Source organism: Pieris napi, chromosome Z (genome assembly GCF_905475465.1).
Source record: "Pieris napi chromosome Z, ilPieNapi1.2, whole genome shotgun sequence".
NCBI classification, from domain to species: domain Eukaryota; kingdom Metazoa; phylum Arthropoda; class Insecta; order Lepidoptera; family Pieridae; genus Pieris; species Pieris napi.
This window is the reverse complement of record NC_062259.1, coordinates 5836543-6357737: the sequence shown is the minus strand read 5'-3', so window position 1 is coordinate 6357737 and position 521195 is coordinate 5836543. Positions and strand designations below refer to the sequence as shown.

The 521195-nt window shown below is 32.9% G+C and overlaps 28 protein-coding genes and 5 long non-coding RNA genes across 71 annotated transcripts; 13 read left to right on the top strand and 20 right to left on the bottom strand.

Moving 5' to 3' along the window:
* The first annotated feature begins 2926 nt into the window (after positions 1-2926).
* On the top strand, positions 2927-14092 carry LOC125062813 (USP6 N-terminal-like protein). 4 transcript variants are annotated; one of them, XM_047668980.1, is made up of 7 exons: positions 2927-3443; positions 4793-5621; positions 5791-6026; positions 6533-6594; positions 9604-9793; positions 11758-11862; positions 13302-13413. In XM_047668980.1, exons 1-6 carry the CDS (start codon positions 3301-3303, stop codon positions 11831-11833), a joined length of 1536 nt encoding a protein of 511 aa, XP_047524936.1. In that variant the 5' UTR covers positions 2927-3300; the 3' UTR covers positions 11834-11862; positions 13302-13413. The 4 variants fall into 4 exon arrangements, with proteins under 4 accessions (XP_047524936.1, XP_047524935.1, XP_047524933.1 ...); XM_047668979.1 differs by lacking the exon at positions 11758-11862 and having other exon boundaries at positions 9604-9784; positions 13302-14092; XM_047668977.1 differs by lacking the exon at positions 11758-11862 and having other exon boundaries at positions 13302-14092.
* Positions 14093-20314: 6222 nt separating this feature from the next.
* On the bottom strand, positions 20315-42015 carry LOC125062812 (proton-coupled amino acid transporter-like protein pathetic). The gene is made up of 9 exons (XM_047668976.1): positions 41821-42015; positions 28100-28130; positions 27650-27732; positions 26737-26811; positions 24780-24930; positions 24085-24206; positions 23246-23330; positions 22572-23053; positions 20315-22073 (listed from the first exon to the last, which is right to left on the bottom strand). The coding sequence occupies exons 2-9, from the start codon at positions 28100-28102 to the stop codon at positions 21665-21667; spliced, it is 1410 nt and encodes a 469-aa protein (XP_047524932.1). The 5' UTR covers positions 28103-28130; positions 41821-42015; the 3' UTR covers positions 20315-21664.
* Positions 42016-51405: 9390 nt separating this feature from the next.
* Positions 51406-54710, bottom strand: LOC125062648. The gene is made up of 4 exons (XM_047668698.1): positions 54554-54710; positions 53907-54071; positions 52211-52438; positions 51406-51627 (listed from the first exon to the last, which is right to left on the bottom strand). The coding sequence occupies exons 1-4, from the start codon at positions 54623-54625 to the stop codon at positions 51460-51462; spliced, it is 633 nt and encodes a 210-aa protein (XP_047524654.1). The 5' UTR covers positions 54626-54710; the 3' UTR covers positions 51406-51459.
* A 3168-nt stretch (positions 54711-57878) lies between these two features.
* LOC125062848 lies at positions 57879-61982 on the bottom strand. Of its 3 annotated transcripts, none has more exons than XM_047669042.1 (3): positions 61153-61982; positions 60932-61063; positions 57879-59556 (listed from the first exon to the last, which is right to left on the bottom strand). In XM_047669042.1, the coding sequence occupies exons 1-3, from the start codon at positions 61871-61873 to the stop codon at positions 57944-57946; spliced, it is 2466 nt and encodes an 821-aa protein (XP_047524998.1). In that variant the 5' UTR covers positions 61874-61982; the 3' UTR covers positions 57879-57943. The 3 variants fall into 3 exon arrangements, with proteins under 3 accessions (XP_047524998.1, XP_047525000.1, XP_047524999.1); XM_047669044.1 differs by lacking the exon at positions 57879-59556 and adding an exon at positions 59645-60070 and having other exon boundaries at positions 61153-61974; XM_047669043.1 differs by lacking the exon at positions 57879-59556 and adding an exon at positions 59942-60738 and having other exon boundaries at positions 61153-61978.
* A 2277-nt stretch (positions 61983-64259) lies between these two features.
* Positions 64260-67758, bottom strand: LOC125062766. Its single transcript, XM_047668901.1, has 6 exons — positions 67507-67758; positions 67291-67428; positions 66652-66800; positions 66423-66526; positions 65781-65938; positions 64260-64450 (listed from the first exon to the last, which is right to left on the bottom strand). The coding sequence occupies exons 1-6, from the start codon at positions 67575-67577 to the stop codon at positions 64354-64356; spliced, it is 717 nt and encodes a 238-aa protein (XP_047524857.1). The 5' UTR covers positions 67578-67758; the 3' UTR covers positions 64260-64353.
* A 2-nt stretch (positions 67759-67760) lies between these two features.
* Positions 67761-86825, top strand: LOC125062765. Of its 10 annotated transcripts, none has more exons than XM_047668891.1 (12): positions 67761-67931; positions 68113-68241; positions 69492-69696; positions 72397-72444; positions 72888-72997; positions 76194-76389; positions 76976-77176; positions 77332-77435; positions 78161-78301; positions 79734-79835; positions 80947-81048; positions 81393-86825. In XM_047668891.1, exons 1-12 carry the CDS (start codon positions 67863-67865, stop codon positions 81537-81539), a joined length of 1554 nt encoding a protein of 517 aa, XP_047524847.1. In that variant the 5' UTR covers positions 67761-67862; the 3' UTR covers positions 81540-86825. The 10 variants fall into 10 exon arrangements, with proteins under 10 accessions (XP_047524847.1, XP_047524856.1, XP_047524849.1 ...); XM_047668893.1 differs by having other exon boundaries at positions 67762-67931; positions 78161-78289; XM_047668892.1 differs by having other exon boundaries at positions 67762-67931; positions 78161-78289; positions 79725-79835.
* A 1148-nt stretch (positions 86826-87973) lies between these two features.
* Positions 87974-97876, bottom strand: LOC125062764 (histone acetyltransferase KAT7-like). 2 transcript variants are annotated; one of them, XM_047668888.1, is made up of 11 exons: positions 97578-97872; positions 96435-97247; positions 95047-95216; positions 94764-94891; positions 94020-94213; positions 93109-93305; positions 91858-92035; positions 90659-90853; positions 90132-90225; positions 89560-89813; positions 87974-88692 (listed from the first exon to the last, which is right to left on the bottom strand). In XM_047668888.1, the coding sequence occupies exons 1-11, from the start codon at positions 97590-97592 to the stop codon at positions 88600-88602; spliced, it is 2331 nt and encodes a 776-aa protein (XP_047524844.1). In that variant the 5' UTR covers positions 97593-97872; the 3' UTR covers positions 87974-88599. The 2 variants fall into 2 exon arrangements, with proteins under 2 accessions (XP_047524844.1, XP_047524845.1); XM_047668889.1 differs by lacking the exons at positions 87974-88692; positions 89560-89813; positions 90132-90225 and adding an exon at positions 90232-90490 and having other exon boundaries at positions 97578-97876.
* A 5793-nt stretch (positions 97877-103669) lies between these two features.
* LOC125062506 (frequenin-1) lies at positions 103670-207106 on the top strand. Of its 2 annotated transcripts, XM_047668488.1 has the most exons (9): positions 103670-103825; positions 145299-145380; positions 148031-148188; positions 199391-199415; positions 200047-200095; positions 200368-200457; positions 205484-205562; positions 206033-206121; positions 206583-207106. In XM_047668488.1, exons 3-9 carry the CDS (start codon positions 148125-148127, stop codon positions 206748-206750), a joined length of 564 nt encoding a protein of 187 aa, XP_047524444.1. In that variant the 5' UTR covers positions 103670-103825; positions 145299-145380; positions 148031-148124; the 3' UTR covers positions 206751-207106. The 2 variants fall into 2 exon arrangements, with proteins under 2 accessions (XP_047524444.1, XP_047524443.1); XM_047668487.1 differs by lacking the exon at positions 145299-145380.
* LOC125062503 (keratin, type I cytoskeletal 9-like) lies at positions 159504-161527 on the bottom strand. Its single transcript, XM_047668483.1, has 2 exons — positions 161395-161527; positions 159504-160719 (listed from the first exon to the last, which is right to left on the bottom strand). Exons 1-2 carry the CDS (start codon positions 161407-161409, stop codon positions 159781-159783), a joined length of 954 nt encoding a protein of 317 aa, XP_047524439.1. The 5' UTR covers positions 161410-161527; the 3' UTR covers positions 159504-159780.
* LOC125062504 lies at positions 196099-197277 on the bottom strand. The gene is made up of 2 exons (XM_047668485.1): positions 197233-197277; positions 196099-197168 (listed from the first exon to the last, which is right to left on the bottom strand). The coding sequence occupies exons 1-2, from the start codon at positions 197269-197271 to the stop codon at positions 196395-196397; spliced, it is 813 nt and encodes a 270-aa protein (XP_047524441.1). The 5' UTR covers positions 197272-197277; the 3' UTR covers positions 196099-196394.
* LOC125062505 lies at positions 202777-205044 on the bottom strand. The gene is made up of 2 exons (XM_047668486.1): positions 204430-205044; positions 202777-203420 (listed from the first exon to the last, which is right to left on the bottom strand). The coding sequence occupies exons 1-2, from the start codon at positions 204763-204765 to the stop codon at positions 202962-202964; spliced, it is 795 nt and encodes a 264-aa protein (XP_047524442.1). The 5' UTR covers positions 204766-205044; the 3' UTR covers positions 202777-202961.
* Positions 207107-213806: 6700 nt separating the features above from the next.
* LOC125062526 (pyruvate dehydrogenase [acetyl-transferring]-phosphatase 1, mitochondrial) lies at positions 213807-217010 on the bottom strand. Its single transcript, XM_047668520.1, has 4 exons — positions 216445-217010; positions 216177-216315; positions 215408-215574; positions 213807-215109 (listed from the first exon to the last, which is right to left on the bottom strand). The coding sequence occupies exons 1-4, from the start codon at positions 216640-216642 to the stop codon at positions 214120-214122; spliced, it is 1494 nt and encodes a 497-aa protein (XP_047524476.1). The 5' UTR covers positions 216643-217010; the 3' UTR covers positions 213807-214119.
* A 471-nt stretch (positions 217011-217481) lies between these two features.
* Positions 217482-224605, top strand: LOC125062527 (vesicle-associated membrane protein-associated protein B-like). 6 transcript variants are annotated; one of them, XM_047668524.1, is made up of 8 exons: positions 217482-217649; positions 218614-218766; positions 218861-218964; positions 219043-219123; positions 219189-219287; positions 219757-219834; positions 220530-220640; positions 221208-224605. In XM_047668524.1, exons 1-8 carry the CDS (start codon positions 217598-217600, stop codon positions 221367-221369), a joined length of 840 nt encoding a protein of 279 aa, XP_047524480.1. In that variant the 5' UTR covers positions 217482-217597; the 3' UTR covers positions 221370-224605. The 6 variants fall into 6 exon arrangements, with proteins under 6 accessions (XP_047524480.1, XP_047524481.1, XP_047524479.1 ...); XM_047668525.1 differs by having other exon boundaries at positions 217483-217649; positions 219192-219287; XM_047668523.1 differs by having other exon boundaries at positions 217483-217649; positions 218602-218766; positions 219192-219287.
* Positions 224606-226606: 2001 nt separating this feature from the next.
* LOC125062524 lies at positions 226607-237574 on the bottom strand. 4 transcript variants are annotated; one of them, XM_047668517.1, is made up of 8 exons: positions 237432-237574; positions 233666-235276; positions 232882-233047; positions 232489-232560; positions 231768-231945; positions 230789-231026; positions 229054-230082; positions 226607-228434 (listed from the first exon to the last, which is right to left on the bottom strand). In XM_047668517.1, exons 2-8 carry the CDS (start codon positions 235131-235133, stop codon positions 228061-228063), a joined length of 3525 nt encoding a protein of 1174 aa, XP_047524473.1. In that variant the 5' UTR covers positions 235134-235276; positions 237432-237574; the 3' UTR covers positions 226607-228060. The 4 variants fall into 4 exon arrangements, with proteins under 4 accessions (XP_047524473.1, XP_047524474.1, XP_047524472.1 ...); XM_047668518.1 differs by lacking the exon at positions 237432-237574 and adding an exon at positions 237113-237177; XM_047668516.1 differs by lacking the exon at positions 237432-237574 and adding an exon at positions 236929-237042.
* Positions 237575-239119: 1545 nt separating this feature from the next.
* LOC125062704 (MAGUK p55 subfamily member 7) lies at positions 239120-252918 on the top strand. 2 transcript variants are annotated; one of them, XM_047668782.1, is made up of 11 exons: positions 239120-239563; positions 239708-239979; positions 240481-240612; positions 241128-241157; positions 242375-242542; positions 242828-243024; positions 243103-243218; positions 243460-243777; positions 250402-250572; positions 250727-250899; positions 251251-252918. In XM_047668782.1, exons 1-11 carry the CDS (start codon positions 239524-239526, stop codon positions 251425-251427), a joined length of 1794 nt encoding a protein of 597 aa, XP_047524738.1. In that variant the 5' UTR covers positions 239120-239523; the 3' UTR covers positions 251428-252918. The 2 variants fall into 2 exon arrangements, with proteins under 2 accessions (XP_047524738.1, XP_047524739.1); XM_047668783.1 differs by lacking the exon at positions 241128-241157 and having other exon boundaries at positions 239122-239563.
* Positions 252919-257248: 4330 nt separating this feature from the next.
* LOC125062707 lies at positions 257249-258739 on the top strand. The gene is made up of 2 exons (XM_047668786.1): positions 257249-257618; positions 258499-258739. The coding sequence occupies exons 1-2, from the start codon at positions 257393-257395 to the stop codon at positions 258717-258719; spliced, it is 447 nt and encodes a 148-aa protein (XP_047524742.1). The 5' UTR covers positions 257249-257392; the 3' UTR covers positions 258720-258739.
* A 1972-nt stretch (positions 258740-260711) lies between these two features.
* Positions 260712-263324, top strand: LOC125062795. The gene is made up of 5 exons (XM_047668957.1): positions 260712-260804; positions 261764-261900; positions 262532-262642; positions 262903-262986; positions 263163-263324. Exons 1-5 carry the CDS (start codon positions 260744-260746, stop codon positions 263259-263261), a joined length of 492 nt encoding a protein of 163 aa, XP_047524913.1. The 5' UTR covers positions 260712-260743; the 3' UTR covers positions 263262-263324.
* Positions 263325-265945: 2621 nt separating this feature from the next.
* Positions 265946-306736, top strand: LOC125062602 (anion exchange protein 2). 6 transcript variants are annotated; one of them, XM_047668631.1, is made up of 19 exons: positions 265946-266088; positions 286204-286354; positions 286868-286938; positions 289386-289519; positions 294110-294317; positions 294691-294795; positions 294969-295201; positions 296206-296359; positions 296715-296834; positions 297515-298238; positions 298599-298780; positions 299315-299544; positions 300314-300474; positions 301118-301275; positions 301471-301718; positions 301982-302196; positions 302846-303054; positions 303291-303461; positions 303877-306736. In XM_047668631.1, exons 1-19 carry the CDS (start codon positions 266035-266037, stop codon positions 303946-303948), a joined length of 3600 nt encoding a protein of 1199 aa, XP_047524587.1. In that variant the 5' UTR covers positions 265946-266034; the 3' UTR covers positions 303949-306736. The 6 variants fall into 6 exon arrangements, with proteins under 6 accessions (XP_047524587.1, XP_047524589.1, XP_047524591.1 ...); XM_047668633.1 differs by having other exon boundaries at positions 265947-266088; positions 296715-296819; XM_047668634.1 differs by lacking the exon at positions 265946-266088 and adding an exon at positions 268992-269146 and having other exon boundaries at positions 296715-296819.
* An 884-nt stretch (positions 306737-307620) lies between these two features.
* Positions 307621-308449, bottom strand: LOC125062802. Its single transcript, XR_007119332.1, has 2 exons — positions 308356-308449; positions 307621-308028 (listed from the first exon to the last, which is right to left on the bottom strand). It is a non-coding gene; the product is annotated as an uncharacterized LOC125062802 (long non-coding RNA).
* A 3913-nt stretch (positions 308450-312362) lies between these two features.
* On the top strand, positions 312363-351716 carry LOC125062292 (tyrosine-protein kinase Abl). Of its 4 annotated transcripts, none has more exons than XM_047668099.1 (16): positions 312363-312780; positions 324175-324271; positions 325429-325550; positions 326792-326991; positions 332011-332109; positions 335614-335862; positions 337464-337747; positions 338037-338313; positions 341477-341627; positions 342564-342726; positions 343446-343531; positions 348112-348302; positions 348806-350203; positions 350607-350719; positions 350871-351020; positions 351291-351716. In XM_047668099.1, the coding sequence occupies exons 1-16, from the start codon at positions 312654-312656 to the stop codon at positions 351292-351294; spliced, it is 3711 nt and encodes a 1236-aa protein (XP_047524055.1). In that variant the 5' UTR covers positions 312363-312653; the 3' UTR covers positions 351295-351716. The 4 variants fall into 4 exon arrangements, with proteins under 4 accessions (XP_047524055.1, XP_047524054.1, XP_047524053.1 ...); XM_047668098.1 differs by having other exon boundaries at positions 324172-324271; positions 348809-350203; XM_047668097.1 differs by having other exon boundaries at positions 324172-324271.
* Positions 338874-340350, bottom strand: LOC125062294. The gene is made up of 4 exons (XM_047668101.1): positions 340219-340350; positions 339955-340085; positions 339522-339597; positions 338874-339459 (listed from the first exon to the last, which is right to left on the bottom strand). The coding sequence occupies exons 1-4, from the start codon at positions 340274-340276 to the stop codon at positions 339254-339256; spliced, it is 471 nt and encodes a 156-aa protein (XP_047524057.1). The 5' UTR covers positions 340277-340350; the 3' UTR covers positions 338874-339253.
* A 4930-nt stretch (positions 351717-356646) lies between the features above and the next one.
* On the bottom strand, positions 356647-366134 carry LOC125062422 (alpha-tubulin N-acetyltransferase-like). Of its 4 annotated transcripts, none has more exons than XM_047668343.1 (8): positions 365925-366134; positions 363452-363601; positions 362797-362968; positions 362235-362386; positions 361791-361844; positions 360755-360851; positions 359805-359830; positions 356647-358284 (listed from the first exon to the last, which is right to left on the bottom strand). In XM_047668343.1, the coding sequence occupies exons 1-8, from the start codon at positions 366026-366028 to the stop codon at positions 358002-358004; spliced, it is 1038 nt and encodes a 345-aa protein (XP_047524299.1). In that variant the 5' UTR covers positions 366029-366134; the 3' UTR covers positions 356647-358001. The 4 variants fall into 4 exon arrangements, with proteins under 4 accessions (XP_047524299.1, XP_047524300.1, XP_047524302.1 ...); XM_047668345.1 differs by lacking the exon at positions 356647-358284 and adding an exon at positions 359671-359710; XM_047668344.1 differs by lacking the exon at positions 361791-361844 and having other exon boundaries at positions 365925-366133.
* Positions 366135-366869: 735 nt separating this feature from the next.
* On the top strand, positions 366870-367398 carry LOC125062757. Its single transcript, XR_007119323.1, has 2 exons — positions 366870-367053; positions 367237-367398. It is a non-coding gene; the product is annotated as an uncharacterized LOC125062757 (long non-coding RNA).
* Positions 367399-368487: 1089 nt separating this feature from the next.
* LOC125062495 (probable ATP-dependent RNA helicase DDX43) lies at positions 368488-370989 on the bottom strand. Its single transcript, XM_047668478.1, has one exon. The coding sequence runs from the start codon at positions 370807-370809 to the stop codon at positions 368899-368901; it is 1911 nt and encodes a 636-aa protein (XP_047524434.1). The 5' UTR covers positions 370810-370989; the 3' UTR covers positions 368488-368898.
* Positions 370990-372710: 1721 nt separating this feature from the next.
* On the top strand, positions 372711-374744 carry LOC125062522. Its single transcript, XR_007119285.1, has 2 exons — positions 372711-372995; positions 373204-374744. It is a non-coding gene; the product is annotated as an uncharacterized LOC125062522 (long non-coding RNA).
* Positions 373915-385223, bottom strand: LOC125062521. The gene is made up of 10 exons (XM_047668514.1): positions 385117-385223; positions 378722-378899; positions 378226-378458; positions 377833-377959; positions 376938-377127; positions 376058-376187; positions 375404-375485; positions 374859-374989; positions 374258-374345; positions 373915-374051 (listed from the first exon to the last, which is right to left on the bottom strand). Exons 1-10 carry the CDS (start codon positions 385162-385164, stop codon positions 373975-373977), a joined length of 1284 nt encoding a protein of 427 aa, XP_047524470.1. The 5' UTR covers positions 385165-385223; the 3' UTR covers positions 373915-373974.
* A 1476-nt stretch (positions 385224-386699) lies between these two features.
* Positions 386700-393747, bottom strand: LOC125062584 (Y+L amino acid transporter 2). Of its 3 annotated transcripts, none has more exons than XM_047668593.1 (11): positions 393333-393747; positions 392685-392959; positions 392302-392404; positions 391966-392081; positions 391604-391729; positions 391434-391533; positions 390898-391066; positions 390252-390452; positions 390035-390184; positions 389275-389446; positions 386700-388145 (listed from the first exon to the last, which is right to left on the bottom strand). In XM_047668593.1, the coding sequence occupies exons 2-11, from the start codon at positions 392887-392889 to the stop codon at positions 388084-388086; spliced, it is 1404 nt and encodes a 467-aa protein (XP_047524549.1). In that variant the 5' UTR covers positions 392890-392959; positions 393333-393747; the 3' UTR covers positions 386700-388083. The 3 variants fall into 3 exon arrangements, with proteins under 3 accessions (XP_047524549.1, XP_047524550.1, XP_047524548.1); XM_047668594.1 differs by having other exon boundaries at positions 393585-393747; XM_047668592.1 differs by having other exon boundaries at positions 393408-393746.
* A 1008-nt stretch (positions 393748-394755) lies between these two features.
* LOC125062629 (intraflagellar transport protein 122 homolog) lies at positions 394756-419123 on the top strand. Its single transcript, XM_047668670.1, has 23 exons — positions 394756-395046; positions 395236-395466; positions 396027-396237; positions 396551-396698; positions 398057-398211; positions 399302-399499; positions 401278-401415; positions 401932-402060; positions 402557-402721; positions 403606-403746; positions 404692-404789; positions 407450-407603; positions 407788-407946; positions 409271-409431; positions 409959-410087; positions 410506-410651; positions 411469-411613; positions 412360-412548; positions 413916-414024; positions 415172-415337; positions 416129-416301; positions 416669-416824; positions 417163-419123. Exons 1-23 carry the CDS (start codon positions 394985-394987, stop codon positions 417334-417336), a joined length of 3537 nt encoding a protein of 1178 aa, XP_047524626.1. The 5' UTR covers positions 394756-394984; the 3' UTR covers positions 417337-419123.
* Positions 419124-432769: 13646 nt separating this feature from the next.
* Positions 432770-446656, top strand: LOC125062496 (protein scabrous). The gene is made up of 6 exons (XM_047668479.1): positions 432770-433028; positions 439071-439233; positions 439810-439977; positions 444008-444448; positions 444587-444787; positions 445059-446656. The coding sequence occupies exons 1-6, from the start codon at positions 432862-432864 to the stop codon at positions 445770-445772; spliced, it is 1854 nt and encodes a 617-aa protein (XP_047524435.1). The 5' UTR covers positions 432770-432861; the 3' UTR covers positions 445773-446656.
* Positions 446657-447630: 974 nt separating this feature from the next.
* Positions 447631-450097, bottom strand: LOC125062498. The gene is made up of 3 exons (XR_007119277.1): positions 449793-450097; positions 448926-449122; positions 447631-448097 (listed from the first exon to the last, which is right to left on the bottom strand). It is a non-coding gene; the product is annotated as an uncharacterized LOC125062498 (long non-coding RNA).
* A 4873-nt stretch (positions 450098-454970) lies between these two features.
* On the bottom strand, positions 454971-476794 carry LOC125062497 (solute carrier family 15 member 1-like). Its single transcript, XM_047668480.1, has 11 exons — positions 476600-476794; positions 475108-475190; positions 464926-465105; positions 462800-463036; positions 462337-462582; positions 461213-461316; positions 460041-460187; positions 458031-458274; positions 456514-456621; positions 456030-456173; positions 454971-455663 (listed from the first exon to the last, which is right to left on the bottom strand). Exons 1-11 carry the CDS (start codon positions 476709-476711, stop codon positions 455484-455486), a joined length of 1785 nt encoding a protein of 594 aa, XP_047524436.1. The 5' UTR covers positions 476712-476794; the 3' UTR covers positions 454971-455483.
* Positions 476795-477170: 376 nt separating this feature from the next.
* Positions 477171-479851, bottom strand: LOC125062499. Its single transcript, XR_007119278.1, has 3 exons — positions 479416-479851; positions 477994-478080; positions 477171-477351 (listed from the first exon to the last, which is right to left on the bottom strand). It is a non-coding gene; the product is annotated as an uncharacterized LOC125062499 (long non-coding RNA).
* A 6253-nt stretch (positions 479852-486104) lies between these two features.
* Positions 486105-490055, bottom strand: LOC125062846 (flocculation protein FLO11-like). Its single transcript, XM_047669040.1, has 2 exons — positions 488487-490055; positions 486105-487392 (listed from the first exon to the last, which is right to left on the bottom strand). Exons 1-2 carry the CDS (start codon positions 488632-488634, stop codon positions 486617-486619), a joined length of 924 nt encoding a protein of 307 aa, XP_047524996.1. The 5' UTR covers positions 488635-490055; the 3' UTR covers positions 486105-486616.
* Positions 490056-521195: the final 31140 nt, after the last annotated feature.

Below are 521195 nucleotides of genomic sequence, written 5' to 3'. Positions count from 1 at the left end.
GACTCCACTCAGTTTAATTTTAATAAACTTCGAGATTTTCAGCGTACCTACTCAATTATAGGTACGTTGTATATGTCCCACTAATGGCCATATGCCTCCTCTCTTAGGCGAGAGGGAATGTTCTGTAGTCCCCACGCTAGCCCAATGCGTATTGGAGACTTCACATTCATGCATAGAACTTAATATCTCTTGGGCAAGGGCCCTCTTGGGCCGGGGGCTCGTGGCATTTTGTCAGCCCTGCCACCCTATTGTTACGCCACTGCACACAACGTCGACTGTTGGGTCTAATGGTTCGTTTAAGGCTATATTACACCGGGGCAACACTGTGCGAAATAGCGGCATGCCGCATGCTACAAAAAAAAAAATGTCGCACATTGTGGCAAAACCGTGCGGCATGGCAACACCTTGCGTCATGTGGCAGACTGTCGCAGCTTGTATCCAGGCACAATGGATTCCATGCGACATTTTTCGTGCGTCGCAACAGAATGTAGGTTGTTTTGGAAACTGAGAATAATCGGTCATGAAGTGGTGAAAAATATTTAGACTTAAAAAAATTAAAAAAAAGAATTAAATATATTAAAAAATCCTCAAAGTCCTCAGTTGACATTCTGGTAAAGTTTTTAAATAACACACACACACTGGTCTGTCAAATTTTTAAATAAGGCCATAATTTTTGTGAGTAAACTAGTCCGTGGGCCATTCTGAAGTAATCTTCTTTTCCACCAACGTTTCTTTTTCCGTTGTTTAGCTGCATTGGCTTAGTAGTACCAAATAAGATGCTACTAAAGTTAATAGGTAGACCAGTAACATTCCATAAACAGCACAATGCTTTGGAAATAATCCAGGCACGATGTTGCCTCGGCGTAAAATAGGCTGCCGTATGCCACATATGCCACAAATGATTTCTATTTGTAGCAAGCCACAAGGTGCCACATGCCACAATGTGTAGCATGCGGCACTGTCGCACGTTGTTGCCTCGTAATCCAGCCTTAAGCCTAGTAATATAGGATTTAACACCGGGGCAACACTGTGCGGCATACCACAAGGCCGCATGCTACAAAGTTAAAAATGTCGCACATTTTGGCAAGAACTGATTTGACGCATGGAATCCATTGTGCCCAGATACATGCTGTGACAGTCTGCCACATGACGCAAGGTTTGCCATGCCGCACTGTTCTTGCCACTAAATACACAGTGTTGCCCCAGTGTACCTAATATACCCTTAAGGTTTCCTAACAATGTTCTCCTTCACCGTACGAGCGAGTGTTAAATGCACAAAACGTCGATTGGTGCACAGGCGAAGTTCGAACCTATGACCTCAGAGATAGTCCCACACTATAGCCACTAGGCCAGTGCTAAAAGCAAGCAAAGATGTAGTTTACTGTGCCTGATCCGCAACTTTGTAAAACGAATTAAATCACCTAATAATAAGTTAATAATTACTTGATTGATTTATAAACGAGTATATCTATTATATACTGAAAATCTTTAATTCCAACACACAAATATACACTGTTTACATTATTCTTAACCTACATAGTAGTAAATATGTAATATAAGTTAATGTAATTTAATATATATAAGTTAATGTAGGTAATTTCTTTGTAGGAGCCACTATAAGTACAACTGGCTCTAGTATCTGGTCTGGTTAGGTTGAAGTTATTCCAGTTTGTGTGTTGAGCATTACGAATCGTATCTTCTCCTTTTAGGAAAACAGACCAAACTTGGCTCTTTTTTGGAGAAGGATTACATCTAAAGTATTTCAAGATAATCTATAAATGCCTGCCCAAATGTCGACACTGAATTTGGTTTCCTTTTGGCTTTGGTTTCCAAGATTCTCTTTATTTTAATGACATAATTACACTTGCGTCAATAGGCGACCTCATCTGGTGGCAGGATCCTCTTTATAAAAGTTTTCAGGAATAGAAGGTAGTGCTGCCCATTTTACTTTATGTACCATATGATGGGCAAATGCTTTTGCCCGATTCTGAGCAGCAGTAAAATTTACTTCCGGATTTTTATGCCTTTTTTCCTTATATCATCTAAATATTTATTTTTATTTAGTAGCAGTTAATTTAATTGAAAAAGAATTTATTGAAGCTTTTAATTATATACTACTTTAACGTAACAATTTCTAACTTTGTCATAATACATCTAAGGTAATATATATGAGCAATAAAACATTATTGATTTACCTACCCTGGTTCAATGCTTTGTCTCTGTACAGTGTAGTCTCTGAGTGGTTCAGGGTTCTAATTTTCATTGAAATAGGCTAGAGAGTAGATTTAGCAAATTGATAACTTATTTAAAATTTAAAAAAATGTCTATGGAAAAAAATTATTACCAAGCCAATAAAATAAAAATAAAAAAATTATTCTGTAAGAAGAACAAACTAGAAATAATTGATTTTTTGCAGCAATCATGATGACACACACATTAGTACATTTTAATTTTCAATATATTATAAGCCGTGGATGAGATTGAGATCAGCAATATTTTATTGCAGTTATTCCATTAAGTTTTATAAGGCTTGCACGAAAAAGCTTTATTAAATTATGTAATTAAAATCACTAAATAATAATATTAAATTATTGAAGTGGAAAAATATACAAAATATATAGTTATATTAACCAATGTTTCGTGTGTAAAAAGTAGTCACTACCGTGCCCATTTTTTGAGTCTGTGATATGTCAAAATCTATTCTTGCAAACAAACATTTGTCATCTGTTTCCCTTTTCTAATTCTGTGAGAAATAGCTATGGAGCCCTTGTCAACATATACAAATTTTATATTGATCATTTATGGTACGAAGTGTGCAATATAACTTTGTCTCTTTCTGAATATAGTACTGTTGTATTCGACGATAGAGATAAACACATTTCAGAATTAATGGCTGAAATAACTCCAAGTACCAGTCTCGGCCATTAGTAGCTATTGCTATACTCTTTGGTTATCCGTGATGGCCGCTGCTATACATCCGGATACATCGGAAACTTGAAAAATAAGTTTTACATTTTGATTTGGTTTCAACTACCTAGTGGGAGTATTAAAGTATTATGAATTTTTTAAATTGTTAATAACTGTAAAACCAATTTTAGTTGCGTATTTCTGATCCTTTATCTCGTATCCTGTTGACCAACATGATTAGATGAAGGGCGTGAAAACACCTTAAATAACATTATTTTATAATCGAATATGCCATGTAGTGATGTATGTTAATTGCGAATTTCTAAGAAGAACTAAGTGATAGTGTATTAGGTTTAGTCGGTATGCGGCACGACTGCAAAGTCAGCCTGTGTTATGAATGAGGAGGCTCTGTTGGCACGGGCTTCCGAGGAGCGGGAGCGTATCTTTCAGAGATACGAACGCGGCAGAGAGAATCTCGTCGGTCAAATCGACCCGTGGGAAGATCCAGAGTTCGAGGACTATCACAAAACTGATAGGTAAGTGATTACTTCTTGTGACTGACCTTTTTCATTATTAATTATATTCATATTTGTTAAGTATATAAATAGTTAATGTAATTTGTGAAGACTGAACCCATATTAAGAATCCATATAAGACTGGAAATATTAAAGTACTTCTACTGTCAAATCTCATCAAAACCTGGAAAATTTTCAAATGTATTCATGTATTCATTGTTAACCTTTTTCAATAACATCCAGGTAAAGTATGCATTCATACAATATTGTATTTGATATTTGTCCCACTAACTTTCCAAAATTTGGAAACTTAGTGGGATTCAAATAGATTGCATATTTTACGAGCTCAGCGAAGTTTATTTTTGTGCTTTATAGTAAAACAACAATGAGGAAAAATTTCTTAAGTATTTTCCTTTAAATTTCTGTTACTGTAGAATTAAATTCCTTAAGTGAACTTAATTGAAATTGATTATTGTAGTTACTTTTCAGTATTACAATTGTAACATTATTATGATTATACTTTAGTGTACAAATTGGAAAATTAAATATTTTTGATATGATCAGTAAACTATTAACATAAGTTATCACCCTTTTGTCTTATATAACATGTACATAATATGTTCCATGCGAAGCAGAAAAACTTGTTTTGAGGTATGCAAAGAGAAAGTGTCATACTTTCTTTAACCATATGTCTCACAATTTGACATTCTATATTTTTTAATTCTACATTTGCTTTATTTATATTTGACTAATATGTTTCAGGTGCTATATTCAATTCCCACTGGGGAACTAAATTTCAATTTCATAAATTCTTTATTTTGTTTCACAAAAATTTATAGTGCATATACAGTGTACATTATTTCCTGGAATGTGAACCTAATTGTTTTGGCTTGAAAGTCTCAGGTTTCTCTCTTGTATTCATTAGATAAAACAGTGAAAACAAAATTTTTTTTTATGTTTACTTGCAATTTGTTAGAATGAACATATTATTTTAATTTATCTTGAAATAAGTAAAGGCAAAAAACAATATTTACTATAATGTGCATCCTTGAATTACAAACAGTATAAGCTTTTGCGATTTTGCTTAAAATATTATTACTTATAGCGAATTTTATAATAATTTGGACTCACAACTGTAGATTTTTATAATTGTACCAAAGAACATAAGGTAACTTTTTAAGTAAAATAAGATAGACCCGAAGTGTTATTTCTGAGTTATCTAAGTAAGTGATGCCAGACTTCCAACACTATTTTAAGACAAAGGTATAAGAAGGAATATGGTAATGATGGATATTACTACCAAAACAAATATTAATAAATCAAGGAATTTGTGATTCATTCCCCATAAAATAGTTATGTTTTCCTTTCAGATATGGTTTCATCCACGATGAGCGTTTACCTCGAAAAACGGCGCCTCAAAAGATTAATGTTGAAGTCGAAAGGGAGAAGAAATGGGTTAAGATGCTGGCATCCTGGGATTCTCCTGCTACAAAGGAAAAATTACATAGAAGAATATATAAAGGCATTCCAAATTCTCTAAGAATTAAAATATGGTGTAAACTTTTAGATGTTAATCGAATAAAATCAGATAACCCAGGAAAATATCAAGAAATGTTGAAATTAGCTAAAATTTGGTCAACTGATGTCAGACAAATAGATTCAGATGTAAACAGGCAGTTTCGTGAGCATCAATTCTATCGAGAACGATACTCTGAAAAACAATGTTCTCTTTTTAATGTTCTATGTGCTTATAGCATGTACAATACTGAAGTTGGTTACTGTCAAGGCATGTCTGGATTGGCTGGTGTATTACTTATGTATATGGATGAAGAGGATGCATTCTGGGCATTAGCCATTTTACTGTCAGAAAAAAAATATAACATGCATGGGCTGTATATTGAAGGTTTCCCTAAATTAACTAGGTTCTTAGAGCACCATGATAAGATACTCACAAAGTTTATGCCTAAGTTAAAATTCCATTTTGATAAGTATGGATTGGATGCCATTTTATACTCTTTAAAGTGGTATTTTGTTTGTTTTGTTGAACGTGTACCGTTCAGTTTATGTTTGAGAGTTTGGGATATATTTTTACATGATGGCGAACGTGTTATAACTGCGATGGCGTATACAATTCTTAAGCTTCACAAAAAGGCTATTATGAAGTTAAATGATATGGATCTTATTGTGAATTACATTCAAGTAAGTTTTTTGAATCATTTCAACAACTTAAAAATGTAGGAAATGGTTATTAAAAATCATTAAGATAACTATTGTCTCACACAAAAGTTGTGAGAAAAATAATTTCATTATTTTTTATGGTCAACATAGAAACAATGAAAAGCATAATCTGATTCTCATGTGTTTTTAGGTGAAACTGCATAAAGACTTTGGTTATGAAGATGACATAGTTATCTACAATTTAGAGCGATCCATGGAAGAATTGAAGCGGGCGAAATTGGACTACCCTGGTCTACCACCACCGAATGAGTTACCTAAAAGGCAACTTGGAGTTTTCATTGAGCCGGATAAAAAATCCAAAATTGGTCAGCGAGCCGAAAATTTCTCTGATACGGAGAAACACGCTAGGGCTACTGTGATTTTAAGGTAATAAACAGATTCTGTAGGTTACTTGTTAACGCTTCAACATATTTCAAGGTTAGATAGGAATAATTGTTTCGGTATAAGTCATATATTCGGCTATTCGGTCAGGGGCCTCGCCGAATATTTGGTATTCGATATAATGTCGAATATACTATTCGTTGCCAGTCTATTTTTTAGTTCTTATTAGCATTACATTTCCTAATGGATTAAGGTACACATAAAAAAATTGCGTTATATTCAGATCCTTTTACACTTAAACACATTTATATTTATTATCTCTGTGTGCCCTTTCTGTCTGCACTGTACCACTCTCCGCCATGTACCTCCTTCTAAATTGTCTTCCTCTTTTGCGTTTATTATACCTTGGCCACCAGTATAGTACTGTCTTGCTCCACTTCTGTTCCTATTTCCATGTGCTTGTTTTAATCAATACATGTTGAAAAATATAAAAACGAGCATGGAAGTTAAAAGAAAGATTTTCAACACCTTTATACTATGATTTTTTACAGACGTGAAAAAGCAGCTGTAGAGCTGCAGGAGCTCAGGGTGTCTCAAAGCGACACGGTCTCAGGTAATTTAGACGCGTCTATACCTTCATCGAAAGCATCTTCAATAGTATCATTAAACTCAGATAAATTCACACATCTTTAATTTAATTTTGGTGACACACGAAAACAGAAACTTTGGCTTTTGAATGAAAAGCAATATATGTCCGTTATCTAGGGTAAGATTCGAGACTTACTAACTATGAATAGCGTACGTGAAAATCGAAAACTTTAATTAGTTCTGTATTTCATTAATTTTTTTAAGTGTATATTCTTATCGGAATCTCACTAATTTGTTAATAGTGTGTCATCATAGTTAATTTTGCTTTTTATATTACTTTTGTAGATAGGAATATAGACAGTACGAGATACTCAGTTGCATGATATAAATTAGTTGATATTATTGTTAAGTGATCATGAATGGCAGTTTATTAGTATTTAGTTACATGGTTGCAAATAAATAATGTTTGTACTTATTAAATTCATAATTTAATGTGTCAACTTATTGTGATCATTCTTAGAGTACAAATGAAAATCACATTGCAAATTTTGGATAGAAAGACAATTAATACACTTGCCTAGTTCTCATTTTAAGCTTATCTTGTCTTATATTCTATGTCAAAATAAAGGGCCCTTGACATGATTTAACATTTCACTATCTAGGTCGAGAGTCACTTAAAGTAATCTATAAAGTAAGAGAAAATGACACGCCAAGGGGTGAAGTAGGCTCTTAAAAGTTTTCAACGTTATGTAGCAGAATATTAAAAAATGTAATAATATGAGGCTCAACCAGAATGTATGAACATGCTGCAGTGTTTGGTGCCAATTGATTATTTAATTTTCGAATATACACGGTTAAACTCTATAAAATCGATAGTATTATGCTTTGTTACTAATAAGAAAAATCAGGGTCTCCTTAACCATCTAGATTATAAGTACGAATCGAAGCCATTACACGATATTTTTTTTGTATTGTTTAAGTACTCAAATGCATGTAAATATGTTTTTATTTATGCCATCTTAAAACTTAATTAGCAATACCTGTTCATGTTAATTATTGTATAGTATCGAATTAAGTTTCACATAAAAATGTCTATTGTTCGCTTGCCAAGTCTTGTTTCATTCCATTTATCACTGTGGGTTAAACATGTTACCTCCGCAATTAAATAACGGGAACGTCAGGCATGTCATGATACGGCGCAAAAGACACTGGAAATACTGTTATCACAATTTAAATATGGATATTTAATAATTCTCTTCATTTTTAATAATAAAACTATACAAAAGTTTGGGTTTGATACAAAAAGATATATTTCTAATTTAAAAGTATTAATTAAAAGGATTTTCTCCTATAACCTTTGCTTGAAGTAGACGAGCCGAACATAAAAATTTAAATAGTGTATAAACGACGCCGATAATAAATCCCTAGTTCTAAATGCGGGGGTGATACATGATATGCACTGGCACGGTGTGGGTTATATGGAGGTGGGTTTATGTCATTAATTGTTTACTAACGTCTAGAATATGCGGACCGCATACTAACAAATAAACTAAGACTTCATGTTATTCATTCGCGCTTTTTGGAAATCTCTGCTCAATATACGAATAAACCCACCCCCAAGACTCACAATTAGTTTTTAAGAACTTATATAATATTTAATGTACCTATAGGTACAGTGTTGAAGTTCTTATAATAAATTTTTTACTTAACGCATGAGATTTCATTTTTCACACAAATTAATGACAAATCCTGTTTGGAAATAATGTTAATTAGAAGTTAGGCGTAACGAGTGCTCGCTAAAGATGTTTATTTACAGATGAGAGATGTGAGCTCCCTCTCCATACTTCTCAAGCGTCAATGAATATTCTCGCCCCTAGTCCGCTTTTCGAACCTCCGAGTTATTTAATAAAAAAAGACAAAATAAAAATGAGTTTGTTATAAATAAAAATAATGGTATAGAGCAGAGATTTTCTTTTTGATGAGCATGATGCACAGTTTGTTGCTTAAAATTGTACGTGTTTAAGCTTTGGTAAGTTTTTATTTTTTTGCCTGCATGCTGATTATGTTTTAGATACGTTGAAAAATCTTTTGGGTTTCCAAAAAAACAGTTGCATATACGAGTCGTAGATTTTTCTGTGGCCGTGTTTAGAAATATCAACCATTCGTAGTAGAGTTGACTGGGTTTTAAGATATAAACGTTAATTGCGATGTAAGGTTGTGGAAACTTAGGATTTATTTATTTAATTAAAATGTAAAATATTAAAACTTTTCGTAGTTTAATAATGATAATAGTGTCGTTGCTTGGTAGATAGACCTGAATTTTCATAAAGTAATTGTCGTTTTGTATCTGAATTGAAAACTCCAAGTATTGGAGAACATAATGAATTCCATGTATTAGTCAGTAGTCCAGTAACAGTAAGTTATTTAGTTGATAAAATAGACGAGCAAAATGGTCTGTATAAGCAAAGATTTATGCCTAGATTTTCCTAATTTAATTTCTATAGGAAAGCTACGATTGAACATGCCTAAGTTATAACTAAACATGAATTAACCAAATATTGTTTGTTAATAAGAAAATTAAATTTTTAAAGCAAATACTTCATAATTTTACATCATAATAATCGTGGTTAACAATTACCGCCTTAATAAGGCCGGGTTTTGTGTAGGTGAACAGTCTTGCGCCATGTTAACAGAAATAACTGTTTTGTCCATTGAATTTCTGAAACAATTTATTTATTTATTATTAATTACATGAGAAAGCTATATAAAGATTCAATATAATTTTATATATTTATATTTAATATTGTAACGACTTTACATTACGTACTATACGCTTCAACTACATAAAATGCCACCATTTATTCTTTTAACAGAACTCGAGATAAATGAAACATAAAAATACTGTTTGAGGCTTATAGCACGAATAATGGTTAGTGTTATTTCATGGTTTATAATCGGTTTGTGTATATACTATCTCTCTATCTTCACACTTGGTTTATATCATAGTTTATAGGAAGGTAAATGGTAATTTCAGAGCACAGCACAGTAGCCGGCGTCCGTTGCGAGGACTCATTATCTGTGCTTGGATCAAGACGCTCTCTAGCGGACACAAGTGTGACCAGCACCGCGGATTTGAGTGTTTTCTCAAGTGGACGGTCCCACGCGCCAGAGAATTCATTAGATACACATAGCAACATTAGCGATGACGCTACCGGGTCAGATGGGTGAGATTTTATGTAGAGCTAGATTAGAGAGCTGTACGCCAAAGCGGACCTTTTCACGCTAATCTTGTCTATCAATGAGTAACTTATACATTAAAAACGAAAACTCTTGCTAGGAAATAAGTTCTTAGCTAGACAGGGATCCGGAATAACGGTCCTTGAAGTAGTAGGTATTATACTACTAGCGACACGTCCGGGCTCGGCAACCGTGACCCGTAAACCTTTAAGATTTTATGAGGAAGGCCTCATGAATCATTATAGATATTAATAGAAATTGTTAAATTTCGTGCTGTAGTGTTTCTGTTTATCGACAGACACATATACTTGGGCGGAGGACTTCTTTTTGTATAATATAATAGACATGCTGTCGCTGACTTTTATAGGCACTATCAATCTCTACAGACTGTCAATATCATCTTTACATTCTAGAACTCAATCATATGTCTCATCGTTGGGGCAGCCATTCTATAAAACGTTCTCGTTCGACCGTTTTTCTCTGACTATGCCAACTCGAGTACTATGAAATTTCATTTTACGGGTTAATATATCAAACAAACAACTCTTTCAATAACGTGACTTTCTATTGGTAGAATAATTTTCAAAATCAGTATTGTAGATCCAGAGATTACTCCCAACCCCACAAACTACCTCTTTATATTATTAGTATAAATGAAAAAATTGATAACTTATTAGTTTGAGAGATATGCCCTTTATAATAATAATTTTAATTTAGATTAATTTACATTTAAGCACGTTTCTATTTCAATCTTCTATTGGGTGATGTGTTCTTTTTTGGCAAAGGCCTCCTCCATGCCCTTCTCCAACTATGCCCTTACTATTAGGCAAATTATTTACATTGAAACTAATTTAGTTCCTTATAAATGTAATATAGTTATTCTTCAATTAGGGGATCCGCTTTCAATTCGTTGAACGTGCTTCACAGAAGTCACCTAAGACTATTGTGTTTGTAAATTGTATATATCTTGCGGGCTTTATTATTTATATGCAATAAATGTGTTTATTTTGCGAAAGTACTATTACTTGCTTTACGCTTCAAAATTATTTATTAATATCCGAGTTCTTTTTGACCGTTATGTAACTTTTAAGAGCTTTAGATGTTTCAAGCCTATTGTTCTAATATTTTTTTAATTTTATTCGCTTTGGTGTACAGTACTTTGCACAAACTACGACACTTTATGAATAATGTTCAATGCAATTTAGAAAGTACCTACAGGCTAAATAGTATCGTAGAACTAGAAGTTATCGAAATAACTCGAGTAATGAGATTGTGGTGGCTATTTAGTAAGGGCCTGCACACTGCACAGTGTTGGTAACAAGGCAAAAGATATCGAGTAATTTCGACGGTTTAAAAGAATTTGTCATTATATCGACTGATGTTACATAGAGTTTATACTGTATGTTGTAAAACGAAAACACATGATAACAATTTTTTGTATCTAATTAATTTGAATTATCAATCGTTATCGTAACGTATAACATAAAGTGTCGGAGTAAATATTTCATCTAATGACAAAATATAAATAGTTTTTAGACGTTTGGCTAAACTTAAAGTAATAGTTATAAAAAGTTCTGTGATTGATCTGTTTTGCACTTTAATATTGTGTTGCACGTATAGATAGCAAAATCTTGTTCTAGCTGTTAAAACTTTTTCTATCTTATCAGCCGTATACACAGTCGTCGATACGATTGTATATTTATTGAATGTATTTATTTATACACGCCTAACTCCCTCATTCAATACCGTATTTTAAGTGTAAAATAGTAAAACGGTTACGCAAGGAATTGGTTTACTACACATTTGTTTTCATTCAATTCACTCGACTCTAATTCAATATATGCTTGGATCAGTTTTATTTATTTGTCATCTAGTTGCAAACAAACATTCATAGTCTTTGAGGCCTGTAGCACGTATATCCGTAAGCCTATATCGTATGAATACGCTTAAGGTGGGGTCAGAAGGAACGTTACAAAGCGGCACGATGGCAGAGTTGGAGGTCGAACTCAAAGAAGACCGTGTCTTAACGAAGTGGAAATGCCCACGTACAGGGGAGGTTGGTCACGTCACCCTGCCCACTGAAACAGTTCTCTCAAACGCCTGATTCAATGACCAATAAATCAATTTACTAGTGAACTGGGTCACTAGGAAATTGATTCGTATGGACATACACGGAATAAATCTAAGATAAGCCTATAGTTCTAGAACCATAGACGCCCTAGAGCCGCTTACATTTCATTTCATGTATGATTGTTTAGTCACATGCTTTAGACACATGCCACTGCCTCAATACAGATATCTTTATTTATTCCGTGTTTTTATATGACCCTGAATTTTATAGCAAAATTAAAAGATACCTCCTAGAATTTATAGGCTAAATAAATTTTATCAACCCAAATGGATTTATAGAAAAGAACGACTGTCAAAGGTTGAATAGCGGATGAAGATAAGTTTCTATAAAATAATCTACGTTTAGTAGAAACTACGACTGGTTTTTATTTAGGAACAAGTGTAATTGCAATTTTTACCCTCATATTGCACAAATACTAAAGTTTGTTTGGGTGAATGCGGGTACGTGGTTTGTCCAGACGCTAACATATAATGCTATCAAGGAATTAACAATAACTGATTTAAATACTGAGCAATACCGATCAATCTACTATGAGAAAAACATATTTTTAAAGTAAATTATTTATATCCCAATTATTTAATCGAAACTTTAGCGTTTGATTCATTATATCATTGAATACTACGTATTATTAAACTAATTTTGGGATATTTTATAGTGGTGGGGGATTTTAACAGCTCATACATAGCTTAAGCTCGCAATATTTCAACTACCGAATGATATTAACGCGTTACGAGAAATTACGGTGCCTTATTGAAAGCGATTAGTGTCTTATTTCGATAACATATAACGTAACAATAATATGCTTTAAAACATGAAATTGGGCGTTTGTTATAGAGATACTGCTTATTTATCGTGCCTTCACTCATTTTAGAATACAACTATACAACCAATGACTTAGACTGCAAACATCTCACTATTTGTTCTCCTACTGGTCCGTCTATTGTATCGAACAGGACCTTTGTACAAATTTATGTGATTTTTAAAATGAGAATTGCAATATTGTTTTCGATTTCATTGTTGAGTATTTGTATTACGGGATCCCTAGGCTGCGAAATCAGCGCTATGGACGTTGTGAGGTTTACAAACAAAAACGTCGGGATCGTTATCGCTATAGGAAGTTACATTGCCGGTGCTGGTCACTGGGCTGTTTACCAGATATATAATAACATCCTTATGCAATTTAACTGAGACTTATGGTTTTATGTCACGCAACTACATCGGATTTGTTTCCATCGGCTAAAGCTTGCTATACTGAGCTTATACCATTAACCATAAGCTTTTGCTGGGGTTTATTGTCATTGGGAACTTCAAGCTTAGCTAAACCCTAGATCCGACTGTCGCCTGATTACCATGCTTCTCCACAGGTCCGGTATATGCGGCTTAAGCATTCAAAGAGCTATGTCAACGCCAAGGCAGACCGTCCATTCAACCCCGCGTGGAAGCCCACATCCATCTTCAGTTTCACCAACTTCGGAGGACGTTGTTCGTATTCACGTCACTTATAGCCCACTAGCCGCCAGCCCATCGCACTTACGGCCCGTAAGTCCTTCGAAATACAAGTCATATGATGTACAGAAGCCCACCTCTCTAGGTTTTTATGCTACGAACGGGTCAACTAATACTGAAAATACTATAAGAATTCAAGTGCCATCCGAAGAATTATTAACTCCAATAGTCGATTCCGGGCGTATCATCACGCAAAGATATATTGAATCTCATTCGGGAATCTATGATATTAAATAAGGCTTTTATTATATACATATTGCGTTTATTTAGTGGCATAAAAATAATATAAAAGGATCAATATTATTTAAGAATGCAAATTTCGTTCATTCCATATACTGTGACGCGGTAATGCCAGTATTGTTTTAAATAAGTATTACGTCCAAGTTCTTTAAAATAGTGTATTACTATATTGGAAATCTATATCCCTATAAAAAATTAATCAGTTTAAGCTACGTTTTAAATGAAGTAATTATCTGTGTTTCATTACAGTGTAACAAGCGGATTTAGGTTAGGAATAATTTAACGTAAATCAAAACGTTGAAAGGAATATTTAACGAATTTGTTGCATACGGTTGCATCGAATAAGATACATCATACCGAATATACATGAGCATTAGGTACCCTTTTCATACTAATACATATTAAATTAAAAGCCGCCTTACGGTCACTTAACGTTCACAAAATGCTGAATGCTGTAGTATACGCGAGCCACTAGCTTTCCGTTAGACTCGATTCTCATCGCCGCTCAAGGATATTAAAAATTACGCAACAAAATTGTACCGTAACTTTAAAAAGCCTGATCTCTCTTAGCTACACTTAACCCTATGTTCATAAACAACCTGTCCAAAAACATTTTACCAATAGTTTTCGTCTCTTTCCAACACAATGTTAGTTTAATCCGCGCGGAAAGATGTTTAGAAATAAGGGGATTAGGTGCTTTACACAAGTGGAAAGTCGCAACATATACATAAAATCGAATAATTATTACAATCTATTGTAATATGTAATAGGGCATGCGAACTAATATTATTTTTACTTGCTACCCGTCATTTATTTTCAAATTATATACTTTAGTGTTTTCAAATTAAGCATATAAATAAAGACCAGAAATTGTTGTCAATATAACAATGGTAAAGAACTAAAACTTAAATGCCACGACGGTTGTCTTTCCGTACAGACTAACCATGATTATGTTATGTGTATTCATTTTCATGTATATAAGATTTCATAAATCTTATATACATGAAATATAAGCATGTGGACAAGTATCACATTTAACTCGTAGTACTAACTTCAACTTTTGTGATTGATCTCTGCATAACTAAAGGTTTCATGCCAAAATTATTGCAAAGCGATTTCTCAAACAGGATCAGTGGTAATCGGTCGCTCCTTAAATCCCATTGTCATAAAAACTAAAGTCCGCACTGTTTTTACTAATTGTGTATGTTTAAAAGAAGCGCAGTAGCAGCGAAAGTTTGTGTAAAGCATCGGTTTTGGTTCGCTTTAAACCACTACTTTAGTTTGTCAATTTGAAATAAAATCGCTCTTCTGTCTCCATTGACAATTAAAATATAATACATGCATTTTAGTGAAAACGGTGCTATAAGTTTTTATGACTGAGAAAACGTCAAAAATTTATTTACGTACGCGCGTTTAATTTGCGCTATGGGTAAGATAAAGTCGAAGTTTTGAACGTAGGGTGTGATTCAGAAACGAGACTTACAGAGAAGTATGTTTCCCATATGTCAAAATGCAATACAGTTTGACGTACGGAAGTCAGACTTAGCGCTGTCTCGTTTCTAAATTTCGGGTTAAAGCGTAAAGTTAGACTTTGCGCTACTTGTCGACTCTGAACCCTGAGAGGGTTACTTCGATAAATCTTCTATAGACTTGGGCTATAGACTTAACTTAATAATCCAATTTGAACCCAGTGAGGTCAATGTGTCTCGGGACGTGATTTATTAAGCATAGTTCCGAAACACGTTAGGCCTTACGCCATGAAGTGTTTACTTGATTACGTTTGGTACGTTTGTTATATGCATCTATTTCAGCCTTCTTGGCCTAGAGTCCTTCTGAGAGAATTCTGTAGATTTATAATAGTTGTTGAAATGTTATCGTTCAATATTAGAAATCTATCTGACCATTCAGTGAGAAACGCAATAATATCAGTATAACTGTTAAATTAAGTGTATATTACGTATAAATTTCTCTTTTAGAAATTGTAAATAGTCAACGTTTGTGCGAATTGCACACATAGATATTTAAATTTTGTATGCATAACCAACTTTCTGTAGGTATAGAATACTGAATGCATACTAAAGCTTCTTTGCGGTCCATTGTATTTTTATTCGTACTGTATTAACTTGTATCTTTCTCAATTAATTTATTTTACTTAATAAATCATCCCAATTACCGCAGTATTCGTAATAACTAAGCTAAATTTGTCTCTTTCTGTCACATTGCGCTTATGCTGTGGCGAAAGAAGACAAATCAGTAAAAACTTAGTTTTTATAACGGTGAAAAGGTGTTGAAAACTGCGTATAGCGGTGTTAAAACAGTCAGCCGAAAAATTTAATTTATTTTGCGATTTTCGTAATAATATAATTATATTGACCCAATCACAATCTCTTCAATACTCTTTTAATATATGTAGTTATAAAAAGCAATAGAAACGCCTTACTCTGAAAACTAAACTATGTGTTAAGGGCACACATTTACTACAGCTTTATCGATATTTTCTATTGCTAGGTTCGGGTATTTTTCCAATAACGCCATATGCTATAGCGAAGCGAATAGTATTGTACCACTTGCTAGCAACACTTTCGTAAGATTTTGCAGGCGTCAAAAATAAACGAGTAATTGTATGCCCTTAACTGGTTTAATCGTTTGAAGGAGCACGAATATACTGCTTGTCCTAAATGCTATTGAATTGTGTGTGCAAATAAAATGAAGTGAAAAATTCTCGTAATTACTCGACGCGTAGACCGTGGTAGGTCATACCTGTAGCAAAGTGTCTTTGTCTTCAAGAACGAATTATCACGCAAATACAAATCAATAGCTTTCATATTAGATGGCTAGAACAGATACTAAAAATAGATTATTATATACAAAGATAATATTAATTCGATATTACAGTTACAGATATAAATGCGATATTGTTACAGTTTAGTCCAGACTTTGGTAGATTAGTTATTTATACACTACCCATATTTTTAAGAAAAACTATATATTATAGAAAAGTTTCTCGAGCTCTCTTTGGAAGAGTTTTAATAATTATTTCTATATATATATATTGTATTTTATAGTTACAGTTAAAATTATAATTTATATAAGTATTAAAATATGTATTTGATTTACTTTTACTTTACAGCACTGATGATTTCGCAATATGCATAGATTAATTATTTGACGTTTACAAATCGTTTATTCAAAGGTTAATCATATCCGATATGCAAAAATAAGTTAAGATAGCTCTAAAAAAATTGAAAACATAGTAAACGATGTGAGGAATCTCGTCAGTGCTTAGCTTTTAACTTTACTCCAATATACCCTCTACGCTGGCCTACTGTCGTTGTCGTGAGCCCCTATTCGAGAATCAAAGATAAATTACGTTTCAACTAGCTAGCGATTTTTAAAGTTATACTTCTTTTGCCGCCTTAGGGAAAAATGATGAGAGTAAATGTCTACGATGCGCGCTCTACCGTCGCAAAAAACCGACACCCGCACACTGTCACAAAAAACCGACACTGATTATCTGTTCAAACGTAGGTAAAAGAGTCTGGGGCCGCTTGGTGGTGCTTGCTGTTTTGTCGACAAGTTGCATTGTCTGTTATGGGCCATGGCGTAATGTTTTTCAGAGTCGTGTTTATTTAAACCAAAGTAATGATTTCTATACGAGAAAACCCGTTTCAATGTCATAAAAAACATAGTGTTTATTGTAAAATATCATGATTATTATTTTATATCGAAGTGATCATTAAAATGGACAAGAAATGCAATTGGAAGAGGGAACCTATTCATTCATACACGGCTTTATATTGATAAAGTTGTGTATGAATGAATAGTTTTTAAATGAGAGGGATAGCCTAGGATGTGCTTCGCTAGCCTTAAACAAATCTACAATATTTAATACAAAGATAACCGTCGTATTCATATCATATAAGCCTCAATATGTTAATGGTTTGTCATTTTTATCTGACAGTGATAGAGACATGCCAATTTGTGGCTTATTCCGTAAGAATTTGGACGAATAAACAATGTTGTGCGGTTAGACGTAGTTCAGTGAAATTGTTAATAGCAAATAGATTTAAGTATTTCTCCTTCAATTATAGTGAACGAAAGAAATTTACGTGTTCATATGAATTAAGGTTTTAGCTGGACCGCTATTTGGCTGGTTACTCTTCTCGTGACCTCTCTGTTGGCACCGTCAGCCATAATATTTACGCGAGTGAGATGTGAATTACATGTAAATGTATTTTTTTTAATTTTTACTCAATATTATTATTTTTACTTAATATTTGACGTTTGCAAACTTATAAAACGAAAGTAAAATTACGAAATCATAATAAACTATATGTTTTGAGAGAAGGTAATTATCTTAGTTATGTTTTCATTAACAAACCTTAAAAACAATGAAATATTGTCAGTTGTTTTGGTTGAGGGTATTAGATTATACTTTTTTAATTTTGTAATCTGGTTATACGTAATGCCACTAATTAGCTGTAGGATGATTCGACAAAGTTTTGGTAAGTATACTTATAAGTTAAATTATTTAATAGTGTATATATACCTCTGTAATTCTAAATTTTTATTTTTTTAGTTTTTAAGAAAATTTTGAATCTCATGCTGAGGTTTCACCAATACTCAGCATATACAATTGTCAGACAAATTAAACATTTGTTTGAACATACTTTTTAATTCCTTTTAAGTGGATAAAGGCCAATTATCTATTTTCCATCTACATACATACACAGTATAAATTGGAAGGGTTTTATTCCCAGCGAAGCAAATTTCGTTCATCATACATTCACAGGTCTACAAACAGGCGAAGCTTACATATTGTATTAATGTAGGAATGGTCAATAAATCAGTGCATATACGAAAAACCATGTAGTAAATACTTAAATTATCGTATATTAATCTACCATTAGAATATTTAATGGTCTCTAAGTAAGTTTTTTTTTTAATTACTGCGGTTCCAAAAATATATTACTTAAGCTAACCTGAATGTAATTGAGAATTCCTTTGAATTCTTATTTCAATTCTATGCAACAGTACCTTTATTTTTTTTACCCAAATTTCAGTGTATAGTGTAATTGGGTAAAATGAAAGACTTATCTATATTTAACCTTTTTATATGTATTTCCATATTTGAAGTTTGGTTGGTAGGTTATGTTTGAATTTGAATAAAAAGTTTAAACTCCAAAGCCGCAAAACACTACATATAAAAATTTTAAGGTTCCGATTATCTAAAATTGGAGATTTAATAAATGAACTCTATTTCTAGTATATTTTCTCTCATACAACGAAATTTAATTTGTTTCTGAACGATTCTAGATTTTTGCCTTTTGTCTGGGTTCTTTATCCAAAAACCGGTCGTAACTGCTACTAATTATTGTAGTTATTAACAGTTTCAAAAAGTGCCCGGATTTAGGTTAGAGAACCCTACGCTAGAAACTTTTTTTAAGAAAATAGATTATCTCGCTCTATACATTAATACGATTTTGATTACTGTAGTTTATTTAATATCAAAGTTATATTGTATTTTGTGTGTGTACAAAGTGTACACTATCAGGGAGCTTTGTTGGAAGTGTAGCCAGTGGGCAAAGTTTAAAATAAAATATAATTTCGCAATATTCGTTTTATTAACCCCCCTAATCTTATGTCAATAGGGTGATAACTTACCCAAATACAGCGACATTGATTTCGTCCTGAAACCAACTTGGATGGTTTCCAACAGATTCTTTACACGTTACTTTATTATTCGGAAGCATAATAGTTTAGTAGTGTAACAACCCTTTGTGGTTCTTGGCCACAGATCGCATAAACATATACTCATTTCATATATTACGTGGGGATCAGCGTTGTATCTGACACATGTTGATTGTTAGTTCTAAGAATTGTCTTGTGTTTGTATACCTCCGGGTTGAGGATCGCTTAAGGCGGTAGGACAACATTGCCACCAGATGCTTACGCAGTAGATTTCCCAATCACTGTGACCTGTCCTGTCTCCCTCCGTTGCTTAATTAACGCACTTAGCGTTTCAACACTTGTTAGGGTATAATATGCCAATGCTATTCACTTAAATGATTTAAAAAATAATGTAGAAAACTGGAGCTGGCGCGATTTTTAACCCAGACTTCGTACCTTTGAAGCCGGGAGGAACATTTTAGAGGAAGGAAACTTAAGAAGCCAAGGCAACAGTCGACGAAAACAGCCGGCTGATGTGCTAACACCTAAATCGATTAAATAAACTGAGAAATTTAGGTTAGAAAATTTTATATACATATATACAAATAACTATTTCCGAAACTTTTCTTAGAAAGTCTGGTTAGTCAATGCTATCAGAAAGATATAAGCGTAATGTATTTTTCGGAATAAAAAAAAAACTAGGTTTGTAATAAATGTGTCTGTTCCCTAGGCACTATACCGACTTTGCCATTAAAACCGTAATTTTGTGAACTCTAACTACATTAAGGACAACAAACGATGAAAGGTTTCAGTAAACCTCTGACCACTGAGCGGATATAAGGACACATTAACTATCAGCGTTTGTTAATCTGTACTCCTAAAACGGAAGTGTTTAGTAGTTGTACTTTTCTAAAGAAAACTTTACCATTCATAGAATCCGGGCGTTACATTAAAACAATCGTTTTCATGAAAGCTTTCTATTGGCAAAATACAATCTGCCGCATAAAATTGATTAAAAATTAAACATTCAAAATTAATTGATGGAATCTTAAAATAAACCTGATGAAACCTTAATGCTCGTACAAGTTTTAGGAACTTTAAATATTGAGGATAAATACCTAACCTTAGATTCTAGTACTACATAAAATACCCCAAAATTCAAGGCACAAATTATCGGTCCCAATAATCATGATGTCATGGTAGAGTTTAAATCTATTACGAATTCGCATAATTAGCCAAAAAAACCTTAGTGCCATAACATATCCAACTGACGATACAGTAAAGGACCTCACCAGATCAGATAAGCTTGAAGCACTAAGTTAAAAACCTAATCCGTGTTAAGATTCCACCAATTATCACAATAATATAAATACTATTTATTAATCACTCATGCTCAGTTCTATATAGAAAGTTTTCAGGTTTAACTTACAAAATAATAAAAAGAAAGTTACCTCATGAGCTGAGCATAATTAATTTGTACATGTACCAAATAAATGCATTGAAATTAAATATTATAAAATCCAACATTTTCATTTAAACAACATATTTTGATCATAATAAAAATATTTTTTAACAAATTTGTACTGCAATATTATCTATATTGCTATCAGTTTTATTAGGAAATTTAATACAAATTGAATATTTATACGTGCGTAATACTTGTCAAGTGATGACCAAAATATGCTGATAAAGAAATTATATTCCAGTATAACATTAAAACAAAAATATCTTGCCTTTGAATTCATCTACTCAATAGATCATACAATTAGTAAAAAGTTAAATATAATAATTATTCTGTATGCCTGATTTAATTCAAAACAATTTCTTGCAACAATACGACAACGAAATTATAAAAACAATTGCACATAATAAAATATAATATTGACTTGCGCGCAACATAATGCAAATTTGATGGTAATTAACTATATTTTCTTATAATTTGTCTGTATAAATCACTTGAGCTAATCGGGTAACGACAGACATTCCTCTGGATATCAAATCCGTTAACAAATAAATATGCTTTCTTTCAAGCACAGCAAAATCTCACTGTTTTATATTCCGGAATGCTTTTAATTTTTACATGCTTTAACACCTCATACCTCATGCACAATATCCTAACTTAAATTATACCATAGTGCCTAGTAAAAACTTTAGGCATCTTCAAGCTTAATATCGTTGCTAGAAAAGTCCTTTTAGTTTCTATTATAGCACCACTGATGGTAGCGTCGCTAACCTCGATACTATGTTAGTTAAAATATTACTCACTATCACACAATACAATTATTCTAATAAAGTGCACAATTTAAACTATTCATGCACTATCGTTGATAATTCCTATGATCGCAAGTTTGGTACCGAATATTAAAGCAAATAGTCCAAATATGAGTACAAACACGTTTTTCCAAATGAGATACTTGTACGGGCCGTATCCGATATCCCAGTATGTGACGACTTCAATAAAGGCCGGTGCTATTAAGCCGAGAAGTGAGAAACAAAGAGCTCCAATTACACTCATAAGTGGGCCAATAGATGGTACAGCAACCGCAAGGCTCACACAGAGGGTGACCATGATGGTTCTCATAACGTAGTCTGCGAAATCAGGCCGCTTGGTGAACTTATCCTTGATGGCGTTCCACATGATTTCAATGCACACGAAGAATTGAAGGCCGAAAGTACAGTAGACAGCAATTGCAATGCTCACTTTGACCACTTGGGCAAGGCTGAAAAAAGATATCAATATATTAAGAACGATATACTTATAAACAAATTTTAAGTTAGGTGAAGGTCACCATTAGATATCACAATTAAAAATAATAACTAACAAGAATCATTATTATCTGATAAAATTAATTTAAGGTCAGTTGCATATAGATAAGGGACAATTAAAAGGCTATTAGTATGCCGTCATATGAGTAAAATAACTTGTAAATAATCTATATTAATTATAAATATTGATTTTTAATTATAAATATTTTTTTCTAAATAATATATCTTCGACGGTTTAATCCTTATACCACCTAGGGACTGGTGCGACTAGGGAATATTTACCAGTTAATACTTATCAGGATTAGAAATATTAATTTGTGTACGTTTTAAAGTCACTTATAAATAAAGTGAAATGGGTTTGAATTCTTGTCAAATAGCCCTTTCATTATAGAAACGGTAAAATGACTGACTAACATCATTTAATAATTTATAGTTTTTAAAAATACACTCACATTATATACACTTGGGGATCACCAGGCTGTCCCAGGTTAGATGAGATAGTGTCCATTACATCTTCTCCATATCGCAAGTATCCCAGAAATCCAAGAAGGATGTACACAACGGTGACTCCAGACATTCCTTTGTTCAAGACGCCGCAGTAGCCTAATAAGGCTTTTGGAGTCTTCATTGAGTTCTCTAACGGCATCACCACACCAATAGCTTCCATAGCAAAAATCGTCAGTGAGAAGAATTCAGGCCACTTTACGGGTGACTTTATAAGGGCCACCTTGCCTATATTCAATTCACCAGTGCCTACTAAGAAGTAAACAGTGATTCCGAGTCCAAGGCCCATAAACAAATTAGCGATCATCGATACTGGAGCCAGGTACTTTAAGTTTTTAATCCAAACCATGAATATTAGAGGGATCAGCAGTAATACTATGATTATTCGTATTGACAAGTCCTCCGTACCTTTTATGTAAAGCTGCACAACCTGGAATAAAATGATTTTCTATATGTTTTTGGCAATGATACTTCTAAAAACGGGTTTACACTAAAAAAATTTAAACACGAATGACGAACTTTTTTTTGTATCTATACAGATAGGCAATATTTATAAAAAATATATTATTTATAAAGAAACTAAGAATGTGTTGATCTTGTAAATATTTTTCTATATACGTACCTGAAGTATATTTTTCGCTATGATAACGCTATACACGGAGCAGGTCCCAAAATATGTCAGGAAAAGACTGGTTAAAATAAATATTCTGAAAGAGAAAAATTTTATTTATAAAATGAATGTAATAGTGAAGTTTAATTCGATACTATATAAATTTAATTTTACTCGTACAAGTCAAATTCGAATTGGGGCCAAAAAAAAATTACCATAAAAAGTTATACAGTGATCCCGACCTCAACAATGAGTTTTTTGTATTGCTGTATCTCAATGCTCAAACATCAGCGCAACAGATATTTATTTGGAAAACCTTACAGCTTACTTAACTATAAAACCAAAAAGAATGATTCATAAAACGAACTGGCATAAAAACCTCGGGATAGGTTTCACTGTCGCAATTCGTAGTTACAGATTACGGGACATTCGAAGGGAATTGGAGCTGTCTGCGTGATATGCCTTGTAAGCCATGGAGGAAGTAGATTTACATGTAATAGCTATAAACGCGTAGCTTTTTTACGAAAGGATTGTTCTATAATTTATTATTTATTCTATTGTAACTGGAGTGAACTTATTCTTGTGCTTTATATATTTAAGATATTCGATAGTTCCTTTGACTTATTTTCAGGAATTGAAATAGATAATATCTTAATGCATAAACCTGTCTGTGATACTTTAAATTGATAATTTCGAAAATAGGTTTCTTTTCAATATAACCAGACGTTAATTGACCTAAGGCACCAGTTTAAGCCTGAATTTCACGAAGTAATTATACTAAAAGTATCTATTCATACTTTCTCAGTAAATTAAGGTAAATTGTTTCTTTATATGTGAAAGAGAAAAAATACCTGAATGAATACGCCCATCTCTTTCCCCATTCCGGTCCGTTCAGTAGAGACGCCTCCGCTACTTCTGGGAAACTCATTGCTGGCTTTTTCGTCTTTTTGTAGAGAACGTGAGCGCATTTAATCTGTAAATTTATGTCTGCTTTAAAAACACAGAGATCGCTATTATTCGAAAAATCATTCGCTGCGCTTTAAAAAAATTATGGATTTAATAATTGTATATATATACGTATCATACTATCGTGAGTGATCTGATATACATATTTATAAAAAAGAAAATTGCAATAGCAGAATAAAACACAAATCGCAATGCCATTAAATTCGCCAGAAATTGTTTATATAATAAATCGCCGTTTAAATATCGCATTATAATATCACAAGCTATTTTCAATCATATTTAGCCCTGGTATGGATGATTGATTTGCAGGGCTCTGATAGAATTGCAAGAACTGCGCTGCATACATGATTTAGCCTTTTCGTAATCAAATAATAAAAGCTTTATCGATATAAATTATTGATAAAGATTGTATTCCTAATAAAGTATCATTTACATAATAATTCTAAATACATATAATTATGAGAGCTAGTAACTAAGACTTATACTAAAAAACTTAATTAGAAATACCTTGTGGGTTCTACGCATATGAGTAAGGTAATTAAAGTTACATGTTCGTGAATAAGATCGTCTAGATACTTACAAGTACGTACGCGCAGTGAGTGCACACAACCGCAACTAAAATCGTGAAGAATATTCCTGCTATTAACCCAGAAGCCGAAAACGCTTTGGGCATAGCCAAGATACCGGTGCCAAGTGAAGCTTTGAGCAGATGGGCGAGTGTATCCGTGGGACTAAAAAGATTTAAAAAATTTAAAGCTTGTGAGTGGAGGTTGTGACTCCTAGAGAAAGATATATATATGATTAGATGATTTCATTTACAATCTTTTCACATGTAAAATCCATTGGTGCATAACTAGGTTTCGACTCACGGTTGAGAATTCAGTTAAAGGTGGCACTCAATCAAAAAATATGTTAATGCTTATAATACCAGTTGTAATTGGTACGACTCGTAGTAGATTTGAACCCATTTAATTCCCTTACCAACAGGCTGGTTGGCAGTTTGAGTCAAAACCGGAATATTTTTTGTTTGTTTCGGATTCGATTCTTTAGGAGTTCACATTGCGGTGTGATTTTTATAACTATTTACTTACGGAAAGGGCTTGTAATTACAATTTGCTCTTAAGTTGTTTACTTATAAATTATATATTCAAATTCACAATTTTTATTATATAAGAGGGTTTATGCAAACTATATATTTACTTAACGCTGCTTTTATAAGTGGTTAATTATAAACAACATACACATATACGAGTATGTATTAACTAAATCGAATTAACTGCTATGCGCGAGTCATTACACTTTGGCTTACACGTTTTTTCGTCACTGAATTCCTTCAGCTCAAGGCAAGTCAGGTTGTTCTTTAATAACTGATTTTAAAAAACCTGAAGGGGAGGTTTACAACGGGACGATGCCCTTCTTGGCTCATTTCGGAGAAGATACGACTTGAAAATGTACCTTATTAAATACTTTTTGCATTTTTAAACTAAAGTATGTTCTGTATTAACGGGTGTTAGGTTAGGATTCATTATATGGTTATTAGTTGCGGGCCTAAGACTAAGACGAGTGTAGACAGAGTGTTGTGTTTTGTTAACAAGCTGCGTTAATTGGGACTGCTTGCTGCGCAAATTGTAATGCACGCAAGGCACTTTCGAAGATTAATGACCAGTTAAAATTATATGCCTCACTGAGCAAAATTAAAATTACGATTCTAAGGATTACAATACAGAGACTGTATTTTGTGTTAGGTAGAAAACAAATGAACAGAAAAAAGGAAAGTGTAAGAGTTAAATACCGTTTTATCATTACAACTTTTTGCTATTACACTTAACGTGGACTTAACTTCAGTTTAGTTATATCAGCATATTTAAGGATAAACACTAATACGTAAATTGTAAGGAAAACTTTGTTGTATTAACAAATGCTGACTATAAATACCAATGACAACAGAATATTACAGCTTACGTTTAACAAGGAAATTATCGTAGTTTTTTATGATAGGAATCAATTTTCTTTCAAGAAACCAGTTTGCGCAGACTATAGTACAGTTTTTATAATTTAAATGATCCAATGTATGTTGTTCCCGTAATTGAAATCGGTCGTTGCTTATTTTATCTATATACAAAAATCTTATGAATGGTGATTTATAATTGAACATTACATTAAAATATCTTTCTAAAGGTTTTGAAAGACTTTTGGTTAACGCTGTTTATTGCACAAGCATCGTGCTATTTTCATCCCTGTCGCATTCAAATCCGACAGCATCAATGGATTTTCTAAGTGCACATTAAACACTTGCTCCGAGCAAACACATCATGAATATACTTTAAGAATGGCTCGCACGTTGACTCCAACGTTCTTAAGATACGGGAGTCACAGTCTGAATCTAAGGGTTAAACACATACCGACGACTTTAGGTGCAAGAGACTAACTGTACAAAAAATTATCAAGGAAATGAACGAAGAAATCTACCATACATAGTTTTACATAATATAAATTTGTATATCGCTAGCTTAAATTACCTTTACTAAAATACTTACGAAGTAGGATTTTCTAATTGCCTGTCTTCGAATGGATCATATTCGCCTGATTCTGCATCTTTTGTCAGGGTATATCTATAAATAATTATAATTTCAGTCATTATACATAATTTATCTATTAATACTTTTTTAACGACAAGTCACTCAAAAACCTGCATTAAACTGGAGTTGGGGAGTTTCAAGTAAAAACAAAAAATCAATACAATAAAAAAAACATACATATATCAAGTGTTACATACGGAATAGATTTATAATATAAGAAAGGCCTTTGGTGGAAATTCTGGTCTGAACCAGGGTTGCTTTGCAAAATTTGTAAACTCTATAAAGTATGATTTAATGATATTATTTATATTTGCGGTTATGGGGTCCATATAACTTTTTATTCCCTTATTATTTTTCAATAGGAAGAAGTACCTACTAAAAAAGCACTATTCATGATTCATGTGAAATCGATTTGTATTGTTAGCCATGATAATTTTAATCAACTAGAGGGCTGGAGAGGCCATACTAAACACTTTATCATCCCGAAGCCTATCAATTACACTGCTTATAATACGTAACTATGTTAATATGTTAACATTACATTCTGTGTATAAATATAATAAGATCATATATCACAATATAATGCTTTTATGTCATCTGATACAGCTGGATCACCTGACACGCATTAATAGTATCCCAACATTATTTCTCGAGCCTCGCAGGTTGTTATAGAGTGTCGCTTTGTCTCTCACTATTTTAATTCACACATGTAAAAACCAATATGATTGTTTTTAAAGTTCCATACAAGCTTTCAAGCCAAAACTATGAGTTTACCAACAATAGGTAAATTAAAATAACTAGGATCTGTTATGATTATCCAAACATTTGTTATTGTATAACAGCTTTTTCGATTAATAGAAGTGAAACTTACTTTTTTTCTTCGACCTCTTTGCCTTTTTCGTTTTGAGGCAAAAACGTCTCCATTTCCTGAGCGGGCGGCACACCGTTGGAATCCTAGAAAAATACAATGACACAATTAATGAATTTTCCATTGCCCAGGGCGTGCTAGGTCATTTGAAGTGTCTTCACATTTTTTCACTACGTTCGTAAAGAAAATCATTAGAGAGAAATAGAAAGTCTGGTTGCAGATAGAAGTAATGTGTTCGGACTTCGGAACTCTAAGGTTTGTAGCAGGTAAAGGTATATCTATATATTCGTGCAAAGTGTCATTATTAATAAAGCTATTTATATTTATAAGTTCATAGATACATTGTTTTCTACACTAAATTTGACAACAGTCACGCATCCATGTGTAAATCGTTTTTCTCGACTTATTTAATTGTTTCTGGAATATCTTTTTTAATAAAGCTATTTAACTTACCATTTTTAATATTAAAGTTGATCCAGTTAATCTGAAACAAAAGTAATAATTTGAACTGTTGAAATTCAGAACGAAATTTAGAAAAGTCACCGTTTTGTTTAAGATCATTAGTCTCGGCTTAAACAAGTATCATTTATTGATGAATGTTTATAACGATTCAATGAAATAATACAATGATTCTTTCCAAATCGTTATCACTAGGTTAAGACAATGATAACTAATCTTGAGAGTATAAGTGTCCTTTTGTGCATATCTGTTTATACAATTTGGTTATACAACCCTCTGAATGAGGTATTTATAAAAAAAATACGTTTAGTGACTTAGATACAATCCTATAGGCACTACTAAGTAAAAAATTAATAAAATAGCAAAGTTTTTAAACTCTCATTACCGGAATACTTTAAATTAATTTGATCAACGCGATAATAATATAGCTTTTGCTTGTCCTAAATAGTTTTATGGGATGACCATGGATGAGTGACGCGAATTATATGAAAGCAAATGAATTCATTACAAAATGTTAAGGCCGATTTACATTATCTTAGTGTTTAGGAGAGTGCTTTAGTACAACTTGAAAGGCAAGTTCTTTAGCGTAGCGTTTACTAAAGCAAGTAGCGTTTACATGTTTCAACTAAAGTACTATCCTAAAGCACTCTCCTAAACACTAAGATAATGTAAATCGGCCTTTAGGTTAGTAACGTTAAAACATGGGACATTAGTAGTGCGTATCTCATAAGCTATACAATTGAATGAATTAGTGAAGTGGAAATGGAGGTTATACATGGGTGAGATTAATGTTTCTCTAATTCAAAATTAGGTACACAAAATTTTATATCTCCTAGAAACCTTGGCGACATATCCCATATAGCGACGTTAACCATGAACCTTACCATTAAATTGTTTAAATATATTTACTGAAATAGATACTATTTTCTCAATATATATAATTTTAAAAATATCTGAGAAATTGAGGAAAATTGGACCGCATTACAAAATGTGCCTTAATGCAAATCAATAACGATGTCAATCCGATTCACCAGAGTAGTAAAGGGAACATATTTAGAAAGTAAAAATTATACTAAAACTTGTATACAATTTTTACAAGAAAATTTAAAAAATATATTTTTATAAATAAAAACCATGTTAAATACCGCAGGTCATTGTATCATCATGCTAAAACAAGAATTCACAATTAGTGCAAATTTTCATAACTTCGTTCATATTGTTATCGCAAATGATATCATGTAATAATTTTGATAAAACGTTTTATCTAATTAGATTTTAGTACGAAGTCACATAAATTTGTTTTCTTTTTTTGGTTCTCTTTTTACAATTGCTTTACCTATTACCACATCATAGGAAATAAGATTGAGTCTGTTTAAGTTTTGTTAAATAGAAATTCAAATTAAATGACGTGGAATAAGTGATACATGTATCTTATGTTCCATAATAAACATATTTTTTTTTAATCATAGAAAGCCTTTATAACCTCCTCTATCAGTTTCGAAGCCAGTTAAAAATAAGTGAATACATATATTATAATAAAACACGTGAGGGTACAATTTGCCAAATTTCTGAATATCTTAGAGTCTGTAAATTACGGGAAAAACTAAGATGTTACATACAAGTATTAGAGGCCTAATTTATTTCAAATTCATAAAATTTAAAAGATATAGAGGGAATAACCCTTTAAAACTACAAGAATAAATTTTGCCATAGACTCACAAAGTGGAATAACATTAGCCTTAATTTATATCCGGTACAGTTGTACCATAGAAATACTAATTACCATTGCTGTTATATTGTCCTTAGAGAAAAGCTACCTGCGTCCGTTTTATGTTACTGAAATATAATCTGTATTGCCTAAGATTAAGGTGCATTTTACGTCGCATAAATATGTAGTATTGTATCAGCCATATGTGAATGCAGACAATTTAAAAAAAGGATTTTCGTACCGAAAGCTTTATTTTCCCGAATACAAATCTAACTCCTAGAACTTTACATTAAAACTTTACATACAAGCTCGTAACGAGTTATGTAAATAAATTATGTTGAAGTTTTATTTTAAACACGCGTAAACCCAAGACAATTTTAATCCAACTATGCGCTAATAAATAACGTCGCGGCAAATTAAACAAGTATTTGCCCCACTTCGAAATCTCTCCCAAATTCAGAATTAATATAAAATATTTCTTTCATTGCCATTCAGTGTTAGTCTAAAAATAATGAACATGATGCAACTTTGACGGTAGATCGGTAAGAGAACCACCCACCAGCGGCTGACGCAACGTATATGCTTACTTTCATCCGTTTTTGCAAGAACGTTCACGCCATTCAACATCGAGCTCCCGTCCTTCGACCCAATAGTACACGGGGAAGACATGCATCTATTCTGTTAATTATTGTTCATGATAGGCTAGCAGATGATCATGACTAACGTGCTTGATCTAAAACATGCAGGTTTCCTCATTATGTATCCTTTCACTTTTTGTCCAATTTGCATATAATTTTTTTTTTGCAAAGCCTCTAGTTTAAGAAATGTATACACCTTATAAAATGATATAAGCCATAACCGACAATATAAAATTAAAGTATTCATATATGTAAAAAATACATTTACTAACTTATACACATAAGTCTAGAATCTAGATCGCACGTGTCAAAATAGTGCAAAGTTGCGATATTTTCACCGCACTTGACAGGAATGTTTTGTCATTCGAAACACGAGACATTGATAGCTGATACGAGCAATCTTTGATACTGTTATGTGTCGCTAATAGCAAAGGTATAGTTCCCGACAAATAACTTTAAAAAGTACATGCCGAGACGTATTTGTCTGTTGTTTAATAGAATTAATAAAATGAATGATGCCTCGTGCGAATCTATTGAAAACTATTTGTATACTGATTATCTCAAATCTTTTTAACGATCGTGAACTTTTGAACTATGACTATATTACGCGACAGAATTGTTATTTAAAATAGGACTTTAACTTATAAATTTATTAAATAATCCAAACAAGATTTTACAGTTGAAACGTTACAAAATTTAAGTAGGAAATTTGGCAGTTACGAAACGTAATTTAAATTTGTTTCGTAATTATAAAGCTCAGTTTTTTTATAAGCAATGTTTGCGTAAATACAAAAAAAGGCAGTGCGTGACACCGTATATGTGACTATTAAATTCTTTTTGACTAAATAGTTTTAAATATTGTTCCACTATGATATTTAACCCTAGCGATATCTCTTCCATAACAAACTTAACACTTTTCAGACAAATTTACAATTTTTTTTTGCAAGTTTGGTGTACGAGTACACCAAACCGTATTACGCAACACGTAACATACGCGTATGCGAGTTTACAGTGAGTAAGTGTGTAACTATATGTAACGTCTCAGCAGTTTCTACAAATCAGCGTAAGATGTGTTCTGCAGAGTTTTATAGCAGTTTTTTCAATCGTGGACGGTGAGCGGACAGATGTTTAGGAGCCTATTTAATTTATTGTAAATAGAGTCTGCTTGCATATTCAGTCTAACAAGCTCCATCAGTTTTATTACGACATTTATACAAAACACTGATCTTTTATAATTGAGTAAATCAATATGATAGATAAAACCATTATTGTTATTAGATTCAACTTCTGCTCATTCATTAGTGCGTGAAAAAATGAATATACTTACATTTTTATTTATATTTTCTATTAAGTTAGACACTAATATCACCAATAAGCAAATCGAGTAGGCCTGCATACTGCTCAGAAAACATGACATAAGAAATCAGCGTCGAATCGGTACACGTTCACGACCGACAGGAAAGGAATCGGTATAGATCTATTGATTGTTGAATTACGGGTATATTATTTTTCAAGTGCCTATCGTTGCACATATGAGTAGAAGCAGCCACTTATTTATGTAAAACGACTTCTTTGCTATCTATCCGCGATTATCTCTAGAACGGATTTCGCAAATATGTAGATTGGAGCAACAAAACTTTACAAAAAATATTTCACTTAAAATTCGAAGTCGGCAAAAATTTTATCAATATTGTAAGATATAAATACTATGTTTTGTTACATATTATTTTTACAGTACCTACTCCGACCACGACAGCCTTTTTGATGCGGTCATATTGAAACTACCCGAAGTGATTTAGTGGGTTTCCCTCACCTGGTTCTCTGAATAGCGTATGGTGTAACTCAAGTCTTAAATGTCTTACTTGAGGTGCAGAGGAATTCCAACTTGGTTTGCAAATAACAAACCAAACAAGACAACGAAAATGGCATATTTGCAATTATGGGTTGTGAAATATTATAGGTGTAAGAACGGAATAGTAAAGAAATTGCCTACATTGAAAAAACTTTATTTGTCAATGCGGAATAGAGCGGAAAATAGCAAAAAAGTGTTGCCTTATGATCAAAATGGCTAATACTGCATTAAAAGTTTTTATATTACTTGTACTTCAATGTAATTTTCCACGAATGAATTACAATTACGGTACAACTTTTTAAACTGTCACCCAAATATTATCTCGATCGAAGAATACGAAAATAACTTTAAAGATACTTTTATATTATTATTGGTATGATTTGACTTATCAAGAATAGACAAAAAAGGGACTGAAAAAGTCTGTCTTCGACCAACAAGTTACCTTTCAGTATTTGTTTGTCCTAGATTTCATATTTACAGTTCGTGCAATCTTCAATGGTCTTATCAATGACAATTTCTTGTTTATGCGGAATTTAATCGCATCCTCTTCGCCTTCGATAACCCTTTTAATAAACTCCTATTTATTGAGGCGTGAATAACGTATTCATTCATTTTGACTTATGCTAATAATTTCACTAAATACAGTAAATAATAAAAACAGTGTTAGCATAGAGGCTCTCAACGTTGCGCCAGTATGTATCTGTGTACTTCCAATAATTATCGCTATACCAGTACCGACGTTTTAGCTTGCATTTTCCATCGTTCTCTTAAAATACGTAGCGCGGATGTCGCAACCTTGGAATGCGACACAAAAGCTTAACATCAAGGCTAGACCGCAATCGCTATCGGTATACCAATGGATTTGATATGTGCGCCAAGTACAGTTAAAGGAAAACCACTAGTTTAAAATATAAATGTCTAATAATAAATAAACTTATATTATATATAATAAAAGAAAATTGAGGATTAAAAAAACACATTAAAATATCAAGCATAGGAAATTGTAGTAAAATAATACTTTTGCTCAAATACAATTTACAAAGTTACGAAGGACTATGAACAAATCGCTAAAGCTGGGTACTGACCAACGTTAGGAGGTGTAATGTAAACACAGCGAGCAACGAGCCGCTTGTTTCAAGTTTTAAGTGCTCCACCCGGCTGTCGGGTTCTTTGGCGAATCCTTTGAGTGTTACGCGGTTCAGCCAGTACGCGTCGCACGTCGCTGGTTTCCCCGTAACACGACGTACTGACTGCACGAATGCTCGCTGTGTAACGTGTTACATTACATCTCGTAACTTTGGTCAGTTCCCACCTTTAGACATCTCAGATCTACGATTATTTCTGTAATAGCGATTATTGTTTACGCAAATCGTCTGGCTCACCTAGTATAGTTCATATGAAGTATAGCTCAGTCAGAAGCGCACAGTAGCAGTTTCAAGCAAAAACATTATTTATATGTGAAATCTAATACGATTTAGACATTCGAGTCATACTGGCTAAGCGATAAAAATGAACTATATGTATATTATAAATTGCTACTATAAGGTTCTTAAATATATTTTTATTTATCCTGAGAAAAATAGATTTTGCTTTTAAGACTTTGTTCCCCAGGGCAAGCGTCCTTGTCCTTGAAACATCGTAGACGTTATGCTTACTATCAGTTTATTTAGTTTGCTCAGATAATGTAATGAAGTATGCACGACACTATAAATATAATTAACACTTATCAATAACTATTTAAGTGCAAACAGAGGACGCTCATAAAATCGTAAGAATGTGTTACAAATAATGAAAGTGTATTGTGAATACATCTACTATCCATAATTATAGTTTTAATTTATTATTTGTATATTATTTTAATGACTATCTCTCTGTTTTAACTATTCTCATTCGCCTTTAGGCATATTCTGTACTCTGCAATTTCCGTTGTCACAGACAATTTGACTATAAGCTCTTCAAACACACTAGTATATAGAGAACAAAGATGATAATTACGCTTGGGCTATTTCCGGTCCTATTGCAGGCATACGGCCTCTCCCTTAAGGCCGATTTACATTATATTAGTGTTTAGGAGAGTGCTTTAGGATAGTACTTTAGTTGAAACATGTAAACGCTACGCTAAAGAACTTGCCTTTCAAGTTGTACTAAAATACTCTCCTAAACACTAAGATAATGTAAATCGTCCTTTAGGCCTTTCGAGTGAATTTTCCCTATAGTAATTGGACCTATTTTTGACTATATTATTGCATATTGAAATTTAAGACACAATTTACCGAAAGCCATGTAGATATAAAGACGTTATATAATCAGACTAATTATAAACAAATAATACGCGACAGCTTTCAGGCAGATCCATCTGGCGCTAAACTCCTGGAACTTACCCAAAATCTAGCCCAGTAAGTATAAGATATAGTGTAGGTCTAGAGACTCACATACTGTAAAACAACACTCCGTTTTCGGACACTGTTAAAAGATATACTTGCCAATACGTTTATAAATACTGAACCCCGTGGATATCAGAGTTAATTTGAGAACTTGCACGTCAGACTTGGTACTTCACGATTGTTATGTAATGGAGGTTTCGAGGAAGGCTGTGTTATGAACAGAAATATTTTTCACAAACTAATGCTTCATCTAGAGTACAAGTATCGGCTAATTTCCTAATTGTATGAACCTTATTATCATAATTCTAGAATTAATGTACATATCAAGGTTGTATGGGTACGGGCTAGTTCAAGTAATAGCCTATATTTTAAATTTAAAACTCTACGTTATACGAAGACTTTAAACTGCATGGGACACATACATTACTGGGTTTCCTTAGTATTTGAAGCAAGTTCTATCTACCCTCTCCTTATCCTAACGGTAAGGTGATGAACGAACGTAATAATACAGTTGCTAAAATGATATAGACCATATTTCTTGCAGCTTGCAATATGCATATATTGACATAGATAATTAGTACGCTTTAATTACTTTCACAATATTTGACATAATTGCTATCTTACGATAAACGCCATGATTGCTATCTTAAGATAAGGATTATAAGACTCAATAAAAAATCAAATCACAGTACTTCAATTACTAATTATTATCAAATAAAAATATACCTTTTATACGAATTTAATGATTTTTTAACTATTACTAAATATATATAGTAATAGTTAACCGTATGGTAATTATTAATACAAATGCGAAAGACGTTTATTATTCTTGATTTGATTTAGATTATAATTAGATGAATATACCTAGTTGTTGGCCTTGTTAGATTGTAGATTTTATAAATTTTTTTTCAGATAAAAACGTTATTTAATTTTATTTATTAATAGATTTTATAATTTTCCACAAATTCTAGACTAGACACCTAAATTCATAAGAGGGATAAAATCCTTGGGTGCGCCAATGCTTATAAAATAAATATTCAATATTATTAATTCAATATGCAATATTCAACTATAATAATTGTATGAGGTTCAGAGTAGTAAATATTTTTGTATCATTGCATATTTAAACATGATTTTTAGTCACATTACCTACTGAAATATTTCAATATGATAAGCTTTGCAAATATTTCATACGTTTTGTCTAACACATAAATCAAACCTACAGTTAATCAGTATGTCTGTTTTATCACTATGTTTTTAGTCGATCCAATACTATTAAATGGCACTAAATAGCACCTTTAATTGTCTAAAAAAAGTTATTAAATTAGATCCACTTAATCACATCCTCATTAATTTTTCTTTCGTTCATAATGCAATCATTATTCTTTTAACTCGGTAATCAACTTCAATACTCCAATAATTTTTCACTTTAATTTATAAATTAAGTACATACCAAATAAATCAAGTGGAATGTTTAAGATGTACATGTGTTATACATTTTAGTAAGAAACGTAGTCGAGACTTCGTATGTATGAAGAGCGTCCGTCAATACTGTTTTTTTTTTGGATCAAAAATTTATATAAAATATTACCTAAATACTTTAGTGTCGCTGAAACAATCTAGCATTTTGTGGCTTGTTTTAACGATATGAGAGCATATATTGATAACAATTAATTCTGAATTTTTTAATACATCAGCAAATGTCACCTGTATAAAATATACGATTGACTCTAAACTCATTATATATTACGGAATTAAATAGGTTACAGGAAAAAATATATCAGATATTGCTGCATATATAATTGATGATAATAACCCAGCAATTGCATGGCTGTGTGTGTAAAATAGCTAATGTGTTTTCTACTTGGAGTTAGGTAACAAGGAAATATTCCCACGACAATATTCTTAACAAATTAAACTGGTTAAATATTCTTAAATACGTATTATCATCAATGTTAATCAAATCAATACGTTTCAATGGTAATACGATAAATTCACGCTGTTTTAATTCGTTCCGCTTCTAAGTAATAAATGTAATCTACGACGTCAAAGCAACAAAAGGTACTTGAAAAGGTATTATTGGTTAGTGTTAATTGTTTCAATTCGATGCAGATTTTTTGAAATTCTACAAAATTCATATTAGTTTCAAGGTGTCATCGTTTTGTTTGCATTCTCAGTCCCGTGGCCTTTTTTCGCTCTTTTCGCATAAGCCAAGATTTTGCGATGATAATTACACTAATCAAGATCATTTAAAGCAAATAGGGTTGCAGACTTCTTGTAAATCTATTCTTAATTTGAAAGGTTATACTGGTAACCCTCATTGTAACCTTGTAAAAGGCGCTAATCAATAATTTCTACAACTAATTACATAAGGCAAATATTTAACCACTAATGATATCAACGACCCACTAAAAAGATCAAACAACTATTGTTTACTATCGTATTTTGATTATATGCGCATAATTTATTTAATATATTCCGCATTATATTTTGATTTTTAGGAAATGTTTGTTAAATTTATTCGCTAATAATGTAGATAATAAGTTTGGCTTTTTATATTTTATAACCCGGGGTCACAAAACATAAAACAATATGATATTCTAAGAATTTAATGGCCGTAATTTTTAAAGCCCACTTTAACTTGCATTTATGAGTTGAGTGAGTTATGTAAAAGTTTGCCTGAGCTCTTGCTTAGCATGCAATCTGAGAATTCTTAACTCACAAGAACATAGCTATTATTATATAAACAAATATACATAATATAAAAAAATAAATAAAAATAACATTAGTTTCGTTTAACAAATATTTTTCCATATTGATTATCGTGAGTTGAATTTGGTAAGAGTTCTCATCTTTTCAGACGCGCTCTTCATTTCTGAAGGCCGTGTTACTAACGCCGCACCACTTCCTCCACTCTCCCCTTGCTTACGGTTAAAGTTTACTAATATAATACTACTACACATTAAAAAAAATTCTTTCTCGCGAATTTACTACATTACTTTTTAGCAATCGCGGTTAGCGGGACACATCACATGAAGTAGACAGATAACTATTTATTATTATAATCATATTTAAATTGAAACAATGACGCGATCAATTACCGCGAACACAACGAAAATTGTGCGAACCTAGTCTACCTAATGGGTAGGTAACACGCGGTAAATAAAAACCAAGCTAAAGTGGGTCAAGCGTTCAAGGCTGCGATACAGACTCGTGGCGTTTCGAATTAAGTTCATCAACCCTAAGATAAATCTGAGTTTTATAAGTTCACGGCTGATTGTATTGTTGAATTGTATTCCTAATAACTATGTTGCCCGGAAAACCGTGTTATACGGATTATATAAAATACTAGTGGACCCCACAGACGTTGTCCTGCATGATATTTCAAGCGATTAGGATATTAAACAAAGTATGAAAGTACCGACTGCAGCGCCATCTGCCGGGCTGATTTGTGAATCTAAACCATTCCCAGATCCCCTTGAACACACACAAAAAATTTCTTCAAAATCGGTCCAGTCGTTTGAGAGAAGGTCAGTGACATACACACTCACAGAAGAATTATATATATAAAGATGTGTTTCAGTGAACTGTATGTAATTGAAATCCAAAGTCATTCTAACCCCTCCATTCATCCCAACGATCCTTTAAAAACAGTATTAAAAGTAACGAGTCCTACATAGAACATCGCGCCGAGGCGACATCATGGCAGTAACCGCGGCTTCGTCCGTTGAACGCCTCGCCTCCCTCGTAAAAAATTGTATATCGTTTAACTTAATATTATCTTCAATACACTCAATAAAAAACTATAAATAGTATGTCTAACGCAAAAACTCATAATTTCCAATCACTGGATATTATAAAAAAATACAGAATGTAGATATTTTCGAATTTTAATAAGAATTAGTAAAAAAATGAATTTTCTTATAAAATCGCAAAATAAATTATAACTGCAGCAACAAATTTGTATTACCTACTTTTTACTAAAGCCATTGAGACGTGGAACAGTGGACCGTTATATCGTCTATCTTCATTAATTTCGAAGAGGAGATTTTTGGTTTCGTCGCCTTTTTATGTTACTATGAGAGATAATAATTCATACAATATGTTAACACTATACAAAATAGGGAAGAACAAAACTAGAACAGCGTGTTTTGTTACCAAGTTAACAAAGAAATAGGAAAACATAATGTCTACAAAATACGATTGGTCCACGAGTTATGATAAAATAGGAAAATTAATAGTACTAACACGATGTTATGATTTAATAAAACATAGATATTATTGTTATTATTTCTTTCTTTCTTTAGATATATTATATGAGAAGCCCCAGCAACGCGACGCGTATGTTTCTTTTAATCAGATAAATTTTTAGTTCTTTTAATATATTATATTGCCTAAAGAACGGTCTTGTATTGTATTCTTATTGTCCTGAAATTCTATAGCCAACATCACATAACCTCTAGTATCGATTACAGTATTAACCCAAATGAACCCTATACAAAAAATACACGGGCCTTCGGTTTTTGGAAGTCGAGTATAAGTATTACTGAACTCTATAAATATATTTTTGTCTCTATTAGACATACAGATTTTAATTATTTGTAATGAAAAAACTCATCATTAGAATGCTACGTTATACGTTTATGAATATTTTTAACATATGAAAAGGACAGACTATATCAAATACATATACCAGTTAATTCAGAGAGTGAATCTGGAGACGAAGATACTAAAATATTAATTTACTATGAGAGTCAAAAAAATAAAAGAAAATTAAAAATAGCGAAAATATTAATTTATTGCCATAACCTATTAGTAACAAAAACGTATACCGTATATATTAATATAAGCACATTATATGGTTATGTAGTTTTTGTCTCTCGCATTTTTTTATTTTGATTGATTATTTTTATTTTGATTGGTAAATAACCAGTGTTTATCCTACTTATATTATAAACGCGAAAGTTTGTATGTATGGCTGTTTCAGCACTTTGTTTTGTTTGTTTCTGATTGTGTTCTTTCACGTAAAAACTACCAAATGGATTTTAAAGAAACTTTACAATATTATAGCTTATACTTCAGAATAACACACAGGCTACAACTTATACGGATATTATGTAAATTATCCATAATATCAAGTAAGTAGGAAAAATGTACTATCTGCCTGTGCTTATTAGGCGCGCGCTGTTAGTAACACAAATGTAAAAAGCCCGCCACAGTATATATCTATATCTTATGTGTAAGCCATTACGTACAGCCAAAAAAATATATATTTATGAATCAACGAGAATAAACGAGGTTTAATCTGTACTTTTATTTAATAATTTTGATTTTAAAGCAAAAAACCATGACAACTCAGAATTAGTTCACTTTTGAATTAGCATTAGGGGTAATATTATCAAAAATAATTACCCGTATAATACGTGTACCAATAACCCCTATATTTTTTAATTAAATATAAACAATTCATATAGAATAACCGTATCGAATACAGTAGTGACTGTATCGGTAAACGACATTAAATATATACTGATATATTATAAATCTATAGTGTTTGTTTGGTTCGAGTTACGGGTTCATAGTGTTACCGATTCCGACATATTTCCTCTATATTTTTATATAGTGCCGTCCTCTGTAACTCTTAATGGCGGAAGCTTTGCCATCAACATCAATGTTAAAATAGCTGATATGTTAAAAATGCATACGAAATCGAAGGATTAATTATGGCTATCGTAAGTTGAAATTCGTCACATCTTTAATTTTAACGAGGCGAGTATGCGTTACCACGGCTCGCTGCGTGTAACACAATACCTACTGACTGGGTCTGTTGAACCTGGATAAGAGAAACTTAGGGCCTAGATCTCTCTTTGAAAATAATTAATAGTTATAGAGTTTAAAAAAATGAGGTTATCAGTTAAAACTGTATGTGACTAACGTTTCAGTATGTGTTCTATATAGCCATCCAAGCACGTCTGATTTTCGTAAGTGTATGTTTGTTCACAAATTTCTCGGAAACTAAGCGTCAGATATATTATTTCAACATAGGAAAGTCCACTTTTCATTTAAATCGGTTAATTGGTTTTTGAGATACCCAAATCCACGCATTTACTGGCACCCAGGTAAATTATATAGACAGCTAGTTTTAAATAGGTATATAAATTTGAAATTACTTTTATTTAGCAAGAGTTTATCGTATTATGTTATTGTCGTATATTGTACAAAATACAGATGAAGCCAGAGAGGTTTTAAATAGAAAGGCTTCAGTATTTGAAGAATGTATGTGTGTATAAAGGTCAAAAGAAGGAATTCTATCATAATGTACGGTTAATTAAAAATTGTATAAATACCCTCTCCGTTTTTACTTGGAAGTTTTAACCACAAAAATGCGTTAAAAACCCTTTAAAAAAAATTAAAACATACAAATCTTATGTCAACAACACTTGTTGCCCAAAACCCTTAGAGAGTGTCTATTCAAAAATGTAATTACGATATTTCCGCATCACAATAAGAAACAGTTAACATTTAATAATATACGATTCAAATTTGATTTCCTGTGCGCACATAATGAATACGTGAAAATTAAAAACATCAGTCTAATCCATGGCAGACACCGCTAATTGTTATTCAAATATAATCTTCATATTAAATAGGACAGTGTAACTTATGTAGATTAAATATTTAGCATTTGATTACATAATAGGCAGATATAAATGTGACACGAAGCATGAAAAAATCAATGATATTAGTGTCATGATATATTATTAGTTAATTAGTCGAATTTTTTTTTATTATCTTTTTGCTTTACAGGTATTTGCTCAACTTTACTTACAACCTAACATCGATAAAAATATATATATAGTATTTTCCTGAAAGTAGGTCATAAATATAATTGAATCAATAAAAAACGGTAATGACACTGACGGTAGATATGGGTATCGTTATCTGAAAAACCGTGGTAAAAATTATCAAACAGTAGACGAATTTCACTGGTCTAACAAAATCAAGATTTAATCGACGTTCATTTCCACACACGCGATATGAGCCATATGTAGGGAGAATAGGCAAAAACCCGCGTGAAACTATAACACCGGGAACAGTAATTAATACTTTAATCAAGTATAAAAAAAACTTACCTCTTTCTTCTGAATCAATTCTAGATTCTACGTAAGTCACTACGAATTTTAGGTTATAATAAGAACAATTCACTGAGACACGTGTTTATATTTATAGCGAGATACACGCGACCTACACGCTCCTTGGTTAAATGCGGAATGAGCATTGAACGATGGTTGTACACTGTACAGTATGAGTTGGACGCGTATGCACGCGATACGCAAGGGAAACACTCGAGTAACACCAACAGTCTTTGAGTAAGACGGACCAATTCTTGCGTCATAAAATGTGTAGGTCGAATGGCAGAGATTCTGGACACGGCCGAGGCCGGGAGCAACGCGGGTCTTTGGCACGTGAAAAGTTGCCAGGCGCGATATCCCGTTAAACATCCCTAGGTATTGCAAAACGCCACGTGGAACTTTTGGGGATATAGTGCGCAGGCGCTAAATACAAAAACACGGCGTCATACTGGCGCAGCATTTCTAATAAAATAACATTGCACGTAATTATATAGTATTTACTAACAAAATTTAAAACAAATGTTTGTACAGAAAATTATCTTGAAAAAGCTACGCTACAGAATGTTTTATCTAAATTACTTTTTATTTAAAAACAAAGTTTATTTTTTACTACTGTTACTAGTTTTAGGTATTGTACATTTAAGACCACATCATACTTTTCCCATCCACTGCCTCCGTGGTCATAACTGGCGCCCTTGAATAGGCATTTGTTTAAAATTTTAAGCATTTATAATCAGACGAATTTATTTTTTATAAAGGATTTTTAAGCTGTACTTACTATATATATTTGAATTGTTGTACATAAAAGTTTTATTCTTTTCCGTTCTAAAATCTATAGAATGTTCTAAAAATAAATCTTATTGATTTCTAGCGACTTGACATCTTAAAGCGAGGCTGTAATCCAGATATCTCGGTGACTAAGTATACATTTATCTTATCTGTATCATTGGTGTAGAAAGAATCTTTGATATAACCGATTTTGAGCATTCTTTTGCTAGTAATAAAACATTATTCTCGAGTATTATATGCCTCTCCTCTCCATGCGAACAAAGCATAACATAGACCAGTATACAAAAATAAATCACACTACAGCTCAAGTTCGAAGCTTTAACTAAAGAAATTATGAATATATTGAACTTGGTTGGATTTGAGAAATTATCAATATTTATAGTGACTCGCAGACAGTGATGCGTCATAATTTTACATTATATAAATATAAATTACACATTCAAAAATATAATAAAAATAATATATATTTTACTTTTGTCTCAGTTGGCACAGTATTTACTAGGGCATATAAAAATAGATAGTCTCTTTACTTTCTGATTTACCTAGTCTCAGTGACGAATCATTTTAGAATATATATTTTGTTATTATTATTTAGAAATATAATCCTGCAACTGGTGGATAGTACCGGTGACCCCAGACCTGGTGCTTTCCACGCTAAACGAATAAGTATCGCAATATAGCGACGAAATGTTTAAATTTGGTTAAATTTCCTATTTATAAATTTATTATTATTATTATTATTTAAAGAAAAAACTTTTTGACCGGATTGAAGTTATGTATTATTATAAATTTACAACTGTTTAACATAATTTTAAATTTATCCGACGTTTCGCGTGCTTTACAGCGTGCGTGGTCACGGTGACTATTCACGGTGATTATTATTACTATGTAGGTTGAGAATATTGTAAATACTGCAACTGGAGCCAACTATAGTATTTTTATTTTTATAAAACAGGGTGCAAACGGGCAGGAGGCTCACCTGATGGTAAGTGATACCACCGCCCATGGACACACTCAATGCCGAAGGGATTGCGAGTGCGTTGCCGGCCTTTTAAGAATTGGTACGCTCTTTTCTTGAAGGACCCTAAGTCGAATTGGTTCGGAAATACTTCAGTGGGCAGCTGGTTCCACAAAGTGGTGGTGCGCGGCAAAAACTGCCTTGAAAAACGCTCAGTTGTGGAACGGCGGACGTCGAGGTGATAGGGATATTATTTGTATTAACATAACGATTAGGAATCCTTTCATATTATAGTGTCATTTGATAAGAAATCATTTATTTTGTTAGACTTGTATTGGAATTTATAAGATTCCTTGTTTTTAATTAATATATGACGTAAATACGATAGTAAAAAACCCGTGTTGTTTATTTTACTTTAATCGTAATATTATTGAAGTGTAAACTGTAACGTCACGATTGTCAAAATCGCTAATTGTCGATTTATCTTGGCTTGTCCATACAATTGATGTTTCTTTCCACTACTTTATATACCGAGAAAAACTGAGTAGTCCCTTCACCGACGCTGTATAGTTTACTTATAAGTACTGCAGGCCAAATATCTTTTCGAATGTTGTATCATATAGTCATAAGTGTATACAATCTAACTAACCTTCATAAAAACTCAGTGTTTTAATATTCGTGTCAAATAGTACATTATTAAAGTTTTAATTAACCTGTAGTTAATCCACCGACTATTAATTTCCCATATCAAGCGCTCTCATCGTGGATAATTTAGCGGTCTCTTGTCTTTATTAACTGTCCTAGAAACCTATTTCCGTCAATCGGTTTTCGAATACGCATAGATTTTAAATTAGGTAGGACCTGAAAAATCTATACCTGACAGTAATTTTTTTTGTCTTGAACGTGCTAGTTTTTCTCCACGTTGAGTTGTTCTTTAAAAACGTTTAATTACTAAAATAATTGTTGCATATACATTTTCAAACGATAAATGCTTATTTAAGCTGAAAAACAGAGATTCAGAAAATAAAACAGGGAAATAATATTATGTTTTATTTAGTACTTCTTAAGTTATAGTTATATATCGCCTGGAATAGATCGCTTAGTAGTTCCATTCTGCCATATATTTAAGTTCGTATTCGTAGAATAACAAATTAATATAAACCATGGTAATATTGCAATTATACTAAGAAATAATAATAATTAAATAGAAATCTACAATTAACTTACCGGTGTCATGGACAGGTTTTGGTATTAAATATAATATGGTTTATGTTCGCGCATAAATGGCGAATTTCAATGATAATGCCAGGCACAATGTTGCGTCGGTCTTTTCTTCACTAATTCCGGCAAATCATTGTGATTTGCGATAAACTGGCCGAAAATTTACTCCCCAATGCAATTTCACTAAGAAAATTTCTATTGATAAACCAATTTTAGTGGAACTATTTCATTAAATATTTGAATTATTTGTCTTTATTTTACGAGGGATGCGGTTGGTGTCCAGCGCTTGTAAAATAACTAGACACGTATATTGGCTGAGCGGTCTCCCATTCATAGCTTTAATGGTTTAAAATATTATGTTCATATCGTCCTCTAGGAAAAAGCTGGTCCTCGCCTGCGTACTCTAGTCGTTTCAGACATCTGACCCATTCTATGAGACCTATCGAATAGAGAGTGCGCTTGAGTTTCAACATCAGCACTAGCTTACCTTCTGTAATGTCGCAATAGAGAAGAGAAGGCGAAGCCGCCTTGAGAGCGTTACATAAGCACGCCTCGTGGGTATCAAATTCCCAACAATATAGCACCATTAGTTTTTATAATGTAACTGGTTGACACGACAAACGTTTCTTTGGTAATTTGGTAAATTCGGTGGAAGAAGGGTGAAAATTACTCTTCTTAATAGGGGTGTAAAAATACTTAAGAACTACTGAATTTATACACTCAAAAATTATTCGGGAATTTTGTATATTTAGAATAATAATATGTATTAAAATTGATGTACTCAGCATGGCTGTCAAATAGAATCAATGCTTGAAAACCAGTAACGACCTAAAGGGTATGAGGCAGCCATATTTCTGTGTCTGTTTCATTCAAAATTTGGTAAAGCGAGTAGGCCTCATTCTGTGCCCAACTAGAAGTCATTATTTCCCTGGGAATCGAACCAGAATGCCGGAATGAATAGAATCACTACTTTATTTGTGATGCTCACAAGAAATTAAATAGTTGTATCCAGTTATGAAAACGGTGGCTATTGATTTTTTAAGATTTCATAATATTATGAATTGTGCGACGCAATCGCATTGAGACAAACCACTTTTTTTTCATTTAAATTTCGAATGACATCGTCATTCGTATATATTTTTTTAAATTATAGCGAGACAGTTTAGGTTTGTCGATGCAAACGCAGACACATCTTAAATATCGTTTTCAAAGAAAATATATGGCATTTTATTCAAAAAAATCGTGGCGAGTATTGGCAACTCACCTCTCCAATATGAACAGTACAACAATACCGAAGGAACGAATCGGTTACTACAGTAAACTTAAATAATCTTTTCATTACATACATAAGAAATATTAGTTACCCACAAATAATCACATAAAACACAATGGTAGAAACCTCTTTAAAAAAAGGATGTAACGAGTGGAAGGACTGTATGAGCAAAAATTCTTGATAATTAAATATCTTGATTAAAGTTCTCGGTAACAATAAAAAAATGAAGCGTCTTGAAGAATTTCTTCCAGCTATAATAAAACCTGTTGCCAAATTTTATGCAAGTCATTGCTTACTATCGACATGACGTTAACATTGGCTTTTAGCTGTAATATTACTGTATCATCCTAAATTGGCTAAAACCCTACTTATTGCGCTTAGGTAGGTACTATAATCAACCGAAGGATTTAAATGTATTTATTACTGCTTATCACAACTATACGATAAGTATTTCATTATATTTTTAGCTAAGATTTTGACTGCGAATTGCGAGGCGGAGTTTCACGGTTATACGCGGGGAGAGGTAACCGCGCCCGCCTAATCGATAAAACCATTTTATTTATAACTTATTAATAAAGTTTTATTGCTTAATACGAGGGCGGCACTGAAAGTTTCGGGAATCAAGGAAGTGTCACAACATTACTGTTTAAAAATGTATTTATTGCGAAATTTGACACGTTTTTCATACGATGGAACCAATCATTGAAGCAACCATTCCATTCGGAAGTTGGGGTCTCCAAAATGGCCGTTTTGTAGGCGTCCACACTCCACAGCTTCTTCAGGTGATGAAAATCTCTGACCACGCAATTTATTCTTTATTTTAGGGAAAGTATAGAAATCATTAGGGCTTAGGTCGGGGCTGTACGGCGAATGGTCTAATAATTCTATGTTTTCTTGCTCTAAAAACTCATTTGTTCTGTGCGCGGTGTGAGAACTCGCATTGTCGTGATGGAGGATGATGGGGCGGTTGCAGTTCTCTTTACGGAGTTCAGAAACGACCTGTGGCAAACAAATGCTAGCATACCATTCTTCATTAACCGTTCTTTGTCCCTCAAGAGGAATAGTCGCAATATGGCCGGTTTTGGAGACAAACGTGGACACCATTTTTTTTGCAACACTCCGTGAACGAACAATTTTCGTTGGCTTTAACTCATTTACGAACACCCAAACTCGTGACTGGTTTTTTGTTTCGGGTTCGTACGCGTATATCCAGGATTCGTCACCTGATCATAAATTGACCTCTCGGTTAAACGTAAAACGTTAAGGTAATTTTTTGTACCAATCGAATCCTTTAAAACAAAAAAAAATAATGACTAATTTTAAAGTAAATATTTAACTTTGTTACTTACTTATTTTTTCTTATCTACTTAGAAAATGTTATTTTAACTATTGAGAAACCTAAACGAGTATGATTTAAATTATAATACCTATAGATGTTTCAAATTACACACTACACTCTGTTGGTAAATTCATGTACTTTTAAGTTTAAATATATCTCATACCTCGGAAGGTTGAAAGACATAATTGCTGTGAGCGCCACCTTGTGGTATTTCGAAGGATATGTTAAAGTCTGACTTCTCAATAAGGCAATTTTAAAGAGCCCACTTTGATACAAAATTCATAGATGGCACTTTACAAACTCATGAAATAGGTTTTCTACACAAATATTATAGATTATTATTTTTCCGACCCAAATATCGGCCAATAGAATTGCACCATTCGACGTCACGTGGTACAACCTACATGGTATTATACTGATAATTTTTTGTGAAAATTTTCTCTGGTCGTTGCTTCAAGAAAAGTATTAAGTAATTGTTTTATTCATTATGAAATTCTTATTTGTTAACTGTACATTTCGTCTCATGGTGCAATTCTATTGGCCGACATTTGGGTCGGAAAAATAATCCCCCGAATACCACACGAGCTTCAAAATTATCGGGCATTTCCTCTTGTGGTTTTATAACTGAGAAAAGATTTGTTCGTTTGTACTGAATAGGCACCAAAAATACTGCACCGATTTGAAAAAGAATACCATTAGATTCCTACATTATTCCTGATGAACATAGGCTTTAGAAAGTAAGTTGTGAAAAAATATCTAAGGTTTATAGAAGACATCAATATCTACAAACACGTCTGCGATACTATGTCTATTATAAATAAATATCCAGTCGTCCAAAGCCGGGTCTGAACGCTAGTACACTTAAGTTCTTTAATTATCGTCCAGGATATATCGACAAGAGGTGATCTATACTGGTAAATATGTTCAAATTGGTGTGTCAGTGTATATTTTATTATTAGTCGGTAATTTAAAAATATTCGGAAAAATGTGGATTAAGGCTCGCCTAGGGCCACAAACAGTGGCGTAACAATAGGGTGGCAGGGCTGGCAAAATCCCACGGGCCCCCGACCCAAGAGAGTCCCTGCCCAAGAATTATTATGTTCTATGAATGAATGTGAAGTCTCCAATAAGCATTGGGCTAGCGTGGAGATTATAGACCATTCCCTCTCGCCTAAGAGAGGAGTCCTATGGTCATTAGTGGGACATATACAACGTGTAATTGAGTACGCTGAAAATCTCGTAGTTTAGGTATTAAAATTAATCTAAGTACAACGTGACGATTTTTACTAATAGGGCCCCATCAAAAGAATTCGCCACGGGCCCCAGATGATATAGTTACGCCACTGGCCACAAACTTGCGTTCCCAAGACTTCTAGGAATAATTCTGAGAATCTAATGTATTCTGATTTAAAAAAAAATTGACATCAAGCATACTTAATTTTTCACAGCTGCTTGGCTTGTCCCTGAAGGCTGCCTGTTGCATCCTAAATATTTTTTTATTAGCCCTGCTGAATATTAACTTAATGTATGAATGTGTTTTTTCCCGAAGGGGTAAGCAGAGACCACATATTTCTTCTTGCTACGTACTCACGTATATATCTCGCTTCTCTTTCATGACATATACCTTACATGCTCGTTGGTTATGGGTTCTTTTAACGTGACACTTCTTTTGTACCTCCTGGATTTGGTCCAGGTATGAATGACAAGGCCTACGTAACCCCATTTCACCATCCACGCTATATATATCTCTATATATCTGTTCTATAAATTCATCTAAGCATTCCGTTTCGTATCTTTCTCATTTCGTTCTCTTTAACCCTGCAGAAACATGTACAGAAATATTAAACTTAGCTAGCTAAATTGTTAGATTCGTTGAAGAGGAGCGTGATTTCAAACACTTGCGAATCCAAAATGTAACGGCTATACGACAACTTGTCGCACTCTATACATAAGTATTTTATTCCACTAAATTAATTATTCCTATATGTAACCAGTGAACCGTATGTCAGTAACGTTAATTCTTACAAACACGTCAACAACATGTAATTATTCCGCTATAAATTTAAACGAACCTTCAAACTAATACGTGTAAATATTTAATTCAGTAATTTGATTTAATACCTAAGTATGTTATTTAATAAACATTTATTAAGCAGCACATTTATGCTTAGTTACATAATTAGGACGGCTTGTTCCTAAAAAGCGAAAAAAATGGATGTAATTTTTTTTATAACCAAGGAGTAAATGCAAGTTGCGTAGAGTCTGGCTAATGAAAGAAGATAATTGAATTATTTGAAAACTTTCGGATGGCAACACAGAATGTCATTGAATTTCTTAGGTTAGTGTGATTTATTGTCTTGATACTTCATGCAATTACTCATTTTTATTTCTATTTTATATTTTTCCGAATAGTTAACTACAAACTTCCGAATGTATAATAGCCTAAACATTTAGAAAGTTTCATAATCAATGTGAGAGACAGTGATAACAGGAATGACTCTGATGAATCTACGCATATTGATTTTTTGGATTCCGGTTTTGTTTTATAATAAATATAGCTTTAGTTTTCCATGCAATGCTAGTCATTTTAAGTATCAACAATAAAAGAAAAAATACGTTACTAACAATGTAAAAAAATAATAAAATAAAATCAAGTATCAAGTAAGTTTAATCCACAAAATATATAAAACTTTTAGGGATACTATACTATTTTTTTTTTAATTTGCCGCGCTTTTTCGTTATCTTCTTTCATTAGCCAGACTCTATTCAACTAAACTTAGAATACAGGTATCCTCTCTGCCATTCAAAGCCGGGTAAGCAGTACCTTTCAGACCGTTATGAACCCTGCTATACCGTATAAGAAGATTCACTCATCGTTTTCACATTCTACCGGCTCCAATATACAATATGCATGCAAAAACGTTTAGTTAGTATGCAAGGCTCAAATGGCGAATCGCCTAAAACTATTCATTGGATAAGGCAGGTGTCCGTAACAGCTATTATATCTAAATAATTGTCGAAATAAAGCGATTTCAGTAAAGGTCAAGGTCAAGGTCTACAGCATTATATTTGTTACTATATTAAGAGTTACACCTGCAATAATTATTGATTCCTTTGGAATAGAACTGACGCCGAATATAATTGAAAATGGAATTGCACTATATAATTCAATAATAATATTTTTTATTTCTATTGATTTGTCTTGTATTATCAAGGGAATTAAATGTATTTAACCCTTGCATATATTCAATATAGATTTTGGGCAAAATTTTGGAACGAATGATACGAGTACAAAGTATACTTCGACATATAGGAGTTAAGCGGGCCATAGACGGACCGCATGTTGCAGTCAAGACCGACTGCAACATGCGGTCGCCGCACGGCGATCTGCAGTTTCCATACTAAATTGATATTCGCAATACACGGACCGCTCGAGCAGTTCCTAAGCAAACCTCATGTTGCAGTCGGTCTTGAGTGCAACATGCGGTCCGTCTATGGCCCGCTTTATAGTTTAATATATCATTTGGGTAGAAACAGATTGACTTTAGAAGTTTTAACTTTTTCGTGAGATATTCCTCCATTTCGCTAGACTATAAATAGTACACAAAAAATAGGATATCGAATTTATAACCTTGGGATTTTTTGAGTCGGTTAAACATTATTCGAATCGATTCAAGATAACCAACCAAAACGTGGGTGAATCCAATGGGTCTTCCTTAAGAAATACGATTCAAATAAATCGCGAAAATGTGCCACGTAATTTTAAGCTGATTCGGGCCTATTTAAGAATTAACTTTATAAGTAAAACCAGACTGGCTGGTCCATCTAAAACCAGTGAATAGCTTCCATTAACTCTGAATGAACGACTTTAGTCATTTATGACGTTAAGGACTTATTTATATCACAATACCAAAAGTACCGCTTACAGCTAAAATCGAAACATACATACTGTCACAAATATCTTCTTCTAGTGCGGAATTGATGGCAAAATAACAAATATGGCAACTAATCTGGACTCATAATTTTAATAACGTAAAAATGTCGTGAATTTCTTTGTAATTACAAGCAACATTTAGGGCGCCTGCCCTTCCGTTTCTTGGGCACCACACCTTTGCAGGTCCTGCATGGACCACAGCAGGGTATATCTTGGTCCTCACATTGAATCTCTTTGCAAGAATGTGCGGCCGGCTTCGCTTTGGCGGGAGCGCGTGGTGTAACCAATTCGACCTATTGATAAACCACTATTAAAACAATACGAGCTTGTTTGTTCAAATGTCGAAAGTGTTTAATGCCTGGAGGTGTTGGTTGGAAGGATTTTGAAAGCTAGCTAATCGCCTACTTTATCAATGAATAACAAAAACAAGTTTGTAATTTTTATCACATTTAACAGTCGAATGAAAACGTTTCTTAAGGCCGATTTACATTATCTTAGTGTTTAGGAGAGTGCTTTAGGATAGTACTTTAGTTGAAACATGTAAACGCTACTTGCTTTAGTAAACGCTACGCTAAAGAACTTGCCTTTCAAGTTGTACTAAAGCACTCTCCTAAACACTAAGATAATGTAAATCGGCCTTTATATACACTGCCTCAACGATGATAGATATATGATTCTAGAGAAAAGTTTGATAATGATGAGCTTTTATATTTAAATCACAAAAAGTATCCCAACGAAGTGTGAGCTACTTCTATAAAAATTAAAATTCAAAGATTAATATTGATGTCAAATTAAAAATTGGTCAACGTTTATGTATACTGAATATACATGGAGTTTTATGTTATTAAGGTAAAAATTGAGTAAAAGCGGTTTTACCTCAATGTTTCCTGTGCGGTTCGGTTCATCAGTCTGCTTGCCAATTTTCAAAATAAACACATCCTTGTCTGGGTAGAGAACTTTTTGTGCCTGGACGCCTTTTGGAGCATCTTGAGGCGTGACATTACATACGTTACAAAGATTGTCATGCGCCTCAGCCTTACTGTACACAACTTCAGAGTTTAAGGCAGTACGTTTGGTCATTGCTTCACATATATCATCAGGTATCTGTAACAACGAAATACATTAGAATCTAGTTCGCGCGAGTTCAAATGAAAGAAAGATCTCGTCTTCTTCCATATTCATAATACAGCTGATATAAAGTTACCGGCAGCAGCATGTTTTCTACTGTACATGTATATATCGGAACTAGCTGTTCCTCGCGGTTTTACTTGCGATAATTAAAACTCGTACTGTCCATAAATTCGCGCGACGGCGTTTGCCCATTGTTCTGTGGCAAAGTTATTTTCCGACCACTTTTCTCTTATGATTTTTATTGAAAACTTTGGTTTTCAAAAATTCTGTTAGATCGAAATTTATTTTATATCCACGCACAGCTCCTACTCCCGTTCACAATAGAAGATTCGATTCGACGAACTTCTCTTAAGCAAACGGATGTTTAATGAAAATGTAAAAAGCCAAAAAATTGCCTCTTGGGATATTAATAAACTATTTTGTTCTTTATATATTAAAAGCTTTTATCAATATTACCAAGTAAAATGAGAAGAATAAATATTTAGTATTTCTATATTGAAATTTATAATTTTTTTTATTAATATTTTACTTATGTATGTATAATCAGCATTATTTAAATATAATACCTAAAGCTCATATTTTATTTTTACTGCTATAATACAGTGGTACTTATTTATATTGATCATATTACATGATGCAATGGTAAACCATCGTATATCATGTATCCGAGTTTTCCACGAACTAAACAACTGACATTGCAAAAAGATTACATCGTAAATTGGAATTCTTTTACATAAATATATGTTGTGTAAGCTTAGTGATTAAGCGTCAACTCTGTGCTCGTGCGTTTGAGCTCTAGCGTGCACCAACTTTCTTTTCATCAACATGAGACGTGATATGAGTATGAGAATGTCTTAAGCCGAAACATCCATGACTTAGGCAAAGAAGCTTATCATATTGTCATATAATGAAATCTATTTATCGAATGCTAGATTCGAAAACGGTTGTAGTGCTTTTGATAATTATTATTAGACAAACAGATTTATCGTTAGATAGGCATTTTTATAGATAAGGGCTAATTAGTGCAATTTTCATCAGTGTATTCAATTGTAATCGAATTCAATAATTTTCTGTAGCAAAAGCAAGATATATAACATAGGTACAAGGAACCAGAGCGATACACAGGCGAGCTGAGTTACTGCCCTGCGATTCTGTTACTCATTTCACGAACTCACACAGCGGTTTTTGCATCGGCGGTCGCTCTCAAATCAGTCGTGAAGCAGTCATTTTATGATTTGGCATTCTGATAAACAATAAAGTACAAGCTCCCACCTTTTCAGAATGCCAAATCATAAAATGACTGCTTCACGACTGATTTGAGAGCGACCGCCGATGCGAAAACCGCTGTGTGAGTTCGTGAAGTGAGTTACAGAATCGCAGGGCTGGTTTAAAATTACAGACACTTTAATAAATTACTTAGAGTACCAGTGTTAAAAACTACCTGAAAATTTAGCCTGTTTCCTCCAGCGCCTCCTTCACCTGGAAGACCACAGGTTTCAGAACAGACAGACTCGTTATCTTCACAGGTGCATTGGTTTTGCAACTTCAACTGGGACGCAGTCAGTTTCGGAGGTTTTGAAGTACTTTTCGGAACACGAATTTTAACCTTTTAAAATAATAATCAGTAAATTTTTAATTTATAATAATTAATAATAATATCATAATAAACGGTAATTTGGTAGTAGGTTGGTCTCTTCTATAGAACGTACGATATGTACCAATTACGATTTGTAATTTTGAAAAAAAAAATTGCATCTGGACGTCTGTGGGGAACTTTTAGATAATAATATGAGCGAAGGCCTTCCTATAGATAGATAGCCTGTAGTATGTTTTCCTATAGTAATTTTTATTATAGTATTATTTCCTAAGTAACCAGTGTATTTTCCTTTACAGATAGAGCATTGTGGCAGACACGTTTCTTTGATTCATTTGAACTTTTGTTGTTTGAAGTGTCTTTCTTAAAAAGTCGTCAATAATATGGGCATGGAGCGTACACAGTCGTGTATCTGTTATACAAGTAGCTACCTACTCGTATAACAGATGCCTACGCCCTACTCGATTAAAAGATTACGCGAGTTTATACATTACCTCATTTCCGTTAAAGATAGCGCCGATCTCTTCATACGGTTTACGTGTCGTAGGCCCACCAGATTTGCCCATGATTAGAATTTAAGTGGTTTAATTATTAATTAACTTTTAATTTCGATGCAATGACGCCATGATACTTCTTTGACAAGTCTTTTTTGTATAGACAAACATGTGAGGAATGTAAAAAGAGGATGGAAATGTTATGAACCATAGACAGAGTTATTGCCAGACTTTTCACTCACTTTAGGCTCACAAGGAACACAATATGTCTTCCCTCTTATGTATATACCTACACAAGCTGAGAGCGCATCGCGCATCTTATTAGTCCATGTTAGACAATAACTGCTTTTTCTAATAAATAATTAAAGGACATACATACCTACATCGAACTTGCAAACAAAAATATCCGGATCAGTATTAGAAGGTACAGAGTAAGGGCTGGTAAGGGTCATTGTGATGAACTACGTGACTTAGGCCTGCAGTAATGGACTACCACAACTCCGTTTTATATGTATTCAAGAAATCGGTGAACATACACATTTTCGTTATGTTCCAAATACATCCGAGAGCTGCTCATGTTTTTCATAAAAATATGTATATATTGTTACTACTTCATAGATATTCATTTACATTTATAAGGCGGAACAAAAACTGTAAGTGTTTGCCGGTACGCTGAATAATTAGTATTTTAAGTATGATTATATTTCGCGTAATATTTCTAGCTAAGAGAAGTAAGGGCTGAAGGCCCTCGACAGATAAAAAATAAAAATAGATTTAGCATTCCAATTAATAAAAGCAACCATTATAGCAGAATAGCATTAGAGTGGATCTACCCACTGGAGTCGTTACAAAAAAGCTATATAAATGATGAGATCAAATTAAAAAAAACATTTCTGTACAAGTGGGACGTAATGAAGCGACTCGAGGGTGGGTGTTATTGGAAATACAAAATAATTTTAGTAAATAAATGAAACAATTATAATCCGAACTGAAAGCAATTTAATTTACTGTATTTGATAAATTTTGTACTATTTTTTCTTTTTCTTGGTCTTTGAACAACAGCACGGGGAAGGTTCAGGATCACATTGGGTCTCTCTGGTATCGATTCGCCCTGGTGCCTTCTTTTCGGGCCCCTTTGGGGTCACCAACTCCAGTTCCATTTTGCAACGACGATCTCCATTCGGCCCAATTTTTGCTACCTGTATTCATATTTTTTTAATATGTATCAGAATATATAACTTCTATCTACATATGTAAAACTGTCCTCTCTTATTTAACAGCCGTTATAATGAATCAATATTGTCAATTAATATTTGAACGATTTTTGGAAATTCACGCTTATGGTTTTACTACTTTTTAAATAGTAAAATAAAGCTTAAAGATTGTGAAGATTAAAGATAAATTATTTCTATAGTTATTTAAAATTTGATGCTTTTTAATGTTGCAGGAAGCAATCGGGCGGGAGGCTCATCTTATGTTAAGTGATACCGCCGCCCATGGACACTCGCACTGCCAGAAGGCTCGCAAGCGCGCTACCGGCCTTTAAAGAATTGGTACGCTCTTTTCTTATAGGACCATAAGTCGAATTGGTTCGAAAATACTTCAGTGGGCAGCTGGTTCCACAGAGTGGTGGTGTGCGGCAGAAATTGGCTTAAGAAACGCTCATTTGTGGAATGACGGACGTCAAGGTGATACGAATGGTATTCTGTATTCTGCCTTGACGTTCGTGCTTAACCAACTTCAAATAGGTTCTTAGTCTGACGATGTATGTGATATTCTTGCATACACGTCCTTCATTTGTTCAATATATGTATGTGTGTAAGAGTTTCTCACAAAATTCATGTGTTTTCCTTATTCGGCAAAGGAAGATGAGGTAAGCTCTAAACCCAAAAAGACAGTTGTGTATTTGGCACAGCAGGCTACTTGCCCATTAGAAGAAAAAAGCAAATAATTATAAATGCCAGGCCGAGACCTACAGATCTTGTATCGACTTTTTTTAATATAATTAAATCTATTGTACTCACTTTAAGAACAAACACGTCTTTCTTCGGATGAAGTACTGCCTGTGCTGCTCCAGGTCCCGGTACATTAGTTGGGATCATATTACACAACAGAGGACACGGTCCCTTTCTTTTCCCCGAATTTTCCATTGATTTAACTTTACCTTGTACTTGAGTTCCCTTTGAATCTAATTTGGCTGCCATTGTATAAATTTTTAGGGCCGAAATTAATAATTATAACTTTTAATGCATGTCAAAATGTGCTATTCCCAATTTTCTTTCAGCAGTGACATTTTGAAAAGAAACTACACAGCACCAAACAGCAGACTTCAGTGTATGTATTAATAAATAGTTATTATCTATGTTCTCATAGATTATAGATGTCTATAGAGTAATCTTAGTACGTCCCGTCCACTAAGAACATCGTGGCTCTATTCAGAGCGTGTGTTATTGATATTTTTCATAGGTAGTCTTAGGCGAATGATAACATTTTATTGTATGAGAAAAATACACTATAATAAAGATGTTTTATACGAATAAATAATGTAAACGATTTAAAACAGGAATGACCTCGTGATACTGCGTAGGTCGTGTTATTGTTAAAATATAAATACAATTTTCTCAGTAAGGTTGAAATAGACTCCTAATTGAAAGTCCTATTTTTATATCCAACTAGCTGCCCCCGCGTTTCTCCTTCATGTGATTTTACTTAGTCTACCTTTATAGTACCTACCAAGATGGAACATTTTGCTATTTTTTACGATTTTCCGGAATGAATTTTCTCTATATAAACCTCAGTTTCCAGTTATAAGTTCTTAGCTAACAAATAAAAAATAGGGGTTGATCGTAGAAGGTAGATAAAAATTAAGGGTTGTATGTATTTTTGTATGCTGTATCATAAAAAATAAAAACAAACAAAATTGTTTAAAAAATAAAAATTATAGTCCACCTCAAAAACATTTACATTTTTTTATTTTTATCACTTAGGGGTTTGAAAGATAGTAGCCGATTCTCAGACTTACTGAATATGCATAAATAAATCATAAGAATCGGTCGAGCCCCTTCGGAGGAGTATGGAAACGAACATTGTGACACGAGAATTTTATTATATGAAATTATTCTAATTACGCCTTTACTTTGAAATGTTTCATGCATTAGTAAAAGTGCCTTATTAATTAAGCTTTAATTTTGTATCAATCTTATTTATTCTTAATTCAGCGACGTATTATTTCACTTAGAAATAAATAAAAGTGCATTTTAAATAATAAATACTTTGTCATGTCGAGCTGCTATGCTACTTAGTTTCCATAAATAAAAATACAAAACAGTTTATAGCAATGTATTAACTATTATATCTAATGCTAATACTGAATTATATCTATTTTCTGACTTAGCAACCGCAGCAGGATGAACAATTACTTCTGCAGCACTTGGGCGGCTTACATGGGGCTACTGAGCAGCATTTTCTCGGTGGGCAGGGTAATGGAATGGCACAGCATCCAGGCATGCTGCGGCACTTTACTACGGGGCATGCCTTAACTCTATTATTGCACGGGGACTGATGTTTCTTGTGCGCTTTGATTTTTGGTTGACTTTTAGTCTTACGTGGGCGCTTACGACCAATTGGACATGGCTTCAAGCAAGGTGAACTCTTGCACGGTAATCTACAGCATGGAGGGCTACAGGGCTTCTTACATGGTGGCGGTGGAAAAGGAACGCAAGAGCTACAAGGTTTTCCACAACAGCTTGTCTTGCAACATTTTTTACATGGCGGTCGGCACGGCTGACCACATGGTTTTTTTTTGCAGCATTTAGGCCTACATGGTGATGGTTTGCAAACTATTAACTTACATTTTGATGGTTTACATGGCCCTGGAAAGGTACATGGTATAGGACATGGTGATCCACAAGGTGGTGGACGGGAAGGTGGGGGTGTCCATTCAAGAAGAAGTTCATTTTTGGCTAGTGGTGCACCTGTTATTCTTCTAATAACTAGTTCAAAAACGCCTCTTCGTGCATTCGTAACTGTAGTAACCTTTACAGGGGCTGAACTTTCAGCGGAAGATGCTACAATGCACTTTGGCCCCTGACACGGATCCTTACCATGCACGGGGCAAGGTTCCTTTGGTCCTATTTTAATATGTGATACAGTCGCCATCATCTCACCCTTTGATGCAGTCAAAGCAGGGCAAGGCTTTTCAGCCTTGTCGTCTTTTATTGTAACAGATTTATAAGTACCTGTTGATGTGTTTGCACCCAATTTCCGTTTTGTTTGAGATGAGCAAGTACTTTGGTCTTTAGATCGTGTCGTTTTGGTACATGTACTTTTACTAGCTGCACATGGAGGTTTTCCAGTTTTACATAGTTTTGTTTTAGATTCTTTTCCTCCCATCCCCTTTTCTGGCTCTTTTTTTCTCCCGAAAAAGTAAACTTCTGAATAATTCATTGCACCTGTAACGTATCGAACACTGTCTTGTGGCGGTATAGTTGACATCGTGTAGCTGGAATACTGGTCAGAATTCATATCGTAGGAGTTTCTGTCGCTGCGAACTTGAAAACATTTGTTTATAAGTGCCGTAGCCTGAGTACCTGAACTCTTACTAGGACAGTATTCATCAAAAAGGGTCATGTATACAGCCGTTTCCTTTGCACCAAATACACTTTCCGTTTCACAATAATTCCTTATATCAAAACTGTTGTATGAACTTCTTGGATAGAAAGCTTCTGTGTTTCTTTTATAACAGGTGCTTGTCAAGGAGCTATAGGACAAATTCAAATTTGTATAAGTTCGTGAAGTTTCTTCAGATAATAACTTCATTGGAGCCGTCGTCTTAGGGGTTGTTAGTAAACTATTTTCGCAGGACGGTAAAAGTAATACGTTGTTATACACTTTCATAAGCTTATTACATTTATCTAAAGGAAGTTCCACGCTGCTTTTTGTGAGTAATTTATTTATTTGTTCATCGTTCAGTTCTTGGTAGAATAGAGAGCTCGACAGGACACCTACGGTAATGTGTGCATTTTATTTCTTTGTAAGAATATATAAAAATAATCAAATCTTTATACTACTTTAAAATGAGAACATAAAAAATTCCAATAACAACGTTTTATTCAAAATTTTACAGTAAAATAAGACACAAAGTGTTTTTTTTATATTAACAATGCCTCCTGCAACAGTCGGGACATGTTGGTATACATTGGGCTGTACGCGTGTCTTTGACTGGAATAACTTTTTCTCCCGTCTCAACAGGAGTGATAAACTGGTATTCTAATGTTGACTTTCGGTTAGGCATCTCTATGACTTTGCCGACACGAATTTTTATTATTTGTTTTGGAAAGTCATAAACTGCTCCTGGGTAATTTTCCGCGGTAGGAGATATTAAATGTCCCGGTTCGTCTCGCGCTAAGTCGCCAACACCGTCAGATGTAAAATTAAAATATGCACGTTGTTTATGTCCATTTCCACAAGAATCCGTTGGTACTTGGAATATGACTTTGTTCCCAGTCGGGCAGCAATCTGCGTAATGCGTAATGTATAAACGTATGAATTATGTAGACGTTTTAAAATTAAAATAAAATTTGTTAGGTAATTAAAATTTTGAAAGTTAAGATTACATATTTAGTAAAATATTAAACATTTGATAGATCAACGCTTCTTTTTAGTCTTCTGCTTCTTTATGCGTCTCACACCACATTCACAATCAAGGTCAGATTGAATTCGTGTATTTTGTTTAGTTATTGGTGGATCCTTATCTGCCGCCTTTGGAGTCGCCAGTTCTATTTCGAGTTTACATTTCCTATCTCCTTGAAGTGCTGTTTTAGCTACTTTAAGTACATATACATCTTTGTTAGGTAGATCCTGCTGATTGTCACCACGAGCCATGGTGGCCTGTGTACCGTGCTTGGTAGACTGAAGACACCCTTCTGTTGTACAGGTGAATTGTGTGTCAGCCGGTCGAGCTCCCTGGCAACAGATTGCTTCACTCGGCAGTGCCAGACTTATTTGATTTTTCCCACATGGGGGCTCACAAGGTCCACCGTCAGCAGACTTCGTGCTAAAAGGGCATTGCATAGCGCAATGCGTTTGACTTATTTTCTTGATGATTGATGCACTGGCGGGAACTTTTATCTTAAGCTCATTTTCACCGAGTGTTGTCCCTATCTCTTCAAATTGCTTAGTGCGACCTGGTCATTAATAAATGTTCTGTTTACCAGTTTAACAGTTTAGTTGAAATTGTATTGGGCATATTTTGGCCCTAATGAACCTAAAGTTTTTTTTATACATTACGAGTAACAAAAAGCTGTTGAATTTTAGTGCTTACTATGATTATATTTTTGATAAAAAGTACATAGTATTTAAATACTGTTGACTGCTCACCTTTAGGAACATGTAAACAATATTGGGCAGTGTTTCGGCAGGCCATTTTTTGTTTTTCAGCAGGTTTGGGTCCAGAACAATAACATGGATCATCAGGATCTACGCACGGCATAGTATTGTAAGGATCTCGGGCTAAAATGTAGATAATGGTTTAAAAAAAAAAATTTACAATGACACTTTCTTAATAAATAAATTTATTAATAAATATTGAATCAGTATACCAGGAGGACAAACGGCGCCACTTCCGGTGCAAGTGTGTCCACCTGAACCACCTGCCCCGCCATGGCCTCTCGCCGCACCACACACGCAAGGATCATCTGTTGACTGAAAGTCCTTTTTAGGAGTACACGACCTATCTACAAGCCCTGAACTTCCTCTAGCTGTTCCACCCAAGCTAGGCGCACCACCGCTTGCCCCTTGAAATGAAGTTATGATCAACTTTCCGAAGCAGGATATTCGTAAAAACATTACGATCTCCCCGGTCTCTTCACCGTCAGGTCCAACGAATCGAAATGAATCCTTCAATGCTTGATAGCTGACGCTAGTTGGATCTTCTAGGAAATTGTTCCTTGTTTCAACAAATTCTTTTGTCATATCTATTGTGCATTCACCCATAACTATTTTTGTTGGTAGACAACCACATGGAAGCGATTTATACACCGTTACTTTTACAGGAAATTTGCTCATGGCAGCACTAATGTCACTTTCCTTGAGCGAAAAGAGACATGATTTTCCTGTGTTGAATTGTTTAACGAATGGCCCACCACTTCTTGCAATCCCCACATTTGGATCATCATCACATACTTCTAAGGGCTCAACTCCATTGCACTCGATGTTAACACATGTTCTAAAATCTTTGTCTGAAAAACAAGGACTTTTAACAAATACAATTTTATCTATCAATACTTCCAAAAGGAAGAGACTGTCATCGTTTTTCGACATTGTTAATAATAAAGGGATGGGAGTTTATTTTTTAAAATTTTTAATTTTACAACATATTTCTGTAAATTTTGAAGTTAACAAAAGAATGATTCTGTCATATTTTATAATACTTGTTTCTGATTTTTCTTCTTTTAAATCACTGTAAAATTAAAGGTTCCTTATTGTGTCATAGATTAATTAATACGAGAGGTTTTCTGTGGTATCTATTCAGTGGTGTTTATATTCCCCCACTTAAATAGTTTAGTTAAACAACAAGATTTATTTAGTGTTTGTGTTCCTTATTAAGCCTTGGCTTAATATTAATAGAAATATATTTTGTACGTGGGATGAAATGTCAAAGGGCAATAAGTAACCTTGTTTATTTCCGGAGATAAGGCGCAGATGCAATTTTATCTGCAATGCGTCATTTTCAGCGCATGTCAAATATTTATCGATAACCAGGAGTTACAGGGGTGTGAGGGCCGCCATCCCATCAATATACCAATATACGAACATTAAGGCTGGAAGTATCTGGTCTAACATAGTAAAAATTAAAGTTGAAACACACACGAAATACACTAAATTACCTAAGATTCCAGGTGTAATGTATAGATTTAGAAAGCTTTTTAAGCTCACCCAGTCTTAAAAATGAAAACATTGGTTTCATTGGTTTTGTTCATTAAAAAGCTTACATTTCATCATTTGTAACAAAAAAAATTTCTAGATAATTCTCCGACCATGTAGTCGTCGGAGGTATTAAATAGGTTACGTAAATGGTATTGGTAACCCGAATGATTAAACACTAATACCTTTTTCTTTTCACAACTTTTTGTATGACCCTTATAGCAAATCCTAAAAAGATGCCTCTTAACCTAATATTGAACATTATTTCCTTTAAATTCGTTTCTGTTACTTCTATGCCCATAGCTTGCTCAGTGTTATACCTGTCGTATTTCATCATATTTAATAGCTGTTATTTTGTAGTTGATTTTGCGTCGGTAACGCCAGATGTATAAAAATCCTACGAGTGCTATGATATGTAGATATATAAATATGTAAATGGGAAGCCGGGAGCCGGGAGCCGGGAGCTGGGTGGCACCGGGGGCCATCCACCTCCAACCCACCTCCCAGATGTACCCTGAAAGGGATGTAGGTGCATACAACTGCGTCATTGCATGGAGCGCATGTCCTGAATGCATTGATTTATTACTGTAGGGTATGGGTACGGGTGGCTGGCTTATAGATTTGTCCACCCCTGTTGCTATCGGAAGACTGTATAAGCTAGTTATAGCTTCGTCATATCAACTTAAATAACTTAATCAATCCATCTTTCAAAGGGTTTTATTTAGCTTTACTTATTTGAGATTATAAATTGAGAGTAATGATAATTATACATGCACACGATGAAAATTACATTTACATATCATGCACGTTTCATAATCATTTGAAATCAGAGTTGGCTGTGCGACATGATAGCATATTATTATTTTTTCACTTACCCAGAAGGTATCAAATAAAACAGCTTTCTACGCAGAATATAGAGTATCATAAAAACGTGTTTTCCATGTTTTTATATATTTTTTTTATAGATTATGGAATGTTATATGTATACATCAATTATACTGCTTACATGCTGACCCGACAGACGTTATCCTGTAAACAGGTCTTAAATAAAAAAAACTAATTGTAAATCAAAAGATTCTCGAACCAACACAAAAAAGTTCATCAAATTTCACCTGAAAGGTTTAGGACTTAATTATAAACTACAGGTATTCTCATACAGTAACAGTCAATAAAAGCCTCAACCTTTTAACAAGCCTTTGTTTTTTATTATTATTATATATTATACGACTTACACCGCTTAAAACTTCCCATACTTCTACAACTGTTTCAAAATTAAAATTTGCCAAATCGGTTCAGCCATTCGCAAGTTTTAGCAAGACAAAAAAAAAAGAAATTCATTTTTATACAGATAGATGTGTGTCACTTATTTTAAAGCAGTCCCAGTTTTTTGTTAGTTCAGCGTGGCAACCCCACTACCCCAATTTTTTTGTTAATTATAAGTTCTTGTTCTCGCTCAACCATTAAGGACAGTTGATACTTTGCTTTGAAACATCCCTCCAACAACCGCCACCATAAATTTCCTGTTCTTGTTCATATTATTAACTCGTAATATTCACGATTTTGTAATTGCCTTGGTCATTGTACCACAATTATGAGAGCGGTGTAAATGAAGCAATTTTTTAAACAATACCTCTATAATATCTTTCACTAACAAAATGTTTAATTTAAAAAAAAAATAAGTAGTAACGTTACGGTGTACATGTAGCGACATAATAATTCTCGAGTTTTCGTAGAACAATCAATAAAACACGTGTGTACGTTTATTGTATTTAATTGCATATCAATTCTAAAATTAATAATCTGACTCTAATAACAAATGTAATAAGAAATAAAACGCGATGATTTTATATTGAATACTATAATGTGTAATGTTTCGGTTATTTCGAGAATTTTCTCATAATACAAGGATATTTTACTGGTTTATAATGCTCATAATACCAGTTACATGCTTCGTTCTGGAACGGGCGACCAACCCTGGAAGAGAAGTATCAGATAGTACAAGAGAATTTAATATTTACTAAGAGAGATTTAGGCTGTAGAGTTGACACACATAGAGATAGATAGACCCTAAGACGCATAGTCCAAACTGAGCGCTACGTATGACTCCCGTACCTCAATATTCATTATTTTTCATAGAACTCTGAATCTTACACTGAAAGACACGCTTAATTGCAAACTTGCTCTTACATCTAAATCATAATCATAGAATAGAAGAGTTAATTAGCACTTGTGACTTGTCTCTGGATTGTAAGGTTTCTTTATAATTATTTACTGCCTACGAGATTTTCTATGTGGAATTATAATGCTTATAATAATGCAATAAACGTAATTTGCAAGCAACTCATAATTACATAGAATACATAAAAGATACTATAACTGAATAAAACTGTTTTCGCTTATAATAACAAACACGTATTGGACATACGAGATAGTGTGTGTAAACTTGAAAAAAAGTGCATACTCTGAATGTTACCAACTGAATGTAAATAATCAATAGCTATTCTGTTTCCCGATTTTAATAACAAGATTAAGCGTTTCCTTACAGTTTAAATACAGAAAGAGTACTGTAGTTTAAAAATTGCAATAAGATTTATTATCGATATAAAATAATTTATTAATAATAACCTCCTATTAATAAATTAATCTGTATATCTCCATACAAAAGAAACATTATCTTAATTATTTTTATTATTATTTAGTTACCTAATACAAAACAAAAAATAATAATAATATTATTAAGTTACAAAAGCAAATGTATAATAGTTAACAAAGAACTGCTATGAACGGCATACCCTAGTAAATGTAATACTTGTAAATATATGTAACACAGTAATTTTCCAGGGCTTATCTTTTGTTCAAAAATAAACATATTGCTTTTATTAGCATTCGGGATGCGCCGGCGTCACCGCTCAATACCTATATTTCATTACAGCATCGTTAACTTAACGTATGATAAATTTAATATTGATGATTTTAAACAGTACATTAAAGGAGACTGGGAAACTACAGATTCAGGAGAATTAGGGAAGTTGTTGTAATTATCAAATCTTTACCTCTCATTTCTTAGAAGTTTTAACCAGTTCCGCCGATAGAGGTAGAAAACACATGATATTTTGAAAAGAGATTAAATTAGGAATAAAATATTATTTAATATAAATGAGGATGAATATATTTTGACAAATAATATATGTATAAATTATGTTAATGTCACGAAGTTCCACATATGCCCTCGGTACGCAGAAGCTTTCGATATTCACTAAACAGTATAGTTAAGAGGACCGACGTGTATAGGTAGGGTACTTACTCCTGCATCATAACACTTATTTCTTGAGGAGATAGAGTAGCAGATACATCTGGATAGTATCGCCATCGTTTTTGAGTCGATGTTTGTTCCAGAGGTGATACTGGATATATGACATCCGATAAGTTCACCTTCGTGCAATCACGACATAGTGCATCATTCTGTTGAAACCAAATCAAAGTTAAGAAAACATCTGAATGGTTTTATAGAAGTAAATTATAGAATATATGTACTAGGATATTTTAAGCACTGGTCCATATACAAAAACTAAATTTTATTTTGAGGGCTTTTAAATCGTTTTTTTAGAAGTTTTTATACACTAGATACAATAATTAACAATTAGGAATTATATTCTGTACACAGAAATCAACCGCGTGATGCTTACATACCAAAGCCATTTTAACAAATTCAGATATAAAGTACAAAAAGACAAAGGCCCTTAAATCTGAATTCTACGCAGGGAAAGTTGGGCTTCGTACTAAACACGCGGTCTGTTGACAAAGACATGCACCATATTGCATATATATCGCCCATATTTTACCGTATATATCGTTTAATATTCTTATATCCTTTACCCAACGCAAGGATCGCAACAATGAAAAACAATATTTGTGATTTAAATCTACATTGAAAGGGTACAACAACCAGAAGTTTTCCAGTCTGCTTGAAATCATCACATGCATGTAGACGCCGATCTTGAACACAGTCCAAGTCATACTGATATGACCTGGGGAACACGTCTTGGTGCGCTGAACAAATGAGAAATTGTAAGTTTCCTTTAAGATTTTATACATAGATGCTCTTGCCTTTGTATTCTATATTTTCTAAAGGTCAACTGTCGAGTGCATAATATATTCGAAGAGATCTGACTTACGCGGTAAGACTTTTTCAGTAGTCATGCCATAGTTATAATACGCGTCGTGTAAGGTGTAGGCGTTCGAGCCAGGCTTATCAACCCAGAAAGCTTTGTCCTTCTTGACCATTTTATCTATTACAGCATCTGGTAATTCGTCTATTGTTGGCCTAATAAGAAAAATATATGAGGCATTGGTGCCAGCTGAAGAATTGCCTATTTTATGTTGTACAGATTAGGGCGTGAATTAAAGGTATGTATTGCGTTTTTGGGATGTTTTAAATTTTCAATAAAGATTGAGTAATAATAATCCAGTCCAAAAAATTTCGTGATCGTGTACTTTTGGGCATGCAAGAATTAACTTTTGAAACACTAACTGTATCAATATATATCCTGGGATCAAAGAGGGTGTTTTAAGCGATCAGAATCACTAAAATATTTTATATATATATGTAATATTTTGCTGCTTTCAAAATCGTTATTCAATGCGGAATTTTGCTCATAATATATCGGATAAATAAATGTTTCTACTCAAAAGGCTGAAGTTGAAAAGAATTGATGAGGAGATTGCCTCATATCCGTTGCCCAGTAAATATACCATATTAACGAAATCGCTATGGTTTATGGTAAGTAGTACTTTCTTTATTTTTTAAAACTAACCTCGGTGGTACTTCTACTAAAGCCCTTGTCAATGGTTGAAGGAATTTTCCAACTGTTTGTTGCGTCAACACCGGAGGCCTTCCTGGTGTCAAACTTTCATTGGTCTTCACTGTTAGTGATACATCGTCAATAGCATATCTGCAACATAATAAGCACTGTGTCTGTAATTTTAAAGAGCAATTGAATGTTTTAAATATTATCTTCTTATGTCTTTACTTATCAGGATCGTAACCAGTGAATTTAGAAACATTGCTTTGAGGATTAGAAGGATGTCGTGTAGAATCCATTGTAATAAAACTCAAAAGGATAAAAACGATAATAATTGGAATGGAAATTAGTTATCAATCATTTAAAATCAACGCTCAAAATTTCATTACTTATTTTTGGCTGTCTGTTTCTACAGAATTGATATTCTATTTGAAGAGCAAAATGTCAGGACTTGTAAATTGTCAATAATGTCATCTAGTAAAAGTTCAGCCAGTATCTGCCTGCTAGTTGAATCTATCTATTGTATTCATTATAAAAATTTGTTGTGACTCACTTTATTTCATTGAAAAATATTCAAAAATATAATGTCTAGAAATATAGTTTTTGAGGGTTGGTTAACAAAATCACCACCATCAAGACGAATTTTTAAAATAGTAAGTAAACAAACAAAATGACTAAGAATACTTTGCGGGGCTAGAAGTGCCAAAGATTCTTTACGAATAAGCCCTAGCGACTGCCTCCTCTCATGATTTATATTAAATCCCTATTTAGATTTTATTATTATTTTCATATTTTTACCTGATATGTGCTAAATTCGAATGGTGTGGTATTCAGAAATGGCGGAGAAGATGGTTTGCATTACGACAATCTGGTGAACTACCAGGGCAGTACTTCCTAGACTATTACTCTGATAGAAACAGACGGCGTTTAAAGGGCTCTATAAATCTTGATCTTTGTGAGCAAGTGAGTTTCTGATTTTAAATATTTCTTTGCAGCAATAGGTTGTAATACTAATAACCTCAGAACCTAATCATAATGAGTGTCATGTCACCAGTTTTGAGTGACTAGATAATGTAGTGAATATTGTAATCAAATACATACATTTAAACTATATAGTTGTGTCTCACAATCGCTACACATAAGAGTAAGAATTTCATAAATAGTTGTAACCACTATCTGTTGGTATGTTTGCATCGAGTTCTTATGTTCTGCAGGAAGAATGTCATTTTTTATACTTACATTCCATTTTTTATTTTGTTGATAAAAACTAAATTCTTTTATTGTAAATATAATCAAAAATCTAGTTATTTTAGATAAAACCATTTTATTCACTTTATTTATTTGTCAATAATATTGTACTTATATGAAAAGAATACATATCTACCCTTAACAGACCTATTGGCAACCAACTCTTTCAAATAAGAACTGGTTAGGAATTACTGAGCATCTCATAAATTATTTTTAGCTTAATTCATTTTACCTTTTTAATATTTCATTTTTTAATCAATCATTTATGCATTTATTAGTTACACATAATGCAAAAAGCTTAATTTATTTTAATAAAATAGAGAACATTGTTACCTGATACTACATATAGTAAAAAGAATTGCTTGTTTGGCAATTATCAAATAACCCTGCATCAGACATTGTCAGTACTAGTTACATTCCCAGTAAAGTTAATGTAAACTATATAATATGATATGTAGGTTTTACTTTATGATATTCAATTCCTCTTTCTATCTTTTACACTTAAACTTGCAAGTTGTGTTCATCTTTTTCATTTGAATTAGATTTTTATATTTTAAATTTATTAAAAGTTTTTGTAACTTATAGTGCAGATTAGCCAAATGTAAGTTTAAAATGTTATAATAATAAATACCACACTAATATTTTCTGACTAAATGATTTAATTAAATTGATAATTATTTATTAATTATTATTTTTTTATTTATTTATAGTACATATTTTATAGTATTTTTTCACAATTTTAAATGTTTCTGTGAGGGTTTGTAAAATATGCATATATAATGTGGAGGTCCTAGGTCCTAGGTCTAGTCCTATTCTATTCTGTCTTGAAAATAATATTCAAAAAGTCATAGAATAGTCATGGCACTGCTGTATGCGTATATATAACCCTGTATGATTATGTATAATCCTAATATTAATGATTAACTAAATTGGTTTTCAATCTAATATTTAACATAATATGGTAGGTTGATGCTGGTTTGCACATGACTCGTAACAGTACTGGAATACTGGATCCTCGAATACGTGGCTCAGTTTTCTCAATTCAAACTCAATCAAGAACATATCATTTGGAAGCAGATTGTGAGGCAGATATGGAAAAGTGGGTTGATGCAATATGTCGTGTTTGTGGCTTAAGGGCTACAAGCACACCTCCGGAACCAGTTGTTACAAGTAAGTCTTTTATTTATTTATTTAGTATGTGGTTTTGCTTACTAAATTGTATATATAGTTATTGAAAAACTTCAGAAATAAGTAAGAACACATAGACCACTGGTGATTTTGTTTAATAACAGGAAATCAGTATGTTCTTTATAATTCTAAAATTTATCTGCAAAAACTTTTTTTTAATTTATTGTAACCATAGGTCACTTGAAAGCCTTGGGTGCTAGATACTATTGAGACCTCTGCTACCAGTATATTTTTTTTGCATTGATTTACTAAAAAAGGACTGTTATTCCATACTGTTCAAAATTACATATTAAATGGATGTTACTATTGTTATTATACTCTTAGTCTATGATAGTTATTGTTCTTTCTGTTACTATGAGTTCTGCAGTATGTGTTATGTGTTACTAAATTTCTCTCTCATCAATTGGTTCAACTGTTTTTGTTACTGTCACATTGATAAAGCTTTTGATTAGCGGTACTTGATCCTAGTCATTTGTTTTGTATAAATCTTGATAATGCTCTGGAGTTTGTTTAATAACATGTTGTCTCCTTTTATACTTCTATATTTATAGAGGTTCTTTAGGATAATTTATTGTCTTTATACGTTTTGGTTTGTCCTTGTTTTTGTGTTCATTGGTTGGTTATCTTCTTATAAGTTATATATAGTTCAGAGAGCAGTGTTGGCCTAGTGGCTTCAGCGTGAGACTGACATCCCTGAGGTCGTAGGGTCAATATACGGCTATGCACCAATAGACTTTTATTTCTATGTGCGCACTTAACATTCGCTCGAACGGTAAAGGAATTTATCGTGAGTAACCGATCTTGGCCCTAAATCCAAACAGTCGACGGCGTGCGTCAGGCACAGGAGGCTGATCACCTACTTGCCTATTCGTTTGACAAATCATCATGAACAATATTCAGAAATCTGAGGCCCAGACCTAAAATGGTTGTAGCGCCACTGATTTATTTATTTTGTAGTTCATCATAAATACCATTAGTAAAAATAATCTAAAATTAACTTATTTCTCTTTCTTTCTTCAAATTATATACTGTCTAATCTAATTTTACAGTTGTATTTCAATATTGTTCGAAACAAGTTTTATTGTAATTCTTTTTTTTATAATTGTTTATCTAAATACACACGGTATAAAGTACAAGCAACATGCATCATGTTACTGCACCTTTTGCAAAATTATTTTATTCGTATTATATTTTCTTACTATGGTAGGTATGTAACATGATATGTTTTAGATCATCTGTTTTCTTGTTTGCAATTTTTTTTTTTGATTATATTTCGTTTTTGCATTTAAATCTAAGCAAAATTTAATTGTGAGGTATTGTCTATCTGTAGGGATAGTTTAGGTGTATAAAAGCGTTACGTGCTGTTTAAGCATCGTGGGGCTGGGCTAGGGTTATCGTAGATACTACTAAGCAGCACCAAGTTTCACTCGCCAAGAGAATACTCAATTTATAAGTTTTTTACCATATAAAGTCTGTTGCGTAACACATAATACGCAGTAACAGTAGAATTTAATTCTATTTTCTGATGAATCACGATTCGAGATTTTGTTCAATTCTAAAAGGGTTATAAAAATTCTGAAATCCTGCATAAGCAGTTATGCTACTTTTACATTATATACACACCCATATATGTTCATACAGATATCATCCACACATATACATGTGTGGCATAATGAATGAATTATGTGGTACTTGCGGGTAAAGGACGTTTTGGCGTTTGAGAAAAATATATTTTATGTTTAGTATCTCGATTTTTTTTGAGATGTTTGGCATTTTTGAAAATCAAAAAATATTACATTTTTTTCAATCTGTTTTCTGCGCAGCTATCTATTGATTATGCCACAACCCGTATATATGAGCAGACTCCTCGAATAGAATAATCAATGCCGACAAGATGAATCCAAATTAATTAAATTTTACAATACAAATTACATTTACAAATTTTAATAAATTTCCTGAATTGAAATGTTTTTTAAGTAGCACCTAGATATACAGTTTATATGTGCATATCATCACGTCATCACGTGATGATATATATATAAATATCACAAGTACAACAGGTAGAGTTGATAAGTGCCTTATAGTCTTGTTATATTTTCATTTAGGTATGAAAATCTCTCGCAAAATATTACTTAAATATCTTTAGTACCTACCTCAGATTTTAAAAAAATGTTATTATTTTGTTGGCCTTTCTAAAATCTCATAACATGTCAAGTCACTTATTTTTAATGTATTCTGAAGAGATATAAAAGCTTTTTCATGAAGACGCCACGTCAAAGGAAGCTGACATAATACAATCTCGAGGAAAGTGGATATGCTTTTAAAACTTATGTTGAAAGCAAATCAACCTACGTAGTTCTATTTCAAAAATAATTTTCTGGAAAATTTATCTCCCGTAAATGGAATGTTCGAGACCCACCCTACCGCCCACATGCCCTCATCCCTTTATGTCTAGAGCCCAGCCACCCGGCATGCGCATCTAGTCCGGTGCCTAGATGAAACATTCGCTCTCGAACAGTCACATAAGCAAGACGTGTCGAGTGTTAAACAAGTTTAATTAAAAAATATTATTATCTTAATTTACTTAGATACTCCTGCCCTTTGTGTGTTTTCTATCAAACCATTTTTTTAGATTTTTTTAAATTTCCAATGTTTTTAATTTCGTTTAACCTTTTGTTGAAGTTATAACTGCAAGTGAAGAATTGCGCGAAATCGTCGTTCCCGGCACTGGTAAGTTTAAATGTAAAAGTTTCTTACACCTTTCTTTGTTCTTTGTGTGTAACATTACCTTTTTGATGTTTATAACTTACATTTATGTTTTGATGTATTTCCTTATCTGTTTTATATCTGTTTTATATCTGTTTTGTCGTGATTTTCTGTAATATTTGTCCTTGTACGAAGTATTTGGTGTGGGAATGTTGGTAGAGCTGCAGTGGTGTGAGGAACCGCTATCGCGACGGGAAGGGGCTCTTCCGGGTGGTATGAGAACGCCCCCTAGTGGGTAGGTTATCGGTGGCGTACCTTGCCTGCCACCCCCCGCCCCTCGCTCCTCGCTCAATGCGATTTAATTTCGGTATAAAGCGAATGCGAAGTTCACCTGCAAATTTTGTTTGTTTGCGTATGGGGCTAAGGCGACATCCTAAGAGTAAAGAGGAATACGATTTATTTTATAGGTACATACCAAAACAGCACAATGACGGTTATGAATGATCAGTATGAATTTTCGGAGGGTACAGGACCTTATATACCGATATCTGAATGCATAACAGGAGTCCGTGCCGCGGTACTATTTTTATTTTACGTTTTTTTTTTTCTTGAGCTTCCATCTGCAAATTGGGCAGAGAAGATTATGCGACCCTGGTCATTCTTAATATCAAATTATCTAACTAATTGGGTACTCTGACCAATTTGTAGATGATTTTTATGGTGCTAAGTAGTCGTAGTCGCTATTTGTGATGTTTGTATTGCGATGTTTGCATTTTAACGTTATTCTATAAGGCGGCTTGCGATTTCTTTGAAATAAAAATAGTTTTTTTTTTGCTTAGGTAAAAATAACATTACCAAATAGGTAATAAGCGGTGGTTTTCATTTATATTGAAAAACATTAACTGAACATTAAATAGTTCACAGTTTTGTTCCGAATTAGTATTGTATCATTTGAAATAAAGGAATATAATAGACTTGCAACGAATATTATATTCGGCAGTATACCGAATACCGAATATTCGGCGAGGCCTCTGACCGAATAGCCGAATATTAGGCAAAAGTATTCGGCTGGATTTTAGCGCCAAAAACTTGTACTTGTAAAAATTCAGAAAAGTTAGTCTTTCTGCACCATAACCTTCCCCTTCTAAATTTAGATTATGAAGATAATTCAAATGCATAGAAAAATTCTTAACTTGTTTAATACAGAAAATGATTAAATTATGTACCTGTTTTATATACCAATGACTACTTAATGAATGATTATAAAAGAAATGAGAACCTTACCCTTCTAAATTTTGATTACCACAGTAATTCAAATACATAGAATCCTCAATTTTTCCAATTCAGAAGATGATTATCTATCTAGTGTGTTATGTACCTATGACTACTTAAATGATTATAACAGAAATGAAAATATGAATATATAGGTAATCGATTTAAATATTTCATTTTACCAATTATTTCTCTATGACAAAATATATTATTTAAGTATTCGGTATTCGGCCGAATAATATGTCGATATTCGGTATTCGGCCGAATATAATAATAGCAGCCGAATAGGCCGAATACCGAATAGTAACCGAATATTCGTTGCAAGTCTAAATATTATTGTTTTGATAACTGTTTAAAACATTTTTCTAACGCAGCCGCCTTAGTAGGTTAGTCTAGTCGACAAGTTGAAAATGGTACAAAATAGAAATACTGCTCTTAAAATCATGTGCGATAGCTCATTGGATCCGGAATGACGCCTAGAAAAATGTGCCAAAAGCGTGTATTAGCACATAAAAAATTGCAAAAGTTATAAACAATTAAAGATGAAAAAAAATGGCATTTCGTTTTTTGCGAATATTTAATAAACTATTAATATTTAAGAAATTTCAAAAAAAGATTCTAAAAGAAGGGGAAATTTCCAATAAAAAACTCTCAGCTCTCGGAACTCTATCTCCATTATTTATAACTTTAATTTAACGCTGAAAATAGGTCTGCGCGTGACATTTTTAGGATTCGCGCGTGGCGTCAAAAGCAACTACGGCACATTAATTAATTTATTTAAGGTATTGAATATTTTTTTTAAATTTGAAAAAATTATGGTGTGTTCTGAACACTATAATTAATTTATTCCCGTTGGAAATTTTACTTAAAGTTAATTTTTCAACAAGTTAAACAATTGTTAACTAACGAAATTTTCTCGAACGACCGTCTTAATTGTAAGTGAAAAAAAATGTTTAAATAATGGTCGTAAAAATATTTCGCTTCGTAGAGTCTTTCTTACATACATACTTAACAAGATCGTGACATAAAAGTTAAAGAAATATTTATACTTTGTTTATAACAATTTTTTTACTTAAACAAAAACTTAAAAATCCAAGTAATGTTGTTAAAAATTTTTTTTTCAAAAACATCATATTATCGTTTTTTTATTAATACAAGATATTTTTTGATTTGCAAAAAAAAAATTTTCCGCAATTTGTTGAAAAAAATTTTTTTAAACAAATTGATTAAATCAATTTTTTTTTTTAAATTTCACAACTTTATTACATTACAAATATTATGATTTAAAAAAAAAAAAATTCCTCAAATACAATTTTTGATTGTTTATAATAGTTTTTTTTTAATATTTCTATTGTTTAAATAATTAGTTAAGAAGTTTTTTTTTCTAAAAATCATAAGTGACAGTCCTCTTTAAAGTAACAAAAAAAATTTTTTTTATCGACAATTCTATTGTTTATTAACTTACCAATTTGTTGTAAACAAATTTTCGACTTGTTTTTATTTTTTTCCATATATATAACAAAGTATAAAAAAAAATTAATTTTAAATAAAAGTAATATTCATGATAATCAAAAAAATTTAAATTTAAAAAAAATAGAAATATAAAAAAAACGATTATAAACAATTAAAAATTGTTATTAAGGAAAAAATTTAAAAAAAAATCATAATATTTGTAATGTAATAAAGTTGTGAAAATTTAAAAAAAAAAATTGATTTAATTAATTAAGTATTGATAAGTAAAAAAATTGTTATAAACAAAGTATAAATATTTCTTTAACTTTTATGTCACGATCTTGTTAGGTATGTATGTAAGAAAGTCTCTACGAAGCGAAATATTTTTACGACCATTATTTAAACATTTTTTTTCACTTACAATTAAGACGGTCGTTCGAGAAAATTTCGTTAGTTAACAATTGTTTAACTTGTTGAAAAATTAACTGTAAGTAAAATTTCCAACGGGAATAAATAATTTATAGTGTTCAGAACACACCATAATTTTTTCAAATTTAAAAAAAAAATTCAATACCTTTAATAAATTAATTAATGTGCCGTAGTCGCTTTTGACGCCACGCGCGAATCCTAAAAATGTCACGCGCAGACCTATTTTCAGCGTTAAATTAAAATTATAAATAATGGAGATAGAGTTCCGAGAGCTGAGAGATTTTATTGGAAATTTCATTTCAAAAATAGAATATTTTTTTGAAATTTCTTAAATATTAATAGTTTATTAAATATTCGCAAAAAACGAAATGCCATTTTTTTTCATCTTTAATTGTTTATAACTTTTGCAATTTTTTATGTGCTAATACACGCTTTTGCCACATTTTTCTAGGCGTCATTCCGGATCCAATGAGCTATCGCACATAATTTTAAGAGCAGTATCTCTATTTTGTACCATTTTCAACTTGTCGACTAGACTATATGTATGCTTGATAGAAATCCGCTATAGAGAATTTAGAGCTTGCATCTGTTTTTATTCTGTACTTTTTATTTGCTTTTAGGATTCCCAAAGTTCCTTCACCTTCGATCCTAATAATATAGTCATTGGTGCTAAGTCAACCTTCGAGGGGCCTGAAAAAGGTCTACAGTATTTAAGTCATCCACACATTCGTATAAATAATGTTGACTTATCTGAAAATGAATCTAATATAAGCGACGAGGAATGTAAATCGCTCAATGCTAGTCATTCTAATATAGGTATGTATTAGTGTAGGTGGCAAATTTTTTGTAGGCGTTTTTTAATTTAAATTATTTCAAGCGAGCTAGATTATACTTTGATACAAAAATCACTTCTGCTTAATTGAACTCAATCCTATTCATATAAGAAAACTTATAATAGTTTACAGTGGTTTGAAAGAAAATTATATTTCCTGTGGTATATTCAAGCTAAGTACGTAGTACAACAGGTGAAACGAAATACAAAATTGATGGTGGGTTTCGTTTAATTGTGATTGGTCGTGCGAAAAAGTAGTTGTTGTTGCTTGTATATTAGAGTGTCGCGTAGGATTCATAGGATTTAAAGTGATTAAGTAATTACGTAACCAATAATAAGGGATTAGTATGTCATTCTTGAAACTTATTAATTGGAAATTTTAATGTATGGTAGTCAATTGCAAAACTCGAATCAAATGTCTGTTTAAAAAACACAGTAAGAACCCCCCAGAGCCACGAAATAATCACGAATTTGTAATGCTTATGACTTAGGACAAAAATAGCTATTTGAGAGTTTAGCTCTCACCGTCACAAACGATTATATCGGATATGAAGAAATTATTATTTACAGCGAGATACGGCAATATACCGGATACCTGGCTACTTGCTAGATCTTACGTAAGACCGGGGCTCGATGGTGAGAATAGGCCTAACTTGAGAGCATCCGGGAGTGGCATCAGGGACAGACTTCAAGTGAGGTTTTCGAGTTTCAACAAAGGAGAAAAAGCGAAGCCCCATAGCAGCCCTAGAGGAATAGGCGAGTCTGAAGAAGGTAAAAATTACAATTTATATGTAGGGTATAAATTGTAACAAATGTGTGTTAATTTTTTTAATGAAAAGAAAATTTTCATAAATAATATTTTTACGTAAACTTGTTAGTATTTTTGATTTTTTGTTTTGTCCTAATTTGTATTTCAACAATTTTAGGCCCGCCGGTGCCGCCGCGGCCGCCGAAGAGTTTCGGCTTCATTAGGGAGAATAGAGAATCGTTCCAGGGACCTAAGATACAGGAGCCTGAAGGCGATAGATCTGTAAGGGTTTATAAGTAAAAAAATATTGACAAAATTTATAACTGCGCTGTAAAAATAATCGCTAGACACGTTTGATGAACAATATCTTAACCGATAGATGTCGCCTTACTATATTTTTAATTATACAACTTTAAGTTTCTTAATTATTCGATTATTAAATTAAGAGCAACCTCAATTTAAGTATTAGTCTCGGCACGTATCTTGGCCAGACTTGGGAGTTTTCGAACATTCTTAGTAGGTAATCTTCTATATATATATAATGAAAATGGTCTTCGTTTGAGGCTCAATCACGCCTAAACCACTGATCGTATCGACATGAAACTACTACCAAATCCTAGATGGTTTATGGCTATTTATTTATTAAATTCCAACGTTCCTTCATTTTTTTATTGCTGTTTTACTTTTATGAAAATTTATCCATACGGACTTCACCGCGGAAACATTCGGGGAAGCTTCCTAGAACCTCTAAACGTCAACATCTGTTAAAAACTCGATTTTCGAAATATTTAAATTTTCTTAGCGGGAAGTTAAAAAGAAGAATAATAAAAATATGAAAAAAAATAAAATAATGAAACATAAAATTTGTTTTAATTCGTCCAGCAAAGCGGGCGCGAAACGGCTAGTAAAACTTATAAAACAAAGTCTACTTAGCTGACTGGCCAATATATTTGCCTGGATATGTACTTAAGTATTCATTTACATTATTTATTTTGATGCACGTACAGAAACAAGAGTCGTTTGCAATACCATTTCAGCCTCCATTCCCCTGGCTTCGTTCGTCCCGAAGAATGTCTCAAGAGCAGCAGGTCGTTAATCGGCCAAGGGTCGATGATAACGCGTGTTGCCTCACCCATGTAAGACACAATGTAAATACCGTTCACTAACATTTCTAACACGTTTTGCTTGCGCGACGCTATTAATATTACTAACAAAATATTTTCATTAAAGACCGACCTCAAACAAACCGAACATTTGATATATTCTATACATTTCTGTAAAAAGTGTTTCAACCAATAATAACTGAGTGAACGCTTGTTTGAAGTCGGTTAAAACAGTCACGTTGATGCAAAATGATCAGAATTGACGCATTCATTTTATAAGAGTGAAAATATAGGCTTAAGATTCAGTAACGAAACTTAAAGCTGAAAGTATGACCCGTATGTCAAATCTTATACGTTTTGGACACACGGGAGTCACGCTTGGCTCTTAGTCTCGTTTTTGAATATTATCCTTACTGGTTTTGTTTACACGCAGGTTGGCTTGTAATTATGAAATATGCTTGCTTTTGCTCAAACATTTGTCGATAATAACAAGTATTTTCCGTCAGTGCAATAAATGCTTTCGCTTTTAAAATGGGGTAAATGGGGTATAGGAATTCCATTGGATTTACAATTTGTGTGCTGTAAATATTTAAGCTGCGGAATAAGATTTATTATCGAATCATTAATATTGAAATTCGAAGATATCGATAAAATATTGTCAAATCAAAATAAATTTAAAGCAGTTTAAGTGAATAAAAAGTCGTCAACTAACCACGGATAGATATTCAACAATTTGCGTTAGGGTAAAGCGCCATCTAGATTCTAGATAAATGTAGGTGGCGTTTCTCGGTTTGTTTTAGCGCCATCTCTGAGTAGCTCTCTAAACTACCTGGATTGTGAAACAGGATTTACATTATGTTGTTCATGAAGCCATAATAAGTGCGGGCCATATTACTTTATTGTAACTGTTAACTAGTCTTTTTAAATAATAGGAATAATAATACCGGTTTGTCAAGTCCTGCAAGTTTTCCACTTAACTTTAATATAATTTGCCATCTTGATTTTAATACTACGTCGTAGCACACAATTCAAAGGTTTTTAATAAACGCTACGCAGACTGAAAAAGTCGAAACCATCCATAACAAAATATATTATGTCTTCTTTAAGTCTATTGAAATAGCTATTGAAGTTGCGTGATAAGCTCGCTGAGCTTGAGGAGTACAATTGTAGATGCATATACTACTCTTAACTACTTTACACCTACAGTCTAAACTGGAAAAACAGACAATATTATGATTAATAACAATCTAAAGGGAGAAGCTTTGAAGGATCCAGTGGCTGTTGTCGAAACGTTTCTATACTCAGCAGTTGGAAACACTAGATAGCGTGATTCAGGAATTCGTCAATGTACTGATTGTCGCAGATAAGTGTAAAATAATAAATTAAATTCCAAAGCGTTACGCAACCAAAACATATTTAGATTAAGTTTAACCTGTTGAACGTATATTAAATGTTATTAAAATTTCAGTCTTTACAGCAATACTGCAATTTGTCGTCTCTGCCGCCGATAGTTGACAGGGCATTGAAGCCACGAATTGGTAGTACGGGCATCTGTCACATGAATCATGTTGCCGCTCAGGTAATAAACAATTGATATTTGATATACTACTAAAAACTATACTCAGAGTCGTCAGTATTTTAATTTTGCTAATAGCTGATGGGTATGTAAATGTTTTCTGGTTAGATAGTAAAATTTATTTTTTTATATAAACCGTTAGATTTTAATGAACGACTCTGGGTATGGCTAGCATTTATTTCCATATTCAATATTAGATAGCGGTAGGTAGAATGGCAAATTGAGAGCGATTTTATTTTATATAGAACGATACTAAGGCTTGTATTTGAATTCGTATCTTAAGTTACAATCTCATTATGAGTACTGTCAACTATGTTGATCTGTATAGCTCTTATAAATAATAAACCAGTTCATATTCATCTTATTAATAAAAGTCATCATTTGTGTCTTTCAAAACAGCCTTAACACAATTTGACAAAAAGTAACGAAAGAGCAGTTTTGTTGAAAGACAGAGTGAGTGACATTCTCTAATTCTATAGCGATTCCAATTATGAAATGTATAGTGAACTTAGTTGGCAGATATCATTGTGTAGGATTTACAATAATTAAAAATAGATGGCGCTGATGGATCAAATTAAATAATCTAAGCATAGATGGCGCAATTTCTATAAAATAAGTATAAAGTTACGTCATTAAATAATCGATAACGTTTTTAAACCTTCTTATTACATACTAACTCTTAGTTTTGTTTTAGAATTACTTTTAAACATTATTAGTAAAGAGCGCCATCTATGTATAGATTATCTAATTTGATCCATGAGCGCCATCTGTTACCCAACTTTACGCATAACAGCGCCATCTATTTTTAATTATTGTAAATCCTTTTTTACAATAATTAAAAACCCATTTCTCATTTTTACACATATCAGCGTCGTCTGTTTTCAATTATTTAAATTTGGCTATTAGAAGTTAATAAACTTCATTATTGAGAGTCACAGAGAAAAAAATATGATAAATTTTTAGAATATCTACAACTGAGAGTAAAATTCATACATTAAAGTATGTAGTATGTATTTGGATTTGAACTTAATAATAATTTGTTTATCGTAGCAAAAGTCTCGAAATTGCAAGAATTCTCTTATCGTTTTTTTTAAATTTAACTTTTTATTTTCAGACACTACTGACGATGCCTCCCGAAACTTCGACTAGGCGTGCCAAAGCGTCGGATACGTTGCAGTACCTTGACTTGGATCTTACACCCAAAAGTAATTCCAAGGTATTAATTAATTCCAAAAAAATCCACTTACACCCTTATTTACGTTTGCTAAAGCGCTTTTCGTTCCTATCTTCAGAACATAAATATAATATAACAGAAAGAGACCTGTGTGCACCCGCCGGTCGGAATGGTCAGTATATATCGTGCTCCTTGAGATCTCGTCAATATTTATGTTGTGTAAACGCGGCGGAAATAAATTTTAAGCACATTTAATTCTAGATTTTTTAACGATTTTAAATTTGGACTAATAATTTTTTACTAATGACTTCGATGGTACGTGTTTCAGTCACTGATTTTTTTATATCCTAATAGACTTTTAGATTTTATCAAGCAAATGTTTTCAGGAACAGGATGAAAACGCACGCGCCAAGAATGCAAAATCGTTTTCTGCGGAATCGCGTACCGATTATAAAACGGTTGATTTCGTGAAAACTGAAGCCTTTAATATTACACGACGCGATGCTGAGGCTTCTCGGAGTGTGCAACAATGACTAAACCCCGTATACGGTAAAGTATACAAGAAATGTATAAACAAAAATGATTTATTTATACATTAAACTGTACACTATATCGTATATGAGGGAGAGCGTCACGACGCGTGGACTGTTGTGAGTGTAATATACTTTTGATAATCGCCTATTAAGTTATAGTGTATTATAAACATTCGAAACCAAAACATTTTTCGCTAAACGTCTAAGAACAATTTATTAATATAAATATTTTAATAAGAGTAAAGAAAATTTGTTTTAGTAAATATAGTTCAAATATTTCAGCAAATCTGTAACACTTTTGTCAAACAGGATTAACACTTGTAAAATACCTGTGACTATTAACTGAGCTATAATTATAATTTAATTAATTTCCATTTTTCGATTATAACGAATTTATAATAACAATAAACCCATTTTCAAATTTGATGAAGCTTTAAGTGTTAGATGTGTTTCTCATATTCCCATTTTAATCACAATTTAATTTTGACATCTTCATTTGTTACGTAACTTCCCGAATCTTAAAAAATCTTTATAAAATATTGTGGATCGACCAATATTGATTTTCACGGTATATGAAAAATCGATTAAAAATTATAATCATTATATACATATTTGTTCCAAAACTACAAATTGGGCTGAATTAAGTTAGGACATTTTATGTTTTAAATGCCCTTATAAATTTTCGTAATTCACGCGCATAAATATTAATTAAATGTAATGAGTAAATTTTTTTATATATATTGACCAATTTTTCTATTTCGTATAAAAATTAGTGAGATTTACAAAGGTCTACTTGTTGTGTTCCGTCATAATCATGTCATCATTTAAATGAATGACTAGGTTTTTTAAAGGAAACAATTTATTATTTAGCAATTTGTATACTCCGTTAGCTAAATTAATAAAACAGTGAGAATATAGTGAGAAAATGGGCCTTTGAAATATGGTTCCGGGTATACAGGGATACGTTTATGTTAATAAAATAGGAGCCAAACCTACGTTATTAGATAATAAATTACTGAAAATATGTATTCTTATTTAAATCTAATTCAAAATTAATTAGTATTTTTTTATTGCGTAAAAAATAGCATAGCTATTTTTTGTGTTTACACTACATGATCTAAACGTCGAAATTACTCGACCTTAAAGTTTTATTAACGATGACAATGAGATGTCAAATCCTGAAAGTTAGCCTTAAGCTTTTTTCTGATATCAAATGACAGAAAATATTTTATAATCAGAATAATATTTTGTATGGTGTATGTTAGGAGTGAGTGAAGTCTGTTTGTGCCTTGAAATAGTGAGATTTAAAAGAAGTAGAAATTATTAGTTTGGCTCCTATTTTATTAAGAAACGTTAAGCATGACTATTGTTATTTATTAAATAACTTCATGCATTTGCTAAAATCAATACCTCCGCGAAATAGTAGCAGAGTACAACGATGTAAGATTTAGAAGCATTGCAAATTCTATTTTCGGTGCTTTAAATGTTGGCTAATGTTTACAACTGCTGCATATTGAAAAAAAAATAACTAGACTTTAATTTGTGGCACAAATTGCATTTCCTATAAGCGTTGTAGAGCATTTGTTAAAAACGATTGCTGTTTCCTTTTCATAGATTTTATTTCAATTATCTACACAACACATTTTTAATTATGATTATTACTTCTTTCTCATCATTCTTGACCTAATATGTCTTAGGTATATGATTTAATTGCAGTCTTCCAATTCTGTTTATTAATACAAATGTAAATATAGATAGTGAGAGGGTATAAACTTCTATATAGTATGTATATAGATTGTAGATTTTTATAAAAAAATTAAAAAAAAAACAAAACAAAAAATTTAAAATATTGTTAGAAATGATACGCACAATTAGAATAAGATATATTTTGTGTTGTGTCGATATATATTTTATTTAATTTTTTAAAAACCTTTTGTCTTATTTTTTACTTACTTGCGTAATTTAATTATGGTATTTCTTTAGGTACAAAATATTGTTTTAGCTTTACGTTGCCAAATATATTTAATTATCGCATTTTGGCATTATTGCATTATAATTTTTAATTTTAATTTTTGTAGACATTTAGTATGTAAACCTTGTATACGAAAGGCTTACCAGTACTTTAATTTTTGTTATTAAATAAATTTGATTATGATATTTTATTTTTGGTTTCATTTTTTTTATTTCCTAAGTTTTTTTTTATAATTGATAGTAGATAAAGGTTGTTTATGTTGTGATTTTTATTGTATTTGTGCCAAATTTGTTATCGAACGTTCGCTATTATGTTAATAATAGATCTTCAGAGAGGTTTTAATAGGAAATGTTATACGTAGGTTTGAAAAACATAATTTATTTAATAAATTAGAAATAATACGCGCTGTATAAATTATTGTTAATCTTAGGAAGTAAAACGCGATTTAAATTAAACATTTGTGTAAATAATCCTGTATATAGATAGATATCGCTCTTATATAGTAAAAGGCAAGAATCACGCTCGAAGACGTGGAAATCGATACCTTACGTTAAAGAATCCGTAAGTAAAGAGTGACATGTATTGGCATAGTTAGGTTGCAATGGTTGTCCATTTTGCACCAATGAGAAGTTTAAAGAGCAAGGTAACATCTTTAGAATTTGTAATGAATGCTAATTATTATTTAGGTTTAGTAAAAAGTAGTAATAAGACTCCAACGCACAACTAGCAAGTAAATGCCAAATTACAGTTCATATTCACTTATTTTTTTTTGTTTACGCATAATATCGTTTAGTGCGAGGGTAGGTGTAAAGCTACTTATTTAACTCTAAAGTCAGTCAGCTGCCAATAGTCTTCTTGTTTTAATCATGTTTATCGCTTTTGAAGAAAAATAATGTTTGTTTTAAAAAATAACAATACGTACTCGTCATTATCCTTTTTATTAAATCGTTGGTTTGACATTCCTTTGCATCGCCCGTATTCCAAATCGAACCTTAGTGACCCGAGTATGAGCCAACTCAAGTCTAATCTTAAGATTGCAACCCGTTTTTTACCATGGCGATTCTCAAGATTAGATTGTCACTTAACACGTTTTTGAATACGGGCCTTTAAATTAATCTACGTAATCTGTAGCTCTACGGTGAGCTTAAGTAAAATGATAGGATTAAATATTTAAAAAAGCTCGAAACTTGTGAATATAAATTATGGGCAAGTATGCAACGGCGGGTTTTTTATTTTATTATTTTAATAGTTGAGGGCCTAATAGTGTTACTTAAAATAGGAAATTAGTAGAAAATATATAGGCGCTCAATTTTTAAATGCGTTAGTTATGATTTAATTACATACATATGTACTTAAAAATAGCCTAAATTACATTATATATTATATTTTAGATCCAATTACAGCTGAGCTCTGAGAAAACTTATATTTGTTTAACAAATAATTATTATCTAAGTTAATTGCAATTATTATCATAATATAAACCATTGAATTATACTTGTACTTATCGTATGTTAATAAAACTATGTAAATAATATTAAAGACGAAAGAATAACTCTTATTCGTAAAAACTAAATCAATGTATCAACAAACAAATTTAATTACACCGTAACAAAATCGTAAATTCAATTTGACAGAGACAATAGAGCATTGAATAAGATTTTATGAGTAAGGGCGATAAATATTAAAGTACCTTGGCCCGAGTAGAACCTCGGATGTTGATACAATATTGTATTACTGAAGTACATTTTTTGTATCGGTAGTAAGTAGCTTTTAGTACCTAAAAGTTACTTTAACACAACCACCAAACTTCAGTTAGCGGCATTTAACGAGATTGCTATTTAAAAAATGTCTTCTGAGTAATAACTAGTTTAAACAGAATTTTCTACTATGATGCAAATGTTTGACTGTAAATATTGAATGCTCAGAAAGAGCTCGATTAAATCTGTGATAATCACAGACCGTACGCGTTCATTTAACCAACTAACAGTATATAAAGTTACCAAAGTATTAGTAGTATAAGAGCATTGTTTGCTCACACCTTATTAATTATTTCTTACATACAGAGCTCTAATGTAAGAAGTAATTATTTAGGCCCTGACCGTGTCGAGGCGGTCTAAGAATACAAACCTCGACCCCATGTCGGGACACAAGGGTGTCGTAAGAGGCGACTAAACCCGACGGTGGAAGGGCAATTTCCGCCCGCCTGGTTAAAGTACCACCCTCCCAATGAAGCCAGCCTATTTGGCCCAAACGGGAGCACCAGCTTTCCCCTTTCGCCTATCCCTTTTTCTTCTCTACTCTTCTTTTCCTTTCCCTATCCTACGCCTTTAACTTCCTTCCTTTCAGTACTTTGATATGTTTAATCAGTATTTTGAAGTTTACTAAATGTGTAGATTTGATGTGTAGTTCGATATAATCAATTATAACTAAATGTTAGATTTAAGCAATGTCCGATTTGTGCGTGATAATGGGTTAGCTGGGTGCGACGGTTTGGTGGAGAGAGATGGAAACCTATTTGATCTCAGATGTTGGACATTGTTATTCATTAGTCAGCATTATTTATGAAGTGTAATCCAGTGTCATACATGTTTAACGTCATGCATTGCGCTCGTGTTGCCCGTGTATTTATGGCAATATTCGCCAATGTGTCTGTCGTACTAGAGCAGTATTATTCTTAGTAGCTTAAATCATATTTTAGAACGTTATCACGTTAAACAATTAAGGTTTCTCTGATGGAACCTCAGATAAGATGCATTTATTAGATTTTAAGGACTATTAACAACAGCGATGCATAAGATATTGAAAGCCACTTTATTCAACCCATATAAGATGCATTTACTTATTAGATTTTAAGGACTAAGAAACAGCGATATATAAGATATTGAAAGCCACTTTATTCAAGTATTAAATTAGTAATTATATTTAATCTCTCGGTGTTATGTGTCTGTAACCGTAGAGGCTGAATTTGACATTTTGGTTGTGTTGATACAAATGGGATTTAGGGATCGCAAATAGATGTAAGTTGAAAATCTGTGGAGCAAAGGAATTCAGCCTTAGCCTATAATTAACTATAATTAAAATGCTCATATTATCTAGATGTCTATTATAAGTGTCTATTTATCGGTGTTTATCAAATACGACGCCCGCACTTTGTCACTTCCAAGGTTTTACCGTACTTTTTAAAAATATTTTCTTGTTTAGTTATTATTATTAGTTGAGATGTATTCATTCTTTCGAGTCTACTGAAATCACTACTGTATTTTCATATGCGGGTTTAATACGTGTTTTATGTGTAATAAAAAATAATAAAATGTCTTGCTGTTTTAATACATACTGGTTATTCTCACAACTAGATTATTCTCAACGCAAATCATACCTTAAAGTTTTTGAAGCTGTGTTGATTTTTTTGAACAACAACAGTCAGTACTATAGTACCAGAACAAACACACGATCAAGGATTCAGAAAAACTTACCATTCTGTTTTGGTGTTTTCGCATATACATATTTTTTATTATATTTGTAGTAAATCATCATTAAAAGGGTTCCCAAACCTTACATATTGTAATGCATATGTACTTAAAATGAATAAACACATTTTTTTAATCATAGTATAGTTTTAGGTAATTTCACTAGACCATATACGAAGGCGCCATAGTTTCGTCTTTAGTTTTGCTATACCCAGATTTATGTAATTACTAGATGTATTGCATAAAATTGCACATTTAACCGCCAAAACACAATGTAAACTGTTTAGTGGAGACATGAAATTTGAGCTTAAATCTTTATAAATATCTCATAGCAGTAGGTCTCTAGTCAAGGGTATAATGACTATCCATCATACAGGTCAAGAGCAGGTTGGTGGCTGAAACATTGATTATTTTCTAAGACACGCCGAGTCATTTTGTATAGAATACATGGGATTAAGAATCTACCAGGCTTTCAAGGGACAAGACTTGGTAGAAATCGACTGATTTGCGACTCCTATATTGTTATTATTATCGAATCAAAGCTTCATAATTATTGCTACGTCACCGAAATTCCTAATGTTCAAATCGTGATGCATGTTGATTTTAGTTAGACTCACGAATATGGATTTATCACAAAGTAGTCCTTTAACCAAGCCTTTTACTAGTTCTAATGAAAGAAAAACCTGTGGTATTTTTAGATCTGGGCCTCACAGATTTCTATTATTTCATGTGCACCGAATTGCCTAGATTCTTGTGTCGACTTTTTGGGTCTAAGGTTTCCTCATATTTTCCTTCACTGTTCAAACGAATGTTAAACGCGCACATATTCAAAAGGTTCATTGGTGAGCTGGGGATCGAATCGACGACCTCAGGGATGAGAGTTGCACGCTATAGCCACTACACCAACACTGTTCTAGGTCTAAAGAGGTGTTCGATAAACGAGCAGTACACAGACGACTTCTTCGTATTTCCGGGACTTTATAATAAAACAATTATTTCAGAATTACTCTTTATTAAGACATCAAAAATGTAGTACAGGATTTTTTTAAATTTAACATCAATATTAACGGTAATACATTAAAGGATTATATAAACCTGATTATACAGATTTTATAAACTTTAGTTGACAACACCAATTTAATTGTAAAGAGCGCGTACGCTTAGAAATTACAAGAACGTCTATTCAGGAGTACAGTCGCAACATCACGTGAGTTTTCTATTAATTTTAATAGTATAATCTGAGTTGTTTAAAAGATCATTGACGAAAAGGCTTAATACGAAGTTCAATGAAGTCCTAATACATTGTTTTGATTTAAATGCACGAAACTGTACCTACAATATCCCTCATAACATTGAGATTCGATTACCATACATAGTTTAACATCAAGAAATAGTTATTCTAATAATTCAACAGATGGTCCATCCGCATCTTTCTCATTGGCACTAGGTGAAATTGGCAGTGGTAACCTTTGGAGTATTGATATAATTCGCAATTTTGGTTACTTTAAACTACTGCCTCGTGCCGATGTACACTGAGTTATCCTTTTCCAGGCTGTGAGCGATCCTGGCCCGGATCTCGCGATTCCCGCTCTCGGCGTGTGCGCGTACGCCGAGCGCGGGGTCAGCGCGGCGCCGGTCGGCCCCACCACCGGAGGCAGGAAGGGTCCACGGAACGAGCGCCGGCCGCACGCAGATAGGCTTCTTTGAGTACCTCCTGGTGTATAAAACACAATTTGTTGAAATAATATACTTCAATGGGGCCAATTGTTAGGGGCCATCCATAAAGTACGTCACACGTTAATGGGGAGGGAGGGTATCACCGAAGTGTGACAAGGGGCATGGGGGGGTCAATACTTTTGTGACGTCACATGTTAAAATTTTAAATACTAAAACGCAAAGTTTGGATGTGAATTAAAAATTTTAAAAATTTACGAACTTGATCTATATTTATTAATAATTTAGCATTCTCGCTATGCCATAATCTCTCATGCAACGTCATTTAACTTCTAGAGCGACGTTGTAATGCAAGTGAGACACTCAAATTCACGAGAATTTTGAATGGTAAGGATTTCAAGATAAATTTAAAAAATGTGTGACGTCACATCAGGACGGGGGGGTTATAAAAATGTGACAACCTGTGACAAGGACGGGGGGAGGGGTTCAAAATTCGTGTGACGTACTTTATGGATGGCCCCTTAGTAGTCTGTGCGGAAAGAGAACTGTTATGGTATGATGTCGGAACATTGGTAAATTACTTTTTTATCATGTTCTATCTATCATGTACTACAATTAGAATTATAAATTAAATTCAGTATATTATACGCATCCTACATATAAATGATGAAAAATAAAATGTTTTTATCTAGCCCTTCATCCCAACCTCCGTTTTGTCAAAGTAGCCTTTTTTTTCTTAACCAAATTAGTTCATTCAAATGTCGCGTCATGTGTTCGCGCGTTCATCATGCGATTTTTATTTCAAAAAAATTTTACGGTGTGACCATCCGAAGCAATACCTTACGACCTTCTTTACAATAATGTTATATATATATTTTTTAATATTAATAATACATGTAACCCTTACCTCCTTGGACAAGACAATATGTTTCCCTTTCCAATACTTCATAAGTCCTCTTTCTTGCAAAGTGGACACAATATCCGAAGACGCTATGCCCAAATTCTTGCTCAAGTCCCGTATGCTAAGAGCAGGTCCCTCGGCAATACATAGCTGGTTGAGGATCACCTCCCTCCAGTAGGACCGGTAAGAGATGAGACCCAGGTCCGATAGAGGGGTTTCCGGTGAACCAACTTTGCCTTCTTCTTTCGTTAGAAGGTAGCCTAGGAGAGAATTTCTTGTTTTATGAGGGTAGAGCAGTGGTGGCCGTTGGTGGGTGTGGCTTAAGCAACCCTAAGAAACTGGTTGTGCAACACCTGTCACCTGGTCAAACAAACTTCTGGTTGACCAGGTGACTCTTACGGTGAACGCAAACATCTTAAGGAAACCCGCCAAAAAGACAAAAAAAATTGATAACACGTGTCAAAGAAGAATGATCATAGAAATGGATGCAATCTGAGGCCATATAAGCTCGCTTTGGTTTATTATTTTTATCATGGGTAGTCCGAAATATTTCCAAACAAAACAGTTACTATACTTACTAAAATCAATGAGCAGTCGCCCATAACCTTGCCTTTGATACGGAGGCAATGTTAGTATACACGAGACGTTGTAGTTCAGGAAAGAATTCTTTTCCTAAAAAAAATAGATTTTTCTCACAGAATATGTTAATAGGGTCTACGTCAAGGGATTTCTAACTCTAGTTATAATTATTTACATGCTCAGATTATGGACATTATCAGCTAGTAGATGACATTTGTCGGTTTGAACATACGCACGTATGCGTATACAATTAGCAAACCATGTCCAAGACCCAAAAAACACAAGCATAAAAGGCAGATCCTAGTTCCTACAAATTACAAAATATATATATAATATATAAACACACACACACCGCTAGCTGTAACAAAAAAAATATATATAAAAATCTTAGGCTCTAGTCATTCATTAGCGTAATACGATCTAAACTTTCTTGGTAGAGTTACAACGGTTTTCTTTACTATGGATTTTGATACTTTTTACATTGCGGTCAAGTGTATTTTATGTTACTCAACAATGTTGTGCATACCTTACTGAAGTACCCGATGATATGGCAACCCTCGCCATCAGCCGTAGTCATCACATAGAAGAGGAATGGTTCAACGTCATAGTACAGCGTTTTATGGTCGAGAAAGAATTTTGCGAGCAGGCAGAGTTGCTGGCAATACTGTTTTTGCTTGCGACCATCCACTTCCCATACGCTAAGCGAATCTTTTCTGTAAATCTGTCCCAATCACACTTCATATCGTTGAACAGAAATAAATACGTAAGAAGCGTTCGTTTAACGTAATTATATTTAATAGTTGAAAAATGAATGAATAATCCAGGTAAAAAAATAGAAGCAAGCCAACTTTACGGTTAAAAATATTTATTTCTCACTAAACAAATTAAAATTAAATTAAGTTACAAACGGAATCATACTGGTAAATTAGATGTGCTATTCACAATAAATTTACACTACATAAAAATGAATTAGCATTGTATTTATGTAAGAAACTAAAGGTGTAAGGAAAATCAACATGGCGGGATATTGACACACAATTTATGGGAAATGAAAAGGTGCACAAGATTTACAAAATACGAAGAGACCAGATCAGAAGTATGATCACAGATGCGCTAATCCATGCCTTACAAATTAAACGAAAATGGGCAGGCCATATTGCACGTTTTACAGCTGAACCCGCCAAGCTGTTGAAGGGGACCTCCAGGAAACGTGGGAAGACCACAAAAGCAATGGGCTGACGATATCATAAAGGTTTCTGGGATGAAATGGCTGGAGGAAACAAAGAACAGATCCAAATGGTAAGTTCAGGAGAAGGCATTTACCCATGAACTCCATATTTCAGAATACGAAATATTGAACATTACAAAACTAACATAGACTTAGTGTAGAATAATAATACCAACAGCCATCTGGTGTGTATATATTACAGTATGGAATTAAGGTGGCTTTATTTAATATTTATTTAAGGTGCAATGCATCCATTTATGTATTTAATTTGAAGCTATTTTTTGCTAGCACTAACTTATGTTCAAAATAATCCATAACCCTACTACGGGCTTATTAGATGTTTTTTTTTAAATAATTTGCACCTTGCTCGGTTTTCTTCAAATTTCTAATCCCATTTCTGAGCGGTCTCTTTTCAGCATAGGGTAAACACAATTTGACAACAAGAGACGACGATAACAGTATATATAGATTTAGGCTTACTGTAAGGAAAATCTCACCTCATCCCCCGGAGGGTGTCGCCAGACGCACTTAGCTCTGTGTCGATTTGCGCCGGTCTCGCAAGCTTGGTGCTTCAAACAAAACTCGCAGACGAAAAGTCGCGGCACCCTCGCCGCGGCCCCTGGATATGGAGACTGGTATAGAACCTCCATCATATATTTGCCCATCACCACATATCTAAAAAATTAAAGTGGTTAAGCGATTTTCAACTTCGTTAGACATTTTCTATGCGCAATTAAAACTGGCTAGGTCACATCGCTCGAAAAGGAATTGTTACGATAGTCATTTAAGGATTTTTACGATTTTTTAATTCTCCCTGTTCAATAATTATTGAAAGGGGCAAACGAGGAGAAAGTTCGCCTGATGTTAACTAATACCGTGGCCCATGGACGCATTGAATGCCAGAGAGCTCGCAAGAGCGTTGCCGGCTTCTTAAGAACGCAATTTTTTCTTAATGAACTCTAAGTCGAATTGGTTCGGAATATCATTTAATCCGGAGTCTGGGGAGACCGTGTCACTCGGGGAACCGGTGTGGCGTTTTGCCGTAAAGCAGCGCCTACACGTACGCGTAGCATATTTTCGTAAAAGTACAAGGAATATATACATAACTAAAATCATACATAGCAGCATATGATTTTGTGATTTTTACGCAAAATATAGTAACATTCCTAGAAGTAAAGTTCGTACTTTTGTACTCGTGTACAAAGCGCGACCAGGCATGTCAATTTGAAATCGATTAATCGAAAAATCTATTATTTAGAGTAATATAATCGATTTTTCAGATCGATTTTGAACCCTACATCGATTCAATGAATCGATTCATAAACCTCCCGAATCGGACCGATCCATTCTAAGAACTAGCGATAATATTCCTCAATTGGCTGCGGTGTTTAATTTTTTAATTTTTTGCTGTTGTCGGACGCAAAAGCAACTGGTAGTACTTGGTCAATAATTTGAACGCATCATAGAGTAAATATTTATTAACGCTTCCGAAGGTGGCGTTACTTGCGTTACAAACGCGGCGCGACTAACTTTGAACTAGAGCTGTCGGCGACATAAAAGAATTTAGTGCATTTAAAAGGGTGTTAGTCATAAAGCGAGAAAAGGCTCTCTTCTCTAGTACTACATATTTACATAAAATTTAAATATTTTTTTATACATACAAAATTATTGCATTATACATTGAGATAAAAAAGCCAGAAAAGTGACTTAAATTCGTTATTTTATTGAACTACGTGTGTACTACAAACCTAGTCCCTTTATCCGTTGGTATATCGTCCAATCCTTCCTCCTTTTTCACAGCAGCCAGCGCTTGCGCATCCCGGAATAGTCTTAGATCATAATCCGGCGCAAATCCATCGAGGACCGGCTCCCTTTCTTCATTGTAGTCTTCATTATTCGACTTTGCTCTCTTGTCTTTTTTGCCTTTCCATTTGCTTCGCAAATCCTGAAAAAAAAACATATTCTGCAAATCTCAAACACATGTCGCAAATGGAATTTATATTATATAGCTATAGATTTTGTTTATTTTTTAAAGCTAAACTATAACCGTTATATATTAAGATAAGCACACTGACATATGTCAGACACAAAAGGCTGGTCACCAACTAGTTTGTAAATAATATAGGACCTTATTTATTTATTTAGTTACTAAGCTTACGACGTCACACACAGTCTTAAATTTACTAATTATTTTACAAAATCTTACAACTATAATGTGTGACAATTAATGTAAGCATAAGTTTCTCAAAAAAAAAAAATTAAATAGAAATAAAAAAAAATACAATTAAAACATATACGATAATACAAGCTCACATTAAAATAAAATAAAATTACAGAAATTTGTTGGCACTAAGCAGAAAAAAATGAAAAATCATCAGCAAAACAGCGAAATTAGGTTCGAGTAAGGCACCCCACAATGCTTTCTCTAAAACCGATCAGCCCACTACCGGAACTGAATATATTCATATTCAGTTCCGGATAAGCTGTGTTCAATTTGTTAAAATCGCGAAGAAGACACCCTTCACAGGCAATGTGTGTGTGGACGAATTGTATTAAAATTACTGTTAAATATTTTTTATAAATACATATATTTTATATTTATCTCTTTCCGTACCCACGATCTAATTGTAACTGTACTTAAATAAAACACCAAGTTCACCTTTATTTTTAGCTGATAGGCACGCTGATCGATTGTGGGCATAGCTCGTGATCGGTTAGTCATAGAAGCCTTAGCTTTTTTCGCAATGGCGGCTGCAGCATTACGTTCTTCTGCAGCAGCTACGCACCAGGGGCCTGTTACGTTATGGTAGACGGGGCAAGCGTCGTAGGTAAAGTGTCTATCCGCCACTCCACCTAAAAATGTTGTTTTTAGTATAGGAAAGTAAATTAAATAATCTTACCACGACATTACAATTTATAATCTAAATCTACAGTTAAATAAATAGTTAAAATAATATATAAAGAAATCGGAAAGTAAAGCGGACAGACCTATCCTGATCAATCGTGACTTGTATAAAACTTATGTTTCCTTTTACATCACTAATTGCTGCTCATGTATTTGTATGATTAGCTTTTAAGTTTTTAGTCTGTTATTAATATTTTTTTTTTGTATTACTTTAGATTAAGGTACTATATATATATTTTTTGTATATAACATTTGGTTCTGCACTTCTCGCACGCTTCATGTTTCTTTTTTTTTTTAGTTTTTCTCTTTAACTAGGGTTGCCTGGAAGAGATCGCTTATTAGCGATAAGGCCGCCCGTTGCATCCCTTATAATTTTTTTGTATTGTGTTTCAATCTTTTTTTTGCAACGAAGTGTAAATAAAATAAATAAAAAGCATCGCAACAAACATTATCTTTAGTCCACGTGTGCCATAAGGCCGAATGAATGAATAATGTTACCTAAATGTCCAGTAGAGTCACATCCCCTAACTGGACACCTTTTCTCAGAGGGAGCTGTTGGTTGAGATGGGATGACAGGAGACTTAACCAGGGCCACTCGGGGTTTGGTTGGCTTTTTATCTTCTTTACTGGAAATACATTTACTTTCACTAGGCCTTGACCTATTAAATATGCAGACCTTGACATTTCAGTAACTCTATTGATTATTTAATATGTAATATAAATAAGTACTCGCAGCAGACGAAGTACCTATCACAAATTCATAAAGGATAATATGAGTTACCTTTTTCCGGTGCTTTTTCCTTCAGCATCAGATTCTGTATCAGAATCTGATGGATTGACTTTTGGCTTTCGTGAGGCCCGAGCGGTTTTCGAACGCGTGAACTTCCTCGGCGCAGTACCACCAACTGTTTCACATGCTTCGCGGCTTGTGCTAGGCTTTTGGTCGTCTTGCTGATATAAAATAAAAACAGTTTGAAAATATTGATGTTTTCTCATGAATGTAAAATCAGTCTTCGACACAAAGGTAAACACAATGTCTGTTGTTAAAGCAGTGCAATACTGAATAAGTTTATATGAAAATAAAGGTGCGACTACAAGGACACGCCCTAATTTCGTAAATAAAACAATTTGTTTCCTATTTGTTTCTTGACAACTCTATCTTTCTTACAGCTAGTCTCAATAATCTATCTATCAATTGCTAACAAGCAAGTAAATGATCTGAGTTCTGAGCCTGTCACACACCGTCGACTAAATGGTCTAAGCCCTAAGGCATGCCGGTTTTATTTACGGATTTCCTTTGCCGTACAGGTGACTCTTAATATGGGCACAATGTAAGAAAATTTCATTAGACTACCATGATTAGAACTCAAGAATTCTAGGTTGAGAGTCGCGCCCCTTAGCATTAGATAGTACATTACCCTAAAATTAAAAAGTCTTTCATGTGAAGTAAATTATTAAGAAACATTTTACTAATTTGACTTTAAAACTAAATAGTAAGGTTGGTGGACTCATTTCCCGCACTTAGACTCATAATTGGTCCGTTGTCCATAAACCTAAAAAGGATTTAAAATAATGTATTTTATATAAATTTGGTCAACTCTTCAAATCAATTACTTCAAAGTGCCGGAGCTAAGTGCATTTAAATTGTATGCTTACAACATATTATGTTTGGCATTTGGATATCAGGTTCAGCAAACAGTTAATAAAAATAAAATATCCAGGTTTAAATAGAGGATCAAACTAATATACTTCCTAAAAAACTATATAGCCATCTTCGATATTATGTGAATTATTCATATATGAGATTCTGGGGATTGTGTATTTAAAAATGTTTAAAAATTAAATTAATTAAATAACACATTTTGTAAGTTTGTTGAATAATAATTCATGATGCAATTATATTTGTAAAGAAAATGTAACATAAGTAAGTTGTTTATTTAATGGAATGTTACTATTAAATAAATGTCCTCACTTAACCCAGAAAGAACATACCAAACATTCAACAGCTTTTTATATATTAAAATCGCTAAAATAGCTTAAAGATATTTGAGTATTTTTATACTTATGAGGCTTAGAAGTAATATATGTGATTAAGATAAAATTTGTATGTGATTTAAACAACAAACTAGTTATAAATTATATTCAAAATGTAAGAAAACAAATATTTACCTTGGGAGGCTTGGCTATAGCTGAATCTTTTTTCTTTTCTATCTCTTTCTCACTTTCTGATGATCCAGAATCTCCATATGATGGACATGACGTACACAATGGTGGTTTTTTGTTCTCAGGCACTTTCTTGGCAAGCTTTTGAGGTGCGTTTGATTTATTTGTTTTTTTCTTAACAGTAACTTCGTTGTCTTTAGAGCTTGAAGTTGGTTTTCCAATGGGTTTTGAAGGTGAAACAATATTTTCTTCAGTTTGTTTTTTTTGTGCCTTCTTGGCCTTTGGAGGTGCCTTAGATCCAGTTTTAGGTTTATTTTTGTTCTCTGGTTCTGAATCCGAGCTATTTTCAGGTGAAAATATACTCTTCTGCTTGGACAAGCTTTCACTTTTGATTGTTCGGTTTGTAGCTTTTGCAGTTCCCGATTTAGCCCCTGCAGATTTTGCTGTTCCCGATTTAGCCCCTGCAGATTTTGCTGTAGGTTTTTTCTTAACTAAAACGCTAGCAGCATTTTTCTTTTTTGGACCAACTCTTTGTTTTTGCGGCATTGGTTTAGGACTGGGTGCTTTTGACCTGTCTACTTCACTTGAGGATTTGTTTTTAGATTTAGCTGCTTTTGTTGGTTTACATTCTTTTTCTTTTTTTGGGTCACTGGAAGGACCTTGTTTTGGTGATTTTGGTTCCGTTTTTGGTTGAATATCTGATGTTGATGTTTCAGAATCTGAGCTGCTGGAACCTGATCCTGAACTGGTTGAGCTAGATCCGCTACTACTGGAACCAGAGCTGGACCCAGAACTGCTTTCCGTGCTACTCTTGCTTACCTAGTTAAAATGAGAGTGGCTCAATATTTATGAAATATTTTTAAATACTATATTCTTACTTGAACAATGAACATTTCTTAATTCTTAACATTGTTACATTTAATATGATACAATTTCTTAAATAATTTTTCTTTAACATATATTTTCTTGTAGGTATATACTTTTATTAAGCAATTAACGATTTATGTTTAAGAAGCTAGTATGTTTTTATAATAATATTCGTGGTTACTTTGTTAATTACACCAGAAAAAAGGCCGGATACAGTTAAAGAGCGTAAATCGTTGAAATAAAGTTTGAAACTATATTATAATCAATAAGTTATATACTTACTTCAGGTTTCTTCATTATATTCTTGAATTAACAATAAAAAGAACGCACAAACATGAATATCAAATAGAAGTTTTTTTTTCACTGTAGGTATATGTATATCTATTATGTTTAATGTAGGTAGATTGTAGGGTAGAAGGTATTGACTATTGAGTGTTTTGATACAGAAAAAGAGAAGGAGATAAAGTTTATGTCTCTTTCTAATGACATTTATGTTTCTGACAGTTCAAATTCATTATACATGCACTCACGTCAGTGAATTAAAGTTTGTTAATATACCTAAAATTAAGTGTGTATGTTTTTAAGAGTTTTTAAAATATTTTGATTTGTTTTTCAGCACTTTTACTTCATACATAGTTTTTACTTCTTAGTTTAGTGTTAGAGCTGATCTTTGACGTTTGTCAGACTGACGTATGATACCAGATCGAGTGTTGCAGTAAGATTGTCATTTGTCACAGTCACAGTAAATCTCATTCACCTTTAAAGTTCAAACTATAATATGAAATGAGTAAAATCTATATATTTAATTAATATCCTACGTTTTATATATTCGTTACATTAAAAAGTTTCGAAATTGTATAAATACTATTGTCATCATAGAAAGAAACGTCCATTTAAAATAAAAAATAGTGGATGATGTAGGAACGATATCCAAATTGTTATCTTATACTGATGTTAGATAATTCATTTAGCTATAGCTATAGGTAATATCGTTTTGTCTATGTTATTGGCGCCAGTATTTGAATTTCGAACAAGTAAAAACGGTTCAATGATACTCATTACTACAATAATAATTGTAATTATACTTATGTATCATTCTATTATTACATGTATTACAATAACATAGATTGCAATAGATTGTATTACCTACCTAGCTCCACTACGTAACTTAGTCCGAAGGTTCTAGCGACATTTCAGTAGTTACACGTGCACAAACTAGATGGCATTCATGTAGCGCCTTTCATATTATCAAAAATTTCCTTACAGACTTAACACGTGACGTCAAAACCTGTCTCGATTCAATGTCAATGTTGAGTTTTATGTTTAGGTAATTCCAAAATTGCGGTATCAGCAGGTCTAGTGATTTTGATCCCTACTCCTCCATTCGTACATGAAAATTGCAATATTATCATTAATTTCTTGTCTCCCTTAGGAATCCGTAGTAACTTAAGTAGTGACTCATTTTCTATTAAAAATCCGTATGCTTTACAGAGTAGGCCTGTAGTGCTACGAATATTAAAAATTGGGTGGTCCAGTTGTGGCAGATTAAGGTCTGCATTCTAGAATAGTTTTTTTTCTGTACTTTCAATTCGGGGCTGTCTTGTCAGTATATATTTTTTTAATCACTTTCGAATTCAAGTGTTGATCAGGTCTAAAGGAATTTTTAAAATAAATAGGTAGCTTTTAACCAGTGTAGAGTAGTGAGTAATTGATGCTCTATAAAAAGATTACTATTGATTTTTCAATTATACGTTTTACGATATAACATAATTTATAAAGAGGATTACGTGATAAGTATTAAATTGTAAAATTAAAAATGCAACAAAGGGTTAGGTTGCAACACAATTTAAATTTAGATCATAGGTATGCGAATGCGACACGGCACACATTGGTTATAGTCGAGATTTTTTTAAGTATTCAAACGACAATCCTGAATATTTAAAAAAGAACATAATATGTTTTGAGTTTGTTATGATTCAAACACAAGTTTTACCTTAATATGTTTAAATGGGAAAACGAGGTTTTTAGTTTAGACTGTATGGCATTACAAAGCAAAATATAACGCCATAACGTTTTTTCTACATTGCATATACATTTCTATCTGTAGCTAAAAATCCTGTCATAATAATTTAATATTTAGAATTTACCTGCACAAATCGTACGACGAATATACACTATACCACCTACGTATTGTTTACGCCATCCAAAAAGGTGATTCGCTTTAAATTCCTTTGAATCACGCGATTTCAGCTGTGTTTGGACTTTGGATTCAAATCGCCCAGAACACAAGGTTAGCGATAGGGTCGTCGTCTTTGAAAGCTTAGGGTGGTGACAGTTAAAATAGTTCACTCACGATCAAGGTAGAATTTTATTACTGATTTCCTTATTTCTTGAACACCAAAAAAACACTAACATCCACATCAGTTACCCGATAGTAATTAAATGCAATATTAGGCGCGGCCAGGTCGCTGATTATTTTATGAAGTAGGTATAACTCAGCTATAACGTCATAACTACAACGTTTGTCCGAGGTAGGACCTTAACAATAACTGAAATAACGATCGGGGCGCTAATAATGACCTAAAAATACTTAGTGTCAATACAAATGTCTGTGACAAAGTAAAATTGTTTTTCATAATGAGATTTTATTTCGAACTTCTGTTAGTAACAACACACATTGGTAGATTGCACCTGTCATTTATAAACGTATTTAGGCTGATCATCAAAAAAAGGGATGGGATGGGATTTTTTTGTAATTTAAAAAAAATTGTTATCTTGTAAAGTCATATCAATTTTTAATTTAAACGGTTTTCAAAAAGTTAATATTATTCATGTTTTTGTAAGCCCCAGCAATCTTTAAACCTTAATTTATGAAAATCTGTTCATATTTTGTGTGACGACTGTTATTTAGAAATATCAAAATTTTAAAGAAACCAAACATTATAATCCATTAGGAACAAATACTAATATTTATAAAATTTCTTTCCACCCTTATTTTACTTACAAGGATTTAATTGGAATTTAAATGATAATTGTAAAATTTATTTTAATGTTGTTAACACAAACATATTACTAATAACTAACTAGCCAATAATTTCATCAGTATATATGCGTAGCTCATTCAGGTTCTATTGATCATGTTCCTCTTCTCTCATGATATTTCCTGTTGAGAATAGCTATGTGTGCTGTAGTGGTTTTTACCCCATAGACAAAGTGCATTAGTCAGATAGTTCTGCCTTCCGCTGTATGTAGAGGTCTAGGAATTATGTTTACGCAACTTTATTTCTCATACAAAAAAATAAAATATTTTTATTTACATTAGAAACTTAATATACGAACGAAATACACGTCGCCATCAGCCGTCCTAATTTTAGTCTACTAGGCTTATTATGAAATGTATCTTTAATGCCCCTTTGAATTGGCTAAACGCGCTAATATTACGAATTTTAGACGGTAATTGACTAAATAATTGCACACCCTTATACTTAATAGACTTCTACAAATAATTTATACGCGTCTTAGTCCAGTATTGCGTGTAGTGGTGTGTTTGATTTTTTAAACGATAAGCTACTACGGAGAGAGTTATTTTTTTTTAAAATTAAGATACAGTTGCTATAAACATGTAGTGGTTTAATCGTCATAATTTTGGTTTCTTGGTAGATTTTATTAGTCTGTTTTAAAAAAAAATATCTAATTGAATACAATTGAATATTGAATACAATTTTAAGGGCTAACGCCATCGCTGCTTTTGCTGTTGTTTTCATGCAACCGCTGGCGGCGGATAAGGTGAGCCTATGGAAGCGTCCTAGATTCGTGATTGCCGTTTGGAGTTCCGATCTCAGCCACCAAACCAAGGCTCCATAAGTTAGTTTTAGCCTAACTACGACAGGATATAGCCATAATGTTATTTTAAGCGATAGACCCTATTTGACGCCTAGCATCTTTTTGCATTGATAGAAAGCGATCGTTTGTATTCAAGGTGTTTGTTCCAGAGCAGTTTCAAAAATCACACGTAAGTACTTGATTTCCTTCTTGAATTTTAGTTCTGTGTTGAGGAGTTTGAGAAGTCTGTAAGGTCCAAAAACTATTCGGTTTGTAAATAGGATTAGTTCTGTTTTTGATGGGTTGACAAACAGCTCGTGCTGAGTACATCTCTCAATTACCCTGAAGGCCCTCCTCATCAGGTATCACATTAAAAGTTCCCCGATACTGAGATAGCTGTGCCATCAGCATACCCCACCGTGTAGAGATTACTAGCATTGAGTTATGTAACTAGATTCCACTGTAGCGGTGACGGCACACCATGTGGGCAACCTCGGCTGACGATACTTCGTGTAGTGGTATTTACAGTGAATCTCTATAATAGTCTAAAACACGTTTGTTATCGATGCTTCTCTTCAATCGTAAATTAAACCAATACCAACCATGTATAAAGTAATATACACATTCAATTATTTATTGTGTATGTTATATATTTGTTTCTTTTTTCTAATACAATTTTATTTTATCAGAAATAGTAGACAGTTCCGAATGGCTTATGTATATAATAGGAGGTTTTATTCAATTGTCTTATATTTTTCTTCGTTTCAACGTGAGTACCTGGTGAGGAACCAGGTTTCTAGTTGCATAAAGTAAATAAAACTCTTGCGGGACGTCGTCGTAGATATATTTGACTTAGTTCAACGTCGCAAAGGTTTAATTGTTTGTTTATCTAATGGTAAAGCCATTACGTATACAGTTCATAAATAATATCACGCGAAAATTACAACTATAGAGCGTAAATAGCGTTTAACACTATTTAGTCTAGAAGGAGCTTACAGGGCGCTAATTAGTGTCATTATACCTAGATTAGAAAGGGCGCATAAATTGACCTTAATGATGTAATCTTTTGTATTCTCACTCTTTGTTTCATGGATTACTGTGCCATCCAGCTCTTTTGTTCGTAGGTAAATAAGAATGCCTTTAAAATTACTATATACGAACTATATTTAGCTACAGATAAGAATACTATAAGAAAAACTGAGTGAGTTGTTACTATGTTTTGGGTTTCTTTCATAAACCTATCTTAATTAAACGTAACTTAAAATTTTTATTAAAAAATAAATAAGTTCTATTGTTTTATCCATGATATCCTATTTTATCCTCATCTACGGCATAAGTAGAAGCTTCATCGAATAAACAAATGCTTTCGCGTTTATAGTAAAGACATTCAATGGAAATCAAATATTGGTTGATTGAATTAAGTTTAAATTTTAAAACGATTCTGTGTATCATATATTATATTATGATTTTAATCCAATACAATATATATATATGGCCAAGGTAAATTAAACAAGGAACAATATTATGTCCGGTGTCATCAATTGCATTATTGCAATTTTGAAATACATGTGCATTATTTATGTAATCGTACTATACATAAAAGGCTTACATTAATTATTCCTTAATCTATATAAGCACTGACGTTATAGCGATATACGTAGATTTTTATATTTCAATTAAATAAATATAATATATGTATATATTGCAGTGTATATTTTTTAACAACTCTTATACGAGTACGTTGTATTATGAGCTATAACATGAAATGTTATGGGACTCCAAGAAAGGTCTTGATATCTTAAATGCAATACAAGTGACGACGAAAGCATTTCTCCACCTTACGAAATGAAATAATAAAACAATACACTCCCTATCGCTGTATCATCCTAAAGCTCAAAGTCGGAGAGAAGCAATAAATAATCTTGTTTTTAAACCATCGGAACAATAAGGACTAACAAAAAGACTTACTCTCAAATAAAATGGGTTATATACTAATATTAAGGAATCATCGCGTTTACTCTTAAGATGCATCTTATCTCGACCTAGCGTGGGTTGGCATCGCGCATGTGCCATAGGATTTTATGTAACCACCAAAATTGGAGTGCGTTTCATGGAATAACGTCCGTTAGGAAACTTTCCTCATTCATCTTTTCCCTAAAAGCGAGGAGAGGGGTGCCGCTGCGCTGTATCTGTTATATAACCCTGGAGCACCAATGCCAACTCAGCGCCTTTGCCGCCGGATTTAGAGGAATTTCGATGCCGTCAGAGCTTCAAAAAAATTTTTGCGCCTAATCTAAGCGTGCTTTTTATTTATAACTTTATTTTGGTCTTGACGAGTTGTGCTGGGTAATCAATAATTCATTACAATCATAACAATCCTGTTTTTAAAAGATCTATTGGAATAAACATTATAAACAGCATTTTGATACACAAAAAGAGTTGTTTAAAACAGAACGACGGTCAAATATAGCGCTTTTTCGATTCTTCAGCGGACTTTCCTAATCAAGAGCTGGCAACACTGCCCTGGAGGGCGCCGCCAATTCTCAGTCGGGCGGCCCAGGCAACGGACCTGTGCTACCCTCGCGCTCCTGACTAGCTCTCAGTTCCGCAACCGCGTCGCGCGTACGGAACCTTCATAAATACCTTATATATTTTTCCCGTTGCAATAAGCTTCGCGCTATAAACTTCACACCGAACCAGCGGAGCCGGTAAGTTGAACTTTTTACGCGTTTTCATGATTGTTATATAACGTGTTCTGTTTTATAAGTATGCTGTGCGATAAATCTAATATAAAACTGTTAAGCTGAATTAAATTTCATGACTATGGAATATTAAATGAAAAATGTATTAATAACGTTGTTTTTCTTACTCGAATAATTTTATGAAAATTTATTAAAATTACCGCATTTACCATACAAAAAATGGGAGAGGACGGGATAAAATTACTGTGAGACAGAGACAAACGTGAGGCAATTTGGAGAGATCGCAGGTGCTTTAGAATGAGAATATTGTAGAGAGAGTGAAGTAAAGAAGTCTGTGGGCGGTAATAGCTGGGTCTTAACCGCACTTTAGTGAAGTTAAACATTAATGCAAAATTATTACGCAGACACTCTACATTTATGACTTCTAGTTAGGAACGCTATGTTGTATATAAAAAAGTTGGGTACTTCGAAAGCAAAAGCGTGCGTTGTAATGGGGCGGAGTAAGGGTGGAATGAAACCAATTAACATTACCCAATTTACTTATTATAACCAAGGATCGCGAAGAGTACCTTTTTTCTTTGGATTAATTTAATTGGCTGCGATAAAAAATAGCTTACTTAAACGTAACCTGATAGTTAATAATAAATACACTCTAAAAATCTATTAATCGATTAATCTATTAATCCTAATCTATTAGGGATCCCTTATACTTTAAATACATTAAATACTTTCCTCAAAGATCGGGGCAGAGTTCAAAGGGTCAGTAGGAAACATAGAAAATATAAATAATTTAGCTAAATATGCCAAATAATCAATATCGGTTAGTAGCTATTTATAGTATGTCTATTAAGATTAAGCAGGTTTGACAGCAGCCTAAGTATATTAGGGCACACCAAACAATAAAAGAGACAAAAGAATAAACTATGTAATGGTTCTTTTGTTTGTTTTATACACATATTTGTTGACAGTGACATGGAAATTGTGTAAGACTTTCTATACCATATTGTTTTTTGTGCTTCTAATAGGAAAAAAATATTTTTATTCCGACAAATCCCAATTCCCCTATCATACGAGTGTCGCAAACGACAAAAAACAGTTCCAAAAGCAATTTAAACCTACGTCAAACAAATACTCTGGTTTTCGTATTTTTCAGTGAAATACGCGTTAATGTTTGAAGATTTGTACAGTCAAGAATTGTTCATTTTAAAAATGCAACTGCAGAATGTGTAGTTATGAGCTTTACAACGTAAAATGTACATTACTCCGGGGATTGTAAACATAAATTTCATATAAAAATGTTGCGAAATTTATGATCAATGATGTTTTTTAAGGTTTGTCATATTCGTGCTGAAGCTTGTAATGTTTGAACTTCTAAGATGAAATATTTGCAAAGCAGACTTGTCTTTGTTTTATAGTTTGCCTATAATTTTTCGCCGTCTATATGAAATCAGTGGATACATAGTAGATACGTTAGATCATCGGTTCTGTAGCTGTGCAAGCCAGATAAAGGTGTTTTTTATATTGAATCTTTATCGGTTACACTAATAAAATGCTTTTTTTGAATTTATGCTGTTCTTTATCTTCTAGATATAAAAGAATCTTAATAAAGCATGGCTGTTTCATTACACATTTAATCGAATGGATTAACTGATTTCAGTTTTCAAATAAAATGAGAACGAAAATATAGTAAGGCATTAAGGAAAACTTGGCCGGTACCAAATTTTTCTCCATTTCCGATTAGGTACATAGAAGATTAATGTTTTAGGGCAATGGAAAAAGTCCATTTATTTTGAAAGGGACAATATACATTTGGCTTATCGAATATAAAACCAAATTCAAGTATTACATAGACTGCGTGTTTACCAATAAACTTTGAACCTTCACTAATGTCCCGTAACTTTGGGCATGGGACGGGTACATTTTGTGTAACTTTGATAATTTTTTTATGAAATTGCCAGTTTGTTTCTTCTATCCCAAAATAATATACCAGTGATATTTAAATTTCTTTATTCCAAAAACAAATATCGCTTACACAGTGTCGATAGATTTTTAAACCTTGTGTATATTTATATTAGCTACTCGCTAATTATGATTCCATTTTATACAGTTACGAAAGATACTCTAATTTTATTTGTGATTACGGGTATAAGTGATGCTGTATATTATTGCCTTTTGAAGCTCCATTTCGAACGTTAAAAGGCTTTCCTTTGTAAAGTGGATGACGTGAAAAGTTCAACACTCCATTGGAAATACGTTCTTCGATTTTAATTCTGAGCACAGTTCTCTCGCCAGTCACGACTCGCAAGTAAAATTCATGTTTACTTTACATCGAAGATCCATTAAAATAACTTTTTCGTTTGTACGTGTAAACTAATTGCTATTCAATCTATGGCGATTACATTTTCGATAGAATTTTCTATGCTCACTCTCTAGTGAAGCACCGACAACACAGTAAGACAGTACTAATTTCATATTAGCATAGGTCTGAATACCTACTTGCCTTTAAAGAATTTGTTCAGTGGAATAGATACAAAAATATTTGTCCAAATAATTATTAGGATTATAATATTATGATCTCTGCTCTTACGCTCATTAGAGATTTATACCACATATTATATTTGCTCACGTAATATGAAAACAAAATTATCAATGATAGAGTTCCATTACTTATAGAAAGTAATCATTTTATACCCTAATAAAACAGATATACGTAAGCGATACCTTGCCGTGCTACGAGGATGCTACGAGATCGTAGCGTGCTGTAGTATCACCGTAGCTATGAAAACTTTCGTGTTGCTTTGAAGGAAAATAAAATAATGGTATAATCCCAAAATATTATGTCGCGCTAATACTATATATTTCTAAAATTCAAATCTGTATTCCCTATTTTAACTAAAGCGCTGATCCGTCTTTTACAAGAGCTGAATGGGAACTTTAAATTGAAATTATTCTATAGTAATCCAGTGACGGTAGAACCGTGTAAGGTTCCATCCGTTTCTTTGATCATTTACATTTCATAGTAAAAGGTGATCAGCCTTGTCTCTATCACATGTCTCTATATGAGGCATACAGGTTTCCTTTACTTCAACGTAGGCGAGAGTGTTATTAGAGGGCACAAAGACAGGACGTTAATTGGTGCACGACCGCGGCTCGAACCTACGACCTAACTGCTGATTATTACGAAACATACAACTTATATTATTATTATTTAGCCATTAGTAATGATATAAGTTGTATATTTTTTCTTCTTTGAAAGATTATATAAACAAGTGAATACAGTATATTGATTTTTCATTTTCAAAGGCAGGTTTTATCGAAACGTTAACATAGATTGATCACATCAATTTCGGCCGTTCATTTTAGGGGTCAACTTCTTTTTATCCTTAAGAATTTAAGGCTGACTCCACGTTTATTTGAAATGGGTCGTAAACGGATATCTTAGATAAGGTATAAAGACGTATTGTAACAGCTTGTTCATTTATAGAACAAATTGTTTTATAACCAGAAACTCCCGTGGGCGCGGGTTAGCCTCCTTACATATCTTATTAGATAAAGGAAGGCGATATAAATTGAATCGAATAACAGTAATCAAATTGAGATTTCAAGCAGACACAATATAATGTTATAAGTTAATAAAACATCTAAATGACCTAGTAGTAAACAAACGAATACGACAGGCTCATAAAAATATCACTTAAATGATATGAGCTTATATTGTAAAGGCTTATCAAAACTTTTATGTTTATCGCTGCTCATTTTTTTATAATTATATATAACATTAAACCGAAAAAGCCAAAAGAATCTCAAATTATATGAGGGAAAACACTGGACCCTTTACGTTTAAATATGCATGAGATTTAACGATAATCATGGTAAACTGCCACCGCCGAAAATATAATACGCTTTGTTTGCGCATTAATACTATGGGTGCGAAACCAGCATAGAAAACGTTTAAGTAGATAAGGTGATCGACCTTTATGATACCCGACAACTTTATTCACATAACATTACGAAGTGTAATTGAAATATATCATTGTACTGCCAAGTTAGAACGCACGGCCTCAGGGATGTGAATCTCTATCATTAGGCTAGTGTTGATAAATATTACTTACATTAACTTAGCCTTATAAAATAATAGTTAAAATTTGTAGTCACCGCCTAAACTAACAATACATCAAGTAGAGGGTAACCGCTCACCGCGCGGGGGCGATTCTTTCACTCGAATACACATTAAGTGCCTAAGCCCCTTTCACAATATTCAAATGCAAGTCATTTATCATTTGTAAAACAAGTCACGTATATTTTTATGTAATGGATCGATGGTAAATAAAAAAAATATTGTGCGTTGCGTGTTTAATACACGATACACGAATTTGAATTCATATGACGACAATACTATTAATATTGCTAGGCGTAAGGAGGGATCTTGTTATTACTAGGTAACTTTTTGAAATCCTTACGGTGACAAGATGTGTTAGAGAAGTTGGGGCTGTGAGTAAAGATTAAACTAGACATCGCAAATGATAACTTTTGCTGGCAGTGCACCGGGCGGGCACTAACTTGCTCAGAGTTGCACCACTTACAGGTGCATTGCGCAGACTTAATCGCTACAAAAGAAAATATTCAGTTTAACACTGATTTGTTATGTAATATTAGTTATGAAAAGGTTTATAATTTTTTTTCATTATTGAATTGGTATAATGGTTGAAAAAAGTTTGAAATATTATTTTAGTATGGTATGGTACCTTTGGTATGGTGACTTATATCTGATATATGAACATAGCCACAAGTGCAATTTCATATAGACGATATTAACACGAGGTTATATAATTATCAGAACCGGAAGATGTACATTCTTCGTTTACTTATATAAATATTCACTATCAATTCACTTGCGAACATACTAAACACAGCGTCACGCGTACACACGTCTTCGATCCATGGTTTCGTTTGAAGCAAGATGCGTTAGATTTAGTAACAGAATCGTCTAACTATTACGACTTCCATTTAAGTTTTTCGTACAAAATGTAATGAAGATTAATTGTTTGCTTTCCCTTATTTCTGGGTTATGGTTACATATATCTCAAATAAGAGTCGTAGACTTTATAAAATGTATTTTACATGATTAAATATTAATAATTATAATAGTCTTAGCAATTACGTCTCAACGCAAACGTGAATGGTTCGATTCGCGGTGAAATGACAAAGTGTATTGGCTTGGTAGGCAGTGGGCTGGTCTCACATTACAAAAAATACTAATGAAACAGACGCATAATTAAGTCTTATGCGAGGTTACGGTAATTTGGTTGAGATAAAGAGGATTTTTAATGCTTTTACTATTGTGTATTTTCATTGTTTTGTTTCAGGATTTCGATTATAACTTGTAACGCATATAGTCAAAAGTAAAGCTATATTTAATTTTGAAAAAAAAAAAGCTGGACCTTGAATTCGTTTAGTAAATGAAATCCCCATTTGATTTCGTATGTTTGAGACGTGGAATTTTATATTTTATTGTATAAAATATATATATTGGAATCACATTCACCGTAGCAAGAATTAAAGACCATGGCGCAGTTCAAACGCACCTCAGGATTGAGAGTCGCACGCAGTCAACAGTATAATATTGAAATAATATATTATATAAGACCTCTCTACATACCGAGGTCACCATCATACCCAATAACATTGACAAAATAAATAACGTAATATATTTAAGAGACAGCAGTGCCGACAGACTACAAGATATGAGCCAACCACACACGCAAAACTAAAGTTATTAGATGCACCACAACATCACTATTCTCCAATAACAGGCAAATATTTCTCCTCAACCAAAATGAATAAAGTTCTCAGCATTTCTAAGTCAATCCGCTACACTACATCACACCAATACATCGAATACACGACAGTAACAAAAATTTTACGACAAAGGGGACATGGTAGCTTTTCTCTAGAGGCTTCAACATTATTGACACAGGGCTCAGGACTCATGATTTACCGGCTGTATGCGACAGAAATACTAGCATACTATTACTTTCTTAATAAAAAATATGAATGGATATTAATAAGTATTTGTGTTTGTCAGATATCTCAGTCAGTTTATTGGGTAAATTTCTAGTAAATAACACTGATGCGAATGATACTTCCTCATAGAACGTCAGATCATTGTTATCAACAACCAGATTAAACTACAATTTTTTTATACATATGTTTGTTACCTATGTTTTATCTTTTAAGCTCTTATAAGATTGAAATATTAATAAATAATTCATACTGTGTTTTACATATTATATTTGTTTACGTGAATTTATTTACGTCTGTTCACACAATGTCGTAGCAGTGTTGGTTAGTAAGCGTGCAATTGCTTGTTTTGACGTGGAGCTTTCATTTCATTTTGGATATAGTACACGGCGGGCAAAACACAGCGTAGCGTTACCCATATCTACTTAGCCCCAAGAGAGACATAGTTCTACCTCTATATTGTCATTATGGTGGAAGTTTGGCGTTGTTTCACTAAATAATACGACTCTGGAGGCCTACTCTCTATGTTACTAATTAATATAAACATTAAAGCTATTATCATCTCAGTTTCACATGTTGAGTCTTAAGAAATTATCTCCAATTGCAGTTTAGAGTATTGTCAAAAAATTATAACTACTTAGATTTTTTAAAGGACGTGATTTAAAATATAATACGACAATTATTGAATTCGTGAGAAAGTATGTTGTCGAGCACAGATGTTAGTTTATTGAGAGGCTTCGATATGATTTTATTGACAATATTATTAAATATTCTTTAACGGCTAAGCACGGTTCAATTGGAAGGTGTAAAATTAGGGAATTTTGTCTATAATTAGTTAGTTTACTTTTCTTTGGTATGGTCCTGGATCGTTATAGAGAACGGTCACGAGTTTGGGGGTCTTGTATTCAATGCAAGTAGCTCGTATTGACTATGCGTTGTGGGTAATTTGTCAACTTTTTTACTAGGCTCATTTTAAAGTATAGAATTAATCAGGATTAAAGATATAAACATTTCATTTCACCTATGCTAGCATTATTAAGCACGATTATTTATAAAATAGAGATGCGCCTAAATTATGGTTTCCTACATCCTATTTATTTATTTTATGGGGAAAACGTTGTTACAGTACAGTTTCATGTTATGGTGGTTAAGATTTTGAGGGTAGAAATGTCTTTACTCAATAAAAATGTTATTATTGATCAGTTAATCAAACTACTATTATTAGTAGGTACTATTCGGTTGCTGCAAGCCTGCCCTCATTTTGTTGCGATGTGCTGGAGTTTGAAAATGTTATCATTTGTGCCTTTAAAGTCGGAACTCAGAAACTAATACATTTTTAAGATTTATTAAGACACTTAAATGATGTTGGACAACTTACTGCGCATTAAATAAAGGTGGTTTTGTTAATAATGACAAGGGATTAGGGTCAAGATTTTTCCTTCTATGAAATTTAAGGAATAAAAATAAATCCAAATCAGATGCCTCCGATTTTAGGAGGTGATATCCCTGTCTCATCTGAACCTATATATTCACTTCGCAAACTCCGATAAAACATTATCTTTATTACACGGAAAGCGTTCAAGTAATAAAAATACTATATTTAATATTCTAGTAGGAATAAAAGTATATTTAAGATATATAAAAAGTATCGTAAAGATTACCGAGAAGGAGAATTTTATGTCATAATGCTTTTAGACGTAAAAAGTTTGCATTAGTAGTATTGCCCTTTTCTTTAAATTTTAAAATCCTCATTTTAGAATTACCTTATCTTGAGTTTTTATTATAATATAATAAAAACTATAAGTAGAATGTAGATGTAGTACGAACGAACTAAAACTGAAAAAAACATTAGTTGGTTCAATTCACATAAGTCTATAGAAAATCTCCGTCGAAATGATGTCGCATATTTATGATTTAGTTTAGAGCCTTTTTGTATTATCTTTATAGCTTTTCATACTTGTCATTGGATTGTTTATTTCTTCCAAGCTGATACAAGGAAAACTAGAAAAGGTTAAAAGAAAAATAAAAATTGCTGTAGATGCCGAAAATGTATGAAATTGTCTTAGCGTAGTGTAATAAGTGCGGAAGCTTTGTCAATTTACTTATTATATTTTCCTCTGACGTCTACATGTATACCTACTTCTTAAGTATTAGCCGACTATTTTTATTTTTGGTAAACCAGTGCCAGGTTCCACGTTACGAGGCCATCTCCAATTTCATTACTTGATCGTGGTCTTACTGCCAGTAATTTACAACCTGCTTCAAAAGAAGGACGGTTTGATCAGCATTTTTGGAATTGGACAATATTTGAGTATAGCTAGGCGTGTGCGCTAAATTTAAAAAAAAAATTGTTTGTCGTTTTAAATTTAAATCAAGTTAACTTCAACTTATGAACAGTCCAAGTTCAAATCTATTCAGAAGAAATAATAATTAGATCGTAATATTTTCTTATGACGAAGGTTGACAGGTCAGAAAACTCTTTAATTTCAACAAAGAATACAAGTAAAATTGGATAAAGAAGTAATTTAGAGTCAACATTTAGAAACACGAAGGGTAAGATACAGATACGAGACTTGACTTATTACTGCCGAATGTCATAAATCCAATACATTTATGATGTAGATTCTTACTCTAAATAAGGCAAACTAGCAACTATATCGAAATACATTCCTTCCTGCAATGACATAATTTGGCTAGCCATTTATTGACTTATTACTGTTTATCACTAATTCCTATATTGCTATGATAGCAAGGAGAAGTCGCGATGGAGGAACAAAAACACGAAAAAAAACAAATCAAAACAGTCAACAAGATTACTACAGAAATACAGTAGCTAGGTGTATGTGAGTGTGTGTGAGTGAGTATTTGGGAGGATGTGTGTGGGTGTGTGTGAGTTATCAGGCACACATCTATTAATAGACAATTTGCTTTACAAATGTTATAAAGACTGTTATTATTCAGTTATCTGACCTACCTATTTAGGAAATATTTACATGAAATGGTCTAAAGAATCGTTATATTTAAACTGATTTGGCGTTTTCAAAAAAACCTCACATCTTACGATGACATATACAAGGATATAAAACAAAGCAACCCTGAGGTCGTGTTCGCGACCGTGCATTTTTCTTACTATGTGCGCAATTAACACTCACTCGTACGGTAAAACATCTCGTCGAAACAGGCATAGCCTCGACCTAAAAATCGACGTAGGGTGTCGGGCATAGAGGGCTCCTTCACGTCAATTAAGAAAAAAATGATTACGTAAAAAATTAAGTCCAAAACCTAGAGGTTGTAGCGCCACTTGTTTTTTAATATTGATCTGGTTAACCAGAGTACTACAAATTAGACATAGACATATCATTTATTACAAACAAAAGCACACACACATAAACACACAAAATAACAATATACAAAGAGAAATTTTTTAGTAAAAATATATTATGAGAGATATATATTTTTTTTTCCTTTTCCCATTCGGTTCGTTTCAATTAATTAACTTTCTTTACCAAAAAATGGTGCTCTTTTCTTTTTCCAAAACTAACATAAAACAAAATATTCCTGAATTAATAATATAAGTGTCCTTCTTTAGCTTTTTTCTTTATGTGAGCCATTGTATTACAATACAGATCAATAACTTGATAATTTATAGAAAGTGAAAGCTACTCTTATTGCTTGATTTAACTAGTATCAATGATTATGCAAAACACACTTGTCGATTATTCAGAGCGTTGGACAGTTTTCTTAACAGTCATTTTTTCTCGTCCGATTTATCTTTGAGAACTAGTTCCTAGTTAGAAACCTTTGAAACATTTTTTTATAAGTGTCATCTAATGCACAAATGATATTATTATTTGGTAATCACGAGTGATATAGATTCAGTCGAGTTTCGTCAATTTTAGATTTTTTTATTGCATTCAATCGATTATTGCTAACAATGATTTTAGAACCAATTCATGATTAAAAGTCATGATACTACTAATATATTAAAAGCACTTTGATAACGTGCTTTTTAGTAAATCCATGTTCATAATTAAATTGTATTTTTAAAATAAGTATTATGATAATATCTTGATTTGGCCATATATTTTAACAAGATTAATAATAGTATTACAAAAATCTGCAGAATGAGCTATATCAAACGAAAATATGACAATATTATTATTTATGATACCACTACGTCATGAAGTATACAATGTTGGACACTGTATAAGTTAAAAAAAAGTTTTCCTTTGCCATATAATTTCATTTTTCCGGCATTCTATCCTGGGGACGCAAAGTTATGGACGTAAGTAGAGCTAAGGGTTCAATATAAAGTTGATAAGGTTTGTGGAGGACACACTCCGGTGGCGCGCTCAACGGCTCGGAACTGAGTCGACCTATTTCTGTGTCCGATCTGTTTGTATCATATCGGTGTGCGAGGTTATTTTAAGTTCATCTGTACTGTAATCTAGTGAAAAAGCTAATACAGTTAAAATATTTGTACACTTGTTCGAGATTTTTTTTTTCGGTTTTATATTCAATGCCAGTTCTCAAATCAAGTGCGTACAACGGACAAGAACTTACAAGTGCTATGCAATTCAGCTACTTACATTAATTCCCGAATAGTTTCTTACGAATGAAGCGAATGGTACTGAATACTTTTAATCTTCTTTTATTGTTATTTCAATCTTTTTCGCGGATATCTGATAAAGTCACTCGACTTTGTCATCAATATTGTACAGAGTCCGGTGGATTACATACTTGCGTTCTCCTGTTGGCGCAGTGAGGACCTCCAAAACTAGAGAACCATTGCCAACCAATAGGCAACATGGACGTAGGTCCACAGCGTCTTTTCGATATCTGGTGGCCTATCGTTATTATGACACTCCTATCTTCTCCCATTATCTGATGCGATAGGAAACAAATTTCAGTTAAATAGCGATCAGTCCATTGCTTATCAGCGCAAATCTTAACTCCATTTTCGGTTTAAGCGCTGAAATTAGCAGTTTTATACCCCTAATCTTAAGCGCTTGACAGATAAGGCTCATAAAAATGTGTTTATGAACGGCGTACCCAAGCTAATTATTATTTAACTAAGATTCGTATTTTTATTAAGAATAGTAAATGAACTTAACATCCAAATTAACTTTAGAAGTAACTGCCACATTGGTTCAGTGTTCTTTCTTAAGTTCAAATCCCGGATGAACGGAAATGCCCTAAGGTTTTTGTGTCTGTCATTATTTTTTATTTTTTTATTTTTATTAATTATTAATATGATTCAATCCGGATTATGCGTTCAACCGTTATTAGACCATAGAAGCAGTAACGCGCATTATTTATATCGCCGTTGTAAAAACAATTTGTCATAAAAGACGTAGATAACATAGTTCAAAATAACACAATACTAATCCACCAAACAATGTATCCTAATGGCTAAGCGCGCGACTCTATACCCCGAGTTCATGAGGCTGTGAGCCTAATTCTTGCTCATAAAGTGAAAGAAAACATCGTGTGGAGTAATTGAGGTATAAAATCACACATTAAAAAATCATTTTTTTTTATACAAACAAAAAATTCTACAAGTTTAGAATTCCTTCTAACCTTGATATCGTATCGAAGGAAAAACATCTCATTAAAACTGTTATTAATAATACTCTATACAAGGTAATAATTAATGGCTTTGACCTTGACTGAATAAAGCTGAATTTAATCTGTTCTTAAGCTCAACAACTGGTAACTTTATCTTTAATTTAGTTCAATATCAGGTGAACACAATATTAACCAAATTAAACCTATAAATTAATAATAGCTACAATCCATTTTGGGGTTTGGCCTTTATATCTCAATGCTCATGTTTTTTACTTGTTCTATTTACATATTCACACGGCTCTAAAAGATCTCTGTTAGCCTACCGGACCGGCATATAAGTCGAGGGTTTTTTTATAGAACAGGGTCCCCTTTTTTTAAAGAACGGGCAGGAGGATCACATGACCGCCCATGGACATTCTCAATGCCAGAGACCTCGCGGCTTTTTAATAATTGGTACGCTCTCTTCTTGGAGAACCCTAAGTCGAAGTGGTTCAGAAATACTTCAGTAGGCAGCGGGTTTCATATAGTGGTGGAGCGCGGCATAAACTGCCTTTAAAAAAAAAAAAACGCTCAGTTGAGGAACGACGGACGTCGAGGTGATACTGTAGAAATTTAGTGACGGATCTGACAAATAGTAAACTGTACAGGGCAGCCATTTGAAATAATCGTATCGTGTAAAAAGTAGTATCCAAATATGATAAAAAGTGGATTTTGGTTTTGTTTCAAATCCGACGTTGTTCTACGACCACGAAGTACTACTTGTAAATTGATTCCAGTTGAGGTATGTCTTGCTAGTTTTTGATTATTGTGCTCTTAAAAATCGTCATGTTAAAACGAGAACATCGCGTAAAACAAAAACCGTGTACGAATGCCACGCCTGACGCCACTGGTAACATAACAATATATTCTACTCAAGCAGTAATGGAATTATAGACATTTTGAATTTCAAATAGTGCACCAACATAAATTCCAACAATTCCTAACTTGAAACGGGGATCGTATATTGTTTAGAAATGTACGTTAGTTACATTTTATACGCATAATATCTATACTATTACAATAAATAGGAATGTTTATAATCAAGAATATTTTTAACGATTTATGTTTGGACTAGTCCGGAGATCCCTACAAACTACTACTACTTGACCTTATGATTTTACATTTACTTTTTGATACTAATCCGGCTGGATTACTCGGATAAATTATTAATGAAAATAAACACCGTTTAGCATAATTTAATATCCCTGACTCTCTGAATGCACAGAACACACAACACGGTGCAATAGTGGCAGTTCTCAGCTATTATCTCATAGAAGATTTGAAATAACGCTATTTTATATAAAACGGTTGGAACCACAACAAAGGGAAACATCAGCACGATATAGATGCGTGTCAGGCACGGAAGGATGAACACCTAATTGCCTATCATGATTGACAGGTGCAAAAATATGATAACTTAGGAAAGAGGTTCGTTTACTTTAAGAATCTTATTTAAATATTTCTATGCAAAACACCTTGGTTTATATATTTTTTAGTATTCATCTTTACCAAAATCCACAACGTTCAGCTATTAAGCCGGGCAAACTGACAGTTTCTTATTATTCTGGCCACAGTTAAATACAATAATTACGATCCTCTCCTACGAACCTTGTTGTGTATGGACAAATTCTTATGATTAATATTCTAGTCTTGCAGCTGCGCTTCAGCAAAGTTAATTTTATACAGTAGAACTTTGCCAATATACATATTACTTTAAGTTCACATGGGTATTTTACCAACTTTCTTTGCAAGTTTTAATAAACAGGAATACTTTATACATGTTACCTGCGTATTGAAACTTATATTATTTATTTTCAATAAGAAAGAAGCATGCATGTAACTTAAACGTTTTCAAAATTGCATTCTCTCATTAGATAGAATCACTAAGAGGGCTTTAATAAGTAATCGGAACTTAAGCCGAAAAACCGTTTTCTCTCAAAGTATTGTGTTTTTGGGCTCAATGGTTTCATTTTATCGGCTTCAATGCCGAGGCAGTTCATTCGAATAAGGGTTATGCACCGGCGAAGGGAAACGTTGTAAGAAAACCGGCATAACTTAGACACTTAAAATTACTATAAAGAAAAAAATATCACGAAACTGATACCGAATTCTGGATCCAAGACCAAGGGTTATAATGACTCTGTTATTAACAATCATTACAGGAAGTATACATATTTAATCGAGAAACACAAAGTACCTCTCAACGAGTTGTTAAACAGTAATCAGAACGTCGGCCAAAACACATAAAAACTCGATATCGAGATATCGACTCAGCGTTGCTTAAAACGTAGTCACACTGGAGCCTTTATAGAGGGGTGAGACCCCACTGCGGCTAATGTAGCTATTTGTATGCAACTCTGTTTTCGTAGGATTTCATAATACACTTGAGCTTTAAATACTCACCATACCTATTTGTTTTAATTATCAAAATGCACGCCTTAAGGATGAAATTCTGTTCAGTTAAATCTTAATACATTTTTGTATACAGCTACGGCTTGTAGCAAGGGCGAATAAGCCCATCGAATATTCATTGAAATATATCCTTACATCATCCGCCGATACATAGACCGCGTTTGTGTGTGTGAATGCCAAAGATTGAAAAGTACTTACAGAGTTTTCACCAATAGATAGTGTACTGCTTATTAATGTAAATCGGCTGAAAATTAATGGTAATTGTTGAAAATGACGCATTTATAACGGATTTGTGAAGCTTAAGTGATATTTATCGTAATAATTAACACTATATCACAAAGAAAATCAGAAAACAGGTTTAAATAAAAGATGAAAAATGTTGTTCGTGTAGTTAAAGGTAGTTCCAGACATTACATTAGCGATTATATAGTACAATATTTGACTTAAAGCAGTTACTATGCATAAAATTTGTGTTTATAACGTGCTTTCTGTCTTATTTTTTAATTAAAAATATAAAAAAGCTGTTCTAAACTACTAACTAGCACTCATACAACAATGTACATGGGAAAAATAAAATAAATTTTGCATGGTATTGCAAAATGTTTCTATTGTTCAGAAATACGATAAAATTTTAAATTACCTTAATCAGGTATAAAACTGCCTCACTGCTAAGGATTACCTAAAAACAGAACCATTGGCGGTAGATATTGGCTGTATTGAAAATTACATTACTGTACATATTCCCCCACTTAAACTATCTTAAAGCTATTTAAACAGTCATGAAAAATTCTAGAAATCACATTTCGTTACGCCCAGTAGAACCCAAAGACTTACACTAAGTAAAAATTATGCAAAACTCTTCAGTCAGCGATCCGATTATCTTGTCCGATTTGGTGAAAAGGTGGGAGCTTGTAGTTTATTGTTTATCAGAATGTCAAATCATAAAATGACTGCTTCACGACTGATTTGAGAGCGACCGCCGATGCGAAAACCGCTGTGTGAGTTCGAAAAGTGAGTTACAGAATCGCAGGGCAGTTCCGTTGCGGTTAGCATCACGTCAATAGTTTTACCCTAATCCCTTTGATATTCGACTAAAATTTCGATTAAAACTTTATTTAGCAACTCGAAATGAATGTAACCGCTACATTATCATATTCATAGAAATGATTCTTATTTGAAAATAATCTTATTGAAATATTATCCTGGGTTTACGTGAGTACTACACATTTAAAACTTCTATAAACAGATTGGATTCATGTTTCTGTTGTACATTTTTAAGTCTTTAAATCGTAACTAAATATCTATATATATAAAAGAAAGTCGTGTTTGTTACAACACTTATAACTCGAGAACGGCTGGACCGATTGCCATGGTTTTTGATTTGTTGGATTTGTTTCCGTCCCGAATAGCAGAATAAGCAATAAAATATCGGATAAGTTATCGAATAACAATAAATAAATAAATTAATTTTACGAATGCAAAAACCATATGGTGCCATCTGTTGACAAAACTACGCATCATTTTACGTCGAATTCGTGTCAGTTCAAGAAATTCCGATCTTGAGGTGAATGAGGAGATGCATAACCATGCTTTGATCCTAATCAAAAGACGTTGGATATCAGAAAGTGCTTAACATGCAGTATCGCCATATTGACGCTAGAGTGAAGATGCCTAATGTGTAAAACTGCCATTCTTCTTTCGCAATGGCAAGCAATAAAACATTTCTGTATTTTCAAAAAAGTTGTATTAATGTAATACTTAACATTAATGAAATCCTAAAATAAGTTAAATTAAAGTAACAACGATATTATAAGGTTGTAGGGCGGAACGAAGTTAGCCAGGTCAGCTAGTTAGATATAGTTAAACTTTATTTACAGTCATACTCGGAAAAGATAATTAAAATCACTATACAAGGTCATTAATTGTCCAATAATTCGTTAAATTAGTTGCTAAATTCATAGATTCTAGCATAATTCCTTAGCTAAATTATCATTACTTAATCTACTATACATTTAATGGAATGTATTTAATGGACTCAAAACAGAACAGTAATATATCGATTAGTTTATAACGCGTATTGAAGGCGTATCTTGTTCGTCTCTATACATAGGTAGTCATTAGTAGCCCCAATAATTACCACATAATGTATAGCCTACTCATATAATAGTATCATAAATATACACTTTTCCCCTAATACCTGTAGGTATTGACATCTAATCGTATTTATTCGTGTCTTTTAGAACCCCGACGCAAAATATGGGTGTTTTAATTTTAATGTGTCAGTGCTATGTTTCGTCGCATCGTTACCTTAAAAGAATGGACCAACTAGTTGCCTTTTTTTGGTAGCTCACGTGATTGACAGGGCTCTTCGCAATTTATGCGGCCGTACTCTGTAGCTTCCAATGGCGACAGCGAAACCGATTCCGACGTTTTTGTTTGCAAGTTCGTTGTAGTTCTCTATCCGTAGCGCTGATGTCGCAAACTTGGGATCACGCGGAACAATACCTCATTATTGGGATCGGAATGGCCTCGCTATTAGAAGTTAAGTAAGAGCCAAGTTTAGGTTTCTATGTATAAATGTATATAGTATAAGATATTCCCCCTCAGAATCAGTTGCCCAAGGTACAATAAACAATAGAGGAAGAGAATTTAGAAGGTGGATAGACCAGAGAGTGGCACAGAGCAAACAGAAATGGCGGGATTAGAACAAAGCTTAGCCAAAACCTTAACTTAACCTTAAACCTTAGCCAAAACAGGCTTTTATTATATATATTATTATTTCTCCTCGTAATCTTGATATAATGGAGAGACTCCAACGGGTTCTTTGAGGCGGAAGCCACAAGTATTAGATAAAACGCGCGAGGCGAGGCGATCTTAGCGAGGCGCCGCTCACGCTAGATAGACCCGCGATACATGTAATTCTAGGACCTATTTGTCTGTACTCTGGCTGGGTTCACAAGAGTTATTTGTTTCATTATTCGTTATAAGATGTAGGTATATATTTTTTATTTCATGTATTTTTTATTGTAGATTTATCCAGGTAGATTTATTTATTTATTTATTTATTTACTTACAGATAAACATACATTATCCTTACAGACTATGCCAATACGATAATTTCGAGCAAAACTAAAATATAATAAAGTATATAATATTAAACAAATAACATACACAATATCGCTACTGTGAATTTACTCTACGAACAAATAAATATGTTGCTAGTGTCGGAGACAGCATTTAGTAGGCGCAACGTCTTTGATAACGGGAATCTGTGCAACCAGTCTGTTGCATGTTCTGGCCCATGGTATTGCAAACAACCTTAGCCTTCGCTGTCGCAGATATCCCATTGATACAAATAAACCGAATTCTTGGAGCACACTATTCCCCGCAAGACATTAAGTACATAGTGGGACAACTGTAAGTTCCGTCTGGTTCAATTTATTGTACCCCACCATCCCTAAGACAAATAATGATGGGTACTTAAAAGGATAGTAGGGATAGACGCCATACAGTCTGTTATAAAGGTATCGTGTTAATTTATTCTGTTTGCGCTCCTAAATAAGGCAGTATTTAGCTTCATGCGGAACCCAAACAGACGAGTTACACTCTAACATACATCTTACCAATGCGTTTTACAAGCTTGAGACGGCTAATATTAGTGAACGTTGTTGCCCTTCGAAGCAATCCCATTCATGCGTATGATTTTTTGCAAATGTCCATTACATGATCTCGAAAAGTCAATTGATTATCCACTCGCACTCCTAGGTCTCTTACTGACGTTTCCTTCTTCAGTATCACCCCTGACACGTTGTCCTAATGATAATTCTAGAATTATTGTGTATTCTATGGCGTTAGTAATAACTATAGTAATATAATAATTATGTGGGAACATTTAAAATAAATTATTGTAAGAGATCGAGTCGATCAGTCTTTACTCATTAGATTGTACATGGTGTATTGAAAGAAACATGACATCTTTATTAAAATACAATACAATTTTTACAATACAATTACAATTCATCTTAACTTTTGTTTATTACGTTGCCCGAACTCATTTTTATAGGCTCCTGTGTGTTCACTACAGTCAAAAACCTGGCGAAATCTAATGTGATGACGTAAATAAAAGTAAGGTATTAATTAATTATATGATAATGCTGTACGTAATTCAAAGTTTTGCCAAATTATATAATACGCACGCCATTGTGTGGCAGAATATGCGAAGAAAACAATATTATACGTTCTACGTACGTACCTATATATTCTTGTAAATTAAGAATTATTATTACTATAGAAAAAGTGGGCTCTGCGGTTGTCAGTATGGGACTATATTGACTAAATTTTTTGTCAACGCAGCAAATAAAAAACAGGGGATAGGTATTTGCAAAAAAAAAAAAACTTATACCAAACACCGTCTTTATGACGAACAACACAAATATTTCTTCGTAGTTTTCGTTACCGATACGATGCCAAAATCGCATTGAATAACGGAAAGTTAAAATTCATATTGACATTACTTTAATGTATTAAAACCGCTAGCAAATTTCTGAAACCATTAAATTTTAGCACAAAATATTCAATAGGTATTTGAAGAGAATCTCTTCAATGTTGTTCACAGAACGTTACATTGCTTTTAAATGTAATTCAAGCCAAAAAGCAAGGATTGATACAAAAATATCAAAACTATAATGAAGTATAGGAATTCATTATAGGTAATTAATTATATTTTGTATATAAATAGCAGCAGTGTTGGCCTAGTGCTTTGAACGTGCGACTCTCATTCCTAGGGTCGTAGGTTCGATCCCCGGCTGTGCACCAATGAACTTTCTGTCTATATGCACATATAATACTCGCTCGTACGGCGAAGGAAAACATAGCAAGGAAACCGAGCACGCCTTAGACCCAAAAAGTCGACGCCATGTTTCAGGGACGGAAGGTTCATCACCTACTTGCCCATTAGAAATGATAACGGAACAGATAGCGAAATCTGAGGCTCAGACCTATAAGGTTGTAGCGCCATTGGTAAATAAATAGTGCGTATACGTATACGTCACTTAATACCTCCGGCGACAAAATAATCAATTAGCCAATGGTGAATTTAAAAATGTATGAATATAAATATAAAATCGTCTACTTCTCTTACTTTGCTTCATTTACCGTGACACAAAGAACATATCTCATGAGGGTTAACTTTGAAAAATTTCGTTAACGGATTTTATTTGTACGCAACTCAGTAAAGACGAAAAATGTCTGTTTCCCGTATTTATAAAGTTATTATCTGCCACTGTGTATTATTCGAAATTGAATTTTTGAGGCGAATTTAAATATTTAGATAGTTCGTCGATCGTTTAATAGGGACAAACTTCGCGTTGAAATAAAGTGAACGAGCATTATGTCCTCAAAGTTAAGTTCACAATTCGACTTGTTCCTAACTTAATTTTATTAGAATCCATTTTAATTTTTCAGAGTTCTTTGTTAGTTTTATAAAAGAATTGTTTAAAAGAGTTACGGACTTTTATATTATTTTTGTTTGATGCTTTTACTACGTTATGTCTGAGTAAAACTTAGTTTCACATCAAAAGTATTTTAAATCATAGCTAAATGTGCTCTTAACTCTGCGGTCGGCTGACCCTAGGCTTTCTGAAATATTGTTTTCAAGAGCAATTAACACTCGGGGGGAAATTGCATGGTCGGCATAAAGTTGTCGAAATATAAACAAAACATAAAGATCAACAACAAGTATTAGACTCAGAAGGCTGATCACTTAGTTGTCTATAAAATTGAAACGGATGAAAAAAATAACAAATATCAGACTAAAATCACACACGCAAATAGATAATTTTGTATCACTTGATATAATACGATAGTTCCAGATCCTCCCAACATTTTCGATTTATATGTGTGACTAATAATCGTCTTTATTGGCCGATTGCACATAAATTAATTATTGTTCAACTGGTAAAAAATACCAAATACGTGCAGCTCGGTTACGAATGCGGTATATATGATGAAGATTCGATATTATACTTCTTCTTAAAGAGTATCATACTTTACTAAAATACACAAGAAATTAAAACACCATATTTTGCAAAGGCTTCCTATAAAAGCGTTGCCATTTCCACGTTCTTTTGATACTTATGTGCTTGACACCTTTGATGTTGATATTCATGCAATATCGAGGAAACTGTACATTTTTCAACGTCAGTTGAAACGTTGGTGTAACATTCTGAACAAAAGCCAGCTGTGGAAAGAGCACAGAAGCGTTACATTGAGGTTTGGCAGGCCTTTATTTGTGTTTGCATCTCGAAAATTTATTTAAGTTTCGACTAAACCATCTTAAAGTATCTAATTAGTAATAGCACAAGAGAATTGTAGACACCGCAAGTATACCTTTCTTATTTATGATTAAAGATATATTTTTTATGGGTGACAATATCGAGAAGCAAAGCTGGTTCTTAGTTATATTCAATAAAAGGACGTTTACTAATCTACTCCGTGAAAACAATGCATATCCTTTAGTCTATGCCCGACTTCACAAAGCGAATGTACATTGTACATCTACTTAGACAGTGTTTTTACGCTGTAGAAAATTCTTTGTGTGTCAGACAAATAAGGATCACCAGCTTGCCAATTAAAAACAAAGAGATACCAGACTTGTGGTGCCACTGGTTTTCCCTCTTTATACTTTCCAAGGCGTGGATAAATTATATGCTATGAAGCTTACTGAAACGTGAAACATATTCGACTGCACATTCTGCGAACATTTAATGTTCAACTTCGTGTGGGCGTTACATAATAGGCAAATATGAATATTAATGTATTTATGACGTCGTTCTGAGAGGTGTGAATGTGACTTTGACATTGAGGCTTAGCCTCGAAGCTTTGAAGTATAAAAATTCATTTAGTATAAGATATTAAACGCCAAAAAACCACTCACGGATTTAACCTGGAGAGCCACTCTCATATTTCACGACGTAAGACTTTAATAATGTGCGACTCTCATACCTGAGGTCGAACGTTCAATTCCCGGCTGTACACGAATGGACTTTATTTCTATGTGCGCATTTAACATTTGCTCAAACGGAGAAGGAAAACATCTTGAGGAAACCGACATGTCTTAGACCCAAAATCGACGGCGTGTGTCAGGAACTGGAGGCTGATCACCTACTTTGCCTATTAGATTTAAAAATGATCAAGGAACAGATTCAGAAATTTGAGGCCAAGACCTAAAGAGGTTGTAGCGCCACTGATTTTTTTAAAGACTTTAATAATAAAAACCTCATAAACCTAACTTGACAAGAAACGAGAAAACCTATCAACTAACCATACTTTATATAGTCTATAATTATTAAGTCCTCTTTTTGAAGTGAATGTAGCCTTGCAACTCGGTTGCCGGACGTAATGTGGGACTGTGACAACCCTCACACCCTATCCTATTGCATTAACCCTCCACACGCCATTAAAATAACCCCTCGTGGGCATCGGGGGACTCACCACTAATAATTTGAAATAACACTTTAATTATACGAAAGAACATGCATGCATGTGAAAGAACAACTGGCCATTGATTTATAAATGAGTGGAACACGTTTAATTTCGAACTATAATAATTTATCTTTCTTAGAAACAAATGACATTCGATGTTCCAATAATTATGTAATTTGCTTTAACACGTTCACTGCGTAACAGGCCGATATCAGCCTGCCGCGGTATTTCCGCTGGTGCGGACGAAGAAATCTATGTCCCTCTCGCTGGTGCGTAACGATTATCTCAGGTGTTTGTAAAAATTCGACAGGGACAAATATATATTTCATCTTGCTGTCAAAATTGTAGGTTTTCCCCATCAAAACATAACGGCAGGCTTTTATCGACCTACCACGCACTGACGCTGCTTTGCATCAGCTGAGTGCGGCAGTGGGCCTATTTCAGCCCGCCCACCCAACAGGCAGCTGGCGACCCGATACCGCACAGAGCGCGCGCCCGACCAGTTAGTGTTGTGCTATCTAACTGATCTAACATAGCGTTCGATATTATCAACGATGGCAAGCAATACAAGAAAAATACAAATTTAGGAAAATAGAGTAATTCGCCTTGCAGTTATTGACAGTGATAGTGACAGCAGTGAAGAAATATTTTCCACTAAGAAAAATAAAAAGTATTTCTGTTTCCAAGACAGGCATACATAAGTAAATAAATAAATTTTTCAGTTCCTTTAGTAGTAAATGTAAATGTACGATTAATTTAACTTGACGATTCAAAAGTGTACTTGGTTACCCACTTGAATAAAGATATTTTGAGTTTGAGTTTGAGTTGAGTTTACGATAATTCTGTTTTATTTTCGATATTTCTCTGTCCCATCACTACTAAAAATATATTCTAGTGCGGTTCAGGTCGATATCGGCCTGCCGCTTTTCCTGCTTTATTTCTCATTTCCTGTTTGCCAGATCCCGGGGCGAATCAAACCTAAGGAAGTTGGGTTCAAGGTCATTCTAACAATATAAAAAAAAAATGTATACATTATGTTTCCACAAAGTTATAGCAATTTAATCTATCCTAGTGCTGTTGGGTCTAGAAAGACCTGCCACGCACCGGCGGAAATATCATTGGGGGCGCATTTTGGCCCGCCGCCGCACCTGATGAAACATTATTATTTTACTTGCCGCAGTGAACGTGTTAATATCGAACCAGAACAAAGCATTCTGACTCATGACCGTAAATTTATATATATACGTTTGATCGTAATATGATGGATTTTTATAGAACAGGGGGCAAACGGGCAGGAGGCTCACCTGATGTTAAGTGATACCGTCGCCCATGGACACTTTCAATGCCAGAGGGCTCGCCGGCCTTTTAAGAATTGGTACAGATACCGGCAAACTTCTTGAGCATTAAACAAGGGAGTGGGGGATATTTGCCGGTATCTGTACACACGTTTTTGGGTTTTTTAAAGGAAAAATACATTGTTTCTTAGCCGGGATTTAAACGCGCTATCATTAAGTCTCCAATACAATATTTAAACGGACAAAAACATAGTAAATCATTATTTCTTGTTTAAATTATACCTGCTACAGCTCTGGAATTATTAATCTTTCTGTATATTAATAATGTGGTTTTGATAAGAATGGGCACCAGAAAGGCTACGAGCGAACTAAGAGTGTTATTTATTGGTAGCATATTGTAACTATTCACATACTAGTATAGAAGAAATAAGGATCCTTTAATATTTCAGTATTAAATATCAGGTCTATCTTCGATCACAGCCACTCTGTATACCGTGAAACTTTTTGGCATGAGATCTAGATCGTCGTTCAATTGTCACCGTTTATGCATTTCACTTGATTTTACTTTTTCATATAATTAGGAAACGAATCTTTACGCCATAATCTTCTGCATATATAAAACATATTACATTTTGATATATGGGAATAATTCGCGCTAAATCCCGTTTCTGAATTTTACCTTCAGATTTTTTCATTACGAGTTACCGGTTACTCTTTTACTGTACTATGATTTTTTTAATAAAAATCTCCTAAGTTCTTGGCCATTCTATATGCATCATATAAGTCCTGTCGGTAAAACTTTTCATCTCTTAAAAAAGAAAATAATATTTAATTACAATGATTAAAAAGTATTTTAATGGATTAAACATGTTTAAGTTACAGTTATTCTTCTAAATACATCTCTATACTGTTAATACTATTAACCCGGAACCACTGGCATCAGACATATATAACATTCTATAATATAATCCCAACCGCCAAACAATGGTTATTCAAATTTGTTAAATATGTCATATATGTTAATATATTATATAAATTACGCGTCACGTTGAGTGTCCGCTATGGACTTTTAAACTACTTAATCGATTTCAATCAAATGTGCGGGCCGTGTGCAGTTTGATCTAACTAAAAAGATAGGATAGCTTACATATACATAATTCTACTGTACGTGTGTATGTCACTGAACTCCTCTTAAACGGCTGGACCGATTTGAATGTTTTTTTTGTATACGTTTGGGTGGAGACCTGGATGGTTTAGATTCACAAATCTACCCGGCAGATGGCGCTGCAGTGGGTACTTTCATACTTTGTTTAATATCCTAATTGCTTGAAATATCATGCAGGACATCGTCTGTCGTATCCGCTAGTAGTTTGGTTTATTGGTCGATTATATGGTTTGATATAAATTTGTCTTAATACACCGGAAATTATTTCGGCATATAGCTACATTACATATATGTATCCAATAGCCTCAATCAATTGATAAACATAAAAACCACTGTAATCCCCTTTTAGGCACTCAATAGCTATCTCCAAATGTAAATAATGAAATAGTGTGCAACCTTGAAAATAGAACTAATGGGCTTGTAGTCCATTTATTTTGTAACTAATTAATCGAAAGGATAAAACTCGATATTAATCGATGTTAGTCATTAAGGCTAATAATAAGGTGGATATTGTAATGTAAGCCATGGAAACTTTGGCTATGGAAAACAAAACTATGGACCTAATAGCAATTATGTATAATATAATAAAAGTGTATGTTTTAATGTACCACAGATTATGCTTTATTGGAATTTACGCTCTTCTAAAAGTAATTTTATTGTAAGATTGCCTATATAACGCCTCTTTAAATGAAGTCCAACCATAACATTCTAAATATTTATTTTATTCAAATTATAAACAAATTATATTCATTTTATTCAAATTATATTATAGGTCAATGCTTACACACACATGTGTCCACGTCCAACGCTTCGCCTACTGATCCTTGGCCTCCATTCCAGGGCTTTTTTGGCCCATGGGCCATCGTTTTTTGGGGCAATGTACCATGCTCATTGCCATTTAAGCTTTTACTATACTTTATTATATACCTACACTTATCGACGACTTGACTTTGGGAGCGTTCAAGTATTATGTAACGAATTTTGGAAGGGGGGGGGTCCTTTTGTAAAACGTAACAATGCGGGGCGGGGATTGAATTACGCGTTATTGTTAATGTTATTTTAGACTTTCCAGTACTTTACACCACATAATGGTAACTTTTAGGTATAAAGAGTCACTGAGTGGTCAAGAAACGTTTTACCTATTGGGTACAGAAAAACGTTACGGCGCGTTACATGGGGGAGGGGGGATCAATAATCTCCAAAAATTGCGTGACGTAATACTTGAACGCGCTGCGTTAAGGCCGATTTACATTATCATTAGTGTTCAGGAGAGTGCTTTAGGATAGTACTTTAGTTGAAACATGTAAACGCTACTTGCTTTAGTAAACGCTACGCTAAAGAACTTGCCTTTCAAGTTGTACTAAAGCACTCTCCTAAACACTAAGATAATGTAAATCGGCCTTTAAGCATTCAGGGAGCGAAATTATAAACTGTAGTGCATTTACAATGTACAATACTCTAAGTAACCTCCGAGATATATCAACAGATGATAAATTCAGTCAACAAAATGGACGCCATATGTTTAAATTGTATTTTCTAAATGTTGATTTTTTTACTTCATACAATCCTAGTAAGAACCTATTTCAAGCGGGTCTGCCCTGCGATTCTGTAACTCACTTCACGAACTCACACAGCGGTTTTCGCATCGGCGGTCGCTCTCAAATCAGTCGTGAAGCAATCATTTTATGATTTGGCATTCTGAAAAGGTGGGAGCTTGTACTTTATTGTTTAACGAAAACCGCTGTGTGAGTTCGTGAAGTGAGTTACAGAATCACAGGGCTGATTGCATCATCAAGTATATTCGTATTTGAATAACAACTCACCTTCACATATTATGAACCTTAGATTTTTTATTCCAAAAACTTTTCTTTTTAAATTTATAGTACAACGAAAACACCTTATTATCACATTGATAGAAAACCAACCTTGGTTCGCTATGGTTCTTTAATGACATAAGTTTTCTAAAAATAAAACCATTAAGAGCTTTAAGAAAAAATCATTGGACTGGATAAGAAATACGACTTTTTTCGAATTTCGGGTAAGGTAGGAAAAGTGCTTCTCTAATAGATTTTATCTATTTAATTCATTTTAGTTTTACTTTCACTACTAAAGTCAAATTTCATGTTACCATATTTTCCTTTTAAAACCAGTTATGGTATTCCAACTAAGTTCAAACGGGAGCGGTTGTAAAAAAGCCCCTATTTTTGTCGATGTCAGTAAATTTTCATAAAACCACAAAACTCTGTAGACGATCTATTGTTAAAAACTCTACAAAAATACATTCAGGTTTGAGTTTATCGCGTTTATACAGATTTCATTCTATAATGACAAATAATAAAAGTAAATTCCAATTGCGTCTTACGCAGTTTCATTTATACTTTGATTTATTTTTTCGATCAGGTTACAAAATTAAAATTGCACCCCATACAAAGCCCTGTTATCAAACAATTGTAAATTATATTATTGATTTAGTTAACATCCCCCCGAAATAAAGTTTAGACATTCCCCTGGACAACTTAATTGTTTACAACTTTAAATAACGAACCTGTATTCACTTTCCAAATATCTAAACTTTGTAAAAGCGAGATTTTGTTAACAGTCGTTATCTCACGCTTGCAGCATCTGCAATGCGACAAGTACATAGTTGGTGTACTAATCATTAATTTGTACTGCGTCAAGTAGTATCGTATTGAATTCAAACCTTACACAATCTGCATCGGAGTAGGAAAAATACACTGACTGTGATACATATTATTACGTATTACAGTGTCTAGTCACTAGTGGCTTCAGCGTGCGAATCTCGGTCGTTGTTTTCCGGCTGAGCACCAATGGACTTTCTAAGTGCACATTTAACACTCACTCCTACGGTGAACAAAAATGTGTTGTATGCCTTCGACGACGGCGTCTAGGCAGTGAAAGCCACTTGTCTGTTAGATTAACAAATGATCGTGAAACAGATGCAACTGAGGCCAAGAATAAAAAAGAATATGTAATCGTAAAAACACATTGTCTTTAGTTAAATATTTAGTGTCTATCTAAATCTTATATTTTAGGGTTAATAAATCTTATTTAACGGATATAAACCAAAGCAATATTTTTACTGTAATCTACGCCTATTGCCTAAAACAATCATCCAAATATGCTACGTGCGTTAACCACTAAACCACTGAACCTGTACTATTACTATTCAATGATGTTGCTTTGATGATTACAGAGAGAACGCTTAGTCAACAAGTTAATTGATCTGCGTTCAATCAACAAATTATGTTTGGATATTACAGTAATTGACATATGGGATTTCAGCCTAGAGGATTATGTAATTGATGAATCTTTGATGTCATTTTCACATATCTATCTTTTTTTGTAATTCATAATTGTTTGGTTGTCTCCGTTTTAATAAGTGCGATGTTTGAGAGCACAAATTAGAAAAGGCGTGTAAAATGTCATGTATATGTATGAGACATTTATTTCTGCTAGGTGATTAGGTTGTTTTTGAAGTTATACTTCTTTAGGCGCGTTATGAAAAATTGATGAGAGTGAAATTTTACGATGCGCGCGCACCGTGACACAAAATTAACAGAATGAAGTTGCCCACGGAAGATGCTACGGCATTGGACAGAATTTAAAAACAACATTCGCCATAATAGAATTTATGTTACACTTAATGTAAGAGAATAATAATAAATATTTATTTATTTAATTTTTTAAATGTAAACTGAACTTTATTGACTAAAATGACTCCTTTTCCAGTCTTTGATTATAGGTCTAGATATTTTGAGTTTGAGTTTGAGTTAATTGTAATTAATTATTTGCATGCAATCAAAAACTATTTTTAATAATGCCAAAGAAGTATAACTTCTTACGCTTTTTTTTTTGTAAATTAAAAATAAATAATTGCAAATGAAAAAGAGGATCAGTTAGTACGAAATCCCTATTCATACTATATTTTTATAGTAAAAGCTTGTTACGCTCCTTGCTACGTCCGGCTTCTATGTCCCGCAACGCACATGGGGCAGACACACTCTGCGTGGGTTTTATTAATAATTAAATCTGTCCCAGCTTCGAACGGCTAGACGTTCATTTTACTATGGGAAATGTTATGAAGAGGAAAAATACAAATCTTTCCTCTTCATAACATTTGTACCGATTATAAAGACCTTTAGTGCAATCATTACTAATTGAATTGAATTTCTAGGCAGTAATAACTAGGTTGTAGAATATTCTATTAAAAATCGGTTCTTTCCAAGGACTAGTTGTAAATTGACATTTCGAGCATTTAATATTTTATGGATTAGTTCGTCAAAGTATTAAATGCCGGAATTTAATGCCCTACATTTTTCCATCATACATATGTATGTACCATAAACTACCTCACAGTAGAAAAAAATATTATAGTCTACCATTTCCTTACCATACCTGGAATGTTTTGATACAGAATGAAGCTGTTATTTTTGTAAAAAAAATATATAGCGTCAATCAAAATATTCGGCTAGTAGCGGCTTTGTACTCAAGGATACCTCTTCAATTATATATTTATTATATTTTTATTGCCGCTACATTCAGTACTTAGAGTACGAACAATATAACAAACGAAGCTTAGTCAAAAGTCAAAAATCATAAATCATGTAGGTAACACAATGTACACTTATGAACGTCAAAAAAAGAAATATACATTAAATGCTTCTAATTTTACATTTACTGCCAGTTCTCAAATCAAGAGCGTAGAACGGAAGAGAAGAACTAGCAATAAACTCTCCGCCACTCTTTTTAATCGCCAAGTTTTTTGTTTTACACAACGTTTGTAAGGAGCTGCTACCATTACACCATGCTCCACATGACATCTTAAGTAATAAATAATAATAAAATAAATTAAAAACAAAGATTTGTCCTCTGCAGGAGGCATGGTGAAATAGGAGCACGCACTTACATTCTCGCGGACAAACGAGCCTACGGGGCAACCAAAAAGGGCAGTCATCGCAGCCCATTGATACCCATTTTTAAAGGGTGCGTTGTTGGCCTTTGTGTAATATAATTTAACGATTGGAGGTCGTATTCGTATCGTAGCCCACCGAGAGTCGTTTCCACAGTTTGCTAGTTCGCAGAAGAAACTGTCTTGTGAAGCGGACGGTGGAATACTAATGTAGTCTATCATATAATGGTTTGTTGCCTACGCCGCCGTAGCTGCATACTAACCGGTGTACGGTTTGTATGTTTTACCAATAAGCTTATATATAATATAATAATAATTGCCTTTATTCAGATACATTTAAAATTACATTTACATTTAAATTTAATTTACATTTAAACAAATTTCCATTTTAATCCTCTTCTAGTGTATCTGTGTGCCCTTTTTTGGCAAAGGCCTCCTCCAAATCCCGCCATTCCTATCTGCACTGTGCCACTCTCTGCCATGTACCACCTGCGGTTACTTTAATGTGTTCTATCCACCTTCTGAGTTGTCTCCCTCTTTTTCGTTTGCTGTACCTTGGGCACCAGTTTAATAGTTTTTTGCTCCACTTTTCTGTTCTTCTTGCCATGTGCCCCGCCCATTTCCACTTTAGTTTATTTATTGTCATTGTAACATCTGTTACCTTAGTTATTTTTTTAATATACAGCATTGATAAATATAAAGTTCTTGAACCCGAATTTCGATTCTATGTTCAAGAATGTTTCTAGGTACATTAGTTTTATTCTAAATGCAAGCGATAAGTATTTAGAGATAAAAGTTAGTTCGCTAGAATTTCTGTGATACCATTAAGTACCAGTCTGATCATGAAACAGATACAGAAATCTGAGGCCCAGACCCAAGAAGGTTGTTGTGCCATTGATTATTTAATTAATTAAGTACTAGGCACTAATTAGTCTATATTCACTTCATTATCGGACGTCAAGGCAGAATACAAAATACCATCCGTATCATCTCGAGGTCCGTCGTTCCACAACTGAGCATTTCTTGAGGCAGTTTTTGCCGCGCACCACCACTATGTGCAGCTGCCTACTGAAGATGTATTTCCGAACCAATTCGACTTAGGGTCCTTCAAGAAAAGAGCGTGCCAATTCTCAAAACGTCGGCAACGCACTTGCGCTATCACTTAACATCAGGTTAGCTCTATAAGAATAAAAAACCGTATACGCTGCACCAATTCTTATTTAGGTCCACTTGTTATTGGTAGTATGGTTTTGTTATCAGGACAGGAGATAAAATCTCCACAAAGCTCTGGGCAATCACGGCCATTCGTGCGATAAGTGTGAAGCAATACTGACAATACTAATACAATATCTAATATTTAGGGCTCTTTTGTTCTTAATTCCGAACAAGGTCAGTGTTCTTAACCTTTATGGCGTGACCATATAATGAAAAAAGAAATTGTAATATAACCACTAGCAGTCAAAAATATTAATTCATTTACCGAGGAAGGAATACTTCGAATTAATGCAATTAAAATCCCAAAGACCTATTACTACGAAATACATTTTCGAACTGTGAACTATCATGCTCTGAAACTTTATCGATCAACCCTACCCTTATTCTATTAAGGTGAAGTAATTAAGATGGTTATTACCCGATCCTCGTAATACGTGAAGTAATTGAATGGTCCATCTTGTACCTATTTGTTTATAGTGGGTTGTATTACTAAGTCAAGGGTTCTGGAACGTCTTATTGCCACCCCAATATACCTAAGTTCGATATGCTAGATAAAAGCCTTCTCCGTATAAAGGATACGCGCATTATAAGCACATTGACATCGGCCTCTTTTTATTTTTCTGCTATGTTACTTTTCCATAAAGAGAGAGAGAACAGATCAATCTGTCTTGTTTATTGTTATTTGCTATATGTATTATATACATTTTTTATGAAGCATTGTTTTGGACTACTAAGATCTCATTTACTAACTATTCTTGTCATTAAGAGACTTCAATACACTAACAAATGATAGGAAAAATCTTAAATTTTATATAAAATATTGACTTTTTATTATACAACTCAGTTTTGAATTGTTGCTTTACTGACCTCCAATCACCCAAAGACACAAATATTTACGTCGTTTTTCAACGTTTTGTTACGGACCTTAGGAATAGTTAAAAAACGGCCTTTCCAAGATGTCGGTGAAGCTTAAATAAATGATGCTTTGACACAAAGGTAAAAGGCGAATGCTTAGAAATATAAATGTCAGCATGTTCAGCGTATGTATATGGAACTAGGACAAGTTATTATAAATTGTAGGTATTGTTATTTGCATCACGTTTTGTATCAAATCTATTATAAACAATTGTTAATACCACGGACAAATCTTTTTCAACTATTTCAATAATTACATTTGTATACTTAATGAGTATAGTAAGACACACTCGAAGTACTTTATGATTTTTTCATGATAAATCTATCAATCTAGGTCTAGAGCTTTAGATATGTATATCAGAATTAGAATCATTTTAGATATATCTATCAATGAAATATTTTAATTAAGTACGTTTCGTTGGATCACGTAATTAGTATAAGAAATTATTGTGATCTATCCCCGCATACCCATTGATATCTCAAATATTTACATTACCGATTACTACTTAGACAATGTATAGATTTCCTAGGAAATGTGTCTAATATAATTTGTTTCACACATTTCTGTGCGATTTTGGTAATTACATACAATCCCGAGGAAATGTATATAATGACGGATTACATACATTTCCGGTAACACATAAACCAAAACATAAATCAAAGCTTCAATAGTTATCACTAATCGTTACTAAAAATCATCAGTGTAACTTTAATACGTACAAATTGACCCTAGCAAGCCATAATAACATAAATAAAGTGGTCGGTAATAAATTGCTAGCACGCAACACTTTTTCATAAAACATGATTCGAATAAAATAGCTCCTTTCATACTAATGGTCGTATTTTGTGAACAAAACCTTTGTCCTTTTGTGTTTATTCACACAATTGTCGGTTACATATAATCAACGCACAAATTCGAAATTTTATCACAACCCCGTGTTATCTAAGAAGATTCGTGACACGGCTTCCACAGAATTATTGATACAGTTTTCGTGCACTCGTGCATATAAAATTAGCAATAGGTATAACATAGATTCATGTAAATTTAATGTACTTAAGTAATCAATATATAAGCTTTATAGGTGTAGAGAGTGGCAATCACGCGATCTAGAGCGAGTTATTCGTTATTACGCCACATATTGCGCTTTATAGAGAGTCGTATCACATAGCATGAATCTCGATACTAAAACTTATCAATCCTGGCTAAATACCTAAGTTGAGACGAGACAATCAAACTCAGTGTGGTATTTATAAAATTTTACAGTTATTCATTTTGTTTTACGAGTGTATAACTTGACTATATTCGTACCCCGAATTGATATGATTATCAACGAATAATTATCGTTATCGACTTTCCAACTCCAATCCCATAAATAATAACCAATTTAAATTTTATTGGTTTATCTGTCCCTTGTCGGGTTTGCCACATCCGTGTTTTGTCATGAAAGTGAGATAAAATACTGTCGCACTGAGCGGCAAAACAATATTTTTTGGGATGGAAAGTATTATAAGAACGTACGATCAAAACGAATGTCATCATACCCCCAAGTAGGTAATAGGCCTGTGCCAGCACACGCAGACAGAGAGAAATCAAGACAATGCAATCATTTATTCAGCATATAGTTAGAAAAAACAAAGAGTACACAATACACATGATGTATTTCAATGTTGTGCAAACAATGCTCATCCTATTATGACCCACCAAATTTTATGGTCCTTCGAGCCGGAAGTTAACCTAAACTATAAAAACATAACACAAGTGTTAGGATTATTATTTTTGTCATATTAGTTTTGAGAGTAACAAACCAAAAAGGCTCTAGAGAATTGAGTTGTATCTACGAAGCATGAATGATGAAACATAAATAGAATACTACCTTAATAGTAACCACGTTTTGCTTCCTATCTCAATAACGCTATTGACCTCTGTCTCTATGACGCTCGTTTCACGACACACATTTCATTCATATCGTTTCGTGTATAGCTTTACTGTGAACTACGCTTTCATCATTTTAGGATTTGGGTTTTAAACTCATGTTTGCATAATATACAGTTTTAATCCCAAGTCATACGAGGAAGTAATACGAAATGATTTTTTTACTGATGAATTTTCTCGCATAGACGATATTTTTTACTAAGGATAAGTGATATCAAATGTGAAGCTATAATATCTTTAACTTTTCTATATATATCCTGCAAGGGACATATTCATTAATTTATAGTCGCGCCAACAAGGCCACTCGTTACTAAAAAACAGAAAAAAGGAAAGACACAAGTAATACAAATTACTTACACCAATATATGACCGATAATAATAGGCGCGGGCGCCGAATATATACCTAGTCAAATGCTGCTTTTGACTACTTTCTAGTTCTCAAAAAGTGTTTATTAAAAGTCAATAGGAAAAAAAACTCCCAATATATCCTATACTCCCGAGTTTAACGTCAAAGGGATGTAGCAAAGATAAATACCTATCAAAGTGCCTACTTCAATCCAAATTCTTCAATCTTATTTGGAATTTACATATTATAAAAATGTAATATGCTGACAAAATGAAGGTTTTTGTTATTAAAAATGTGAATCGGTGATGGGCGGAATCATTATTTGTGTAGACTCCATAGTACATAGATTCCAAGTAAGTTCGAGTCACAACTATACAACATTCATACTAGATGTAAATAAATCCGTAGAATCTAAGTTTACGAGTACTAGCGAGGTTACAGCTTTATCGTTTACATTTTTCGTACGGGTTGTTGTTGTGAAACGCCGTGACAGTCGATATCGATGGAGTTATTACCCGAAAGTTTAATAAAGTTTTTAATAGCATAACGTCATATTAATATTTTATCATATGTGAGAAATACAGTTTTTCCTGATACAACTAAATTTTTATAAATTATTTGAAAACTATTAAATTTACAGTTAGCCTTTTAAATAATTATATAAATAACATTTAAAACTTGTTTTAAGGTTTCAAATAATATCAAAAAATACTTAAACTTCCAGCTAGCGGGAACGTCACTGAAGAGAATTGAATTCAATAGCTTGAAACAGCAACTGAATGGATGAATTACCTTGACGTTTTACATTTAGTGAAAATGTGGAAAATGCAACTATAGACGGTTCGAGCTTTCATAAGCAATCCATTTTTAGCTTTGCTCGTTAAGTTGACACTTTCATCTTTTCAAGACCCAATTAAAATGTATAACCCAAAAAATGTTTTTGAACAAAAAATCACAATTACTACGAGTATGGTTGGTAAAATAGAAGCCGACTTTGTTTCTCGGCATTCTTAACATCAATTATAACTACTGACTGCATTGTTAGTGATTGTGTACTTTGTAAAACTTAAAGACTTTAAATGCTTTGATTAGAACTGTGGAAGGGTTGGAAGAGGCCTATGCCCTATCATGGGGTTCCATACTCAAAAACTAGAGTTAAGAATTTGTATTATAATTAATTAATTGTATACATTTTTATTTTTTATTGTTATTAATGTAATGTAATATCAAAGTATAAACTACATTTCATTATATTCTAATAGGTATATTATACATTATTCACTCTTTCTTCGAAGGCAATTTTATTGTTCCATTAAAATAATTGTCAGGTGTCTCGTAGCATTCTTTAATCCAGTTTATAGGAATAAATTAAAGACCAGAGTATTCGTAATTCTTTATAAAATAAGTGAAAAACTTAAACAAAAATGTCTGTCACTGAATAGCGAAATATTTTTTCAAATTGTGGTAGATATTTGTATATTTTAAGCTAACGATGTTTTTATTAGTAATAGATTTTACTTACAATTTCGAAGAAATAAAAAACGACGTAAAAAAGAACTATCTTTTTCTTCTTATAGGCCGTAAATTGTAGGCTCCTAAGCTGACCTATAACTCGAAGTTTCGATTGCTTTACAGCGATCGTAGTCAGTCGCGTTAAACAGATTTCACTGTGTAATAGGCACACACACACTTTCCAAACATTCCACTTTATCGCATGCAATAAAGGTTATTTTATATGTAATAGGAGACAAACGGGCAGGAGGCTCACCTGATGTTAAGTGTTACTGCCATGGACCCCAACATTGGCAGAAGGCTCGCATCTGTGTTGCCGGCCTTTTAACAATTGGTATATCCTATGTCGAATTGGTTTGAAAATACTTCAGTCAGCAGCTGGTTCCACATAGTTGTAATTGTTGACTGGTATAATGTTACTGTTATAAATTATTTTTGTAGTAAGTTTCTACATATTTTTCTCTTTCTGACAAGCTTTTGAAGTTTAGAGGCAGAGAATAATTTAAATTTAATGATCAGTCATTTGATCTGAAAACAGTAATACTCGTAATTGCGATTTAATTTATCGATGTTGGAGATTGATTTAAAATTCACGATGAATCGAATCGAAATCTAAACCTAAACAAACTCGGGATTTTCTCTATTATGTATATAATCGAAGAGTGTAAATTATTGTAACAAAATGAAAAGAAATTACACATGAATTGTAACGTCAAGAAACAAAGTCAAGAAACAGGTTCAGTTCGAATTCTATATTTTTAAGTAGCTCAACAAATTTGTAACAAAAAAGTATTTAAATCATTGTAGGTGACGTTTTGTTGGGGGCACGTGGGGTGGTTTCACACCCGACTCTGTCGTTTATATGTTAATCCAAAGGTTTTATTGTTTCTGTGACGTCAACGTATAAAGAGACTACGACAGATTGTGCGTGGAATTTGGGAGAAATAACTTTCCCGCATTCGTGAACCTAAAAACAAGATGTACCATGAAAGCGTATTAATACGATACGTAAAACTTCTTTAATGGATTTAAGCGCCAATTTATTACGTTATTTACTATTTACACGTATACAATGTGATGCAGACTTTTAATTAATATTTGCGTGAATGAAATAAATATTTGGTTTATATATTAAAACTTTGTCTAATATGACTTTAAATATGGTTAAGAACTATCATTGAAATCCACCAAGTAATCAAGTCCTTCGACGTACCTTGACTATTAAATTAAGATCTACCACATTTGAAATAATCCACTAAATAATCCAATCCTTCGACGCACCGACTAAGTGTTCCATCCAAATGTGTGTGTGTGAATAATATTATTAAATTGTAACTAACTAAATCAGCTGAAGGGTGAAAAAATTTGGGAATATATTATTTTATTTACACATTATATTTGAGTCTTTTTACATATACTTTTTACTTGATACATAACCGTCTTCAGTGGAGTTTATCAAGCAGGTACTTGGTTGAGTCAAATCTGCAAATATGTTTTCGAATTAAAAAAAATACACAGATTTTTGTTTACCCCATTCCTTTAGGTTTTATTAATTGTATAGTATATAATTTAACTTTGCATTTTTATTGTCTAAGTAAACTAATATTGTCATAATTTTTAAATTCCTATTGAATATATCTTTTCGGTAGGAATTATGTTTTAGTTAAATGTCTATATTAGTAATAAGTTTTCTATAGCGAAAGTATTAATTTACAAGAATAAGAAAACAAGGAAGGGGAAAATAGGAAAATTAATATAATTAATTTTAGAGGAACTTCTGTTTTATCTATTGTTTAGTAAGATTACGAGAACTTCCTTTCCGAGTTGGTGTCACTTAACTAAGAGCTGGTAATAAAGTGAGTACTCACTTTATTAGACTCCAAATAACACTGTAAAACTTAATTAAAAATTAACGATAATTAGTACGCAATTGGTTAATGAAGCTTCATTCTATGTAGCTACATAATATTACCTTACTACGATTATTTAATTAAAACTAGTTCGTGACTAGATTAGACCGCAGTGCTAATAATGTAATTTTAGTATATGATAGAACTATTGTTTAACATGATTAATATGTACGTGTACTGCCAAATATGATAGATCGCTTTGTCTTAGAACCAACCGTAATGTAAATATAAACTATAGAATATTCAATTAGTGTCCAGTACAATGCTTAGGTTATTAGATTCTATCAACAGCAAATACATACAGCTAAGTTTACATTGCACTAACTAAGTTTACTTTGTATTCCTAGCTGTTATCGCAATCAGAAAGGCCTGGGAATAGATAAGCTCACCAACTCACAAGTCACCCACACTCTGCCAACATCCACTTCCAAATACAGAACAATCCAAACCGAACAGCAGAACCAACATCACCTGGGTCAAGGGCAGTTATCGTTGACGATGATAAAACCACTACAGCCTCGAGATCTCACCCAGCATCCGTACTACCATAACAACAAATGACGTACGCATACCTTACAATCGTTGAAAGCAATGGATAAAAGTTAATTAACGCATGCCATCTTCTTTACTGACCTAATTCGCAATCGTTTACCTATTGTTTGATTCACAAAGAGAAATAACAATACGTATACGGCTTCATAACTAGAATGTCTTGATGCCTTCCTGTGCCTATTCTATTTAGCAACTAAATAGGACTGGATTTAAATGTTTTTCACTATTTTATCGCCTATTTTACTAAAGCTTTAGGTATACCCATTTTTTATGCGTACTCTTTGAATTATTTAATTATTAATGATGTTTATTACAAGTATATTGATAGTAGCAGAGCATAAATATATAGCAAGCTCTCTGAGTGGTCACGAAATGTTTAGGTGTTCACTTAGAAGTCACAGATGGCATCTCATAATTGGGCTTCGGGGTGTAAGTCCTGCAGAGCTTGTTTTTGCGAATTAACCCATTTTATTCAGTATACCAACAAGAATAGAGTCTAAAATTCTCTGTAATTTAATTGGATAGTTTATTTACGCATCGACTCTTTTCACGGCAACAGATATTTCTCACAACGGAGAAAATAACTTTTAGATTTAGGGTAAGTGAATTTTGTTATTATAGGGACTCAACATAGATCAGAATGGATTTATATTCCAATTTTCGAGTACAGACATATAATGTCTACTTAATTCAATGCCCGCGACTGTATTTATACAATTTAGTTGTAATATAAAATTTGTTTTTGCCATAGACTGTGCTTGAACTTGAATATCTCTCTACAGAGCGATTGTAGGCTTCAGATAAAATCCTGATACCCTGGATCATGGCTGGCATTGGTTGGGTAATATATATTTATTTTATGTTAATTGATCACACTTTTTAACCGCATTCAAAATCAGGAACTCCGTTATCTACAATTGGACTTGTAAGTATCTTTCCACATATTACTTTTTCGTGTGGGAGTCGATCTGGATATTTGTGCATTCGGCTGATTTTATCCCAATGATCACATTTTATCATTTTTTTTATATAATAGGGGAAAAAGGGCAGTTTTCGCAGCCCATAGACACCCATTTTTAGTGGATGCGTTGCCGGCCTTTGAGGAAGGAGTACACTCGATTTTTAATCATTTGGAGGTCATACCTCTGAGGGAAGACCCCCACCGGGAGTCGATTCCGTAGTTCGCAAAAGAAAATGTTATCACAATAAATGTTAGAAATAATTTTTACGATTTGTCAGCTGCCGGCATGGTGCAGTACATAGTGTTTCCCATAATCATATCCAAAGCCTCATACATTATCTGTACAATTGAAATATTTTTAAGATTTCAACAAAATCCAGCAAAATTTACCGAGATAAACGAAATCGTCTACAATTGTAAATTATCACAAATACTCGGCCTAGAATAATAATAGTACAGATTTATGGCTTGGATTGCGTATTGCGTAATGTAAATGATAATTAGTTCAGAATTCGTGATAAAGAATATCTCCCTCTCTAACAAATGCGTCGTAAACTCTTGAAGATTTCTTACTTTTGTAGATAAAAGCTTGCTTTTATACATATGTTGAGTACATACAAACATACGCGTTGTGTTTATACATATATTTAATCTAAATTATAAGTTTTATGAGTTAGAACTAAACATTTTTTTTGTATCATTTTTATTTGTATCGCAAAAAACGTAAAATGAATAAATCAGTGAAAAACCACGAATTGGTCAGATTTTTGGATCATTTCTTTAAATGGGAAAGTAGAGCATCAGGCTTCTGTGACGGCATTGCTGTGATGTGATACTGTGCTGGCTTGGATCTATGTCGCATGCCGGTGCCGCGAAGTATTTCATAAGGAGTCTGTCTATACCTATGAGGGTAGATTCCGATTACAAAATTGAGTTATTACTACGTAAAATTTTTGGAATCAAAATTAATTTAAGAGATATTTATTGAGAAAATCATTGAGTCAATCGGTGGGTTTAACAGAGTAACCGGGCCCAGAATTATATCTTATCACACAATGGGAGATATTTGTATTCAGAAAGTTTACCTCGTTAAAGTTAAGCGTCTTTATGGATTACAAATAAATCAGTCCAATTGGAGCGTTTAAACTAAATCTCTTTCTCTTTTCATTACACAATAAACACAGTTTGTCTGAAAGAGACTAAAGAATACTTAAGTTAAAAGTGTGATTAGTTCGGAATAAACAGTAAAAACACATAGTTTTGTTTATTTGCAAAAAAATCCTATATTAGGTGAAATGAAATATAAAAACTACTCCATTAGTGTTTTATCGGAATCATATAAAACTTTATAGGCTAAAAATATTGGGAACTCCTATTGAATAACTTCCTACGTTGATGTTGAATGAGGACACATTTTTCAATTTATCTCTATTCAAATAAAGTTTTGTAAAAAGAGTTTTCATTTTATTTAAACGTCGACGTGTTATTTTCGAACATTGCTACTGAAAGCCAACTCAAAACTTCGAGCTAACTACCTACTAACTACGAGTTAGCTTTTAACTTAATTTCGTATATTAATAAATAGTAACAACTTAGAATAATTAAAAAAATATAATAACTGAATAACAAAGTAGCTGTGCAGTTTTCCCAGATAGGTGTATAATAATTGCTTGTAACTAAAATACATGAAGTGTTTGAATTTTCATATATTTATCGATATTGAAAAACAAACCCTTTAAAGAATATTCTGAGTTTTCTGTCCTAATAATATACGTTGAAGTTAATTAAAGTGACTCAGGTAAAGTTAGCTGCTTGCTATTTTACTTTAAACTTGGGTTTTAAATGTGTGGTTAAAGTTATATAACGATTAACCATTTTAGTATTTATGATTATATATTTTTTCATGAGTAACTAGGTTATTTCAGGTAGGTAGTTTCGTCTTTTATGCCTGACACACGCCGTCGGTGTGTTTGGGTCTATGGCCGGTTTCTTTATATGAAATGCATTATAAAGGAAGTCCATTGGTGCACAGTCGAGGATCGAACCTTCTACCTCAGTGATGACGGTCAAACCCTGAAGCCCCTAAGCCAACACTGCTCGAATACATACAAAAATATATATCATCCAAATTGTATGGATGCTATTTATTATTAAATTTTAAAAAGCATTTTTGCCATAATCATTCGATCGTCAATTTTGGGGCAATGTCGTTTCAATGTGAGCTGCTTACTAGCAGATATTTTTACTTGTGATTAACATTTGTTTGGCGGTAACTGGAATTATAAACCCAAAAAATTAAGTCGTGTGTACTGAAATCTGATGCTGTGCAAATAATAATTATAAATAAAATATGCAGAAATCTGAGGCCAAGACAAAGTCCATAATACTTATTGTATTGCGATACTTATTCTTTGAGCGAGGAAAGCACCAGCTTTGATGTCACCGACACTATCTACCCAACTGCCAATTTCAATCGTTAATTAGCGCCTGTGCACTTGAACCCCACGGCCTAAGAGTCTCTACTACAAAGGGAACAAAATCAAAGATAGAGGAAAGACTCTTATATTTTTTCCGTTTTTGATATTCCACTGGGTCTCCGACCGCACCGGCGTTTTTGTTTGTGGCAAACAAAGTTATGAGTCTGTTTTCTGTTATTTTAAGCTTTACAGCCTACCAGTATGAAACTGATATTTTTCCTTTCCCCATTCGTCCCGTAACCGTAACGGTCAACCGATATTGTGGCTATATCTCACAAACAAACAGTATAATAGTTGTCAAATTTATACAAGCAAGTGTATTTTGAAGGTAGGGGCTAAAAATTATATTATTATAATACCAGTAGCGCTATGTACGTGTCAGCTAATGAACTTTCATGATAAGGAGATATCGTAAACTTGTGGCTCCGTGGGTGTATTCGTAGAGAAAAGGCTGTCCTTCGAATAATAATGTACACGTCTAATCAAGACTCCTAAAATAACTTTTATGAAACATTTATAAGTCTCGGCTTGATCGTAGAAGTTATCATGATTGCTAAGTATATCTGAACTTCACACTAGAGCATTTTTACATATTGCCTGCCTGCGGTGCGGTGCCTCAAAAATCTTAAATCAGAAAGGGCTTCAAAACTATAAGGTGGGATCTTGTAGCTCGTAAGTATTCATTGCATTGCGAAGGTTCTATAACTGCATTTTGTGGTGGTAACGATTGGATTTCGTCATTTCAGATTTAAAAGAAAAATCCTTTGAAAAGTTGTGTCTGTTTGTGATGGAGTATGTACGTGATCCTTATCCTGGAAGATAGAAAAGGTAAACTCACTTTATACACTAGTTCGTATAATTGGATGACAATAAATTTTGTTTACGTGAGTTATACGATAAAGAAATAAGCTGCTTAATACAGTAGGGGATAAGAATAAAATACTTCAGTGACTGGAAAAGTTGCTAAGAATTATTGATTTATCGGTACTTAGTTCGCAAGTATTAATGTACATTGTATACGATACAACGCTTGGAGGAATTGCTTGCTAACAATAAAGTTATAAAAAATATTGACGCCCGTCTCCCAACAATTATATGCCTCTGTAGACATCACCATTCTCCTAAAACAAACAGCCATTCAAACCTAAAGTCATACAATGTTCTTGGAAATAATATTTTTCAATAACAAAAATATCAAATCGTCTGCCATCATAAATTTCTAATACGTAAGTGGTTAACGAAATTCGTTATACGACTATTACGTCACTTGTCGAGACGCTATCAAGCGTTTCTTTTTTAAGAGTCCGTTCTTACCCTCTTTGTACGAGCCAAGGTTGTATATTTATAAACGTGGCAATTACCTAAATCGTCGGAATTATGCACTGAGAGTCCAAACGCAGGCACTGTCGCAAGTATCTTAATCAGCGTAGCATTTAATTTCATATCATTGTATGTATGTATGTAGGATGGACTCAGTTTCTGGAATAGACTTTCATATCATTAATTAGCATTAAATGTTTTCTTATACAGGAATGGTAATAAATAGTGAATTATATTATTTAAAGCATCCCTCTGACCTATTTGACATTCAAACGAAACGTAAAACTAAAGAGTTCGTCTTTACTTTTAGAATATTCCCATCTGAAAAGGAAAACGAAACCACGTTTTAAAGCACATGCAACGTTATGTTAAACTAAATCTGGTTTAATTTTCATTACACCATGAGTATTCAAATAAAAACATTTTTTTCAGGAAATACATACTCGACCCTATGAAAACATTACAATTATATATTAGGGCAGGTACATAGTAAAAATTTACGGTGTCCCCAAATTTAAGTATCAAATTTTGGTGCGTTCGTAGCATGGCGTATGTCTTTAATTGGATTAAGGGTACTATTGACCAAGCATAATCAAAGGAAACAGATTCGCACGTTCCGCAATACAAACGGCATATCAAAATCAGAATAATTAACAAAACGTGTACTATTTAAAATAACTTAAAACGGAAAGATTTAGAATTAACTGTATTATTTTAATATGAAAAAGGCCTGGTATTGTAGCCTTGGGTAGGGGATATATATTTCGCCCCTAGACAATGTAGTATAAACCTTCAATTATATCAGAATCATAAGTTTTGATTTATAAGCGTTTCCCAAAATTGCTTGTTTTTGTCGGCATTGCGAACGATGTATCAGCAGATATTTTCGTGCAAGGAGAAATATAATTATTTCGACACGACACTCTGCCAGTTAGTTTAAGTAGACATGGAATAAAAGCTTCTTTTGTTTACGTAATTTTAGTTTTATTTTTTCTACGAAGCTGTTGGATCTCATCATACGCGACAAATGTAAAATAGTATTAAGAATTTAAACTAGTTCAAATATGATATACATTTGAATTACTAGATATTTTACAGCCAGTGGAAATGGCACGAACCTTATATTATCCACGAGTATAAATCTTAGTTGTTATGAACGCGGGTGCACAATAAACAAGGCACATTTAGAGCTAAAGGTAGGTAGGTATTTGAGGCATATTATTATTTTTTCTTTATAGTGATTGTGGCTATGAGACATACAAGTTATCGTGGTATCTAATGTCCATGTTCAAAGGCTATTGCACCGCTATACAGATAATTGAATTTACCATTACAAATAAAAAACGACGACTGCGTGCAAGTCAAGTCGCACAACCGGATAATTCTATAAATTCAATAATAAAATCTACTGAATATTTATTACTTTAATAATTGTATTAAGCCCTTAAATGAGAGTCACGTCTCACCATCCGGTTAACTATACACAAACATGTCTTCGTAATTTATTGCCCAGCACAGTAGCCAACGATCATATTCGAGAAAGGAAAAACAGCTATAACGTAGACGAGATAGGGGAATGTGGACCCTGTGCCATATACTAACATCGTATGAATAAGTTAGTATAAGGAAAAAGCTATAACTTTTTATGTCACAACATATATTTATACTCGGTCTTTCCACTTAAGTATTTAGGAAACGTTGGGCGGTTTTCGAAAGGCGTATTTTATTGCCACGGACCATCCAACCTCCCCATGATGAATTGAAATACTAATAAATTATTAAAATTAACTGCTTAGTTAGGCTGGAATAATTTGAGAGAACTTTATACTTAATGTACACGAGCGATTAGAAGTCATTTTTGTCACGTCACGTCGTTTTCTGTTCCGTGTTAAATTAATTAAATGTATACGATTTTTTCTAAACAAAATGGATTATTACCATTTCAACAAATTATTGAAGTCATATGGACTTGTATAAGAATCAGTACGACAAGCGAAAAGATAATACGGGCGTATACCAATATATCTGAATATTTATATCCAAAACAATTAAAAATGTCAATAAGATATATGTAAATAACAAACGCATCTATTGCATCTAAAATTAAATCTCTACTCAAAAAATTTCTTTAAAAAATTAATGTAATACATTTTTACAGGTGAACAGAACAAGGGTGGTGTAATATGTAACACGTTACATCTCTGTGACGTATTACTGCATCTAACCAAGCGAAAAATCAACAAAACCGAAAAATGGGCAAGAAAAATTCAAAATTGAAGCAAGATACCATCGACAGACTCACTAACGCCACATACTGTAAGTACTTATAACCATTAATTATTGTAATCATTAGTATTAATTTTATAAATGCGTATAAGTAAGTCTACGCTAATTATCACATTGATTGGGATTACGGACTGGCATACTAAACCTCACTTAGCTTAATTAAATGGACAACGACATTCGTGAATATAATATCTGTTATTCCTGCGCTACATAAAGATTCAAGTTGGCGCCAGGTCGACAGTGCCGGTGATTCTGGAGCTGCTGACTTTTTCGTTCAACGAATAAGTTTTGCAATACAGCGAGGAAATAATGCCTGCTGGTACACTGCTAAGGAAGCAAAGTATTAAAATTTATTTTAGTATTTATTTATTTTGAAATAATATTGTTTCTGTAATTAGGTGTAATGAAGAAACAGAATCGCCAAGCATAAAGTTAAAAGTTAGATTTTAACTGACCTAAAAAAACCAGGGAGGAGATTATCAATTCGTCGTGTTTTTACTAAATTGGTTTGACAAAGCTGGGGCAATTAACCGACAAAGATAAAACACAATTTATTTAAGTGTACTAATCAACAAAGTTCTATTATATATCTCAAACTACTCAACTAATTTTAATGAAAATTTCATTGTATCGTAAGTTGCCGATTCCTTATTTTACAATATGACTTAGTTTCCGAGAAAATTGTGGAAAACACTCACACATCCTACGAAATTTAACACACGTGCTTGAAAGCCTCAAAGGTGATTTTCAAATTTCAAACTTAAACAATATACATACAGGTGAAACTAATGCTTTTATGATTCTTCAAAAAACTAAGTATGGTGTATAGTTATTTACCAGTTCAACTTACATGAATTTAGGTACCTGTAGTAATAAAATAACTTATCTCTGGGCGCTTGCCTTACCCACAAATGACTACAATAACTATTAAATCCTTGGTTCTTATTACTTATAGTTCTTTTAAAAAAGAAATAAATTGCTAAGATTATAATTAACACTTATATTATAAATAAGATTGATTGATTGAAGGGCCATTCTCATACGATTAACAAAACAATACGCTTAGTTGTTATAATTGCAACTTTTTATAAATGAATTATTAATATTACTATTTTAATATATTGTTACAATTAATAGCTTGACTTTATATGAAATATCTATTTAAAAGTTTTATTCAGTTCACATATGTAGGTATAATTTTAAATTATTTATAAATTATAACGCATTCAAAAACAAATAAAAATAAATAAGCAATGTTAAATGCTTTTGCTACACAAGCAAATCTTTTAAAACAAAATTACATCTCGCCATCTGCCTTAGATCTTTTATACAATACGTTGGTACTTCCACCCGACCCAAGTATCATCAAGTTTCCAAATCATAATATCAATTAAGACATTCTTTTATAAATTGTAAAACCAAATGAGAGTTGGTGTACCGCGCCAATAATTTAATGAAACCCTGACCTATTTAGTGTTAATTTGAGATAAGGATAATATAGTGTTTGTGGAAGTAATATCGTGATAGCTAGATTCATGAATAGCTTGCGTGTTTTAGTACAATACCAACGGCACACCTTCAATAAGCTGGCTTTGATACTCGTAAATATTATCGTGTCAATTACCTGTCGTCAATATTCGTTTTTGGAGGGAAAATTATCTGATTAAGCAGCTACTTTGCACTCGTAGCAAGTAATCCGAAAGTCAAAGTCAACAACAACAAATTTGTATTGGGCATCATTATCATAATTAGAATACATAGTTCTAATATTATTCGAGCAGTAACTATCCCAGTTGCCACAATGGTAGCTAGTGCGTTCGATTGCACATCATGACGTCTTAGGATTGATACGGGGCCAAAAATTAAAAACTTGTTATTTCATTTTCAATGGTAGCCTAAAGTTTGGAAGTTGGTAGGTGCCTGAATAGCGGTCTTTCTCCTTTCATACTGCAGTCGTATCTGGCTTCTGTTCCATCATTGTTTAGGAGATAAGTAATAGAGAGTCCCTACGTATACATTCGTGCATTATAATAACTCCTGAATACATGTAGATGTCGTTTAAAGCTAAGCTGCCGCTTGGAGAACATTATTATACCAAATACTCCGAACTTTGCATTTATGCTGTCACGAACTGCCCTTTTCCTATATATACGAATACTTGTTAAAAGTATTGAGAAGTTTGTGTTAAGTAATTTTTCAAAATTGGAACATAAACCTGCTTTTGTAAACGGAAAAATTAAATATATTTCTTAAATACGTTAAGGTATATTTAGTTTGTCAAAAGGTTTTAAGGGGTTTTAAACGAACAGAAATGTATCAAAGCTCAAAAGGATTTGTGAGACTGGTATTTTTTTCAATATCTGTAATTCATCTATTCAATTATTATTACTGTAATTTTATGTTCAGTCCACCATGTAATGTTTACCAACATGCTTCCTTAATACTTACCGATGCTTTCTTTACAGTTTTAAATGGGTTAAATATTATTGTAATCATAGATAATCGTAAATAATAAATCCTCCGCTGCAAGCAATTAACCTTCATATGGTCTTTAATTTCACAAACGTTGCTGTCCTTTGGGTCATATTTGACAAATGGTAGAAATAAACTGAAAAAGTGGATAAAAAATTAAAGATAAAACTTTTAATTGATTTATGTTATCTAAATACATTATAATTTTATACAGCTTCTTAAACAACATTATTTATCTTGCAGGAAAGGTATCAAACCCCATAAAGTCTGATGACAATGGTTATTAGCTTGGCTAATGACAATTTATTGCGCAGTAAACGCTTTAAATATGAGTTAATTTCGTATTCCCGACTCCCGAGGCTGAATAAACTTTAGCTGAATTAGACAAGAAACTTTTTTCTATGGCGCCTCGTGGACTACGCTCGTTGCGAATTAGGAAGATGTTTATTGTCTTTGTCTTCATTTCTGAAGGTCGTGCCTGTCATGAAAAGCCCTAACCGATACGTCAACTTTCTGCCTCCACAGTGCTCTCTCCTTCGCTTATCTCAGGGCATTAGGGATTTTGAGACCAATAATTGTCTTAACTTGGTCAGTCACAGGTCAGGGTAGGCGATCGACTCCAACTTTTCCTGCCATCCTCCCGGCAATTACCGATTGGTCGACACCATCTCTTGGCAAAATAGCCAAAGTAGCTAAGCACCCGATTTAAATTATAATATATTTGTGATCTTTACTGGGTTTAGAATGGTCTTGTTGGTTCTCTTTGCAGTCCATTCGCAACATTCCCCGGTCTCCCCCAATACCACATGTCGAATGTTTTCGATCCGCTATATAAATTTACCACGACTCTGCTCCAAAAAAAGTGAAATCTTTAAGTTTTAACGAGCCTGCCTTACGATTACAGAATCGATGCCTGGCTGATTAGAGCGCGACTATCCCAGTAGAAAGACATTTTTTTTAACTGCGATATAAGCGTGGAAGCATGTTACACAAAGTTTTACTACATAATATGGAGGATTAAAAAGCATGTAAGCCTGTGAGTTTGACAAGAGATTTTACTTTAAAATATTTTAATAAGAATACAGCTATGCGTTCTTGTATTTTAAAAAATCAGTAATGTATTTCTTACGGTTGGTAGGTCAAGGTTAGGTGAAGTTACAAGTGAGTTTGTTACAATTAAAATTATTATAAATACATTACAAAATTCTATTGTATATAATAACATTTGTAAGCAAATAATATTTTACTTTTATCTGTTTCGCTCATTGACGCCATTAACTGATACAAAAAGCGAAATACGCAATTTATATCCACTCCGTGATTAATTTCAAACAACTGTAATCTGCGCTGTGCGTTTTCGATGTATAAGCAACGGAAGGTTTAACACGAACAATAGGGTAAATCGAATAGTTATCGTCATTCAAGTACCTACATTTTTAAATAGGATAGTCGACTTTATCATATTGTATAATAGTTTAAGAAAATCGTAGGCCATCCGCTGTGCATACGTCTTTAGGACTTTGTGGTGGACCCACTCTCATTTGCATCTCCATACCTGCACTGCGATTCTGTAACTCACTTTTCGAACTCACACAGCGGTTTTCGCATCGGCGGTCGCTCTCAAATCAGTCGTGAAGCAGTAATTTTATGATTTGGCATTCTGAAAAGGTGGGAGCTTGTAGTTTATTGTTTATTAGATTAATTATATAAAAAAATAAATCGTTGAACTATTAAATTATTTAATTGATAAAGTTTTTATGAACTCTTATGTGTTTTAGGCAAACTGGTTGACTTCAATGTTATTAACGAAAGCAATTTCATGTTGGTAAAGCTCATAAATAAAAGTTACTTTGCGTTAAGGTCACGGTAGATGATAAATGATGTGGCTACTACGTCTTTTATTTTCATCGTCAATTCAAAGTGCATTGCATAACTCATCGCGAGAAGGTTTTTAAGCGGGCTATTCGTAGAAGACTGTTTAAAACCAAGGCTCTATATATTCGTAGGTTTTCATTTTAGACATTGACATACGATTTTAATATTTTGTGTATATATATATAACTATTGGGTTTTTTTTCAAGAGGTTATGGAATAATATTTGTGACAAGGTATTCCAACAATTGATTTCTTAAAATTGTTACTTCTGAAATAACCAAGAGGAAGAAGAAGAGGGCGAGCTCTAAAAAAAGGGGGATTGAAGATATAGAAGCGTTAGCAGAAAGTATGAGGCTGTTCCCGGTGAAGGGGTTCCAATGAATAATGGTACTGAAGGAAGTTAGGATATTGAGCAACAAGAATATAACAAATAAACTGTATATTTAACATTTGTAACGTTAGTAAATAAACAGGCTTCATTATTATTATTTCAAGTTGACACCGTTTTACAGATTTTCGACGAAAAAAATTGTCTCATCTTTATTTAGACACGGACAAATGGTGCAGTGTCAGATGGCTTGTGGATCGCCCGACTTCTATACTCTGTCGTAACGTGAAACAATTTAGGTTATAGAAAGAGTACAAAAGAGGTAAAGTAGGGAAAGCCAATAAATTGCTTAAAACATACGAGTATATTCTATGGAGCTGCCATTTTGAGCTAATGATTTTCTCATTTGCATCTGTTTCATTAATCATTTATAGTCGGCTAGTTTTGCCTTTCAGTGGTTACCCCAGTCGAAGTGTTAATTGCGCATAGAAAGCAAATTCGTTGCTGCTCGGTTCGATCGCACGACTTGCAAATCACACTTAACTCGACTACTACATAAATAACATTTGAAAATATTGCTTCAAATTTTTAAATTTGGAACTTATATTAGCTATAACCAGGCATCTATCAAAACCCTCACACGCGAACGTAGAATTCAGTCTCATAAATTACGACCTTGTTTGTGAAAGCAATAACAGTAAAAAATAAGTTTTTATATCATATAATTTGACATTGTACATAATACAATTCTGTAAAGGATTTAAATATGCTACGTTTATTTTCAATACTAAAGCTTATATAAAGCCTGCAGAAATAAATCGATAAACGCTCATGTCGATCAATGTTCTAAATTCATAGAATAAGTGTATAATGTACATGTTAACATTACTAAGTTAACCTTTTGTGTGTTATCTATCTTTAATAATTTGTAATTGAAAAGGGAAAGCGCACGGAAGCCTTGAAAAACTATTTGAATAAATTGGTTGTAAAATCTGGTCTTAATCTAATAAATACAATTAAGCTTCTTGTACTTTACCCTCAATAGGTATTTCTTTTTTATTTTCCATACTAGGGTTTCCTAGGCCTGTATATAACTAATGTAACCTGTTTTTCTTCTATGTATATTTAAGGTAACGGTAAGGTAGCATGCCAATCTAGCTAAATTCAATAAACATTATACAATATTTCATTGTAGATTAATTTCTTCTTTGATTTTCTCATTTTTCTCATTTTTAGGTGTTCGTGAAATTCGTGATTGTTGATTTTATAAACTAAAGAATTAAAAAAATGTTAAATCATGATCCAACAAGCGTGTCAAGTGCGCCATGGGCTGACGCATATCTAAAATTTTCGTTAACATGTAATACCTAGGTAACACTGAAAATGTTTAGAAAATTAGTAGTTAAGAAATCTCCGTTTCTCTGTATTCTCTCTCTATGGCAGTGGGCCTATTCTTCCTTAGGGGTCTCTTTCTATGGAATTTTCGTTCGCTTTCACCGCATCTTCAGGACTTTCTCGCCAACTCAGCACTAGACAGTATGTGAGTCGACTAAAACATCACCATATTCTTGAGCTAGAATACCGGCAGTAGCTATAGGCAGAAGATGAGTAGATGCTTCCAATGGGAAGTCACTCCACATGACAGCACCACGGAACAAATTCGCTCTTAGTCTTAGGGCTGATTGCAAATACCCGCAGAGAAAAAAAAAAGTTTGTAAAATCTTCTCGAATTATTAAAGAAAATAATACTTAAACTTATTACCTACATGAATAATGACACACTAATTTTCTCTTAGGAAGCAGGAAGACTGTAAATTTTCATTAAGACCTACGTGACATAGAACTGGCTGTAACTTAATGTATGAATTTAATACTTAATTTTATTGGAAGTTTGCCAATCGTAGAACAAGATGGTGGAATAAGGATACCGGATATCCACTTTCTTCTTGGCAAAAACAACTCAAGTATATTTTTAATAATATATTTTGGCATCTTAAAAGGAAAAGGCTTTTAAAATTAATATAACAGGATATATTTCACCAGATGACCGTTATAATAATAATTTACCAATGGTAGATATTATGTACAAGTACTTAGAGGCATGGGTAGATTAAAGATGGGATTCCAATCAAGAAAGTAAATCTCGAATCGAAATGCCCCAGGCTACTTCATCAACTGAAAAATGTACTATGTACTTTTACACTGTTACATCTGGCCAGCATTATATGACTGTGAGGCATGGACTATTAGAGAAGATACAAGAAGACGCCTCGAAGCTTTCGAGATGTGGTTTTACTGTGGCATGCTTCGCTTCAGCTGGATCCAGAGAGTGACGGAAAGAGTCCTTCAATGAATCGAGACGACACGAAAGTTTATGCAAACTGTAAAAATAGGGAAAGTCGCATATCGCGGATATGTTTTGCATCATCACCGATACGACTTGTTGTAGCTTATGTGATGTGCTTAAAGATGGGCAAAATTAAATTCAAGAGCTTTTTTATTTTTTTTATTCGTGCCATTAGTTCCTAAAAATAGTGCGTAAATAAGCTTTTCTTTGCTATATAGATGCAATGGACACGATTATTGTTATAATTCAAAGGATTGTTTTTTCAATTGAAACGACAACGTACCGGTTACAAATGTGTTTGAATCAGACAAGGAAAATCCGTAGACAAACCGAATCACTTTCGATTTCTTGACGCCATTCCCTCTCCTGTCACGTATATCATCGAAGTGATTGTCACGCCGACAGCCATGCAGGCGGAAATGTTAACCTGCGTATGTACATATGTATAATATAATTGAAACAATTCTAAAGAAGATAAAGATTCGTTATGATTCATCATTGTTTTTACTGTATATGTTGTACTTATAAAAGTGGGTATAATTTGTCTGAAAAACAACTTTTTCCCAAGTAACCAAAACCATAGTTTTATTATGTCCGATTTATCTTAATTCATGTCACACTACTAATAAAATCAATTACGAATATCAGAAGTCTAATCAAAACAAAAAGAACACTGGCGAAGTAGCAAACAGTACTTGCTATCTTTTATGCTGAGTTGGCATAAAAGGCACTCGTAAACTTTTGGATGGAGCAAACAGGTATAGTTAACTGATTCTTAGCTTGTAGACTACCGACTACGATATACCAACATGTTTTTGTTTACACAAATGTTAAACGAATTAGTTCTCGCATAACAAAATTATTTTAACTATATTATTGTTTTGCTTAATTAATTTTATTATTTCTTATACGCTATGTTTGCCTATAAGTGCTTGACACTTTAAAAATTGTATTTTATTTTTCTTTTATCAATGTATCAGTGTGCCGAGTTGGCAAGCTTTTATAAATAAATAAATAAAAACTAATGGCTGATAAAAAAATAACGACACTGATGTTTGGAAAACTTAAGATCTTCGTGGGCGTTTTTGGAAACAGATGGAAATATGCATAATTTGGATAGAATATGCCCATTAAACTACTTGTGATACATACTGATAAACCGACAAAGGTCAAAAATTAAAAAAAAAACCTAATAATAAATATTGAATTAAACTGACTTTTAATTCCTTAATATGCTTGTTTTTAAATTACATATTTGCATAGGAGGACGTTAAGATTTCTAGACTTGTTTTGAGTAAGAACACAATTATTTGTAATATTAGGGGTTTATATATGTAGATTTCATTACTGGGTTTTGTAAAATTTCCATCCTAATAGGGTAGGGCGTTTAAGCTCGGTATTACCGAAAGACATTCTGAATTTAAAGTTTTAATGATATTTCTCTAACAATTACGTGATAGTCATAGAAGGAAGATGCAAACAGGAACCCATCGTTATTTTTCGTTCTTGTTCGTGTTTTTATAATAACTTTTATACGACTTGCCTTCTTAAGTAAAATTATTATCTCGAAGAGATTTTAATCTCCTATTAAATCCAATTATTCAAACATATTTTATGCATATGCAAACTAGCGTCGTTGACACCTCTTAAGCACACAAAAAATATTTAATTAAAAACCTAAAATATTCTCAAATCCACTATTTAAGGAGAAAGTCTAGACTTATTTATATAAATATGCATGCCTACAAATTTATATGAAGTTTAGTTGCACATTTGTAGACGTTTAGATAATTTGCTATTAATTCATCGAAGACTTTCTAATTGAGCATACAAGACACATTAGTTAGTTCAGTCTGGGTTCGAACTCACGTCCTCAGGATTTAGAACTGTACTAGTCTTACTAGGTCTACGAATCAATAACAGTTAATAAAACATATGATATCTCCCAACTTAATTTAAAAGCTTACACGATCCCGCAAAACCTTACGACAAAATAAGGCCGAAGTCGTCAGAAAGCTTAAAATGGCTGCTAATGTTCATTATCGTACTATGGTTACATTTCACCCAAGCCAAATACAGAACAATATATAATAAACAAATATATAATATTATTATGATTGCCAATATTTAATTGTTTCATGTATTAACAAATTAGGAAATTAGACAGAACAGTAGTAAACAATATTTCTAGTCAAATACGCGTTGTTACGCGTCATGAGACGTATCACGTCCGCGAGTCAAAATCGAACGCAATAAATTGCATTTAATTTAGTAATGTGTTAAGAAGTGTAGTCTTAAAATTATGACTTTTCCTAAACTCGGTGCTATTAAATACTACACTTGTTTACTAAAAAAAATAACTCAAAACAAAAAAGGATTTTATATAAGGGAAATGATTAACGAAACTGTCGGTGTTGCCTCATATTTTGGTCTATTGCGATCATGCCATGATCACGGTTTGACTTATTTATATGACAGTTGCGTATATATTTTTATGTATATATCTATAAATTCACACAAACATTATATGTCCTCTAGGTGATTTTATCCTGCTTTTACCATAAGACGGACAAAAGAGCAAGAAATTACTGAGAATAAAAGGTTTTATCACCGTTTTTTGTCTTAGACATAGGGATTATTTTTTTCTGCGTTCGGGTTCATTTCGGAACAAGTATGTGTTTAATAAAAATTGATAATGTGGAGGTAAGACGGTGATGTTCTTTCATGGATCTTCCTTGGAAGGATCTTCGACCAGTATAATTCTTTAATCGGAATAATGTGGCTATTTTGTTTTTGTTAAATTTATTTATTAGGTCACTGTCTACTGGACAACGTCAAACCATTATTCGATTTTATGACCCTCGTAATATGCTGTTTACGCTTAGCCATTAATTTAAAAAAGTAATTTAGTACAAAATATAGAACAGTTTTTCAACAGACTCCACTTAATGATATTTTTAATCACAATTTCAGTCACAATTTTAATTAACTCCTCGTTTTAATTTATTATTTCTAAAAACACAGACCTTATAACTTAATATAATATTGCAGAAAACTTTAATATCAATTTCTTTGCAATTTTTATACGCGAAACTCAAACATTTAATTTATCCTACTTGCAAACATTTCATTCATAAAAAGAGAACATTCAAACTCCGAGCTAACAAGACAAAAGTTATGAACCATCAAAACTTTACCATTTTTACGAACGTATCTCTTATTTAAGAGTGCAAAACAGCAAATAATTTCTCTTATTCTGTTGCAACGGCAAATTATATTGTCCTTGAATTGGAGATACTTTTGGTTGTAGTACATTGAAGCGAATTTCCCAATCTAGGTTGAGTATTCGGCAACCTGCCAATTCAAGAATGTAGTTTCGATTTTAACTTTTTTAGTATGTCCTCTTTTTATGTCCTTAAATGGATACAATATATGATGGTATATGTTATACTCACCGTTAATTTAAACTGCTTTAAAGGCTGGACTTGTCGTTTTAGGTATTTTGTTGACATCTATATAAGATTTATGTAGCACATAAACTCAAAAATCGACTAAATTTATTTCCAAAAATATTAAAAATAATACGAGTAAATGCTCAGTCGTGTTGTGTGATTTGTGGTAAAACATTACGTGTTTTTGGGTTTAGTACATTTCAAGGATAAATAGAATGGTATATTTATTCCACTATCAATATCTCACGTAATGACTAACATACAAACGTGCACTGTTAGACATTACAACGTATACTATCTCCTGATGTGTGACGAAGTGAGATGCTATTTAAAGGTAACAGAGTGTAAAAATTATGTAATAGCTAAACTGGTTGCATGGTTAAAGAATGTTTAAATAGGTTGTTCTCGTTATTTTTTAAGTCAATGCCAAAAAGAATTAGAACCCTTTTTAAATCCGCATTATTTTACCTCTATTGTCCATAATCGGAGACAATAATATAGCTATCAAGTTCTTGAATAACTGTATGATAATTATATTTTAACGTTTAAACTAACAGCTATTATGCAAACGCTAAGCCAAAGTGATTGTATATAATTATTCGTTTAGCTATTACCAAATTATAGTTTGATTACGCATATGATCCATTAAAGTGGTCATTAGCAAGCAGTCATGAAGATTGAGGCTCGCCCGATATCTCACGTTATATAACGATATGCTTCCACAAAGATTTACAAGATCAAAACTATTCGTACGAGAAAGGAGTTTTTCGAGCTTGCTCACTCTCCGGGGATACCTTTCACGACAGAAATACTACTTTCAGAAGTGATGTAATGTTCCGGACCACACATTCCCAATTATACAAACACAAAATGCATTACATTATAATTTTATTACAAAAATAAAAAAGCTATACATAAACATAACAGTCGCAATACTTCATTTGAATAACAACACTGTGCACTAATAACAAGTTAATGGCGGACGTAAGGGGTACGTCTTAGAAGCCCGAGGTTGGTGGTGATGACTATTTACAGAGGTCCAATCGCGAGCTTCCAGTGGCAGGTCAATCTGTATTCATTAATCTAGGTCTTGATTTCGCTAAGCAGCTTAATTTTATCGTACCACCTTTGTTAGAGCCAATTTCGATTTAATGTAGTGGACCAGCCACATGGCCGGGGGGTCCATACTGGGAGCTGGTGGCACCGTGACCAGCTGATGCACTCTCGTCAGAACCACTTGCTCCGAAGTCTCCAGAGATTTCGCTTCCATGACCGGATGCACCACCTTCGAGAACAGCGCCTCCGCTGATAGAATTGAAGTCACCACCACTGATAGAGCCACCGCTGATAGAACCACCTCCAATAGAACCACCTCCAATAAGACCGCCTCCGATGGAACCACCACCGATAGCACCACCACCGATAGCACCACCAATAGCAGCATCGGATTCCTTCTGAGTCTGGTATTTGATGAAGTAAACTTCTGGTTTGGAGGGTTGAGTGGGAGCTGGGGCGGGGATGACGATATCTTGCTGTTCTTCGGGTTTTTTAACCAGAACGTATACGAGGGTCTTCTCTTCGTTCTGAGACTGAACAGGAATGATGGGGGCAACGGGAGTAGGAGGGGTTGGGGCCTTGATGAAGATGATCTTGTAGTGCTTTTGTGGGGGAGCAACTGGGGTGATGCGGGGCAGTCTTTGTTCCTGGGGTTCTGGAGGTGGAACGTGAACGTAGATGTGCTTCTGTACTAAAGGTGCACCAGAGTATCCTCCAGCGTAACCACCACCAAAACCGGCATCAGATGCAAATCCTCCTGAAACGCTCCCACTGCTGAAGCCTCCTGCTGAGAGTCCACTTGAGAATCCACCTGAATGGGCTCCAGAGACACCTCCGAACGAAAGGCCAGATTGGCCTCCAGAGACACCTCCGAATGAAAGGCCAGAGTGGCCTCCAGAAGGAACTCTTATCGCTCCAAGAGATGGGGCTCCATAGCTGCCTGATGGAGCTGAGTGCCTTGAAGGGGCTGGGTAGTTGTACCCGAGTGGGGCTTCAGGCCGCCCATAGGCAAGTGCCACACAGGCAAGGATCTGTAATAGAAAGTCAAAGTCTTAATGAACCCTAATAGCAGTTTAATAAATATGTATTAAATGGTCAGCGAATTTCTAAATCAGCGAAGATGATAATAAGATACAAATTAATTGGCGAGCTTATCTCTGAATTGATTAGTATAATTTAGCTGAGCAATGTCCGATTACGATGTTCAGTGGTCTCACAAGAGATGATATCGATGCAGCGAGAAGATCGCGATAGGATGACGTAATCGAGTTGGCTACAACGCGGTAAACAATTTGAAATGGATCGATTGCGTAACATAAGTATTTAGTATTTGGGTCAGAATCGCAATGTTACATGTAAAACGATATATGGAATACAAATGAACTCTTTAATTCCATCAAGTTTTATGTACATGACAATCATATGGTAATTGTATACATTTAAAAACTGATGCAATTATTTATGAGACGCGATTTAACTTAATTTTCATTTCACCAATACTTCAATTTAACGAACCTTTTTAATGTTTTAACAGCATACAAATTTACATGTTATTTATTGAATTTTTATTCCCGTATCATATACTATTTGGCGGACTACAGGCACTAAATACTGAACACTTTACTGTTATGTTAGAATTTTAAAATATAATATTTTTAAAACGGAGTGCGCCAAATTGGCTCTGACGGAACTTCCGGTCAACTTACCACAAATGCGCGCATCTTGTGCGTGGGGTAAACAGAAACTCTGTTAAAGAGCTAGATGCAAAGTGCCACTGAATCCACAGTAGATGTACCTGGCTGTGTGAGCTCTTGGTAACTGATGACATTCGCTACACCGACTCGCTCTTAAATACCAATGTGCTCATCTCGACCGAATACTCCATCCCTACGGACATTTCACTATAACTTGCAACTATCGTCATTATTCACTATCCTTTCTTTTCAACAAGGTGGTCTGAGCGCATTCGATGTGCTGCCTTAGCACCGTTCGCATTCTCCACACACTGGCCGTGCCTTGTGGGGTGGCCCGTAAATTAAAATTATTGTATTAAAAAAAATCTTAATTTAAAAGTTTATAGTCTAAAATAAAGTATGACCTCTATTAATACGCTTACCACTTTTATTTTATTTGTTGTTTATTGTTTTTTGCTATAGCAATATATTTTTTTAAAGAGTTTACAAGTTTGAAGCGATTTAATATAGAAAACCTACATACTACTATGTTCAATAAATCAATATTCAATTATTAGCGACAAAAACTATTATTTTGACAGTAGACTAACCTATCTTTTTATTAATTAAGTTTGATTGACTTTCACGATTTTATGAAATCATTAAAATCATATCGAATTGTGAATGTCCTTTACCTTCAACCGAGAAATAAAACAATTTAGTCCAGTTTTCGCAATGCTCATTAGCATTGTGTCAATTTCTTAATACATATTCAATGACAATTTCAATAAATTTTTCACAGTGAACGTGGGTATAACTAGTTTTCGGACAATTATAACAAAACATAATTTCGACCTTAATTAATAATTAAATTAATTATTTTTAATCTTTCTAACGTGGAAAATAACAAATAAAATATCTAATTATAACACTAAAATAATTTGCAAAAAGTTTGTTCCCTGTGTCAGAGTATCCTTAATGCTGGCAGTATTGCGTTGCTTATATGCTAAACGAGAAAAGCACCAACATGTAACTGGAACTGAACCATTCGTGAACATAATTTTTTTAATATGCGCCTCTGGACTTGTGGGTCACGAGAGTCTCTACTCCAAAGAAAACAAAAACAAAGTTGGAGGAAATACTCATGTATTTTTGCCGTTGACGCTTAGTAATGAACCACTAACTTAATATTTTATTATTATGTATTTTTTATATTGATAATTATATGATAAAGTAATATAAGGTCCATCTGCTGTAATTTTTAAAAATCAGGCGTTAATTAATCGGGCATTATAATATTCGTAGTTGCAATCCAACAGATAGAATAATGATAAACTACTACTCAATATAATTTAATAGACTCCTCTGAATATGACTGTGAATCACTCCTTACCATATACGCAATGATAAGTCAGATAATGGGCCTTTAATTACCAAAAGAATGCAGTGCATAACCAGCAATTATTTCTAGAACTATATTACTATGCTATCATAGTACTTAAAAGTAAATCATTATAGAATTAGAATAAAGGTATACATTTATTTATTCATCTCACCTAGCAAATGTATTTTGGTAAAAAAATATATAAACGGAAACAATAATGAAACTAGACTTAGCACGTTTAATTAATTGGTTTCATGGTCCTACCAATGGAAATGCTTAAAGCTTCATCGAGACCTAATCAAATACATAAACTCTCTTATTTAGACACAAATGTAGAGTATCTACAATATTCTTCACCGAAACAGTTATTAAAAATGGATAAATAGAAAACAAACAAATTTAATTTATAAAGTTATTAAACACACATTTGGCAAAACTGTAATAATATGCCTTATACTATTATGTGGGAACAGTAATTTGATACAATGTTACTTAATACGACATCTCATAATTATTGTGTTAATTACTAGTAACCAGCATTCCCTTATTAACAACAGAATAATTTTAAAAGAACACAAAAAAAAACTCTAAGGAGGTTTTATTACACGTATAGGGGATTTTTGTGTACGTTGACTGTGGGCCAATCGGGTTTTTTTTAAAAGACTTTATTGTATCATCTGGTCTATCATGAGCAGTGTTAACCAAGTGGTTCAATAATCCTTGGGTCGTGTGTTTTAGCCCGGCCGTGCACCTTCCCCAACTAGAGTTATCTTTTTGTACGTGACTACGGTAATGGAAAAATTCGGCGAGTGCTTAAGTTTTCAATATAAAAATATATCGTTCCATTACGAAATATTTTTTATTATATTTATAGATTGTGCCTCAGCATATCTGTCTAGGCTGGACGGCTTATCAGATGCTTGCCTATGATAAAAATAATAAACTGGTATCTAGTAATAGTAGCTAATGCCCATTGACGTCACACAGTCAAAGTTTCATAAAATCTTTGTTTAGCAAACTACCATTTATATATTTTTTTCTGTCTCAGGTGCAAAAAGAAGAATAAAGCATTAAAAGGTCGCCATAATACATATTTTTCTTACTTTAATTATTATAACAAATAAGAATAAACGTCATTTTAGCCATTTCCCTAAGTGGCAAATGCACGGACACGATAAAACTATTAGCGAGCTTAGTTGTTTAAAACCACGCTGAACTAAAATTAACATTATACAGATATTTTCACTTAGGGGTTGTTTAATTATAGCATTACTAGAGACTATAAAAACAAAATGCCACTGGTGGTAATAATAATAAATAATATAATACATTTAACAAAAATGGATATAAATAAAATTATATAAACAACTTTATCCACCCTATTTTATTTTTTGTCATCGTCATCCCATTTTTATCAGCTACCTTTTCGATCCCGTCGTTCCACTATTGGTCGGCCTTTGTTCCTTTTTCCTTTTGGAAAAGTCCATTACATTTGTTTTAGACCATCCGTCATCTGTATAACGGGCTACGTGCCGTGTCCATCTAAAAAAAACGACAATGTTTTACACATAGTGCAGTACTTGTTCATACTTTGATTCGTAGGAAATTCTTAATTTGAAATGTCACAATAACTATCGATTATATTTGTTTTCCATAGAACAGGCGGTAAACGGGCAGATCGCTCACCTGATGTTATGTGATACCGCCGCTTATTAAAAATTTCCATTTACATTTAAGTTGCACAAACTTGTTATTATAAAAATGCTTATTAAAAGTGCGTCGTAAAATGTTTAGAGCCAATACTTAACTCATACGGTTGCTATGCTTACTTAGGAAATATAACATAATTTTTTTCATTGTAATTTTTTTTGTGAGAGGCGAAGTGATGTACATTTAGGCCTACAAAGCTGTACAATTTATAAGTGTTTTACTGTAACCAAGACCGAGACTGTATTGATACAGCATTTCATTTGCATTTTGTTGTCTACATTGAATGCGATCAAAGTGACATTATTTAAGCCATCTTAAAAGAGATTTTGTATATTGTTTTCATATGTCATACGAGTGAAGTAGTATTTGGGTTTAATGATTATATTTAAAGGACATATTGACAATTGAAGTTTGTTTTAAACAAATATTATGCGAAATGATTGGAGGCTTAATAAAACGTACAGTTTTTCCTGTAAGGAAAACTTAAACTAAGTGTCGAATAAATTAGTTTTTTTTAATCGAATGTCATGGTCATCTACTTATATGTAACACCAGCAGATGGTGTATGTCATGGCGAGTAGCATCGTGCATGGGCGTTGATAATAACTCCGGTGCAAATAATGTTTATATGTGTTCATTATTAATAAGGAACTACAGTCTCTCGTTAGTTCCTGCGTAGTTTATTTTATACATATGGCACGAGAACTCACATAACATCAGATGAGCGTTCTTCTCCTTTGCCGCCTGTTCTATGGAAAACAAATATAATCGAGAGTTATTGTGACATTTCAAATTAAGAATTTCCTACGAATCAAAGTATAGACGAGTACTGCACTATGTGTAAAACATTGTAGTTTTTTTTGTATTTGACGTGGCAGCTTCCTGACGGGATTTACCTCGTTGTTTATTGTGTTTATACCAAAAACGGCCGCCCGTGTTAGAATTCAGGACCTCTGGTTTCAGTTGCACGCATCACCGCACGCTAACATTCGATTTTACTAAAACGTATTCTTAACAATACGCGCTGACCAAAAAAGCAATTAAATACAATGTTATGCTTGCATAAATATTCTTAACACATGGACTCTACATTTTTTTAGTTTTGAAAGACCATTCACAAAGACATTTCACAAAAGAATAAATATTAAACTGTACATTATTGTCCATAATGTGAAAATATAGTGTAATAGCGACTACGAGAAATATATACGGCCGTGAAAATATCAACGCTAGGCAAATATCTTCTTTATTCCCATAACCGCAGGCTCGTTTGGGCAAGCGGGGTCAAAGGCACTCACAACGTAGCTCATTAATCATATGTATAACCTTGGTTGACTATTTAATACATATGTATTTCCCGTTCAGTTAGTGTATTCAAGGCTTACTACACATTTCAATTTATTTTCCATACGATTGTGTGTCATGTGGAAAGACTCTGATTGAATTTCTCTGGGATTAAATTAAATTATTATTCATTTTGATTTAATATTATTTTCCAACGAAATTGACAGATTATATGAATAAGATCGGTAGGGTTAAGAGTTTCTATATTATATCTCTCTATATATATATATTCTATAAATTCTATATATATATCTATATGAGCAGTGTTGGCTAGTGGCTTCCTCGTGCGACTCTCATACCTGAGGTCGTAGGTTCGCTCGAACGATGAAAGAAAACATTGTGAGGAAATCGACATGTCTACGACCCAAAAAGTCAACGGCGTGTGTCAGGCACTAAAGGCTGATCACCTACTTGCCTATTAGATTGAAAAATGATCATGATTCACATTCAGAAATTTGAAGCTAAGACCTAAAGAGGTTGTAGCGCCACTGATTTATTTATTTATCTTTATTTTTGATTACAGCTCATCTAAACACATTTCTAACCTTATTGAGATTTCAGCCCTTTTTATAGACATAGATTAGTACAGAAACGAAAATACATCTTTGGCATTCAAACCCAGTACTTCCTATGTTACAAAAGTAACGGTGATGGTTTGACCTTGATATTTGATTACAGCTCATCTTAAATCATTGATATGAACTCTGAATATCTCGCTAAATTGCGTAAATATTTCAAGGTGAATATTTTAATGAAGGCATATTTTTTAATGAAATATCGTACTTGGCACGTTTCGTAATTAATTATATGTGAACTATATGTGAAGTACTCTCTAATTCTAATCTACATAATAATATTACTTTGGAATGGAACGCGTTTTTCTTTGGCAATTACAAGTACGCAATAGTATTAAGAGGTAATTACGAGAATCAAAGTTTTATTAGTAATTAAACCTCGGAAGACAAAAGCTTAAAAATCAATTAATTTTACTTCCCATCCCGTTTTAACTCTACCTGTATACGGCTGAGGTATTATGAGATTAACATCGCATTCAATACTATTATTTCTTAACTGAAAACTGGCTCTTACGGTGAAGGATAGCATCGTGAGGAAACCTGCCTTAGATTCAAAAAGTAGACAATGTATGTCAGGCATATACAAACATATGAATGTTGGAGGTGGATCATTCCTTACATTATTCTATTATGTGTCCGATTGGTTGGACTTGGTTTCAAAAATAACATCACTACTATGGGGCCGTTCAAGTATTACGTAAGCAGATTTACTGTAATTTATGCCCCCTGTTCCTCTACAAATCCTCTGTGTGGGTTATATGTGTAAAAAAGAGAATAATTACTGTTGACGTAATCACCAAATAAGAAAATCAATGCCCCCTCCTCCCCCTTTAGTGCTCACGTAATACGTGAACGGCCCCTATTAAGAAAAAATATTATTGAGCTGCTATTTCTTCGTGGATTTTAATCGTTAAAGTTCAGGCCTTTGTCACATACAATTTACATTACCTACTACTGGAACTTTCAACCTCGCTTCACATAGGTAGATAGAAAATATGTTTATGATTTTAACTTTGTTACGCTCAAATTGCAAATAGCTTTATAAGTTGTTAATATTTAATATTATATAAAATTTATTATTTCAATATCGGTTAAATAATATTTCATCGGACCACGGCAAATATTATTTACATTTATTGGTTTGTATTAAATGCTTGTTGATAGTAAAACGAACAAATATGTGTCGTATATTTTAAAGGTATCACGATAATGGAAGTAATATAACTTATAAACAACGATTAAATCTGAATAATAGCATTTAATCGTTGCTTAGCTTTCTTCAAGTTTCTTAGCAACTTGTTATTACTACTTATGTTCGCTTGAGAATTAAGTGGTCTTAGATAGAAGAGCTTTCAGGGAAGCTTAATGAATTTTCATGAAACTTATTTTACATAGGCAACAATCGTGGTATTATAATTATATTTTTATTATCTATCGATAATCTATCTATTATAAAACTATATTACAACAATGATACTTCAAACAACACACTCCATTTTAATCAAAACTAGGCTACTCTCAAAATGTAAGCGAACACAGTTTCGTCTCTTTCATTCAAATTGTGTTTAATGTGTGACAAATCAGTGCTTTATTAAAACAGAATTAAACATTTAATCCTATAAACTAGATCTGGATAATGAAACCTCCCGCTGTATAGGTGGATATAAAAGGAGGACGGGTGAAACGTGCCCTCTAGATTCCGGGAGCACTTCGAGATAAGCCGGGGTACTGATTCGAAACTCTAGACTAGATCTAAGAGAATCTTTATGCGGGTTCAGGTTCTATAATTATTACAGGTCTACTATTTATAGGGCCCAAAAAACGGCCTAAAACGTTAAGGATAAAGGGGTAGATTATTCTATGGTAAACTAATTTAAAAATAAAGCGATAACAGTCTTTTTTACTCGGTAATAATAACAAGTAATGAAAATCCCATTAAAACTTCGCGCTAAGTGACACAGTAGTTATAGAAGTTACAGCATAAATTTTTAATAATTACATCGTAAAGAACTTTTCCACTCGTTTATTTACGAATATTTAAATTTTATCTACTTTATAGTTGTTTCTGTAGTTATATTATTGATGGCATACTTATATCCTGGTGTTCAAATATGAAATTTGAACTCTTTTAATTGTACTCTTTCCGTCAAGTTGTAAGGAGTCATGAAACGGATAAATTAGATTTATTTATAGCTATTTGTATAGACTAATTTCTGCAGGTATGAGTAGCGCACTCAAAAATGGTTTTTGTATACCATGTATAGTAGTAACCAATTTCAAAGGAAAGGTGCTGCGTTGGGACTGCTAACAATCATTAAATTTTTAATTTTTATAATTTTATTTGAGTCCTGATATAATCGTCAAAGTATTTCTGCTAAGGATCCAGTTCTTGTTTTATCTATATTGTGTGTTATGATAATCATTCTACCGGGTATGTGTACCTAATTATTGTTTATTCTCTGGTACATGCAACGCCTTACTTACAGTCTAAACTATTGACGTAACTTCTCAGGTAATTTTCCAAAATAGGAAAGATGATAAGACTTCTATGGATATTTTATACCACACAAGCTGTGTAGCTGTACATTGAGCAAACTGTGTGTAAGTACATTATTTGATGATAAAATTAATATCGAATTTCCTAACTAGATATAGGCACTAAAGATATTAGTGACTATAATTGATTTTGCAATTTTGCATAACGCTACGGGAAAGAAATTTCAAGTAGACAATTTTAGATTATTTATATTTTTACACTAGCTAGTGTAGAGACACATCTTTGTCCCACTCCTTTACCGTGTAAAGGTACCTACTGATAATTTTAAATAATTGCACGTCATAAATCTTAGATATTTATTATTATCAAGTAATTACATGTGCTGAGTAGTTTATTTGTTTTGATAGGAATTTATATCGTGTTAAAAAACAATTTTCTAAAAATAAAAAAATATTCTACTCGTAGACCAAATTTGATTACCCAATAAAAGCTTACAATGATCCGACCTTAAAAATATGACGTATCTTTCTTTGAAAAATGAATAATTTCGTTATACATGATTTACTAACCAATTACGCAGCAACGAACGGATCTAATTAAGGATTTATTGTTCCAAATCTGATTTTTATAAACGTTTCCGTAGAATATAATATTATACATTACAGACCACTACTACTATACCATAAAACACTAGTAGCCTACGGTGAAGAAAAAAATTTAACACAAATGAATTATTCAATTGTAATTAGAGTATTTCACAAAACAAACTTTTCAATTTTGGAATATTAGTAAAAACAGATTTCACATATTTTCCTTATAATGGGACCATGAAAGAGTAGGTTTAGCTTATTATAACCCCAGATACAACACATTCATTATATAAGAATAAATAAATACAGAGCCTTTTATAAATCCTTAAAGCCATTAGCGTAAAATTAAATATCCCTTTCATAGAATAATGTTAACCCAAAGCACGTATTAATTAGCAATTATATTGGAAAAGTTTAAAAAAGTAATTAATCTCTTAAAGGCTAAAGGTTGTCAAGGTTCAAAGAATTTGTAAAGTACAATAATAAACAGTTAAGCAGTAATCGCTTTGAAAGCAAACAATTAAGGCGGCTAAGCGATTTCATATAATTTAGAAAATTTAAATGCCAATGTTTTACTAATTAAATTATATATTAGTAAATCATTAGGAATATATATATTTACCGAGACTTAGTTCTAAAAGTGAACCCCGTGTGTCAAACTTATTGACATACATATGGCATATTCTATGCCCAAGGAATATGGGCATTGGGCATATAAATTTCACTACACTGCTAGAGGCGAAGAATGATACAAATTTAATCAGATTGGGACCAACCGGGATATCTATAAAACCCTTCCTAAAAAAGTCAGATCGCAAACGAAATTATTAATTAATGTTACGTCAACATATAAAAGACCAACAGAATACTTAAACAGCACACCCCAGGGATAAGGGCGTTTTGATATATAAATAAAAGCTCTTCTGAACGTTATTTATGCTAGGTTAGCATATTTCGTTGAAAGGACGTGTGGGTCTTGAAGGTAAACCAAAGGCATTACGAGCCAACGTACTCAATCACTAAAGCTAAATACTTATGTTTTCAACACTGTACAGGATATATGAAAGTTATTTGACAATGTGCAATAATTAATGTTAATCTAAACGCAAGAATCACGAAAAATTAAATATAAATACGATGTCTGACAGTTTACAGAAATCGCGTTATTAATCGAATATACGTGAGTATAGTCTGTATGAATAAGTGATTGTTATGAGCTGTTTTTTCACATATAACTAAAGAACATTATTATACTTTATTTCTATATGTCCATTGTCCAGCTTTTCGAAGTCAGGACAGGCCGCTAGTTATTTATATTTGCAAGAAGACTTCGGGGTTTATTAATATATTTAGCTCCCATTACACACACTCTTTGTAAGCCACAAGTCGAAATCCTATAAATATTTTCTTGTTTAATCTGTTGGTATCGAGACCAAACTTGACCGTAAATATCCCTCTGTGACCAATAGGTACATAAGGTCCACATTAATGTGGGCATTCTGTATTCGGTTTGCGAATAAATGTCCGTGACTTCATCTAACGCGAGTACGGCTTACATAAGCAACTTTGTCTAAGAAAATCCAATCATGAAATTAGACCTATTCAGGATTCTTTGATGTGAGACAAAAATACTTTAGATAAGTCAAATGCTCAATTCACGTGAATTGTATTGACGTATTTGTTTAATATAAAACAAAAATAAAATTATGTTTTATAGGTCAAGGTTAGAAAAGGAAACCATTTCACTAAATAAAAATATTCCGATTAACAAATATATTTTTATATGCACTATAAAATAGCCTCGGCAGGCTTCTAATAATTTCTGGAAGGTACCTTTATTTGTTAGTCTATAAAGTAAAAAGTTTACTTGTTTGTATTTTTCAAGATGATGTACCGTCTTGACTATAATCTTTTGCTAGAAATCAATCTAGGAGATGCGTCTTAAATGTCGTGTGCTGTAACCACGCACAGAGATTCTACTAGTAGGTATAGCTATCTACATTTAATATCTCTACATTAGCTCACTTGTCTATTCCCCAGTCCTAATTATTCTGTAAATTATTAACTATATACTTGTTACAACATTTTTAAAATTAAAAATATTCTGATATTTTTTTGCACATTTCAGTATACTGATTTAAATAAAACCGGATATAACCGTATATCATTAAATTTTCACGCTTGCATAAACTAAAGAAAATCTTATGAAACACTTACACAATAAAATCGAAGCAAACCTTAAAATCATACGGTCTTCATTAATGCCAAATCAGTCGAACTACATTGTTAACTATTCTAATGGGATGAAGCAACGTAGTCCAGAAACCGACCACTCTGAAAACAGTGCAAATAAAAAAAACAGTGAAATAACAATTACTGGGTGAATATGTTATGCAATACAATGTAAAAAGGCTAAATATATCTTTGCATTAAATCTCTCGCAATAGGTATTAAATTGGTTTTGGGTAAAGCGTTATGTCGCAAATCGATTGAGGTGTAAGGTGTTTTACAAAACGCCCAGCACTTAGTGAGAGCCGTGAGACGCATTGTAATTGATGAATATAATATATAGCTTAGGTAATCTTAGGACCTTTACCAAACCGTATATAATTCTCTTGGAGGAGATCTTCTACTATGATTTTATCTAATGTTGACATTTAAACTAAAATTTAAGTTTCTGTCTTAAAATCTGAAGGTTTAGATATAAATACATTTATAAATCTACCATTCTAAGGACGACTCTGCGTACCTGATTCAACTAGATTAGATTTTCTATTTACTTCATAAATTCTAACATAAATATATAAAAATTTAATGAAATTACACTAGAACAGTTAAGATTTTTAGAATATTGACTTTCCTGACTTAGCCTATTAAAATCCATGAGTAATGTTATACCCAGTGCTAACGGAGATACATACAAGAAATAATACTATTTATATGATGATCAAATTATTTTTGGTTTTATATTTATATAGAAAAGATATATTTACGAAAACAAACAATCATATATGGAGGATAATTCGAATAGAGGAATGATTAATTATATAGTGCTAGATCAGGTAAAGATTTGTCTAAATATTTTTAAGATATACTATAATTACGGGGTCAAGTATAGTTAAACAGTCGTATGTTAGATGAGTATAAAGTTACTATATTTACAATCGTTACGGTTCAAGTAAATTTACTTTCACTCTTTACATAATCTTAGTTCACAGTTTTGTGGACTAAAGTAAATTATATTAAGTATGACAAGTATAATTAATATAGCAGAAAACTCTTGATAATTCGTAAGTGTGTTAAACCATTATATTACATAATAATAATAAATAATTTTGTGGTGCTACAGCCCTTTTATTACTTGAAGTGGGGTATTTTTGCTGTGCAGTAGGAGAGTTGTAGAATGGGGGAATTCAGGAGGAAAAATAAGACTATAAATAAATAATTTAAAACACAATATTTCGTACAAGAGTTTTCGCAAGAGTAACAGCATCAAAAAGTAAATAACAACCGTTACTAAGGTCATATTTTATACGAAAGAGGTTACAACGTATGTTTACTTTAACGCCTTTTCTCTTTATAAATCTATTTTTAATAATAAATATTGTACTTTCTTCTTTTAATTATTTAAGTCTGTAGTAGAGTTTCAACATTATATATTTTTAGCTATAATGGAATAATGAAAATGGCAACACCATCTTTAAAACATTTTTGATGGCACATTTACGTATCTGTATTACGTGATCAGTATTTATTAATTAAAATAAATGCAGAGAAATTATCGTTTGACGGAATTTGCAATTTATTGTAGTGGCGAAGGGTTACAGAATAGTCTTTCTGATAATATAAGCCGTATCGTATAAACAATCGTGTCAAATAAATACCAGTCCTTAACCACTTGTCACTTACGAAGTTTCTCGGACAATAGGTAGCAATCGTATTGACATGATTAATAAAAGCCGATTTGGTCATTGTTATCACGAGATGTATCGACTTAATATATATATATATAGATATAAAATTATAAATAATAATTGTTAAAATAATAATATAGGAAAATTGACTGGGAAATATAATTTATTCATAGAAGCTGCTAGCTGAAGCTGTAGCACGTAGATTACGTAAAATCTACGGCATATTTTTGTATGGTTAACTAGGAAGCTCTACGTGAGCGATAGAACGAAAAGAAAATGCATCGTTCAGTAATAATACGTATAGCAAACTATATCGCAATTGTAACTTGCGAGCCGATAAATGGTCATATTAACGTATATGAATACTTGACAAAAGTAAAGTAAAGTTTAAATTCAAAGCGAAATAATAATTGAAAGTCAGAACTATAAGCAAGAAGATTTTTATTTTTTGTTGAAAACGAATGATTGTATAATTGAGACATTAAAACTTTAATTCGGCAATATAACTGAGAAGAATAATAAACCGACATTTCAAAGACCCAAAAATCGATATGTCCCAGCCAACTAGATTCCTTACATATATATATGCACTTTAGTGTAGTTGATCATAGAGGCTGTAATCAACGAACGTACTGTTGATTGCCTACTGAACCAACTCTCATTCTCCAGTTCCTATTCCCATTCGCCAGGAACGTTGTCTAAAACATTATCTTATTACACACTGAATTTTTCACAGTATTTACCTAGAAAAGGCAGGTTCAATAATATCTCTATGTGAAGCCAAAACGAATGTACTAGCATACGAAATGCAGTCAAATTGGATTAGTGTGTGGTCGGTAAAGAGTGAAAGTGGTCAATCCACTGCGGTGAATTTTTGGCCTAGATCACTGTAACGCCATTCACCCAGTATAGATAAGACCTTGTTCAACTTTTTTATTATGTAAGGGGCAACTCAACGTTATAAAACATTATTCTCTGCTTAAATTGCTTTAATCTTTGAAAGCGCGGCCGTCGTTAGCTTCATAAAATCCTCGGTTGGAGCAAAGATATAACTTGCTAAATTGAGGTTATCACAGATCCACAATATTAAAAAACTACTATAATTATAATTATATTCAGGTATAATAAGTAAATATATTATTATTATAAACTTATTAATAAACCACGTGTCCCAGGCTTCTGATGTGACGTGTAGTTCAGAAGCTAATGACTTTCCAGTAAAGGTCGATTTACATCAAACGAGCGAATGCTCATTATATCCCCACTACATCAAATTCTTCTAGTGTAAACAGGCGTAGAGCATTCTTTCGTTGTTCTTAGTGCGTTCGCAAAGATTCTATAGAATATTCTAAGAATGCTCGTTCGCTTGATGTAAACGGCGCAAGAGCGCGCGAACAGTTGCTTAGAGCGTTCTAGCGTGTTCGGACGTGCTCGCGCCACTGAGCGGTCTTTTCAAAGCGTTCTTGTGTTCTAGCGATTGTTTACGTATCTTATCGATTAAAGTATGGATTGGTCTCAAGAAATTTTTTTATTAATGATAGAAGCCTGTTGACTGCTAGTTTGTCATATGCAGGAATCGAGTCTCTAAAATTCGTACTTGATTTTCGAATTTTTTCGATGGTCAGAGATAGTAAATGATCAAAATCCTCCGGCGCCATTCTACAAAAGTTTTGGAATTGTCCACTTTCTTCTTGTTTTCGCATATCCGTCATTGTTTCACCTACATTATCCAGTGTCCTTCGATGCATTAAATTTGTAACCCACCAACGTCTCTTCCTTCTTTTATTTTTGAGTTTTCGCGACAAAATAATAAATGCAGCACTTGCAATAATGATATCGCTGTCAGAGTCAGACATAACGAAGCACTACCAATACTAACCACAGAATTGACACGAATGAGCAAAGAACATTCGATCTAGCTTTTGTTTACACTAAAAGATTACGAAAGAATGCTCTTGTTCTAGCTCTAGCTCTATGTTCGTTTGATGTAAATCGATACCTCTAGCTTTCGTTTACACTAAAAGATTACGAAAGAATGCTCTTGTTCTAGCTCTAGCTCTATGTTCGTTTGATGTAAATCGACCTTAACACAACTGTGTAGTATTATAAAAAAATAAGTATAAAGAAAAAACACAAAATAAATACTTTTTATAGTACTATCATATTGGTTTATTCATGAATAAATAGATTATTACAAATAGGAATAAATTTAAAAAATAAAGTAAGTACTTTAATTAATTTTAGATAATGTAATTTAATCATATTTTACATAATTTTTTATAGGTTTTTGCATCGTCTCGAGATATTATGCTTAAGTTGCAAAGCGTACACACGTATGTGCTATTAAAATTTGTGTACATACCAAAGTGGTTTTAAAACTTGTTAAAATATCTATCTAATATTATATCAAGTACCCATCAATGAACCGGTAAAACCGGAGCAGGTTTACAATTCGACGTTTGTTGGACTATTTTACGTTTGGTAATTTCAATTAAGAAAAATTTAATACAAAAACTATAGAAAATAAAAATTCGTAAAGCCCAATCTAGCGAAAGTTAATACATATTTTGGGGTATTAATTACCATATAAAGATAATAGTATCGCTAAAGATTATACATAAAACATTTCATAAAAATCAGGAAATAAGTTTGTTTTAAAATTAATATCATTAATATTATCTAATTAAATGAGATGGATTAAAAGCGCATGAATTTGGAACATCGTTTGTGACATTTTTCTATATTAACAATTTTTTGACGAATTACAAATAATCTTTAAATATCCATTGTGTTTTCTCTGATTTAAATGAAATAAAGTCCAAACCTTGCATCATTCTATCTTTATGTAACCATAAAAAAAAATATTTTTAGTTTGAGTTTTTGTATTAATTTACAGATACGTAGTTTTAATGCTATAGGTATATAAAATATGTGAATCTACTGTTTTAATTATAATGAAAACATGATATCTATTTAATACTACGTACAAAACAGAATTGTAAAACATAGAAACTTATACAAAATTGAATTTCAATTTATTCGTTTATCGAATTTATAATTATTTGAGTATCTGCCAACTCAAAGAATTGCGATTTAGACCCTATCTGATGAAACACCAATTGGTATTTTATATTGACCTCATTCGATTTCCTCTTTGTATTTGAAAATCAATCATTACTATTCTTTCCAAGGCATTGATTTACATCAATGTATTGCAAATTTCCTGCGTGATTTATATTCTTTTGAATACGTAACATTTGATAACTTTTCGATGTCTCATGTCATATTATGAGATTTACGAGCAATTATTGAACTAAGTATAAAATATCAATGTTATTCTAAACAGCTGTACTCTTTATTTAGTCTTTGCTCTTTATATATCTCAATGTCTAATTATATCTAAATAACGATTGAACTACGAAATCTAATTTAGATTATTTGGAAACATTGGGCCAAATAGAAATTACATTTAAAAGCTAATTTTGATTTCCATTAATACAATTTATAGACTCTTTTGTATTATTATTATAAAATGCTGGACCAGTTAGAACGTTATTTAACGTGAACAGAACTTTAAAAGCTCCCACAACCGGAAGCTGTGCATAGACAATGACACGAGGGTAGACAAAGCAAGAGAGGAAATGCAGTCTACGCCTTTGAGAAGCAGACATACGTTATTCAAATAAAAATGTAAATAAATAATAATTTCTTACATCACTACCAGCCCTGACACACGCATCGCAATTATTGTAATACGGTAATTAGAAGCCATTCATAAAATTCATCGTATTCATGATTGGAATGTAATTAAAATAATTACAAATAGGAATGCTTCATCTTAGAAAATTTTCGCAATCTTTGTACAAGTCAATTTATTGACCGTGGCTTAATTTCTTATATATTTTGATGTTATTACTTACAATAACTTAACTATAAGGTTATTATAACCTTCACCCAAATATTTTCTTAAGAAACATCAGTATTTGAGTCAACGGAAGCTTTAATAATATCTACGAGGAAACATTTATAATTTTAATGATTATGATATGAATTTTACACCGGAAACTTGTCTGACGTAATGTTTATATTTCAAAAGCCTCCCACTTACACTTTTGTCGAATTTAACCACAACTTAATAACATTTACAGTAATACTTAAATCTATACTAATATTATAATGAAAGATTTGTATCTTATTTAAAATACTCATATAGTGATCCGATTTCACAATTTTTTTCACCATTAAAATGTTACATACATAGCATTTATTTTTTTAACGTTTCTTTCCGAATCATAAAAAGAAATATCCAATTGACCCGTTTATGCAAGACTACTTTTAACCAAGTAAAATATTTTTATTTTAAACAGCGCTCGCCTATAAATCAACGCATCATATCGTCATTATTAATCCCGATTAAATTCAGAAGTATTGCTCGTAATGTGTAAAAATATGAAGAAACTGAGAGATCCACATAATCGACGATGTGAGACAATGTTACTTGGGTAAATGAAACGATTTTTCAAAAAGCAATAGTTTCTTATTAACTACGAAATATTAAAATTGTTATTTTAATCGAATTGTATTGATCAACGATCAAATTTTTGGGCACTCTAAGGGAAAGAAAACCTTTTATTTAAATGTCTTTTCAATCAGGCTATCGAGCTATCTTTTGTGGATTACACATTGATCCCAGTTAATATCATTTCCTGAATTTATATACTAAACTTCTAAGCTAGTTTGCATTTTATCATTTTTATATACCTATCGTGAATTCGTTTCTGCTTGATCTCTATCCGCAAATAAGGATAGGTCAGTAACAGTAAATGACACCTGGTTCTGCATCAGGTAATATACCGTCGCATCAAATTACCAAGTACGTCCCTTTAAATTTCAATTCATTTAAGCCTTGTTTTCTTAGGGCGTGTTCAAATCTTTTCATTGAATAAAAATTGTGATGAATATTTTTTAGTTAGACAATACGTTTTTACCTACGCATTTTGAGTGCTATATGCACGTAATTGAACGTAGTTGACGCCGAAGGGAAGCTAATTCCAGATAGTTCCTTTTCTACAGATTAAAACGTGACCTATATATACTAAAATATTATTGTAAAAGATATCAATCACATCTGCTTACTTAAAAAACGAAGAAGTGTCGGGCACAGCTAACAACCTATAAAAATCCGATATAAAAATATGTATGTAATATAAATATAAACAACTATAAATCTAATATAATCATTGCTAAGCAGCCCATCATAGCAATAAAGATGAAGCTGAATTACACAATGTTTAATGACTTTGCCATGCCATGGAAATATGCTAACTGAGCGATCTATAATTTAGAATTTATCTTATAATAATATTTCGGTAAATACGAACGTAAAAATATCGCAACTACAGCTGTGGCAACACTGAAGGCTGTCTACATCATAGTTTCTTAATAAAAAGATCTCTCACTAGCTAAGAGGATTGGTTTACATAATTATGTGTATTGCTCTTATATTACTAGTAACATTTGCTGTAATTGCCTAAATGGTGTAAAAATAATTTTAACTTTCTGCAGCTTTGGATCTCCCTCGAGTATTGTGATTGGATTGTGTTTAGTCTAAAGCAGCTGCTGTAGGGTGTCAGTAAAAGGTGATCGATTCAACTCAACACAAAAACTACGTCCGGGTTTTCTTCTAAGACTGGAAACTAATCTCATCACGTCATATGTTGGAATCACGCACTCAAAAATTAATATTTGTTTAAATCAAGATTTAAAAAAAAAATCAGTGGCGCTACAACCTCTTTTAGGTCTTGGCGTCAGATTTCTGAATCTGTTCATGATCATTTTTTAAATCTAATAGGTGATCAGCCTCCAGTGCCTGGCACACGCCGTCGGCTTTTTCGGTCTAAGACATGTCAGTTTCCTCACGATGTTTTCCTTCACCGTTCGAGCAAATGTTAAATGCGCACATAGAAAGAAAGTCCATTGGTGCACAGCCGGGGATCGAACCTTCGACTTCAGGTATGAGAGTCGCACGCTGAAGCCCTGCTCCAAATCAAGATCTAGTCTCCAGAAAAATCATCAGAGGAATAGACGTGAGAAGCCTATAATTAAGAGTATTTTATTCAACACTAGCTGACCGGGCAAACGTCGTTTTGCCATGTATTTCATTTATAATAAAAAATAGGGGTTGACCGTAGGGGTGAAAGTTAGGTGTTGCATGTATTTTTAATGCTGTATCATAAAAAAATAAAAACAGAAAAAAATATCTAAAAATAAAATAAAATATTTAGGGGTGGACTACCCTTAACATTTAGGGGGATGAAAAATAGATGTTGTCCGATTCTCAGACATACCCAATATGCACACAAAATTTCATGAGAATCGGTCGAGCCGTTTCGGAGGAGTTTAACCACAAACACCGCGACACGAGAATTTTATATATTAGATAACGTATTAAACACCTTGACGGTCACACATTTTGTATATATGTCTTTTTGTTTTTTCAATTAAACACATGAGATGGAAATATTCAAAACATACTTCCATAAAAAGGTACCTAAGAGGCGTTAAGAGAACCCAAATTCAGCACAATATTGCTCAACTTAGGATTTTTCCGAATACATATTATACAATTATTTCTCATGCGTCATACGTATAGAATGATGTAATGATTTTTATTGCCACAATTTATAGGGCTTTCGAAGCAAAGAACGAGCACTTTCACACGGTTCACGAGACTGTGCCATAGTATCCTATAATAAATTGTAATTACAGTGTATTTAAAGAATGTTCGTTTCTATGTTCATTCACATCGACTTAACACTTGAGCCAAAGGATTGATGCTACAAACGATTTTCCACCGATGACACTATCTATCTCTGTCAGCTAATGCAAGTAGTTCCGTAAATGGGAGGACACACCTTATTTGCCTAGCAATAGGAAAGAAGTATCGTTTTAATACAGATAATTGTTTTATTGTTATAATACGGTAATTAAAACCAGTACTTAAGAAATACCGTTGCCTACCACTAAACCTGGAGGCGAAATTGAACTTAAAAAATATGATTTTTTTTGTACTTTTAAATCACGATCGGTAGGTAACCAATAATAATTATGACCCATCAAAGTCACATTAAGGAGATAAAATTAAATTTCCAAGTCTGATATTTCAATATTTTTACAGCTTTGTTAAATAATTCTAATAATTTATTTTCAATTCTCATTCTTTTATACGAGTAAGCTCTGTATTATCGCTATTCAAGGCGCCACACAATGGATTTTTATACAATAGTGGTCATACGATTTCACGTATTCATTTATATGAAGTAAAAGGTTTTGATGTGTTTTCTGTTTTTATATAAAGTAGTCTAGATAATAATAATATGTATTGGTAATAGTTATTTTACAAATAAAGTTAAACTAGGTTATAATAAGAAATATGTATATAAAAAATCCGCTATTTCAGCCTAGTGGATTGTCCTTACTCAAAACATCGCGAGTAAACCTAAGAAAGCTAGTCTGAAAAATCGGACATTTGCCTATACTATTTCCAAAATCACCAATCACAAAGAAATCTATGGCCACCTTAAGTTGTTTTTTGAATTTATACTTCTTTTGGCGCGTTAGGTAAGAATTATGAGGGTAATTTTTTACAATGCGCGCGCTTAGTGTCACAAAAAACCGACACACGCACACCGTCACAAAAAACCGACACCCTGAAGTTAGCTATAGTCAACATTTTAGTTTTTTTGAAGTACTTACTTCTTTTGGCGCGTTAGGGAAAAAATATTAGAGTAAGTTATTTCTATTGTTAGTGTATTTTTTCTACAAACGTATAATAAGGAAATATAAAATTTTTGAAAATATTTTTATCTTGTTACGCCAAAGATTAATAACTTCGAACGCGTGTACATAAGTACACACACGTTTTTTTTTTTATTGAACGTATAACAAACTTTAAGCTGTATGTAACTTTTGTCCAAAATATTCCTTGTTTTCCTCATCGTGACTATTAATCTAAAGGACATTGAATTTGTCACGGATCCGCTTTAAGATGAAGGTCTTTAGCGTCTAAAGCTAACCGCAGTCGTTACGTTGCATAAGAACTTAATAATATCTATTAAATCGTTCAATGGATAAGCGCTAGCCTTTTTACTTTTTATCCACTTTAGTATTGCACAGAGCTGAGGAAATAATGATATTGTTCAATGAGAAATAGGAGCATATAAATGAGGCGTTTCGTTTTGTATTGGCTTCGAATACTTTTCTTTTAGTAAAAAAACAAATTAGTTAAGTTCGCTTTAAATTACAGTCACGATACTGTGGCCTTACTATCACTAAGAAACATACTTAATAAATATTTACAAAAATGAAATATGGTTGATTGAACATGGATCTCATCAATTGATACCTATTCTGTTCTCCGTTTTTTGGATTAAAACTCTATACAAGTCTTGAATGTTCTTAGTCGAGTTATTTAATTCAAAACAATCATTTAACTCACGAATGAATGTCAAACTATAGTTGTTAATGATAATTAAATGTAAATTGAATAGATGCAATATTAAATAGTTCAAATGTTAACAGAAAGGCAATCACAACCTCAATTCGCTTAATCTGAAATTTCGATATTCGGATAGTTGGACTTTGGCATGCAGACTTGCTTTAGTACATAGGTCACTACATTATCTTTGAAAGACCAGTCAAATATCGTAGCTTACCAAACATTAAGTCTAATAATGATTAAAAGTTTTAAAAAATTAAGATCTTTTTTGACAGATTTATCGATGGTTCAGTGCCTGTAAATCTTGTCTTTGTCACTGTGATATTTGATATATCGTCAATATCTCTATCACCATTGCAAAAACAAGGGTGCATGTGCTTATGTACGCGCGTAAGAAGTTATACTTCTTTGGCATTATTAAAAATAGTTTTTGATTGCATGCAAATAATTAATTACAATTAATAAAGACTGGAAAAGGAGTCAATAAAGTTCAGTTTACATTTGAAAAATTTAATAAATAAATATTTATTGTTATTCGCTTACATTAAGTGTAACATTAATTCCAATGCCGTAGCATCTACCGCGGGCAACTTCATTCTGATAATTTTGTGTCACGGTGCGCGCGCATCATAAAATTTCACTCTCATCAAATTTTCATAACGCGCCTAAAGAAGTATAAATTCAAAAGATTGTTTTCAGTTAAATAAAAGTCATAATGTCTAACTAAGTAATAGAGTATGAAGTATCCGCTTATACAAGTTTTAAAATTTTCCTTGTAAAACCTCGTTTTTGTCATACACATTGATTTATATACGTGTCGCGTTATTTTGCAATTCGAAATTTTGTCGCTACTTAACATTCATTGCGAGTAATATTGTTGCTACCTGGATGTGAAGTCAATGAAAATGAGTTATTATATGACAACGATTGATAGCAAAAGTTATCTTACAAAGATATAATGAAATATGATGACAATAACTAATCACAGTAGCAGAAACATTAATCAGAAAATCTTGAATGTATCTTTTGGTATGTAGTGGTGCATTCATGTGTCAAAGTAAGTATGACCTTCGTATCCAATTTTGACATATTAATTAAACGTAATTTTAATCTGAAAGCTAGGATTAGACCCAGAAAGGCCTTGGCCCAGGCTGATGAAAAAAAGTGATTAATGAATCAGTTGTAGAAATCTCTGGGAGATTACTGGACATCACACATCATAAAATGTTTCAGTGTGTTGTCAGTAATTTTTTACAATAATGTTTTATTAAAATCCATTCCGATATTTCGCATCGAATCGCGTTATTGGTAAGCAATTTATTTTTCGAAACACAATTTACTTCAGAAACGAGTCATGAAGACAATTGGTTCGTTTTCCAGTGAATATATTTACAACAATATACGTTGATTTTGGAATTTTGTTCTATACATTGTAACCGCACGTTATTCATAGGCGTGTCGCAACAACAAGTGAAACTGGGGCCGAGATAAATAAGTTTGTCTTGTGTTAACAAGTAAAGTTATTTATCAAGATTACTCTCCACGCCCCTTGTGAATGAGAAAATAGCGTTACTTGATCCTGAGTCATTTGGATTTGTGCGAAGTATGTCATAGCAGGCGACAATGTGATATTATTTAATTTATTTTGCGGGTTAACGGCTCAGTGCTTAGCGCTCACGGAGGTCCTAATTCGCTTTCCTTTAAGAATTGTTGTAGAATAGTAGGCATGTAAACAGATGTAGTTGTTATCTAGATTTTTTTATTGAAATATCAAAATAATTAAAAATACAATTTTCTGCATATAAATGAGAATTTATTATATGTAACCTATCTCGCGATTTAAGCGCATTTTTAAAGTAGTAAAGTTCATAGTAAAGTCGCTCGAAGACACAAAGACTCGCAGAATAACATTACCCCGACCCTAATACCAATTATCACGCTTCAAGAATAACAATTAATCCAATCAATTTTGCTTCATATAATAATCGTTAATCTAATAGAATTTTAAATAAGTGAACCAAAAATTAATTAAGAATGACTGAGGCAGGTACGAAAACAATTTTATGCTCGAAAACAAAAAGATTCTGATTCTATATTTATCCTGTATTAAATAACTGCTCGACTATTTTCATTGTGAAGGTTTTAGTATTGTCGTAATATTTTCCATTTAATCTTTAGAGCTAACACAAATTCTCACCTGAGAAATGGAAATAAATCTTCGAGTTCCCGAGTTGGAAAAGTGGTTAGGATCATAACAATTTTTCAAAGTAATTGAATAAGAGATTGACTATCAATAACCTACGCGAATACTTTTTTATAGGATGAATCACACCGTTCATTTTTCAATATTATAATTTAAAAAGTAAAAAGTTGTTAACCTTATAATTTGTATGTTTACATGTTTTTTTTTACAAAGCAAACGTGCAGATGTGACACACCCGGCCACATAGTTACTCACAATGCCGGCCTTTTCGGCATCGGTGCGTTCTTTTCTTGAAATACCCTAAGTCGTATTACTTTGGAAATACCTATATGGGCAGCTGGCTCCACATAGTGGTGCGCAGAAAGTGCATTAGGAGGTTAATGCAATGTCCGTCGAGCTAAATAAAAATATAATTTAATATTTCTGTTAGAAGAGATTTAGACAACTTTTACGGACCGTTTTATTTTACTGACTGCCTAAATCGTGATAAGGAAATAATATTTAAACAAAAGAAATCATCTAGAACCGTTTGTAAATTTTAGAGAGATAATTATAGAACAACACAATATTTCCGACGATACCACTGTAACTGTAAAACTGCCACATTGATCTAGTGATTAATATGAGTGCAGTCCACAAAAATTCAGAGTTGGACTGAAAATTAAACATACGTCATTTAAATTATTTTTTGTCTGATGTGCCTACAAGAGCTAATGGTTCTGTACCATCATAGTTTGAGAGAGGATATCCATATCGCCAGGCATAATTTATAGCGAATTTTAAGGCACTATCTTCCGCGCACCACTTCTTTGTGGAACCTGAATTTCCGAACCGATAAGACGTATGGCCCTTAAGTGCGGAGCATTCCCTTAAAAGCCGGCAACTCATAAGCTTCTTCGCTTCTTCGGCGGTAAGCACTTTCAATGTGACCCCAATCCCATAAAAAAATAAATAGAGAGTGCAGTTGTGTCTCATGACATTCATCACATTTTTGCACTATATATCCTACATGGCCAGTCTCAATAGAGACAAACCACCGAGATCCAGTGTGTCTGGTGACGCTCTTACAAATAAATAAGACTTTCGAATAAACACTGTATTAATGTTTGTTCCCACATAAGCGTTTAACAACGATCCCTTTAAGATATCTGATTGTTCTCCTTTCATAGAACAAGAAACATACATTATATATATATATTGCTCAATGTTTGTTTACTCAATGAAAATGCTTTTAGCTTAATAAAAATAAACATATAAAAAATAAATCAGTGGCGCTACAACCTTTTTTTTTAGGACTGGGCCTCAGATTTCTGAATCTGTTTTATGATCATTTGTCAATCTAATAGGCAAGTAGGTGTTCAGCCTCCTGTGCCTGACACACGCCGTCGACTTTTTGGACCTAAGGCAAGGTTTCCTCACGATGTTTTCCTTCACCGTTCGAGCAAATGTTAAGTGCGCACGTAGAAAGAAAGTCCATAGGTGCACAGCCGGGGATCAAACCTACGACCTCAGGTATGAGAGTCGCACGCTGAAGCTCCAACACTGCTCTTAATAAAAATATACGCCTTTGAGAATTTTCTACACTATGACAAGGAGAACTTACACCGTCTGTTTTTCTTTATTTTAAACTGTATTGAACAGATTAGTACTCTCTAACTTTATAGCGCTAGCAATTGTGTACCCTACTTCAATGTTGAGTTTACTACAGTTGGCTACAGCTATTGGAAGTTACAAAGTACTTACCTGTTCATGTAGTGTAATCTCTTTTAATCACTTAACATCCTTTACTGCGCTGCTAACAATGTATACGACAGAGTAAGTACTGCTAATTGGGCACAAGCAACTTTTGAAACTTGCAATCTTGAATTTTCGCTGCACCTTCTTGAGCATGTCAGCGCATACTCTATTGGATCCCATCCAGTACCACGAGGCGTAAGAACGACAGCACTTACGACCTAAGGGAGAGTCTACGCGCCAATAAAATTATTCAAATTAAAATCTAAATGGTGATTTGCTTTCGGCCCCACCAGGACCAATCGAACCAAGGACTTCTTAAACAGCATAATAAGACAATAAAGTTTCTCTTATACGTTCGGGAGGCATATCATGTTGACTTTTGTTCTACGATGTTCTCTTGAAATCTGTTTTAAGTAATTTCTTTTGTTTAAATACTATTTCCATTGAGTCCTTCAAGTTTTTGGCGTGTTTTAATAAAAAGTTTTAAAACCTCTTCTTTACAAAAAACAATGTAATATCTTCCGAGGATGTTCAAACACCGCCAGTTTTCAAAGTTTGGCCTTGCCATTTTACTTCGTTCACGTCTGTAACTTCTCGTTATTATCGAGTTTAAGCTAAATTTTGAAGAGATTTTCAATGTGAATACGCACGGCTAGAGAACGTCAAAATTGGAAATCTATAGAGTAGGCCTTTGTCGAAGGACAAGCTGTAGGTGAACAATAACCGTTTGTTGGCAAATACTTATAGACAAATTTTTTATTATATTGGAGAATTCAAAGTGACTGTGAGTGTCTTACGCCCATGATTTTAGAATTTAATTTAAGATATATGTATATCAATATTGACCTTCCTAAGTGTACATAGTTGCCTACCTAATTTTGGTGTCATTTGATTGATTATTTGATTTATTTGCAGGTAAGAGCGTTGTTTTATTTTATGAAAAGCGATTCCATTATTGTTTCTTGTATGTTTAGTAAATTAGTTACTTATCAGAATTGACTTAATTGTCTAACTTAGATTGAATAAAGTTTCCCCTCCAATATTGAATCACGAGCCATTTCAATATTTTAGAAGCGCATTGCTAATATTGAAACGGTAGAGTGATTATACTGAATGATAAACCTGTCGGATGTATGATGAATGTACATATATTTTTAAATATATATAAACGTGTATTTATATTCGTTAACGTTATATGTTGCGGCATTAAATGTTGATTATAATAATAATGGTAATATTGAATAGACTCGAAACATAATATTAAATAGTTATCTGTCAACCTGTTGTGGTGAAATATCTAATTGTGTATGTAATGTAATATATTTGGGTTTATATTCGTTAAAGATATATAAATGACAACTATACAACATCTAGTTCAACTTTCAACTTCAACAAATTCATGCATGCTCAAATGTGTTTTTTACCTAACGAACGAATATTGTTATAATTGATAGCAATATTTACGCGTCTATCCATTCCATGTTTTTATGAATGTACCACGTAAGTTGAACAGCTTTGCATCATTTTTTTTCTAACAGATTTTGCAGTTAATTCAATCACATTTATCATAACATTATCATTGGCATAACTGTCAGCTGCCATTGTTGTTATATCTAACAACTAAATATAAGTAACAATATTCTTGCCATATCTGCAATATAATAATAAAATAAATATTTTATTTTATTTACAATCACGTATACAGTATTAATAATTTTCTTAACCAAAAAGTAACAATAAAAATTATTAAAAAGAAAATCAAAACAAATATAAAAAGTTTGGTCCCTGTGGCAGTGTACCTTTAACGCTGGCAGCATTTCCTCGCTGTATTGCTATACTTATTCGTTGAGCCAGAAGAGTGCCAGCTCTGGTGTCACCGGTACTATCTACTAGGCGCCAACTTAAATCTTTAATAAGCGCCTGTGCACTTGCACCCCACGGCCCAAGAGTCTCTACTCCAAAGGGAGCAAAATCGAAGTTGGAGGACAGACTCTTATATTTGTGCTGTTTATTATTTTCTGCCTGCACTGCGGCCGCCCCAGCTATTAAAATAAAATATATATAACGTTTTTCATAACATTCTGAGGCATGTACATTTGGCTTTTAATTCAAAGATGTAACTTTATAAAATCTTTAATAGTTCATCGATTGAAGACCCGATCAAGTCTTAGACACTTCCTGTATTTTTAGATTATGAAAATTATCTACAGAATTTATATGATCTAACGGATAAATACTACAAAGCAATGAACAAATATTGTTTTAAAGCTTTTAAACTCATAAAATAATTCGATCATGTTTAAGTGAAACACTTAAAACTGCGTCGAACATGCCCGTAATCCTTATAACTTCAGCTTTAACTTGCTTGAAAAGTAGATTATGCAAAACGTTTAACACTAGTGTAGTAAGTGCATGTTAATCCTTTTGGTATTTTACTAGCTTAGCCCGCTTTGGACTGCTGGCCCATATAAAAATATTTTGGAAACAAATATAGCCTACGGTACTCAGGGATAACGTAGCATTGTAATCGAGAAAGGAAATTTGAAATCGTTCAAGTTATTTTTGAATTTTTTCTCTTTATAATAATTGGTTAATATATATTGTACAGGTAACTTATAATCGTGATATTTTAACATGGGAGTCGATGTACCTTTATAAAATTAGGAGATATAATCGCAAAATAAAATAAAATTATTTAGGCGTTTGAAAAATACATTCTTCACTTTAAAAGCTTTGTTTTGTACCATTCTCTGTTAAGCAATTTATTTAGAATTCATGGCCGTCGTTTGTCAAACTCGATTGGTCTATTTACAGCTTTAACCTAGTTTTTTTATTCATACCCTTTCCTAAAGTTGGTTGACTATTCTTTGTCGTATTAGTAAATGCATAAAATAAAATCCATAAATAATTGCGATGAGAAATATCTAAAAAGTCGAAGATTGGAATGGTGAGAATGAAAACAAAAAGTATTATCCTATGGTATAATAAAATAAAATTTTAATATACAACTGCAGAGTTTGACTATAGGTCGGTTATCGAAAGCTGGCACTGGTTCACAGTACTCACACTAATGCAATTTCACATACAGTATGTTTCAAAATATGATTTTTTTGCCATGCTATACATTTTAGTCCACTCTGGTTTTAGTAAGGTAAGCAACCCACCCAGGGTTGTAAATAAATAAAAATGTGTCAAATACATATAAATATTAGGTGCATACGAGGGTGGATCCAAAAGTTCTAAGCCAGACCAAGAACGTGAAAGAGTAGTTCGTGTAAATAATTTTTAATTTTTCGTCATAAGCTCCATCTAGCTCAACACACTTCACTTTTACTTCACTAACTATTCTTTCAATACTTTAGAAACCCCAGTCGCATCTGATGTCAAATTAAATATAATTTTTTTTCATTAAACTGTTTTTATTAAGATGCTTAAAATAATTAAAAACATTGTGCACCATTTCACGAGATTGCCCTGGTAATGTTTGAAAAAAGATCAACATGTATAAAATAATAATAATATAAAACAGTAAAGATCAACATTAACAGTAGCAAAAGAAAAACAATAACTGTCTCTTTTATACTCATAAGCTTGACCGAGCGCGAAAGAGATGGACAGTCTTTTCATGATGTATTTGTGATTGTATTTCAGTTTGACATCACGTCTCGCGCTTATTCACAGACACTACACAAGCACAAAGTGTAAATGTGTTGAAGCCGCCAGCTTTAGATAACATACCTATACCCGCACTGTTCTCCGCCGGAACTTATTTTCGGAAATCAAAGGATTAAATTAGAATGAAGAGGAATGATATAGAGTTAACATCAGGTATAACATCACGGTCCGACCGAATTAACGAAGTACCGTAGCTAATCGTCGTGGAATGGCGACTTGCATTAAATGTGTCTCCCTTCTAAAGGACAACTGACAGTGACCGGTAAAGACATAATAATTATCTTGTGTCTGTTTGTGACAGACGCTTAGTTATCAAATCTGACTTCCGTACATCGGAAATGTATTGGATTTTGACAAACGGGAATCATAGCTAAGTCACATTTCTAAATTTTTAAGATAAGCTTCATTTTTATAAGTATAAACTTACACTGGATGTTAAGTTTTTATAAGCACAGTTGGCCAAACACACAACATAAATTGCCTTCTGTTATGCTCACGATACTTAATTTTAATTGTATAAAGGATTCCTGAACTTTGTGCTAAGAGGGAGCGCTGTAAGCTGGCACCCCATAATCGATTTATAGTGATGAGTGATGACTGAGTAGTATCTAAGGACATCTCCCTCTTTAATGGACAGCTAAATTTTCCTATAATTTACCTTATATTTATATCCCTGTGAAATGGTTTGTTTGTTTTTTGTATCACTTCACAAAACATTGTTTATTCAGCCAATCGATTTAACAGCAACGTTGGAAAGTGCTCTTAACTAAATTTAAGTCCACTCCCACCCCAATATCGGTCACCACCCTCTACGAAATTATGCAACGAAATATGTCATAAGTCCGTTTAAATATCTATAAAATAATAATGTAATTATAGAAATGCTTATCGAGATACTTCACTTTATATCCCGAAAACTAATTATCAAATTATACGTATATTATAAAGATCAGTCAACGGGCGAAGGTGTGCACAGACATACACAATAAAATATACGTCAAATTAAAAACCTTCTTCGGGATTTTAAAGACAATGGCTTTACACAAAAATACTTTGCGAGTGACATAAGCATCGCACGCTTCTAACATCTACTTCAATTGCTAGAAAGTATCTTACGCTTGTTACTATAGACTATCGGTACCAATCATCTAAAATGATTTTATGTTTTAAATAAATCGATATTGCAACTTTGAACTCGCCTTATAAAAGTCACTCAAATATCGTTTCATATTCCGAGTGGTTTGCCCGAAATTGTTATTTTAAGTTCAAGGGCGAATCATCTCGACCTCTAACCGTATATTCTAATAGCTGAAGGGAATTTATTAAATACGCCAAATATAGGAAAACTCTCTTTTATTTTCTTAAGTACTGTTCTGGTTCTTGTTAGAAATATTAGAAGTATAGGTTGAGTACAACATTATAAGATTCAATAAAATTTACAATATTTCAATAAAGAAACGTATCGTTCGGCGGCCTCGTTTACTTGTGTTGCCCATTGTACGCTATAAAGCTTGTTCAACGAAACCTACAAGTGCAAGTTAAAAACTTATGAATGCCTATAGTCCATAAATTAAAACATATTATTCCTTATTTGTAAACAAATTTGGTTTACTAAATATGTATATAATATTATTCTTGTTGTTGAATACGAGAAAATATATATTTAAAAGGGTTTTCTTTTATAATTTTTTTTCAAATATATTTGGAGAATTCGACAATCATTTATTTACACTTCTATAATGATTGATCAATTTATTTCTGAATTTAACAAATTTAGAAATTTCATTGCTCTTCAGGTTTGTCACCTTTCTTTTATGGTCGACTAATATAATTGGATCAAGCTTCTTTTTATGTATATCAATGTGTCCCTTTGCTTCATGTACGAAATATATTTTTGGCATTATTACATTATCTGTGAATGCGTCATTTGGAAACACGATATATACAACCAATGGTCTGTCATCGAATGCATTAATCTTCACATCAGGTGGCGCTGCTGCTATTAAAATTTTATACTCTTCAACTTGCTGTTGAATAATTGGGATATGAATGTAATTGGACTCAGTTAATGTTGAGTTAATACTGGCGTTTTGAGCAAAAGGAGTTTGATAGAGGATTTTAGCTACTTGGTTTGTACACCCAGCACCAAGGACATCTACTTTAGAGAGTAGTTTTCTTTGGAGAGCTTCTTGAGCAGCTCGCGGCTCTTGGGGTATTTTTGCGAAGAGGGCACCAAACGTTTTAGGTCTTATTTCTTCCTTATTCAATAGAGGACTGAATTTCACGCTAAAGCCGTTGTAAATTGGTAAACTTTGAGCTGTCGTTAGCGCAAACAGCACGAGTATATTCTGAAAAGTACAGACGTGTTCATTAAAAGTTATAGTAATAAAAATTCAAAGGTGAAACGTTGGAATTTTTTAAAAACTTCCTACATTTAGACACGTTTATTTTACAGCACAATTAAAACATAACATTACTATAAAATCAATCGAATACAAGAATGTGTAGGTTTTTTCTAAACTTAACATAATCTATGTCTCAATAGGGATTTGAAATAGGTATAATAACGGTTTCCACAATGACAATTTTAGTCTTGTTGTATATATGAGCTAGTAACAGCACTATTTCTTTAAACATTAATTTTTTTCCACAGCGCAAAAGTATATTTCATGAAATATGGCAATTATCTTAAACGGCACACTAGGCATCCGCTAAAAAAAATAAACGATTGAAAAGTATTTTATCTACATATTTAGTAACTCGCTGTCTCAAAAGAGGTCGGCTAACTTTCAATAAACAACCAACAATCGTTTTTTATTTTAATGATTTTTTATTAAAAGGCGTTCTAATCACCCTGAGCATAATTCGAATGTTTAGTAGCTTTTTTAACTCCAATAAAAATTGAAAATTGAATTTGTCGACTAAAATACTATAATTGAAATCTAATAGTTATAAAAATAACTTAAAAACTCTGACTGAAGCGACCATTTTCAGGCAACTGGATTTTACTATATTTTAAATACTACTAAAACAAGGTGGTATAAAAGGAATAATTTAGACGACTTACAGTTCTTTCACGGTATCCACACATTGCAAAGTCCACAATACAAACTTGAGTGAGGTTACAGGAAATTTACAAATGTTTACTAAACACCCAACAAGCACGGATGTTTGGTTTAAAGACAATGTTTGGGTTCTTTTTAATATTTCGTTGAACAGAAATTGAATACATGACTTAATATTTACGTTACTTAATTTAATTGTAGAGCAATGAGAGGTTTATTTTGACAGAAGAATATAAAAGATCTATTTGCGTATGTACTATGTAATTTCATATCTTTAACTTTCATTTCAAAAAAATTGATTAAATTAGGTAGATATATACAAAACCTTACAAAAAAAGGATTCACTTAATTAGATCGCAAGTTTTTGAACAAATTCTTTGATGTTTCTCTAGATACGAAGGTGGTTCTAATCTGATTGTCTTTTACAAATGAATCTTATTTTTAATTAAATAATGTTCTTTTTCACGGTATTTACGAAGTTACACGAGGATAAGGATAAAACTAGCGATTTAACTGGCGTCTATGAATAAAAAAACATTATGGCGCTTCGGTTTTGATTAGTCAACATCGTCTAGGTCAATCACAATCGAACGGCCCGATCAGTCGTTTCGTTTTTTTGGGGGAACACAACCGAGCTTATTTCGATCATGCTAACAAAATACAACAAACATTTCGTAGAGTTTCCGAGTTTTTATCTCTGGCTTAATTAAATTTGAATTTGATGATAGTTGGTACAGCAGTCTTAGCTAGTGAGTCTCTCAAGCAACAGAGCACTCAAACAATTATAGTATTTTTAAATTAACTCTTAAGCATTATCAATACAATAATAACTTAGCTAATATTTAAAATGATGTCAGTTGCACAATATATTAATTTAATTATACCTCTCATTCAGCTCAGATTAACAAACAGTATGAATTTTTTTATTCATTAGCATTTCGTTGTTGGGATGACCGATTTTTGCACTGCAAGGGATTGTACTCTAGCATTGTTCTCGTATAATTAAAAATTACTGACTGAGAAAATAAAAAAGCTTTGTGGTGTTGAGAGATCGTTAGTAGAAACCGTGCGGCGGTAAGAGCAATGTATTTAATTTAATTAAGGCGTAAACTTCGCTACTCTTCTTTCCAATTGTTTGGCCTCAACTGTTCAATCCATAGTTACAATTATTTTTATGTTTTAAAAAGAATTTTCATTATTTCATTGAATTGTTTTGAAGCGAGAAGCGTCTTGTGTATTTTGGGTTTGCACGATTCGATTTAAAAACTAGAATCGTCATGGCTTGCACCACTCAGTTGATGGAGGATATTTTTATGACGAAGGATGGATTTATATGTTTTTATATCTGTATTGAAATGACAAGCTGAAAGGAGGGTTAAACTAGTGATTGCGGTTCTCATGCCAGAGGTCGTGCGCTTGAACTGGAACACCGATGTTTTTTACTAGCGCACCTAACAGTTGCCCCTAGTGTGGATTTAATCAAACTAAAGATTTATAGAATCAACTTATTATTAATATTTTACTATTTTAGGTTGTTAATCGAAACCAAATTGAAAACTAAATTGGATTTGGTAGCGTTGACGTTCATTTTAATGGATTTGTATGATTGATAAGTTTTATTAAATTTCGTAGTACTAAAAAATAAATAAATATTTATATCCAGGGCCGAAAAATTTATATATCACTGTATTTTTTATAATTTCCGATAGATCTGCGAAATTTAAAGCTCCTGATCAATTCTTTTAGCAAATATTCACAATCACCTCGCCACAGAACTCTTCTATATTCATTAACATTTTTGTATGGTTTTAATAAAAACTATCCAATGTTCCAAATTCATTAAGTATGCCACTTGTATTAGTGTGCATTAGCGACCTTTGATTAACCACGAGACAGCAACATGGTCGATTTATGTATACGGTAAAATATATAATACAGAGCAAACTTTTAATAAACATACACCAAATGCGAAAGAAACAGGCGCCTCGATAAAATATTAACAATTTCTTATACTACTAGTAAAATGTACCATGTTAATGCAGTACCATGTTTAATTCCTATTGTGGACCACGTGTTCTATTATCAATTTTATACATTGAAACTTTTAACTAATTTTACATTAATTATTAATATTTCAATTGTTATTTGGATAGTTAAACCAGACGAAAAAAATACTCTTTTATTATAAGAACTGCGCACCAATAGATTGTTAAATCTTCAATTAACACTGCAAGCCATAAAGAGTGTCCTTCGATGATTTGTTGATCATAAGTATGACACGTTTTATAACGTAAATTCCAAATTTTTTAAGTTACATTTGTTCTTAACTACAGCTTAATTTAAAAAGTATTCAGTGGTACAGGTTAGCCTTCAGCGCACCGGAAGTAGGCTTTATCCGTTCACATCGCCCCTGTCGGCCACTGATATCAATCACAGTGCCGATATAAGGGCTACATTTATTTTACTATCAAATAATAAATCCCTGTCTCTAGCCTTGTCTGATCTGTATAAGTCTACATTGCTCTTTAAAAATACACATTTGTTCGACATGAACCCGAGTGATATTTTTTAATCTAATCGACTATTTCTATAACGTCTAAACAGGACTACAGACTGTCGTCAATAGACAAGAAATATATATCTTTTGTGTTCGTACTTATCTTTCTCTTATATAGATAAAAATAACTGTTTTGGTACGGAAGGATTAAAAAAGCAGTTAGTGTGTAAGTAAATTAAATAACTAAATTGGATAATTTGGTTTGCAAATCAACTTTCAATTTAAGTTTGAGTAAATTCGGTGACGTCATTAAAATCGACTTCAAACAGAAAGTTAAAATTATCCTAATGTATCTCAAGCGTATGCTGCTATTGTAGCGTAATCATATTGTCGATCTGTCCTTTGTTATGATAGATCGATGCTATGAATACACTAAGTTCAGGTTTATGCGAAATATATCTACCAAAAGGTAACTAATTTAGCTGATATTGAATTAATTCTCGTATCATTATGGAATATATGAATAACAAATACTATTTAAAATAATTTTATTAATGTTTCAATAAAAACACAAACGTAGGGCAAACTTAGTTTTCGCTAAGTCTCTACTCTGAATGATATCACACTTAAGACAACCTAAGATTCAGAAACGACTTAGTGCTTAGTCGGACGTCTGTATATCAAAATCATATATTTATTTTAATTATTTTGTTATTTAAAATAACAAAGCGTATATAAATAATAATTTTGTAATAGCGTACATAAAATTATATAACATATATGGGTTACATAATACGAAATTCCGCGTGAGTTATCACGACGTCACTCGTAATATGTTATGAACCCAATATTATGTCTACCGTTGATATATAGCACCCGGAAAGTCGAGAAACATTACTTTTCTTAATAAATAAAAGATGCGCAGATTTATTATTCAGTTTCTTTTTCCAAATACTAAAGTTCATCCCTATATGCGATTTATAAGCTTTACGAGTCTGCCCTTTAAAATAAATAACATAAAATTGTAAAGAACATTTAATGACGTACTTTTGAAATTTTTAATTATAAGTACTACAAATTTTTATTCGACCTTTTCTTGTTAGATAAATATCTGACTACCTACAATTTAACAAACATATTTGCTCTATTCAGCATTACCTCTTATCGTAGATCTCATACAATGATGTAAAATACAATACATTGCATATCCGTAACTGAGTTACACGCGCTTTGCATTTAGACATAAAAGAAATTGAATTTACAATGAGTCAAAACCATTTACGGTAGAGCACTTAATTTTAAATACAATATACAAATCAGCATTGATCTCTCAAGGATGATTTGATTATATCTCATCTTGAAAGTTAGATAGAATCCTGCGTGGTGTTTCAATGGTCTCAGTTCTTGTAGCCATATTTTCTTTATATTTGACAAAGACAACTTCATGCTCTGACAATTTGTGGGATTTGGGAACAATAATTTGTTTCTCTTCCGGTTTCTTTATTAGGACGTATATAAGCGTCTTTTCTTCGATAGTACTTGGCTTGATTATTGATTGAGTTCGTGAATTGAATAAGGTTTGAGCGGGGAGTTTTATGAATACAATCCTGTATGTCTTTTTTGCCTGTGGCTTGATCGGACGAACGTTTTCTTCTACGTCCGGTTGCGGAACGTGAAAGTATATATGTTTTATAATTGACGGTGATTGAGTAGTTTGACTGGTCACACCTAAAATATCTGACTGGATCTTACTTAATTGATTAGCCGGAGAGTAACCGTTGTTGACGTTGTTTAGGAAAGAGTTAGTGTCTTGTGATGAGTAGGTATTTTGTATGGCGTTTCCGTTCAATGTATCAACGCTGTATGGATTATTATTTTGCAACGTTCCTTCACTATAATATCCATTGGTAGCAGGACGATTGGGATTTATAAAAACGCCATCGGCATAAACATTAAACGGCTGATGCGCTTCATGTGAAACTTTAAACGAGACAGTTTTTTGCAATACCTGTCCGGTATGTCTGGTCAGTTTATTACTTTCAATTCTTGGTAACTCAAAGGCCATATCGGGTCTTGAATAAAAGTATCCTTGAGGTATACAATGAACGAACGGTACGACCTATAACAAAAAATATAAATGAAAAAATGTAAAAAAAATAATCCTTATCCATTAGTTTACTAACCAATATAACAGATATTAAAATTATTCTAAAGCTGTCCATAGTGGTGTTGTCACAACATTGAAACGTTCTTATGTTACGATTAGTTTTTATATAAAACTTTTCCCCATGATATTATAAAAAGGTTGGATAGATTACCATAAATCTCATATTAAGTATACTTCCGCTCTTTATGATTTGCATAATATAGAAAAGATCTTTAAATCATCTTGGGTCTATCTTAAGCTTATAGGTAACTCATACGTGTTTATTCGCTTTGGTGTGGTAGCTTAGAAGCAATATATCGAAAATTCTGTTGATTTTGGCGTCATATTACTCTCTCTGTATAAAACGTCAATTTTGTCAAAGACGAGTCGATGATAAGCCTTGTGCGTCTGACACACGTTGCCAATTGTTTGGTATAGACATGCCGGTTACATGATGTTACCTACCTTCGTAATACAAACAAGGGTTTAATATACATATAGCAAATCCACAAGTGCACAGTTTGGGTTCGATTTTAAACTCACAGCAGTGCTGGGCTGCACAAGATAAAATGTAACTTTTTAACGTTTTCTTAATTCAATAATGTTTTAAGTTGAATAACACCCGATTGGTTAGCGAACAAACACCTACCTATATATGAGTTATCATCGATACAAGTAGGTGATCTACCTGTGTCCATCAAGCCATCAATTATTATTTATTTGGACATAAAACCCAGGATATCGGGGATTTATTTTTGTTATGCAACGGAAGATTAAGTAACGTTGGTTTAACGTTATCAGATTAACGAACAAATAAATATTAGCGATCCGACTAGTAATTTAGAACTACCTGATTTTGTTCTTAAACGAAAATATATTAAATGTGAAATTGTTAAGAAATAAGTAAATCTGAGAATAACGAACAGTAAAATATATATGATATCAAACATATTAATTTACGTTGTAATTACCTTGTTTCTAACAAGGAAATTATTCGAATATATTTATATACTATCACAATCTTTGTTGTTGTTATTTAGTATATGAAATTTGCACCGAATTCTGTGCTACTTACTCGTATTTGAAGTTCAATTCCCCAATTTCGGGCTTTGACGAATTGAGACCAAGAGATTTGGCTTGATAATCGTAACAATGAAATCTCAAAGAAACTTTTCAGTGGATTACTTAGCTCCTGAGTGTCATAACATAAAATACCATACGTAATTGCTACGAGACGATGATTTTTTTTATACATTCATAGCGAAACAGTGACCTCGGTCCCATTCATGAGATTTTGGTCCGTGCGATCCCAAAGTTTCGATATCAGAGCTACAGATATTGAATTAACTTGAACTACATTGCAAACAAAAACGGCGGAATATTTATCGCTATTCCTATTCGAAGTTACAGAGTGAGGGCGCAGTTTGCAGTCCTTCCTACAGTATTTTAAATATTTTTATAATAATTGTACTTACCACCAGCGTGGTATATCTATTGTTATATATATTTCAATTGAAAAGATTTTTAACTTTTATTGTTAAGCAATAAAGCTTTTTATAAATTTGACGAATATTTAAATGATCCCAATCCCTGGGATTGATTTGCTCCAGTTCAAACAATTTGTATGACTTAAAGATTAAAAAGAGTGGCTGAACGTTTCTTGCCAGTGCCTGCTCTACGCCTTGCAAAGTGGTAGTAAATGTAAATTTACAACTAATTTAACTTCTGCTTTGACGTTCATATGTGTACTTGTTTACCTATATGAATAAAGTTATTTGTAGTTTGAGTTTGATTACCATATTCACATATCGAATCATAGTTGAACTTATTTTGTAATGAAAAAGATGAACGCTTTTGACAATCTATATAAGAAGTATTGTCCTAGTGGGACATAAGAATCACAACCCTGAGTTTGTATGCTCCGTCTTATTATGTGTGCAATAATTACTTGCTAGCGCGGCGAACAAAACATGAAAACTTGTGGCAAAGGTCAAGTCTTACAAAAAACTTAAGCAAGGCTTGTAGCCCCTGGTTGTTTTGCTGGTTTTTAAAAGTATTTTGTACACTCATAACAATTTAATTTATCACACTGAAAAACAGGAAAATCTTTAAGTGATAGAGATGTTGGTAGAAATATTTTGTTGTAAAAAATTATCTTTGATAACAATTTTTAATAAAGATATTACTTGTTTCAGTTACGGAAAAAGAGATACGGCTTTGGTAAGTTATTTAATGTTTAATTTAATTCTTTATGAGGCATTTAATTTATTATGTGCTATAAACAGTGATTAATTAACTATTTTTAATGAAAAGCAAGCTCATAAACAGTTTTATTATATTCATTTATAATTAATGTTTTGTACTAAAAGAATTAATAGCTAGTAAATTCTTTATACTCAGTCCTGGGGAAACGAAAATCGAAACTTATTTGAAATTTTAAAAATATACACTAAAGTAACGCGAAACTTTGTGCTCACAGCACACCGCTTGTAAACTGAAGACATTATAAAAGAGATTAATCGGTTATCAATAAGTGATATACAAATCACGTATATATAGGCTGTCCTACATCAGGATATAGTTTCTAATTAAAAAATGTAGGCTGGAATGGATAATAAGTGTTAAATACATGCGATGGCAATAATCTAAGTTGCCATAAATAGAGTTACTCTATTTTTATTATAATGATTGACTTTGCTTTGATAAACATGTTTTTTTTTTTAATTTTTTTACATAATTCCTCTCGATGAGTACAGCAACCGAGGAAGTCAATGTAACCAATTCGCGATTATAGAAGAGAAGCCTTTTAAAGAAGTTTTTCATATTACGTTACGATTTTTTACTTTTACAGGCACAAAGGATTTCTAAAGGACTGTCCTAATGGCTTACTAACAGAACAGGTGCGTTTCACATCTTTTTTTATATCAATCCATTCTACGGTAATGTCAATATTTATATAACATTGAAAACAATATTTTGTTGTAAGCTATTCATAAATTTGTAGTCAAGCTAACGTTTACTAAAACTCAACACATTTATTTTATTTGATATAATGATGTGTGCATCAAATCAAATATTCAAAAGAAACAAAATTATTAAGATCAATTTCTGTCACTTGCTCTTTCACTTTTCATACATAAAATCCTAGCCTAAATCATACCAATTGTTTCAGGGCTTCATAAAAATCTACAAGCAGTTCTTCCCTCAAGGTGACCCGAGCAAATTCGCCTCTCTTGTATTTCGAGTCTTCGACGAAAACAACGTAAGTTTGCAAATAAACCTAATCGAGAATGAGTCTACTTTCACTAATATATCATGATGATATACCAATTCGCGTTTAAGATTTATTACTACATATATGTCACTTTGTACAATGCGCACATAAAGCATATAAAATTAAAAAGGTAAATTATGATTACAATAAAATAAAATCAGTACTAATTACAAATCTCTACCTATAGATAATCCAAAAATACCTTAGGGAGATAGGAAGAATAGTATATGCAGTATTAGTTCACTAGAGTATTGAGATTTTATAGTATAAAACATAAGCCCAAAGCTAGTAAAATATAGATTACAAATTATACCGATTGCCATTAATTGCCTCGAACTTGGTAACACTGCAGTGGTGAATATTCATAAGGCCTCGTTAGTGGACGAATTGGATACAAGTGATAGCCGAAATACTTTTTAAATTTAAAACTGTCTATGTAAATTTGTACTAATTATACTATCTCCAAAAACCCAGGCCGACACGGTTAAATCAATCTTATATAACCAATAGGGCGATCTCTTTATTTAATAATACACCGATCGATTTGCAGGTGTGGAGCTTAAGTTATCGTGCTTGTTGGTATTCCATTTTTACTAATATTACTCAGCTAGGGGTCAGGGGGTTTCTATTTGAAATCGTACAGTATGCAGATATGTTAGAGAGGTATGGGCTGCAAGTACCGATTAACCACACTAGGAAACGGCAACTATTGCAGGCTATGCCGCACTTAAGTGCGCGGCTGCGGCATGGTTGAAGAGTCCTCAGAGATGTACAACTACGCGAGCATTTCGCGCACTTAATTATGTTGCCAAAGACCAATGTTTGCTATGATCTGAACTCGTAACTCTTAAATCTGACGTTGATCAGAAATGTGCCTTTAGTTGCGCTGTACTTAGATAATCTATATACGTTAAGGGCTCATATATGTGGTAAAGAAAAAAAAACTGTTTAAAACACATTATATAACAGAGTTGTTATGTTTTACTGCGACATTTAGAGAAAGCCTTTTTCTATGGGCTAGCTAGAAAGAAAAATTCTATCATCTAAAGCGCAAAAACATTTCAAAAGTTAATTTCGTGAATAATCGGTTATTACCATCATTACGCCTTCGTCTTTTAACACAACGGAGAATTTGTCAAAGTTAATAACAATGTTAAGTCAACCGTATTAGGAACGTTGAGCCTCTGCAATATAACGTTATTGAGTTCTTAAAATTGTTGTAACAAGAAATTTAAGGGATGAAATTACCCAAAGGTGGTTTGTTCTAAGGTCTTCGAACTTACATTTCATTCCTAAGGACGGTAGCTTTTATACCAATTGAACTCAGACTATTCTCGACTCAAACTCACTTCCTTACTCGAACACAGAACACACACACATACAATAGCACTTATCGAGCTTGCAATTTTATTTTATATTCAAGACTTCCTTACTACAGAACCAAATCTTTCAAGACAATTGGGGAATTGGGGAAAATTACCTACAAAATATAAGCGGGTGGTAATCGCAGGAATTGATTTGGGTTATATACCGTTAAACACTCTCTAGCGCTAAAGCTTGTTCAAACTTGCTCTAAAATATGCCGCATCTCACTTAACATCAAGTTGAATTGCGGGCAAACTTTGGTCTTTTTTTATTTTAAAAGGTCATAGTATACTTCGTATAGACACAGGCCAGAGGCTCTCTTGATAATTTTTTTTTATTAGCTTAATGGCGCGTCTAAACGGGCCATGTTTTGCTGCAATTGATGGCTGCACTGTTGGCCACTAATTGTCCGGCCATTAGAAAAATATTTTAATGCAGCTGATGGCCGAACAATCTATGGCTGGGCAATGTGTTGCAATATGTCTGCAATAGTATGGCCCATGATGCAGACTCCTAAACGGGCCACACAAACCGGCAACAATGGCTGACGAAATCACACTGATCGCAGCAGCTTTTATTGTTTTAAAAAATAAACAGAAAAAGAAGAGATTGTGGATTCGACCTTACCTAAATAGGCGTGAAACCTTAGACAATTTGAGTCTTGAAATAAGCCTGGATAATAAATTATTCAAGAAATTTACAAGAATGTCAAAAGGCGACTTTGACTTTCTTTTAAACAAAATTGGACCAAAAATAAAAAGAAATGATACAAACATGAGAACAGCAATATCTGTTACCACGAGATTGGCGATAACTCTACGGTTTTTGGCAACTGGAGATTCATTTAAAAGTTTGATGTACCTGTTCCGAGTGTCAGATGCTTCGATTTCTACTATTATTCCAGAGGTGTGTGCAGCTATTATAGAAGGATTAAAAGAATACATCAAGGTAAGTTGACATAGGTTTATTAAGTTTGCTATTATAAATATTATTAATAAGGAGTAATTAGTAATAAAGTAATTATTATGTACTTTTTAAATTTAATAATAAAAGGTTTCTAGTAATAACAATTAGTGGCTAATCATAGTAAGAAATTTGGTAGTCCTTAAAAATTCTAATTTTCAGTTTCATGCATCATTTTGGATAGTAAACGACACAAGTTCTTCATAATTTAATTTTGACTGTGTTTTATCTGAAACGGCGTTATCTTCAGATTGAGGATTTTGAGGAGGTGGTGTGGATAAATCTGAATATAGACTTTCTGAAGTACCAGCTCGAGTTCTGTACATTGTCATGTCACATTCAAATAGTATTTTCATGATTTTCAATTCAGCCTGCGAACGCGTGTAGTCGTCATATTTACTCATTTTGTTGGCAACATGCTCTCCGAAAGCAGCATATTCGTTTTTTTTTTCGCCAGCATCGCGTATAATATTTTGAGCCTTTTCTAATAGTGGATCTGTAGTCTTGGACCTTTTAGTTCGTGGTTTTGGAGTAGTATCGACGGCATCCAAAGAGCCAGTCGTTTCTAATTCTACGAATTCACGTGGGTCAGCATTGATGTCAGTGTGTGTAGTTTCAGTCGCCTGTGAATACATGAAATTGTTAGTATATCTTTAAACTTTTTCAGAAGCCGTCAGGAGTCACAGAGTGGAAACAAGTTGCAAAAGATTTCAAGGATCGTTGGAATTTCCCTCACTGTTTGGGTGCACTAGATGGCAAACACGTCGCAATTACCTGTCCACCGAACAGTGGCAGTCAATATTACAATTATAAGCAGTTTTATAGCATAGTGCTATTTGCTGTAACAGATACACGTTACAATTTTCTTTATGTACATGCTGGAGTTCAAGGAAGTATATCTGATGGGGGAGTTTTTAGACATACAGCTTTTGGGAAAGCACTTCTGCGTCAAACTCTCAACATACCACACCCTGAAACCCTTCCCGGCCGAGAAATGTTAACACCGTATATTTTCCTGGCAGACGATGCATTTCCCTTAACAGAGAATATTTGCAAGCCCTATACGTTAGATTTGAACATAGGATCTCCAAAACGTGTATGTAACTATAGAATATCTCGAGCACGCCGTATTGTAGAAAACTCTTTTGGTATCTTGTGTTCAGTTTTCCGTATATTACACACAACTATTGATGTTGAGTTAAAACATGTGCAAGATATAGTTGTGGCTTGTGCACATTTACATAATTTTTTGCGACGAAATACAAGAGCAAGATCTCTGTATTCACCTCCTGGAACCTTTGATAGTGAAGATATTGACGTTGGTAGAATAATGCCAGGCTCATGGAGAGATGACGAACAAAGTTTAACAGATTTAAGAATATTGGGAAGGAATGCAACCACAAGAGCAAAAGCAATAAGAGACGAATTTATGCATTATTTTATGACAGAGCAGGGGCGAGTAGCATGGCAAGATAAATATTTAGAAGGAACAAGTTCAAGATAACATAACATTCAGTAACATAACATAGCATTCAGAGGGAAGATTTTTAAGTTATCAATCGATATGATGCATACTTAATACACAGATATGTACATTTTTAATTTCTAAAATACTTTATTAAAGATACTTACGTTAGAAGTTGCATTTTCACTATCTAATCCTATATTAGCGGAATTTTGTTTTAAGAGAAACGATAGCGCATCGTAAGCAAACCACTTTACTGTTTTACCGCCAGCACTACCACTTTTCTTCTTTTTCTCCTCATTATTTGCGTAAGTTCTTAGGCTTCTGAATTTTTTGTAAGCCTCGTTGCTTGTTATGCCAAACTTTTCAGCGATTTCATTCCATGCATCTTTTTTAGCATTCCTATCTTTGTATATGCCGGTTTTTATATCCCACAACTCAGGGTATAAATGTACTTCATTAATGAAATCAGTAATTTTCTCGTTAGACCACGTAGCAGTCATTTTTACGTAGTAGCCTAAATTTTAATAAATATTTAATTTAACGACAAATACAGCTGATCGCAAAACACAGAATAAAGCAACAGGCACACTTCACTCAAAGCAAACGTCATGTCGCGTAGAAAAGGATACACTATGCCATAGCAAAGAGAGTGACTGAAACAACAAGAGAACTGGCTGTGCAATATTGCAGTTGAATTCGATAGCCTAGCGATCGTCCGGCCACCCATCGGGGCAACATCGGCCATATGTGGCTATACAAAACATGTTTGGCTATATGGCCGGGACATTACTGCAATATTGCAAAGTGTGGCTGCTATTGTTTGCAATGTTGCCGGCCACAGTGTTGCAGCCATCAATTGCAGCAAAACATGGCCCGTTTAGACGCGCCATAAGGGTCTTTCAAGAACTGATTCTTTTCAGAAGATCGTTCTTACCTTACCTTAGAAGCGTACCTACTCTTTCGATACACTTCTACTGAGTATTGTTATACAGACGTAATATCATTAAACGCTTTCTAAGTAGCACGAAAATGATAAGGACAATTCAATAGTAATTTGAGACTATTTAATAAATGTCGTAATATTGTAATCTTGAAGTTGGTATTCCTGATTTTATAAATAATTATAAAGTGTATATACCTAACGCAATAAATATAATTAAATTATAAACCAAAGCTTGACTGTATGGAATAGAAAATAAATCTTTCATACTTTTGCAGGATGGGTCAATAGAGTTTGAAGAATTCATACGAGCCCTATCTGTCACATCGAGGGGAAATTTGGACGAAAAGTTGCATTGTAAGTATTTCAAGAACTTTTTATAAAATGTAAATACAGTAGCGTAAATTACTGCCATGGGTGTAATAAATACATTACCTATTAAAAAAATAAAATTAATTGGTTAAATTTATGCAACATACAAAAAACACATCATTTTAAATAATCCAAAGCTGCTGTCACCATCAATGTTGCTGCATTTATAGAAGCAGAAGAAACAATATTAAAACTACCTCTCGATTGCAGGTTTCGCGTATTGTTCTTATAACTTTGACAACCGGTCATTCTTCAATTTCAAAGAGTGGTTGCTTTTTATTTAATACAACATTTTAAAGTATTCAGGACAATAAGATTTACGCTTCCTACTCGTGTATAATAAATAAATATATGAAATTGTTTCATACAAAATTTTATGACTCTTGCAGTGCAAGGCAAAAAAGCCAAAAAAATATTCTTAAGTTAGGTACTTAAGTACATCTTTAATATTTTAGGGGCTTTTCGACTCTATGACGTGGACAATGACGGATATATAACACGTGACGAGATGTATAACATAGTGGATGCTATATATCAGATGGTTGTAAGTATAATTTTTCTAGATAAAATTGCACATGCACATCTTTTTGTAAGGTTAGTTAGCCGAAGTACTTATTCAAACACGTACACGAAACATCACAACGTTTCCGCGGGTTTTAGGGGTGCTAAATGCATTTATCCAAGGATATAGTTAATTTTCAATTTTTTGACTATTCAATAGTGCTTTTAAATGCAATAAATGACAAATGATACAAGTGATAAAACATTTCTGTCCCTATCTAATAATGTTCAAGAACGCATATGAGAAAAAGAAAGAAGAACTCTCTCAACCGAGATACATTTTCTGCAAGCATCTTTTGAGTGAGAACTGGCGTAACACATATCCGAACACCGTATAAGTAAAAAAAAAGTTCATATATTAGGCGGCATTTATCCATTAAAACTATCCTCTTATAATGTTCGGCAAATAAACAATAAATTCATAAAGATTTATTAATTTTTCAGGGTCAAACACCCCAACCGGAGGACGAAAACACCCCACAAAAGCGCGTCGACAAGATCTTCGACCAAATGGACAAGAATCACGACGATAGGCTAACACTGGAGGAGTTTCGTGAGGGCAGTAAGGCCGACCCTCGCATTGTACAAGCTCTCTCCCTTGGGGGAGATTAATCGACAGTCATTCTCTCGCCGGATTTCTCCTTTAATTAAATACTAACGCCACGTGTTGCATTCTACTTTGGATTTCAAAATGAGAATGTCCATTACTATGGGCTGCTTCGTATATTAAACAAAATATTTCAAATAAAAAACAGTAGGTTTTGATAATATTTAATATTGCATAAACAGTTGATAAAATCTTGTTTCAATACTTAAGTTTTGGATTTACTTTCTTTTGATTTGTTATCAGTGTACTTATGGATTTAGAAATTTACAAATAGAGTACCATGATTGTTCTGTAGTCTTGTATATTAAACTACCCTACTTCAAAGGAAAAATTTTACGAAATGGTCGAGTAAAATTACTCAAATAAGGTAAAACATCTGACACAAATATGTTTCAGTTTTAATAAAACCCCGAATGATTCATAATAATTTTTAAACACGCAGTGTAACATAATTGTATATTTAGGAATATATTTGGTCATTAAAAAATCTAATGATTTTGGTTCCGTTGAATTTGTAGTATTTAAAACTGACCCAGGCTCAAGGTTTAAATTCAGGATTAGCGTGTCAGATCCATGACGAATTAGGGTCACTTTGGAAAGTCAAAATTTATCTCTAACTTAGACGTTGCTCCGAAAAGTCTCCTATATTCTGATGGTTAGAGTAATATGAAATAAAGTTCATAATAATTAATATGTGGATTAAGACAGCAATTAATCACTGATAACGGTCATCAAAGCCTCTTGAAAGATTATTATAAATGAACAAAAGAACCTCTCTGTGGATCAGTTTATCAGAACAATAGAGTTAATCGAAAATCAATGACTCGTGGAGAAAAGAAAGCATAGAAACGTTTCCGTTTATTTTGACTATTTTATTTGTAGGAAATATATGCTTTTTTATCATTTAAATATAACTATTGCTTAAATACGACAAAATCTACGGTTATTAGAACCTAAAATAAGAGTACCTAATGCGCCAGCAATATTTTGTCATCGTTTTACGTCATGAATATTAAAAAAAGTCTTATCTTCTCTGGACATTCATAAGCAGAGCAAGTCTGACAGCATCCCCTCAAACTATTCTATTGTGTAGAGGCAATTGAGTCAAGGAGGAGGAGCTTGCGTTTTGTTTGGATATAGCGAAAACCTTCGATCGGGTGTAGCATAAAGCGATTCTCTCGTAGCTTCCAGCCTCTGGCCTCCCCAAGAAATGATGCAACTCCTGCTTTCTGGCAGATCGGAGAATCAATGTCGTCATTGACGGAGCATGTTCCGACTTTAAAGCCGTGAACGCAGAGGTCCCCAAGGCTGTGTCCTATCCCCGACCCTTTTTCTTCTGCATATCAATGACATGTTGCAACTTAGCAATATTCATTACTATGCGGATGATAGCACTGAGGATACTCTTTACACTGGCCATGAAGGTATTTCTCGGGCAGTTGATTGCGAATTTTCAAAAACACCCTTTGTCGCTATATCTCTCTTCGAAAACACTCTCTTTAAAGCCACAACCAGCATCGGAATACTGGGTGTTGACATTCGAACGGCGTTTAGTTTTTCCGTCGATTGGTAGGAAAGGTTAAATAAGTCTCCAAGAAGCTTGATGTGATCGGCAAGGTGAGACGGTACTTCACTCCGTTTTTGCCGCGCATCACCACTATGTGGAACCAGCTACCACTCAATTATTTCCAAACCAATTCGACTTAGAGTCCTTCAAGATAAGAGCGTACCAATTCTAAAATCCCGGCACCACACTCGCGAGCCTACAGGCATTGTGAGTGTCTATCGGCAGTGGTATCATTAATATCAGGTAGGCTTCCTGCCCATATGGGTTATTACAGAATTAGATAGATAGTATCAGTGGGAGTCAGTGGTAATATTAAATTATATTCTTTTGTACTTAAATACCTGGTGCCATTTATGTCAACTACAAAGTAATATTTCAAATTTTGTGGCAAAGCAAATCCGAGCGAGAGATAACAGATAACAATAATTCTTAAATCTTATATAACCATATTCACTGTTTTGTGACAAATCTTTTAAGTACAAAACATTCCATATAGTCTGTAAGCATTCATTGCACTTTTAATAATCATATGCCCAACTGCGTAAAAGGAAAAATCCAACCGCTTTGCACAATGCAATTTTTTGTAACTATTTATTGATTCATAAATAGAAACGTTGAGAATAAATTCACTCATACAAATCATAATTATAGAACTATATAGATTTATGTCAAACACACATTTAGCTGTTTACTGGAAAATATTTCAAAATAAAATCTATGGTGTATAGTCCTTATACATATAAACATTTGTAAATGAAATGGAACTGTTGCTCAGTTGTTGTCCTAGGTGTCGTCAAATAAAAAACTCCTTGGAAGCATGGATTGGTTTGCTGCTGGATGAAACCTCTGCTTACATCATTGGGGCTTATGGTAGAAATAAGAAGGCAGAAATCGATTGTATAGTTCATGTGTGTACAAAGAATATTTTATTAAAAACTTGGCTTCATATATAAATGTTTCACTCTTTAAAATCTTTTAATGAAATCATTAATCATTATGTAAACAACTTAACGTTCTCTTTTCCAGTTTGACACTTCAGAGTCATCAGATAGCATTTAATTCAAATATTGCTGTTGTTAAAAGTTGTTAGGTTTTTAAGTGTTATGCTCCAGACAGACAATTGTTGTATTTCGTATTTGTGACAATACAAACTGTTTTGGCATTTTGCGTACGCTGGGTTTTTACAACCCGATATACTTTAGAAACATTATACCCAACTTCAAAAATTCTAAAAAAATCAAAGATAAATTTTACATAAAACAGTTAATGTAAGGCGTATTGTCGTTAAATTTTTGGATAAAATTAAAATGGATAAGAAAAATTTAAAATGTGTAATGGCGAGTACGGTTGTGGATGGTAGCATTAAGGAAGATTTGAATTAAATGAATTTTAATAGTAAAATAAAGATAAGTATTGACGTACATAACTGCATTTATATTTATTTAATACGTGCAAACATTCTACCGCCTGTGGTGATTAGTGCACTTTGTAAATTTAGTTTTGAGAGTCGCGCAAGTTTTTTTCGCAAATAAATCTATACCACGACTATGTAATAGTGATCCCGACTTCAATGTTAAGTTTTTGTACAGAGCGATCCCAAGGTTTCCATGTCGGATTTAAAGAATATCAAAATTTTATACATTAACGTCGGGACCGTTGCTACTAAATTAAGAAAATTAACTGAAATTTAATAATTATCTAACAAAGAGTGAAGAAACAAATGCTAGTCAATTTGTAGGTAAATTTAAGGCTTCGAGCATTATAAGTCATAACAAAGTAGACTTTTTAGAGTAGGGTAACCGTTGCGGGCTGTGCTTTGTATTAAGTGAACTTTTGCATTTGAATTGTATTTGGCACGTCTTGAACAGACGACACAGAATCAACGCTTCAAATTCCGCTTATTTTTAATACCTTTTGACAAGAAATACACCACAAATGTTTATACTTATAATTTATTAGAAATTTTAATACAACTTTCAAGTGTCGTGCGTCTATGTAGTAAATATAGTTGTTAGGTGTCTGTTGTAAAATGTGAATAGGCACATACAGCCATTAAAATTCAACATTAACCATACTTTGATCACTACTTGCTGAATACTCTAGGTAAAAGATAAAATACAAAATTTCTAATTCGTATTTGTATAAGCTACCTTTTAGAAGTGGTCAGAGACACTACGTTGCTATAATTGTTAAACATCTTCATAATTTATCGATTATCAGCAGCGAACTGAAATTTTTTTTTTGATAAAACGTTATTTTGAAAATCCATCATTGCAAATATTCTATTAAATTCCCAGTACTTTAATTTTAATAATATACCTAATAAAAGGTATTTTCAAGTATTTATGTACTTACCCGTGATTAAATGTATTTTTGGCAGCTGATTTAAACTCATATTTGTATAAAGTAATTAAAAAAAAGGGATTAATTAGTAGCATGAGCCAGACGTAATATTACTAACATTTGCGACAAATATAATTTGTATGAATCATCTAACGCTACTCGCTAAGTGTAAGCGACTCTAAATGTCTATAGTGCTTAAAATTTTTCATACAAGTATTTTACGCAGACTAACCCTCAGATTCGATTAGATTTATTAGATTAGACACACAGTCAAAATTAGGGTTAACTCTCGACACTGAATATATATAGTGTAGATGTTGTTTGATACTCTGTGTTGTTGTATTTCGTTTTTTTTTTAAATCGGAATCTGTCATAATCACATAACACATTTGTATTTTGTAAGAATCAATATTAACTTCAGTTCGCTGCATTCTAATTTTTGAAATTAGTAATTCTGTGTAAATAGTAATTGCCTACTTTACTTACTACTAATATTCACTTTTATTATAAATTATTAATAAAGATGTTGATATGGTAACGTTGTTTTATTTCAACAAATTTGTAGTTTTATTTCATGTCATCTCATTGAAAAACAGTTAGAGCATTTCAGTTTTATTCTACCGCTTTGAAGAAGTTGTAATTGAAAATAAGTTGGAAAATTTGTACGCTTACATTTGCCGATAGACATACTAGAATTGTAACAAATTTTTTTTATAAGAAGCTTGAGTAGCGCTCGGTGGGCGGAATTTTTCATTTAAGGCCGATTTACATTATCTTAGTGTTTAGGAGAGTGCTTTAGTACAACTTGAAAGGCAAGTTCTTTAGCGTAGCGTTTACTAAAGCAAGTAGCGTTTACATGTTTCAACTAAAGTACTATCCTAAAGCACTCTCCTAAACACTAAGATAATGTAAATCGGCCTTTAGACTTGTGAGTTGTGACTTTAATCGACTTAAACCCAAAGGAGGAGGTTATCAATTTGATGTATAATTTTATCTGTGTATGTTGAAGCACAGCTAGCAAGCAGAGCACTGTCCACGGATCTCGATAATTGAGGACTGGGGAGTCAAATAATTAGGATTAAGAAAAAAATAGCCTAAGATGTACTTACCAAATATAAATAAACAATTAAATTACTGTTTTATACATTTAATTATCTTGGTAATATAAGACAAATCACTAAAAACAAGCATTTTGGAGACAGTTCTTTCTTTTATGGAATTCATTATTATAAATATTATATTTTTAGGACCTGCACTTTTTTTCAAACTGACAATTTCTTCATGTATGTATTTAAAATAAATGGGCTATTATACAATTGTTAGCAGTACCAACACTACTCTATACATATATTTGGTAAAAGTAGCATACATGAATTCTATTTGTTAATAAAAGTATGAGCTTATTTTTAATTACAATTATGGCAAGAACTAAGAAGCATAAGTCAAGTTACCACACAAATATATTAATTTGTTTTGTGTGATGGTAAGTTATAATTACATTCATATAGCTTTGAGAAAAAAACTAAAATTGAGGTAGATATTCAATTTAATAAACATCTTATAAATGATTTACATTTTTGTTGTTTTGATTGTTCTAAGTAATAATCATGCAAAGAAACAAACACAAGCAAATTTAACAAAAATTAAGTCCCTCAACCTTTCTGAATAAACATAAGTGTGTTTTGAGCTCAGCATGGAAAAAGTGTGTCTCTTTCATGAAAAGGACTGTCCATTCAACAATATGTTAGCACAACATGCAAGAGTTTGAAATAGAAATAGTGGTTATTAAATAATCACATAATTTATTAATTGCTGTAACTTCCAAAACATATAAAACTAAAATGTATGAAACATTTAAAGCGAAATATTTTATAACTATGGCCAATTAAGATACACTAGATTTAAATATTACGTTTAGTTTTCGGAAAGGAATCAACTGAGGAGAAATGGTAATTCTCGGTGACGTAATATGTGCACAAAATTACCATAATTTACGATTAATATCATGTAAGTAAAAACTATTATATCATGACCTTACCATCATCTAGACATTTGACATATATTTACTTGTAAGAATTAACATACTAGCGACATCATTTTGTACATACATTATATATGTATTCATATTCCCTTTAATTATTGTATGAGCACCTACCAGCAAAGTAAATAGGTTAATAATTTGGGGAAATTTTAAAGTTTAGGCTGTAAAGAAAAATTTTTTATTTTTAAGCAACAAAACGAAAGAAACGTTTTAAATATAAAACAAACTTTGATCATATTTAAAACAGTTTTTTAAAGATTCACACAATTATATCGACGTAGGAAAGCACATTTGCTGTAAGTAGACATATTGCAATTGTTCACCAGAGCCAAAAAACTTTATTAATTTCGGAAAAAAATTAATATTGTCTGACCTATCCATGATATTGCTACCATTTTTGAAACATATATTTATTTAACTGCCAGTCACCATTTGCAATGTAAACTTTTTATCCAAAGTTACTATAAGTACGTGTTTGGCTACTTACAGCAAACAGTTTTTTAAATCACAAACCTTTAAAACGCTGTAACTAAGGAAGAAAAATGTACGCGCGGAAATATTATCAATTTACAGGCGGTAAATATGCTGTATGCAGTACATTTATGTATTTGGGTACTTTCAATTGCAATTCAAGATGTAAGATTAGTTAATAATTATGATTAGATCTAGAAATGCAGTGGGTCATTTGGTAATGTAATGTTTGGTTGAAATAAAATGTCGTAAATGGTAAAAAAAAACTAAATCTGTAGGTTCCCTAAACTTGCTGTAAGTAAACGAATGTAAAAATCACACGTCGCTGAAATGCTGTCAGTAGCGTTAAGTTTTTAAATGGGAAGAAGTAAGTATTTGTAAAGAAAAAAATGCAGTTTTTCTTTTGCTGTAAGTACAAAATGTCTGAAATGACTAGATTTTGGTCTACATACAGCATTTAATCTTGCTAAAATAAATATAAGTACGGGCGTTTTCAACGGCGTATGTAATTTTTTTTCATCGTAGAGACACAGGACCCGGGTCATTCGATGCGGCTTTTTTTTCTGATTCTAATGGCAGGAAAAAGTCACTTTAGGTATTTTGTCTACTTACAGCAAATATGCTTTCCTACGTCGATATAGGCATTTTTAGAATGTAAATATTCTAGCATAGGCGTAGGTTATACAGCTAAAATATGTTAAAGAAGTCTGTGAAGTTAGGCCAAACATTAGTTTAGGTGTCTATAATATAGTAAAGAAACTTGTAGGTGAGTACTCATTAAAAAAAGGTGTTACATTATAAAAGACAAAACATTTTACATTTACAACTCACACAATAAACAATGTATAAGTTCTGATATACAATGAGCAAACATTTGAAACATGAAATATTGAATTCTATAAAGGATAACACTTGCAGCACAATAAATTAAAATAGGCACAAAAATCATCACTTAAGCCGGGCACTGTCGAAGATACTCTGAGTCAAAGTAAATAACTGTAACAGTCATATCATCTCGGAACATTCTACTGACATCTGGTGACAAGCTGAGTAAATGAGCCAGTCTTGAGTGATCAACACCGTATTCAGTACCACCGATTGCATGCCTTATTAAATGGGTTGCTGCGTTCCTATCTTTTGGTTTACTTTTTAAACTTTCTTTTCTATGCAATAATAACTCATTTATATCACCCAACTGAATGTTCTTTTTTGGCAATTTAAGAGGATTGAAAAACACTTTTCCTTTCATGTGTTCACCAACTAATTTCACAGATTGGAGCGGTGTCATCATATCCCAGATTCCATCTGATGCAATAATTAAGAACTTGTCCTTTGGAGTCAGTCTGTGATAGAAGACATCAGGCTTTGCAGTTAAATATGGAGGTGTGTGATAGTTTGCGGGGATTGCTCTTTGACCTATTAAAGGAACAGCAAGCTTTTCTAACATGTCAGCTGACCATTTATATCTAAAGTCACCCAAACTCCTTAATGGTGCTAATTCACCTAAGAGTCTATCACGTCTGATAATTGTATTTCTCTCATTTTCTGGATGTTCATTCCATATCCTTTTTAGTTCATCTATATTTTCTGAATTGTGCTCTTTGGTTATCTTCTTTGAGATCCATTCATTTTCTTCAGTCATAGTCCCTAAGACAGCATTGCAGTCACCAATATTAGCTACATATAAATGAGGTCCATCAATATAGGCAATGCAGGCAACGGCACCTGACAAGGCAACAGATAATGTTTTATGATTGATAAATCCATCTGTTGAGTATGGGTCTAAGACTTCCTTTGATAAGTCATCATCTAGATGAAGTACACTCTTTTCTAAACGAGTTTGAACATCAACATCACCTTCTTCGTGTAGTTTTGTCAGATCATCTAAATATTTCCGAAAACTCTTTTCATATATCATTTTTAGGTCTTGAACTATATCTGCCTGTAAAATACAACAAAATGTTTTGAATTTTTTAAAATAATTACTCAACTTAAGATTAAAAAAACAACATTTTAGTGAAATTCCAATGTCCTTCAGAACAAGATAAATACAAATTAGTAGCTATTTGACCAATCATTCTTTAAATAGACTAATGAATTATTTAAAATTGATCTTTCAAACCACAAAATATTTTTACATTTTTCGTATTTCATTTATAGGATCATCTATTTAAAGCATTGTATAGTGTATAAATAGAACAGCTATACAGAAGATGGTTAAGAAGCATAAATCTACTCACCTTATCATTGAATGTTTCTATCAAATTATCCATGACCTCCTGTTTTTTAACTTTCTCTAAATCATGTGCAGATAATAGACTTGCAGCAATATAATTTAGCATCCGTTTAGATAAAACCTGAGCACAAGCCGGGCCTCCGTGTCCATCAAAGACTCCCATTAAAAACCCTAACAAAATAAATACATTCACTACATACTTTGGTAAAAGCCAGACATATATGCTTACACTTTTCTTTTTTTGTGAAGTAAGAAGTATGAAATTAAAAAGACTTCTTTGTTTGTTTCAACTAACTATTTTTACACCCAAGAGGTGGTATTTAAACAAACTTTATATACAAATATATAAGTATATACCTATACATAAATACATTTGGAAAAAGTTTAGTCAACTCAGTAAAAACTTCAGCTTTAACCAACTGATAATTTAATATCAAAACCCTTTATTATTATATTATTTACAGCATGACATGATTTTTTCAGCATTGTAGATAAAATACAAAATACAGAATATATTTAAAATTTTGAAGATGTAGATTTTTAGATAGGTATAGATAGTACAAGCATTCTATGAAGGTTTCCTAATAATGGAAATTTGTAGTAATCATTATCATTCTTACTTAACAAAGTATAATATTAATAGAGAGTGTCCTGCAGCTATTCATTGTGATATCAAAGCAAGTAATTGTCAAATGAAAGCTTTTATTGACACCAATTGAATGTCATATGAAGTTTTATTGGAAAATGGTAATTTTTTATTAGTATGTATGTACCTGGAGTGAAAATACATTGAGCCTCACTTCTAGTGTCTTCAATAGGATGATTAGAAGCCAATTGATTCGAGTCATAGGATTTTATAGTACCATATATGAATTCTTTGTTATATTCATTTTTTCGCAGTGTTGCTGTAACCTGGAATATACCAAAATATATGTATATAATGAAAAGCGGATTAGTGGATCTAGATTCGATAAATAAAATAATCATGTTAACCTTAGGTTTAGGTTAAATTTCTAGAAGTACTAAAATAATTTCAAATACCTCCTGCGGAGATGGAAGCACCGTAACACCATCCTCATGAGCTTGTCTAAGACATTGGTAACTACGAAGGCAACGTACAGAACTCCTAAATATACCTTGTTTGTAACACTGACCGTTTTTAAAGAAAACTGTTTGCCATAAGCCGCGGTCTAGTTTCATGCAACCGTTCAGTATAATACAAATATTCGAATAATTCATAATAATGATTGACTGGTTTACCGGGCCATATTATGCAACACAAAAAAATTATAATATAACAATACAAGTTTTTAAAAATAAATGTATAGAATGATGGTAATTAATAAGTTTTCTGGCTAGGCTAAACTGAAACAGGCGACTTTGCTTTTTTATTTGGACCAAAATATAAGATATTCGATAACTGACTAAATTTGTGAAGGTATTCTTTCTACTCAATGTTTATTTTATTTTTGTAGAAATTTTGACATTGGAAGTTTTTAATTTTTTCAGTGTGTTTTTTTACTAAGTGACCTATGGGCTATGGGCTATGCGCAGGCGAAAAGCTGAAACCACAGATATAGTAGGGGACTGTCCATTTAATTTACTGTCATCGAAGTGTCAAATCTTTGTAGCAAACCCATAAACTAGGAAAATATGTACGGAAATTCTATTATTTTTAATATTATATAATATGTAGTGATAATATAATTTCTTTTGGAAGTTTCCTTTTAAAGTGTTTTAAATATTGAATTTTTATACTGACCTATGAATAAGAACTAGCTGTTTTTATATGTGACAACTGAAATTCATTTATCTGCCAACTCATATTCAAGACGTGATCTGATGAAAGTTGCGTTCAATATATTAACTTTCAATAACATTATGATCATCGAATACTTTTATTTACAGATATGATAAAAATACAATATTATTAAATAATTAAACTAAAATCATAATATATAATTATAGTTCAAGTGCATTAAGCAAATGCTTGTTACACTTAGAAATTATACAGGCTTCTTGTCTATGAACGTTTTCAGAAAATAGAATAATTGAGAACGCATGCGTATTGCGCATGTCGTACTCGCCATTTGGATTTCGGTCGTTTCTCGTTTTCCGTTCGCTGTGACTGACAACGCAGAAATAAATTTTTTGCTGTTTCTAATTTTTATCAGTGCTATAACGATTTAATAAAATGCCTAACCAGGTACTAATAATAGAGCCTCAAAATGAGCTGAAGTTTAAAGGTAAGTAGATACACTAACTTTTCCAATCACTGCGTTTTCGGCAGCCGCATTGGGACTTGGGCAACATAGGTCATGTTAACTAGTGACAAATGGAGTTTCTATTTCAAGATTTCAGTATTTTTTCAGGGTGCGGTTTTGACAAACTTTTTTGTTTTTAAGAATAATTCCAATATAATTTTTCATTTTGTATCGGTACATAGGCACTCTAATAAATCGCGTAAACGTTGCAATGAGTCGGGTGGTAATTGATTGATTAGCCAACTCCATTTTCGTTGTCGAGTCATAATAAACTATTTTAATACAACAAAACCCTGTTGTTTTTCTAAATTTGAAATATATAATACTAAAAGGAGTTAACCAGTGGTCAGTGGTATTATCTCTCACACATATTTTGATGAGGGTATCACATGTTACTCAAGTCATATATTTACAAGTGCTAAAATATTGAATATTATTTGTAAGCAGTGTTAAGCTGATAGGAAATCATTCAAATTAATTTATGATTACCTGTTATTCGTAATTTTTATTCATATAAAATAGAACACTGTTTAAGTCTTAATAAAGCTCATATTTGTTCTACTTTAAATGGCTTATAACTAATTGCTTTATTAAATCTTCAGATTACTATGTAAACCTTAAAACCTATTTTAAAAATGTAAAGTGCTATTTATAAACATAAAATTATTTATAGAATGCATTCTTATTTATTTACTATTCAATTGACCCACAGTTACTAGGATAGAACAATCATTAGCTTTATGTAATTTATTATGTTTATGAGTTAAGATGTTACTACTTTTTAGATATGTCAAAACTCATTTTCTATAAATACCAGTAAATGCAATTTCTGTATTCATTGTATGCTTGAAAATAAACTGTATGATGCCCAAGTTCCAATTTTACTAATGATTTATACTATTAAATATATAGTTTACCTAATTCAGTATTGTAGTTAATCTTTCAGGGCTTTTTGACCAAGGCCATACAACTCACATGAAGCTCACTAATCCAACAAGTAATATTGTTTTGTTCAAAATTAAAACAACTGCACCAAAAAAGTATTATGTCCGACCAAACTCTGGCGTTCTCGAGCCCAACGCAAAAGTGGATATTGCAAGTAAATATTATTTAAATATATAACTTTAAAATTGTTATTATCCTCCTTTTTTGTTAATTATGTTGTATTCTTACCAAACAATTTTTTATTACAGTCACTCCACAACATTTCTATGTAGATCCTAATGAGACCCATAAACATAAATTCATGGTGCAGAGTGTAATTGCACCCGATAATAAAACCAACATTGATCAAGTAGTAAGTGTTCAGACGACATTGTGACATCAATTTAGTAAAGTCACAGTTATATAGTAATTTTAATATCTTCTTTTTCAGTGGAAGGAGACACTTCCCAGCCAGCTCATGGATTACAAATTACGTTGTGTGTTTGTGTCCCCACGGGAAGGCAATACAAATGTAAGTCATAACTATTTTGTAGATGTCATATTTATAAAGAATTTTTTCTCAATGTTCTTTGATAGCAGGATGCGGGTGATACTGCAGCCCAGAATGAAGTTACTAAAAAGCTGGTGGCTGTAGCTGAAGAGGGCAAACCCCCAGCACCGCAAACTGTGTCTAAGGTAGTATTCACTATGTTAAGGGTTTAGAGTTTCATACTATTGTAATCAAATGTTGTTTAAATATGATTTATGAATGTAGAATGTGTTTAAATGTTTAAAAATATCATTATTTCTAATATCTTAGATTTATGATACATGTGTGTTTACTTATAGAACCATTCAAACAACTGCATATTATTTGTTTAAAAAACTTTCCTAAATTATATCTACTAAAGTAAATGACTCATTCTTTAGCCTTCATAAAGAACAATTGCCAAACAAACATTTATTGCATAGGAAATAGCAACATTAATATAAGTATGAGTATGAAACTCTATTCGACGTGATTTGCTTTTTGCTTTATTTTGCCTTTCATTTATTATTTATCCAGATAATCATTATTTAATTAGGGCCTTAAGTAGATACTTAACTTTTCTAGTAAAAGCGAATACATTTCTGTTTTGGATATTTTTACATATTTCTATTACAGGAAGAGTTAGTCAGTGTTTCAAAATCTATGAAAGCAAATGTCATGGAGGAGGTAGCAGATGATTCTAATAGCATTACGGTACTTCGGTTTTGTAAATTATTTATGAGCGCATACATATGGATCATTTTTTATAATTATTATATTTCAGTAGTTTTAATGATATTTAATTACACAAGGTCTAATCTCAGTATGGATTTAAGTGTGCAATTATTTACATGTTACAGCTGAAGTTTGAATGCGCTCTTTTACTTATCTAACTAAAACCAATAACTTAAAATAAAATTGTTAAGTCTGATCAACTCACTGACTAGTGATTGTGACTGCTGCTAGTCTGCTGCCTAGTGACTGGTGTAATAGACATGATATTATCCTGTGTTGATTGGTTAATATTGTGAACCTCAAATTACTTGTCTTATATTTATTTTCAAATCTATACTTTAAATTTATTATCACAATACAATTTACATTGACGTTATGGATGAATGGAATATTGAATAGATTTGTGTATTTACAATTAACTAAATAAAAAAAAGCATTAAAAAAAATTAGCCACCTATATAGCTTTGGACATCTATGCCAGTAATTTAAGTGGTATTTTTAGGATATAGTGGAATTCATATTGCACTTTCGATTTCCTTCATTCATACTACAGACAGGAACGTACGCTTTACAATTGCATTTTAAATTTTATTTGCTTGTATTTTAGTTTTTAGTTCTCAAATTTCCGTTGGTTTTATATAATTAAATATTTTATTATTGTCGTTTTTTTCAAGGCTTTCTCGAAGTCCGAAAACGTTGAGAATGATATGCAAAAAGTAACAAGCGAAGTAATTCATCTTAGAGAGGAAGAGAGTAAACTACGCCACGAAAACTTGCGACTAAAAGTAAGGACACTTATTTTTTTAATTATTTTGTATGATGTTTTGTGTTTTCAACTTTTGTAAGCTAAAAATTGCTGTCTGCCAACCTATCATTTGTGACTGTTTTTATAATTGCTGAAGCGAATCCTAATTAATATAGCTAAGCTTTGCTAATTGGTCTAATTGAGTCAGCGATTACGTCTGCAGAAAGTTCAATGGATAATTTTTTTACCCTACTCTACATCAAAATTTAGCAACATGAACCATGAACAATGTTTAATATAAATTAGATAATTTTCTTGGAACTAGTGGTGCCATGTCATAATTTCGTTACAAATATGTAGTATTATGCAAAGGCTATGAAGTATGACAAGCATGCATTACCCTTCCATAAAGTATAAATTTATTGTGTTATAAAAAACTTATTTTTTAAATGAATATGTGTAACTGTACTCTTATTGATTAAACAATTTGTTGCATAGCGATTTTTAACTGCTGATTTTTACGGGCTATATTTTGCGATTAAAAACACATGTTATTATTTAAAATGACATGCCCGATCAAGACTGATTTTCAATACAAAATTTACAGGAGGAGCTTCTGCGTTTGCATCAACAAGTAGGAGGCGAGCACACGGCTCAACGTGGCCACTCATACAGCCCTGATAGGAAGGAACAGCTCTCTGTGCCATGGTTAGGTATCACCCTGGCTATGGCTCTTTTGGGAATCATCATTGGCAAGTTTTTCATGTGAATAATAGCCCCCCCATTTCGCGGATTAACCCCCACAGACACGCCCACATTACAAGGCAGCTTCGATCTTGCAAACTTCCGCTTCAGTGCCGCATTTGTTGAACTCATTGCGCGTTACACGTATTGGATGTTGTGTTTCTATTTGTGTGTGATTTTGATCATCATCGTCTGAATTAGAACGAGTTAGATGGAACGGTGGGCTTGTCGAGAGGTTAAAATGCGACTTAATGTTTCGATTTATAATATATTATTTGCAGCCATGACCGCGTCTTCACTTAATCAGTGTCTTGTTTAAATAATGTGAGAAGTTTCCGGTAATATGTTTTGTTTTTAATGTTAATTAAATTATAATTATGTTTTTATTTTAGGGCATATTTAATAATGTTGATACTATTGTCCAATGTAACTTGTATTCATGATTATGAAAATCAAATTGTGCACATTATTACTTGACTATTCAAACCTGTTAGGTAATGTATGTGTAAGTCAAAATGTAAGCTGTGGAGGAAAGTTATGTATATTAAAAAACCATAGGTATTTCTTGAAAGGAATAAAAATATCTGACTTTATTATTTTTAAATAACTACATCTTATTAATAATCTTTAATAAACAATGCACAACAACACTAAAGTGTTTTATTTCAATTAATCATCAAATATCAAAAAAATATGTATCCATTGCTTTTCTCCATGGTTAACTATGTATGAGTCTTCTGAAATAAGAAGCATCCTGCTTACTTTATAAATTCATACTTTCAACAGTGCTGTCTTTATCTTTCTTTCTAGACTTTTCACATTTGTCCATGCAATAAATATAAACATTTAGTGGCAAGCTAGTATATTCCTAATGGCATTATTCTAAATTATACTTTGAAAGTAAGAATTGAGAACCTTAAAATTTTTATTGAAAGGTTTTGTAGTCTATAAAACATGGTGATTTTCTGTTTTGAGTTGGGAAACCAGGGAAGCTCATTAATATTTATACTACTTCTATATAGACTCAAATTGACCAGTCATATGCGTGTGCATAATAAATAGGCTTTCTATCTAAACCAGACATGTCTTCCATTTATTTACAAACTGTCCATCTTCAATATATAAAATTGATTCCCTGCTAAATAACCTTTGACTAAATTTGGACGCAAACTCAGCATTAAAACGTACCATTGTCAGTCACAGTAAATTTAATGTACAAAATTTTAATGTTGTGTTAACTCACCGAACGACAAGCTCACCTAAGTATAATATTAGTCCTTTACTGAGAAAGATGTCGCTGTCGTTTGATTATTATTGTAATAAATTAATTATAGATACAAGTGCCTTCGTATGAGTTGAGGAAAAATGGTTAGCTGCTGTCTGCAAAATTTTCACTAACAATAAACAAACGACTCGCAAAATAAAAAGAACGAGAACATAATTTGTTTTGAAACTTGTGTGTACTCACGTAAACTTATTAATATTTTATCTCTCCCATGGTATTTTATTACAAATCTTATACCCACTCTTCTATACATTGTCTAAATCGAGTTTAGTTTAAGAAGAGTTTGCAAGTGGAGGTTTGGTTTGATTCATTTCTGTTTCCGTGTTATAATATTTTTTGTGATATTTACTAGTAGTGTTATAAATTGTCTTTTCTCACTCAAATTTTACTTAATATTAGCGAACCTTTTGCATCTTATCGGGATAGATAGATCAATCGATAGCGACACCAAATATACGATTTAATTCTGACAAACATTTTAGTAACAACAGATACAACATCAATTTTTTTTGTTGTCAAATGTTAATTACAAATATTTAATTTAAATAATGTTTTGTTTAACTACCCGAAAGCCAAAGTTATGCCGTTTAGGCAATAATGTGGTTGTTCCAATCAATTAACGGTTTTTTAAAATGATGGCAATTTAAAAAGAAATATATAAATCAGAAATTTTTAAATCAATGTTATATTTTTTTATTTCACATCTTACATTTGATTCATGTTTCAAATTTCTGAATCAATTGTAACTTCAATAACTCTTTAATGTTTCTATTTTAATTGGCCTGAATAGATGTTAAAGTTTTACTGTTAAATATACTAAAATGCAACATGTTGCAAATGCCACACAGGTGGCTTAGTAATTGTTAACAAAATATTTTCTATGATGAGGAAGTGGATCTTTCTAATTTACTTATTACAAAGAACCACTTCCTTCCAATTGTTTTGCTAACGTGTTCTGAAGTTTTAAGAAAGAAGCCGCGGTTAAAGGCTTTCAAGTTAAATAATGTATAGTGTCGAGGGTTTCCGAAGATTTGATGTGGCTAGTCACTTGGTAAAATGTCAGAAAATTAAAATACAACCTATGTTATTATGGGTTTCCCAAATTTAAGAAATGCCAAAATATTGGCTAGTCTAAGCAAGCATTATTCATTTCCCAGAAGATAAATTGGTGATGGAAAGGGAACTTGTATTGGTCACGAGCAAAAGCGTTACTAATACTAAATATGCTATCACTTTAAAATATATTGCATTTGTCTTTCGTTTTGTAACTAACGTCTAATAGTCATACGAACAAGTACAATAGTTATTAATAATGCCACTGCCTGTACAAACAGTTCCGTAACAGCTATCTCGTTAATGATATTGCTATAGAGAAAATTAGTAAGCACGTAGTTTAATATATGCTGTAAAAACACACGACATTTATTTGCATGAATTTTGAATGTTTTACACGTCGTTTCTGTTTCTAATATATTATTACCCAATTTATATTGGTTATATCGAGAAACGATGTTCAATATATATATATATTATACATATATTTAAAACGATTCTTATTATGTAGTTATAGTTTGTGTCTGAATGTGTGATAAATACATTATGGCTTTGGATGTAATGTCGGTCGAGTAACTATTCATACCATGTAGAAGTTCTGCGGTGTAGCACTTTAAAAATAAATCGTAAGATCAGTTATATTTATCTAGTTTTGAGTGATTATAAGCAATCATATTAAGAAGTATCGGTTCTTTGGCAAATATTGTTATTACTGTATTCTCAAAAAATTATATTACCGCTTGTGAATATGTCGTGGATATTATGTTGGGTTAGGTTATTTGGATTGATAATGATTAAGTAATAAATTCTTAGGTTTATCTTTAAGTAAATACAGTAATATTTAAATTGAATAAAATTTCCGTGTGGTATTGTTATATTATGCTATATTGTATCGTTTTCTCAATAAAAGACTTAATTTATGACTACTTATTTATTTGCCTACCATTAATGCATACATGAATTTCTCATCATTCTAGCATATGTTTAGTAATCTCTTTGTTTAAGTAACATACATAACTGTCAGTAAATGGTGGTCTAAATTAATACCTAGATTAAATGAATCCTTATAGTGTTTTTATACTTACCATTTACTTGAGTTAACTTGACGACTTGGACGTTATCTATAGAAAACGTTATGCTTAGTCGACACTCGACACAAAGGAATATAACCGCATATTTTAAATATATTAAAGTAAGTTATTTCAGACGTGAATAAAGGTATGATACTCTATTAATCTTAATACGGCTGTAATCTTTAACGATGTTTAAATTATCAATAGTGATTATATTATAATAGAGTGATATTCACTAGGATGAAATATGGCAAATGTACAACTACACGCATTGTCAAATAAAGGGTTTAAACCCACAGGATTTTCTATTACATAAATAATACCATGAATCAATTACCCTTTTTAATAAAATAAAATTTTAGATTTATTTAAAAGGCATATTCGCATTGCTGTTGCTTATAATACTATCTATATTGAAATTTTATTAAGTATAAATTCAAAAATTAAGCTTGAAAACTATATGGCTTGAGTATATTAAGCAAGCAATTATGTGAGGCAAAGCCTACATTCTATTCCGAATTCCTATACATTTTAATGGATTTTGTAAGAACAGTAATTTAAAAAGTACTTAATAATTAATATAAATTGATTTATAGATAAACAGTTTGCTTAGGAAGCAAAGCATCAGTAAAGCAAATTTTGTATTAACAAATATAAGGTTGAGAAATATTCTCATAGATGACGATGCCTATTTTCCAAGATGATGTCTGAAGAAAATTATTTACTAAAGACATCATCTTATTAATATCTATTAACAGAATAAATAGTTTACAAAAAGATAATGAGAGAGTATGCTAAATGTTAAGCGCAAGTCGAAACAAATATTAGAAAAATAACTAATGTGATCAAATTGGCTTGTAGCCTAAGTAGGCCAGACTCGTCGCAAGAGCTAAAGACAATAGGTGGAGTGGAGGAGCTTTAAGACGGCCGTGGCGTTGTTAGGCCGATGACCTAGTTAGTGCAGCTGGGCCACGGCGGGACCCGGCAAGCCTAACAATGAGGAGATGTATAATAATCGTAAATGTAAAAAAAATCTACTAATCAAATGCTATTTGATTTTGTAAACAATTCAAAACTTGAGAAACAGGCTTCATTTATCAAAAATCTCCCCACTTACAGTAAAATGCTGAGTCATTGAACACATCCCACTATGTGCGGATCACTATTAATAAGTATGTATAATTCTACAGCAAATTTTATATGAGCAGACTTGTAATCATAACTAAGAAAATATATTGTTACAAACCTATAGGTAAAAATAAACAAAAATATAGGTACTGACGTCTTCTTGATTACCGTTTTGTTTGTTTAGCCTATTATAATATAAAGGATCATCAGTAGTCTGGAAACGAGTTCCCTGCTAGTTCAAAAGAAACTTAAATAATAAAAATGAAATTAATATAAACGTTCCATTGTCAATCTCCTCAACGACTAGCCCTTATAGCGTATTATTCAGGTTCAGTTTCATTATTGCAATATTCAAAATGTGAATAATTATTATAATAAATAACTTGTTTCTTTAATATTGCATTTCATTTAATGTAGCTACGTATAGTCATGAGATTAAAGTAGTGTATGCAACTGCGTAAAATTAGGTATTAAAACACTCGTGTAATCTAATTTTGAAAATCGCCTGCGGCTCGTTTCAAAAAACTACATTCATGTTTTAATACCCTCTATTAATGACAGTTGCATAAACTACTATTTTTTGTTAGGAGAATAGTGCTTTAATTTAATTTTAAATTATTTTTTCAAATGATATAAAAGATAATAATATATAAGTAATAAGTGTGTTTAGTATGCGATATGCGAAAGAAATTTATTTATTAAACTTATACGAATAATACCAAATTGTGACTGAAAATTTATTTATATTGTTTACAAATTACAATAACATGTTTACATCTTTTATTCGAGACTAAAAACCAAGCAAAACATCTAACTATTGTACATTTAACACTAAACAATCAATACTAAAAGTACATAAAATTTTGAATATGAACCATAATAGTAAATACAATTGCAGAAATGCGACACAGAATACTTTAAGGTTAAATTGATAACCTCTTTCAGGTAATTTAAAGTCTGTCGATTGCTTAGTCTTCGAATAATAATCACAATTACTAGAGCTTAGCTTAGCGTACTTTATTAATATAGAAAAATAATAGTCTCTAAAAATGGCTGATGCTTGACCAAACAATTAAATACTGTGCATCCTTGAGATCATTTCAAAAGTAAATCTAAAAAACTAATCTTACAATAAAAACTAAAAAACAACAATGATACTTTTAGTTAATCTTTTCTATTATTTTGAATATATTGTTTTAAGTACTTGATTAACGTTCTTTTGATTTCTTACATAGGTGTAATCATCCTTTGTAGCAAATCAGCATTAATTCAGGGCCAGCCTTTATTTTTACAAATTACCTATGGCTATACATGTCTTGAATATCAAAGTACCAGTTTACTGTTAGTTCAGTGTTACCGTAGAGTTAAATAAAAATTATGCCTTGATGTGTATAAAGACTTAACTATAATTTAAAGTAAAGTATAGTAAACTAAACTAAACAATACCACCGTAAAAAACAGAAAGTGTCAAAAAAAGTCTATAAATTTATCACTTATTATTAAGATAACCATCTTAAAATACAATGTCAATAAACACCTTAACGTATTGTTAACATTTAAACGTACGTAAGATTATAGAATCTCATATAAAATATATACTATGAAACAAAAATAAAGAAAAAAAATAGCCTATACGATAAATTAAATACAATAAAGTACAGTATATGAAATAATAAAATATTTTTTATCAAATTAGATTTAACGTCGAACTAGTCTGGAATGTCAATAAAAAGACTTATAATGGTAATGTGGTAAATATATTTAAACCTATGACTAATTAACGAAGTATCGAGGCTAGTCATTCTTGATGCATTATCTATAATGTCATTAAGAAATAATTAGGGGATGAGACTAAGTTTTTATATAGCTGCCCTTGCTCCGATCTTATAAACGAAAACCTATTAGATTTATTTAAGCCTGAAGCGTTTATCAACACATAAGCTAGTCAGGAACAGTTTATTTTCTATTTGACATACTAAGCCATAAAACCTTTATAGGTGTGAAGAAAATACGTAGTCGTTACAAGATCGCTTATGAAATAACAATTTCTTTATATACAGAAAACAAAGGTAATTTAATTTTTTACAGCAAATTAGACTGATATTTTACGGAAAAAATATTTTATAGTGCACACGGTAAAAATCATTTTAAAAATAAATTTCAAGTAACAAATAAAATTATTTACTCATTAACCTTGATTCTTCACTGAAGGTCGGTTCATCTTTTAAGAACGTGCCTGATCTTCCTATTGGCCTTGATTCCACATCCTTTACTTTTTTAGGCACCTTCTTCGTTTTGACGGGTTCCTTCACAACTTTCGTCACTATTTTAGCTGAACTGGCTTTAGTAGCCATCATGAGGGAACCAGGAAATGAAATCTTCGGTTTAGGTATATTTGTTGACATCCTACAGGATTGTGTTTTATTTGTTTTTGGTTCATTTTGAGCAATCTGACGACGACATTGGCTCTCAGTTTTGGATCCAGCATATGAATATAAAGGTATTTTTGTTGTGTTTCTATTGGAGCTTATACTATGTTGCGTCGTTACTGCTGTAACAAAGTATTTTATTGCAAAATGAATATAATGCTTAAGTATTGGAGATTCATCAGACCCTTAATATCAATCGCAAGACGAAATGAAAGATTAGAAAATGGGATGTTCGAATCCACATGTTTTTCCGCTTTATCTTCGCAATTCACTCTTCCTCAAAGAAAAAAAATAGAAAGCTTAGTTGGCTAAAAAATTATATGATTAAAGAAACTGATTAATGACCATGCCAATACCGATAATGATTATAGCCACTAGACTATTACTTATTATACTTATATTATTAAAGTCAACAGTGTTGTCTAGAACCGTGCGTTCGAATCACGTCTATGCATCAATGGGCTGATGGCCTGGCAAGACTTAGCCCTAAAAATCGATGGAGTGTGTCAGGCACACAAGGCCGATCATCTACTTGCCGTTTATAAGGAAATTAAGTTGGTCACAAAACAGATGCAGAAATCTGAAGACCAATGGGTTGTAGCGCCACAACGCGCGTGTCTTTTTTGGTATAGTTATTAAAACAATAATTATATTATACTGTATTTGCACATCGATGCGAATGAAGTCTAAATCAATTTTAATGTATTTTTAATACACATTTAAAACTCACACACTACTTACATTCGACAGATCCTTTTAGTGCGTGTTTTGTTTTGGTGTAGGTGCCGTACTTGTTACTTTGCGACTCGCTAAGTGAATCCGTCGATGGTTCGGCAGTTCTCGGCCTCGATGTCGTTGCAAGGCTATCTTCGGACATTGCTTTACCTTGTTTTTTCTCATTCCTTTTAAGCACGGGACTCGAGTTACGGGAGCTCTCGGTAGATGACATAACTTTATTAATAAAATTCTTTTGCGGCATCTTTGTATCCTTACACGAATTCGGGTCAAGGTAACGTGGTGTTTTCGCTGATGGATTTTGTGAATTCGATTTCGCAGGTCCCGTCTTCGACATATTGTATATAGCGCGTTTTTCTTGGGCCCGCGTTGTCCGTACTAAAATCGGTTTTTTCTTTTCTCGCTCACACTTAACTTTCTCTGTGGTTACTGTGTAGGGCTTTGGTTTGTAGGGAACGAAAGACTTTCGTACGTGTTCCATATCAAGGCTTTTTATTATATCTTCGCAAGGTTTAGTTTGAGACATGGTTTTGGTATATCTTCCTGGTATGGGTGAGAATGTAGGGTTCGCTTGATGCCCATACACAATACACCCAAGTTCTCTCAGCCTCTTCCTTAACTCCGTTGGTAAATCTTTGAATGCTTGAGTGCTAACGACGCGCGGTGCGGCTCTGACCAATGTATTCTCACACTGCAAACGCCAATTATTCGCGTTTGTGTACAATAGGTTATCAGGATCTGCGACTTTCCCGTTAACATTTAAAATCAGATCTGCCTTAGACCGAATTATTTTAACTAGGTTTGATAAAAAGGCGTATGCTTTGCAGGTTTCGCCGGGTGGAGCCCATTCTATAGCTGCTGTTAAACAGTCCTTTAAAGCCTGCTTTGCTAACGGAGCTGAGTCGTTTGGGACGGTGGCGATTAATTCGAGGATTTGAACTAGTTTCGGTGCAGCAAAATGCGCGGCTGCGTTAACCAACCGTCGGCACATTTGAGCCACTTTTTCAGCCCATTTTGTATTTTCCAGTATACCAACTAAAAGATAAAAAAAACGATTACGACTTAAGCCTCAACACACCGAGACGATGATCAAGAGTCAAACATTTAAATGTATATTACGTAGTCGACGAAGAAATATCCAGACCAAAGGAATACGATACAATGCTACTATATGACATCATTTTAGATAAAATTAGTTGCAGTTCGCAATTAGAAATCGTGCTTTGTTTCACGTTCCTTAAATTAACATCGACTATGCTGTATCGCGTAGCCACTATTTTAACCTCGACTTGTTAAGCATAACACTAAATCACCTGCATCATGAGCATACCCCACATACACACACTCACGTACATACCCTCACTTTTACACCATCACACAACACAACCGAATTAAGTATTACTTAGTTAAATGTGTTTAATAATGTTTTCCTTCTAAATAATTTGGCTATATGTTTACTAATTGTTTTTTGCTATATATAAATGAAGTAGCTGTAGGAACACAAATAAATTTAAATCATTTGGCCTGGATATTAATAAGCGTGTAATGACCAGTTTAAGCTATACATAATCATTAAGTGATATATCATTGAACCAGACAAATAGTCTAGATGTTTTAGGAAAATGGTAGTAACCTAAAAAGTAGCTGAAAAGATGAAGAATCCAGGAGTCAAAAGCTGACCTCATATTTTTAGGTGAATATTTGTTAACATTTTGGAAAGATTGAATCCCGATATGCTTACCTATGCTTCCGCATCCATACACCGTGTCGAGAAAATTATCAATTGATAAATTAACAACATGCTCTTGGTAACATTTTTCTAAAAGCTCCTTTGGTAATGTAGCGAATGGTTTCGTCGGCCAAATGGTTGCAAAATATTTTGTCATCCATCTTAAGATTTTGCGGTACAGATCGTCCAACCCATACACAGCCGATAGCGGTAAGCACTCAACGACACCCACAATACAAATGGAGCACGGCTGAAATACAAACAAGTGTTTGTATTAAAAGATGGGCTAAATATAAACAATGAATAACAAAAGACGTTGGTATGTATGGGCCATTTGACTATGAAGACGACGACGATAGTACGACGAATCGTTTTGCGCATCTGTGATTTGACTCACACATTCAACGAGACATTCAAGCTAAGCTAATAGGCCGGGAGATAGTGACACAAAATAGTGGGTCATTTGTACCAATATGGCGGTTCTTCAGGACATTGCGTCGTTCATGTGGGACAAATAAGTTCGCCACTGTCATTAGAAGAAATTTTAACAGTACTGTCTACTTAAAGTAGCAGCTTTCCACCACCACATAAAATTTGACCAGGTAGCCGAGACTAGGCAATAAAACAAATAATGGGCTATTTGACAAATTTAAAAAACTACTTTAAACTTCAACTATTATTATATCAGTGAAAATAGAACCTTAACAAATTGATATTTTTAATTCTATGACGTAAAAATTATTTAAAAATTCAAATTTAGCATTAATATGACATATGACATTGCACCAGCCTTACTATATAAACTAATATCAAGTTTAAATTGTTTTTCTTCACTAGGCGAGTGCTGCGTACATGGACAGTCACAATGCATAGGTTTCGAACCTTCGACCCCAGGGTTGAGTTGCATGCTAATGCCATTAGGACAAAACTGCTTGAAATTTTAACTTAAGCTGTACATACATAAGTACTTCTTTAGAAATATTACACTAACCGTATGGAAATTATGACAATAAGTGACTTTAAGCTTGACCATGATTGCTTCCTTGAGTCCCTCTAGTCCCAACATATCCGCCATGGCTGCTAACTCAACAATGCGTATACTGTCAGGAAGATCGGACGTTCCCGAATATATATGGCACAGCACAAAATGAACGGCCTCAAAGGAAAATCTGAAAACAGAAATGTATTACAATAGTGCCTCTAATATCTCAAGCAATTGAATCAATGTCTGAGGAATCGAATTATATAGAATTTGCTTTGAAAATGCTCGCAATGAGCACATCACTCAGTGCCAACAGCAGTTGGGACTGAGATCTTCTCGAAGACAAAATAAAGTTGTCAAAGTTTACCGAAAAACAAAAGAATAACCATTTATGAATAAAAAATCTACATCACCATCCCATATACAAATAAAACTTTATACACAGAAACAAAATACTCACGCATTTAAAATTTACAAGAATATTGCATGTACATCATCATAAAAAAACTTTTATTAAAAAATTAAATACAAAAAAAATGTGAGACAAGAAGCATTCAAGTTTCATTACGAATTAGCAAGATAAAGAAATAATTGAATAATACAAAGTAAGATAATAATCAAAAGGAGAACGAACTATCCCCTAAAATCATCAAAAAATGCAAGTGAAAATGCATCTCACTTTAATTAAACAATTATTCATAAGCCTAAAATTAAATTGCTAGTTACTTACAACGATAAAGTAATGACATTTCCAGCACTTTCGACCCAGCCTCCACTTAGCATTCGAGCGAAATATTGGCATCTGCAATATAATAGATATACAAATGACAGGATATTTTTGAAAACATTGAAATATACATTATTAAATTTATTGCATTGAAAATAATATTTGATATATTTCGGTTGGTAGAAAATTTCAAAAGTCGAAACACAAATAGTAAAATTACTCGTGACGCTTAATTAAAAACAACTGCTAGCACATGGCAATAAATTTAACCACTCAGAGAAATAAAAAAAAAACAGAATAAAATAATTTAGAAAAAGTGTATACAAACTGACTAGTTCTGCACCTACCTTCATTATACTGAAATACTATTTTTAAGTACTCAATAATTGAACTTACCGGGAAGATAAAATACATTTATGCGCTTTAATACGTTTTCCAGCCACTTCTACTATAACGTCCGGCGCTATTTCCTCTATGAACATTCGAAGCAAATCTTGCCCTAAACGGGACTGACAATTAACAATCAAATTTGCTACGTGACTTGACTCTTCCGTAGTACTTTCTGGAAAATAAAATTATTTTTATATTAAAACAGATTGAAGTATCTTATATAAAATTCTCGTGTCACAAAGTCCGTTCTCATACTCCTCCGAAACGGCTCGACCGATTCGTATGAAATTTTTATGCATAATCAGTAAGTGAGATTCGGCGACTTTCAAACCCCAAGTGATAAGGGGTGTCCACCCCAAAAAAAAAATTATATTATGTGGCATTAAAAATACATACAACCCTTCATTTCCACCTCTCTACGCTTAACTCCTATTTATTATTATAGTAGATAGTTATTTTTATTGAACTAAAAAATGTTTCCTAGAAAATATATACATGGCAAAACAACGCTAGCTCAGCTAGTATAATTATAAAAAACTAATGGCGCTAGAAACTTTTAGGTCTGGTCTCTCAGATTTCTTTTACTATTTCGTGGTCATTAATTTTTCGTAATAATCCAGCCTACTGTGCCTGAACAGCACCGTCGATTTATCGGGTCTAAGGCAGTGCGGTTCCCTCATAATCTTTTCCATCCCCGTACGAGTTAGTTAGATGCGCACTTAGAAAGAAGAACATTGGTCCATGCACCGTAATTAGAACACGCAAAACAATTAAAAATATATAAACTTACCAACAATAGAGCGGCATGTACTGCTTTGGACACTGCTAATTTCAGAAACATCCGACGTCATATTCGGCTCATCGGTCTCTCCGGGACTTGGAACTATACCAGGCTTTAATAGCGATGTCCTTGCTGACAATGACCCGGGCATACTTCTACTGATATCATTCTTTAAATTTGGAAAGAGTCTATTTAAGCTCAATGCGTTCTCAGAGTGAAAAGAACTTAGCAAACCTATCGATACACAGGTAGACTGATATTGTTTTCTCCAGTTGTTGTCTGGAATAGATCTAGTCATTCGGACGTCATTTGCTGTCTCAAGATGTTCAGATAAATCTGTTTGTGACACTGGATTATCCAAGTCGGACAATTTTACGTAAGAATCGGCCTTTTGAAAAACTTCTTTACATATTGCAGATTTGCTTTGCTCACTGTGGTTTCGAAATGGTTCTTGAGACAAACTTGTTTTCTCATTTTTATTCTTTTTTGTTTTTGGTGTATGAATTATTTCAGTAAGACTTATATTTGGGTCGTTACATAAAGCTTCTATTGCTTCAAACTCAGATAGTGTAGAGTTGTTACACAATGTGGTTTTTTCGGTCAATGCAGACTGGCGTTTTTCAGCATTCATTATTTTTGAATTTTTATTAGGTTTTTCTTGAGCTGGTTGACTTTTATCGATTTGTCTTTTTACGTTCAGTGCGGATGATAGTCTAGTAGGCATCTCCTTTACTGGTGCCTTATCACCTAAATCGACAAATATGTTGAAAATCTTACTTTTTTCATGCGCATTATCTAACTCACTTGTTTTTTTAGGAGGCAACGAATCAGGTAAACTTGACAAATCGATAAAATATTTATGGCTCGACCTTTCATTTCCTGAATCGAAGGACACTTGGCTTTTACAATCATCATCGCTATTCTCAATTTTTAGCTCCGCAAATCTTCTTTCAGAAGTCGTATTTACCACACAATTAGTAGTATTACTTGTAACGTTTTTAGTTATCAAGGAATAGTCATCCATTTTGTCCAAAGATTTAACTTCTTCGCTGGTGTTTAAACGAGAAGAATCATGTTGAGTATTTATTACATTGGCAGAAGCCTCTTGTGATGTAGTCAATACTTCATCCCTATGTAGGTCATGTACATTATTTGTGTTCACTGATAAAATAGAATTATTCGGTGTTGAGGCATAAAATACTGGTTCTATGACTGCAACAAAGTCAGTATTTATTTCTGAAGTTTCACTTGGTTTTTTATTCATTATTGTTGGACTAACGTATTTTTCATTTATATTCAACACAGAATCATGCGCAGATGTTATGTTTAATACTGAAGTTGGTTGTGCTGTTTGATTAAAAGAATCTTCAGAATCATAAAACTCAAAATCATTGTGTACGTCTAGTTCATTTGTGGTATTAAAAATAATTTCCTGTGAATCTTTTCCTAAATCAGATGACATGCAAATATTATCCATATTAGAGTGCTAGGTGCTTGGTACTTTACTGCTGAAGACATATGAAACGAGTACGACTTCACTTTTAAAACAAATATATGGGTAAGAAAATTAAGTATTCTGCACACCACTTCAATGTCTGAATAAATAGATTCATCGAAAATCTGTAAATAAAATGTAATCAATGTTATTACTAATTTAAATAAAGGTTCATAGAAAATATACTAAGAAGAGGAATAAAGTTTACGCCAGAGAAGTAAATAAAACTAGTTATAATAACTATACAACAACATATATATATATATATATCAATTCTACAATTAATATTCAACTGCAAATTTTCTCAAGATTTTTTTAAGTCAGGATCAAGTTAACAGTTTCATAGAATAATTAATCATATCTCAGGAACAATATTTCATTTTTAGTCAAACTCCATTTATTTAAAAACGCTATTTAACATCATGCTATTAGTAACGAAAAAGAAATCCTTTTTAATGCCTGGGTTGCATGTGCTCAAGTCATGTGTCAGCATACATCTATCTTTTAAGATTGGGTTGTTAGAAGATGTTATGTAAATTTGTTTTAAAATTGTACATAATGTGCAAAACTATTGTTATGACATTAATCTTAATCCAAAAAAAAATCTTATACATCATAATTTAGTAACATAATTGGCCTTGACATTAATAGAATTTAATAACTATCTTGGAAGATTTAAAATACCACCTCAAAAAAATAATGGTCACAAACACATCTTGAAGTGCTAGGAAAATCAATGTGGAACTGCTATGCATAGATAGTGTCCAGCAAATGAAAACAGGTTAGGTAATAATTAACCTAATACACAACACCATTATATTGCAATCCAATGTAAAAAAACTTATAGTCTATGATCCTAAGACTATCTTATTGACCTGCAATGTATTTTATTTTACACTTTAGGTAAAAATACACTTTTACCTATTAACTATTAAATTGTATTTTTTAATTAATAAATTAACACTACAATATACAATACTTATATTTTTTTCATATATAATGTTGCTTTACAAACTGTACCTTTAACTTTTATTTCAAATATATTTTTATATAAAATACAAAGTGAAACAAGTATAATGTAGTGATAATATGTTGGCTTAGTTGGTTTAATATGATTATAAAAGATTTTGTTTTATACCATGCAAAACAATAACAAAATAAATTATATTAAATTTTCAAATCAATAAATTAATGAAGAAAAATATGAAGGTAAAAAATTGATTAATACCTAATTATAAGTGGTAGGCATATAGCTCACACATAGTAATCATCAATATTACTTGTATTCAATTCATTTGCATTTAGATGTTACTTCATACTAAAATATGACATCATCAAACATCAAATAACTCAAACAAAAAATAAGATACCTGGCAACATAATGGAAGCAAAAAATCAAACAAGAACTTTCTGGGATTGGTTAGTTTTCTATATAATAGGGACAAATATATCCTATTAGAATTTCTTGGTAGTATGGAATTGGTACATAAGCAATTTATGTAGCCAAAACTTAGAGAAAGAAAAATGTATATTTTAGATAATATTATGAAGAAGTTCTACACAATCAAACATTTTATAATTTTAACAAATAATTAATTGTTAAAGCATTTCAATTAATACTATTTTAATTAATCTAATGACACCTTATATAGGTACGAGTAAATAAGTTTAAGTAGGAGTCAGTATAACGGACACATTATGTTATTAGAACCAATAATTTTATAACATATAAGTTATAATTAAGCCTCGTCTAAAACTAAAAGATATTGTACTTTACCACTAGATTCGTGCTTCGTCGTTTAGGAAGTATAATACAGTGCGCGAACTCAATATTACTAGTCACTACTGTTCAGAGGTCACTACATAATACGAATACCGGACAAAAATCAAATTAAAAACTGGTGGTAGAAAAAAATAGGAAAATTAGTATTAACATTCAAGTAATTATTAATTATTCTTACAAATTTAAAATAGAATTCGCAGTATTTGGCGGATTGTCACCTCGTCTGTCACACTATCTATACATATTATACTAAATAGTAAATACATAGGTCCTAATACACAGATAACAAATTAGCGATAATTATTTTTTGACTAACTTTATCTATATATAACGTCCTACGATACATAGATAAAGTATATTATATTATTTATATTTGCGGATCGATCCACAGCGCCATGTTTTTGGGAGCCGATAACCGATTTGGAAAGATGTCAAATAGCTACATAGAAAATGCCGGTATTATGTTTATACTACTAAATAAGGACAGATTGTCATACCTTTATTTTGGAAACAGTGATTTGAGTCGCTGAGATAGATTAATCAATAATTCCTTCAATACATTTCTTCTTAAAACAGATTGTTCAATTATCACAAAATAATATCGCCATCAGTACATATATCTACCTCATTCAAAGCATTGCGCGTTCTTTAAATTTTAAGTTACTGCGCATGTTATAATTTCCTGTAGGTTGAAACCATAGATGACTAATATATAACAGGTTGAAACTACGACACAAGATGCACTATGCAACCACCAATCTTAGTGAGTGGAATCCATCAGATTTATTTAGTTGATCTACTTTATATGCCTGCCAATATTATAATGTCTTGCGTTTATATCACAAATATGAATAAAAAATATAATGTCATGCCGGTATAATTTAAATAAAATTTAATTTAAGCTTTTTGTTTCTTAGGTGTCCTCTAAAAGTCTCACTTAATAACTTCTTTTAGTTTTTAACTTCTATATAGATATATTTAAGTCTCTGCTTACCCAATCCCACTTTTGGTTTACAAATGTTTGGATCTATTTGATAAAACTCTATAAAAGCGATACACAACTCGTAACTCCACTCCGTCATGATAAGTAAATGTGCGCTTCCTTACAGTGCTGAGTTAAGAACAATGTCAGCGAGCACGAGAGCGTTGTTGATGCTCATTCCTCGCGCCTCTTGCAGCGATGCAAGTGCACCTTCCAAACTATCGCGCTGGCGTCCCCTGTCGTACCATTGCATCGAAACGTGCAGAAGGCAAGCCAATAATCTACTTAGATGAAACTTATGTCCACAAAACCTATAAGCCTAAAAATTGCAAGCATCTACTAGTAAAATAAAAATGAATGTCAAAGTATCAAAGTGAGTTGTTCCAACTTTCCTTTTTACTTTAGGGCTGCCATGCTGATATTTTTTAAATTTGCCGCACTTTTTCAGTATCAACTTTCATTAGCCAGACTCTAGCAGATAATGTGCGTTTTCCAATTACAGAGCATAATGCGACTCAGTGCCGCACAATGCCGCATAATGCTGAAGCTTAATTGGAACGTGAATTAGTTTTCAAATGCATAAGCAGAGTGCGCTAAGTCAGTGTTGAAAAAAAAATGTTCTGAATAAAGTTAGCAACCTCATTAATGTATAAATAATGTGGTTAACAATAATAATTGGTTGAAAACTTTTTACGCTTATTTTAATAATCAAATTATTTCATTAACATTTTTTTACTGAAATAAAAACGAAAACCTTTAAAGAATATAAGGTTTTAACAAGCTAAATTAACAGTAAAATATATAGTTTCACGTAAGAAGTTTACATCATTTACGTTTTGAGTAATTACTTTTTAATGATCTCTAAAAAAAATATATACTTTTTCAAAACCATTGCAATGTTTACAAAAGTATAATCCTGTAAAGTAAATTTGTTTACAGATCCGATTTTAAAATAAAATTGTATTCATATTTTAAATGTGGAATATAAAAAAAGTAATTATTTATACCTTCATCCTTACTTAATATTTTTTTTTTAGCAGTTTGAAATAACTTTAATTATTTTCAAAATCTACGACGAAACGAAAGCCTTACAAATTTTTCAACAATAAATAATATTTACTAACGAAAATTTCGATAAATGCCAACTTAAAGAAAAACACTGGTCAATTTTCTGTCACTGTGTTGGTATTTATTGCGAGAAGCACGCGAGAGCATTCGTTTTGAGAGTGCTCATAATGCGCTCTAGTGCTGTAATTGGAAAACGCACAATGAAACATACAGTATAGTCAACTGTCAAGTAATCTCTATACTTTATACATAATCTTTACCAGTTGATACTCTTTGCCTGTAGCTGTTATAATGCAAATTGTAGCTAGTGAATTTAATAAAAATCTTTTAGTAGCTTGAATCTTTGTAGAAAATCACTACGTATTTTTACTTGTCAGTGATTTCATTAGTCTACATCATAGTAATGAATTCTGATCCTATTCAATTCAAAATGGCTTATGTTAATAGTACGTAGTATAGATATGATTTTCTGAATTCAGCCATTCATGGCAATTTAATTGATTACTCTTGTTATGTTATCGAGAATTTAAATCCCAACGATGATGATGCCTAACGCGACTGATAACAATTGGGACCCTTGTAAGTATTGCTTCGTAATTTTAATTATTTTTATACATCATGAATATAAAAGCTCAGTAAATTAATATTGTACTTTATACTATATTAATCTGAACAAATTAATTTCTGGATCCTTTATGATTAACTTAAAATTACAAATTTTAGCCTTGAGTAGACTGTTGACATCATTAAAGGAAGTACAGTCAGATGGTGAAGATGTAGCATTCCTTAGTGAATTGTTGCAATCAAAACAACTGCATGCTCTTGTCCAAGTCCATAACAAAATAGTAGCCAAAGGAAAGGATGACAAATTTTATCCATTGTTATCAAATGCAATGCAAGTTACTTTAGAAGTTTTAGAAATGTTTGGTGAATTGAAAACTGTCTCCAAAGAATTTCAAGAGCTCCTGAGTTTACTTCAAAAACCACATTTTCAGGTATCTTTGTAACACAATTTTGTCTAGATAGAACTAAATTTTTGATCGAAGGTAAGTTAAGGATTACAGCTGCTATTGATAGCTAAGATTTTTTTTCCTGTTTTGCCTTAGCTGGCAAGTGAATGTGTCTGCTTTTATACTGACATAGACTCCAAACTTAAATAAATATTCAATAATATTGTGATTAAATTCAGTGTGTTATAGAATGGAATGTAGTAAGATGCTCTTGCATGTTTGTCTGTTGAACTAGTTTATGTATTTCTCTAAACCTTGACTAGACTTGAAAGGCTAAAGTGTCTTGTTGGCTTCAGTGAGTTATGTACTAGCTAATATTTCAGTACATTTTTTAATATTTTTGAAATAAACATTTAGGTTGATATCAGCCTGATTTATCTTTCAAAGTATTTTTTCCAAATAGAAGAGATATAGAAAATAGAGAAAGTACAATATAATAGTATTCCAATACAGAAATTTTAAAATTTTTCTATCCTTTAATTACAGGCCATTTTGTGCACACATGATGCAGTAGCTCAAAAAGATTATTACCCACATTTACCAGACATTCCTCCGGATGGAGATGAGGATGAAGAAACTGTCAAAATTGTACAATTAGTTAAAAGTGATGAACCCTTGGTAAGTTATATTTTATTTAAATTTAGCTTTAGATGTTTGTTTTATTAATATAATGTTTATATTCAATTAAAACACCTTTATTGCTTATATTGTGGACGGGATCTTAGAATGTTTATAAAGCATAAAGGCAAAACTTAAGTTATTTGGACTAAATAATAAATAATAGAAATAAAACACAAGATTAATCAGTTAAAACAGAACATCATTTTTAATTAATCATCATAATGTTTCTGTATAAAATTAATATTATTAAACAGAGAGTTATTTTCTCAATATCTATAAAAGTAATATGTGTAATGTGTTACCATTTAGAAATAGCAGCTATGTGTAACTAAAGCTATATATCTCTTTTTATTCAAATTTATTCTTATTTCAAGAGTAATCTCAATTTATAACTTCTTAAATAAATTATTTCTATGTACTTTCAAGAACAAAGTTTTTGACGGTGAAATAAGTATTCATTACCATTGTAGCTTTCTTAAATTAAATATTCAATTTGGATCTTTTATCAAAAGGGTGGAGCACTGAGTGCAGAACCAATTGTGGTAAGTTTTATCATTACTTCTTGCTTTTTCATCATTTATTCCCTTCATATTTTTTGTCGACTCATCCGCCTTAAACATTTTTTCTATTTTTTATAGCTGCTATATCTAGATGTTGGCACAATTTGTATTGTGGTTTGCAAACCCCCTATAGTGCCAAATTTTGTTAATCATCACTTTATGTTAAACATGAACCAGATTGCTTATTATGAAGTTTTTTTAGTACCCAACCCTTAAAATTATTTTTTTAAGCATATTATAGCATAGATTTTAGTAATTTAGATACGCTGGTATATGAAGAGTTAAGATATACATTCATCACATCTGACATTATTCTCCTAAACTGGACCATTCTTTAAAACTTATTTTAGTACTTTAAGCAATAATGTTAGCTAACCTAAATTGTGCCATATTATTAAATTAAAAATTGTTTTCTTTAGTTACGACTTTAGTAGGCATAAATCTCATTTAACATTATACTTTTAAATTGATATTATAAAGGATAATATCAATTGAATCAGTAATGTTGCTGTTTATTGTCCAGATCAATCAACCGTTTTTAATCTTGTTAACATTTTTGTTATGTTTATGTTTTAAAAAATTGAATGTATAATGAAGTATTTAAATATTTTTTCATTTCAAATTGTTTTAAATTCTTGAAATAAAATCTCGGATTTACCTAAATAATTTTTAATATACAAAGTACAATGTAGTTTTGTAGAAACAATAGTAAAATAAGTACCTCCGTATAAGGATATGTAATATACCTTTGATATATTATATTTTATATATAAAAGAGAATTTACGATAACACGTTTTTAGGCGGCTTCTTTTTGTTGGGTATGAAAAGTCTGATTAGGTGATGTCAGATTGATGATTCTGAAAATATTATGCAATAAGTCTATTCCGTCCAAGTAATGGCACATTTTTCGTGGGCTTAGTAGATAAGATATATAAGATGTATATAACCTGGAACGTTAGGTTCCATCCCTGAAAGAACAATATTTTTCGGGTTAATGGGCATAAGCTGTTCTACTTGTCGTAAAAACGATCATCGGGTCGTAAAAATGTATATGCCCTAGACCCTAGTTTTATCTATTAGCGACAGCTAAATAGAATTTTGTTTAAAACAGACAGCGGGTTCTATTACTATTCCAGGGTAAATTAGAATTATGAGTGATGGTCTCGACCGATGTTTAGTATTAGCTCAAACGTTTCAGGGTGCCACTATTAAAACGGACGAGGAGACTGGTAAAATTGTAATAGCTCGCGTCATGCACGGCGGGGCGGCTGATCGATCCGGCCTCATTCATGCTGGCGATGAGGTCATTGAAGTGAACGGTATAAGTGTAGAAAATAAAACCCCCGCTGATGTACTCGATATTTTAGTAAGTAGCTTTAACACAGACATTTCGTATGTTAATTGACATTTATAAAGCACGTAACAGTTACTATATATCTTGATCTTATATGTAAACAAATGCACTCACTTCGATATTCAGAAAAAGCCAAGAACAAAAAAACATACAGTCTCGCATACAAAATTTTGTATTTGATTTAATTTTTATATTTTTTTATGGAATGTATTTTTTTTTAAATCAACCTAGGTTTAAAAACAAATGCACTATACAAAATTAAAGTGTTCAGTATTTGTAGTCATATTCTCTTTTCAGCAAAATTCTGAGGGAACAATAACATTCAAACTAGTGCCTTCTTTTGGCAAAGGTGGGTCTCGGGAGTCAAAAGTGAGAGTGCGAGCTCTTTTTAATTATAACTCGGATGAAGATCCATACATTCCTTGTAAGGAGGCAGGTCTTAATTTCAAAAAGGGCGATATCTTGCATATTGTTTCTCAGGATGATGCATACTGGTATGAAGACACAGTAATAATAACGAACAATATTTTTTTTAGGTTTAAGATTGTCATGGTTTTTAAACATTGTTTTAGGTGGCAGGCTCGGCGAGAAAACGATAAAGTTATGAGAGCCGGTTTGATACCGTCTCGAGCCTTGCAGGAAGGTCGGATTATACATGAGCGGCAAAGTGATCCACAATCTACGGACGGTACGTATAAGCTGAGGAAACCGGCATGTTTTAGACGTAGAAATTGTCAGGCACAAAAGGCTGATCTACTTGCCTATTAAGATAAAAAAATAGTCTCGAAAGACAGAAACCTTGGGCATGTAGCGCTTTTGTTTTTTTTTAATTATATATGCTGTACAGGTTTTATTGCTGCATTAATGTATTAAATAAAAAATATTTAATACTCATTTATTTAGGATTTATAATAATTTTATTGTTTCAGGCAAACCAGCTCTATGTTCACCAACAAATGGCAACACGGACTGTAGCCCAAAAACACCTTGTTCACCGACTCCAAACGCGACTGCGCTTCTTCCTTGCAAATCTACGCCTAAAGTGAAGAAAGTCATCTACGATATAAAAGAGAATGATGATTTTGACCGGGAGATGATACCAACATATGAAGAAGTGGCAAGATTATATCCAAGACCGGGTTTTATTCGACCGATTGTGTTGGTTGGGGCACCGGGCGTTGGTAGAAATGAAATGAGGCGAAGACTCATCGCTACCGATCCGGAAAAGTATGTCACACCGATTCCATGTGAGTACTCTTAAATATCGAGTGAATTAAGTGTCGCTACCGGAAATATTAAGAAAGGAGAATATCCAATACATTTTTGACGTACGTTCGGCCAACTTAGCGCTAAATCTCGTTTTTGAAACTTTTATGTTTCGTAACATTTTTTTTTAGGCAAGTTGGTAATCAGCTTCTGTGTCTAAGATGTGGATTTTTGTTTAATGCATTTCGGTTTCCTAGCGACGTTTTCGAATGAGAGATTGTTAAATGTACACATAAAATAAATAGGCCATTGGTGCACAGCCGTCATTCGAACGCACGACCTCAGGGTTTGAGAGGCGCTCGCTTAAGTCACCAGGCCAAAAAGAAAAAAAACAATTATTTCATTAATTTAATGTGTAAATTTTTATATTTATTATTGAAATACATTTGTATGTATGCATAATTTTTAGGCAAAATTTTCTTAATATATAAGTCAATTTATAATTATTATCGTTTTATAGTGCGCTTTAATTTGAGATGCTACATCTGACTGGCCATTTTGGCTTATATTAAAAAAATAACGGGTATTGTTTTATGCCTTTATTAACAGATTATTAATTTAGTATTTAAATATGTTTTCGTCACTATTTGAAATGTAAATAAAAAATAAATGCAAAAGTAAATATCATATGTTTAATGGTTTCTTTCATATGACGTACCCGATCGCTTGTTGTTTAAATTTACGACGTAAATTACTTTCAGATTATTGTATCTTTTATTTTATTCCAAAATATTCATGCTTCGACTTATACCAGTTCAGTGCATTACTAACAATTTTCTTGTGACAAATTTATTTTGATTTATTAAATTTTACCGATTTCTTTTGTGTCTTGTGAAATGCTTGTGAGTGAGTGTGCTTAGCCCAGAATTAAGAATTGTAAATAACCACCAGTGTATTGAATCATTCTGGGGTGGGGTCGTGCATACTCGGCCCCCTTTGGACCCCCTCGGACCTTATGCGTATATACGCATAAGGTCAATTGCCTGGGTCCTGGACCCAAATAAGAACATAATGGTTTCTGGTTGTAAACGGATATAACGCACTCGCGAGCCCTCTGGCTTTGAGAGTGTCCATGGGCGGCGGTATCACTTAACATCAGGTGAGCCTCCTGCCCGTTTGCCCCCCGTTCTATAAAAAAAGGCTTTTGTTCTTAGTTGTTCTAATATGTTAGTTGATTGTGGCGTGCGTTTTAATGTAAGCTATTGCGAATATAATTTCTAGCTTCGTGTACGACTGGCTGGCGCAGAAGCAAATAGTATTATGCTATCATGTTATTACAATATCGTATCTATTTATCTATCCAACATTTTTTTAATAGTTCTAGAGATTAAACTATAAAATATAATTTAATCTACATTTAAAAAAAGTTTTATTATACCGTTATACAGAATCAAACATTTGATTGTATAGGTTTTTATTTATATTTTATGATTGTAGATGACAAACTTTGCTGCGCGTGCGACTCTCACCCCTGAAGTCGTAGGTTCGAACCGCGGCTGTACACCAATAGTCGTATTTTCCGAATTTAACATTCGGTGAAGGAAAACATCGTGAGGAAACCGGTTTTCAACTACCCAAAAAGTCGACATTGTGTGTCGGGCACAGAAGGCTGATCACCTACTTACCTATTCCAATAAAAACAAATGATTGTTATTTGAAAAAAAATATAACAAACTTCGCTGTGTAGCGCGATATGCGAATTTTAAAGCAATAAATAATTTATGCAATGTAAATATAAACAAATATTACATATTTGTGACTAAAAAAACAAAAGACTGATTTATGTTTTATAATAAAAAAAATACTTTTTTTTTATATTGAATGCTTTGCGTCCTACTATACTATGTGTGAATTTAACAGTTGAACTAAAGATAGTTACTTTTGCATTATTTTTTGCGATAATATATTATACAATATGTACATTGTACAATCTGGGAAGAAACTTAGTTCGTTTATTACACTACGATTTTAAATTATTATATACAATCTGTGTCGTAGATAATACCATTGCCACGATAACGCACAAGAGCTCAACGATCTTAAACGAATTTCAAAATTTGAATTAAATCTGTTTAGCCGTTTGGTAACAGTAATGTTTTTTAGTTTTTACAACAAACAACATTATTTTTTGTAGTAAAATAAAATAGATCCCATTGACAATTTTTGCAAGAGACGTTGCCGTTTTTTGTTAAGCTGTTGTGCGAAAAGAAAGGATCTATCTAGTAGTAGGCAAAAGACCCTGCGCGACGTACGATGCCCTGCCCTACTTACCTTTTGACCTTTTGACCTTTGAGTCGATTTGTCGCTGTGACCGAATTTTAATTGGATACCTTATGCGCGCGTATTAATCTTAAGTCCTACGTAAACTTGTGATTAGTAAAAACCCAATATGAAATAATAAATGATGTGATAATAGTGGTTGTATAAATATTCAATATTCATATCCTAGTAATCTAAATTTGTTATGATTTGAACTCAAGTGAACTTTAACATTTATGTGCCGGTCGTAGGTATTCTTTTAATCGTTCCGAACTAACACGCCAATGTGCGGCGTTGCCGATTTGACCGTCGTCTAGTTACTAGTTTCAATGAATTAACAATGGTGTTCAATTTATTGACTCATTTTACCTCAGTTTGTAGGCATGGAATAATGGATTTCTTAATAATTTATATTTTCTTTGTACTTGTACGTTAATATGATATTGGCACCGATATCCTTTAAATAGAAAAAAAAAACCATAACTTATAAAACACGTTGTATACATAAACAGCAAAAATATAATTATAAATCTATAATCAGAAAAAATGCCAACGGTCTTACCCTATTCAAATATAATATAAATGTAGATGTGTCTATGCTACATTTGTATGTGTATGAGAGTAACTATATTATTAAATATTTCATTTCATACATCATTGCCGTTACCGTTTCAGAGGTTTTTTTTATTAAAAATGTCTATATGGGAAAATGAATTAGTCATAAATTATATTTATATCCAATAAATTTTACGAGAATGTAACGAGAATGTTTTTTTGTAGTTGATCGAGAAAACAATACTATGTCTGGTTGTACGTCTAGGGACATAATATTTAACTAATAATCAGTCACCAAAATTTTTATTCGCGTTTAGTACAGACAACAAATAACTCGCACAGCTAGTTAACAATAATAAATTGTTTATATGCAAAGAAAGTAGAACATTCAAAGTAGGCATATGATGTATCATAAATGCATAGGAGCCCTGAGATGACCCTTTATTATTGCACGATCGATTGAGGTGCCTTGTCGGGGACAAAGGATTATAGCATCCGGGCTCGCGCATGCATTTTAGGCATTTGACTGAAGTCTAGATTCCTCCTTTTCGATCGAAGCAGACCTGGTAGACACACGTATTTTTAGTAAGTAATTATTGTTTAAGCGTTTTTGTGTCATTTCGATTTTGATGTCAATTTCTTTAACGTGTTTCGTTCCAATTCGGTAATATATTTTGATAATTATTCAATGCATTCTCGATGCTTGTAGTGTGGACTCAGTTTCCGCGCTTAGACCCCTATTTGGTCCATTGTACATTATTGTCTATGCTTTTGTCAGTTATTGTGCTAAAGTACACAATTTTTAGGGGTAATTAATTAGCTTATACTATGAGCCCATCTGAGTAGGACAAATTCAATATTGTTTTACCTATCTATTTATAATAGATTTTTTTATAAACAACTACTCATCTAGAAGTTCTACTGCTAGTTTCAGCGGTTAGGTGTACATTTATATTTTTGAAACGTGTTGCCTTGCTTTCGTGTTTTCAAATGAATTATCGATCGGTTATGGTGCGTTGCCAGTTGCATCCAAGCTGGGTAACGCATGCGCTGTAGGCATGTAATTGTCGTCTAGATTTGTTCTATTTGCTCGTATCATTCTTTGTGAGAATTTGTTTACAGTGAGTAAGTATATAGTGTAGACTCAGTATCCGCACTTTGACGCCCATTTGGTTAGTTGTGCGTCAAGTCCTGGCTAATTAAGCCAGCCAAGCTTCTTTCCAGTGGCTGAAAAGTTTCCTAGACACTTAATCACTTTATATATAACAGCAAACTTGGGCTTTGCTGGTATTTAAGGCATCCAATTGAATTCTAGGTTTCTCTCAAACAGTTCTTTAGTTCTTCGGAATCATATCGGACTTTGTGATCAGTGGTGTTTATGTGAATAGTTTATATCTTCGAAATGTGTGAGATCTTTTCAAATTAATGCCGCGATATCTAAAAAAGATAACCTAACATTATAAATGTTATTAAAAATCGACTAAGGGGCGTTCTCAGGGTCATCGAGCCAGTTGCATCCGTGGGGTCTTTAACTATTCTTTAATTAAAATTTTTATTTATTATTTTGTTTTGAATTACTCCGTATCAGTACATATTTGTAATGTTCGGAACTGTTTATAATTTATGTGTCTGCCACCATAGCAACGTGCGTATGGGTTTATGGTAGGGGAGCCCACGATGCTAAATGGGGATTTACTCGAGCGTCGTAGAGACCTATTGGGATGCAAAGCTTAGATAATAAGAAGAAAAAAATGTTGTATGATATATACCTTTTCATCGGTGGGGGAAGCGGCTATAGATTGTTAGATATGTAAAAAAAAACTGTTGCATGGACATCCTCGAGCGCGTCAGATATTGATAGCATCAATGCCCTACGTATTTTTAATAATGTACGTATGTTAATCTGATCGCTTGCATGATGCGGGTGGTTGTATTTAAGGGTTGAAAATGAAAAAAAAAAAAAAATTATCGAGCGCGTCAGATTTTCTAAGGGAGTGTTAAGTGCACCAAAAAAAAGCTCTCATTCACTAATCTGACGATTTCGATGGGACGCAAACCCACGACCATTTTCATAATTTGCAAAAAAAAATCGCAATTTTGAAATACTCAAGCGCGTCAGAATAAGATATATTTGGTTCATGTTTATGGTCTAAACGTACTGTCTCATAATCTGACGATTATCTAGAGGGATTCGCCTGATCTGACAATTTTTTTTTAGAAAAACGGTTCATCTAAAGGGCCATCCCTGCAACTTCCCGCTACTTCCATTCCTGGGCGCTTAAAATTGATATTTTGAGCTCGCTAAGTTCAAAGAAATAACATTTCTATGCATTGAGCTCTCCCAGCTCGAAAGTCTGATAGAAGTTTCATAGAACACTATTTTTGTAATTTTCAAACCGCAATAACTTTTGAATGGATCAAGCAATTTTCACGCGGTTGGCGGCATTCGACGCAGTTTTATCATCCTCATAAGTAATTTTAATTGATCGAACCACAAATTTCGGGAGTAATCCCGAAAAAACACTTTTTCGGGTTCCTTTCGTTCACGATATCTCTCGAACGAATCAACCGCTTTTGACCAGCTTGGTGGCGATCGACGTGGTTTTTCAAGCTCAAAGGCGGATTAGTTTTTGAAGTTGATCGATAAAGAAACCACTTTAAAAAAAAAATATTTCTTATTTTTTTAAGATTTTTCAAAATTTCTCAAACTCTATCGGTCCGAATCGGTTCAAATTCACAGGAAATGTAATTTTGAGGGAAATATTTAGAACGCGTTTAGTAGATTCCGATCGGTTTAAGGAAATGTAGGCATCACGCAGCTGCACGCATTTAACTTTATCGACGAATTTTTGTTATTTCGGCTTGCGGAAATCGTCAGATTATATATTTTTCATTATTCTTGAATTATTTCCTTCAAAATAAAAGAAAAATTAGCTACGCTCGAGAATGTCGAGATGACGTTTTTTTTTTACAACTTTGTTGCCCTCCCCTTTTTTCCGTCACTCTCAAATTGTCAGATTAGTGGAATATACACTTTTTAGGATGTAATTAACTCACCCTACCTTAATTTGACGCGCTCGGGAATTTCTGATGGTCAATTTTTTTTTACTAATCTGATCCTGTCTCCTTCACGGGCGGCCTTATATATGGGCCTCATATTTTGTGGAGGTACTTAACCGGGTAGAAGGTATCCCCCTATATATTAATCTGCCGCGCTTTAGTAAATCCTGAAATCCCCTCTTGGGCTCCCCTACCATTAAAATAGCAGGGGTTCGATAAATAAATCGTCCATCTTATGTTGACGCATGCGTCATAACCATCGCGATTAAATGTCAATCCGGGGCCCTCATAGCCTAGCGGTCTTATTAAGTGGCAGCTAGGTGAGGGGTACCGGGTTCGGTTCCCGGTTCGAGGGCAAACTTTAATATAATTTAAATTTGTTCTCGGCCTTTGGGAGGGTTGTGTGGTACCGGGCGAGTGCCTAAACCGTACATGGAGGACACGGTCGAATTTCTAAAGACAAGCACTAATTATAAAAAATCCTATACTTGACGCTGGCTAATGCACAATTCGTGCCAGAGCCATTAAAAAAAAATGTCAATCTATAACTTGTTGCGTCCCTGTTTTGGTGTATTGTTGAGGTATGCGACACCCTAATTGAATAAAATTTGTAGCTCCGCAATTTCAATGACAATTCTGTTGAAAATCGGTATTGATTAGCGTTTATTGTCCTACTGTTTTTGGTTTGGACCTCGCCTATTATAACTTATAGATTCAATAATTCATTTCAGATACATCGAGACCATTGAAGCCCAGCGAGCAAAATGGGAAGGAATACGTTTTCGTTACCCGCGAGAAGATGGAACAAGATATTACCGATGGAAAATTCATCGAACACGGCGAGTACAAAGGGAATTTGTATGGGACGTCGGCGGAAAGCGTGGAGACAATCGTTAATTCTGGTAAGGAAATTAAGGTATCGTTTAGTTTTTAAATGATATTGAGTTACTAAGAAATTAAATTGTTTTTATTTTTTAAATTTTGAGTATCGCATTCATTATATTAATCCATGAATTATTTTAGTTATTTTTTTTAATTTTTTCACATATTTTACAGGTCGTGTATGCGTCTTAAGTCCGCATTGGCAAGCGCTGAAGATGCTTCGCACGACTCGCTTACGTCCCTACATTGTGTTCGTAAAGCCGCCGTCATTTGAACGCCTGGTTGAAACCAGAACGAATGCCAACGCACGCTCTACCTTTGATAAAGAAAGTTCACGGGCTTTTACAGTTAGTATATTTTTTTATGAGTCACAAATACTTAATTTTTTAGCCTTTACTGCTTAAAATTTTATCCGGCGCTAACTGAGAGCCGCCGGTTGCCACATTTGACCCTTATTTGAAAGGAGAGACTATCTTATCTTTGATGAAAACGCAAAACTATAACGTTACATAACTAGAATTCTATTCAGCAATCGCGGCCAGTGAGAGAGAGCGCCATATTAAGTATTTAATATTAAATTAGAGTGTATTTAAAAGGTTGCCAGTAACAAGCTTTTTAGAGAATCTTGAGCGAGAATTTTCTTAAAACTTTTTTTTTAATTGTGAAGATTTACTAGCGTTCTATTTTAAAATTTTCAGGAAGAAGAGTTTCACGACATCATTCGTTCGTCGACGCGTATCAACTTCCTCTACGGCTACATGTTTGATGAGGAGATTGTGAATGAAGATCTGGCAATTGCATTATCGCAGCTCCTAAAAACCTCATGGAGGGTCCAATCTGAGCCTCTTTGGGTTCCTGCTTCTTGGGTACAGTAAATAAAATAATATCCTATCCGAATACCTAAACATGCTAAATTCACTTTCGTCTTGGGAACTGTTTAATGTATATAAATGTACTTGTCACATTTTGGAACTGGTATTTTCACATGCTATGTAAGGTGCCATTTCTGATACGAAATTTAAATTATGATTGTATATCTCTCATATGTTAATTTTGGATTTAAAGTTATTATTAACAGTGCCCTGTTTAGAAATAAATATTGAGGAAAAAAGAAACACCCGGTTTTGGTAGGCATATCGCTTTAAGTCGCTTGATTGTTAAATTGGCAGCGTGACAGGTCAAATATGGCCGGTTATTACGGACTTTCGGCTGCTATTCTATTATTCCTAATGTATACCAGAAATGCCACTTTAAAATTTATTCATTGATATATTGGCTAAATTCACAGTACTCCTGAAAAAGGTAAAGGAGACTTTATTGAAAGACCAGTAGTAAAATTTTTAACATTATTTCGCTTTTAAGAAATTTCACAATTTGTTGCATTGAGAGGGCAAAAAGGTTTCAATAAACACTTAGATTTAATTCCACAAAATAAGTTATAATAGACAATATCACAATCTAAAATAATTACTCCATTAGTTGATAAGTTTATTTATATTAACGTAGCTGCACTAGTCGCAACTTCCTATTATAATTGCTCAAATATAACCAAGCGTTGAAATTTTGCAGTCGTGCGTTGGGTTCATTAGAACCGGTAATTTATGGCCATACAATTGATATTCTAAAGAAATTAATCTCAGTCTAGTCAATGAAATTAAGTTTATCTTAGTAGATTTAAGTTTTACATGTGCCTGTTATTTAACGCTTAAAAGGTCATTATTGTTGTGTATTTTTGAGTTGTGCAAAAGTTAGTGATGTTGTCGTTAGATAACATAGGATTAATGTTAGTTTAAGTAATGTGAAACAAATAACCAAAAAAGCGCGCTGTCAAGCAAAGTTGCAATACTAAATATAACAAACGTAGGTAGATCTTATGATTTATATAAAAAAGTATTAGTCGTTAAAGTGTTCTAGTCCAAACTTATATCGATCATTTTGACGTTAGTGGTCCCTATTGACAGTAGATGTTAATAATAATAAAGAAATACCTTTATATATATAATTCTTTCATCGAGTAGTATATGCAAACATAGCAGTCTCATTTAAAATAAAAAGATGAATGTATCTGGCATTAAAGTACTCTCTGGCATAAATGTGAATTATATTAAATAACAAAAAATTGCCAGGCTAAGCGATCTATGAAAAAATATAAAATAAATACTAATCCGACTTAATGTATCATGACTACGCTCTAGCGTGCTTAAATATCGTGTATTCAATCCCATTTCTATAGAAACGCTTATTTTTGTTGCGTACATTATGTAACAATGACATATTTTTTTTATGGCTCTGGCACGGTTTGTGCATTAGCCAGCGTCAAGTATAAGATTTTTTTATAATTCGTGTTTGCCTTAGACCGTGTTCTCCATGTACGGTTTAGGCACTCACCCGGTACCGCACAACCCTCCCAAAGGCCGAGAACAAATTTAAATTAAATTAAAACTTGCCCTCGAACCGGGAATCGAACCCGGTACCCCTCACCTAGCTGCCACTTAATAAGACCGCTAGGCTATGAGGCCCCTATGTCTGCATTTGTTTTATATCTTTTTAAAATATCCAGTGTTCCTTAGATGTCGTGATGAATTTGCTGGAATTCAGATATATATAAAAATCCGTTTTTATTGACACGTTTTTAATACGTCTATAATATTTACTATATACGTGTAGGTTAATATAGAAGACAATATGAATAGGCAGTTATTAAATTCCACGTTTATTTGTAACCCAGAGTTGCCTTTAGATTTATTAGTATTAAGAAATTTTATTATATTGGCAATAAATTACACCATGGTTTTGTGACATGAGGAAAGTCGCGGTTAGTATATTTATACTAAATAAAATAAGACTTGTATCTCAGAGAGAAATTTGAATGCAATAATATTGAATTTTTGTCTTCAATTACCAGTTTTCTAAACGATAAATTTATCAATCAATAATATTGATTGATTTCCTAGTTGTTGGACGTAATCGAAGTTATATGTGAAGATCCTATATAATTTGAATCTACTAAATATACAAGCGATATTCTATGGTAAAGATTTTTGCCATTTTCACTCCTAAAATTTAAAATCTATATGTTAGCTCTTTAAAATGTGGATGGGGGTCAGTGAATAATCAAAATATGTAAATCCTATTTAAAATTTACAAGTATTAAGGCGTACAATGACGATAGAATTAGGTTAAAAGTTGAAATAGAATATGTAGGATTGCTGTTTTAGTATAAAAATTGCGACGGCTACAAAATAATAAGAAATTAAATTCATAACTCGTTAATTATATGATATAAGCATCACTGCTATCACCTAATCACGCTAAAGAACAAATTATTCTACATTCTGCGTTTGAATTTAAGAAAGGGTCACATGTTCTATCTACTTTATATACGTATGTACCAGTTCAGTCATTATATTTATTGAACAAAAACGTTGGTTTAACGTTCAAAGATAATTCACTTGAGGTGTTGAATACGTTATTTTATAAATAACATAAAGCAAGTGGGAGAACTGGTCCAGGTTCGAACGGGGCAGTACCACCTCCACATCTGCACTGTACACAGTGAAAGGTAAAAGACAAAACCGCTTTGCATCTGACGTGACGCTTTCATTCGGCCAAATGAATTGGGCTTAGTGGGTGATCACTCATACACAAAGTGACTTTATCTGTTACCGCAGGTGTGGGAGCCGCAAAACATATGGACAATTGAGGTGACCATCTTAGCCCTCAAATCATCTATAACCAACAAAGACCTTAAAAATCTTGTCAAAAGAGACGCGTGCAAGCGACCCATTGACCAGTTAAGTGGAACTTAAGCATGCTACATTATGCAAATTAGTTCGAGTAAAACCTGTATTGGGACCCATATTATAATATAATCCTAATGATTACAGGATTAATATCCAAACGTGCATATAAATGTCGAATCTAGAACTTTGACGTCGATAAAAACTCTTGTTACCTGAAAGTGGTCTTTGGCTGAAAGGGAGAATAAACTATAATCTGGATAGTCTTTGTTGGTTATCGATAGCACTACACAATTATGTAATCATCTTCTCAGTATATTTACAGAGAATTTCAGATTCAAAGTAAATATTACAAAAAAATAACAACATCCCATTTTCAAGAATCTGTGGTTCAATCAACCAAAAATGGTTGATATAAAGATAGAAGAACGCTGTGTTAATTTTATATAATAATTATCTATAATGTTTTGGCTTAGATCTGACTTATAAAATCTTCTTTTTATAATATGAAGTACTTAATATTTCGTTATCGCCCTATGATCTCAGTATATATAACTCCAAGCCCAACCACATCTATATTGGCAGTGATATTATAGCAAAAATTTTTCTACTTCCGATGTGTTCATTATACTCTTAAATTTTGCTTGTCATTATTTGCCGTTTACTTGGCTGTATGGATTTGAAAAAGAGCTTTAGAGAATATAACGTGTGACGTTAAATTCTCAAAGTGGAGTTGACAACTGTCACGAGTTTTTGTAAATACCGTACTGCAGCTGAGTACGGCGCAGGTTGTTAAAAGCTCTTAATAACGACCGGCTCGTTCGTACGACGTTCCAGCCTTGTACATACGAACTCGGATGTCCATCCTGGGTCTAAACATTTTGAGCTTGGTACGACGGACGCATAACTTAGATTAGACTTGTTGCAGTTCCGATGTTACCATGTAAATATAGCGTCGGTACTCCAGTTTAATGTCTAAATTTTAAATTTAATTTACTACATTGCGGACACACCGTGCCTTTGCTACAAAGACGTTGAATCTCATTTCGATTGAGAAATTGTTACGTATATTGTGTAAGCAACAAATAAACTCGCAATTTGAGTGTTAAAATTATAAGGTTTCAGGTTATCTTCATAGTAGGTGACCATAAATTGTAATTACGTTATACTATATGTATATATAACTTGTATAACATATTTTGTAGTCGTCGTTAAGTGTTTCCTAGCATAAATAAGGGACGATGTCATAAATAGTGTAGCATAAATAGTGTCCCTGGCTCTGTCTCTTCACTAAAGATACCGTTAGTACGAGGATTTTAATTACCGGAAATACGAAATACTGATACAACACAACTTATGAGTTCTATGATGGCAATGTGTATGTACTCATGATAATAGACAATTTTTTTTCCCCGTAGATCGTTAGGCAACAAGGTAACCTTTAATTTTTGTTGTGCTATAACTATGGATAATTCATTTGACTATAAACATGTTTTCTAGGTCTTCTGGCATACATCAATAGGGCCTTATTAATCTCTCGAACTAGTTTGTTTTCTTCTTCTAATAATGTCTCAGTTCTGTTAGTCTCACAATCATTCTTTCGTCCCCTGCGTCGGGCAATTTATTAAATAGAGATACTAACATGCCGAACAACAGCTTAGTCGTCGAACTTAAAACAATTTTTCTGTTTGTTAGTTAAAATATTTTGTTTCTCTCGTTGTAACTAATTTTGTAATATAGCTTGTTGTTGACTTAATAATGCTCGGATTATTAAAGTTTGTAACGTTTGGTTTTAATTATTATACTTGTTTTTTTTTTACACCTATATTTAGGTAAATTAAACTTCTTTTCTAATATTGAAATATTGCACTCACGTTTTTGACGATTTTTAAACGCTGTAGTGTTATTCACTGTTGGGCCTAAAAAATACTTTTAATTGCCATTTTTGCTTTGATTCAGTATTGTGTTAATTGATTGCGCATCTTATATTTATATTGTTCTTGAAGAATATTAGCCTGTAGTAAATTGGGAAGCGCTCAAGCAATTGGAATTATTATTTATTGCTATTTATCTAGTCTTATTGTGATAACGTTAAATTCTATTTTATATAAGTGTAGGTACCGGATATAAAATTTCTTCCTTTTGGTATTTGTGACACCTTATTCTTAATGTCTGATGTAGACTTTGTTGGAGCTCTGAACTTACGCGAACTAAATACTTAATAAAAACTTAAACCTAAACGTCATAAGCTCAGTGGCTCGAACAAAATGCTGTGTTAATGTGTACTCGACTTCAAATAAAGTGAATAATAATTGGTGTTTTATTTTAACTGCTTAAAACCTGTCTAGATGTAGGTACCCAAACAATGGATTTATCGATCTATGTATTTAATGTTACATTGAGACACAATCACTATACAATAAGAATAAAAGTTTATAGGAATGTTTTTAATTTTTTATTATGGTTGACCTAAGGAAATCTTTTGAGGTCAGATATTAACACTTTGAATAGAGAATAGACTTTAAACCGCAATCATAAAGAATTTTAAGTGAAAATATTATTCTTTTTATAGTGTTTTTAATAAATTAATATTTAAAAAAAATATGAATTATTATTCATTAAAGCTAATTCTTTTGTGTTTAGCGATGCTGCCCATCTGGTTTCTGTAATGTGTGTCTATATTCACTTTCTTCGTTTTTATATTCAATAATTAATTCAACTATTACTTAAAAATTAATAGTAGAATTAAATTTAAAGTAGTATATCTGTGCTTTAAACTTGTATAATATATTAATTCGAATTAAAAATGGGAGTCTACACATATTGGGATCGGGGAGCAAACAATTAATAATTTCCTCGCGATGGAACGGTTGATCACGCTAGAGACGCAGAATTTACTGGTTGCCAACCAGTACTTATTATTTTTAATTTTTTTACCAGTACTTATTCACGGTTTCACACTAAGCATACGTCTATGTAGGTACTATATCAAGTTCTTTGAAACATCAAAGTTCAGTCATTATTCGTAGTGACATTTATTTCTGTCTATTATATTTCTTGGCAAGTTTATAATTTAGAACCTACTTTAATTATATTTTTAATGAATTTACAAACATACGCAACTTTATCATTGGTTATAATACGGCGATATATATTATGTGATCAATATAGCTTTAATGATAGATTTAATATTAAATTAGATGAGCTGGTAGATCTGATTGCAAAGGAAAATCATAATAGTAAGTTAAGCAAGTCCACTTGCTGGAAATGGAAGAAAATATTTACATCTATTTCAACGCCGTCGGAATCATATAATATTAATACTGGTAAGTAATTAACAATATTCACTACGTAGTTATAAATAGTCATTAAAAATGGATAAATAGAAAACTAAAACTAATTGAAAACGTTTGGTGCCTGTGGTACCTTTAATGTTAGCAGCATTTATTCGCTGTATTGCGATACTATTCTTTGAGCGAGGATAGCATCAGCTGTGAGTCACCGATACTATCTCTCAGGCGCCAATATTAATCTTTAAGTAGCGCCTGTGCACTTGAACCGCATGGACCAAGACTGTCTACTCCAAAGAGAACAAAATCAAACTTGGGGAAAAGACTCATAAAATATTTTCCCGTTAATAATATTCCCTCTACGTTTTGTAGCTTTTACCTTTAAGTCAAAAGAGTATACAAATCAAAAATAATTGTTATCTTTTAGATTACACGATCCTTTGTGATGATGTATAAATTCTCCCACGTTGGCAATGTATTACATGCATGCATGCATCTATTCCTACCTTTTCCTCAGATTATCAGCCTTCTGGGCCTGACTGTTAGGGGACTACGGGAATCGAAACTCGGCGGGAGCTATAATATATAGCTAGTTCGCGCTGTCTTGTTTTTGAGTTTTAGACTTGTTTACTAGTTTTCTCACTGACGTTCACAATTCCTTCAAACAAGTTTTACTTCGCATATGCACGAAAAAAATAATTGGTGGTAGATAGCCGGGTCGAGAATTCAGGTGACTGCAGAACATACCATGGCAACTTAACATTTATTGTTATATGTTCTTAATGAAGCCATTATATTCATAATTGGGTTCATACATAATTGTAGAACCGAACCTACAATGACCGTTGCCTCGCCGGTTCCTTTTAAAAATTAATACGATCTTAATAAAATGTCCTTAACTAACCTAACTTTGCAGATTTGTCAGAAGACCTAACAAAACGTCATAAAGTGTGGAGTCGTTGGGGCAAATGGGGTGATTGTTCAGTTACATGTGGGGACGGAATTATAACCAGAAGGCGTCTGTGCGTCGCCGGCCGATGTGCCCCAGGTGAAATAGAGGAACAGCATAGACCATGTACTCGAACGCCATGTGATGGCACTAGAAAAGATGATTTTGAACCGGATTTGAGTCCGTGAAAAGAAAAAAAATAAATTAAGTAGCTATTGAATATTTTATTTTCTTGTCACCTTTGTGACGACATCTTTGCGGCATTTTTCTTATGGTTCTCTACAGAAGATTTCCATTTCTATCCGTTACACATAAAATCAAGCATAAATATTATACAACACTTGAATATTAGTTTTTTTGGTCACGCATATTAGCTTATTCAACGCGGCTAGGACAAGAATCTAGGAGTAATATTATAAAACTGATTCAATTTGACACTCCTTTACCAAAGTAAAGGGCTCTGAATATTGCCCTTAGTTCTTTGGTAAGAAAACGTTAACGAAGACTAATATCAATTCATCCGTCGTGCGTCCATTACAAACAGATAAGAAAATTGCGTCAAATCCTGGTAATAATTGACAGTATGATTTTCACTTCATTTTTCATTTATCACACAGATATTTATACATATCAAAGAACCCACATTAGTATTAGATACCTACATAAAGAAACATTTTATTAATGAACGTAAACCTTTATTATGGTAATTATTTGTTAAGACTTTAAACAAAACGTTACTTACATATTCAACGTTAACAATTGAATAAATATTGTGGAAAAATACTTGACTAAATAATTATATTTTTAGTTTTAAAATAAGAATGAGGTCTTTATATAACTACTATATAACTACTTGGGAAGTAGTAAATTTTGATTTAAAATTATTTTATTAGCAGCAGCGTAGTTCAGCGTTCGTAATGCATGGTCTTTATCTCCTGCGTAAGATAAATAAAAAATATTTTTTTTAAATAAAAATCGTCTCGCCCAGAAATCCAAGGGGATATTTACACGTGACCCATAAACAACAAAAATATTAACAAAAGACGTGGCGGATGACTTACGAAAGCCAACTTGATTCCTAGGTTTGGTGTGTTTTTGTTATTTGAATAGTCTTTATGTAACGGGTCTTATGCAAAACCACCGCCCTTTTTCTAAGTTCGGTATAGTTCTCTCAATATCAATTGTGTTGATATTTCAAGTTTGGAATCACGCGGAGCAAAACCTCATTATTGAGATCGGGCCCGCAGTTTTGTCAGAAAATTAGCACGTAAGTAATAGCACGGACTTTGAGATGTACAGTTTAGGACAGACTGGACATATAGCAGAAAGTTGCGGATCAAATGTACGAACAATCTTTCACACGTTGCTTGGTTAAGGACCAACAGAAATGTTTATGTATTGTCAAAATTGACGCAACGCTTATTCAAGGTATAGTTGGAGCACCAATATAGTAAAGGATTATATATTATTATAATTTATTTGATTGTAGTGAATTTAATAGATTAATTAAAATATGTCTGACAAAACAGCAAGTGAATAGAATTCTAGAGTAAAAAAAATGTTTCGTTTTAGTATAAGACAGTTACCTACTCGTAAATAAGAAAAAGGATTTCGCATTTCAATTGAAAGCTATTTTAAATAAATATCATAAATGTGTGCTGTGCTTTGTTAATATATATATATATATATATCAGAAGTCTTAGAAAGTCGATAAAATAGTATTTCTTTCTTATTTGGGGATAGTCCATAAACATTTTTAACAATCTACCTACTTTACACCTGTTTAAAATACTTCAACTATCCTAATAATAATATAATTAACTAAATAAATAAAAGGTTCACATCTTTACAGAATTGAAATTATTTGCTGTAAGACAAATTATAATAGCATTAATAATTTACTTTAGACCATACATATTATACTGTTAAATGGGTCAATAATATTTAAATCTTAGGTGCTTACTGCTTTGCGTGCAAAATTAGCTATATTTTTTATCAGTTTATATTAAGTGTTTACGAGGTGCGAAGCCACATTCAAAGCGGATATATAGTCTTCATCAATGCTTATTATTTATTACTTACTTTATGATTTCGCGAATCGCACTGTCTTACCTGGAACTTTGAAACAAAACATACAAAGGCATCATATCATCCAACAACTGTCGTTTTCAAACATTCGAGCAAACGGTTGTGGGCTAGAAGCTGTTTAAAAATGAAATATAATATTTTACCTGCTCTTTTTGTATTCAGTGTCAAATGTGCAACGTTGGAGAGTATGTATTTACCAATATAATTATATTTAAAGCAGCGAAGGGCATCCGCGAATTTTGACGTTCTGCCCTGCGATTCTGTAACTCACTTTTCGAACTCACACAGCGGTTTTCGCATCGGCGATCGCTCTCAAATCAGTCGTGAAGCAGTCATTTTATGATTTGGCATGCTGAAAAGGTGGGAGCTTGTAGTTTATTGTTTATCAGAATGCCAAATCATAAAATGACTGCTTCACGACTGATTTGAGAGCGACCGCCGATGCGAAAACCGCTGTGTGAGTTCGAAAAGTGAGTTACAGAATCGCAGGGCTGTGCTCGATACTGAGCTGCGTGACTTTGATAAGTACGCAAATTATACTTGCTCATCCTTTCCAGTCCATATTATAATGACATTGTGCTATTAATTCCAAATATCATTTATTTACTATATTTATTCAATAACTTACTTTGTCAAGGTCAAATCAATTATTTTAATTCGGCCTATTTAAAAGGCACTTTTGAAAGTCAAAATTACAATTTAGAAAAAACTATTTGCCCTTCCAAAAGGAAGAATAATGGGCAAGAAACTCCATACTTACCGTTTCAAAATGATAACAATATTTTGTATACCATGATTTGATAATTATATGTGAAGACCATGTTCTTAGAATAAAAAAGACGCATAAAATAGGCGCATGTTGTTATAAAAAACAATGCAGCAGATAACTAAATTATTATGTAGATACATGGTGCTCACAATTATACTAAAACCATCATCACTAAATGACTATTCTTGGCTTCATATTTCTGCATTAGTTTCCTTGTTTCGCCGTTGCAAGACAGTTGTTAGGCCTATAGCATGTTGGTTTATTACAACGGTACGAACAAATGCCTGCTGGTTGTAACAAACAATGATACGAATATTTCTGCCCAGCTACTTTATTTAATAGGGAATCTATAAACATTTGAATATTTATCTCTAGCTACAAAGGAGCCTTCCAACGACGTAAACCAGACAACATCTTATAAGATATCTTTAAGTGAATACCAAGCGACCCCAGTTTCGTTGGATAAGAAACGAGACATGAAATCGTTATGGGTGTATCATCCACCATCGTTGGTAAGCGTTTTATTTATAGTCAACTAGCAGACCGGCCAAGCGTTGCTGTGGCTAAGGTTTTAGTTATATTACGTGGTAGTAACCTATTCAAGGGACACGGTAGGAGAACACCAGTCATGGGGACCACCATGCTTTTTTGGTGGTTATGCCATTAAATTGTAACTTATGTGAAACGGTACTTTCAACACAGCTCCATCTGTTAGAATTGTGACTATCAAATAATATTTTGCAATAAAATAATATTGCGGGTATAAATTGAGATGTAAGCTATCCTATCTTTTAAGTTGGTTCAAACTGCACACGGTGTGCAAATTTGATTGAAATCGGTTCAGTAGCTTAGGAGTCCATAGCGGACAAACAACGTGACACTATATTTATATATATTAAGATTTGTATACGCGTTAAATGTCTTAAAAACTTTCAGGAGATTTGATCTATTTACATATTATATTTACCATGTTATGCACCGGTCGTATCTACATAATCCCGTCATGGAAGTTTTAGATTTATAGAATAGAGAGTGTTCTTGTAATATACTCTGTAAAGACTGGTCAAAGTCTATTGAGCCAGCACCAGGCACGCACCGAAATGTCGTGGAAAACGTTATTATAATTATTCATAAAATTTATAGCAGTCTCAAGGGGAAGACCAAGAGGTCCAAAACGCGATGTTCAAGGCTCCACATTTGCTCACGAGACTCGCAAAGCCGTTCAACTTTGGCATAGATCCATACTTCAGTAAGGTAACTCCAAATTAACCATTTTATGTACAGTGCACCTTACCGATTTTTTATAAATATTTCGCGTTAATTCAAATGTTTAATTGAAAATTTCGGATAATTCTGGTTTAATAAAACTGATTAGTCTATGTTTCATCAGTCTTCTGTGCTTTCCAAAGCGAAATATTATGTTTCTCTGGGAAAAATACAAAGGATTCACTTGACAAGCCTGAAATTTTTTAAATTAACGTATCTATTTATAATACGTAAATTTATTTTTACAGGACTATTTCGCACCATTTGAAAGAAGAAATAGACCTATAACTCTAGTGGCTTTTAGAAGAAATGCTTTGATGCCTCGCAGAAGTGTAAGCTATTTAATTAACAGTGTAATATTACTTATATGAGAGGAGTTCTGATAATTACTAAATAATATTGTCAAATAATGGTAAAAAGTTATATGACTTAATACAGGTCACTTATTTTGGTGTTTTCCAATAAGAAGGTTTGATATAAATTTTCCCGAATTGTTTTTATTTATCAGGTTCGTCAAAGCGAGTCAGCAGAAGTTGCGGAGTTACAGTCACCATTTAATGAAGTCGGCGCTTTGTGGCGGGAAGACCCGGATATATTTAATTTATAAGTTACTAGCAGATCGGCCAAGCGTTGCTGTGGCTAAGGTTTTAGTTATATTACATAGTAGTAACACCAGTTATGGGGACCAACATGCTTTTTTGGTGGTTATGCCATTAAATTGTAGCTTATTTGAAACGTTGGTACTTACAACACAGCGCCATTTGTTAGAATTGTGACTGTCAAAAAATAAACAATTATTTTGCAATAAAATATTATTGCGGGTATAAATTGAGATGTAAGCTATCCTATCTTTTAAGTTAGATCAAACTGCACATGGTGTGCAAATTTGATTGAAATCGGTTTGGTAGTTTGGCAGTCCATAGCGGTCAAACAACGTGACACGTAATTTATATATATTAAGATAGTTGGTATTAAGATAGATAAGCCTAACAGCCCCAAATAAGCAGTAAAATATTGAGTCCATATTTAATTCTTATTCTATGATGATTCCAATTTCAGATAATCTGTAGGACATCGGATTTAAAATGATCTTAAATAAAAGCAAAGGTTTTTTATCTTTAATTACTTTCAAATTTACATCTGACACTGTCTAAAGTTTGTCAAGAATTACTCAAGTTTCATACTATTTTACACAAAGAGTATACTAATATAGGTAGATTTTCAGTTAATGAAGTAATGAATATTAAACCTAACTAGAACAGAATATTTTATTAAAATTAAAGATGCTAATGGAACTGTAATAATGTAAGTAAATCAGCATAAAGTATTTTTGTCATATTTCAATAAATTGTAATTGTCATAAACATACAAAATTTCAGGAAGATTTGAAGAAGATATGCGATATAAGTAGTATAGTTGTCGTTTACTGTTTTAGCGCCTATATCTAACTTATAGCAACGTAGGTTTTTCAACCTTTATTAATACATACCTACTAAATACATACTGCATACATTTAGTGAATTATTTATACGATATAAATTTCCTATTTTGTGACTTTACAACTCGTCTTGGCAAGTCAATATATTTTTTCTTGATAATCATCATCAGTCGTCTTGACCATCGTATTTTAGGTCTAAGAAATGCCTGTTTTTCTCGATGTTTTCCTTCATCATACGACCAAGGAAAAAGAAAAATGCAAACATATAACGAATAATACTCGGAATAACGATCTCAGGGTTGATGTTTGCGCGGCCTCAGACTCTCTCTCTTCAGTCGGTAGCTCTTGTCTGAGAGTCGTGGTGAGCATCTGACGCGGACTATCTGTTTCCACCAGTTCCTGTACAGCGCCTCTCTTATTACAGTGTATAGTTTTGAAGACAATGAGTCTTTCACTTCGGTCCATCTGGTTGGTTGACGGCCACTTAATCTTTTGCCTTCTGTGTTACCAATCACGATCAGTTTCTCCAAGTTCTCAACACCTTTGAGCATTATACAGCCGAAATTTGAGATAATTCAAACTCAAACTCAAAATAGCTTTATTCATATAGGTAAACAAGTACACTTATGAACGTCAAAAAAAAAGTTAAATTAATTGTAAATTTAGTTCAGTTCGCAAGTCAAGGGCGTAGAGCGGGCAAGAAGAACTGGCAGGAAACTTTACGCCACTCTTTTTAATCGCTAAGTTTTGAGCAAATCATTCTCAAGGATTAGGATCATTTAAGTATTCGTCAAATTTATAAAAAGCTTTATTGATTAATTTACGTTTAACGAGGGCTTTGAATTTATTTAGTGTTAATTCTCTAATTTCGCTTGGGAGTTTGTTGTAAAAACGAATTCTTTGTCGGCATATCGTAGATTTACTAATTATTGTTATATATACCTAAAGCACGGTGCAGCTTGAAGAGTCTTGTTAGTGTCTTGGAACCACGGGATGGTAAAATTATTTTATTGGATATATATTGGATTGGACGTATGGCTTTTAGACCTTACTCCGACATTACACTTGCGAAATCATTGCATTTACCCGTAGAACGCAATTTTAACATTAAAATTAAGTACATAAGACGGCATCCTGCATACATCCTATTAAAGTACTGTTGTTATTCAGATTCCTTTCGCACTGAATAACCCCGATGGAGTTTGAAATATAATTCATTTGTGTCAAGAAACAATTACATCAATCTCATGTTACTTGATGAGCTAAATTGCTGATAGGAACCAAACCGCAACCACAGGTACCCTTATAAAGATATGCTATGTATGAATGACCTTTATCTGTCGCAGTATGAGGAGCGGGTGGTGAGGTGACGAGTGAGCCACCTGCGTACACACGTGGTCCACCAAAACACATGTTAAGGCGTCCGAAAACACGACAGTTTTAGAAAAACTTTTAGTCGTAGTGCCGACATCAGCTGACTGCTGTTTGTTTTAAAATTAAAAAGTCCTTACGCTTTGTTGCCTTTTCACCAGATTTCTAAACTGTACTGAATGTTTGCCTGTAAAAGTCGTTACATAAAGTCCCTCTCCGACTCTTAACGGTAATCTAATGTTACAATGTTATGGTAATTAAGCGATAACAATATCATTAACTGACCTTGTGTTTAGCTGTTCATATCGATTGAATGGAAATAGCTAGATTTCATGACTTACGACCATTTCATAAAATTGTTGTGAAGTGATAAATTTTACTATCCAGCTACGACATATAATGTTATTTTGTCTGCGGTCACTCTCATCAAGCAGATTAATGATATATTATATTATTTAGCACATTTTCTGTACGGCAGTTTCAACAAATTCGGTCGCGAAACTCCCTGCGTTGGGTAAATGTACGTTATTTGTGGGTGGATTGTATAGAGAAAGATGTAGGCGTAGAAAAAATGTTGTTGGTAGAAATGAGTTTCACGATGCTTGATCGGAGGGAATTCATACAGGTATGAAAATTACGAAATTGATATACTAATGCTAATAAATGCAATTGTTACTTATACTAATCTGACACCAAAAAGAGTTGAGCCATGAATTTACCTTCCGATTCAATTTACATTCATTTGAAGGTGACAAAGTGTTTAGAATAAAGTGCGCGTTGTTGTTGCGGAACTTAGGCTCACCCAAACTGCTACCAATAGCAATGCCGCTTTATCATTTTATATCACAGAAATGTTTTCAACACACAAATCTTCAACACAAGCTTATATTATATTTATGAAAGGACTAACAGTTAAACTGCATAGTTAACAGTTAATTACAATTTTTAATTTAAATAATGTAATTAGTTTTTATATTGTTCGTCCTTCAATTCTTTTATCGTGGTGGTTTTTAAGGTAGGAGTAACAAAATAGTATTATATCTACTAGTTTATTCATTTATGTGGTTTAAAGTAACGAAAGACTAACCAAAAGTAGTTTAGATGTAAATTTGTTACTAATTAATGAACTTTTCTATTCTAACCTATTCAAGTAAGTCACATTTATTTTATTTATTACAGCTAACAAACATATAATAACAAATGATTACACGTAAAAGATAGCCACAGATGCATAATATTTACCTACAAAAAGGTTCAAACCGAACAACCATATTCGAAAATACATAAACATAGACATATCGTTGATTACAAACCAAAACACACACACATAAACACACAAAATAACAATAATCAAAGAGAAAAAATTAAATAAAAAAGATATTATGAGAGATATATAATTTTTTTCCTTTTCCCATTCGGTTCGTCTCAAGAATGTAATGCGTGTGTGCTGTGGCTATAATTGGCCCTGGCTCAGAATTATGCTGAGGAGCAGAATGTTCCACAGCGCTGGTCATTCTGCCAGAGACCACATAAGCTAGTTACTTCTTACATATGTATAATATAGCACTTTCATACAGTTGACATCATGAAAATGTTCACTGACTCGTCTTACAAAACCAAGCTGCTTTGTCTGATGAATAGGCGTTGTCACGTATTGTGTCAATATTGTTCATATTGTCTTTATATTTTCTCCTCCGATGCCTGTTAACATACTATAATAAGAAATTATTCTTCTTCTTTTTTATTGACAGTAAAGTAGTTTTTTGCCCACTTACAAAAATATAGTATAAGTAATACTACAGAAATATACACTACATATCCATATACATATCTTATATGCTACGTGTTTAAGTTTGCGGGTACTTTAAACAGTAAAATCCGTGCCGTCCGCGTAAGTACCCGCAGTCCATAAGCAAGGGATATGTACAACTATTTTATATTTTCAGAAACAGTATTTGTAGCAAAGACCGTGAAAACGTACCCATTACTACCAATACACATTCTAAATAAAACAGAAAATAATAATAACTTGATCGTATTTATAATTATACATATAACACATATACAAGTATAACTAATAATATTAAGAATAGTCTTAATTTTTATATTATTTGATATAAGCAAGTTACTATTTCCTAGTTGATCTTGTCAAATGGCGATTTAGATAAAAACATCCAACATATTAATTTGCTATCGAATTGAAATATGAACTGTCAATGTTGTTTGTATCATTGAAGTAAGATCGCCGTGATAAATGTAATGTTAACTACATACTCGAGCCTTTTGACTTTTTTTAGTAGGTACTCGCGTACCATGTACCACGTACACACTTATTGATGCCAATGTTCACTTAGAAATATTAATTAGCGACTAGCACTTTTAATAGGACCCTTCATTAGGATTTGACTGACGCCACAAAAGGGAATTGGTAATAAATTGACGTCAATAAAAAAATTATACGACACCGAGGCCATATGCAGAAGAGTACACACACAGTAGTTAATCCAATGTACATATTATAGAAATAATAGGTAAGATGTGTAGAACATACTATATATTTATATGTTCTATATATCTTAAAGACATCACCGGAAGGCTAAAGGAACAATGATTTTTGAAGATAACACAGTATTCTTTAGTTATGTAAATCAGATACATATCACAATGTGCTTGATAAATATCTGTTTCCCAGACGTTTATATTTTAAAATAAGATTTAAGAAAATTTCAATTGTGTTCTTCACAATGTAAACTTTGACTTGGAAAATCGCTGTTTCCAAAAATATTTGGAACTTAAAAATATAATAATCATTGCGCAGTTTCCTTCAAAAAACAAAAATCTCAGTACGGGTAGAATTTAATTGATCAAATTTAAATAAGAAAAAATTTAAATAAATAAAAAAATACGATTTAGTTCTAATAAATGTCTTTGTGAAAAAATTTGGTTTATGTATTAGTGGAACAAACATTCATTTGAAATTTCTGCATTAGTTACAATAGTAGATTTTGAAAGCCGAAACTAATTATTACCGAAAATATTGTTTTCCGGGAATCAAACCCAGAAGGTACGGAGTTACCCACGTGAGTTAACTGTTATACTAGTATATCACTGAGATACACATGGGTAGTATATCAGTGACTCAAAAACACATCACTTATACACGTTTAAAATATGAATTTTAAAAAAGTAAGATTTGTAAAACCTGTTGGACCGACCTCAAAAATGTTCACCATTAGAATGATTCATTAAATACCTAGGCCAATTCCAACACGTGAAAAAACGTACAGCAATGCGAAGCCGAGACTGGCCGTTAGTATCATAAAGTTAAATATAGATAATTTAAGAAATATTAATCTAATGTAAAAGAAATTATTTTATTACACATTAAAAGAAGAAATTAATTTCGTTTCGTATACCATTTTTTTTTAACAACATGACTGTTGACATGTGTAAAACGTCATATTTTAATTATCGCTAATCAAGGCATTGTTTACTGTTGACAGGTAAGTGCAGGGCTGATGAAGGTTGCGTCGGCGTCGTTTACGACGGATCGCCTCGGCCACGCCGGTAAAATAAACGTTCAGTCAGACCGCCGTCGCCATTAAATGAAATCGTATCTGTAACAGTTCGCCGACATGAGTAGTGGTCGCCGAAAACTGTCTTTCCTTGGCTTCGCGCCGCAGGTGAGTTCATATATTTTGATTTTACGAAGTGCTTCAAAAAACAAAGACGTATTTTAATACCCTCATTAAAATTGTAATATAACTCGTATCAACTATAAAAAAATGTATATTACAAACGTTTCATTTTAATTTATTATTTGGTATATAATTTAAAAACACTCGTGTGTATATTCCGATTCTTCAGATATTTCTATAAAGTAAAATTAAATTAACGCATTAAAAAGTTATTATTTAATTTTTTAAATAATTTTAAAGAAACTACTTGTTATGATTAATTTATTTTAACAAATATTTAAATATTTTTTAAACATTCGTGATAAAGCTAATTTGTTTAAATTAATTATAAAATTTTCAGAAATAAATCGTTGTAATATAATAAAACTATATTTAACATGTCCTTATTCGACAGGAAGCCTCTAGGCTGTTATTCTGAATTAAAAATCAAGACAAGTGACAAACATTTTCCTTTAGCGATTAGTAATTTGCAAGTATTAGTGCGGTTTTTGTTTATCCTCGATAACGTGTTGACATGCATAATGTAATAAAAAACCTATGTTAAGGTGAGCATATTTTAGCCAATGAGCCTCTGCTTTGTCCCTGAAACTGACTTGATTTGTATTCCGAATTTCAATGTGTAAAGGAAGTATCATTTGCAATAATACATATTTATGGAATTAATTATTATACAATTTGTTACTAAACTAATGTAATTGTGGTACAATTTTTTATTAATATCACTCGATTTTAATATACGGTAATAAGGACAAATTGAAATGTGACAAATATATTTAGAAGTTTACCCTTAAAATAATCAAATTGAAGCACAGTTTCCGATTTATGATGCCGGTACTGGGTAATAAATTTATGTTTAGTTTCTCGTGTTATAAGTGAATTACACAATCCCGGCATAGATATTTGTGCATTTTTTGGTCTATTTTCACGATTTTTAAGCAACTTAATTAAATATTTTTCCCCGGGCATCGAGGTCCAGTCGAATCAAACGATTTGGTAACTGTGCCATCCTGTCTAATTTCTCCTTCCAGTTGAAATTATGTATATATATCCTAATTGTGTTACCTTAATTTTTATAAAATACGATATTTCTAAAAACCATTGTTTACCAGAGGATCAAAAACCAAACGCGTAAAACCTGAACCAGTGAACTAAAGAGGGCAATGGTCCGTGGCCATTAATGAGACTGAATATAATATTAAGAATTCAAATAGTACATTCAAATCGTCCATAATCGTATCTACATCTCTTACATTTCCCAGCCTGTGCTTAGAAAGAGAGAGAGGCTTACCTAGAAACTTCTAGTTCCAATCCCATTCATAAAAGCCTAGACTATTTAAATAATGTTTTGTCACATGATCTCAAAACGTTACGACAGTGACAAGCACAATACGGTTAGGTTAGGTTTCATTTAATTCATTCCATTCACTTTTACATTATCGAGTCCAGCTCAGAAGCATCACAGAGCGCTGACTTCTCGGACAGACTTTTCGACGATTTGTGGTGTGACATGGTGTCTACTCCCTCCCCCTCCCCCCTCCCAACGTTACCCGTCACGGCATGGCAGATAACGTTTCTTTCACTGTATGATAATATTTATCAAAATATGTGTATTTCAAAAATTTAACTCTAATCGTTTGAGCTTTATCCTCCGACAAATTTGCTGGCGATTTGAAAATAAATAACATCGTTCTTCACTTGTTTTCTTATTTAATTCCTCATAAATTTCCCTTTTAGTAGGATTTTGAATTTCGAGGAGCTCATTAATGGGCATTACGCTATTTATAGAATAAGCCAAAATCGTTGTGATAAACAACACGGAGAAATCATTAAATTTATTTTCATCTAGATGAAGGAAAAATATGTTTGCTTTGCAATTTAATAATTAAAATCATATTACGGCCTTAATAATGTTTTGATAAGCAATACTTTTTATTGATTTTTACACTAATATTATAAAGAGGAAAGATTTGATTGTTTGTTGGTTTGCATGGCTCCAAACTACTGAACCGATTAAAAAATGTTCTCACCGTAACAGTCCTACGTGGTACTTGATGAGCAAAGGCTAATGAATATTTTCGAAAAGTTATGTATCAATATAAAAACTTTGATACTGAAACCCAAGGTATGAAAAATATCTAATAAACACCCTGTAAAGCGGTAGCTTAGGAAGCAAAACAACAGAGCAAAGTGAATACTACAATTTTATAGAAGACTCAATTTTAAAAAAACTTTAGGAACTACTACCACGCATCTGTCATAGGATTTTTACAAACGGGAATGTGACGGTAGGAACCCGGGATCTTCATAGCATTGAACACTAGACTGAACAGTGTTACGGAGGTAGTTGTGTAAGTACCTAATCAAAGGCAATTGTTTATAAATAGCTCTTATTGAAACAATAGCCGATGTATTGATACTATTTATAGAAACTATAGTGAATCTATTGCTTCTTTGGACAAATTCTCGGTATATTCAATAGCTCAAACTTGATTCCAAAAAAAACATGATCAATTTGGGAAATACAATAGATAAATAAATTTTTAAAGCTTTTGTTTACCACCTATTCAATTAATTGTCATTACAAAATAATGCCTTTAAATTCGGTAAGCATAAATATAAAATAAATTCTTTCTTGTTATTGGCTGGACTATTGTATGTTATGACCACTTTATAACGAACTTTATGATAGTAGTTTTTGTCTAATATTTTCGTAATTAATCTTATTTTCTACAACCACCTAAAAACAACTTTAATTGTAAAGCTCCGTCTTCGAGTTCAGTTAAAAATATATTAGCATTATAATATTTCAACGGTAAAAATACTTAATATTTTTTAATTAAAATTTTTGTAAACTATGTAATGAAAAAGTAATTGCTTTTCCTTTAAAATCAATGTATATAATATGTCTCTCAGGTCGTGACTTATATCTAAGGTCGTCAAGTATAGCTACTTCGCAGTGCCCGTGGCCGTGACTGTTTTGTGTTCACTTTTGAATACTGGTTACGGCCTGATTTTCGTTTTACATATTTTGTTATATATAAAAATAGATTTTGTTTTAATGATCGCCATTTTTCGCATGTATCGATATTTTTCCTAATTAAGGCTTCTAATAGGAGTTTTGAGTGCTTCTCTATGCTTTGGGTAGACAAGTTTGTTTTTTTTTTCGGAATTTGGTTCTTAGATACGGTTTTCTCACGAAGGTTTCAGTAACAGTACGAACAAGTGTTGAAAGCGCATATAGAATAAGTCCATCCGTGCATATCCACAATTCGAACACACGACTTTAGAGTTTATAATTGTATGTTAGAGCATTAATAATGCTAAACCATATAACATATGAATACTAATTTTACATTGTTTAAGATGTGTATGTGTTAAGGTGGTAAAGTATGTTTACTAGTTTAAGACTTTTTCTAGTATTAGGTGGGAATTAGAATTATCGACACACAGTCAATATTTCAATTTTTACTAAGACTATGTAATATTTTTATTACTATAAAAATTAGCGATTTGGATCGTTTGTATACAGAATTTATACAAAAGATATTTTATAACAATTCAATTTAAAAAAAAGTGATATACCCTGTCCCGGCACCCAAGGGCGGGGGTCATGACCCCCATGACCGTGACACGCCAATGTGTGTTAATCTAATATATAAAATTCTCGTGTCACAATGTTCGTTCCCATCCGAAACGGCTCAACCGATTCTTATGAAATTCTGTATGGTTATTCAGTAAGTCTGAGAATCGGACAACATCTATTTTTCATCCCGCTAAATTTTAAGGGTGGTCCGGTCCCACCCCAAAATTTTTATTTTTTACATAAAACTTTTTGTTTTTATTTTTTATGATACAGCATACAAAAATACATATAACCCCTATTTTTACTATAGTAGATAGTTATTTTTATTAAACTAAAAAATGTTTCCTAGAAATAATTTTCATGGCAAAACAACGTTTACCGGATCAGCTAGTACGTTTATATTTACGTATGCGCCCTTTGAGATAACTCTGTCCCTTTGGTTAGGCAAGGTATGTTTTATGTATAGCCGCTAGTTTCCTTTAAGATTTTACTCATGACCTTACTGCGTTCATGACTAGTTATGTAAACCATCAACGAATGATGTAAAAAATTCTATTTATTTTAAGCTTAGGATTGATTTACAATTTGGCAACTATTGGAGACGTCAACATATTTTTTAGTGGAAAACCTGTTTGTGTGTTGAGCACAGTACATATATAATATCTGCGGTGGTTTTAAATGAGAAATTTTATAGGTTTAGAATTTTGAACCAGATTGATAATGAGACCCAAAAGGTCTATAATATCTATTATAGTATATTATAGACCGTTTGGGTCTCATTATATGTATATTGACGGCCTTCCCTGAAGTGGCAAGCAAACGCCATCATCTCCACTTGCTAATGTCCTGATATACCCCTGTCTCTTCTACTTTCATGACATTCAACATGCATTCTTGTTTGTTATGGGTACTTAAGATCAGTCCCTTTTCTAGTATATTTATATATAATAATATTCTATATGACAACGATTATAATGTAGTTTTTTTATTGAATTAGAGTTTTTAAAGAAAATTTGAGAATTGAGTGAGTAGTGTAGTCTTGCTTCTAGGTTGTGGTCAAATAGTAAATGTAATTTAGATCTTCCATTTTTTTTAATATTGACGTTCATAAGTTTAGATATGATAAAATAAATTTTAATTCTGATTGATTTATACTTCAATTGTCAAAATGACCGTGCAGAATTAAATTAATATTAATTAATTAATATAATAATATTTTAGCGATAAAGGGTAGATGTTTCGTATTCGAAAAGAGGGCTTTAAGATTATACAATTCGAAGTAGCTTATATAATAAGATATCAGATTATATATCTACTTTTAAAGCTTTAAAACATTTCGTTTGTCTTTAACAATTTATTTATTAAGATAAATTTGATTAAAGTGAAACCTGTTGAAAGTTTCGGAAGTGTTGTAAATAATTGTCAACAAAATAAGTTTATAATTTGGGGCTTAGTTAATTAGGGCTTGCAGATTATAATTGGATTTAGGGATTCCTACAAAATCATTTTTATAATATACGAAAATAAATTAGATGTACTTTCTTATAAACGTCATTAGTTCATATTGTGTTCTTTAGACATCATCGTCATCATATATAAATAGTTTATAGGTACGTCAAATTTAACGTTGCAACGTTTAGTTAAATTAAATTAATTGCAAGAACCTTTAGACACGAATAGCCCTTACTTGCTGAAGCAGGAAAACAGATTTTTTTGCGTGCGTAGTACTATAATGCATGAAAATAAAGAAATGAAAATCGAATCGCCAATAGAGAAATTTGATAAGTATAAATAAGTAAATATTCCACTCGCTTATTAATAAAACACCGACTTGAATTTGTAAAATAATTTATGCTTTTTATCATTGAAGGCAAAAGTACTAAACCCACTTACCTGCAGTAATAAAAGTAATCCGTACGGTACTTTTTGCGTGTGTTTGACACACTTGACACACTGGTCAAACAACATTTGTTCGAATTCTTATCATAATCCTCAACTGTTTAATTTAATGACAGATTTGTTCTTATGTGATGCGCTTATCTTATTTGACGTCTGATATTTTAGTAAGAGAATTTGTCTAGATTTTTTTTTATATTTTCTCCGTTAGGACTTGATAATGAAAACCAAAATCAAATTGTATAAATTGTTGAAATAAATTTTTTTGCTAAACAATAATTTACGCTTAAACCGGATTCTATATACATAATAGCAAGCATCAAGGGGACGATAGGTTTATTAAAGTTCTTCTGACTGTAGTTCTACATCCCTGCATTTATTATATAATTTGGATAAAGAGCTCAAAATAGTATATCGTAAAGATAACTATCTCTAGGCCTCTTGAATACAACGTGTGTATTCGTCGAAATACAATAAATTTTTGATTTAAAAAACGTGATTCAGTTAGATTTCAGTTTCTGTCGTGAGTGCGTACTTTGCACATTTTTGTCATTCTTATTGAATGTTTTGAGTTACGTGCTTGTACGTAAGTGTGAATCATCGTAAATATTTAACAGAATATAAGCCTTAAATTACTATTAGATGTTTTGTCACCCACTTGTCATGTTTAAATTAAGCGTAAGGAGCCTTAAATAGTTAAAATAATGTTGCTTTACCTAATGAACGCTTCGCCTGCTCTGCTGTTGTTGACTATTTCGCCTGCAAACAATTACGGCTTTTGTATTGACTGTCAAAATTTTAATGCGAAACGTTCTTAAAAACCCTTGCAATCCTGGCTCTTTCTCCCACTTTCTTCTTATGTCCGGTAAATGACAAAAATACACGTATGAGACCTCATGTATGTGAGACAATAAGTATTATATATTTAATTTTACGTTACGTTAAAATGTATTGAACTAAAAACATTTCTTTGGAGCCGATTATCTACTGCGTCTGGCGTGATAATAGTTCAATTTCATGCTCATATAAATAACAAGGTCTTTTTGTAAATGTTTGAAGAAATTGTTATTTGCATATTACTGGTTGCAAACTGTAACTTTTAAATATTATAAGTTCATAGAGGAGAAGCTATTGGGAGACACTTGGAGATTTAATTGGCTGGTTATGGTGCTATATAACGCTTGGAAGTCAGAATGAATAACGTGATTATTGCCGACTCATTTATGTTAGAAAATGTTTTGCAATTCTCTGCCTTATCAATGGATTAGTTGCAGGCACTTGTAGACTGCGAAAGCCACTTGTTGTTAGCTTGTTGCTTGTGCAGGCTTTACTATTTACTTAGAATATTATTTTCATAATACTCAAGCGGAGATATATTTATTTTTGAATGTCACTTTCCAAATTATAGCTTCCATGCGAAGCGTTTTGTGTTTGCTAGCCATAAAGTTAGTACAATATATGAATACATGAAAAAAAAATATTTTATTCCATTATGAAAGAAAGTATTATTATTGGTTATAAACATAGTGTTTATAATTTTACAAACATGTACACGAAAAATTACAATAATACATCGTTTAAATATAAGACTTATAATATGAATATTAATAATTAACCATAGTAATAACTACTTCATGGTAATCAATAATGTCACACATACATCTTCATTTGTGTTAAAACTTCTTAACAAAATCTATAAAATTTGTTACAATGAAAGACAACCGTTTTAATTGACACGTTTTTATGAGTTTGACATTCAAATGTACAACTACGTTTTTATGTAGAGTAAATATCAGTTATGGAAATACAATATTTGCTGTAGGCAAATTCACTCTGTGCAGTTTACCCCAGGCTAAATGCTGCATTTTAAATTTTTGCCGAATTGCATAAAATCTCGCTTACAATGTTTTACCGAAAACGCAGATATGTATTTAACAATTTCAACTGGTTCTATTTACGTTCAGCTAATTTGTAAAATACATATTAAATATTGTTACAGTTTATATCGGCAAATAGTGGCCTGGCTCCGAAAACAGCACGGTCCATTCTGAATAATATTATATTTGTTCAATAAAAAGTCTTTAAAGCGGTGTATTGATATGAAATTGTATCATTTTATTATTTATTATATTATTAAGTTACGAAACCCGTAATGGAGTTGGGAAAGTACATTTCTGAGTCCCATCCATTGATATCTTAAAGATAGGGAAGGGAATCATTGTGATCCTGTGTACCAATCAGCTCATGTTTTGGCCAGAAATCGAACCTACGACTATATAGGTGCGTTATCTTTATTTGACCTGTCTATATTGCCTGCCATAAAATTAAATTGTAAGCCTAGATGAGAATGTAAAACAAAATACAATACATTAGTACGTTTCGATTGATTGTGACTTGGTAAAAGGAACGATGGATCGTGTACGCGTCATCAGTTTTTCGTTTCCATAATAACATAAAAGCTAGCTATGTTTGAATTAGGACGTTATATTTTTTAGAGCGGATATGATGTGACTTTAGCCAATCGTACAATTCAATTCTTCAGACCAATAATAAAAGTATCTGTATTGGTACGAGATTTGTTGATAATAAAGACATTACTAGATCTTCTGATTAGAGAGTGTAAAGGCTCACGTAGAATGGATTGGCGATTTACGAACAAGATAGTTTTAGAAAGAAATGCTATTGAAAGGTTTAATTTGTATTATTTTTATTTGTTACTTGCCTTTCTCGATGTCTTGCCTCAGGCTTGAGGCCAAACATTAAGATCAAAATAATAATGTTGCTACAAAAATCCATTCAAGTGTATTTTATGGATTAAGAAAGAAGATTTATATCACTAACCAAAAGTTGTAAAGAAAGTCTAAATCTAATTCTTAAAAGCTTTAACTTTTTATGTCCTTTCAAGAATATAACCGATTTTTAAATTCACTAAAGCGTATTAAATACAACACTCTTTATTTGTATTGAATGAACTAGTATTATGGCCGACTGTAATTATTATTAATTAGTTTATTTATATATAAGGGGTTGAAGTTCGTATGTGGTTAGCCTCATTCGAAACTTCAGAGTTTGGAAGTCAGATATCTTATTTCTATGGCCAGAGGTTTCTATACCAGTTCTCTAAAGGATTCAAAAATGGTTTTAGAGTATAAAAGTTCTTAATACATATAACATATTTTTCACTAACAAGAGTTTAATCATTATATCATTAAATCGTTAACCTCTTCGATTTATTAAAAGTCACGCTTTCGATGAACTCTTATAAACTAAAGCTCTTTTGATGAGACTTATTTCTTCAAACGTCCCTTTGATTTCCACTCAATCAGATCTAAGTCTACGATTTCAATGCTCTCATGTAAGCTGCACTTATAAGAACTCCTGTACAGGCTTTCTACGAACATAAGTTATAACGAATTTTAATATCGAGTTTATTAGCAAAAATGTATATAATTTTTTCATCAAATTCTTTTAATTAATCTGTGGACTTATCAAAGCACAGTACGCGCGTTGACGCAAATCGAACTATATAATTCATGCCTTGAATAAATCAAAGAGCACTATTAACAAGTATGTTGCTTTATTAATTTCAATTGTCTTGTATTGTCAGTACATAATTGCGATCATGCCAATTTTCGAATTGCGTTCAGCGGTATAATAATATCTAATTCCAAAAGGCCTTTTGATGGCTAAGTCGAAGCATGTGCGAGAATAAAAGAGATGTCTAAGAAAGCTTAAGGAAAAAATTATGTGACTCGTAGAGGTTTTTTTTTTACTATTGTATAAACCATTTTCTATTCGTGATACGATGGTAATGGTTAAGAAATCCAACGCTGGGTCAGCATGTACGAGTATATAACAATCGGAACGTAATTAGGTCTGTCGGAAGCAATAAAGTGGTTCAGTTGGTTTTCAATGAGCGACACTGAAGGATAACGAGCTTTTAATATAATTATCATAGTATATAGTTCATCGTAATATATTAATGGAATTATTATGTATGTAATACATAAGACAAAATTCGATCGCTTGTTTGTAGCCTGCGCCCGGAGCGAGATATAAAACAAAAGACGAAATGTGGCTCGGTTGTGATTTGACAGGTGGACGTAACACCACCGTGTGACTGCACAATCGTTTCATCTTTTATTTATCATCGGATAAACATGCAAACAACTAAATTGGGTTCTCTTTTTAATTATGGTAACTAAGCATTAGAGCATTTCAAGTCTTATCCGTTACTTGCGTAATTCTAGCTGTCAGCAGGGATATTTGCGAACCGATACGACTTAGAAGCCTGAACTTAAGGGTAATCACACTTTACACCACACTAGTTGTAAATTTAATAGGTACATTTTTTTACATAAAACCAGTAAACACAGACGCAAACAGATTGTTAACATTATCCAGAGTCATATATAGTCAGAAATAAAAATGACCCGAGTATAGATCCCTTGGGTACGCCCATTGATACTTCTGATACCGTAGAAGTGACTCTGTTGTCAAACAATTTTTGGAACCTTCCCTTTAAGTGTGACGGGCTCACACTCAGGAAGCTTTGTCTTCAACAGCTTTCCGACTTTCATGATAGGTATAAAATAAAGTCTTATAGCTCTAGGTTTATTTCAACACCATCATGTGAATCAGCTTTAAACTAAATAATTACTATTATGCTTATAGTATTTTTTTTTAAATGCCATAGGAGGCAAACGGGCTGAAGGTTATTATTGCAAAAACGATAGATCTATAAAAAATATATGTAAGCTTATAAGATCAATATCTAATCTAAAATTAACAAAAATATATAACCCCAGAGATCTTTAGAATACTAAAGATATTTAAGACGCATTATCACATGGAAATTTTTCTCTAATAATGAGAGCACAGCAGTGGGTGAGGAGTTAAAAGCCTTGGTTGTTGTCAGGAGAACATTAGTGAAAAACTCTTAAAATCAGCTACTGCAAGGGCTGATTTAATTACTTTTAATTAATAGTCAGTGTCTATGTTTTTGTCCGTTCCCTCTTTTATTATTTTCTAAATAGGTTTTTTATTATGCCTTAGCAATACGCTATATTTCAATAAAACCAGAGCTGCAACAACGAAAAATTACTAAAACAACCACATAAATTGAATAATTTTATAAAATTAACAATAATTAATATTGGTACAGTGATATAACACAAAATTCAGTTTTTTTTATTTTTATACCTAAGGTTCTTGTAAATGTTGATGGACTTTCTAAAGTAATGTAATATTTTAATATATACAAATAGTAAGTTACAATTATAATCATCAACGTATAGCCACGAGTGCATTACACATATGTATGTTTCTAATACTAATTTGCATTTAACTTAGCACTGGATACGTCAACTTATATAAATAATGTAATAAAATTGCATTTATATCCGTTAAAGCCTGAAGTGACGCCCTTTCTGAAAAAATCTTACGGGGAACTGATTGCAGAAATACTTAGTTAATATGAACTTATTGATGACGAATTGCCCACGACACTGGGAATACTAGTGTGGGCTAATGCACTTTCTTTCTACCTTAATATTTACGAGAACGCTTATTTAATGTAATTTATACTAATGTATTTTACTAAATGTATTTAAAGTTCATTCTCTAGTGTCATTGTCTTCAAAGAGTTGTCTTATAAACCTATAAATATTGTACACTACACTTATAGTATATACTATATATGTATGCTAAAAAGATTGGTCCTTTTGAGTCGTCGCACTAGACCCATTGTGTCGAGGAGCTGGGCGGCCTCAACATTCACATGGTATAAAGCCTCCGTTGGTAATAAAAAAGACTGTTTATGATAGAAATATAATATAATGTGTAACTTAAGAATGATAAGTACCTCCTTATAAAACTTGATCTTTGCCTACGTGTTTACAGTCGTGGTACGTCATAGGGCCTGGTGCGACGCCATCTTGTCTAGGGAAGCAAGGCGGGTTTTACACATTTTGGCGGGTACTTCAAATTATCAATGTTTAAATATTTTTAAGCCAATACTAAAAAAATACAATTTGTATAGGTTCCATAGTCGTTTATAAATATCCGGAAGTAGTTTTTAAAATCTTGTCCAATAGCCTCTTGTCACAAACAACAAGATATGAAAGATCAAAATAATGTTCTTCAGGCCTACTCGGCAGTTCCTTACAAAAACACAAAAATCATTTCTCAACATTAAGGATATATTAATAAATTTTATTCTTTCTACGTAAAACCACTCACTTCATTTATTTATTAAAAAATATAAATTATTGCCCTTGTACAATGCAGGTGCAGGTATATGTACCTTAATTCACTTTAAGTGCGTTTAATAGAACTATTCAATAACCTTTGAAAGTAGAGCAAATGCATTAGATATAAACTCATATGTCTAGACCACCTTCAACGAGATTCTAAGAGTCTTTTAGGTATAAATAGGATTGGTAAGCTTTTAGAAATTACTTATTACTACTATTTCATACTGGTATAACAGACGACCACAACTGAGCGTTTCTTAAGGCAGTTTTTGCCACGCACCACTACTTTGTGTAACCAGCTGCCCACTGAATTATTTCCGAACCAATGCGACTTAGTGTCCTTCAAGATAAGAGCGAAGCCTGGCAACGCACTTGCAAGCCTTCTGGCAATGTGGATGTCTATGGGCGGCGGTATCACTTAACATCAGGTCACCGCCCATGCAAAGAGAATCACAATTTTAATTAAATTTTTCATACATAAGTAAAAATATTAACAATTATTATTTACAATGAATGTAGTACAGCCTCCATTAAAATAATCATAAATATGGTCTCTTTTACGGAATCTTCGTCTAGGTTATTTCTTAAGTTTGCGCTATTTTGCCCCTATAATAAGAAAAACTCTTTTTTTACGTAGATTTTAAATTACTTGATATTCTATTCACAGAGTTCTGGGTACAATAATTTTACAAAATTGTTTGATAAATGGATGCCGAACTGTTTACCTATATCTTTTTATGTATGTGAATTTGCTATGTAAGAGTACCTTATTATGTTTTCGGTTTTAAGCATATATTTCCCGGTTCGGCCCACGTATGTTATTACTACAAAGGTTTTATATTTTAGCTGAAATTTCTTTTTCAGTTATGCGGAATCTTTATTGATTTTCCTTATATTTCACTTATATCACTGTATCAAAAACCAAATTACCCTTGTGCTGGCCATTTGTGTATTCCATTTCCTCAACAATATCATTTCTAATACTTACTAGTATCTAAGTTATTTCCCTATTTTTTATATAGGTACTTTTCGCCATTGCCTTGCAAATCGAAGTCATCTACATAATGACAAATATTATTAATAAATATAATTAAATACGAGCTATGAAAACATATTATGACGTCCAATGCCGTTGACAATGTCACAATTAATTTAGTTATTAGCGACTTAAGTAGAAACCTAACGTTGGTGCAAACCGATGTACAAAAAAATACCTAAATTAAGTTACATATCAAATCAGGATATTCTAATTAGTGCAATTGGCGGGAAATGTTTTGTCCTTATCCTTCGAGACTTTAGAACAAAGAAAAATCATATTTTATAATATAACAATATAATTGAATCATTATATATCATAGCTGAATTTGTGTTATATTATTTTTACTAACATTCAATTATATATAAATTAATGGTCATGGTAATTTTATTTATAATATTTACTTCATTACACGAGCCGTTAAATTGTTCGAAAGAAAAATCAATTGTTGCACAGCCGTGCTCAGAAAGCACGACCTTAGGGTTGAGAGTCACGTGCCAAGCCACTAGGCCAACACCGCTCTATCAATCAGTTTAATTGGTACAAACAAAATCGAATTTTAAAATTTATTTTAGCGCAACCCGTAACCCGAAAAACCCCAACAGTTGTCTGTTTTGTTTAGTTTTTAGGTACGTTGAAATCTTCTGAGGCTAATTTTGTTTCAACTGAAGTTGAACCAGTTAGCTACTACGCAATAGCGCTAATTATCGGTTATATTAAGCAAGGGAAAAAGATGTTGAAGGGTAATTTACACCCAAACAGTTAAGTATATAAACAAATTTAGAAGGCAAATGGTCCACAATGACTTTATATCGGGATAAAAACGTTTTTGAATTTATCGTTTCATAATGTAATATCATTTCGACGATACATGTTGCGGCAGCGTACCTAGAAATACGTTAGTTCCCCGTGGTAGTTGGAATAGACAAGCCCTCTACTTAACTGCCCCGTGTAGCGTTCGTGTTTAAAATGGAGCAACAGGTACAAAAATAATTATTCTCTTCAGCTCATTTTAATTTAAAAAGGATTATGTTAAATTGTTAGGGTAAAATTCTAAATACATATTTTAAGTAACTTTATACTTAAATGTTTTAACGTGGATTTTTGGTACATTATTTCATTAACATTAAATAGATTTCTTTAAGATTAAATCAGTGTTACACAAAGCTTCTATTGCGTTAATAATAAAATAAGTAAGCTTTTATTCGGATATTTTCAACATTCGTCAATTAAAATATGTAAATGTTTTATTTAAATTGACAACAATTAAAAACATATTTTTGTCTACAAATATACCATTGATTTTAACAATTAAATTATTAGACTTTCACTCGTCTCCTTTAGTATTTTCTTATAACGTGATGATATTGATGTTATCCACAGAAGTTTTTCCTTTATTATTTCTATGCTCTCTTCGGTATCATTCTAAATGTTCTATTCCACTTCTCTTTACTCTTTATAGAGGACTCGCCTTTAGTTTAAGCTTAAAACCCTTTTTCTAATTACAACAATTCTTTAGTTACATCCTTTGAATTTTTAAAGGTTTCTTTAAGAACTCTTTTATGCTAAATACTCTATTTGTTTTGTATTAATTTTTCACTTTTCATAAAAACTACAGTTTTTGCACTTCTTTTGCTCGCCTTTTGTTATTTAAGTTTTCCTTAAAATGTTGCTTGAGAAGAGATCGAAATGATTTTTGGGACGAAGTGTTTAATAAATAAATAACTAAATTTAATTATTTGTGATTTTTTCTATCTGTCAGTTCTAATGGATTGTAGTGGTTAGACAAAACTATAGATATTTTTGGATTCATTTTTAGGCCAACTTCATGACTCTTCTCGGTTGGCTGTAGAAGATAGCCGTTATCTGTAAGATAACCTGATATAGCAAAATCGAGACAAAAAAAGAAAATCAAAAATTTAAGTTTTGTCCTATCTGCATTATAAAAGTCTTTTTGATTCAAAATGTTAATGCCCCGTTTCATCTGCTTGGTTTTTCGGGTAAGATATAATTTGAACATTAATGCGAATTATTATACAAATCAACAATATATATATAACAGCTAATTCGATATCAAAATTAAGTGCCGTTGGTAACAACTAATCGTAGGCTACGGAAATAAATCAATTATTTTATAGCTATTAAGTTATAAATAAGCTACTAAGAATTAAATAAAAAATTATTTTGTTAACCAAGAGGATCAAACATTTATTGGAGTACAATTTTTTTTGTAAGTTTAAATTATATTAACTTTTGAAAACGAATATAGGCGAATAGAATAAATAATATCTAGATTCATGTGAAGCTGGATGGCGACTTGTGTTAAAATAAATTGAACATTGTAACTGGAAATTATATTGTAATAAAATTATCTGTCAATTGCAGTTTTGTGCTCCATAAAAAGTTATTATTAAATTACAATATTGTAAATGGCTACTGTTTCGAACTATTCGGAAGCGGTAAGCTGTTACGTTATAACACTACATATATAAGTATGACAAGTAAATTAATTTTTCATAAGGCATTTAGAACTAAAATTAAAAAAATAAAGAAATAGAAATAATACAGTAAAATTAAAAGAATGACGCATCTTCTGAGGGTGATATGGATGAAATGGGTGTGAGAAAGTATGAATGATTTAGATTTTTTTTATTTAACAGGTGGCAAACGGGCTAGAGGCCCACCTGATTTAAGTGATAGGTACTTTCTGAAATAATTTATACTTGATGAATATGAATTATAATTATTTTCGTCATTGCTATAAACTACTACAATATGATACCATTATTGACTTTTAATTACATTAGCTACATATTTTCAATTAGATTATCAATGCAATGGAGCTAGTTGATTGCATTTTATTAAAACGTAGCTTGGAAAGTTCAAGGGTGAACTGTAATATTTAGCTTGAAACTTTCCTTTCAAAGCTGAAGCGAGACTGAACGGATATGAGTGAAAAGTGATTTTCATCGCCGTGAATCGGCCCAGATAGACATGTATTAATTAACGTTGTAGGTTTCGAGTCCTATAGTTACTACCACAAATAAATTCCGGATCAATTTGGACATGTTAAAAAAATGAATACTGTAGACAGTTTATTACCCAACCCACAGGGAACTTCATGTTTACTTATTTCAAACCGTCGAACGCTATTAAAACCCTGCGGGCTCGTTTTCTGTAATGACTTTAGCGAGCTGCTAAAATCACGTTAATTCATCCAACCGAGAAACGGTTATAAAAAGTTTGAAATCACATCGTTCAATATATGAGGACGCATACATAAATACATTGCGATTTACATAGAGAATAGGATTTTGTGTGTCAAAATAAGTACTCTCTAATGACGTTCTAAACACGTTACTGATTAGTTATTCAGTAGTCACACCAAAACAAAAAGTTTTGCCTGCTATTTCCTAAGTCTGAAAATAAAAGGATTTGTATTGTTAATTCATTGAACGCCATTCTGGTCATATGGGGATTTTTTTAAAGTCATGGAAGGTAGGAGTTCTCTGTTTTAATTGATCTTTAGGATGATAACATCAAAAAGTTGTTACAAAAATCGTACTTAGAGTCGTTCATTGGGAGTTACCGGTAATTTAAGCGACCATATTATATTTCATTAAAAGTTGAAAAGCTATACAACCCTATGCTGGAAACGTTCTTCATATATGTAATTTAAAATATATGAATATAAAATGAATAGAGGACTTAATAGGCTCTTTTTATAATTTTCCGAGTATTTTATTTAGGTTCTGGTTCTTAGTATTGCTGGTTTAACGATATTTTACTTTACGGTAGGAGCATTATAATTCCAAAGAACATAATGAAAATTAAAAGCTTAGAATACTTTTTTACCACTTTTAAATTTATATTGAGGTTGTTAGTAAGGCAAAGGTCAAATATTTGCGTATAAATTAGCTTTTCGTCATACAGGCATTACAGCTTGGGATTTGATTGTATTTTTATTTGATATAATCGAGCGGTGTGACTTAAATGTGATTTTAGATGAACTGTCATATGGATTATGTTTTTTTCATAGAATCGGATAATTTCCATTGATTTAACTCGCACTGTTATTTTTAAGTAAACAATTTAGATGAGGATTCTAATCACCTCACCGCGGTACATTACATTATATTCTCATGCAAATCTACATAAAAACAACACACAAATCGGTCAAGACGTATCGGAGGAATTCGAAAATACCCGTCTGCTCCCTCAAAACCTTGAATATCAGTATTGTTTTTAACAAAGAATTTATTTTTTTCATCAGGAAGCAGCTGAAGATGAGATCCACTTGGATGAAGAGATGGATCGCGTGCTCTGGGGAGGAGGGACCTCCATTAGGAATCTTCAGAAGACCGAACCTATCAGGGATGCCGCTGCCCCGTTGCCGTACTCATCATATCCAAACGTTTCCATAGGTAAGTCTCATAATTTCCTGGCTATTTAAAATTTTAGGTTTTAGTTTGAAGTGAAAAGGATTTTTAAATGAAAGCAAAAGTTTAACAACCTTTCTCATTTAGATGAACATTGAAATCTAAATCAGATAATGTTTTAAATGTTTCTCCCTTATACCTACAGTAGTCTCACTACAGCTCAGATGTCTGCATCTGTTGCCTTGAAAATTGATAGATAGATAGAGAAGTTACTAGCGTATCGTCGATTTACCAACTATTCATATTTTACGCTAGCTGATGAGAAATTAATTAAAATTTCAATTATAAATACAAATAAACTCAATTTTATTTAGTTTGAGTCCATGTTAGTTAAATGTGTCGTACGAAAAGCAAAGAGTATTACTCGTAAGTATAAATATATAAAATTTATACCTAATATGGGAGACAGTTAGAGTACATTTTTAAATCCCTACTTTCATAAGAAGACTTTTATATATTGAATGTTTTATAAAAATATTAACATTCTGATGTTTTCAGAGTATCAACATAGTTCTGAGCTCTCCCCTGGTAGTCCACGCCATTGCAGTACCACCGTCTCTGAGGCTCTAGTAAGTACAACAAGGCATTATAGGATTTCCTCCTACGTGCTTATATTAGAAATTTAATTGCTCAGATGAATTTGAGTCCAATAAGATCGTGGTTATTAGATGGTTGCTTCCTGAGTTTACACCTACACTATTTTTAATCATGTATATGGATTATGGGTATATAACGCTAAAAACTAAATTATTAAAAGTTTAATCTTTAAAAGTTCACATATTGTGGTTTATGTATTTATTACTAGTATTTATTAGACAGTAGAAAGCTCGTATAATATAATTTAAAAAAATCTCTGTGTAATTTAAAATGAGATATTTATTTTATTTAAATAATGGGTGTCCTGTACTTAAGGAATATTCAATAAAAATCTGGCCGAAAAGTGATTTATTGGCGTACGCTACGTAAATTAGATCCGCGTAATAATTAGCGGACCTGACAGACGTTTTTTCACCAAACTCCAGCCGCTTAGGAGAGTTTAATTTCAAAAACACGCACAGAAGATTTTTACATATATAAAAAAAAAGTTTATTTAACTCATCGAGTTTTGAGTAAATAATGTAATAAATAAATATGGCAATTGTTTTATAAATTCGTGTTTAAACATCGTTGTAAACATTTGTCATTATAATAATACATCGACTTAAATCTTACTTTGGCCTACGATGATGTAATGATAATTTGTTTAAAAAGTCAATTATTAATAAAAGTATTGAAAGCTGCAATATGATCTATAGTTAAAATACGTATAAAAATAACATTTTCCCGTTCATTATACTATATTATTTTAATCGACAAAATGCAGCGTCTTCCAAGAATCAGTAATTAGTGATCGAAAGGTATAATTAATTTTCCTTTAGTTCCTTAATCTCTATTATTCTCTCTCTAGAGATTTTGAAAATCAATAAAATTCTTATGACATTATTCTAGCTTTTCTTATCAGTTATACTAAGAGTATTCTTATTTGGTGTATAGTTTTTTAGGTTAATTGACATGTAGTGTAAGTGTATCATGTTACAAATACTATATAAAACTTTATAATATCTTCTGTCTAATGATTGAATTACTTTTTCTAGAGTTACTAATAACTGATTCACCTTGGAGGCGCAGTAACACAAATTACTAAAAGCAATGTTAGAGTGATGTACTTTTAATTATAATTTACTTTATTAGACTATATTTGATATTATGAGCTTAAAAAAACATCTGACATATCTGTTTCATCGATCCTATTTATCCTAGGAAAATATGGTATATCTTCATTATATTAAGGTTTCCGCCGTAAGACAATTTTGAAAACCAGTACGGAAAAAGGCCACACACAACATTTTTATATTTGCTGTTTAAAATTACTTTTAACCTTTGATTAAGTGTTTACTTTCTTCCGATTGTTGTATTTTAGTAGCAGCAAGTTGTATTTACGAAATAGACCTCGTGCGTACGTAATTAACTAGCGCAGCGAAATGTTAATTACGCGTCCTCACACAAACGCAAAGCTGGGTGAAGTAAGTTCGAGTACAAATTCGTTCGGTTTCAGCGCTTCGAAACAATTATGGTTAGGCTGGAAATCAAATTTAGGTCCTCCATGTTATAGCTGTGTTACCAAGCCGCAAAGGCAATTTAGATAGTTATAGAGACGTACAAATTATCGATCGGTTATCCAAGGACATAAAGCCTTTATGTATTTTACCTTTTCAGTACCTGTCTCCAAAGAGAACGCCTTTTTACTCAGCTCACAACTCTCACTGAAATTACTTGTTATCAACCCTAAAACGTGTTTGTGGTGGTTTCTCAGAAGCAGCAACATAAATTCACAGCGTAAACACAGTTTGATAGATATAAGTTATTATTTATCAACTTTTACAACACAATTAAAACAGTGAAATTCGACCGAATCACTTACAAGAACATGGGAGTAAATCTCGTTCTGCATTTGTTTGAAAAAAAAACTATAGACGGTGTTTTTCAGAAACAATAGTTTACATAATATGTTTATTTCGGCTGCTAATAGTTCGCCGGTGTAATAAGTGTATGTATTTTTGTAAACGTCTCGCTGTTCTTTAAATGTAAACCAGTAAAACTACGTGAAATTTAGGAATCCTATTCTATTTTTAAAATTGTACACTTTATTTAAACATCAAAATCACCGCATCTTTACTGAAATTTTTTGTTGTAACTTTTTAAAGTATTCATACTAATAAGGTGTTCTCGTTTATAAGAAACGATTTATACGACTTATTATCTTTATATTACAAACTCCATATAATTTAAGATAAAAAATTATTTATCTCCTTACTCGCACTGTTATGTATATTTTAAATAGATACTTATAATTATTTTATTATTATTATTATATTATTTAATTTAGGATTAATTTTAACCAAGTAGGCCTTAGTCCTTTTAAAGGTCCTTGGCCATGGCATAAACGAAAATATATTAAAAAAACATATATTTTCAGATGTCAGGTGTTCCATCGGATTCCGGCTCAATATACGCAAAGGAATTCGACCGCCACGTTCAGTTTGATAGTGAGGATCTAGAAAGCTCTCTGACAGAAGATTACAAAGAAGAACGACGAATTCAACGACACTAGTAAGTTTTTATGTCACGTAAAAACCCTCTTACTTAAAGACGCCTATGAAAAGGAGACAGCTGCAAGAGACCCTTGACCATTAATGTTGTCGGGCGTTAAGCCCGACCTCCTTCAGCGTGGTACAATGGGTTTTAAGACCTTAAATAGACCGTGATCCCATTCATATTGCGTAGGATCTTCCATCACCCAATTACACGCAGATATATCAGATCTCAGCGTCTAGAACCTTCCGGGCTTACTAATACTTTGCCTCCTGGACTAGAAAAACATTGTCAAAATTATTCATATTTATAAAACAACAATGATACATTGTACAGTAAAATTTATCTCTTAGCCAAAGGAAATGAATGCCTTTAGCCGTCTGTCGTATCCTGTCGGTAACTATGTACGCGCGGAACACAAATGTATCGCGAAAACTGTTCTGTCTAGCGTCCTATATACCGTGCTAGACGTTCAATGTTGTCATAATTACATAACACACATGTATATGGAGGATTTTAAAACCACCGCCATCTATCGACCTAAGTTGTCTAATACGCGTCGCATGTTAGTACGTCTACATTGAATACCATTAATTACGTGTTAAAGTTGGCTAGCATCTTTAAAATTCATCAATACGGAAGCCACTATAGGACAAAAATAGTACTAAGAGCGACTCGTGATATTGGCATTGTCCCGAGTTTGCTCAAATAGTTTCAACTCTAGTTTTTTGTCGTCTAAAAACGCTTAGGAGATGCGGTCGTTTTGCGCCCTTGAAACGAACGCTGATATTTTTAGTGAAATTTTGAAAGATGCCCGTGATGTACACTCGCGCCTCTGAGGTGCAGCATCAACGGTGAGTTACATGACATGATATTCATTTATGTTTTATTATATAGCACTATTTCCATGACTGCGGTGACTAATTTATTGGATGAATCTTGTTCAACACATTAAAGTTCGATTCACCGTTTTCAAACTTTTAAAATCACACTTGTGAAATTTTACATATAGTTATTAATAATAATTTTTGAGTTGATAACTCTAATATGGTGTAATGTTATTCGCTAAATTGCACTATGTTAACTGACCGATGACATCATGAACGAGACCACGCTACGAAACTCAATAAGAAATTGTAGGCTTAAATAAAAGTGCTAATAAGTAATCAATAAATACCTAAGCACCGAATAACTACAATTATAATCCTAAGGTAAATGAATCTATGTCTATACATGAGAAGTTCATAAATGTGGGATTTTCTATATCTTACGACGTTAATTGAACCGATTTCTGTTTGATAGATTACAAATTATATTTGAATAAAATTTCGTATATTTCCATCTTCCATATTGATTAATTTTACAAGAGGATTAAGAAATCATTTTAACTGCAAGATACAATAATCTTTGGAAACCCTTTGTGTAAAGTGGTTATATCTCTCAAACAAATAATTATATCACGATTGATAATAGTAGATTGCGCGCTTCACTGATAATCGAATTGTTACCACGTTCCGGCCACCTACCAGTCGCGGTTGCTGCGTCTGTCCTTGCTCTATGGCAGGTCAAGTTATTACAATGTCTTTGAGTCAATGCTATTAAGCCCTTAATTTCGTAACCTGAGGTAATATAACCTCGATGTTATCAGAATCGATCATTATATATTGAAACAATGAAATTGTATTGACATGAATAAGCCGCCAAAAAGTTGTACAGTTACCTCTCTTGTGTATGATTACTTCATTTAAACTGATGGAATAAAGAGTATGGTGGATATATCACTATTATAATGGTATAGTTTTATTTCATGGTTGAATTGGGTTTATAAAAAAATATTAACAAAGACTGAAAAGTCCCATACCATAGTTGGAGACACATTTTTGATCACAGCTTTTTGATAACTAGTTTAGCGGAGGTTAGTCTTGGAGATTGTCAAAATAAAGATCTTATATAAGGGCTTTTTATTTAAGTAATTGGTTATGTCTCGTTACCTCTAAATATAAAGCTAGAGACATTCTTCATTCTTCGTTTTTAGTTTAGCCCTTTTCCTTCTTAAGCCGAAACTATATTATTACGTAGTACGTACGTAACGTAAATCTAACTGTATTCCTTAACCACTACGAGTGAAGTTGACAGAAGGTGATTATTAATACCAATTGAATATTTTGATCCATTACAGCTTGAGGATTTCGATATCAGCCTTGCGATTCTGTAAGTCACTTGTAGGACTGATTTGAGCGCGACCACCGCTGCGAAAACCGCCGTGAGAGTTCGAAAAGTGAGTTACAGAATCGCTAGGCAGCACTCTTTTAACTAAATTAATATTTTTATAATAATTTATTTATTTTATAATTAATATTTACTTACCCTATCATAAAAAGAGATTGTTTATGAATAAGGGGATTAGTTTTATAATAAGTAATATATATACATTAGATACGAATATCTAATCTTACTTCTTACGTGAAAAAACTATTGTGATATTATATTATTATACGTGTTGCCAAATCAATTCCTAGTCTGAATTTTATATAAGAGTGCAACACACACATTTAAATAAAACTTTTTAATAAGACGCTTCTTCGCCATAAGAAGTTATATTTAAATTCAATAAGAAGTGTTTATGGCACACTTCAAATCGTGCCCCATATGCGTTGAACCCATGCATGACCATATCGTCGGTTAGGCGAGTAGAATATAATATATTTTAGTAAATAATTAGAAGCGTAAACCAAAATCATCACACACTTGAAGCCAAAATAAAGCATTTAGTTTTTCCCACACTCATAAAATGTGATATAACATTCTTGTTTCCGATAATGTCCAAAAAGGTCGACTATACTTATATTGAACTGTCACTTGGATTTAAGAAACCTTAAAGAAACCGAGTTAGTTTTTTACTAATTCAGCGACGCTACCCCAGTATCCCTAATTTTATGTTAGTTATAAGCTCATGTCAGTTGACACCCAGCTTCAAACAAAGTGTAACATATATGTATTTGAACATATCTCCAACAACCGCCACCGCATTTATCTTGCCCAAATAAAATGCGATGAATTTTTATTATCTTAATTCTTAGTTCTATTAATGGATAAATTAGGATTTCATCAAATGGTTTTGTTATTACTTTATTTCCATGAATTGAATAGTCTCTTTGCGTTTTTATTGCATTGTATTAAGGCGACGATTTGCTAATACGTTTATAAATTTATGTACATTTACATAAATGTATAAACGTATTAGCAAGTCGTCGCTTAGAACGTCTATAGTTAGTTTTATTATTGTAAAACATAGTCGACAAGTTATAACCATCTATTGTAAAATATGAAATCAACACGTTTTCTATATAATATACGTTTGCTATATAATAGTATACTCGTAGTACGACGACATGGTCACTGCATCGGTCATCCGCGTTAGTAATCTATCGAGATTCGAGATCACATAGATCTTGTAAAATTATTTACGAAGACGTCACGCAGGCTTTGACACTTTCTAACGTGTCTAACATAAAAACATTTTAATTATAAACATCTTGAAAAACACTGAAAAAATAAATCTTAATAATATTAATAATAGTGAAGTATGTATAGTCAAATTAAAAGGAATTAAAATAGCTGTTTCTAAATTTCTAAAAAACCTTGATTACGATGCAACTGAAAATTTGTTATCTGTTGCCAGTTGAGGTAGACTTTAAATTAAATACGTACCAGCCTCTCACAAAGATTGTCAATACTTGCAGCATGTAAACCTGTAAAATGCAATATTGTGAAGAGGCTATAAACTTTATTATTATTGTTACTCTCAATATTGCATTTGTTTTGCAAAAATTTAGGCCCTATTTGACTAAGAGGAAAGGCCAATTTTTGTATTTTTTATAGAACGAATTTTATGTTGCCGCTAACATAGTAAAGTTAGGGAGTTACAAGTTGTTTAATAAAATAATCTATAATAGAGTGAATTGTCAGAATAATGAACCAACTTAGTTTCACGTGATCGTTACCACGCTTTTATAAGCATTCAATACGCTATTGTCGAAATTGTTTCATTTCTCCATGTTTACAAATAAAATTGTCCATAGAATTGATGTAACTCAGTCCCGTTTGTCGTTCATTGCAGTGATAAAGTAGTATAAATAGTTGTAACAATTGTAAATTCAAACGTAGGCGATCTCCATTTGTTGTCTGACCGTCGTTATGATTAAAAGAATATTTATATGTATGAGAATCATGAAAATGTATGTATCAAGCGTATATTTAGTGAAAGAATAATGATGTTCTTGTTCCCCATGTCTGTTTAGTGAAAAATAATTAAACCGTAGCGGGGAAATGTGGAAAACGTGAGTTTAGGAACGTTTTAATTTTTTTTACTTTTACGTCGTTTCATGTAATTTAAATATTCAATAGAAATAAATAATCATCAAAGCAATATTTATTTTTAATAATAGTATACGATTTATTCTAATATTACCAGCCAGCCTTATTATTAAAGGACAGACGAAAAAATCGTGAACATCATAATAATTTTAACCCGGCTACCGCAGCATAAATCAGTTAGAGGGTTTCTCATTATTTTATAACGAAATTTCATAAGGCATCTGTTTATAGTCGCCACTTACATCCGCATAAGTTCCGCAAGTACTCCTTGCAAGAAGGAGGCAGAGTTGGTGTGTTATTACCGAATCTACCTATCGGAGAAAGGAATGCCCTAGCATCGGCAACAGAAGAAACGTTACCTGAGGCTGATCAAGACGACCTTCGCAGCCACCGCAGTGTTGACCCTAGAGCGTTGCGTCGTCATAAAATTCAACCAAGGGTACTTTTTCTTTATATTTTTTATACGTATTGAAATTTAGAACACACAGTTTTTGCTATTCGTTATATGGAACGAAAAATACCTTATATAGAACGTTAATTGAGCTCGCGCGAATTAACTTCAAAAGATAGGAAACTTATTGAATGCCAGCACATCGCAAAACATAGCGTATTTATGTAAAATTGTAACCTGATATCTCAGGATATAAGATGACTTTTCCAAAAATTCTATTAGTTATTCATAGTGAATTGATTCTTTCGATATACCATAGAAAATAAATTATAAATTAAAGTAATTTTTAACCCTTATCGTTACAAAAATGTTGACTTTATAGTTGTTTAAAATGTAAATTCAGTTAAATTCATTGTTTTAGGGTTCAACAGTCCACGTCAGCAGAAAAGATGGCGGAGACAAGACCATGCAAAGTTTATTTACAGACACCATCAACAAGAAATTATTGGACCACAGTCCTCATTCGGTAAGGCATCCGTAGAGTTTACTAGTAATAATCTAAATTTATGTGCGATATAAAAAAAATTGATATCAACTGGTAGCGATATTGATAAAAAATCCAAATCACGAGATAGAGGTTTTATAAATGTTTCCTAAGGAAGTAATTTGGCAGTAACACTCGATATGTCTGTCACGAAGGTCTTCGTTCAACTCGATGAGTTGTTGGCTAATGAAGATGGTGACTCGGAGTGGAAAGAAACTGCCCGTTGGATCAAGTATGAAGAGGATTTGGAAGAGGGGTCAGCTCGTTGGGGTAAACCTCACGTTGCCTCTCTTTCTTTCCATTCTTTATTGAACCTGAGGCGTTGTTTGGAGACCGGAGTTGTGCTTCTTGACCTTGAAGAAAAGGATCTACCTGGTGTTGCTTACAGGTATCAATAGACTATAATTATAATTACATAATTTATCGCAGACAGCTGTTCGAAAACATCGGACTTAAGTTTTATTACTGGGATTATTAAGATTTAATAGGAAAGAAAAGAGCGATAATCCCAGAAGAACAGTTAAGACGCTGGCGATACATTTGCTATTGTTGGTGAACATAAAAAATACTAAATAAAAATAAAATATAATAATCCAATAAAATATTTTTTGCATTAAAATAATTATAGGTAGAAGTATTCCATATCTTTGTAGATCTTTATCAGGTCTTACAACATTAAATACTTTAGTAATAATCAAATAAATATTTCACCTAAATACGCCATACCGAATGGTTCCACTGCTTCCCTCAAAGGCCGGCAACGCATCCACTAAAATAGGTATCAATGGGCTGCGATGACTGTAGGCTCGTTAGCCTCTATCTTATAAAAACAATATTATATACGCGCGAATCACTACGTCGAAATCTGATCAGTGTTTGACATGACATTTAAGATATTCTTCATATTGGTAACATGAAAACCATCTCAAAAAATTTTAAACAAATATAATTACAGAGAGACCACCTGCAACTAAGCGGCCAGTAAAATCCCTTTAAAAAATTTAATAAATCCGTCTTACCACAGTCAATCACTTATTACATTTTCATTTACAATTCAATTAGAAGTGAATTATTCGAAATACATGTTATCGTGACTAGAAGGTAAGGGCTTCTAACATGCAATTTCTATCACGCTCCTTTTGATATGTAATTCGAAAAATAAGTTGTTTCAGTTGTAGAAGCTTTTTACTATATCTAATATATAGTCAAAAGTAATTTGGAAGATTTTCAATATGAGGTCCATAGAGCTTTACTCAGGCTAGATTCACTAACTCGCATTATAATTAGGTTTCGTTTAATGCATGCTTTTGTGTAATAATTACAATCAATACACTTAATACATTGTTAATCAGGTAGGGACACATTTAAATCTGTTCTTTTGAAATATTACAGGGTGGTCGAGCGCATGTTCTCGGATGGATTGATAGCAGAGGATGATAAGGCCGTGGTGCTGCGGTCGCTTCTTTTACGTCACAAACATGTCCATGACGAGAAGTTCCGATTTTCTATAAGTGGCCGAAAACAGTCCTCCTACACAAGTTTACAGGTACTTAAGAAATTCAATACGCAATACACAAAACGTAAAATACGTCATCAATTTTCTATAAAAAATTAAATATTTTATCGTAATTTTGCACAAGATAAGATCATCGTAACAGCAATTGTTTAAGCTAAGAGGAATGTATGTGTAAAAAAATATTGTTTTGAATTATCAACTTGTCATGGCTAGTTATCTAAGATTAAGGTGACACGATATGCATGAATTATGGAACGAACATATCAAGGATTGTATGACTGGGCGTTTTTTAAATCTGGTTTTCGTCTTTCTGCTTAGACTTTAGGATTCCAAGTTTTAATGAACTTGACGGGATGGTTTAATATGATAATTTGCGCATACGCAGTCGCTGTGGTTAGAAGATCAGGGTCCACCTGGGCCGGGTGGACGAATTCGCTGTTCAATTTGCTCCACCACCGGGTCCTGCCGAAGACACAGCACTCATCTTATCGTACGGAATACTCCTGTGCGCGTGACCCTTACCTATTTCACACCCATATCTTCGAGTAGCAGTGTCTTAGTTTCATTGTCATATTCAACATATTGGTATCCCCTTTGATTTCAAACATGGCAGTCGTTCTTTGACTAATTCAAACCATTTGAGGAACACAACCGGAAATATGATTATAATACTTTACTCTGGAAATAATTGGCGTTATTACAATAAGTCTAGGTTGTTTAGTCAAGGCACGACGACCTGAGTGCTAACATACCTATATGTTGATTTATTGCTTCCATTACATTATAGTTCTCACGGTTAACAATTATCATGTACACCATGAGATATATCTAGCAAATGGCAATCCCAGTGTGAAACATGATGTATAATATTAATGATCTTTCATCTATCACGTAGCCGCTTCTGAACAGCTTTTCAAAGTCTTGTTACTATTTTGTTAGTTTGCACGACGTATATATAGTTATTTATATTATATATGTATAGATTGCTAGAAATAAATGTGAAGATGTCCCAACTTTTTTAAGAAGAAATCATAAAGGCTAAAATTAATCAAGTAAAAATACGCAGTTACACTTCGTGTTTTCTTTAATTTAGTAAGATAATGAGTAAAAAATGTGAAAATTCATACAAGCAGTAATATCTTATTACTACAATTAATAAAAACAATTCATTAATTATATTTACAGAACTTGTCAGACTTCAAACGTCGGCAGAGTACGCATATGATTATAGGAGATCGATTGGACACACGTAAAAAATCGTCAGCAGCTGGTTTAGATACACGTGAAGTTGAATATCTAGCAGCTGCCGCAGTAGATTCTCAGGATAAATTAAGACGACCCCATAATGATTCTATTATGAAAAGAATCCCCGACGATGCTGAAGCTACTACGGTTCTGGTTGGAGCGGTCGGGTTCCTTGAGCAACCTACCATTGCCTTTATACGACTGGCTCATGGCATCCTAATGCCTTCCATTACGGAAGTTCCTATTCCAGTGCGATTCATGTTCATTCTTCTTGGACCAACAACTGCGCAACTTGATTACCATGAAGTTGGTCGATCGATTTCAACACTTATGTCTAATCCAACTTTTCATTCGATTGCATATAAAGCTGAAGACCGACACGAGCTTCTATCGGCTATAAATGAGTTCTTGGATGATTCAATTGTTTTACCACCGGGTGATTGGGAGCGACAAGCTCTGTTGCCTTTCGAAGAACTTCGAGCTAAAAGTGAAATGATTCGTCGCCGTAAACGCGATGCAATAGAAAAGAAACGTGCTGCAACTACGACAACGGACGAAGCTTCTCCTATTGAGGAGAAGAAAGCATTATTAATTGCTGAAAGTGGTGGGCCGCCAGATAAAGAACCTGATGATCCACTATCTAAAACGGGACGTTTGTTTGGAGGTAAGTTTATTTACAAAGTACTTATTCAAAAAGGTTTTACTGAAAGTTATAACAATTACCATTCTATACAAGAGCAGCACTGGTCAAATATTTTTGTTTATTTATTTATAGTTAAAACTTGCTTGTTGTTACAAAGCATTAAAGTTAAAAATCGGAAAGATCAAAAAGCCTGCTTAAAGTAAATCATGATTAATAGAACAGGCGCAGGTCTCTGCCCAGTGTAACGCGACTTTATTATCATTGAAGTATCTTACATTAAGTGCATATCATTATAATACATCTTGACTATAAACAAAAAACAATCTAACTATAGTGTAGTCATTGATGCATTTATAATTGATTCAACTTTTTCATCATCAGGAGTTATACGAGATATGAAGCGACGTTATCCGCATTATGTTTCGGATTTCCGAGATGCCCTAAATGGCCAGTGTGCAGCAGGGGCTATATTTATGTATTTTGCTGCACTCTCATCGGCCATCACCTTTGGAGGACTACTAGCAGAAAAGACGTATAACACTATAGGAATCTCGGAAACTTTGGTACGTGACCTTGGTTTTATCAATGGTCTAGTATAAAACCACAATTATATAATATTGTATATTAAATGATTATTGTAAAGATAAGGCTATATATCTATAAATTATATCTTTGGATAAGAAATTGCGGACTTAGCTATTTATTTATCAGTAACGATTTATCACATTGCTCATGTATCAATGAGATTTTTTTTTCATTACATATAATGTGAAACGCAAATATAGATATTGTAATGTATTTACACAATTAGAACATGTTCTTTTACCTATTTTAATTTCTCATAGCGAAACGACGATTCACATCGCACAGTGTAAAGCTATAGTAGTTTTTTGGGTATGAATAAAACAAATGGATATCAAATTATAATGTACATTTATTTTGCCATGTGTCCCGATTATCAGATTTCTACCTCCAGACTATAATATAATATACATAGAACATTTTATACTTGCCTGTATAAATACAAAAAATTATTTCAAAATTTGCTGACTAGTTCAGTGCATACAAGAACATATTAAATGATGTATATGTTATAGGTTTTTACATCGGTTGGAGGCGTATTCTTTGCATTGGTTGCTGGCCAACCAATGATGATCACAGGTGCCACAGGTCCACTCTTACTCCTGGATGAATCCCTTTCGAACTTCTGTCACTCGTACGGTTTTGACTTTCTTGCAGCGCGGATGTACTGTGGTTTATGGATGATCGTAATAGCTCTGCTCGTGGCATCTCTAGAGGGAAGTGTAACTGTCAAGAAAATTACTAGGCGAGTTTTAACTTTTTACAGTACATATATTATCTTATCTCATATCGTTTGAAGTAAAAAATATAATTGATGACATGATACGTAAATATGCTATTTCTCAAAAACATCAATGCGATAAATCGATAAAATAAAGGTCAAAGGTCAATTTTACGCTCACCAAGGAGTTTCCGTGGTATCCTCGCAGACTCGTGTATATAGCGCGATAATTATTTAGTCTATTTCAGACTATACAATATACCATAGATAGCATGCGTTTTACTATTATTTTTACATTGATTACGTTTAATTCCAATTTATAAGATTTAGCCTATGAAGGTGTTTATAACTAGGTAGCAATAACAATCTCCTGTTTTAATGACTGCCATTGTGCAGCAATATAAAATACTAGGTATTATATTCGATTGTTTTTATTTATTTATGTTCAACGTAACATGAATAAATTTAAAAACCGATTGCAAAAATTCACAATGGTAAATGTTATAGTCTATATAAGGAAAAATATATGTCTAGTAGTGCGAAGCGGGGTTAGCCCACAAGTATTTCATAATAAAACAATCGCGCTTATAATGGTCTAAAGAAAGATTTCTTTACATTTCTGATATTCCCAACTGCACATTATATAAATAAGATTCCAATAAAATGATAAATAAGCTTCCAATAAAACATTATAGCTGTTGATTGTACTTGAGTGTATTGCGCTCTTTCAATGAATAATTATCAATAAGTGCCACTTATGGCTCGTGCTACAATGATAAAAAATTATTTACAGGTTCACGGAAGATATTTTTGCGTTCCTCATTTCTATGATATTTATATCAGAACCGATTACAAATATTATTAACTTGTATCGAATGCATCCACTTGGATACGATTATTGCCAGAAAGAAAATATAACGATTACTCCACCAATTATTAATTCTACATTATCAGGTACGTCATAACTAGATTTGATTAGTTTTAAAGGGGATTTCCGATACATATATTAATTGTTTTATTAGATGATTCATTTTGAGTACAGCCCTGCGATTCTGTAACTCACTTTTCGAACTCACACAGCGGTTTTCGCATCGGCGGTCTCTCTCAAATCAGTCGTGAAGCAGTCATTTTATGATTTGGCATTCTGATAAACAATAAAGTACAAGCTCCCACCTTTTCAGAATGCCAAATCATAAAATGACTGCTTCACGACTGATTTGAGAGCGACCGCCGATGCGAAAACCGCTGTGTGAGTTGTGAAGTGAGTTACAGAATCGCAGGGCTGTAACTTTATTTCTTTATTGTAAAACTCATGACAAAGTAAAATTGTATTAAAGTTTTTTACGATTTAGTATTCTCTTTAATGTCAAATATTTCAATCGAGTTAAAATTACAGAAAAGTTAGGTAAAAATAAATTACATGAAATCGCTTTGAATTTAAGTTACACAAAGATAAAACTTACATATTGGATATAAAATTCCTTGAATCACCTCCATTTCCAATTGTAAAAAGATATCACAAGACAAGCTAATCAAAAAGTGTTTATTTTAGTAATTACTAAATGTTCTGTATATGTATACATGTGTTTTATTATAGATGGTTCAACAAATTTCACGATGCCATTACCTCCACCAAAGCACATTATATCACCGCAACCAAACACAGCGCTCTTCTGCACTATTTTGACTCTTTCGACATTTATAATCGCTTACTACCTTCGCATATTCCGGAACGGTAAATTTTTGGGTCGTAGTGTAAGTATCTTCTACTCGCATAGAATTAATCTGATATTAAATACAAGTATTCCACCTGGAACGACGTTAAATCTAATGATACGAGTATGGCAGTAGAATCGTCTTGAATGTTTTACTATAATTTTTCTCTTTAAGATTCAGATTTTTGAGCCCTTTTGTTAAAGACTGACTCAGTAATGTCTAATAATTTTTCAGGCACGTCGTGCGCTTGGAGATTTCGGGGTCCCAATCGCTATTATTATTATGGTGGGTGTGTCTGCAATTGTACCTGTCTGGACAGAAAACTTGAAGGTCCCCGACGGATTGAGTCCTACAGCTGATCGTTCTTGGCTTGTACCACTTAACCCAGGTCTAGAAACCATTCCCTTTTGGGCAATAGGAGCCATGGTTTTACCAGCACTTATGGTTTACATCATCGTATTCATGGAAACGCATATTGCGGAGTAAGACAAAATTTATATTATTCTTATTAAATATGAGTACTCATAATTTAAGTTTTTGTGTGTCAAGCATTATTATCATATTTGCGATTGTTGCACTAACTTTTTGCCATACAAATGCAACTAAATCATCTCTAAACGTAATCTTGCTAGACACACTGCTGTGCATTAGTTTAATTTCTCTGCGAATTTACATTGATGCGAATGCTTTTGTATTTATTACAAAATGTATGTACTTTTTTCATACAATAATGAATTTGTAATAGGTTGATTATTGATAAACCTGAGCGCCGTTTGAAGAAAGGCAGCGGTTTCCACATGGACATAGTTGTTATGTCGTTGGTCAATGCAGTTTGTGGAATGTTCGGAGCACCGTGGCAGTGCGTAGCTACAGTGCGATCTGTCAGCCACGTTTCAGCCTTAACAGTGATGTCCACAACCCATGCACCCGGTGATAAGCCACATATTGTTGAAGTTAAAGGTAACTTTTCACATTTTCTTACTCTCTATTCTTACAGTTACCTTATTAAGGCAATAGCAAACTTACCAAAACAAAACTAGAAAACTGATATAAAAAGCATTTTTACAACAAACTATGAATAATGCTTGTAAATTCACTAAGTTTGTACGCGCTCGCGACACTACTAGCAATTGCGACCGCTTTCCACGAGTGTGGCTTTTTGGCACGCAGTCCCAGTCTCTCCAACATTTCTGATTACACATCATGTACCCTCTGTTTAAGTACCTTAAAAAAACTAAAGTGTGATAGCACGCAATTCTAACCTCTTATCTGGTCGTACCCTACCATACCCAAGACAGACAAAGTTGTTAAAATGTAAACATAACTAGGTAAAATGGGTAAACTCCATATAACTTCATGTAAATTTATACAAGGTATAAAATCTTTTACATTTTCAACAATTACATGCTTTTGGTTTCTCTAATATTCCATTTTTTTAACAAACGTTATGAATGTTAGTAAAAAATTGAATGCTTCTAAATTTACAGCCAGTTCCCAAATCAAGGACGTAGAAGTGACGAGAAGAACTGACAATAACCTTTCTGTCCCTCAGCTCTATGTCACTCTGTTACATCGAATTTTAACCATTTTACACTCCATAATTTTTCAGAACAACGTTTGACCGGTCTGTTAGTAGCAATAATGGTGGGAGTGTCTGTGCTTGCCTCGGGTTGGCTACGTCTCGTACCAATGGCAGTGCTATTCGGAGTTTTCTTATACATGGGTATATCGGCTTTAGGTGGAATTCAATTTTGGGAAAGAGCCATTTTACTTCTAAAACCAGTTAAACATCACCCGCAAGTGCCCTACGTTAGACGAGTGAGTAATTTTTCGTTATAAATTAATTTTTAAATAACCCACATGTATTGCGAGCTTGTCTTAGTAAACTTGACGATAAAAGAAAAAAAAAGATGATAATGAAATTGACGTTGACTTGGTAAATATTGTTTTAGTCGTTATAATGTTGGTGCGAATTTTATAATGATGGCTTTTTAAAATCGACTGTATTATGTTCTAGTGGATTGAGATATTAAGTAACTTATGTTGATTTACAGGTACCGACTATGAAAATGCATCTCTTTACTTGTATCCAAATTATGGGTATCTGTGTTCTTTATGCTGTGAAATCATCGAGGATTTCTTTGGCTCTGCCATTTTTCATAGTACTTATGATTCCATTGAGAATGACATTGGTTTACCTCTTCACACCTCTGCAATTACGAGCGGTATGAATAAATGAAAGCATATAATATAAGAACTTTAAATAATTAATTAGTCAAATTCGAGATTCAATTATATTCGCTTGCATATGAAAGGGATAGCAATAGATTATAGTATATACACAAATAAAATAATCATACATTTTTGGTGCTTTAGCTTTTAAAGAGCAGACAAACAACAACTATTGTATCGCGGCGACTTGACCCAGGTTCCAGATATACGCCATTTACATACTCAAAAATGCTTTTTTTATTTAATTATCTAGCATGAAACGCAAGATAAACAGAACATATTTAAAAAAAATAGATTTAGTAAAAAAAATTTAATAAGGAGCAATACAATTAGAAAAATCGTAATTATCCAAAATGAAATCCAGTTTCAAGTCAAATGATAGTTTTAATAAAAAAATATATTTTTCAGTTGGATGGTGCGCAAAAGGATATTGAAAAAGATGATGAACCAGATTTCTACGAGGAAGCTCCTCTACCATGATAAATTAGTAATAAATCGCCCACTTTCATGTTACAAATTAATTTTTTACTCTTCTTATAAGGCAATAGTCAACTGTTTTTAAGATCGCCATTGTAATCCTTCTGACAAGTTCTCTTTAAATTCAATTAGTATTATTTGATACAGGCTAAAATATATAGCATAGTTTTTTTGAAATATCGCATTCAAAGAACAATTATCGCTTAATACGTTTTTGTAATTTTGTTTAAACATTTGTAAAACGAATTTAGACGAGTGTTTTTGTCAATTTATTAAGACTATTAGAACAGTCTTTCAATCTGAGCTTTTAAAGCTTGTATACATAGAAATTGAAAACATGTTGGTGGGATGGTGTAATTGGATAGTTTTATGTAGCTATTAATAGCTCTCACAAAGAGCCAAAGTAGGTGCCAAAGATGCCATAACAAATATGGGTGTTTAGATATAAATTTTAACTAAAACAAAAATCAATAAAGCTTAAGTTGTTTTTTGGAGATTAAAATAAGGATAATGTAGCAGTATTAAGGTACCTAGTATTATTAGAAAATAGTGTCATTATGTGTATTTAATATAGAGTTTAGACTATGTATAATTCAGTATAGATCCCAGCACGTGAGTTGGCAAAGGTCACTGAACAAACTTCTCACCACACCATAATCTTGCCAAAACTCGCGCTGAGCCCTATTCTCTATCAATTTTTAGCAAAATAAGCACAATTTGTACAAGTCACGAGTGTGTAGAAACACATTGCGGTTAACTAAATATTACATACAAATTTCTCATATATCAATAATTTTGGCTAAAAAAATTTACTACACAATTGACTAATTTTTTCAATTTATAAAACCAATAAGTTTACAAATTGAACAAGGTCTTTAAATTGCGAGCAGTTCGTGAATGTGTAATAAGAAAGTGTAATCATCTATGAAATAAAACGTCCAGGAATTATTTATATTTGATTTCGATTCAAAACTAAACTATAGTAAAACTACAACAATTGCACCTGTTAATAATGAGCTATGTCATAAATAGTTTAAATTATAACGTTTCCTTGTCATGTAATTGTAATACTTCAATTTATTACTCGGCTTACACAGAATGGACCCCTTAATTACAAAAAGCTTTAAATTATTGACACCTATGATTAATGTCTACGAAAGGGCTTAGGGCTAACTAATAAGTTAATGTGTTAATACATAATCCCAACTATAGCTCAATTCAATGTTTTGTCTGTAACACTACTTAATCTTTGAAAGAAAATCATTACAAAACATTAGTGATATAATTAAGCCTAATAGTATCTATATTAATTAGACCGTAAGAACTTGACACACATTCCAATTATAAATTGTCTATGAGACGTTATCAAGTTGGTTGTAATATTATGTTTAGCTATAGTATATTTCATTAAAAGTGCGTAAAACTTGGTTGACAGTCGGAAGTTGCAAGGACGGTTCCGTACATGTACTGAACAACTATTTTTAATACAGTTGCGAAAAATTGAATCAAATCATTAAATCTGATATTGAAACAAAGCAGTAGCTTCTTTTTAGAAATATTTGCATGAATCATAAAAACATCTATGATTTTTTTTTAGTAAAAACTTCGTGGTTGGTTTTTCTTTTTAATAGACATTATTTAGACAGTTGGGAAAGAAAACGCACTAGTTCGGAAAAGGTAAAGAAAAAGCACAAGTGTGTAATAGCCACTTTTTGAGCAACTGTATTAAAACAGTACATTCTTAAATTCCCTAGAATTCATATAAATCAGCTAAATTGCCCTTTTTAACTGTATTACCCATTCATCTCTTTCTGTCAAATTGTGTTAAGGCTGTGATGAATAGAGAGATGAGTACTTTAGTTAAAACAGTGCAATTGGACTGCAATTTTTTCAAGTAATTAATGGTTAAATTTAGAAATAATCCTACTTATTATTCTACTTTTAGATTTTCGTTAACAAGTTTGTCGTTGATTCTAAGTGTCAACGTCACAACATATGATACCAATTTATAATAGATTAATTGTATTACATGAGAAGACTTGCTGTAAATCTTATTTTTTAAATCTTATACATTATAATGCGCCGAAATTTTCAAAGGAAAATTGAGACCAGGATTGGTTATCATTGGGGTAACATTGAGACTGTTTTGTACAATAATTTTGACTATTTCATCTCAATTTCAAATAATTTTAATTTTGAATTTTGAAATTTTGGTTTTTCGTTTTATTGAACGATGGCAAAACTTGACGAGAAATTACGGGAGCGGCTGAGAGCGATTAGTACATTATGCTCCGTAACTCCTCTTATTTCGCATTGCTAGCACTCGCCCCGTTTATCTCGCTTAAGCTGACTGCTAAACCTCCGATTCAGCTTCGAGACGTAGTGCTAAGTATGACAAAGACATTAGTTTTATCTTCACGCTAAGTTTCCACTCGGAATGTTGACTTAAGTGCAAGCAAGTCGCCGCTCGCGATAGGCTGTCGACGAGTAGGTATCGCGCAACAATAAAATTGAATAAATGTAAATATACTTTATGATAAATATGACATTTTTATGTAGTAATATAATGAAGCACTGTTATAAATTAGCTTCTGTTAAGTATATTATTAGCTTAATATGTATTCTTTCGAGTGAATACATAGTTCTTAATTAAACATAGATCCTATGCTTAATTTGCTGTAGAGCTACTGTATGAAAGAAATAATTGAATTTATATCAATTTGTGTTATTTCTGTATTTAAATATACATGTGTATGATTGTCGATTTAAGAAAAATAAAAATAAACATCAACTTGCTTTTTATTTCTAATCCAGTTTGTACCTTTTAATAATATACCTAAAGCTAAAAAAACTACTAAGCGCCTGACCACAATTACTACCTAACACTTAAGAGTAGTATAAACCAATCCTTAATTTAAATACTAGATCATTTATTTACTTTATTTAAAAAAAATTGTGACCCAATCATTACGTAATAGTGAGTGAGCAAGATATTAGTAACTAGCGGACCCAGCGAACTTCGTTCCGCTTAACATTCTAATAATATCGTTTAAACTTTAGTTAAACTTAATTTAGGATTTATTTGAGGTAATAACATTAATACAATTCCAATTCCAAATACAGAAATGTTTTATTGCATGCCATTGCGAAAAAAGAATGACGGTTTTACACATTAGGCCTCCCCTCTTTAGCGCTAATATTGCGAGACTGCATAGTGCATGTTAAAGTACTTTTTGATATACAACATTTTTTGTTTTGTTATCCGGCGCAAGAACAAAGTGATAGGTTTCTTTTATATGCGTAATTTTGTCAACAGATGGCACCACATGCAGTTTGCATTCGTAAAATTAATTATTATTTTTTATTTAATAACTTATCCGATATTTTATTACTTATTCTGCTATTCGGAGCGGAGAAGAATCCACTAAAAAAGAGATAACTAACATCGGTCCAGCCGTTCTCGAGTTATAAGTGTTGTAACAAACACGACTTTCTTTTATAATTTATATATATAGATATGTTCTTTAGTAAAGATTTTCATAAATATCTACGACTGTTTGAAATGACGGTTAGTGATTTCAATATAAGGTAAGTAATACAAATAAGGCCTACCTAATTTGAAACACTCATATCGCGATATATTATATGAAAAGGGCGAAAAATAAAAGCAAGAAATCATTCTTTGGTTTATATATTTTAAGTAATTGAGAAAACATATTGTAATATTTTATGAAAAATCACTCAAAGAACTAATTCTGGAACCTCAACTTTAGTCCTCCTTATCCCGATAGACAGTATATTAGGAAGAACTGACAAAGTGCAAAAAAAATTATTCTAATAACTTCGTCCTCCGCTACTCGTTTCAGTCGATTAAAGATATGCATAAGCTTTCTGATCCTAGAAGACTGTGTAATGTGTATCAATGTGCTTTTCCCAAGTGAGCTGTCGATCTATTATCACTCCTAGATATTTTGTACTTTCGGTGTATTTGAGAACAGGACACTGGCATGGATATTGGTTATGGCATGTGTGGAGTTTTATGACTGGTAGGGTCATTGTCAGAACGCTCCCGTTTCTGTTATGCTGAAACACATAAATTTGGTTTTGAAGCCAGTTAGGAAACGATATGGGTTGGGTTTTAAATGTTGTCGCACGAATTTGATGATACTGAATATGCAGGAGTCTCGGGGGACCTTCATTGGAACACCTCCAAGTGATTTTGCCGGCAACGCGTCTATTTTTAAAAAAATCTGTGTATCCTGCATAATCAGTATCATGAAATTCGTGTGACGAAATTCGAAACTGTTACCATAATAAAGATGTCAAAAGTTTCGGCTAAATCGGCATTTGGCGTTTTCAATAATAGTGAAATACATTATTCATGTATCAAAAAGAAAAACGTTTCTATACCTGTAACTAATGTACAACGTATTATTCCAGAATAAATAAAGCACTCGAAAAATAAATGATTTAATTTAAAATACCTATGAGAGTTGACACTTAGATTTCCCGCTCACTTCAGATGTCATTTCCAGTTCGAACCATAGATCTCAGTGCAAGTTTGTAAATGTCATGTCGTTCTCAAAGATTTCACAGATAAAATAAGTGTCTATTATGTATAGATCAAACGCTACAGAAAATCGAAAGATTTAGAGAATATTGCTTATTAATATAAATAAAGGTATTTTTGGCCAAACATTGTTGGACAAGAATATATCCCAATTGATATTATTATAATATTAACAATTTTCTTAACCTTCAAAGTAATAATAATAATATATATAATAATAAAAATAATTAAAATGAAAATCAAAACAAATTTTAAAAGTTTGGGCCCTGTGGCCGTGTACCTTTAACGTTTTTTTTACCTTTATTATAATTACATTATGAATAATAATAAATGTTTGTTAAAAGAATACAATATGTGCGTTTTCCAATTACAGAGCATAATGCGACTCAGTGCCGCACAATGCCGCATAATGCTGAAACTTAATTGGAACGTGAATTAGTTTACAAATGGATCAGCAGAGTGCGCTAAGTCAGTGTTGAAAAAAAAAATGTTCTGAATAGAGTTAGCAACCTCATTAATGTATTAATAATGTTGTTAACAATAATAATTGGTTGAAAACTTTTTACGCTTATTTTAATAATCAAATTATTTCATTAACATTTTTTTACTGAAATAAGAGAAAACCTTTAAAGAATATAAGGTTTTAACAAGCTAAATTTACAAAAGTATAATCCTGTAAATTAAATTTGCTTACAGATCCGAATTCTAAAATAAAATTGTATTCATATTTTAAATGTGGAATATAAAAAAAGTCACTATTTATACCTTCATCCATACTTACCTATATTTTTGAAGTTGTACTTCTTTAGGCGCGTTATGAAAAATTGATGAGAGTGAAATTTTACGATGCGCGCGCACCTGTGACACAAAATTGGGAGTGTGATATAGCGTGCGCGAGCGAGATGGGAATAAGACAATCTACAAGTAAAAAGAAATAGAATTTTGAATGACGATGACATCTGACAATGACATTTACCTTTTAAACAAATATAGGAGTTTTAATTATTGTTTAAAATTAAAAATTATATACCTAGTTATTTTCATTATACAAGCGCGAATTTTATATGTGTGTCTGAATTATAATCAGAAGTGATTTAAATTGAATATCTAAATCAATACTAATTAATATGATAAAATATTTGTGAAAAAACTGTGCCAATCTTCCTGAGTGCTTCAATACAATTGAGGTTAACTATCCGTATGTATTATCGAGTATTATTGTTGATTAAAACTGAAACATGAACCATTATTCATTGCTTTTGTTTATTGCGTTTGTTACAGCAACTTTTTAGAAATATTCTACGACAAAAAACATTTTAATAAGTACCTGCATCTCAAAAAAATGACCACATTATTTAATCTAAACATGTAATTTTTCAGATTTAATCTAGCAAATATAAGGACAAGAGACAAAAAACAATTGATGAATCAGTGGAAGTGCACTAAATTGAATACAAAAAAAGAGTTGTCATCTTATCGCGGTGAAACATCAAAAACTGGAGGTGAAACAAAGCCACCATCACCTTCTCCAGACACAATGGATATGCAGAGATGATACCGCAACGGTTTGAAGTAGATTTCAATGAATTTGATTGTGATGGTGTCGAGGTAGGAATGTTAATTATAAATATGATGTATGGTGATGTTCAAGGTTCAACCTTTCAAGCATAGGCATATGCTCACAATAGTACTTTATTCCCCTACAGGGGACTTATAATGGACAGTGGGTATAATAAACCTTAATACCTGAGTGCGAACTACTCACCATGATACTTAAATTAATAGATGTTATTTATATATTTCAGGATATTACAAATAAAATCATTTTGGAAACGATATCCCAAAAGCAAATAAAGCCAACAATGACAAGGTAATAAATCAGTTTTGACATAACTTGAATACTAAAAAAGCCAAACAAAGGTGTGCACAACAGTGACAACATAACTTAACAATTTCATTATTTTGTAGGATTAAAGAAAGGTTAAAGAAAATCATGTCGAACTGAACAACAAGAATCCCCAAACAACTCCAAAGAAACCTAAAAGGTAAAACCGGTATTATATTTAAATTATCTCTATCTCTAAATAGAATAAAATAAAGTGGCTATCCAGGTCTGTATGTAGCATGTGCTACAAATTATATTATTAACACATTTATATAATTATATTAATATAAATGTGTTAAAAATTTTATAATATGAATTATAAAAAATTTTAAGTTTTGCATGGACAGAGCTTAAATTAATATTCTCTTATTTGTTGCAGAAGCAAGTAGTAGTTTTAGTTTTGGAGAAGCCTCGTAGATGCACAACCAAGTAATGATTAATTTAAAATTACAAACCGAAATTCTGATGAAGACATTAAAAATAAATAGTATAATGAAAAAAAAATGTTTTAAAGATAAATAGTGTTTTATTTGTTTAATGTAAGAGAATAATAATAAATATTTATTTATTTAATTTTTCAAATGTACACTGAACTTTATTGAATTTAATATTCCTTTTCCAGTCTTTTATTATTTAATTGTAATTAATTATTTGCATGCAATCAAAAACTATTTTTAATAATGCCAAAGAAGTATAACTTCTTACGCGCGTACATAAGTACACGCACCCTTTTTTTTTTAGCAGTTTGAAATAACTTTAATTATTTTCAAAATCTACGACGAAACAAATTTTGCAACAATAAATAATTTGCGTTTTCCAATTACAGCACCAGAGCGCATTATGCGGCATACTGCTCAACGTTGAATGTTCCAACTACAGCAACGCTTCGCACAATTGAGCACTCTCAAAACTATTGCTCTCGCGTGCTTCTCGCAATAAATACCAACACAGTGACAGAAAATTTACCAGTGATTTTCTTTAAGTTGGCATTTATCGAAATTTTCGTTAGTAAATATTATTTATTGTTGAAAAATTTGTTTCGTCGTAGATTTTGAAAATAATTAAAGTTATTTCAAACTGCTAAAAAAATAATATAGGTAAGTATGGATGAAGGTAGGTATAAATAGTGACTTTTTTTATATTCCACATTTAAAATATGAATACAATTTTATTTTAGAATTCGGATCTGTAAACAAATTTATTTTACAGGATTATACTCTTGTAAACATTGCAATGGTTTTGAAAAAGTATACATTTTTTTTAGAAATCATTTTAAAAAAATTACTGAAAACGTAAATGATGTAAACTTCTTATATGAAACTATATATTTACTGTTAATTTAGCTTGTTAAAACCTTAGGTATATTCTGTAAAGGTTTTCTCTTATTTCAGTAAAAAAATGTTAATGAAATAATTTGATTATTAAAATAAGCGTAAAAAGTTTTCAACCAATTATTAATGTTAACCACATTATTTATACATTAATGAGGTTGCTAACTCTATTCAGAACATTTTTTTTTTCAACACTGACTTAGCGCACTCTGCTGATGCATTTGAAAACTAATTCACGTTCCAATTAAGCTTCAGCATTATGCGGCGTTGTGCGGCACTGAGTCGCATAATGCTCTGTAATTGGAAAACGCACAATATTTACTAACGAAAATTTCGATAAATGCCAACTTAAAGAAAAACACTGGTAAATTTTCTGTCACTGTGTTGGTATTGATTGCGAGAAGCACGCGAGAGCATAAGTTTTGAGAGTGCTCAATTGTGCGAAGCGTTGCTATAGTTGGAACATTCAACGTTGAGCATTATCCCGCATAATGCGGTCTAGTGCTGTAATTGGAAAGCGCACATATGTCAAACGTAACTGCTAACAAGACTGCATCTGTGATGATATATTAATATACTCTATGGTTACCGATATGGTGCTGCCTCTATTGGATTCTCTTAAAAACAATAATCGACGTCAAATTGATGTCAGTTACACATAATGGCGGTGGTAGTGTTATTTGTATCAGTGATTGTATCCGGTAATGTTTTTTAGAATATGTTTGAATTCGGACGTCTGATATTTGTGTGTTACCTATGAGACTGTAATTACCGCGACCATTTATAATATTTTAACTCAATATTCATAATGTGTTTTATATATAAGTTGCGCTATAATTGCCGTTAGTTATTGAATTAAAGTGTCTAGAGCGAGTGTTGCGAACGGGCTTCGGTGTGAGGGTCGTGGCTCCCAACAGCCACGATGGGGGCCCAGCAGGCAAAAGAACGCGGTTCTGCGAGCGGCGCCTCTATTCGATCAACACGGAATAAGCCCCGTGTGCCAAAGGATCCCCGTATACTTGGCTCAAATATATTCACTGAACATAGTGGTGAGTCATTATTAAAGATTTAATTTTGAACCGGTCTTTAAAAAAATTGAGTATTTAAGTGTTCTTATTGTATTACTATTCAAACTTTTACTGTACATAATGAGCAAGATATGAAAACGGCACTTAAAGACTATAATTTTTGTACTTGCTTGAATAACGTGTTCAAATAAACAATTAAGGTAACACAATCACTCAAATAGGGATGTTGAGGTTTTACCATTTCCTTAATTGACATGTATTTCATCACAAATGTCTTTGTTTAGAAATCAACCTATCTTTAAACTGGATTACTACTAACTATTATTACTTAATATACAACTATGATAAAATGAATTACAGTTTTACTAAATAAAAAAAGTTTTAAGAAAAAGTTTGCTGCTTGTTGTGCTGTCCTGTTACTTGCTTGTAAGTAATCACCAACTTGCACACCTAGGATTTTTTTGTACCTGATAGTTTCATTTGCCCAAAAACAAAGCTCTCAGCAACACTCTCTCACAGCTATGTTCATGCCTGCATTTGTTTAATTTATTGTAATAAAAAATTAATTCTCACCTTCTACTTGACTGAATATATATAATGCTGGCGCAAGCTTGACACATTTGCAAAGCGATTTTTATTTGTTACACATATATATAATATTTTAGAAGGCCTCTAACCTTCTAAGATTGCTTTGCGTATTTTCTTGTCTTCATAATTACAGCAACCAAACATGGAATTTCCATGTTTAACCTTTTAAATATTCACTTATCTTTTGATGTCAGGTTATTCCGTAGGTACTATGTTCCTGAGAAAACAATAAAGACGGCATAAAATCATGGTTCAGTTTAGTCATGGGAATGATCACCTCTTTTTCTGTCAACAGTGTCATGGCTGGACTAAACTACAGTCTGAAACCAATGCATGACTATTGCAAAATATAGAATGTGACTTGGTGTATGGGGATGGGCATTTAGTAGATAGTCTGCTGAAAACTTATTGTGATTCAACGAACCTAAATTGTCTAAGGGTGTAAGGGACCCATTTATTTTACCATTGCAGCATAAGACCTTTGGACTGAGATACCCTGAGGTTTCAGGCCAGTGAGGTTGCCATTCTCCGACACCTTGCCACAAGCTGCTTTGTGGCCTTGTAATTAATGTAATTGATAAAAATTTATTTCCATTTCATAGATTTTTTGTACAAACATATTTTGCGGTTCCATTCAGTAACTAATGCATATCAGTAGATATAACATACATTATCATGTGATAAGATTGTAGTAATAAGGTCACACTGAACTGTATACATTAAAAAGTATTAATTGGTTTTCCACAAATTACTTATTTCAAAGGCCAAATAACAGAACAAGGAAATTACTGAGCCACATGAAACCATGACCTTTCTTAGAAGTAAAATAAAATAAAATTAAGAACTACATATTTCTTCGATATAAAATCCATATTTAATCAGTTTTGTTGTCTAGAGATGTTAAACAGTTTCTTTTACTTCAGTTTGTGATCTGAGATACAAATTGGAATATCACAAACTTGTAAGTAACCAGCCCATTTGCATACAATTGCATTCTCACAATACAGTATGTTTCTATTAAACAGTATGCTAAGCAATAAAGACGTACATCACCTTAAGTCATGGTGACTAATAATGGTAAGGTCTAACATAAATATTATGATGATGGAACCACTCTTAATTTTTATCAGTACATATTAAGTATTGTTTTTCCTGGAATAAGATTCTTTTTGTTTTTGCCAAATAATAAGCCATTTTAATTTTTATTATGAATTAAGGTAAACGCTATATATAATAGCAAAATAGTTTGTCTAGTGTGAAATTTCTTCTGTGAGATTTTTATATCTATATAAAATATTAAGCTGTTCTACAGTCGGGTTACTTATGACATTTTTAAATTATAAACCAATAAACTATTTTAGTTTTTAAATTTATACATATCATGTTTTAAATTTGAAGAAGCTGAAGCTAAATATTTTGTCTAATTCTTAATCAATGCAAAAGAGTTCGTCTATCGAGTGTTAAATAAGATTATTCCTTCTTTGTACAATTATGCTGCATAATTAAAAATTTGTAAAAATAATTCTGTGTAGTAGCTTTTTTTTCATAAGTTTTCAAATAACAATGGGTCGTGGCAAACCCGTGTGTGAAGGGTTTCGAAAGCGAATAGTTTGTGTGATCGATGCTGGCAAATCAAGTTATCAATTATCTAAAGACTTGATACTTCCCAAATCCCATCTATTATATTTATATTCAGCACTATAAAAAGAATAGAACGACTTCTTGTTTGAAGAAAACTGGTCAACCACGCATCACAAGTGTAGTAGAAAACAGAATCCTGAAGAAAATTATCAAAAATAATCGTCGTGCTCGAGCTGGAGAACTTACGGTGCAATGGAAGGACATAATTCACAGAGACGTCTCAGTTGATACTTGCAAGAGTCCTAAAAAGAATGGGTTACAGATTGTACACCGCTAAGGAGAAACCACTGTTGATTGCTGTACAAAAGAAAATGGAGTTGAAGTTTGCTCGTGATCATTAATTAAATTGGACTTCCGATCAGTGGCGTAGAATCATTTGAAGTGGCGAGTCCAAATTTGAAGTGACAGTCGGCGATGAAAGGAAAAAAGTGATTCGGAACAAAAATGAGGCATTTCATACTGATTGTCTCAAACGCAAAGTGAAGTTTCCTGCGTCTCTTGTGATGGGGCTGCATGTCTGCACAAGGTGTTGGTGGTGTGCAGTTTTTACATGGTTCTATCAATGCTGCAAGGTAGCAAAACCTTTTGGAAGAGAATTTACTGCCCTCTATAGGTGGGCATCTATGGTGCTTCCTGCCATACTGCAACGACAACAAAGGCGTGGCTACTGGCGAAAAGCATCCCTACAATCGAATGGCCCGGACTTGTCACCGATCGAAACCCTATGGTGCAAAATGAAAAAGTTCTCCGTAAAAATCCATCAAGATCGAAGAGCGACTTAAAGGCTAAACTCTTGGCTGAAGTCTGGGAGTCAATTACGCCTGAGGAGTGTGCAGCGTTGGTTGCAACCATGCCTCTTCGCAGTAAAGCTGTAATTGAGAGCAAAGGCGACACAACTAATTGGTAGGCGAACTATTTTGCGTGAGTGACAAGGGTAGACGAATACTTTTGCGTTATGTTTTTCAGATCTTTTTTAATTTTTTTATGTTATGTAAAGTCTTGAAACAATTTCAGTTATGTTAAAATAAATTTGAAAATGTTCCTCAAATTGTGGTTTACTTTTTATTAAACGTTCTTAATTATTTTACCAATTCTTTCTATATTGTACGCTTTGCACTACGTACTTTCCATACTAGACGAACTATTTTGCAACGGGGCTCGTAAATTTATCTATACAATGTAACTTACCTGCTTCTAGGTAGCTAGTCATATTATATGTATTTATACTTAATCAAACCAATTAACCATAGATATTAGTAAATATAATAATTATAATACTTAGTAATTGTTTCGTGAAATGTGGGCGCATATTAACTTAAATATTTATTTCAATAGATAATTGAATCACAATACAATAGTTGTGATGTGTTATGCCTCCGGCGTTAATGCATATCAGTGCGAATTACGATTGAATAACAGCCTTGAACGCATATATGTCATACATCGCATCGTGCCTGATCATAAGTCATAACAATGGGTGGCTGGACAGCCTCAATGTAAGGGTATAGTTAAGGATCGTAATAAAAACAAATTGAATAAAGGGTTTTTAAAAATATGCTCTCTATATATATAGTACGGGTAATAAAAAAAAACGCCTGGGATTGAAATCAGCAATTCTTTCACAAGCAAATAGTTAAGGGTAATAACTTTTTTATTTTTATTGCTTCACTACTGCAATTTTATTTTTTGTTTTTAATTTTAGTTTTTCGACCGCCACACGCCAGTTAGAACAAAAAAGCTAGAACTAGCGAAGACTATATATAATATATATCTTCTTCTCAGTTTTCATTCGTAGCCTTCTTCGATAAACGGACTAAACACAGAAATAATTGTTCAATTCGAACTAGTAGTTACTGATGTACATGTGATCAACGTGTTGAATGATGATTGATTAACGTGTCCAATTCATCACAAAAATAAGTTTAGCGTTATGACATTTAACTTCTTTCTGAAATGAAGTATTAATTTTGGTAAAAATAGAATATTTATAGCATTACTATGTTTATATATAAGACCAAGGCTAGGACAGAACCTGTTCCCTGTTCCCACACGGATGTTACACCCACTTTCTTTCCTGCACACTACCGATTAACTTCTCATCATAACAGTCTTGAACAATGTCTTAACTGTATACCCATCTAAACCACAGACTCCTTAACTAGGCTATTATTTATATTTCCTCATATGTAATAACCGTGAAGTCAGTGAAGAGAAATTTATAAAAATAATTAAATAAAAAAGGTTTGGAAAAAAGTCTATAAAATTACACGAACAGTGACTCTAAAAAGACGACGCGATGTACTTAATGAAGTTATTACATAAGTAAACCAATTCAGCAGTATTTGCAGAGATCTGCATAGAATTATTTGTCCGTTGAATATTTAAGCAAAAGGACTTGTAATTACTTATACTGCCATATATTTTTTTTTAATTAGTATTAAGCTTCGTGATTATTGAATGCTTTTGTTAATATTACTTTAATATTCAATTTTCTTCCTTCATATTTAAATTCTACTAAATTATTCCATGGGAACATGTTTTAAATAAATGTATAAAAACTGTTTCGTTGCTCTCAGTTTCTCGATTTTAGCTTGCAAAAAATTGCAACCGGAAACTTTCACGAAAAACTATTTAGGACTAATTAAAGCACTATAAATTACACAGGTTTATCTCTATGAATGTGAATTCTATGTACATTTTATTTCTAATTAACGCTGCTTATTAGTCTCAGAAATTTAGTTTTTGGGAGTGAAGATAATTTAGTGATATATGTACATATATTTAATATGACATATTAAATATATATACACTAGCTGACCTGGCTAACTTTGTTCCGCCCTACAACCTTATAATATCGTTGTTACTTTAACTTATTTTAGGATTTCATTAATGTTGAGTATTACATTAATACAACTTTTTTGCTAATACAGAAATGTTTTATTGCTTGCTATTGCGAAAGAAGAATGGCAGTTTTACACATTAGGCATCTTCTCTCTAGCGTCAATATGGCGATACTGCATGTTAAGCACTTTCTGATATCCAACATCTATTGATCAGGATCAAAGCATGGTAATGCATCTCCTCATTTACCTCAAGATCGGAATTTCTTGAACTGACACGAATTCGACGTAAAATGATGCGTAGTTGTGTCAACAGATGGCACCATATGGTTTTTGCATTCGTAAAATTAATTAATTTATTTATTGTTATTCGATAACTTATCCGATATTTTATTGCTTATTCTGCTATTCGGGACGGAAACAAATCCAACAAATCAAAAACCATGGCAATCGGTCCGGCCGTTCTCGAGTTATAAGTGTTGTAACAAACACGACTTTCTTTTATATATATAGATATTTCATTTATCCCACATGTTTATGAAATATTTAACCAATATTAAAAAACAGGTTTAAAACAGTAGATGGTAGAGCAGCAAAAACAGTATGCAAGGACATTGTGTTATTCCATCGCAAATCAATTTGCTTAATATCAATTATCTCTCCCGGGATGTAGTTAAGCTATTAACGATTTATGAAGAACACACGTATCGTACATTTTTGATTTGACCTACATTGCTATACCGGTTCCTCTTCCCGGTGTCTTAGTAATTTTGTCATTCTTATTTATATTATGTTTTACTCAGTAGCGTTATTTATCGTAATATTGAATCTGAAACCAGGAATGTACGAGCATTGACAATTATTTACACTTCCTTTGCATATCGTTCGCTTGTGACATCTTCTTTTAGAAAATACAAATTTATGGCAGGAATTTATTATTTTAATTTTTGTGTAAAGTCCACCGAGTGAAATTTAATTCAAATAGAAATGGAATGTGAATGTATTATCATATCAAGATTACGTCGCGTACGCCAGCTGCATCTTGTCTCAAGGTCCGATATATTTGCGTTGTTTTAACGGGTAATAATTTTACAACATGGATATATTTTAATTATAAAAACATCGATCAGGTACAGACATAAGATGAATAGATACTTTCTCTTAAGAGCCCAATTTATAATTTTCTAGTATTTACCATATCAATATTCGTCTTTAAACCTTCAAGATTATTTGTATATATTTTCCGCTACTATAGATCTTTAAACCATTTATTTACTGCTGCCAAGTCGCAAATATGAAAATGAGATTCTTTACTCTAAATTAAAAGAGCTTAATCGATTGTATAGAAATATTCTTCTCTTATTTCTTCATCTGAAAGTAGGCCACTTTCTGTTCTTATTAATAATTTTAGTTTTATGTACTGTGTATACCTAGAAATTGATGATAGTTTGATGTGAAATTCTGATATATTTGTAATGTTTTTTTGATGAAGTCAAACACGTGCATGCCTGCTTTATATTTAGTGATTGTCAGTACATTTTGAAGTAGCGTCGTCACGTGACGGAGTTCGGTCGACAAGGCATCGCGGTGGCCATATGTGGCGACTGGCGAGGGCGAACTGGCAACGTGTGTGACTTGATTTTAATTAAACTCTTACATTTCGTGTAGGTATTAAATATGAGCAATATTCTTTATGGCTTGAGTCGTGACAGATGCGGTTCATAGGCCGTTAAATGTCGATATTAAAACTTAATGAAGGATGTAGGAGGTATTTAAAAATAAATAGCCATTATTCGCCATTATATTAATAGTATATATATAGTACATATTATAAATTTATTAAGTTATTAAGCTTAGGACATCACACAGTACTAAATCTACTAATTATTTTACATCTTAAATGTGTGACAATTCAAGTAAACATAAGTTTCATAAAAAGAAAAAAATATATATTAATTGATATTTAAAAATAATGAAGGCATATCCTTCGGCATTGGTTGTATTAAAAATCCATTATTTTCCAACGAAATGATATTTTAAATAAGTTAATATAAGTGAGGCCAATTCAAGTGAACACAGTAGAACTTTCAGTTCTGAATATGTTGTGATGTAACGATATTTTTATAACCGTATTGATCCCCGTTGTGGCTTAGTTTGGACGTCATTAAACCGCTTATTCAAATAATTATAGTAAAACACTAAAGTTATAAGTTAAATCTCTAGTGCTATTTGGTTTATATAGTATATATATATGTAATTATACATATATACAGAAATAAAATCACCAGTCGTTAACAAAAGTAATTAGTGAAACATATATTTGTATGTGTATACTTGTGAGTCATACGGCTCGATGCATTATCGATTTCAAGTTTTCTTCCATGGTCGTCTTGTGCACGGGTTTTTTGTTTTTCGAATTTCTTGTTTCTAGAAATACATTGTGTCCTTGTGTTACACCGTCTACGGTCTAGATCTCCAAACTGGTCATATACATTACAAGCAATGCCGTTTGGTTATTATAGTAGCAACCGGGCTGTTGTTATAGCTGTACTTTGAATGCCATATTATGTTGTAGGAACGGTATTCTTCATTTTCCCTACTTTGTAAATAATTGTAATATTATATTTATAAGTAGAAGCACTTACGACTCTCTCACTTACTTACGCCATCACTTAGTAAATTTTATCTACAAAACTTTTATTCCCCATTAGTTAATAACTTATTTAAGGATTAAGACCGCCGAAACTCATTTTTGCTTTACGATTACCAAATGTCTGGTGTGCTATTTCGAACTCAACTCAACTAAATGAATTACTGACTTTGAGTGAACTAATAGAGAAAGTTCTTTATCTTAATATATATATAAATTACGTGTCACGTTGTTTGTCCGCTATGGACTCCTAAACTACCGAACCGATATCAATCAAATTTGCACACCGTGTGAAGTTTGATCCAACTTAAGAGATAAGATAGCTTACATCTTAATTTATACCCGCAATATTATTTTATTGCAAAATATTTGTTTATTATTTGATAGTCACAATTCTAACAGATGGAGCTGTGTTGAAAGTACCAACGTTTCACATAAGCTACAACTTAATGGCATAAACACCAAAACAGCATGGTGGACTGGTGTTCTCCTGCCGTTTCCCATGAATAGTTTACTACTATGTAATATATTATCATAGATCTTAGCCACAGCAACGCTTGGACGTGTCTGCTAGTATTATATAAAAGTTATGTGAATGTTATATGTATTCTTAAATATCGGATTATTCTATTCCTTGCCTAAGTAGATTATTAAATGAAAAACTAATGCATTATAAAATTTTACTGACTAATTGCTTGTGGGTAATAAGTTGATTGGTACGATACAAAAAAATACCCGCAAACAGTAAAAGTTTCATAATAATCTAATTAAACTTTTGAAAGGGTTCTGTTCACAGTACATATAACAATATCCTGATTTTTATTATATAAAAATGGCTACGTAAAGAGCCTTCGTGTCCACTGCTCCGCGCTCCGAGCTCCATATCTGTGAAGGTACCTTCAAGACGATGATTGCATATTAAAAACAATTGGACAGACCCCTTGTTCCATTTAAGATTACAAAAGAACATTATTTCAATACAGCAGTTTAAATTTGTTGAATTTACTCGCATCGACTTATTGTTATGTTATTTTGTATCAATGTTTGGTTACTTCGTAGTAAGCATAAACAACATTTAACTATTGGTAAAAAAGCTGTATATTTATTCGTTGTTTTTGATTACACTACTCTACTATAAACTCCTTTTTTTACAAATAATGTATGAATAGTAAATAATTAAATATTACATTTAACACAGAGAAAAGAAATGTTGACATTTTCGTAAACACGTTATGTATTTATTTTTTTCCAAACATTTCGCATCATCGATGAAAAATCACCATATAACCGAAACTTGTGAAGTCACTGTTTTGCTGCTTAACTGCTTAATATTTAGAATCCAGACTGAACAAGTAAAGTACAATTTTGTGTTTTTGACATACAGCAGTCAATCGGGACTAAGATTTTGATTACACATAGTATTGGTGTTCGTACTAACTACACAAATTAGACTTAAATTATTCAAGACTCGTAAATATAATCTTTCTCCTGTAAAATTAGTTATTATTCAGTTTATGAGAATATTGAATCGCCGACTTAAAAAGCTAATCTACTAGGCGTTAACACTATTCGATTACAGTGTTATCCAACTTTATCCTATAAACTAGTCTGGAGTCTTATTTCAAGATTAATCGCTCTCTTTTCAATTTAAGTCACTAAACTTTTAATATGAAGCAATTCTATTTAAAAGCAAGTAAAGGATTTATGTTTGTTCTATTCATGGAAATAAAATAGAAAAGCTCCTATCTTGGTTTATTGAGTATAACTTAACTATTTAGACAATTATACGTATGTTACATAATAAATAAGTAGGAGAACCGCGGATACAAACTTCGTTGCTCCTTAATGTGACTTACTTAGCGTACCTTTTTAGTACATACTAACGTGAAACATTTTCCTAAGCTATCCCAGAGACTGTTCGGTTTTCTGGAATGAAAACTTTTTAGATTATTTTGTGAATTTTTCTCTATATAAACCTCAGAGTTTAAGTCATAAGATTTTAATTAACAAATAAAAATAAAAAATTAGGTGTGGACGGACCAACCGTAACATTTATAGGTTTGAAAGATACGATAGTAGACGATTCTCAGACTTACTGAATATGCATAAAAAGAATCGGTCGAGCCGTTTCGGAGGAGTATGGGAACGAACATTGTGACACGAGAATTTTATATAATAGAAATATGAAAACTAACACAAGTGCCAACCTATACGAAATGCTGGCATTCACTCATGGTCAAGCTTGTTTGTACATATTTGTGGCAAAAGGGGACGGTGTGTTACCATGAGACTTTAAGAAATGGAAAAAAGAGATTTAATTAATCTTAGTTCAAAAAGAAAAAAATTGTACAGATACGCTTGAATGGTTATACAAACTTACTGCACACAATGGTAATAAAATAAACAACATACGAGTATCGCTCTTGTGTTTAATTGTATAAGATTGATGATGCATAGAATTATCAATGAGTTTTATTATCTCTTGGTAACCTAATATTACTTCTACATTGTTCTACGAAATGGCCATCAAGTACGACGAACAAATTGTTTACAGTGATAAGAATACTAGCGCGTGCCCCCGTGGGAAATGCTTATGCAAAAGGAGTCCGCTTATCGCTCGTATTACAAACATAGTTATGTTGAATTGTTTTGTTTTGTCGAATAGGTCATCTTAATAATATAGATGATTTAACTATTTATGGCTTTTAAGATACAACTTTCATGTATCGGTCCTATCCAGCAGGTTTACGATTCTTCCTAAGGGATTTTTTCCAGGAGGTAAACTTACTAAATATTCTTGCTATCTCATCCAGATATCCTGGTATATTCTTTGTGTAAGTTGCAATCTGGTATGCAAGTTTTCAACGCCTGACCACCTAATAGAATCTTTGGAATCTGCACTTAGTGAACAAAATAATTATTCAAAAAGCCAATTATTTCTTGTCCAAAAATTCACTCATATTTGTATACACTGATCATACAGAATCCATATCAAAATAGCAATAACAGATGCTAATAAAAACTTGTTTACTTAAATGCGCTGATATTGCTTACGAATCTTATGAAAGTTCCAAGAATATATGAACTATTTTTACAGGAATTTGGCAAAACAATGTCAATTGTACATAAATTCGTTTAAAAAAACATATTGAAAAGTCAATATAACACTATTTCTTATTTGTATTGGCTTGTTTTAGTTAGAGAATAAAATGCATATAAGGCAAAAAAATGCCTTATCACAAAATTCCTTTCATACCATGATGTAATACATTTGTCATGGTTGGATGAACTACGTTTTAACATACACAAAAATACATGTCGATTTGTCATTGTATTTTTGGGTTAAACGGTTTGCGACTGCCTTTTGCGTCTTCATATTAGTTGTTTTATTATTAATATTTAAGCTATTACACTATTTTACTTTAATATTATAGACTCCTGAAATAGTTTTTACGACATTGGGGATCAATTTGCTTATTTTTATGGCAATTATAAATATTATTTTTATTAATTAAAGTAAATTCTCGTTTCCGAGGCCAAGACACGTTCTGGGTCGCAAAGCTAAAGCTATTAAAATGGTTTATATGTATTTTTTTTAATTAATTTAATCTGTATCTTAATGTCATGCTGCTGCGTCACTCAATATACTATGTTTTTAATACTGTTTAATGCGGGGCTTTTTATTTGTTTCAGAAGCGTTGCTGCAAAGTCGTCCGCTTCCCCATATACCAGATTTACCAGATGGGGAGGCAGCTGCACCACCATTGCCACAACCATTGGACTCGGCGAACAGGTAAGTAAAATTATTTAAAAGTGAACTTGGTAACTTGATAGCAATAATGAAATTAGCGAGCCGAACTTGTGTTTAACGTAGGAATCTAGCGAATAATCTTCCTGTAGGATAGATATATCAGATAGGACGTAATCGGAAGACGCATTGTCTTTAATCACCGAATGGCTAAGTAATACCACGTAATACTACGAAATATATATAGTTTATCTATAAATAAATAACAATTGACACCGTAGTGATGAGATATAACTACATTTCGTAGTTATTTACATATTATTATATTAACTGGTGCAGTAACTGACCTTGGTTACGCTCGCCTTCGTATGAGTATATATATATAGATTAACACTGATTCGCTATATTGTTATCTTATAAGAACTGATAATATAATATGCGATTTTATAAAAAGTTAGTTTAGGGTTTTAATACGACACTACATATTATAATATAGCATCGCTATAATAGCCAATAATCTTGCTCGTAATATATGTAATTGAGTGGAACGCTTAAGGTTTGGAATGATTTTTTATGTGTAGCTAAGCTAAAGCTAAGCATGTGGTTCTTAACCCTGGAATAAGACTTTTGAATCGCGGCCATGCACTTATTTATTTTCATTTAAGATTAGATTAGAATATAAAAATAATTCTAATAAAACCTATTCATTTGTTGATCGCGTTTAACATGACATTTATATATTATTAGAAGGCTTGAAATTTTATTATATGTGTGTTAAAAAAAGTTTTCGTTTAATATACGTGATTCAGCAAAACTTGTTCAAATGAACTCAAAGGCAAGATGTAGGTTCATTTCGATCAGAATAAAACTAAGCAAATTCATAAATTGCGTAATATGATGTTAATTAGTAAATATAGATTTCAAACAACTTTCTATGTGACCGGATATAGTGTATGATAAATGTGCTGTATCATTAATGACCTTATGTTGCCACAAAATGCAAAAGTCTCTAAGTAGAATCCACATACGAAAAATAGGGTAAATTGTAACAATGTCCCAATTATTCTTATATTTATTCTATTAAGTCAGCGTATTTGACAGTATCTATTATAAATGCTAAAAATATCATGAAATTTTATTAGATTACTATACTATACTCTATTGTTTAATAAGTTCCTTTAAGTAGCTTAATTGTATTTTAGATGGACTTCCAAAGAAAATCTATTGGCGCATCACGAAGAAGACGATCCTCAGCTCTTCGTTGCGCTTTACGACTTCCAGGCTGGTGGAGAAAATCAGCTGAGCCTGAAGAAAGGTAGGTTATGTAAGTTACTTTTATGGGGTGAATATATTTTACTTTTTCGAGTACTAGAGGCACGAAAACGTCTTACCAGGCTCGTAGCAGCTTGTGTGAAGGTTCATAGACCTTTAATAGATATTTGATTTATAGAACGCGTTCTACACATAAACATTTATGTTATATCGGTAATCAAAACAATGTATTAGTTAAGTTTAATGCGCGACGAAAAGACACACTGCGGCAACTGTTACTACAGATATACTCGTAGTAGATATTTTGGCCAATATGTTTGTAGGTTATCAGCCCTCTGTGTAATTCATGCCTAGGAGCTAAAAGCTCTAAAAGAGGTCCTATGAGTAAGTGCTTTTAACTAAAGTACGTGACTTTACGGAAGTTAGAGTTCTCTTACGTTTCTCTATGTCTGAAAAAAGAAATGCCTATTATTGTACCTATTTAATATCTATTAGCTTAAGATACCATATCTTGGTTCTCACTCGTCATTAAAGCCTATTGCCTATTTCCTATTGATAAATAAATAATTGAATTGGCTTACTTTGCACTAGAAATAAAATAAGAATATTGTTTAGCTGATTTTACATTTCATGTATGATTTATATATACAAAGCATATTTTCTCGTGACAGAGAAATTTAAATTCCCAATAGAATATTTCCGTAAGATACACAACAATTCTTAAACAATCAGAGTAATCGTACCTAGTTTAAGAATAATAATGCTTGATGTCGAATTTTTGAATTTTATTATTTCTGTAGAATGCTTACTAACCTTAATTTAGTGATTCTTCGCAGAAAAACTATTATCCAACTGAATTTAGGTCATTGTTTGTCATTGTACTGCATTTTGTATGGATAGTATTGAGTACAATGTCGTACTAATCCTATTAAACTTCTGTCAAAGAACTTGCAGTGCAGGCTCCCAATAATAATAGTCGTATGGCCTTCTAACTCAAGAAACAATATCGTGTACCAGCATCGAATAAAAGTTCCTTAAAAGTTGTTATACATGGTTTCAGTTCGGTATGGCAACATTTGGGCATATTATTAAATGTACAAATGTATTACAATTTAAAATACGAAATTATTTTGTATATCCGAGCCGGTACATGGTTACAATGCTTTACGGTATTATCGAAGCCTTATGGCCGTCAAAAGTAGGTATCTTTTGTCCAATCACAGACGCGTGACACGATCCGAATATGTCGGTATGTTGACGTGTCATACTAATTTGCCATTCATTCATTAATAGGTGAACAAGTGCGTATAATGAGCTACAACAAAAGCGGCGAGTGGTGTGAAGCGCACACGTTGGGCGGCGGTGTGGGATGGGTGCCTAGTAACTACGTCACACCTGTCAACTCATTGGAGAAGCACTCATGGTACCACGGTCCTATTGCTCGTAATGCGGCTGAATATCTTCTATCATCGGGGATCAACGGAAGCTTCCTTGTATGTATATCTTGTAACTATTGAATCATGTCTGCGTAGCTTATTTACACATGCACAGTGCACATATAACCCGGTCTTTGTTTAGTTTCCTGTGAAGACTACAAACAATTTTACGAATAAGTTTAATACATTTTGTATTATACGAAACAATTTTACGAATACGCTTCTCCTTATTTCGTTTTAACTTATAAAATAGGTTTAGTTACAATATGTAAAACTTAAATTCAAAAAAAACATTTTACAGCGGATGAAAATATTCAATTTATTTGATACCTTAATTTAAACACGAATTGCACTCTAGTGCATACAGATTTACGTTAATAGGATAACGTTAAATAGCAAGAAATCGCTAAAAAGGAACTATACATTTACATAGAGCGTAGCTTGTTAAGAGAATTGCATGAATTCGCAATTCAGGAGAGGATCTCGTTTTGCATCTAGAAGATTTCCTAGAGCGTATTATTCGACGCATCCCCTGTAAGTAATAAGTTTCAACATGGTTGAGTTGATTCCCCGGGGTATTAATGCTTTATTGGTTCACTGGGTATCGGAAATGTTGCGTTCACGTTCGTTTCGTATAATGATGAGCGGCTTTTACTTATAAAAAAAGGTCTTCCATCTCTTAAGTAAATTAATACATTAATAGAATTTATTAATTACTACCATGTAACTAAAAATCCTTCGGTACTATATAAAGCGTGGAATAGTATGGTTTAACCAATGGAAAAAAAGTTTTCGGGATTAGTTTACGTTCCGATTTGTATGAATACAATTGCATAGCCGAATAGAACAATTTTGTACGTATAATAGTAGGTATATGTAGTAAAATTATTTTCACGTGAGTGTACATGACACCCGGGAACTGGTTAGAGGACACTTGAAGCGTGGATCGATCTCGAGTACTTACTCCCGACGCATTGATGCCAACGTGCCTTGCAAACACTGAGCGGATGCGAATTATCCGTTATACTGCTGTTAATACGTAAGTCGTACGTGTGATTGTGTTGAAGGTCTAAATGAATGTTATGAGTCTTTAGTTTGGGCCCTTTGTGAAATATTCAATACCTTTAATAGTGCGTCTATACAGGAACAAAACTTTTGAAAGGAATTAGAAAAATCGAAACTATATTTAAAAAATAGATATACGTCGTTTTTTCATAACTAACGTAAAATTAGGTTCTCGGAATCGAACCGCAAAATATGTATCGGCATCAATCATGAGGACCAAATATTATAACATAATAAATAGTAGTGTTCAAAATATCTATGTGTTATAAGGAATATCCGAAAAAAAATTGTTTCTGGATATCTCTATTCTAACTCTGAATGTGCTAAGTGTGTGGCTATATTCAAAAACGCTTGCATTTTGTGTTTTTAAATACACAAGTAGAGTACTAACAAGCCAGTACGGTGAAACTAGGTCTCGGCGAAACAATACCGTCGACTTGAATGCCTGTGTCCAACGGGGACGTAGGGAAGTTGTCGATGAAAAACTATGACGTTATTTTATATAGGTGTACATTTTACTGTTTGCGGTTGAGTGGCGTTCTATAAACACTACTTGTATATACTTAGTCTGGCCATAAATACTGTTACAATTAAAAATAAACAATATATAACATTTGAATTTGGAATCTGTCATTTTCATATGATTGTTCAGTGTGTTTTCTCATTTTGGCGCCAATACATTGTACAATATTTTGCGATAATAAAATGGAGTGATAAAGTGAACCGAATCGCTGTGATTGCATTACACAAAGGAGGTATGGAGTCAAATGCAATTTTTAACACACTCCATACGCTTGGTATTATTAGTCAAATATTTGTGTACCGGGCTTTTAATAGGTACAATGAGAACTGCTCTGTTTGTGACAGAAAATAATCTGGACGTCCACGTAGTGTTCGTAAGAAAAAGGTGGTCAAAGCAGTAAGGAAATCGAAGAAATCCTGTCCGAAAGCAAAAGATTTTATCTCGGGAGAAGAAGATAGCACCTAAAACCATGGTGCGTATTTTAAAAGATGACTTAGGACTTGTAGCGCATAAGAGACGTACTGGTCATTGCCTAACTGATAATTTAAAAAAGAATAGGGTGGTAAAATCGAAACAACTACTGAAGCGGTACGCCAAGGGAGGTCACAGAAAAATTTTGTTTACGAATGAGATTTTTTTTACAATTGAGCAACATTATAACAATTAAAATTACCGTACGTATGCTCAAAGCTCTAACGAAGATTCCCAATTAGTCGACAGAGTGCAATTGTGGGTATTATCCGACTTCAGTGATTATTTTTCCGACCCAAATATCGGCCAATAGAATTGCACCATTCGACGTCACGTGGTACAACCTACATGGTATTATACTGATAATTTTTTGTGAAAATTTTCTCTGGTCGTTGCTTCAAGAAAAGTATTAAGTAGTTGTTTTATTCATTATGAAATTCTTATTTGTTAACTGTACATTTCGTCTCATGGTGCAATTCTATTGGCCGACATTTGGGTCGGAAAAATAATCCCCCGAATACCACACGAGCTTCAAAATTATCGGGCATTTCCCTCAAGGTTCCCTGCAAACAAATATAGTCTATTAATTGTATTATATTAGTATATTAATTGTTCGCAACGAACCTATCGGGAAATACCCGATAATTTTGAAGCTCTTGTGGTATTATAAGTGATAGTTTGGTGGGTATTAGCTATGAAGGAGTGACTGAGCCATACTCTTGTGAAAAAGGTATCAAAACATCGGCACAAGTGTATCAAGATACCATTCTTTAGAAGGTAGTGCCCCTTAATAACACCATGTTCAACAACCAAGAATGGTCCTTCAAGCAAGACTCGGCGCCGGGTCATAAAGCTTGGTTGGAAACGAACGTTTCAGACTTGGTCAGAGCTGAAGACTGGCCGTCGTCTAGTCCCGATCGGCGGATAGCGAATTAACCGCTGGAGTATGATTTATGGACACTTTTAGAGAGGCTTTTTTAACTTTGGCTTGCTCTAAACGCCATAATAATTTGGAGTCCCTAAAATAATCCGGAAGTAAAGAATATTTCCATGGAAAGCGTGCGTGCTTCTATTGATAACTTGCCTCAACGTTTAAAGAGCTGTATTGCAGCCAATGGAGACGAATAAGCTTTTTATATTTTAAATTGTTTAATATTTATGTATTAAACTTACGCACTGTAAAAGTAATAAATGTTATTTGCAATTAAATAGTTTTTATATAGACTACGGACGAATGATCATGTTGTTTACCTTAAGTAATAATGATGCTTGTATCTACCACGTCGTGTGTCAAAGTTTGTCTAAGTGCAAAGTAATAAGCGCAGTACTAAGTAATAAGTATATTAAATCATACTCAAGTAACATCTTATAGATTTTAGAAGTAACTTTGTAAGTAATGAGTTCTTGGTATAAAGCTTGCAACTAGACGGCGAAAGTTGAAACTTATATTCATATTCATTCTCCTATTGCTACTACATTCTAAATTCAAAACTAAATTTGTTCGTATTTATAAGTTCATGTCCAACTAATTTAAGAAACGTTTCGTAACTCTTGAGGTTATATACTTCCTAGGACAAAGGAAAGCATTGCGAGTTGATACAATGGTAAATTTAAATCCTAATTTAATGAACAATTCAGAATCCATAGCCATGGATGATATTTGGACTGAAGATTTTAGGATTTTATTTTAAATAATTGGCTTGTGTAATTTAAAACGTTTACCTTTATTTGATAAAATAGCGATGCAAAGAGATATCGACTCCCTCATTACTTTTAACATAATATATCACGGTAGAGTTGTTCGTATTAATAATTCGGATCGACTTTCAAAGTCGGCTGTCGACCCGTATCACCTCGACGTCCCATTTCACAATCGAATGTGTTAGAAGGAAATTTTCGTCATGTAAATATCTACCATGCTGTGGTAGATATTTTCGAATTAATAGAAATCTCAACAATCATTGGTTATAAAAAGGCTTCGCACTCGCTGTTGTCATTATTGTCCATGTTCGGCGATTTTCACTCATTATCAGTTGAACTTTCTTAAAAATGTTCGGTACACTCATTATCTGAACGTGATAAGCTCAAATTACTCCAAGAAAGAGTGACTCAAACGAGGAAGTTTAAGTTTCATTGTGAATTATATAACAATAATAAATATTTAATTAAATCAATCCTAATGGCCTTATTGAAGTAGGACGTATAATTAGTAAGGTTTAATTTCAAATTATTTAATTGTAAACCTACATATTCCCGCTTATTACACTTGTAAATATAAAAGAAAGAAACTTGTTAAATTAAATTTAAAATGACTAGAAAATTTAGAGTAAAGTACGTCTTCATACTAACGACGCCATCGTGTAGAGTCATGCAAAGTTCAAGTGGGCGAATCCAGGATCATCCTGTTTTAATTACTTGCGTGAACTCTACTGAAATATTTTCGACGCGGATCTGAACTCTCGGTAGTAACAGATTGAGCTTAACTTGCACATTGATTTTATCAAGCCAGGCCAACAGTTGATTTATTTTTAGGCTTGGTTTTGGAAGCAATTGGATTTTGCCCGCATTTTTCCGAATTGAATATTCATGTTAAGATTTTGCATCTCGGAAACGAAAGGAAATTCAAACAGCCTATTGAATATTCGATTGTGAATTGTGAAGCATTCTAATACAACCAATAAAACTACTTTAGAACTCGCTTTGCTAAATATTGCATGATTATAATGTAGTTGAAATATGCTTTTTAAATATATTACGTTTGTATACATAGTATACATTAGTGGGATTTTTTAATAAAAATGATATATATTTTAGGTTGGTAAAGATTTATACTAGACATATAACGCTTGATGCCTTAAAAGCTGAAAGTTTAGGGTCTTTCGATATTAGACCAAAAATATATGCAAATTTATAAACTAGACATTTTTAATTACTTTTATGCCCTGATTCCTACATTTCTTACACTGTAATTACTGGAAATTAATATATTTAATAAAAAACAATGTTTAATGTTACAGGTCCGTGAGTCTGAATCGAGTCCCGGTCAAAGAAGCATTTCCTTAAGATACGAAGGACGCGTGTACCACTACCGCATTAATGAAGACTCCGATGGAAAAGTGAGTGTATGACATTACCTATATTAGTAATTAGCTGCGCCATAGTTAAACCTGAGTTAATTCAGCGTGATGTGCCTAAAACCTCGGTAAACGAACCATATTCAACAATATTTTTTTCATTAGAATCAGTAAATTCTAAGAGTACGAGCTACTGAACCAACAAATCGAAATAAACATCAATTCCTATTTAACTAAAGAGGACCGAGTCTTTTAAATTGTTGGTTTTCATAGTTTTATAAGCGCGGAGATTAGCTTACTTAATTGGAGTTACGTCCCGAAAGTATACGTCGAGTCGCAAACACTGTCTTACAAAGTATGTCTTTTAAAACTACATAAGTACTTGATTGATTGATATATTATAATGAGAATATTTCTAATTTATAGTAGCACGCCTTCATGTTTTAGCTGACGTGCAAAATGTATACTCACACTTACATGCTTTTTTAGAACTAGGTTTACGCGCTGTAATCTGCGTAATTTTAAATAACCATTGCTTTTAATTACAAAAATTAGGCTTTCTTAGATCGCAGTACCAAAGTTTTACACTACACCACACCTTAAAAATATAATAAACATTAAAAACTGTAAAATCGCCTTATTGCTTCATTAAGTCCTAAATGAATATAGGACAAACTTGCAAATGGCTCTATAGCTTGAGCGCTATTAATTTTTATTTATTACTCTCTCGCTGTAAATTAAATGGAACTTGAATAAGCTGTATTGAATACACACTTGAATGAAAAGCTTTTAATTTTGAACCAAGTTTTTATCTCAGTAACATATTTTTGAATTCGTTTGATTAATAAACAAGAGGCCTTTTTAATTATAATAAAAATAAGACATATAAACATTTAATTTGAAATGGTTTTTAACTAGTTGTTACAGGTAAGCGGTTTTTGTGTTATAATTTATTTAGTTGTAGGTGTATTGTGTTATAAATTGTCATATCGGATTGAAATAAATTTTATTTTTGTTTTTCTACTTTTTTATTTTTTTACACTTAAAACTCTTTTCCTTTTCTTCATAAAATCAGTCTTACTCTTAACTTCAGCACTGACGTTAACAAAATGGAAACTTACGTACACGTAACTATGCAGATATCAATATTCCCCCTAAATTCAAATTCTACGAGTATTAAAAAAAAGGCAGGAGTTGAACTCACAGTGGGTGTTTTTAAACTAAAATATTTTTAGTGTTTGCTCTAGTTCAAACTCAACAGCCTATTGGTACTATTGGCGTTCTATAAACTATAAAGTAATTTATTTATGTCAATAACGGACCTGGTGTAGTGTAGTACTAGCACTAATAAAATAGATTTTTACATTACTTATAGTGAACGTTTTAAAAATCGAGTTATGTGCAATCACAAACACTGTAAATATAAGGCTTGATATTAATTACAAGGATTCAATTTAATACCTTGTATACGAAAACGCCCTTAGCTAAGTACCTAGATTAGACGTCGGTAACACGAGGATTGTAGCGTGGATCGAATAAGTCCGTGTGAATCGAGGGGAACGTAAGAAGGGGTCGCGCCTAGTTGAAAGTGCGACCATTACGGTGTCTATGCCTATATGTCTAGATCTCGTTTCATAGAACTCTGATTAATTTATGGCGCAACCCCGTTTAGCATGCTTTAACATTACACGTTTATGAGGTAAATATGTGTATGACATGTGTGTACGAAGTAAACACTACGTTGCGAGGAGTCGTTTTCTATACGACAAATCGTTTTTTTCTTATAAAACTCTACGAATATTAAAAATAAATAAATCAGTGGCGCTACAACCTCTTTAGGTCTTGGCCTCAGATTTCCGAATCTGTTTCATGATCATCTTTAAATCAAATAAGCAACTTTTTGGGTCTAAGACATGTCAGTTTCCTCACTATGTTTTCCTTCTCCGTTCGAGCAAATGTTAAATGCGCATATAGTAAGAAAGTCCATTGGTGCACAGCCGGGGATCGAACCTACGACCTCAGGTATAAGAGTCGCTGTATCCACTAGGCCAACACTGCTCTTATGCTACTACGTATATTACTATTTATAAATTCCGGGCGTTAGTAGTATATAATGGTATATACATACAATATATGAATGTAGATTGTAGGTATATACGTTGAAAGTTGGAGAGTATGTCTTCAAAGCACCCTTTGCTTGTACTATTCAACAAGTTTGTTAAAGTTAATAATTTTAAACTAAAAGCTGTAAGGAAATAATCTCTCAAAAGACTGCTACTAAGCAAAAGTTTCCTCTGAAACTTATAAATATTAATTACAGTACGAAAGCTTAGTATAGTTTCTGAGTAGCTTTGACTATCCAATTACCAATAAGTTTCAAGCAAAGTAGAATTAATTAGTTCGAGAAATCTGACGCAAATTTCTCTTAATTAAGATGTTTACATTATTAGCTGTGTGCTTTCATTAGCCTGAGGGCTGACGCGCTGTAACAAAATAAGCTTTTTATTCCCTCGCAGCTTTTGTATGGCGTGCAGTGGAAGAAGTTTGCCTTAAAAACTTATATACATATGCGTACGTTGCTGAGATTTAAAACAGCTCTGAATGCTCCTGTAGAAATGAGATTTTTATAAACCTACTAAGTTGTAACAGGAAGCTTTTATACGGCAATAAGTTAAATGAAAAGCAGACCTGACTTGGGATAGTGAATATTATTTAAGCCCATAGGATTACATTCGTTTATTATTGATGATTTTAGAGAGAAGGTTAGGACCGCATTAAAATAATTTAATATTTTACATCTTTATATTTTGACCCTAAGTCTACTCCTGCCTTATATAATACCATTACTTTAGGCATTGGGCAACCAAAATTGCTGCTTTAATAAAAAAAATGTGAACTATTACTTTTAGATTACGATAAGGAACGGTGGCGTATATTAATTTAGTTCTTAACACGACAGATAAACTAACAAATATGAGAACATCACCATCTGGAAATAAACATTTATTATATTTACTACTCGTGTATTCTTTCACACTGTGTTCAATTAAAACTTTGACGTGGTGTTGCACAATAAAAATAAATCAACTGACAAAATGTATTTTAGCAACCCTATCAGTCTTTCAATGAAAAACAGTCTAGTTATTTTTGTTTAACCTTTGAATTTACATAGAATAGATACTCTTATATACTTTCTATATAGCTTCGATTTAAAAATATAAAACGTCTGCGATTTCTTTAATGAAAGAATTGTGATGTAGAGTAAAGCTGGAATGTTGGTGGTTTTCCTATTCAACTCACGAACACGATAGCTTCGAGGTATAAGAGAGTATAACTCTCTACATAAGTAATGGAGAATGATGGCACAACAAATATTAATTAATAATTTAACTAATTCGATAGCCTGTCCATATCCGAACTTATTTTGACACTTACTAAGGTGAAGAATCAACCACTTAACAGAATGATCATGGTATCATAAAGCTACACAAAATGAAATATGGATTTGGGATTTTGAATAAAATAGGAATAATGGTATTATTACAGGTGTATGTGACGTCGGAATCCAAATTTGGGACACTAGCAGAACTAGTGCATCACCATTCAGTTCTTGGGGATGGTCTTATCACCCAACTGCTCTACCCTGCGCCGAAGCGAAACAAACCAACTGTGTTTCCCCTGGCGCCACCTGACGAGTGGGAAATTGATCGTACGGATATTGTGATGAAGCACAAGTTAGGCGGTGGCCAGTATGGAGACGTGTATGAAGCGGCGTGGAAGAGGTGTAATATGACCGTGAGTATTTGCTGTCTGACAATCACATTTCTGGTTCTGTTCAGAATTTTTAGAAATACGTGATCTGCCAACCGTGCATATTGTTTGCCGAAGTGGAAATTTTGGCATTTACACCCGAACCAGGGATGGTACTTTAAAAGGGGTATGTAGTAAACCTACTACAGGCTGTATGCTACTTAACCGGGTGAAAAATACCAACTCAATCCAGTTTGAATACCTACAACACGGCTACCCAAGAATTTGAGAGAATTTAGATTTTCAATTTAAGTTTAAATGGCGTATAAAGTGCAACGGGAAACATACATAACACACTCCGTAGATACTTTAATTCAATGTTATTTTATTTTTTGATGTAGTTAACTTTCGATACACTTTGTATATATTTCTTCAAAAACTAAAATTCTCTTTTAAAAATAATCTTTTTGAAAAAATCGTGTACCGCAGCGAATACTGCGTCATTATCTTTAAATTTCGACTTCAGAGACGTTTCTTTAACCGCGGAAATAGGTAGAAATGACTAGGAAGTAGGTCCAATGAATAAGGAGGATGTTCCATCAAATCGAAGTCAGCCTCTTGAATGGCAGCCATCACAACTCTGGACTTGTGTGCGGGGGCAAAATCTTTGGCGCAACAATGCAACTTTAACGAGTTTGCCACGCAGTTGCTAGCATTAGGTAACTTTGTTATTTGTCATGCGTATAAGGTCCCCGTAATAGTTGCTCCATAATAATTTATGGTATTTGATTATTAGCACCCCTTGGGTTTCCTAGAAAAATAGCTTATGGTCGTACCGGCGGATTATTTCTTCGGAGTTGGAGATAATGGTCTCACCCAGTTATAACGGTATAACGGGTTATAACGGTAATGCCATGTTTCGTCCATAGTTTTGAATCAAGCCAAATGACAGTCAATATCTTGCTGTATCAAACCCAAATAGCTTTGTGAAATTCTCAGCCTCGTTTGTTTATACATGTCAGTAAGAATTCTGGCCACTTTTTCATTCCCATATGTAATGGACTCTTCCTATAAAAATCTTCATTAACTCATCTATAAAACAAACATCAAAAAAAAGGACTATCCGCTAAGACATTGTTTTCATCTTTTTAAATATTTTTTTCAGTCACTACAAATGTAGGGCGTGTCGTGCGTCGTTAATAAAAGTTCTTCCTCGCTCACTCAGCTCAGCACACCAACGCATAATCGTAAAATATAGAAGAGTATGTACCCCTCTCAAGTTTTGATATACCAGCTCCGTAGTAAAAAAAATCAAGCAAAGATTACGGCGCGGAGTTCAGTTTTGTATATTTTTAATATCACGTTCTGACACGACGCAAAAGATTATTTTTTTTTAAACAAAAGGGATTATTATTATATCTAATTTCTGGTCTGTGTCTGCCAGTATTTTTTTTTTTTCAAGGAGAATGTATCGCATTAACACTTTTTATTGAATACCCCTCGTATATGTGAATGTTAAGAGTCAAATATTGGCCACTGGAACAAAGTTTTAAACTAGGCACTAAAGAAATTGAATAATGACTCCGTCATTTGTATAAAATCTTTATAATAATTGTATTGTTCTAATGGGACCCTTTATTCAACAGGTCGCAGTTAAAACCCTAAAGGACGATACTATGGCTCTTAAAGACTTTCTCGAAGAGGCCGCCATTATGAAAGAGATGAGACACCCGAATTTGGTCCAACTTTTGGGAGTCTGCACACGTGAACCACCCTTCTACATCATCACAGAATTCATGAGTAGGGGAAATCTCCTTGATTATCTTCGTACGGGAAACAGAGACCATATAGATGCTGTGGTACTCATGTACATGGCCACGCAGATCGCTTCGGGTATGAGTTATCTCGAAAGCCGATCTTTCATTCACAGGTAAATAGGCGTAATATATTGGTTTTATGGTAAAATAAATAACTTGAGCTCTCTTTTGTTTTCTCTGAATTGCTGTATATATTATATAATTTGGGCTGCTGTACATACTACAATTATATCTAAAAAATAAAACCATTGATAAAAAGTTGATAAGGTGAGAATGTAAAACGGACGTAATATGACATATGACTTCACATGTTAATAGATCACGTAGACCCGTAGACTTCAACGGAGCATATACTAATTTCGTCTTTCGTAAATTCTCACTACGAATTCTTAATCATTTTAGAGACTTGGCGGCCCGCAACTGTCTCGTTGGTGAGAATCACCTAGTGAAGGTGGCCGATTTTGGTTTGGCGCGTCTCATGCGTGACGATACATACACTGCCCACGCTGGTGCCAAATTCCCTATTAAATGGACAGCTCCAGAGGGCCTGGCGTACAACACGTTCAGCACCAAATCTGATGTTTGGGCTTTTGGTATACTTCTATGGGAGATTGCGACGTACGGAATGTCACCGTACCCCGGCGTCGACTTGGCTGATGTCTACCACATGCTTGAGAAGGTATAATTTTCATTCGCAATATTTTATTCTGCTACGATAGTTCGTGATTTGTATTGAAATTGTTTTGTTAATAGTATTTTTATAAACAATAACGATATTAAATCCCAAAAATATTACGTATTAATCAATATATATCTAAAGGAAAGACAAAAGCTATCAGTAAAACTGCCTATTTGAAATTGCTTTGTTTTTAAAAATGGCGCACTTGGTTGTGTAGGAAAAATATTCTTGTAGGGCTTTTAGTCACGCTCTATCATGGCGTGAACTGATTGGTTAAAAATGATAAGACAGCTGCAGTTCAGCCCTTGTCGTATGCCTGTCTAGTGCCGTAATAAACAATTTTAATTAAGTTTTTTTTTAATTAGGGCTTGGTAATGCAAAATAATCTACGTAATGTTTGTTCACAAACTTATCGGAAACTAAAAGTCGAGTCGAAATCTCAACTTACGTGCACGTTATTATAAATTGGTGCAGTTTTTTGAGATCCACGCATATTTTGGTATAAATATAGGTAAATAATAAATGATTTATTTAACAGGTCAGTTTATATTGACATTCGGTTTAATTTATTTAAAAAATATATATATATTTACGCATAACCATGTAAATTCATATCCTACTTTATATAATTCTGAATACTTCAATTCATTAAGGAAATACAGAAATATTATCATAATATTTCCTGGGAAACTAAAACAAAGTTAAAAATGGAATAACCATAAATAAAAAGAACCAAATATGGTTCACACCGTTTAAGGTTCAAGTTTCAAAACAAATTCGACTTTTTGCATTTCGTGTGAAATATAACTTCATCGTTTGTTAAACAATGATGTAAGCGTTTAGTATTACAAACAATACAGAGCGATTACAAAATTTAACTCAACCGTAATTATTTTAACCTATACACTAACTTTAGATATCCATCTGTAAGATTATAAGATTAACAATGAGATGCTTCCGTGCACAAATGTTTCTTGCAAAGCGCGCATTGTGGTCTCGTTACGGCGATTCGGGAGAATATTTCGGACGCAGACAGTTCCTTGCTAAGCTTGCTACACATTGAGTATGAAACGGTTTTCTTCGAAAAATCCTTCGCTGGTACACACGTCCGGGCTCTTACTGGACCGATTTCTTGTCCGGTTTCAACTAGAAAAGATTATATGTAAAAATGTATATACTGTTGAATGCAATTTAATTTATATACATACCTAATTTTGCCGATTCTGAAGTGATTACGATGCATAGAAACGCCATTCCGGGGATATAACAGTCGATGTTTGGCACCTGTTGACATACAATTTATTTCCTTTTTGGTGATGTATTTTTTATTGACTGATTGCGATTTCTCATCTTTAAAAAATCAAGTATACAAAGTAAGCCAATTAAAAATATCTTCATGCTACAATACATCTACTATTTATTTTAGAAGTAGTTTTATGTACAGTAAATTAGAGACTAAAATAAGATACTTAATTTCTTGTTGCTTTTCATTTTTAACAGCTTTATGAAATCGGCACTTAATTTACAAGGTAGGGAAATGTTATTAATTAAGAAAACCCTAAACTGACTGGTCAATATTTAATACAGTGTATAACCGTGGTAAGAACCAAGTCGAATATATTTAATATAAATATTCCTTACCGTAATATTAGCATAATCGGGGTGATCAGGATCCCAACAACCGGGATGGTCGAAAGACAGGCAATTGTAACATTGAATGCCTTTAGCGGTCGGTGTTAAAAACTTTTTCGGCTTGCCTTTCTTGTGCTTACCTTAAATAATATAAGATTTCGTGCATTTCATATATTATAATTAAACTCTTCAAATAGTTCTCAACTGCTTTGTATTTTATAAAATCGGTTGTTGGATCGATATAGTTATGATTAATAATTAATAAAATCTCACCATTCACAGCCATTGAGATGAGTAGAAAGTAAATAATAGAATTTTTCAACACTGACATTTTCACCAGTACACCTCAAGTTCCAAGCCTCGAATGGATTAAAAACTGTATCGCGGTGCGTTTATACGAACGTAGGATGACGAGTGCCTTCATAAATGCCTATACATGCTGATTTATTTTTATCGCGTCAGTCTTCGTTTGTTTTATACAATTTCTCGGCTTCAATAATATTATTAGTTTATAGCTACGCATTCCCATACATGTAAGAATCACTGAAACGCTTTATAGGGTTTGCTTTCAGATGTTGACATGTTTTTAATTTAGATAGGTTTCGACTTTTTTGGATTTCAGACACTCCATCTCCTTTTGTCACGATTATTTCATTTACGAGCATGTTTGTTCAACTATGGTATATTGGCTGCATCGGGTCGCGGATATAACTAATTAAAACATATATATTTACTATGTTGAAATAGGGAAAATCAATTATATATAAATTACTATAGTAGTATAATCATTTGTTTTTAAACTGAACTTAAACTAATTTTATCGAGTTTAAACGATCCGCACACCATGTATGTACGTTATTTACATACATAGAAATTGTATATTTGTTATCAATATCGCAATTTCATTTGATAAACTATATGAAATTTGTATACAAATTATTGTTGTTTAAAGAGAATGCGGTTTCAATGGTAATGTAAACAACATTTTAACAGTTGTGTTGAATTATAGTAAATATTCTTTAAAGTCTTTATTTAGAGCATATAAGAATTTTTTTAATATATTGTTATATTTAAATATTTATTTAACACTAAATATTTTAGTTAATAGGGTTTAGGTTTCACAAATACGTTCTAATCATTTATAAATTTAGAGAATTATTGTCTGATCTGTTTCCGCCGTTAATATTTTTTAAGGGATCATCGATCTTAGCTATTAGCAAGTTTTGAATTAACATTTGTCGTTAGGTCACAATAAATTTTGTTTTTACAACAAACAATAACTTTAACCCGATTGTTTATAAAAAAATTGCTAATAATTAGAATTATTTTTTTAATGAAATATGTAGCTGAATTACAAATCCTTCTCTTCATCACAGGTTAAGCATAATTTAAAAGAAAGAAATGAAACGCTTCTTTTATTTTAAATACGGCAATTAAACATAAATTTTTTTTACAATTCTGGTCTAATTTTCCAGGTTTTTATAAATGTGTGGGCCAATCAATTTATTTCGTTTTCCCCTATGATCCATAGGGCTACCGCATGGAATGCCCTCCCGGATGCCCAGCGGCTGTTTACGAGCTGATGCGTGGATGCTGGCAGTGGAATGCATCCGATCGCCCATCATTCCGCGAAATCCACCACGCCCTGGAGCATATGTTCCAAGATAATTCTATTACTGAGGGTGAGTTTTTTTTAAGTTAACACATGTATTAACAATGCCTGTACGCTAAAATAACGAAATTGAATACTGTGTATGTAAGTAGGATGCGCCGTCACAAAGAAATTTTTTTTTAACTTAACGTGACACTAGTGTAGATTTAATAATAACTAGCTGGCCCGGCGAACATCGTACCGCCTAACAGTCGATTCTTTATTTTTTTTAATACTTATTCTGCTATTCGGGACACCGGTCTAGCTAGTAAGATAAAAAAAAGAAAGTTGATAATACAACAAATACATTATGTCAAAAAATAAAAATTTACCTTCCCGGAACCCTTCCACTAACACTTTAACTTTATGATATGGTATTAAAGTTCAAATTGCCTTTAAATAATATTACGAATATTTTGTATGGGAATATAGAAAAGTGTTGTTTTTAGACTTTTTCACTCAATTTTTTTTAATTTTTCTCTCCGTAAGAACCATCCTCGTACTTCAAGGAATATTATAAAAAAAGAATCAGACCAATCGGGCAAGCCGTTTTCATGTTATGTCGTGACAATGGAAAACGGGTTTCATTTTTATATAGATAGATAATAATAAAACATAAACCACGTTTACCCTGGTTACCATTTTTACAAGAAAAATCGTACTAAGAACGTCTTTGGTAAATAAGTATATAATTTTCTTTATTTTTTTAGGCATGCATAAGTACAAAACATAAACCATGTTTACCCTGGTTACTATTTTTACATGTAAATAACGTCTTCGGTCATTTTCTATATTTTTCATATACTTTTTCTACATCAATATAACGCATATTAGAACAAAGTCTACCAGACTTGAGCTTGTACACAAACTATTTGTTTTAAGTGTGGTGATACCTCTTGGGCCTTTAACCATTCCATAAACGATTGTTTTATTTATATAAGCACATTTAAAGCAAATATTTTTTCAGAAGTGGAAAAACAGCTTCAGGAGGGATGTACAGGAACGCCTCATATGTCGTTGAAGAAGGCTAGTAGCATCGGGGCGCAGACATCAGGCGATCGTGGCGTTCAAATGCGTCGCCCGACTAACAGGCGCGGCAAGCAGGCACCTCAGCCACCCAAACGTACCAGGTAAACATAAATTATTTAAATGCTTTAGGGATGTCGTATTTTAAAAGTGTCGCAATACACACTACACAGATGTATTGGCCTGATTAAATTGTAATGTTTCTTTATAGGCAAGTAGGTTTTCCGTGTCTGACATACGCCGTCGACTTTGTGGGTTGAAGCATGGCGATTTCTTCTCGATGTTTTCCTTCACCGTACCACCGGGTGTACGCGCACATAAAAGTCCATTTGTGGTTGAACGTTTGCACGTTGAAGCCACGAGGTCAACACTACTTTAAGTGTGTGATACACATTGATTTTTGTCAATAGAAGACCTTCCACTTTTGTTTTGAAAAGTAGAAAGTGTCAGGAAAGTAACTTGTTATACAGGTCACCCTAATGCAAGTATGAAAAAATAATAAAAACACTAAATTTATATCACAATTACACAAAACAGGAGAAAAATAAGATTAAATAAATACTGCTAAAAGCAGTTTCTTCAAATTAAAAAAAGCACCCCATTAAAAAAACACAATAAAGAAAACAATCTTTTTTTGTAAACCCATTGTGGTTGACTTAATATGACGTAGCATGATGCTGACCAATCATATTCAAACGAAACGTCGGGCTCCGTTGTGATTGGTCAACAGCATCTAGTCCAACGATGACACGTGACATAATACGTCATATTACGTTTGACACAATATATAAACAATTATTAATTGTAATTATCCCCTTTTCAGTTTGTTGTCATCATGCAGCTCATTTCGCGAGTCGCAGTATGCAACCGAGGAGCAAACTCACGACGATGGGCTGGCTTCTTTCAATGGTAAGTTTTTGTCTAACCTTATACCACCTTAACAAATGGCTTGTTTAGTGCCATCTGCCCTTTTAGGGTTTCGGATTTATGGAATAAGCTTTCTGTCATATAGAGCATCTAAATAATCATCATCATCACATCATCATCTAAATAATATATATTTTTGTATGCAATAATAATATTTTTAATTTATCTGACGATACAGTCCGTTGATTAATGTCTTAGTAACAATATTTGAGTTTTAGTTAAGTAATACAAAAAAAGTAAAGAAGTTATTGTAAAGTAAGTTTATTTAATAAATTGTTCAATTAGTACAAAAAATTACAAGGAAATTATGTATGCTATTGTCGGCATCTTGTGTGTTAGCTTATCATATTTTATAGATTTTTGTGAGTGAATACGGAGTTGGCGGTGGTAATACAAGTACTAGTAATAACATCACTGTGAAGAATGTTAGAGACACTAAACGAGTGCGGAATTAAACGTTAAAAACTATATCGAAAATATTATAATTTCTATTCAAATACGTGTCTAAAAAATTATCTATTATTTAATTTGGTTATTGTAGCTGATTTTGATTAAAAGTGGTTTGTATATCTGTGGGCTGGGAATTTTCTAGAACTATATACAAACTAGCTGACCCGGCAAATTGTGTTATGCTATATAAAGATTATTACAGTATTAATGTCACTAATAAATGGACGTTGGTTTAAAAATTTAAAAAACTCCAATAAAAGAATTGCCCAAACCAACTCGAACTGATTATACACATGTTTTGGTGAAATAAACAAGAACTATATAGATTGAGATATTCTTTTACCCATATGTTGAAGACTTTCCTATGTCAACCTTGTATAAAAAAGTTTACAGATCACACAAGTAGAAAGCACAATTTTTACACTGTATCATTTGCATAGTATAGAAATTGTTCATTTGTAGTTTTAGTACCGTACGAGGCATGCCTTTTAAGTTCTGTCGTTTCCATATTTTCCGGCAACTTTGAATTTGGACCTGTACTATATTCGAATGTGTTTACATTTTGAATCTCAAAACAGTTAAAAGTATTAGGATTAATGCTATTGTTTAGTCACAGCGTCGATTTGAATCTGTCAAGTTGCGTACGAAAATGAATCTTTCTAAGGAAAATGTTCGTGCAATAATTTTCTACAACTTTAGAAGAGGCCTGACACGGCTTCAGTGTTTTTCAGAGCTAATATCTGTGTTCAGTGATGAAGCCCCATGTCTACGGAGTGTCGAACGCTGGTATTTAGAATTCCAGCCTGGACATACTAGTATTAGTGACCAATCTAGCGAAGGACGCCCAAAATCCGCCTTCACTGAAGAAAACATCATTGCTGTGAGACAACTAATTCTCGAAGATTGTCATGTTACGTATCGAGAGATAGAGGCTCTATTAGGCATCTCAGGGACAACCATTCAGAAGATCTTGCATGAAACGCTTGGTGTGAGAAAGCTAGTTTGCCGTTGGATACCGCATCTGCTTTCCGACGATCACAAGGCGGCCCGCGTCAGATGGTGTAAGAAAACTCTGCAAAGGTTCAACCGAAGAGAGTCAAATCACGTCTACGACATCATCAATGATGCCGAATCTTGGATCTATGCCTACGATCCTGATTCCATACAACAATCTACAATCTGGGTCTTTCAAGACGAGCCACAGCCGACTAAACTCGTTCGTTCTCAAAGCACTTCAAAGAAGATGGTGGCCACGTTCGTTAGAAAAACCGGCCATGTTGCGACTATTGCACTTGAAGATCGTAGAACAGTTAACGCAGAGTGGTATACCACAGTTTGTTTACCACAAGTCATCGCCAAACTTCGAAAATCTAACTTAAAGCGGCGCATCACCCTGCACCACGACAACGCAAGCTCACACAGCGCTCGTCAAACAATTCAGTATTTGAAGCAGAAAAAAGTAGAAATTCTTGACCATCCTCCATACAGTCCTGACCTAAGCCCTAACGATTTCTTTACATTTCAAAAAATTAAGAAAAGTCTTCGTGGTCAAAGGTTCCAGTCCGGAGAAGAAGCAGTCGACGCTTTCAAGTCAGCCATTTTGAACACCTCCACTTTAGAGTGGAATTAATGTTATAATAACTGGTTTAAGCGAATGGAAAAGTGTATTAAGCTACGTGGTCAATACTTTGAAAAACAATAAAAAGTACTATAAGGTTCTAGTTGTGTTTTTTTCTGCAAACGACAGAACTTAAAAGGCATGCCTCGTATCATGTATAGTGAGAAGGGTATTTTTAATAAATTATATCGAATCTTTATGACTGATTCTATACTTGAGGTATAATTGGTATCGGTAGAGACAGAAGGCTGATCCTTAAACATCTCAATGCAAGCTGCAGGAACCTCGCCCCATGCGTTTTTTGAGTGAAAGAAATGAAGAATGCCTTTTTGCGAAGTGTGGTATTTTTTTTTCAATGTGACGTTATATATTCGTCTTGGTGTATTAATTAAATTAAATATTTCGAAATTCCTATTAACAAAGACAATCTTTAATCGCGTTACAACCATGGTTTCCTCAGAGTTGTATATCTGTTTCTTGATCATTAATTTCTTATTAGGCAATTAGATGATCAGCTGTACTGTTCCTGACGCTCACCTATTTTTTATCTTAGGCACGTCGATTTCCTCTTTAATAAAAGTAATAAAAGTCAATTAATAGGAAGCTGTTTTTCGAACGCAGTCGTCGTTGACAGTCGCACACTTAAGCCAATGCGATAACACTGTTCTTAATATATAAACTAGATGGTCTTATACTAATCGCGGGTCTGTACAAGTTTCACCTATACTTAGTAGAGGCGTAGAGGCTACTGAAAATGATTACCGTCTCTACATTTTGTAATTAAATTAGTAGGTTTTATATTTTTCTTGATTAACGTATACGAACTTAACTAATATGTGTATAATGTAACTTTTATCTAAATATGTATTTCAACGTGCCCGACTTAATAAAACGTGAAGTAATGTTTTCTCTATGCAACACATGTCCACGTTTTATATTATGGCTGATTGAGACAGAGCATATAGGCTATGTATTATTTAAATTACCTAATGGCAATCAAGGCAATCATTGAACACGATCATTTACATAACGTCATATATTTTATAAAATTATCGATTTGTCGATCATTATGATCATACGCCTATTTTGTCTCCTTTTTTGACGCCATTGGATGCAATTTAGGGTTGAGAATATACCTCTATATGTATTTATTTTTATTTTAAGAACCGCTTTTGCTATTGGCTGTATATTACCTTTATTTTTGCGGATTGTCTTGCCAGAGCGACTTCAGAGCAAGCAATGCAATTTGCCATATTTATAATTATTATTTCATGTATGCCTCATGTTATTATAAGCATTATAATAAGATATATTTAATATATGCATCTTTTAAACTAGCATTTTTGTCTTTGTCCGCTCGCTCAGGTGTATAGCGATAGGGTCAAACATTTTGTAAGTATACGCAATGGGTAGCAATGATTTTGCCTTGTGGTTCAATCTACTTATGTATTTTACATCTTTTAATAAAGGTTGACGCATTAATGTTTTTTTATTATTAAAGTGTAATGGGATTATTCATGTACATACTTTAATTATATGTTGAATATTTCGCAACAAATGATTCTATTCGTAAAATTGTATAATGCAATACTTTAATGAAGCCTTATATCAACGCTTTAATGATAGAAAAATATTTTATAGTGGTGCGTCAACCTCTATATATTTATATAAATAATAATTATAAATGTTCTAATTAGTTGAATGAAAATATTTTTACGTATTAAATTTGCCTTGTGTCAAGTGCCATGTACGATATAAAAGAATTGGCGTATATATACATATTATAGTTGCAAAATGTTACATTCTTGGATACAAATTTACCTATTGAGAATGTTTTTAATTTTTTATCATAAACATTGAGAATGTTTTTAATTTTTTATCAAAAACATATCTCTATAATATATGCGTTATTACGCCTTATAAGAAATTAAATGTCCTTGACACTTGGCGTTGCGAAGTTTCGGTTCGGTTTAATTTTGCTAAAACCTATCTAGAGGTCGCTTCTGATCCTATATCTTTCGTTTCTTCTCATAGAGTTGCGTGACTTTTGATTCATTTTATTCTAATGTTTATGGATGGGGTGTGAGGTGCTTTTAGGTCGATTTACACAATGATTATAGGAATGAATGTTCAATTACACGAAATGTCATGTGTAAGTTGCCCTTACTAGTCTTTTCGTTGTCTATTAGCCGTAGGTGCTGCTTTTTATATTGTTTCCATAGATTGTGTTATGTTTTTAGAAACCTATTCAGGATTTTTTTTTCATATTTAGTATCCATTAATCGTAGTTGTATCGTATTTTCAGAATACTGTCATTTTTTCAGATATTTGTAGATAACACGTTGTGTAATTTTTAGTGTTCGTGCAATCATTTCGAAGTCATATCACGTTCATTTCATATCTGGTTACTCGAGGGACAAGTTTTCTCGTGGTGGCTGTCAAAAATGACAGTTGACACTTATAATTGACATTTGACAAATGCTCTTGAATTTAGGTGGGGGTCGGGTTGGGGCTCGTGAGGCGTCATCGGAGGGGTCTTTGGCAGAAGCAACTCCAGATACTGATGAGTCAGCGGGCGCTGTAGGCATGAGCTTGGGGGCATCGGAACATCGTCACAGGCCGAAGCGTCGCCACCACGGCCATGGCCCTTCACATCAACATCAGACATCGCATGACGTCCCTAAGGTTATTCGCCTGGTTTTATGTTTTATTTTTGTTATAAAATGGTTAGTAAAGTAATCTTTTTTTTTTAGTTTCATAGAACCAAATAGTCGGTTTGTCTAGCCAGAAAGATCAGAAGGTCGTAAGAAGTTGCGATTTTATTTATGTAAAATCATTTGTTTTCTAAATAATACAGTAATTTCTCTTTAAAATATTTATGTAGTGAAATTATTTTGAATAACAATAAAAACAATTTTTTACATTTTGTTTTAATATTTTATCAGTAATGATTTGCGTTAACTTTAATCTAGATAGCAATTGAAGTAATTTATTTTTTAAGATCGTCTTCTACAGCCTACAAATTTGTTACTTGTATAAAATATATGGTTGTGTGCGTCTATACTTAGCAGTCTGTACGTAGTAAATGGTATAGTTTGAATCCTATTTTATTGGCCTTATTTATTATGAATATTTGAAATAGATACATAGGTAGTACAGGGCTAACATAAAAATCTTGACTATTACAGCAGGGTGTACAAGTAGCAGCGCTTGAAGTTCAGAACGTGAAACGCGCAATAAATCGCTACGGAACACTTCCGAAAGGCGCTCGCATCGGAGCCTATTTGGAGTCGCTTCGTCAAAGTGGCGCCCCCTGCGCTCCGAGCTCGCCTCGCGAACCCCATCAAGATGAAGCTAGATCTCTATCGCCTAAAACTGCCAGATCTCAACCCCACATGATACGATCAAATTCTTCGGGAGGTGTAACTGCCCCTACGCCGGCTTCGCCCAGAGCGGCGCGCGCGGCTCCCCCTCTTAGATCATTCACCAACAGTCCTATCAAACCCCGACCAAGGCTTGCTGAATTAGAGTTTCCCCCTCCTCCCCCAGACCTTCCCCCTCCGCCCGAAGATACACCGCAACCACCCCCACCGCCCCCACCACCAGATTGCTGCAACGCCGGCACCGACACGGCGGACAGACTAGAAACACCCACCGAAATGGAAGAAAAACCAGCAAAACAAATCATGAAGGAAATGCTCGAACTGAAGCTGGTCGCGGAAATCAAAGAGCGCGCCGACAAGAAGAAGCAGAAACTCAAGGAATCACCCCCTCATGAAATCCTCGAGATGCACACATCGTTCGGTGACCCTGTCACGAGATTAGTCTCCGAATTGTCGGAGAGCTTAAACATGGAAGCCCTCCGAAAGGGTGACAAGAAAGAGTCCAAACCCGAGACAAAAGAAAAGGTCTCCCCAATTGATCTCAAAGCGAGTCTCAGGAAGACATCGTACAACAATAATATTGACAAAAAACCTGGTCTCGACACTAAGACCAACACAGACTTCAAGTCGCAACTTAAAAAGGTTGAGACCAACAGAGTAAACAATACAAAGGAATCAGACGAATCTGGCAGATCCATAATCGATTTCAAATCACGTTTGCGGAAAGTCGACAGCACTTCGCCTTCTACTAACGGCCAACTAAAGAAAGTTGAGAATTCTCCGGAAGATTCTAGAAAAGATCTTTCGAGTAAAAGTGATGATTCTGATAAGAAGAGGTCCGAGAGTGGATCTTTAGATACGAGTGGTGGTGATGAAGATGATAAACGCCGTAGCACGGGCAGCATAAGTAGCCTTAAGAAGCTATGGGAGAATAAAGAGAGTGATGAACGCTTGAGTCCTAAAATGAAGCCAAAAGATGAGATAGAAGATGGATCTCCTGATGATAGGTCAGGGCTAGGCCGATGTGGAAGTTTGCAAACTCGGCGTGATGATAAGCCAGCGGTGGCTAGTAAGCCGTCCATACGTGGTCGGCCTTTGGGGAAAGGTGGTATTTATGCCACCCCTTTGTCTGCAAATGCAGACAGTGAGGATAACGACTCTCTTGCTGCGTTAAGAATGTCTTTGGAATGCTGCACGAATGAGGTAAAGTTTTTGAACTTTGAAATAATTGTCAATATTATTGGTGTTAGACATCATCCCTGAGGTCGTAGGTTCGAACCCCGGCTGTGCATCAATGGACTTTCTTTCCATGAGCGCTTTAAACATTCGCTCGAACGGTGAAGAAAAACATCGTGAGGAAACCGTCTTGCCTTAGACCCAAAATGTCAACGGCGTGCGTCAGGCACAGAAGGCTGATCACCTACTTGCCTTTTACATTACCAATGGTCATGAAACAGATACAGAAATCTGAGGCCCAGACCTAAAAAGGTTGTCGCGCCATTGATTTATTTTTATTATTGGTATAGACTGTACAAAGTGTTAATATATAATATACTATTTTTACAGAAACTTTTCTATTGTTTCATGGTTATCTAATAAACTCTAGGTCCGTCGTGGCTGCGGCGGAAGCGGCGGTCGTGGATCGTTATGGCGTCTCCAAACGTCCGAGCGACTTGCACGCCTAAGCAGTGCGTGTATGTCTGCAGCTTCTGCTAGCAGGTAAGTGTGTTTAACTGACTTCGAAAAAGGTCATCTTTCACTAATTGGATATTATTCGAGTATTATCAATAGGTGTGCTAAATTTTGTAGTAAATATGCTTACGTAATACTTGACCGCCCCCTTAGTTATCTAATGATAAGTACTTTTTAGGTGCGCACCACAATTGCGCGTGCAGCTAAGAGCTGCCGCTACGCGATTGGAATGTGAGGCTAGAGCCCTGGCTTCACCGGCGCCTCATCATCATCACCTGGCTGATGGAGTGGAACAAGCACTCAGGGATCTCGCTAATATTGTGCATAGGTATGTATATTAAATGAGAAATGTCTAATATAAAATTAGTTTATACTTCCATGATTAAATGTTTTATATCACATTTTTTAATAAATGCCTTATAAAAGATATTTGATATCATGTGCTCCAACTGTTTGTGACTAAACATTTTCTGACGAGCTACTCTGTAAAACAGATTTCCGTTTCAATAGGCACTCTCTAATAATTATAACGTCAATATTTCCCGATTTTTATATAGTTTCAGCAAGTTACATGGTAACGATTTAAATATATTTTCAGATAAATTCGCTTTTTTTCGACTGCCACTTGATTACATCACATCAAGCAACACTTGCTACACTATTCTTTATATTTTGTATTATTAACAAATGCATTGAGATTTTTTCTTTATATTGTATTAATATTTTAAAAGATAATATTAAGACTTAAAATGTCGCGCTTAAGCCTTCAAGCTGTATGGAGTTCTGAAGTAACTTATTTAAAATGTGTAATTAATGAAACATTCGTGTGACTTGTTTAGAGGAGACAGAGTACACACATTTCTGTGTCTATGGGCAGTTGATATGTGCCTACCATAAAGTTATAGATTTGACCTCGATCATCGCAATTAATTAACTAAGCTACGAAGGCATACATACTAGCGTCTATAAACTACATAATACATACTATCGTAATATATATTTATATTAGCGTCAAGTTCATAAAGTAAAAAAAAACGTGAATTTCACCAATGTTCTGTCATATATCGCTTCTCAATTCATTCGCAACGTTTCTGCCAAAATGTCTGTATTAACACGTTTATTAAACATTCATAAAATGCGGAAATTTTCTATGTCACATTATCACAAATCAAATATTCTTAAAATAATTCAGAATTAACGCAGAAATAAATTTTGCTGATACATAGCTGTATATATCACAATTTAACTATATTAGAGCATGATATAACATTTCCGTCAATGCTCTATCGTAACAATATATAAAATGGATAACAACCAAAGACACGCGTTTCATATTAATTACCAGCAAATACTCTTTAGTTTTAGTGTATTTTAGTACAAAGGTTATGATTTACAAAATTAAAGATTAGTACAAGATGTATGTAATTTAACAATTTAGAATTTGCGAACATATTCCTTTGTAAAGACTGAAGTGAATAATTTTGTAGTTGCAAACGAATTATATGAAGGGCGCTAAATTTAATTTTTAAGGGTTTATTGATGTAAAGCTTAAGGATTTTCGATTAACAACAAAATATTCACTTGAATTTTGTGGCGACAATAACGCCATATTCGTTCTCACGAATTTAATCAAAAACATTTTTTTACTAATTCAATGCAACGGGAAAATTTCTGAGGCTTTACAGATATGAAAATGAGCCAACGTTGTAGATACTGCTATAGATTTAGGAGTCATTTTTTCTCTACGTTTGTAAATAGATAAAGGTGATAAAATATCGAGAATGCATGAAACAGGTTGCCGGTTTTTTATGAAGCTTTCGTAATAAGTGGCTCCTAAATATACTAGCAGCTAGAAAACGCCCTTTTCTGCATAATAGACTCAAAATATCAATGGGGTCAAAGTCAAAAAAAATTCATGCAGTATGATTATTTTTCTGTGCCAAAAATTGGGAGTGTTGAGGAGTCGCAAATACTCTTTAAGTATGTAAGTAAGAAACACGGCCTTGAAAGTTTAAAACTCCGAGAGAATTGCGAACTGTCATCTGCCAAGTTACTGATTCAGTTCGCACTCACTTGTCTATGAGTCTTGGCCTAAGCTCACATTATCTGACGCGAAACATTTTAAATCACAGATTGCTTACAACTTAATTAGCGCAAGCGTCAAAATGGCGTCCGATGTGACGAGCTTTACAGTTCAATTTATAATAAGTGAGAATGACCTCAATTTTGTAGTTTCGAGGTCGTTTCATTCCATAGTAAGTAGGTTTAGTGATTGCATTTAGCCTCACCGAATGTTGTTTGGGATATTTACATTTCCAACAATATTTCGGCTCTTTCGCGGTTCATACACAGCTCATAATTTTTTTTTCAAAGACCTTTAGTTACATAAATGCATGCCAATTGTTTTAAACAGTATATTTATTGAAAATCTCTTTACTATCATTTCTAGTGGTACAATTTAATGTTCTAACATTTCAATAAAAACATATTTCATCAGTACTAAATTTTTAAACAATGTTGCGTTTTTAGAAGTTAATTCTTTAATTCCAATGTCAATATTAAAATATTTAAACACGATTTCCACAATGAATGAGCTGTGATATGAAAGAAGCATCTTCCGACTCCCGCAAACATTCCTGTCGCTTTCCTATCTACTGCCTCCTACCGCTCTAGCATTTTTGTATATTTAGTAAGTATTTTCGGACCAACAGTCATGATTATTTTCAAGTTGGTCATTTGTGGACCGTTGGTTGGCCTATTTTCGTAAAGTTTATAATTTTTTTGGACCCCGGGTCAAGCTTAATATAAGATTTCTATTTAAGTTAGCGTGCTGTGATACGGCTTCTTAATCGGAATATGCTCAACAGGTGTTCTTTTTTTTTTCTTTTTTTTCATTATATTTATCGAAATTATTTAAGGTATCTTAGGTGAAATACTATATATAGGTAACCATTTATATAAAACGTTATTTAACAGGATATGCTAGTCTTTATTATTACAAATTGTAAGGATACGTAAGTATTATTTGCGTACATCACTATTATAAGTCATCGTAAGGTTTTGTATTTCCCAAATGAAACATTTAGTACTCCTATCCTCTTCATAAAAACTAAATCAGTGTCTCTTTAGACTACCTTTGTCTCTTTCTATCTAATTGTGTTTACGCTGTATTGAAAAGAGATGTTTTCTGGTTAAAACGCTTGTTGCACCGTTTAGTTTTTATAGGGGGTAAGTTTGTAGATAACGCTTAACCGTATATGCCGATCGGCCTTAGAGACTATTTACTGGAACATTTGCGTGTAATATTATTATATGGAGCACTCTGAATCAGTTCAATGGGATTGGACCGAAGGTGAAGAAGCTCAATATACGAATTTATGACAGACGTGTGCGATGTGAAAACGTCTTTTGAATTTATAGATACCCGTTTTTATAAACGTGAAACACATAGCGTTAAAGTTATTTGACACTTGAAAACAGTAAAATGAGTTGTTTTTTAATAAGGTTTCATTCATTCTATGATATACTCAACCTACTATGGTAGATCAGGTGGAAACACAGTTTAATCGTCATATCAGCGCTCTCAATCAATTGCAACATATTGCTTAAAATAGACATCAGTAGATTTACTGTAGATTTATTATGAGTTAACATAGAATAATAAAAAATACTTAGTTGTACGCCCTGGTGGTACTAATATTTAGATTTGTCAAAAAGCATTAAATAGTGGGACAAAATTACTAATTACGTAGGTTCAAAAGTCGTTTTAACGTAAGTAAAAAACTGGTGTATGGAATATTAATTGGACTGCGTTCAGAGATATGCACCTATATTACTCTACTTCAATGTCTATTTAATTATAATAACGTATTTTTTCTATAGAAATTGTAATATCCTGTATTTTCTAAAATTATATTAAGTTTACCAGTGATCAAATATAAAGATCGGTTTGTGAACATATATCGTACCGTGTGTTATATTGATGGATTTATGTATATTTATTTGAATTAAAAAATATATTTTATTTTTCTTTATATGCATTTATTTTACAAACATTTTTAATGAGTTAGTATTTTTTTTAATGTAATGTCAGTTCAGTCAAGTCTTGAAGCAAAGTTACTTTTTAACACCTCAATATAACACATAGATTATCGGTCTTATTATAAAACGCGGTATATCTAGTCTACGTTTTGTAATACGGCTGTATGATTTTACCACATTGTATATAGTAGTTCCAGCTTTGTACACTTAGAGATAGCTACATTAACGATTCGTTACTCATCAAACAAATTGTTGTAACTATCCGTTAATCAATGGTTTTAGTATGGTTGGTACTTGTTTGAGTGTATTTTATTGATTATAATTTAATGCCACATTCTTTCATATATGTACGGCATTGATTGCTCTATAATTGTCTACTTCTGCCCCACTGCTGGAAATATAACCATTTATATGTACTGGAATAACGTGGCCATCAGTGCTCACATGCAAGAGTCACAGCGATGGGCGTGAGCACTGGCTACGCGAGTGACCTATTTACTTCACTGACCCACTTCTGTGTCTGACAGGGCTGAGTGTAAATATGTCATTATTATTACATTGACGACTGTAAGGTCCGAGTAAAATTTGGACCAGAATATGTTTTACAATAAAAATCTTTTTTAAACGGCTATTAAATTTAAATTCTTCATATATTTAGAAGAAAAAACCATGAAAGACCAGGTTTTCATATGCCATGGTTATTTAGGTCTGTATTAATTTATATTTTTCATGTACAACAAGTCCTAACCATACTAAGCTAGTAATATGTATTAATGCTCTGGAGATTAACCATGAACTAATTGACAGGACTATATTAACGACTTTATTGCGCTTTGTATTGTAGAAGTAACGTTTACACAAAATGATTCCTGCTTACAAGTTCACGGTGATTCTACAGAACATTATTTTCCCACTTACAGGTGTTTCCATTCGATCTCTACTTCTCTGTATCATTATAGCTAATAGAATCCAAAGATAGTAATTGATTACATGCGAAAGGTTGAAATTGTATTGTCAAATAAAAGGTTTTCTTTAATTTTGTATTTTAATTTATGAACCCTGCTACAGAATCAGTCCCATTAGTTAACAACGATTTAAGGAAACCACTTATTGGTGAACCTATTTAAATCTACTGTTTAGTAAGCGAATTGGAGTACGCTGTTTAAACTCTAAAGTCAACGCAACATACGCTATTTGATAGGTTTTTGGCATGTTTTGAGCAGTTTCCCAAATATCTTTTTAGTTATTTAAATCCCTTTGGTGGTAAAACAATGGTTATAGCTTAGTTTTTTTTTTTTTTTAAAGCGAGATGCAACTTTACTAAAGTAAGGTAGTAAGTAGTCTCTGCCAATTATTTTTTCGCTTTCAATGTACTCATGTGAAGAGAAGGCTGATCACCATATTCCTACTGATACCTATATTACCCCCTTATATATAAAGGATGATCAATTTAGAGGTATAGGATTTTAAATTGAAATAAAACAACGAAAATTCAAATTTATCAATTTTAAGGCAATCTTTTTATTTAAGGGTGAATTTTCGATTGAAAATTAGGGTGCTTTTTCGATATTAATTCAAAATAAGGTGAAAAAATAAATATTTCAAATCAAATAAAAGTACAGCGTATTTAGGACATACAAAGGTATGTTTTCACCAAATTTCGTGTGGAAAAAATAAATTTTGTAAAACATAAAAATAAAAAACCAACATTTTGGTTTTTTGAATTTTTGACATAAATTTTGAGGTTATGAGAAAAAAATTTAAATACAAAGTTTTAGATCTTTTGATTATCTACAACTTTGCCATTTGACTTTTTCCCATAGGACTTTTGTTTTGCCGGAAATCCAGATAAACCGTTTTTTATGTATGATTTTCATAGGTATATTTTAACTTCAGGAAAATTAAAACAAACATTATTAATAATAATTTAATTGAAAATCAAAAATATTTAGTAAAAATAATAATGTAAACATGCCTCGTGACTACCGTTTAAATTGATCCCGTGTTTTTTTCATTAGCACGAGTATTAAAACATAGCACTTATAAGTTAATCAAAATATAAATTTATCACAGGTGCCAGGAAACTACACATAAAAGAGCAAATCCAAAACGTGTTCATAAATTTGAATTGGCCAAAAAATTTCAACATTTTAAATATTATTTGAGCATTTAAAAATATCCTTTCAGTAAAATCTTCCGCTCCGTAACACAATGTGACAATAAAAATGCCATCAATGGGAATGTAACAGATAACTTAAACGCCGATTAAAGCCACTTATATAAAATTTAATAACTTATTAATACTTAACAACATCGATTAAATTAATAAATAAATAATACTTTGTGCAATTGATTTGTAAACATTATAGTTACCACATAAATTAGTACCCGACATTTAAGCAGTTAATACTTACTTAAATAACAAGCGCCGGTATAACATATATTAATTTCAATGATTATTAGATAGACTTCACACTTGAAGCCCACTGGCTGAAAAGTTCGTAGGACATTGTATACATAGACATAATATTTTTTTTTAGAGAATTTGATTTGATTGTCCAATAGTTGTCTTCGAGAGCGATACAACGATTATAGCGGTCATAATTTTTTTCGTAATTTTATAGTACGAGCCTTTAGCCTCAAAATGGGCTTAAGTTTGATTACCTCTTCTCCAGCGCAAAATTTCTGTTCAACGAGCATTCTCTTGAAGTCTGCGAACAGGAAAAAGTCGCTGGGGGCGAAATATGGAGAATATGGTGCAATAAATTTGGATTTATTACGATTGAACAGCTTCAAACACTGCTCAGAATCATCAATTCGTTTATACAAATATTCATCTAGGATATGTTGAACACGTTACTTTGATATCTCTCTTTGAAGGCTCTCAGCTATCTTAATCAACATCTCTTTTCGGCTATCCAAAATTTATTCGTGGACTTTTTTTTGATGTTTTAATCGGTCTTTGGGGCGTCCAGTATAAAAATCATATTAGTTTATACTATTGCGCCAACTATGTGTCAGTCTACAAACTTTTCAGCCCTCCTAATAGTACTAACGCAACGAAACAAGTAGACATATTATAACGTTGTATGAGAGAACACTACTTGTAACCTATCCTACAGCCTGGCAGCTAGTATTACTCCTCTTGAAACGAATAGACGATTTACCGTAAAAGCTTTGGTTTACACCTTATAATAAGCTATATCTACTAGAGATTCAAATTTAAACATGAAACGACAATAATGGAACCCTTAGAGCTGCCGCAATTTTACCACAGTTTGTTATGATAATATTTCAAATCGACATAGCCATCCTTGGTAAGGGATGGAGTAGGGTGAGACGAGATTGAACCATGAGAAGTTACGTCAATGGTGATCTGTTCAGAGACGGGACGTACTTCAAGAGAAGACGGCCTCTCGAGGTACTTTGCTTCGGGAACATTAATTATGCGCTCCGGTTCATTTATAAGCTTTAGTTCATCAATAACGAGTGATTGATCAGCCTTCGATTCACTTGTGGTCTTTGGTCTGGCTGGAATCTCCGTATTATACCTACAAATATTTAAGTAGCTTGCATGTGTAACAATTAATTAACATAACATCAATATTACAGAATTCATTATAATATTAATATGTACTACTATATAAATGAATTTTAAACTATATTAAACTCAGTAAATAAGGCAACAAAAAGTTAAAGCAAGCATCGGGGCTAGTTCCACTTCACACGAAAAAACATATCAAACGAAATATTATGTGTATAGAAAACTACGGTTCATAATGGGTATTTTATTTGGGCTCTATTATTATCATTCAAATATTGTTGATAATTCACTCACTCACTTGGAAATTTCATTTTCTCGTAGAATTGCAATTAATTCGAACCCGTACCGCGTAATTAAAAATATCGACTCCTAGATAATGTGCATCATAAAACAAAAATTATACATGGATCATAGATCATAGTAAGCATGAATTTTCTAATTAAAATAAATTGTAAATCTAAAACTATTAGGAGCTTAAGATTCAGAGAAAGTTTCGATAAAATTACATACATATCTAAAAAATTTAACATTTCGTAAATAACGTTGAATTTAATTACAAACCAAGAATGATCCTTAAAATATAAAATGCTCATGTTTCACAGATCATGGCGCTTACTCTGTTCCAATAGCGATATTACAGTAGCGCAGTACTTTTAATTAATTAAACCCGGGTGCCTATACCACGAGCTGTCTTTATACAACCCATTTGAAATGATGATGCTTTATACGACGACATGGTACGAATAAGCGATGCATCACAGTTGTTGGTTGTCAATAGGCTCGCAATAAGGGCTCATGGTAGGCCTCCAGATCTCTATTGGCATCACATTGTGTGACATAACTAACGTGACCAGACGTTCCGTTTTGAACGGGACTGTCCCAATTTCAAATTTCGAGAAAATTTCGTGAACTGGGGGACGCAAAATTGTCCCGTTTTCAGAAACTGCGCGGCAATTTGACCAGCAAAGCAAATGTGTTCTTCTGATGAATATAAATATCACTAAACATTTTGGATACCTATATTTTGTGATTCTTAACTTTTAAGCCAACTAAATTTTTCTAAATAAATAACTTTAGTGTTTTTTTTAAATTGACTACTTATTATTTGACTTTGTCACTTTAGACATAAGTAATGAATGCACCATACAAAATGATTTTTTTTCTATTAAATGAGACATTTGTTTGTAATTCATTTCGCATTCTGTTATTATTAAGGACTCTTCTTGATTACAATTATGAATATAAAAACCCGAAGCTGGACAACTTCTCTGGATATTAATCAGTAGTGTCACAAAAAAATAACGTCTACGATAATTTGCATATAAGTTTCTTTCTATCCATAGCCGTGTGCAGGGTTAAATCAATTCGTGCAAGGTGCAGTTGTGTTTTTTTCCAACAGCTGATTCCTTTGTTACAGCCGATTATTCTAGTATCTATTGTGACATATTTTATATGAATAAATTGTAACAAAAAATAAAAAAGTTGCAAAACAAATCCGAAAATAAAACATATAGAATGTACCCTCACCGCCTGTTATCGCCTCCGTGTATTACCTGTAACAAAAGAAATTTATTGTTTTATATAAACTTTCTAGATTTGGATTTGTACGCTTCCTACGAGCTACCTCCTACGGAGTCAGTACAATTTATTAAATTCTTTTCCTAATTTTTTTAATCTTATATTTTACTATGGGTGGTTTCTTTAACACTGCAAAACAGTAGGGAATCAAGATTGGTATGTATCTTACATTTACATTTAATAATACTATTTATAAATTAGTTCCTATTGTAATTGATAATCCTTAAGTTCACTTATACTGATCATGTCGTCATGTACCTTCGATTCGTATTTGTATCTTGAAGAATATTTTTGCAAGTGTTGTTCTCAAATTAATTCGGGTAAAAAGGCGGCTTTTATTTTTAGGTTAAATTTTATTAAGTAGACTTTAGCCTATGTTAAATGTATTCAATATATGTATTTTAATAATTCTAAACTATACTTTATCTAAGTACACAATAACGATTTTAACGATTTCAAATTTATTTTTTAGGTTAATAATTTATTTATTTCCACACAACTATATTGGTCACATAATAAAAGAGTGACTGAGAGTTGCATGCCATTTCTTCTCTTCCGTTCTACGCACTTGAGAACCGGTGTAAATGTAAGACACAGTCTAAAAAAAATATGCAATGAGCAAAAAATGTCACAATTTTTGTTACAAATTTCGTTTATTAATACAGTATCGCCTCTGCCACTACGTAATGTAATTTTTTTTCTTATAATATGAAATGAAAGCGTGCGAATAAGACGACTGTGGGACCTTCAGTAAGCAAAACAACAAGTGACACAGGCACTACGGGTTATTATTATATATGAATTTTAAAAAAAAATAACCTTTTATCTAGAAATACTACAATGTCAAGCTACGACCGATTTATCACGGGTGCCTGGCACACAACTAGTGTATCACTCACCCAATTCATTGAAGATGGTGGTTGTTGTGCTGCATAGCGACCCACTGACCCCACTGTAGGTAGGGTTGGTGTAGATCGCCCGGAAGTGGAATTATTTCTGCAATGCATTCTTTATAAGTATAAGACAATTCCATTAAAGGAAATGGTGCAATTAAAAAAAATATAGCTGAAAACAGATATAATTTGAGATTTTTTAAGCAATCTTCAATTTTATATATTCTTAAAATGTCGGCAACGCCGCCGCGAACACTCTGGCTTTTAGTGTCCATGAGCGGCGGTATCAATAAACACATGAGCCTCCTGAATGTTTGCCCCCTGTTCTATAAAAAAAATATTCAAAATAATTCCAATTAATTGAACTTCATCATCACAATTATCATGTGTCAACATACAGACTATACTAAAAGAAATACAATTTCTTTACATAGGATTAATTTTTAATCTTACTTTATTTTAAATCTATGTGTTAGCTTATTTTAAAAGGAAAATGTTAAACCTCAAATATAAATGTCTAGGTTACAACAGCTGACATTAGTTTTTCATAAAGTGTAAAGGTAGTGTGAGCTCGGCAAAGATGTTAAAATTTATTAATTTATTAATACAGAGTAATAGGTTAATCACAAAAGGTGTTCAATAAATAGTGATAATGCGATACATTGTTTTTGAAAAGAACACACACGCAATATATTAGATACAAAAAAAAACAATAAATTTTTGTTTGTTTTTAAAATAGAAGTCATTTGTCAGCGTCTATTGCGCTTTTATATGTATATAAAATTGAAGTAAGCGCGGTAATAAAATATATCTGCTTGAAAAATTCAACTATGGAGCTGGTAAAGAAGACTAATTGAGTCCATATTCTACGGTTGCGCTTTAGTGAAGCTCAACTCGGCACACCAACGCGAAGGTGATAGTGTTCGTTTTATTGCAGAAGAAATGAAGATTTCTATACAGCATCTGTATATAATTAAGATTGCGTCATCCTCATTATCACTTTTATTGAACGACCCTAGTATTAGGTAATATATATATTTACGTCTCAAATGCTTTGTTTATATCCTTGTGTGGCAATCTGATATTTTGGTCGTCTCTGAAACGATTATTGCACCCAAATAATTTATTTATAGGCACGAATTTATTCATAGTGAATTTTTTGTTGGGAAATTCTAATGCATATAATTCTAATGCATATAATGCTAATGTATATAATTCCTGGCTACTCAGCTTGGAATTGTATAGCCGTATACAGATAATATGTACATTATGTATTTTCTGCCAATCAGCAGGATGCGTTCAAAGTTTTCTTAAAAATTACCTAAATATACATAGACATTCGTAATAAAGAAGAATGTTCACTAAATAATATTCTACCTAACTTCCAAGTTATCATTTCAAAAATATTGTTTTCCTATTAGTCTGATTTTAGTAATAATCGTTTAACGTTGGCATACTTCAAGAATAAAATTAATATTAAACTTACATTGACTGAACATTCTCGAAAAATTTTGCAGACACTGCAAAGCAGTTATGCTGTCTCAATAACTTTCCGATGTTATAATGTTTTTGCAGAAAATTTTCAAATTTCTGAGAAGGATTATCAATGGCTATTCTGTCGACTGTAGTGCATTGATCCTGTTAAAGACAACACATTATACAAACATAAGAATTACTATCATTAGCCATGCTTCACGTAGCATTCATTATAAATAATATAATTTTTAGACATACACATTGTTTTACAACATATAAATAAATAAATTTAAAATCTCACAAAACAACACAGATACAGAAATCTCATCATTCTTTTGTTATTGATTTGAAGGAATAATTAAAATTGTGTTGAGCACTATATTATACCTTATTAACACGTCAAATTTAACAATTGACCCAGATTTCAAAGTAATTATAATTGTTATAAGCTGTAAATTTTAATATCAAAAAGAAAGGCTGTCGATTTTAATTTTTAATAAAGAGTCTAACAACATGATGACATGATATACGGTAAGTATAATATTTATTAAAAAAGATATATGAATACTTACAGCTAACATATAATCAAAAAGTTTCTTCCCGAAGCCCATTTTCTGGTACTCCTCAAGTACATAAAAATCAAGTATACATAGAGGACTGACTTTGTGACAAATCAAAGATTCGTCATGCAAATATAGGCTTTTAACACCAATTTTAAGGATGCCAATAACTTGTCCAGCACCGCTGAAATTTTTTTTTAATTTACCACAATTATACAATATTTTTACATTTACCATTTGTAATAGTTACAACAAAGGAAATCTTATCTATAAATTTAATGATAAACAAAATATAAATCCTATTAAGCCTGTTTTTATTCCCAAAAAATAAACTTTAATGAATACTTAGTATACATAAAATATTTAAAGGTTATTTAATATATAAATAAAGAAACACCCCCAAACAAAGAATAAAGTTATTACATACACCTTTTAATTGTAACACATCATGTTTACAATTAAAAGGTGTGTTATTGTTTTAGGCAAGATGGGGCACAAAAGTACAGGTTCTACAAGTGACACAATTAAGCATTTTAACACTAATTTAGTATTTTAGAATATTAAATCTTTATTAGTACTATATTTTTTTTGTAAATAAATGTTTATTTTAAACATGAAGATTATGATTTCGTTTTTTTTATTAGTTTCTGATTGATACAATACTTACTTATTTCCCTCAGCATCTTTTAAAAGATACAAAATATGTTCTGAAGAACGCAGTTTGTCCATGCTGGTTAAGGTCTTGCTAAGACCTTGAGCCTTTGTAGACTTTTCTCCAATCCAGTTCACAACATTCTTCAAATACTCCTGGACTAACCTGAAAACATTCAATATTTTTATAAGAAAGCTATGGAATATATAATTGGAATTTATCTATATGGAATTTATTCCTATTGTTGAACATTTATTGATTTAGCTTAGGCATAGAAGCCTGATAACCAACTTAGAAAAAGAAAAAATACCAGAATAACAAATGCAAACATAATAGGTATGTGTGTGAAACTTTCTCCAATGAGGCAATGTAGCTCTGAATGAACCATTCACACTATCAAGGGTGAAAAGCATCATAACTAAAACAACTAAATCAAGCAACTAATTGAAGATTAATGGTAAATGGACATATATTACATGTTTCAACTGCAAAGGCCTCTTTGGCCTCTATCAACAACCATAAAAAATCTGCAGGTTTTCCCAACCCATTTATTTAGTATATAAAAATGTTAATATAGATTAAGTAATTAATAATATAGATTATGTAAATTATATATGTTACATATTGAGTTCAATTTGTAGTAATATTTGAGTGCATTATAGCTTGGGAAACTACTACACACTGGACGTTACTCTGGCTAGTAAGTTATATTTTTGGTAAAAATGTTCTGCTTGTACATAAAATCTGAATTTGAATTAATTTTAAATTTTTCATTTCTTAGCAGCCATAATCAAACCTTGATGGAGCTTTTAAAATCCAATGCACATTGTTTACTTTTTGTATCTATGTTTGATTTGTTGTTATATATTATAATAATTAAATTTCATACTTCAGACAGATTTCAAGTGAGCTACTATTTTTTTTTAAATTTATTCACTTAGTTCACTTTCCAAAGATTCTTTCCATGTGACAGCTGTATTCTTAATAAATAATTTACAAGTACATTTACCAACCCCATTCACTTATTCATCATGAAATTATTTTCTAAGTATTATTAAATTTTTATGAATTGATATAACACATTATAGTTGGCTATTAAGTTCTCATTACCAAACTATAAGAGTTGGTAATAGTTTTTTTTTCTCCTTTAATTATCAGCCATCGACTTCACTTACTCATAATCTGATGTGTTCTCTTAATGAGTGGCTAATGTTCCAGTGAACATCATGCCAGATTCAATCACTAGTCCAGGGTTAGAATTTGTTTTCTTTCTAGTTGGATTACTATCTAGAAGGTTTTTAGCTAGTATATTGCTATGTTCCTTAAGCCTGTTCATGTATCTTGTACTACGAGCATTGAGTGTTTCTTTTATAGTTTCCATATCCAGGTGTTCGCGGAATTCAGTATTTCTAACGAACCAAGGAGCACTGGATATGGTTCTCAGAGCGATATTTTGAAATATCTATAGTATTTCTACTTCTATTGGAGTGACTTGCAGAGTCCCACAGTTCAATGCCATATGTCCAAATTGGCTTGATTATAACTTGGTATACTAGTTTATTATGCAGGGACAATTGTGATCTACGTCCTACAAGCCAAGATAGGCTATTAAACTGTAGATTTGCTTCTTTTGATTAGGTGTTTATTAATACCATGTTAATCTTCTATCTAGGGACATATCAAGATATTTGACAGTTACTTGTTGGCAGTACTTTGCCTTCCAGATGTTCAGGTGCACATTCTCCTCTTCTGAGAGTGGAAGTAATTTGTGTGGATTTCATAGTGCTATATTTTATCCTCCATTTCCATAGCCAAGTATCAATTTTTTCAAGCTGAATTTGTAGTTTCTGTGAAACTTGTACTGGGTCTTCATCACTAGCAGACATGCTGTATCATCTGCATATGTGGCAGTCTGTCTCTACATCATTAGTTTTGGAAAGTCTGTGGTAATAGTAACAATGGCGAAGCTATCACTGACTCTTAACCTTATTTCTAAGACTATGTGTGAAGTATAAAATTGTGTTATTTCTTTATGGTTGTAATACCTTCATAAAAATTGTTGATAACTTTATAGCTTTGGAAGAGGTTGGTAATGAAAGCAATTTATTAAATTAATGCTTTCATTATTAACGGAAGCATTAAATTAAATTGGTCACATAAACAATTTTTTTTCTAACATCTCATTATATTTTATTCATTTTATGAAAACATTAAAACTACAAATTCAAAATGTATATCTAAACATAAAGTATGTGGGTACGCATCCTCTGACCTTAAAAAAATCATATCAATTTCAACGTTACATTAAACGGGTCGGAAATGCCTGCAATTACCTAGTTTAAATAAAATATAATAATTCTAAGTTATTCAATGCACGATTATAGAATACGATGTCATACCTTATAAAAATCATTACATTACAAAGGCTTAAATTCTATAGTCGAACCAAGGATCGATATTTTTGTATCGTTTCATTGCAGAATCTTACCTTATTTGACTTACGTTCCCCTGAAAATCTGCAGGCAGGAACACATGGTCTATCTTAGAAATTTCTTGCTTAAGCACAGTATTAATGGTAAATTTCATCATCATAAATCGTATGTAATAATTTTTTTGTAAAATTTATACAATAATAAGATTTAAGTGAGAACCACGGGTAACCCTTCTAACAAAGTAAAGAGGCACGGCAAAAAGCGGAACTAAATTTGTAAATTTTGACAGATAGGCCATATTTTTCGTTGTCATGGGGGCTCAGTCAAGATGACTTAACAGTAATGTATGTAGAAAGTAGATTAATAATCTAATCAATATACAGATTTTGCAACGAATATATTTTAAAATTCGTAACAACATTTACGAAGAATGTCTGTTATTAGAAAATTAAAAAATACTCTACAGGTATTGAAAAACTCTTGTTTTCAAATCAAGAGAGAGATAAATTATTGTTGGTTAAATGTTTTTTTTACATTCTGGGTGTTATTGCATTTTTTAAGGGATCCCTATCATTTAAAAATGTAATAGAAATTTTGAAATCGATCCTACAAACAAAAATTACAAACATACATACAAAAACACAAATGTTTCCCTTTACCATATTAGTATAGATTATACATACTTTCTGCATTTTTATATCTGTAGTTAGAACTGATATAACGTATTAGCATCGCAAGATCGAATGAAAGAACGATAATTTTTTACTTGAAACTGGCATAAAGTTGAAGCTGTTGCCATAATATTAAAAAAGAAAAAAGAAAAAAAGAAAAAAAGAAAAAAAGAACGATAATTTTGTTTGTGGTTTCTATATAAGTTTAGAAATTTAACTGTCAAACTTACTTCGACAGATGTTTCTATAAAATAAATAAAATATAAAATTATTTCAAATAATTCATCAATTACAATAAGCTATTATGTCTTAATATATATATTTATTTAATATAAAACTATTCTTTTGATATATTTTAAATGTAAAGTTTTCTGGTGCTGTGCAGTTGACACTTATTATTTTTAAACGTTTCCTTCAAATTTTGAAGCTTTCAATATTTTGGTGTTTACAAAATTTCGGTTTCATAAATATAGTTTTACAAATTGTTTAACTTATAAAATAATATTATGATGGGGTAAGTATTGTTCAAAAATTGGTTTATTAAAAATAAATATCTATATCGGAGTGAATTCCTGATATTAAACTCTTTGCATAAGATATTTTAAATAATGATAAAAATTGATTCCTTAAAATTGTACAAATTCAGTTTATACGTTAACTAATTCATATAATATAAATAATGATATTTTCTTTACAGCTTAAACCTGACGAACTCGCTGAATTGAGAGAATGAAATATATAAATGAATATAATATGTTTATATCCAATTGAACATTGCCTGATTCAAGACAAGACATCTTTTTCTATCTTGATGGAGTCATCCTAACTAAATAAATACTGTTATTATAATACTTTCAAATGGCTTATTATTTACACATTATAATTTTGAGAAAAACCTCTGTTTTTTTAAAGAAAAAGCAGAGGAGAATAATACAATTCATGAACATAATGAGGAAAAATTTAATTATAATAAATATCTACTAGTGATATGGCATTAATATTTATTGTAAATATGATATATTGGGGAATTATGTTTTTGTTAGACATGCCTAAATAATTAATTGAATATTATTCAACCATGTGCAATTATTTGTAGGTACACTGAAATCTTCAATGAGTCAAAGTAGTTAATCTATAATAAATTATAAACTCAATATCTACGAAGTCGGTAGAAGGGCATTGCCGTCTTGTTTCTCATCTCCGTCGATATTTTAATAATTTATTAATTATCACACTCTCTAAACTCAAAATACCCCAAAATATAAAAATTATATTTTTTTTCATATACATATTAGCCATAGTAGATAAATCTTATTATTTTAACTTTATTAACAAGTTTAAATACAAATATTGAATTTTATAGGTTCTAAACTTATTTGGACATTTCGATACAAAAAAGTTGAACAAAAAGTAACTTTTTTAGAATTGCTTATTCTGTCATAGTTGGAAGGCGCAACTGTAAAATTTCGGTTCAGCCGAGCGGTCATGGTACGGATTTTCATACAAATTGAACGAATGAAATCCGATAATCGCTAAGGTCACGTGGGAACATAAACTGTCTCGTTTTTTCGATGTCATGGTACGAATTAGCATCTCAGTTGTAGGTTGTCAATAGGCTCACAATAAGAGCTCATGGTAGGCCCCAAGGTTATATTTAGGCTGAAATTTGTTTCCTTTCTTCTATAATGAGGTTATAGGTTTGAACCCCGGCTGAGCACTAATTGACTTTTGATTACCTACTTGCCTATTAAAAAAAACTAATATTCACGAAATAGTTTAAGACTAGGGTTTGTATAGCCAGTTCGTTTATGTTAAAAGATCAAATCAAATGAAAATCATAAAATTCTGATTCAATTATAGGTAAAATCTAAGTTGTTTCCTCATATACATATATATATAAGTAATAAATATTATAATTACATTAAGATAAACCAGATAAACAATTGTAGCATACAAAGCTTATTTATTTAAAAAAAACTACACTTATTACAGAGATCAGAAATGTATTATGTTTGGATCATACTTCTCAACTGAGATTTTTAATATTAAAATTAGCCTAAGAATACTTAAACATGTGGTGGGAATTTCTAATATATAAAATTATAAAGGCCATTGTATGACCTCTTTTAGTAGAGTTATAACTCCCAACTTCCAATTTCATTCCTAAGCTAAGATCAAAATCTGTAAGCCAAAACATAACAAAATTGAACACTACATTTCAAAACTAGAAATAACAAAATAAAATTACTACTGGAACAAGAGAAAAAAATATAAAAAAGAAAAAAAAAACTATGCCATGCCTAGTAAATCTTAAACATACTATTAAAATATAATACTTTTTAATTCACTTTAATAAGGTCTACCAGCGTGGTCTTCTCCCTCTCCCACGACCACCTTGACCATGTTGCCTTGTTGACTTGTTAGCTTTAAAACGGTCAGCCATTTCCCTCAACTCACTAGGAACCTCTTGGTGTGCTTCTTCCAAAATATTTATCAATTCACCGGCATTTGCCCAATCATATTTTGTCACTAAAGATAATGCAATCCCTGTCCTACCGGCCCTTCCTGTACGCCCAATTCTATGAACATACTCCTCAATTTTCCTTGGAAAGTCTAGGTTTATAACATGAGTTAAGTCTTTTATATCAATCCCCCGTGAAGCAACATCTGTGGCAACTAATATGTTGACTGTTCCATCCATCATATCTTCAAGAGCTGCTTCACGATCACTTTGATCCCTATCACCATGCAATGATTCACAATAAAATCCCTTACATGCTAAATCTGCTGTGACATCAGAAGCTGTACTTTTTTTGGCACAGAAAATCAAAACTTTATCAGTAGGATCCATATTATGTATAAAGTCAAGGAGAATACTATCCTTTTCTTCTTCCATAACAACCCTTACTTTTTGGGTAACTGTGTGCACTGCTGCCAAGTCCAGGGACCCAACGTTTACATATACAGGATTGTGCATGTACTTGTCAGCTAGCCGGCGAACAGCAGAAGGCCAGGTGGCAGATGTCATAACACATTGGTGTTCAGGTCTCACATTCAACAAACAAATATGGATCTGAGGTTCAAAGCCCATATCTAGCATTCGATCTGCTTCGTCTAATACAATATAGGAGAAGTAGGAAGCATCTATATGATTTGCTTTGATCAAATCAATCAATCTTCCAGGGGTTGCAATGACAATATCCACCCCCTTTGAAACAATATCAATTTGTTCCTGCCGATCTGCTCCCCCATATATGCAAACACTATTAATGCCTTTGTAATGATATTTGTTGACTTCTCTCTGAATTTGTATAGCTAATTCTCTTGTTGGAGCTAGAATAAGTACAGTTGGCCCTGGTCTCTTTTCTCTAGGTGTTGGCTGCCCTTCAATATGAATTAAAGCAGGCAACAAAAAGGCTAAAGTTTTGCCAGTTCCTGTTTGTGCAATACCAATCATGTCTTCTCCTTTTAGTAAAATGGGCCAAGCTTGGCTCTGAATTGGAGAAGGTTTTGTAAATCCTTGTTTACGTATTTCCTCAAGTATTTCTGGATAATCTTTAAATGCTTGCTCAAAGGTCAGCACAGGATTTGGTATTGCCTCAGCTTCCAAGTTGTCAGCTATTCTTGTTACTTTAATGTCAAAGTTACACAAGCGCCAATAAGCAACCTCATTTGGAGGCATTGCAGCAACTGTAGGATCCTCATTATAAAAGTTTTTGACAATAGGCGGTAATGTTGCCCACCTTTCTTTTTGTACCTGATCAGCATAAGCAGATGCTTTGGCCAAATCTATAACTTCAACCCCTTCACTATTCACATAAGTAAATAGACATGCACTTGCGCCATCCTGAGAAGCAGTCCCTGAAACCGACTGTGCATTCTGTTTTTTAGACGCCTCTTTATCAATAGTAAGATCTTTAATCATTTGTTCAACTTTTGTAATCGCAGAATCAGTTCCAAATAGCGAGATATCTGTGTTGTCACCTGCTGAATTGCCAATTTTAATTTTAGCTTCACTCTCATATTCTAAATCGCGGATTTTTACTCCTCCTCGACCTATCACTCGCCCAATTTTAGTTGAGGGTATTGATATGACTTTGTTATTACCACGAAGATACCCTCTGCCACGTGCTGTAGTAATATTTCTAGAATACTGACCGTCTCTTTGGCCTCTGACAGAATAATTTCCTCTCGATTGGAAATTTTGTTCAGGCGGTGGTATATTTTGTTGTACCGGTGTATCGTCACAATCAGAATCCCAGTCCGACATGTTTTATTTTAATCTGATACAAATAATTAATAATATCATCTATCAGAAATATAGCTATTCAACTATGAGTATTTTCAAAAAAATTAAGTGTATGATTTGCTTAATTCTTAAAAACAGTCACCACCACACGACAGTACAGGCAAAGGAACTAAGAAGTGCAACCGGCAACGCGCACTTCGCAATAACAAAATCGCGTCTGTCTCAGTGTTGCCAAGTGGCAGTGTGACCGTTGTAAAAAATGGTGATCTACTAAAACTACAAGGCGCCAGTACTAAATAATACCAAAACACATGCTGAATTATACTAAAAATATACTAAAATAAAAAGTAAACGAGGAAATTTTTTATTAAAACACTTATTATCAGTTACTTTTTAATTTTACCAATTACATACCATTATACTATATTAAAATAATTTTAAATATTTACAATAAGTTTTATTACAAATAGTCTTATTCGACAGAGCAGATTTAGTGCGTTTGCAGACAAAGCCCTTTGCGATTTCCGAATCAAAAACATTTTGCTGAATGAAGCGCTGAGATGATCCATGGCCCGAAATGGTATGTTATGTTCTGCCAACGCTGCATAAAATATAAGCTATGCTGCTTACTTCTTCAGATATGGGTTCTTTCCTTTGAAATGATTTACCATCAATCTGAAAATAAACAGGATTTGATAAATTTTCCTATCGTAAAAAATAAGTAAAATAACTATCTATTTCTTATCTTGGGAAACGAGTGTCTCATTCAGTTGAAAATTAATATTCTTGATAAAAATATTACACATGTTTGAACCCTGCAAAACTATCTTTCCATCCCACAGAATCTGTTCGGCATGTATGTATACTACATTACCTCATTTATGAAAATTTTAAAATACAACTTGAAATTGCTTGAGAATTGATTATACATGTGTGTGTGTGTACAACTGTACATGTACACTGTCCAGGATCCATCGGACACCTGTACAAGTAGGAAAATTAATAGTGCCATAAAAAAATAAGGGACACACATTATGTTATAAATATTTCAATGGCTATATATAGCTTTCTTACCTTGGATTGTCCACTATAATGTATAAGTTTCTGCCGATGTTTTTCAGAATCTGCATGAATTGTTGCAATTCTGCTAAATTATAAAAGATAGCTAAAAACATGTAAAACTTAGTAAGTATAAATAAAAAAGGTTGCGTGTACTTATGTACGCGCGTAAGAAGTTATGCTTCTTTGGCATTATTAAAAATAGTTTTTGATTGCATGCAAATAATTAATTACAATTAAATAATCAAAGACTGGAAAGGGAGTCATTATAGTCAATAAATTTCAGTTTACATTTGAAAAATTAAATAAATAAATATTTATTATTATTCTCTTACATTAAGTGTAACATAAATTCTATTATTATTCGAATGTTGTTTTTAAATTATGTCCAATGCCGTAGCATCTTCCGTGGGCAACTTCATTCTGTTAATTTTGTGTCACGGTGCGCGCGCATTGTAAAATTTCACTCTCATCAATTTTTCATAACGCGCCTAAAGAAGTATAACTTCAAAAATAAAAATTCTTGTGTAGTGTTATTACTGAATTTTTATGTAATTTTAGAATTTGAGTTAAATTAAAATTACATCGTTCTTTGATAGCTCAAACTAATATAAACAATTAGTAAGGTTAACCACACGGATCCTACTCCTACGATGTGTTCTTACTTCAATTCAGTTTCGAAATCAGGAACGTGATCTACAAAAGCAAAAGTGTTTGTATTTGGCGTGATTTTGAAATTTCCTCTAAAACAAAACAAAATATTCTTTCCACCTATTTTGCCCCAAACTCGGTTGAGAAACCCCTAAATCTAGAGGGAAATTCTCTGATCTGGCAACACTGAACTTAGATAAAGTATAGATGGATGAATAGATGGATCCAAGGCCTTGCCGCACAAGAAATAGCATTAGTTGTTCACTGTGTACTGCGTTGGGAAAAATTTCCCCATATTAGGTAAAATGATTACCTATTGATGTTTTTTGTGGAAATATATGGGGGAGGCCTAAGTCCAGCAGTCGACGTCTGTTAGCTGATGATTCCCAATTGATGACGATGACAAGGTAGAATTGGACATCGTGACTAACTAAGACGGAGATAGAGTGGAAGAAACTTAATGCTTTTCTTGGTAGAAATTTGTGGAAGGAAATGAGGTAGGTATTTGACCATAGTTGGATATTATGAGCTAAGTATTAATAATAATGTAGAAATAAATACAACTCATGACAGCAAAAATATTTATTTAACAATTCACTTCTAAGAGCCTACTCTGCTCTTAATTAAACTTGCTTATTGTGCAATTTTTTAATTGTTTCATCTCGTTTAGAGAGAAGTCACAATAAAATTAATTCTCATTTCCAGATATCCTAAAGTTATTGCTTTGATAAGTAACGAGACACGATTGTCTAATGGGCTTTGACAAGGAATATGGTCACAGTCAGGTCAGAAAAAAAATTGTGCTTCAAATATTTTTTTTAAACACTGCCAATAACTTTGGGGACACTATTTTATAAGAAAAATATGCTATGCAATATTTTGCCGCCAACATCTTTTTTAGAATAAAACTCGGACATTTTTCAGAGAAATCGGAAAACCAATGGCACCTGAGCACTTATCGCATTTAATGCTTTTCAGATTGTATGTCATGTTTGGAGTAGCCTTTCGGTCCATTCAGTTTGTTGATTGAATCTTGATAGACACTTGATAAAAATGTGATATATCTATTACGGCATTTGTTACCATCATGATCTGTCGTAACAGCATGAATATTTTTTAATTGTAAAACTGGCCTTTATGAAGTGAAAAAAATAAAAACAATAAAAGAGTATCTAACATATCTTACTCTATGCGATTACCTATATAGAACGATAGTTGTTTGGAAAACAATTTTATTGTTGTTTTGATTGTTGGATTGTACAAAAATATTATTTATATTGGGCGGTATTTTTATTTGAATATTTTTACCTCATTATTTTCTATACACATAAAACAACAATTTTTTGAGATTTGGTGGAATAATCTGTATTAGTTGACTTTATTTTATTACGTAAATGTGAGTTCTCGAAAATACCTAATGCAATTAAATTGTAATTAAAAATGATTTAATAGTTCTTTTTAAACTTTTTTTTACAATTATTTTAAATTCTTTCCATGCTCAAAATTTGCTTGTATTTGTGAATCGTGGATGAACTTATAACTGCTGTCTCCTCCTGAAAGTAAATTATAAACATTACGCATTAATCAAACTCTGCCAATAACATAAACTGTGTTGAATATCTTCTGCCATTTCAAATATTATTTATTATACTTCCTTGTATGACAGCAAAGGCCAAGTGCTATATCACATTCTTGGTCAGTTTTCCCTCAGGAATCTGACCCAAGTATCACACACATCTACATCTGTTGTTAAAATTACCAGAGTTATCTGCCGGAAGATGCGAGTTCAAGATTATTTCTTCGGGTGCACCATCTCGTGTCTCAGTTCTGAAATTCGCTGGCTGCACCTAAAAAAAACAACTATATTTATACATCACATCAAGCGCACTACTTGCTACTAGCTGCAACACACATGCGAATTGGCTTTGGTAAATTAATGTTTTAAAAAATACAAAACTTTATTTATGACAAAACGGTTGTGACAAAATTTCATATATCGCTAGTCGCTAGACCCACACTAAGGAGAAAAAAAAGTAATTTTAGTGTTACAACTATGTCTTAAAAGTCATTAAAAGAACTAACCCTGGCTGTATGGACTAAAGTCCTTTGCCTTTCCCATTAGGGAAAATTAATATCATATTCATTATAAGTTAGAGATATTAATAAAATTAAGAGATATTGTTTTGACAAATATGTTGTGAGATAAATAAGAAGTCAACTGATTTAAATAAAATGTTTGGAAAGTTTTTTTCTTGTTTCTAAAGATTAAGACGAATTTATGAATGTGCGTTAGTACAATGACAGCAGAACAGACGTTTTCTTTGTCTTATACTAAAAAAAAACACCAAGCTGTTTATTACCTGTCCTTCATTCCTCATAATGTCAGGCATAACCACACCTCCTGGATATCTATTGTAAATACCATTCAGGTTGTAGTGTAAATTCATGTCTGGACCAATGTTTGCTTTGAGAAGCTGTTCCCAGATGCCACCTATAGGCAATTGTTGTTTAGTTAGGAGGTTCCATTAGCCTTCAAGCACTAGCCAGATACATTTTAGCATCTGTTTTACTGATAATGTTTTAAAGAATTTAAGTAATATGACTCCTACAAAACTATTTACTAAACACTCAATTGTTCAATGTTTAGATAAATCTTTCTTTTTATGTTATTTTCTTGATTTTATAGCAAAACACGTGATGATATAAAAAGGTTCGTACACAACCTACCTACAGGTAATGTTTTCTGTACGAACCTTTGTGGGGTGTGCCCCATTCAAGTTTTATGCGAAGAATTGTAGCCCTTCAATTGTCACAATATCATCATAATGAAAAAAAAATGGAAAACATCGTGGAATACGGAGCCTCGTAAGCCTTAGCAAATACACGGAAATATATATTACTTTACCTTTGTCTATAGAAACAACTGGTCTATTGGACTGCCAAGGGTATTCACCGTGAGCTTGGAAGTATATTGCATATGTTGATAACTAAAAAAAATTATACAAATGACTTTCGTATCACAATTTGATCTTGAACACAATCGAATATTTCGTCAAAGGCGTCGCCAGGGGGGGGGGAGGCAAGTGGGGCAGTATCGGGAAAACTTTTGTTGAAATTTATTTTTTACTCTGTTTACGTGTTTTAATTATTATACAGTCAACACCACGTTCACATTTTCATTAGCTTTATACAACACATACTATTCTCATCCTCTGTATCTACTACTAGCGATGACTCGTAACAATTACCAATCATATATAAATACGGGCCTATGGGACAGTGTACGCAATGTATACTATCTATAAGACATCATCAGCGCAAACATAGAGCAATAAAGTTATACATTCGGCGAATCGTGGCATTACCTTCTTGCATATAAGAACCCTTATTGAAAATATTTATGTACCTACTAGTATACGTATCTTAACAGCGGTGAATACTTAGATGCAGAAAATCATTAAAAACTGTGTTTCTGGACTAAACTGATGATTATTTAAACCGTTTGTGCGTTTAGAAAGATCAATTTACATGTTATTATTTAATGTACCTAGTCTTATACCTGTGTATAATATAGTGATAGCCAATATTTCCCACCATGCCCCACAAAAGCGGTCCCGTTTGCGTCCAACAGTCCAGTTGGAATGTCCTGATGAAGGGATTCTGGCGATATTCGAAGGTTACAGCCATACCTAATAATTATTCATATATATAAAGATTTGTCTGTTAGCGTTAAGGATCACCCGGTTAGAATAATGATATTCAATGGATGTTGCTGTTTAATGGTACAGTCTGAAGGCTAAAAGTTGCTAGAAACTAAAATAGGTGTGTGACAACCTTTGCTAATACTTAGTAGATATTTGGGGCTCACAATACGAGAAGGAATATTTTCGAAAAAGTTCCCCTGATAACGCCTAAGGTGATGGAAAACATCGCGAGGAAATTGAGGTTTCCTAGTACGAAAGCGTGTCATCCGCCAACCCGCACTTAGCCAGCGTGTATTAAGCCGGTTGCAGATCGAAAACTAAGCTATGCCAAGGCTAAACTAAGCTATGCCAAGCAAGCTAGGCTAAGCTAAGCTAGAAATAAATAGCGTGCGGACCAACAACTAAGCCAAATCACAGTCAGTACGGCGATGGATGTGCAAAGGGTGTGCGGGGTAGCGGGAGGGGCTTAGCTTAGCTCGTGTAGCTGCGCATCGGCATACACAACTAACTTAGCTTCGCATATTTTAGTTAGCTCACATAGCTTAGTTCGCATAGTTTGCAGTCTGCACACAAGTATGTAAAACTGCGTCAGCTATGCGAGCTAAGCTAAACTAACTTAGCTTAGCTCTTGGTCTGCAACCCGTATTATGGCTTCACGCCCTGACACTGCTAGATGGATCACGAGTGCCGGTGACGTCTTATATAAAAAAAACTATAATATATATTTATAGTTACCAATCAGGGCATGCTTTAAGTATATCGTATGGCGCCCGGTAGTACTCAGCCCTCCTTACCACCGGGTTGCGTCGATTGAATCTCTCATTTGGATCCGTGAGATTGACGCGTTTTATTTTGACATCCCTCCGTTCGCAGATGTAGTCGTAGTGAAATTTCGGTACTGATTCACCGCGCGCACAATATGTTGCTGATGTTATACAATATTAAATTGAGACAAATGATATACATTTTTATTTAGTAGAAATAAAGTTTCAGCAGTTTGCTTCTGTTCTTTCGGTTGTGGTCTCAATATTAAACATATAAAAATATACTTGTATATCATTTCTTGATTTATATATATCGTACGTAAAAAACCTCATATGATTATATACCTCCAATACAAATATACTTCATTGTATCTGAGCTTCATATTTCTGTATCTATTTCGTGACTATTTCTTCTTTTTCTAATAGGCAAGTAGGTGATCAAACCTTCAGTGCCAGTACACACACCATCAACATTTTGAATCTAAGGCATGACGATTTCCTCACGATATTTTCCTTCACTGTACGCCCGAGTGTTAAATGCATGCATATACCAAAAAACCTATTGGTGCAGAGCCGGGGATCAAACCTACGGGATGTGAGTAGCATGCTTAGGCCACAAGATCAACACAACTTTCTGCTGTTCGGAGATTAAAGTTTGAAGTCTCCCCCCAATCCCGACATATCTTTGCGTTATCTTTTAATAATAATTTCTTATTTAAACCACTCAGAACATTGACTCTTATTCTGCCAAAATCAAATCCGGCAAGGGGTATTGAGCTCAGGGCCTAGTATCGCTAAGGTTACAAAGTATTTAGTTTTAAACAGACATTAACCTAAAATGATTTCTTAGTGCAATTATAGCTTACTTTTGTAGGTTCCATCAAGTGAGCTCACAGCGGCGTACTTGTCGATACAATATCTGTACCCTAGCACTGTGGGGTATCGTAGATACGGTACTTTACAAGAAAACCGCCCTTCTTGATACATTGTACCCTGGAAATTGGAAGGAATGAAGCATTGTGTCTATGATTGGTGTTCACATTTACGTGTGGTTGTGATTCGCGAAAGTGCATCGCCAATCTTATATTTAACCTAATTTGCAATGACGATAAAACGTTGTAAAAAAATCAATGTGTTATCGTATACTCGTATGAATATATTTTATGTTGAGATATATCAATGACAATTATAAGCGCATTTCTGCTGCTTTTTTCTAACTATTTATATACGTTTTACCTGCATTAATTATTGAGCGTTACCTTACAAATAACACTCCTGCGCCCAGGAGGCCTCGAAACACCGCCGAAGCAGTATGTTCTAGTACCATTTATCATAATCTCCGTTGCGCCGATATGTGAAATCAAAGTGATCCCGTTAATACCCGCCAAAGCAAATCTTTGCAATCCAGCTCGTTTGCGAACCTCGACGTTATTCTTCATACTCATAGTGTTCACTATCGCTTGCCATCCGTAGACGAACTCGTGCATTGGTCCTAGGTAAACATTATTTCTAATACTTTATTCAATTACTATTTTATTTATTTTTACGTAATGGCAGGCACACAGACGGGAGGATCAGCTGATGTTAAGTGATACGGCCGCCCATGGATACTCACATTGCCAGAAGGCAAATGTGATGTATTTTTGTTCTGATTTGTAATAACTAGCTGGTATGAGATATTGCATCTTTTACAACAAGAAAGCCCGTACTACTAAATGGATTTACTCTCTATCGATTATGATATCTAGAACATACCAATTCCAAAACTGTCTCCATCCAGGAAATTAAACATTTCCCCAAATGAATCGGGCATAAGCCCCGCGATGACCGTGGAAGCCTGAAAGCCTTCATCGGGAAGCATCGGTCCTATTTCATCCCTCGGGGTGGTAAATTCATGTGACATGTTGCTGAAGTGGGATCGAGAGGCATCGCTCTGCAAGCCAAGTCATTTTATACAGTTAAGAAGGGCATTTAAATCTGAACAAAACAATATAATTTCTAGGAACGCACAGAATTCATGGCGTAGACACACTACTAACTAGTAGGTGCCTAAAACGTAGATTAAAACGAAATTTTGCTCGGTTTGATTGATAAGTCAACAGTGGGTATCTCCAATACAATACACGTTGATTATTACGTACCCCAGAGTAGTGTTATTCATAAGTCAAAATATTTATTAATTAGGTAACTGATTGATATTATTAAATTAAATTAAAAAATTAAAAATCTTTATTCGTTATCTCAAAGATTTTACAATAGCTGATAAGTGATTGGGACCTCCTTTTAAGCGCATAAGCACTTGTGTTAGGAGAACCCGCTCTTCCATTACATAGGTGTACTAACTAATTATAATTTAATTTAACACGTATAGCTAAGCTAAGTATTACAATTTTACAATTTACTAAACATAATCTAAGGTTAAAATGTGAATAATGATATATGTGTGTATGTGTATGTGTGTGTGTGTGTTTGTGTGTTTATGAGAATGAATTTTCATGACTGATTGTAGAAGTTGACTATATACTAGTGTATTATGATTCATGATTACCTACAAAGGCTTCAGTGTCTTCATAGCTAAATGTTTCTAGGATGTTAAGTAGCGACGTTTTACATTCATGTTTATTCAATGTGTATATATTTAATATTTTATTTAATTTATTATAAAGTTTAGCAGCTTGGCATTGAAATTGTCTCATAGCAAAAACTGATTTAGATCTCTCAACAGGAGCAACAGTATATTTGCGTCTTTTGCTCAGTTTGCGACCATCATATTTAAGAGACTTGTGCAATCTTAAGGTAGTGCAAAAAATGTACAGTTGCCTGACCGATAAGACACCACAAGAGGCATAAAGATCAGAGGTGGAAAATCTATAAGGCTTAAACATCATTACTTTTAGTAAAATTCTTTGTGCCCTCTCCAGTTCCAGGAACTTCATCTTTGTAGCACCCCCCCAAACTGGGATACAGTACACTAAAATTGACTGAGCCAGCGATGTGTATATCTGTATTAGTAGATGTTTGTCAGCGATGTGCCTTAGAGTTTTAAATGTCCAAATAAGCTTTAGAATCCTACTTATAACTTGTTCTAGGTGCTCATGCCATGACATTCTTTGATCTACTACCACTCCTAGATATTTAGTGTGATGAACTTTATTTATAGTTTTACATGTACAGTTTACTCTGGTGCTACAGTTATGTATTTTTATTTCTAGATCTGTTTGAGGTTGGGCGCTATTGTATTTAGTGAAGAAAATGTAGTTAGTTTTACTTACGTTTAATGATAATAAGTTTTCTCTTAACCAGTTATCTATTTTGGAAAGCCCTATTTCTGTATGTCGACGCACCGAGTCAATAGTTTTCCCAGTGAAGACAACAGCAGTGTCATCCGCGTAGGAGTAGACTTTCCCACTATCAATTCTTAAATCGCATAAGCTGTTTATGTAGATTAAGAATAAGGTCGGCCCCAGAACACTACCTTGTGGGACCCCATATGTGACGTCAGATTGTTCGCTGATGTATTGACCTATTTTAACTGCTTGCTTTCGTTCACTGAGGTAATCAGCGAACAATGTGAGTGGAATACCCCTAATACCAATGTTCTCTAGTCTCTGCACCAGAATAGGGACAGAAACCGTATCAAATGCCTTTTTTAAGTCGATAAAAACTGTGATACATTTATTACCTTTATCAACTTCATTAACAATATGACAAGATAGTGAGGTAACTGCATCTTCGGTTGACAGACCCTGTCTAAAACCGAATTGTGAGTCTGAAAGTAGACTATACTTCTGGAGGTAGGTAATTAGTCTTTTATTAATTAATTTTTCAAGTACTTTTGATATGGCAGTGAGAACGGAGATTGGGCGATAATTTGAAACATCTTCTCTGTTACCATTCTTGTACACAGGTGTAATAATTGCTTGTTTTAGCGCAGGTGGAAACACTCCCTGTCGGAAGCAGAGATTAACCAAATGAGTAATTATGGGCACAACTAGCTCCCTAGTATATTTGAGAAACTTGGTGCTTATACCATCCCAGCCAGGAGCACTGTCAGTTTTGAGACTCACAATAGTCAGGTATACTTCATGAGGGTCAGTTTCTAGAAGCACAAAAGACGAGACCTGGGAACAGTTGGGTCCAATCACATCTGTTCTATTATGTAACGTCGTAACTGGAATTATCTCTTTAGCTAAGTTTTTACCAATGTTTGAAAAATAATCGTTTACCAAATTAACCGAATTTTGAGGAGAAACATTTAAATTTAGTAATTCTAGATTTTGCGTTTTAGGTTGGTTACGATAAGTGAGGGTATTTATTTTCTTCCACAAAGTTTTCGGGTTTTTTATACTCTTAGCAAGGTCTTCATTTTCATATTTACGTTTGACTTTCTTTATTAAACTATTGCAGAAATTCCTATATCTCCTGTATGTAATTTTAAGAATTTCATTATGAGGATCAGCTCGGAGTTTTGCTTGCATAGCATTTCTATTACGAATACATCTAACAATTCCTAAGGTAATCCATGGTTTAATAAGGCGTTCCTTATTCGGGATAGCTCTAGTGATAGTATTGGATTGAATACACTGCTTTAAAATAGATATTAATTTATTAGTTAAGATTATAGGGTTATTATAGTAAATTAGATCATTTATGTTGCTGTTTTTTAAATAACTTAAAGCGCCTTCCATGTTGATTGAAGATTTAATTTTCGAGGTATTGTAATTCGACTTAGCGAGGTAGGATAGTTTTAAGAATAACATTTTGTGATCAGTAACTGTAGAATCAATAACGGTAATAGACGCACACGTACCTATGCACCTATCAAGTTTTAGTATGAAATGATCTATGCAATTGCTATCTCGAGTAGGCAGTGTATGACCCGGGAGCAGGCCATGCATGGCTAGCATATTGAGGTAATGTAATCGGTTCGAGCGCTCCTGAGATGTTTCACTGGATTTTTGTATTAGATTTATGTTGATGTCTCCTGTTATTATAATGTTATTCTGAGTTTGTAAAGTTACTAAGTGACTATTTAATGAATCTATAAAATTTTCAGCGTTAAGGTTAGACGGGGAGCGATAAATACACAACATGGTATAGTTACCTACTTTGACTTGTAAGCAAGATGCATGTTTTAAATTTATTTCTTGAACGATAGTTTTATGGTTGCTTTTTATGTAGACAACTACGCCATCACTACGATTTAGATGGCGGCTTGTAACGAAGTGAGTGTAGTTATCCATTTGGGGTATAGGCTTGTGTGGATCGATCCATCCCTCGGTCAGTGTTATTACATCAGCTTGAAATTTGAACTCAGATAAAGTTATTAAAAGATCATCAAAATTATTGTAAATGCTTCTTATATTTTGTGATATTATCGTGAAATCAGATTTTTGTATGGTTGTCTGTCTTGAAAAGTCATTTATAGTATGGACATTAGATTGGGCTATTTGTATGTTATCTAATTCGTACATGATTGTAGTCTGACTATCCATAAATGAGTAACCAGATACTTTCCGTACACTTCGAGAAATTATAATTTACTTGGGATAAGAAATTCGCAGTAAAGCCGAGATTGAATAAATGTTTATAATCACTTGTGACGTGTTTGTAGCCATGAGCCATGAGATAAAGTGAGATCGCACTAGAATAGTGTTTAATATATGTGAGTGTATCAGTGCCTGAGTGTAAATAGTATATGTAGTGTAAAGGTTTGTGACTATTGTTTTTTAGAAAAAACTGTTTAATAATGGTATAACAAGAAAAAAATTTTACAAAAAAAGGACAATAGTTAAAGAGTCATGCCTGCATGAGGCTGTGTACCTGTGATTCGTTTTTGACCTTAATTACCGGGGTGTTTTCATTCTTTCTTAGGTAAACACGTCCGTAAGAAGTCCAACAGAACTTGTAGTCTTTTGATTTAGCTAGATCGCGAGCGAGAAAGTGTAGTCTAGCGCCTTTCGCAGTGAGCTGCTCGGAGATAAACACTGCAGTTTCTTCATTTTTAGTAGCTCCCAGATGCTTCGCTCGTAGCTTTTCTTTATTTTTGATGTTGTAGGTTTTACAAGATTTTAGTAAATCTGATTTAAGAATCGAGGATGATAACTCAACAATTATTGGAGTATTCGTTTTATTAGAATCTCTTTTCCCTTTTAGCCTGTATATGTCTTTGATATCATCTTTTTTAATACCGCTATTCAGGGATTTTGATAAGCTTACAACCATGTTTATTAAGTCTTCCTTTGATTCTGTGGGTAGTTTTGGCATATTTTTTATTTCAATATTAGCCTTACGTTGTTCCCGCTGCAATTCCTCAAGCTTGTCCTCTAAAATTATAATTTGTTCTCTGTCTTGCTTTAAACGTACTTCAAGCTGTTCTATTTTCTTCCTAAGGTCTTCATGTTGCGATGAGAGGAATGCAAGGCTACTTTCTATGTTGGTATTACTCTCTCTGATCTCTACTTGGGCAGACGTTATTTTTTTAAGCTCTTTTTGTTGTTCCGCAAACAATGACTTAATCATATCTTTCATCTCTTTTTTAAAACTTAATAATTCATCCTCAAATCCATGCTCTCTAGCCCTTTTTTGACGTTGTTGAACATAGCTCGGTGGTTCATTGTCACCGTAAAGGTCTGTGTGAAAAGTTTCCATTTTGTCGACGTTTGGCTCAGAAACACTTTGTGATTTATTGGCCATAGGAGAGCGTTGAACTTTTGGCATCTTATAAATTCACTAATTGGGAAAACACAAAATTGAATATGAATTTATACTTGGGCCAGACCCTTATTTTGCTCCGCTACCGCTTTCGCCTTTAAATTGCACTAAGCGATTAATTAATATGACTCACGCACAGCTTTATTCTAGCGTCGCATCGGCGCGTACGCAAAGTAAAGCGTAGCTCACGAAACTGTTTCGTTCACTGTTGTTGTCCTTCTCACCCGTAGTTAATTGACTTCTTGCGCGTTATGGGCGCCTGGTACTTCACCAAATTTGCGGACAAGATATTATATTTAATTTTTATAAAATATTTTACGTAAGCTTACACGTCTTAACGCTTTCGCGGTCCGAGGGGAAGAGGATATGATATGAAAGGCCAAATAATATTATTTATTACCATTGCTCAGATAAAGGCAAACAAGAAGCTCTACACCACTCTTTCATAGCATTGTCATATTCTTTAGTGGGGTAATGCAGCTGATATTAACATCCCATATTATCTAAGGTTTGCGTTGTGTATGATCCACAACTGATGCTGCTGTTAATCTTCTTTAAATAATTGTAAATAGTTGGTAAAATTCTCAAGATTCTGTTGGATTTTTTTTCGATTGACAAATTGTTGCCAAGGTAAAAATTATTTTATTATTATTTATCTCAAACTTCACAATTTAAGGACCGCCATTCTCACTTTAAGCTTGTAGTGGTGTCAATACGTCGGGTTGTCTTCAATATGGCGAGGGGGTCGATGCGTCGTACCTACACGTGATCGGATGCTACTTGTGGTGACTATTTTATTTCAGCCATACAATACGCAGAGGCGATGAGAACTTGGAGAAACTGATCGTGATTTGTAACACAGAAGGCAAAAGATCACGTGGCCTTTCGGCTTTCACCAACCAGATGGACCGATCAAGTGAAAGACTCATCGTCCGCTCCGTAGTCAGTAGTCAGCTCCAGGTGCTTCTTTCCTGATCATGACGCTCAGACATGAGCGAGAGAGAGTGGTGACTAATCGATCTTGGAGCGGTGTATGCCTATGTATTAGTTTTTTTCTTCCTTTATGCTATGCTTTTGCATGTTATTCCCAAATAAATGTAAGTGCATGCTCCTATTTCACCGTGCCTTGCTGATGAAACGTTGGGTGTTCTTAGTTATTCGTTATTTTAGATTGAATAACAATAATCAACTGTTTTAACATGTGATGAGGAGCATCATGTAATGAGTGCAGGAGCTTAAAACATTTTTAATAGGAACTTGGCGATTTAAAACAGTGAGGGAGAATTATTGCCAATTATTCTTGTCGTCCGTTCTTTTGAGAACTGGCTTTAAATGTAAATTTAGACGATTTTTACAGTCATAAGTGTACATTAAGTTACCTAAATAAATAGATTTCGCGACGTAGTCTAAGGGCTAGTCGTAGTCTATGGTCTTACCTTCGAAATCCATATTGTGGTGAATACTAACAATGTTATTTTATTCATATCACACAACTAGCAATACAACATTCACTAACAAAGTCTCTCTAAAAACCTAATTGGTTTGTTAAAAATAATTGCTATGATAAGCATTTTACTTTGAAACAATTATTTTTTATACAAGTGTTCTAAGCACAAAAACTTAAATAATATTGTATATGTATGTCTCTAATACTAAAAAGTATTTATTAATCAGCATTTTATTGATATACATTATTACATACAAAAATAGAAATACAGTAAAAATCTATTATAACGACATCGAAGGGACTACTCATATTTGGTCGTAGAAACCGATAGTCGTAACAGCCCATGAAGTTATTATTAAGTACTTAATACATAGAATTCAGCCGGGACCTTTGATTTTGATCAATATAACCGGTATGTTGTTCTAAAGTTCTTCCTTTTACTACTCTAAGATGCGGCCCCTGTCCGGGAGACGCCCTCCTCCAACCTTTTCCACTCTATTTTATTTTTTGCCGTCGTCATCCAATTTTTTCCAGGTACCCTTTTGATCTCGTCAGCCTATCGCTCTATTGGTTTGCCCTTGTTTCTTTTTCCTTTTAGACCAGTCCATTCGGTTACTATTATCCATCCATATAGACCATCTGTCATCTGTATAACTCCATTTCCATTTAAGATCTTGATTTTTGACAAAAAGCCTGATTATATTATCCAGTGTTGTTACTACATGAACATGCAAATTACAAGCCCTTTTGCCTCATGCTTAAAAAAACTTAGTTTTTAAATATTATTTTTGTATTATTTGTGTCTATGCTAATGTCAAGGTTGCAACAAAGTTATCTGAGAAACATTCAGGCTGATATGTGAATCGAGGGAACCAACTCAACGACATTTAAAGATAATTAATAATTAGCCGCTCGTCTATTAAAAACAACAACGATGGTAAACGAAGATAAGGCTTATGTCAAACCAGGGTGTAACAAAACGTTGTGCGCTTGGCCCCATTCTGCCCGTGAGATAGTCATCTAGGCCCTAGACTGTACATCTAACCACCTAGAGTCTAGGGGGTGAGGTTAGGTTAGCTATGAATTACATAAAGGTTACATCCGCGAACCGAAACACCTATTGATATTGAAAGGCATTCGAACACTTAATCAAACGATTTTCGGTCCCAGTAAATAACTCGTGTAGAAGTTGCGCGGTGCGCTGGACCACACGCGGCTCCCGGGCTAAAGGTTTTGATATAACTAATACTATTAGAGAAATAGATCATATCGCTAAAAAAGGAGAGAAATTTGCTATGGTAATACTTTGGAAAATTTAAAGGGTTTCGAACACTTAAATCAAACTTTTACTACCAGCAATACCCATTCCCAGCAGCAAGTCCCATAGAAACATCATCGAGATATTTCATTGAAATTTTTATCTCCCCCGGACAAACACCCTGGTCTAATGTAATGATGCAAAATGATAAAAATAACTCATTCCACATTTCTTACTGGACCGAACTGGCTATACGAAACCCTTAAAACTATCCTACTATCAGGGAGATGAAAGGATAAATGAAACATGGTAAATCCAGCTTTATTTCGTATAATTTATATAAAAAAGCAACAAATTTGGCACATTTTTGTTACGAAAACAGCAACAATGGCAATAAATAAAAATCTAAATGCTACATATCTAAAACATACATTAAGTTTCATAAATCATAAAATAATTTATAGCCTCAGACTTCGGCTTAAATCTGTGATCATACTTGAGTAACATAATTTGTACTCTCATTAGTTCGATGAAATTTTATATTTGTAAATTCCATAGTGCCACAACTGTCACATTAGTCCAAAAGTAAGTAAAAAAGTTATATCGAAGCAAAGCAGATACATAAAATAATCACACAAAATAATATTATCATTATAGTTTGTTTATTTTTAATAAATGTTTTATCCTTTAACTAACGAAATTCCTTAAGTATATAAAGCTCTGCTATGTTAACGGTTACTCAAGTACAGATTAAAATTTTTACCATAAACCCAATCAAAATCCAAATCAGTTAAAAAAGTCATACTCTAAATTTAAATTAAATCAATCGTTATCTTTTCGGGAAATTTAATATCTGTGTTGCACTGTTATTTAGATAATTTTACTCTTTCATCATCAGGTGGCCTCTAGTTTCGAAGACCAACACTCACTTTCGGTCGCCGTGCCAGCGAATTGATCATTGGAATTTAACGGCTAAGATTCGGCTGACAATTGACAGAAGTTGAAATATTATTGACGCGTCGCGATTGTAATGAACGCGTATCAAAACTAAACTGTATAAGCTATTAATAATTAAAACTTGAATTTGTTACTGCAATTTTGGATAAAAAAAGTTCCTATCCTGTAAGGCACTGGATAAATTGTGATAAGTTATGACTAAGACAACTTTCTTCACCGCTAAGCCTGATAAATTCTTATGTACTATACACGGGTGACATTTTATTGTCCTGTGAGGATTTTTAACACCTTTAAAAAACTTTGAGCATATGTTGGATGCGATTGTGCTAGATATAACATAATTGTAAAAATCGAGATTCCATTTAATACTTAAGAGATATTTTATTAACAATGATTATTATCAATACGTACCCGTTTGTGCCCGTGGGCTGAGTCTTTATATCGTGTTTTGTTTGTTTTCTTGCGCAAGAGCAGAACCAAGAGGTTACAAAACTTGAGTTGTGTATTTAACAATACTATATTTTTTGTATTATTACAAATGTGTTTTCGGACAAAAAATTCTCCGTCTCTAATAAAAAATTCCCTTCTTTTTGTGTGAAGATTAATCTTCAATTCTAAATTAATGAATAAATATTAGATCTTTAGTGAACACCTCTTATGACTATTATATAATAAAAACAATTCGATCGAAAATTTCAATTCCGTATATACTGCTACATGTAACGCTAAGCGTAAGGCACCTTACTCATCCTTGTCTTCAACTGCCGTCAGGAATAATTTCTGACAGACATGCGTAAATTTCACTGTAAAAAAATATATATACTATATCGTTCATATCTTAATATATATATATTTCTTGTGTGCGTGTGTATGTGACTGAACGACTGGACCAATTTTGATGAAATTTTTTGTGTGTCTTCAAGGGGATCTGGGAATGGTTTAGATTCACAAATCAGCCCGCCAGATGTTAAGGGTAGGCCACCCTTAAATTTTTATTTTTTAGACAAAATTTTTAATTTCTATTTTTTTATGATACAGCATTAAAAAATACATACAACCCCTAACTTTCACCCCTCTACGATCAACCCCTATTTTTTTATTATAAATGATATACATGGCGAAACGACGTTTGCCGGATCAGCTAGTATATATATATAAATATATAGTTCACCACAATTAGCTTGGTTTGGTTAGCCTTGATATCATATAATTTCTAACCCTTCCGTAACAGAGTAGGCTTACAAAAATAATTAAATAGATACCTTTGCATCCCAAAAATTAATCGTATGATTTTACGACAAGATTTTGAAAAAGTTTTATTGAGAGACTTGTTTGTTTACCGGCTTCTTATACGACACAAGTGGTTTTCGGATGAAATTAACTTAATAAATTTCCTAATTTATTAAATAATTTCAGTAAGAAAAAAATTACTATATGCGAAAAAAACATCAGTGACGCTACAACCTCTTTTGGTCTGGGCCTCAGATTCCTGAATATGTTTCATGATCATTTTAAAATCTAATAGGCATGTAGGTGATCAGCCTCCAGTGCCTGACACACGCCATCGACTTTTTGGGTCTAAGACATGTCGGTTTCCTCACGATGTTTTCCTTAACCGTTCGAGCTAATGTTAAATGCGTACATGGAAAGAAAGTCCATTGGTGCACAGCCGGGGATCGAACCTACGACCTCAGGGATGAGAGTCGCACGCTGAAGCCACTAGGCCAACACTGACTATGAGCGAAAACGCCGCCTATTAATAAACACAACCTAAACCTATAAATAAATTTCAGATATATACGAACTAAGAAAATAGTTTCTGTAATCAACAAAAACTGAGCCAGTAGTTTTTGATTAATACACGCATTGTTGGAGGTGACAAAATCTGTTATTTTTCTTGTATTAATATATGTGCAATTCTTATATACTAACCAGAAACATTAGACAAGTACTTGGGTTGACCACGGACAAGGACAAAGTAAACAGGTACACCAGCTAGCGTGATTAAAGCGCCAGCTATTACAGCAACCGGCTCACTCACAACAGGAACTATCATCAAAACTAGGAGGACTGCTACGAATATGATCGGCATCCAAAGAGATACCTAAAATTATTTATTTATGTATTATTTCCACAATATAAGGATTTGCTCAGGTGATCAGTGAGTGATTCCGATAAAATAAATTGAGCCAATAAATATACCGAATTTCAATGAATAAATCCGTAGTCGAAAACTTGAGATCGCAGTACATAAAAACAATATTATCGGAATTACGTACAAAGAGTACAGATGAAGATCCATATAAATCTTTTTGTAGGATTGTTTTGGTGTTAGAAACCAATAATAATCGCTACGTTAAATGCGTAATTTTTTCAACCTCACGTACAATTTCTTCAATTATATCGTGTGTTTACGTTCTATTATTTTTTGACAGATATTTTTATACAAATTGCGCCACCTATGCTGAGCATTAGCTAACTTGCAACATAGCACCAGCTGTTTTCAATTACATATTGTTTCACCTTTGAATTGTTATTGTTACACTGAACTGACATTGGAACCTTTAGAGTTAAACACAATGAAATATATACTAAGCGAATATTCACAGGCCATTGAATGAACGAATTTGGCATACGGGAACTACTTAGTCCCGACACTGAGTTAACCCTATTTTTATTATGTTATAAATACCTTTATAGGCCTGACTAACTCCGGTCTCTTGTACCTAAGCCAGAGGACTGCGCTACAACTCAATAGTGTAAAGAACGACTCGACGACTGTACAATATGTAATAAGCGACGTCAGGTTGCTCGGTATTAACATTATTAGCGATATTAACATCTAAAAAATAAGAGCAAATTAATAATTCAAATTAATTTATAATACAATAATTAATGTTCAAACTCACCAAAAACACGAGTGAAGGCATAGGTGACATACATTTAACATTTATATGCGCCAAAAGCTCTGGCATATGCCCATTTCTTGCTCCCGCGAAGCACATCCGTGATGACGTCATGATATGTACGGAAAGGCCACCGAGGATAGCAATAGCCACCAATGTCGGCATTGCCCATTTTAGCCACCCCAAAGCCACTACTGCGAAATCCTACAAAGGAAAGTTTTGTAATATGCAATTTATTTAAATAAAATATAAGGTTTAAATAATAAATGATTATTGTATGGCTTCTATTGTAACCATTGATCTCCAATAATGTACATGTATAATTATTGTAATTGTTTTCGGCAGTTGTCCCACCGCTGACGATGAACGAGAGCTGGTTGGTCTCTCGGCGTGAGTTTTGATCGCTGAGCAAGTGTCGCTAAGCCAGAATTATCTTTGAAGGCTCTTGTCGTTCAGCGATGAACTAGTGGAGCGAGTCCTCTATATATAGCTTTTCTACGTTTCTTGAGCGAGAAAATAACCGATAGTTAGTTTCCTCCCGTTGGTGGGACAACTGCCTTAATATTACATTTTTAATTCTTATAATATAATAACACTTTTGGAAATACAACAGTTTAAGGTTGTAAATTATTTTTAAATCTCAACTCACAACAGCAATGGCCTCTGTTGCCCTAACTCCGACCGGTCCCAAAACAGCAAAGTAAGATATATTGGCCAAAAGGTATATTCCAGTAACAAGCGGTAAAGATATGTAGATGGCCCTTGGTAGATTCACAAATGGGTCTCGGAGTTCTTCTGTCATAAAGTTAAGGTAATTCCTGAAAGTGGTCAGGAATGTTATTCAGGAAGTAATTTCACCCAGCTTTGGCAAATTCAAGCACTTTTGTAGCGTTTTACTAAAAAAAGAAGAGTAAATTAAGGATTCTGCACTTCTCGCACGCATCATGTTTCTTTTTTTTTAGTTTTTCTCTTAACTAGGGTTGCCTGGAAGAGATCGCTTATTAGCGATAAGGCCGCCCGTTGCATCCCTTATAATTTTTATGTATTGTGTTTCTTTTATTTGCAACGAAGTGTAAATCAATAAATAAATAAATTTTGAAATGATTATTAATTCATAAAAATGTGCTCATTTCTATTAAATTGTTTAAGATTAATAACAGAAATTTAAATATAGTATATATATACCAGCCAGAATATGAGAATATTCCTGAGTAGAATGCAACAGACCAATCACTAACAGAGGTTTTTGTACCTGCCCAGCCATCTTCAAAATGTTCTAATCTACCTGTAAAAATATTTAAACTTAGCAAAGGTTTGTTGTTGGTAGAGAAAGTGAAGTCCTGTTGATACATTACCTTGACACATCCACGCTATTCCTCCAAGGATAATTATGAAAAGTGCCGCAATTTTTGTAAACATAAATACATTTTGGATACGAGTTGTGAATTTTACATCATATGCATTGATAAATGTTAGTAAACCTGTAAAACTTAATAAAGTGATTATATGTAGAGGTATGAAGTTAGGATAAAGCTGTTTAGAATTGACAAAATTTCTTTCCCATGCTAGTTATCAGTTCAAGCATAAATTGTATAGTGGAGTAATTAAAAAATATACCTTCCTTTAGATATATTTTTTAATTACACAATATAATTATTAAAATATCAAAATTACCCAACACAAAAGTTATACTACATTATAACCTTAAATTACTCACATATGGTAACTGCTGCTATTAATTTTTGACAAAGTGGATCAATTGGGCAATTGGGAAATATAGGTTCCAGAAGATTGTTAGCAAATGTTACCGACATGATGGCATTGGTACTAGGCCTGAAATTTTTCCATTTTAATTAAAACACAAAAACATCTTCTAGTCTCCTTTTAAAATTACATAATTTAAATATATAACCCAAAATTGCAAATGACGTGAGATCTGTGACAGAGGTAGTTATTTCAAATCCTTTGGATGTGTTTAAGAGTTATGTGCTTTCAATGATTTCTAGATCTTACATTTATTTATGAATTGATGGTAGACAGTAGTGCAACTTACACAAAGACAATATTAGCATCCCACAAATATAAAAAAGCTGGTAATGGTCCAAAAGCTTCATTGATATAGTGATAATCACCACCACTCTGAGCAAGAGCCGTACCTAAAATATGAACATATAATGATAGAGCAGAGCCAGACCCAAATTTGAAAATGGATGAAATGTGAACTGTTAGTGCCAAGCATTTATCAGAAATAAAATAAGTACCTAAATATGGATGTTGATGAGAAATAAACCTAGAATAATTCTTCCTTATAACTCTCGCAAGAGGTCTGTTACACTTTAGTATATTCTTTTTATGATAATTTTTGTATTATACTATAGTATTTTACTTACTATTATGGAGTTTATTGTAAGACTTACATAATAAACCTATACATACCTAATTCGGCGTAAGACATAGCACCAAGAGTTGCAAGTACACCACACGCTGCCCACACTGTCAAAGCACCCCAAACAGAACCAGTTTTTTCTAAAACTTCTTTGGGAGATATAAATATTCCACTTCCAAAAATAATTCCCAAAATAATGGCCACTCCCTCAAGCAAACCTAGTTGCTTTCGCATTTGAACCTTTTCTTCAGCCATTTTTAATGTCTTAGCTTCGTATTTTTATAGGTTATTGTTCTCTTGTAATTTTACAAACCCCCTAACCAACCTGCAATAATGATTCTGGTATAAATGTGGATTCATCAGCAGATAAAAATAAAATATATTGATAAACATTCTTTGGCAAATATGTTTACAAAACTAAATTATAAAAGACAGTATCCTTATAACAATATAAGTGATTGTATTGTGTGAATCAATGAAGAATTAAAAAATTGGTGATAGTACAAATTAAAGTTATTTACTGAATATGTAAAAGGAATTGTCGAAAATCATAAAGTAAAATGTAAATGCATATAAAAATGGCATGACCCATGTGTGACCTGTAAATAATTTTTGAATATGTATGATTTTTGGGGACCTATAAAATTAAGGAGCAACAGTTTCGAATATGATTTAGAGTTAAGACTTAACGCACACACCTGTATGACAAAATCAAATCCTTTTATTTAGTACAAGAGTCATAATTAGAATTAAGTCTTGATTCACTCTCTTACCATAAAATTTCTACCGGCACACATGAAGGAAGTAACTGAAGGAATCTGATCAGATTTGTCCCCAACAAAATTAGGGCATTTCTTGTATTTAACTAGCCACATGCAAGTTATATCATTTAGAAATTTATATAAAAAAATTGGAGGAACACTGATACAGACATTAACAAAAGTGCTTACTTTATAAAAAGTGATTAGGCACACTTTTGTAACTCTAATTTAATTTAAATATAAATTACAAATCGCTTAGAAAGTTTGAAATTCTCGGTTTTTGTACTTGAATACACATTACAAACTTAACAGTTAACACATAACACAGGTGACAGGTTTAAGGTTACAAGTTGGAAAAAAAAAAAAACATTCAATACCAATAGTCTACTAATGTTCAGTGGTGCACAGAACATCCCTAAACAATAATTTATCTAGGCTTGAGTTATAGTTCGGTGGCGGTTCTTGGAGGGATGTTCAAATGTATGTTAAATGAAACTCTTTGTTTGAAGCTGGGTTTCAACTGGCTTTAATCGTTTAAAACTAGAGCTAGACTAACATAACATTAGGGGTAGTGGGATTGAGACGCTAGACTATACAAAAGACTAACTTGACTTATTGAAGGGTTCTTAAATATAAGCTTAATGCGACACTTAGGTTACATATAAATAATAGAAACTTATACAAATGAGAATGTTGTATTACAATTGAAAAGTATGGGAATTTTATTTGTTAGCGTCGCAAGCCCACTACCCTTGATTTTATATTAGTTATAAGCTCATGTTTTAAACGATTAAGCCAGTTGACACGCAGCTTTAAACAAAGAGTTTCATTTATTTGAACATTCCTCCAACAACCGTCACCGAACTTGACTCAGGACAAAAAAAAAATATTTAAGGCACTATTCAGACGCATGGTAGACGCAGACGTTACTATAGTTACGTACGTATGGTTACTCCCCTTCCCTCTCATCTATTTTGCATAAAAAAACGTCAAGACAGAGAGTACGGGTGCAGTTTTTTTTCCATTTGTCGTAAAAGTTTTCAAAGTCATTTAGTAACTGAACAATTAAAATAAAAATTAACATTAAGCATAAACTTTATCAATAATTATTTTAAAAAAAGTAGTTGTAAACGCATCATCATCTCACATTCTCAACATTATCCATCTCATTTTTACGCATTATGGTGCAGTGATTATTCCTTTGCTATTACAGTGCAGTTCCTATGCTAGTTTTTGTTCGTACTTCGTATATTTTTATTATGGAATTTAATGTATCGTGTAACCACAAGTTAAAATTTATTTATTAATTTGGTTTAAACTATGGGGCGGGAAGGCGTTTGTTGTCAATTGTCATGTCAACAGTATCAGTACAAACAGTTAGATTAAACACAACAAACTAAACCGAAGTTCAAACATTGATAATTTGATATTACACTTATAAGAATAGAATTTAATTATGCATATTATTGGAATTTATTTTGAGTTGTAGCTCAATGACAAACAATCAATACATTATTATCGCAACTCTATAAAGTTTTCAAGTTAGTAGTTTTGATATTTCGAAGATGGAATAAATCTTAAGCTCCAATATGAGAACCGTACCGAAGTGGGTTAATAAAATCCACGAAGCTGATAAAATCGATTGCTCCAGGTGAGTTACTTTATTCAAATCAGTACTTATAGTAAACCTGCAATTGTACTGATGTAAGCTTGTAATGTGTCTATAATTTGTTATTTACAATAATAATAATAATGTTGTTCTCTAAAATTATAGCGTTGTGAAAGAACATACACAACGGTTTTTATAGTTGATTAGCTTTACTCTTTACTTTATTTTCAGTGTACAAACAATATGCTTTAGTCCTGATGGTACACAACTGGTAGTTGGTGCTGGTGAGAAAATAATGGTGTATGACCCTAAGGAAGGGGCACTTGTTCAATTACTTCAAGCCCACAAAGGACCAGTACATTCAGTGGATTACTGCAGCGATGGTAAAAAATTTGCTAGTGGTGGTGCAGATAAAAATGTAATCATTTGGAATTCAAAAATGGAGGGCATCCTCAAATATTCGTGAGTATTCATTCCACATTGTGGGGTCATGTTAATTTAAGTTTCAATTTAAGAAAGTCAAAAACTGGTACATGGAATTGGAACATAATTAGGTTTTTCTCTTACTTTTAACTTAACCAAATATTGCAATTGTGTTTTTGATTTGAAATGTAAATTTACTTTAGATTGTTATAGTTTACTGCTGATAAACAAGATAAGATTCTAAAAATATTATATATATATTATATATACTATTATAAGTTATTTAATTAATAAATTTTTATTAATAAAATAACTTATATTTATTGTCATACAATTATATACCATTAAGGCACAGTTGTGGTCATAGTTTATAATATACTACCATCTTACCAATGCTCTGGGTATAATGGTAACCAAGTGTGAAGTATTATATATTAAAACATGAAATTTAAAATATGTTTTATAAGACAAATAACAGCCCTTTACAAACATATTTTTTTTGATTAAAGAAAAACAAAAGTAGTAACACTGTATGTAATCTAATAAATAATAACAACATAAAATATATTGAATAATGGGTGAAATATTTTTTATTACAGCCATAGTGAAGTGATTCAATGTCTGGCATATAATCCAGTGACATACCACTTAGCATCATGTGCATTGTCCGATTTTGCTTTCTGGTCTGCTGATGTTAAGGCAGTTCAAAAAGTAAAAGTATCAGGGAGAATTACATGCTGTGCCTGGTCATTAAATGGACAGTATTTAGCTATAGGCATGGCAAGTGGAAAAGTTTCTTTAAGGGATAAAGTAAGTATATATACTAAATAGTTTGGTTATGTGGAATCTCTATTTGGTGCAGTTCATCACAGTATTTAAATGCTTTTAAGCTTCAGGTTTATTTCTCAACAAAACTATTATTATTGAGTGTTAAAAGGCACATGCTATGTTCACCTACTTGTCTATTAAAAACTTATTTGTGAAAATATGCACAATGAAGTCCTCATTCACTTGAATAGAGAGCTTTGATGATTGTAAAACTAAACTAAATATAGAATTTAATTTTGGTACTCATTTGGGTCATTGAAAGAAGTAAGAATTATTTTAACATATTATATTTTAGGCTGGAGATGAGTTTCAAAGAATAGAACGAGATGCTGCTGTTTGGTCTCTAGCATTCTCTAAACATACACTTGTGGTTGCAGACTGGACAGATACATTGTCATTTTATGATATGCTCGGCCAACAAGTTGCTAAGGAGAGAAATATAGGTATTTTATTAATTAAGGTTCTGTTTATATGATTATTAAGTAGCTAATCAGCCCTTAGCGAATTAAAGAAAGAGAACTAACTGAGTCTCTACAGTAGTAGTATTATGTGAGAATATACAAAAATAATATAATATTGGATTTAGGGAATGCAATACCGAGTCGAGATCGTTAATGTAGGATTAAGAATTATAATCTCAAGTAGATTTTTTATCGAACAACGATGAAAAACGCCATACAGTCCTGACCTGGCTCCCTGCGACTTTCATTTTTTCCCAAGAACTAAAGATAAAATTCGAGGTATTCGCTTTACGAGCCCTGAAGATGCGGTGAAAGCGACACAATAAAAGTATTGGCAACTTTCTACATTAAGCCGTTTTTTTCATTTTCTAAACATTTTCAGTGTAAAGGCCGAATTACATTATCTTAGTGTTTACGAGAGTACTTTAGGATAGTACTTTAGTTGAAACATGTAAACGCTACTTGCTTTAGTAAACGCTACCCTAAAGAACTTGCCTTTCAAGTTGTACTAAAGCACTCTCCTAAACACTAAGATAATGTAAATCGGCCCTTACCCTGGTACTACTAGTACTAGTCCACCAATATTCGTTATCTAAAATTTTATATTCCTTCATTATCTTAATGGCTCACTTCACTACTGAGTGATGTTCTAGTTCACTGATTTCATTATACATTTCATTAATGACAAGATTATGGTTCTCTTAATGGTATGTTAAGTAACATTGTCTATGGCGTTTGACAAAATAACAAAAACCACTATTTGTTATGTTACATATAGCTGGAGCTTGTGCGAAAAGTGTGCTATGGCGCGGATAAGCGAACAAATATATTTTTTATTGCTACGCGTCATTTTATTCATATAAATTATGTTTCTCATATGAAGTAATAATAATATAGGGTTGACCCTAGATAGGTCTTGGCATCAGATTGCATTCCTTTCTTTGATCATTTTTATTTTATAGACAAGTATGTGCTCGGCCTTTTGTCTGACATAGTCATGTTCGTCTATTTTTGGATTTGAGACCTGCCGGATTTTCTCATGTCGTATTCCTTCACCGTACGAGCGAATGTTAAATGCGCACTTATTCAGAAAGTCTATTGGTGCACAGCCGGGGATCGAACCTCGATCGAATTCGACCTCAGGGATAGCAGTCGCATGCTGAAGCCACTAGGCCAACACTGTTTATTAATTTCAAGTATATTAAGTATCAAGATTATTACTGTCGAACTATAATGTGTTGTCAACATAAGAAAAAATCTGAATTAGCGCTGCTGCGATGTCAAATCCCGCGACGGTTTTCTTTCCGCATTTTATATTTTGCTATGTATAAATTTTACAGGTATATCAGCGTTGTCCATGAAAGTAGTGGAATCATTGATATTAGTTGGGGGCATTGGTGGTTGGGCAGTCCTGACCGCGGAGGGCATATCTGTGGTGACGACAGACCATGAATGGGTTTGGTCAATAACACCGTCACCAACGTTCAATACTTTGGTAAGTTAACCTCGGTTTATGAAAGAAGAAATATTTTTTAATTCGAATCCGTAGATTATTTATATATAATATGTAAATCTTCCGTGCGTAAGTTGGTATTTAATTCCCAAACGGTTGGAACGATTTTAAGGAAAGATTTTTGAAAATTTTACTAAACCATTCTTGAATCCACTATTCAAGAATTTTTCGTACAGAACACCGTCTATCCACTAATATTATATATATATATCAATAAACAGTAACGTTAAAAATGAAAACCAGATAATTATCTTGTTTCAATAATAATAAAATTATAGTTATGTATAATTAGCTGAATCATACCACATCCCTTTAGGGGCCTTCCATAAAGTACGTCACACGTTAATGGGGAGGGAGGGTATCACCGAAGTGTGACATCGTGTGACAAGGGGCATGGGGGGTCAATACTTTTGTGACGTCACATGTTAAAATTTAAAATACTAAAACGCAAAGTTTGGTTGTGAATTAAAAATTTACGAACTTGATCTATATTTATTAATAATTTAGCATTCTCGCTATGCGATAATCTCTCATGCAACGTCATTTAACTTCTAGAGCGGCGTTGTAATGCAAGTGAGATACTCAAATTCACGAGAATTTTGAATGGTAAATACATACATAAATTTAAAAAATGTGTGACGTCACATCAGGAGGGGGGGGGGGGGGGGGTATAAAAATGTGACAACCTGTGACAAGGACGGGGGGAGGGGTTCAAAAGTCCTTAAATTCGTGTGACGTACTTTATGGATGGCCCCTTATTAGCATTAAAAATAAGACTGGAGAAATTCATTGACAATTGACATCGGTGTTACTCAGTAAATCGTGGGAGTTCGAATAAGGATGAAAAAATAAATAATATATCTAAAAAAAATTCAATGATATCAATAAAAAGAGTGGCGGAGAGTTTATTGCCAGTTCTTCTCTTCCGTTCTACGCCCTTGATTTGAGAACTGGCACTAAATGTAAAGTTAGAAGCGTTTCATATACATTTATTTTTTTTTGACGATTATAAGTGTACAATGTATATTACCTATATGATTAAATGATTTTTGAATTTGAATTATGTTTATAGGCTCTAGCTTGTCAAGATGGCAGTCTATGGTGCTACCAAGTTGTATTGAACACTGTACATGGTCTGTACCGAGATAAATATGCGTATAGAGAAAACATGACCGACGTTTTAATACAACACCTTACATCTGGGAATAAAGTGAGAATTAAATGTCATGATAAAGTACAGAAGATAGCGATATATAAACATAGACTAGCAGTAAGTATCAACAGTACACTGAGGCATCTCATTAAAGAAACATTAACATCCGTATTCTGATTCGTATCACAAGTCAATTATGTCAAACATGGTTTGACAGTTCCTGGAACTAGATTTAATTTCGATTGACGTTCTAGACTAACAAAGAAAGATAAACCTTAGTATAAAAAAGGTATAGCGCGCACCTTATCTCACTGTGAACACTCGGACAAGACTTTTGACCACAACATTGATTTTTTATGACACCGTTGAATATATGTTCTAAGGATTCCGTTCAAAGGGAATACATGTAGTCATTTTAGGCTGTATTTAGTGGTATTCGTATGGTCCTTACATCTAGTATGGTCGATCGTATAAAAATTAATTATTGTTCACGTTTAGTACACTCCGGCGAGCGCGTACGTGCTCCGTCCGTGTCCGGACGCGCGAGGCATCTAATCTAGGCGTTTAGCGCTGCTTAGACGTAGAACGTGTTCGGTCGTTTATTAATTTTATTTATTTCCAATCATAATTGTAATAAATTAAAAATCTTAAAATATTTTTTTTTCCTACTAAAACAAAAACAACTTACATTCATCTCTCAGTCAGCGAGATAAGGGGAATCAGTGATTGCTGGTGGTAGACAGTTCATGAGCTCCACTCAGATGTCTTCTGAAATACTTTTCAGGCACATACAGTCTTAAAGCAATTCCGAAGCAGTCTGTTCTTCCTCAAAATATTTAGTAGAACTCTCTCTAGTTCAAGTGATACGAAGATGGGTACAAGAACTGGTAATTAATAATATTTACGCCGGTAAAGATGCCTTAAGAACAGTTTTTGTACTTTTTCTAGCATTAGCTTATATTTTCGTTCATACTGTGTACTGCCGCATGATACTATGTTCTGTGAAGAACTAAATGCTCGACCGTACGGACCATCCCATAGCACTAAATGCAGCCTTACCATTGGTTATAGCTGCGAGTCGATCTTTTAATTGCAGCTGTATTTTTCTTTATTCTACTGCTCTGCTATGTATTACAAATCAATAGTATTGTTGTTTATATCAAGACTTACTAAGCATTGCGACACCATTACGATATCACTTTAAGTGATGATGATGAAAATAATACTTAAAAATCTAATTTAGTATTGTCGCAGTTAGTCATTTGTATTTTTTATGTAATAGGAGGCAAGCGGGCAGGAGGCTTACCTGATGTTAAGTGATACCCCTGTCCATGGACACTCATCATGTGAAATAATACTTAAAAGCCTAATTTAGTATTGTCACAGTTAGTCATTTGGTTTTTTTTATGTAATTGGAGGCAAACGGGCAGGAGGTTCATCTGATGTTAAGTGATACCACCGCCCATGGACACCCACATTGCCAGAAGACTCTCAAGTGCGTTGCTGGCCTTTTAAGAATTAATACACTCTATTCTTGAAGGACCCTAAGTCGAATTGGTTCGGCTTAGGGTCAATATACTTTTACACGTTTTTATACGTTACTTTCTCTAAAGCTGTTTACGCTGACAAAAGAAATCAATGCAATGTATCTTTGGTTTTTTGAAGTCACAATATTGACTGTTAATCTTTGATACCGAAATTGAGGAGATAAAGAGATCTACAACACAAAAAAATTGTCTTGTTGTACTGTAAACTGTATGTGGTAATCTCCGAAACAGCTGACTATCAAACATAATCTGGTAAAATATTTATGAGTGAAACGTTTTTATTAATACGGTAAATGGTTATTTAGCGCATTAAAGGTGTATAGTTTAAGTATTTCTATATTATTTTAGGTGCAATTACCAGAGAGAGTATTGATTTATGAGCAAACTGGTCCAGACGGGATGATGTATCGTGTGAAAGAAAAACTTATGCAGAAGGCTGAATGTTCGTTACTAGTTGCTACCAGTGAAGCACTATTAATTTGTCAGGTAATATTTGTACAATTTACTTGATGATGTCGTACATACCTACCTATACCCTTTAGCTTTTCATACACTCATAAATTTTCCAATATGTTTTTTTTTAAAGACAATTCACACCAATTGACCTAGTCCCGTGCTAAGCTGGTGAAGCTTGTGTTATGGTACTAGGCAACGGATATACATACATATTATAGATAGATAGACATATAAATACATATTTAAACACCCAAGACCTAAGCACAACACCAAATGCTCATCACATCGATGTCTGCTCAGCCGGGGATCGAACCCAACACAACAACACTTATATTTTTTATATTTAAGAGTGTCACTTTAAAAACTCATAAGTAAGTTAAGTAACTGTTTTTTGTTAGTCCAGCGTCGCAACCCCTAATTTTGTGTTATAAGCCCTTGTTTTAAACGGTTGACACTTAGCTTCCACCAAAGAGTTTCATTTATTTGAACATCCCAACAACCGCCGCCGAACTTAACTTAGGTAAATGTTATTTTTTTTAATTTCAGGACACAAAATTGACGATGGTCGGGGTCAATATACCAAAGTCTTGGGAGTTACCAACACCAATTCGTTACGTTAAAGTAACTACTTTATGTTTCCAAGAAGTATTACTTTTAGGTCTTCTAAATGGCGAAGTAAGTTTTATATATATTGATTATATGGAATAAGTAAATAATATTTTAAATTTATATTAACTTACCTTATCACATGTCTAGGGAAGTCAGGCTCCCGAAATACAGTTCTCAGTTATGTAAACAGTTATGCAACTTACTAGAACTTTGTTATTATAACTAGGTATAGAAATTCTGATTAATCACATTTGAGAATTGTTGGACTATTGGCTAGTACTAGTGCACCAATGGACTTTCTGTCCTGTGCATTTAACACTCGCTCGTACGGAAAAGGAACATCGAGGAAACTTTGATCTGGTTGATCTTGCCACTTAAAACAAATCACGAAACATCCAGAAATACAGGCTTAAAGCCAAAACTTTATAATGTTTTTTTACAATAACACAATTATTTTTTTTATTTTCGAACCCCAAAATGTAGGAATTAAATTATTTAATTTTGCCTTTTGTCAATTATTTGAAGTTACAAATGACTAATATTTTTAATTGAAATATTTCAGATATGGCAAGTTGAAGTCAGTACGGGCAACTCCGACGTGTTGTTGACAACTCCGGCGTGTGTACGATGCCTAGACATTAACGTTTCGAGGACGAGATTGGCTGTTGTAGACGAAATTTCCGTTTGTCGAGTGTATTCATTGCCCTCAGCTGAACTACTGTATGTTGTAAGTCACGATTTAAATTAAATTATATTTATTGGACATTGTAATGAAAATTTGTAAGACTATGGCTGCTTAATAATTTTACAGAAAATTTACGTGCGTTGTCGGTCGTTAGCGTTGTAAATTGTAGATAATATTAATCCAAAGTTAAGAAGGTTTTACGTTTATTCTAACGAATTATTGTTTAGTCGTAAATAAAAGTCGTTTTTAATTAAAATGTAAATCTAATTATTAAATATAATTTATAATAATATGCAGTATAATTTGTGTAATAAATATTACAATGTCAATAAAATATACCAAAATTTATATATTTAAAATCAAACATCAAATACACAAAAAATATCCTGCATCGGTACTCTGTAACTTCCAATAATAGTGATTTCGATTTCAATATTATTGTGTTTTATGTGTAAAAATCTATTGAATTTTTTTTAAATTATTTTAGATGTTATTTAGTAATTGTATAAGTCTACATTGTTATCTGTAATTTAATTTTTCTAATTTAGTTATGCACTTTTGGCACTTTACCCTTAATATTTCTTTTGTCTTTTTTCTTACAAGGGTTGCCTGGAAGACATCGTTTGTAAGGGACAAGGCCGCCCTTTGCCTCTTTAATAATTTATTTTATCTGAATGTATCTGTATTAACGCACAAAGTGTTAATAGACAAAAATAAATTGTCGTTGGAAAAGTTTTGGGAATGCAAGATGGAATGCATTTATAAAATGTTACTGGGGAGTTACGGGCTCCTGTATAGTTTATACTATACCAGGAACTTGGGATACGTTTTTTTTTATGTATTCAGTTTATGGCAATAAATTATGATTATACCAAAACTTTATCCATTAAAAGTTACTGAGTACCGCTGATTATTTTACATTTCAGGAGGAAAATATATCATCTGTGTCATGGAATTTATGGTTTGATGATTTGCTATGTTTGTCTGGCGGTGATCTGCTTTCGATAAAAGCTGGAAACTTTCCGGCTGCCACACAACCTCTTAATGGCTCCGTTGTGGGCTTCCAGGTATACTTCTTTTATTAAAGTAGACTTTCTATTTTGGGAAATAAAGGAAATGGGCTTTAAATTTTTTATCTAAATAAAATTTAGATTTGGCATGATTTAAATGAAAAAAGTTAGAATTTAAACAGTTTAGAGCAGTGTTTCCCAACGTGGGGTCCTCGCCCCACAGGGAGGCAATTTGATTGTTAAGGGGGCCAATCGAAATCAACTGGGATATAAGACAACGTGGAGACTTGAGACTGAATGTAGCCAAATTGGCACCTAATATAAAATCTCTGAGCATCAAGCGCAAGGATTTCACTAAAATTAATATAGAAAACTCACAAGAAAATAACAATTTCCTAGTGATTTCTTCCTAAAACCTATCATTTTAAGTTCATAAGTGAATAACTCTTTTTTTATATACATACCTACTAGCAGACATGGCCAAGCGTTGCAGTGGCTAAGGTTTTTGTTATATTACATAGTAGTAAACTATTCAAGGGAAGCGGTAGGAGAACTTATGTGAAATGTTGATACTTTCAACACAGCACAATCTGTTAGAATTGTGACTGTTAAATAATAAAGAAATATTTTGCAATAAAATAATATTGCGGGTATAAATTAAGATGTAAGCTATCCTATCTTTTAAGTTAGATCAAACTGCACACGATGGTGTGGCAAATTTGATTGAAATCGGTTAAGTAGTTTAGGAGTACTATATTTATATATATTGAGATAAATTATGTATGTTACATAGGGGGGCATAAGAATTTTAGGTAGGCTAAGGTGGGGTATGGCACAAAAAGGTTGGGAAACACTGGTTTATAGCAATTTTTATTAATATGGGTTATAAAAAGTAGAAGTTTTCTTTTGAACTTGCAAAATGTTTTAATGAAAGCAACGGGTTCGATTTATTCGAAGTATTTACAAGCCAATAATGTTTCTTCCGAATTTTATATATTTCAGGGAGGACGTGTCTTCTGTCTCCAATCAAATGCGATGCAGTCCATCAATGTGCCATTGTCTCACGCCGTTCATCAGTACGTCCAACAGAAGATGTTCAAGTAATTTATTTTTTTAATTAAATCTAATATATCTTTAAACTGGTTTTATAATAGTATGACTTTTAAGCTATGGCCAGGCTTGAGCATGCTTATCCCTAGTCGTAGGTTCGATTGGACTTTGGACTTTTTGCGCATTTAACACTCGTAGGGTGAAGGAAAACATAGTGAGGAAACAAAACGCCTTAATCCCAAAAAGTGAACGGCGTGTATCAGGCACAAAAGGCGGATCAACTGCTTGCCTATTAGTAAAAAATGATCTATTTACTTAGTTTTTTTAAACTTAAAATTTACGAATCTCTAATCTAATCCCAGATATATATAGGTCGGTTATCGAAAGCTGGCGGGTTCACAGTACTCACACTAATGCAATTTCACATACAGTATGTTTCAAAATATGATTTTTTTGCCATGCTATACATTTTAGTCCACTCATACACGACGGACAGTCTATTCATGGTAGGGGAGCCCAAGAGGGGATTTCGGGATTTACTAAAGCGCGGCAGATTAGTATATAGGGGGATACCTTGTACCCGGTTAAGTACCTCCACAAAATATGAGGCCCATATATAAGGCCGCCCGTGAAGGAGAAAGGATCAGATTAGTAAAAAAAAATTGACCATCAGAAATTCCCGAGCGCGTCAGATTAAGGTAGGGTGAGTTAATTACATCCTAAAAAGTGTATATTCCACTAATCTGACAATTTGAGAGTGACGGAAAAAAAGGGGAGGGCAACAAAGTTGTAAAAAAAAAACGTCATCTCGACATTCTCGAGCGTAGCTAATTTTTTTTTTTTTTTGAAGGAAATAATTCAAGAATAATGAAAAATATATAATCTGACGATTTCCCCAAGCCGAAATAACAAAAATTCGTCGATAAAGTTAAATGCGTGCAGCTGCGTGATGCCTACATTTCCTTAAACCGATCGGAATCTACTAAACGGCGTTCTAAATATTTCCCTCAAAATTACATTTCCTGTGAATTTGAACCGATTCGGACCGATAGATTTTGAGAAATTTTGAAAAATCTTAAAAAAATAAGTTTTTTTTTTTAAAGTGGTTTCTTTATCGATCAACTTCAAAAACTAATCCGCCTTTGAGCTTAAAAAACCACGTCGATCGCCACCAAGCTGGTCAAAAGCGGTTGATTCGTTCGAGAGATATCGTGAACGAAAGAAACCCGAAAAAGTGTTTTTTCGGGATTACTCCGAAATTTGTAGTTCGATCAATTAAAATTGCAAAATTACTTATGATGATGATAAAACTGCGTCGAATGCCGCCAACCGCGTGAAAATTGCTTGATCCATTCAAAAGTTATTGCGGTTTGAAAATTCCAAAAATAGTGTTCTATGAAACTTCTATCAGACTTTCGAGCTGAGAGAGCTCAAATGCATAGAAATGTTATTTCTTTGAACTCAGCGAGCTCAAAATATCAAATTTAAGCGCCCAGGAATGGAATTAGCGGGAAGTTGCAGGGATGGCCCTTTAGGTGAACCGTTTTTCTAATTTTTTTTTGTCAGATCAGGCGAATCCCTATAGATAATCGTCAGATTATGAGACAGTACGTTTAGAACATAAAGATGAACCATATATATCTTAATCTGACGCGCTTGAGTATTTCAAAATTGCGATTTTTTTTTGCAAATTAGGGAAATGGCCGTGGGTTTGCGTCCCATCGAAATCGTCAGATTAGTGAATGAGAGCTTTTTTTTGGTGCTAGTGCACCAGTCCCTTAGAAAATCTGACGCGCTCGATAATTTTTATTTTTTTTTCATTTTCAACCCTTAAATACAACCACCCGCATCATGCAAACGATCAGATTAACATACGTAAATTATTAAAAATACGTAGGGCATTGATGCTATCAATATCTGACGCGCTCGAGGATGTCCATGCAACAGTTTTTTTTTACATATTTAACAATCTATAGCCGCTTCCCCCACCGATGAAAAGGTATTTATCATATAACATTTTTTTCTTCTTATTATCTAAGCTTTGCATCCCAATAGGTCTCTACGACGCTCGAGTAAATCCCCATTTAGCATCGTGGGCTCCCCTACCATCATGATGTATTTATGATTGTATTTCAGTTTGACATCACGTCTCGCGCTTATTCACAGACACTACACAAGCACAAAGTGTAAATGTGTTGAAGCCGCCAGCTTTAGTTAACATACCTATACTTGAACTTGAAGTTTCGTGCATGCATTTGTATGCACAGATTAAGATTTTTTTTAATTAATTTAAAAGTGAAATTAAATTATCTTATCCTGTCCTTTAAATACCCGTCAGCATTAACGTATATTATGTTCTCTCCATAAATAGGTATATATAGATTAGTCATAACTCAACTACTTTGATTAAATTTAGGCTTTTCCTTCTCTTTCTCAATGTTAACGGAAAATATCTATAAATACTTACGAACCCGTCTATATTAATTCAAACAATGTCAGATATGCAAATTGATCTCCTTTTTAACATCGTTATACGATTTGAATGATTTTTAAACGGACTTTGAATAACAAAGGAGGTTTACAATTCTACGTGTATTTTTTTATAAAATAGCATGGCTCAAAGGCCAGCAACACATTCGAAAGCCGCCCGGCGCTGCAGGTCCTTGGCGTTTGTTCAAAGTACTTCCTGTTCTATAATTTTTTTTTCCAGTGAAGCATATGCCGTGGCATGTCTCGGGATAACAGCATCAGATTGGGAGCGACTTGGATATGCTGCTTTAGAAGAGTTAGCATTCGAAGTTGCTCGGAAAGCCTTTCAAAGAAGCGAGAATATTGTTTTTTTAAACCTTATAGACCAATTACAGGTTTGTTTTATGTTTCTAGGTCCCATTGGGAGAGATTGCCAAGCTAAAAATCATTAAAATTTTATTTATTTAGTTAGTCTGCATTTTTCAGAATTTTAATTAATTTATCAAGTCAAATTTGTAATTATCATTCCGACTGAAAAATCCAGTTCACAGCAACATCGATATTTTTTTTTAATTTTAGGAACGTCTAGATAATGGCGAGAGTAAAGCAGTAATTTCTGGAGATGTATTAGCATATAGAGGAAGATATGCTGAAGCGGCAAGATCTTATCAAAGCTTGGCACGAGGTGAGAAAGCCCTCGATATGTACGTCGATCTACGTATGTTTGGAAAAGCACAGGTATTTAAATTTACCCTATTTATCACATAACACAATTTTTTATAGTACAGATTCAGCAACTCTTAAAATGATTGAAAATCTACAGAAATGTCTCCATACATAACTCCGTGTAAAAGAATAGATAAAGTTTTTTAGGACTCGCATTGCCTAAAGGCTCGCCAGTGCGTTGCCAGCCCATTTAGAATTGGGACGCTCTTTTTATGAAGAGCTCTGTCGAAAGTTTTATGTATTTACAATAGTCACAATCTTGTCCTAACGGGTGACCAAAAAAGAAAAATACACACGAAATAAAACAAACATTAAAATTAATATCTTAATATTAAGCAAACAAATATTTGTAAGGAAAACATATTTTCCTATACAAACTCTTTTTATATTTTATTTTTCTTCTTTGCCGTCTGATCGTCGATGTTTAATTTGTCACTTGACATAATAGATGTAAGATCTTTTAATTTTTTTCATTATATTATTTTATTTTATAAAACCTAGAATATAGCCTTTAAATGTTGTTTCTTTTGTATTCACAGAGAAACGCAGTTGCGCCTTATTTATTCCCAGTACTCATATAAGCGATTGATACCATTATAAATTTATAAATTAAAGATATTAAGTATAGGCTCTAAGAACTATTGTCAGTTCACACAACAGACAATATATATGTATGTATATTGTAGGTATGTTATTTATTTCTTTACAGCGAATAATATGTGCCCTTTTTAAAAAGATAGTTCTAGCCATAGGCACATGTAGTAACGCCGTACGATGTCAGCTTCTGACGTACCCATCAGGTACATTGAGGCTAAGGCACTGTAGTAATTTCAAATTGCTGCTCTTGTCATGAAAAAAATGGTTTATTATGGAATATAAGATACAGGTATCACGTATACCACGTCATTAAATTTGTATATGTAGACATCCCTACTCATCGGCAAAGAAGACCGAGGGTGTAGGCCGAGAGAAAAAGGCGGCGTACTAAACTCTCGGTACTCTTTTCAAACATGTAATAGTACTATTAAGTACATCGCAAACGTGAATTCTCAGCGTCCTCTGAGCTCGTTAAAGCTCGCAGAAGTTTGAATTTCCTGGACAAATTTCAGGATTGCCTTTCTTTTATAGAACAAGGATCAAACGGGTAGGATACACTTGATGTTAAGTGATACCGCCGTCCATGGACACTCAACGCCAGAGGGCTTGCGAGTGCGTTGCCGGCGTTTTAAAAATTGCTACGTTCTATTCTTGAAGAACCCTAAGTGGAATTGGCTCGGAAATACTTAATAGGCCTAAAAATTTACAGATTTTTGCTGATCTTTTTCGGTTATTTCAGGAGTTTGTCAGCGAAGGTGAAAGTTTGACGGCGTTGACACGTAGACGTGCGGAATGGGCGCGTCGTGTCAACGAACCACGTGCCGCGGCTGAGATGTATCTCGCCGCGGGTGACGTACGGAACGCGGTGGCCATTTTGGCAGAGAGCGGGAAACGGGATATGTGAGTGTTTCTAATTTGACACAGTATAAAACTTGTTATAAAAGTAAATTTATATAAATACTAGCTGATCCGGCAAACGTCATTTTGCCATGTTTATCATTTATAATAAAAAATAGGGGTTGATCGTAGAGGGGTGAAAATTAGGGTTGTATGTATTTTTAATGCTGTATCATAAAAAAATAAAAAATTTTTTATCTAAAAATTAAAAAAATAATAATTTAGGGGTGGACTACCCTTAACATATAGGGGGATGAAAAATAGATGTTGTCCGATTCTCAGTTATTCCCAATATGCACACAAAATTTCATGAGAATCGGTCAAGTCGTTTCGGAGTAGTTTAACCACAAACACCGCGACACGAAAATTTTATATTTTAGACTAGCTGTGCTCTAATTCAGTCGCAGCACGATGTTCTAAATTGATTTTTTTTTATTAAAGTGTATTTGTCAATGGTTTATTTATATTTAAGACGTGTGTACAGGAAAGCGTCTGTCGGGCCCGTCTATTATAATTATTATTTGTACCAGGCTTATAGAATTGGCTCGTAAAATGGACAAGGGCTCGAGTGAGTCCCTTCGGTATTTAGCTGAAGCGTTGGTGACTACGGGCGAATATGCGACCGCTGCAGATGTGTACCAGCGCCTTGGAGATTATAGGTAAGTTTATACCTTATATAAACTAATGTTATAGAAATATTTTTAGTCGTTAATAGGTCGTTCTCAGGTTTACTGGGGCTCTGGATTCTAGTCGAAGGCTCTTAGCTCTTAGCTCTTTTGGAGCGTGTGGCTCACCTTTCCATTTATATACCCTAACAAAAAAATTAAATACAAAAGTGAATAAGTATTTGTACTTGCGGAGGTGCTGTTCCTCAAAACCTAAAGGAAGGATTCTCAACCAGTCTAAATTGGTCTAAGGTCGAGAAATATGACATCATCGGTGGGCACTGATTGTAGATATCGTTGTATATTGATAAAAAGTAAACCACTACTAATACTGTAAACGAGGACCGTTACATTTTTAACAGATCCTGTCAAAACTTTGCAACTCCTGTATATATTCGTTTATTATTAACAGGAGAGTGGCGCAATTGGTCGTGAACGCTTGCGAATGGCCGCGCGCGTTCGAACTTGCACGCGAACACCCAGAATGCAAGGGAGATGTCTACATACCTTATGCGCATCAAATGGTTCAGGAAAATAAATTTGTTGAAGCTCAAAGAGGTATTTATTTCCACATATAATTATGTTCTATTTATTCAACGACTACTTTGTGGTTTCCAATTCGACTTAGGGTAAAAAAAACGTAAAAAGAAAATACCATACCAAATCTTAAAGGTTCTCAAACTAGGGTTCCGGTGTTCACGGGCGGTGTCTCGTAACATAAGTTGAGGCTGCGGACCGTTTGCCCCCTGTTCTATCAAATCACAATATCTAGATAACTACTAACACACAAAAAATATTCACCTATTTATAATTATAAATTTCGGGTAAAATTCTTCTATAAGCTTTCCGTATTGTATCTTTAATGGGGTGTCGTTATTCGACGACGTTATCGACAATAACGAAGAATCGTTTCGAACCAGTTTAGTTCCTAAGAGACACGTGTTTAATAAAAGACTTACTTTTATAAAAAAAATATTAATATAATTCCTATATATATTGTATAATATAGGTATTCTTTTATCGTACTTTTAGATCGTCTTATTTTATAAGATATCTAATAAGTTATTTGTGTATAAAATATACGAATTCAGTAAACAAAGCGAGGGTAAGAAATAGCAAAACTACTGTAAACACTAAAAATTCCAACAAGCTATGTGACTATTCAAAACGATAATAATAAGCTAACATTTGTGTTCCGCACATGTGTGTGTCACACAATATCCCTAATTTGATGATACACATTTACATCTACGATATACTTCATTGGAACTGAGTGTACACGGTAAAAATACTGCGCATATATATGTATTTGGGTTTATTTTATATAGAAGACTTATAATAGGTAAAGAATTGTGTATATTTTTTTACATAACAGCATATTATATGGCGGGCGAAACTCAGACGGCAATACGTGTTCTCAACGTGCTCGTACGAAACGCAGCGATGGAAGAGAGATTTAGCGATGCAGGGTTTTTGCATTACTCGCTCACGGCTCAAATATTGGAGATAGCTGATGACAGGTTAATAACTGAGCTATCGTTTTTGTCTTTATTATTTTACCATGTATAAAACTTTTAATGGTAATATGTACTGGACAATTTTAGAAGTATTTGTTATGTAAAACTATTATACACTGCAGCCGCTTAGCTGATTTCTATTAATGATGGCATAGTCTGTTTTCGTATAAATAATCCTGGTTAAAGAACAAATCATCGAAGATCTTTTTCTTTTTATTTAACGCAATCACATCACCTAGTTGATTCATAAATATTTATATATTTATATAAGGCAAGTAGGTGATCAGTCTTCTGTGCTTGACACATGCTGTCGATTTTGTGTCTAAGTCATGTCTGTTTCTTCAAGATGTTTTGCTTCACCGTACGAGCAAGTGTTATGCGCACATAGTCCATAACCGGGGTTCGAACGAACGAATTAAAGCCAGTAGAATACTGGTCTTTATTGCTAAAGCAACTATTATAAGGATCTGTTTCACAATGTACGGATAAGTTCTACATAAGTTCCAAATTAGCTATTTATTACTTATTGGTAGGATAAACACTATTGTTGCATTTCACGACTGTCAGATAGCGCTATTGGTCACATAAAGTCCATCATATGTTAAGAGCCCGATGAATGTCAAATAGCACAATTTATCTTCCAAATAATTTATGTGTTGCATAGCTATTTGGTACTTTATCCAAACATTGTGAAACAGACCCTAAATATATAAAATCATATCTACTTCGACTGCATACATTTCGTACAGGGATCGCAGTACACTGATGCATCAGTATACGCACAATGACCGGTTAGCTCGTATGTATCACGCGTACGACAACGTACACCGATGCGTTCACGAGCCGTTCTCTCTCAGCCAACCAGACGCATTACTGAATGCAGCGAGATATGTACTCGCATTATTAGACGGAGAACCACCGCCTGGAATTTCTATGTTGTATCCTTTTAAAACAATAATTGTTGCCCCATACCAAACGTTAGTAAGTGAAGAAATTTAATGTTGCTCCAAACTGTCTGATGTCTCAAAGAATAGTAATAGAATTGTGGTATGTAGTGCACTATTGGACATTTTTTTTTAATATTTTCAAAATAAATATAGCCTTTGTAACACATGGATGTATTTGTGAAAGTATATTTGAGACATGTATTACAAATTACAAATATTTATTATTTATTCGTTACTTTATATTTCCTTTTCGTGTGTTAACGGTTAAGCTATTTATAATTTTTATATCGTATCATTTAAAAAATCAAATACACAACTACTACTCTACTACACTATACTCGTCCAGCGAGTTTGCTTATCTTGCCGAAGCCGCGAAATTTATTTAGTCAATTACCCTCTAAAATTCGTAATATTAGCGTGTTTAATCAATTCAAAAGGGTATTCAATATACATATTCGAATGAGCCTAATAGACTTAAATTGGGATAGCTGATGGCGTTGCGTATCTTCTTCGTATATTTATATTATATTAAGTTTCTCATGTGAATAAAAATACATTTTTTGTAATGAAAGATATCTTGGGAATACGATTTTATACCTAAATTTTTTAAAACCTACTTAAAAAAAAAGGTTAGGAGCGGTTCAGTTGATATTTAAATAATTTTTATAAGCTTTTAATCAAACGCCAAAAACTTTTTTAAACAATTAGGCACAAACGAAATACGCGTGGAATTTTAAACCGCCTCAGGGGTCGTTGTATACTGTAAAATAAAATCCTTTATTGCTAAATATATATGGTATAAGGAATTATCGATTTGAGATCCAATTGGAAGCTTAAGCTTCTGCTGTCTTTAATCTTCACTAATCGGGCTAAATCGCATTTAGATATTTAATGGATTAGATTATTGTGAGTTATGCTGTTAATTTATTTTCCTTTAATTTGCTTATACAATATTAACCACAGATTGTTTTTGTGTGTTCACTTGTGTTCTGCAGGTTTCCCTCATATTATTTCAATAAGTTCAGTCTTTCATTAGCTTTCTTAATTAAAATTAAATTTGTTAAAGTTTTTACACGATATATATATCACTGTTCCTTTGTCCTGCTAAAAGTCTAGAATGGCTGAACCGATTTTGGATAAATTAGATCTTTTTCTGTGTAAGTTCAGGGAAGGTTTAAACGGTGAGAAACATGTGTAATTTATATTTAAAAAAAGCATATTAATATATTGTTTTGCTGTCAAATATTATAGGTAACGTCGTTCGGTTCCGCTATTTAAATATTCACCATTTACCCTTTTAACAAGGCATCGGTTAGGTCAACTTTCAAAAATTATATTGACCTTATTATTGGATCCAGCTGCCTCTACCTCTGTATGGCGAAACAGGCAAAAGTGTTGAATGCAAACTTATTGGCTCGAAATATGTTGGATAAAATTTTAGGCTTACAAATTCCACAAAAGTTTCAGGTATGTTTTGTCTTTAAATCGCACGGAGTTTAATTTATTTGATGCTATGAATATTTTAAATAACAGGGAGTATTATGCTGTATTAAGTAGCGCCTGTAGCAGTATGAGTTTATTTCTAATAGAATTAACGTAACTGTTGCTAGAGCTATGTATGCAAGAACAAATAGGGAGGATGTTTCAGGGTTGAAATTATTATAATTTTTGAGTATGGAGAGTCAAGGTAAGGTAAATTGTCGTTATAATCCTTGTTTTGTGAATAAATTCGATCGTGCATATCCGTAATAATGTAAACAATAAAGTACATTATAGATAACCAGGTTTTTGTTCATTGCGAATATAAGCATACATTTTTAATGTGCCGAATCGTATATATGTATTATTCTGTGTCCTTTGACATGATCTTTAAGTTTTTGTGGTTTAATTACAGTAAACGACCCAATGTTCCATTTTCAAATAAAATAATAATTACCTTCTGGCGATTGTCGATTGTTTTTATTGACTTTTAAACCACTGCATATAATAGTAATATTGATAAAAACCAAAGCCTTTATCAATATGAGTTTCGTTTATCGTTGGTTGTACGATACTCCTATAATTTTATTGAACATAAATTTCTCGTCGAATATTTTACTTAATACAAAATTTAAATAAGATTAATTTAGTTAGTTTGATTGATATTCATGGAGACATGACTTTATTTATCATACAAACCTCATTCAATTCTCTTGTGGCTTTAGTTTGATTGTGTAGTCGTGGTTAATGTTTTTGAAAGCTATGCGCGAATCTAATCACATTTGACGTAAACTATTTAAAAATTATAAAACTTGAAAGTCCGCGGACATTGGTTTATTATAAATAGACAAAATATGTTTTTGTAATAATTACAGAAACAAGCTATTTAAAGATTACGTAGTGTTTTTAAACTATATCTAAAAGTTATCAACTAAAACCTCAATGAGGATAATGGCGTACTACAAATAATGACACTTGATTAAACAATCTTTAACTTAGTAGATTTGGGAATTATTAACTAAACTGTCGACATTTGTACCAATTTCATTTATCTAATCGTAGTAGGCCCTGTCAAAAAAGTGCCTATTGACGGGCGTCATGCTAACAACTAGATTTATTAAAGCTACTTTAATAGGAAAGTGTAGAACTCCTGATGTTGAAAAGTGGCGGTTTAGTTGCAAGTGAAAGCCCCGAAGAGGAAGTCGCACCTTTGTGTTGGCGTTGCCGCAGACATACTCCGATGTTTGCCACTCATTGTCCGAGATGCAACCACGCCATGGCACATTCATTGGCTACTCATGGTAAGTGATTCAAAACCCACTCCTTGCTATTAGTAGTGTATATCGCGTGCTTTCTAGATCTACGGGGTCGGACATCGGATATTTTTTTAGATGATGTGATCAGTAGTCTGGTTACTATCAGACTGTTTTCGTGTTATATACCAAATACCGAGCTGTGTTTGCCTAATGGCTTAAGCGTGCGATTTTCAATAAAAATCCCATCACGTCTGTGCACCAATTTTTTTCTATGTCCAGATTTATAGCTCGCAGAGTGAAGGTAAACGGCTGTCCTTAGAATGTTGCCAGGTATAGGTAGCGTAAACTTGCTAGAAATTTTATGTTTTTATAAAATATTGTGTCGATCGACGATCACGGCTTTGGGATTAACAATCGCACGTAGCACTAAGGCCTACACTACTCGTCACAGTTATGTACGATGAGCTCCATAATTATGGTGTTCCGATCGTTACTGGAAAATTATCATCGTAAGGCGTTTTTATTTAGTAAATTTTAAATCAATATCATACATTTTCTCCGTATATTTTACTGTAGATGCAATTGTTCATAAACGCATATAGAAAAACAAGGAATAACCGTTTATCGCGGACTTGAATTCTTTACTCGGTTACAAAACCGTACATCCGCGTCTTACACGGGCCTTGTGCTTTTGCAACAGCCAACATAGTTTAGCATTATCTGATTGGCAGTTTATATAGTACCACATCATCTAACCACGTGTCGCTCTCTACTACTCGTTACAGTCTACTCGTAGTTTTCTTCCCAGTTTGTATTAAGAACTAGACGTTTTACAGAGGTTCTGCCCTTAGTACAGTTTGTACCAGCTGAGGGTATTACATATGAAGAGGCCATGGACTTGATAGATCGAATACTTTTACCGGAAGAGAAATGCGATGATGGGGCGGAGATACTTAAAATTAACCCCGAAATTGATTCGTCAGATCCATTCCTGGATAAGACCGACGAGGTGACTATAGAATTTATATTTTTAGGCTTACTCTCCTTATTAATTGGATTTCAAATATAATCTTTTGAGAATACCGTAATACCACTTAAGTAGTTTACTAAACTTTACAATGGAGTTTAAAGTGTTGATAACAAAATTATTGTTGCGCCTTCATAACAAATAATAACGCCGAAAGTTCTTCACACGCTTAACAAATCAGTGACCGTAATGTAGAAGAGGGAAAGGGTAAGATTCAGAAATGTGACTTACCGCGAAGTAATACTCATTTCTGTCAAGTTTGTATTGGATTTGACAATTTGTTTGTTTTGGCTGTCAGAGATTTTTCGTTTAACATGAAAAGTCAATTTTATTAAAGGCATACTTGCAGGATGATGACAGCGCAGTTGTAGTTTGCTGTCGAAAGGCCTTGCTCCAACTGAATCCTTCTGCTGTGGTGGTCGTGAAGAAAAACGGGCTTTCCCCTGTTTTCTATAGAAATATGCTACCCGAGTTGCCTGTCACAACATGCGATTACTGCCAGAATGTAAGTTATTAACTTAATATTTACAAAGACGATATTCACTATTTATATATTCAAACAGCATTTTTTAGACATCATATTATTCTTATTTGTGTTTATTCTAGAGAAGCTGAACGACACAATTTACAAATTACTGTTAATGTATTAATACTAAAGTGTTCATTAGCACCGTCTAAACTTTATCTTTAACTCAATTGATATAGGATAATTCAATTCTAATAAATGCTATCTTCTTCTTGTATAAGGATGACGATATAATTCAATTCCGCAATTTTTTACATACTTTTAAGTCAATTATTTAAGTAGTCAATACATGTATTCATTGACTGCGTACGTTGCAGTTATATTACATGGAAGACTTCGAGATACAGCTCATAAATAAGGGGCATTGTGGGTTCTGTAGACGTCCCACTGATGAGGATAAAAATCAGGACAATATACATGACAGTTCTAATAACGACTCCGACGTATCTACTCCTACCAGCCCCAGCAATGAACATGGATCGTGGAGATAATTTAGCGGCTTCTGCCATGATTTTTTTATTGTAATTTTAGAATATATTTATCCAGCAACTGTTTCTTTGATTGTTTTTCACTTATCGTACTTTGCCTGACACCTATTTTAAATGTAAGGGTTTGTCTTTGCACATTTTTGACCTTAGGTAGATATTTTGGGTAAAAATTCAATATTGTGACAGATGGAAGTTAATTAATTTATAATTGTAACTATTCTGACATCGGGTAACCAGAAGTTTCAGCTAGAAACAGATATTTCGCCGAACCCAGAACCCTTTCGTTTACCAAGCAAGCATTTGATAAACAGCATATTTCTATGCTCAGCTGGTTTGAAAAGCTGGAAAATGTTATTTCATAAAACATGTAACCCCTATTTGTAAACGTATTATACGCCATATATAACTATAGAATGTTTCCTTATCATTCTAATGTAAACAAAAGGAATTTGCCATAGTTGATATTTGCAATATTCTGCAGGTCTACAAGAATACTAATTGTGTACTTTGTTTTTCTGTGTGTTGGCTTATAGTACATATTTGTATAATTCGCTCTTGTCCCAACTATTTGATACAGTAGATTTAATGTGCACTGTCAATAAATTTTGCGTCACATTGTGTAATTTAATATTGAGTACAAAAATTTTCGATGTTTTTAATGTGTCCACTCGATACCTACAAACCCGGAATCTGTACGATGACTTCAAACGCAGTAATATTCCGCGAGATGTTCTCGGCCTAAGCCAGTAGGGCCTTTGGGCCTGTCAGTCAATGGTTAAACGGTCGAGGATCCATTTTAGGGTCGGAAAAAACGTACAATATCTTTCTCCACTACTGAATATATATATAATCTATAATACGACGAAAATACCTCGTTTATAAGAAATAAAATGTTTTATTATAAACTTAAAGAGAAGTCAGAAAGATGTTATCCATTTTATATTAACACGACATTTACATGACGACGACGACGTCAGAAAAAGTGCTACCTTAATTGAATAAAATGCATTTATTTATTTCCTTATTTTCTATTCTTACAGTAACTTAATACTAATACAAAAGATAACGTATTAATATAAAAATTAAGCTTAGAACATAATACCTATGTATAAACAAAACAAGAAAACATAAAACCTAAACCTTTTTATAACTCCATAATAAATAATGCAATTCTTGTGCTTTCAACCTGTGTGCAATTAAATGTGCCTTCAGGTCAATCTTTGCTTTTGGTTTAAGTTCAAATAGGTTTAAGTTCAAGCGAGCTCACCGTAGGAAGTTGTACTAAGCTTTTTAAATAAATTATTTAATCATTCAAGTATTCTGTAGTAATCTATAGATACTATTACAAAAAAGAAATATTAAAGAGAGATAAAAAAATTAAAAGTTACTGAGGTATCTATTTCCGAGATAAATGCCCGGCCCTGCGAAACCGGAACAGGTAGCTAGTACATTAGAACGCAGTAGGTACTACAAATATAAAATAAAAAGATTTGGTCTTAACTCGAACACGAGGTATCCTCTGTCTTTGTTTAGAAATGTTATATATACATGCTTATTGCATTATCTATAACTCTAAATATATAGAACACCAAACTCGTTTTTCAAACTTTTTTTTATTGTCAATGTGAACTGTTGAACATTTTTTCGTTTTTTTTAAGTACAATTGATAGAGATTTTCAAAAAAAACAAACTCCTATTTTTGTATAAAATTAGTGTTAATTTAGACGTTAACTTTATCTGTATGTTTGCTATAAAGATCCGTCCCATCGAATAAAATTCAAAACAACTTTTGTGTTTTTTTTTTATAATAAAACCCTTTAATATTGGAAAGGCTTCACCGTATGCGCCTCAAACCTCGCCACCGTGTGCCATAAGTATTTAGGGTTCTCACAAGTGATAATATATTATTATTTCATTTTATTTATATTTCAAGAAATCCTAAAAATTAAGCACAAGGCCAAATAAGCAGGTGTTTTTAGATATTTTCCATTGATATTTTAAGGTGGTGGTTCTGTGCATTTCAATACAACAAATTATTGCTTATTATTAGCTGCAAATAAATTAGAATATTTTATTATGTTGACTGTTTATGAATGTTTTTAAAAACAGTTGTTATTAATAAAACATAAACTTATGTTATCATAAAGTTCTTCAACGATAAGGTATGCCATAAAAATAAATGTATTTCTATATCAGAAGAGTAAGCGAAATTATAGTTTTGTGATTAAAACATAGCTAGTATATATAATGAATAATAATTTATACAGCCCTAGTAACAGTTGCCTCGCCAGGCGACAAATGGGCCTTAATTACTCCGTGATCTATATCATATAACTTTGTTGGGTTCACCTGTGAAATTTTTGTATTTTTTCTCAGCGATTAATCTTAAAGTGCTAATTAATTAGCTGCTGGTAGATGGAGTTGAAGCATTTGAGGCATTTATTACAAATTGAGAAAGAATAAGTACTGCATTTTCAAAATATTTTAATAAAGTTAGCCTTTGTTTAAAAACTATTCATATACAGAAGAATATAAATATCAATAGGACAGCCTAACAGATTATATGAAAATTGTTGAACAGGAGTCGAACAGCCTTCAAAAAGCTATTAAGGTATGTATGGTAAATCGACAATCAATATTCGACAAAGAGTATCTACGGTGGGCAGGTGACGCGTCCGACTGGTCGTTTTGGCGAATCAGGGACGGCAGGTGCGCTGGCGCAGGTGTCGCCGCGATCTCAGCGATATCGATGTACAGGTTGCTGTTACTGATAACTTGCATATAGGTACATTGTTCGAGTATAAATAAAATCTTAGACCAACTTTAGCAATCATAACGCAATGTACATTGTATAGCCTTAATATTATCTATCATATAAAGATATATGATTGATAATATTTATGAACCCTATGTTATTATTGTTATATTGAAGAAAAAACAATTATATCCGGTGTTTTTAAATAATTTTATTACTTCTAAAATTACTTGCAACATTTTCTAATACGTACTTAAGTACGTAATCAATATAAATAAGCAATTGTTTTGTTACCTACAAATTAGCCTTTTAGTTAATTTGAAGTCGACTTTACTATTTTTAAAGGAATTGATTAGTTCGGAAAGATGTTGATGTAAGGCCCTAAACACATTTTAGAATGATATAGTAACTGTAGGTGAAGATGAGAAAAAGAATATACGCAGTGGCAGAGAGCAAACATGATCAATTTCAGGTACTAAGAGTTGTTGTACCTACACACAAAACACAAAATAGAGTATTTTCTCAAAGTTAATGACGTAACTAAATAATGTTATAATATCAGTAGCAAGTATTTTATTAATTAATTTAATATAAAAAAAAACTTACAAGACAATTAAACCATATATACCTATCAGTCAGTTGCTTAGATATAAATATTTGAAATATGTCAATTTTGTCTGAATAGCGCCAAGCTCAGGCTTGGATGGTTCTTTTAGACTGATCGCCTTTACAACATCGCGATTTGCGATTACATTGATATGGAGCTTTATTATACTTGTAGGACTTGGTAATTTTCTATTCTTTAAGCCTATTAGGCACGCCTCTAGCCGTAAGCACACGTATCAGCTTAGCATAGGACTAATTGTATTTATAATCCCCTTATCACACCATTGTCGCTATAGTGCGGTGCCTGTATAATATAGCTTAAGCACAACAATAGATAAACGCTACGTTCTATTTATGTAAATATCAAAAATTCATAATAGTTTATAATTTATGCTTTAACGATTTATCTATCGGTAATTGTGAAAATCGATCCTAAAAAATGTTAAATCATTTTCTTTTCTAGCCGATCTTTACATACTATATTTATATAATAATAAGAAAATACACGTATTACGATGACATCATAATATCTGTATTCTTTGTGCCTACCCACCCTCCTGATACTGAAAAGTTATAATGATATAAAATGCATTACCTACAGTAATTATTTATTTAGTGTATACCCTATCGGTATTAAATAATACATACAAATAAATCTATGTGTTAACTTGTTATGCACGCGTATACATATATCGTATTAGGATAATCCATCCTGGAAAAGTTGTTGTTGAATTCACTGACCGTGTCGTGGAAATTAATTAAAACTCGCCCAACGCTCTCAATTCACTAGTGAAGACTACGTGTCATTCGCAATTAAACAAGTCAAAAGTTCCTACGCTATTCGAATTGCTTGTATGTAAGGTTGGGATTACTTAAATTGTTTAGTATTATTATAATATTTTAGAATCAAAAGTTACTTTTTATAATAACAAAAATTTCGGAAAAGATTGGAGATGGATGGAGAGACAAAATCAGTCTGTTTGGTGATTTTTAACATAAGTTTGCTCTGGACAATTACTTGTCGGAAACGAGCCGTGAATTCGTTTGTTGTCGCTTTAAATAATGATTATGAAAAATAAGAAAGACTGTTGGTGATAATCAGAAAGAGCGAATAAAAGCCGCGAATGGAAAATACCAAATATTAACGATTTGCAATTAAATGGATTGTGCCTCCACATGTGTATAATATGAACGGCAGGCGAAAGCAATAGAAGAAAACTGTTTTTAGTTTGTAATTAAACATTGAAATGCATTCGTTATTATAGTAGAACGGAAGAAGCTAAGCTTGTTTTTAGTTTAAGTTGCATATTGGTAAATTAATAACACCTAATATTTTAATTAATTAAATCTAATATATTGAAACACGAAGGTGAACATGAAAGGAAACATGATGAAATATATGGAATAATATAATGTGGAAATCATAAAATATACACAAAATCTTATTTCCTGTATCTATATAAATAAAAATGAATCACGAAATATCTGCGCACCTTTGCTAAGCGAAGACACAAGACGGCTGGACCAATTAGAGTAATTTTTAAATTGACTACTTTATTATTTATTTATATATTTAAAGGTTTTTATGGAGAGAAATGGTAAAAATAAAAAAATAAAGTTTTATTTAATACTTAGGTTTTTATTCCGGAAAAGCAAAGTCTCTAAGGGGTAGCATAATAGGTACAATGTTTCATATGTTGGTATGAAGCTACTTAAAGGTAGGCTAGGTAAAAAATCATATTAAGGCCGAAACGAAGTTCGCGGGGGCAGCTAGTAGTAACAAGTAGTATTAACATAAATAATTATTGAATTTTATTGATAGAAGCAAGTGAAATCAGTAATGTCGCTCTTATAATTAGGAAGTATATTCATGCTACTAACTATTCTACTAAGCAAAGTCATTTACATGGTTTATGCATAAATTAATAATAAGACGTGTAGGTAGTTCAATAGGCTATAAAAATCTCTAAATATTTTAGACACAGTGGTTCTTAGTGGCGCTAGAGACTAACACGCTTTATATCTCGTACAATAGTTTTATTTTCAAGTCTTTGAAAGTTGGTTTAACTAGGAAACAAACCAAGAACTTCCAAGTGATAAATAGTGTGCGTTTCCAAAAGTAATTCATTAAATAAACAGTGCATTAATGATTAAGGTGTAACTTTATTATTATGACACTAATAATAAAATTATGTATTATAAAATTTAGAATTTCTTTAGGTATACCCATAGTTTTAAAATCGTTTTATGAATATTTTAAAAGCGCCGTACAACGTCAAGGTACAAATGATGCAACAATAAAAACTCCCTTAATCTAGCGAAAATAAAAATGTGATAGAGAGCATTAATAAGTCGTTTGTCCAAATAACTTTTATGGTGTTTCTCTAATTTACACTGTACAACTTTGTGAATCGAAAACGACATTCCCATAAACATTAACTTGAAAATAAATCTTATTTTTCGATAAATTAATTATTTTTACATAAGCGGATATTTCATATTTCACAAATGGATGGGAATCCATCTGCTTTTAAATTGCAGCTAGGCGCTGGTAGTCCTAAAGCTGGCACGTTTCATTTATTATTCATAAAAACTAAATAAGCCTTTCTATCAAATTGTCAATATTAAAAACTTTTATGACTTGATGAATTGTGTTCAAAAGATTTATGTGATTTTTTCACGTTGTTTGATCGAAACCTAGCCAATGCGATGAGCTCGTGCGCTACCCTGCAAAGGTGCGCATTTAGGACAGATGTGCGAGCATGTGGTGAGTGGCGCAGATATAGAGACAGACGAAGTAAAGGAACCAAATACACTCAAAATGCTATTATGGCTTCCATAAAACAAGGGTATTCTGGGATAATTGCACGCTTCTCTTAACATTTACGAGTAGCACTTGAGCAACTGACGCGTGCTATGACATTTTGACATTTTGAATAATTCAATGACAACTGCCTAATGTCTAAGTTCTTTTTGATTAGTAGTAAAAATGTGCGTTAGTACATTTTCCATATTATCCAAAATAACAAGACATACGCGAAGCATTTATATCATAATTAGTACCTGTTCGTGTACTTTACTAGTTTGCAACCACTTTTAAATTTTTAAAGAAGTCTGATCCTCAGCCTGTCTGACATGGCTTTTTAGGAATCAAAGTAAATATAGTCTATGATCTATACAATATTTAATAAGAAATACGTAGTAATTTTAGGTAAGTAGGTACATTGTTTGAAATCAGATAATGCTTCTGAGAGTTATTAATTCCCAGCACGGTAGCTGTTAGCTTTGCAATCCTCATGAATGTAATATATTTTAATGAACTCGACTCCTGTTCTGAAAATAAAACTTCCTTATTAACAAGCTATGTTGACAAAAACATATTTATCTTTTCCATATTGGAATTGACTTTCGTGATATATACATGTATCACTACAGTTGTCGCATTATTCATTGACTCTTCACTAAATATAGGTATTCTCAACTGTGATAATTTTTCTACGTTACTTCAATTCAGTTTGTCACAATTCTTTTTTTCTTATTTAAGGATATATTTAATGTTTTGTCCTTATCGCTATTACTCTCCAAATATAAAAAGGTGACAAAACTTTATCTAACTAATTAAACACTTAGTACGTTGATGCCAAAAAACGTACAATAAATTCAGCTTGGTAATTCTACACAGTACGAATATATTTTAAAATGTCTTTGTTTAAAATCTTTTGCGGTTTCTGCATACAGTTTTATCGAACGCGGCCGATGCGAAGGGCCCGTGCGGGACTCAGCAAAGGTGCTCTGGCGTATCTTAGGACAGATGTGCGAGAAGTAAGCATGTGTTGAATGACCTAGTAAAGTGACATTAATGTATTCAAATTTACTCAAAACCGTATTACCACTTACCACGACCTCGGTATTCCGATTACGCTTTTAATTATTGTCCGATTGTACGATTAGTTTGTATTATGCTGTAATTATTTATATAAAGTTAACACTATCATGTTATCACACTGGCATCTTGGATTTACAAAGTATTTAATTATATTGTCATCAAAACTAAAGGTGGGTACCAAATTTCAGATCAATCCGTCAACAGGAAGTAAATAAAATTTCTAATATTTGGCCCAAACAGGGCAACGCTTTAAAACCGTTTAAAAGCGGCCGCTTATATGGGTTCGCATTATATTTGTCTTGTTGATTCGTACATGCATGCATTTGAATACTTGATAAATGCAACACTTCATAAAAAATTATTGATTTTCAAAATACTTTAACTAATACAAAATGAAAATAATTTTAATCTATTTTAGTTGAATTAAATATCCACCTAAATGTTGGTATTGCTCGTGGATTCCAACATAATGAACCCAAAGCGTAAATGTATTGAAATCAAAAATCAACTCAGGTAGGCGTCCATTTTTTAATAGGAACGTGTCTTGCAGCTGCCCTTAATAACAATGTATTTTGCCAAAAGTATAGAGGCACGCGGCACGCACTAATCTTAATGCTCGTACCAGCTGCGTACTGTCAATATTAAAATTATTCTGAGATATGCCGATGAAAGTACATTGTAAAGGTGTACAACGTTTCTCTTTATTCTAAGGGAAGTAATTATAATGTTTTTTGCTTAAGATTTAGAACCCTGCTAGGTGTTACAGCATTTTCGTTAAGAAACAAATAATAACAAACGAATATTAAGCTTTTTAATCCACACTTTTAATACGAAGATTAGTCCTGTAAATTTATTTTATTTAATTATTTGATACATCATAATTACTAAATATTATAGTAAAAAATTACAAAACAGTGATGATGCACGACAATTACAATGAAAAAACACTAAAACTCAGAATATTTTTGCAGCTGACAAAGTAAGAACTACAGTGTAATATAAAAAAGTAATAGACAAAACATATTCATAAAATTAGGACCTTAAAGTGGCAAATGTAAGTTTTCTAATGTATTTTTTATGTAAGTGATAAGCTTCTGTACCTTCCTATTCAAACAGTATTGTTTTTCCGAGAATCAAATCCCGAACATTTCGAAGCGAAACATCGGGACGGGACGTATTAATACTTGTCAATTTAATAAAAATATTTGAGAGCCATGAATTTATATGAATATATATATGTTTAAAAGCCCTTGACCCTGAAGGCATGCCCTCATTATTTTTGTTTGCAAGTAGGTGACGAATCCAGGACTTCTAAATTATACGCATTTGGCATACCACAGAGACTGTAATAATATGAATACATCGGTATAATTGTAGTGATACGATACACAATCAATATGAGCCCTAATTTCCGTCCGAACATCTGCATTCAAAGATACAAAACATATAAAACATGTGTCATGCATGGTTCAATTATGTTAAAAAGCTCTCGCATATCCAATGTGGGCTATATTTTCATCCTTTGAATAAATTATAGAGTATCTGTTTAAATGCACCTGGCAAGACAGTTGCCGCCATATTTTATTGACTGTTTGATAAATCTCTGAGAATTATATTGAGTATGATATAGAACGAATACCGCCATTGTCCTCTACCAAAAAGTGGGATTTTTATGAAGGTAACTATTTTAACGTTAATATTTGATTATTGTGTAACTTTCCGACGGTTATTCGTATAAAAGTCAAAAGTCAAAAAATATTTATTCATTCAATGTACACTATGAACGTCAAAAAAGAAATATACATTAAATGCTTCTAATTCTACATTTACTGCCAGTTCTCAAATCAACGGCAGCAATCAGCGTAGAACGGGAGAGAAGAACTGGCAATAAACTCTCCGCCACACACGTTTTACACAACCTTGTAAGGAGCTGCAAGTTGCAACCTTTACATCATGTTCCACATGACATATAAATGTATTCTTGTCTTTTTTCCTGATTTCGTTGTACAAATCGCCATGGAGTTAGGCATATTTTAATTCTTAGGCTAACCCAGGCACGATGCGACTATATCACACAGGTTGTCACACAGTTCAAGTAAGTAGAACTGGAGGGAAAACAATTACTCATGCTTATCTTCTTCAAATATGATCTAAAATACCCCCACAATGACAGCAGAATCCTATTTATCTCTCCAAATAGGTATAAATACATAATCTACCAACTTATAACGAAAGAGGATAATGGCAATCGAAAATGCTTACCAAGTATAAAACAAGGTCTTTATATATAAACCATTGAATTACTCGTGTATAATCATAGTGAAATGGGAGTTATTAATTTCTGTGCAGTGCTTCTTCGGAATGAAAGCTTTTGTCGACTCAGAGTCTGATTGAAGTCCCACTTCCCTAATTCACGCCCTTCTCGACTTGAGTGTCAAATGTCTGCACGAATATGTGCTTCTACTGAAATTTAATTCACAAAGGTTTTATAATGATTATGATATTCGGAGTAGGTATTTGTAATTTGGATTTGAGTTTTGACTGTGTATTTAAAAAAAAATTTTAGTTATAGTATAAAATATTATGAGTGTATTATAATATGTCTGTTTGTGGATGTTTTTTCTTCAATGTGTAATCTTAATTTAAGGATTTTCCCGTATTTTAGTATTTGCGAGCTAGAACGAAAACATATTGCCATCATTAGCGAAGAATATTGAATTTCAGTGGAGCTTTTGTAGTTAACAATTTCCCGTACCGTGAAACGTGCGTATTATATTAAGGCCCGTTTTCCATTTTGAAAATTAATTTAGTATTGTCTTGTTAAATCGAATATCGTTGTAGCTCTACTGAATTAACTGCAGCGTGGCGTGTTGGGTGCTATTAATTAAAAAAAATCTATATTTTAAACTGTAAAAACATCGAACGAAGGCGGACGATATCTTAGGCGGATTAAGCGTTGTACCATCATTAGATTATTATGATAAACTATATATTGTGACCGATGAGTTTATTGATTTCTAATATCTGAAACTTAAAACTCGTAAAATGTGTATTGTGAGTGCCTAGATAAATAAAGTTGCAAATGAGTAAATATATACATGTCTATGTGTTAATTTGTGGGACTTTTTTTGGAAACAAACATCCGCCGCACCACGACTAACAAAACGCAAACCTATAAGCAACCCAAAAATCGCACTTTCTTCGCCAAACTCTTTTTCTCCTTCCGAGGCCCTTTCATCTTTAACCACTTCCTTAAAAACAAAATTATCACTAACATTTCCAAAATGCTTTACATACAACTAAACTAAACAACTCAAACAATATCTTGTTAACCTGTCATATGCTGATACTGAAAATATTCTGATTGTGTATATAAATCATTAATATACTTTATAAAATACTGTTTACGTGTCAAATGGAAGAGACTGGCTGCCCACAACACAGGGAATCCTATTGTGGGGGCCAGTGCACTTTACTTAATCTAAACAACCTGTATATTGTGTATAAAAAAGGTTTTCCTTCTTTAATTTAGAGCAAGATTTAATCCATTTTATAATCTGCAATATTTAGTGAAATTGATTAAGTTTCAAATGACACAAGTTTAATTAGGTCATAGTGTTAAAGCTTAGGTGTAGTAACATCGCTCTGAAGATTGAACTATGGGATAAGTGCCCAAGTAGCAATTGATCTAGTTAACCTAGATTCTAATCTAAGCTTTAAGCTCTTGTGATGCTATTGTAACTAGCAGACAGTCCATCTCCAAGATTTCGAGATAACAATCTTACTTTATCAACTAAATTTTTCGATGGAGGTCCGTTGTACTGATTTTTTTTTCTATACAAGATTCTATACCTGAAAAGTTATCTTTAACATATTTTCAATATAAAAACAGTTTCACAGTATTAACAGTTTTCCTTATGCCTTTTCAAATACGAAAAAAAAAAACAAATTTACTTTAGTTTAAAACTATATAGCTATGAATGGGAACATTAAGAAATGTATAATAGGTGTAACTATACCTAACTAGTTTTAAATGGATTTTTCTTCTCGGATAAGAGTTTTTCAAATTTGTCTTCAAAAAGCATAGTTTTTTTTGGAAATATACATAGCCGATATTAATAATAAAACTAATTATCCAGTGTCGTTCTAACCCTATAAGGGGGTGGCCGCAGATTACATCCTCGAGTTCATCGATATGTATTTATAGACAAGTAGGTGATCAGCCTTTTGTGCTTGTCAAATATCGATTTTATGAGAAATTTTGAGTTTTAATACAATCCATGCCTCCCGATGTTTCCATTCACACCTGAAGCAAGAATAAAGAACGCGCAACAGAAAGAAATAATGATACAAAAGTATAATTCTTTAGTTTTTGTAATATTATACTTTATAACGCGCAATTCATTATACTTAACTTTTATTTCCTGGTAAAAAAATAATGCGTCGCGCGTTGACAGTCGACTTTATTGGATGTAGCACAATGAACCTACATGCAACTCATCACGAAAGTGCCCTTGATATGTGAAGCTTTTAGGCTTACTCCCTTTCCATCTGAATATCAACTAGGTTAACGAATTTTAAACAGCTCTCCTTTTAGTTTTTAATGAAGCTGGACTAGTTGAATTGTAAATGCATAGGATAACGAAAATAAGTCACTAGGAACAGTCTTTTTTATTTTAAAATTGGAACACATGGGGCTTTTTAATGATAGTAAGAAATTGTCTTTGCTGATATTAAGGGCCTAAATGAAGACGACTATAATGAATAAAAGCTTTTTTGTAGAATAAAGAATATACTAATATTAATTACTTTTTATCATTAGTGTTTACTTTAAAATAGATGAGATTTATGTGGCCAATTGTCAATGGCAAGCTGTATTTTGCCTCGGAGGATTAGTAAGACACGTTGGGTCTCTGCGGCCTGCACCCAAACCTTAGTATATAGCTTGCGCCAGTGGAGTATAAAACATATTACTTTTATATGTGTCACAGACACCATCTCAATCTACATTTAGGTAAGTACATATAATAATCTGTGGACTAAAGTAAAGTCTATTTTCAAATGAAAATTAGTAACGGTAAGATCGGTCAGTTAGAATAATGCAGTCTGGTAATTTATATTAGTTCGAACTTCTCGCGGCGTATAAATATTTAAATTCCTCACTGATTTATTCAATCGTTATGTAATTGATTATATAGCACCTTATTTAAATGACAACAAACCTTTGTATCTCGACGTGCGTATACTTTTAATAGTGCGAAAATATCAGGTAGAAAGTTCAATTCATTTAAAGCATCTGTTTTTTGATATTTGATTATATAATTCAATTATATGTATGAATATATATAATATAATGAGTATAAAGTGTTATCGTTGTAAGAAAAAGATGTTTACCAGCTAACTAAAAGCTTTCAAATACAATAATGATTTTATTCTACAAAATGCTAAGCCTTAGCGATTCCTATATATTGAGAATTGTTGATTGTTTAATTCATTGATATGTTTCTAGATGTTTTTTAAATTATTTTACACGCAGTAGCCCGCGATCGACAAAGGTGACGTTTTCTAGTTTTCGGTAGCTAAGGCACATTATGTCGCTGCGAAAGCGATGTACGAGTAAGTATTTTACATGGAGTACAACCCAACAATTTGAGAAATATGTTAACTTATTAAGCTTGACGTGTGAGTGGAGTATCGTGGTTTTTGACTAGGGAAATGTCAAATATTCTACAATCAAAACCTCGTCTCGAGCGATGTCAAAAATGTCAAACTTCAAATAAAAAAAAAATTGTCTGGCAGATCTTGAAACTGGCTTAAGTTTTATTGTGCCTAATACATATCGTGCCACCACTGAACTGCATATATTTTTGTTTGTATAAAACAAACCAAATATACTTTTATTTTATTGGTTTACTATAGATATATATATCAATTATTTTCTTATTATATGTACCTATTGACTGTTGCGTGGGAAATAAAGCTTACAAGTCTAGACACAACATTAACTAATTGATTAAAATCTTTCTTCAATGCTCCATTTGTGTACAACTCAACTTATACAATAACATAATTTTCTCTATTGATTGTAGTTAATTTTTGTAATGTACAGCATATATACGGCGGTTTCGAATCCCAGGAAAACGGAGAATATGGCACTTCAGCAAGCCAAGTTTAAAACACAAACATTTATTTGCCCTTGCCGTATCTAAGGGCTAAGAGCCACTGCGCAAGTCCTCAGCCTTTGTGCACACAATATGCTGGCAGAAAAAATTATCTCGAAAATTTTAATAGTTACAAAAAATGGCCACATGCCGTATGATTGGTTTTTACGTGTAGGTTCTGGCGATCCAGGCTTTATTGGTTTCACGGTATCGGGTTACGGCGCAAAATTCAGAGTATTTAGTAAAAACTTTATTGAACGTGTATTGGTACAACTTAAAAAAAACCTACTGGTAGAATCAGATGTAAATTCAGATTTAATAAATAAAGGCTTAATAATAATGGTAATTATACTTTATTTACATCACAAAACATGAGAAATAAATATAACCAAAGAAGACAAAAGTTGTAAATGGGCGGTCTTACTGCTAACATGAGCTTCATATATAGATAAAAATACGAACTTAAAAATATTTTATTTTATTTATTTATTTTTATTTTATTTTACAAAATACTTAAAAATATAATAAAATACAATACATAACTCGAACTTAATAACTTAATATAAATGTATAATTTACAATTATTAAAAAATACCCTCTTTTAATCTTCGGTGATTAGGGAAATATATAATATATTGAGAAATTAAAACGTAAAACGAAACCATTGTGCATATCATTCGATTGTGATTGGCTAACAGCGCCTCTAGTTAAATTCGTATTGACACGCGACATGATGCGTCACATTATTGCGTTCGTTTGTCCAATCACAAATAGACGCAATGTTCAGTCTTACGTCTTTTGTTTGTCATTCTCACCACAAACCATAAACACATTTTGACAAGAGATGAACGAGGGCTTTACTTTTTCTTATTATATTAAAAATAAAATATATACGTACATAGTTGCAATTTAATAATATCACGATACTGTTTTATTACTATACATCTGTTGTATGCATATAACATATTTAAAAAAATAAATCAGTGGCGCTACAATCTTTTTAGGAGTGTACCTCAGAATTCCGTATCTGTTTCATGATCAATGTCAATCTAATAGGCAAGTAGATGATCCCCCTCCTGTGCCTGGCACAAGCCTTCATCTTTTTGTGTCTAAGACAAGCCGATTTCCTCACGATGTTTTCCTTCACCGTTCGTGCAAATGTTAGTTGCGCACATAAACAGAAAGAACGTTGGTGCACAGCGGGGGAACGAACGTACGACCTCAGGGATGAGAGTCAGACGCTAAAGCCACAAGGCCACCACTGTAATTTATTATATAGCCTATAATATATATACTATATAATAGTGTATAGTAATAATGTATTGTACGTATAAAAATATCTGATTGCACCGCAACACACATGGATTACAGTAATCGCTTGCTGAAAGCCGATAATTGGACTTTAGAGTGTATATTGTATCAGTCATCATATCAGTATGTATATCGTATTAATGGTTATATATTATGTGCGTGAGATTTGTTTCCCAGAATAAGTTTTATTTGACGCGAATTACCTACCTGAAAGTCTTGTCTTGTAATGTCCGCTATACTAAATTTATTCTGTCTCTATACGTTTAAGAAATAAGTAATCAGCGTTGTTATTTCCTCAATTAAATGTTGTTGGTTGTTAAACAAATGTGTAACTCTACACGTGTACGAATGCTAATAATGCTTTGAAGATGTTAATAAAAATTATATAATAGCGGTTCTTCGATGCCACAAGTTTGTAGTAGTATTTATTATACACAGTACGTCACACTTTTATTCCCCTATTGCATACTTCCACGTGCATTCCTTATATATAGAGCTTAAGCTAACGTTATTCCCGTATAACATAAATAAACATTTGCACATAATGCGGGCGACGCAATTGACTTATTTAAATAATAACGTCTCCGATACGAATCATAAGTCGGAGCGTCAATAAGGTTGTGATTGGTGCATATGAAGGCTTCGCCGCTTCAGGCTTCAACAACTGTTGAACGCATCTGCGCTTCAAACGCAGCCCCCAAGTGTATAATAAAGGCTGTGGAGGTGCCGCGGAGCATTCGTGTAGCGAGAGTGGCCCGAGGTGGACGTACGCCTCTGAATTAACCACCGCGCCGAAGTAACCTATCGCGATGAAGTGCTTGAACTTTTGTGTTGTTTTATTATGTTTATGGACTGCGAATGGAGCCGAACTCCAAGTTAAAAAGGAGCTTCAGGCGATGGCTGAGCAGATTGAGATCCTGAAAACCATGCATTTGTCCGATGTCACCCGATTAAAACAAGAAATTGACGTATTGAAGTAAGTCCGACATTCTTAATTTTTTTATTTTAATGCGATTCACCCAATATATTTTATCATTTTATCAAGTAATATAGAAAATAATGAAAGAATATTATAATTTTATGGTCAATTTGCACTTTTTTCACAAAACGATACAATTTTTTTTATAAATTTGAAATAATATAATGGTATTATTTCTTTATGAATATTATTTTTATGATTATAAAATATAATGGTGTTTATATTTTGTTGTGTCACTGCGACGGCAAATTGCATCTGCGACTTCTTAAAACCATTTCTGTATTCCAGTTTACATTTTTGATATTGATATGTAAAAATATCTAGTTAATCAAGCGCAACGTTTTCATTTGACATCTAAACGCTTAAAAGTTTGGAGAAGTATATCTCAGATCATTCGGCCTTTACTGTAGTTTTTGTCTCTTTACACTTTGTAATTTCTTTGCGTAGGAGTTTGTATTTCAGGTCTTTTATCGCAAATCCACAAACGTATATAAAGATATTTTTCCACGAGAGATTTACTAAAATATACCTCGAAACCCTTGGAAAACCATTCAACTAAATATTTTTTTTAAATTGGGGGTTTTCTGTAATGACAAAGTAATGTAACATTATTTGTTGAGGCTAAAGTTGCCTTGAATTATCAGAAATTATAATTATTCAATATTTGGTAGTTTTAAAAATTGCCTATTCAATACCGGCCGTACGGCATTTTGGTTTTGGAATAAGCTTAGTTATTTGCATAATTTACATGCACTCACAATTAAAAAAGAACACCTGCTGATTTTTAATCACTTACAGATTTAAACATTTTCTAAAAAACTTAGCAATATAGCACATACGAAGCGATAGCGCAGTAACAAAATTAATATAAAACACGCTACTGCACCTGCGCTCATGATTAAATGTACTTGATACAATGTCCAAGCCTAGAGGCTTATCAAGGAGGTTTTATTTTCAAATTTTGAAAGGTATTCCAACAACTTATTCCATCTAAACTCTACTTCAGCTTATTTTTAAATACCTAATTGTTTTATTTCCTCTTGCACACCTTGGCTTTAAATAACTATAGAACATGAAGCATAAACAAAAATGCATCCGCATGTCCAAATAATTTCTTTTATTATTCAATTTCATTTGTAGTAGTAGTATTGAAGACCGAGCTGGAAAGACTCTTTAATTATACAGATGGCCAAAGCTGAAAGCATAACGTCAACCTAGTAAAAGCATTTCCTTGTTTGTAAAATTTCTTTATCAATGGCATCACAAAGATGAATATAATTATTCAAACGTATGATATTATCTGACCATAACCAACCATCTTGATTAATTCTAATACTCTCTCTTTTTATTTATTCGCACATTTTCCTTACTCATATGATGACTAGCTACTTATAATTCTTTAATCTATATAACGCGATATTCATGCTCTTTAGCTGTGTTTAAAAATGGGGTCGAAATGAAAGTAAGAAAGGGTAGGAAAAATTTAAATATAAATGCTCAAGAGGGTTTCCAAGTCATAGCAAGATGAAGTTGCACAAGGCGTGTCGTAATACAAAACTTTGTTAAGTGAAAGTGGTGTTTCGAGACTGGTGATAAGAGGCCCTCATCGCGAACCAGGGCATTGGATCAGCGCGATATTTCTTAGCCCTCCTCTGGGAGTTACGGTGGTTTCGCGCCCTTGGAAATTTTCAACAAATTTTAAAATTGTTGAAAATTTCAAAGTTTAATATTGTTAAGTAATAAAACTCCGTTGCTTAATGATTAATTGCAGGAGTTACACAGCGCCCAGTTCCTGGCACTGACCCCTTATAATCTTTGATATTGTTGATACATGGTGGCATATACATATATAATATTAAAGTGTGTTCGCGCCTCGCACCAGTTCGCTATTAATGCCCGCTTTGACATCGCGACGGGCGAATATCCTAGCAATTTCCATTTATTCAATATTTATGCAGCTTATTTTAGTCAAATATTCAAAGCACTCGTTGCAGACATTTAATAATAAGACGAAACTACTTTGAGAACTCTTATTGCTTTTAAAACAAACGAACGCTTTTAATAAGAGGCGACGGAAACGTATTTGATTTCGTATATTTCGAAATTACACAGTGTAATAATAATAATATATTTAAAACTGATTGTGAATTTAAAGGAAATATCTTTTATTTACTTAGGGATTGAGCAATAAACGCGGCTGTTGTATACTTAGACGGCTAGTTTATTAAATATTTACTTTTTTTTAATATTATTTAAGGAAAGATAATACATAAAAGTGTGGTTATCGATAAACCTAGATTAACATTCTTGCCATTCGCGCCAGGTGTGCGCTTGCGTCTATCAGTTCTCTTTTTATTTAGTTATGTTTTTCTCAGCTTAATGGCACCGACGTTTAAAATAAAAGAAATCGTTCGTCGAACCGTAACATAAATTTTAGTTTAAAAGAAATTAAATATTTTTCTTTTAAAGTTAACAACCATTAAGGTCTCCCTATCGACTTTTTAACCTTTCTTTTTTAATACAATGCCAAAAACGTCACTCTAAGATATGTTTTGACTCCTGATCCGGTATGTATGCCGATTTCCTCGCGATATTTTCCTTATATAGAAAATTGATTCACACTCAGGATATCACCGTTTACAAGAGAATTGTTTATAAATTTTAAAATACTCCCAAAAAAACTCCTGGCTGGGGGGAACATCTGGCTCTAATGGGATGTTTATTTATATCCCTAGAGGAAGTAATATTATGCTACGAGCACACATCCGGTAGGCGGCGTGTGCGCGGAAAAGACCAGTTTTTTGGTGTTAAAAAAGAATTGTATATATGATAGATGATATCGATTACTCCTTAGAATAAAGTATATAATAGCTCGCTCAGCGTGGAATAGAATATAAGAATTAAATTCTGTATGTAATGATCAATACATCGTAAACTAGTTATCATATGAAAACTTAGGTATTATTTAAACAACCCACTTTCGAAATTATTCAGCTGGCATTAGACCCTTAAATTTAAGTTTTTATCATTCAACGGTCAGGAGAGCCCAATTAAAGAATTTCTAAACAAATTTCTAATAGAAACAGCAGGTGCAAAGTTCTATCCAACATTTGGTTGATGTTAGATTAGAATTTTTTGTTTCGACACGTGGCAGCCACGGAACTTTCAACCTTATTATCGGGCGATCTGATATATCAAATTTCGTAATGTAGAGCATGAATAAAGTTAAATAATTTATAAAAGGTAAGCTAGGGTTTGCTTCAAGCGATTTTGAACCTTATGTATACATTGAATTGGATTTTAGTTTAATTAACGTGAGCGTGATGTAAGGGTCAATTATTTTTTTCTAACGCCCTCATCTGCTGCATATGGCATTCACATCTGCTCTTAGAAAATTCAAGGTGCTTAGGAATAAGTTTTTTCTACGATTTATTCAAACTTACGTTAAATTAAACAACAAAACAGCGCTTTAATGCGCGCTTTAATCTTAAGAGGTATAAAATATTTCTTATTTTAGTACAATGCCTTAGCCAAAGCGGACTTGCGAAATTCTTTGACTTTGAAATAAAACATTAGACGCGGTTATTGCTGCATAGGTATTTTTTTTGTCCAACCAAGTATTGATACTTTTTTGAAATTTTTTTTTTAAAGATGTTCAAAGAGATAACTGTTCTATATTCAAAACATGTCCGCCATAAAGTCTCATTAATGAAATAAAAAAAATTTAAGAAAAAAATAATGGAACCTAATTAATTTTATATACTTAATTACAACTTTACCACAGTTTTTCATTATGGAATTGATTTCAGTTTAATTTGAAATGACTATTGACATTTTCAGTGGATAGTGTGTTTGACAAGATGTGAAAGGTTTGCAAATAGCGTATTCATCGCGCGGCTGAATCCCAACTAATTTGAAACTAAAAGCTTTACGTGATATAACCTCAGTTCGGAACCAATTATTTTGTACTGTTTTATTAATAAACCGTACTTTTATATTACTTATATGTAAAAATTTAGATTTCTTTTAAACGTTCGTAAATGTAAATAGTTACTAAATGTTTAAATAAATTTTGATTTGATAATAAACAAGTTATGCATAAGTTATAAAATTTAATTTAATATTGACGTACGTTATAAGGTATATGCATCAATCAAGTACTTAACTTTCGGAATTGAAGCTCGGATTTTGATAAGATTAAATGCTCGCGATAACATATCTTATTTATTTTACTTGGTTAATAGCAAAAAGAGTAGAAATATCCACAGATATCGCCTAATCGGTCAGTAATTCGTGGTATGAAGAAATTAAAACTTTCGATAACAATTTTAAAATAACAAAAGCTACTTAATTTAAAACTCTTTCAGGCGCATAAAATAATTGCGTTGCCCTACCTCGAATTTATTTAATGAAAGGTCGGTTTAATCATCCCGAGTGCAAACTCGCAAATACTCAATATATTGATTGTTAACGTGAAATTCAAACTTCAACCAACAAATATAAAGCAAGTTTTACTAAAACACAAAACAATTTTACAATAATAATGATTGGTTTGTCTAACCAACGAATATTACACAACTACAATTATTACGAAACATTTAAATATTTATAAAACTTTAATCAGTTTCATTGTAATATTCATAAAAATCAAAACTGGCATAAATAAAATTTAACCAAAAGAGCTAAAGAGCACTTTATCGAATCTTAGATTATCGACCTCTCTCACTTCTCTTATCCCTAATTATTAGGACTTTCATTGTATTCACATTAATTATGTTCCTAATTAATAGTAATAATTATGTTCCATTGTTAGCGGCCAAAATGGTCTGTTAATGTTTCGTGATACGTTCAGGGGAATATATACTTATATAATTATATACGATATTGATTAGTTGAGGTATTTAATAATAAATGCGTAACGGACTCTATTCTGTGCAAGGGTGCGCAGGAGACACGGTCTCGGAGAATCGTTGTTGCATAACACTATATCCTGTTCCGTTAGGGTGGATACATACATATGTAGGAATGTAATCGGAACTCCAGTAAACTGTTATAGTATTGCAAACTTACTAACTAATAAACGATCATACCATACTCGGAAGTATATTCAAAATAAAAGTAGTGCCACCATGCCGACCCGCTTGCTTAGTCCTTAACTCTTATGATGAATGTTCGATTCCCAGTGAAATAATCGATGTTTGTCAGTTTTCAGAATTATGTAGATCTAATGGCAAATCACCAAACAGTGAATGCGTCTGCCAAATAATACTGCTACTGTCTGTGAAATATGCCATATTCAATTGACAATTCCAGTCGTTATTTCAGTAATTGCAATTACCACTGGTGTGTGGTCATGAACTAGTAATTTTACGTGTACAGTAGGCCCAAATAATGTTTACTCTTAAAACAATATTTGTAAAAATCATTCGTCATCAATCGTTATGAAATTTTCATCCTTATTTATGTACGTAAATAAATATTAAAGCTAACAAGTTCATTGGTGCATTACATGTTTTACTGAATACAAAGTTCAAAAGCCAGTTGCAATAAAGATTTACTTGGAAATTAAATTTTGTTGCGCTGAACTGCATGATACGTGACTCGATGACCCGACCCGGGATGCCGTTTCATCGAATTACCGACATCTAGTTAACATCGCTTTCCGTAGCTTGAAGTAAAGAGCAGTAAATAGAAGAAATTGTTTATGGTATCAAATACATTTCTGTCCATAATGTAAACCTAAATACACTTAATTCTTAACTACTTTTAACTTGGAAGCTATGCCAAGCCAGGTTTGCAATAAAAAGCACAAATTCTTTTAAACGGTGAAGATGTGTCAAGTGAAGATTTTGAGACTTTCAAAAAATTATAATTTGTAATCTTTGATTAACTTTTGTATTGTATTACATTTCTAATGATGGCATACGTTTCTAATACCGAAAATCTCAGTAGATTTTATAATTAGAGTGTAATTGAGAGTGTTACTAATTTGCTAACTATAAAATATCTTTTAGATTATAATAAATTTTTCTTTTTCAGGCAAAACCAGGCAGCTCCGACAAACAACCAAGACCAAAATTCTCAAGTGACTTTGCAGTGGGCACAGACCTCTATGAACGAGCTTCGAATGGAGATGCATGAACTCGGCAGAAGCATCAATAGTTCTACACTTCTTAGACACCTCCATGTTATACGTAATGAGGTGAGCATTGCTTTCTCCATTCATCTAGCCTAATCAGAAACATTCCAATAATTGCAACGCTTAAATTCAAGAACTCGTTTATCTCTTTTCAGCACAGTATAAATACTTTTTGACAGAAAGAGACGAAAGCGTGCCTTATCTCATGAAATTATCTCATATTATTATTTTTTTTGGCTCATTTGATGTTAAGTGATACCGCCCATGGACACTCACATTGCCAGAAGCTCGCAATTGCATTGCCGGCCTTTATCCTATGATAATTTAATTAAACTGTAGGTACATTTATCCAAAAAACACGAGATATTTCCGAAACAGAAATTATTTATTCTTTTCAATTATTTACACGTACGTACTTTATTGCCCTGAATATTCAGAATATAAAATGATTGTACAAAATATGATCGTGTAAACAGCAATATGTGCATTCGATGGCAAACAAACGACGCTTTTTAAAATAAATGTTTTATAATCAAGTGAACGTGTAATAGATTTGTTCTGATCTAACTTTTTAATACGAAAATCTATACTAGTGATTGTTTTGTAAACTTTTGTATATTCTTATTATAATTTTCGCAGTTAAAACAAGCGCTGACTGAAACCACTGATTTAGGACAGTTCACGCAAACCCAGGAGACTAGGATTGACAAGTTAGACAATGAAGTTGGATTATTGAAACATGAAAACCAACAGTTGAGGGCCATGGTCGCCCAACTAAGGGCTCACGTTGGAAAACTCTCTAAGGAGGTAAGAAAGGTTTCACTTTAAATAAACACAAACAAAATCAAGATTATAATAACCTATAAAGCGAAACCGTATAAACTAAATATATCGTCTAATATTAAAATAATTTGCACTTATTAAACTCGATGATTGCACGGTATAATCCTGCCTTTAATATGAATTGATTATAAGAGTTTTATTCCCACGATTTTCTTTTTACGACAAAATCCGAGTACAAAAGCGTATTGCAGAGCCATTCATGATAAATTTTCAACGGACGTATTTACAATCGGAGCCATTCATGGACCAGGGAATTTAATTTCTTAAGTAAATTTAATATGGAAGCAGTATTTTGATATTTGAAGTGATATACTTCGATGACGGTTACATGTCGTTTGAATATTGATGAAATTGATTTATTGTCGTAATAAGTTTGCATTTCGTACCGGAGGGCAACAGGTGCTGGTAGTTTACGGTCTGTGACTGCGACCGTTGCCAACCGACATCATGCCTTACGCAACTAATTACTATCTTCTATAAAAACCCCTGCCCCATCGTCTACAATCAGAGGAGCAAGACATGTTTGAATGGTTTCATATATTATGAAGTTAATAGTATAAAAACATTGAGACTTAATAGTTTATTTAGATATTTTATATAATACTGCCGTTCTCGATTCATACGATAATTAAACGGATTTTTATTTAAAATGTTAATGATTTCAAAAACTATAAGTTGGGTTTTTGAAGTTAAATGTATCTTTTTAATAAAAGTCTAATATTTAAGCAATAATATAATAATTCATATAATATTTATTAACTTATTTAAGCAACAAATTAATAGCAACAAGCAACAAGTTAATAAATATTATATGAATATCGCGTTAAATATAGTGCGTAATTTAGTTTTACATTTCTAACGCAACACATTCCTTTGCTAAAATTTTTACCTGCAAGTGAAAGAATTTTAAGTGTCCTTAAGAATGACCACAAAAATGTTTTTATTAGTAATGGAGGCTATTGAGAAAAACCTGTCATCAAAACGTATTCACCCTTGCGGTTCGCTAACACGCGGAAGTCCCATTCAAAACCTTCACAAAAGCGGTATAAAACGACAAAGAGATCGAATCCCGTGTACATTGAAGAGAATCTGCCAATAAATCTATACTGAATACGTTTCATGTTATTTTTTCTCAAATAATTATTTTAAAACCTTTAAAGGTTGATAGAATCATGTGACATCTCACACTCTCTAGAATAACTTATACTTATAACGTCTCTATATTCAATATTCGCCAATAATAAGTATTCGTGGCATCTATGTTGTGATTCTTTTTCGTGGAATAGTTATTTTTCTTTATTACATTGTTTAACATTTCGACGCTGCGCTTCCGCAGTAGCGTCAAGTAGCATGTACACCTTGCAGAATAAACTTTTACGTAATATCTGTGGGATACATGCCTTTCGGTGCATCAGCAAAAAATTACGACCACCCGCCGAGAGAGACAATTTACACGAAAATCAATGCCTGGAACTAATGCATTAACGTTCGCAAATTAATTTTAACGTCACACGACCCAGGCAAATTTACCATATGCGACGTGTGGAACATTTAAAATCACCTGTTTACATTTTAAGACCACTTGGCACTTTCACGGGCAATTTTGATTAACTCTTTAAATATAGAAACGCGGGTTTTTTTAGCTGGATACAAACGATATAATAGAACTACATAACCACAGTAACATTACTTAATATTTTTTATTAATTATTTCAGTATTTCATTTAATTTATTGTAGATTACATGAAAATTTTCTTGAGCCGTTGAAAATGATAATACTTAAATGAAATTAGAATATTAATCTTATGAATCCATCAAGGCTCTTAGATTCTCTTTCGTAAAAAATATGAATACCAATATTAAAACTTAAATTATATATTGCGAAAGGGGTTTATGTAATTGATACTAAGAATTAGCATAAAACGAAATCGCGCGTGTCCGTGGTTGGTCCCCGACGGCAGGTGTAAGATTACTGATTTTCTTCGAATATTTCTTTGATTCACATATAGATACTGGTTTTGGATCGAAATAACAAATTATATTTTTTGTTTTAAAATTTATGATAGCTGAAAGTTTTAATTATTAGGTCGCGCGTTAAAATTTTAAGAAACTTGTTGAAAATTAATGACACAAGTAACATATTTTTTAAGTTAATAATTGTGAATATGTCATAGAAGTTGTAACAAAAATAGGCAACAGCTGTAGGTACACACGAAGTAAATGACCGTGCAGAACAGGTCTAGTTTCCGTAGTTATCTTAAAAATAAATTAAAACTCATTCTCAAGTGAATTCCCTATAATAAGAACGGATATAATCCCGACAAATCAGTCTGCCGTTCTTTCTCAGGCAGATTATTGAGATTTAAATGCGAATGTAATTTGAATAAGAGAATTGCTACGTTCAATAGGTCGATATTACGCGAACGTCTTTTGTTTTAAATCACAACATTAATTGATTTAGTAAATATATCACATACACATAGCAGCCATATTATAAATTATTTGATAGTTTAAATATGCGTATAACTTATTTTTCTGTTTTACTTTAGTATCCTTTTTGCCCAGGAACATGGGCATTTGAAAGAAAGCTTACCTATATAAAGAAAATTCTTTATATATACGCACACAATTAGTTATTGATACTTAAATAAGTTTTCACGTTAAAATACCGGTCATGATCTCGTTACATTCTATCTATGTTCATAAATTGTACTTCTATTAATTCAACGAAACATCTGCCCGTACCACACCGCACTGCGTATCTCGAAATAGGGATCTATACCTCACTCTCCACAGATGCGAGATGAACCACCTGGTGACTTGTTGCGAGCACGTTTAAAGCCTACTTTAAACGGTTATTATCAATGAAACTTTTAAGTCTTGCTTAATGTGTTCAATGTCCGATAGAAAAATTGTCTTTAAAATTAAAAAATAAATTGTTATGATATTGTAGAGGTAATAAATATTTTTTTACATTAATAGGTTAAGCATAGGTATACACCCGATTGGCACAATTACAAAGTTTTTCGTGTTGACATTTCTACATCAAAAACACAGTCGGTATTATTTAATTAGCATTATACTGGTCTTAAATAAGTTCAAAGGTATATTTCTAACTTACGCCAAGAGATTTCTAGATTAAATAACCTTGCAGCGTAGATATAAAAAATTTAAAAAATTTCATTTTACACTTCAAATCGGAAATTATAAAATTACTCTATGTTTTATATTACGGAATAACTCGCATATTACACATTGCCTACTTCTATGAACAACATTAAACCAAGTGATATTCATTTATAAATTTATAAGCACATCGGAATGTGCATGTGAAATAAAGCATATAAGAGGTAAGAGTTAAGTGGTTTTATAAATTAAGCGTCGGTTCAGCAAGGTTATAGGTTTTATAACCAGTTCGGCGGCTCTGTTAATTACAGCGAAGGATTTACAGCAGATGGCCATTTCACTTCGTACCATCTTTAACTATCATTCACCCGATTGGCACAATTACAAAGTTTTTCGTGTTGACATTTGTACATGTTTACCGTTATAACTATATATGGTCAAGGTAAAGTTCAGTACGTTATGACAAGAACTAGTTTTAAATGTCTATAGATACGGCGAATAGTTGATTTCATCTCACATACAGAACTTGCATAAAATAAAATTATTTCCTGTATCATCAAATAATTTACTACTTAAAGTTATTAACGGGAATGGGGACGTTGCATGCGTGATAATATCATTATACATTCTTTACAAGGTCGCAATGTGTGCAACGGTACACATATTACTTAACGTTATTTTGTATATTTTACTAACTTAAATTAATAAAAACTTTTATTACACATTAGTCAATATTTATTTTTTTAAGATTTATCTGATAAAGGAAGATACAAACACCTGCCGGAAAATCAGAGTTCATTAAATTAGTTGATTATTAATATTTTATTAAGTAAATAGAACAGTAATTTATGCTTTCCTCTTGCTACAGATTAAGGCCAAACAACTTGAAGAAATGGACAAGAGCAGCACTAACGAAGTTTTTGAGTCTTACCGGGGTCCAAACAACCACAAACTCCGCCATAATAAAATGGTTCACACCCAAATTTCGCGATTGTCTCGGACCCAAGATCAGCTCGATTCATACCAACAGACCCTGCAGAATCAATTACTAGATGTTCAACGCCGACTCGATCGTTTAGAAGAACCCAATTGGAACCTCATCACGGCCAAACTGGAATTATACGATTTGGAATCAAAAGTATTCAAGGAGGAACTGAAAAATGTCTCACAGAAAATATCAGACTTCGATAAAGTGCACGCATCTTTACTTGAATTGCGAGAAGACGTCGAGAGCATCGAAAATAAAGTTGATAAGACAATACCAGAATTCAGAAAGGAAATATCAAAGTTGGACATCAGTTTTGCTCAGGTAAAATGAAGTTTCGTGATACCTTACATTATTTATTTTCAGTCCGGGGACCATTTTATGTCGATTCGAGATGAGTTTTAGTTATGCGAATTTATTTAGCTTTCAGTATTGAAATTGAAAAATAATTCTTTGTTATAGTTGACCGCTGCAACTTCCTACATCAAGGAGAACCAAGAGAATCTTAAACAGACGGTGAAGGCTATTGCTGTAAGCGTTAGCAACGTAATTGACCGTTCCGAGTTGGAGCGGCTGGATATGAACAAACTGAACGAATCTGTTGTAGACCTGAAAACTACGGCCAAACGGCACTTCTATCGCCTCAACGACCATATCCTGAAGGTATGTTAGTAAATTTAAAATTAAGCATTATAGTTATATTTAATTTAAAATCAATAACTTAAAATAAATGTATTATATTTACATGGATCATGCCACAGCGTCAAATTTTTACACAATGAATCCGAATTTTATTTTCCTACTAAAAATACAAACAAAATATATATAAATATAACTAATGAACACTACTATACTAATAAATGTATGATATTGTTAAATTATTTTCTGTATTTTTCGTATTATATTCATGTTTTAAAAAATCATTTTGTTATAGACCGAAGCTACGTATGTGGATTCCAACTACACGATCGTCTCTCTTCCTGAATTGATGGGGGAAGTGAAGGAACTGCAACCCGTGGAGCGTGAGTACGAAGATCTAGTTAAGCAATTGCCCAAAGACTGCTCCAATGTATCTGGTACTCCCGGGATCTACCTAATTCACCCCAGTAAAACACCCATAGAGACCTGGTGCAATAACAAAACAACTCTTCTTCAGCGACGCTACAACGGCACAATAGAGTTCAACAGGCAATTCTCTGAGTATGTACAGGGCTTCGGTGATGCCTCTTCGGAATTCTGGCTTGGACTTCAATCAATGCACGAAATAACCGCCGACAACTGCTCTTCGATGAGAATTGACATGACTGACATCTACGGAAGCGTGTGGTACGCTGAGTATGACCATTTCTCCGTCGGCGATGCTGATTCAGGTTTCATTCTTGAAGTGAGCGGTTTCAAAGGAAATGCTAGCGATGCTTTCGAATACCAGAACCACATGGAGTTCTCAACCATCGACCGTGACCGGGACATCTCGAACACCCACTGCGCTGCAAACTACGAAGGTGGATGGTGGTTCTCTCATTGCCAACACGTTAACATTAACGGAAAATATACGCTGGGCTTGACATGGTTTGATTCCGCCAGGAATGAATGGATTGCCGTAGCTACGAGCGAAATGCGTGTTTACCGCCGCCCAGGCTGCTTCTAAATTAATATATCTAATATATATCAAAGTTCCAAATGTTTCGCACATATTTAATTAATTGTGCTGTAGTGTTTAAATGTTGTATTATGATAATCATACCAAAGATAAGCTAGTAAGAAAGCTACTCTATGTCCTGAAGCTATTCTTGAAGAAACGTCTATACTTTTAAGCACATGTGCTGAATTTCCGATTACTTCTTGAAATAACTTCTAATTGCATTTCTGCGAATTCGTATATAACCAAAACATAAATAAATGTGGCTACTGCTTATAATAAATGTAACACAGTAGATACTATAATTCTAAGTATTATTTCCAGTTATGAATTCACTTCATCTCTATGAAAAATGTATAAGTTATCTTTAGTCAATTAAATTATGTTATATACTTTAAGTGATAATTATTAATATTTAAGGTCTGAGCATAAAATGCATGTACTGATCATATATTGTATTATATAACTTTCCCCTAAAGTTTTTTTAGTTTGCGTCTGTATTGCCTACATTCCGTTAGTAACTTTTTGAATATTTTATTTTAGGTAAGTATTAATTAATATTAGGTGTTATATTAGACGACCTTGGCCACCGGTTGTGTAACTTAAACCTTTGCATTCTTATGTTATATGATTAGTGAAAACGTACGTCCCAATAAGTAATGATTTCGTGTGTAGGTTTAATTATTGTCTTTTCTCCTTGAATATTTTTTTATGTTTAAAGTAATTATCAATTATATATGAGACTACTTTAACTAGACTAGTGTATTCTTGAAAAAAAAAAATGAAGTCTTAGCACCTTGTGTGTCGTTTCCAGATGCAATTTAATCGTATATGAATGTTGTAATGTAGAAAAGCTGTACCAATGGATTTAACCAAATAAAGTATCAACATAAGAGATTGTTTTATTTATCCATTAATTATTCAAAATAGTACTAAACAAAAAACTTTGTCAAGTTTATTTATTAGACACGAGAGTTCTACCACAAATCGTTCAATAGCTTTTGACACTTACGTACTCATCAATGGTATTTAATAAAATTAATTAAAAACTTAAACAATTTGGATTCGAAATTGGAAGAGCTAAAACCCTACATATATACAGGCCCTTCTTCAGACTTTAATAAGCGTCCTATATATTATGTACTCTGAACCGAGATAATAGTATTTTTCTTTAAATACAACTTAGTTGAAGAACTTTTTTTAAATTGTAATTTGATTTGAATTGCTTATTGAATAGGTGTGTGTGCTTTAATTTTTACTAAAATTTACTAAGAGTTTCATGCAAAAATATTTTTTTTTATCTTACATAATTTTATCGGACTATGGAATTACTGTTAATATATATGTATATATAGGACATACAAGGATTCATACATATTACGTGCTATTATTGTATGCGTAATGAAATATTTGCTAACAAAGGACCGAAGGACCAAATAAATGCAGGCTCTCATTCTATTAGCTTATTGAAGGGCTATCTGATATCTGACCGCATTTATCACCAAATTGCATTAAATTTTTCTCCACATGATATTTCGTTAAAGACTTATTGAATTTAGTGGCACTATCCATTTCTGGATCGTCGGTTTAAGCAAAACCTAAATATAACATTTGAATCAATAAAATGTATACTTCCGTAAAACCACATAATACGTGGCAATTCGGTCTCACTAAAAATCCATCATCAGGTCGGAAGTGATAACTAATGGTAGGTCGTCGCTAGAACTACATTATTTTTAAATACTGGTTTATTTTGTAAATCAATCGTAACTTCATATTTTTTTAACGTATATTTTATAAGTTATTTATGCAAAACTTGAATAAATATATTAACAGCGTGGAACAAAATTTTAAAATACTGGATTTGGGCAGGGCACTTACGATTTACCGGATTTATACTTTTCTAATAAAATCTCAATCAATAACACTTAATCAAATTGATCTTCAACATCCGAGTCATAGTCATATTCTATTTCATCGTGAAGGCTCTCATTGCTAAGAAAAGGTACTGTCTTTAGGGGGCTATAGGGGTGAAAATGAATAGCCGTCATATTGTGTTGCACTTTCATTTCCTTATACATTTCTTTTTTTTCTGATCGATATGTACCATTATTTATGAAATCTCTTATATCATATAGTCGTCCTTCTAATTTGGACAGAGTCGTATCAATGGATAGCGGTTGTAAATTATATCGCCTTTCTGGCTGCACCATGAGTTTTTCTCTTGTCCTTTGTAGCCAAACTGATAGTTTATAGGATTTTGTTACCACGAATAATTCCTTAATGTGTTGACGGGTGATGTTATTTAAAAATTCAACGTTTCTTACCAACCACCTGAAAAAAATTAATATTTGTTGAAGTCATGATTTTTTGTGTTGTCAATCGCCTACGTAGCTAAGTTTTTTAGAGAAGGCGTTTAATAAGTGTATTAAATTTATGTTAAACCTTTACTATTATTGTTGTATAATCCAAGTGAAGCTTAAGGAATGACGCAATAGAACACGGGACAAGGAGTTGAAAGGAAGTACAGCCATCTGACCCAGATTTATGGGTCCAACAAGCTGAATTCTTCAGAATATTACACTATTTATGAGCTAATTATGTAAGTGTAGTGAAGTAACGAGGTTAGCGTATTTATATTATACGTAAATTATTTCGACTCATTTGTAAAACACTGCCTCGACATGACGGTTTCAAGTGTAACACTGATTTGCCTCCTCACAATGTAGCGTTAACACAATTTGACACAAGCAGACGAATCAGTAATATTTTATAATTCGACTGACTGAATGAAACTTTTTTGCAAAGGTAGAAAATATTAAACTCCATACGATGTCAAATATATTTTACCTAATCACTTATTCTATCACTTAAACACTCATATAATGAGTGAATAACATAATTTAAACATATAAAATCAAAATTAAATAGCGGTGAAAGTAATGAGCGGTTTTATACAATAATTGTTTTTAAAAAGCGACTGGGCTGTTGTATAGTCAGCATATTCAATTTTTTTTCAAGCGTTGTCGTCATTCATACGTATTATCAAATTCGCCATTTATTAGGTTCAAAATTTGTGAATAAACAGCAAGTTCCTAGGAATTAACACTCTTTCTTTTTCTATTTACATCGAAGCAAATACAACAAGTTTAAAAATCTTACGAGAAATAATGCTGTATGTTCGTATAAATTAGTGGCAGGTCGTGTGCGTAGCCACAACCTAGTCCCCAAGACAGGAGGCCAACCAGTTTACCACGAAGAATCAGCGCTGCACCTGGCACCCCTAAACATGGTGCTACTGGTTTAATATGTCTTGAATCTCCCACACATAACATTCCTCTACGGATGTGATTGTCATGCTGGAAGAATAAAAAAGTGCGTGCGTACAAAGTACACACTACACATGTCAAAAGTGAAACTTCGAGAGGGAGGGAAAAAGGAAGATATGTTAGGAATTTAATGAATTTAACTATCATTAACATATTATAAGTGTCGAAAATTCATACATTAATTTTTTTAATTTATTTCTTCGATACTATAAACACGTGGCATTTTAATTTACAATTCGTCATTTGAGATTTCATACAAAAAAAAATTATCACTTTAATAAACAAGCTATATACGACGCGAGTTATTTGTGGTATAGAATGTCCGTAAGCTTTCAAACTTATAATACGAACTCGAAAAATTGCTGATGTGCTGTTTTTGTTATGACGTGGCGCAGACATAGTTCTGCGTCCTAAGTCCAGATTATTTCATCAAAGAAATATATAAAACTAGTGGACCCGACAGACGTTGTCCTGCATGATATTTCAAGCAATTAGTAAAGCAAAGTATAAAAGTACCGACTGCAGCGCCATCTGGCGGGCTGATTTGTGAATCTAAACCATTCCCAGATCCCCTTGAACACACACAAAAAATTTCATTAAAATCGGTCCAGTCGTTTGAGAGAAGTTCAGTGACATACACACTCACAGAAGAATTAAATGTAGGTATATATAAAGATTTATTGAAAAAGACAAAACTTACCTGTCTGTAAACGTCACAAGCATTATTTGGCGAACTAATTACAAAAGAAATAGATCGCAGCATTGGATCCACCAATTCACCGGGAAAATAAATTGATGACCGTGGTAAACACAGATCTCGGTCCTAAATAAAAACCCTAATAAATATTACAATAACAAATAACATTTAAACGACAATAACTTAATTTGCTTTTCAACTGCTTAATTGCTCTTTCTTATATTCTAGTTGGGGATGAATATATAAAGTGCCATTTTCTAAGGAAGTTCAATGTTTGAAAATGTGCCTGATGAGATGAGTAGGTATACTGGTTACTCTATTATGTATATGTAATGAACAGCCAGTAATATATATATACCTATATACCAGTCTCAATAGAGATAGCTGGTGTGGTTGACTCGTCCTGGTAAACTTCATCGAGTTGATTGAAATTATTGCGGTGTAAATGCAATAGTTTTCATCACTCATAAATTAGACTTTGTCCCATTGACTTAAGGTCGTTATTTAAATGACTTCAACGTTTTACGCGTAAATGAATAAAGTCCATACCTCGTTATTTATATAAGCTCAAACTGTTATATTAAATTCTCATTTCTCCACGGTCTGCCAAACATTAAAATTTTACTAACATACATATTTACGTTAGTAAAATTCGTCCGTCTATACATATGTATAAGGGAGACGGATGGTCCATCCCCGGCACTTAGGTTACCGATTTGATCTCGATCCCCATGTTTATATGGTGAAAATTAACTGACAATTGACAATTTAAATAATTTTATAAGAGAATTTTTCTAAAACAAAAAAGCATTATATAAAGGAATTTATTTATCTAACATCGTCGTCGTCTTATGCCTAATAGTAGGCCAACGATTAAGCTTTCATTTAATATTTTGCACGTACTTCGGTGATAAGAATGATACAACTACGAGGTTAGTTTTCGAGTAACATTGGAATAAATATTTGAATACATCAACTTCAAAGCTTTCAGCATATTCAATCAATTTGAAAATACTGTAAAGCTTTTAGCGTCAGTGTTGTCAGTGTTCCGTCTGATACAGACATATTATATTTGACTAGCTTGGCGTACATACCGTGAAATCACAACGGCCCCATCCTGTTACAAACGCTCGCCCGGCCAAAGTACCCGTTGGAGCCATCAAAGCGATAGTCTTTGACGATGATCTGTCGTGGAAAAAAAAATTCTGGCCTTGATTATTTAATTGAAACATTGTGTTTTATGTAATTTAAGGTACGTTAAGGTATGCTGTAATTTAATATGTTATTTGAAATTATATCGTTAATTATATAATTTTATCTAACATACATTGTGACTTGCAGAATATGCGAACATAATCATATTGTACAATCTATGTACCAACATATTCGTGCTTAAACTTATTATAATAAATGGAAAATTGTTCCGACCTTTCATGTTATTACTATAATATGATGTAATGAAAGGTCGGAAAATTCTATAGTATCTATAGTTATAGATACAGCAGAATTTTAAATTAAAATTAGTAATGTATAAAGAAAATTCAAACAAGTCTACAAAATATTTTCTACAAATAGGTATTAATAATCAAATGTTTTACACCGGAATTAATACAGGACCTTCCCAATCCATGTGTGTTAAAATTGAAATGGTGGACTCAGATCCCATACACCTCTATGACATACACACCTTATGACAATATCTTCGTAAAACCGCAAAATACATATATCCGCTTTCAAAGTGTAAGGATCGAAGTTCTTGTGAATGAGGAGTAATACAATTGTCAATAATGTGGTACCACGATCAGAATAATTCTCTCCAACGACTACGTTTAGTTCAGTTATGGGTACTCTGTAAAGTTTGAAAGTGTACGTTTTTGTCTAGCTTATGTTACTCTTCTGTTCAGGACCGTTAAAATCTTGCTAATTAATTAATTTTCTTTATTATTTATGTTCGTTGAACACGGATAAATTCTATACCAATCGAAAGTATGAAGCCCATAGAATATGCAAACGTTAGGTTGTTTTTAATCAATTAATTATTTATGTGTATATTTTTTATGTGACACTAAAGTATATATACATCTTTAGTAAAAAAGAAAGTTATAGTGATACATATATAATACTACCCTGATTAAAAATATTGATTGAAAAAAATTAAAAAAATTTACTACATGCAAATAATAAAAAAAAAAATCATCAGGCATCCCATATAAATTATATTTATTGACATATTAAATTAAATATAAAATACGTTTCATTAAATAAGCATATCGGTGAAGGTCGTTGTATATCGGGATCTTAGACCATTATACTATAGTATGCAAGTGCATTCTTAAAGATCAAGCCGCCATTTCAAATTCATGAAAATACATTACACACAACGTTCCTTGATCTTTGCAATCAAAAGAAGTGTATACCGGTATAATGGGTGTGCCACAGTCAGAACCAAATTTTTTGTAATTAAGCAGCCAGTCAGATAATGAACATATTTCCTACGAATACTGACAATGTATGGATGCTCCCTGATTGTCACGCGCGTGGCTCTGAATATCTGAAAACTAATCATGGATTTACTCTGTTTGTGAATTGAAAATATTGTTTAAAGGTTCAAATATTATTCATTACAAATATCCGGGACTGTTACTGTACTCAAAATAGTAATAACATAAGCCATTCAAAAAGATATGCACATAATTGAAATTATACCTATTTTAAGATATTATTGCAATGTTATACTTCTATAGAATTTAATATATATTCAAAAGAATTATGTTATATTTCATATTAATAGTGCCCTAAGTATAAGACTAGATTGAACGGCTGTGAGCTTTGTATAAGCCTAGTGGTTAGGCAACATTCAACACTGGTCGTGCGTTTGAACCGCTCATGTCCGTCAATGTATTTTTCTATTTGAAACCAGCGAATCATATACCCAAACATTCGGTGGAGAGTAAGGTAAATAATAGAAAAAACTGTGCAAAATTATCAAAGGCACAGATTCTATAGCTTCAATACTACTGATTGTCCAATATTTATAAAGTTACCTGGTAAATAATTCTTTGTATTCATGTAAATACAATCCATTGAATAAACAATGGTTTCATCCCGCACGTTCAGAAGCGGTAAATATATTACGTACGAGTAAAACATCGATAACTCAGTTACAACATTTTTTTAAATTTTGTTCCAGGAACGAGGAAAATTTTTATAGTAGAATTAAATTTTATGCTCATTTTTATTTCTGAGAACTCTATGGTGCCAGCCAAAGGCTTTTTCCATTTATTCGAAAGAGTCCATTCAACAGTTTCAACGTCTTTTTCACAAGTTATCCAGTATAAAATCTTCATAACCTCACAAAAGTCTATAAACTCACAGTACAGTTTTAAAGACTTTTGCATCTCAGTCTCAGATAGTTTTTGTTGCTTTTTATAGATTTTTAAATCGGCGTTGCGAATTAAAATATTTGAAAAGATTAAAAAGTAATTATTTATGTAATATGTACGACGCAAACGGGTAGGATGTTAAGTGATACATGGATACTCACATTGCCAGAAGATTCTTTGATATGCTGACTTTATCTTTCTCATTGTTGTTCTATATGAATGTTCAAAGCCTTTAAGTAAAATACACTAACATACTCACCTTACGGTTTAGCAACGGTATGTCACCTAACATAGGATAGCCAGATTCAGCAAATAATGATTTGTATAAAGAACTGTGTGCTTTTGACTGTATCAAGGATGGTCCCATCAATATTACTAAAAAAAATATTTGCTTTACACGAGTACATTTAAATAAGATTTCTTTAAGGAATTTATTATTTTATTTAAAAACTTCGATGATTTGAGAGATTTTCAGCAATTGCGGTCAGCGAGAAACCGCGATGAAATTTTGACATTTTAAATAATGTATTACGATGTTATAAAATGCTATTTTTCTTACTTAGTCCAGTTAGAATATAATTTATTTTTATTTGACACAAACCAATCATGTTTTAAAAATAATTTTTAAATAAGCATGAATTCACATATTACGTCTCGCCATCGTGCAAAATCTAGATGGTCCCGATTAAGTCGATGACGTAAATAAAACACTTTCTTATTGAAATTCATTTACTCTATAAAAACATCTAATAACAACAAAGTCATGCGTCTTAACATTTTACATTTAGAACGTTTAGTATTCATAAAATTGCATTAATAAACTATTATATTATTTATATAAATAATAAAATCTAATAAACTATTACATTTTCTAAATATTTCATGCGAAAAGTGTGTACAAAGAGATATGAACAATGGGAACGTTGACTTGTTTCCCTTCCACCAAAACCTTAAAATAAAAAAGTTCACCGTAGCTGAGTCCAAAATCTAAATTCACTTTATCGATTCTACGATACTTGGTCCGACGAGACGATATTATACGAACACCAACACCTCGACAATTAGGTACCTGGATGGCACGGACTATTGTTCGAAAATAATACATTATTTATTATTTGTTTCTTACCTGCCCTTTAAATCTTATATGTAAAAATCCACCCTATACGTCATAATTTTCGTCAGGCTTGCAAAAATTATTGCGCGAATTAACTACACTATATTGGAGGAAGCCCGGATCCCATATTGTGGATTTGCCATTGCTAATTGGACCCTTAAACTGTGACCACCAATTTATTTCCACTGCAGCGTTGTTACTAAATTACATCTTCGACCCATGGTGATTTTGCCTTCTATCTACATTTAAACATAGTATTTTATCTGAGAATTATTCGTAATCTTTTTATTATTTTATCAAAATAAATACCAGAACGATCAGTTTCCCTCTGAGTCAAATAAAACCGTATATTAGCTCAAGCAAAGTGATAAATTTACATGTAAATTAGACACTAATAGAGCGTCGAAACCTCTTCAGAATAGAGGCAGGCAATCAAGTAGGTGATTAGATTTAACCAATTTATTTTTAATTTTTAAGTGAGAAATAACGATAAACAAATCGCGAATTTGATCATGAAACAACATATACGTAAATGTATGGCATTCATATTTATATATATGTATATAAATATGTATGCCACGTGGCATACATATATTATATACATGTATATATATAATATATATATATATATATTACACATTTTATACACATATATATATATATATATTATATATATGTTGTCTATAAAATTCAATCATAAATGTGTTTCTTTTTAAAATGGGAGTATGCTAATTAAATAGAGTCGCTTCCTAGCATACATATCCCTAAATTGCGTGCGTGTGTAAACACGTACGTGTTCCGGGTCCGCTAGCTTTTCTATAGAAAACTTTAATTAACGCCTCATTGCCATGGGCGAAAGAACATTCAGTAAAAATCTAACAAGTTGTCAAAGATATCTTTATAACGTATACGTGGGAAAAGGTATAGCGCGTGCTAAGGGTGCATACCAAAGGACATTCTTTACCATGTTCATGCACTTTATCGAATGCCGACCAGTCGGGCGATTTTCTAGTGCAGCTCTGGAATTTCGTGTAAACGCGTGAAAACGACTCACTGAACTGTAAACTTGATGATTGACTTTTACAAAATAGGGAACTGGAAAATAAGATTTGCTTAGAATGGGATTTTCACCGCGTTGTTCTTAAATTTGAAATCGTTTTATTCGTTGAAAATTTCTTACAATTTATCAAGTAACAGTTACTTAGCTAGAGTCGTAGCTTTAAGATCACTTGTACTTGGTGTAGCTAAATTAACAAAGGCATGAGGAGGCCAAGCTTTTGTTTTCTGCTTCTCCATTAGTCCTATACACGAAGCTTCGCTGCTTTCCGGTCTACTATACGTCCTTGTTCTTGTTGATAATGAATGTACGGATATAACCTGTAAATATTTATCGACTCGTTTTTTAACTAGACTCAAAGTACACGTACAAGAAAGCCGTGCTTTTAATGCCATTTTGCTTTGAGTTAAATTAAAAGCCCATGTCGAGTATTACAGAAATTTTGATTTAAAAGTATTCCAAGAGACTGCTTTTCTAGATAAACTTTATCAAGACGGAAATGTGACCGGGATTTTTATTTTGTTTTATAAAACCTTTTGAAAAAATAGTTCACAAAGAATAAATGCAGACTTGTGCAGGCTCTTTTGAGATTCCAACTCTGAACGTGTATAAGTATAAAGATGTACTTCTGTGCAGACATAAATTTACGACGCTACACAGTGTTGTTATATTGAAAAATTTCGCACCCTAGAATGATGACGTAGCAAGGGGTGGCTTTCCGTCGATGAACCGTCACCCTCCATTGTTCGAGTACAATAGCCTTGAGACATTTTAAAAAACACTAGCATAGCAATCGTAAGTATACCGGCATAGGCGAAAAATTCTTTAGCCTGAAAGAAAATTACTATAGTTTTCACACATTCTTTATTTATTGTTTAGCTAAAGATTAAGTTTTTTTAGAAAGTATTGATATTTCTAAAATAAATTTCTATTAAAGAAGTCTGTTTTACTACTACTTTACTAAATTGCTTAATTCATATTTAAAAAAAATGTATTTTCTTTAAACTCGGGAAGTGCATGAAAAAAAATTATTTGAAAGTTATTGACTTCTTATTTTTAACACACATGGTCATGGTCATGGTTTCGATTCCCAAATCCCAGACAATATATTTGCGTTAAGTTAATTTATTCAAGACCAGTTGATGAATTTTATTAACCCAAATCACTCACTCGTGAATCGAAGATCTTAATTTGCGCAACTAAAATCACGATAAGATTTCCAATAGCAACGGACATGTACCAAGCTGCGATGGTGATGGTCTTCATACATTTTGGCGCCTGAAAAAACTTTTAAGTTTCAAGTAAGTTTACACATGCGGCGAGGAAGAGAGCTGTCTCTGTCTGTTTCATAGATAGGGATATCTCATTTTAGGGTTTCCTAGACTGACTGGATTCACTAAGATTCATCTGATTATAGAATTAAGTAAATTGCTCCCAAAATAATTGTATATGTGTATATACTCGTATTGTTACACAAGTACATCAAATGATATGGACATTTCGAGTAATTGCTGATGGCCTGTTTTCCTACAATACACTTAAGCTGGAAATACAATACAATACATGATAAAGAAATGTAAAGGAGAATTATCATAAGTACTTTATGAAACATTGCGTACTTTTCAAAGACAACGGACCTATCAAATTACGTGACATTACGGTATAAATTGTTTGAGAGGCCGTTATGTATGAAAAAAATGTAATTAATCATGAATCGTAACCAAATGAATGTTAGGCTATTCATATCATTCATTCATTCATTCGTGTTATTACACTATGACGAATATCTGATCTCAGCATGTCATTCATGGCCACTGAATCGTAAAGGCTATCTAGTTAAAACCAGACAGCGTAGCCCTTGCACATCAAAGGCTGAATATAACTCGAATATAGTGTTACTATTATACATGAACGCATACGTTGATCATTTGCTAGCAAATCACGTGACCATATTCTGCCGTATTGAAGCCATATTTTCCGATTCTTAGTTAAATTCATGAATTTAAGGAAGTAGTTTCTAGATGATTTCATTAACCGCAGGAATGTTTGGTGTTGCTGCGCTTCAAACAGACACTAATAGACAGATTTAAAAAAATGTCTAAGTCTATATAATTAGAACAGAAACATGTTTTATAGTGTATAAACGATCGATTATTATTCGCTATAAAATTGGGATTTTATTAGCCCAGATTTGAATTGGACCTCGCCGGCTGTCTGACATCTAATAGCGATCACAATTGCGCTCCCGACAAATTTAATTAATTAATTAAATAAGCGGTACAAAAATCTATCAATCTATCAATCTATCAAAAATATCAATCTATGGCTAATATATCCAGCTTTCATCACCCGTGATGATGTCAAATACAGCATTTGAGTCACTGCCATTGAACTTATCTAACATTTGGCGACGCCAGTCCATGCGAAGGTGTTTCTGGTCGTCGGGGAATCCATCTGGTACAAAGCTTCCTGACGCCTAAATGTTCGTGTAATATTTTTTGAACTTGACTCATACTAATGCATAGACTTGCCCGTATCTGCTGATAGGTCACTCTCTTATCTTCCTCTATCATGCCTCGCACAGCGCTGATGTTATCTTCAGTAGTCGGTGTTAAGAGTTACAGATACCACTGTCTTTGAAAAAAACAAATCAACAATAAAAATATATTTTCTTATATACCTATTACCTGGGTAAATGAAAACTCAAGTCCAGAAACCGCAAACATAATTTCCGCAATTGATATAAGAAGATATTGAGGTACTATCCATGCAAGGTGAAGTTCGTTTGGTGGATTCGGTGAATGCAGCACCGCTGCGTCCAATCGACCAAGTCTCTCGCGCAGGCATAGAACGTAAACACCACCAGGGCGAAGATAACCCTCACCGGAACCTGTCACCTCACCACCAGCACTTTTCGCGTGCCATCTGAACCTGATGGTTTATGAATTTTAGCATTACAACAATTTCGCCGAAAATATGAACAACTGAATTTTAATACATATCTTGTTTGTCTGTAGATCACTTAACAAAACAAATAATTAACGCTATTAGAAGGAGCAGACGTACAGAGAAGCGAAAGTTATAACCAATAAGACAGGAAATTATCTTATCCTGTAAATTTCGGGATACCTTTGTTGTAAATGTAAAAGTTTATAAACTCTCTCTTTGAATATTAGTTCTTTAAAGCACTTATATGAATAATAGATTTGACTTTATTTAGCAAAAATTAAATTGATTTGATGACAAATATCCTACACCCAAGTTTATTCGAACGAACTGTGATGCTTATGGAAGGACCATTTGCCATAACCCGTCACTCGACGAGGGGGCCAACGTAGACTCAATAAGATCAAGGATGCCCCGTCGTGTAATCTTGGCTTGAACCTCTATAATGAATTTCTAGGCAAATTGCTGTGGCACCATTACCACCTAAGTCTCCGACATACGTCCCTGCCCCAATGGTGAAATGTCACCCGCGACGAAGGTCGATTTTCGTTTCGGTCAATCATTGTTTGCACTCCGGGATTGAGACTCGATGCCCAAGGCATCAAGTAACCGACAATAAGGAAACGTCGAGGTAACAATCCATCTCTTGGTCACCGTCCGCGTAATTTACCGCTTGCATGCTCATGATATCAGCGGCTAATTAACATTATCAGAATCCAACTAAGTAGACTAGATCCTATTACTAATTATAGATTGTAATTGCGATGATTCGAGGTCGAGGAAGCTAGATCAATATCGATGAAACAATGAACGGAGATTTCAAAATACCACATGGAATCTGTTGGTTCCTTTATAAAAAAAAAGGGTGCGTGTACTTATGTACGCGCGTAAGAAGTTATACTGCTTTAGCTTTCTTTATTTTTTTTAAATATTAAATAATTAATAATAAATATTTAACGTTAATAATTTAATAAGTAATATTTAATATTTAGTATTTTATTCAATTGTTCATTAATATTAATAATAATAATTATGTATTATTTTATTATATTATTCATTCAATTTAATAACTAGGTATGTTTCAAAACCTTTTAACTAAGTAACAATAGGTCTTTATGAAAAAGCATTGCTAAATTTCTTTGAAAAAATTATTAAAACTCCTTTATTTGTTTAAAATTGTGTCATTTATATGGTCATTCAAAATTCTTGGCATAGCTGCTAACTTCACGCATATTCTATTTCTTTTTACTTGTAGATTGTATTATTACCATCTCGCTCGCGCACGCTCGGCGCCCAGCTGGTTTAAAAAGAATTCGTTAGTGGGCAACTTCATACTGATAATAATTTTGTGTCACGGTGCGCGCGCATCGTAAAATTTCACTCTCATCAATTTTTCATAACGCGCCTAAAGAAGTATAACTTCAACAACATCGGTTTGGTAGGTTCATTTCTTTTCGCTACCCAATTAATGTGGACAGAAAAAGACGAATAAATAGTTCTTTAAATACTGTAATATGATTTAATTTCAACAAGACAAAAGGGGTCATACAGTTTTTACAAATATCGTGCATAATTATATTTGTGATATGCGCACTAGCCCAATACCTATTTAAATAATTTAACATAATTCTTACAAAAATAAACAGAATACACAAATCTTTATTAAATGTACATTTGAGTTAATGTAAATACCTGGTACGTTTTAATCTAAAAAGCACTAGAACACTAAGCTTGAAACATTAAACACTTACTTCCCGGGCTGTAAGCACATGTAAGCGGATTCTCCGATGTGGTCAATTGGAGTGTTAGAGACGTAGTAAATATCGCTGAGTTGTTTCTCTGTTTCCACAGAAATTGAGACATTTTTATTTGGACCGCAGTCACCTATGTACACCACCCTTGTAAGCAAAATAAATGTATTAACACACAATACAAACCGTATCGACATGTTTTATATGGTCGAACTAAGATTTTTTAATTGTATTTTATCGCGTAAACCAAATTTATCGATTAACGTCTTTCAAGTTTAAGAGACCTAAGTTTACATATTTTTTTCTCTGATAACCCGAATACAAATAACGAAATTTTTAAGTGTGAAGATGCTCGTCCTAATAGCTGTCTTACAAACATAATAATTGCGTCTTTCAATTCATGAGAGAATATAGCCAGTAAAACATTTAAAATTTTGAATGTATCGGTTAGAAAATTTAAATTTAAAGTTATGTTCGAATAAGGGGGAAAGTTCAGGAGATAATTTGGAAGAATTTTAAATTCGAAATTAAAAATAATTGCAAAATATTTACAAATCTATCTATATCTTAGAATTATAATAATTAAGTCTTACAATATTTTATGCAAAACTGTGAGAAGATCTCTGCCCATTTCTCGAGTATTTTAAAGCGAACCAAATTATTTATTCACTAAAAGCCTACATTTATATGAATTCAAAATCTTTGGATCGTTACAATTATACGTTCATTATAAATGTATTGATAATTTTACCCCAGGCTGCTGTCGGTGGCAGGCCAGTGGTCGGCTTACACTGAATGTTTATTACCTAAATTTTGTATTCAATAGCCATATTCAACGTAATCGTATGATACAGCTAGTATAGACACGTGCAATACCCACTGCCATAGAAGAAAACAATTTCAATAATTATATAGTTAATAATAATAATGATTTAATTCAGATTTTTAAAGAACAGATTGAAGAAGATTCAGAACATTTAAAGAAGTTTCTATTTCCATCTTCTTTTAGGTATCTGTGTGCCCTCTCACTCCTCGTCCAATATCTATAATCCCTCCTAATTTATCTAATCTCCTAAAATGACAAGACACAATGAGTTCTGACCGCGGCTACCCTCAACCTTCCCAATTAAAGTTAATAAAAAATATGTTTAGTATATTAAAAAACTACTTACTTTAATTTGGGTTTCCCCGTTAAAGATTTCATGAAAGGATTCGGATCCATGAAATATAAAGAAATTTCGTCGTCAGAGTTTTGTCCCACTATAATAGGCATAAACTGAAAGTACACAATTATAACCCAGTTGTTCCATTTTCTAGTACGAATAGAGTTCTAGACTTCATGGGACTGAGTGATGTTTATAAAATTTATAAATCAAAACAAATTTGACGCGACCTTTATAAGTCTTGGTTTTCGCTTTCATATTAGCGAAGTATATATAAGGCTAAGCGCGCACGGGTTACTTTTGTCACCGTTACATTAAAGTTTTTGCCATTGTCACGTCATGTTTCTAAAGTGGAGTGCGCTCACAAAGGGTGACAGTGACAAAACTTTTTCGAAATCGAAGCGTCCTTTGCCGATATGGATTTCGAAGAAACGTTGTCTGTGATCTCATCAGACTCAGAAGAAAAAAAGAAGCGAAAAGAATACTGGGTACAATGCCTTTGGAGTCACAGGCTACTAAGTGGAAAGTTCTACCCTATGTTCTCTTCCCATGCTTGAATTTTCAAATTAATGTCAGACTAGTCTTTCAGTTTTTTATCATAGAGTGCTGGTCTCTTTTTTATTTTTTCAATAACGATGTCATGTAGATGATGACGCTATTTTGCGTGCACCAAAGTCGAGAATCGGAAGGCAAATGCGAACGAACGATGCTGAGAGTGACAATTTTGTACCTCGTGCGCGCACAACATGAAAACCGAACGGCGCGGTGACAGTTTCGTCATAGGCTTGTTCGCTGGACGGCGTACATAAATGTCACCAAGTTGTCACGTCGTAACATGCGCGCATATCCCTCCCAGCTCCATACATATCCACTTGTTATGAGTGAGTCTCGGTGACAAAAATCACGCGTGCGTGCTATTCCTAACTTGTACTATATTATTTGTTATTGAAATCAAAATATAATTTATACTAAATGTTCACTTATGAACGGTAATAAAAGGTTCTAAATTAGCATTTACTGCCAGCTCTTAAATCAATATTAATGTCTAGGTAAAGCAAGCATTAATACTCTTAGCAGCGGAGTTCTTTGGCAACTTCGGTCTGTAACTCTACGACTCATAAAACAGCACTAACCACTTCAGGCGCCGTATTAAGCTGTGCTGTAATCATATGTCGTTTCATGATCCTTCCAGCACAGTCCAGGGGGCAACTGGCTGATATAAAAAACCGTTGGCTTTCAAGAGGAGTCATGAGAGCTGTTCCCTGCTCCTCGACTGGTGCTATACCTTCACCTCTAACCGCAACCTCTATGGGGCATGCCAGTGTATTCAATAAAACCAGTCCGGTTTGCTGGTGCCCTGGTACTTGAAGAGTTGATCGCTATTGAAAATTAGTTATTATGTCTATGTCGTACGTGTTGAAACTTGATAATGGACTTCGGAAAGATAATCAAACTGCAAGTTTGTCCTAAATAATCTTGACTGGGTTCAAACTATATTACGACTATACATTTTGCATATAACAAACACGACAATATTGTGATAGGGTTCTGAGTAGGAGTAAAAAGAAATGTATTTCTTATTATTAGTTGTCCTACCTCAATACCGATCTGCAGAATGCCAGCTGCGACGAAAGCCAAAGAAGCAAGTATCCCACCAAGAAACATTTTGTGTAGCGGTTGAAGATCGGGTAAGAGCGGCCATGCTCCACCAGGGCACACTGGTATCATAAAAAGCACCATTGCAGGATTCATGACTTGCAACTGATCAGGCATTAGAGCTACCCCAAACAGCTCACTTCGCAGCCTCGAAGCTTGAAACGTCCAACGGGAACCCTAGAGGAAACACATCGCTTTAGAGTACGTACAGATTTTGAAAGCTTCGTTTAGTTTCTTTTTATTTGAAAGGCCTCCCAAGTGGTTCATCCCATGTCCAATGTTCATCATGATTTTATAACCAGATCGTGGAGCTATCAAAGAAATTCTTAAAATTTTATAACGCTGGCCGCGTTGGGTATTTTTATAATCTCTAATATTTAGCAGTGTTGGCCTAGTGGCTTCAGCGTGCGACTCTCATCCCTGAGGTCGTAGGTTCGATCCCTGGCTGTGCACCAATAGACTTCCTTTGTATGTGCGCAAAGGCAACATAAAAACCCTAATATGATGCAAGTTATTAATACCCAAAAAGATTTAGAAATTGAAATAGAAAAAATGTGCTAAGTCATATTTTTGCCGCTTTAATGAATTTTAATAAAATTATACAAATATTCAATTATACGAATTAAATCCGGGTTTTTGTTAAAATTGTGTACGAGAGAGCCTTATTACTTTTACCAATACAAAATAAATCCTAGACTAATTCTCAACACTATTGAATACACATGAAGTACCGTGTCTAGGTAGCTGATACAATCGGTTGTTTCATTCTTTGCGCACAAAAAGATGCAAACTGTATCGGCTCTCGAAATATGGATTGGGTAGAGTGGCGAGCAGAATTAATTAATGCAACTGGAGTTGTTTGAACTGAATACATAAAATATGTTTAAACTAAACGCTTACTATTCCAAAGTGTACTGAAGAGTTAACTTTTATCCTTTCATGTTATGCCAAATATCAAAACATTTTGCTGAAAATATCACGTAGCGTTGTAAGAAAATTTATGGAACATGTTCAACACGGCTTTTACGTAGTACGGGTACATTTTAAAACTCTTATTAGTCTCCATAATAGGACAATAGCATTACTTTAGTCCTAATAATATTAAGGTGGGAACTGACCAACGTTACGAGGTGTAATGTAACATGTATTGTAATGTTACACAGCGAGAATTCGTGCAGTCAGTACGCCGTGTTACGGGGAAACCAGCGAGCAACGAGCCGCTCGTTGCTCGCTTTGAGTGCTCCACCCGGCTGTCGGTTTTTTGGCGAATCCTTTGACTATTACGCGGTTCAGTAATTACGCATCGCACGTCGCGAGTGATCATGATTATGATTTTCTATAAATTGTGTCTTTTTTAAGTACTTTTGGTCCAATTAAATTCAACAGTTCTTCAAAATCGAGACCTGCGTACAAAGTTTTTATACTGTCCAGTAATCATTTGGTTTTTAATATTGCAATCAATAACAAACCACCTCATACGCCTGTGTTTTTAAATAAGTTTTATGTCCAGTAACATTTTTTCTTCTTCTTAATTTGGATGAAACAATAATTAAATAGAATGAAAGATATCAACATTATCACTATCACATCTCGTGAACACTGGCGGCGAAAGTGGAGCACAGAGTTTTGACAAGCATGTTACGCCAATTTTAGAACACAGCGTAACATGCTCGATGCGTAACACGCTCGATGCGAATGCTACATTACACCTCGTAACTTTGGTCAGTTTCCAACTTGAGACACACATACATTGTAAAGGTTTTTTTTTATAATTATTACATATAACATTAATCAAATTTGTTTTATTTTATGTTAATTTATCAATAGCCCATGGGGCATTCCTTTTATTTATAATTTTATGCATGAAGCTTTCTGTGCCTACGAGCCGTAAGTTATATCGTTTTGCTGCGAATTTAACCTAGAAGCTCAGTGCTTTATGCTAAGTGTATGTTTATATATATTTAAAAAAAAATATCCTAAAAGTATATATAAATATGATATTCAGGACTTCAAAAATTTATTTTCGATTTGCAACAATTTACAACGAATATTAAAAATAAACAAACCTGTTGATCAAAGAGGGACCAGAATATTGGAACGGGTATGTATAGATAGAGTATGGAACACACAACTTTCATATCTTCAACGAGTTTACGTCCATATTTTGAGACGGAAAAGTCCAGCCAGTGTTCCGGAGGCGGGCCATCTGTCTTCCTGTCATGTTGGAGGCGCTTCTTTAATGCGTACTATAACAATTTCAAATATAAATTAGCTATTACAAATTTAGATTCAATTCATTTTATAACTGGACACAACATATATAATACGCCACTAGTTGGAAAGCCGTCTAGCCCTTTTCGTTTTCTCAGTAGGCACATACTCACATAGATAGCAACGATATGAAAAGATACTTTGAGTATCCGTAGCGAAGGGTATCTACACTAATATTACATATGTATCTATATATGATTTGATTGTTTTTTTTTTTCATATAGGTTTCAAAACTACTGATACGATATAACTAAATAAACTAAATAGTTTCAAGTATCCGAATACTTCGATAATGTAATTCAAGTTGTGGAAAAATGCATCAAAAACTATTTCGCGTAAGCTGTGAAAACTATTGGAAATAGTTCTAAGTGATAAATCACAGTTTTATAGAAGACATCAATATCTATAAGAAAGTTATCGATACCGTATGTCTAACTATAACTAAACTACTAAAATATATAATTAAATAAATTTGACAGCACTGCGAAACCGGGACTAAATTTTAGTGGTTAAAAAATTATATGTATTTTTTTTATGTAACAGGAGGCAAACGTGCAGGAGGCTCACCTGATGTTAAGTGTTACCTCATATTGCCAGAGGCTAAGAAATAGTACTTATGTTCTTTCCTTGAAGGACCCTAAGTCGAATTGGTATATATGTTACTGTAAAAGCTCGAACTGCAGTAAATCCTAAGATATTCCAGTAAAACCTAAGATCTACCAATTCCTAATGGTAAATGTCCCAAAAGGTTTGCGATTCGAACTCTTACCACCATTCCGTTGTAAATCTTAGGATTTACATTAATGGCACGGTAAATGTTGAAATACAAAAAAATGCCCCTGCAGATCATCAGGATTACTTTGTAATTCTAAATGCCACAATAGCAATCCGTGTTGTAACAAGTGAAAGGTTTTTTTTAGGTACCTGTAGGTATATGTAGGTGAGATATTCAGAGATATACGTTATGTGTTTTTACAAAATAATTTAAGTAAGTTGGTATTAGTTTGTACTTATTACTATCATATGATACCTTCATAATACTATGTACCTGTTTTGTCTAATAGTTCATTAAAGTAAATAATTAAGAATTACTCATTGTTTTATTCCTAAAACCAACATCTACCAGCTGACAGTGGTAAAACCTAGCATATACTGAATTCGAATGGTAAAAGCTCGAAAAAATCATCATATTTTCAGAAATACTTACATTTACCAACTCATGTCGGTAAATCCTAAGACTTACACTTAAATCTTAAGATTAACCGTAGTTCAAGCTTTTACAGTAACATATAAACAATATGGCGATTTCGGAAGTCACAATGGAACATGGATGTATATTTATTTTACTAATAATTTTTAGGTGTAAATGCCTCTGATGCCTTGTATGTTATAATAATAATTTCTTTATTGCAAGAATATGGTACAAAAATGTGTAAGGTACAATCGTAAGTTCGCATGTTCTGCCACACACAATGGCGCACTAATTTGACTTAAGGAATTTTACATTTTACATTATTAGTCAAAGTCAATTCTTATATTATTTGTATCGTAATTCGTACATATTATAACATACTTTATTACATTTACATCAACTACAGTGTCTCACGGAAAATTATTTTATATACTCGCACACATATACTCGTATATACATCTTACTTTTTGAAATGACATTTATATAAGGAACTTTAATGTACTTCTTCATACAAAAATTTGGCAATCAACTTTCGGTACGAAACCGTTTGGTTGTTTAAACCCAGAACACGCCCAATCAGGCATGAATGCATTTTAATAAATCAATAGTATATTGGTATATTCTATAATACAGTATAAATAATTTAGACGATGTTAATTGAACTTAATAATTAGCAAATTAAACAAAAATACTCGTTAGTGTTAATTAAGTCAATATTGTATTTTAAAAGAATTTGTCTCTAAAATAAAATAACATCTTGAATTTTATCACTCTGTTTAATTAAAAATGTTTGTAAGGTAAAATGTACGTAGGTGGTTAATTAAATACAAATCTTAATGCAATGTTTTTTCTGTAAAATCGTGTTAATGAAAACACAAGGAAAATGTAACTAGGAGATCAGTTATTTCCCGGTAAAATGTTTCATTAGTAAGACTTTTTTGGCTCAGTATAAAAAATAAATCAAGGATCTCGCTAATTACTCGAGCTAGTTTCACCATTTCCTGTCGCAACAAGCTTTTGCGTTGATTTCATGAATATCGTAACAGTATTAATTCCGCTACCTTATAATAACATTTACTAACTGGTAATATATTAAAATGTCTACGTGTGTAGATAATATTAATAAATAATCAATAATTAACAACACTTCAACACTTTTTGATTTGATCCAATAATGTCAAACTATGAAAATATTTCTTTTGTTTTAACAAATATGAGAACCGTCGATAGAAAATACATACTAACTAGCGGACCCCACAGACGTTGTCATGCATGATATTTCAAGCGATCAGGATATTAAACCAAGTCTGAAAGTACCGACTGTAGTGCCATCTGCCGGGTCGATTTGTGAATCTAAACCATCCAGGGCTCTACCCAAACGCATACAGAGCAGTTCAGTGACATGTGTATGTATAGTAGAAATATGTATAATTATTATTATTATATAATTTTTGCTGAGTGGCTAAAGATGTGTGAGGTCTAGCGTTATCTTGATGAAAAACCACACCCCTTCTGTTGATTTATTCCGTTCCCTTTCTCTCAAGTCCTTGCTTTAATCTCATCAGTGTTTCGCAGTAGAGTTCAGAATCGATGGTCAAAAAAAAATTGAAAAAAGTTTAAACCAAATTTGTGCTACTCTCACAGACACTGCACTAAGTCCATAAACATCGCAAATTTTTTTCGCGGCCTGCGTTGCATTTTTACCTTTTTTGTAGTAAAATTTTAAAATGTATCGAATTTCTTCAATAGATTCAATTATCTTGACGGTACGAAAAATAAATAAAAAAATTTTCTTTAAAATGAATTATCTTCTTTAAAATCTCAACTTTCAATGATAACAAAAACAGGCAAATACATATAGTATAGCCAAAGAAATTTTATTACAAGTTCATACATAGTACGTAGTTGGTCCCAAAGTTCTGTCACTGTCACATTATTTTTAAATTTCGAACATGATTTTATAAAAAAAATATTGCATTATATTTTTGAATGTTTGACTATTGTTTTAAAAGAAAAAAACAATCACTTTCCGTAATTTTTCACGATGGAGTGGACATTGAAAGAAAACGGAATAGCTGTTATTGCGTTGCACCGCTGTTGGCACTCGCCGAGTACCATTTTCAAGTTGCTCAAAAGTTTGAATATAACGCTCAGGTTTGTGTGTCGTACTATTGATAGGTACAATGAAGTCTCCTGTGTTGAGGACAAGAAAAAAACTGGCTGGCCACGCTCCGCAAGAACACCAGCAGTAATCAAAGTTATCAAGGCGCGGATAGCAAGAAATCCTGTCCGAAAACAGAAGTTGATGGCTTTGCAGATGGGTGTCAATAGGAAAATAGTAAAAAAGGTTTTAAATGAAGATCTTGGTCTACGAGCGCATACCAAAAAAAAGTGGGCACTCATTTAATGCTCGTCTAAAACCAATAAGGCTTAAGAGATCGCGGGTGTTGTTGAAGCGGTACGCGAAAAACCGACACCGTGATATCTTCTTTACGGTCGAAAAAAATTTCGATTTTGAAGAGAAGTACAATAAACAGAATGATAGAGTGTACGCCAGGAGTTCTGAAGAAGCTGTAAATAAAGTTCCAACGGTGCAACATGGACATCATCCATCATCAGTAATGGTCTGATTGGGAGTGTCCTATTACGGGCCAAATGACGTTCATTTTTGAGAAAAGGGGGTCAAAACCAGTGCAAAAGTGTACCAAGAGAAGGTTTTGGATCGGCTTGTCAAAGACCTGCCCAGCACGCTATTTTCGGGACATCACTTCGTGTTCCAGCAGGACTCTGCGTCTTCACAAACAGTTAAGCCCACTCAAGCCTGGTTTGAGCGTCAAAACATCGGCTTAATTAGACATGTGGATTGGCCTTCCTCCAGTCCGGACCTTAATCCTTTGGACTAAAAAATTTGGCAGGTCTTATAGAGGAAGGTCTGTGCTATACCACTTAAAAATTTGGAGAGTCTGACGTCATATTTAAATAAATCAGTCACTGAAATCGACATGAATATGGTGCGTGCTGCGATAGACGACTGGCCGCGGGGCTTAAGGGCCAGTATTAAAAATAAGGGAGGTCATTTCGAATAATTTTATGCTATTTCTATTCCTTAATTAATGTACTATGAATTGATATATCATTCATTAAAAACTGATAAGTACTTTTGTTTTTATCATTATTTCTATTTGTGACAGAACTTTGGGACCGACTACGTATAATGCGAAAAGACTTTTTCCCCAACCTAATATATTGTATATTGAGATAAACATTATTTAATTCTTACTTTAAAATCCCTAGCAGTATAAATTTTAAGTGTTCCTTCGATCAGAACATTTTTTCAGTTACGCTCTCAAATGAGATTATGTACGTAATTTTTAAGAGAAGCCTCATAGCATTATATTATGATACACAGATAGACCAGTGCAGATAGCCTTTAAAATAAATAAAAAGTGAAAAAAATTACAGTAGGATGAAACCCATTAGAAAAGGAGGGGAATATGATCAAAATGAAAGGAAAAATAAATTACGGTCGATCTGAGGTCGGGAAGGGGTGGGGGGGGAGTTTTAAGGGTAAAAAACGGTTTATCTCGATTTCCGGCAAAACTAAAAGTCCTATCGAAGAAAGTTAAATGGCAAAGTTGTAGGCAATAAAAAGATCTACAACTTTTGTATTTGCAGATTTTTCACATAACCTCCAAATTTAGGTGAAAAATTCAAAAACCAACTTTTTGGTTTTTTCTTTCTATCTTTTACAAAAATTTATTTTTTTAAAAACGAAATTTGGTAAAAACTTGCCTTAATATATCCCAAATATACTGTAATTTATTTGATTAAAATATTTATTTTTTTACCTTATTTTGAATTAATATCGAAAAAACATCCTAATTTTCAATCGAAAATTCTGACGTCAAAATTTCAGCTTTTTTCAAAAAGTTTATGTGCTTTCAGTGCGTTGAAATCTCTACTTTCCTATGGTAAAAAAATATATATATATTACCATAGTAAATCTTCTCAGAAAATGCAAAAAATCGTATGCAGTAACGCCCAGACCCGTCATCCCCTTCCCTACTTCTTTTACCATAGGAAAGTAGAGATTTCAACGCACTGAAAGCACATCAACTTTTTAAAAAAAGCTGAAATTTTGACGTCAGAATTTTCGATTGAAAATTAGGATGTTTTTTCGATATTAATTCAAAATAAGGTGAAAAATTAAATATTTTTAATTAAATAAATTACAGTATATTTGGGACATAATAAGGTAAGTTTTCACCAAATTTCGTTTAAAAAAATAAATTTTTGTAAAAGATAGAAATAAAAAACCAAAAAATTGGTTTTTTGAATTTTTCACCTAAATTTTGAGGTTATGTGAAAAATCTGCAAATACAAAAGTTATATATCTTTTTATTGCCTACAACTTTGCTATTTAACTTTCTTCGATAGGACTTTTAGTTTTGCCGGAAATCGAGATAAACCGTTTTTTACCCTTAAAACTCCCCCCCCTACCCCTTCCCGACCTCAGATCGACCGTAATTTATTTTTCCTTTCATTTTGATCATATTCCCCTGCTTTTCTAATGGGTTTCATCCTACTGTAATTTTTTTTGGTTTCAAAAATTATCGGCACTGGTCTAAGATAGAATTATTACTTCTTAAATATGCACATGATTAAATATTATATAAATTACGAAGTTAGCAAAGCCAGACCTGTTCAGCTATACAAACCAAAATTTCTAATTACGAGAAATGAATAGAAACGGGCTTTTAACGTAAGGATTATGTTTCATTTGATGTTACGATGTGCAACGAAGATTAAAGCTAGATTAAAACATACGTTCAGAGGGTAAACAAAAGAATAATGCATTTAAATCCTTCTAAAATATTATAGGTCAGATAGAAAGTTTTATATTTTTTACATGATTGTGTTCGTAAAAGCTACATGCTGCCCATTTCGCCTCTAATAATCTTTATCAAGCCAAGCCTTGGTTTCATTAGAATTTATTTTCGCCAAAAACAAATTCCTTTTTATCCATTTCTTTAAACAAACAAAAGTTCCTTCACTAAAAATACTATCTTACAAACTAATAGTACCACAGTTTCAAGTTTATACACGTGTCTTTTGAAGGTTAGGGCTTACTAAAAATCAATGTCAGCCTACGAACTTTTCCTCAATTAATTAAATGAGAATTAATTAATACAATGTGTGGAAAAGTGGAAACGACGAGCGAAAATGATGTTTTTAAGCATTATGTTGCCGTTAAACGCGGCCGTTATTAACAACCGTAAAATGACGGCCGTTAGTTAACGGCACCGCATTTCTAGGAAACCTAAGCTTAAGCCGGGGACTTTATTTTCGAACCTCTAGTAGTCAAGTGACAAGGGAATGTAAAACAAAAGACTAAACAATTGTGTCAATTGTTTCAAGATTTACATGATCGTCAGATTTCGAGGTAAAATACGAAATTCCACGTGAACCACTTTGGTGTCTGTTGTTATCCAACTGAGAGTTTGTAAGACTTATATTGCCGCGCACCAACATTATATGGAATCAGCTGCTAAGTATTTCCTAAGCAATAGAGATTAGTTTTTTAATATAAGAGTATAATTCTTAAAAGGCCAAAGGCAAGGACGGCGAACCTGTATGATTATGTGTGTGACAATGGGTGGCGGGAAACATGGCAATATCACACACACACTTCTTTAAATTCTTAAAAGGCCAAAGGCAAGGACGGCGAACCTGTATGATAATGTGTGTGACAATGGGTGGCGGGAAACATGGCAATATCACACACACACACTACTTTAAATTCACTAATATCACTACATATAGTGAACCTTTTGTCTCTTTTATAAAAACACGATTAAATACTTACACATTTCAAAAATTTTAAGCTCAATTATAAAACTGTCCCGCTGATTCAGCTTCCACACATACGTGGTCGAATGGACTCCAAACTTTAAATTAAAAAGCTAACAGTATAAACGCAAAATTGTTTCCAACAACCTGTATTTCTAGTTCCGAATTAAAAAAAAGAAATGGTTTTACAGCATTTTTTAGTAACAAAAACCTCATTGTATTTCTTTCTCAATAGAACAGGTATATATTCCTGTTGTACATGTATACATAGGAATTGATTGATGTACAACCGATTGCTCAAATCACAATGAAATGATAGATGCGACCTAACGCTACGACGCCTCACCGTTAACCGAACATTAATAATATTTGAATGTGACCAATAAGTTTTTTATTATATTATAATATATTTAGGCCACAATTGTTACAAGGATAAAGGCACCATAGAGAAATTATTTCTTGAAAAAAGAAAATTACAGGGGGAGGTACAGGGCTAGGAGATTTTAAAATATAAAAGGAACTTAAGGAAATTATTTATGTTTGAAGCGTAATAATAATATATTACACACCTTATAACGCTTCCCTATCTAACGCATAGCGAGTGAACGGAACGGAGCGCCCAGAGTTCAGTTTCGGAAGCAACAATAATTGTTTGAAAAGCAGAGGCTGATCGATCGTTGGGACCGATTTTCATAGGTTTTGTTATGTTGTATTTGTCTTTACTCGAATACCAGAACAACTAACCACAACATTCGGATAATGGCGTAATTTATATTTTAAAAACGTATTATAATGTCAGTAATGAAAAAGGACATATGTTTTGGTTGTCAAATATCTAAATATAATTGTGTAAACTAAGGAAAATATATCATACTACTTAAATATACAACAGATCAAGGCACATTATACGTTGGGTATTGCAATTATGTGATAGTAGTGAACTTAATATTTATTTTGTATTCGTTGTATTACATTCATAAAATCATAAGTAACAGGACATTCTTTGACAGGCGGAACGAAGTTCGCCGGGACACCTAGTGTCTATTTAATCTGTTCAAGTTCAACAATATAAATATATAAGAACGTAAAATTTATAAAACGTAGAATCTGTAAACTATCGGGAACAATATATTAAATTGAATAGCGTTATAGAAAAGAAACGATATTATGGAAAACATATAAAGCGCTTTGTGTTCGTATTTCTACACGGAAGCCCGTGTAGTTGAAAAGAATGCATCGTTCGAATAGAATAGTAAACTAAATATTGTATGAAAAATGTTAACGTTATCATAAACAGGCTTTATATTAATCATGTTTTATATATTGTATTCCTTAGCATAAAATTTGCAAATTATGACCACAATTTTATACAATGTTGTGTATTACTGTTGTGTACTGGGTTCAGACAAAATATTTTTGTGAGTTAGGCGTATTTTAAAAAACTAACAGTGAGAAACGGGCCCGCAATGGGGGCATTGCGGGCCTCTAAATAATAATAACAGTCATTATATTTCTGACACTATTGTCGATACTAAATCATAGTTTAATATTTATTTATGAAAATGATTGCGCACTTGGTTGTTGATCACTAAAAGTGAGAATTAGGGTCGAGACTAAGCGCTTTCAAAAGCGTATCTATTGAATGCGGAGGTCATAATTAGCACTAAATCTCGATACAGAATTTAATCTCTCACTGGTACCGCAGGATATATTATAACGAATATTTCAGTAATATCTAGTACTATTAAATCCTAGTATTTAACAACTCTTGGTGATAAATGATTGATCTGCTCTGATCAGCTTTTCTTATATTACATTTAATTGGTACCTAATCTCAATTGAATGTTGCGTGTCGATAAATAGTTACCTCTAGATTGTAGTCTCGAACTTCGATTCTATCAATAGAGGCGTTATATACATAATATAGTTGTAAACTAAATTACTCATTCCTGTTAATTAACCACTTGAATTATTGTTTCTTAAGCCAATTACGTTGACAATAGATTTGTATTAGTTTGGAGAGGTTTATAATGATTGTATTTGGATTTTGATTAATTGAATCTCAACTAGTTATAAAACAGGCGTTTTCGAACGACTATACGCTTAGGGTGAAGTATTGCCTCGGATTAGTTGAATATCGGACCGGGCCGATAGTTATTAACAGCTTTTGAACTTTTAAAGTCTCTCGATACCGCTTTGGTACGACAACCAAGAGATTGTAGGACGTTGCTGAGTAAAATGTCACTCTTCCAGTGTCATCTCAAATGTGTAAATCAATATTTGTGGTCATCAGACACAGAGAAGAGTTGGGCAGATAGATTACAGTGGATTACATTGTTAGTGAAATGTTATTAGGTAAATAGGTTTCGTATAATCGAGTTAACGTAAACTTTATAAATCCTATGCTCAGCTGGAGCGCTGTGTTGATATTATTTCGTGTACATACGTGAATGTAATCAAACTTTGTAAACACTACGTAATATGGTTGAACGTGATTTCTCAAAGTTAGATTTAAAAAGTAGAATATCTGTGCACCTTTTATTGTCTGTATCTTTCAACGTGTTGGACCATTTGTGATAAAGCAGTTTTTTAATAAATATGGAATATTTGAGCAATGTTAAGTGGTAAATAATGCAACTTTAGGTCGTGCGTTCGAAGCTTGGCTGTGCCAACGTTATTTTCTATGAATGAACTTTTCGTCTCATCCTCAATTTTCCGTATTTCGTAGGAAAATTGCAATAAATTACCCCGAATTCGACGTCTTAACAAAGGCTAATTTCTGTTTAAACAAAATCACTGACTTCTCTTTTCGTTTCTCTAAATGCACAGTTGAACTAACTACTTAAAATTATAAAATGTGGTTTTACCTAATTGTTTTTTCGGAATAAGAGGGTAATTCCAAAATATGCACATAGTACATACAAAAGCTACTCACCCATGTACAAGCTAGAAACCTGAAGGTTATTGCATCTCGCGGCTTTTTTATTCTATACCATGGCTTCCCAGCAACGAACGTCACTATAAAAGAAAGGTTTATTTTATATTATGCTCATTTATCTAGCCTTCGTAAAGATACACTTATGTCTATCATGGGTGTTTTATAAGTGTAAAATGCCATGCACCTTAATCCTAGCGAAAAAATATTTTATTTAAATATTTATTAAACATTTTCCCGAAAGGGTTGGAGACCATGGGAAATCCATGCAGTGGCGTAGCTACCTTCTACACCGGGTAGAAGTTGGTAGTGTTACCCCATCGAAAGCAAAAAGCAATAACTCAAACTCTAACTCAAAATATCTTTATTCATATAGGTAAACAAGTACACTTATGAATCGTCATAAAGAAGTTAAATTAATTGTTAATTTACATTTACTACCAGTCGCAAGTCAAGGGCGTAGAGCGGGTAAGAAGTACTGGCAAGAAACTTTCCGCCACTCTTTTTAATCGCCAAATTGTTTGAACTGGAGCAAATAAATCTCAAGGATTAGGATCATTTAAGTATTCCTCAAATTTATAAAAAGCTTTATTGATTAATTTTCGTTTAACGAGGACTTTGAATTTATTTAGTGATAATTCTCTAATTTCGCTTGGGAGTTTTTTGTAAAAACTAATACAATTTCCATATAAGGAGTGGTTTATCTTTTGGAGCCTGGTTAGTCGTAAACTCAGATTAGTTCTATTTCGCGTATTATACTGGTGAAAGTCACCATTTGTTTTAAAATCGTTTATATTTTTTTGGACATACAACAAGGCTTCAAGAATATATTGACCAGATAGTGTCACAATATTTAATTCTTTAAACTTATTCCGTACCGACTTCCTCGGAGAAACACAACAAATACCCCGAACAGCCCGCTTTTGCAGCACAAATATGGATTGAACCTCTGCAGCAGCACCCCACAGTAGAATACCGTACGACATAACGCTTTTTTTTTATATGATAAAGGACATGGATCAAAAAAAATTTATGCTAGCGATTGCCGGTGCGGACCCTTTGCTACGTCACTGGATCCATGATCTCCTCTTGCCACGTTCCTGATATACCTCTCGCTTAATTTACATGTTTATTGGTACTTTCGGTCTATGCCTACTCTATTACGTCCTGGATTTAGTGGAGGTATGTCCAACAACCACCCTAATAAAAATAATTTTCCTCATAAAGAGAAAATTTTACTAATTAAGATAAACATAACTGTACTGTGTTGCCTTAATCAAAATGTCCGACTCCCTAAACATACGTCAAAAGGACTATAGACTGACCGCAAATCTCTTGAATAGCTCGCTCATCCAAATAAATAGACGAAGCATCAGCCGCGATGCTCCTCTAAAGTAGAGACATTATGCTATAGAAATATGTGAAATTGCCTTTCATTACAATTTACCTTAGCATTAAGTTGAAATATTGAGTAATATAATTAAAAGCCAACCAATAGATATGAGGACAAGCAAGGAAGGAAAGCCAAATCCAAGGGCATAGCAGGTATCATCACCAAAACACATGATACTGCGTCTTAACATTGGTGTCACAATCGTCCCCATAAACCCTCCAAGGTTTACGGTACAATAGAACGTTGAGAAAAATCGTTGCAAGCGTTGATTCTCCTCCGGCAGCCGAAACTATGTAGAAAATACAAAATCTTCATTTATCGCTCTTCTATATGAAAACTAACGTAAATTCCAGGACAACATAAAAAAAAATACTAAACATTATTACCTGCTGTATTTTGTTTGATAAATTCAGCGAAAATAAAAATTTTAGAGTTCAAGAAAATTTCACAAAGCACTCATGATTAAATTCATACAAAAACCACTAGTAAACAACTTCGTGAATGCGTCATCTTCATAATAATTTATACCTGTATAACATTAGTTGCCAAGTTTAATGCTTAGGCCCCCACTGAGTTCTTAGGGTATTCAGGCCAAACCATCGACCCAATATTTTCGTCCCTAAGGTCATACGTTCGAATCCGGGCTGTGCACCTCCCAGATCCCTCCTTGTCTATGTATGGGACATATAGACTCATACATATTCATATAGTAATATGAATATATATATAATCATCAAATAAATAACTAATTAGTAAAAAATGTTACCTGATCGCCTCCGAAAGCTGCTACGCAAGGTTTAATTCCACCCGTGCCTGTAGCTATTAAAGCTAAACCAATTATAGAGGTTGTCCTATACATAAAGGAGGTATATATTCAAGGAAATTTCTAAAGCAAGTTTCATGTTTGTGTAAGTTCATATGAAACGACGTCCTTTCAAGTTAGAATCGAAGTGCACGTTCGAATATAGAGAACTCATATATGTAAGCTTGTAAACGGCATACTTAGCTTTGCTCTCAAGTGAAAAAAAACTAACTAGAATAATTATACCTTGAGAAATCGACGCTCGTAGAAGTAATTTTAAAGTTACATATCAGCACTTTATATTTAAATGGCAAACAAAACTTTGACATTATTTAATCTATCAGTTCACGTTTAAAAATTTTAACCGATTTAAATGTAAGCATTTCTTCGTGACTCAGTTTAATCCTTGACTTGCTTTCATTGTGAAACGTTTAAATTGGAAACATTGCGTATTTATATATTATAAATAATAATGAAACATACGCCTCACGTTTCACTTGACATAGAATCTAGAGATTAAAGACAACGCAGGTATCGGTTAAGTCTAAATAGGAATCAGTTTTCATGAAATTTGGAAATCAAATAATTTCTTTATAAATTAATCTGTATGCGTTCGTCGACTTCAGCTATTTAATAACGAATTATAAGTAAACTAAAGTATGATTTTATTATTTACATATTTTATACTCACGTAGGTGGCAACATTAACGGAGGTATTGCAGAGAGACACGTCAATACAGTTCCCACGAGATATATAATGGAAAAGTACAAAATTACTCTGTGAAAAAATTTAAAACTAATTTGTTTGGACCTGTAGCACATTAATATTCAAACATTACACGTATGTACAAAATAGCCTGATAACCTGCTTCTATTATTGCATATACATAAAACTAAATTGGTCGCTTTTAACTAAAGTTGTGTAGTGTTTTAAGAATACACGTAACAATAAGAGTCACAGTCAATAGAATACATTTAGAATATTCTATTAGATAGAATGTCAGTTAGCTTGGAGCCTTATTCGAATTAATTGTGTTTACAATAATTATTTCCACAGAGCATAAGACAAAGAAAAATTATCATTGAAACAAACACAGCCGTTAACACATTATCATTGAAACAACTTATGTAGGTTACCTGTTTTCATAAGAACAAAATTTAAATTCTCTGATAAGAGATGTTCTGTGAAATATCAGTCAATATTGCTAATTGTAAGCGGTCCTATTTCAGTGGCTTTTCCAGGCAGGCGCCAATTAAACTTACGACCACAACTCACAAGGCTCTTCGCTATTGAAATGATACTATTATACGTATAATGTCCGGCAAAGCTTAACGAACCTATAACACTCTCTATTCAATTTGGTCAAACCAAGTTACTGAATACGTTAGTATAACGAGCACGAAACTAATTGGCCTTATTTTGTAATATAGGTAATATTGGAAATAGAACTTTGGCAAGTTATATGAGGCAGTAAGCAGAAATGGTCCATGGAGAAATGTAAGGAGAAATGGTAATGATAAACGGAATGGTGTCCACGCTATGGAAAGTGTAGTAAAGGACGACCACATACGAAGGGATGATATATCTACAAGCATAATAGGAAATTTTTGACGGCTCGTGGCGCAATATAAGCGAATGAAGCTGGGGGAGGCCTTTGTCATCTGGCACGCGGATGATAGCTTGCTATGGAATGAGACTTTAAATATATATATACGTATAGTCTTTACTTTATCATCGGAATATTATTTTATTATTGTTTTTTAAAAATATAAGGCTTATTTAGATTGAATACAACAAGTCAGCTGAGACTACTAACATACAATAGTATGGTGGATGTATCCGACAGGAGATGTGTGGTCTCGTAAATCCCAAGAGACTAAGGACGGATCCATAATTCCAGTCAGATGTCTAAATAATAATAGTTATATAGAATAGTTCTTATACAGAAGCTGTAAATATCGACTGACTGATTTTTTAACCAATGGCCAATTTTGGGATTTTTGAAAGGATCAATAAAAAAAATTAAAAAGCGGGACTGTACAGCCCCTAGGGGACTATAACCCAATAGATGATGTTTCAGTATTTCATTTTGTCAATTAGCAAAGTACTTACTTATATCTGCCAATAAAATTATCAGCAAGAACTGCCCCCATTAATGGCATAGTATAGCACATCATTATAAAGATATGATAAACAACTGTAGCTGCATTCTCGTGTAGGCAAAGAACATTTCGCAAATACAGGGAAAGAATAGCTGAAAAATATTATCATTTAAATAATTTAAACAAACGGGCACGTGTAACATCCTCTTTATACTACCAGAACTGCAATTGTCTTAGGAACATGCCAATGTAACATCGCCCTTGTCCAATCCACTCCAAGTCCAATACGGCTAATATGATGAATATGATAACAAGCCGGCCTGAAGTTCGAGATCTGGTATATATATCCTTAGCGATTGGTGTATATTAATATTAATTTATTATAACTTTGTAAGCGCGATTGGAGTATGAAATCTTTTTGCTAATTGTAGGCGCAGACTATACGATAGGTGTCGCTACAGTCAACATAATTTTTTTTTATTTCCCCGCCAACTTACAACCCGGGGCCGTTTAGCTACGAGGGGCGACTCTTCTCATCCACAGAGAAAATTATTATATATATTGCCGATATATTGTTTTCTTAGTAGTTAAATTTTATTAATTAATTGAAAGGTTTAATTACACTGAAAACTTGCCAATAAAAATTATCGGCCAAACGGACACAACAATTTATCTAAATGTTAAACTTTAGCCCCCAAATAGAGCATGCTCCATTGATAAAGAATATAAATGGAATATATATACGTATAAGAATAAAGTGCAAAAGCCAATAATTAAGAACTCACTTCGCAATCCACAAAAAGAAAATCGTTCACAAAATTCTGTAGCAATTATGCAATAAATAGATGTAGGAGTAGTGTATAACATTAGGAATTAAAGCGGAATTAAGTTACTTTATTTACAAAGATGATAAAGTCCTTAAATATTGATAGGAAATTAATCAGTACGATTTATTAACCTTGCTTACTTAATCTAAACGTCATAAGTAATAGATGCTGTTTGAACCAAAGAGTCTATTACATAATTGGAAAATCATTATGGTATAAAAGCCTAAACTACAATATATTCTGTTAAATAAGAACAGAATTTTAATAATACATAGAATAAGAACTAAACGTTACGTAACTACTGACGCTGAAAAAGAAAACGAAAGCATACTCATATGTTGGACCTTTATTTTATACCGCCAATGTAATGCAAAAAAGGATATAAAACAATGTTTGTCGCATCTTAATTTACATAGGTTGGCAGTAAATTCGATCGGAACTAGTAACGTTTTTGTAATTCTTTTTCTTTTCGATTGAAGTAATTTACCTTATATATACGTTTTATTTTATTATACAGTATTTATTTATTAGTATTTTTAAATGGAGAAAATATAGCTGGCGTGAGGCCTCTTTGTAGTTTCACGACGTTAGATTGGGTTATAATTATATTGTAAATAACTTTTCTCAGCTAGCTTTTATTAGTGTTTGCCATTTTAACATTAAAATATAATATAAGAAACGATTAACGAATTGTCATCAGTCACCACACCTGACACCACATGTTGACAGATGACGCCTACAAGATTATTGCCAATTGAAGATATTAGTTCCAATAATTTTCGTCAATGTGATATGTTTAATTTTTTAAAAACTTTGCCACAAAATATTTGAGGTAAAAAATAAAAATTGGTGAGGGTTTAACAAAGTCAAAAGTTAAGTTAGGATCCTTTTAAATCCTAAGTGTTTTTTTAAATTATGAAGTAAATGAAAACAAAAACAGCGTGGTTTCTATATTAGAATAAAAATGCTTAGAATAAAATTCCAAATAATTTCATTAAAAATACTAGCGGCCAAATTTTGATAGGCCCCTTGGTAGATATACATTCTCCTAATTATAAACGTACATAAAAATTTGGTTTTTAGCAAATAACACATGATCGCACTAATCCTGTTGCCGGATCGTGTACTGTTAGGATGATGTTAATAAATAAAGGATCAACATCTCCGTTGCTATTTAAGCGTGGCTTCTATGCTATAATATAGTCCTTTTAAGGCACAGATCAGATAAAGCCAGAGTAATGGGAATGAGTTGGTTTAATCTTTGTAAAATTTAAGTTGGCAACATTGGTTGTTTATTTAATTGTGATTTTTTTTAATTTACCGATTACTTTAAATAAATTGTTTTCATTTGTGTAAAGGCTCAAGTAAACACCTTTGGAATCTTGTGCATCCCTGAAAACAAAACTGTGTCGTGAAAAAGTTAATACTTCAAGCGTATTATCCCATATCTATTATAAATTACCAATATTTGAGGTAAAAACTATCGTTTCTTATATCAATTTGGTAAATTTAACATGTCTGACTTTAGTTCTGAATGTGATGAAAGTAATGTATCGGCCATTGTTACTTCCGTACCACAAACGGTAGAACCAAATTACCAAGCTAAAACCAATTATCCTGCTAGAGGCAAAAGAGGCGGCTATAGCACTAGAATTTTTAGGAGAACACGTGGCGGAGGTTACCGGCAAAGTACTGGTCAGCATGATTACGTCAATAACAAAGTTATACATATTCCTTCAACAAAAGTCGGAAGAGTGATAGGTCGTGGAGGATTAATAATTCGAAATTTGCAACATCAAACTGAAGCAAAAATCATAATTGGCTGTACAGAAGGAGACAAAACAAGTATTACACTTCTTGGGTCTGATTCTGCCATTTCACAAGTAGAAGAAATGATTAAAGATCTTACTACAGAACCATCACCAAATGTTGAGAAAAATCAAAGTAATGAATAATAAGAGATTGTAAGCAGTAGAACAAAGTTAAGTCTTCTTGTTGGTTGTCACTGCTAAGTAAAGTCATAAAATGACGATTTGTTAAAATCTTCAATTGTAATATTTTCCATCTTATAGTTGTGATAAAAGTTCTAGTTACATAAGTGTTGCAAGACTAAGTTACTAAAAGATAGTTTTAAGAGACGGAGGCCAATTTGGACCATATATTTGTTGATCTCTAAAAGTATTATATAAGTTGTAATAAATTTTTATGCTTTAGTTTTGTTTTAATTCATATATTATTGTTGTAGCTGATCATAAAATTCATCTCCTTCAATGCCTGACAATGTCCATTTCTAAACATGACTGGTTCCTGTTAGTTCCTGTAGAGTGTAGACTGTTAAATAAGAACAGAAAAACCAATTTGTTTCTTTACTGACCATGCTTCTGGCGAATTTGCTGCTTGTGAGAATTATCAAGACTTCTTTTTAAATGGTGTAATAAATTCTTTCAGCTAGCAGCAAAAATCATTGGGTTCAAAGTTTTGATGGTCTACCATGCTACGGGTCTTTCAAACTTGATTTACTAGATAAGTAATAAAGACTCATAAAAGTTACAAAATAATATACTAAAATGAAAAGTGTTTGTAATGCACTCATTAATAAATAAACAATTAGATATTGAAAGATGATTGTTTCATAAGTATTTGAAAGGAATTGGTATCAACAATATTTAGTACAAATTAAAAACAAGTACAGGTTTTTTAAGCAGATATGTTTTATTTCCAAATTATTCATTTCAATCTTGAAGAAAATTTAAAAGCAATTTCGGGCAATATTAAAAAATAATAATCTTCAGCTCTTAAATATTTTTATTTATTTCATTTATTATCTCTTAAATATAAGTGTGGATGTGATCTGTTGTTGAGAAGTTTTTCCTGAAACCTGTTTGATCTGGCGGCTGAAATTTCTCTATGAACATTGCTAGGCGAACCCCAAGATATGAAGCAAATAGTTTGTACACATCTGATTGTAAGTTTCCAATATCGGCAGGGTCGCCTTTCTTGTAAAGTAAAATTATGTCGGATTGCGCAAAATTCTTTTGGTATTGTTCTGTCATTTAAGATCGTGTTAAGTATGGTGCTAGTAACATTTTCCCCAATTTTAGTGCTTCATTTGAGATTCCATCTGGCCCGCTTCCATCTTTTTGGTCGCCTCCGACTTGCATAATGCCTGTGCTTTGTTACAGCGGGTGGGGGCTGCTTTTCCTCTGCGCCTCCGATTTTTTATATAGACAAGACAAGACCACGTGGATAGTGGGGTGCTCTGATTCGGTTTTGGGTACTTTTTGATTTTTTTTTGGCTAAAAAGGTCATGCGCCATTATAACAACACTAGTTATGGTGCTGAGAACTCATGACGAAGTCATAAAAAAAAACAGCCTGAAAATCGCTGGTGCCGTGATACGGAATATTTACCTTGCTTTTTTATGAGGAATCCGACACCATATTGACCTTTCGTTTTCCCGAAATAGCAGATAATATAGAAGTAGACGATCATAATATATGATCGTCTACTTCTATAATATTATATCCCGTTCGTCTTATTTCAGAAAGTCCAATAATATCGTATTTTATTTCTGAAATCGCTCATTTAAAATCGAATAATCTTTCATTTGATAGAAGAGATTTTGCATTGTAAGTGCATACGTAGAGGTTTTGTAGTGGAGATGGAGGGTTGTAGTCATTATCCCCCGTGGTGACAAGCCGTATTGGGAGATGAACAGGGGCTTTCTTCACTCGTTTTTTGGTAATGCGTATTCTCCAGTCGAGCTTGACTCCGACCTATTATTGCGTGGTGTGTTGTATATGTGGGAGGTAATATAATTTGTCTTATTTTTCTTCGGTATCTGTTTGATGCTGTCTTCACGGCGGTATCTTTTTTGCCAAGCCTCCTCACTATTTCGAATTGCTCAATGGAGATTTTCATTTTATTTTTAATACAGCGTATTAACTGATAGGGTAGACTAGCGGCTATAGCAATTAATTAAAACGCAAATAATACTTGAAAACATGGTGTTTACTTGTATGAGAAAATATATTCCATTACTCGTATAATAAAATGACACCGCACATTAAAAAAATAAAAGAACATAATCCAAATGTAAATGCAATGCATCATACCTTCCAACACCTTCTCCTGATGTTCACTTATTGCCGAGACACGTTTTTATACATGCATAAATAAGAAATTAATAATTATTAAGTTTTTCGTTTAATACGTCTTGCGATGTCTGGTCTGGTTCTGGTAGGCAGGTACAGTAAACATCCCACTGCTTAGCGTATTCCCACAAATCGTATCTTATGAGAATCGCTTGTGCTTGTAAGCACCTGGTATCGTAATTTGATTTTCTCATTTACTTCTTCTTCCTATCCGGTGCACTCTTGACAGAGCGGTCGTGATCGCTATGAAGTGGTAATAGAAGAGGCAGATGTGATGCGCTTCACGACGTTTCGCCATTTACTTACTATTTTAATTATGCTTCTTCCATTGTCCACTAGATATTAAATTTTTTGCGTATCTCAACTAAAATTTCTCTTGCTCATTCTCTTTTACTTTCTATTCTTGATTACGCTGATGTGTGTTATCCTGATTTAACTGAGTTGCAGCTTGATAAGTTAGAGCGCTTACAAAATGTTTGCATCAGGTTCATATTTGGACTTCGTAAATTTGACCATATTTCGGAGTTCCGAAGTAAGCTTAATTGGCTACCCATTCGATTGCGGCGTAAGATGCACATTTTACAACTTCTCTTTAATGTTCTTTTTAATCCTAAAACTCCTAATTACTTAAAGCAAAATTTTATGTTTCTCTTTGGCTTGCGTTCTCTAGACAACCTAATTCTCGAAACTCCTATTCATAAAACTGAATTCTATCACTCCTCCTTTACTGTGCAAAGTATATGCTATGGAATTCTCTTCCAATTGACATTAGACGAGCTCAGCCCTTAAATTTATTCAAAAAGCTTCTTTTTAATCATTTTCTTTCTGCCTCGTAATTAGCTGCCTCTGCTTATATATATTAATTATCGTGACTCTGTTAACCATTGGATTGTATTTTAAATTTTTGTCTATACATATTTTTATTTATTATTATTGTTATTTTTCCTATAGACTTACTTTATTTTAGTTATAGTAACGGTTTATTGTGAGTTTTTTTTTCGTTAATAATTCCTGCAATTCTTGTACTCTATCTACCCTCTGTAGGTGTTTCTTTTTCATAGTTCCACATTAGGGTTGCCTGGAAGAAATCGCTTGTTAGCGATAAGGCCGCCCGTTGCCTTATAACTTTTGTAACATGTTTTTTTTGTATTTTTGTTATGTGTATGTTTGTGAATAAGGTAATAAAGCATAAATAAATAAATATTTATCCAACCACGCTCTGCTGAATTTGCAATGTACTTTGTAATTCTTCGTAGCCCTGCTCGGTCTCTCCTACACCATAGAATATTAGATTTTTCTTTCTAGCTCGTCTTTCTAAATAATCTATTGCTTTTTGTTGGTGATTTAGTTTCGTTTCTAGGTTGTTCGTTCTATTTACCATAATTGTAAATTTTAGGTTAATATTGTCGTTTATAGCTTTGTTAATATTTTCTTGCATGTTTTTTATTTCCAGTTTTCCACTGTCCATTCCATCTCTTCTAGCTAAAAAGAAGCCATAACTAAACAAAAAAATAAGTAAAAAAAAACAAGAGAATATTTCGCGTTCTTTTTCTGGGACAACACCTAACGCTACGCCTCAGAATTCAGGCAAGGCTCTCATTTATAAAAATTGCTAAAGTACAACAGGAACATGCCTCGTACGTTTTAAGAGCAGTGATCTAAATAAAGTAAATTATTATGAATAAGACTGACCTGAAACTCGTAGCTTAAAAAGTGTAAGGCCCAGCACACATGGTGAAACGCAACTGCAACGAAACCCTTTTGAAATTATAGGTTTGAAACCAGTTTCAAACGTTTTCCACACACGCCGCAACCTAAATATGATGAAATTAGTCACAATCATTCCGAGTTTGAGACCAGACAGACGTCTTCAAAATGTCTAGTTCAAGTGATGTAGAAGTTCTGGTTCTGTATTTGTATCTTCGACAAAGAAGGAGGCGTAAAAGAAGAAGTATGTGGTTACATCCCTACATTGAGAAGAATATCAACTGCCGTATGTTTGTGGCTGCTAAAGAATTTCAACAAACTGACAGAAAATTCATGGATTGTTATCGTATGAGCAAAAAGATATACCTTGAGCTTGTTGAAATAATGACACCTCAGCTGCAGAAACAGAATACTAACATGAGGGAATGTGTGAGTCCTCAAGAACGGCTATTAATAACACTTATGTAAGTAATTTAAAATATGTATTTATTTATACCATTTATAAGAACACAAACATTTATTTTTAATGAAAATTAAATTGGTGTCCTTCTTGCTTTACAAGATTGTATTCTGATGTAGAATTTGATGGTGTTTGTGTAGATACTCCGCTGAAGTCCAGAGGATTAGGTGTCGGTACTGGCTGCGCATATGAAGGACTACCATACTCTGTATACTGCGATATCGGAGTATATTTTGTTTGATAGGACGTTTCGTTATTTAATGTATTTGATTCACTCGTTGCTTCACTTTCAGGCGTAGGAGGAGTTGGATTCAATATGTCATCAATAAGGTTTAGTACACGTCTCTTGAATAATTTGAATTGTTGCAGATTCATTTCTCTTAATTCGGGTGCGAGACTATTTAAAAACGACATAACAGAGTCCGTGGACGTCTGAGATTCATTTATGCGAGTAGATTTCTGTTTTAAATAATTAATGAAATGCTTATCAGTCTTATGCAATGAAGATTTCTTTCGCTTTGGGTTTGAAGAATGATGAGCGGAATCATCATGAGTACTAGGAGGGCTAGGCTCGTCTACATTACTGCGCTCAGTAGATTGCTCGAACTTGGTAGGCACATCGTTTGACACATCAGTTGTCGTATTCTCTCTTGAACTAGTAGATGGCAAGTTCCCTGCCTCGTGCGGAATCACCGGTTTTACATATGGTGTTAAAAAATGCATGTAATCGAGTAAATAGTATGGTTTCTTCTTTTTTATTCCAGAACCACTTGGCGAAGGTTTCAAGTGTCTCATAAAAACAACACGCATATTTCGCCATTTTTCTTTGCATGCGGCACCTGTAACAAGATTTAAATGAAAAAAACATCAAAAAGCGTCTTTCAATGTTATCTTTAGATTTTAGATTTTCTATATTTATTTTCTTCAATATTTAAATGTTTTACTTGCCTATATACCTAGCTTTAATTGTTTTCAGGTATTTAGGAGATACATCTACTACATATGTGGCATAGGGCTTATATTTCGCCAAAGGAGAATCCACAATAATTGCAAACATCGTGGCTCAGACTACTAAAAAAATATGGGAAACTTTAATGAATACATATATGGCGGTTCCAGACACAAATAAGTGGAAGCAAATTGCTGAACGATACTATACTTTGTGGAATATGCCTAATTGTTTAGGATCTCTTGACGGAAAACATTTTAAAATAAAAAGTATCCTAATACAGGATCTGCAAATTTTAATTACAAAAATTACGATTCTGTAATTTTAATGGCATGTGCCGATGCTGATGGTTTGTTTACAATGACAGAAGTGGGATATGCAGGTAGAAATAGTGACGCAGGTATTTTCAGAGTTTCAGATATGAAGCGTCTTATTGAGTCTGATGCACCTAATATTCCTGCACCAGCCCGTTTACCACTTGATGAAAATAATTACTCATTCCCATTTTACTTTGTTGGAGATGAAGCCTAATGAGAGAAAAATACCTTTTGAGGAAAAATAACTAATGAGACCTTTTCCTGGAAGGACTGTCACCAACACCTCACGGGTCTTTAATTATAGACTATCCCGTGCAAGAAAAAGTGTTGAGTGTACTTTTGGCATGTTAACAGAAAAATTCATGTTATTCGAATCGCCAATACGTTGCCGAAACCCTGAGGTGGTCAATAATATAATAAAAAGCGCTTGTGTCTTGCACAATTTTGTGAGATCCAAGGAGGGAATGTCATATCAGACAACGAACATCAGCGGGGGAACAAGTCAACGACCTAATGGTATAATTCCACATGATTTGATCCTAGGACCCAATCCTTCATCTTTAGCTTTAAGAAAATATTAAAATAATTACTTTTTGGCACCTCAGACAGCATTGCCTTGGCAATGGGCTTGTATTTAAGAATTAAATAAACAAAATAATCAGCTCACCTGTCATATTCATTATTTTTCCAATTTCAGCCCATGCTTTATCAGTATCATTCTTGCGAGAGTAGCTTGAAAGTGTTGTATTGTACAAGCAAGGATGCTTCTCAACTTCCAATACGAATTGAATGTTTTTATTTTCGTCGTCAGCCATTTTGTCGAACAGAAAAGACGCCAAATCCGACACGAGTTTCCTGCACGCTGGTTTCAAAGCAACTGATCTGCAACGCGTTTCAAACCGGTTTCAAACTAGTTGCGACGTGTGTTGTCTCTCAAAGGTATCTATGGCATAAACTCAAATGAAACTAGTAGTTGCAGTTTCGTTGCAGTTGCGTTTCACCATGTGTGCTGGGCCTAATTGTGTCTGTTTCATGTTTGTATTTCATCAATAATAATAAATAAAACACTGGTCATTAAAAAGTAGTATGATTATTCACTAGACATGCCTTTACACATTCATTACGTCACATGTGAATTCCTATTACGTAACGGTCCCATTATTTTGAAGACGAAAATTATATTTAATATGATAAATATTTAAAATATATGAAAACATGCTATGTTCCAAATATAACCAGTGAGTACACTATACTTAAAATATACCTATTAATAAATCTATAAACGAATGAAAAAATCAATATTTTTGACTGATTAAAGAAAAAATACAATAAAGTGACGTAATGGACTAAATTAGACAAATTGCATTGAATCAATAAGGATTTGATGTATGATTTTGTATCATTATGAAAGATTACTGCTTCTACTATTATATTTAATGTAATAACCACATAGTTTTAGAATTACAGCTACTTGAATATAGTGACGTAACGGACCATTTTATGGGTACTGTTTTACTAAAACTTGAATATTGTGCGATATCTTGATTTAATTTACTAAAAAACTTAACAGTACATTTATCAATATTTATTTTATCAAAGGAACGTAAATTTGAATCAAAATATGAATAAAGATTTTTCGTTAGTCCATTACGCCACAAAGCAAAAAATCGAATTAAATGCCCATAACATTTTCCATGTTTTGGTACTTGTGGTGTCTTCTAGCGGTGAGTGCGGGTACCACAATTTGCGTAATTTAAAGATGCTTCTTGGCGCCGCGCTGTTGTGAAGCTAATGTGCGTGCGTAGCTGATTGCAAGTCTAGTTCGACTATCTGCCACTAGATGACATCATTATAAATTTGTGTTTTCATACGCAGTTTTATTTGTAGGTTATAATAATTTGTTTATTCACTTTTTACTAATTTCTCTCTGTTTTACATTTACACTAATAATAAACTGTTTGATCTTCAGGGATATTGATGGTTTGATATCCACTTGAATCTTGCTTGCTAGTGCATAATAATTACAGTAGTTGTTTTAATGCTTTGTATACCGTTTTTTGGTCTATTTTATACACTTGATGTTCATTGTTTTCTGGAAACTATATATTATTCACTGTTATTGAACGTTATTGCAATGGTATATTAAATTAACATACTTGAGAACCAGCTGTTAATAATTATAACCACCAAGTGTAATTACTACTTTTGAGTATAAAAAAATTTGATCATACTCACATAAAAAGTTAAAAAAGATGACAAACTACATACATAGACATGCTTAGATCTATATCATTTAAAAAATATATAGTTATAACTTATCACCTAATTATTTTAATGTCTTAACTAACTTTTCTGTTAATATTATGACTTTAAATGTGCAAATCTACTAAGTACTTAATTCAATTAAAATTGAAAAATGACTGTGTTAGGTATAGCCTATTAATGAGGAAGAAGTTTAAAACATCACTCAATAACCAATCTTTCATGTGAGTTCAACCAAGGGCCACACCTAGTCATGTATACTAGCAAAACAAGTAGGTAGGTAGGTAGTTCAGCATGCTAATCATTGTTGAATTTAGGTACACTTGCATTTGATTGACAATCTTTATTGATAAGTTCATATTTTATAAAAAGGTAAAGTATATGAGGTTGTAAAGGTAATCTCTGGATTAACTAAAGTGATTTTGAAAATTCTTTATGAAGAATAACCTGTCCAACAAAAAGTTTCTCAAAAACACTGCCTTAACATAGACATGATTGAGTAGTAGAGAAGAGTTGCAGAGCTTGATAATTTATTTTATAATATCTCTCTCTTATATGTCTTAAACTCTCTATGATTGAATTTTCTTAATGCAATAGACTATTATAGCCTGATTTGTAGATGTAGTTCATATGGAATCATATCATTACAATCAAAAGGTTATTTATGGAATGACAAGATACTCATTACTCATAGCCCAGATATTAGAAGACCTTAAGCAGTTAATTAAACATTTATGTCTAGAGATTCAATTAACTCTCTGATTTAACTACTTTACTGCGACATAATATACACTAAATTATTTTTGTTGTAAAGATGTGAAATAAGTTTTAGCATAATTTCGCAATGATTAAATCTAGAATTTTTCCTGTCGCCATCCCCATTTTATCCATTTTCGGGATATTTATTTTTATATTCAGAACATTGCTGGTGGCTTTGTAACGCCATCTATGTTATTGTTTGTACTTACACTTAATGTAACACTTCCATCTAGCGGTAGTTGATGTCATTATGTACAGTAATTATTATAACTAGACTCTGACTTCTAATCAAACATTACTAGATGGCATAGAGTAATATCAAGCGTATTTTGTAATGAACAACAATGTAAAGACGCCCTACCCCAGTTCCTACGTCATATTGATCGTAACAAATAATACTTAACTGCCCTCTAGTGTTATATCTATGAGTTTTTTAAGTGTTGGACGTTCTATCCTTAGCTTTAGGTAATTTTTAGGTATTTTTAAGTGGTGAAATCTAAAAGGTTACAAAGACCACACTTGAAAAAATAAATACTTGTATAGGTATTATTAAAACACTTCGCCAAAACCAGAATAGTTAGTGTATGCTTAGTGCGCCGTGGGTTCGAGTCATGGAGACTATGTATACTGTTTTAAAAAACAATACTTATTTGATAGAAGATGACTGCTTTAGAGAAAGATTAATAGCGGATTATGTATGTGTATTTCCATTAATTATCAATTAATAAGAGCATCGCCACGGGGATAAAAATAAAAAAAATGTTTTAGTGCTTTATTTAAAATATGTAAAGTACAAAGCTTTAAGGTTAAGATTGTTTTGGTATAATAATACAGTTTATTCATTATTATATGCTAGTTATTTTTACCTAAATTACCATTTAAATAAAAATATACCATTTTATTATACCTAAATAAATCTTATCTTTTTTTATTGTATATAGAGAAAAAAATGGGTACATACAATTTATATGAATAAATAAATAAAAATACAAAAAAAGGAAAAAACATCAAAATCCCTAAAAAAAATCAAAATCAAATGCTTATACAAAATTACAAATCTTATAAACACTTATTCTATTTCATGGAAGTACCGCAAGATCTATGGTCGTGTTGACAGTTCGTAACGATGTGACATTCGACATGATACCGCCTTTTTTCACAGATAGGATCTGTGATATTTTTAACTGTATAATTAAATCATAGAGTTGATTATTGCTAGAAATGTGTAGCCTGTTTGTTTTTTCGTTTCGGATCAGACAGATTGTCGCCGTGACCGGATGTTGGAGAGTTTGAAACGGACAAGTTTTTCATAATTTACGTTGATGTCTCAGATTTCAGAGTAAAAACTTAATGACCATAAGCACGTTCGTAAAATTTTAAGAGCTTTTTCCCACAGTAGGTTAGGCCATTTCCGGTAAATCTATTTTAATTATTTAATCTCTTTTGTTTTCTACGCGTTTGTGAATGTGTTCGTAGTTCGTGTTCTTCCCAAAATTACTAAATAAAAACATAAATAATATTTTTCTCAATAAAATAAAATTGTCATTTTGTTAATAAGAATAAAGTTCTTTAAACTTTAGTTAAAATGAGACAATGAGGCTGACTTATTTTGTATGAATAGATAATAAATCATAAATAAATTTAATTCTCACGTGGTTTTGAAACAATCTTCCTTTGCATTTTTTTTAGTTACCTAAACAAGTTTTCTTAAACTAAGTACTTTGGAAGAAGGAAGGTGCTGTTCTTTCTCCGACCTAAAGGGAAGATCCTCGCGCCTAATTCTTGACTGATCCGGAAGCTGAATATCCTTAGCTGATGGAATAACATTTTTGGGCGATCCATTATTAATAAAAAATACTATAATAATCATTTATATTGCATGACCTCAAATTATTGTATCTTCTTCATAATTTTTTCACTGTACGAGCATCAATTAACATTTTTAATTGATACAGAACAATTAAAGCGAGTGAGTGCTCAAAAGCAAAAAGATAGTTCCAGCTATAATTAACTGAACTGTTCATACATATTATAGATAGCTAATAGCAGTGTTCGGTTTATCCAACACCCTCCCACCGAAACACAATTAAGCCATTTGGAAATTATCCGATGCATTCCCTTAGGGTTTAATTAAAATGTAAATGTCGGTCTCTTTACCACATATCACACGAACACAGGCGTCATAGAATTTGTTCCTTTTTCGAATACAATTAAGTGTGAAAAAATTGTAGATTTACCGCTGAACTTTGCGTAGACGGCTATAGTAGAAATTTATTCCAAACTGGATCATCTTAGTAATCAAAAGCTTGGCGATTAGAATCAGTGGAGATGAGTTTATTGACAGTTCTTCTCGTCCGTTCTACGCTCTTGATTTAAGAACAGTTTTTTATTGATAAATGTACTAAATGTTTAAGTGATATGATTTTAACATGGCGTGTAATATGGAGGTTTGATTACCGGTGAAACAATAACGGTCGCGGAACAGATAGAATGTATTAATGAAATATATTGTACAGAAATAACGGTGCAAGAAAACAGGCACCAGGTCCAATCGAAAGTCCATATAGGTCGTCGGACACACTATTCCCCCATTCCCAAACAGACTGGATTTCCAAAAAGTAAACTTAGTTGTGGCTCAAGCACAAGCTAGTTGTGAGTTGAGGTTCTATTCTGTAGACTTGGGTGTTGTGTTGTAGAGAGCGTGAAAAATGCCGAAGCACTGCTGCTCTGTCCTACCTAAGGAGACAATACGTAAGTCATGCAACTTTAAACAGGAACATAATTAAATGATAAACAATTTCCCAAGTCATTAATCATTGATAACTTAAAAAAAAACTTCTTATGAAAAATATTAGGAAAAATAAATCTTTCTTTGGTTTAATTTATTTTCCAACAGATGACAGTCATGCACAGTGATTTGACGTAGTAGAACCTTATTTTATATGTCAAATAAGAAATGTTATTTGTAATGATAATAATAGATATCAAAGAATATATTTTTTATGCTTATACACAATAAACAATTGCTTAGGATTTTACCTAGAACAGTCATCATAGATAAATTATAAAAATAATGCTTTACATACGATATAAGCACAAATAGATACGACAAATTATAATAGACATTGTGCCAGAAACTTCTAATCAATATTTCAGCGTTAGAAAGAGACAAACAGGCAAAAAGGGCGTAGACCACGCCTTTTCGCTTCCCCACCTTCGCTACCCCTGCGGTGGTAATTCATGTATAAAGGACTTCTACAAAGCAGGGGCACATAGGTAATGTTGCTATTTATTTATCTTCTACGTCGTTAGTGACAAGCCACTATACCGATTTTGGTATTTTGATCATAATTATATCAAGTTGATTATGCAGCTAGACTGCCGATTCCATATTGCATAGTCTCACACTAAACATATTTGAGCAATCAGTAAAATACAAATTAGAAAATGTCATAATAGATGTACCCACAAGCTTTCGCAGCTTACAGACGGTTTAGTGTATTTTGAACAATTTTTTGCGACCTCACCAGTAATCGTTATATTTCAGTCAATTTACATAAATCCATAATGGAATACATTCTAACCTCAAGAATATTACCATCTAAATTGTATTTACAAACATTGTGTAAATCAAAAACTTGGAGATTTAAAAAGAGTGGCAGAGAGTTTATCGCCAGTTCTTTTCTTCCGTTCTACGCCCTTGATTAGAGAACTGGCAGTAAATGTATAATAAGAAGCATTTAATATATATTTCTTTTTTGACGTTCATAAGTGGACATTGTGTTACCTATACGTATAAATAAATGATTTTGATTTTTTGATTGGTGAAATACAAAAATCCTTTCGGGATTTTTAGAGTTTATTGCGTTCATGTCCACAGATGCCGAGGGAGATAATATGTGGATGAAAAATACAATGAATATATAATCAAGGTTATTTACAATATTCTTAACCTAAATAATAACAATTAAAAATGAATAAATAGATAACTAAAACCAATTTGAAAAGTTTAGTCCCTGTGGCACATGTGTACAATTAATGCTGGCAGCATTTTCTCGCTGTATTGCGATACTAAATCGTTGAGCTAGGAAAGCTCCAGCTCTGGGGTTAACGGTACTATCTACCAAGAACCAACTTAAAATTTGAATAAGCGCCGGTGCACTTAAATCTCACAAGAGTCTACTCCAAAGGGAACATAATCAAGTGTAATACATCCGTACTTGAACCCATGTAGAGTTAACTGTTAATGGATTAATTAGAGGTATATTTTAGGTCACTTTAAAAGTTTCCATTTTTTTAGATAGATGTATCTCCTATTAAGGCAATATCGAAATGCGAGCTATGTGATAACTCCCGTATGTCAAAATCCAATACGTTCAGTCCGTATTAACATTGCATAAACATATGGGGAGCGACCAATAAAACAAAATTAGAGCGGGGACATAGGGCTCTTTTAATGGTATGCTATTCCTTCCATACAGATTCCCATCGGAAGCGCTGTATCATCTCAGCCAACTACTTTCCGTTAGGAAGCTGTATGTCCTGAGTCTAATTTTAAAAACACACAGAGCGGTCCCGTTTGATAATAGGCTACAGCCTAAAAAGAAAAAATATGGATATTGTCGTCGGTCCGACCGTAAGGACTGACTTCGCCAGACGCGATATGCAAGCAGACTTTATATATAACTAGCTGGCCTGGCGAACATCGTACCGCCTAACAGTAACTTGATAATACAACAAAAATACATTATGTCAAAAAATAAAAAATTACGTTCCCGGAACCGCTCCACTAACACTTGAACTTTATGATATGGTATTAAAGTTGCCATTAAATATTATTACGAATATTTTGTATGGGAATATAGAAAAGTGTTGTGTTTAGACTTTTTCACTTAATTTTTTTTAATTTTTATCTCCGTAAGAACCATCCTCGTACTTCAAGGAATATTATAAAAAAATAATCAGACAAATCGGTCAAGCCGTTTTCATGTTATGTCGTGACAACGGAAAACGGGTTTATTTTTATATATATAGATAAATTAAATAGGCTGCTTAACATCTACCCAATCACCGTCTACACATTGTTGAAAATGAAATGAAATCCCGCCATTTTACAGGTTTCTACGCCTTTGATATGAAAAATGTTGGTTTATTTTGACGTAGAAGAAAGTTTTTTTTCCACGTTATCGCTTGTTTTTAACGGTAATCTACGTTTTATACACAAAACATAACTATTTTAATCACGCTATAAAACACCAGATATTAACACCACAGATTTACATGGTAGTATTGTAGGCAATATGTACCTATGCGTAAAACGTACTTACGCATTAAAAAGTGGTAAATAAGGGATAATTATTAATTATGATATTTGTTTACTTTTTCTGGTTTTTACTATGTAAGTTTCCTTTAATATCACTTTGTTATTATTATGATGCTGTAAATGAATACATAGAAGGGTAGGTAGGAAAATTTGTGCATTGACCTCAAGCTTAAGCCGTATGTGCAAGCACTGAGTTACGCCAAAATAAGCACGTCGTGTGCTTATTTTGGCGTAAATTGCACTTGGATTACATATAAATATTTTTTGCACGGTGAACATCGTTAGGAAACCGACATATTTTGTTAGAGACAAAGAAAGCGTGTGTCAGACACACATAGAAAAATGATTAGGTACGAAACAGATGCGATCTGAGGCCAAGATCAAGTGTTGAAGCGCGATTGGTTTCTTTAAGTTTTAATTCATGAGTGTGTGTTAATAAATATTTCTTTTTTTATACTCAGTACAGTAGTTTTAGAATATTTTTTTCTTGCACACTACTTGCTACAACTGAACAAAATGTCATATTTCACTGAATTTCAAATGAATTGAATACAGGAGTGTGTAATAATTTATTAAGTGTAAATTATAAGCTAGTAATCTATAAAAACTTAAATTTTATTGTTTCTTTTAAAAGAGTGTATTTATGTAAAATATTGTGATGTTTAGTTACCCAGAAATTAAAAAAAATATATATTCCATAATTTTAGTGATACCTAGAAAGGAAACGGTATATGTAGGCAAGACGAATGTTTATATGAGATACAAAATAGTTAATTTGGATAAAGAGCTCACTTTTGACGCTATTATAAATGTACGTCGAATCCAACATTTCATTGAAACGTATACAAGTTATGAATCCTTCTTCGTTGGACGATTGATTTATAAAATTCGTACTAAATATACAAGAATGGTGCGCATATACATGCTTTCGTATAACAACTTTGAAGACTAATAATATAAGGTATAATATACTACTATTTTTGAAGTGAAACTTCTTTATCGACGTATGGGAGACATTTTGTATCAACGTAAAAAATCGTCACGTTTTTCGGTTACGCGCCATGTTGCTTTTTTTAATACCAACTACAAATTGCTTGATCGATCGCAGGTTGAATCTGATATTTTACTGAAAGTTTTGAAGGCCATTTGAGATTTGCCATCTCGCGAGAAAACCTTGAAATTAGTCGGATTACTTCAAGTAAATGCAATTAATGAAATTCTGTAATAATCTTAGTAGTAATAAGGTAAAATGTAATAATTGCATTATTTGAATTCATGTCTATGATAGTAAAAGCCTTTTGTTAAACTTTATCTAATTTAACTTTATTTAACAAATTTCTGTAAAGTTGCATAATATAGTAGATCATTTTTTGAAAACTAAGGTCATAAAGAAGTTTCACTTCTTACGTGTGTACACTAGTACACGCACAATTTTTTTCTATATATAAGTGATACCGCCCATAGACACTCACATTGCAAGACGGCGCGCAAGTGCGATGCCGGCCTATTCAGAATTGGTACGCTCTTGGACCCTAAGTCGAATCTCAATATTTATTTTACAGCATATTTGTTATTTTGCTTTTTTCTCAAATGCTGTTAATTATTTATAAGTACTATTCGACTGTATGTGCTACGAGTTAAGAATGTCCTCTCCACCTACCACGCTTATTATATGCTTTCTCCTCACCTCTCACAAAAACGTCATAATCACTTTATTATGTAGACTTGAGGCAACCAGAGCGTCGCTTTAGTATGTTTTTTATAAACAGTTTGCACGTTCCCCAATAAATAAAAGAATTACTCGAATTGGTTCAGCCGTCTTCGAGTTTTGCACTTAACATATTTTGCGATTCGTAGTTTCGTAAAAATTTCTTTAATCTGTGATAACAACGTAATTTGAAGCTATAATGTAAGTTATGTGAAAGTATTAGGTCTTGAAATACTGTGTGAACATTTGATTTTCTTTCTATTTGTACTATTAACACTTATTCTACGGTGGAGAAGACTATGTTCCATCTAATATATAAATTCTCGCGGTGTTTGTGGTTAAACTCCTCCGAAACGGCTTGACCGATTCTCATGAAATTTTATGTACATATTGGGTAAAACTGAGAATCGGACAATATCTATTTTTCATCCCCCTAAATGTTAAGGGTAGTCCACCCCTAATTTTTTTTTTAATTTCTATTTTTGTATGATACAGCATACAACCCCTAATTTTCACCCCTCTACGATCAACCCCTATTTTTTTATTATAAATGATAAACATGGCAAAACGACGTTTGCCGGATCAGCTAGTCATAATATATAAACCTTGGATTTCATTGTCACTAAACGTAAATATGAGGTCATCTATCAAAATCCATCTCAAATCTAGTGTTATAGTTAATATAAAACTTTTTTTCAGCACATTCACCATTTAATGGAAATTCAACACATATCCATGGACGTCGATAGCTTAGTCGAAGTAATATTAAATTTCTTATGGCCGGGAAAACCAAAACGTCGGCCACGTAATAAGCTCCCACATGGGGTAAAATTACCAAAAGGCGTAGAACTTCCAAAGCAATTAATTCGCGCACGCATTGGCAGTGTACTTACAACGCGTGGAAAACCTATACTATTTCAAGATAATCATAAAAACTATGATCAAGCCATTGTGAAACTTAACATAGCTGGAAAAGATCGGGTCGATGGGAGGAATACTGAAAATAATGGTGGTGGATTTGAGTCTGAAATCTACTAATACACAATTATGTACATACTACTAATAAAATAATTTAATAATGCATAGAATATTGGTGATGGTAGAATAATTGTCTCTTCACTTCCTGTATAATTTTAAATAGCCCTGTCCGAGTGTTACGTCATTGATACCACGGTTTATTTTTCAAATTTCGAATACTCTACTAGATACAAGGAGGCCAAAAAGTCAATTATTCGAGTATATGCTTTACTAATTTATTTACTATCATTCGTGATTATCCCAATTTGCTTATTGAAATTGTATAAGATTTATTTAAATTAATCAACCAAAACACAGAAAAACTCCAATTGTTGTCTTGTTCTATTTATGAAAACTAGATTAAAATATTATTTGTTTGTCTACTCGTGTTATAACGGAATACAATAATTAAATAGAAAACAAAAGCAGTCAGTTTAATGTCATTTTCGCCTGCATACAGCCGTCAGTAAAACGGAACGCGGGGCTACATTAGTTTACTTTCGGTTAAGAATTTGTTATTGTAAGCCATATGGGTGGAGAGCGGTACGTCGCGGGTTTTTTTCTGTTACGACTTATAGGGAATTTACGGCCATCCTTAAACAATGGGACACATGCTTGCATGTCCTTCCATCTGTGAAGGACCTCCTAGTCTATTGTTAGGTCACGGATCTATGGAATTAAAATCACTTTGAGCTTTTAGAGAAGGTATGAAAATTAATGCGGCTTGTAAAAAGGAGTTGATATGTGACTAATTTAAAGTCACTTACTTTAGTGTGGGGATGAAAAGGCTGTCCCTATCCAAACGAGAGAGATCTGTCAGGACTTTGTTATGTAAGTACATATATAGTTTTTGTATACCTTTAAAATGTTTGAATGGCTTTTTGTTTTAAAAACGATATAAAATTACGTATTTTCTCTTCGTTGCTTTTACATTTTATAAGCATGAAAAGCGTGTCTAATCTGAGACGAAAGTGAACAAATTTTGTACGGAGCTTAATCCTTATAGAGGAGAGAGAAGTTTTCCGGGCGTACATTTCGCATTATCAATATTCAGAGGGAGCGCATAGCCTCGGGTCACTGAGAGGTTTCAACTTCAATAACGCCTAAAGGAATCCACTTTGCGAAGAATCGATAGCTAATTATGCTGAGCTCTTCTTTCAGTCGGATTATGGTCTTCTTACCAAATATTATCCTGGTTTCTGGCTAGGGTCTACGAAGAATATATAATTTTGTCCCGTAAAAGGTTTACCTTTTTTACATGGTAAAAACCAGGCATTCGACGATGCAATACATCATGGACCTACCAGTGAAATTTCACTACGCCAGGACCAGCCGGTGGACTGTAAAATGTGTATTTAAGGTTGTATTTGATAAGAGTCAACAGTCTCTGTTAGACAATGTAGGGAAATGATATTAGCATGCTGCACAAAATTACTAAATACTGGAGAGGATGAAAACTATGAATCTAACAACCCCCCCCCCTAACCCCTATGGTTAACAATCCTACTAATATTATTAACGGGAAAGTTTGTAAGTATGGATGGATGTTTGTTACTCTTTCACGTAAAAACTAGATAAAAGGTAGCTTATATATCAGAATAATACATACAATTTATAAAGGTATTGTGGGAATTGTCCAAAATTTCAAGTAAGTAGGAAAATCTATCTGCGAGGTATTCTGCCAAATCCGATAGAGTTACATATATGTAATGTATGATGGAAATGTTTATCTTAAATAGCCCTACAAAAAAGCATATATCTATATCTTAAAACATTATAGCCAAAATAGTAAACCTTAATTACAATAAAAATATATAATTTATTTCAAATGCCCATTTGGTAGTTATACCTAAATTGATTCCTAAATGAAAATAGATACTTTTATCGCTTCTGGTATTTAAAGTAGATAAAATATGTCTTTCACGCTACATCATTTGGACAAATATTATTTTATCCAGATGAAGCGCGACTTCATTCATTCTTCACCAGCTAGAAACCTAAGGTAAGCCCTACCTACGGTTAGGGTCAGATGTTCAAGGTAGTAGAATTTTCTCAATGGTATTTGCAGGCTAATTGAAGGAGTATTCGTCATTTTTAGAAGATGCGAGAAATTAATAAGACGTAACAATATTCAAATTTAATTAATTATCTATCTATATATATAAAAATCAAACCCGTTTTCCGTTGTCACGACATAACACGAAAACGGCTTGACCGATTTGTCTGATTCTTTTTTTATAATATTCCTTGAAGTACGAGAATGGTTCTTACGGAGAGAAAAATTAAAAAAATTGAGTGAAAAAGTCTAAAAACAACACTTTTCTATATTCCCATACAAAATATTCGTAATAATATTTAAAGGCAATTTAAACTTTAATACCATATCATAAAGTTCAAGTGTTAGTGGAGGGGTTCCGGGAAGGTAAATTTTTATTTTTTGACATAATGTATTTGTTGTATTATCAACTTTCTTTTTTTTATCTTACCAGCTAGACCGGTGTCCCGAATAGCAGTATAAGTATTTAAAAAAAATAAAGAATCGACTGTTAGGCGGTACGATGTCCGCCAGGCCAGCTAGTATTAAAATAACATCATAACTACTACTTTCACCTGTATGCAATTATTTGTGCGATATTTCGTGCACCTTCAGCTATAAAAATTTAGGACACCTGCGTCAGCCGTGGTTGACCAATAATCAATGAAATCTGTACATTAGCACTATATTACAATAGAGGTGGAACTTTATAGAAAAAAATGCGCTTCAAACTGGAAACCAATCCGACATTCTAAAGGGTCACGGTGTCCCTGCGAAACCACTAAACTAAAATATAATGTAGGCCTAACTGCTGACAGTTGGGGTACTTTGAATATGAAGGACGTAAATTTAGGGTTGCCTTCAAACATTTTACTATAGAGGTACTAGAATAACACTTTATAGATATCCCCTTTTATAGTAAAAATCATTTAGCCACTACAGAATTCAAAGGCTGCGTGGGTTGTATTCTCGTGACAAAGCGACATTAACTGCAATGTAAAAGCGACTCTAATACCTAACCTTAGAGCAGATATTCGTTTTTGTTCGTTTTGAATACTTCACCACGAATGTCACGGATCAAATCGACAATTAATGTCGAGTATTTACTTTACATTTACTCTTTAATTGTATGTAGTGATGGGCTGGCTCGAATTCAGAATTCTATGACGAGGCGATTTTTCGGAAGGAAACTAGTTGGTACAGTAACACTACAAAAGTATCTGTACAATGTAGGTACATTGTACATACTGTTATTTAATGTAACTGTGAAGACACAGGTTTCTGAAATAAATCTGTTGTTCTCACTACTACAGCAGCCTGGGTCACTGTTTTTACGTTATTTATTTACGGCTATATATTATAATTATACTTTTATGACGAATAAAGGTACATACCAATATATTGTTATGATTCCACAGCAAATGACATCTTATTAAACTGAGTAAATAAGTATCTCTATCCAAATTTTTATCGTAGATATTAAAAAGATTCGTAATTTATGATATCAACTAACAATTAAATTTCATAAGAATACAGTGGTGATTCAGTATAAAATAGTTTCAGTTGCGTGTGATGCACACCTGGTATATTATACAACCTGAATTTGATGTAACAATTCGAGTATATAACGGCTAAGAACAAACGGAGGTTCTACGCTCAATAAAGGAAAGCTAACAGAGCATGCGCAGTGTCCTGGGAGTTGGCCTGAATATAATCCTGCTTTGTTATAATACAAATATATATAACATTTAATATAATAATACTTTTTAATACTAGAAGTGTTAACGCTAAGTAATAGCGTTATTTAACCAGATATGTATTAGTTATTATACATTACAATACCACTCCAATTAATATCTATTCCTTGCAAAGAGTTTAGCTTAAGCGTGCTTTGGACCAATGGACTTTTCTTTCCATGCGCGCATTTAACTTGTTAGATAAAGGAATACATCATGGGTAAACCTGTATACCTAAGAACCCGAAAACGGTGTCACGCACATTAGGGCTCCTTCTTGCCTATTTAGAATGCAAGATCACGAAATAGATACAAAAATCTGAGACCAAAACCATGGGTTGTAGCGACACTGGTCTTTTATCCCCTGCAAGTCGAGTAATTGTAACAGATTCAGAAATTGCAGACAGGTTGTTATATTTACACGAAATTTTCTGAAGGAGAACCAAACTCACTTCTTAATTGCGTCTTGAACAATTGAAAACATCAAAGGCAGTATTGCTAGAGAGCTGAAGATGAGACGACTCATACGATTGCCCATCTTAGAGATGGTACCGTAATATTGACTAGATTTTTATTCCGTGACGTATATTAGATTATAAATTGCGCTATCAGGGAGGTCGTCCTATTAACAGTAACCCAATTATGTAGAAAAATATCTTTAGTTCGAGAATTTTTACCCCGATACATTTCTTGTTACATTAATTTCGATTCTAACTCTGTGCAACTGAATAAGTTTTTGTATGGCCAAAAGAAAAATAGGATTGGATCGATGTTTTTTTTTATTTTTATAGCACACAACAATAGAGGGTTTATTGGCCGTTTTGTGAATCAGAAACTGTCACAAAATGTAGAGTCATCATCCACGCATCGGCTGTGTAAACACATTAAATTAAAAATCAATATATTAAGAGTATTGAATATTCAGTTTCGTTAATTTTAAATAAGTTTTCGTATAGAAATCGATTTGGGAGACATGATTTATATCTTGCCTTTTAATATCTTGAAGCTCATCCAGTTACCTAAGTTTCATATTAATTATATTCATTGAATAATAAATATACCTATAATCTAAATATCTTTGAGGGTATAGACAAATCTCTTCTATAATGTTCACTACTACTACGCAAAAAAATCTACCAAAGAAACATTAAAAAAAATAGGTTATTACAACAGAATGTAGATAATTAATTACCAGTTTCTTCGTGCAAGGAAGTAGTCTGAGATAAGCCAGTGCATTTTATCGTCACCGGAACACCGAAGTCATTTGAACAAATAAATCTTAATCCGCATTGTGAGGTTAGTCGCAATAACACTGACTTGTCATTTGGTAAATAGCACAAAAGGAATTAGAAGTATGGACCATTGTTGCAAATTGGGTAGGCCCTAGGCCGTGAAATAACCGTGGAACCATTGATGACAAGCCTTAATAAAAACATGACGACTTGTCAAAACTGACCAGATTTAGTAGGTGACAAGTGATGGGCATTGTTCGCGGTCTATTCAAATCGGTGTGGCCTCCTCGACACCTACGTGGAGTCTTCAAGATGAAGGGAATGTGCTTTGACAATGTTTGCGTATTGGATTATTGGAGTCATAATCGTTTAGGCCTAAAATTAAGCACGCTTCCTATTCACGGAATTTGAAAAATTAATTGAACAGGCTCGATGTCGCCAATCTTTGTGTAATGAAGGGGAAATTCAATTTTTATCTATTTTTACTTATATTACTTTGTTAAGACGCCTTCAATAGCGCATTAGGATTTTCAAGGGTATGGTGGACGGATTGGGCTTATATGCTGGAGACGTTTTGGTGAATGACCCGTAAAAATATGCGTCTAGACTCTAGAGTAACGAGCCGTTTCTTCTCATAAGTAGGTATTGAAAAAACCAATATTTTCTTTTATACAAATTATGAATTGATTACGATTAGAATTTTATAGCGAAGTACATATAAAAGAGATGCAGACTTACCCGGCGCCAGCGCACGTGGCTTTGTTGTTGCAGTGGCTCGGATTATTACTGATTTATAACTGTCTCGAAGAGTATTCTTAATAACTATATTATGATCCAATGTTGCTAAGCCTTGCGCTAAGCTTTATTATTTATGAGAAAAGAGTGTTCATGTTGAGTACGCCAAACTTGTGTACTTATTAATTACGATATCATGCATTTTATAAGATAATATGAATGAATGAATATATTAATGTATAAACTACTTAGAAAACTATTTACTATTATTTGTATTAAGATTATTATTTACTATAAAACACTCGGAAACCAGTTTTCTTGGCATGTCTGTGCTCTTAATTTGTCTTAATATTGAGAGCACTGGCTCAAGTTTTTTGAAGTTATACTTCTTTAGGCGCCTTATGAAAAATTGATGAGAGTGAAATTTTACGATGCGCGCGTACCGTGACACAAAATTAACAGGTTGAAGTTGCCCACGGAAGATGCTACGGCATTGGACATTATTTAAAAAACAACATTCGAATAATAATAGAATTTATGTTACACTTAATGTAAGAGAATAATAATAAATATTTATTTATTTAATTTTTCAAATGTAAACTGAACTTTATTGACTATAATGACTCCTTTTCCAGTCTTTGATTATTTATTTGTAATTAATTATTTGCATGCAATCAAAAACTATTAAGTAAAGTTTGAACTGGCTCTAATATATTGTTGACCAACTTCCAACCCCTGTAGGGTCTAGCTGATAACCAAGCCACACTTGAACTTGTTATATACCTACTCGAAAAAGATGTTGGTGAGCAGCAACTGAGGTTGGAGGAAGACAAGCTAATTGAACTTGTTTTTTATTTTTAGTATTTTTAACGAAACATGCATATCGATGCTTATCTAAACAGGTAGTTTTTTTAGGAGCTCCGTACATAGAAAGAAGAAAGGGGATGCCGTTGGTAATAACTTCTTGTTGAGTTGAATTACTCTTTTTAAAAACTTCAGCACATTGAATTAAATCTTGTTTTTCAAACATTTTGAAAACTACTGTTTTACCCCTCCTGTAAAATGCAGATGTCGTATCACAGCCAGTTATTGCGTGTAAAAATAGTATATGATCTTGACACTTTACAAAAGTAAATAAACTTTTTGATGAATATATATATCTGATTGATGCTGAGCTTTTCCTGGTTTTAAGAAAAAAATAGTTTTTTCAGTTGGCGTTCGAGCAGTGAGTAATACAAGTAAGTCAACATCTTCACCAACAACAATAGTTGTATTTGTCAAATTGAATTGCTCTATTGCTGTTTCAATAATCAATACATCAGCATCATTATAACTTTTTGAATCGTTATATCTCAGAAACGGTGGCTCGTAAGAAAAAAAGTATTGATACATTTTTTATAGATAATTGTATGATCCACAATTTTTGTCTGAGGTACTTTTATGATAAAACTTACCGTTTTGCTGAAAATCGCGAAAAACTAATTTATTTGACCTTTGAACTTGAATAAAAAAAATTCCTTACACGGGAATGATGGGGAACTTCTAGACATTGTTTATAATTATGTTTTGAACAGTTTCACAGAAATTCAGCTTGATGGGACTTTATGTAACTTCACTCTCATTTTTTGGTCTAAATTGACCGGAGTATTGGCCGTGTACGGTGGTAAATCAGTGGAACCACTGTTTAGATTGGCAATGGATAGAAAGAAATTTCAGAGATTGACTGCCGACGTTCAGTAGTTGGAGATGCTTCGCAAGAGAGAAAATTTTTAATACTTACCAAATTTATATAGTGACTACTGATAAATCTACGGAATAATTAGAACATTCTATAACATTAGATATCCGTGTGGAACTGTAATTGTAATAATTAGCAAATAAAATCATAAAACTATAATTTTCTTCAATTTTAATCGACATTTGAGGGAGTAAAGACTAACGACGCAAATTTGAAATAAAAGTTATAGGATTGTTTCAAAATGTCTGTCTTTAGCATGACATAAAAACAAGTCATAATTAAAAAAAAATTATGTAATACATACCTCGTATGATATGGTTATGAATTGTTCAATTCCTTTAATGTCAGTCATCAGATTCAATGTCGTGATATTAAATAAATAGCGTATTATTTATTTAAAAAGTTAGATAAATAAATATGAGTAAACTCCCGAGAGTGGCCCGACAACCGACACGGCTATGTTTGTCTTGTATTTTAACCGTATCGCCTCATGTACGAAATAACAACCAAGACAGTTACACACAACCATTTGTAATTTGATACTTTCTATTTTCAATGTTCGGTTCAAGGTTTTTAAAAGCAAAACTTTGTGAATCAAAGCTGAAGTAGTAATAGGTCAAGTATTGTTATGTATGAACTAAATGTGCGGTTTACCTGCCTTTATTGGGACGACGTGTATTTCGTAGACTAGGTACGTCAGAATTGACGTAAGTTCAATTTTAGAAGCAAATGTTTTCGTCTTATAATATTAGTAGTGGTAGAGTTTGAGAACGACTAGTGAAGTACACGATCGTTAATCAGCCATCATTTAATGATTAAGAACGGTGTAACTAAGCTTGTACTTTTGGACTTCCGATTGGCACTGTACAACCCAAATATGTTTCTGTGATCATTTTCTTTCAGGTAAGCTGTACTGGATTCCTGACGATGGTTTTCTTCACCTTATGAGTAAGTATTAATTACCTTATTAAATAAGATAGCTTTATCTTTATTTCGTACAAGCCCTTAAATAAACAAAACAAATTTAAGAAAGTATGCTGATCCCGGCAAACGCCTCTTCCTCCTTCCATTCTGCCCTTTCTCCCCCCACTTTTGACAATGCCAGCAACCAGTTATTTTCATCTTCCCTTATCTTGTACTGTCCGCTTTTCTTTCCTAATTCCAATATTCTTAATAACTACCTTAAGATAAATCTATTGGTGCCCGAGTCCCTGTGCCCTGGTCGAGGTCATCTCAGGGCTTTATGGTTCGCACCTCAGCACTACGCTATATGCTAGTTCTCTGGAGTACTTACTTAAACATTTATTAATTATTTGGAATAAAATAACATATTAAGGGGACATACAATCATCTCAGCATTTATGCCAATGCAATTATAAATTTTCACACCATACTTTATATTACATTTTACTACGGTAGTCTCTTCATTTTAATTATACGTATACATCTATCTATTTTATATAAGATATTGGCTAACTAAATAAACGAATTTAAATAAAGATATTTTGATTAATATTACATTGATATATAAAAAACTAGGGAGTCACAATTAATGCAGTTCTCATTATTATTAATACATTTTCTAATTATTGTTATTCAACGACTGAAATCTGAATATGGGTAATTGCTTCACCAATTACGTTTGTTAAGTTTTTTATAGGTATATATCGGGCGTATTTTTTTATAATCGATAATTGAGGTATCAAGAGTTTTATTAAATAAAACATAATTTATAATAACAAAATATAGCCTTTTATAAGTATTTTTTTATTAATTAAATCATCACTTTCAGTATGGAATCATTGTTTAAGATAGGGTTGACTCCATGTGGTATCCATATTGAATCTCTAAAGGCCAACTACGTGGAAACACTTGTTGAAACCAACAAAGTTCTTTGGCCAATGTTTATTGTTTATAGTTAACCACATTGTTGTCTTAACGTGAGAAAAAATAATACTGGGAACAACTTGAATACAGATTTACAACAAATTTAAATATAAACTTTAGGTTATAGAATATGAAATTTATTTAAATATAAATTGCAAATGTATGATTATACAATCGGCGGTTGACTTAAATTACGTGGAGACCTAGGGAACATAGTTTTTGTTATAATTATTTCAGATTTTAATAAAAAAATTAAACAGTTGACAGAATAATCAAATCTTTGAACTCTTAAGATCTTAATAACTGATATTTTTAATTAAAGTAAAGTATGGATTTTTTAACATAAAAAAACTGATATTTTTATGTATATTATTTTATTATTAGTTTTATGTGTTATTATAGTAAATACGTATACTTCTTTAGATTTAGATGTATAATAAACTACTATGCACATATATAACTAGCTATGCACAAGAGTTTCAAAAAACTGATTATGACAGAGTTTGAAACACTGACATCTATCTCTTGTTAAGTCGGTAAAAAAACGGGGTAATTTAACTATGACTTTATCGCCCCATAACAAAGATGCAATTTCAACAACCAATTTTCATTCTACAGTTAAGCTTCTCTTCGCCGTCTCTATAAGGGGCGATGTGTTTATACAAGGGATATTTGTGTGTGTATTTAATGTTAAAATAAGTCTACCGACCGAAATTGGGCGTAGAGGCTAAATCCAAATTGCAGCTGTTTGCTGTTAGCCGACGGCGTATATCGATTGAATTGTACCAAAACGTTTGCTATAGAACATTCAACTATATTATATTTACCTTTTTTATGACAATTTTCAGCCAATTTGCATCTTAACAGACTTTGCAGTATAATTAAGTGTAGGTCCAATTAAAGCTTGACATAACTGGCGCTAAATAACGCACCACAGCACCGACCACATCGCGCAGCTAGAACCTTATTTATATAAATAAGAAATCCCACAGTTGCTATGAAAGTTTTTAAAATCCCGATTAACTCAATCAGCGAAGGAAACCGGCATTCCTTCTTAAAAAACCTCCTCAACTGCCTTAAAAATCTTTTAGGTTTTTATTATTACGGACAATCAATATTCTTAATTTATTGAACTAGCTGAGATTTGGATACTATTTTAAAAATATTAAATAAAGGTAACTGTATAATCATTCTGCATTCACCAAATAAAGATATGAACAACTTTTTATTTATTATTACTATTCAAGATTTTGTGCTGAATGCACAAAATGAAATGCGAGATTTAAGTCTCAATTATTATTCTTGTATTCCTGTTTTTAGGTAGCCGAAAACTGGATATTGGCAGTTAAATAAGGATGGTAATTTATACAATAATCTAAAATTGACCTATAAAACAATTCATGACCTTGACTTTGCCTGAACTACGATATGTAAGTGTAATTTTTTTTATTTACACTGATTAGTAACAATGTACATCGGTGATAGAATGATAAAGTGTAAAATTAGTTTACACACCCTTTATAATGGTTTGTGTTAATAAATACAAAATAAAATCATGCGTCAAATAAAGACAATTGAAAACTAAGCGAGTGTCGCATCAAATTAAGCGTAGCTAAAAGTCGTCAGTGCTTGAAGAGATCTAAGTGGAGAGCTTTTTGAGCTTTGCTCAATTAGTGAGCCTTCTTTGAAGTGCAATCGAAAGCTTAAGCTTAAAAAGTTATAAAATCCTTATAAATAAATATTTTCACTATATAATAGATTCGTAGAAATGATCTATTAATTAAATTCATTGTCATTTATTTCTCATATCACTACTCAGTTCTACTAAGGCGCATTAAAATATTTTTTTAAATCAAAATCAAAAATCAAAACATCATTTATCCACGTAGGTAACACAATGTACACTTGTGATTCGTCATTAAAAAAATACTTATTAATGCTTCTAATTTTACATTTACTGCCAGTTCCCAAATCAAGCAAGCAATCATTTTGGTCCCTAAACCCGTTTTCCGCTACCATATAGAGAATACTTACTACTTTCGTAATACAATTCATCCACAGTTCAAATGCTCAACCTCACACAGTTGCTCTTAACCAATCGGCATAGAATTGTTGTAATATTTGGTGCATGCAGCGTCGTGAAGTATCAGAAAAAATTAACTGATTTCCTCAAAAAAAATATAATTTGCTATAGATTAAGTTTTACTATTTAAGAAATATGTAATAATTACGTGTAATTATTTATTTTCTCCTACACTGTATGTGGGATAATGTTTTCTTTAATTTTTAAATTATTTTCTAGAATTTTGTCATACGGTTAATAAAAGACGGACTTGGTTAGAATTACATAATATGTTTATCATGACATCTGGTGATTGTACGTCTTCGAGAAGCGCAAGATTTTCTCAATAAGTTGTCATCAGTCTGAATGCCTCTGGCCGCTTCATAATAAGCGTTTGATCGTGGTACCGTGTTGATAGATTGATGCGTCAAGTCGCAGAAATTCATCTTTCATATCCGCCGCGATATACGTATTTGGCAGCCGTCAATGGACTACGGATATCCGTTCGAGGTTTAGCGATTACGATTCACCGTAGCATTTATATTCCTCTCGTCGCCTTTTTATCTTGAAACGATCCAGTCAACGTATTTAAATTTAGATCTTATAAGAAACGAAACGTATAATTGAGCTTTGCCAATAGCGAAGATTATCCCCATCTCATTTATTGATATCTTTTCCTATAGAACATCATTACAAAGGCGCCGGTGTAAAATATGCTGATCCGCAGACAGTTTCGAATTAAAACCACACCGAAAATAAATTTGAAAGGGGTCGGTGGCGGTGGGTTTGCGCGATAACGCGGCGCCAGTAGTGCGTGAACGATCATCCCCAGTTGCATACGCTCTGAACAAACCGTGAACAGTGAACAATGGCAGCGAACCTGTGCTAATCCCCACATTGTGCACTGTTGAGCCGATGAACGGCGAGCTGCGGACGCGATATCTCTCACGACCTACCGCCGACACTTGCTCCACTCATTAGCATACCTACAATTCGGCACCAATAGTAATTTTAATTAAATAACATAAAGGAATTGTTATAGAAGTATTAGAGTTAGATTATTATAGCTAGTACAGACATTTTAGTTTTATTGTTTTCCAAAAAGGGCTGGATCTGATGATTCAGTTATATTTCAATTATATGTGGGTCCGTAGTACAAATTGCGTAAACAAATGAATATAGTATGTAGTATAAGCCAAAGTCGTGATTACTTAAAAATCGAAAGCATAAGAAACGAAATTCATAAAAGTTTGACGAAGGTTTTTGTTTACACTACAGATGACATGAATGGTGGTCGAAGGGATTCATTAAGAAATACTGTCGAGATGTTCCACGTTGTGTGCTGTCCGTATTTAGTCGAGCAATGAAATATACCCCTTATTACAACTACATTAGGAACAAAATTAAATGGTGGAGATTTTATGTAAAAAAAGTCGGACGGCCGGACGGGATGAATGGTGTCAAAATGACATGTCAGTTTTAATTTTTTGCGATTTTTAGACTTCAAGAAAACGTGTGCCATTAGAACATTCTTGATTACAAATAGCCCATAACTTATATTTATACTGGTTGTATAAAAAAAAATATACAAAAAAGATGTAGCTTTGTTCTAATCACCAATAAAATAACGGTTATTAATATTAATTAAATAATGCAGATTTTTGACATGCCGCGATTTTTTAATAAATCGGGTCATCTCATGTTTTATTTGTGTCGTAAACAATTACACATTTCGGTTTGCAACTAAAAACTTCACACTACCTGAAAATAAATACCACCAACAAAAGATCAAAATAATGTTTTTATTGTTAACAAATTGTATTAGAATATACCGAAATAGCCTATTGTTGCCTACTTTGCTAAAAAGTGGAGCAAATTCAACTGCATATAATTGAATTTGAACCATGAGGAATAGTTTTAAAGAAGCGTTTCTGTTTGACAGATGCAATTGTAGTTTTCTATTGTGCGTTTTTGCAGATTATATCGAGCGGAGCCTAGGGCGCGATGAGCAAGCATGAGGTAGATGATTATTCGCCACATTAGACCCGGGTGCGGATTCCTTACTCGATGCGGGTCTGATCCCAACCTGACAATTGTTGCACATTTCAATCTCCATTCAGATTAGATTAGTACAGAATGCGCAACTATGACAATACCGATAATAATAATTATGTTGCGTTTATATGTTTGACGTGTAAGCAGGTTCAAATTAATCCGTGATACTTCTAAAACCTCACTATAAACACTTTAGTAAAAGCGTATTAAAAATACATAAAATCAAAGAGACCAAACTGCCCGTAGAAAACGAAACGTAATTGTCTAATTAAAGGCTTGCGTAGAGAGCAATAAATTAACTAATTATGTTGTGTCGTTGAAAGGGCAAAATCGATTAACAGAAAATATCTTTCGGTAAAACCCTCATAAAGTATATTTGTGATTTTTCTTATACTACATCTGGTAGTTACATTAATGGCCGCAAAACTCTTACCGTTAATGGCGTACTATGTGATAAAGAGGTACTAATATAAACAGTTTGTAATGCTAGCATAATTTTATATTGTACTGAGTAGTCGTTAGCGGTCAGGGGAACCGCGGAGAAGTTCTGAAAATTGTTTATTATGGATCAATAAAGCACACGCAAGTTTATAAATAATACCGGTTTAACTACATCTTCGCGGACGCTAATGATTTATATTATGTAATAATTTTACAGTACAGGACCTGTATAAATCTGTAAATAATTATTATGTTAGAGATGAATCTTGCAATAAAAAATATAGATGGACCTACAGTATCTTCACTCTAGTGAACGACATAATTTGGTGTACACGATTTACGACTTCCAGATTGCGTAAAAACACGTCTATAACAAACTAAACAAACACAGGCGCGCGCGCAGCCGTCTATAAAGCGAAAGTTATCTACATTTAATTACATTCCGGTATTTTTGTAAGTATGGTGGAGACCGCCGGCGACGGTGCTTTGGTGGCCTGCTGATGCTTCTGCTGTAATATGACACTGACAGCACAGACGTCAATGTTTAAAAAGCTGATTTCCAAAAAATTTAAACATCAGCTCCTTCCTTATTCACAAAAACTAAATCAGTGTAATTGCACTCTTTTAACATAGCGCTCTTTCTGTCAAATTTTCCTTTGAACGGAAGATTATTTTCCTTATGAAAAGGGGATTAAGACAGTAATTTCATTCCTATTTACATTCATGATCCATAAAATCCATTTAAGTATATATTTTAATCCACATAATTCAATCTAAATTCTAGGTATCGTCTGAAGTAGAAGTTACATCTTCACAAGTATATATATCGTGTTTCTTCAAATAATATATATAAAGCTAATTGGCGAAATTATTGGAGGGAACTTCCAATGTATATAAGTGTGAGCAAACATTGATATATATTTCGTATAGATTTGTACATCACGTTTCCAGTGAACGCTCTGGGCGGCACTGGCCCAAAAGAGGGTTGGCGGGAATAGGCAAATATTTGCCCTAAGGGCTGAGAAGCAACCGACTAATTGTTCTTTAAATACCATGAACCCACCCTTTAGCAAACATTTGAAAATCCATTTGTAGAAGTCAACTCAACTTTTTACTCGGACGTTTTTACCGAAAAGTTTCGGTTACAGCTTTGTATGTTTTTTAAATATTGATCACATAGTGCCTGCGACTTTGTTTGCTTAGTATAAGAGGAAGGTCTATAGTGAAAGGCGTAGCATAATCTACCTTTAATAAATTTTTAATGAGTACAATTACGACGATAATTGAATATCATATCATATATCAAAATTTCCGTCACATTTCCGTCCAACTTTTCAGCGGGAAATCCTCCAGCGTTCGTTTTATTAAGCATTGTCTTCCACTCAATGACAGTGGTCACTTTCACTTATGGTCTGCCCACGATATTGTCTGTAAATATTTTAGGTAAATAATATTAAGTATTTAAGGCCCGCGACATGTCTGTCTGCTAGCTACAAGTGTCCACGACTCAGGACTGCGTCTCTTTATTGGATAACCAGCATGCTAGCATACTTAATGAAAAAGAAGTATTAATGTTGTAATTAAAGTGAAAGTGTTATAATTATTAATTTAAATATTAAATTGTAAACGAGTTTATACTTTTATACTTTCTTAAATATATACTACTAAGTTGTTATCAGTAGGTACACATAGTTTTTTATTACTACAAATGGTTTAGATCTTATGTCTTATAAGTTATAGATATCTATTTAAATGTACAAAAGACTTATACTTTACCTGATTTTTCAAAACTTATATTACAATCAGAACAGATTTATATTCTTATGTTTGTAATGAATTCAAAAATCTACCGGACCGATCAAAATACAAAAAAAAACCAGCAGTGCGATACCTAAAATCTGCTAGTTTTATATATTTAATTAATGTTCAAACCCATAAGGCAATATAATTTCGACGGACCTCACGAATCCATGCTCGTAAATAATAATCACTAAACCATTCGTGTTAACGTTTATTTTTAATTTTACATGAAAAATGGAATGTGAACCCATTAGTAACGCGAAGAGATGGACGTGTGTTCCTCTGTCAGCGTTTCTATTTCTGTAACATCTATTTGTCACGTTAGACTAATTTGTGCTCACCGGGAAACGGAGATTCATTGTTACAAGACATATAGAATTTTATTGCATGTTTACGTCATCTAAATTAATATATGTAATATGTTAGTAATAAAGAGCTGTGGAACAATAAATTTATGATACATTATTTTTAATTGTGTCACTTGACGAGTGGAAAATACATCTTGCCAATAAAATATACCTAGAATCTAATGTCGAAGAGACATGGCATGGCCGAAAATCGTGACGCCAAATAATATTGGTGAACACATCTTTAACATAACAGTGAAAAAACGTACCATTCGGTTTGTTGTTCACAACTTACCAAATGTAGAGAACAAATTTAATAGCAATTTTATCGGGACTCGAACCTTATATCTAAGATCTGATGTCCTCAAACAAGGCAACTCTCAGTTATTTGTAGGTGATTATAAGTTTGAACACAAGACAACATCAATCAAGTGTTATTTGTCATCTGTCAATATCAACACCCGGCAAATTTTGAGTTAGCACAATACGTTTTTTACGACACTGAATAAGCATGGAAAGATCTCATTAGCTTCCTATTAAATCTACTGTTTATTTATATTTTTACTAACTTGTTTTTTGTTAATTCCTGACAAACTACCAAGTACGACTGTAAAGCGTAACAAACTAATCAATGAAAAACTTTCCATTTTCCCATATCCCATCGTTGTTGTTTTAGGAAATGTTTGTCGTTAAATAGATTTATTGAGACGTTGTTGTATTCAGATTTATTCATTTCCGTCAAAAGCTTGAAAATAGAAAATTGGGTGAAGTAATAAAACGAATTTAATAACAATTCATTCATTGAATCGTGGTACGCGGCACAATTAGGTGTTTCCCTGAAAGCAGCCGAGTTAGTTCACGTCGCGCCGGTCGCCGCCTGCGCACTGTCATTACTAAAATAGTGGCCTCAGAAAGGGTAGCCGCAGACATGGCCCATATGGAGTGTTGAGTTATTTTCATTTTCGTTAAGAGTCTGTATTAATGTCTATTGTGTAATCAGAAAGTAATAAGTATAGGTGTGTTGGGTTGATTTCCTATACTTATTTAAAGGAATTCATTGTAAATAAAACTTCTTTAACGAATTAATTTTTTACATACAATATATAAAACAGCGTCGGATTGATCGAACATATAACTCGAGAATGGCTGGATCGACTTTCACGGATTTTGATTTGTTATATTTATCGTCCCGAATCGTCCGAATAGTAGAAGACCTATTAAAATATAGGAAAATTGACGACATAATAAAATTAAAGAATAACAAATTTCGATACAAAATGTTCATGGGTTTCGTAACGGTCAAACTTTTAATGTTCTTTCCGTCGATACGGAAACCTTTCACTCAAATTAAAGACATAGACAATGGCATATTTTAAAATTTAAAAAATGTAGAATAATGTCAGCAATGAAAAAAGATTGGCATATACTCGTATTATAATTGTCAAATAATTATGTGTGCGTTCAGAAATTTATTTTGTGTAAACTAAGGAAAAAATAACAAGCTACTTAAATATACAACAAATCAAGGCAAATTGTAACGCTGAGTATTGCAATTCGGTGATATTAGTGAACTATAATTTATTTTGTATTAATTGTATTACTTTCACAGAATCATAAATTAAGTTTTTTACATAACCTGAGTTTTGCAGTAATCGCGTTCGGCAACTGTCACATCAAGACACAACCTAACAGATAACTCAAAAATTCATTCAACATTCAAAATCATTTATTCATAGGTAAACACTTATGAACGTCAAAAGAGAAATATATATGAAATGCTTCTAATGTTTCTAACTATTTGACTATAGTCTATTTAAATGTATTTATTTATAGTTTTTACATAAATACTTAACGTACTTTCTTGTTGAATTAATTGATTTAATGAATTTTATATTGTAATTTCCAATTCTGGGCCTTAGTCTTACAGAATAGTACGCACTAGTCCCACAGCCCAATATATTTTATCAATGTAGGTTTTGCTATGCTGGGTAGGTACAGAGGGCACATAAAGGCATGTAGATTCGTCCCCGGCGAAACAGGACTTGTTTCAAGTTGGCCAAGAAAGATCGCGTACCTACTTGCGTTAAAATTAAGAAATTAAGGCCGATTTACATTATCTTAGTGTTTAGGAGAGTGCTTTAGGATAGTACTTTAGTTGAAACATGTAAACTCTACTTGCTTTAGTAAACGCTACGCTAAAGAACTTGCCTTTCAAGTTGTACTAAAGCACTCTCCTAAACACTAAGATAATGTAAATCGGCCCTTACAGCGACAGAAACGGGCCTTTCTTCTATGGGGGATGGGACGGAAAATTTTGTAATAAATAGTAGTAAATTCACCTAAAATGAAGAGTGTTATCGTAGGAATATTAGAGAATGATAGTGTATAAATCCAACACTATTTTTATTATTCAATACAATAACTAAAATTAGAAATATTAAAATCTGTACTGGTTTAAAAAAGTGAGTTACGGTAGGAAGTCCTATACCCAACAAACCACCAAAAATATTATGTGAACACTAGTATAATTAAATTGTTACTATAATGTTGATATCTTCTACGAAGTCAAAGCCACGGGTGTAAGCTAGTATAATGGTAGGAATACTTTAAGCGGACAAACAATATAACTTAAACGAATGGCTGCTGCCGCAACACGGTGGGTAGTCTCGTGCCAAATTAGACTCGATAAAGTAAATATTTATTTAAGTTTCAATATAAACGTAGGTGGCGAGATAACCGTCAAATCAATACTTTACCAAGCTACGGTTGGTAAAATACCAACAAGAGTATTTTTATGAAAACGTTCGTTATTTTTTTTTAATTTAAACATATATATCTGTATAAATGTTTTATTAAAACCTAAACATAACAATCAAATATACAGTATTTACAATGTTCTTTACCTACATAGTATCTAATAATAAGATTAATAAAAAGAAAATTAAAAAGTTTGGTCTCTGTGGCCGTGTACTTTTAACGCTGGCAGCATTTCCTCGCTGTATTGCGATACTTATTCGTTGAGCCAGGAATACATAAGCTCTGGGGTTACCGGTATCTACTAGGCGCTAACTTAAATCTTTAATTAGTGCACTTGAACTCCTACACGTACTACGTCAGACACTGATCATCTACTTACCTATACAATCAAAAAGAACGAAGAAACGGATGTAATCTGAGGCCAATACTCATTTACGGCGGTAAAGCCGTATATACACCTGCATAAAATATGTGGTAAAATTTTGTGCCTCAACTAAAACACGGTCTCGTGAAATAGATACTGAAAAGTCTGCCCATAGATTCAATATTAGCTTAATTTAACTTCCCTGAATGCGACCCTTCAGTCAATACCGATTTGAATGACAGTTGGGACAACTCAAGGCGTATAAGGGAGGGAACGAAATTAATCATAGGGCGTGGACGCCATTTTGTGCCCATTTTCCTTGGGGTACCGTTGTTAAAGCATCAACGTCAAAGCGTCAACCACTTAAATTATGCGTGATAAAATTATTTTTAGAGCTTCTGTTGTACTCAATATTTACCCGCGATATTAATGTTTTAATTTGTATATATAAAAACTTCTTCGTGTTTTCTATACAAGTAAATAAAACTATAAATATTAATTTTTACTCAAAAATAAAGTATCATGAACAAGTGGAAATGTGGACAAAAGATATCGAATCGAATTTAATCGATGTGGTAATCTCTCGTTAAAGCACTCGAAAATTGGCGTAATCTAATGAAAATAATATATTCCCGTTAACTTCCGTTAAAGGTTATTTTAACGAGTATATTCGTAACAAATTTATTTGTCATAATTATCACTTTTTACAGGGCAACCGAATTGAAAAAGCCTTATTCTACATTACAATTTATATCCAGATATTTCTGCTTCTTTTCAGTAATTAGGTACAAAGTGGCAATGTACCTGTCAGAACGAAACAATCAAATTAAAATATTTTTTGCCGTAAAACACGTGACCTCCAGGTGTTAACCACTAAAGCGGAAGCTACATACATTAGCAATTGACAAAAAATTTCTGGGATTTTTCTTATTGGACCAGGCGGGAGCTTGTGTATTTAGTGGTTATATTACGAGTACATTAATGAAAACGATTTTCATTTTAATGTTAAAAAATAGCCGCTCTTGAATATTAGCACTCTCTCCTTAGTCGTAACTCAGCCGGATTATTTTCTTATGCTTATGATACATGACTCGCTCAGATGCTTTCCATTCCTGTACGCCAAGACTTTTAGAGGCATTAGATAAACAAAGGATTAAATTATCGCGTTAAGACAGAGATAATCCATACAGCTGAGATGGTTGTTCACCTTTTGTCGACCTTCAATCCTTCGGCATGTGACTCATGAGAAATGTTAACATAGAAATATAGGTAAAGGGTAAGATTTAGAAATAAGACAGCGCGAACTATTACAGCCGCATCTCAAATACCGATACGCTTTCCTTTCTGAATCCTCACTAAGGCAAATCATTAGTAGGTAGTAGATTCCTTATTAACCAATATTCTGAATGGATAAACAGTTTTCCTCACTAAGCCAGTAAAAAATCTTTCTTGGTGATTTAAAATTGCAGCTTTGATTATCTACTAGATCCATTGTTACTTTTCCTATTAAAATTAGAATACATGACCAGAGTGTCCAGACTGTGAATGTTACTAGAATAGGCCTAAATAGAGACCGTAAGAAGTCTTAGATATATTCTTGTGTTTTATTATAAAGATAAAAGACGTCTGTTACGAATCAACTCAAATACAACTGGACCGAATTGTACTAAAAAAATATTTCAACATTACAATTCATCCCTGAGTAATGGCATTATTTATTTCTTTAATTAAAAAAAGTAATTAATAATCCAGCCGTGAGAAACCGGAATAGACTGCAGGCCGGGCAGTTTGAGATTGATATAAATTAAATTAAAAATTTGCTCTGTAGAATTAGGAAACTATTTCATTTTATGAAAACAAAACACTATCAAAATTTTTGTAATAGTTTTTATCACGGGTATAGATAATATAGGTAATTTGGAGTCTATAATCGGCTCTACATATTTATTTAGTGTACGTAGCACTAAATTATTGAATACGTGCAATGTCATGGCCGTAATTTTCATCAAAAATGACGTAACCTCACCTTCATGCATGCTATTTAAACAAATAACCGTAGTGCCAAAAGCAACATGGTGTTGTAAAAAACAATAAACATCATGCATAGTTCACTGACCGGTACTCAGAAACATTGCCAAAATAAGTACCCCACATATCGCTTGCGATTTTCAGTATAAATTCATATAGTTACCCTTATTTGGATATAATTTTGGGTATAAGACTGATGTTTTGGTCTTGTCTCAATCTTAATACACCAGTTTAAATAAACTCATTCCCTATTTGTAGAATTTACAATAAATTAATCATTAATTAATTTATTTGTATTTGTATTTATATTATTTTTTGTATTTACCAGGCATTTGAAAAAGTATTGTAAGTTCACAGTGATGAAACCTATGCAGAAGTGGTCCCGCGCACGATTCCCGGACAATATTTTATCTTTGAAGGCATGAACTTACCGATAAATAAAAGAAAAGTTAAACTTGGCACACGGCTCACACTTCACTACTATTACTTTATGAAACTAAAGCTATTTGATTAGGTGCTTAGAAGTGAGAGGCACAGGTTCTTGATAGAAATCCGTGATGTGAAAACAAAGAAAATTTAACATTAGTTTAATATTCACGTTTTTTTATGTAAGTGTTTCAACGAAATAATTATAAACTAAAATAAATATTATTTATTATCATTTATTGATATATCGCTTCATACCAGATTAAAATAAAATGAATTAACACATTTATAAAATTTTAAGTTCTGTTTAAGTTATATTTTATATGGAAATAACATCGTAACCATGGTTATTTTACTGAGACTGTACCTTTTACTGACGAAGCCAGACGTAGGCCCTTCAGCGTTTTATCAATATAGAGTGAAATTTATATTTTCTATCAAACTACTACCATCTCAGTTTTACTAACCTCATTCTTATCCATAAACTGTTTAAAAATATGATTAATAAAAAATATACTTGTTATGAAAGCTCTTCAACTACCTAGGATCGTGGGTGGCTAAGACGACCGTCATCTTAGTACGTCACTATGACAGCTCTTCACTTGAATCGGGCCAGCCTATGGTTAAGCACACTCATATTCTTGAGTTCACCTTATCCCATATTC

Bases quoted from the DNA above. Each gene is read 5' to 3' on its own strand.
- LOC125062813 (XM_047668977.1), top strand. From the start codon at position 3,301: ATGAATGAGGAGGCTCTGTTGGCACGGGCTTCCGAGGAGCGGGAGCGT. The intron at 3,444-4,792 runs GTAAGTGATTAC...TTTTCCTTTCAG, and splicing joins GACTATCACAAAACTGATAG to ATATGGTTTCATCCACGATG. The intron at 6,027-6,532 runs GTAATAAACAGA...GATTTTTTACAG, and splicing joins AGGGCTACTGTGATTTTAAG to ACGTGAAAAAGCAGCTGTAG.
- LOC125062294 (XM_047668101.1), bottom strand. From the start codon at position 340,276: ATGTCAGTGTTGAAAAATTCTATTATTTACTTTCTACTCATCTCAATG. The intron at 339,598-339,954 runs GTAAGGAATATT...GTATGTCAACAG, and splicing joins CCGATTATGCTAATATTACG to GTGCCAAACATCGACTGTTA. The intron at 339,460-339,521 runs GTATGTATATAA...AATCTTTTCTAG, and splicing joins TTCAGAATCGGCAAAATTAG to TTGAAACCGGACAAGAAATC.
- LOC125062764 (XM_047668888.1), bottom strand. The intron at 94,892-95,046 runs GTAACTCATATT...ATGTATTTCCAG, and splicing joins GGAAAAAGCACCGGAAAAAG to TAAAGAAGATAAAAAGCCAA. The intron at 88,693-89,559 runs GTAAGGGTTACA...TTTATACACCAG, and splicing joins ATATTGTCTTGTCCAAGGAG to GAGGTACTCAAAGAAGCCTA.
- LOC125062422 (XM_047668343.1), bottom strand. From the start codon at position 366,028: ATGATGATGAAATTTACCATTAATACTGTGCTTAAGCAAGAAATTTCT. The intron at 362,387-362,796 runs GTAAGTATTCAT...TGTCTTTAACAG, and splicing joins TTTTTGATTATATGTTAGCT to GATCAATGCACTACAGTCGA. The intron at 360,852-361,790 runs GTAAATATATAT...AATGCATTGCAG, and splicing joins ATAAACAAAGCATTTGAGAC to AAATAATTCCACTTCCGGGC.
- LOC125062812 (XM_047668976.1), bottom strand. The intron at 24,207-24,779 runs GTAAGTATCTAG...ATAAATTTACAG, and splicing joins CTCACTGCGCGTACGTACTT to ATTAAATGCGCTCACGTTCT. The intron at 23,054-23,245 runs GTACGTATATAG...ATTTTATTCCAG, and splicing joins TAGCGAAAAATATACTTCAG to GTTGTGCAGCTTTACATAAA.
- LOC125062524 (XM_047668517.1), bottom strand. From the start codon at position 235,133: ATGGATAATATTTGCATGTCATCTGATTTAGGAAAAGATTCACAGGAA. The intron at 231,027-231,767 runs GTTAGTGTAATA...TTTGTATTTCAG, and splicing joins ATTGTCATAATTTCCATACG to CCGTGCTCCATTTGTATTGT. The intron at 228,435-229,053 runs GTAAGTAGTGTG...ACTTTGTTACAG, and splicing joins ACTAAAAGGATCTGTCGAAT to CAGTAACGACGCAACATAGT.
- LOC125062846 (XM_047669040.1), bottom strand. From the start codon at position 488,634: ATGGCTGACGACGAAAATAAAAACATTCAATTCGTATTGGAAGTTGAG. The intron at 487,393-488,486 runs GTGAGCTGATTA...ATCTTGTTACAG, and splicing joins AAAAATAATGAATATGACAG to GTGCCGCATGCAAAGAAAAA.
- LOC125062848 (XM_047669042.1), bottom strand. From the start codon at position 61,873: ATGTCGAAAAACGATGACAGTCTCTTCCTTTTGGAAGTATTGATAGAT. The intron at 61,064-61,152 runs GTATACTGATTC...TCTACATTTTAG, and splicing joins TGGCGCCGTTTGTCCTCCTG to CCCGAGATCCTTACAATACT. The intron at 59,557-60,931 runs GTGAGCAGTCAA...ACATTACCGTAG, and splicing joins TTGTTTACATGTTCCTAAAG to GTGTCCTGTCGAGCTCTCTA.
- LOC125062766 (XM_047668901.1), bottom strand. From the start codon at position 67,577: ATGGATTCTACACGACATCCTTCTAATCCTCAAAGCAATGTTTCTAAA. The intron at 66,527-66,651 runs GTAAGTCAGATC...TCATTTGTTCAG, and splicing joins TACTGAAAAAGTCTTACCGC to CGCACCAAGACGTGTTCCCC. The intron at 64,451-65,780 runs GTAAGTACCCTA...CTTCTCTTCCAG, and splicing joins ATAAGTGTTATGATGCAGGA to GGTTGGTCGCCCGTTCCAGA.
- LOC125062495 (XM_047668478.1), bottom strand. From the start codon at position 370,809: ATGTCGGACTGGGATTCTGATTGTGACGATACACCGGTACAACAAAAT.
- LOC125062584 (XM_047668593.1), bottom strand. From the start codon at position 392,889: ATGGCTGAAGAAAAGGTTCAAATGCGAAAGCAACTAGGTTTGCTTGAG. The intron at 391,534-391,603 runs GTAATGTATCAA...ATATTTTTACAG, and splicing joins AATAGCGTGGATGTGTCAAG to GTAGATTAGAACATTTTGAA. The intron at 390,453-390,897 runs GTGAGTTGAGAT...TTTCCTTTGTAG, and splicing joins CAACAGAGGCCATTGCTGTT to GATTTCGCAGTAGTGGCTTT.
- LOC125062795 (XM_047668957.1), top strand. From the start codon at position 260,744: ATGAAATATAATATTTTACCTGCTCTTTTTGTATTCAGTGTCAAATGT. The intron at 261,901-262,531 runs GTAAGCGTTTTA...TAAAATTTATAG, and splicing joins TGTATCATCCACCATCGTTG to CAGTCTCAAGGGGAAGACCA. The intron at 262,987-263,162 runs GTAAGCTATTTA...TTTATTTATCAG, and splicing joins CTTTGATGCCTCGCAGAAGT to GTTCGTCAAAGCGAGTCAGC.
- LOC125062704 (XM_047668782.1), top strand. From the start codon at position 239,524: ATGATGATGCCTAACGCGACTGATAACAATTGGGACCCTT. The intron at 239,980-240,480 runs GTATCTTTGTAA...CTTTAATTACAG, and splicing joins TTCAAAAACCACATTTTCAG to GCCATTTTGTGCACACATGA. The intron at 243,025-243,102 runs GTATGAAGACAC...ACATTGTTTTAG, and splicing joins TCTCAGGATGATGCATACTG to GTGGCAGGCTCGGCGAGAAA.
- LOC125062629 (XM_047668670.1), top strand. From the start codon at position 394,985: ATGAGAACCGTACCGAAGTGGGTTAATAAAATCCACGAAGCTGATAAA. The intron at 402,061-402,556 runs GTAAGTTTTATA...GAAATATTTCAG, and splicing joins TAGGTCTTCTAAATGGCGAA to ATATGGCAAGTTGAAGTCAG. The intron at 410,088-410,505 runs GTAAGTTTATAC...TATTATTAACAG, and splicing joins CAGCGCCTTGGAGATTATAG to GAGAGTGGCGCAATTGGTCG.
- LOC125062504 (XM_047668485.1), bottom strand. From the start codon at position 197,271: ATGGACAGCTTTAGAATAATTTTAATATCTGTTATATTG. The intron at 197,169-197,232 runs GTTAGTAAACTA...TTTTTGTTATAG, and splicing joins TTTTAATATCTGTTATATTG to GTCGTACCGTTCGTTCATTG.
- LOC125062648 (XM_047668698.1), bottom strand. From the start codon at position 54,625: ATGGGCAAATCTGGTGGGCCTACGACACGTAAACCGTATGAAGAGATC. The intron at 54,072-54,553 runs GTAATGTATAAA...TTATTTTAAAAG, and splicing joins CTATCTTTAACGGAAATGAG to GTTAAAATTCGTGTTCCGAA. The intron at 51,628-52,210 runs GTAAAACCGCTT...GTTTATCAATAG, and splicing joins ACCGCACAGGAAACATTGAG to GTCGAATTGGTTACACCACG.
- LOC125062521 (XM_047668514.1), bottom strand. From the start codon at position 385,164: ATGAATAAAATAACATTGTTAGTATTCACCACAATATGGATTTCGAAG. The intron at 378,459-378,721 runs GTATGTTCTAGA...ATGTTTACCTAG, and splicing joins TGGAGACAGTTTTGGAATTG to GACCAATGCACGAGTTCGTC. The intron at 375,486-376,057 runs GTATAAGACTAG...AATTTTTTTTAG, and splicing joins TATCACTATATTATACACAG to TTATCAACATATGCAATATA.
- LOC125062765 (XM_047668890.1), top strand. From the start codon at position 67,863: ATGTCTAGAAATATAGTTTTTGAGGGTTGGTTAACAAAATCACCACCA. The intron at 68,242-69,491 runs GTGAGTTTCTGA...ATAATATGGTAG, and splicing joins ATCTTGATCTTTGTGAGCAA to GTTGATGCTGGTTTGCACAT. The intron at 72,445-72,887 runs GTAAGTTTAAAT...TTTATTTTATAG, and splicing joins AATCGTCGTTCCCGGCACTG to GTACATACCAAAACAGCACA.
- LOC125062602 (XM_047668631.1), top strand. From the start codon at position 266,035: ATGTTGTTGGTAGAAATGAGTTTCACGATGCTTGATCGGAGGGAATTC. The intron at 286,355-286,867 runs GTAAGTCTCATA...TGATGTTTTCAG, and splicing joins ATATCCAAACGTTTCCATAG to AGTATCAACATAGTTCTGAG. The intron at 286,939-289,385 runs GTAAGTACAACA...ATATATTTTCAG, and splicing joins CCACCGTCTCTGAGGCTCTA to ATGTCAGGTGTTCCATCGGA.
- LOC125062496 (XM_047668479.1), top strand. From the start codon at position 432,862: ATGAAGTGCTTGAACTTTTGTGTTGTTTTATTATGTTTATGGACTGCG. The intron at 444,449-444,586 runs GTAAAATGAAGT...TCTTTGTTATAG, and splicing joins TGGACATCAGTTTTGCTCAG to TTGACCGCTGCAACTTCCTA. The intron at 444,788-445,058 runs GTATGTTAGTAA...ATTTTGTTATAG, and splicing joins TCAACGACCATATCCTGAAG to ACCGAAGCTACGTATGTGGA.
- LOC125062526 (XM_047668520.1), bottom strand. From the start codon at position 216,642: ATGAATTATTCGAATATTTGTATTATACTGAACGGTTGCATGAAACTA. The intron at 216,316-216,444 runs GTATTTGAAATT...GGTATATTCCAG, and splicing joins TGCTTCCATCTCCGCAGGAG to GTTACAGCAACACTGCGAAA. The intron at 215,110-215,407 runs GTGAGTAGATTT...TGTATTTTACAG, and splicing joins TAGAAACATTCAATGATAAG to GCAGATATAGTTCAAGACCT.
- LOC125062506 (XM_047668487.1), top strand. From the start codon at position 148,125: ATGGGCAAGAAAAATTCAAAATTGAAGCAAGATACCATCGACAGACTC. The intron at 148,189-199,390 runs GTAAGTACTTAT...TACTTGTTTCAG, and splicing joins ACTCACTAACGCCACATACT to TTACGGAAAAAGAGATACGG. The intron at 199,416-200,046 runs GTAAGTTATTTA...TTACTTTTACAG, and splicing joins GAAAAAGAGATACGGCTTTG to GCACAAAGGATTTCTAAAGG.
- LOC125062292 (XM_047668097.1), top strand. From the start codon at position 312,654: ATGGGGGCCCAGCAGGCAAAAGAACGCGGTTCTGCGAGCGGCGCCTCT. The intron at 324,272-325,428 runs GTAAGTAAAATT...ATTGTATTTTAG, and splicing joins CCATTGGACTCGGCGAACAG to ATGGACTTCCAAAGAAAATC. The intron at 348,303-348,805 runs GTTATTCGCCTG...TGACTATTACAG, and splicing joins CATCGCATGACGTCCCTAAG to CAGGGTGTACAAGTAGCAGC.
- LOC125062497 (XM_047668480.1), bottom strand. From the start codon at position 476,711: ATGGGGACGATTGTGACACCAATGTTAAGACGCAGTATCATGTGTTTT. The intron at 463,037-464,925 runs GTTTGTTTATTT...TGTTTCCTCTAG, and splicing joins GGTCCCTCTTTGATCAACAG to GGTTCCCGTTGGACGTTTCA. The intron at 460,188-461,212 runs GTAAGTAGTTTT...TTTGCTTACAAG, and splicing joins ACGGGGAAACCCAAATTAAA to GGTGGTGTACATAGGTGACT.
- LOC125062527 (XM_047668522.1), top strand. From the start codon at position 217,598: ATGCCTAACCAGGTACTAATAATAGAGCCTCAAAATGAGCTGAAGTTT. The intron at 218,767-218,860 runs GTAAATATTATT...TTTTTATTACAG, and splicing joins CGCAAAAGTGGATATTGCAA to TCACTCCACAACATTTCTAT. The intron at 218,965-219,042 runs GTAAGTGTTCAG...CTTCTTTTTCAG, and splicing joins AAACCAACATTGATCAAGTA to TGGAAGGAGACACTTCCCAG.
- LOC125062707 (XM_047668786.1), top strand. From the start codon at position 257,393: ATGAATTTACAAACATACGCAACTTTATCATTGGTTATAATACGGCGA. The intron at 257,619-258,498 runs GTAAGTAATTAA...CTAACTTTGCAG, and splicing joins ATCATATAATATTAATACTG to ATTTGTCAGAAGACCTAACA.
- LOC125062505 (XM_047668486.1), bottom strand. From the start codon at position 204,765: ATGACTGCTACGTGGTCTAACGAGAAAATTACTGATTTCATTAATGAA. The intron at 203,421-204,429 runs GTAAGTATCTTT...ATGTATTCACAG, and splicing joins GTGAAAATGCAACTTCTAAC to GCGACTGAAACTACACACAC.